This window comes from Sphaeramia orbicularis, chromosome 6, assembly GCF_902148855.1.
Source record: "Sphaeramia orbicularis chromosome 6, fSphaOr1.1, whole genome shotgun sequence".
NCBI lineage: Eukaryota > Metazoa > Chordata > Actinopteri > Kurtiformes > Apogonidae > Sphaeramia > Sphaeramia orbicularis.
In genome coordinates this window covers 27,550,157-28,126,872 of record NC_043962.1, presented here as the reverse complement: position 1 = coordinate 28,126,872, position 576,716 = coordinate 27,550,157, and the positions used below count along the sequence as shown (strand labels likewise).

At 38.9% G+C, this 576,716-nt stretch overlaps 12 protein-coding genes and 1 long non-coding RNA gene across 25 annotated transcripts; 4 read left to right on the top strand and 9 right to left on the bottom strand.

Annotated features, from left to right (window-relative positions):
* Positions 1-82,105: 82,105 nt before the first annotated feature.
* Positions 82,106-86,894, bottom strand: LOC115420531 (uncharacterized). 2 transcript variants are annotated; one of them, XR_003935550.1, is made up of 2 exons: positions 86,525-86,894; positions 82,106-84,066 (listed from the first exon to the last, which is right to left on the bottom strand). It is a non-coding gene; the product is annotated as an uncharacterized LOC115420531 (long non-coding RNA). The 2 variants fall into 2 exon arrangements; XR_003935551.1 differs by having other exon boundaries at positions 82,106-82,979; positions 86,525-86,890.
* Positions 86,895-88,366: 1,472 nt separating this feature from the next.
* nr2f2 (nuclear receptor subfamily 2, group F, member 2) lies at positions 88,367-94,472 on the top strand. 2 transcript variants are annotated; one of them, XM_030135848.1, is made up of 3 exons: positions 88,367-89,663; positions 90,676-91,221; positions 93,218-94,472. In XM_030135848.1, exons 1-3 carry the CDS (start codon positions 89,213-89,215, stop codon positions 93,490-93,492), a joined length of 1,272 nt encoding a protein of 423 aa, XP_029991708.1. In that variant the 5' UTR covers positions 88,367-89,212; the 3' UTR covers positions 93,493-94,472. The 2 variants fall into 2 exon arrangements, with proteins under 2 accessions (XP_029991708.1, XP_029991709.1); XM_030135849.1 differs by having other exon boundaries at positions 88,369-89,663; positions 90,694-91,221.
* Positions 94,473-282,798: 188,326 nt separating this feature from the next.
* On the bottom strand, positions 282,799-315,403 carry mctp2a (multiple C2 domains, transmembrane 2a). Of its 4 annotated transcripts, none has more exons than XM_030135959.1 (23): positions 315,279-315,394; positions 312,462-313,498; positions 311,879-311,944; positions 311,697-311,808; positions 309,465-309,607; positions 309,267-309,343; positions 309,071-309,185; positions 308,959-308,982; positions 306,454-306,630; positions 305,652-305,782; positions 305,359-305,545; positions 305,015-305,108; positions 304,799-304,901; positions 304,610-304,703; positions 304,403-304,504; positions 304,245-304,319; positions 303,841-303,960; positions 294,043-294,162; positions 292,709-292,750; positions 287,309-287,418; positions 287,081-287,190; positions 285,850-285,947; positions 282,799-283,709 (listed from the first exon to the last, which is right to left on the bottom strand). In XM_030135959.1, the coding sequence occupies exons 2-23, from the start codon at positions 313,479-313,481 to the stop codon at positions 283,650-283,652; spliced, it is 3,180 nt and encodes a 1,059-aa protein (XP_029991819.1). In that variant the 5' UTR covers positions 313,482-313,498; positions 315,279-315,394; the 3' UTR covers positions 282,799-283,649. The 4 variants fall into 4 exon arrangements, with proteins under 4 accessions (XP_029991819.1, XP_029991821.1, XP_029991820.1 ...); XM_030135961.1 differs by having other exon boundaries at positions 306,454-306,627; XM_030135960.1 differs by having other exon boundaries at positions 311,697-311,805.
* A 3,250-nt stretch (positions 315,404-318,653) lies between these two features.
* Positions 318,654-371,062, bottom strand: mef2aa (myocyte enhancer factor 2aa). The gene is given in 11 exon segments (XM_030135969.1): positions 318,654-321,991; positions 321,993-322,293; positions 322,490-322,613; positions 322,772-322,828; positions 322,831-322,900; positions 325,962-326,146; positions 331,631-331,853; positions 333,442-333,573; positions 347,470-347,673; positions 355,422-355,617; positions 370,884-371,062. Coding segments are annotated over 10 exon segments (1,386 nt in total). The 5' UTR covers positions 355,476-355,617; positions 370,884-371,062; the 3' UTR covers positions 318,654-321,955.
* A 657-nt stretch (positions 371,063-371,719) lies between these two features.
* On the top strand, positions 371,720-413,789 carry ttc23 (tetratricopeptide repeat domain 23). Of its 5 annotated transcripts, XM_030135966.1 has the most exons (12): positions 371,720-371,810; positions 377,832-377,911; positions 402,547-402,724; positions 403,880-404,003; positions 404,173-404,329; positions 404,401-404,526; positions 409,618-409,789; positions 409,952-410,057; positions 410,425-410,552; positions 410,785-410,934; positions 412,660-412,742; positions 412,855-413,789. In XM_030135966.1, the coding sequence occupies exons 2-12, from the start codon at positions 377,856-377,858 to the stop codon at positions 412,964-412,966; spliced, it is 1,392 nt and encodes a 463-aa protein (XP_029991826.1). In that variant the 5' UTR covers positions 371,720-371,810; positions 377,832-377,855; the 3' UTR covers positions 412,967-413,789. The 5 variants fall into 5 exon arrangements, 4 of the variants coding, with proteins under 4 accessions (XP_029991826.1, XP_029991828.1, XP_029991824.1 ...); XM_030135968.1 differs by lacking the exons at positions 371,720-371,810; positions 377,832-377,911 and adding an exon at positions 399,815-400,070; XM_030135964.1 differs by lacking the exons at positions 371,720-371,810; positions 377,832-377,911 and adding an exon at positions 399,816-400,342.
* synm (synemin, intermediate filament protein) lies at positions 413,765-421,836 on the bottom strand. Its single transcript, XM_030135963.1, has 4 exons — positions 420,903-421,836; positions 419,175-419,299; positions 417,248-417,315; positions 413,765-416,919 (listed from the first exon to the last, which is right to left on the bottom strand). Exons 1-4 carry the CDS (start codon positions 421,698-421,700, stop codon positions 414,941-414,943), a joined length of 2,970 nt encoding a protein of 989 aa, XP_029991823.1. The 5' UTR covers positions 421,701-421,836; the 3' UTR covers positions 413,765-414,940.
* A 1,316-nt stretch (positions 421,837-423,152) lies between these two features.
* Positions 423,153-428,494, top strand: pgpep1l (pyroglutamyl-peptidase I like). Its single transcript, XM_030135970.1, has 6 exons — positions 423,153-423,440; positions 423,517-423,569; positions 423,658-423,774; positions 425,623-425,849; positions 425,923-426,105; positions 427,207-428,494. The coding sequence occupies exons 1-5, from the start codon at positions 423,410-423,412 to the stop codon at positions 426,071-426,073; spliced, it is 579 nt and encodes a 192-aa protein (XP_029991830.1). The 5' UTR covers positions 423,153-423,409; the 3' UTR covers positions 426,074-426,105; positions 427,207-428,494.
* igf1ra (insulin-like growth factor 1a receptor) lies at positions 426,222-503,896 on the bottom strand. Its single transcript, XM_030135958.1, has 21 exons — positions 503,791-503,896; positions 494,410-494,973; positions 451,069-451,369; positions 449,786-449,922; positions 449,116-449,260; positions 448,364-448,572; positions 447,679-447,805; positions 447,134-447,369; positions 446,451-446,618; positions 445,758-445,965; positions 441,173-441,450; positions 440,933-441,075; positions 440,037-440,202; positions 439,809-439,911; positions 439,502-439,572; positions 439,177-439,406; positions 437,960-438,064; positions 437,590-437,749; positions 437,217-437,346; positions 435,149-435,283; positions 426,222-432,092 (listed from the first exon to the last, which is right to left on the bottom strand). Exons 1-21 carry the CDS (start codon positions 503,894-503,896, stop codon positions 431,567-431,569), a joined length of 4,248 nt encoding a protein of 1,415 aa, XP_029991818.1. The 3' UTR covers positions 426,222-431,566.
* Positions 503,897-512,075: 8,179 nt separating this feature from the next.
* On the bottom strand, positions 512,076-516,633 carry cfap161 (cilia and flagella associated protein 161). Its single transcript, XM_030137522.1, has 8 exons — positions 516,360-516,633; positions 514,334-514,423; positions 514,027-514,244; positions 513,334-513,415; positions 513,096-513,131; positions 512,763-512,876; positions 512,594-512,667; positions 512,076-512,264 (listed from the first exon to the last, which is right to left on the bottom strand). Exons 1-8 carry the CDS (start codon positions 516,429-516,431, stop codon positions 512,102-512,104), a joined length of 849 nt encoding a protein of 282 aa, XP_029993382.1. The 5' UTR covers positions 516,432-516,633; the 3' UTR covers positions 512,076-512,101.
* A 289-nt stretch (positions 516,634-516,922) lies between these two features.
* On the bottom strand, positions 516,923-521,717 carry cers3b (ceramide synthase 3b). Of its 2 annotated transcripts, none has more exons than XM_030137521.1 (12): positions 521,527-521,717; positions 520,978-521,023; positions 520,179-520,352; positions 519,886-520,003; positions 519,589-519,707; positions 519,446-519,503; positions 519,084-519,134; positions 518,899-518,991; positions 518,647-518,775; positions 517,741-517,847; positions 517,496-517,649; positions 516,923-517,283 (listed from the first exon to the last, which is right to left on the bottom strand). In XM_030137521.1, the coding sequence occupies exons 3-12, from the start codon at positions 520,349-520,351 to the stop codon at positions 517,161-517,163; spliced, it is 1,125 nt and encodes a 374-aa protein (XP_029993381.1). In that variant the 5' UTR covers position 520,352; positions 520,978-521,023; positions 521,527-521,717; the 3' UTR covers positions 516,923-517,160. The 2 variants fall into 2 exon arrangements, with proteins under 2 accessions (XP_029993381.1, XP_029993380.1); XM_030137520.1 differs by lacking the exon at positions 521,527-521,717 and adding an exon at positions 521,223-521,517.
* Positions 521,718-522,345: 628 nt separating this feature from the next.
* Positions 522,346-541,568, bottom strand: ano2a (anoctamin 2a). Of its 2 annotated transcripts, XM_030137447.1 has the most exons (29): positions 541,439-541,520; positions 541,005-541,023; positions 537,934-538,103; positions 537,520-537,810; positions 535,646-535,741; positions 535,333-535,505; positions 534,888-534,942; positions 534,742-534,793; positions 534,582-534,637; positions 534,317-534,364; positions 533,422-533,486; positions 532,741-532,875; positions 532,486-532,646; positions 532,217-532,299; positions 531,834-531,845; positions 531,165-531,239; positions 531,014-531,067; positions 530,439-530,513; positions 529,820-530,021; positions 528,485-528,596; positions 528,322-528,379; positions 527,823-527,923; positions 527,547-527,710; positions 527,283-527,435; positions 526,955-527,007; positions 525,544-525,713; positions 525,291-525,396; positions 523,690-524,248; positions 522,868-523,550 (listed from the first exon to the last, which is right to left on the bottom strand). In XM_030137447.1, exons 3-29 carry the CDS (start codon positions 538,078-538,080, stop codon positions 522,868-522,870), a joined length of 3,939 nt encoding a protein of 1,312 aa, XP_029993307.1. In that variant the 5' UTR covers positions 538,081-538,103; positions 541,005-541,023; positions 541,439-541,520. The 2 variants fall into 2 exon arrangements, with proteins under 2 accessions (XP_029993308.1, XP_029993307.1); XM_030137448.1 differs by lacking the exon at positions 541,005-541,023 and having other exon boundaries at positions 522,346-523,550; positions 541,439-541,568.
* A 593-nt stretch (positions 541,569-542,161) lies between these two features.
* On the bottom strand, positions 542,162-565,129 carry vwf (von Willebrand factor). Its single transcript, XM_030137446.1, has 53 exons — positions 564,961-565,129; positions 564,826-564,877; positions 564,553-564,696; positions 564,189-564,291; positions 563,897-564,105; positions 563,514-563,635; positions 561,622-561,841; positions 561,419-561,541; positions 561,204-561,315; positions 560,729-560,775; positions 560,491-560,627; positions 560,276-560,414; positions 560,074-560,174; positions 559,792-559,987; positions 559,495-559,710; positions 558,976-559,222; positions 558,792-558,886; positions 557,429-557,580; positions 557,242-557,345; positions 557,025-557,163; positions 556,798-556,932; positions 555,083-555,229; positions 554,830-554,970; positions 554,106-554,204; positions 553,867-554,023; positions 553,566-553,733; positions 553,335-553,470; positions 552,939-553,248; positions 551,560-552,718; positions 551,372-551,476; positions 550,430-550,573; positions 550,197-550,340; positions 549,947-550,111; positions 549,638-549,684; positions 549,369-549,546; positions 548,930-549,171; positions 548,621-548,807; positions 548,154-548,495; positions 547,834-548,072; positions 547,023-547,125; positions 546,845-546,916; positions 546,598-546,702; positions 546,263-546,468; positions 546,023-546,172; positions 545,810-545,926; positions 545,494-545,674; positions 545,161-545,201; positions 544,961-545,077; positions 544,594-544,692; positions 543,196-543,324; positions 543,021-543,060; positions 542,834-542,931; positions 542,162-542,683 (listed from the first exon to the last, which is right to left on the bottom strand). The coding sequence occupies exons 1-53, from the start codon at positions 564,964-564,966 to the stop codon at positions 542,498-542,500; spliced, it is 8,553 nt and encodes a 2,850-aa protein (XP_029993306.1). The 5' UTR covers positions 564,967-565,129; the 3' UTR covers positions 542,162-542,497.
* A 2,630-nt stretch (positions 565,130-567,759) lies between these two features.
* cd9a (CD9 molecule a) lies at positions 567,760-574,775 on the top strand. Of its 2 annotated transcripts, none has more exons than XM_030136265.1 (8): positions 567,760-567,960; positions 571,417-571,519; positions 571,690-571,787; positions 572,244-572,318; positions 572,652-572,753; positions 573,228-573,317; positions 573,679-573,762; positions 573,887-574,775. In XM_030136265.1, the coding sequence occupies exons 1-8, from the start codon at positions 567,892-567,894 to the stop codon at positions 573,950-573,952; spliced, it is 687 nt and encodes a 228-aa protein (XP_029992125.1). In that variant the 5' UTR covers positions 567,760-567,891; the 3' UTR covers positions 573,953-574,775. The 2 variants fall into 2 exon arrangements, with proteins under 2 accessions (XP_029992125.1, XP_029992124.1); XM_030136264.1 differs by lacking the exon at positions 567,760-567,960 and adding an exon at positions 569,782-570,309.
* The last annotated feature ends 1,941 nt before the right edge of the window (positions 574,776-576,716 follow it).

Genomic DNA, 576,716 nt, shown 5'->3' with positions numbered 1-576,716 from the left:
GGGTAAAGGAGTAGAGATGTTTACATCTGTCATTTGTGAAAATCGGAGCAATAGACAGTTTAATGATGAATGTTGAAAGTACCGGGAACAGCCTTATGTGTTCATATATTTGATTTTTTTTTTCTTCTTTACCAATACAGACACTAGTAACAGACAATATCTAATAGGAAAAATACATTAATGATAATAAATAATAGATAACAAATACAGCTGTTAGAATATAGAGATAGGCTAATAAACTGACAGTTTTATTAATTTGCGCCAGTAGGACATTATAGAAACTATTGATATTGGCAGAACTTGCATCATGTCCTGATACTTGAATAGAAAAGGCTGATTGTCAGTCACTCACTAAATGGCATATTAACATTAAAATTGCAGAGACTAAATAATCTCAGTAGTTTAGAAAATGCTATATAAGATTTTGACAGGATTGAGTTCAGGTCGATGCACAAAAACTTCATGATTAGTTTTAGGATAAGAGTCAGGGTGAGGTATAAAATAAGACATTTATGACAAATATTAATAAATGAACAAACTGATGAAATGTGAGCGCTGTTGTCCTGTGTTTAAAGCCCCTTTTACACAGCACTTCTGTTCCGGGAATATTTCGCCTTTATTCCGGAACGGCGTCTGTGTAAATCAAATGGTGGGATCATTTGGTCCCACCTTTATCGCAGCTCTGTAACACTTTTGAAGGTAGTAACAGAGCTGTGATAAAGGTGGAAACATGATTCTGGAACGCTATGTAAAAGGAACACCTATTGTTCCACAACCAAAGTGTGACGTTTTGATGACGTATTGCATGTGTGACCCCCGCGCCGGAGGGATTTAAAAATGTGCGTGGGCCGTGTACAGTAAACAAACATATCAACATGACCCGAAAGATGTCGAACTGGGGAGACGCCGAGATCCACGAGCTGTTGTCACTTCAGGCGGAGGATTCTATCCATGCTAAAATTTGTGGAACGGTGAAAGACGGGCTGACTGTGGAGAGGTTAGCTATGGCTAGCTAGCTTATGCTTGGGGTATTTCCGACATGTAAGCTATACGTTACACTATATGCTGCGTTGCATCACTGCCCCTTTGATTCCGGAACGCAGGTCTGCTGTGTAAAAGTCCAGCCTGTCTCACCTCTGTTACTCCTTTGGCTTGGCTGTGGAAAACAGTCAATGACGGAAAAAAGCAAAACAGTCAATGACGGAAAAAAGCTGGGATCAACATCTCACTTTTTTTCCAGGATCTCTGTGTAAAAGTGGCTATGGTCTACAGAGTTCATCCATCAGATTTACCTTCGGAAAAAATATGAATGGTGGTCAATGGTGAGAGACAAATGATAATAATTTTTAGATCCTGTATAAATGTGCCACCAGCCTTGAAAGTTGCAGTTTGAAGTAAAGATAGTAAAGAAACATCTAGCTTCGTGTTAAACATGTCAATAGACTGCGTTTGTTGTCACCGCCAACACTGAAAGGAGCGTCACCTCCAAGTACTTCACCTCATTCTTTGAGAGTCAGGTGAAGAAGTATTACAAGAGGTGAAAACCCCCTCAAGTCTGGTCATGTTGACGCTGCAGAGACATCCTCAGCGTCTCTAAACAGGTCATGGACTGAGTCAGTTACAATAGCGTCACCCCTGCGGAGTTCAGGTGTGTAGCCTTGGTATTTATGTATAACTACAGTCTGATATTTTAAGGGTTTTACTGCAAAATATGACTCTCTGGACTTGAAAATTAACATTTGCACCCACTCTCTGGATGTGTATAGCTTGTGTGTTAGTCTGATTTTTCAATGTGTGAAATAAATCTAAATTAAAAGAGAATTAAAAAGAGAATAAAAATAAATAAATAAATAAAATTAACTTTTAAACTCACAAACATCATATGTGTAGAAGGTGGAATAACTGCAACGCAATTTATTTTTCTGAAATGAAGTCTCTTGGGTCACAACCGACAGGGGCAGGATTCTCCTCTGTATTTGCCTCCTTCTAAGGCACAGGTGTCAAACATGCGGCCAGTGGGCCAAAACCAGCCCTCCAAAGGTTCCAGTCTGGCCCGTGGCATGATTGTACAAAGTGCAAAAATTACACTGAAGATATTAGCAGTCACGGGTGTTGAACTTGTTTTTATTTCAGGGGCTACATACAGACCAGGTAAAATAATAGCATAATAACCTTTAACAATAAAATGTGAACAACCTGAGAATTAAGTACAATTTTAACAATATTCTGGCTGTTACTTTATATTTTATGCTTTTAAAGATCCTGTCTGTGAGTTGTGGTAATAATAAACTGACATATAATATTGTAGAACTTATTCTTATTTTTGTTCCAAACTCCAGACTTCTAAATTTCAATAATATTATGCCTGTTACCCAATGTTTGTGTAACATTGTATCTAATATGCATGTACAAATGACAAGTTGAGCCATAATATAAATAAATGCACTTATTTTTCTTAATAAATTTCAGTTTTTTCAGGTTATTCACATCTTTTTTGTGAGAGAATGGTTTGTAAATTTAAATATTTTCATAATTTAATGTTTTTTATTGCACTGGCACAAAGATAAAAACTTGGAGTTGTCATTATTTATAGGCTATTATGCTATTATTTTAATGGTGTGCCCTGTTTGAGATCGAATTGGGATGAATGTGGCCCTTGAACTAAAATGACTTTGACACCCCTTTTTCTAAGGTTTATCCCTATTTAATGACATCTACTGACTGATGTCACTTTTACATGTACTTACTCAAACGACAGCCCTAAGAGGTACGTAAACACTAGTCATTTTAATCCCCCTTAAAAATCAATCTGCTTTGTCTGTTTCAGGTGATGACTTGGCGCCAAAGGCTAATATTAGCCTCGTTGACTTGAATTATTTACGTTGAGGGAAAATAATGGTGCAGTTTTAATTTATCTGTTTGACACTCAGCTATAGATTTATTGATTAGTTATTTTCCATTAATGCTCAGTGATCTACATTTATTTATTATTACCTGACATTACAGCCTCATTTCCTATCTGCTTTTTTCAGGTCTGAGCCATATTAATAACATCAGCCTTTAAAAACACACTATCGTTCGACCTCCATTAGCCCTATTAACAAAAGCGTAGAAACACACAGAAAATGAATCCTTCCTTTTCAAATCCCACTGAAGAGCCTCACAAGCTGTAGACGACTGGTAAAAGTTTTTATTATGAGATAAGTACAGGCTGTTATCTTGTCTTCTTTGTCAAAATAAAGCCGCAGCTGAGCGAAGGGCCTGTTCTGATGCTTATTGACCTTAGGGGTGTGACTGTAGCGACTTCCTGTTTAGCTTCTGAAGTGTTTCTAGATCCCCAGAGATGAACATGTCCTAGTCTGAGGAAAGAAAACAACACAGTAATCCTTCACTTGGAGTATTAGTCATATGAGAACTAAAGCAGTGTTTGACGTTATGCTGAAATACTGTTTTACCGGTATTTTTAAGTACATACTGTGTAATTTAGCAATGCTGAGTATATAATAAAACTCAAAATCTAATGTATGAAAGTTATTAATATTAGTGAAGAATAATGTTAGTATCACATTCTGGTTGCATGTCTGTTTCAGTCACTCATCTGTCTCCTCGCTGCCTTGTTTTCTAGACATAAAGCAAATAGGCATGGTGTGTGTGCGTGTTTGTGTTGAAAAGCCAAAGAAGCCAGTTTTGACAATTTTGTCAGCTTGTGACCCACTACTCATAGGACTGACCCAGCCCATCAACAAAATGTCACTGAAGACAAATCAAAAAACAAAAGACATGAACCCTCATTTGAATAAGGATAATATCATTATAGTGGCAGGTTGAGGAGTGTATAAGATGCTGTTAGAAACATTCCTATTGTCTGTGAACCTGATGTCAAAATGCCATGAGAGGTGTTCCCCTGCCAGGTCAGTGTGCCTCGGAGGTCGGGGCTTTTGCCCTCGGCCTGGGCTCCGGGCCACACTGAGTTTAGAGTGGGCCTGGCACTGCTGTCAGCCGCACATCATGTGAAACTGCAGAGCTGAACCGCTATAACAGGGTTAAACTGATTAGCAATGCACTTGTGTTCAGTGGGTCACAGTTTGAAGAACAAAAGTGATATTAAAGGATCTATATTTTTCCTTCTGTTCCTTAATGCCACCAGTTCTTTTACCATACAAAAGTCAGTTTGAGATCCCTGACAGATAGGTGCCATCTTTTCTTTTCTCTTTAGCCTTTTCTTTCCTTTCTCTGTGGATATCACAAATCCCCCTGCACCCAGAGCCCAGTCCTCAAATTCTTAACCCCGTCTCTCCCCCTGTCAATACATGAACCCTTCTTTTCACATTTAATTCTCGCTTTTTGGCTTGTACTCAAACTTCTGCTCTGTCTTGCAGTTTCCTTCTCACTTTCACCCACACTCATCCCTGGGAAATGTAGATCTTTTCCTGACAAGTTCCTCAAGAAGCAAAGCCTCTGGAGATCATCAGCAGAGCTCTGCCAAAAAATGCGTGGGAATAGTCTGGATGGGAAGGGGAAGGGACTTTTAATTGTTTTTCTTTTTTTTTTTTTCTACTGGAATTAGTCAGTGGAAAAAAAAATCTGTGATTGTTCCTTTATTTACCTTACAGTGAGTAAGGCCTTAAACTGTGGGTGGCAGTGACCGCATAGAAGAGACTATTCTAATATAACTATAGCGCTAATGTTTGGAAATTTACTCCATGTGATACAAATTATGCATATTAATTCTGTTTTGTATGATATAAATCAAGCTACTTTGAAGAGTGAAAATTATGTCCTCCCTGTGTTTATACACTCAGTAACCTGCCTGTATCAACAGCTGGAATAACAAGTGCTGTATTTTGACGTTCATTAAGAGCTCACTCTGATGGTTTCCCGACAGGAGGCATTTGGAAGTTGAGCTCTGAGGTCGAGGGTTGGAAAATGCTACAAAAGGAGCAGGCACATTTTTAGACCAACAGGCTTTTTTTTTATCATAATAGGATGAAATATTCTAAAATTACAGTCAAGGCATTTTCTGAAAATGCGCTGAATGGCTGAAAACAACATTAAAGGTGGACAGAACTGAATCATATTAAATTGCAAATGAGATTATGGTCAGTACTTTACAGTGTTTGTTATTTCAGTCTGATGTGGAACTGCGGGCTTTTTTGTCCAACAACTTGTGTTTTTATTAGGATTTCAGTCGGTTGGATTTTGCTTCACTTTCCAAAATACATCATATTTTAGGTATCGCTCTCAACCCATAAAGACCCAAACAATCACTGGTGACCAAAACCATCTACTGATGTAAATGTTTAATACCTATTGATCCACTAATCCTATCAATTCATGGAAATACTTGGTGTAAAATACAGTTTGTCATCTTTTCATGGCCATCAGATATGACCCATTTGGACATTCAGAGGCTCCTGAACATGGAAAACACCATCATCCTCTACAGCATTGATTCACCAGTAAAACCCATGGAGTTTGATAAATGACAGTGGATGAAGACACTTGGTTCATGCTCAGTTAATGATAGATTTGGTTAAAAAAGTCTTATTATCTTCATTTTTCTCTGTCTCTGATATTATGGCAATCAACTTTAATCTGATGTTTAATGAACATCTACATGATCAGTGAATTAAATATAGCAAAATACCTGAGTTTCGTTGAAAAAGCCCAAAATGCAGAGGATAATATTATAATGAATCATGATAAATCACTTAAGAAAGGTTAAACAGAGAGACAAAATCATTTGGGAACTGCCTCAAAAGTAGCACTGGGTCTTTATGGGTTAAAATTCAACATGTTTTGTTATACTTGTGTGTTAAAAGATGTGCAAAAGAATCAAATCTATCCTTAATTTATATTTGTATGTGTAAAAACCTTCAATTACCAACACATTTAAAGAGAAAATGGCAATTTAAGTAATTCAAGGCTAAAAAATACATATTAAATAGGTAGAATAATGTTGTTTTTCTGAATTTCAGAAGAGTAAATATGTAATTGTTGTAGAAAATATAAGCTTTATGTAATATTAGTACAGCAGTAATGACACATTGTAGTTTTTACATGGTTGACTACTTTTGTGGCGTCACTTAAATGCTTAGTTAATTGTGCCAAACTGGAGTAAATCCCCATGTTTTAAAAGGTAAACTCTACAACTGCAGTTTATATCCAGAGGGAGAGAGTCTTACGCCTGCATATAGTTTGAAATAGTTCGCTGTGTTGTTGCACAATGTCAGTTACCATCTTTGTTCAGTGATGGACATAAAAGGGCTCCCATTGTTCAGACACAATAAGCCTCCATTCTTAATGCAGATAAGCATAACAAAGTAAAAGCAGGGGGCCGTCAAACATCCAAAACCAGAAGTGTCCAAGCAACACTATTTACATATTTTTCTTTGTCATGGAAGGAATACTTGAATAAGTTGTACTGATTAAAATAGTCTTCTGACAATCACTCACATATTTGGATTTTATATAATTCCGTGATAATAATACCAATTATAATGCCTCATTAGGGCACAGTGGAATTTTTTGCATTACATTATATAGCTACAGCTTCTTTTGTGGATGAAAGTGGAGCTTAGTTATCGTAATTGACTTTACCACTTTTTGTTAGAGTTCCTTTAGGACTGTTTAGGTTTCTATAAATCCAAAGCAAATCAGGGAGAACACATTTGCCTCATTTAGTAAGTCACTTTATTGTCTTTACATTACGGGGAGACTTGATTGGTATTTCTATTACTGGATCACTACAGGGGGCTGATTACCTAACGGTGTTCTAAATGTGGTCTATGTAAACCAGGGCAGGATGTTATAATAAAACTATTTTCATGTAAGTATTCTAATTCAGGGAGCAGGTATTGGTCCACAAGTGGATGGTGGCATGTTGTAGAGGTCTAAACCAGTGCCTGGGTTATGAATTGCTACTCCACAGGAAGCAGGCTGGCCAGTTTGTTTAGCTGGATGTGATTTCGAGTGGCAGGAGGGGGTGTTGCCTGGTCATATGAAACACAATGGGGCATACTTTCTGAACACGACTATTAGGCAATAATGATGTGGCTCAAGTCCAAGTCATTTGCTGTCTGTGTCTGCAGATTAAGATTTGCCCCTCCTTGTATTAATCAAATAGTGGCCTCTGTGTGAGGGGAGTGTATGAGTACATGCTTCTGTAGTTTCTATGATTCCAGGGTTGGAAATGTGTTTTATCACTGTATGAAGGGGGAAAAAAAAAAGAAAAGGGAAAATGCTGCTTTTGAACAGTGCAGATAATCCAGTTTGAAATGCAAATTGTTGCTGTTAATGATTGTAGTTGGGTAGATTCGTTTTTCCAGAAGTGCCCTTAACCTAAGGAGCGCCATAATAATGTCCCTTGTGTACAGTCCTATAAACATTTGACTAAACGCACTATTAACATATTGAACAAACTGAAAAAACAAAGAAACCCAGGAGTATCCTATTGCAGGAAATAACTAGTCTCATTTTCTCTGTAACTGATTCCAGGAAAGGAGCTACATGAGAGAAAGAAGTCAAGCAGTGGGATTTAGTACACTGAACAAGATAGATTCTTCCAAATTCTAATTGGAGAACAGTTGATTTAATTGGTATCCATTTGGCTGACAAAAGAAAGCAAGAGTAGTGGGCAGGCAGGAATGCCTCTGGGGCCGATGTGAACATGAAGTGGCTCTGCTCAACGCTCAGGGACGGATCACTTCCAAAGACAAACCGTGGGAGCTGGCAGGACAGATTGCAGTGGGAGGGAGGAGGAGTGTGGGGATGGTGGGGGTGACCAAATTCATGGTGGAGTGAGAGGCTTTCAATAGAGAGGCATCTTTATTTGGAGAGGGAGGCCATTTTAGACGCAAAACTGAACTCCCACTCCGGGTAGTGATGTGTAATGTGACTCTGACCCTGAGATGAGAGAAGTGGATATGGGTCAGCGGGTCCTGGTGACAGACAAATCCAAATTATTGTGACCAAAACAAAGAAAGTTTCATTTACAAGCCTCGGACAGCAGATGATCATATTTGGAAAACAAATTAATTGGAGATAGATGAAAACATATGCATGATTTCTTAAAGTTTAAACTCTCCAGCCTTTTAGTCTTCAAATAAAAACCATCAGTGACATTATGTTTTAGGAATGTTTGAAGGTCAGTCAATAATAATCTCTTTACAGATGTTCTAATGGCAGTCATTATAACTTGGCCTTCACCACAACCTATCAGAGAGGGGGGGGTTTGTTTTTATGTCCAGACTTAATCACAAAGCCCGCTCTTTTTCTCTCTCGGTGTGTGCGTGAGCTTGTATTGTCTACAAATGAAAAATGTTAGGTGTGTTGTACTGTAGCTTTGCACGGAGCGGAGCAGAGGGGGAACCCAGGTGTTGGAGTGTTTTTGCTGCCTCTGTAGAGAGGAAGGGTGGGAGAGCGAGGGCAGATGACCTGGAGGGGGTTCAGAGGCTGGGGCCGTGCTTGGGAGACCTTCACAGTCTGCCTCAGGGGGATACAGCCACTGCTTATCTCTTCCTACACTTTTACTTCTTTTTTATCCTCTTCCACAGTACTGCTTTCATTTCCCTTTCCTCTCGGTTTAGGAGTACTCCGGCATTATTTCCTACCAACGCCAGCCATTGTATTATCTGCTGACACGCATTTTCTAAGAGTGGAAATGCTTCTTTCTTCTCTTCCACAGCAAATATTGGAACCGAGCTTGATTATAAATCTTAGACACTGTGGGATTAGTGTGTCTTTAATCAGTTAATGAGTCTCGACCAATTTGGAGAACAACACACACGCACATATACACAAGTCACCCCTACAAAGACATAGTATTATCGTGATGACATTAATGGCTCTACACAAGACCCCTCTTCTTGTGTTCAGTCTGAAAGCCTGGTTACAGTGGCTCTTTCCCCGTGGTGACTACAGTAGGCTTTAATCCTCCTACAGTATATGACAGGCTTGCCCTCACCTTGCCCAGCACTTAAAGAAGCAATCTTTCAAAAAGTCCCCTTAAAGCCTATGTGAATGTGCGTCCGTTCAGAGGAGAGTGTGGTATGCTGATGGAGAATGGGCCCATTCCTGATGTAAATGAAGAGATGCATATCAGTGTTAATCCATTGCTTTGTAGTCACGGCCATACCCAAAGTCTGTCTAATTTCCCTCACACTCCCTTTTGCAGCCAGAAGTGTATCGATCGGCAGTAATTGAAGTGTACTTGATAATCCGTAAGGCAACAGGGGAGAGGGAGACCCTCAACTCTCACATCGATGCACAGAGAATGGGGCTGTGGGGTTGTGTGTATTTGAGTGTGAGTGTGTGGTGCAGGGGGGGCTCTCTAATGTATGGGCGGGTAAGGCAACACCCCCCTCACGGCTTCTTCTCAGCTGATTAAACTCATTGAGAGCCAGACAAGTGGAACAAATAGATATAAAGGTTTGCCTGGCAGCTTACAGCCATTCAGATTTCTTCATTGAAACGGCAAGCTCCAAATCTACATGGCCTGCTTTATGCTAACATTAAGCAACTGGAGTGCCTGTTTCTGAATTGAACTATACATTATGCAGCACACTCAGTGCATCAAGATATCTCAGGTGGAAACTTTAGGAACAGTTACACGAATAGATACATTTTCCTTTGGGGCTCTGAATGTAAAAACAGTAGTTCTGGTGTCTCCTCTTTATGCGCTCAGTGTGTGTTTGCAGCCTTGGCTAGTGATGTGTTATTCATCAGTGTTACTTTGTTTTCATTTGAATAAAAGCAACAAAGTGTTTACTTTAGCAATCAATCATCTGAATTATTAGAATTTCAACAATCGAAGAAATTAGCATTTTCCTCCTCGTCTTATCACACAATTTGTTGTCATCATAACAGGTGGGCCTTTTTTTCATAGCCCCGTGTGTGTTTCATCCAACCTGTTTATGGCAGTAATTTTGGAACACTTATATCCTATTAACATTCTTTCTGTCTTTTAAAGGGAGTCTAGCATTATTTAAAAGGGCGAGGAGGATGCAAAAGATTGTTTCATGTGTAAATACCTGGTAAACAAGGAGGAACTAAGATGCATATGTAGATTATTAAAAGCAGAAAGAAAGTGTTTTCCTTTGCTCTGTGTCTGCTGAAGATAACTTGTCTTTTAGATATATGCAGACATGTCAGCTATTAAACTCTTAATTAGAATAAATTATCATGTGTGGTAGAAGCTGCTGAGTGAATTTTGCAACCCACATCAACTGCAGATTACAGGTTTTTTGAAGAATATATTTGGTGTGATTTAAAAGTGCAAAATTTAGCAATGAAAGAAACTAGCGTGAAATGTTATGAAAGAGTAAGTGAGTAGTTTATTAGCTGTATTTGAGGATAGAAGAAACAGTCTTGGCATGTTGAAATCTGAGGCCGAGCAGAGTGATTATAGTCTCCCTGCGGATGTGTTACTAGGTGGCTGGTGGCATAATAAAGGGCACGCAGATTAAAGATGATTAAGAAAATGTCTCAACTGTAAATGTTATGAGATGATACAGAGATATTGGAAGTCATTATATTTGTACAATGATGATTATAAGACACTGACTGGTTATATAATGATTTTACAGCTAATGATGTTGATGACTATCCACCACAATGATCCTATCTATCTATCTATCTATCTATCTATCTATCTATCTATCTATCTATCTATCTATCTATCTATCTATCTATCTATCTATCTATCTATCTATCTATCTATCTATCTATCTATCTATCTATCTATCTATCTATCTATCTATCTATCTATCTGTCTGTCTGTCTGTCTGTCTGTCTGTCTGTCTGTCTGTCTGTCTGTCTGTCTGTCTGTCTGTCTGTCTGTCTGTCTGTCTGTCTGTCTGTCTGTACATCCATCTATCTATCTATACATCCATCTATACATACATACATAATTGCTTGTGTGCTGGGGTGAAAGGTCAAACTCAGAACTTCCCTTTAGAGCTTATTTATACTCCCTCAGTCATCCCTTCATTCCCACTAAAGAGATTTTTATCATTGCAGCTCAGTTATTCAGGGATTCGGGATTTTTCATTTCATTTTTCATTCACTCTATTTGCAGTGAGGATAGCATACTTGCGCTGTAAATCCAATAAATGTTATAAAACGGATAAATAAGAACAAAAAAATCAGCATATAAGTGATAAAGCACTGGTGAGACATGACTCAAGTTTCAGGTCAAAAAGGTGTAATTCTTAAAAACTGTTTAAGTTGAAACTATTAATAGTATTATAACAGTATTAATTATTTCTGTTTAGCTTCACAGCTATTGTATGAGCATGACCATGGTGGTAAAATGGATTTTTTTTTTTTTTTTTTAAAGATCTTAACACCAAAACCTTACACGTTGTAAACTCTCTGCTTCATCTTCTCAGCACACACCCTCCCCAACCGACACACACTCTCACACACAAATACATGTGCAGTGGGAGAGAGAGATGTTTCACAGAGAGTCTCACCCTGCAGAGAAAATAAGAAATAACCATAACTCCTTCCACTGCCAGCCTGCCCTGCATGACCCCTGTTTTAAGTGGGTAGCAGGTAATTGCTGAGGCGGTGTTACCCATCAGCCTACAAGTCCATGTGTGCCTTATGTGTCATCTCTATTTATTATATTCTGCACGCTCCCTGGGCCTTGGTAATCAATTTCACAAGGATACAGGGCTGATATCAGCTGCCGCGCACATTATGAGGCGAGCCCTCCTCTTATCAAGTGCAGAATTGCCGGCTAGAGGTCATGAACAGATAAACAGGGATGTAACACAACTCCCCCACTCACCTGCCCCCCAGTGAACACAAAGGTGGGAAGGTGATGTTGTGAGGGGGGTACAAAGAACAAAACACCCAGCAAGGAAAAGGTTGTGACCCTTGTAAGGTGCCTCTTGTTACGCCCGACCTTCAGAATTTCATCATCAGTGCCTCTGTCTGCTTAATAATTCGGAAGCTCCTGTCTCATCTCTCTCTTGAGTCAGCTTGTGCGTATGTGGGTGTGCGCTTGTTTGTGTGCGGCAAGGGTGTTATGAGGCCTGCAGACACCCTCTCTCTGATTATCTCCAAGCACTCTTTGCAGACCTTTATAGACCAACCACAACTCCATCAATCATTTGCTCTGCCTTCTTACTCCTCAGGCTGCCCCATGTCCCACTACACCATCGCTGGGCTAATATTATCTAAAGCTGTGTCTGTGGTGGTATGCACCGACCAAAAAAGCAAAGTGGATTCTTCCTCCAAAGCCTCCAGGTTCAAACTATACATATTCATTATGTTTGTAGGGCACATAGTTCTTATCAAGTCTTTTTTTTTTTTATTTATTCATTTTTTTTTTTTTTTATCAGATCAATACAGCTGTTAAAATGAAGTATTAACCAGACACAGTTGTTGTTTACAAGACTTTTTACATTTTTTTTAATCTGTATTTATTTTTTTTTACATTTTAACATGTTTGCTGCTCTAAAGCAGAGATGTCAAACTAGGAAAGTGTTCCAAGACATCATTTGCGGTGAGTGGACAAGTCGTGCAGCAGTAGAAATGTCATGCAGTTGCATCAGCCTTAGTAAACATTAATTATGAGTCCATCTTTGTTTACTCATCCCTACACCCCACACTGGCAGCTGTGCATATTTGCCAAGAGGATTGGATCTCCATGTCACTATATTTTGGTGATATGCCTATACTATGGACCTTGGGTGTTTGAGGAAACACTGTTAGTAATTACTAAACAGTGGTATCCCTTTAAAAACTGAGATTCAATGGAATAAATCTGTTTTACTAGAGAAATGTGATATAATTTCTTATGTACTTTTGCATTTTCCTTTTCCAAACTTTAGCACACGGTCACCTGCCTTTTGTTGTAGACATGTGTCTGGCTCCCTCACCCTGCCCCCGCCGCACAGCTGACCTTGTGCAGCCTTTCCAGGCCAAAGACTTGATGAGTGTTTTTTTTAGCCCATCCCCCAACATCCCTCGGCATGTGCGCTGCACATCCGCTCTGTCATTAAACCCTCCACCCGTGGCTTTAGGACCCAACCATATGGTGCAGCTAGTGGAGTGTTGCAAGAAAGGCTCGGCTTTGGTCATAATCTGATGAATCTTTCTCAGAAAAGAGGTTTTCTATGATGACATCATAACCAGTCATCTGGACAACAATCTGCACTTCTGTGTATATCTTCCATATTTCCTGCGTAATGCATGTATGTGACACACATTTATAGTGATAAATTAATGCATGTGACAGAAATTCTCATGAGAGATGCATCTGACATCCTACAGGATTCAATTTGTGTTAAATATTTGTTAAGAAGTTTTTTTTTTTTTTTTTTTTTTTTTTTTAATATTAAAGGAACAACTAGCTAAAATCAACTTTTTAAAAATGTAATGTCTCTGCACAGTTTACTAATTGTCAAAACTAAGACCTAAATTACAGCGTTAGATTCTTTAAAGACCATGCTAAATGGTTTAAGACCCCTGGTACCTTGTGCAAGATGAAAGGTTGCCCTTGGAGTCGTTGGAGGCATGTACTATAGCTGCACGAACAATAGTTGCCAGTTTCACAGTTAAGACATGACCAGTTGTCTGGCAACATGTTTAGTATGCAGCAAGCAGAGCGTATCACACACAAAGATGGAAGAGATTTTCACACAATCCAAAAGAAGCTATCAATTCCCTGACATAAGAGTGAATGGATATGGCTGATGTTCAGGAGATGTTATCGGCATCCACATGCTGAATCCATGAGGGAAGTTAGACAGCGCCGTCCGTGCTTGTATGGCCTCAAAGGACAGAAAAAAGTGGGGAAAAAAAGAAACATGGTATTTGCGGAGTTATCGCAGGTCATGGATGTGTGGATGAGGTTTGTTATATAATGCTGTTGAACCAGTTTTTTTAGTTTTGTGTAGGTCACACTGTGTCATCCCTAGACTGACAGATGTGCTTGTTTAAAAAAAAAATAATAAAGAAGCATCTCAAATTTAGAGAATCTGGCATTTTATAGGCCACAGCGCTGTGTGAGCCCGGTCATGTCAGGTCATCTGGGTTATAATCAGAGCAGTGTTTTTGCAATATTACGACTCTGTTTATAGCGACCTACTGACCCAAAAAAGCAGAAAACCAAATGTGGTCACAAAACATAAGCTCATTTCCCCTTGGAAATTTGAATGAGTGTAATATCAGGCTTAAAGACAGAGAAATGTTCCATCATAATTTAAATCTGTGCAATTAATCCAGGTTTCATCATGCTACATTGCAAACTGAAACATTAAGCTGTAAAAATATCATTGGTCTTCCTTTTTCAAAACAGTACTAATGATTCTGCGAGCTGTATAACTTTTAAAGCAGCCTCTTACAAAGTTCACAGAGTCCACACACACATAAAAAACATACTAGCATTTAGTCTAATAGGCCTAGAGGCCTCTTGACTTTCTCATTTAGCTCTTTTGTGTATGTCAGAGTAAGGGGGCAAGGGGGAACACAGGGCCTTAAGCAGTAATTTCACCGGAGTGAAGTGTATTGCAGATGGGAATTATTAATTTGTATCTGCTTTGCCTCAGTTCTACCACTTACTGAAGAGGGGAAAAGTGTCATTCTATTCAATTTTTGTGTTTCTGAAGTCTCTGGTCTTGAGCACAGCCTGGTCCAGGGTCGTGAGTGTTAAATGTCAAGCCTTGTAGTGAGCTGTCAAAGAACAGAATAGGCCCGGGATGATTGATGACTGGCGAGCCTGAAACCAAAACCTCCCAATTGCAAATGCTACCTTGCGTCAGTCTTCTTACCCCCCACTTTCACACTCCTGATAGTCGTTCACTATAGGGTAAGGGCAGCTCCCACATGCACATTCGCACACAGTTACATTTCAACATACTAGCATCGCTAAATGCATTTCATCCAAACACAGCCGGGAGTTGTTTCTATGTACGTGGGCAGATCTCTTTTAGGGTCTGCAAGCTTTTAAAAGATGAAACAAAGAGCAAATGCATTGCTTTCCTTTACTAACCTCTTTCACTTCAGCAGGTTTTGCTTTTTGGACACAGGATGTGACTTTTTTTTTTTTTTTTTGTCCAAAAAACTAAATGAACAACTTGAAGTTTTGAGAGATAATGACAAGATTATTAATGACTCATGCTAAACCATACTTAGCCCCATGCATATTCAGTGGAACCATACAGATGGGCTTCTGGCTGTGAGAAGTTTTCTGCTGTCTGGTATGGGTCAATTAGTCTACTTTTCAACAATTTTGTCTTTGTCAGTTAGCCTGAAAGAATTATACTGAAAGTACATACTGATGTAGTGCAAATGTAATATATAAGATTAGACATATTCATATAATGAACAAATGTAATAGAATGTATTATGTGGTGTAGAAACTGTAATTATTTTTATGTGCAAAAGCTCCAAATCTTAAAGAGCTTAATAAAACATACATTTGATTAAGTAGAAAGACAAATCACAGGCTTTAATGTTGAAAATTGCCTGAGGCGGCTCATATGTTCTGTGTAATTATAGTATATTGATGACCCATAGAATCTAATACAGTGCAAATATTTATGCCTGCTAGTGTGTGACAGCTTTAACAAGGAGCACTTCTGATGAAGAGATCTCCCTGAACACAGAAATGATCAAAGACTGTCATAGCATTACAATAGTTCCATTTGTCCGCCTTGGCAGGGACATACATCCCGCTTACCGGATGGTTAATCAGAGACTCCCTCTATCATCTTCATCAGGATCGCCTGTGGTTTCGGAGAATGTGTAAAAATGTGCTCACATTTCTTTATCTTCCTTTCGCCCACCGCCACTCACTTGTCCCCAAGATGCTATCTCCTCTCAAAGCACTGCCTATTTAGCAGATCAACGAATTATCTTTTTCAACCCTCAACACACTAATTACAATTCATCACAGCTTTATTTATTCTTGGAGGGAGAATAGGACGCGGAATAAAGAGGTGATTCCACCGTGACAATTGTTGGTAAGTGATATGATACTCCTACACATGTCAGACTGCAGTCCCCTATTAAACTAAGCATCATTTCACTCACCTGAAGCCCAGAGCAAAGAGGCTGTGAAATCACAACGTCAGAACAGCTCAACACCTGCCAATCTGACCCGCAGTGACAGGCCACGCTCTTCTTGCCCACATTAATAACACAGATAAACATAAAGCTAAATACCAGGCCATGCTCTGTTAACTTTTATGTGGTAAAGAATGATTGGCTTTTTGCTTCACTACACCAGAGGGATCAAAGTACCCGGGAAGGATATCAGAGCGCAAGTCTCCCAATAGAAATCCCGCTCTGTTCCTTTTACCTTCCATGCATATCTAATTGTCAGCGTTGCCTCTCAGCGCTACCTGCAACCTCTACGGACATGTCACACACAATATTGTCTGATATGTAGTTAAGCGCTTTGGCAGGCGCCCTGCAAAGGGACTGTTTAACTATATATGAAGCTTGTAAATAAATGAGGATATAGCTTAATCAAGTAAGACTACAAATGAGCACTTTTTTTTATGACTTGCATTTTTTTAACTTTCTTTTTCCAAACATATCATATCATCACACATTTAACATTAAAATTAAAATAATGGTGAACTACCCCTTACATGAAGGGGTCTTCCTATCCGTATGGTGTTTTTTTATCCCACACATATCCACTTTGAGTACCCATGTCTCTAATATATACATACACCATAAATAGTCATAGTCATAGTATACACACATACATACATAGGGCATGGAATCTTTGTATTTTCAATGTGTATCCTCTTGGTCTTGTGTCCAGGTATTGACTCCATTTCAAAAGATATTTTTCTGTCTTGTCTTGCATCCTACAGTCGCGGAAAAAATTATTAGACCATCAAAAGTCATCAAAAACAATGGTTATGCAATCAAGTACTAACTCCTGTGTGTATCATGTGACTAAAACAGACAGAGAAGAAGACATGGAATGCCTAAAAGCACTGTTTTTGGCAGTACAATGCCATCACTATTGATGTAACTTAAATAATTTTAGTTATTATCAAGAAAACCATGGAAAATGGATAGATACCAGCTCTGAAATTAAACTCTTATGAGCTATTTTTGTTTTTATCATCATATTTGTCCAAACAAATGTACCTTTAGTTGTACCAAGCATTAAAAGGAACAAGAAACTGAAGAAATCAAGGGTGGTCTGATCATTTTTCCACGACTGTATATGACATTCTTTCATATGCTGCTACTTTTTCCACTTCCGTCATCCACTCTCCATATTTCTACCAGTTCCTCATGATAATTAGTCATCTACTCATTACAACAGTCTTCATCCAGTTTTTCAGTGGTTTGGGAAATGCAGATTACACTTTAGCATCTCCTCATATTTATATAACTGGGGGCACAACGTAAATTGGCTTTTTATAACATTAACAACATACCTGTGAATCTTTAATCATATAAATGAGTGTTTTAATTTACACAATTATAAAAAAAATAAAATAAAATTGCAGCTACAATTATGTCATAAAATCATGCATGTAAATATTTTGGAAGCTGGGATGTTTAGTTGTTTGGTTAATGTTGAGCGATTTGTTGAACTAATAGCCTGACCACGGAACCATATTTCACAGCTTGACATTTAAAAGGGTGGAATTGAAGGTCATTAAGAGGCAGGGGATGCGGGCAGACGTCTGCAACTGTTTGTTTACCATACCACTCATTGGTGTCAGACTTCCTGACATTCTTGTACCTTATCTTCACTGTTCTGAAGTCTGCAAACCGGTGCCAGTGAACAGGGTGGGGGGGTGCATGTGGGGTCTGCTTCCACGGCTCTGCACTGCGCTCACACCAGGACTGCGGGACTGAGTCCAAAAGAGCCGGGCTTGTGCTTTTGAGGAGTCGGGGTCAGGAGAGATTAACCCTTGTGATCTGGCAGCGCTGGGAGAAATTTGACTGAGTGTGTAGCAGAGGTGCTGCAGAGGGCAGTGCAGGCCGGAACAGGTTCAGCCCCCGCTCGCTTATCTCTGGGCCCCACTGTCGACAAAACTCCCTTGGTCAAAGAGTGCTGAGAGTGGTGTAAAAAACGTGTTTACAATTCAAGGAGGTCAAGGACTTGAGGACAGATATCTATTAACAGAATAATGCTACAGTCACTCAAAAGAGGGGATGGCATGATTTGGGTTTCAAGTTGTCTCACAGTTTACCATAATAATTACACTTTAATAATCATTAATTCTGTATGCTGACATTTAAAAGATCAACTAGTAGATAATATAACGTATCACATTTTATTATATTTGGATGTCATTAGACTATAAATGCTTTAAACAAGACAATAAATCGGAAACTTTCCAACAATTTGCTGATCTGTGTTGGAGGAAAGGACATTCCTGCACAGCAAAACAACACTTTCACTTTATTCAACATGTTTTATAGTCTGCAAGCTTTTCAACAAAAAATTATATACCACTGTATCACCTTTGTAAACACCAGTATTTTGATTATATTTTTACCCCTGAGTAACTGTAACAGGTAACTGTACATTTCTAATTATATAATACTATTACATGTAGTTACTCTCCATCACTATTGGCCAGTGGTAATGGTAAAACAAGACAATAAATCTAAAACATTCCAACAATTTGCTGATCTGTGTTGGAGGAAAGGACATTCCTGCACAGCAAAACAACACTTTCACTTAGTTCACATTCTACATATTTTAAAGTCTGCAAGCTTTTCAGCAAAAATATTATATTCAACTGTAACGTCTTTGTAAACACATATATTTTGAATTTATTTAACCTCAGTAACAGTAACAGGTAACTGTACATTTTCTAATTACATAATCCTATTACATGTAGTGACTTCCCAACACCATTGGCAGAACATTTAAACCCCAGGACACATACAGGGGACAGATTAAAAACAGCACAGACAAAAGACATGGACAGGTACTCCCAGCAGCTCACTGATCATAATTAAAACAGACTAGAAATAAATAAATAAATAAATAAATAAATAAAAAGACTAAAATTAATAAAAGTCATCAGATATCTCTAAAAATGCCAATATAACACTTGTAAAAAGCATCATGATACAATGATGTAATACGGACAATAGATAAATAAATGATAAATAAGTTTAGACCACATTAAAGTAAGCCAGAACCCAAGAATTAAAACAAAGTGCATCAAGACTTATTTAAAAGAGAAATAGCAGCAGGAACAAAGCAGCACGTGGTCCTGCTATTACATTTAGTTACTCCCTCCCCATCACTATTGACTATTGGTAATGGTTGAACAAGACAATAAACCTAAAATAGTCCAACAATTTACTGATCTGTGTTGCAGGAAAGGACATTCCTGCAGCAAAACAACACTTTCACTTTATTCAACATTCTACACATTTTAAAGTCTGCAAGCTTTTCAGCAAAAATATTATATTCAACTGTAACGCCTTTGTAAACACCTGTATTTTGATCATATTTATCCTCAGTAACTGTAACAGGTAACTGTACATTTCTAATTACATAATGCAATTACATATTGTTACTCCCCATCACTATTGGCTAGTGATAATAATTAAACAAGACAATAAATCTCAGACATTCCAACAATTTACTGATCTGTGTTGGAGGAAAGGACATTCCTGCAGCAAAACAACACTTTCACTTTATGCACCATATTTTATGCTATGCAAGCTTTTCAACAAAAGTAATATATCACTGTAACACCATTGTAAATATCAGTATTTTGATTTTATTTTTACCCCAGGTAAATGTACATTTCTAATTACATAATGCTATTACATGTAGTTCCTCCCCAACACTATTGGCTAATGGTAATCGTTAAAAAACAAGACAATAAATCTGCTGATCTGTGTTGCAGGAAAGGACATTCCTGCAGCAAAACAACACTTTCACTTTGTTCAAAATTCTACACATTTTAAAGTCTGCAAGCTTTTCAACAAAAATATCATATTCAATTGTAACGCCTTTGTAAACACCTGTATTTTGCTTATATTTATCCTCAGTAACTGTAACAGGTAACTGTACATTTCTAATTACATACTGCTATTACATATTGTTACTCCCCCTCACTATTGGCTAGTGATAATAATTAAACAAGACAATAAATCTAAAACATTCCAACAATTTACTGATCTGTGTTGGAGCAAAGGACATTCCTGCAGCAAACAACAGTTTCACTTTATTAAACGTATTTTATGCTCTGCAAGCTTTTCAACAAAAGTAATATATCACTGTAACACCTTTGTAAACATCAGTATTGTGATTATATTTTTATCCCAGGTAACTGTACATTTCTAATTACATAATGCTATTACATGTAGTTACTCCCCATCACTATTGGCTAATGGTAATGGTTAAACAAGACAATAAATGTGTTGATCTATGTTGCAGGAAAGGACATTCCTGCAGCAAAACAACACTTTCACTTTATTCAACATTCTACTTATTTTAAAGTCTGCAAGCTTCTAGACAAAAATATTATATTCAACTGTAACACCTTTGTAAACACCTGTATTTTGATCATATTTATCCTCAGTAACTGTAACAGGTAACTGTACATTTCTAATTACAGACTGCTATTACATATTGTTACTCCCCATCACTATTGGCTAGTGATAATAATTAAACAAGACAATAAATCTAAAACATTCCAACAATTTACTGATCTGTGTTGGAGCAAAGGACATTCCTGCAGCAAAACAACCCTTTCACTTAATTCAACATATTTTATACTCTGCAAGCTTTTCAACAAAAGTAATGTATCACTGTAACACCTTTGTAAACATCAGTATTTTGATTATATTTTTATCTCAGGTAACTGTACATTTCTAATTACATAATGCTATTACATGTAGTTACTCCCTAACACTATTGGCTAATGGTAATCGTTAAAAAACAAGACAATAAATTTACTGATCTATGTTGCAGGAAAGGACATTCCTGCAGCAAAACAACACTTTCACTTTGTTCAAAATTCTACACATTTTAAAGTCTGCAAGCTTTTCAACAAAAATATCATATTCAATTGTAACGCCTTTGTAAACACCTGTATTTTGCTTATATTTATCCTCAGTAACTGTAACAGGTAACTGTACATTTCTAATTACATACTGCTATTACATATTGTTACTCCCCCTCACTATTGGCTAGTGATAATAATTAAACAAGACAATAAATCTAAAACATTCCAACAATTTACTGATCTGTGTTGGAGCAAAGGACATTCCTGCAGCAAACAACAGTTTCACTTTATTAAACGTATTTTATGCTCTGCAAGCTTTTCAACAAAAGTAATATATCACTGTAACACCTTTGTAAACATCAGTATTGTGATTATATTTTTATCTCAGGTAACTGTACATTTCTAATTACATAATGCTATTACATGTAGTTACTCCCTAACACTATTGGCTAATGGTAATCGTTAAAAAACAAGACAATAAATTTACTGATCTATGTTGCAGGAAAGGACATTCCTGCAGCAAAACAACACTTTCACTTTGTTCAAAATTCTACACATTTTAAAGTCTGCAAGCTTTTCAACAAAAGTATTATATTCAACTGTAACACCTTTGTAAACACCTGTATTTTTCTTATATTTATCCTCAGTAACTGTAACAGGTAACTACATTTCTAATTACATAATGCTATTACATGTAGTTACTCCCCAACACTATTGGCCACTAGTAATGGTTAAACAAGACAATAAATCTGCTGATCTGTGTTGCAGGAAAGGACATTCCTGCAGCAAAACAACACTTTCACTTTATTCAACATTCTACATATTTTAAAGTCTACAAGCTTTTCAACCAAAATATTATATTTGAGTGTGACACCTTTGTAAACACCTGTATTTTGCTTAGATTTCTCCTCAGTAACTGTAATAGGTAACTACATTTCTAATTACATAATGCTATTACATGTAGTTCCTCCCCAACACTATTGGCCAGTGGTAATGGTTTCTTTGTCGACTCATTCCTCCTGATTTTACTGTATTTAAATATAGACGGCGAGGCACATGCGAGCCAGCTGGCATGGGCGATAATCTCCAGACCTTGAAGTAGTTTCTTTATTTTTTTTTTTAAACATACGAAGGATCGATTACACTTGCTTGAGTAAATAGGTGACAAAAACACAGCGGAGTACTTGGCCCTATGGATCGACAGGGCAGCTGCGAGGTTGTCAGTCATGACGATGAATAGTGTCACACTTCTTTGACGTCTTTGCCTCCTTTAAAGCTAGCGATCAGACTAACTTGGATCCCTCTGTATCCGTGCAGAATAACATCAGTGACAGGTGGTCTGGCGCTTTAGTGTGAATTTCATCTGTGTGACAAACTCACAGAGGAAATAAACAGGAGCCAGTGGAGGAAAATTTCATTTCTTCTTCAGATTCTTGTTACATTACCCTGCAGGATTAGAGCACAGTAAAACAGCGGTAGATGCCAGCGACGACTAATGTTATTCCTGTGTGTTTCCAGTGGCTGACAGCTACGACTGACATCTCTCCTAAAGGTTCACTGACCTCCATTCTTGCCCAAACCTGTCTAAACATACTATCTTCACATTGTTCTAGGGGTTAGCAATGTGAAGCAGCTGTTTTCCTGTATATGAGTTCAGTCTGAGCTTCACCCCTCAACATGCCACCCCCCTTCCCCTCCCCTCCACCCCCTTTTTCTCACTCTCTCTCTCTTCACACACACAGATACAAACACATACAGTCAAACTGTTATTCTTTTCACACTCATTTCTGTCAGGATGGTTTGTCTAATAACGCCCCACAAGTATGATACTGCTTGAGTTCGGATATTATTGTAGCCTGATCAGCTGAGCCATTGTGGGAAAAAATGTAGGTCATTCAAAACATTTATTTCATCTTTTAATCATCGTAATGTGTAAAAGTTTTACAAAAATCTGAGGGAAAAACAACAAAATGAATACACATGCTATTTTATTTTATTCTTAACGGTTTTACAGGAGCAAAAGGTGAGCAAACACACTGCAATTTAGTCTTAAGCTAAGGATGCTAAAACGTAATATATGTGCCATGATGTTTCTGTGTCATTCACTGTGGATTTTTCTTTTTCTTGCAATCCAGCATGAATTCATATTAAATGTGACTGCATCCATCAGCACCTCCCTGGCAGCACAGTTGTCTGGCTCTCAGTGTTTAATCTATTAAAGTGCACCCTTGCCTTTTTCCATGACATTGAGAATCTGAAACTGGCTTGGAGCAGTTTGAGGATCAGACTTCAGACTCATAACCCCTTGTCTTATTGATGCCGTGACTTTAAGGTTATTGAGCTGTTTTTCTTTTCTTGTCCTTTTTTTCCTTTAGTTTTTATTACATAATCCCATAAAATACGGAAATACTGTGAGTCATATGTATATATAACATGCAGATGAACCCTAGACTGATGACTAATGTGGACAAATAGCTGTTCATTTTAACCATTAATAAGTGGAAGAATGTTGGGACATATAATTTTCTAAAAAAAATATTATATTGATGTAATTGATCATTTTCACTATTAAATGCAGTTAATAGATTTTGATTAACTTTATGGTCAGTTTTAAAAGATATTTCATATATACAGTCACAGAAAAAATTATTAGAGCACCAAAAGTCATCAGAAAAAATGGTTATGCAATCAAGTACTAACTCCTGTGTGTATCATGTGACTAAAACAGACAGAAAACAAAACATGGAATGCCTAAAAGCACTGTTTTTGTCAGTACAGTACCATAGATATTGATGTAAGAACTGAAGTGATTTTGGTTATTATCAAGAAAACATGGAAAATGGCTAAATATCAGCTCTGAAATTAAACTCCAATGAGCTATTTTTGTTGTTATCATTATATTTGTCCAAACAAATATACATTTAGTTGTACCAGGGATTAAAATGAACAAAAAATTGAAGAAAACAAAGGGTGGTCTAATAATTTTTTCTGCGACTGTACATGTAAATTAATCTTTTGCAGATTGTTAAACTAATAAGGCTCAGTTTTCCTCTTTACCGGCTGAGACTTCACAATTCAGTAAATCAGTAACACTTAAGTCAGAAAAAAATCAAACATATTCAATGTAGTACTTAAAAATGTAAAAATGTAAATGATTAAATTAGTCGTTCACCATATCATTGTACATAAATTTAACATAGGCCCCACAAACACAGAAGAAACCACATTTGATCACATTTTGTTGTAAAAATCTAAACAAGTTGGAATCGCGTATACTTTCTTTAAAACAATGCGCAAGGTTGCACTGGGCAGAATGTGGAAATGAAACCTCTTGTGCTTTTTACAATTCCTCTTTTCATTTTTGTTTTACATTTAACCTCTTTGTAGTGGCATCTGCAAGAAAAAAAAGGAACAACTGTCGATGACGTGATTAGCCTAAGCAATGCTGTAACAAGGAGAGAAAAGAAAGCGGCAGTAGCTGGTACTTTAAAGTGTCAGAGTCTTTGTAGCAATGACTAGTTTATGATGCTGATGTCAAGCATCACACTCAATGAGGCCTTTGTCCGGGGCTGAGACCAGGGCAGTGGGAAAACTGCCCACTCTTAGTCGGCAGGCCCATCCATCTTTCCATGAGGCCTTGCCGTCCCCTTTGCACCAAAACTCTTGTGTATTAAAGATCTCTTGGGTTAATGCGCTGGAAAATTGGCTTGCATTTTTATTGGTGGAGGCCAGCTAAATGAAAGAAAAACAACTCATGGAGGGTAGAAAAGGACGAGAAAAAATTCTGGAGGAGTGATTGTGGAGGGCAGGACCACAAGACTTGTTTCCTGTGACTTCCATAAAAGCCAACCCTGTGTCTGACATGACAGAGATGATATTGTACCGAGGATGAGTGTAGCTCCATCCATTTATCATTACCGTCATAACCTACGGTTGTTACTGCTAAAGCATTGACCCGGTCATGATGTCGGTAATAGGACATTAGGGCTAAAGAAATAGAACACCAATGACGATAGAAACAGCACAGGAAATATGTGACGCACATATGAAGCAGGATAAAAATAGTACAATCACATCTTATGTTACTGTGCTGTAAAGTAAACACTGTTTTCTTTGTTTTATTTTATATACATGCATTGCCTTTTTCTTCCTGTAACCCATCTGTTTGTTCCAATGAGATGTTTACCTGTGAGGCTGTTATTGACACGTGCAGACTGCTAGTGTCACCTACTTCCTCTCATTCGTTTTGATGAAGGAGCTTAAGTCAAACCTCAGCACAGAACACATCAGTGCGATCAATGAGCGTGGAGTGACTGACCTACTGGACACATTTATGGGTGTGGGAGGCTAATTAGGAACCACTTCCCAGGCTTGGAAAGACAAGCCCACAGAACAGCTGCTGGTCAGCACTGGACTCCCATCCCTGGGTCAAATAGGTGGCAGCTCGTCATGGACAGTGACACAGCTATAGGTCTAGAGAGGCCAATTTACTTAATGGCTAGCCCTGGGGCTGGGGACTCCCAGTATTTCTTTACTTGGACACTTGTAGATGACAGTGCAAGAGCCAAAACGATCCACTTTATCACAGGCGGTCTCACAGGAGAGGCATGAACACAGCCAGGAGCTTTTGTCTTTAAAAGTGAATTTAATGAAGTGCAGGGTTTAAAGTTGCGCTAGTAACTATTTTACATCAGATTAATGCTGCTTTTAGTTTTTCCTGGTGTTAAAATGCATCGCGGTAATGTCAGGCTACGACACCGTTTCATCTGTTCTGTAAAGATTTTATCTTGTCACAGGTTTTTTCTAGAGGGTTTATGTCAAACACTGTTGTTGACATCACCAATTTAAACTGCAGTGATTTTTTTTTTTTTCACGATCATGCCCCCGAGGGTCAAAATGCTTTAGTGTCAGACGTCTCTTAACACACAGATGTTACAGTAACACAAGCAGGAAATCATTCCCAAACATCACCTTTGACCCCACGTGTCAGCTGATCCACCGTCACGTCTTTTGAAATAGACTCTCAACTTCTATAAATTACCAGATTTTCCCACCACGTCCCTCCATTCATTTTGTCTGGCTCCAGCCATTTTCCACTACAGACCCTGCGGTCAACTAATAGTGATTGCACAGTTGCTGAAAATCTGTCCCCTTGGGTTCATAGAGGTCAAAGGCCTCACACCAGGGTCAGAGCCTGTCTTTATGTCTCTTCCCACCAAAGGCTTTGTGATGAATAGAGAGCCTCAGGAAACAAAAGCTTTCAGCAAAGACAAGCAACTTTGCTCAATACATCAGCACCTCCACTCACCGCCGCCTCCCTGGTAAAAACACACTTTCTAACTGAGATAATACGAGATTGAGGGGGAACTGAATCCACAAAGACATTTAAAGGAAGAAAGATGTGGATTGAGAAAAGGAGAAATGGGGCATTTGATCTTTTGTCGACAATCCAATAGTATTATTCTAAAACAATCCAAACCGCTTCATTTCCACATTATTATACTTGTCAACTTCAAGTCGCTTTATCATTAAAACGCTGTATTTTATATTGTGAGCTTCTTAAAAAAGCCTTTTCTTTCTCAGGTTGTTTTCCCTATCATTGCATCTGACCCTTGTAAAACTGTATCAGCAAACTAATAACCAGGCTTGCCTCCAATCTGCCGCCTTTGTTCCCCTCTCCTCCTATAATGTGTTGCAGATTCCAGAGGTTGAAACTGGCAGGGAGATTTTAAGCAAATGGCATCTGGTTAAAGGTCAGATTCTGGGGGCCCAGTGGGTGAAAGGTTGAATAACTCCAAGAAAGGTAGTGACCGAGTCTTTGGGGACACGTTTTTAAGCAACTTTGTTATTTGCTTTTACTAGATTAAGCTTTGTTTCACTTATGTCAGTTCACAGTTGGCTCCTGTGATTAAATAATTCACAATGTAAATAAAAAACAGCGAGGACATAAAGGAGTTTAGCTTTGTCGTGTGCTGTTTCTGTGAAAAATTTTGTTAGAATTCACTTTTGTGGTCAGTTATTTACATCTCGTTTTCGGCTCTTTTTTTTTTGTTTTTGAGATTAATGGGACTTCAACACTTAGAAGTGCTGTTTTTCTAAGCTTTTACAAATCAGCACAGAAAAAGTTTGCCGAAGGGATCGTGGTGTTGAGTTCAAACTGCAGGTGTGTAAAAAAGGAACCTACACTTTTCTTCTAAATTAGGCATTGAGGGCTCGGAGAGAGAGAGCAGTCGGGAAATTAGTGGAATAACTGGTTGATTCTAACCAGATGATTGCTTCAGTTGGACACCAGAGAGTTTTCATTAGGTCTCTAATTTACAAGCTTCCCTCCGCATTCCAGCAGATGGACCAACTGCCCCGGGTCTTTAAGATCTGCTTTAGCCTTTGCCCCTTGCAAAAATGTACAAATTAATTTATGGCAGAATTAAACTAATTCAAGTGTATTATTCATAATGATCTGGAGAAAATCATGCATTAATACAAACAACTACAACACAGATGCGTCAGTTCGCTCCGTATGACCATTATATGAGGCCATTAACCCTCTGCAGAGGTTACGCTGTTAAATGTTTACTCAGTTATTTTACTTACCTCAGATAATGTGTTTTAAGCAACGGAACTGAAACGTGTACAGCCTTTATTTATTAGAGATTATGTGTAATACTGATATAAATATCAGCTTGAGAATAGAAGCTAAAATGTGTTTTTTGTCAATTTGAGTCATAAAATGTGCTAATTTTCCACTATGTCTGGTATATACACTGTTGCCCATAAAGTTGTAATAAAGCATTTCAGCCTCTTCTCATGAAATGACTGTGACAACGTGATTTATTCTTGATAGATAAAGTGTAACTGGGATTCATTGCACTAGGTCAGAGGTGTTTACTGATGTGTAGAGATAGGAATAAAAAGAGGAATGTGACCTGAAAACAAAAATACTCCAACTTTACAAGCAAAAGTGTATTATTGAATGTATAAGTTAAGAGAGAAACAAGTTACCACTAAGTATGTGACTGATTATTTTGATTTTAACACTGGTTTATAGTAGTTTATACTGATGGTCTTCAATGGCTTTATTCATTTATTCAGTCATTTATGTATGTATTTATTATGAATGAATGAATGAATGAATGAATGAATTTATTTATTTATTTATTTATTTTTGGTTTTACATCAGTCATTGTACTCAGTACATCAATTGTAATAAACCTAAAAAAACAAAAAAGGAATAGGCTAGAAGCAAAAGCTTATTTTTTTGCCTATCCTTTTCAACTAATACACTGCTTACATCAACTTGAATGTGTACAGCATTGAGCATTCATTATATATCTACTTAATTCATAATACATGTATATATGTAGTTATTTCCAAATTTGCATTGTATTTTGCTTAATGGTATAAATAAATGTGTAATGCTGCATATTTGCTGGTCATTTTCCACAACCCTAATATTTGTGAGGAGATAAAAAATCAAGTGTTGGCAGTATTTACTTTTATCCCATACACAGATTTCTTCAATGAAATAATCAAGCCAAATAATCTGACTTTATTAATGCTGGACACCAAGGTTATAGTGATATTTATGTGATAAAATTGTCCGGATACCTTTGATAAACCACATAGAGGAATACTAAACCCATGCCTGTCACAGTAGTACGTGTTACATATGGTATATTTATAGGCTCCTTTACCAAATATTTGTAGACCTTGCTGTCAGCTTTTTCCAAGGGCATAAAGCCTGTTCCTCCAGCCTGAGCAGCAGCACCACCCCGGGTCGCTCTAATGGCTGATGACATATAAACCTTCACACTCTGTTCAGGAGGTTTTTCTCCTTAAAAGTTCACTTTGATAAATGAATTTAAGTGCAGTGCAAAGGCTGTCTTAGAGGTACTACAGTACCGGTATGATACAGTCGCATAGGAACATACACTCACAGTCAATGAAAACTTTGAGACCATATTTTTCGACATAATTTTTATTTTGAAACCCTAAACTGGATTTTTTTCATATGAATCATTTGTTTAGGATATTGGCATACAGAAACAAAAATCTAAAGTTTCAAGAATAATTTAAAACAAAAAACTTAACAAAAGAAAATGGCATCTGCCAAACACAAAGTCACAACAGTAGCGGTCCTGTTGTCCTGGAGTTGTCACTCTCTCTCGCCCTGGACGCGGTCTATGGTCAACAGAGCCTGTGGTGTTGTGGTGTTCAACCAGGTTTGTGATTGTGGGTTGGGAACAGCCCATACATAGGCCTGGCAATATCACTGTAGCTGTGTATTTGGTCCACTTTTGCAAAGAGACCAACCCATGTGCAATGAACCGTGACAACATGACAACTCATCATTATCTCAACTACCCGAGCACTAAGTCATCAGTAAATCCACAGTGAATAATTACAACCCCCCTACAAGTAGAAATATGCGTACACTTCTACCTCAAAGTTTCTATTGACTGTCAGTATAGATAAAATGCAGGACTTCTTACTGTAGAATAAGTAAATATTTGTATATGCTGGCGAATAATGTAGATTATTAAAGCCTTGGTTGAATTTGGATTGCAACAAATAGCTATATGATTATGCTTTCCAGTTTAGAGTCAGGTAATACATCGTCTACTGTCCCCTCAGGGAATTTGGCTTGGGCTTTAGTGCTGCATATGGCTGCAAAAGCACAACAACGTAATACAAATACATTACAATATGTTGCACCAGCCAGTGCAGATCTACATGCAAGAACACAAAGAGCAATTTTAGAAAAGAAAGCATTTATAAGATATTAGACATTCCTCATGAAAATACATAAACATAAAAAGACTCGAATTGGCCGTTGGTTGAGTAATGTTACAGACGTCTAATAATAAGCGAATCCCTAAAATACAGCGCATGCAGTTTCCCTGGCATGTTGTAGATGATGGTGTTTGTAAACAGTGGGGTGGATGCAGGCAGGCCATGTGCCCACTAATGATGTTATAGAAGGGGAGGGAACACTATGGGAGGCCCCATGCTGCTGCTTAACTCTCTCTTAGCTGCCAGGTCATGTGTGATTAAGAGGTTTGTGTTACCTGGAGTCCTGCTGAGGAACTTTCCCCTGGAGGGGAGTTTGTCCCATCCACCTAATCTTAAAAGGCCACGACTGGATGCAGCACCATTTACTGGTAGTTTTATCACTGCTTTCCCCTGGGGAACACATTCAGGATTCATATTCAATTTAGTAAGCAGGCAGCTCCTCATAACTGCAGATTAAACGCTGGTTAGTATATTGACTGAGCTAGATTTGACTGTTTTATGAGGTAAATATCTGAACTCAGAAGAGCAAAAAAAAGGAAATAAGTAAAACAAATGACAAATCAGTGAGTTAAGCAATTGGAATATCACTTAAACTGCAGCGATAGAATGAAAAATGTTAATTAAAATGGAGAAAAATGCAGTAGAATAGAAGTAAAATGAAACATTATCCATATTCGGTAATTACTATCTCAGTGATCCATTTATAAACCTGTCAATAGATTTCAAATGAACATCCTGAAAATACTCATTCCCTGTTTTTTATTGACCAAGTATAATAAATAGTCTTCAAATTGTCCCTGAAATTGTGTCCAACAGTGATTACAACTGGCATCACGCTGTGTTTGTGTGCAGTGGAGCAGGGGTGGAGCTGAGTGGGGCGGAGGTGGAGGGGTGTGGGGGGGAGCTGAGACAGTAGTGGGTTAGGAGGTGGCATACAGGACAAAGAAAAAGTATCACAGAGAAGTGTAAGCATGACCATGCTCCTGTCCTTGTTTGCAAAGTGATAAATGAGGGAACTGTGCTGCTGTGGCAGGCGTTGAAAGATGTCTTTAAAGGCACCATGATTCAAGAATGGAGCCATCAAAATTATATAAAAAAAAAGATGTGCTTGGCAAAAGATAAATCAGTGTTTTCCACAAATTTGTTAATGATTTTTTAAAATAAACTGTAATTTCACATATTTTGGATGATTATTATTAGTATATCTGTGTCCAAAATGGTATTAAATAAACATCAACAAATAAAAGAAACTTGCATTCATCAGATTAGCAAAATATTCTCTACATTGATTTCCATTCATTTTCTTGGAAACAATAAGAAATATACAAAAACTCTCATTTTTGCAAAAGATAGTAAAATGGGTATATATTTTCATTATGGTAATTTAAAAAATATAAAACTTCCTATCAAATGCATCAGCTCTTTAATTCTGTTTCACAGTTTGCACATATTTTATTTAATGGAAACTGCTGATTGGACATTTAAAATTCTGCAACATCATCCAACTTTTAGAACTAAATAAAAAAAAAATCCTCATTACATGCTTTGAGATGAGCTGACACCCAAACAAACGGTTACGCTCCTATTTACATTCTTAACTTTTATTTCAGACTTGATGCTCAGCTGTAATTTACTTCAGTGTAACAGTGTCAAAGTCTTAAAAATTTAATGATTACTTCAGCTCCCTTGCCAGACCACTTAGCTTGTGCCAGAGTGGTTGTGGTTCACACACAGAGCACTGAGCAGACAACATGTTGAGCTGCTGCAGTGTTTGGAGTGGGAGAGGTAGAACCAGGGGAGCCCCAAACAGGACAGGGACGTGAGTTCCGCCAGCTGCACCCTGTCTTTGAGGAGGCGATGGAGAGCTTCTCATTGAGGTTGGCAAACGCTGGCTCATAAACTTTCCCCTGTTTCTCCCTTTGATTTTCCTTGGACATCTGCCTGGCCCTCCCATCAGGAATGTGCAGCAGCTGTTTGCTGCAAGTGTCTTCGCCGTGTGAACTCAGGCTTGTGCACGGGTCCGGGCTTAATGAATTGAGCCAATTCAAACTGGGTCGCCTGGGACACTGGGCCCTGGTGCATAACTTTGCTCCGGGGATGACAAGCAAGCTCAGAGAAAGAGGCTGGGAAATGTATATTATAGAGGTTAACCATTTGCCCTCATACTGTAATTGGCTTAGATTGTCTAGCAACCGGATTTGCAGGGGCAGAACCTGCGCCATGCTGCAGTGCAAAAGTTCAACTGCAGCTGACATGATTGTGTGATCCTGTGTGTGAGAGCGAATGTGTAAACCTAAAGTCAAGCACATACTGTAGACAGGCAGCAAACACACTAAATGTGTGAGCTGTGATTGCAGCTGCAGCGCCTTACACTGTTTGTTAAACTACGGCCTGTCGTAGACATGAGTAGACAGGTTGTACTGCTGTGCCACGCATGTGTTTACTAACATGTTCCAATAGATTTAACACAAAAAAAAAGATCTTTAAATCTATTGAACCTGTAACAAGTGATTTGCAGTGTGAGTGGGTTGTTTTGGTTAGATTTCGTAATGACATTTCATGTCGCACACAGATGCATTCATCTCCCTCTGCAAACAGATGCAATCAATGTACCAGATAAAATTCCCTCATGCAAAAAAAGGATCGCTTCATTTTTATCTTTTTTAGATTTTCTCTAAGCCAAAGAAAGGTCCAGACTTTGCTCACATTGCTCATCCAGTCTTTTGACTAAGACAGACAAGAGGATTACCGATAATGTGGACAGTCTTCATTCAAGAGGAGCTGGCAAACATGACTGAGCTGACTGACGGCGAGAAGAATCTGATGCTGCTTGTTTGTTTGAACGATGAGATTAAGGAGAGTGAGAACAGAGAATTCAGGACGGTAAATACCAGTGAAAGATAGCCATCTTTGTCAAGCTAGTGAGGCCCACTCTTCAGAGCAGTTGCACCATTTGCTTTTTGTTTGCGCAGTTATTCTTTGTGTGATTAAAAACCCTCCACTACTCGCTTTAAAATATAAAAGCGTGGCATTAGATATTAACTGAAAAAAAAACATGTAAGGATGAGCCCTGTATGTTTTAGACATTTGGTTATAGTTCTTTTTTTTTTTTAACTTGTGTATAACTGGCCAAGAAGCACAGTGAGGGGAAGTCCATGAGCCATGATGAGTTGTTTAAAATCTAATCAGAAACTAACAAGTCCCTGGTTATTTGTTTCTGCCTCAATACTTGAGAGTTCCCAGATGTTGTGGAAGGTAGGGAGTCGATTGTTTATACAGCGGCAAATCTCTCCCAAACACACACGTTCTATCAGTCTTCATGGCTATCTATCAAGGGAGGCACAAGTTACAGTTTTTCTGAAGTCAGGCAGGCACAAAAGCCCTTCAGCAGCAAATTACAACTCCCACCCCACCTGCTGAAGCCAGCGTGCTGGCGGCGCAGTGTTCAGACGGTAACCTGCCTCCGATCGATCGGTTGTTGTTGCAGCTGTGCTCTGGTTGATGGTTTATTTAAGCGGCTCCACATGCTTGTTGAGGGGAAGGCAGCTGAATACATAAAACAGGCTCTCAGAACCACTTTGTGGTCCGGCTAAGAGTAAATGGAATAATAAAAACCAAATGGTTTCATCCCATGTTGTAGGCTCATAAATCCAGGAAGTTGCTTCTTACCTTTATGAGCCGATGCATGTAGCATGTTAGGTTTTGTGGGATGAGTACCCGCTTTACTTTAAGACAGTGTTCAACTGTATGAGCACCAAATGTAAATCTATTTAACTGTCACATTGGCCAACCTGCGAAGAATGCACTGTATTTAAGAGAATCCTTATGAACAGAACACACAGCTGATGTGCTCCAGGTGATAAAATGTAAACACTGTGTGTTATAGCTGCTTTAGTAGTAGTTAAAAGCTGCACAGTTTTCCACATTTCAGCAGCCTGCATTTAAATACTATTTTGCTATGAAGAAAAGACCATTAAATGTGTTGTTGTGGACACAGGCATATCAGATAGTGACTTCCATGCGGAGCCCTGAGTGATTTAAGCCTTGTGTTTAGTCAGCCAGGCTTCAAGGTCAAGCCATGACTCTCTTCAAAGAGGTCAGTGACATCCCCTCTCCATTCACACTCTTTCCTTCCCTTCAGCCAGAGGGGAGGATGTATCTCTAACTTCCTGCTGCCATACACACAGACAGGAAATTAGTAATTTGCTGTGCTATGCCTGACATTTCAAGTGTTTAAAGTCATAAGCTGGAGAATTGTAAGGGGCCCTCTGTTCTACTGTATAATATGACTGTATTATACTACTACCACTTCTATTTGACAAAAACCAAACAGATTTAGTCAATATTAACCAGGAGCCTTTTTAGCCATAATACCATTACTACTTCACATCTGTCATAATTTACCATGAACAGACAACATCAACAAATACTAGTGTTGTTATGTTATGATGGTGCTACAAATAAAATAATTTAGTTTCTCTTGATAGAAAATGAACAGAGGAGTGAGAGTGTGCAAAGTGTGAGAGGTCACAATACCACAACTTGTTATTACACTGGAAATGAAACTTTCATATGAAATGTTACGTGGCTGCTTTTAACACTTGGATGGTAGTGAAGTTCTCCAAGAGTCATGATTTTAAAGATGGGAAGACACAGTCACGGAAAAAATTATTAGACCATCCCATGTTTTCTTCCATTTCTTGTTCATTTTAATGCCTGGTACAACTACAGGTAGATTTGTTTGGACAAATATAATGATAACGACAAAAATAGCTCATTGGAGTTTAATTTCAGAGCTGATATCTAGACATTTGCCATGTTTTCTATACAATAACTAATATCACTTAAGTTCTTACATCAATAGCTATGGCATTGTACTGACAAAAACAGTGCTTTTAGGCATTCCATGTTTTCTTTTCAGTCTGTTTTAGTCACATGAAACACACAGGAGTTAGTACTGGATTGCATAACCATTGTTTTTGATGACTTTTGATGGTCTAATCATTTTTTTCCTGACTGTATATAACTAATGTGTATGAAAAACAGATAAAACTGTTTTAGATAAAAAAAAATTATGGTCATAAGGTTACAGATATTATTGACTATAGTGTTGTTGGTGTATGGTTTAAATATGGTATCATTATTGCTGCTTAACCTATTGGGGGAAAAAAAAAAAAAAAAAAAAAAAAAACTTTTCCCATATTTCAGCCATTCACAACTGATAGCTGTTTTTTATTTATTATAATATGCCCAAGTGCTGAAGTAGACACTTAGCTCTAACCCGATTAGATCAATGGAAATTAAATTCTGCTCTTTTGTGTCTTAAATCAGCCTCAGAGTGAACACCTGTGTCCGATAAAGTAGAGCAACGGCAACTAACACTTTATCAAAGCTGTCAGTCAGCAATTTTTAGAAAACGTATTGCCATTTCACAGGATATCAATTGAACATGTGGATGTAGGAATACACAGGCAAATCTAATTTTAGTTTTAATGGAGCCTTAAATTCAATCAAATCCAGGAAAACCACAGTGTACACGTTTTCATCTCTTTCTGAAAGTTACGATCCATGATTTTTGTCAAGCAGTCCGAGTTGTTTGAACCAGATTATGTAATAAAATCCCTGGAATCACCTTCAACTTTGATGCCTGCAAAATGAGTTAAATTCATCCCGACAGGTGGATTTCCTGTCTCAGATTACAGTAATGGCGTCGTGTGAATATGAAACATGCATTAGATTTGAAGGCAGATTTAAACGGGGGGGTAAATGGGGTTCATTTTGTCACATCCGATCACTCATGCATGTTCTGTTCCGCTCTTTGAACGTCTGTCTGTACGTGTAGCATACGCACTCGTGACCTACCTATAAAATATTCCACACCGTTTTAATAGCAAGTTTAGAAGCGGTGCCAATTCCAAAAAATAGCAAATAAGGAGGATTTCATGACCTTTTGTTGTCAGATGTCGAACAGCTGCAGTTGACTTTTGTGGCCCTTAGAAACAACAAAGGTGAGCCTCAGAGAAAGCCAGCCGCTGTGATATTGTGGATATTTCTGTAAACTCCCAGGGGTCCAAGCTTGCCCTAGAAATGGCTGAGGACTGAAAAATGTTGTTGGAGCAATACTGTTTATGCAGAGCACAGGCTCATTGTTAGGGGACGGGGAATATTCAGAAAACAGTTTGGCCCTCTTTTACTCCAAGATATTTTGGCCCATGTCTCCCTGAGAATGACCTGAAAACCATAACCTAGATTCCTACATCGATGTAAAACAATTCCTGAAGATAAACCGAGAAATAATAATAGCCGTAATCCATTAAATTAAGCACCGTGTACAGAGCGTGTTTATTTACTTTACCTAATGTTAAAAGTAGAATTAAATCTGATGTATGGTTTAGTTAAGTTTAAAGGGCAATCCTCTGAGATAAATCACAAACCGGTCCCTTTTAACATGTCCACAAAGTTGAGTTATAAGGTAATTATCTGTAATGTCACATATGGAAAATACCGCAGTGAAACTTCAAAACCGTGTAACTTTCTCTTCATCTATTCACAGACGCAGAGGAAACGCTTCCACGCAGTCGCTTACGTACATTACATAAACAAAACATCGCTTCAAAGATGGAAATAGCATTATTGTCGTGTTTGCTCTGCACTGTTGGACTGACATTTCTTATTATAATCACATATGTCGTACTAAGTGATATAGATTTTCTACACCAGACTTATATATGTTATTTAATTTTCTCTTTAGTGTTTTGCTTGATAACACTTTAACATCTGGCTTTGCGTCCAATAACACAGCTGGCATTGAAAAATATTTTTAGCAGTAACTTACCAATTACAATTACACTCCTAAAGACAATGTAATCATCTTCTTTTTTTTTTTTTCTGTACGTAAGACCCTTGAGAAAACTTGGGCCATCAATTACAGAATCAGCTTCATTTTTTTTTTCTTACCTGAACCAACAGCACATTTCTATTTTGACAGCCTCTCTAATTACCTTTGCTATTTATGGTGCTCTAACCATCTGCTACTGATTCCTTCATTATCTTGAACACGACAAAACGATTAGGGCATCGTTGGAGAGAGTCGCTGCTCTGCCAAGGTGGGGTTACTGTCGTCGCATTTTTTTATTTTTATTTTTTTTATCAAAAGTCACCAAGCACACTTAAAGATAATTACAATCGCTAATCACTTTATAGTGCGACTTATTTGGTGAGCACAACCCTTTGGAACATCTACAACCTTTAACCCATAAAGACTCAAATAGCAACTGGCAACCAAAAGCATCTACTGATCTAAACAGTTTAATACCAGTTAATCCACTAATCCTATCAATACATGTAAATAATTGGTATAAAATGCAGTTTATGGTTTCATGGTCGTCAGATATGACCCATTTGGACGTTCAGAGGCTCCGTAGTGAACATGGGAACACTGTCATCTTCTATAACATTGATTCACCAGTAAAACCAATAGAGTTTTAAAAATGACAGTGGATGGAGACACTTGTTTTTATGTTCTGTTATTGATATTTTTGCTGAAAAAGTCACTTTTTCTGCAGTTTTCTGTGTTTCTAATAAAATAATCCTCAATTTTAATCGGAGCTTTAATGAACATCTACATGATCTGTAAATTAAATAGAGGAAAATACCGGATTTTCACTGAAAAAAATGCAAAATAAAGATGATAATATTACAATAAATGGTGGAAAATCACATAAGAAAGGTTAAATATTGAGAAAAAATGATTTGGGAACTGGAAATTTCATAAAACAAACTTTTTCCCCCATGTACTTTAACTAAACAGAGCTTCACATTTAACATTTTCCTTCTGTTTTCACCACTGAATAGACTTGACTCTGCAAACTAACATTCATATAATGTCTTGCATCAACCCCACCTGCACAGACCAAGAAGAAGAAAAAGTTAAAAATAAAGTGACAATGTGTAAAACGTACCATTTGCACATAATTGACAGTTTCGGGTGGCAGCATTTTTTTTTCCAGGTCACCGGTTACAAACTGTTTCTGAAGTTGCAATACTTTGACGCCGCTGAGTGTGATTCATGTATTTCAGTAAAGTTTCCTCCACTTTCACTAACATTAAATATGGTTTGACTGATATCCCAACTGTTGAGCTGCTGTTTTGACAGTTTGTTGTCAGATCAGGTCAAGACGGGCCTGGATGTATGATTCATTTTGCACAATTAATACATGCTTTTTTTTAAATTTTATTTTAATTGTCTCTCAATTGGAAATGAAACACATATCTTTTTTTATTTCCTTTTTATTTTTTGCCCCCAGTTGTCTTTCAATAAATTAATGTGCACATGATGTTTCCTGACCTTTGCTTACATGCTGTACAGTAGCAATCCTTAATCCATTTTCACAGTGGGTAACAAATAACACAGCCCTCTGACTGCATCCAAATATGATCCACTCAATTATCTTGACATGTTTAACACCAAATATAAACAGGCCACAAATATCAGCAGAGGTCACACTGACACTGCAGTAAGTACACTGTTACTCATATGGAAATGCAAAAGGACGCTTGTGAAAACACTGGAAAGCGTGACCGTCCATTAAAGTGCAAAATGAACATCCCTGACAGCTCTTATTAATGCTCGAGCCTTGACGATTTATACGCTCCTCTTTAGCATTTTTAATTTAATCTACAATGAGGAACTGTTGTTTTTAAGTCGGACTGGTCTTGTTTTTTCCCATGGAGACTATTAGCCATAATTTTAGTGTCCTCTCTTGGTGTCAGTATTCACGTTTGATTAAATCCCTGTGGCATAAGTGACCAGCTACATTGATTTGCCATCCTCCTTGTTGCATTGACTCACCGAGTCACAAGAGGCTTTTTGAAGGCTGCTGATCCCCAATATATATTTGTAACACATTTGTTTTAATTAAGTGTTCACACAGCATGGAAATTGGATACTTGACTAAATGACTGGAACCAACAGTAATACGACTAATTGCGGTTACTGTTGCAGCCATTGTGCAAGGAAGATCAATATTTAGAGTAGTGGGGTATAGAATTCTTAAAAAAAAAAAAAAAAAAAAAAAGTCAAAGCGGTGATCAAATAACTTGGGGAAATGTGATGTTTTCACACAGTATTCTACAGGGATATTGATAGTTTTATACTAACACACCTTAAAAAAAAGGAGAATTCTCTTTATTTTTTACATTTATCTTTAGATCAAACAATTAAAGCCTGTTTCTATTCTTAAAAAATTTACAGTCGCTGCAACAAACACTGGCCTTTTGGGTGTGTTGTAGTTGAGCCAAAGCGTACACACAGTCCACGGCAGCGTTTTCAGACTACAAAACTGAATGAAATAAAACACTCAAAGGATTAGAACAATTTAGAAAGCAGACCCCCTTCTTTTCCATTGTGCCTCTACCATGCTGCGGCTATTTCTCTATGCCCAGCATGGGCTCCACTTTGTGGCTTTTAATAACCTACCCCTTCAAGCTTCTACCCCCTGAGACACATTTTTCCCTACTTTATTTGTGCCGCTCTGTTTCTACCTACCAGCAGCTGCAACGAGGAGCGAGCAGTGGAGGGAGCAGCAGCAAATTTCTTCCAGTTGCTCAACACGCTAATACTCCCCTTTTCTTTGCAGCTCAAGCATTATATTGCAGTTTCATTGACTGGGAGGTGTTGTGTTGCAGTGGAATCAATAGCTGAGGGGATCCCAGCCCAACGATTAGCTTGTCAGTCAGGCCTCTGTGGTTGAAAGGAGGGGAGGCAGCGTAAATCCCAGAATACCAGGGGCCACCAGCATGGAAAAGCTGGAATGCTGGGAGCCGCCGATCGTGCTGCACCACCTGTTGTAAGAGGCAACATGTGCTGAGTGTATTAACCTTTCTGCTACTGTGGTTTAACCGCTGACTGCTACCACTGGTCCCTCTGTACAGAGCCGGCCACTTAAACCACGCCAGTAAGAAATAGTGCTCTCATCTAATCAAATTAACTTGAACTGTTTTCATACAGGCCATGCACTGCTGTTGGGGTTAAATGGAGAAGGATTTAGAATGACAACGCTCTATTTTTAGGGGTGATGAACATGAATTTTCCATAATATACTTCAATTTTAATGCAAAATGAAAAAAAAAAAAGCAGGGGGGAAAAAAAGCACACTGATGTAAGTATTTTCCACTGCTCTTTGCACACTTAGGGACATTCCACAAATCCCACTTGAACTTGATGTATCTGTATCTAAATGACGACTAAACTAATATTACTGCTTGTTTTGTTTCTACAGTCTCATATTTTTGCTTTTTTTTTTTTTTTTTTTTTGCATGGCCTTTGAGCATTTTCTGTGGTGTAAATATTGTATCCCTTTTATTTTTTCCAGTATTTCATCAGTTCCCCAGGGTAATTTCCCACTGACAGTAAGCAATGTTTCATTTCCTCAAGCACTTAAGCAGAGCAACTCTAAACTGTTTGTATATGAGTCACATTTAGAGAAAATTTAGACAAAGTAAATCTTTGACCTTTCAAAATGATTTGGCTCTAATCCCGAGGTCAGCCCTCAGTTCACCATCAATAGAAGGCGATGCGATATTAACTGAAGGCAACATACTGGTTGTGATGTTCCTTTAGCTATCAGTGCCCATATGTTTCATTGTGACCTTTTCCTGCAGCTCCGTTAGAGAATGCATACAAACCCATCTTTATTCATTGTTTAATGTGAAACCTGGCTTTAACATCACCACTATGATAAGAACAGCTGTCCTACTACGGTTTTAAAAGCAAGAAGATAACATATGTCTAATGATTTAAACAATCGCTGACCATAAGAATTGAATGTTAATGAAGTTTTATCCCGACTATTATTAAAATTATTCCCTTTCAAACACACAAGACTGGATATAAAGGTATTGCAGCTGTTGACACAAGACTTTTGGGAATGCATAAGGGCTGGTAGTCTATGATATTACTTTAGAGCATAAACAATGGATAGCATTCTCATTTTTAAGCCCTTTTTGTTTATTATATACTAGTATTTCTCATAAAATACTGGGTGTAGTTGCTAAAAGAGGATTTCTGAACAGCATTCCATCTGTACAAGAGGTTTATAAATGCTCATGCTGTTTTCATTTCTGTTATAATTGTTCTCCGCTCACAATACACTGAAAAATCCCAGTCACGTGGGTGTAGTAAAGATGACTAAGTATTGAAATAGGGCTGTGTTCATGTCCTTCACTTCAAATACATGTCAGCTTTGCCACTAGTAACATTTTTGTTTAAGGTTTATAGTTTATAGTGTTAGAAGATATTTATTTTTGTGATACTATGTTGATTCTCTAAACCTGCCTTTCCTAAATAGGGAATAATTCCCAAATGGGGCATAAAATGGGTCAGAGAACCTTTAATAATGGATTAAGTAAAATACATAAAAATGCTATAATACATGAATTCTTTTTCTTTATTTCACTGGTGCTGTGTAACTCAAGTACATTTATTCAAGCCCTGCACTGTACAAATTTAACATACTTGTGCTTAAGCTTTTCTGTATTATGCTACTTTACACTTTCTTTTCATGACATTTAAGAGGGAAGTATTCTTTTCACACACAAAAAACTGATCATTTAAGCTACTTGGGATTTTATTCCATATAAAAAATATGATATATGATATTGCCTTTATGATTTTATACAGTACTGCACTGATAATCTGTACAAATGATCTGAAACTGACCCCACCTTAGATGCCATCTGGGTGTTCTGGTAATGACAGAGTCAGTACAAAAGGAAGATTTTATGACAAATTATATTCAGTGTTTGAAAGTTTGGGTCCTGAGGTGTTATGAAATTAATACAATGGTGTATTAGGGCCACATAAGAAAATAAAAACTATGAGAATAAAATCGAGAGCAAACCCATAATTTTATGAGAATAAAGTCGAATACAAAAGAGTCATAATTTTACCAGAATAAAGTCATAATGTTATGAGAATAAAGTTGTAGTTTAAAAAAAACCCTCATAATTTAACAAAAATAATGTTGTACTTTTATGAGATTAAAGTAGTCATATTTCGAGAATAAAGCCATAATATTATAAGAATAACGTCATAATTTAAAAACAGGAGGGAAAAAATATCATAATTTACAAGAATAAAGTCGTACCTACTTGTCGCATAATGGAGAACTTGGAACACTTTGTGAGGTCATTCTTTCACTTTGGGTTTACACACAGCCAAATACTGAGCCTATTAGCCCCGCCCACTATCAACACATTAGCATTAGTCGTTCAGTCCAACAAAACTGAAAGTCGCTGCTTTGCTTGTAGCGTTTGCTGTAACTGGAAACTGTCATCAACTAGGCTTAAGTGGATAAATGATGACTTTTTATTGCACTATTGCAAATTCATTTTCAAAATATTATTTAATCTCATGAAAGTAACAGCATTATTTTTATTAAATTATGTGGGGATTTTTTAAACTATGACTTTATTCTAATCATATTATGGCTTTATTCTCAAAATATTATGACTTTAATCTCATAAAAGTACGTTATTTTTGTAAAATTATTTTTTTTTTTTTAGACTATTACTTTATTCTCAAAATATTATGACTTTAATCTCATAAAAGTATGATGTTGTTTTTGTAAAATTATTAGGTTTTTTTTAAACTACAACTTTATTCTCAAAATGTTATGACTTTATTCTCGTAAAATTATGACTCTTTGTGTTCAACTTTATTCTCATAAAATTACGGGTTTTATCCTGATATTTTACAATTTTATTGTCTTAGTGACGTGTTTTTATTTTCTTATACAGCCCTATTATACGGTCATAAATTAATGATTAGATTTGTGGACTGAAAACGTTTCGGAACCTATGCTCTGAAAAATTGTTAATTTTTAATTAATCATTTACATGTGAATATTTGTGACAGATAATTTTGTGCTAAAACACTGTTCTAATCTGTCTTCAGCCACTTTTACTGGGTTTGTTATCTTTGTTATGCAGTGGATTTCTGTACTTACACACGTATTGCAACTAATTGCAATAGAATCAAACATAATCCCTGTATAATAACTAAAACACATGGACATGTTGGCTGATCTGAAGTGAAAAAACAACACAAGTACCACAGTTTCAACTTTTACCTGCATTGCTGTCAGACTGAGTTTCTAGTTTCTACTGTACTTTCTACAGACAGAGAAGAGAAAGGCCATTTCTTCCTGTAAGCGATGTTGGATCAGTAGCAGCCCTCCCGCTGGGGGGCGTGCTCTCGTACAGACACTGGTGATCACTGGATGCCCCCGTCGTTAGGCCAGGCTTAGCAAAAAGGCAGCTTAAGTTCAGGGTTTGGAGAGAACTGTCTTCCAAGGGTCACACTAAGAGAGATCTAGGGCGTCGAGCTGCAGGACCAGAGGAGGAGTCAAGGGCAGTCATGGACTGTTTGTCTTGAAAGAGGATAGGAGGGGGTAAGGGTCACTGCAGGCGGATTGAGACCCCATTAGCAGTGTTACACTTACTTCCACTAGTTTAACTTCTGACTTAAACAGCAATTTTCTGGTTCAAAATCTGAATTTACTCTTTTTTTTTTTGGTTGGACCACACATTTAAAGAGCAGTTTTTGCATCACATGTAGTTATGTATTGGTATTACAGCACATTGTACTAGTTTTTTGTTTGCTGTTTTCAGTAAAAGTAGGGAAAAACATGTCTGATTATGAAGTCCACACTATCTCAGTCATGTAAAAAAACATGCAGTCTGCAATATTTATTTATTTCTGTATTTATTGCAGTTATGAAATAGGGTTTTACTGTTATGATTGTGAGAAAAAAAACATGGCAGAGTTTTTATTAGACAGAAGGATGGCAGCAAAAGACGGTTGTTTATCAATGTTTAAACCCATTCATCGGGCTGCACAATTAATATAATCACAATTATAATCACAATTTCAACCAGTGCAATTATACGGTATAATCAGAAATGGCTGCAAGCTAAAGGTTAAGATTTAGGAGGATTTGGGGTGAAGTACCAGCAGAAATGGAGGAAAAAAAGTAGTATTAGAAATTCAACAATACTCAGCAGAGAGAGGATATGTGTAAAAGTCATGTTCTTTGCACTTTTGTGGTTGACCAAGCAAGCAATTAGTAATTTAGTATGAAGGCATTAAGCATTATTTTACAATGGGACTATAGAAGTACTGCCATATTTCAGGGATTGCTTATTTATTTGTTTAATTTACTTCATTATATATCAGTAGTTCCCAACCTTTTTTGGCTTGTGACCCCATTTCTTTTTTTTTTGCTAAATTTAATTTGTTGTTGATGATGTAATAGTTTGCTATACTATGTTGCAAATAAACGTTATTTTTAGAGGACATTTAAGCTATATAATGTATATTAATTAATGTATATTGGTACTTCTAATATGGCATTATATGTTTCAAATATTTTGTGTTTTAAACTCATAATTCCATGTTATTTTACCTCCAGCTGCTCCTGTTTTTAAGTAGAGTTCTCCGTTTTAAATTCATCTTTGTCACTTTTACATTTCTGTATTTCCGATATGTCCATTGGATGTTTCAAATGTCTCGGCTATACTGTAAATGAGGTTGCGTCCTCAATATATCGCAGAGTTTAAATAAAGGTTATGATGATATTATTATGGACGGAGGCAGAAAAGCCAGGTGTAGATTACTGCACAAAGTGAGAATTTGATTTTAGGATATGTACAGTCAGTCCAGCTTGGATTTACAAGGCTGACAATTAATACTGAACAAAGAATAACTCAATCTATGAATTATGAAAGAGCTGCAGCATCTGAAACTGACCACAATGAACATTTGACAGATAAACAGAACCCAGAACCACAGTGCTTCAGTTTCAGCTTCACAGTTTGTCATGTCTTTTATGGATTGGGATTGTCTGTCAACTCACCATTTATTTTTTATTAGTACATTTTTTAGTTTTTTTTTTTTTTTTATTAATTACTGGAAATTTCAGGCGATCCCATTTGAATTCCAGGCGACCCCATGTGGGGTCCCGACCCCAAGGTTGAAAAACACGGTTATATATGGTGACACCAAAAGATCAAATGTAACTCGACTATCATGTCAGCGATACAAAGAGTTTCATTATGTGTTTAATGACAACAAATAAAGTCCTTATGTCACAATTTGATGTTTATACAATAATACAATTGTATCCACGCACCATATAAATATTAGAGAAGCTTTAGTCATTATTTTTTTATTCATTACACATCAAATTTTCACTAGTACCATACTGCTAAAACTTTCAGATATCACGTCCAGAACAGACAAAGTGAATCACAAATGTATCCTAAATGATCACATATGTCACCGACCGCTTTCAACCAGATTTAATTTAACATTTTACTATTGTGTGTCGGGGTGTGTTCGCGTATATGAGAGTGAGAAAAGCGAGACAGGGGAAGATAAAGAGAGGGAAAGTCTTTGTAAAGAATTTGGCAAGCTCAACAAAGTCCCTCAAGAGTCCTTATCAAAGGATCTGGGAGAATGTTCTAGGTTCCAAGGAGAAAGACCCCTCAAGAGTGAAAACACACTAGCGTTAAGTTATTAGCTCCACTTTGAGCTGTGTATGTGAAACAAGCTCTCACAAGAGCTGGTGAGAATCCCTTAACTCACATTACTCCACCCCCTGGCTTTGTCTCTTTTTCAGAATCAGAGTAGGAGGGTTATTCTCTCCATGTGGATAGGTCCTCGGGCCCAATTATCTGGCTACAATGCTCAATTAGCCATAATCCCTCTTTTGAGGTGTTAATAAAGGGCTTTTAAGTTTTACTTAAAGATATAAGATCGACCGTATGTGAAATGAAAAAGTAATACATAATTCTCACACTTTTTTTTTTTTCAATTCTTTAGTTTGACAAAAAAGTTTTCAATATATGTTCATGGCTGTATTTGCAGATTAGAAATTAACTTTGTGTGCAGATATGAGGGCTATTCACAAATGGAATATACTTTTTTTAAAAATTATTTCAGCTAAAACTGTCTGACCCATGGTTGGATGGTGTCGTTCAGGTAAGTGTCACCATGAAGAAGGTCGTACTCTGTCACCTGGTGCTCAATTAAAAGGAGCATTAACCTTGTTTACAAAATACAAGAGCAATACGGAGTGGGGCAGTAAATTTATTGTCATTAAACAGTAGGAGGCCGCTTTCTCTTGGCCGCTTGCCTACGAGCCACATGAGTTAGGCTGGTTACTCCACACACATACACACACATACATAAACACACACTCACACATTGCATTTAAGCCAGCACAAGGGCTACATCTGGGGCACCCCTCCACCTCAGCCCGCTAATGACAAATGTTTTTGCTTTACTTTGGCTCTCGTCTTAACAAACGAGTTCAAGCATTCTTGAAAAGTAGATTTAGGAGCAAGAGGTGCCAGAAGCAGGGGGAAAGTCTGCCTGGGCTTTATGATGTGGTAACTAAAGGCGCTGAATAAGGTGACTGCAAAGTAAGACTCGACATAAAAAAGAAAAACTCTGGCACCCAAAATGTCATTGTGTTACTCCTTATGAGGCTACCTCTCACCTTCACTCTGTTTATTTACTTGCCAAAAAGTACACATGATAAAACCTTGTTGCGAGCTGAAATAAAACAGTCTTCTCTCTTTAGTTTTACAGGTAATTTTAGTATGTATTTGGCAGGACACATTACCTGTGTATGGCTTTAGTTTTCAAGAATGTGCAGTTTGGATTAACCCATTAAGACCCAAACATCCACCAGCAACCAAAATCATTCACTGATATAAAATGTTTAACCCTTTCATGTATGAATTATGAGAACCTTAAGAAAGATTTATTTACCAAAGTGTTTTTATCCTCTTTAGGCTTTAAAAAAAACCAAAAATAAAACAATGCGATTGAAACTTTTCTTATGAATCCATTTTTCATGGACTTCCAAAAATGTCCACTCAGCTTGACACCATGTATTTAGTTTTTGAAGCAAAGAAACATATATTTACTGATACATCATGTGAAAACTGTGAAATAACATTTTTAATGCAACTAATCTGATGTTTTCTCACATTTTAACATACTCTAATACTAGTCATTACTCACCTCATGGAGATAATATGCAAAAAAAAAAAACCTTCATGTAAAAAAACAAAAACAAAACTGTTTAATAATAATGACAAGCAATTGATTTACACTCAAACATGTTACTGCAGGTCAGGTTTATCAAAAACAGCAAAGTTACTGTAATGGTGTGAATTACAGTGTATGGGATGGTGCATAAGTGTCCACTGTGTTGGCTGATATGGAACTAAAACAACAAACCCCATGAATATATAAGACAACAGCTGCAGAACAGCTGTCCACTGTAGTGACCACTGTGCATGAAAGGGTTAATACCTTTTGGTCCACTAATCTTATCAATATGTGTAAATAATTGGTGTAAAATGCAGTTTGTAACCTTTTCATAGTCATCAGATATGACCCATTTGGACGTTCAGAGGCTCCGTAGTTACCGTGGAAACACCGTCACCTTCTACAACATTGATTCACCAGTAAAACCCATGGAGTTAGATCAATGACAGTAGATGGAGACACTGGGTTTATGTTCAGTTAATGACATCTTTGCTGAAAAAGTCACTTTTTCTTCTGTTTTCTGTGTTTCTGATATAATAACCCTCAACTTTAATCTGAGCTTTAATGAACATCTACATGATCAGTGAATTAAGTAGAGGAAAATACTAGATTTTCACTGAAAAAATGCAAAATAAAGAGGATAATATTGCAATAAATGGTTTTAAATCACTTAAGAAAGGTTAAATATTGAGGAAAAATTTATTTGGGAACTGCCACAAATGGGAAAAAAAAACAGAAATGTAGTAAAACAAACTTTTTTCAGATGTACTTTAACTAAATGGATTTTGCAGAAAAATCTATCTTTTTCTTCAGTTTTGTCTATTTTGGGTATTATAACCCTCAACTTTAATCTGAGCTTTAATGAACATCTACATAATCGGTAAATTAATTATAGGAAAACACTGTATTTTCACTAAAAAATGCAAAATACAGAGGATAATATTAGAGTAAATGGTGATAAATCATTCATTTGGGAATTACCACAAAAGCAGCCCTGGGTCTTTATGGGTTAAACAGGCGTCAGACTGTCAGCATGCCAAGGTGTTCAGCCAAGACCCCCAACCACCTCTCATTTGACCAAATATAATAACTAATAATAAACCCTCACATTACGTCTTATAGTGACGTGATTTGGGCAAAAACACAATACAGGATAAACTCGGTATCCCGTGGTTAAATTGTCCGTCATCCTCGTCCCTGCCCTGCTGTAACAATGCTTTCTCCTCTGCCAAATTTGATACCGAGTGTTACTCCTAAGCTCTGTCACAGGTTTCTGCCAGTCTAGGTATTACAACTGTCTCTGTTATTCTTGGAGGAGTGGCTCTCTGTTAACCTCAAATCAAGGCCTGTAATTTGTGGTTGATGGCACACTTTGAGATCTGTCTGATCTCTGTGCCTCAGGCTTCGAGGCACGGGACTTGATTAGAGACAGTTGCATGTGGGAACTACTGCGCTAACCGCAACTCAGAGCAAATGTCAGCCGCATGCATGTCATGTGTCTCTGCGAAGATATATTGGGGTGAGATCTGCAGCAGACGAACCGCTGCACCTTTATAGTTAAACCTACTGAGTCAGAAAGCGCCGTCGCAGCAATCACCAGGTATTTTCACTTTGTCTTTAAAGATTTTCTTCAGAATATGTTTTCTGAGGCAAAGGTGTCAATCATCTCACACCAAAGATTAAAGGACTTTATAAACAGAGACAAATGTAGGGAATAGTTTCCATGTGTGTTGATAACACATGGAGGATTTATAGGTGATTTATTTATGGTTAGTGGGAATTCTTTTTATTGACCATGAATGTTTTATGCAATAATACAGCGAAAACACATTAGTAATGTTAACACATTATTAATCTTTCGATTTTTTTACCCATTGAAATGATTAAAGTTGTGATTTACTGGTGTTAAATCAAGGTGTTATCATTCTTATATAAGCATTGTCATAAAAAAAGACACAACTTTTGGAATTTATCCCTAAAACTCCTAATATACAGTTGTGGTAAAAATTATTAGACCATCAAAAGTCATCAAAAACAATGGTTATGCAATCAAGTACTAACTCCTGTGTGTATCATGTGACTAAAACAGACAGAAAACAAAACATGGAATGCCTAAAAGCACTGTTTTTGTCAGTACAATGCCATAGCTATTGATGTAAGAACTGAAGTGATTTTGGTTATTACCAAGAAAACATGGAAAATGTCTAGAAATCAGCTCTGAAATTAAACTCTTATGAGCTATTTTTGTTGTTGTCATTATATTTGTCCAAACAAATCTACCTTTAGTTGTACCAGGCATTAAAATGAACCAGAAATTGAACAAAACAAGGGTGGTCTAATCATTTTTTTCCGCAACTGTACATTGTTGCCCATAAAGTTGGAATAAAATATTTTTACCTTTTTTCATGAAATGATTGTGACTATGATTTATTCTTGATAGGTAAAGTGTCACTTGGATTCAGTATGTAATCATTGTACCAGGTCAAAGATGAAGAATAAACAAAGGAATGTTTCTGAAAATAAAATTATTTCAACTTTATGGGCAACAGTGTGCAACCTACTTTACTTAAAACAAGACGTACTCACCTAAAGAGTAACTTGTAAGTAAGATATAAGAACTTATTTTTAGGTATTTTGGCAAGAAATGAGAAAAATATACTTGGTAAGATTTTGATTTTTGCAGTGTAATGATAATGTGACTTTTTATAAAGACGCAAAGAGTATATGTTAGATACACAGGTCCTTTTCCATTATGCTTCAACTAACATAGAACACAAACACTGAAAAGTCTATGTCCATTGAATATAGAACTAGAGTAAACCTTTCCCATCCCTTCATTGAACTAATTACACTCAAAAATCATTTAATTATTATTTTTCATTTTTTCTCATATACATTTTATCCATTGCATTCTTCTACTATCATCATGCATCCTTGTATCACACACTGACAATGAAAATATAGACAATATACACATACTTGAAGTCTTCTCATGAAATGATCATCACAATGCGATTATTCTTGATAGTTAGTGTAACTAGGACTCAGTATGTATTCATTCATGTATTGTACCAGGTCAAAGGTAGTTACTGATGAGTATAAATAGAAATAAAAAGAGGAGTGTGTCTGAAAACAAAATTAATCCAACTTTATGTGCAACAGCGCAGTCTAGCATGCTTGTGAGATTAAACCCAAATCATCTTTCACATTCCCTCACCTCTCTACCTCTGTCTGACAAAATCACACTTTGAACAGCTTTATTTTGGGGTTATGTCCATTGCTGCTCACTCCCCCACCCCCACTCCACCCACTCCACACTACACAAGAATAGATGTTGAAAGGGCGAAAAGAAAGAGCGAGGCACAAGGAGAATAAAACACAGCCGCACCTTTCAGCGCCTGCGCTCTTGAGGAATTTGACGAGCGACAAAAGCAGAACATTTTGAAGGCCCATTTGGTCTAAGTAGCAGTGCATATAGTGAACAACTATTTACGCAGTAGCTGAGCTGTGGAGTTGCCTATGGATTCATTAGCCTCTTTGGGGCCTTCCCCCTCCTTTTCAGTCTATACCAACTTTCTCTCGACGTTTCTCTTTCTCTCCCTCGCTCTAAACTCCCTCAAACGCCTCACTCTGGTTCTTTCTTTCTTTCTCTGCTGTCTATAAGAGGTTTTTAAGCCTAGCCAGTGTTTGTAATTAGCTCCCAATGCTGGAAAGGAACATGTTGAGGTGGGTGTTAATGGGCTGGCCAGGCCCTTACTCTCACAGCAGGCTGAGAGCAGAAACAGAAACCAGTCTTTGTTCCTTGGATAGGGAGAAGACAAAAAGTGGGCATTAAAAAGTGTGTAGAAGGACCTCTGGAAAATATTAACTGGCATCTATATTTCAAAAGAACACTTGGACTCGAACACAGGGCTGTTATAATGACTGTCACCTCAGCTGGAAACTCTTTGGCAGCTTCGTGTATACATATTTTGGGACTCTAGTTTACCTCTGAAAAATTATTATACTTTTATTTTCCGTGACTCTATAAATCATTGTTTTATATAAATTTTTCCCTGTCAGAAATATCCAAGATGTTTTTGATTTTTTTTTTTAAAAAAAGGGACAAAAGTTGTAGAAAAAGTAAAAAACATTAAATAAAAATCAACGGCGGAAAAAATAAGCCAATGCTGTTAATGTCGATCGGACATCAGCAAAGTGCTGTACAGTCACTTTCAGCGGAGAACGAGCAAAAATCATAGCTTTGAATCTTCAGCATTTGAGGTCAGAGTTCAAACGCACTGGGAAAGCAGTGGGCGTTATTCTGAAACCTTTCAAGCTCTTCCCTTCTCTCTTTTTTTTCTGGCATCTTCTCATTAAGCTGTGAAGCTGCCGGAGCAATCCATTACTGTGTCAAAGTTCTTGTTCGGCTTTGGCCTGGAAGCATAGTGAAACAGCTTGTTTTCATTTCAGTAGGGGAAAGGCAGGACCGTGTTTCAAGTCCCCTGCCCCTCCAGATGTGCCTTGATCAAGGAAAGTTGACTATGCGCTTTGTGTTCTTTAGGACACTAATGTGATTATGTCACATATTTTCAGCTGATTCCCATTGCTATTAGTCTTGGTGTGGGGTCTGTGTTTCAATAGACTCTATCAGGATGGGAGTTGGAGGGATTTTTCTTTCAACAAAGTCTGATTCCTAGCCAACCGGAGAACAGTAAGGATTGTGTGTTTGTGTGTGAGAGTGTGTATGCGTGTGCGTGTGTGTGTGTGTGTGTGTGTGTGTGTGTGTGTGTAAATCTCTGTTGAGCAGTATAAGATTTAACCTCCTCCAATCCAGTCCAAATAATTCACTCGTTTTGGTGCTTTTTGTTTTCCTTTCACAAAACTCACAAGCACTAAATTACAATTTAATTGCTCTCAGTCTCTTGTCCATCTTTAAATAGTTGTTACTTTTTATTTTGTTTGCGATACATTTACTTCTGGTAGATAGTTTAACACCTTTTATTTTTGTCTTACATATGCAAAGTTAAACTGTACTCTTTTATGATATTATACAGAGAAACAAAATGACATTTATGAAATTTAGAGCCAAAGTGGAACTATTTCAGAGTAATCACAGCAATTATATCTGAACTATGGAACATTTGCTCGACAATCTACTCAAACTGTCTTCACGATGACAGGGGAGTATTGGAAAGTCCAAAATTAAGAATAAAGTTTGTGAGCTGTGTTTAATCATCCGGTTATATATAACATGTCTCTTTTCCATGAACAAACTACGCACAATTAGCTATAACTTGTTTGACTTACAAGTATGAAGTTGAACATTACATACTTTGCATAAACTGATTTTCTCACTGGTATATTCATTACATCTGACTGTACAGGCACTGGACAGAATGAACAACACTGTGACTCCTACTACTATAACAGGCTTCGTTTCAGCTCCAATAGAATGACGGGAAATAGCAGCAGAAAACTGAGAGACCTTAGCATGTTGAATAAAGATGATAAGTCATTGAAAGCCAACTGTAATGACCTGGGCTGATGTACAAAGGTGCAAAATTACAATTATGTGTTAAACATGTCACCGGAAACATTGTAGTTAACATTTAATAGCAGTGTATACTAGATCATTGATTACAGATGCATTACCCCTGTTTGTTCCTCGCTAGTTGCATTTTCATTGACCCTCAAATTGCGTGAATATAACTGGCGCATAAAAATTTGCCGAATGGAAAAAAACAAAATTTCACCAAAACTGTTGTTTTTCATTTAAAAGTTTTTGCGCTGGTAAGAGGTGGTTTTTCGGGCATAGTGCAATTAGTGTATCATGCAAAACTGCAATGGAAAGACCTTTTTCCGCAACTAGAGTCATGAATGAAAAAAAAAACGATATTGACGGATGTTACCACAAGCGAAGAAGAAGAGTTTTAAAAGACACATGGAGCGGTATGTGTGGACACACCAGGAAACAGAATAATTGTTTAATTTAGTACGGGATAGAGGGGTAATATATAATAATCATGACTATATCTGTAAATCAACATGATATTTACATTCGTCGCCATGTTTATGGAATGACTTCTCGTGTTATCTCGCTATAATAAACAAATCATTGCATTTGTGATTTAATGGAAAAAATGATATTATGCACTTGTGTTTTTTCGACATTAAGTAAATTTCAGTAAAGTTTTGTGCGTATGTCCAATGGAAAAGTAATTATTGTCAGTCTTAACCCTTCATGAGGCAAGTGACTATTTTTGGTCATTTCTGCACACATTACAAGATGGTTAAAGGAACAGTTCCAGCGAGGACAGTGAGTCAACAATCTCAGGTCCAATGTGGTCTACAGGGTCTGTAAGGTCCACCTCTGCATGAACAGTGAGTGTACCTGCTTTGTTAGGTACCATGAAGTAATGGTACTAATGTAAGGAATGATGTTCAAAGGGAGAATGTGGATGTGGACAGGGGTCTGGATCAGCACTTAAGTTGTAATATTCTAAAAGTGATGTTCTAATGTTCATATATGTTTATATATATATACTTTATAGATTTTATTTTATTGTTTTGCTACATATGGGCAAGGAACCAAATATGGCAATTTCATTGACCTTGATTTTCTACATGACAATAAAAATTTTGGAAAAATTTCTCAAAAATAATGTCTTGTTATGTCCTCCAGTAACACACTAAGGGTTAAATTTTGAATGTCAGAGTATTTCTGTGAGTGCCCTATAAAGGGTTCAATCGTACCCAGATTTAAACATTCAGCATCGCCTCCAGACTCCACACTTTCATTAGGCCAACATATGGGAAAAGCCTCCTCAGCATTTTCCATCGCCAGTCTGTGCAGCCATTAGAAATACAATGAGTAGCCAAAAACCAAAAGGTTTGGTTACACCCAGCGGATCATGAACACCCTGCCTCATGCGTCCCCGAAGAGCACACCTGATGGTGATGGGGGGAAACCATTGGACATAACATTTCATTAAGCATCATCTCTGCTCACTGTATGGCAGAAGAACTGCATAATACGACTATGCAGCATACTCTCACTTGTCAGTAGATTAGAGGCCAGCTGGGAAGACAGCTCCATCATCTGCGAATCCAAATGGTGAACCCCATTCTCCTTTAAGCTGCCAGTCTGGGTAAAAACAGGATTATGCCTCCTGCTAACCGACTGGGCCTAGATTTGGTCCCTGATGGCTGCCAAACTATGACGCGACAGGCCGCTGTCATCAGCAAACATTCTTTCCAAAACCAAGATCGGTTGGGTCTTGTTAGAGCAAACACATACTAATTTGTGAAGAATAATTTGAGCACAATGGAATCACTTCCACCACCAGAGTGAATGTACGGTGAACGTAACAAAAGGCTGAGGCTTCAGACAGTTTCATCCACACTTGGCTGCGGTTTCATAACAACAAAGCTCCTTTTGAGGACATTACCACTGAAAAAATAAGAATCATTTGTCACTAAAGCTGGACAGGAACAGCACCATTTTGACAGAAGTCTTAAGGAGGCAGTTTTCACTTTGTTGTCACCGTCACTGAAAGACGTCTTTATGCCAAGTACGAGTAGAGCTGCAATGATTCAGTGATTCACAGTTGACTATTACATCAATCTGCAGTTATTTTAACAATTCACAGTATGTTGATGGTTGGATTGAGTCATTCAGATTCCTGCCTCTTAAATCTGAATATATTCCTGTTTTGTTTTTTTTTTGCTTTTCACTCAGTAGTCGCTTTTCCATTGACTTTCAAATTGCGCGAATATAACTTGCACACAAAAATTTGCCTAATGGAAAAACGACAGTTTTGCCAAAACTCTCATATGTTTTTGCGCTAGCAAGAGGTGTTTTTTTGGGCATAGCACAATTGGTATATCACGCAAAACTGCAATGGAAAGACCTTTTTTCACAGCTAGAGTCACATGAATATAAAAAAATCGGATGTTGACGGACGTTACAACAAGCAGCGAAGAAGAGTTTTAAAAGAAATATGGCGCGGTATGTGTGGATACACCAGGAAACAGAATAATTGTTTAATTTAGTACGGGATAGGGGGATAATATATGATAATAATGAATATATCTATAAATCAACACAATATTTATGGTTTTCGTCATGTTTATGGAATGACTTCTCGTGTCGTCTCGCGATAATACATAAACAAATCATCGTATTTGTGATTTAATCGAAAAACTGACATTAGGCACCTCTATTTTTTTGTCATTCAGTAAATATCTCTAAAATTTTGTGCATATGTCCAATGGAAAAGCAACTAGTGACAATAAAACTCAACATCTTTGGACATCTGAGGACATCATCTGACATTTTGCACCATTTTCCGACCGAAAAACCTAATCATTTGATACAATAAACACTACGTTTGGCCTCAAATACTTAACATATCAAAAAGAGAGAACACTGATGGATTCCTGGAACAGAATGGGGCTTTTAACGACATTGCACACACCACATGGTATTTTAAGACTTAAAATAGCTAAAGATTATTTCATATTACACTTTATGTACAGGACTAATGCTCGTACCTTAACACTCGGTGTACTCTAATTGAGAATAGCGGTAATCCATTCATGTAAAAGATTGGTATAACCCCTTAATTGATTTATATATAATGCTTCTGTTTACTCACAGTTTCGCTTCAGTAAGTTATTTATATAATGGCTACAGCAGAGTAATCAGTATTTTAAAAAAATGTGGTGAAGTGGCATTGTTTCATTGTCAGGGAAAGCAGGACAGGTTTCTTGGGGAAAGAATAAAATAGTGTCTTAAAAATAGCTTTTTATAATGTCTTTACCCTCTTTAATTTTGTTTTAAGGTCAACAAAACTTATTAATCAAGGGACACCGTTTACTTAAAAATGTGCATTTGGAAGAAGAAAAGAAACACACAAGAACTGTAAACGATTAAAAGGCACAGAAAGGACCGATTCCACCTCTGCTATGTGTCAATAGTAGAAAAACAACGGCTACAAAGTTCAGAACAAGTTAGTTAATTTAATGAACATGGTTAATCAGTGTTAAAATAGTGTTTGTAAAAGAACAAACAGTATTTTGTGAAAAGTGGAATGATTAAAAGAGTATAATATGTTTTCAAGTGGGCTGGACTATAATAATAATAATAATAATAATAATAATAATAATAAAAAAGTTAAATCTCATTATGGTAATGTTTACATCTACAAAGTTTAATTAAAAATCTGATTAACATGAACAACCTGAAATGTCAAGAAAAATCAGTGCAACTTTAACAACATTATGCCTGAGTTTATCATTTATACATGTATATTAACACTTAAAATAACAGGCAGAATATTAATAAAATTACACTTACCTCTCTTAAGACATGATAGGTTCATATTTGTTTAGGTTATTCATATTTTTTGGGAAAGGATAGTATATAAATATAAACATTGTCATGTAATTTTACTTTTTGACATTAAAACAGAGAAAAAATTGGAGTTATTATTATGATAATATTTTACCGGTCTGACCCACTTGAGATTGAATTGGTCTGAATGTAGAACCTGAACTAAAATGATTTTCACATCCTTAATTGTTAATATATTCAGTGTAATTTTCACAAATTCATCACATGGGCCTGATTTGGCGGGCCGGTTTTAGCCCATGGACCTCATGTTTGGCACCTGTGATTTAACCCTTTCATGTATAAATCAAGAATTTTTTTTGTGTTTTTATTCCTCCTAAGGCATTAAAAAAAAACACTGTGATTGAATTTTTTTATGAACCGATTTTTTGTGGAATTGCAAAAATATCCACTCAGCTGAAGCAAAGAAACCTGTATTTTACTGATATACTGTGCGAAAACTATGAAATAAATGTTTTAAAATGCTGCTAATGTGATGTTTTGTCACATTTTAACATACTCTAATATTAGTTATAACTCACTTTATAGAGATAATATGCAAAAACAAAAAACCTTTTTGTTTAAAAAAAAAAACAAAACAAAACTGTTAATTACACTCCCATAACAATAACAAGGAATTGATTTACACTCAAACATGTTCCTGCAGATCAAGTTTATCAAGAACAGCAAAGTTACAGTAATGGTATGAATGTCAGTGTATGGGATGATGCATTTAAGTGTCCACTGTGTTGGTTGATGTGGAACTAAAACGATAAAATCCATGAATATACAAGAGAGCAGCTGTAGAATAACTGTCCACTGTAGTGACCAGTATGCCTGAAAGGGTTAAACAGACCAACACTTAATCTCAATAAACTGTATTTTCTTTTTTTTTTTTTTTTTTTTTTTTTTTTTTTACAGTAAGCTAAATCTTTCCTATAGATTCACATGTCATTATGCGACAGAGGTGAACAGATCAGTCGTACACACAAAGGAGATCTGGGCCTGTGTACTGGAATCATAACACTATAGGTATAATAGTTAGGTGTAGGTTAACACCCAGAGATATGCACTTATGGCATGATGTGTGACGTTTGCATTGCCACAAACTGGATAATCCTGCTGTCAACAGTTTGTTAAATGCAAGAGCCACTTTCTGGGTTCATCACTGTTTGGAGCAGATTAGTCGAGGGTAGTGGATCTCATATGGCCTGGTCAGAGGCCATCATTGAGGGGCTTAAAGGATTAATGTTGTCTCGTGCTCTCGCTCTGTCTCTCCAATATTCAATCAAACTCTGCTGTGAGAACACATACAGGACAGTTTGTACAAACATGTCTTATCACTGTAGTTGAACAATACACACACACATATAAATATATATTTGTCGAACTCTGTATGAGGGAATATTATGTTCTTCCGACAGATGGTTTGTTTAAGGATTTCCCCGACTCCTGTTTAGCTCGCAGACGTACCGGTAGTACAGCAAAGTGTGTTACAGAGTAGTGTAAAGCTATCTATGACAACTGAGTCATGATGTAGTAGTGTCCATGGGCTTGAGGAGGACGGGTCAAAGGCTAAATCCCTGCTTAAAGACACCGTAGTGAGCCCTTTCTATCAACAGACAGGCCATTTCAGTATGTGTTGGATAAGATGTAATTTCCCATCTGCTTTATAGCTATTTCTGATCCCTGGGCTCTTGTCAGCAAACTCCTCAGGACAGATATCATCAGTAATATAAGGAGGACTCTGGCAATACTTAGAGCCTTAAAAGGCCCTTCACTTCCCTCAGTCATGTGGATGGCTTAAGGAGTTTGAGAGCGCAGGTCACAAGTAAACGTTTCACAAACACTATCAAATAGCACAGATTTAAGTGGCTTAGGACAGCTTCCTCACACACAGTTGTTGTTGCGTGTGTGTGTGTGTGTGTGTGTGTGTGTGTAAAAGTGTGCGCATGCTTGTGCAGTAGTTTCAGTTGAATCAAACTTACTATCTGAGCTTCACTTTTCTGACGTTTTCATACAAAATGGTTTTTATTAAGTTAAATACCCCTAGTTTTGCTTTGATACACTGTGTTCGGGGACAGTGTGTGTGTGTGTGTGCATGAGTGTAAAACTTGCCAAGAAACATGTTGTGTTGAAATTCAATCAAATCAACACATCCTGTCTTTAGGGCTGTCACAATAATGCAGTGTTAGTTGACAATTAATTATCATCAGGGAGGTTTAGATGCTGCAGTTGCAGTCGGGGTCAGAGAGTTCGGTGTTATTTGGCTAAAACAGGCCCATTGGTGTTATTGTTGATGTAATTGGTGATTACCATTACAATATGTATTTAAAAAAAAACAAAAAAAAACACACAGGTTGTAGGATTTCACGTTACACTCAGTCATTAGTAAGAACACAATGAAATATATGCTCATTGATGAGATAAGTGCAATGTCTTTGTAGAATAATATCACTGATTGAACAATAGGGAACTGAACTGGCACAGATGGCAAAATGTGGGAGAAAAATCTAAGCGTAGTTGTTTTTTGGTTTTTTTTTCAATATCATTTGGCTTAGACGCTGTGACAAAAACACTTAGCTGCTGCAGAAAAGTGTTATAATGGTGGAGAAAATGCTGGTCAAGCACATAATTCTGATTAACTGTTTGATTGTTAATTTTCATTTCATTTTATGTTACTAGAATAGTATGTTAGGATTGAAACATACACCTAACAAAGAAGAATAATCAGTTATGGGCTCCAAACACTTAAACACATAGATGAAAATAAAAATTCAGTTTGTCTTTTAAGCTTTATAGATAAAACATACAAAATATGCGAATAAATGCTTGGTAATGGCAGGTACCAAAAGGAGTAAGGTTTTTTATTTATTTATTTATTTATTATTATTTATTTATGTTAGAGTTAAATGTTTTTAAAAGATGTTATCCACAGACAAGAAAGAGCCACCTATGAATATCTATGTATGTATGTGCTATATATATATATAGTATATGTACTATATATAAATGCAAAGACAGGCCAGGATGTGTGTGTGTCTGTACATATGTCCTTATGTGTGCAGTGTGCTTGTACATATGGCAAATATTTTCAACATTTACTTATTTATAATCTAGTATTTTTATATTTGTGTGTCTTATATTACTATCCTCTTATCCGTGGCATTGAGAGTGGGCGGCAAAGGATGAATTTAATTGTACAGGGAAACGTTTTTAACAGTGCAGATGACAATAAACACTTGTGACTTTTTGACTTTGATCAACTAAGGGTCACTGCATCATTATTAAAATTTTTATAGTTTTTAGGAACATAGTTTAAGTTTGGGAAAGATGCCAGGGCTTGGTTTAATAGAGAAAGTGTCTGCGGCAAAGTCATAAAATACTACTCACAATGTATTTATTAATTAATCCAAACAGTTATGTTATTCTAAACCAGGGCTATTCAATAGGTGGTCCGTGGGCCAGAACCGGCCCGCAGCCCCTCTACCCACAGATAGCAAATAAATAGTTTAACTGCTGCTAAACAGAACACATGCCTATTTGCGACACTTTACGCCATTTTGCAACACTTTGCATCAATTTGCAGCACTGTGTACGGAAGGCCAGAGAGACCAGCTTCAATATGAAAACATGCCACATTCCACAAAGAAGAGACGCAAAGTTGACTGTGAAAATATTAAATTTAACAAGATCTGTACTGTTTTGTGTTCATCCCTTCACTATAGTCATACTCATACAGAAAGCTCCCTGTGTCCTCTTTTAGTTTTTGGACTTGAATATAAAAATGGCCAATGTGCGTTTTTCAATCGGTCATAGAAGGAAACAATGTTGATGGTCATAAATGGTTATAAATGTTATGTTTACGTTTCTTACTTGCACTAAAAGCTAGCAGTTACTGTGACTGTGAAGAAATGTGTAATGCTAAAAGTTAAATGGGTCATATTTTGCTAAACCCACTTTTATTAGTCTTTGGTACATTTATATGTGTATTTGGACCCTAATAGTTCCAAAAGTTTGAATTTGAACCCTTCAGGTGCTGCAAAGTTATCTTTATATTCATTTTAGCAAAAACCGAGTGGATGTCTACAACCTGTTTTAAATCGGGCTTAATTTGTTGCATCTATAACTAGTTATGGCATGACATTTGCACAGATAAGGTCAAGAAATTTGACGAACGTTTCTCCGAGTACACCATAATTTTTTTATCAGCAGCAGCAGTTGTAGTAAAAACTGAAAATATGTCCAAACTTCTAGCTGACTACCTAAAATGTTCAGTTGTTGGTTGTATACATGAACACAAGTGGCTGAACGGAACAGAGAAGCATGGTCAACAACCTGGAGGGGGTGGGGCGTGAAGTGTCTCATGTGCATTTAAAGGGCCAGCACTCAAAATGACTTTTCTGGTGTCATTACTCAGAAATAGGGTTGAAGATGGACCTGTGGAGTTGAATTAATGAAGAATTCAGACCCAAGCATAGCATTTACAGTTTATGTAGACCACAGGGAAATGTTTTAAAATGCATAATTTGATTTAAAAAAGCAAAATATCACTCCTTTAACACAACAGGTTAACAGTTAAATAAAAATGTAAAAATGTGATGGTGATATGTGTCCATTGTACATCCAATATTATTGGAATACTACAGAGGCCCACAGTCCACAGTAGTCTGACAATTTGGTCGATGGGAAAATATAGTTAAATAGCCTGTTCTAAACTAAATATTTCAGGATAGTGAAGTTGCGATTTCTGATCTCAGATTGTATAGATCCATCATCCTTCCGAATCAATCAAATCAATTATTATTTAATTTTTCAGTGAATCAATGATCACGTTACATGGAAGGATACAGTTGCCGGTTAGCTGTAGCTGCAGTTTAGTTCCATATAATTTGTGGAAGACGGGAACAAGAAGATCAAGACCGTGATTTTTTTTTTCCTAAGCCAATTTTAAGTTGCCAAAACAAAGCCATACTGTGTAAATGCGAGAACTGTTTTAATAACTACAGGCAGGCAAAACAAACAGCACATAGTGTGTTGTCTGTCAGTGTTTTTCCGTGTTTTATTTGTAGATTCGTAAGGCTATTCTCATCGTGTTGGTAAAAAGTAATTTGGGCGGCGTTACAATTCTCACAAAATGTGTTTGCTGATGCAATTTAACAGTAAGTGTAAACATAATTTGTCTGAGACAAGGCTGAATTAGTGGTGTGTGTGTTCGAACAAATAAGTTGTGCTTTGCTGACTTGGCATGTGCTGTGCTGTATGGGGCAGGTAATAAGGTAATGGAGAGGCCATAAATAGGGACAGGTTTCTTTTGCTTTAGATCACATGGTTAGAGAGTAACTACTGCCTGGTCATAAATGATAGTGAGCAAAAATGCTCATTAGAAGGAAATTTTAGGGAAACACTAGTTCACCATTCAACTCGAGCGCTGCTGTAAAATTGAAATCCTTTTTTCTGCCTCATTATAGGCAAACAGAATCTTGGCATGTGAAATGAGTTATGAACACACTCTTGAGAGGAATAGAAAACAGCATGAGCCTCAGTCTGGCCAGGAGTGCTGTAGTTATAATATAAAACATTAACTTGGCTCCACTGCATCATCCCAACACATGTTAGTGTAGCTGCCAAATGCCAAATTTGAGTTAAAATAATTGTCAGACAAGTTGATAACATATGCTTAAATCCAAAGTAATTTTGAGCTGTTTTCTAGTAGAAAGAGGTGATTTCATTTTTCTCCAGACTAATTTATGTTCCTCATTTTGTTCCCACACTTCTGAACTCATTCCGACCTGTTATTAAAGATAACATCTTCTTCTAAATGAGCTGCCGTTGATTTGTGCGCAGGCAGACGCCGTATTTTATTTGCAAAGGAAACATCTCCATTTCTCTCATCCTTTTTTCGTACCATCAAGCCTCTGTAGATAAAGTTGCATTCCTTTTCTTTTCACTCACATCCTAATCCTTCTATCCCTCATTTACGAGTGTTGGACTACCGTTTTATCCTCCACTCCCACCACAGTACCACCAGAGATATGCCTTTGTGACCTAACCGCCAACCGCACCGCTTGAAAAATCCAGCTGTTTCCCTTCGCAACTTTAACTCCCTCTTCGCTCCATTCATGAGTTTGCGTCCTCATCGCTCTGAGAAAACTGTTTGTGGGTGGATGGCATTTAAGACAATGAATTGTTTTCTCTGAGTCACTCAATGCACAGGACTCATATCCAGCTGTGTTTCCTCAAGCATGATACACTTCACTTGTTAAACACGGTCATTAGTTAGTCAACACTTCTTGGGCTGCCTGGCAAGGAATTAGTGATGACAGTCTCTCCTTCATGCTCCCTCCCACACACCCAGAGCCTCCCACCATGAGCTTTCTCAGTTTTCTACCTCCTCTGTTCATGGGAAAGTTCCAGTGTGAGTGGAGTTATGACCAGGGTGAACGATTATAGCAACAGCAAAATTTTGTTTCAGTGTTTTATTCTCACATAACTCAAGGACGGAACCGCTTTCCAAACTAAAACGAGTAAACCTCCCAGCATTCTGTGGTATACATTTAATAAGTGTAAAAGCCTGTGATATTTTTAGTTTCGTTTTAACACTATAACATTGTTTCTAGGGAAAGATAATGGCTTTTCCACTGAAAGTTTAACCTTCTGATCAGGGGAGGGAAATAAATGTGCGTCCATGTCGGGTTTCTTTTGTACTTTCTTAGCTGTCTGTTGTGTGGACACGAACATCAGATGTGGAACGCTGTGATCCCACAAGGGGAGTGTCCTTCGTCATGACATTGAGAAAACCCAGGACCTCCATAGATCAAACACGACCTGCCTAAAATAAGCTATGTCTAGGTGACCCCTTTCACCATTTACTTTAGCATGCAGAGCTGGGGAATGCTTGTTATCAAAATTGCCTCAAATTTGCTCAAATAGATTATTTCATTACAATACCATTGGTGATAAAATGTGAAACCCTCCAGGAGATGTTGTGACAATGAAGCGGTTGATAATGCAGAAATAGTCAGCCTCCCTTTTAATCTTCTAATGGTGTTATTAGATGAAGTAATGTGTCAACATTTTACAGAATAACTGCGAAGAAACATGCCTTCTCAGTTCCCTGCACACTCAAACACACACGTCTTCTCTGTACATACGCCGTACATACTGTATACGTTTTATTTAAAGTCACTGAAGCTCAGTGCGCACCAGTGTTTCTCCTTGGAGTTTCATTTCAGGAATGCAAATGCCTTGGGCCCAGACACTCAGTGATTTATCTCCTCATTTATCTTTGCACACATCTGCCTGTGCCCTTGTGTCTGCCTGTTGCTCATTCCTCCCTTCTTTCAGCCAGTGTATCTCCCATGAGACCTGGGACTCCCCCACTTGGCCCTCTCTGCCCCTTACAGACGTGCTCATGCGCATGCATATACACAAAATACATGCACATGGAGACGGCGGGGGGAGACGACTCAGCTGCGCTCACTCTTGCGGTGCTTGATGTTACTTTCACCTTGCTACTGTCAGCTTTGCCGGGGCCCAATAATCGAGTCTGTTCACGACCATGCACAGAGGTCTCTGCACTTAGAGCATCAACAATCTGCACGCTGTCTCTGCAGGATTCGGAGCACTGTGGTGGTGCATTACTGGAAGCCATAGAAAGTGACCTGATACCCACACTTGCTTTCTGTCAACAAAGATTACACTCAGACGAGCGCAATGGGAGTTCCGGGCAGACCAACCTGCTGCTTTATGTCTCATGCGGACAAAAAGAGTATGTGCAGGACGCGTAGGAGCTTTGTTTTTCTTGTCAGAAACAGGTATGAATAACAGCAGGGCCTGCCACAACACCCCCCGAGTGAAGTTTCATATCTTCACAGCATTGCCATAAAGTAAACACCAGTAGTGCAATTGCACTATGTTTCTTGACATGTCTCGCTGCTCATTCAGACGTCCCCTGTCCTCTCGTGCTATGCCTTACACCCTTCTCCTAAAGTGCCCCACATTCTGCCTTGATTTCACATTTCCTTGTGCAGGCTTGTCTCGGGCCCTGCAGAGAAACCACCGCCTGGTGTGAGGTCAGGTGTTATTTATCACAGCCGTCTGCGCGGGGAGTTGACATTCGTACAGGCGTTCTGCTCTGCTGTTGTAATTGACTCTCCTTGTCTTTTCGAGGACACCAACAGATATAACTATGTCAGGACACCTCTCATCTATATATTACCCATCTCACTGAGGAAGACAACTGGTGAGTTATCATTCTGCATCAGCTAAACACTAGATGGGAAACATGGACGGTCACTGAGAAATGGCAGGATTTCACAAAAGCAATACAAATCTCAGCCAGGTTCTTTCTTTCTTTCTTTCTCCCTTCCTCTCTCTTGCTCTCTCTCTCTTTCTTTCTTTCTTAATTTCTTTCTTTCTTTCTCCCTTCCGTCCTTCCTTTCTCTCTCCTCCCTCCCTCCCTCCCTCTTTCTTTCTTTCTTTCTTACTTTCTTTCTCATTTTCTTCCTTCCTTTTTTTCACTTCACACACTTCATTTAAAATTGTCAGGTTACACAATAATAAGTAATCACAGCAATCCCAAGGCCTGGAAGTGAACTATGTGTGACCTGTTTTCGGAAGAAATTGAAAACAAATTGAGGGAAAAATCGAATCTATAAATCCAGGGTTTTATCATACCAGCCCGGCTGAATTATTATAGCACAAGAGTACAGCCACTTTCCAGAAAAAAGAAAAAAAAAAAAAAAAATCAGGCCAGCTCGGTCTGATAGCGCTGACATTTGTGGGGCAAAGGCGCCATGCACATTTTCAGAGGTCATCTGGAAGTAAACACTTATTAATGGTTACCTGCATGACAATCTGATAAACAGGTCATGGTAATGATTAAGCCAAGGTTGGCCAGGTTATAGGCCATGTTTGCACAAAAGCATGTTGGATGAAAGCAGGCTAGAGTTGGTGCTAAGAAGTAAATGTAATTGTTCTAGGACAGCGATCTTTGACCTCTGATGTGCGAATGCAGCGGTGCAGAGCGAAAATAGACACTTCATGGCAACCTCTGAAATCTAAATAGCTGATTGCTCTCCAAATTGTAATGCAGCTATTGTATAGAGGGTTTGCTGCTGACTGGGTAAAGTGAAAAGAGAAAAGGAGAAGAAAAAAAAACATTCAACCCAATTTAAGTTCACAAGGTCATTTCCAGCTCAGGGATTAAGTAAACTAAACAAAACTACACAAGCTGCAACTTATCAGACTGCATGCATGCCAGGACTTTTTTATCTCCCCCTCGTGTTTGTGTGTGTGACAGAGAAAGCTCACAGTCCTGAGCAGCGTCAAACATTGGAAAGACCTTGAGTATGCCAAGAATTCATATTCTAGAAAGACTCCATTCTGAAAAGACAAAGAGGATTTTAGATTTTTTTTACGACAAATTTAATAAAATGAGCCTTTATGTCAGATTATACATATGTCATACACACTTTTACACATTTTTAGCATGCTTCTGTTTTTTTCCTTACTTAATAATTGAATACCCTGCTGATCTGTCACTTTTTTACTACAGGGGATGTTCTGAAGATAAGTTAGCTGGTTATTCAGTGTCAGAATGAGTTACAGTGAACACAGTCTCTGGTCACAGCTTCGGCCAAGCAGGAAATAGAAATTTAATCCTCTGCCTCAACAGAACATAATTGAAGCTTTTGTTGGGGTCGTTTTGTTTATTTTGATGAATGCAGAGAAATGATTTTATTACAGTCTTCTGATAACTGGGCAGTGTGAGTACAGTGAACTTATTTGTGCGTGAGTAGCTTCAGCATGTGATCACTCAAAACCACCAGGGTGCTCCAAACCCGAATCCTGAATATTTGCAGCTTTTTAAAATACAGAAAGGCAGTGGTTGCTTGACCTTTGGATGTTTGACATGTTTATTTATGAAATCTTTGAGTACTTGAAATGTTTCAGTTGGCACTGTTTTGATAACATTCTAGTTTTCCGAACTTTATAATGTTTGCTGCATAAAATATGAAGAACGCTGTCTATATTATCCATCATAAATAAACAATGTATCACAGGTTTTCCTTTTGTATCCTATGGTATAATTGAAAGCCTATGTTTTCAGTCTTTTTATTCCTATTTCTACACATCAGTAATGAACTTTGACCTGGTGAAATGATTACATACTGAATTCCAGTTACATGTTTCAAGAATAAACCACATTGTCACAATCATTTCATAAGAAAAGGTAAACAAATAAAAAATGATTTCAGTTTGATGGGTAACAATGTATTTTGGGAGAAAATGATCAATCCACATGAATGATGCAGAAATGGAATAGTGTGCTTTTATTTGTGAGAACGTGTTATCCACTGTAGATTATATTTTGTCTCGCTAGTATTTATTTAATAGTTACAGTAAGACATACTACCAAGGCTAACACATGTCTGAAACCATTATCTGGGGCCAAAATAGGAAAGGTGGATTAAAACTGCCAAAAACTGTGGCATAAATTACATAAGTGGGAGAATAGTCTGAGGCGGCATCACCTTAAGAAAAACTTCAACATTAAAAATGGAGGGAAAAAAGAAAAAGGAAGGTCATCTGGTTTCCATTAAGAAGATAAAATGGTTCACTCGGAGCCTTTTACTGGCCGCTTTGTTACTGGGAGGCGTCCATGCTGCTCTCTCCATCATCATCCAGTTGACACAACATTAAAGGCTTCAAACAGCCGCGCAGGGTTCCTTAATCAAAAACTAATTGTAATAGATATTGAGGAGTGCTAACACTCTGACCGCTCAGCTGGTATCAGTGGTCCGAAGCTGGAGATACCATTAAACACAACAAAGGCATGATAGCTGAGACAGGGCAATGCAAGTGTGAAATACAACATGTGGCTGAAAAGGCACAGATACCCTGATACTATAAAGCACTGGTCCAAGGCGAGCCTGTCAAGCCTGGTTATTTAGAAACAAAACAATGGATCTGGAAAATTCCTGAAAGTGGATACAGCAGGGAGATTTAAAATCACTAAAAGCTAAGGCAAGGATACTGTGGCCTAGTGCCAAAGTTAGAAAATTAGGAACATGTCAGACCTGATAAGACTTTGTTCAGTTTTTTGTCAAAGTGTGTCAGCGCATGTTAGTGTGTCTCCTTGTGTGTGTGTGTGAGAGGTGTGGACCTGCATCACAATAACTAATTCTGCAAATTAATTCTCTTTAATTTGATTAGCTATTATCATTAACAATAACTCATGTCTAATCAAAGGGCTTTTCTCCTATATATTAACCTTTGAGACACACTCCCACTTAGCATATTAAAATCTGAGTCCAAATTCATGAACAAGGTGAGTCGGGTTTCTTTATCAGGATGATACATGGCGTAATTCTCCTCCTTAAGGATGACTGAGTAAGGAATTAAGGATACACATAGACTCGTCTTCTTCACTGTGTCACTCCCTTTGACAAGGCTCATTCTTTTCCTCTTAGTGAAGAAACTGTTTGATAAACCTGTCTTCAAATGAATCCTAACAGACTGATGGAGGTCAGCGCTCAAACAGTGGACAGACTGTTAATAGGTCCCACGTTGGGAAGACATCTAATCAACTCGTGTTTTTTTTTTTTAAGTAGGTGGTGATAATTCAGCTTAGTAACCAGAAGAATTAGGTGCATATTGGACAGCTTCGCCTCTTATGATAAATGCTCGTTGCCAGTGCAGGAAATAATGTGCTGTGCAGAAAGGTTATGGTAGCTCAAGGAATGGTTTGGATCACAAGATATCTAGTTTTCTATGAGTCCTATCACAACACAACACTTTTGCTGTCCTCTGTGTGCACATGCTTACATGTTTAGTAGACGTTTATGTTAGATGCTGTATACGCCCATGATAACAATCTATTTTCATTCATTTATTCCATGTCATTTTTCTGCAGTTTCTTTGTATCCTGTCTTCTGCTTCTCTACAGTTGCACCTATGTACAGATTTTTAACTGAGAAATGCAGCCCATAATAAAACATCAACTCCAACACAAAGTTCATGCAAGCACACAAACATGCACACATAATGCATAGAGAATCTTTAACTGTAAGCATGACTTCAGGTTTTGTATCTAGGTGTTTTAGTTGTGTGTTTCTAAATGATGAACATAACTAAAATTGTACCACAAATCCATATTCAATTAAAAAAACACAAATGTTAAAAAAATGACAGAAAAACGCTGTCATCGAACAGCGCCTGTGGTTTTGTAAATTCTCTTCTCTGTGACATAAATACCTGCACATAACCAAGGTGGTTATGTTATGTTTTCACCTGCATATCTTCATTGATTTGTTTGTCTTTCAGCTGGGTTACACAATTACTAGGGTTTCATGAAATTTAGTGGGAGGGTCGGACATGGGCTAAAGATTTTATTTAAGAGAAGATCCAGAAAAAAGGGGCAGATCCTGGAAATTTTCTGTAACACTGAAAGACAGAACTGAACAGAACCTAAAAATCATAATATAGACATTGATAATATATATCTATTGTTTGCAGGAATTAACAATGGCAGTGTTTTCTTCTGGGAAATTTCACACATGAATACACAGTAACGATGGCTGCACACGTATGCGCATTCATACTCAGGTGTGTGTGTTTAGTCCTACGCTGTTGGTATAAGAGGGAGGGACATTCAAAGTCTATATTGTATGTCACTTTGGTGTTGGCATAGTCAGTTTTCTCTGACCATAAATGTATGCCTATGCACGGTAATTGTGTGGAAAATGCATGCAGCCTCCACCTAGCATAACCACCCCTGCTGCACTCCCCTGTGGATAACAAATGGGCCTTTTCTCTGGGAATTGAGGCTAAACGATGGTTTCACTTAGAGAGCAAAGTGACTGTCCATCTTCATAACAGTGCTCTCCATCAAAGAGCAATGAATCCCATCCCGTCCCACTGGCTCTGATTAAACGCAGGCAATGGATATCCCCTTTATGAAGGCCTGCAAAGCTGGCCCTCATGTCAGCCTTGCACCTGCAACTATCAGCTTCTCCTTCCCTTGTAATAAAAAAGCCCCACACATCTGGTCAGGGAAGTAGCGTGCTGCTCTGGCAGGGGTATTCAGCCGAGTCTGTTTGAAAGTGACACACCCCCTCTTGATTCAAATTACCTGAGGCATTTCTTATTGGTCAGGTCACACGGAAAACCCACAGGTCACAAAGTTCACCGGCTGAGGGACTTTCACCAGTAGTTGTGCTTTGAACCTTTTCTCTGGTATGTTTTTCCTAATTGTTGTGTGATAACAACACGTAAAAGCAGCGTCCTTCCTCATTCTCACCGTGTTATCATACGTAATTGCATTATGAAACATATCTGTTTTTTATTTGTCTGTGTGATTTGGACAGAACTATTATTGGACTTCCATGAACTATTAAATTACTTGAATTTAATTAAGTCCTCAGGTTTGAGTCATCTTCCTCAAGTGGGAACGGTTTGACTTTTATGCTTTTCGGTTGCAATTTCAGCCCATCAGAAGTATCAGAGAAAACCTGTCGGAGGCAGAGGTTAAGGGTACAACTGGTGTTATTTCATGCCACTTGCATAGGTGAAGTCAAAATATCATGGTTAGGGAAGCTGCCATGTTGCTTCTATGTTGGGCAGTGAACATTTAGAATCTCAACAGCAATTAAAATTTAAAACAGGTTCATTAAATAAGGTCATAAAAGCTGACAGTCATATAATTTTCAACTCACATATGTGATTAGCCTTATATCTTATGTCACGGTTTCTCAGCCTTTTTTGGACCAAGCCCACTAACGGCATCATGAGCCTACTGGTGCCCCCTCCATGCCCAAAAAAATTTGTGGGGCCCTGGTACGCAATTCTACAAGGAATGTGACGAACATGGTGGCTCCTTCAGCTTATCATTGACTATTTGACTATCTGAGGCCAGGGTGGGGGGGTGGATGATGTGTCGGATGATACCCCCCCCCCGCTCACAGACCTCAGTCCGATCCAATGGGGGTGGGGGGTCCTGTGCCAAGTGATTTATAATGTTATGATGTACAACAGTAGTCGCTAACGCACCCACACGCATGCACAATGATGTTACTCGTGACCCCCTCATGTGCTTCTGCCCCCCCACCCCAGGAGAGTGTCCGTGCCCCCCCCCCCAGTTGAGAACCTCTGTCTTATGTCATGGGTTAGATTTATAATAGGAGGTGAAAAATACCTGTTGTGTTGTTGACCACCTGAGTCATTCATTCGTTCATTCATTATCTGAACCCGCTTGATCCTCATTAGGGTCACGGGGGTCGCTGGAGCCTATCCCAGCTACTTATGGGCAAAAGCGAGTACACCCTGGACATGCCGCCAGCTCATCGCAGGTCCACCTGAGTCACAATATGTAACATGGAATTTTGTGTGTAAAATAAAATATGGATTTTTTCCCACTGATTCATGCATTTCATTTATTTATTTGTTTTGAGCAGAAGAAAAAACCAAACATTTTTATGTGTACAAGGAATTAATATCAGAGCAAATACATTAATAAATAAAGGTGATCAAGACAATATAGCAATTGCCATGTGCATTAGTAATAACAAAATAAATTCAATATGTATTCCTCAAAAAGAAGTAGAAAGGTATTACATATGTTTTTGTTCGAGGCAAAAAAATGCATGTGTTGAATGTGCCTATGTTGTCATATGAGCCGCACATCTGTGACTATAATGAGTGAACTCGTCACATTATGACAAACCCTGAGGCTACTTAACCATGTTTTGTAAAGATGCCAAACTACAGGTGAAGGAGCTACCGACATCAGATTATTCTTACCAGTTGACATTTATTTACAGGGTGCAATGTTAAACCACTTGTACTTCAATGACCCACTAATAGCATATACTGTATACGTGATAAGAATCTCATGTTGTTGAAAAGCATTGTTAAGTAGTTCACACTAAAATATAGACGGCTCTGTCACTAATACATGCAGAAGACAAACACACCGTTGTTTTTAATCTGGTCTGAATAATAGCTTTTATATTATTTGATAAGGAAAGGGATACTATTAGTTAATCAGATAGAAACAAAGAAACCCCAGAACTAAAAGCATGTGTGGTTGTGTGTCTCTCCGTGAGGTATCAGAATGCACACTGAGGTTTTCTATTGTTCATACATTAGCTAATGTCATTATCTTGTCTGTGAAGACAAAAGGGCTAATCTCATGTTATAGGATTTGCAGCCACCTAGACTGATCTCATTGGGCAAACGTTTGGCACAGCGACAAAAGAACAGGATGAACACCCAAGTTCTGTAAGTAGTATCGATATACCTACAGCAACATGACCCCTGGGGGTGGCGGGAATACGACTAATGCAGATGTGGCCACTTTCACATTTCACTCCACGCTGTACAACCAGTGGAAAAAAACACATTTGACACACTTTTGTTTTACCTCATGTCTACTGAGACGAACCTGACATGGGGAAACTATTAAATAAAAATATCCTATTCTGGGTTAACCTCGGATTTGTTGAAGAATCTAAGGGACCTAAATGTATTAACTCAAAATAGGCCAAACAGAACTGCTCAGTGAGATGTGACAGGTTTTTAGAATATATCAGCTGCTGTTAAATGGACTGTACAAACCAGGACCCAGTCCAAATGCTCTCCAGCCATTTTAGGTTCAAGTTTGTGGAGTTTCATTTGGATTAGTTTTTATCTTGACCTGGTATTTTTATTATTATATATATATATATAGCAGTCACCATTGGTATTGTAGTACTGCTCAATACATTCATTTACTCTACAGGCAATGATATGATGATCGGTAAGTTACAGTGAACAAAACCTCCATGTGACATCATAGCTTAATCCACCCTGACATGAGGATATATAATAAATATAATATGCTTATGTTCTATTTTGTATATACAAAGGCTGCTACTTGATGAAAGGTCTGACTCACAAGTCTGTATGTTAAGTATGGAGCTAAAGCCACAAGGTGATTAGCCCAGTTTAGCCTCAAGACTTGTGGCCAATGGAAACAGCTAGCCTGGCTTTTTCCAGAGACTCCAGGAAGTTACTATAATGCCATTATCTTGTCACGAATGCGTAGGCTACTGAATTGCGGTGTAAAAAAATATCAGCGCACCTTAGTATTGTGATATTCTGTTTTGTGATTTCTCAGAAACACTATCAATTACAGGTAATAGTTTATATGCAAAGATTTGTGGCAGACTGTGGTTCCTTTTGTGTTATTGAAACCTGGGCAAAATGTAAAACAACAGTTGGTCAGTCCTCTTTCTCGGTTTTCAATAATGAGGCAAAACTGTGGCTCAAACAATGATAAATCTGTGAATGCTCACTCATATCCCAGCATTCTTTTAACTCCTGTTGTACAGTTGGGATTTATTTTACTTATTTTTTCTGAACTTGCACTATTGTTTGACTGTTTCCTAATCCATGTCTATATGTATTATGTAATGCTGTTTTGTCATGCTATTAGTTTTGTTTGTTTTCGTGGTATTTCCTAAAAGCCGAACCAGAGACAAGATCTGGAAATGAGCTATAATAGCTTCCAATCATATATACATTGCATTGATTGCATACTATGAAATGGAACTTCACCTATATGTGCTGACCCTGGCAAATAAAATCTGAATAAATAGATGTTAGAGATATAAATAAATGTTACAAGGACTAATAAATACAAATGTAGATCACGCTACTCTGATTTTATGCATATGAAAGTGTGTTCTTTATACTGTGATGGTTTTCCTAAAATAAATCACAATACATTGCTTTGCTTACAGTTTCACAGTATATGGAGGCATACATATTGTATCAATACACAGGTTTTCTATGAAAGTTTAACCAGATCAGTAATGCTATGTTTTGACATCTAACTTTAAAGTCTTATCAGGTCTGACATGTCAACCCTTTAACCCCTGATGTGTCTGTGGTGATACACACTGAATGTATGATTTTAAATATTCATTATAATTGAACGGTTTACTAAATAGTTAAAATTTCAAAATGTGCTGATAGAATAGACCTTGTTTTACCCATAGACGTCTGAGCATGCTCAGTTCACCCCCCGCCACCTGTGGAATGGGAGGTAAAACACAAAACAGTGAGTGAGACCGACTCACTATAAAAATAGACGGTTTGGGCTTTTTTTTTTTTTTTTTTTTTTTTTTTTTTACACCATTTTCCATGGGGTTTTTTTTGTTTTGTTTTGTTTTTACTGTTGTTTGCAGTGTTGTGGTGATTTTCCTTTATTTCTTTTGCTGTGTTTTTTCCGAGTTTTGACTGTGTAACTGCTTTTTGGATTTCAACAAGGTGTCAAATAGTAGCTGTACTGATTTAGAAAAAAAGAGCCTAAAACAAAAACTACTGGGACAAAATTAAAACCTTTGTTTTTGTTCAGTGTATTCCAGTTCACAGTTAATTTTCAACATCCTAATTCTCTTATTGATGTACATTATGAGTGCCTTATTTAGTAAAAACTTGTAAAACTTCAATTCCTCTTTTTGTCTTTTTTTTTTTTTAATTCCACCCTGAAATAATATCTCAGATGTTAAAGGATTAATTAATGTGTCTGGAAGCTTTGGAAAATACAGTATATGGCTGTGTTTTGTGTGTGAATTTTCAGTTAGGCTGTTGATGACAGTGAAGAAGGAATATTAAACTACAAAACACCAGGCCAAACCGCTTCAGCTATGCTTTTTTCGAGCACGTGTAACACTCAAATTGTAATATTTCAGATTCTTCCCCGCCTCATCTTCCAGTACTGTGGGAAAGTGAGATCACAATAGTTGAAGGCACTTCCTTAAACCAGCCTTAAGATGTGTATCTTTCTTGGCAATCCTTAGATAGGACCAGCTATTATGTCGATCTTTCCCCAGAGCTTCTTTTGAATTCATTAGTCCCATAATGCCTATTTGCCATATTTGTTAACATGCTGGGTCACCTGTCTCACAGCTGTCCATGTTGACTAAATCTGCCTTTTCATCGTTGAGAGCTACCTGCCATAATGACCCCGTAATAAAGTGTCATTATCTATCCACCCAGTCTAGTGTACCATGCACAAAGCCACTGGAGGAATCCAGGCCCTGTCTAATTCATTTCTGCTGGGTATAAATGTCAGCGTCCTTTTGTGAGGATTACAGACATTCCCACATTAGGGCCGGACTGATTGTTCTATATGGAACGGTGGGAGTGGAATAGAGCGTTTGATTTCAGATAATGTTGAACGAGACAAATGCCACCAAACCGGATGGTTTTTTTTTGTCCAAACCTGGCTGCAGACTTGAATCTGAGACTACGACTATGTCAGCGAGGGCTTGACGAGAGAAACAGTGGTGTGGATTACACAGTCCGTTATTACAATTTGTCAGGTTTTATGATGTCAGTGACTGTAGGAATTTATCTCTTCAACCTTTTATATTCCACCTCATTGTGCCATCTGAAGACATCTAAGATCCTAATTTGTCACTGTGTTCATTCTTCATCGTTGCGTGTCCTGCTAATAAAAGGCATACATATATTTAAATGGTGCAAACACAATCTAATCATGAAAAGTCTTTGTATGTGCATACACAGCTGGAGTTCTTTCTGCTGGGTTTCATTAAATGCATTATTACAGTCAGAAATCTTTTTTTTTCCTGCTGAAATCTATTGCTAAAGTATTTGTGTAGTGTAATAAAGTATCAACTTGACTTTCTCATTCACACAAAGCAGCACAAATTGTTGAAATGTACAGTATATAGCCTAGAGATCATTGCTTTGCTGAACATGTTTAATATCTTGTTCAGTAATTGGTATATTGATTGCTAATGTCATCATGATTCAGTAGAGAAGCAGTCATGTGGCAGCTTCAACAATTCAAGGGCCCCTTTGTCCATTCATCAGCACCCCTGATTGGGCCCATGTCATGGTTAGCTGCAGGCCCACCAGATAAAGATCAGTGGATGATTGGGCACACACATTCTTAACATGGCTGACCCGTGACATCTCAGGGGCAAGCAGGGAGCCTGTCATTATGTGTACAATGCAGCGCTTTCTTCCTTCTTATCTTTGCTGATGACATTGAGAGTTTTTGCATTAACTCATTAACGAAAAGACTCATCATTAAAGGCATCACAGAGGCATGGTGCAGAAGTTGTGACACTGCACTGCCACTGCAAGCAGGAATGTGTCCAAGGCTCGGTACAGCAGCAGCAGCAGCAGCATGTTGACCTCTGCTCAGTGCTCGGTGCTGGGTATGCAACCATAAAGACAAGTTTCCCTCGTTTTCTTACACTCCGTGCTGCATGAGCGTGAAAAAAGCAGCCTATTGTCCCGAGTAAAATGTTTCCATTGAGTGTTCCTGCAAAGCAATGTATAATAGCAGCGTTTCCAATCCAAAAATGCGTTTCATAGCAACATTTCAAATAAGGTCTGTATTTTCATTGTCAGCGGGACACAAGCATGCATGATAAACACATTGCAAAAGAATGCCTGAATTGCAATGGATAAAATGTATATATAAGAAAAAATGAAAAATAATGATTAAATAATATTTATGTGTACCTTGTTCAATGAAGGGATGTGAAAAGTTTATTATAGTCCTTTATTCAATGGGCATAGACTTTTCAGTGTTTGAGTTCTATGTTAGCAGCATAAAAAAGGACCTGTGTATCTAATATACACACTTTGTTTAGTTATAAGAAGTCACATCATCATTATACGCTGTTGTCCATAAAGTTAGAATAATTTTGTTTTCAGACACATTCCTCTTTGTATTCTTATTCATACCCATCAGTATTCACCTCTGACCTTGTGTAATCATGACATGCTGAGTCTCAGTTGCACTTTATCAAGAATGAATCAGACTGTCACAATAATGTCATGAGAAGAGGTAAAAATTTTGTATTCAAATTGTAGCTATTGAACATGTATTGAATGTTACTGCACATGCAACAATAGTTGATCAGAGTTATAATCTTTTAAAGGAGTGATATTTTGTTTTTGTTTTTTTTTAAATAGAATTATGCATTTTAAAACATTTCCCTGTGGTCTACATAAACTGTAAATGTTATGCTTGGGTCTGAATTCTTCATTGATTAAACTCCACAGGTCCATCTTCAACCCTATTTCTGAGTAATGACACCAGAAAGGTTGTTTTGAGCGCTGGCCCTTTAAATGAACGAGCCACTTCATGCCCCGCCCCCTCCAGGTTGTTGGCTGGGCTGCTTTGTCCTGTTCAACCAACAACTGAACATTTTAGGTAATCTGCTCGAAGTTTGGACATATTTTCAGTTTTTACTACAACCACTGCTGCTGACAAACAATTATGTTGCACTCGGAGAAATGTTCGTCGGAAGTCTTGACCTTATATGAGCAAATGTTGTGATATAACTAGTTATAGACGTCACAAATTAAGCAGGAATTAAAACGGGTTATAGAAGTCCACTTGATTTTTGCCAAAATGAATATAAAGATATCTTTGCAGCACCTGAAGGGTTCAAATTCAAACTTTTGGAACTATTAGGGTCCAAATACACAAATAAATGTACCACAGACTAATAAAAGTGGGTTTAGCAAAATATGACACCTTTAACTGCATGTTAGTCTTTTGGCATGTACATAAATATCAGATGTTTTTTTTTTTTCAGACAGTGTATTTTTGTTTTTCCCAAATTAGTACAACATTATTCCATGTATTAAAGTTTTTATTGTTGGGTTTAGTCCCTATAGCAGCACTAGATTATTATAAGGCTTAGTTTAACAGAGAAAATGTCCATGAATATGTCATTAAAAAAATGACTCACTAACCATGATCTTTTCCTAATCCCAACGAAAAGGCTTTTATTACCTAAACCTAAAAACCTTAAGGGAGTTGGGATGCGAACTACAGTCTTTGGTGGCAAAGTCCTGGATTTTGCATATCCTGTATCATTTTGTGTTTCCGGGATTTTGTGGTTGGGGTTAACCACCTCCTTCCTATTGAGGAAAAGCAAAAAAAAAAAAAAGCAGCGGCTCTGACAGTGATAAATCAAACTGAGATAATATGCATCTGCGGTTTTCCTGAAATGTACAATGGCAACACTTTTTTGTTGCGACTGGGTTAGAGGAAAGTACGGAATTTGATATTTTTTATTTCAGGGCATCCACCAAAACATTTACTGGCATTGGTGAGTTATACTTGAGAGTAATGAAACTTAATAAATCCATCATCCTAATGTTGAAGGAATAAACTACAGTATATCTACCTCGGCTTGTGTCACTCTACTATGCACAGTTTGCCCCGGCTGCTTATTGCACCTTCAGTTGTGTGTTTGTGTGCGTGTTTGTGTGTGTGGTTGTTCGCAGTCCCGTGCACGGACTGGATAGGAGTGCTTATGTGCAGCTCATGTGTTAATGCTGTCATTTCCACAGATCAGTCACAGCAGCTTTTTCTCTGTTGTTTATGGTTGTGTCACCACAATTACACGAGAGAAGGGGGGCAGAAATAAAGTGTCTGTGAAAGATTGATAGCTTTGGTCTTTAGTTCAATTGTAAATTAGAATAGCAAGTCCCTCTGGGATACAAGGGCTCTATTTATGATTAAGAAAGAGCCTCCATAATAGAGTGGTGGTAGAAAAGTTTGCTCCCTCTCACAAACAGGCAATTAGCTTGATGAAATGGGCCTTACTTTCTTTTTGCAGCCTGGTTATGTGAACCCATATTATTACAGGCAGCCTTATAGTTTATGGCATTATTTTCACCTTGAGCTGCGAACAATATGGTGTTTAAATAAACTGACTTTTTCTATTTTAAAGTAATGAGACCAGCTTTTTATTATTACATCTGGATTTGTCTGCAGCAAATTAATAAACAAGCAGTGGTGTAAAGTCTTGTAATTAGGGAAATGTCAGACAAATACAAGTTTTAGACTGGCTGAGAACTCCACAGGGCACATTAAGAACGAGCCGCATGCATTTAGAAAAACATCCATTTTACATTAAAATTGTTTTTGGAGCCGGATACAATTAATAATTTTAATGCACATATAAATGTAATCTACTTATTCAGCTTTTTGTGTACACAGAATATACATATTACAAATAATTATCTTTCATACATGATGCAAACCTGCAATTTGAGCTGGTGTACAAAATGTTTCCATCCTCCTTTAAAGTTTTCCTCTAGAGGACCTAATCCTTGCATTATACCATGACAGTTATGCAACCTAACTGTCTGGAGTCGTCCCCTATTTTTCCCGGAAAAGATCAGTCACACCCTTATTTAACAGGCTAACCTTTACTTATGTTTCATTCATAGAGGAATATGTGAATCCAAAACAAAACTGAGTTTGTATTAGTTAACACTGTACAGCGGTCTAATGATCTGAAAAGCCATAAATCATCCTCTAAAATAAGCCATGTAGACAATTATTACCTTAACCGTTATAGTTAATGGCTTTATGACTGAAAAACGATCAGACTGCAGATTATTGAAGGAATGGAATATTATTGTTTGCATTCTAGCGAGTACGTCTACCCAGTCCTGTCTACTGAACACACATGCAGAAAGTTATAAACTGCAGACCAGGGTCTCTGGGGGTCGACAGCTAAAGTTAAAGCAGTCATACATACTGCAGACCTGCTCAATAACATATTAAGTTCATATTAATCAATACTGTAATCATTGTTAGCCGGGCTCACACAGAGAGTTATTTTTGGTGCTCACATTGCTTTCAGAGATCACAACCCTCATGTTGGCCGGCTGCTGCGGTGAGCTCCAGAGTCACCCAACTCCAACACGAAATACGTTCCACTGACAGAGCAACTGATCCACCACAACCAACAGTAGAAGAATGAGACAGCTTAACACAGTCACCTCCTCCTGATTCCCTTTTTATTATACACTGTAAAGTTATAAACATAGGAAAGAATTTTAAAGCTCCAAAGTGTGATAAGAGAAACCCTCTGCTGATAAATGTATAAATATTTCCCTACAGTCCACATACCTACTGCCTATCACCTCAGTGCTTTTACAAAACTGCCTTTAGCCCTTTTTTTTTCTACTCAATTAGTAATTTAATCTGCACCAATTGAAGGATTGTCTTGTTGGCTCCGAGACGCATTTCCATTGTGTTTTTTTTTTTTTTTTTTACACAATATTTTCTATGCAAGCCAGATGAGACTCAGCTTCTTGACAACACAAGACATGTGTGGCCACACTCTTTTGACGGTTGCGCCCGAGGGCACATGCTCCTGTGCCAGCTGTCCTTGTGGAAATCACACAAGTTTATAACATTTGTTTTTAGTACAAAGACAGTGGTGATCATCCAGTAGCTCCTGCTTTGCTGGTGTTTACACTGTGCTAGTAAGTTCATTTTTGTTCAGTGTTTGCTTTAATGTCTTCCAGTTCTTCCATGCCAGATTTGATGGCGGCACAGACATCGCTCTGTAGCCACCATTGTTGTTTACAGCTCTGTTACGCTTGTCGATTGATCCACAAACACATGTAGCTGAATGTGATTCACCGAATTCATTCAGCTATAAGAGCTTTCTGTGATTTATCCACATTTTTAATCCTCTTGAATGTCAGCATCATCTTTTTTAAGCATGCTTTGTTTGCTTTATATTAGTATTTGTAATACCTGTTGAAAAATGGATTCTGATTGTATCACAGGCAGAGTACCGTATATGCCAGTGTGCAAAAACACCCATTATGCTCGTCTGCAATCATAGAGGTTAAAAGCAACTTCTTCATGTAGTTGCACCATCAACAGGAATAATACTGTGTGGAGTCGAAAAAAATACCAACGTACTGGAACCAAATGGACATTAGATGGAAAATAGAGTTCACAGTCACAGCAGCAGTGTCCTTTTATAACTAAAGTCATATAATTTCAAGGAAACCAGTAAAAACACATTACTTCCTCAATGGAACAAGGACCTAGCTAATATATGACTTCAGTTTAATGAATTATTCAACACTATAACTGTTGTGTTAGTAAGTGTAATACTTTTCACCTTGTTCCTTATATGACAGAAAGAGATTGTAGTGATTATCGTAGCAGTGGACGGAGGCAATAACACTCCTAATCAGTGAGTTTTACTTTTACCTTTTACCTTACACCTAACATGACTAAACCCTGCAGGGGTGGGATGTTACGAAACACGTTTATTCAACTAATGTGCCTAAAGATAGATATGATGCATTGAGACTTGGATATTTGCCATTTTCTGCTGTTTTATATGTCGATTCCACTGGATTTCAAAGGAAAACGTATTTTTTGACTCAGCTATATTTATTACAAATAACTTTAGCTACAAGTTACTTCACAGATTCATAGTGTTAATATAAAATAAAAAAGCGTTACCCAATAGCAGTAAAAAATGTCTCCCATCTGTTAAGATGATCACATTAAACCATCAATAATTATACTTCATTAATATTCTGAATTAGGTCCTTTTGCACTCTTTGTTTTGGTATCTTAAGTACATTTTAATAGAATTTATTTAAGTGAGGTTGTAAATGATTGGCTTTTACTGACATCAATATTTTTTTTAGTTATTGCATCATTACTTTTACTACAGTATAATAACACAATACTCCCTCTTTCACTGACAATCTTGAAGTTTAGTTTTTGAAGTTTGTGGACAGAATTAGAAACTAGAAAATGTTTGCTTTCAAATCGACAATAATGTGTTATTTTATCAGTTTACATTTGTCCTGTTGCTGTCACTAGGTGATTTCCCACTGCTCTTTCTTGCTCTCTGCACAGATAAAACTATACTTTGTTTTGTATCGAGAAAGAATAAAATTTAAAAGACTGTCACAGTTGTTTAATGATCTATATTTGACTAGTCGTTTTTATGAAGCGTAGGAAGATATTGACAAGGTTTGACGTCAAAATTACTTACATAACATACATGTGTTCAAATACATAGGAGAGTCCATAGTTCTGAAGAAACCCTACAGGGAGTATGTGTACACACTCTCTACGCAGGGTCTGCCTAATGTGAGGATAAAGTAACTAAAACCCTATGAATGACTGAACTCTGTTTTAATGCCTTTTCCCCTCGAGGTCATCTTCACACCAAGAAAATCCTCTTTTTCATCCAGAGTCGCTGTAAAGGTCTCACCAACCCCAGTCACATTCCATTTACCTTTTATTTCCTCCATCAGTTAACAAGGACCATTGATCGCATGTGAATTTGTGTGACTGAAAAAAAAAAAAAAAAACTCAAGTGGCAATATTTGCTTTTATGCAGTATTTTACATTCTCAACAGTGAATCGGTACCTGTGGAAGTAAAGATTTAGTTAACACCGTCAGCAGTCACGGGCCACTAGTTTTGTTGTAAAATGTATGTCTGCAGCAGTTTCACAGGGAAAGTCATTATTATGATAAAACACATAAGCCTGATGTATTTTCCCAGCTGGCTGTCTTCAGTGTTGGATCTGGCAAACATGCATTCTGTAATATGTTCCTGTGGTTTATTTTAGTCTTTAAACCCTAACTATGGTTTAATTTGGCTACAAAAATTTGACAGTAGATGGTTTAATTCTTATGAAATGTATGTCACTGTTATTTTCAGTGAAAGCAAAATAAAGACTAAGTATCTTTACACTTGTAGAATAAGTGTGTTTGAATAAATTCCATAAATCCAAATAAAATAGGGACTGGCAGTTTTGTATTAATCTGGATGATCTGAAATAATTATAAAGTAACAAATATACATAGCTATTCTATTTTCAAGCCTATTATAGAGATAAAGCAGATCATTATGTCAGAGTGATTAAAATGCTGCCTTTATTTTTACAGTAAATTGAGTCATAATCTATATATGTTAATGAATTGCATTAAGTGAAAGAGAATCAAAATATGACCAAAGTGTTTGAAATCAAACTTTATTAACACTGCAAATTGAAAATCACATACAACACTACTTTAACAGTACTAGCGTATGTTATTCATTGAGTTGTACTGCATGTACAATTCACATAAAAACGCTGTATTCCAAAAATACAAACAAAAAACAAAGAAAACAGTTATATTATTGTCAACTGAAGCTGCTTTACTTGGTTTATCCAGTAGAATTTTGTGATGGTTGGGCTGCTTTCATCCACACAACGTACAGTCCATATGTAAACTATAGTGGTTCACACATAATTAACACATACGACACGTGAAAATGGTTAAAAATGGAGATACAAGGATTTCACAGGACAACACAATTTCAGTGGTAAATTATACAATCACTGTACAAAGCGTGTCTGCTATTATTATTGTTATTTTTATTAAAGAAATGACTGTAATTGAATTTTCAGAAGTTAATCTGGAGATGATTTGCTACAATAGGAAGCTGAAGTGAGAATCTTTGTGTATTTTTTTTTTTTTTAACATATCCCACACTGCTACCGCATTACACCTTGAGTTACAGTAATTCAATCCACTGTCTGCTGCCTCTGGGGCCACATGTGAACCATGGGCTGGCTTACAGCTGAATACAGCCAGGGCTTTCTCTCCTGTGTCTTCTCTCCAACTTTTTCACTGTCTGAGTTTATAGAAAAAAAAAAAAAAGTGTGAGGCGAGTGGACTGCCCATTCTGCCTCTTTAAAAGAAAAGGGAGGGCAGGTCACTCTCAAAGAGACACACCAGCACAAGTGCCCAGTACAACCACGGTCTTGTACTGCTGGTCGTTGTGCAGCTCCACTGGGACAGATGGGTTTAAGCTGCATTGCCGAAGGGCACTTCAGCAGTAGTTCCTAAGGGTTAGAGAGCACTTATCACACAATTCCCCTACCCATACTTTCCCAGTGAGTCCTCAGAGTTAAACCATTGACCTTCTGGTAAATGCTCCTACAATGCTGTTTCCTGAGGTAGTCATATGCATGCTCCATCTTTAGCAGCCTAAACAACACATCATTTATCATTTACACCACTGATTTCTCTGTGTACTACAATTTTAATCACTTTAAACCTAACTGCTGCGATTCAAACAACCAGCATTTACAAATACATTAAGAGCATGCTGGCAGTCAGCCTAAAGAGTGATCATTGAGACAAATTGATCCCTATCTGTTTAAATTGGCACTATAATCTATCATTGGCAAATTGAACACAGTGAGCTATCTGGGATCTATTGCCTTTTTAGATAGCGGCCCTTGGGGCGCAGAGGCACAGGGAAAGTGATCTACACCACTGAATGAACTCTTTATCAAAGGTCTGTACCAAAACACAAATGTCTGCGTACACACTCCTGCACTGCACACTTTTAGACAAAAAAGGTGAATGTTAAAGTCCTCTTTTAGTACACAGTGTCTTATGTACATCAGCAACACGCGCATGCATCTAAACAAATCAACTACGCATGCATCACATTAAGCGCAAGTGGTTTATAGGCTACTATAGCAGTTTATCAGTATCAATGAGGAGAAAACAGGACAAAGTATTTTCTGCAGTTGAGTTAATACATTAGTTTATCAAAGCTTTATGTTTTAAATTCTACAATTACAGAAGAAAAAAAAGGCAAATCAGAATATTCTGTGTGCTGATTTAATATGCACAACAATACACTCATTCAATCATCAGTAGGTATTTTTTTTTTCTATCAACACTGATCAAATATTTTAAATCATTTACATTTAAGTGTTAAATTTGTTATCTTTTCATGGGAATAATCTCCTTCTACTTCTGTCTTTAATTACTCTGAAGTAACTTCTTGAAGCTCTGTTTTCTCAGCAAATGTTCTGTACCTAAATTAAGCAAAAATGTACAGGCAGTCATTTAACTAATTAGTGTGCATTTGTCATCTTTGCATTTAAGTATCACAGCAGTAAAATAAAGCATTGTCTGAGAGAGATATAGAGTTCAAACCTTAACTGCTGAGTTATGCAATGCACACATACAAATGTCACGACATATAGGGCAGCACCGCCATCAATCAAATGATCTTTATCAGACAGGATGAAAACAGTTCCTGTGTGATGAAGAGAATTTTGAGCATTTAAATTACGCTGAATATATTTTTTTTTCTGCAAATATTAAAACCTGTTGCATGTTGACAAATAAATCCTCTTTTTTAAAATTAGAATTAATTCCTAAAATCTTTCAAATATAATAGATAATCATGTCAGCATCCATCTCACCTTTAATAGAGTAAATTAGCAAAAAAAAAATTAAAAAATGAACGCCTCTTTATGTTGTAATTTTTTTCCTTCCTTTTTTTTAATATATATATGTGAGACGATTTAGTTTGTGCGCAGATTCCGCAGTCATCTAATTCAATCAGACTCTTGAAGTTGATTAGCCTGGTTAACCTTTGCTCCTGCGCGGGTCTGGAAGGGTTAATCAGGCCGGGAACTTGGAGACCTCCGGGTCACTATCCCTCTATCTGTATGAAGGACTTGGTGAAGGCAGAGATAAGATTAAAGTCAACTTTTATTTCACTTCTGACTTTTTTTTTTTTTTTGCACAAATGTGAAAGGGCTCTCGCCGTCAGTACGTCCATCCTATTTTAGATTATCGATCTGCAAAAGTTCTATTAAAAAAAAAAAAAAAAAAAAAAGCTTTGAACATTTTAACTGCACTACTTGAAGTCTTATGCGTCAACTTTACCTTATTGTGATCACTGCGCGCGTTTTGACGCTCCAGAATAATTACCAATCGCTGTGCACGTGTCACCTTAACCTGATACATGAGTGAAAGCCTTTTCTTTGCACGCACCTAAATCTCAACTATTATCTGCTCACTATCGATTCATTTAACTGCACTTATCCCAATCAGCACATCTTCCACTTCTGTGTTCCTGTGCGTGTGCTTTGTTTTACTAACAATAATAAAGTGATTTAGTCCTTTCTCGCAGCCGGTGCATGGGAAATCGTTACAGATCCAGCTATTTGTGTGTGATCAGTAAATATTTAGTGCAGGCGACATCCTCTGTCTCGTCTTAATCGATACTGGTCCCGTTGGGCAGCGCTATTGTTGTTGTGTGCAGGCTTGCTGAGCATATAGTGCTTTTATCCTGTGAGGGAAGAACAAGTGCTAATCACTGGGAGGAAACTTTTAAACAGCGAATAAAACACGGGACTTTTGCGGGTTTTTAGGAGCTGGATCTGATGCTCTAACGTGGACGTGGAGATCGTGGCGAATTTTTTCTTTGAATCCACTACACCAGTATATGATATAAAGCCTCAAATGAGAGATTTTAGAATTAAATTATCATCACTTGTGCATTAAACATAAATTATTTTTAATTGTTGTAATTACCAATAATAATAATCATAATATAATCATCATCATAATAATAATGTTTGTTGTTTTGCAGGTGTATTATAAATTGTGTTAAACTGGGATTCCTGCACATTTTTTAAATTAAATTGAAGGCTGTGTTAATTGCATTTCTAATCATAGCACTTCTTGCATCTTTACTTGTAATCTCCATATAATTTGTAATATGCACAATGTCATAATGCATGCTCGCCATGCTTAAAGACAGGTGTCTGTTCTGACTTCACCCCCTCCCTCTCTCCTCTGTAGCCCACACAAAGCAGCGGCGTACAAGCGCGTTTTGGCCATATTACTGTAGGAGAGAAAAGGCGCACAGGATCTCTGCTTTTGCTGTAAAGCCTATCTATACTTTTAGCATTTCCAGACGCAGTCAAATGAAATTCTGCTCGGACGACAACCTTCAACTTAATATTTCCAATTTCTCGCTCAACACATGACTTGAATCAGTTGGTTGTTCCGGCTTTCCAAAGTTTTTGCATGGTCAGACATTGCAATTTTCCAATAAACAACGTTCTTTTTCTTTTTTTGTGTTTTCTCCCATCTGTCGGAGAGGAAGCTTTGCCCGTTTCAATCTGAGCACTGTGTCGAAAAAGAGAAGACTAAATATATTCTGAATAAGAGAGAAGATGCATCCCGCTACGGACGAATCAGCAGCATATGCATTTGGTAGGTTTGTTATTATAAGAATACAACCTCCTGGTTCGCTATCACTATCAAATAACTTTATGAATGAGTGGAAAGATGATTGTGATCGTCATATAAATTTTACACTTTGATAATAAGCGAAAATAAGTGGCGGAGTCGCACCGTGTGCAATGCTCAGGTATAGATCTGTGGAATATGTGCGTTACTATAGGCTCTGTCTGCAGTGGATTTCTATTTTAATACATAGACCTGTCCGCTTTTTTACAGTAGATTTAATTTGCAGCTGAACGCATACGCTATAGATGAATAAAGCGATGGTTCGTTGCCGGTTTATCCTAATAAAATGTGCAAAAAGAAAAAATATATATATACTTACCATGTGAAGCAAAAGCTGGATCCTCGATCAGGCGATAGCATGCGGAGTATTTTATTTACAGACTCTCCATGTTCAAGCGGGATCTGTAAATAAAACCGACAAAATAGTCATGTAGATAAAATATAATCGGCTAATTTGTTTTAGAATAAGGACGTAACTGGTCTAAATACCACCGCTGGGACTGAGTGAAGTGGCAAAAAAGTAAATCCAACTTTGGCAACTCTCAAAGGTTTGCCGTCCAAGTCATGTAAAACAGAATTTAAACAAACAGTCATCAGTTTAAAATGGTGCTCGTTAGTTTGGTCGATGCGAGAGACGAGACTGAAGCAGTTTCCGTGTCGGATGGCTCCTCTAAATTGAATCTTATTTGAAGCGAGAATTTCATACGCTAGGGGGCACCCATATACTGTATTACACCCTGGGACAATGCATGCATGTGCTGCTGCTGCTGCTGCTGCTGCTGCTGCTGCTGCTGCTGCTCTGAGGCTATAGGTCCATCTGTAAACTTTTACCTGCAGTTCAAGTTTGATACCCTCCATGCAAGGTGAAAGTATAACCTACAGCTCTTTATTGCTGTTTAAATACAAGCCTAAAAATTATTAACTATACAGTCAGCAACTCTGAACAATCACTGACCCCATTTCTTTTTTTCTCCATTTATTTGTCATTATCATAAAGTGTAGATTATAATTATAGCAGGGGCAACGTGTGACAGGTACTATAGATGTAAACTTTAACAAACAGCTCTCATATCAGGAGGTGGCTTTACTTTCATCTGAAACTTAATGTGGAGGGTATGGCCTTTGACCTCAAATGACATTTTTAAATGTAGTCTCTATTTAAAGGCATGGTCGCTTCACGGTGCAGGTCATACAGACAAAGCAATGACTTCTGAACTCTGGGTTTGCCCTTTCTGACCTGCTCGGGCAGAGATATTTGTGGCCAAAGGGGGATTAGCGATTAACAGGCGCCTCAAATGAAGTCACTATCCTATCATAGCAATTTAAGAAAACATGTGGATGATGATCAGTGGTACCTGGTCTATATGAGAGGCACAAATACGCACATTAGCCTGATCAGAAATAAGAATATAGTACACATCTGGGCTGTGTAAATTGTAAAAATGCAGAGTTTTTTTTTTTTTTTTTTTTTTTATTATTGTGGCGGCGGATCATGTTCATTGTCTGGTTTTACTGTACACATTACAGATACCAAAGAGATGTTCACATCCTATAGAGTGTTCAAACACATTATTTGCATTATTACACAAATCACTGTGCATTGTTTTGTTTTTTTCTTTGATTTTTTTTTTTTTCTTGTTTTTCTTGTGTTTTTTTGCTTAAATGTCAATCTGTGGCTCTTAAAGGTTTAAAAATAAGTGCACTGTGTATAAGTGTGTTTTATTATAATGGATATAGATCATGTCGAAAATGGGCAACTGTTTGTCAGACACTAAATATCTTTGGATATTTCTCTTGGTTATTTGGATACACATTGTGACTTTCCTACAACGCGAAATGGGGTAAAGAATTGAATGAAGATTTTCCTCCTTTTCTTTTCTTTTTTTTTTTTTTTTTAATTTATATATATATGAAATTGCAATGGCTTTATCGGGCGTGCAAGTGAGTATAAGCTATAGTCTGGGCGATTTGAGTGAGTAGAATAATTCCTCTTCCCTGAAATCGTCTCTTTTTAGGACCAAGCGGCCCTCTCGACCTCCATGCTGGCTCTGGCAAGGTACCAAGTAGCACAAGTGCCGACTAGCCAATGGGGTTCAGGGGGAGGTCCCTGAGCTCTGACCAGTCAAACACACTCTCCTTCCTTATATGGCAGCTGATCTCCATGGTAACGTGCGCTAAGTTGCAGCAGTCGTGTCAAAGTTCACTATATAGAGAGCTCAGTGAGCTGATCAGAGAGAAAGCATTCTGCCAGCCCGGCTCCTACCAATCGCAAATCACTTCCTAACCTCCGCCTTTTTAACATATTTGATCACTTTGATTCTCTACTCCTTTTTCCTATTATTTTTCAGTGCACGGAGGAGGTTTGTAGGTTGTGATCTTTGTTTTTTTGTTTTTTGTTTTTAGTGCTTTCGCTTTTTTGGGAGAGTTGTCTTCATATTCCAGGCTCTCAAAAACATTGGCTTCAGCTGCGCGCTTGCTGGCGCTACCTCACAAGAAGAAAAGGAAGAAGACGCACATTTTTTTTACCCAGTTGGTGATTTTCTTCAAGACTTGTGCTGGAACTTGATAGTAGCTGCTACAGTGTGTGCTCTCACCAATTGTTTTATGCTGCTGCAGGCACGGTGTTCCCAACCTGCTCCATCCTCCACTGACTAGTCCATGCTACCTCGGTTGATGATTTGAACATTGAACCTACCTTTCCCATTGATGGGTGTACTGGATGGCTGACTGGAAGCGCCCCTGGACTTGGCCTTTAAGCGCAAGGCAGCGACTCAGCTCGCCATCGCATCAGTTTTGAAAACGTGCTTCGCAACGTCTCCAACAGCAATAAATCGACAGTTTTTCGGGAGATTCAGAGTGGATTCAACGTAGGCTAGAATTGACATTTTGTATGTTCGCCTTTTAATCTCAGTTGTTGTGTTTTTTTTTGACCGCGTTTCCTTCAGACATTATTCACCGCGACAAGCAAAACGGCAGACAAAAAGTTTCTTTCCGTTGACTGATAGATATGGCAATGGTAGTGTGGAGAGGCTCCCAGGACGATGTGGCTGACACCCAAGGCACCCTTTCCTCGCAAACCCAAGGAGGACTATCTCTTCCTACCCCTCAACCAGGCCAGTTGAATCTGACAGCCTCTCAGGTCGCCCCTCCGACCCCTCAGACTCCGGTCCAAGGACCCCCGAACAACACACAGTCCACGCCGACGAACCAGACGACGCAGCAGTCGGAGAAACAGCCCCAGCACATTGAATGCGTGGTGTGTGGGGATAAATCTAGTGGCAAACACTATGGCCAGTTTACTTGCGAGGGGTGCAAAAGCTTCTTCAAACGGAGCGTACGACGGAACCTCACTTACACATGCCGTGCCAACAGGAATTGTCCAATCGACCAACACCACCGCAATCAGTGTCAGTACTGCCGCCTCAAAAAATGCCTTAAAGTCGGCATGAGACGGGAAGGTATTGGGACTTTTGTTTTTCTTATTCATGTGTGTGTTTGTGCGTCCTAGACTTCCAAGCCTAAAAAGCATTTGTCGTCGCCCAGATAGCCTGTTTTTTCGCCCTTCCCTGTGCCGACTCTTCCCTCCCAGGCTGTGCGGCTGGAGCATGCAATGGAGCCGCTGTGCTTGTGCTCGACACGGGGCTTTGCCGGATCTGCCTCCGTAGCTTTGTATTAGACTACCAATCCAGCTCCAGCGCAATTTTCATCCTAAAAAACGCCCGATCCCCCGGCCCGGCTGGGGCTATCGAATTTATATTTAGCAGAAAACCCATGGGCGTAGAGGTACATCTGTCCTGTGAATACATGATACAATATAGCCTTCTGCGCTATTATGGCGAGTGTCGAATTAAGAGAGAGCGTGTTCAGGCTACACCTCCACATCTATCCTGCCTTGTCTTGTTCACTGTGTCTGAAACTGGACATCAGCTTGAATTATGCATACAAAGCCTCCGCATAACCCCGACAATTTATTCGAATATTAGTCGAAAAAATGGGCATGCATGTATAGTAAAACGAGATGAATTGCTAAGTAGGTTAAGGGTTAAACATGCAAGGTCTCTCTTGCCCTCTTTGTGTTCCTTCACAGCCAGCTCATGTTGCTGTTGCTGAATAACATCATTTTAAAGCTAGACATATGCATGGCTGCTTTTAAACGTGTTTAAAGCGCATCACTGGTGTTTATAGACATGATTTGTCACACGGGGCTTCAGTATTATCATTGCAACTCTGTCTTTTTTAAACTCGTGTGTAATAATAGGCTACAGCGCGTGTGTGTGTGTGTGTGTGTGTGTGTGTGTGTGGTGTGTGTTTTGATGTAGCAAACATGCTGTGTGTCATTTATTTTTAAAGATGCAAGCTCTTGATTGTGCATTGACTTTTCTACACTTGTTTTAAATGTATAATATTTGCCAGCAGCTTTCCTGTTCCGATTGCTTGTTTCTTGTAGAATTCAGGCTTCAATATCTGTAGTTTCTCTTTTTACTGCAGCCGTGCAAAGGGGACGGGTGCCACCCACACAGCCACACCATGGTCAGTTCGCCTTGACAAATGGAGACCCACTCCACTGCCATTCCTACTTATCCGGATATATCTCTCTTCTGTTGAGAGCGGAGCCCTACCCGACGTCCCGGTATGGCAGTCAATGCATGCAACCCAACAACATAATGGGCATCGAGAACATTTGTGAACTGGCAGCCAGGATGCTCTTCAGTGCAGTGGAGTGGGCCAGGAATATTCCCTTCTTTCCAGACCTTCAGATCACAGACCAGGTGGCTCTGCTGAGGTTGACGTGGAGTGAGTTATTTGTGCTCAACGCCGCACAGTGCTCCATGCCCCTGCATGTGGCTCCTCTCCTGGCGGCGGCTGGCCTTCACGCCTCCCCCATGTCTGCGGACAGAGTGGTGGCCTTTATGGACCACATTAGGATCTTCCAAGAACAAGTGGAAAAGCTCAAAGCTTTGCACGTTGACTCTGCTGAATATAGCTGCTTAAAGGCAATTGTGCTCTTCACCACAGGTAAGACAATAGACTGGCACACTCTAAGTTCAGTCTGTGTAAATGTCATACACACTGACATCAGCTAAATCAACGCTGACCTAAATATATCTGCGGTGGCTAGTTGTTGTTTGTCTTAGATGAACATCCTGGGCAAACGTTCACCTACATACTGCCTGGAGCGGTCAAGGGCTTTTGGGTAGGCCTTAGGCTACTAAATTATAAAAACACTTGATTAATCAACTGATTTATCAGACACACACACGGGGCTAAACTGCAAATTGTGGCGTGATCACACAAGCGATATTTTAATTAAATTGACTCCAAATCAGGGAAACGTGCAGCCTGACTGAAACATTACAAAATAAGCTGGAGTTAAAGAAGACTGCCGTTAATAACCTTGGACGCGTTTTAAAATGTAGCTTGTATACACTTGTAGGGAATCCAATAGCTTTGCAGATGAATTGCTACACTTTTTTGTCGTCATTTATCAGTGTGTGTATACCCCACGTCTTGTTTGTAGGGAATGACAGATATAAATGATGTCAGGCTCCGAGGGGGAGGGGAATAGAAAAAAGAAAGACAAGCCTAATGTCCCATTTGCACATAGTAAAAGCAAAGCGCAGGTTTCACCGCTCTCATGTCATTTAGGGGACAGGCATGTCCGAGGAAAAGGCATGTAGAAGCCATGCACAGGCTCCAGTGGTAAATCCACCGGTGTGTGACACGAGTGTGTGAGTGAGCAGTGACAGGAGGCTCGGCTTTAATTTTGATTTGCACAAATATTCTCTCCGCCTTGGAAGACTCAAGGCTCTTCTGGACTGGGTGCAGCAGAACTAGGTCATGACCCAAACTTCCCAACTATTTTGCTACATTAGTTGGACTGTTAAAAAATGAAAATAATAATAATAAAAAATAATAATAAAGTGAAGGCATATCATACCTGTAAACCATCAGACTCTGGATTTCATTTTGGTCCAACAGCCAACTATTGTTCTCACAGTGTCTTGTTAGCCTTTAAATAATAATAATAATTATTATTATAAATACCTTTCAGGTTATTAACTATTATTATTAAGCCTTTATGAGGCCATGATGCTTTAATATTTCTTCCCATATACCTGAGTCCCAGAGGCTTGAACATGAGCTGTGTGTTGGATCTTCAATGACACGCCTTTGCTACTTTGGTGGTTTGGTCGTTGTCATGCATAAACTTTACAAACTTAACCAATGCGCGTACAAGCGTTTTTGGCCCATAATCAGCTGCCGCCCACATGCACCAGCACAGACAGTGATTCTGCGTCTCTGATGGTATAGTATGACGGCAGCTCCGTAGGCTATGGGCTCTTTTTCCGAGCTAAATCTCTGCTCACTAAAGGTCAGTAGGTCTCCCTGTCTTTCCCTCGCTCCCTCCCCCTCCTCTTTCCCTGCTTTCCCTCTGACTGTGAAAGATAGGCCCATATAAAACACACCTTTTAGCTATGAATATGCTTAATAATTTAGTTCACTTTTAAGTGGTTTTATCGAGAGAAATAACCCGGGTTATAAGAGCGATAAAACGCGAAGCACGCCATTTAAATAAGCAAAAAAAAAAAGAAAACATCGACTTTCATCTGTTTTTTGACTGTGTCGTCTTCATTAGTGTATATGTTGTTGTTTTTTTAAAATACATATATTATTTTATACATTTAATAAGAATAGACATTTTAATTGCTAAAACTGCCATCACTGTTTTGTTTTGTTTTTTGTGTGGGAATTATTGCGCAGTAGTTTTATTATTATAGCTGTTATTATTTTTACAAACATGTGCTAACTTAATAACGACTTTAATCCTCCAGACAGGTCGTTTTTAGGTCTGATGAGGAAGAAGTAATTTTAAAAAATATATATTTAATTGCTTTTTTCCCTCAAACTATGACAGGCCATCAATTTCGCCTGCATATCACCATAGAGGGAAAGGGATCCTGCTGAGAGAAACGCTTTATTAATGTTTATTTGCTTTCCCCCCCCCTCTCAGATGCTTGTGGCCTCTCAGATGTGGCCCATGTGGAAAGTTTGCAGGAGAAGTCCCAGTGCGCCCTGGAGGAATATGTCCGGAGCCAGTATCCCAACCAGCCAACACGGTTTGGGAAGTTGTTACTCCGCTTGCCTTCCCTGCGCACAGTCTCTTCCTCGGTCATAGAACAATTATTTTTCGTCCGATTGGTAGGTAAAACCCCAATTGAAACTCTCATCAGGGATATGTTGCTTTCGGGGAGCAGTTTTAACTGGCCTTACATGTCAATTCAGTAAACCAAGAAGGAGACGAACAAACAAAAGGTGGGGTTGGGGGGCTGCGAGACTACAATGATTATAGCTGCTTTTGTGGAAGGAATAAAAAACCAACCGGCTGTTACACGGGGCTGGCTTTCATGAAGAAAGACACTGACGTAAATGACTGTGAATTCCCCCCCTACTCCAAAAAAAAAAAAAGAAAAAAAAAAAAAATTGAGACATCCACTGAACTTTCAAAATGGCAGATACAAGCTCCCAGTGTTCACGCAGAACAACCTGCTTCGATCCATTTTTTTTAATGAAAGAAGAAAACGAGAAAAAGGGAAAGGGATTTTTGTTGATCCTCATGAGGAAAATTTAAGTATTAAGTGCATTTAAAAATGATAATTTGAGTAAAAAGAAAAAACAAACTGGAGAAAGGGAAAATACGAAACGTGAATTTTCTTTTCTCAGATGACTTGTCCTGTGTCCATGTATAGCTGTGTTTTGTACTTTCTTTGTTCCTCCTTTCTGGTTCCAAACCGGCCTATGTGATTTCTGTAGTACAGGTGGTGTTATTTTCTAAGACAATGATTTATTTTGAAAAGGTGAAATAATGTACAAAAAAAAATGTTCTAAAAAGAAGTAAAAACCACAGCAATAGGAGTATAGGCTTATAATCTAGGCTTAATGCTGCAAGCGCACTTACATTCATATAGGATGACCAATACCATCTGGAAAAAAAGGGGTTTTTGGAGTTCATGTTCAACTTTATGACCCAGCGGAAACATTTGCTCTTTATTAATATGAAGTTACAGGGTCCACTTGTTTTCCACTACTGTTTTCTGAGTAAAGCCACATAAGCGCTCCTAAAATATGGATTTGTTAGTTTGACGCGTACACGATCCAAATGATTTGGTGCATAGTCTTCCCCACCCATTTTTACCCATTTAAAAAAAAAAAAAAATTGGCATCAGTTCCCCAATTTCTAAAGTAACTGACAGTGAAAATGTAAAAATAAAAAAAATGGAAAAAATCCTACAAGTTGTCTAGACCTGCTGTTGTATAAGTATTCGAGACAGGTTTGCTCCAAATGCGTAATTTGTGCATTTAAGAGCGTTTGCAGTGGCTCAAACTGCACTGACTTGTTAAAAAAATATATATTGGAGAGGTCAAGGGTCACAAAAGTTTGAAGCCTAGCCAGAGTAGTGTTTAATAGCAGTATTATTAAAGCGTCCCTGAAATGTCACCCTTTATTCACTTCAAGCATTAAGTGCCTGACAAGCATGATGTGATTTCTTATCTAAACGTTGTTAAAGTAGGCCTGTAACATTTTGGGGAACACAATTAGATTTGAAACTTCAGTCGTGTATTTCACTTGAAAAACACTGATTAGAGGCAGTATTCTTGTAAATATAGGTCAATTCATTTCAACGAGTTTTTCATTTATACAAAGTATATGTGATTAAGAAAAATCTGTGGTTGCCATTTTTTTCTCGGTAATACAACGTCTTCAAATTGAGTGGCAGACTTAGCTAGTAGCACTGAAAGTTATGTTTTTAATGTATATACATATTACTACAAATGTTTTCTTTTTCATGTATATTTAGACTGTGAATGCATGGCCACAGGTCGCTAACCTATTTTACCTTTGATATATAAATGTAAATGTTTTCTCTCTCTTTTTATTTTCTTTTTTCTTTTCTTTTTTGACTGTATAGATATAATCTGTGCATTCAGTACACTAGCCCTTGTATTTAAAGAAACAAAAAAAAAAGAAAAAAGAAAAAGAAACGATGTTCATTATTAGGCTACAGACTTAAACAGGGTGAGCAGGTTTGGAAAAGGAGTTGATATTTTAACTTTAGTGTCATTGCTCCTCTGGTCTTTGACAGGTGCCGTGGGGTGCATGAGCGTGTGTGCGCGCGCGCGTGGGTGTATGTGTGCGTGCGTGCGTGTGTGTATTTGGAAGCTAGCAATTTTGTCCTTGTTTTGAGGCTTTTCTTCAACACACACAAAACACCATGTTGTGGTTGAATTAAAAGGGATCACTGATTGAACACTGATCTTTGGCTGTTCGTAGCCAATTATGGACCAGAGAATGATACATGATTGTAATTATGAACAGTTTAAACTGACCCACGTTTTTATATAAATATATAAAAATATATGACTGCAGGGTATTGATAACGTATAGATACTTTTTTTATGATTATTATTATTATTATTAATTGCAAGTGATATATGTGAGTGTGTGTGAAAGTTTATAGTTGAACACAATTCTTGTTTGTTTGTGTTAGCTTATTGTAAACAAGCATTCTGCTGTAAATTTGTTCTTGGTATTAAATTATAATTTATGAATTTGAAAACACAAGCTTTTCATGTTTTTTTGCTTCCCATAAACGGCGTGTGAACTTGACTTGTCCATGTGTGTGCGTGTGTTTCCGTGGGTGTGGTGTGTGTGGTCGTTTGGAGGGAGGGTGGGGTGGGGGGGAACTGGAGTCAATTTGCTGTGGCAGGATGTTGCCCTTTTGCCCTATGAAAGTGATTAATGAATTACAAAATAATTAATCAATCAGCCAACAGGCTCGTTCAACGCCTTCACTTTTTCTCCACACCAAGGTTATGATTTTTTTTTTTTCCTATTTATTAAAAAAGAAAAAAAAAAAAAAAAAACTAAAATCGATCAGTAATTTCTGTCTACACTGTTGAAAATGAAAATGGTGGATTGGACTATAAACTTGATACAACAACGTAATAACGCATCCTGCCCAAACAACATAACATCTCACAACAGTGCACCCCCTTCCCCTCCTCCCCCACGTACCCTCACCCCCACCCATCCCTCACCCCCACCCCTCACCCCACCCTCCTCACACGGGACAGGGGACACTGGGTGGAGGAAATACCGAACTCAGCTTCCCCACCGTTTTATTTGCGAGATACAGTTTCACCTTTGGACGCTCACATAAATATTAATAAGCTGAATTCATATAGCACACATCATAAACAGCATCCAAATAATAACACTGAAAGAGGGAGAAAAAAAAAGTTTGAATTATTTCCCTGTATTGCTTTCTATTTATATTACTGTGCGTCATTATCATTATTATTATTATTTATTTATTTTATTTTATTTTTTTCTTATTTATTATTACCAATCGTACTAGAATGATTAGACCAGTAATATATTTCTGGAGGCTGCTAAACATTTCGTGGTGCATTTTTACTTTTTAATGTATATCCATGAAGGGAGTGTGATGGGTGTAAATGCCAGTTATTTCGACCCGTGCTATTGTGACGCCATAAACCTTTGGCCTTTTGGTAATTATTAGTAGTATTGGCTTATGGAGTAGAGAGTAAGGCCTGAAATAGAATTAGCCTTGTTGAAAAGAGGCTTAATCAGGATGTGCATACAAGCCAACTTTACCATGTTTTTTTTTTTTTTTTTTTCTTTTTTGCTGCTGTTGCTGCTGTTGTGTGTTAGTTTTGCGCGTGTGCAACATGTGTGTGGGTTTGTTGCTGCTGATAATGATGAAAATGATGATTATGATGTGATGCTGATGGTCTTTTATCCTCGGCATCTCGCTGAAAGCCCTATTTATCTGTACAGTGATGCTTTCACTGCTTGTCCAGCCAAACTGTCTCTGAGGTATATCACACACTGAGGCCATGTGAGTCCATAGTGATAATTAAAGGTGAACATCACACTGCACAACCGCAGCCAGTGAGCTAATACGCAACACCATCACCGGGCCAAGGATTTACACCCATCACACACCCTTTTTTTTTTTTTTTTTTTTTTTTTTTTCTTTTTTGTGCGTGAATTCCATCCACTATCTCCTCAAAGCTGAAAAGTCTAAGATGATGTAGAGTCATAAGGTTTTTTTTTTTTTTGGATGGGTCGGATCACTGCATTGACTGGGTTGATTTTAGTTGACAGAGCGTGATGTATATGCTGGACTCAATAATTTGTACTTCTGCTCATTTATTAGCATTGTACAAAGAACTAATGAGGTGTAACTCGCCGAAACGTCACTTTTATTTACGCCTGCGTGACGTGACAACTTTTTGACACCCGAGGTAGTAGATCTTTTACCTTTAAAAAAAAAAAAAAAAAAAAAAAAAGATGCATGCTGCAGGAGGATGTTGCGGGTGGTTGATGCAAAACGCACCAGTCTGCGTTTGTTGGGGTTCACACTGAAGCTGAGGACTTATTTAGGGCTCACGGATTATTAGTGCGGCTGTTTGTTTAATAAGGTAAAAGATATGGTTTACAGCCTATGACTCTATCCCTCTGTGTTTCTTTCACACACATACACACACATGTTCACACACACACAGGCACACGCACGCCCGCACAGTTAAGCGACAAATATGCACATTATTTGCACCTTGGCACTATCACTATGACAAATTAGCCCATACAGCAGGCGCTTTATTGCATATATAGGCTCAGGCAGCACAGCTCATTTACAACGGATCCTATAAGTCAAACGTTTAGCAGAGTGGGACACCTGTTCCTGATGTTACAATGGCTCCATATTATTATTATTATTATTATTATTATTATTATTATTATTATTGCACTTTCTTTTATAGCTTCTTGACCATATAATTGAAATAAAGCGTAAATTAACTCTCCATGTGTTTCCTTTCATTGATTTATTTCATCATTTTTTGTGTCACTCCTTCTTTTATGTTGGTTTTATTTGTTTAAAAAAAAAAAAAAAATTCTGTCACCTTGTTTTGTCATTAAAATAAATTGCTTTCCAGTTCTTCTTAGTCCACAAAGCTTCCTGCATCCTGCCCATAAAATGTAAGAAAATTGTGCCATCTACCCGCTACCCACGGAACTGTAGCTTCCCCCAAGACCTCGGAGACCTCAGCTCACTTTAACACAAAGGGAAAAAGCGACCAGCCGCTGCACACGCATTCGCCTCCTCGCACGTCCACGACAGCAGCTGCCGACTGCTATTAGGCTGTAACTTTACATGTAATGTGTGTTTTAAGCACCTGTCGTCCACTCTGTATCCCCACTGCGTGTGTCTGTGCAAGTATACGGCCAGTGGGCACCTCTGCCTTGAAGAGTACAAATGTTGATCTGGTAGTTCCGAGGAAGGATGAATGGAAAAGTAATGCATCTGAAAAGCTTGTTTCAAAAAAAAAAAAAAAAAAAAAAAAAAAAAAATCTAACAACAAAAGATAAATGAGGATTTTTCTTTTTCTTCTCTAAATTGTTTGTCTCAGTCTGTGCAACACGCGTGACCCCATGGCTGGAGTTTATTACGCAGACTGGAAAATATTATGTTGTTGACAACTTCACTTGACAACATCACTGATCTGCACGTCCCCAGATATGAAACGATATTAATGTTTACAAGTTAGTGTTAAGAGGAAAAATATTTGAAGGGTTCGCCTGGATTCAACCTCCAGAGTTCACGCAGAGTCATAAAGATTAGTCTGCGCCCATATATGAACACCAGGCCTTTATTATTATTATTATTATTACTATTATTTTTATTTTTTATTATTACTGTACTGGTTTTGTCCCATTTAACCACACATTTTTTTTCCTTTAAGAGGTTTGCGTTTGTGGCAAGAAATTGAGAGCAAAATTTGCAGAAAGGAGGGTCAATCAACATCAACATGGCAAAGTTCATCTGAAAAGAGGAAGAAAAAAAAAAGAAGAAAGAAAAACAGTGCCAGACTTTCAAAGGGGGCGCAGCGCTTTGTGGCGATATAAATAGGGAAAGATAAAGACAACTGCAGCTGATGTAGACCAAGAGTGTGAATATACCCCATGTTGAATTTACCCCTCCTCATTTTGAGAGGGCTATTTCAGTTTTCTTTTAACCAAACGCGCTAACAGCAAGGCTATCTCAATGTGCCAGTGGAGCAGCCAACATTTCCTATCATACTTTTTGGATATTGCATGCCAAATAAATAGAATCGCAACTTCCTATTTGGCCCGAGTGAGTAAACATGACTGGTGCTTTTACAGTGTATTTTATTTTTATTTATTTTTTGATGAAAATGTATTTATAGCCACGAGAGGACTTAACTTTAGAGAAACGGGCCAGTGCGCACAAACCAAATCATGTTGTGCCCAGTGTTTTCAGAGACACCTTTTGGAGAGCGCGCGGTTTGATTTGTGTTAATATACACGATCACACACTGTGGGGAGAACCAGGACGAACAGAAAGAGAGAGAGAGAGAAAGAGAGAGAGAGAGAGAGCCAAAGGGATGGTTTTGAAGAGACCGCAAACACTCTTCCCCCAAAACCCTAACGCATTATTTCATCGGGACTACTTCATAGGTATTAATCCATATGGGCCTACGTCTCCTATCGATTTGTTACTAGGGGTACATGGGTACTTTATTAAGATCCACCATTAGGTGCACCGCAGTGGTTGTCAGTCTTCCAGGGGTCGCCGTATTAATGTTACACACGTCACTCTGAAGTGGATCAGGACACCTCAGCTTTTACGCACGCATTAACTTAGAGTTCACGTGCGTGTTTTGGAGGCCCTTACGCGCGCATGTGTGTGTATGTGTATATATATGTGTGTATGTGTGTGTGTGTGTGTTAACCACCACTGTCTGATTAAGTGAATGTAATTGACAGTGTCAGTTGTTGCAGGATTGTTTATTTAAATCTTTCCCACGCACTGCTCATATATCCACGTCTCATATGTACTGTACGTGATGATGATAATAAGGCTGATGATGGTGATGATGGTTGTTGAATCAGTGGTGATGGGGAATATTGAAGACACTGTATATCATGCCATTCCGACGTAAAATGCGCCATAAATTGCTCAAATAAGAGCTAAATGTTTAATCAGTTTTGCATAAATTAAACGGGCAGGCCTGCTACCATCTCGCCCGTGTCGTTCCACGCACAGCTCAGGCTTCAGCCGCCAGTGATGGAGATGTTTTCTATTTTCTTCCCTGGAAATGCTCTTTCTACTGTACTATACCGCACGCGTGTTGCCCATCTATCCGCGTGTGTGTGTGTGTGTGTGTGTGTGTGTGTGTGTGTGTGTGTGTGTGTATGTGTGTGTGTGTATGTGTATGTGTGTGTGTGTGCCGAAACTTCAAACACCCACTTGGCAAAGCTTCCTCAAACTGTGAAATTAATTTGGCGTAATTCTGGTCGATGCTGGTGGTAGACTGAATGTGCTTTAACAATAAAACTCACACCCTGAGCGTTATTCTCTCGTTTAATCTTCATCATTATCACAATCACCGTCATCATCACCCTTATCATCATCATTTCCACCAACAACACAAACACCAACATAAATAGGCGATTCTACAGGTGAAAAAAAGATGAAATTAATGGCAATATTTCTCCAAAATGTACAAAAAAAAAAAAAAAAAAAAGTTTCACTCGGAATGTAGGCAGCTCTTATGGCATTTTTCAGTTTATTAAAAAAATAAAAAAGTTAAGGTGGCATCATTAGAGTTGTTTCCAACAAGAAAGACTATAGTGAACTTTTTACTTCTTTTTTTTTTTCTCCTCTTTTGTATGTTGTTCCGATTCTGATATAGACAAAGACACAAACAGCGTCCGTTTAAATGGCACTGAGGATGCGCCTGACATTTCTGCAGAACAGGGAACTCCGAGCGAACAGCCGACATGTCTGAAAACAGACAAATAAAAACACCTCCTCACGGTTATAGGAAACCTTCATTTTTTATGGCTTTGGCTTCATTTTATTCAACCTGCAGGCCTAAAATATCTGTGAAACCTCAGAGAACGGAAAGACACACACTTCTTACAATAAGAGTTCCAGTGATATTTAAAGTTTTTTTTATTATTATTTTTTATTTTGATGACACAACAATTCGGAGTAAAAAAAAAAAAAAAAAATAGAAATACAAAGTGTGGGAACTTGCTTTTAATGTCTAGACTTCTTCCTCTCCCAGATCTTTTTCATGTCAAGAACATCCCACGCAGATATACGCGTTACAGCTCCTGGATCCCCACTTGATAAGATTCTGTCACAGGTACCCATATTTGACATTTCATGTGTCTTGATGGGATTTTGTACACGCTGTCCACGCTGCAGAAACACCCACCCGAGAAGCTGAAAGCAGGATCAGCATCACCAATTTTATGCGTCCTGCAAAATGTGCAACTGCAAACCAACGATGACCCGCGAGAGAGAAATTAAATTATTTCTCTGATTTCTTGCCCCCCCCTCCATTTATCTCTCTGGGTGACCCACGAGCCCCCGGGACCTGAGTTTGGGAACCAGTTTATATGTTTGATAATTTTGGTGAATTACATTAAAGTGAAATGACAGTACTTCTCAAGTTGGTGAAGACACCCCCCCCCCCTCCCCCATCACCACCACCACCTCCATCCTCTTGTCCTCCTCCCCCCTCCCTTCCTTTCCCTCCGCACTGACCCCCGCAGGGCCCGGGACCCGCTTCGGGACCCCCTGCACTAATGAACAGCGATAACACGTATAGCTGGTGTCCGCCAAAAGACAGCAGTATGCAGGCTGTTGTCATAGCTGGCGATGCACACAGAAATCGGTCAACCCTATGAGAGGACAAATCTTCACGGAGGGTCTCTTCAGGAAAAAAAAAAAAAAAAGTGTGGATGAATATCAGGCTGCAACAGGGAGATGGCGCTATTCTGCACATTTAACCTCAGCTGTGCTCCGGTGCTCCGACTCTATTTCATATTATATCTTAAATATATATATGGGTTTCTTCTTTTTTTCTGCACATTGGCTTCATTTAATTTCTAAAAATCTATATGACATAAATACAGTGGTGGTGAATTCTAAGCGGAAGTTGATTTCTAATTAAAATGTCACCAGTTTAATTCACCACCTTTACTATATAAACGCTTCACATCCTCTTAAATAGACCCTAAAAGTATTTATCTATGTAAAAATAAATAATTTATAAGCGCAAAACAAATAAAAATATGATCGAAATTTTCCCCAAAGCTCAGTGTTGTTAAAGTTTATCCGTCGTAGCCTTCAGTAAAGTTCAACACCCACACATGCAGCTCCAGAGCCGACAACATCGGTGCTATTTCGATTCCATTCATTTGCAGTTTTATGTCAAACATTTCCAAACACATCCGATCTGTCACATCAGACTGTTGCTTATCTATCGAAATATTTTTTTTACACACTTCATATATAACATTTGGAAAGAATATTTAATGGTAGGATCGAAAAATCTGATTTGTTTTCCACAAGGGGTTACATGTTTTTACATTTTTTTTTCACTGAACGCGACTCAAAACATAGAATTAACTTCACATTTATGTATTTATGTATTTATTTATTTTTATCTGCGTTGCTCTTCCTGGTTTATTTATTTAATTATTAAGTTTCTGTGACCTTCTGATGAAAATACAACCGGTCTCTTAGCAACGAATATTCACTGATATGACCTACTGTCATATCGGTTTAATATTATTTATTCCTAATTCTGGTGAGAATATTTTTTTCTATAATTACAAAAAAGTTTTCATGATGTAAAATAAGTTTTAATTCGCTTCTTACTGCAGGATTACCTCCTCTGTTAACCCTAAAACTTGCAAAAGAGTAAATATGTTTGTATCTTTTGATTTTGTTTCTACTATTTTTAAAATAATTTTATTACTGAAAATAATGTTTTGTTTTTTTTTTTAAATAATGATTGAAAAAGAAATTAGCTTAATTAAGTGCTGTGATAACGAACTGTAGTCTATGTGAACATCTGACCTGGATGATGTTGAAGCGAACCTCTCCTTCAGGCTCCATATATTCAGTAAAAAACGGATTTAATAATAATTAACTGTACTATGTGTAATTAGACACACACACACACACACACACACACACACACACACACACACACACACACACACACACACACACACACACACACACACACACTCTCTCTCTCTCTCTCTCTCTCTCTCTCTCTCTCTCTCTCTCTCTCTCTCACTCTCACACACACACATGCTGTTGCAATTAAACCACAGCTACTGCGCATTTTCCCATATATGACTACTTTTAAAATGAGTTAATCACCTTCATTTCCTATTTTCTATCCTTTCTGTTTTGGGAAATAACTTGTACACAGAAGGTGAGTAATATGAAGGATTAAACTGGAGACATTTCATGATGCTCACATGTTGTGGACTGATCAAACTCCCTAAAGCCTTGGCCAATCCTCTGAACTTTACAACTATATGTAAACAAGTTGTCAGTTTGGGAATAATCTTCTTTACTTTTTATTGGAATGAAAATTCAATCTCCCAAGCTTAGATTAGGCAGACGAGTTTTTTTTTTCTCTCTTCTTCTTCTTTTTTTCGTTCCTTGTCATTGGCGGGGCTGGACTTTGGTGGACAATAATGCGGCAATTGTTGATGCTTTGTGACCCATAAAATTTGAGGGTGGCTATTCTGGCTTTGGTATGTAATTATGCAAAACACTTTGCATAAAGACTTGCCATCCGATCTAATGATAGAGCCTGCAGTCTCATTTCCAGAGAGGGAGGCACCAGCAAACCCTGCACTCCGACTGACGGAGGAAAAGCTGCCATAATAAAACCAAGACAAACTGCACATAAGAATACATGCTATTGTTCAGGTAATTTTGTTGTGGTGTGGATATTTATAATCTAACAAAATGGAAGAGTGTATTTAAATGTAACTACTCGCAGTATGTATGTCTTTTGGAAGATGTTTGAACCATGTTATCATGTAATGATGCAAATTTAGGCGTTAGAAACAACATCAATTTTTCAGGGAGATGTAATTTTAAGAGAAAAAAAATATTGTGGTTTTAACTGTGAAATGAATTCAGACATTAAAAAGAGAGAGAGAGAAAATAATATATGAGGGAAGTCAAAGCTTTTTTTTATGTGTCTTTGCTGAGGACAAGATAAGCCAGAGGACACAGTTCAGGTTCATGTTTGGTATTAAGGAAACATATTTCATGGATCACACTGGGTTTCTTGACTTCATGGCTTTGTAAAGAATATAAATACAAAGCAGGCTACTGTGGTAATATTTAGCTTAGCACAAATGAGAGGGTGGGAAAATTTGTGCCATAAATATGAGGGGGAAAAAAGGAACATATCCTGTATGTGTTCCATATGTTTTTATTTTTTTTTGTCAGAATTTCCTGGATATTTATTAAAAGACTGCAGGCTGCATGCCTTTGAGGTGTGCACTATATGGGATATTCTGTGTGTATGCACATAATAAACACTTGTGCTGCCTGACAGAGGTGTGAATCTGAGAGCTTTTCTACCAAATGAAGTGCCAGCAGAGAGAGAAATAAAGAGATCTGCAGCTGTCAGGGGTCAGTCAGGCAGAGATTGCTTCTAGAGATCTTTTGAAAAAATCACACGTTTGAAGGCTTAGTGCTTTGCTGTCTTCGCATTTCAAGCTCAGATCAGTGGAATCAGGGGGGGAAAAAAAAGAGAACATGGGTTGAAGAATTCTGATGTTGGGATGGCCACAGGACGAACGCTTTTTTGGAAGCCTTTTACCTGATCCTTTAGAGGAAGGAGGAGAGCCCAAGTTTTTGTTCTTACATTAAACACGTATCATACAATTAAAGCAACAGTGCCTCTAATGTCTGTGTGTGTAGAGGAAATTTAATGTACCAAACCTGCTCTCCACTTCCCTCTAATTTGCTCTGTGTGTGTGTTATTTGTAGAAAGACGAAGTGAAGCAAAAACAAATCTGAAGTGTTTCATGACTCTCTCTCATGGATATCCTCAGTTTATTTCAGTTGAGGAACCTTTCTAGTTAAAACGTGGAACCCCCCCTTTCCAGTGTAAAACACTTCTGAATAACTTTGGCACTGTTTGGGCAACAGAAAACAGAAATATGGAATTCAATTACAACTGTTTTACATTTTTATCAGGGTTTAACTCACAAATTTTAACATCACGCTGTTGTTGTAAAAGCAACTTTTGATCATTTTCTGATGCTTGAGCCAAACACAATGAGTTACTGCTGCTTTTTTTTATATTTAGTGGTGATCACTTGCTGGTTTTATGTCTCTGTGGAACGATCAGACATTTTATTTCGCTGTGTTTTCAGATGATCTCAAGAATTGTGAGGATGCATTAACATCACAACATGCAGATTAAAGGAAAAGTGGTTAGACATATTTAAATTGTGTGTATTTTATGGCTTTCTTTGCTTATAGACTAATGTTTGGAAGCTACATGTATTATATTAGAATAAAGTACATGAAAAGGTGGTTCATTTTAACACTAAAGCTGCAGTAGGAGCATATATTTCCACAAAGCCGCCGTGCACACAGCCTCCTCTTACACAAACGGTGTCAGAGCAGAGTCTGCTGCAAAGCTAAACCCCAGCAGGCACTTGGAGTAAATTTTGCCAAGGTGTCCGGACGAAGTGTTTCAACCAATCACAGCTCAGGACACACACCCAACAGCATGTGTCTCCTTTGCATTTACATTTTTTTTTTTTTTAATACTTTTTTAAGGCTGCAGGGAAGTAGAGAATCTGACAGTAGCTGGTGATTTTGCTTCTGAAAACTATTTTGTACACGACTCCAATCAGTTATTTTTTTCCCAACTAGTTTCACATCAATAAAGTGACAAACATACATGACAACTTTGTGTCTTCAAACACATACCAATCCATTCCTGATCTTACAACTGACACTGCAGATAACAACCTTATTTGACACGTTCTTAAATGGTGGAATAAAGAAAATGTGTTAAAGAGGTGAACTAAAGAGAAACTATAATAGTAAAACAGAGACGTAACACAGGTCAAATGAGTACTTTATGACTGTTTATGTGATTAATAATCTTCCATGCCTTTCAGAAACAAGAATGGAAATAAAAGCTGTTCTTCAAAACGCTTTTAACTCCAACACTTCAGGTTTTCAATCACCAGTGAGATCTGGAGAAACATATCCTTCTTAATGTGAACCCTAACTTCTGAGTGTGTTTTGTGTGCCATGTGATTTCTTTTGCCTGCTTCCTGCTAGGGAGGCAAAATATGCAAATCCCATCAGATTTATAACACTCTGTGCCTTTCAGTGTTCGTGTGCTTCTGCTGTGGTGTATTATTATTTTCAAGGGTTCTCAGCAGGACATAAAAGGATCATAAGTTATTCTTCCACCTGACAAAAATATTTTATTCTTGCTCTGTTTCAAAGATGGACCCAAGTAAAAGTGATAATGACGTGATTTATTACCATCTGAATAGATGACGGCAGGCTGATTGCTTTCGACAGAGTTTCATGCAATGCTGCATATGAAACAAAATATAAATTGACAGGGAATGCTTTGGATGAAGTAAAAATTCTTTGATGTGACAGAATCATGTGCTCATTAAATCATCCGCAAAACAGGTAATACAAACATTTTCATTCAGACGACCACAAAGGAAACCACTGGTCTTCATTCATCTGAAACTTGAAATGAGAGCTGAAAAGCCCTTTGGCGAACTCTCAAACTTTTGTTTTTGCTGTTAACAATATTCCTCAAGCTTTTTTTTTTGACTGAAAGTTTGTCCCTTTAATTAATTACTTTGTTCAGAATTCAAACATTGAGTTATTTCATGAAATCATGGATTTATGAGTTAGTTTTCTACTACCTGAGCTGACGTAGAATGGTAAAAAAAAAAAGTTCTTATCTTTGTCAGGGTTTTATTTTAGGCTGCAGTGAGATCCAGTGTCTTCAACTGAAAGACCTCTGATAGGCCTGGTGTTAAAGAGCTCTGATCTGGGCCATGACAGCTTAGTCCAATCAGCCTGTTCAACATGCTGGTTTGACTGTCACTTTCAATTTTCACATGACCCCTTGGTCCTAGAATGGGGAATAAGTGGCAGAAAGTAGGACTGAAAGCTCATATTATTGGTCTGACAGCTTCACTCATCTGAAAGTAATGCAAAATGCAGTTCGTATTTATACCCTGACCTTATGCTCGAACAGGGAATCTACTGTATCTACATAGTAGATGCTGAGGCAAAGGCCAAACTGGATTCCTCCACTATAATTTGTCAAAAAAGGAATATAATTTCCAGACTAATTATTTCAGCAGATGCAACTAAAAGAACAAGAGAGTCAGAGCACAGGAGGACAAACCCACTTCAGTTGCTTTACAACAAAGAATTGTGCAGACAAAACAACACATGGAGTATTTTAAGATGCCAAATTATTTAATTTCATTCAAGTGACCAGCAGGTACATATGCAACATATGGCATTTTACATCTAACATTTTGGAAACAAAAACATGAAAAACATACAACTTCTGTTATTACATGTGCGCAGGTAATGATATTCTCAGTATCCTTCCTGAAATGTTTTATTGGAGCCGTATTTATGCTCATGTAGGTCATAAAAGAAGAGCGCTATCAGTGGAACTGGATGTGGTCATTATCAGACATGGTGCTAGACAGGAGGGAGGGGTTCATTGTTCGCTGTGTGCTGCCTGCCCAATGACTGAATAAGGTGTGTTCATTGTTCATTCTCTCTGTGTGAAAGCCACAGGCTCCAATTTTTTCCCCCCGGTGTTGTTACTGTGTTCAACTACGGCGTCGCCTATAATGTGCTGAATATGAAATGCTGTCATGTTAAAAAAAAAAAAGGAAGAAAATAAAAGACAAATTTGAGATTACTTCATCATTTCTGAGTGAAACCTTCAAAATATTTTGTCATTTTCCAAAAGGCTGTAAATGAATGAGGGCGTCTGGTTTAAACAAGATGTTTTCTCATCAAAATAAGGGCAGAAGGTGTTTAAATATATTACAGGATGACATTAAAGTTGCACTAATACATAAAATACACTATTAATACATTTACTCAGTCCTGTGTTAGTATTTGCCAGTACTGTCTGACTGAGTAGCAGCCACTTCTCATGTGTTTGTCATAACTCCTGTAAACATGAAGAGTTGGAGTTCTGTTTTTTTTTTTTTTTTTTTTTTTAATAATCCACACTTCTTGTCCCCTGCCTGCCCTCCTAATCCCTTGGCATGTGTTGGTGACATCACATGGCTGCTGGCTCCAAGTTCTCGTCCCCCTGCAACTGTCATTAACTCTGTGAACAAATGAATAATGACTGGGAGACTCGCTGGCTCCCACCACTGACCTTGGGTATTATTAGAGTGACCTCTCTTTGGCTTGACCAAAAACCTTTTTGATATCATTGCTGGAAGTACACTAGGAATGATGGCCTGTCTGCTGGCGGGGGGAAAGCCAAGCATTACACATGGGAGGAATGATGCCGTCGGAACCACCAGTGTCGTGTAAACCTATACTTTACTCCTACCGCTGCTTCATGAATACTTAATTAGAGAGCAGAGCCTGAAATACCCCACTCACAAGTTGCCTGACCTCTCTTTACCAACAATGCACAATATTTGGGTTTAGCTCGGTGACATGGTCAGATGACATGTTCCAGTGTAAACGGGAGCTGTTTGTGAGTGTTGATATCATCTGTGCATGGACAACAGGGGATCAGGCAGGTGTGGCTGTGGGAGGAAACATCTCCATATGTCAGAGGGATGATCTCCATAAGAACATGCAGGAAAGCACATGCTGATAGCGCTCAGAACCTGCACATGCATGACGGTGATTTACTGTGGGGGGAAAGTAACAGATTACATGTGCTCAGGGACTGTACTTGAGTTTGTTTGCAAGTAGCTGCTTCATACTTCTGCTCCACTTTCTCCCCCTGCCTCCTCTACATGAAACCTTCCATTTATATGAACTCCAACACCCTCAGTGGAGTTATTTCACCTAAGGGGGCTTTACTTTTGGTTAGATACATTTGCAGAAAAAATGATTAGGACCACCCCTTGTTTTCTTCAATTTCTTGTTCATTTTAATGCCTGGTACAATTAAAGGTACATCTGTTTGGACAAATATAATGATAACGACAAAAATAGCTCATATTAGTTTAATTTCAGAGCTAATATCTAGTCATTTTCCATGTTTTCTTGATAATAACCAAATTCACTTCAGTTCTTACATCAATAGCTATGGCATTGTACTGACAAAAACAGTGCTTTTAGGCATTCCATGTTTTCTTTTCTGTCTGTTTTAGTCACATGACACACACAGGAGTTAGTACTTGATTGCGTACTATTGTTTTTGATGACTTTTGATGGTCTAATAATTTTTTTTTTTTCGCAACTGTATAATACTTATGCACTGACTTTGAATGCATGACTTTTACTTGTAACGAATATTATTATATTTTACACAAATAAGACATCTGAGTATGCTTTCCACTGCTGGTAAAAAAAAAAAAAAAGTTTTTCAGTGGAAAAGAAAGGTAAAGAAAGATCCCAGTTTTAATTTCCATAATGTATTTTACCAACCTGTAGGTAGGCTGATTTATTTAAAGTTTGCATAAAAACAGTTGAATTTAGTAGATGGATGACAATGAGCCTCTTGGCCTTCAAGAAAAATCATCTACTTGATGTGTATTTACAGTTTTTTTTCTCTTTCTCTTTGGCACATTCTTCAAATTAAAACATTTCCACAGCACCATGTAACCTTCAAACCACGGAGTGGTTTAAATTTTTCTTTTTTTTTTGGAACAAAGTGCAAATATTTTACCACTCTAAGTGTAGGAAAAAAGGGGGGACTCAAACTGTCTTCAGTGTTCCAGTTAATTATCAGTTAAATATCATCATGTTGCTTCACAGGTGAGTAGTCGTTCCATCAAAAACATGAATGAATTCTTTCACTGCAGAGTCTGTTGGATCATCAGAATTCATTCGATTTATATGGATATCAATACGGTACTCTGGATTTTGCCTGTGAGGTGAAACCTGAACTTCTTTAACGAATAGGAATTCATCACATCTTACATCAAGTATGGATTTTACCAAACATATTTATAGAGTCCAACCACAACAGTGACTTTTCTGTATCGATGTATTTTTGTATGATATTGTGCTGTTTGAGTTTTCTGTTTTTTATTGTGGTGCTTCACATAAATAAAAAATACAGTGACAATACCCATGTAAATGTGAATGAAACCTTGAACCGTTGAACTGTTGGAATGCATTCAGTTTGGTGCAAAATGGGATCCAGTTGGCAATGAAAAAATAAGACTGAAATGATATACAATAAAAAAAAAGACAAATAAATAAAATAAAAAAAAAAAAAACACAGCTAAACATTTTGACAACAAGGAACTTTTCATTTTGAGGCATGGGTTTAATGTTCTGGGTTAGTCATAGGTCAACTTTGTTCTATGAGATGTTGTATTGCACATCTTAGCCTATGAGATGTTTTGACAAATGCTTAGAAAAGTGTTCTCAAATAAAGTGAACAAAACTGTAAATACAAACAGCAGAAGGAGCCAATAGGAAATAAGACATGTATCTTTAAGTCATAATAAAAATGGAAGTATGAATGGGCTGAGTTTCTGATCTCTAATTGACCACGGAGGTCAGTATATGAATGAATAAATGGATGAAACCTAACTGTCAGTGGGAGCCTCAGTAATGGGAGAGTCCATCCCTGCATGAACAATGACAGATGTATAGAAGCTGCAGCTATTTAGGGCGCACACACCGAATAAATACCTGAGATGAAAGGTAGACACAGACCCGCTGATGTAATCAGTGCTGCCACATCGAGGGCTCTCCATCATTACAATCTGTAGATTGCAATAAAAGTTCCCGAATTGCACCGAACAACCCAATCTAAACCAATAGACAATCACAGCCTGTGATCTCAGTCCCAATCCAGGCACATCCAGCTGAATGTCTCACAAATTAGACCCACTCGGTGTGTTCGTGATCCCCACAGACACACTGAGCAGGTGCTTTCCCTCACACACACACGCGCACGGATCGATAAGGTTCACGTAAAGGTTTGTAACTCACAGCAGTTTAAATTGGTGCAATTTTAATGTATTTTGCATAAAGGTGATAAATTAAATCGTTATTAAAGAGTAATTATTGGACCTGGTTATGTCACATGGGCTCGACAGAAGCGCAGGGGAAGGTGGGAAACGTCCGACTGTACAGTGATGTTAAAATGATAAGAGCCCGGTGTCAGTGACAGAACTCTGAGACTGTCCAACACCCGTGTGTGCGACCAAATACAACGAGAAATATAAATAAATAAATAGATAAATAAATAAAATACGCTGGAAAAAAAAGTCTCAGGTGACACAAACTTACTCCGACACAATAACCTACATTTTAAAATTGCAAATATTATTTTTTGTGATGTAGTAATGCAAAATTTACACGAAATTCCCTATTTATTCTCCCATTTAATTCTAAGTAGTAAAGTGTAAAATCCGGAGGGGATTGGAAATGTAACTTTGTTCACGTGGTTCCCGCTTAAATAATTTTTTTACAGATGTATTAGCTTTGTATAGAAACATTTTATTTTTCATCATTATTATTATTATTATTGTATTATTATTTTTTATTTTAAATCGTTTTAATCACATTTAGAATGCTGCAGCAAATACTAAATATGGCGCAAATAATGTACAATTTCATCGGAGCGGCAATTTAACATAGGCCTAATAATAATAATAATAATAATAATAATAATAATAATAATAATAATAATAATAATAATAATTTTGAGGAGCGCAGTGACATGAGCCTTTTTTAGGAGTGTATTTTGTATCTGGTGCAACAGCAGGGAAAGCTGAAATAATTCCCAGAGAGCAGAGACATTTCCTCAGGCGGACTCCTCTGAGCCAGATTCTTTTCTCATTTCTTTTCTCCGCCTGGAAATGAGTCGTGAAACACGGCGGACTTGGAAGCAGAAAAGAGCAGGTTTAATGTCCGCCCAGCACCTGTCATGACTTGGATGTTGTTGACGAGCGCAACGTCGACGACGACGTGCGCAAAGAAAGGAAGGTAGGACACACACACACCAAAAAAAAAAAAAAAAAAAAAAAAAAAAAAAAGCACTGTAAGGATGTGAAGGAGTGGGCATAAATCTGTATGGATGTGACCTTTCATAGAAAGTTTAAATACGCTGGGCAAAGACCATCTGACCAAGGTGGCCAAGATGATAGAAATCATCATCAGAGTGGTAATTACAGTATAGTTTATGGCTGGCTGCCTTTGCCAAAAACAGTAATTGGACCACATCTCCTCTTTTAACCAGAGAAAACGTTCGGCTTGGAGGATGGAAGCAGTTGTGAAAGCAATGATGGATACTATTGTCCAAAATTTGACCCTCTATTAACATCTCTTGGCAGCATCTGGATCCTGTCACCATGGAAGAGGACAAAAGTCATTTTCTCAACATACCAAATCCCCTCTTTTTAAATGCCACCCACCCCCCAATAGATGGGTGGAGGCCAGCCCAGAAGCCCCATCTTTTCCTTTATCACTCACCACATTACCACCTCTCCATCCTCCCCTTTGTTTTGCAGGTGTCTCCAATTACCTGCTAATTTGACTCTAATCTTGGCACAATACTTAATAAACATGTTTATCCTCCCTAAAAGCAAAGTCCCTAAAAAAATCAGAGCAGGAGCGAACGCATTCTCCGCTAAACAACGTGCAGATTTATTAATTTTGGTGCAAAAGTACTGCAACCCAAGAGAGATTCAAGGAGTGTCTCTTGGTGATAGATGCAGGTTGTTGGGTGGCATTTCATTATGAATTTCTTGGTGAAAGATGAGTGCCAAGGACCAGTCAGTTCAACCCAGACACCAGGAGCGAAAGAGTGTTGCTAAGAGACAGAGATGCTGCACAACTTCCATCAGGAGCTTGACTCTGACCTTATGCAAATTAGCTTCTACCAAATCTTTTGTGTGAAAGCAACTACGGTGTCACTAATACCTGGCCCAAAAAAAAAAAAAAAAGCTTTAATATCTAGATTCTTCACAGAATGCAAAATGCTCTTTGGAAAAAAAAAAAAAAAAAAAAAAGTGAAAACAGTGCAACAAACCCAGACCCCAACACAAATGCCAGGGTTTTAATTGAAATAAAGGAATGATTGAATATCTAAATGAAGTGTACCAATTAAGACTGGGGGTTACTGCTTGAAAACTTTAATTAAATTTTTAGTCGATTAAATTATAGTTTTTGTGTGCTACAAACAATAGAGAGAGAATTTAAGTGATATTAAGGAGGTGACATATTTCCTAAATCACCCTACACATCTCAAATGTAATTCAGTGTTTCTTTGCACACATTAAATATACTGTCACATGATAAAATACACTTGATAAACCATAAGTGTGACATTTTAGAGGAGACGTCTTCCAGCAACATGGATTATTCACATGTGAGGCATCAACACAGAGCAGGCTTTTTTGACCTGTGTGTCATTTAACACAAGAATGATAATGATGGTTGGAGGGGCAGGGGGGGTTAGATGGCTGGAGAGGGCACAGGGGTTGCGACCTGTGCAGAGGGCTGTATCAGGTTGTAGCAGGTTATCTGAAGTGGACACTGATAATGGCCTTTTAGACTTGCCAGGTTTGATCCTTTCACCACAGAAGAAGGAGAGTTAATCAATAGTCTGAGTGGATCAGTGATATGAGGTTACTGTATGAGCAACTAGTAAAGCAGCCCAACGGCATCAACACACCGCTTAATTGGCCGGACATTTGACGGGGTCAACACGAGACACACAAAAGATCCAGTTATCAATAGGAAAATGTTATGAGCACTGTGTCATGAGGCGCTAAAAATCAAATCAGCTGCATATTGATTGTACATTATGTTATTGGCTTTTTATGCAAAAGAAAGAGGAAGAAAAAAAAAAACATCTGGATGTTTAGAAATTATGATCACAGCGAGCCCTTCACAGATTAACTGGGTGGTGCAATAAACAGAACTTCAAGGCAGAAGCATAAAATAGCCATTTTAATCAAAGCTAAGCGAAATATAGATCATTTTCCTCCTGTGGTTCTTCACACTATGCAAAGAGAAAAAGGAGGAAGAGGAAAAAAGAGAACAAACAGAGAGAGAGAGAGAGAGGGAGGGAGGAAGAGAGAGCGAGAGCAACACACTCCGGTGTTCAAAGCCAACCTTGTCAATAGTACTCACAGTAGGCTAGGGGAGTGTAATAGCACTTCCCTGATTCTACATTGATATCATATAATCCAGTGTGCCCTGTTTCAGTATCATATTTATCTAACCTGCTGGGGGACAGGCTAAGGGGGACAGTGTCCCTGCTGCTAGGAGCAGACACATTACACACTGCCTCGTGTATTCTTATTGATTACTCCCACCCCACAGCCCAGGGACCATAATTTAACTCAGCAGGCTCTACAGTTAATACTGGAATTCAAACATTCCATCTACACTTCAAGAGACAAAAACAATTGACACTTTAAAAATGTGCAGGGCCTCTCTAAATGGGATCTGAAGGGAATGGATCTCCATTTTCTGCTCTGAGCTTTTTTTCCTCTTCACCTACTTCAGTCTCCTGCCTGCAGTTACCGCATTGTTTCTGAAAACAACTGTGGACAAAGTACTTTAAAGAATTACAATTATATAACAAGTGCAAGGACATGACAGGGGTTGTACATTTTGTTGTTTCAGCACATTCCCTTGGTAAAATATATAAGGGGAAGTCTGACAGTGAAAGAAAGTTTAGGTATTTCACAAACAATTTAATTTAAAAGAAAGAAAAGGCAGAGGAAGAGGATGAAAAAGGCAGCTGAGGTGGTTTGCTCAAGAGCACACGGGCAGCAGAATGGACCCATGTGCAATAAAGTTTGAAATGATCATCATAAGTGAATGTGACAAATACAATATTTCCCGCTGGAACATTTTTGTGGAAACGTTGCTTTCATCTGGTTTGTTTACTGTAAATGTTGTCAGAGGGGAAGCGGATTAACTCATTATTAAAACTTAAACAATCCTGGTGATCTGTCAGCTCAAGATGATGGAGTCAGTTAGAGTGGCATCATAAAGCCCAGTTAAGAGAGTGAACAGCAGGGAACGTTCAAACAAGAAATTAAGTCGGTCAGTCTGAGTGGAAGGAGGAAGGGAGGGGAAATCTGGACTTAACTTTGATAGAAATGATCACCAAAGCATTTTCCTGATCACGTACTATGATCATTTGTGAAATACATATATTTTTGTATGTATTTGTGTAAGTTAATGCATTTCTAATTTAAGCACTGACTCAACTGTCACTGTGAGATTTTTATTTTTTTTTTTTTCTTTGGAAGAAACAATAAACCAGACTTATTATCCACCAGTAATGGAAGCCCACATACAAACAGGTAAACACAATAAAATCTAATCTGTTTTGCAAATTTTTGGTCATTACATCTCCTCGTTTCTAATTAAAATTTTAAAGCCGAAGACAAAATGCAAAATTTCAGCTGACAGATTGAAGTTTTTCTCTGTCGCTGCTGCATATTCAGGAATGGAACACCTTAATTGTTTTTGTAATGGATGAATCTGACGTCCAAACTGCTATGCCTTTTTTTTTTTTTTTTTTAAAGCTAAAATGAGCATCAGTGGGGATTAATATGCATTAATTAAATTGACTCTGTTTCCTTTAATGAGAGGGAAAGGATTTGATGTTAATGCTGTTGATCTCATGGAGGCTTCAATCCACCTAATTAACCAGTATTTCTGCAACACACTAAAATAATCAATAAAAAGGATATTTCATCACTCCTATGGATTGTAAGCTTAGATATTCAGATAATTAAAACACATCACATACTAGCTCACCTAACCAGTGATAAAAATAGGCTTCCCGTTTGGAAACATGTTTCTTTTTTTTTTTTTTTCTTTTTTTTTTGCAGAATAATTAAAAATGCCTGTTTTATCTCAGCTTTTAGTCCGAGTGTGGCAGCGCTCACTGTTGCATCTGTGTGCAGTGCAGAGATAGAGCGTCTGTGGAGGGCCAGGGAGCAGACTCCAGAGATCCATCCATCTCAATCTGAGGCTACAGCTGACACCTTACAAAGAGGTACAATTAATAAGGGCATTATCCAGCAGTAGGCAACAATAGAGTCCTAACGCAGAGACACCAACCTCGGGAGGGGAAAGGAGAAAAAAAAAAAAGGAGCGTGTGTGTTTATGGATGGGGGAAGGGTGAGCCAAAGTGCTTCAAAATGGGATGCATTACAACCAGTGTCTTCAGAACATGAATTACAATCTATTATAACTGAGCCATATGATAGATGGTACCAGGTTCTTTGTCTGCTAAATGGGTCATTTCCAGCAGCTCACCCTGGCTCTGTTTCTAATGTCTTAAATTTATATATAAAAGGTGAATGTGTGTTTTAGCATGAAGTTGGTAACTCCAAATGCAAGGTTTTAACCCATAAAGAACCACTGCTACTTTTGTGGCAGCTCCCAAATATTTTTTTTTCTCTATTTTTAACTTTTCTCAAGTGATTTACCAACATTTATTCTAATATTATGATAAGTATTTTGCATTATTAAGCAAAAATCTGGTATTTTTCCCCACATTTAATTTACTGATCATGATTGATGTCCATAAAAGCTCAAATTAAAGTTGAAAAAATAGAGAAAATGGAGGAAAAAATGACTTTTTCAGTAACTGAACATAAAAGAAGTGTCTCCATCCACTGTCATTGATCAAACTCTATGGGTTTTACTGGTGTAGAAGATGATGATGGTGTTTCTGCGTTCACTAGCTGTCGACCATGAAAAGATGACAAACAGCGTTTTACATCAATTATTTACATGTATTGATAGGATTAGTAGATGAACAGTTATTAACCTTTTTAAATCAGTGAATGATTTTGGTTGCCGGTGCATGTTTGAGTAAAAACATAAAAGAAAATATCTCTTGGATATATTGCTGTGATGATGACATTGGTTTTGTTTATGAGGAGGAAATGTGTGATATCAAATCCAGCACAAGTGATAAGTGAGCTCTCATGAAAGTGTCCTATTAGTGCAGGTTGAGTGCAGCCCTATGGTTCACAGGGGAGAGGGTGGAGACACCGCTGCACTGACATTTACAGCAATCCAGGAGTTGTTTGTGGTCACTGGACTGGAGACAAACGCTGAACCCAAAGGTCAGAGGTCGGGGCTAAATTTCATCCACAGTGGAGGTCCCTCTGTTGGAAAAGACAAACACAGAAAGCAGCTGAGGTGTGAAGTGCTCCTGCTGTCGGGAAAATCAATCAATCATCATGTATAAACACAACCCAGACCAAAGGAATACAGAGGAGATGAAATGTTAAAATTGTGAAAAAGGATGACAAACACACACACTTACACACACTTACACACACAGGTCGATCGATACTGAACGACCTGAGCGGTGTAACAGTTGTCTGGGAATGTATTCTTAAATAATGAACTATAATCACTCCGGTGTCTGTTCTAGTTTTTATATGGAGTTAAGAGTCCTCCACTGTGATCGTTTTATATTTTCCTGCTCATTCCATGGGGAAAGGATGAGCTTGGTTATGGATTAACGCTGTGATCAATAACAAGATAGGAGACCAGCTCTCTAAGCTGAGGAAAATTAATTCGAAATGCAGTCAAACTCTTATCGACCCAGAGCCAGGGGTCGCTTTCATTGCAGGTAGTTGATAATCCACCAATATTATGATGAGCGGCTAATCTCTCACTTTAAATATGACCTCCACTGTTCATAATAAAAGTTAAGGCTGGTTGTTCATTTGTTGTCCATCTAGCAGGTCATCCACTAGGTTCTTTGTCAGCGGGGAGGGATTCAGCTTTAAGACGTAATCTTCATTTCAGACTTTGAGTCAATTAAACAACTTAATCATCTTGATCAAGGTTTGCTCTAAGGAATTATTTGCTCATATATGTATTGTAGCTCTTAAGGAAAATCCTATTTTTCAACATACACCATGTTGGTTTTTTTTCTTTGTTGACTGAAATAAATCTTGTGGAAGCTTTTAAAAACAGTTTAATGTGCTTTAAGTAAAAACATGCTGAATTGGAACTTCAAAGGAAAATAGTGGAATGACTAAGTTTTGCAATTTTCTGTTGCAGAAGCAGTATTTGTAAGTAATTTAATACATGAAAATAACGTTTGTTTTTTTTTTTTTTTGCACAAATTATGCATCTACTCATTCCAACTTCTATATACTTCATAACAGTGCAATTAATGCAATAATTTTCAAAGTTTCCATCTTAGAATAGAACAGAATATAATAGAATAGCGCGTAATAGAATAGAATATTTAATAAAACAGAATAGAATAGAACAGAATAGAATTTAATAGAACAGAATAGAATAGAGTGTAATAGAATAGAATTTAATAGAATAGAGTAGAATAGAACAGAATATAATAGAATAGAGTGTAATAGAATAGAATTTAATAGAATAAAATAGAACAGAATTAAATAGAATAGAGTAGAATAGAATAGAATGGAATATAACAGAATAGAATATAACAGAATAGAAGATACTTTATTCATTCACACAGTTTACTGAAACAACTTAAAAATACCTTCTGATCTCTCTTCTATATATAATCTTGCAGGATCTTTACATTATGGCCATGAAGATGCAAACTTTCAGATTTCCTTAATGAAACGATGTTATTTTTTTTTCAGGATTAAAAGGATTTCCTTTCACTGGGTCACTGGGCCTGTCATCCTTTCCAATCAACCAGTCAACAGTTCTTCCCCTGCAGCAGGAGGCAGCTCTTCTGATGTGACTGTGGTCACCTCCAGCCAGACGCTATGCACAAACCTTAATCACTGACGAACGGCGGAAAAGTGGTGTTATGCAAGTTAAAATCAGAAGGAAAACAAAGCAGGTTAATTGATGATCAACACAGTGTGACTTTAATGAGGCCTCGTTGCCCACGGCCAGACCCAGTTCAGAGTACGAGACTTTCTCCTCACTGCTCTGCTTTCTTTGATCTTGTTTGCTTTTCCACTGCTGGGACTGTCATTGTTGGTTTTAATTACTTCACCACCAAATGGTACAGATGAAAGATAGGTGTCTGTAATTAATAAAATTTCCATAAATTTGAATCACTAACCAGTCTCATTAGCCAGTGCCTTTTGTCTTGACTGAAGTTCGCATGTCATCTTTTTCCAACTCTAACCATACAGAATGATATTACTTAGGGCAGGATATCACTTGATATGCACCATATTTTTTGATAATCAAATTTCACTGTAGGTAATTAAATGCAGCACATACTGTAGTCACACTCCAATGATTGAGGTCAACCTCAAGAAAATGCCAATTGTTGTATTAAGCCATTATAAAACACTAAGTCTTTTCAATTAGTCGTTTCAGAGGAGCACTCTGCAGCATGTCGATTTTATTCAAGCTCAAATACATAATCAAATTGTTGAAGAACTCATCTTTGATCATGTGTAATCAGGATCAGGGCTGTGCAGTACATCTCTGGGCCACAAACTAAACGAGTTGCAATGCTGCTGGCACTTATTGGTTTGGATGGTAGACAGCTTGGCAGTAAGAGAGCTGTGGTGTATTCACATGACAAAAAAAGGACAGTTGCACAGAGGGGCATTTCGAGGAGAAAACACCTGTTGTTTTGGTGCCTTTAAATATGTTTGCATTGGAAAGCATGCACTTAAAGATATGCTTTTAATGCAGTACTGACGTGTAAAATTGTATTTTTAACTTTAATGCAAATGAAACAAAGGTTTTAAAATACATATAATTTGAAGTAATTTTTAAGCAAAACAATCACGGAAACAAAACACTTATTTATGCAGTTTTTCCACTCATATTAATAATTCATCACATTACAGCATAAAAAACACATTTTTTAAAATATAATAAAGACATCCTTCCATCAACATTGTAATTTTTTCTGTTTACCTACAGAGTAAAAACGAAGCTATTCTCAATTATTATAAACCAGGTCGACACAGGGAAGCAAGTCTTTGTTGCTTTGTGACGGAGCTCTATAATCTTGTGGAGAACAGCCTATCATTACCAGGCGCTGTGGTAATAGACTGACATGGATGCTATGGGAGCAATTGATTCCACACATCAATCAGTAGGGAAACTCATCTTAACGATTGCAGAGAAGTGGCTTGTTTGTCCTCAACATCACAATAAACGCTAACATGGAAGCAGCATAATACCTGCAGGTGAATGAAGAGGTAGTTACCCATCATAAGAAATTAATTCAACCTCTTTTTTTTTTTGCCTTCAAACACGTTTAATACCTGCAAATGTACACCGATGTCCTTCAGCTCAGATGAAATGCACGTAAAATGTAATTGCCTTTCAACAAACTCTGATGAGAATTCCACCCATTAATACATACTCAGCTGTATTTTTCTGTTTTCCTTTTTAATTAGTAACATCATGAAAATTCAACATACCGAGATTTTCTTATTAATTAAAATATAAAAAAAAACACACTCTTTTTGAATTAATTCCCTCATACTAAACATTTTTTTTCCCTTAATAAACTTGTGATGATGTAAATTTTAACAAATAGAAAGCGCACAGCAGCGTGGCTTTCCCCCATCAAAATGTCTTTGCTGGTGATGTCTTTATCCACAGACATCTGTGCCAGTTCATATAAAAGACGCAGCTGGATGCAGAGAATCTACTATCTCCCACTCTAAAAGGGAAGGGTCCCACCTGATTAAGAAGGGCAGGGGAAAGACTTTGGCAGGCCAATGGGAGAGGTCAAGGATAGACCAGCCAGTTTCACTCCCCCACCGCATCATTTTTGTATGACAGCACCACCCTAAGGTTGAAGTTCACCGAGACTTTTCATGAACAGAGCGCTTAACGTCAAACACAAGATTAAAGCGGGGGTGTCGCATCTTGGCAGGACCAAATGAAAATATCAACTGCTAAGCCCCCCTCTGAAAAGCCAGGGGACAGGTATCTAATATTAGAGAGTAAGCCTAGTTAGCAAAGGCGGCCTGCTGCTTTCCACGTTCTCAGTGCTGGTCAAAAGGCCAGGCTGGCTTTGGAATTGCTTTATTGGTGAAATATATTACAGTAGAGGCCTGCAGAACTACCTTATTAAGACGGCAGAGAAGAGATGCCCCCGTGACATATAGCTGCAGCTGAAGACATTTCCATATTACTGAATAAAACACAGTCTTAGATTCTATTTTATTTGCCACACACAGAAAGTCAAGCCAATAAAAAATTTGAGTGAACAAACATTTACTCTACATTTCATTATTTGGGATTAATAAAAGAAAAAGTATCGAAAGATTATTCAATTTTATTGAACGACAAGTAAAAAGAGTAGAGATAGAATTAAGCTTATACTAAATGGGTCTGGTGCAGATTTAAGCTGCATTTAAAATATAGTTAAATGCAATATTTTTTTTTTTAACTTTAATGAACCTAAATATACCTTAGAACATGAACTGTCAAAGCATAAACCCAGAGCCTGTAGTACTTCAGAATTTTAGGAGACAAAAAGCCATTCTGTGGAATACAAATTACTAGATTTTTTCTGTTGTAGTGTAGCAACAGAAGCTGGTGCTTCAGCACTTGAAGTGGCTTGGAAACATAAAAGAGGCTTATGTGGCCCTGTTGTTTCTTTAGCCACATAATCAGAGGACAGAAACTATCTATCTATCTATCTATCTATCTATCTATCTATCTATCTATCTATCTATCTATCTATCTATCTATCTATCTATCTATCTATCTGTCTATCTGTCTATCTGTCTATCTATCTATCTATCTATCTATCTATCTAGAATCAGTTTTGAGTTGAACTGAATTTGTCTCTAGTAACAGAATTTCCTCCTCACATTTTAAATAATAAGTGTTAAAGTTCATGACCTCAGCTCACCACACTTGGAGAGGAGACATAAATTAATACAGAACAGCCTGACCACACATTAACTTTGCAAGTACAACAGCAGTAATATGTGAAACTTATTCCGTCTTGTTATTTTTTCGTTAACACATGGTGTCTGTTTTTCAATAATTCACACTGCATGTTTCTAATAAAAATAAGAATTAGAAAAAACAACAATTTCACTACTTTGTAAATGTATTTAAATGAATAAAAATCCATTTTTAATATTAAAATTTAGAAAAAAAAATTGTGAGCACATTGGATGTAATTTTTTGCAGAGGAAATTTATTGAAAAAGTACTTTTTTCTTTTTAGTTTGACATTGTGAGTAAATAAATGGCTTAAAGCTATTTTTCCATATGATCCTTTGCAATGCCTATTTTTTCTGTAACATAGCACTATTTATAATCAGAAACTCTAGTAAGACATGAAGCTGATCTCGAAGGCTTTTCTATAATCCCTCCCCTGGAAGTGGTCTTTACTGGAAGGCTAGTTTGTGATGGGCTCACCCAGTCGCACAATGTTGCGTTGGGATACAGCATTCAGCTTAAGCCAACTTATCAACTACATTCAAAGCACATCCATTGAGCTATGTGGGGAGACTTTTTGCAGATCTATTAAAAATACTCTTATCTGTATTTAGCATATGCTGTGTATGTCAGTGCTGGCAGCTTTAGACGGATTTACACTCAAAACACCTCAAGCTATTCTTGAGCTGAAACTACAGATAACATTCTGAAACTTCTGCAGACAAGCAGGTTTTACAAACAGATAAATTCATTCAACACACTGTTATATCATTTTATTTACTCATTGTCATTTCTTGGTGCACAGAGGGTTTTTTTTAAATACCTCTTTTTGGCCTTTTTTCCCCCTCTGTTGTTATTTTTTTTCTTTTAGAAATTATTTTTCTTCTCACCTACTCATATTATTAAAAAAAAAAAAAAAAAAGCTGATCTAAATATTTAGCAGCAGTTTGTTTATAGCTTGATTGTAGAGAATAAAAAGTGACAGTAAAAGAATCACACAAACCAAAAAAATAAATTCCCAAATGATGCCTTAACATGACAGATATTTATTTTATTTTATTTTTTACTGAGAAATGATCATTTATGTCACATTGTTGTAATTTACCTTCTATTTTAATTTTCTAGAAATAAAACAAACGTTAAAAAAAAAAGAGTTTTAGTTGATATAAAAGATTTGTTGTTGCTAGTGAACAAGAACTTTTGGAATCCAGCAGCAAATAACGTGGAAATAATCTACGCGTGAGGCTTTCAGTGCGTTTCAGTGGGAAGTCCTTCAGAGAAAACGCTGTGGCTGCAGAAAACCTTTCACACTCTGCCTTTCAGTTTGCAGAAAAGCCTTATTTGTACTCAGGAATAATTACTATTAGACTTAGCCCAGCTTATATTTACTTTAAATGCAATTAAAGGAACATTTTTAAAGCACATATATTAATTATGGGATTTCTGATCTAAAAAAAAAAACTAAGAAAAAAAAAAAGAAACCCTTCCATGCTGTAAAAACTTATCCATGCATAAACAAATTACACCTCTTGCTGTTTTGAGCAATTTTCTATTTATCATCCAAGCTGTTCTGAAATGTATTGTAGAGAAAAATGTCATTTATATGTCTTCTAAATTCCAAAGAAACCTTTATTTAACTCTGCTCCCTGGTTGTAGAGCTTTGGCCTTTGAAGCGATTGAGAAAGAGCACCGTTATTCATGCTGCATTCAATGCTGAGAACTGAGCCTCCGAAAACAGCAGTATCCTCTCATACCTGTTGAGAACACTTTCATCCTTAATGGGCTCATTAGCCACATTGTTAATTGAGTGCTATTCAGGCCAACATCAAAGCTAATAATAATTGTTTACTTACTTACTTACTTCACCAAAATAGACCCAACAGTGACATAATGCTCTTCTCTTTCAATGTATATGTTTAGAAAAGGGCTGAAAATTCACACTTTACTCAATCTCACTTGGTGGTTTTTTTTGTTTTTTTTTTAATCTTTGCAAAGTTTACTCAAAAAAAAAAAAAGTGGTCTCTTATAAATTAAAAAAGCAGGATTCACATTTTTCAACACACTCATATATTCAATGGATTCACTATTTCTTAGACACACAATATAAAATAAATGTACATGAATTTTGTGGATTACTATTAAATAAAAAGAAAAAGAATACCTTAAATGTAATTATAGCATGCTAATAATGATAATAATAAAATAAAAATAATAATAATAATAATGACATTTCGATTTGTATATATAACATGTTATATTTTATTTTTCTGTGTTCTTGTCCTGTAAGTTTTCTCCTCCCACACGCTGCCATATTAGTGGATAATGGGATCCGAAAATGGAAGCTAACTCATTGGAATTAAATTTATCAGCATGTGCTCAGAGGTAATAAGCTGTCAGTTATAAAATGAAGATTTGTATTTAGATATATGATAGGAAGAAAAATGAATAGGCAAAATAAATGAAGCTGCTTTACAACTAAATTACTTATTTGGAGCCAACAGACCACGAAGAGAATCATGATGATGACAATGATTATTGCAGATAATATTTTCCCTATGGAGGTGAAGATAGCAAATATGAAATAATTATGTAATGCAGGCCCACAAAGAGTTAACGGGAGGGAATATTTGCAGAAATGTTTTGATAGAAAGGACCTCCAGGCATTATCAAACATTATAATGTAGGAAATCTAATTAGGACCAAGCCCCCCCCCCACACTCCCTCCATCCCCATCTCTTCTCAGTTTTTGCTCCAAGATGCACTGATCAAACCCAGACTTTGTAAACTGACACATACAGAAAACATAGATGCACGTATATGGCATCCACGTTCATAATATTATCATTTTTGTCATCACAAACAAGTCCTCATGGCGGTAATTACATCATTTTGCATAAATAAACCTATGCGAAAAAAAAAAAAAAACCCTACACAAGTTTTGTTTACAGTCGCGTGTCGAAACCGCTCTCACTTTAAATACAGTTGGAGTGGAGCGGCGTGGAATTTAAATATCCATTTCAAACTGAAAATTTCATCGTAGCAGGATTTCTATTTTTAAAAGGCTGAGCTGATGAAAGCTGGTCTAAGTTACACCCAAGCTTGGGGCTAAGGCAGCTGAATTTCAATTGATTAGGTACCCATGCATGATGAAAGTTTTTATAAATGACATCACAGTGAAAACATTTCAAAGGAAACAATCCCTGCTGTATGCCAGGATACTGCAAATGTGCCAGAAACCACATGAGAGAATTAGATGAGAGGGAAGTGAATACAACTGGGTAAAACAGAAGAAAATTCAAATACATTAACTCTAACACTATATGACAGTATCTGTCTTATTATTCTTTGTCTCTTGTGGTCCTTCAATGACTAATTTGTAATTTGTGTAAGATACAATGTTTTTTACATGTGACGTGACAGGTGGGAGCTGCTTTAATTTATTTATTTACCTGTTTTCTGTATTTATGAAACTATTTCTGCCTAAACAAAGACTTTCAGAACACGATGACTGTTAATGGCTAATAACGATGAAACACGCCTTATCTTGTTTTATTTCCTATATAAGAGCAAATGCTGTAGAAATTAAAAAAAATATTCCCAATTTTTGACGAGTGCAAACCTTTTTATTCCTGGGTAGCAATAGTGCACAATTGGTATGAGCAGAAAGCAGCTGTAGGTTTTAATATATATCACTTACGGGGAGACAGATGATAGATATGTGCTTTCATCTGAGCAGCTTGGTGTAAACAAGCAAAGAAAAGTGTATTAACAATGCTGTGTCTATAGGGCTCATGTTTGACGCCTGTCAAATCATTAAAAAGGAGAGGTACTGTTATCAAATGCTTGGGATCAGCAATAGTGGTGGCACATCACTGAGATGAGGTATGTCTTCCATGGGGGCAACTTGAGGGCCTTTTGTGAATTTATAGAGTACGATAAAATCTGCTTCATATTTCTCCACGAAATCGGCTGATGAAAGCAGCCTGAGAGAGAATTACATGGCAAGAGTTTTGTCACCAGACCCATAGGCTTTATGGGCTGGGAATTGAAAAGGTAATGAGAAAAGCCATGCTGCAGGTTGGCTGTGTTTAATAAGTCATCATGCCTCTATCTATTGTTAGTCGCACACACCCCACCAAGATTGTGTTTTCACCATACTTAATACTCTGCAGCTAGCAGGCATTTCAATGGATATAATATATCCAGCACAGTGGAGCCGGCTAGCAGCTTATAGCACAGACACCATTACACAGAGTCGTGTGATAACAGTGAACAAAGAACTAAAAAATGAGACTGTTCTCCAGTTGCCTCTCTTCTTGAAGAATATGTGATTGCAATTAAGATAGACGGCTTTACCAAAAAATAAAAAAAAGCCAATTCTAGGACATGGTAATTATGTGCAGAACTTAAAAACTAGCCCTCCCTGCTCAGTCCACACAACAAGTATGTGTCTGTGTGCAAACACACAGCATTCAGGCAGCGGTCGACAGCCAGATAAAGAGTGACGTAAACACAGCGGTCCTTAGGATACTGAGGATGATACTTGGCAGATGTATTTTTTACCCCGTTTTTTAAATTGGTTCATCTTATAACTCATCAAACAAAATTCCCGCCATCCTAGTGATCACTTTATTCTTCTCATAGATTTTCTGTCTCTAAGTAAACTCGTCATACAAGAAAAAAAAAAAGAAAAGAAAAGAAAAAAGCAGCCTGAAGGAAAATGAATTTAAATGTGAGCTGATGATGAATAGCTGAACTGATTTTCTGGCAAGAATTAAAGCTTTGTAACGACACTTGACACACATTTGATGAAAGAGAGAATAAAACTAAAAAAAAAAAAAAAAAAAAAAAAGAGAACAGAATTACTTTTTACTGTATGACACATATAATGGGCCATATTTTCCATTTTGACAGCACAGTCTGGAGCCATCTTTTGTCTTCATGTCATTGCCTCTGGGTATGCATGAAAACAACACTATTACTACACTCAAACCTGGCCAGACTGTTTGTTGTACACTTGTACGCTTCCATCTACTTACATGAGCAGACCTGTTTTAAAGGACAGGCTTGTCACACACTCTGATCATCTCAAGTCAGTCAGAGGGATTTCTGAAGCGTGTGGAGTTTTTAACATGGAAATTGGCTTTGAACCCCATCTGCACAGGTCGGCACATCTTTGGGCAAAGCTCTGCTACTGCTGACAGGAAAAATGAACCATCAATTCCTTATAATGTGGCCTGATTATTATCCTACTTACCCCCCGCAAATTCAAACTTAGTGAATTTCTGCACCCTCGCAAACACTGAAGGCAGAATGTGCTTTTTTTTTCTCCCTTCAACGTGACAGTCTAATAGGAGCACCATCAACATTTCAGCAATTTCAAAATAAAACAAACCCTCGGTATAAACCAGGTGTAGAGCACAGCAGTTCAACACATCATGCAATGTTCAATATATCATAAATTTGACATGAATAAATGCATTATTATTTATAAAATCACAATAAATGATTCATGTTTTAAATAAATAAAGCTCTAAATAATTAAATGCTTGATAAAACCTCCATATTATTAATGTAACTAACAATAAACAAGTAAAAAAAATAAATAAATAAATGACTGACTATAATTTGTGCTTGAGGATTTAGGACAGTAAATATGTAATACCATAAATTTGTCACCATAAATAATAATTTAAAAATACATATCCTACCTGTGCAGAAATGTTGATTTCACAAAAATATCAGAACCCCAAAAAACAAAAGAAAATAAAGTAAAAAAAAAAAAAAAAAAACCTGAAAATTAGACTATTTACAAGTGAAATGGGACACTCACTGGGACACATGATACAAACCAGAGCAAAGTATGAATGTGTGAAGTGTGTTCAGCAACTTCGGGAAGGGATCTGTCAACGTCTAATCTGGGATGTCTTTATTTGACATGTTTGGTTTTGTTAGGTTTCTTGAGCCAGTCCAGCCCGCTGGTGTCCCTTTCACCCCTAAAAGCAGCTGGGCCCTGACCCCGGAGCTCTGGCCCTCAAAGCTGAGCTCTTTTCAGCCAAGAGGACGGGGAGCCTCCCTGTTCCCTCCCACCAGCAACATCCCATTCAGCTGCAGAGATAACTTTATTCATCTTGTGCATCATTGTATCCAGTTGAATGCAGAAACTATGCAGACACTCGAGTGAATTGAACTAGCATGCGTGCATGTGTTAAAGACAGGAAAAAGGAGGGGAGGTGTTATGTCTTAATTTTATCATTTGGGCAGAAAAACACACGCATGGATTCATTTTGAAAAACCACCTTCCACCTTTTCATTTCAGTGTGAGTGCTTAGAGTTTACCTCAAGTATCATATTTGAGGTGCAGTGGTGTTATGATTACACGGTCTGTCTTAAAATCTGTAATTTTGCCAGTTAAATTCAATACTCTGGTAATTACACTCATACGTGCACATCGCTTCCGTGTGTAATTTCTGTCAGTATTCATCGTGGTGGTAAACAGCTATTTTCCTCTGGTTTTTGTAAACTCAGCTCTCTTATTTCTCGTTATGCGATGTGCAGCTGGCAGGGACAGTTGAGCTTATTTTCACCTGCCTAACACCAAAACAGCGCTAGGACCACCCTGCTCTTCTCTCATCATTCATATTCAAGCCAGGGCCTCTTGACAAGTCTGCTGATCTCACTCAATGTTTTGTGATTTGGACAATACGTCTTCACTGTGTGGGCAAAAATGCTGAGGCCATCACACTTCTTGAGGCCAGTCTTGTGAGACTCAACTGAGGCAGAAGCTCTGAATTATTCGTCCTCTGTGAGCGTAAGGTTTGTCACTGGATCGTCCTGGATCCACTTAGTGAAATCTAATGATGCAATAGGACACAGAGGCTTGAATTAACGAGTTTCTGCTAATTTCTACAATATCAGTCATAGGTTATTTCATGTAAATCTAACAATGAAGCAGGACAAGTTGTGTGGGTTGTATGAACTTTTCCCAAAAGAAGATTGCTTCTTTGAATGAAAAATAATATAAAGTTTAACAGTTTTCTATATTATATTGACATTTGCTTTCAATGAATTTGCAATAATGTATAAAGATCACTGCATGAGTCTGTTCTTCAACTGTTTAATTAATGTTCAAATCAATGTTATCTGTTTTGGACATTGGGTTAAAAAAAAAAAAAGAAAAATCAAGAAAAATCAATTTATATATATAAAAAAAAAAAAAAAAAAAAAAAAAGGGAGAATTCAGCACCATTTGGGTTAAAAACCACCCAAATGTTTCACACTTCAGCTTATCCACACTACATTTAAACCAACATGTGGTTTTCTGCTACATGAAGTGCAATGATAGTCTAAAATATGATTCTTCATAAACAGCACGAATATTTGTGATGTAGCCACTGGTTAAAAAAACCCTTTTGGGGATTTTGATATCTAAAAGAGAGAGGTTTATACATTAGCGCTGTAGTTGCAAAACACTGTTGATATTCAAATGATTATTGTGCAAAATCTGGGATAAGCTTCTGTGTGAGAGCTCTTCTAAGTGCCTACAACTATTGCTAATTCCCCTCACCATTGTGGGCTGAACAAAGGCCTTAATCCCATTTCACTTTTGCAGAAGGCTGGGGCTATTTTCCCTCTCATAAACCAACAACACTCCCCCTAGCCAGAGCTGAGAGGTTCTGAGAAAGGGGCCAGTGTGTGTATACTTCAAGGCTTTTTTGTCCAACTTGGCTAGCGCCCTGCATAAACTTTTAAGTGGTCCCAGTAGGCCTCAAACACCTTTTGGCAGAAAAAATAAGCTACCACAAACTGTAAAAAGGAAACCAAACACTCTCTTAACCTGGACAATACAAAAGAAAATATATGAAGTCTTTTATAACTCAGTTTGTGTCTGGGCTGCGAAGAGTTAACATGCTTTTTTTTTCCATACACTAGTAAAGGAACGTTATTCTTCTGAAAGCAGCGCTCTTTTTCTGCATTGTAAATCCTTTAATACATTATTTATAACATGGTGGTCCACTATCAAAGCAAGTGAAGTAGGACAGAATTCAGTTCTTGTACTTTGTAGTTCAGCTTCAGCTTTGACATAATATTTCCCTTTGTTACTCAACCCACTTCATTCATACCTTTCAATTTTATAGCTTAATTAAAACAGTTTCTGTTTCAGGAATATTTTCGTCACGCAGTTAAAATTATATCACAGAACTGTTAGAGCATATTATCAAGAAGTAGACATGCTTTTTTAATAAATCAAAAACCTCAGGCATGCCATCTTACTTTTGATGCACAACCCAAAGAATATTTCATCTGTGCTTGTGATTTAATTTCCCTCTCAATAAAAGAAAAACCTTGCAGCCTATTTAAAAAAGAAACATTAAACATATAAAGGAAACCTCTAAAATATTCATTTTCCAATCACTCTGAATTTTGTAAACTAAAGTGCCCCTTAAGTTTTCAAACGCACATGCTCCCTGGAAAAGACAGCAGTGAAGAAGCCCAGTTGTTCCGGATAGTGATGGCCTTATTCAGTTGTTGTGTCATGTGGTGCATGTGAACCAGCATGAGGACCAGCATGTGGCCTGTGTTGGCTCATGTTAGGTGTGTAGTTAGAGGGTCTACTTGCACGTAAAAGGAGGGGCACAGCAAATACAAATCAGCCAGGAATTTTTTCCACTGCCAGACAAACCGTCCTCCTTTAATCCTAATCAATTAGACACCCATGAAGTGCAAACAAATCACAAACCTGTCAGCGTACACAATACAGTGTAAAGAATCTGCAAATTACATGCAGTGTAGACAAGCTGCACCCCTTCCTACAAAGCTGCTGGGTTGAATCCTTTAAAAAGCTTCCCATCACTCAGATCATATTTTAACCATTGACTTAGGGTGTAATAAAGAGGATCTCTTTGCTAAGATGCCCACTGGCATCCAGAACTGTTAGCTTAATATCCACTGGGATCAGCTGAGGTGAGGATAGCCTTTCACATACAATACTCAGCCCTGGAAAGTGATATCTTTGCTTGATGTTATTAGTTTGTAACATCCCATGATAGGAAAATACATCTCTGGCAAACTTGGCCTAATGATATTTTCTTTGCTGAAGTTGACAGAGAGAATATCCAGCTAAAGTATTATTGAATTTTTACACATGCATACAGAAAGACATACTGTAATTTGTACCATGTGTTATCTGTACAGAAGACCACCTGAGGCTTTTCTTGGTGGTGGTAGAAGGGTGTGAAATCACATGTCATATGCTTTAAAATAAACATATAGAAATATAGAAATATGCCAAAGACGGGGGGAAAAAAATAGAGGCTGACCGTGAGATTTTTAAGGCCAATATAATAGCGACAGTTTCTAACAGGAAGAAGATGACAGCTCAATAATTGGACCACTGCCAAAAGTATAAGTGTGTCGGAAATACATCATTTTTGACTTAATTGAAAAGTAGATAACTGTCGAACATCTGAATCAAAATAACAAACAAACAGAACGGTTGAATTACTCAATAGGTGCGATTTTTTTTTTTCATTTTTTAGCTATTATCTTTCGATGGTTCCAGTTGATAAAACTGATATTAGCCACTGGTCACCATTGAAACCTAGTTCTACCAATATTAGGAATATATATCTCTCTTATAATAATCATCTTTATTCTCCATGCTGCAGCTGCTTAATCTAATGTTACAAATATACCTTTAATTAAGTATATTTTAAGTTGCACCTCTGATCAGACCCTGTAATAGCGATTCCAATGAGGTTTTAGTATATTAACACCAGAGAGATCAATAATCATATCACAGATTCAAGATGCAAAGTTAAGTGTAAGTTTGTCTTGTACATCCAAATGTAACCCACCTGATCACATGTGTATCATAATGTCGCTGACTCCCAGAACCACATATGCAAATGTTTCCAAATCCTATAAAGTAAATCCTCAAGCAACATGGGACTTTATTTTGGAAAAACATATTCCAGTCAATGACAACAGACAAGTAGTTTTTGAGAATTCTGCCTCCATTTACACATGTGAAGTTTGTCAGTTTAAAGGATAATTTTATACGTCGAGAAAGTTGCATTTTGTTGTAAAACTGTTGGAATGGTCGCAAAGGTGACATCATCATATTAGTCGTTCTCTAAGATTTGAGGATGTCTCTGCGGCTTCAACACAACCAGACAACAGTGATTTTCATCTGCATCTCAAAAAACAAGGTAAGTTTTAGTGTCAGTGTCCACTGAGGTACACACAAATCCGTGTATCATTCGTTCATTAATTTTTCAATTTAAAACCAAAAATCAAAAAACAAAAAAAACCACTTGTTTTTTTTTGTTATTCATTTTCAAAACCACAATGAAAAATGGATAACGGTTCGTTTTTCCATTTCCCAATTTTGTGCTCACATGAAAAATGGAAAAAACGGATCACGCCTGTTTCATCCGATTTTGCTATTTTCAATATAGTTAAGTTGTCTGACCCGGCAGTAGTCATTACTAGGGAAAAAATAAACAAACAAAATTTTCGGAATTAATGAGATACTGTTTTCTGAAAAAAATGTATTTTAATTTTTAAATTTTTTGTGTGAATGCAATATGCTTCTGTACGAATTAAACAGCTGATTAAATTTTAGCAAAATATTCCTCCAGCCCGGCCATGATTGTGTTTGTTTATTTTTTCCCTTGTAACGACTACTTCCGGGTCACACAACTGAACTTTATTGAAAATAGCAAAATCGGATGAAACGGGCGTTATCTGTTTTTTCCATTTTTCATTTGAGCACAAAATCGGGAAATGGAAAAACAAATCGTTATCAGTTTTTCATTCTGGTTTTGAAAATGAAAAACAAAAAAAAAAACGAGTTGTTTTTTTTGTTTTGTGATTTTTGGTTTTAAATTGAAAAACGAATAAAATGAATGATACACGGATTCTCACAATACTAGATGTTACTTTATTGTCTTTACCATAAACTAAAAAAAAAAAAAAAAAAAAAAAAAAATATATATATATATATATATATATATATATATATATATATTTTTTTTTTTATTTTTTTTTTTATTTTATTTTATTTTATTTTATTTTTTTTTATTTATTTATTTTTTTATTTTTTTATTTTTTTTTTACAGACAATAGGACAAAACTCACAAAATCATGGATGTAACCAACACAAAAAAAATATGCAAAGTACCACAGGTTAAGTTAAAATGTAAGCTTTCTTAGGTTTATGCACAAAAAAACTAGGTTAGGAAAAGATGGTGGTTGGGGCTACAATAAGAAAATGTCATCCTGATCAGAAAAGACAAAAAACATTTTCAGAGGACTTCCAGTTTCAGATGCTTCTTCTAAAAACCACCTACTTGCTTCATCTTGTCTCAACTATCATCATCCATCTTTTTACGCCAAAAAAGATGCAGAAATCTAAAGAATCAATCAATATTTTTATTTTTCTGTTGAGGTCAGTGTATTGTAAGTTGATAAAATTTGTGAAAAATGCATAAAACAAATTAAAACTCTTTGTTAAACCTTGACACAGTAATATCGAACCTTTGTTGTGTCTTTCGAGTCAATCACAGTCTGAGTTGTACGACACGCAACGGTTTTGTCTGCATTTCATTGTAGCGCTAATAAGCTATCCGTCGGCCTATTCCTCAGTTGTTTGTATGACAGTAACATGTACATGTTTTTGATGTGATTTATGTTAAAGACAGAAAAATGTGTGATATAAACCCTTTATTGGGCAAGTGACTATTTTTGGTCATTTCCATACACATTACAAGACAGTGACAGCACCAGTATCGGTGAGGACAGTGAGGCAACAATCTCAGGTCCAATGTGGTCTACAGGGTCTGTAAGGTCCACCTCTGCATGAACAGTGAGTGGACCTGCTTTGTTAGGTACCATGAAGTAATGGTACTAATGTAAGGAATGATGTTCAAAGGGATAATGTGGATGTGGACAGGGGTCTGGATCAGCACTTATGTTGGTCTAATGTTCTAAAAGTGATGTTCTAATGTTCTAAAATACATGTTCCTTTCACATTACAGGTGTTTTTTTTTCTATGCTTATATATACTTCTTGAATGTATTTATTTATTTTTTGCCACATACAGGCAAGGAGCCAAATACGGTAACTTAACTGACCTTTATTTTCTAAATGACAGAAAAATTAAAAAAACAAACAAACACAAAAGTAATAAAGTCTTGTTATGTCCTCCAATGACACAATATGTTTGCATTTCTATGAGTACCCTATAAAGTGTTAATATTTACTTTATTTTCTGTGATTTAATAATAGGACGACTGTAATAATTTACTCATTTAAGCAGAATTTGTGACTCTTTTTGAGGTACAGCAATCATAAGTTATTTGCATATTATATGTATGAAATAAAAACCTATTTAAAATCAAATTATTATCAGTTTTAATCTTTGTCCATATATTCATGATTTCTGAAGCGATACATTTCTATCAATACTGAAATAATGTCTTTCACTGTTATTTAAAGAGAAAGAAGTCAAAGTAAGAGCTATAACACTTGGTACAACTTATTCTGTGACTTGATCTTAGTCAATATTATACATTTACATTATTTATACTTATTTACTGTTACCTCGTCTGTTTGTAAGCAGGGTTACTCAAAAACACAAGACATGGTCTAAGGAAGAAATCATAACCCTCCGGAACAGATGCAGAAAAAAAAAGACTTTTCAGTTTCTAGAATAATAACATTATCATTTAAAAGAAGTTAAATGTGTATATGTAAAGTCACCGCTAGGATAAATTAACATAGATTTGTCATTTACGCTTTTCGTTTTACAGTCGGTACATTTAAAATATGGTTGACTCTCTCAGATCTCATCTAGTGCATGGACATATTGATCTGTACAGCAGGACAAGCTTGGACAAAGCCACTTTAGGTTTGGATGCATATATTTAAGTGAAACTCCATAACAGACCACACAATAACCTGAATACTGGGTTGAAATGTGCTAGGTGGCCAGAAAATAATGACACCAATAGGATGCTTCATGTAAGTAAAACATTGGTGATATTGATTACCAAAGCGGTGAATATGAAGCAGATCTGATTTCGACTTTTTTTCTTCTCTACCCGAAACTTCAACTTTCATCAAACCAAACCAAAACAAAACCAGTTGGACTTTGTAATATGATCTACAATCGCAGAAAAAATGATTAGACCATCAAAAGTCATCAAAAACAATGGTTATGCAATCAAGTACTAACTCCTGTGTGTATCATGTGACTAAAACAGACAGAAAAGAAAACATGGAATACCTAAAAGCACTGTTTTTGTCAGTACAATGCCATAGATATTGATGTAAGAACTGAAGTGATTTGGGTTATTATCAAAAAAATATGAAAAATAGCTAGATATCAGCTCTGAAATTAAACTATTATGAGCTGTTTTTGTTGTTATCATTACATTCATCCAAATAAATGTACCTTTAGTTGTACCAGGCATTAAAATGAACAAGAAATTGAAGAAAACAAAGGGTGGTCAAATAATTTTTTCGACGACTATATATGTAATTCAACAACAGAATATGTGTGTTGTTTGATATTATTGTTTATATCACAAATCACACCCTTTACTACAAAATGCAAAAAAAAAAAAAAAAAAAAAAGTAATGTGGAAACACAAACAAAACGGAGATGATCATGACATACAACATGGGAAATCTGAACTGGAAGATAGAAATCGTACAAAAAAAAAAAAAAAATCCCTGAATATGATAAAATAGTGTAGGATTATTTACATCCATTAGTGTAACTGCAATTACTGTATCGTGATATTTATTTATCTATTCATTTAGCCTTTATTTAACCAGGTAAGTTAGTTGAGAACTGATTATCATTTACAATAACGACCTGGATATAAAATAGCATTAGCGACTCCTATCAGATAGTTATTGATTATGTGAATTCTGCTCATTTGGTCTTCTGCCATGTACAGCATGACCAAAAACCCAGTGTAATAATGTTTATGCTTTTAGAAGAAATATATAGTAACCTTTATAAGAATGTACAGAGGCAATAATATCCCACCTTTGTTGTCTGAGAAAAGCAAAATAATTCTGCATAATACTGTAGAGTTGAATTTTAGATACTTTAAGTGCTTGCAAATGTAATTATCAGGATATGTCATGCAAAAAAACAAAGTAGAATAAATATTATGGCCAAACTTGTTAATGAACGAGCCATAATGTCAACTCATATAGTAACGCTAAAGAAAATATTACACCTTAAAAATTATGTTGCATAATAAATTAATACATACTTTTACCTACCTGGCTAGCATTAATGAAGAAAGACAAAAGGTGGCACAACAGCCCAGCCCTTCACTGATCATTCCCTCCCCTTCTGCTTTTTCTATTTGTGATTCATTTGCAAAGAAACATTATGATGTCTAGTTTATTAAACGTGTAAATAACAGGTTGTGCTGCGTCCGTGATGCCTTCAGGAAATAAAAAAAAAAAACTCACTTAGCTACATTTTCAAAGCCAATGTCGATTAGATGAGCTTGACCTTAGTCTGCGATGTACATTTTCATCTCAGATTCAACATAAATAAGTATGGAAAATCATCCAAAACACATACTATATGTTCATTTATCTATACCACTGTAATTACATTCCACTACACTTCTATATATTTTGTAATATCTAAATGAAGTCTATTCATAAAGTCTGCTATAGTTGATTAATATATATAAACTCTAACCTTTGAAACATCCATGACGTAACCTTGTGTGTATGTGTGCTCTAGTAAACTCTTAAATTCACAATAAGAAAAAAAAAAAAAAACGTATGATAAAAGAACAATAACAGTACATGGATGATACTTGTCCTTATTTTACCTGTTTGAAATCCTGCTGTTTGCCATGTACGCTTAAGATCACTGAGAGAAAAAAAAAAAAAAATGAAACTTGACATGGACATAAATCATGTGTTTTATGTTCCATTAAGAGATTAGGGAAAGGTGCCAAAAAAAATAAAAAAATAAAAAATCATATTTGCTTTTATGGTATTGTTTAAAATGCAGATGTCTTGTATTGTAAATTGTACAATACAAAAGAACCACTTAGCCCCAGCAGATTACTGGTCTTATTAAGGTCTTAACTGGTGTGATAAGTTGTAACATCTAGGTGGTCATTAAATAAAATCTCTTATCAGGTGTTCACTTGTGGAAGAATTAAGCAGTAGTTTGGTAAAGAACATTTTCACCTCATTTTAATTAATATTAAAGCAGTGGCAAAACAATAGCCCCATTGCATTTGAATCCTTAACCCCAGGTAACCTCATTTGGAGTGCCTAGCATATCTCCATGCTGCACCAGTCTAATCTATGGCATGTCAGCGTGACCAGGTGAAAAGTGGCGTTAATTCTATATTGGAGCTGGGCATGTGTTGAGAGCAGCAGAGACAGGTAGAGCATGCCATGGGAGTCAGCATGTGACCTGACAGGGATTGGCAGGCAGGGTGTTAATTGGATAGGTGCGCCAGCCCATTTGTGTTGGCCATCCCATTGCAGAAGACATTGTACCTAGTTCTTGACTCCCAAGACAAGCTGCTACGCTCTTCTTAGACATGCTCTGAATATAGCCAATGAAATTATTTGTTTCCCCAACAGCCACGTGACTTTCCCCAGACACAAAGACAGGGGGATGGGAAAGGCAACGCATCAGAAGGTAAACTCGCTCTAGGCTGAAATGGAGGTTATTTGGACGGATAACAATGCACTGTTTGTGTGGAAAGTAGTTTTTTTTTTTTGTTTGTTTTTTACACCAAATTAAGAGGAAAAAAATATGAGATACTTCTTTGACTTTAATCATAAATATATATATATCTACAAATACACAAATATAATTAAAAGTCAGAGATGTTTGTGAGGTACTAATTGATTTAATAAACGTAAATGGGCTCAGTAATTATACTATATTGAATGTAAAGTTGGTTATTCATTTGTTAACAGCACAATATGTGTCGATTAAGATTGGCAAGGTGCTAATCATTGTGCAATATTTGATATTAAAATACAAGAAAAACAACGCGTCTGTGTTCCTGTTAGTTTAGAACAAAGCTTAATTTAAATTGTATTAAGTATGAACCTAAATATCACAAAGACTGACTTGTTCACGAAGTTAGTTCTTTCTAAATATATGTAGTTTTTTTATATTACAATACAATATATGTTATATTAATTCACTTACTTGAGCATTTTAATATATTCCTGTAAATTAGATTTAGCACCGGTTTACATTACATTACTGAACAAGTAATTCAAGTTTAAAAGATTTTCCAGTGTGACTTTCAATTAACTGTCATTCAACTCAAATCATGGACTTTTGCTATATTTTAGTCTGTGTACGTTTCCATTTTGCTTTGCTTCATTAAACTTTAACATTTATTAAATACAGGAAAGCTTCAAAGTTTAATTTGTGCATGTTTTCATTTCACCTACAGGCCAGGTAAGTAGAATATCACCAGCAATATGACAACATACATCATGTGACAATGAAAAATATCTCTTGGTTCATATTATGCTCAATTTTTTTCACTATTACAGCAACATTTATGGCTCTGTGTGTTTTTCTATATTGCAGTCTATGCATGTTTGACTTTTTTTCTTTTGATGCTATTCTGCTGAAGTATTTGGCAGACGCTTCAAAACACTGCTCTGAATTAACAGGATCGTACAGTATGCAGAGTGAAGCGTTTCAGGCTGAAAAGTCATTTTTATTCGCTCTGCGAGGTCACATTTTGTAATAACAAGTCTTCATCTTCACTAGATGTGGATAAATTAGAAATGGAAGACATTTATATTACTGTTTTTGGCCTCATATAGTGCAAGGAAAACAAAGAATAAGCTGAGTTGAACTATAACACCAGTGGCAGTGTTGTAAAATGTTAGTTCAGTGTGGTTTAAGTCAACTCTGAACTGGTGTTTGACTCTGGCATTTAACTCAATTAAATCATAGTGACTCCCTGGTTCTGTTGTGTCCACTGAACTGACTCAGTATTCAGTGCGACTATCTCTACACACCTTTATTTACTCTCTGTTTTGACATTGTTTGCCAACTACATACATCCATTCAGTCAATCACAGCTACAGCAGTGACCTGTATGGTGTTGACATCTGTAACACCTGATCTGGAGACAGTTTTTAAATTCCCACTGGCATTGTGACAACCAGTTAAAATGACACCAAAAAAAAAAAAAAAAAAAAAAGAAAAAAATCTTTGTATAATCTTTTATCTCCTCTGATGCATTGTGTCAACCATTTTTGCAAGCTCTTAAGTACCTTTGTAAGTTTGCAATCTTTATCTTTCTGACTAAGAAAACTAATAAAACATGAGAGCAAGAGAAATGTTTGATCCTCAATTTTGCTTAGCACACGGACTACAAACATTTTTTTTTTCCTCCGTACTGTCTGATGAGTAAATATGGTTGAAATTCAAAACAAATCTGAGTTGTCACTGTCAATAAAATAAATTGCATTTCTTAAGCATGGATAATATTGACTCGTAGCGTTCCTTTTTGTTAAATATTAGGTATTTATTATGGCGATTTATGTACTGACTTTGGTTAGACAAATATTTTATCACAATTTAAGAAACTGTGTGCATTTGAGCAGTTTAGCATATATCCCAGCCTGTTTTGGAACAAATATATGATGCGTTAAATATTATTGAAAGCATCAACAACCAAATATAACTGATCACTTTGGAGTATAATGTGAATTCCATGACAACCATTTGAGAAATTATGTCCTGAACAGGTATTTAATTTTTTTTTTTTTTAACTTATTTTCAATGTTCCAACCTTACCCATCCAACTTTGAATATTCTTCATTCAAAGAAAAAATGGAAACTGTCTTTGGAAAAGATCAGTGCCATGTTCAACCTTGACTCCATGTTTTTGTTAATGGGACTCACACTATTTTCCTTCACTCAAATGTCAGCTTGACTATTGTGCTAAGTGAAAGGCTGTTAGGATGTCAGATTCAGGATTCCTTCAGAGCCCATGTGTGCTACTGTGGTGTAGATAACTAAAAAAAAAAATGCAATACTGCAATACATTATTTTATATTTACACACTCTATGCTGTAGTATTGATTTGGAGGCAATACTTAGATAAGAAAAAACTCCTGCTTGTCCTAGAACTCTGTAAATACAATGACTGCAAAATGAAAAATGGATAAAGATTGTTAAATGTAAGTAAACTGCAACTCTACATTGTATTTTTGCTTCTCACATACAATGCACAATTGCACATGGCTATGCAATATGAACCAGTGATGTCTGCTTTTATTTGAATATGAATGCTTCTAATACAGCAAAGGGTATACACAACCTTCAATTTAACCTTAGCCATTGTACTGGATGCAGACTAGCCTTTCTATTGTTGAGGAGGCTGCATCTTATTTTTTTAATAAGCAAAAGGATTAAATTAAACCCCATGCAATCCAAATGAAATGGGGATTTTTGGACGCATTCATACAAAATGTGTCTGGAAAAGATAATTCCACTTAATGGAGGCATTTAAAGAAGTTGGCTGATGCTTTCTCTGCAACTTGGATTATATCTTTTTTTCCTTTATGCTCTCATAATTTATCCTTAAAAAGGGGGGAAACTCAGTGTTAACTTGTTTACCACAATTATTTCTGCGATAATGATTTAATTGATTTAATAATTTAGTAAATGAGATTTTCCATATTCTCAGAACTACAATTATCAGCTCTGAAATCCAGAAAAAAGGGCAAATACTAGATTTTTTTTTCACTTTTTTTCACATTATACATAAGTATATACCCTTCTTGTTGTTATTATTTTTGTCATTTATTTCATATTTAGCTCTGTATGTCTTTATTTTCCTCCAACGTATAGATTTCCCTCAGCATTGCGATGGGGCTGGTGTGAGCTGTCAGATTTGCCGTTGATATCTCAATTAAGCAAAATAGGAAAATCTATTGTTTATGGGGGTGTGAGAGGGTATTTCCACGCAGCAGCCTTTAAAATGGGAACAAGAATGTGTTCGGTCAGCTTGAACAGCGCAGGAGGATTTTGGGGAGGACTCCTCCTTTGTGACACATGAAGCATAGACATAATGAATTATATTATAATTACAAAGCACAGTCTGTAGAAGTGGACAATATAGATATTTGGCCAGGGGGTGGAGTGTGCTGCTCCATAGAGACTGGGCCACTCCAGACTGCATTTCTATTCAGATCACTTTAACTTAGACAAATCTCAATATGAATGAATGGGGCTTTGTTCGGAAAATAAAAACATTTGAACAAGGACGCCTCATCTTCTCATACGCTGGGGGCACGTAAGCAATTTTACACATGTCTGGAAAGGACACTGAGCTGCTTTTCCGACTTTGTCAATGAGAACTCTTGATATCTTTATTTGGGAATATTCCAAAATAAAAGAAGGGCATGCAAAATCAAGATTTGATCAATAAATGCTCGTAGGCAGGAATATGTTGCACCAGAGCACAATGGTTTATCTGGATGGAACGTGCTGTGTGTGGTTAGACGGTGGAAGTACTATATAGTGTGGAGAGATTGGGCAAAGCAGAGAGAGGAGAGAGGCAGAGGGGAGGGAAGCTGGCAGTGACTGAGAAGATGAGGATTTGACGGCAAGGTGACAAAGAGTTCAAACAAAATGAGGCTTGTAGATTAGCAGCACTCCCCTCAGTGACAGGTGTCATCTCTTGGGGCAGTCTGTCATTCTGCCTGCTGCCACTCTTTATATAATATGAGGAGAGAGCGAGGGACGGAGAGGAGGAGCGGCAGCACCACTTGCACCTCACAAGCCATGGCCTAGCCTACCTGCCAGTAACCAAGATTAAAGCCTAAGTGGCAGAGGCAAAGCGCAACGAACAAAAGTTGAGCAAATGTTTATTAACCTCCACGGTAATTTCGTTTTAATGATTTCATCATTACTAGAAACTTCTCAATCAATGCCAGTGTAAAATCACTTAGTCAGGGACATTAGCTTATAATAGAGAAACACTAATGACTTTTATTACTCTTTGATTTTGTGCTTTGAGGGTATGATTCTCAGTCATTTTCGCGGCTTTATTGCTTTATAATCTGTGTCATATCATTCAATCTCTTCCACTATAATTGTGTTAGTGTTATAAAATGGTATAGTGGGAAATAATATGCACTTTCTGACTGTACTGTCAGAGGTTTTCCATACTTTTTTCAAACTAAAGTAACGTAGCTTTCCTGTTGTTTTCTTTTCTTTTTTTTTAATTCCATTGTGAGTAATATTATAATTTACTGGGGAGATTATTTCATGTCATTATTTAATATTTATATAATAAATCATTTTTAAAAATAATTTTTAACTTATTAAAGTGATAAAAAAAATACATATACCATAATAAAAATTGTATTAATATGGCCAACTCTATAGATGTGTCTAAATGCATGTCATCACATTACAATGAAATAAAATGTGAATATTGTGAGAGCAAAAAACAGTTACTACCACATAGAAGGATAAGGCAAAACAGAGTAAGAACGAGAGGCAATATTGTTCTTATGTAAAGAGTCGGTGAGTTTTGCCCAGACCCTTAACAAGTCTGTGATACAGGAAGGTATTAACTAAAGCTCGGAGGGAGCCAGCTCACATCATCTTGGTGACATGCAGACTGAGACCTGCTGCTCTCTGCCCAGGACTCCAGCCATCTGCTCCACAGATTGCACTGAAACACACACAGCAAGCGCTGCTGCCACCCTTCTGGGTGAGAGAGTCACCAGAGGGTCAGCTACTACTTCAGGACTTTCTCCCTTATACGTTCTGACTGCTCTTATTTATGTTGATTAGAGTCGCCAGGCAACCCAAGTATTAATCTCATAATCTACACTCAGTGAGAAACTGACAGTCTGCAGTGTGAGTGAGAGGCACTAAGAGAGACTGCATAAAAAGAAGGAAGGAAAAAAAGAAGCTGGAAGCATGATAAGTATTCTGTTGTCTGTTTTTGACAGATGAGGGATGCCCCCTATTGACTTTGTCAGGGAAGCTAGAACATGGTTAGAGAGAGCAAAACCAGAGCGGTTCGGAATGATGATTGCAAATTGTGAAGTAAAATACCCCAAGTGCCTGCATTCTCAGTTACCAGCACAATATAGCAGAAAACTGGTCCTTAAGATAATATGGACAAAGGAAGGACTGAAAGGCTGAACATTAAAATGGCCAATATACAGTAAGAGTGTAAAATATTCATTGCACAGGTTGTGGAGGATATAAGGTTAGGAGTGTATTTGGCACCCTCCTGAATGGAAAATTCTCCTGAATAACAATGAGGTTGTACAGAATCAGTGCAATAATAAAAACCACAATGAGTGGTGGCTGATTATAGGTACAAAAAAAGGGAATTATCTGCATATAAACTAGAAAAAAGTTAAACACAACACATTTTCAACTTCAAATTTTCAGGAAAATCTGATTTTATTAAGCTGTTGATTCTCGTTAATTCTATTTTTCTAATATCATTTCTTTAAATATTTTACTAAAATGGTCTGCTAAAATAATTTTACATTCTCGCAGCCTGACGGCACTTGTGCCCCATGCATTGAAAAACAAGTCGTATGCCTCATGGTGCGTCTCTGGTCTGTGAACCAGTGTCCGTTGGGGAAATCGACCACCCTGGGCACAGTTGTGCTGGAGTGAGTAATGAGGCAGGCTTTTCCACGATGGCTGATAGAGGCTCCCATTAACAGCCATGCTTCAGGGTATTCTCTGTCTCTGTGTTGTGGAATGGAAATGAGATCTGATAGAACCATGTATAATTTGTTGTCACATCAAAGTGACACTTATTAGCTTTATTTCCTTATCACTGTTACATCTACAGTACCTCTGGGTAAATATTTCAGTAAAGCAGACTGCTGTTAGCATGCTTTTGTATAACAGTAGTCAGCTTAACTTCCATTGATTGAGGAACTGTAACAATTGGTTATAGAAACGTGCATTTTCTATTGACGTGCTTTCAAAGTGGATTCAATGAACACCACAAATAGATTTTTTACAGCTCGTTTCATACACTTCTGTTGGCTCTTAAAGAACAGTTTGGGCATCCTCTGTCATTTCTGTCATTTACCTTTTTTTTCTCTTCTGTTTTCCTCTTTTCATCACCCAGGTTGATAATCTTATTAGTAATATCATCCTACAGGATGTTAACGTTTTTAGTCGACTGGTGGTTTTTGATATATTTTATTCATCAGCTGTCAGTTGCACACAGACACATAAGCAAACACACACATACACACATTTTTCCATTAATCTCATAGCCATTCTGAAGTGGATTATTTTGAATTTATCCAGCAGCCCTCTTCATATCTTTGTGACTTTGAATTGGGATATTGCAGGATGGACCACTATCAGAGGAGAATTATTTTCCCAACTCCAACAGAGAACTGAGCATTGAGGGGCTATATTTTACCATTGCATCTATAGATGTGCGGCATTATAACTCATGAGTGGCACCTCATTTCACACAGCCTAATGGCTTGACACTGAGAGCACACTGGGGATCCAGGCAGGGGAGCTTCCCTTCCCTTCATTTTTTTTTTTTTGGTCTAAGTTTTATGAGATACAAGGATTAGGGTTGATTGAAAGTCACAGTGAGCTTCTGCACAGCACTGCAGCATGTATAAGATTTCACATTAAACTTTCCACACTGATGGCTTAATTCTATTAATGATACACAGACAACCCATGTAATATTGCTTTGATTTATGTTTTTACAAATTCTGCAGGCTCAATTTGCTGTGCTGAATTAAAGCCTGACAAGTCAAAGATAAGTTCAGATGTGGGTCTTTATACTTTCCCCCCCAAAAAATCACCCCATACTGCACCAGCCGTGTGATATTTAACTGATTTAGATAGAGAGAAAAGCAGGCACTGAGGCACAGTCTACTCTTCAGTGAACTTATCTTGCCCGCCTGGATGTGACAGACAGTGTAGCCCTCCAGCTTAGTTGTCATACACCGGCGACCAGTCAGAGCTCGTCAGGTTGCATGATTGTATAATTGTGTTGTGACACCTTGAACCCGCCGGTGGTATATAACCATGTTAATTTTCTGATAGCACACCGTGGGCCGTTAGAATCAGAGTTATGATGGGTGTAATTTGTGCCTCCAACGGCAGAGTGAAAGGAGCGGGTCATCAGCAGGATAAATACAAATTAAAATTGATGCAGGTCTCATTTCTGCTTGACCAGTTTGTGTTGGGAGGCTGCAGAGAGCTAGGAATGATGCACTTGCCATTTGTGCCATTTGGTCTTCCATTTCAATTCAGAGCCTGAAGGCAAAAACTCCAAATAAAATGTACCAGCCTAAAGATGTGCGGCACTATCACAAGCTTCATAAAAAAAAAAAAAAAAAAAAAAAAAAAAAGAGCTTGAAGGCTTGAAATATGGCTACTTTTATACGGTAGTTCACAAACTTGATTAGGATGTTTCTCTTAAAAGTTTCTAACCTATAATTTTACATTAGTGCTGCTCTGAGAATAAAAAAAAAACTGCATATTTTCAATTTAACAGAAAGGTTGATTAGACACTTAAAGTGAAAAGCAACTGATTTGTGGCCAAACACATGAGTTAGAGCTTTATGATTTCTATATTTGCTGCCTTCTCGGATGCATGTTGACAGTTGTGTGTATGTGTACCTATGTGTGTGTATTTGTGTGTGTGTGTGTGTGTGTGTGTGTCGTACGTCCAGCAGAGCCAAAGAGGCATCCTCGTGAACTCCTGTCACAGCTTCCCTGACTGCGAGTTCAAGAGCTCTTCATTACAGCCTCTGCGCATCTGAGGGAAAGAGAAACAATGCTTAGAGCCCAGTGCACATAACCTTTCCATTCAATCAGCAGTTCAAACTGTCTCCCACTACTGCAAATCATTCTGTTTCTAGCCAGTCAAGTGCAGCACTAAGTCAAAAAGCCTCCTATCAAAAATGGATAAAAATATCTTTCACTTCAGTGATCGACAGACAGAAACATAAATGAGGATATTTGGGAATAAAACGACACTTTCATGTGATCATAAAGCAACACGGAGACTCTAAAATGTTAATTATAACATTTTAACTGATGTCTATGCGTTATCCGTCACTGTCTCTGAAATATGTATATTTATGAAAATAAGTAAAACTGGGCTGACAGTACAATGCCGACGTCAAACAAAGACTCGTCAGTTATGTTTTATACAAATCCACTGATATAATAATTATACTATCCCCAGTCTTTAGTGGAGGTTGATTGTTCTTGCTGTGAGCTAACACACTTAATTGTAGTATGCAAATGAGAGCAATTACAAAGCTTTTAGGTGAAGAGATGACAGCTGAGGTTGGTTTTATTGGAGGCCTCACCCAAACAGTTGTCATGGAAACAACATAGAATAACACAACTGTCAAATGGATATAATCTCATGATATGTCCAGAAATTGCCTCCTCTTTACTTTGTCTTCATAGACCAATCCATATGAAAGGGAGATCTTTGATTACTGAACTAATTGTCAATTTGGTTTGTGCAAAGGAAACAAGGGTGTAGCTGGAAAAAAAAAAAAAAAAAGAAAAAAAAAAGACATGTTGGATTGGATTGAATTTCCAAACCAAAGCTTCATAAGAATGTAAAATATGCTCACACACACAGTCCAAAATGCTTTGAGCCTTTTGTAGTGTCAACAACTAATCACATGTATCAAAAAAGAATATCTGTTTATACTGTTTACTTTCAAGTTTCAACAAAAAAACTCCCTGATTTATTGGATATGTAATAGATTATTTTAACTCAACTTTAATCTACTGTACATTAACTTTTTTTTTTTCCCAGAAATTGGCCAGAGTAACCTTTTCAGACTTTAAATCTGAAAAATGGCATTAATGACTGGGATTGTCAACAAAGTGGCACAAGAAAACTATCACTGCTACTTTTCCATTTGTATAATTTTGTGGCTGAATGATTTTTTTTTTTGTTTGTTTTTTTGGATCTGTACTAAATTATTTACAGTGTTGTCTTTGTTCGACCTAAATTACAGGAAATGACACACTCACCACCACTGGCATGAAAAGCTAAAGTCGCCGTCTAAATTTGGTCTAAATTTTCTGTCTATATTACAATTACTCTTGTGGAGGCTTTCATGAATTAAATATGAGTTTGTGTCTGAGAATGAGATGTTATAGAGGTAAATGACAAGAGGCAGTCTGTAATTGAGGCTGTGGCGACATGGGCCTACTGAACTAATCCCTGACTCGGTCATGTGATGGGCTGTTCTCCAATCGCTGGAGTTCTTTTCACCACAAAGCCAGGGCAGCTGGGAAAATTGATTTCTCATCTGAGCTGTATTTGATAGCTTTTGAAATCAAAAATTGAAATTAACTAACCTACGCCCCATCATTACAAAAGAGCAAATTAAACTGTGCAACAGCGGTCCCAAGCTCTGGAAACCCGAGAGACGAAATCGAAGATGCTGGCTCCTCTCGGCCCCCGATGCTCTGTCTGACACCGCCTACCCTGTGTAATGTTGAAAACAATAAATAAAATGTTACATGGATTTGATATAATTTATACGCTAGAAAATATACTATTTATAGCATAAAATATACAGTTGACATGATTTTTTTCCTCATTGAATAGATTTCTTTTTTTTAGCGTGCTATTTAATTTGCTGTAATGAAATAATATTATGTTAGAATGTAACAGAAAATGTACTTATTAAATAAATATAAAATACCAACACATCAAACAAGTGCAATAATAAAGCTGATTCATTAGATGTAACAGTTTTAAATCAGTAAATCATAGAACACTTTAGAATAAAATGTAAAATTATTTACAGTAAAAAATAAATTGTCCTTTTTATAGTAATACACCCTGGAATGACTCATTTACGAGTCATTATGAGAGGACTGCAGACACCGGTTTAACAAGCATTTGGGAGTGAAATCTCTTTGTGAGAGTGAGTGAAAGTGGACAAGACATGAAGTGAAACAAGGTAGCTGGTTGCGCTGACAAACGACATGCCGAAACAGATGTTCCTGCAGGTGGACATGAAGATCAATAGGCGTTGGAGAGCAGCTAGATAGTTACCTGAGCTGCTGGAACTTGTAGCAGATGTTAAACAGACTGATGCCCTGGAAGGCTGATCAATGGACAGGAGGCAGATGGAGGAGAACATGGAGGAGTGCTGGGAGGAGCTGTTAGCGCAGGGAAACATAAAATAATGGGAGTCACATTTGATATGCAGATGGGCTCCTGTCCACAACATTAACCCATCAACACAAAAATAACAGGCTTCAACTTTTGGGGAAAACTTCAACTTTAGCCAAAAAAAACTCAACTCACTTCACTGACTTCAGCCTTTGTGCTAATTACTGGTGAATTTACCTCGTCAAAGTCAAGATCCTGTAACGCTGATTATTTGTCCGGTATCATAATTCTAAACAGGTAGGGCACAGTGATGACCATTATCAGGTGTGAGAAACAAGAGATTCAGCAGTTTGCTGGGCTAAAAACTTGCCTAATTAGCAGTGGTAAGAGGTAGTGTCAGGCAGTGATCTAACAGACTATCACCTTTACCTCCCATTAGTGAATTAAATACACAGTGAAAATCCCACAGCGTCTCTCTTGGCCATCACAACTGGGTATAGCTACAGCATTATCAATCTGATTTCACATGTACATACAGAGGAAAAAAAAAGATAGTTTGTTATATTAAACTAAAAATAAATATACAGTATATTAGGTAGTTCTTAAATCCTATTCACACACCAGTAAGTAAGAAATATAATCTATTATTATTGTGCATTATACATCGGACAGGTTGAACTAATATGAATCAGATATGACACAATGTTCGTCATGCACTAAAAATCATCTCCCCCTGAATTTTAATTAGGCTAAATCAAAGTCAAACATTTGTTATTAGTAGCAAGTGCAGAATCCTTCCAAGGTCTTTTCCTAAATACTGTACTGTGGCATGAATACACTAGTGCAGACACACAGATGCACAGAATCCCACACTTATTCTACACACACACACGCATGCACCCACGCACACGGATCTGACATCCTACGTCCCAGTGGCCTTGCTGTCCGAGAAGCAACTTGAACTAGGCGATAACCTGATAGACTTTATCTTGTCTTCCCTGGGTCTCAGTGAAGCCTGAAGAAGACACTTCAACTGCGCAGCATCCCCCCAGAGTCCTAACCTTCCCCTCATCTCTCCTCGCCACCATCGGTGCCTGAGAGCTGTCAGCGGCCTGTTGCTTATTGATGTTTCTGCATGTTTTATGTCTTTCTGAGATATGACGGCCCTGACACAGTGCTGATTTCAATCAGCTTGCCACATACCACAGAGAGTGACAGCTGGGGAAAGTAAGAAGGACAAAAAAAAAAAAAAAAAGAAGAAAAAAAAAAAAAAGAATTGGTGGGGATGTCTTTGGCTCAGATCAGCTCCGGCCTTGTCTCTGACCGGGGATTCTCCTCCCTTCTAATGAAAATGTTTCATTCACATCTCACATCTCTTGCCTCCCTTGCTGATGAATTCAATAGAAGAAAAAAGAGAAACGAATAGTGAGGGAAAGAAATTCAGCTTTTGTCAGATTGGGGAGGCAAGAAGAGAGGATGACCCCAGAGCCAAAGGTTTTGACACTGCATCAATCCCTTTAGGGGTGAGGCCTGCTGGACCAGCTCTGGCTGAAGATTACTTCAGCACATCTGAGGGATGGCTGCTCTATCTATTTCACACATTCTATGCAGAGGAGAGCCTTGTATGCTTTGGATCCTGAGCTGCCCAGTAAATTAGGTCTGAGATCATTGCATGGAATGAGGGGAGCTATCCAAGGCAATTCAACTCCAAACCATTGACAGAGAGAGCTTACTGAATCCCTGAAAAAAAGGGAGACGCATCTACTCCCTCTTTCTCTTTATGATACTAACTAGAATGTACCGTGGGTAATCCCAATAAGGCTCTTTACTTGCAAATTCAAGTATATGCCCGCATGTACCGATAAGACGCTCCCACGCAGCTTTGTCACATACGTGTTATTGACAAGCATATCACATCTATTCAGCTCTGGTCACTTTTGTCCTGATCTAAAATAATAATCTTTGACTTATTGTGGGTTGCAGTAAGCTAATAAAATATAGCAAGCCATACTTGAAAAAAATATAAATTATCATTAAGATTTCAGGCTGTTTTCATGAAAATGTTAAAGTAAAAATATCATATATATCATAATCAGCAAAATAAAACAAATAAATGTGGTTTTATATTGCAATATTGCTGAGAAAAATATAACTACTTTAATAAAATGTTTTTTTTGTTGGAATTTTAAAATGTATTTTGCCTCTCTGCAAGCAGCACTCTTTTCTGTGTGTTTATTTTCCAAGCTTTACTTTTTTTTTTTTTTTAATATAGTTTTGTTTTTCTTGTCTGTATCGTCTAGAGTGTTATCTCTACCTTTAGCTTTATCTAAACTGACTTTAAAATGGGGGAAAAAAATAAATCTACGAGATCTCATTGTCTTTTCAAACTTGTGTTTGTCTGTATCTGATAAAGCACAATTTATTCACTTCTGTTTTCATTGAGAGATATCAAATTAATAGCTCTAGTCAGGGTACTTTACTTTGAGTGCGCAGTCATATTTCACTTTCAGGCTTTTTTTTTTCTTTCTTTTTTTTTTTTATAGAACACAATTATGCTGCCATAATGAGATTCAAAACAAAGACTAAATTAGCTGTCATTAAATTATTTCAATTTCCTTAACCTAATAGAAGATTGTGACAGGTGTCATAGTTGCTGTTATGTTTAACTTTGCAACATGTTATAATGGATAATTGATCCATCAGAAAACATCAAGCCAAGGCAATAACTGGCTTGAGACTACCGTACTGAACATGCAGAAAATCGAATTTAACCCCATGTTGACTAAGACACTCCCTTGCTCTGTCGATCAAGCATGTCTCTTTTTGACAGCTCTGTTCGCATGTTGTTAAATAATCTAAAGGGAAAAAAGAAACATGAAAGAAAAAGCAGTCTCAGAGGAACTGTCACAGAGAAAGGAAAATGCCATGGGGGGCGAGGAATGCCTTCAGTCGCACAGCTTTTCACATTTTAATTTCAGTCTCCAGGACTGACTCATGGTAGCGCCTGAGTGAGTGGGTCCTGGGAGTCAGGGCTCGCGCTGACCCCAGAGCATAGACAAGCCCAGAGAGATGTCAGCTGAGAGCTCCTGAGGATCACCAGGCTGCCAAGCGCTTTGAAAGCTGCTGCCAATTCAGCCTAAGTTTCAGCTGAATGGTCGCCACAGAGAAGGGGAGCGACAGCAATAAAAACAGGTTGCAAAAGGAAGAGAATTTGCTTTCAAAATGTATTTGGCCTTTGACCTTGCATCCAACCCTGTGGCCTCTGTCTTTGAAGCTGAGCATATTTTTTGAGAGACATTGAAAGAGGGGAGGGTTTTAGGGGTGGACTTGGGGCCTGTCAGTATAAATATATTAATAATCTGACAGCTTCATCTGCTTTTGAGGGCTAGACTTGACAGCTTCACAATGGCCTGCGCTGTAGTCCTTCTCGTACATGTCTAGCTTTCCTGTCTGAACAACACAGAGAGTTTATTAAGACATCACACTCCTGTGAAGTATTGATTTTACACCAGTCTCTGTCACTTACTGTATTAGCCCAAGCAGGAGCTCCAAAATAAACTATGACAGCTGCATGTAACCTGCTGAATATGTCTGAGAGAACGGCTCAGTTCAGGTAAATTTGCTTTTTATTCTGTTGTATATCTTTAATCTAATATCTCCTGGCCAGATTCCATGATCAAACATAAATACACAAAAGAGAAATGCTTTGATTTTTTTTAAGAGTAAATACCAATTTTTTGACAGTGACAAATAAAGGAGACATGCATTAGAGAAAGAGAGAGGGAAGAAAAAAAGATTATTGCAATTAAGTTTTTCCTGCTTAGAAAAAGGAGCGATTGCTATCTTGAACAAAGGAGGGGGATGTGCATCTGCCTGTGGAAATGCGCCCCGCCTCTCAGACAGTGGGTCTGTCCGTGGAGAGACAGAGGGAGAGAGGGGTCAGAGGGAGCACAGGTAATTGAGGTGTCCCCTCCCCTCCCTTTTTTCCAGGGCTTCTCACCCCATCCTTTCACCCCCCACCCTATCCACACAGCGGGCACAATTACGCTCCCCATCACCCCACCAGCTGGCCCCCGTGATCCCACACTTCTTACTAAACGCGACTCCATCGGCCCTTTCCCTCTTAACCTCTCAGCACCCGCACTGGGGGAATGGTAAAGCTGCACACAAAACTGGGGGAGAAGAATAACTCACGCAGTTCTACTACTTTTAACAGTTTGCAAAAAAAGAAAAAAAAAAAAAAAAAGTAGCTGAGTTACACTGATGCATGCACTGAAAATTAACTGTATTGTGGCAGTCCATCTAGAAGCTTTTAAAAAATATATTTATTTAACTGCATGAATTAAAACTGGTAAAATGCAACAGTGCATTAGTTATTGTAAAATATTGTCATACTGGGTAACATGACACTGCCAATGTTGTGATAATTAATTTTACACTTTAAATTAGGAGAAATCTGACACATTTAGACACATTTGTAGAAAATTACGTCTTTTTTTTTTTTTTTTATTCCACTCCAGAAAGTCCTGTCCAACATTTTGCATCCGAACAAATTTAATTCAAGCTGTAATACCTATCAACATGTATGTTAATTGAGTGGCTTGAAATAGATTTCAACACCCGAGTGTCAGTCTGATCATATTTCTCGAACACGCTTCGAGTGTCTCTTGATAGACAGTGTTTTCACTCCATCCCTTCACATTAATGAGTGGGAAGGCTCTCCTGTGCGTTATTACCTGAAATAATACCATATGGTAAAATGTAAACAACATCTGCATATTCATGTCATAACTTCATCTGTTTAATTAGTTCCAGCAAAGCAGTTTACCCTCTGAGGCCCTCCCTGTCAGAGCAGTGATGGTAGAGCCGTGCCCTGCTGTCGGTCCTGACAGTCCTCCATTGTTCAGTTGACGCTCCTGCCCTGTCTGTTTAATGCCAGGTGCATCTTTACAGGCCACGGATCAGGTGAAGTGAGTTAGGAAGCTTCTTTCACACTGACGCCAGACCTGACATATCCCTCTTTAGCGAGGAGACCTATAGCAATTATTTGAGGATATTCTATTGTATGTAAACACGCCTTGGTTAAAAGCCAAACTTTCACCAAAATGACACCATCTCTGACATGCATTAGCCACTGCAAGCATACAGACATCAATATGTGTAGTGAAATGCATCTGTTTTCATTCTAGGCTATCACATCATCTGAGAGAACGTGATACACGCAGCTCAGGTCAATCTCACGTGTAAAATAATACCAGATATTGTTTATTTCTCTATTTAAATCCCAGCCAAGATTACCAAACACTTCAACAGCCTCTTGCCATAAAACAGTACTGTGAAAGACATGTGTTTTCTGATATGGAGACACTACTTCACAATATTTTTTATGCATCTTTTATTTGGCAACCGCAATTTCTCTATATTATGAAAACAATGCTCACAGTGCCAGAAAATACACAATAACAATTTTAAATGCAATTTTTGGACTCTTGTGATGGGAAAAAAGGAAATAAAGAAAAACAGGGCAATGTGTTATGAGAAGCTTGAGTGGGCATTCTCTAATTAAATTCTCCTTCATCAGGCGCTCGTTTGTGCACAAGCATTATACTTTTGACCCCATGTAGCTTGAACACTAACATGCCTGAGGAAGGAAAAAAGAGGAGGGAAATGAAAGAGAAAAACATGAAGGAGTATCTTATTAGGGGAGTCAGGCATGTTTTTGGCCCTCGTTTCTTGATGGCTGCTCTTGGTGTCGCGACCTACTGGCGTCTAGCTAATACGACAGTGTACGCCGTGCCATTGTTCTCAATCAATAACTAATTATCAAAGTACTGGCTCCGGCTCGTATTGTCCTCTTTGCTTGGAGCCCCTTGTTGCGGACTGAAAGACAGAAAGGGGGAAGAAAGGGGAAAGGAGGGTGGCTTTTGGCTGCACAGTGATGCTGCCGCCACAACATCCTCGCAAGCCTTTCAAGATACACTGTGCCGTCAGTTTGAATTACCATCGCCTACTAATTGATATGAATTAGAACAGAAGAATTATTGTTGCAGCTGAATGTCATAACGATATCCTCAAAGTAATCATGGGAGACAAAAAGAGAACAGCACAAAACACACAAGCAGACCAAATAAGAAAAGACAAATTAAGCCGACTCCTGCTAGGGACTTTGCAAACGAGGCTTTAAACAATGGGCAAAGAAAATTAGACTGCTACCAATCTGTATGTTTCATTATTTCAATCTTGTTTGCTAGTATGAACTATGATTTTAACTAAACAAAAAGGATTTCTCCTCAGAAAAGCAGCATGAACTTGTATTTCATTTGTCAAGCGCATCTTAACCATCAACAGGTTCAAATGCACTGCTCAAATCACTGATACAATGTCCTTTTATCACCTTGTCATTGTTAGTTGGTTTTTACAAATGAGTTGACAGAAATAGAGGAACCCAGTAATTCGTAGCTGGCACCACAAGCTGGATTGTGTGCTGGTGCCTGCCTGTCTCTGTGCTTCCTAATGGAGCGGGGAGTCCTGTCATCCCACGTGGCAGCACAGTTCACTTCTCCGCAGTCCTGCTGGTGCCACTGGCACCAGGACTGGGGGCCAAAGCCCCCAGGAGCGCAGGGGGTGGCTGGTGCCCCAGTGGCAGGCAGGGGTCAGCCTAGTAAAAGTGCTGCCCTCAGGACAGTGAGTCTAATCCCACAGCAAGAGCATGGCAGCTGGAGCAGCCCATCCGTTCAGCCTGTGTAATGATATCACTTGCACTGGATCTGATGTCTGACCTCATTACCGGAGTTTAATTGCGTTGCTAACAGAGTTTCAGTTCTTCTTTTCTCTGGCCTCTTTCCATTTTTGACAGCTCTCCAAAAGAATTCCTCCTTTGCTCAATAAACTAAATTAATTAATTCCGCATTTTGTCCTGTTTACCATTTGGTTACTATAATTGAAATATACAGTTTTTTGTCTTGTCTTAACAGGTAAATTCCAATTTTTTTCATGTTTTATCCAACTGCAAGTAAATAATGTAAAATAAATGTTAATTGATGTAAGTACTAGTGTGTAAAAAAAAATAAATACAAAAATTATAAATAAATAAATAAATAAATAAATAAATAAATTAATACAAACTTGAATACACACTGTTTTTTTTTTTTTTTAACTTCACTGAAAACTCAAAAGTAGATTCAACTCAGAAGTTTTTATTTTTTTTTTAATGACAGGTGGTTATTGATAAAGAAGTCATCTGAAACAGAGCACAGAGTATTAAATCAGCAGTTCATTAACACCTTTTAAATATACCTGGTCCTTATCACATTGCATTAATTACAAAAAGTGTGAAAAAGCTTCACTACATATGTAAATGATGATGCTGTTGTTCACACTTTTAATTAGGTAAAGATTTTTTTTTTTTAAATTTATTTTTTTGTTCCATTATAAGCTATGATTCCAAAGTGTCAATTTTACCTTGTGATTTTTATTTTGAGGTTTTTACACATCAGATTTATGTAGAGCCACATGTTGTGGATAACCAGTACCGGGCACAATGTCTCCAGGGAAATATTTATTTTAATATTTTTCAGGTTGTTTTGATGCTTTTGAATTCAGAAAAGCCGCCCCCGGCCCCAACTTGTTATGAGTCGTGAGACCTAAGAGGCAGCTGTACCCTGCCCTTCACCACGAAGGAAATCAGTCTCTTTCATACCGCGATACCATGTAAAATATGAATAATGAAATCAGTCAGAGTTGTTGTGTGAAAAGGAGGCATGACTGGGTCTCGGAGCTGAAGATAGCTGCTCTGTTGCATTGCTATCACCAGCCTTCTCCCTCCCACACAGCTCAAGAGGTAGTGTCATCTTTGTTTCCTACTTGGCGCCCAAGATTCAGCCCTCTGCAACCTGCACACCCTTATAAAGCTCCAGTGGGTCATGGGGAACAGGCCATCACTGTTAATGGGGTTGCTCTTTGAAAACATCACAACACAAGTAAACAGGGCACTCCATTGTGTATTAAGTGCAGTGAAACTTTGAGTAACAGTATCATGGTGGGTAAAGGTTACAGGCACAAGGTAGCTGCGAGTGTGCAAGTGTGTGTGCAAACTGTGGCTTGTGTACAGGTGAAGTGAAAAAGATGTTGCACTGTATTGAAAATGCCTCATTACTATCCTTCCCGTTTTCTTGGGCTCATGTAGTGTAGTTACGTGCCCTTGAAAACAGACCCCAATTAATGCTTTGCATTGTGCATGCGGATAGATTTTCCAATATTCTCATCATGAAAGAGCAATTATAATTCCATGATTCATATGCACACTCCATTTGAAGCAGCTATCCTAGCCTATTGTCAGTTGTCAGAGTAGAGGATAAACCATGAAAAGGCCTAATCCTGCTATGGGCAGCAGGCTTTAATGAGCAGCCTGTCTCAGGCAGAGCCATGTGATACCCAGGCTGGGGCTAGACCAGTGCAACATGCAGGTCAGCTCCTAATGGAGGGCTCCATGGCTTCCCCTCTGGAGAAGGGCGGAGCCCACTTACGCTGACCTGTTAAGTCAAGTTGCTCTCCTCTGACCCTCCAAAAGATGCCTGGATGTGGGAGATTGTCAGGAAAGCTACAGCACAAACAGCCGTGCTGCCTGCAGGCAATGAGGCTCCAAAGAAATAAAAGAAGAAAAAAAAAAAGAAAACGCCAGCTCAGGACAAGAGACTGGAGCCTGTGAAAGATGTAAATTCAAAGCAAAAGCAGTAGAACTTTAACCTGTGGGCTATTATGCAGCAAGTGAAACAGAGCTGCCGCTTGGAATTAGAGGACAATAGGGAGTTCAGGCCAGGGGCATTTAACCAATGGACATCTAGTGTATCAGATCCCAATCTTAATGACATCAGTGACCGAAGCTTTGGAGAAACTCTGATCTCTGGTGGCATAAAGAAAGGGTCACAGCCCAAAGGCATTAGTAAAATATATAGAAAAAAATGAAAAAAAAAAATATGAAAAAAGAACAGATAATGAAAAGAGGTTATGAGAAACCAAGGGGAATATTATTGCTGGACTTCACTGAGATGCAGAGGGGAGGTAAAAGCTGTGCAAATAGTCATGGGATTGCAAAGTCAATAATACGTGCAATCTTCACAGACAGAAAGCTATAATCAACAAAAATCCATATTGAGGGTGAATGCCAGAGTTTTTCAAAATGTCAGTGGAGTGTGTTTGCAGAAGGGCAGGAATGACAGATGAAGTGCAGGGAGGTGAGTGGCAGGGACACGAGGACAGGAGGACTCTGTGCTGATGAGGTCCTGGACACAGAGACCAAGCAAAGTGCAGAGCCAGGCCAGGAGACCACTCTGCACAGCCTGCCCCCTACAGAAAAGCCAAGAGGAGTCAGTAGCACTGCTGCTATCTGTAATCGGAAGCATCCACTTAAAATTCATAGGTTAACAAGACTGTAGGCCCGGACTACAAAAGGCACCAGCAGTGATTTGTGAAGACACTTTAAAACAAGCAATGATAAAATTACTTTCTGTTTCCTGCCACAGTGCCATGAAATACAATGCCTTTGCTATTGGACAAAATAGAACAACTGAAAACTGGGTAATAGTAGAGGAAATACAGTTTTTGTGAATATAAGCACTTAAGTTGAACCATTCCAGGATATAGATATTTTCTATTTTCTGTTCCGACAAAAATGCAGTGAAATAGAGGGTCCATTTTTTTTCCTTTTCGATTTCTGTCTCGTAAATCCTTTTCAAACGCAATTCCTATTCTTCTTTTGAGGTCTTTTAAGTCATTATAAATGTTTTCTCTCTCTCTCCCTCTCTCTCTCTAGCTTTAGTCTTCCTGAATAAAATAAGTGCAGATTTGCTGGAAATCAGTGGCTTTTGTGTGTGGCTGCAGGAGCATGGTGAAATGTTTGGACACTAATACCCATTCATTTCGGTAGCGCCATAAATAAAAGCTGCCAGCTATGCGGCTGCCGTGAAGTGGTATTCTTTGGTGCCCAGCAGGATGTCCTGTTCACATTAGCGCAGCAGGGAAAACTGGCCGGAACAGCCAGACAACTAAATCAAGACATTGTCAACTTCTGACAAAATTGCTAAAGGGGGGAGAACTGGTTTTAAGAGGGGTTGTGCATGTCTGGTTGTGTGCATGTTGCAATGTGTGTGTGTGTTTTTGTAAGACACAGAGAGAAACACAGAGGGATGAAGAAAACAAGAGAGACATGAGGGAAATATACAGTATCTTTTCAAAATGCAGCATATTCTGGAAAATAATTTCTTACACAGTAACACCATGGGGCTGATATGAATGAGGAAACGCTACTAGAATAGAGACGACAGCGCTTAGCCTGAGAAATAAAACCACCGCCTTCACAAACACTCGTGTCCTGTTGTGTTTTTATCCTCCATTCATGTCAAAATGCTTCCAAGTATCATTTTTCCAATATGTGCCAATATTGTGTAAGCTCATACAAAATTGCAGCACAAATAAAAACATACCTGGCATTGTACTTTTGTTCACATGCTGGGGAGTTTAAATCACAGTGATGGATATTTTTTGAAGCGATAGGTCTCAGGCCACCGGTCACTGTGAGCCACCTAATTATCGAATGAACATAAGTCAAGTGTCTGTACGTATAAACTTTATAAACCCCCTGTAGCCAAAAAACGATCAAAGATAAATATTTGAGCATCTGTGCTAAATGTACACTAGGTCAGGGCAAACGGCACCCATGTGACACAGTGTCATAAAGCATACTCTTTTAAACACAGTCCCAGCCCTGGGCCAGATTTGCAGGTGGTCGATTGCCTGGTCTTCACAGAGGTTAACTCTTAGGGAGTGCTAAAAGCTGCAGGTCTGAAAGGGAGTCCCATCATCAGAGGAGGCCTTAGTGCCAACAAGACCCAGATAATGACAGCTCTGACCTCAGTTAAGTACATAACACAGCAAGAGCTCTTGGATGTGCTGCCCAGAACAATGTACAGGGAGAAGGGAAATGCTGCGCCAGGGCCACAGCTGGGACATAACATGCCAGTGGGCCGGCCTTTCTGATTAGGGGTAAGTAAGCCTTTTAACTTTGTTAGATTGAAAAGAAAAAGGCAGGGAGGAGTTTCTATTTATATCTTTTCCCCCTATAAACCCTACTTGACAACACAGTGGTTCAACATTTCCCAACAATGGGGAAATGGACCATTAGGGTGCATGTCAGAAGCCTAATGTACTGCACATTATTAGAGGAAACGACTAAAGTGAGGTTTGTCAGTGCCACCATGAGGTTGCAGCTGGATTTTATGTATCTTGAGGCAACCTGGAACCTGTCCAGGCCGCCCCTCTTTTGGAGTTCTGTGAACTGGAGATGAGAGGAGGGCTCCCTCTTTCTGCAGGCTCTAAGTTGGTGTCTTTGCTGCCGGGTTCAGTGGACCTTGAGAAAACACCAGTGAGTCCGTCACCACCATGCCTCCTGGGACAAAGCTGGCTGGCCACTTCTGAAGCGCCAGTGACCCAAGGATTGAACCCTGCTGCTCCCCATTCCCTGTCCTACGCAGCCACTGGGAATCTATGACCTCAAGTTCATTGGGAATCACACACTTGCATGGCAGCTTCAAAAGCAGTGGCTGGCTCTGACATGTTTCTAAACTGTGTTGTGCCCTCCACTGCCTCTGCACAAATTAACAAAAGAAAATATTGATAAGCTGCTTGGATATGTGGAAGGCGTGCGGGTTTTCTTGCAATCAGAGGCATATCTTGGAAACGCAGCTTCGTTCTATCTTTTTAAACATTAAGTCTCCGTGTCAAAAACATATCGTGGTTTTATATACACAGTTATGATTTTGTAATAACTTTCTTCCTGCATCCAAGCCCAGATGGCTCTTAATTGGTTGGCAAAGGGAGCAAGAGGTCTTTTTTTGAGGCGTGAGTGTGTGATTGTTGCTGCTGAATTGCTGCTGTGAAAGGCTGGCTGCGTGATGTGGAGATGGAACAGTGTGAGAACAGGTCACACAAAGGAACCACCAGCCTTGCAAGCGGGGGGATGTTGGGTATGTGTCTTCAGAGGGAGTGAGGGGGGGTGGGGGGTAGGGGTATGGGGTCAAACGAAAGACAGCCTGAGATAGGGAAGTGGAGACGTACGTACATAGGGTGTGAGTTATATTTACTATGATGATATATACTGATAAAGTCACTAAGACTATTATTTTTTTTCCAGTGGTAAAAGTAGTAAGTAATAATTGCTCTAAACAAAACCTTTTTTTTTTTTTTTTAAATAACACTCTTTACCCTCTGAAAATATTCTTTAATTTAATGAAATGTTACTCCAATGAATTAATAATTATAATGTGATACAGGTTTGAATTGAAAATAACAAACAGTACATTTTCATTTGTTTATTGTGAGCTAAATCATGCTAGATAATTTTACAAAGCATCACTGACATGATGGCTGTAATTAGAAAATAGAGTTTAAGGACAAAATGCCAAATAATAAATTTAAACAAGAGAAGAAAAAAAATAGTGGTTTTCTTACATACAGCACTGCGTGGTTTTATATAAAGTAGAATGAATGAACTTACCAGTAGTTCAACGCATGGCTGAGTCCTATACACCCACATTATTAAATATACCTTGTGGGTGAAATAAATGAAGTGATCTGCCTTTTCTTAATAAACCAGCACTAGATGTACTAACTCTGAGAGGGGAGAGATAACCAGGGAACATGAAGCCCTAACACTTGTGCGACACCTTCTAACAGGATCTCTTCATGAGTAAGGGGCAAAATTAAGCTGTGTCAAAATGGCAGGCCATGGGAGAGGTTGCGGTAGACATCAAATCAACAGCAGTCCAATACAAGATCCCATTATCAATGACACTATATGTGTGCCCCCGGCCAAAAGTCTCCTGCACGGCAGAAGTTAAGGTGTTGCTTGATTCATTAGTGCCTGTGTCTGAGCCGAGGTGATGGCTCTCTCATTGTCCTGAGAGGGGTGAAAACTGGAATGTCTTTTCTTCCTGTCAACACTATGTCACTTTAATTTCTTTTTCTGACGCCCAGTCTTGACACCTGGAAAGGTTTGACCGAGTATGGTAGCAAGGGATCATAGGAGAGTCCTATTTAAAGGGAGTGGTTGACACTGTTGACATTTCATTCTGCTTCTTCCTTACAGTCTCACCTTCTCTTGTACGAAAAGAAAAAAAATGCATTGCATTAATGTAGATAAGTTGTTCATTGTTTGAAAGACCAGATAATGATCAGTCATAACTCAATGTTCTTTAAAAATTTGGCCAGTCTCTGACACTATCATCTACATGTTTGAAACTGATCACAGATGGCCAAGGGAGGGTTTCTAGATATTAACATATCTGCAGTAATTTAAATTAAAGATGCAATCTCACTCACATTATTAGTAACTCAATTCAGAAGCAGAATTATTCAGGGGATTTTACTGATTATAATAGTTGTCTCACAATTTACAATTGTTAAAAGAGTGACTGTAATGTGGTTTATTGTCTAGTATTTGTGTTGAAGTATTTACTGTATGAAGTCACCCATAACACACTGTTAGAATATAATAGCTGTCAATGGATGCACAGTGCTAATAATGTAATGTGCCCCTCCCTCGGGGAGCTGATCTCCTCATCTGGGTCATGGTGAGTATTAAAAGGGTTAAGGGTGCACAGTAAATTTATTGTGGGTCTTCCAGCACCAATGGGCCAGAGCACTAATGGATGACCTTGGGGTTTGGCTGTTCCAGACTTGAGGAGATCATGTCTCACCACCTCCCTACCACCAGGATGACCCCAGCCCTCTCTGCCCCTGGCCTCAACCTTTAACTCACTGATCTTTGACCAAATTATTAAGCAGACACCTGCTTTCCGGTGTATGGTCAGAGTGGGGGGAGGAATCACTCTGAGTGCTCTAATTTGATGTAGATGTGTGTTGCCACACTATCCATCTCGCTAAAGATAAACCCATCTGTTACACTTCCCAGCCGTATAACTTTCACTGACACACATAAGCTATACATATGAGGAATATTTGGACTCATGTCCTTTAACTTTATAATTTAATTAGCCAAAATAATGTATTGTTATGTAGCTTTTTTTTTTAACTATTGAAATTCAATTGATTTATGGCCACATTATCACTACACAATCCTGCATATAATTTATAAGGACAGGTACCAGAGTGAGGGGACAAGTATTTGTAGGAGATAAACGTATGCCCTACAGCAGTCAGCTCCTGTAAAATTACTTCCTGTTTCCTCTGATATACTGTAAGCACAATGTACAATAACTTTCAGGTACAGTTCTCGAGGGCAGAAATAACCAGTGGAACCTACACCTGCTACCAGCCCATAATAACAAATTAACAGCTTGTTCCTGCAGCCCTAAAATTAATTAATACAAAAGGCATCAATAAATTCTATATATTTTAAAATGGCTAAAAAAAATGAACATAAAAAACATTATTTTTGCTTAAATCTTCAATATGACTGTTGATTTTTAGTAGTATCCTTCCCCCTTCAGTTAACATATTCTCATAATCTCATATTCATGCCACACACAAGCACACACCAACCTTTCAAATAGAGGTGGGACAGGAAAGTTTGTGATTATATCAGCTATAAAATATAGTCCTCCGTCAAGGGCACTAAGGCACAGGGACCAGCCCCAAAGACTGCTATGGACCTCAGGGACTAGTAGGTGTCAAACTTGAGGAAAAAAAGGAGAGAAAAAAATGCTGCCATTAAGGTATAGCTTGGAAATGACACTGACCTAGGTCTGCCATCTTGCATTGTCCCGCCATCTGCACAAATGTGAACTTTGCCTTTAAATCCTGGCTTCTCAATTAACATGTCCAGCTGGGTGGAGAATTCCGTCAGCTCCCTAATATCATTATTGCCACACCAGACTGTGATATAAATATTAAAAAAGTGCCCAGAGCTCTTTGCTTGCTATGTAGGAGCTTCTGCTTCTTGGGTTATAATGAAGTGCACCCATATAGCAGGGTAACAGGACGACGTCTGGGCCTATTAAGACTTCTGCAGACTGTAAGAGAAAGATAAATGTGAACATTTCTTTTTGAGCTCTCAGTCCTCTCTTCTCAAGCAAAATCTTGTAAATGAGGCAGCACCTACATGGCAAAACAACACATCCTCCAGTGCTCTATGACGGCCCAAGCCTCTATGAGATATTCTAGTCGTTGCAGACAAAGAGGGTTTAGAAAGCATCAAGTCTTCTTCCAAAATGCAAGCTGTGTGGTCTTTGTGATAGCCCCATTACAGCATGAAGGACTCTTACTTTAGGCTGTGTGTCTGTCTGTGTTTGCTTGTATGGATAACTGTACTTTCCAGGAAAAGAGATCTTAAGAGGAAGTCTTTGAATGTAGGACATTGGCGCTGTAGCGGTTAATCTCCCCCCACGGCTTTACAGACGGCTGTGGATTTAGGAGTTGGCATCATAACTGACCAGTGCTGTTTGATTAGATAACAGGGGATCTACTGCAGGCATCAATGGTCCACCGTGCTGAAATGAAACAGTTTGCTCTCTGCCGGTTCTGCTTAGAACACGATGGGGGTGATTCTTCAACAGTCTGATGCCACAAGCTGCCAAGCCGCGTCCACCACAGCGATACCATGATCATGGTGATACTACGGACAGCACCAGCTTGAACCAGATGTTGGAAATTAGTCGGCCTTTTGGCTGTCATAGTGTGTGCCCTGCAGCTTTCTGCAGTGTGAGGGATTTCAGGTGGCAGATACTTGCCAAAAAATGGCAGTGGAAAGACATTTAGGTTGAAACAAATGGTAATTATAATTCTACAGCTAAGACTGTAACATTTCTGCACTGACCATGTTTTTGGCTTTTAAGGCGTAGGCACTTTGTGGCCAAAAATACAGACTGGCTCATTATTCTTGGTGAAGACTCTGACCAGATGAATAGCCTTTTGTCTACATGTGATACTAAAGTCTAGCTCCACATGGATGTGGATTCTGAGGGGACAGACTGAGGAGCAGGAGGCATCACAATTTCTGTGAATGGTGAAAACCCAACATATATGTGCAATGCATTCTTGCCCACTTCGTATGACAATCCTGCAGAATGCTGTAAAAATAATATTTCTGTCTGTATATATTTGTTTAAAACAGCAGCAAGTTTTGTTTGTGTGAACATTTGTTGTTGTTAAATAAGACAAAGCATCCTTCTTAGGATAGGATTTAATTTCAGTTGTTCAATAAAACCGGATCATATTATCCTGATGTACTGTGTGCATTTCATGTTGCAAAATATAACTATTTACATACCGGAAAAAAAGTGCACCAAATGCTGTTAGGTTAACCAATGTTTTGCTAAAATGAGGCTTGCATGGTAGAGGCAGGGCTGACTGGTTAAGCTCAGCCCTTCCTGTGCTGTGGTGGACGGCCTTTGTCCCCTAAAACGAAATATACTCTGGAGTGCATGGGGTGGATGTCACTTCAGATACAGATGCATTTGTGGTCTGCATGGGGGGAAATAATGTGCAACAATGATATCTTTGATCATTGCTAGAACTCCCCAACACAGGAACTGTGTCGAGTGTGGTTATCATCAACCCATTTCTATTCCCCCAGCACAAATCATTCCATGGCTCCTTCATCCCATGTGCCAGAACTGGGTTTCAAAAGCAATTTCAGCTGAAAAATAAGGTGCTTTTCTTCAATTTTCAAGCCATTTGTATCAGGGTTAGTGTTGTTTACCTAGCTAGTACACTGGTATTTACATACCCCTTTAAAGAAAAAAATGGCTTGGTATGATTTATGGACTGCAGCAAGAGCGCAATTTTCTATGTCGTACACCTAATCTGAGAGGGTATGGAGAAAGGTCACATTGACCATACAAATACCATGGCCCTTCCACAGAGAGTGGGTGGATATTCATTCTCTTTAAAAAAATGTCAGTTAGGTCTGATTTATGATATGCAGAGCTCCACAACACCTTTGGATGCAGCCCTACATTTTGGCCGATATAAAAGAGAGGATAAGAAAAGGGAATCATTTCTACTAAACTACTGTCCTTGATATATTCATATGTATGTTAGTGCTTTATTAGTTAATACCGTATACATCATATCATGATCACGGTAAAAAAAATTAATACCAAAAGCAGTAAATGTTGCTATAATTGCAAAATGGCAAAGAACAAAGAGAGAGAGAGAGGAAGCAAGTGAAAGAGAAAGAAAGCAAGATGCTGTCAGGTGTTAGGATCAATGCCATGTTTCAGAGTTGTAACCTTTAGCCTCCCCCTTGACTCCAGTGTGATATGATACCATGGGATTGGGAGACACAGAAAATACATTTTCAGAAATTTAGTGAACACAATACTGCACAATGCCTCTCGTTTCTACTCCTCTATGATGTCTATTGGCTGCAGATTTTACTATCAATGAGAATCCTTTAATTTATTATCCATTAAAACCTGACACTGTCACCATATCTTCATTAATATTAATATCAGCTCTGCTTTCTCCACAGTACAGCCGTGTGGCAACGACGGTTGTTTCTGCAGGAGAGAATAAAGGGAATTCTCCCAAAAAGGTCAGCCAATTCATAGAACTGCTGAAACACTAAACAAAATAATAAAGGGCATCACAATCAAGATATCATCCTGGGACAAACCAGTGAGTTGAAATGACAGCACAGCAAACAATTGTGCAGCTGACAAACTCGACACTTTATTTCAGGAGAAAAGAATCGTTTGCAGTGAGTTACAATATGAGCCGCTACCACTGCATGATGAAAAGTGACAACAAGAACAACTGTTGTGCATACACTACGTGTATCTTTTGTGACAGATTTAACTTTTCATATTAAAAAAGGTTAGGTGAGTTCAGATGTGGGTGTCTTTGTTTTCAAATCTATTGTTAAACCAAGAAACTCGATCTGTCCTGAAGTTACATTTAGGTTCCATATGTGACTGCTATTTTGTAGTTTTACTTTGATACCATGACACATTTGGCTAGGAACAATGGATCTATAAAAAGGAAATGTATAGAGTGTCAGCGCTGAGATTCAGTTTCATGTTCAGCATTATACGCTCATTATTTACAGTGTGCTCACTCATTGCATGGATGGACCAATTTATGGGGAAGCAGAGGATCAAGTTCAGTCCTAATGACAACCCCTCGCTGACCTCTCTAGAGAAAACAAATGGAGCCCCAAGGTGATGTTTCAATATCACTAACTACTTGGGTGTCCTAGGGAAAGGAACAGATGTAGCCCTAAGGATGAGGAAGGGGTGAGGTGCAGGTCAAGGTCACCATACGCCAAGGTTAGGGTCAGATAAGCACGGCTGGCTCGAGGTCTTCACATGCCCACAGGCCATAAAAGGGAGGCGTGGACAGAGACTCAAGAGCTATGGATCAAGTGTTATTCCACCGAGGGCCTGAGGGGCCTGTGAGGGCAGGGGCACTGGGGTTCAGCACTGTCATATGCCTGGGTTATACAGTTGTACACAGTCTTAGCCTACTACTTCTACTTCTCACTGCTGTTGGGAGAATATGAACTAAAGGAAGTTATAGGTGTATATAAAGTATATCAATTATACAATAATGTAATGATGTAAAAGACCTGCTTTTGCTTGAGATTTTGACACACTTTATTAAAATAATTGAAATGCAGAAGTACTTTTATTGGAAAAATTAGTGTTATGCTAAGTGCTATGTACAGAAATGCAATTCTATATATGTGCACTTACATGCATATATATATATATATATATATATTTATTAATATATATGTATATAGACGATGTGACAGCCACAAGAAACAATCTAAATGATCTCTAATTGGAAAAATCTAAATGAATTACTTCAGGTTATTTGTTAAGACTATGAAATGTCAGACTATGCCATTAGTTGCAGTGGGAGATCCCATGGTATTTGGAGAGAATAAATTAGCTCTAGCACATTTATTTTGACTTAATTAATAAGATAACCTAAGTGATTTATTTGATTCCCCAGACTGTATGGCACAATAATAACCTACAGTATGAGGTAAATTTGCTAAATGTGTTCAACTAGAGAAGAACAACAGGAACAGAGTGAGACTGCAATTACTGTCATATTCATGGGGAGGAGGATGCTAATAGGGAGATTTTCTGCTCCAGATCAAATCAAATGTAAATGTATCCTGGTGGGTTGTGCTTCCTTTAATTAGAAGGTGCAAGTAGTTTGATAAACTCTTAAAGATTGTGGTTCCTATGGTTGTCAGCTCATTACATGTCTGCTCATTCTGCAGTGCAGTGCGTAAATCTTTTGCATATTTTATACTGCACTGTATTAACGATAGCGAACTACATACGTGTAAAATATCCTTTCAGACAGAGGATATGCAGACATTCAATGGCTTTATGACTCAGATTTATAAGTAATCAAGAGTGCTGATCCTCTAGTCATTTATTATTCATTTTCAGGTGAAAACAAAAAGGGACCTTTCATATAATGAGGACATTAAAGGGAGAATTAAACACAACATCAGGTAAATTTTTCATGATTAGAATGAAATACTGTTTTGACACAATGCAAGAAAAAACTGATTAAACATTTGTAACTCATTCATCTACAAAACTCTATCATTCTTGATACATAAACTACAACGAAACGAACATGTCTGACTGGGAAAACTCAGCATAACTACTGCACCAAAACCACTTTCACTCACTGAAGAATAATAGTGACAAAACACATAAGAATGGAAAAGTTCTCTCATTATAGCGAGAAAGTATATGTCATGAAGACAAGAGAAGTTGGAGGCTTTAACAAGAATGCTTTGTCGATATAATGTGTGAAACGTATTTAAAATAACAGGATTTCAGGCAGTACATTGATGCTGGAGGTTCAGATGACAGAACAAGCTGCCCAATGAGAAATAACACCCTGAATATCACAGAAAAATGTGCTGTTAACAAGGAATTAGCTCTCAAACTAAGCTGCAAAATTTACGTAACATATTGTGCATGTAAAAATTTACTACTCAACAGGAACAAAATTTCACAGATTCAGTTCACTGAAATGCACACACTCATTAAGTTGTGTAAGTGTGCTGTGTGAGGCAAAGCTACTAACTTTTTTGGCATAAATTTAAATCTCTAGCATTATTATTAGAGAACAATAAAATGGTGGTGGTTGTGATTTTATTTATTTATTTATTTTTAAACTGGGGCGTTCGAAAAAAAGCAGATGTCTTGCAGCTTACTGATATTTTCAAGTTTTTAAGACTATCTCTATATACAACTCTAATTGCTGTTGTTAAGGAAGTATAATATGACATGCAAATTACCTTTAATGCAAATACAACAGATGACAGAAACAATTATATTCTGAGCACAAAATAATGTAAAGACTCTGCATTTGAAAAATAATTTGTATTTTTAACACAGTCTATTATGCTATCACTTAAAATGATTACCTTCATTCATAAATAGCCTGAAGACAGCAACTGACTTGTGCACGGATCCATTATACTACTAAAATATGTCTTTTATATATACCTATCAAATACAAGTCAAACTGATATGAAGTTCATTACTTGTCAGTGACAAAGTGTTAAAACATGTCTGCATCAGGGACACTTTTATTATGCTGTTGTTTTAATGAGATCTTTAAAAAGCTGTTGACAGTGAGTATATTAATGTTGCTAAAAGCAAACATTTATTTCTGACTGACTGTTATCCTGAAACGAAATAAACTGGGAAACATCACCATATAGCTAGCATAACAGTGACAGAAACTTTAAGGTATAAATACCTTAAAAATATGAGTGTGAAAGAGAGGGAGAGGGAAAAATGACTCCACAAAGGTCACTCCTTTTTTGTAGTCAATAATTGACATTTAAATACACGTTTCAAACGTCACTGATAAAATTACGCAAGATAATGGAGAGCGAGCTGCTTACACTGGCATGCAATTATAACTATAATGAGATGCAAAAATGCAAATGTCTTTGTGCATGCTCCAACCTCCTTTTGTGGGGTGCCGCGGCGTCTGTGGTGGATGATAGATGCCACGCTGGTGGTGGTAGACAGAATGGTGACATGTGGGAGTGGGAGCAAGCAGAGAACAGAACTGGGGCAAATATGCCACACACCCTCACAAAAGTAAATCCCATAACTGCCTCAGCTAATGCTTCCTTGAATACTCTCCAAATCTATACAGTTAATTAATTGTTACAGATGGGGTAATAAATGGTATATTCACACCTCATATACACACATATATATATATATATATATATATATATATATATATATATATATATATATATATATATATATATATATAATCTTTTTTCTGATAATGTTAAATGTGATCAGTTAATAAAGTTTAAGGCTAATTCATAAGTTAAATGTAATCAAAATAATTAAATATATTGTAGTCAACATGTAGACACCCACTGGCCTTTTCATAAATAGTATTTGGAATATTTTATGGATGTTAACATACACATTTATCACTGTTCAATAAATGATCAAAATAAACTGCTAAATCCACTGCTTTCATTTCTTTCTTGGTCTTAGTTTTAATCATTGCTATAATTTGCACATCTACATACACAAATACACTTCGACCCCCTTTACTCATGTATATCTTGTACATTGCATCCACGTGAGTCCAAATGCCTCTACCCACTTTTGTAGTTTCACCCTTTGCAGACCTGTCGCCCACCCCTAATACCTCAGGAGGGTGATAAGAATGGGACACAAAACATGCTAGCAGTCATGCTGTTTGTTAGAAGCAATTAATTTCTCTGAGGCCTTCATTCCATTCAGGGTAAGCTTTTGTGCTCTAAATCCCACTATTCTGAGCTTCTCTTGTGCCACGTAGGAGGGTATGAGAGAGAGGAGGATCGGAAAAGAGAGGGAGAGCCCGAGACAGAAGCTTTGGATGACAGATTATCTTGGGCCAGTTAAGCATGTAATTGCTCAAATGAGTTAAAATCCCTTCAAATATCTGTCTCTGCACCTCATCACACCACTTCATACACTCAAATATTTGACAATTGAAGAAGATAAACCTAAAAAGGAGTCTTCAACAGCCAGCTGCCAAGACTTTTCTCCAGTTAAAGGAATATTAGTCTCTAGATTTCTATATGTGTTGTAAAACGTACAGAAAAAAGGCCTTCACATATTGACCACCTTTCCCTGAACTTTAGGCTCAAGAGCTTCTGGGTTGCCTTTAAAGAACATTCATCACCTCATATAAAACAAGAAGACTGAAAAAAAACAAAAAAAACCAGAGGGGATTGTTACACAGAGCAACACACACAGCAGTCATCAGATTCAGATCTGGAGAATGCAAGTCTTCCTCTTGCCAAGTTTTTTTCACGTAGCCACTGTTGCTCCAGACCAGGGCTGATGGATCCATGCCTTAGAGGGAGAGGCTGCAGCATGCCAGACATCTGAATGTCACTGAATGGACACTTATCTAGTGATTTTATTCTGTATCTTTTTATTTAGTAATTAGTTTAATTGCAGACATTTCCTCTGTATCAAATTAAAACTGTGATATAAAATGTTAATTAAGATGCTGCTACCTATTGTAGTAAATAAATAAAATGTGCACTCTCAATTTCAAATGATCTACTTCTATAGAGCATATTTTGGTCTAAAACAAAGACTGTTTTTGTGTGCATGATGGAAAACTAAATGTGATAAACATGATGGGCTGCAGAAAGATTTTTTGCCAGGTGTATTTGGCCCTTGCCAAATGCCACCCTCAGAGCAGAGAGGGTGTCCTGCATTGCTTCTCTGAATGAATGCTAATGAGGGCGTGTGTGTATGTCTGAATGTTATTCACACCACATCAAACTGGGCCTGCAAAGAGGTGCAAAACTGGGGCTGGCAGCCTCCCAAACCAAAACAACCTGGAAGAATGTCAGACATTACATGTGCCTAGGACACAGTACATGCATGGATTATTGTAGAGAAAAAAATACTGAGCCTATATTAACAGTGGCTCAGCTGTCAAGAATAGGTGGAGCGCTTCACTGGAAAACTATTCCTGTTAATGTTTGTGGAAAATGCTTAGCTGTGTTTTCAGGAAAAATCATTATAGACAGGAATGTGGTAAAATATTCAGATGTGGCTTTTTTATTTGGATACCCATCAAAGAAAGTAGGTCTGACTTTTTTTGATGAGAGCAGCTTTTTCTTATTAATATAATTTGACACAATTTTAGAGAAATTACACTCTGAAACATGCTGTGATATGTTTCCAGCACTGTAAGTACTTCTTTGATTTCTGCAAAATTTAATTCCACAGTCTTAGGTAAAATTTAATAAACCACACAAGAAATATATATGTATATATATTACACATAAAGACACAGAACAAAACTTTAACTTCTTTACTATGCACAACGAGGTATAAAACAAAATTGATTTGCAAACCAATTGCAATCATTTTGAGTGGACTACTTTGCTAAGGTGAGACGTTTTCTGGATTGGCTTCACATTTGCTGACAGCTGATGGGCAGACAAGGTCACTGGATGTACAAGCTCTCATTTAAAACATAGACATGAGAGCAGAACTGGGGTTAGTCGGGTCTATCAGAGCTGTCAATCAATTAATGACAATTATTGAGCAAGGACGCCCGTGGGAGGTGAGCAAGGGAATGAGAATGACCATGGGGGAACAACATGGGGAACGTTACGAATTATGGAGATTGGAAAATAATGACTCAAACTGAATGATATTACCAGCCCACACATGCAGATCACTTACTTCCCAGCATGTGTAAAGTGTGTCAAGTGAGTACCGTAACAGGGATTTGGACCTTGATTGACTGATCAAACTCCCCCCAAAAAATACGACATTCAGTAACTTATGAGAATTCCAATAAAATATCAAAGATTTTTATGAGCCAAATAAATTATATGGCTTGTCAAATGAGCCGTAAATTATTTCATTAGGAAAGATTTGAGCGGTGAGTGTGGATGGTGCAGTTTTCACCTTATGTTTAGAAACTTAACATTCCTGTAAATAAAAGAAAACTCCCCCACGTTGTCCCACACTGAGGAGATGCTGGTGCTACCGCTTTACTCAGACAAATGAATACAGGACAGAGTCATGCTCAGCTTAAACTAGGAGAGTATAGGGAGAGAGAAAAAGGAGGGAGGGAAAGTGTTTTGAAATTCTCCAGCTGGCAGGCTTTAATTTTCCACCATTCTAATTAAAATGCAAATTAAATTTATAATTAGCAACCACAGTATCCGAGAAACCACCTTGTGTGCAGCCCAAACATATGGGGCAACCAGCGGTGGGCAGCACTGTCTCTAGGAGACAACAGAGGTGGGTGGCAGGACTGGGGAGTGTTTATGGAGAATGGAGCTGCTGATCACGGGCCGGGCTGCTGACATGGGAGCAGCGCTGTGCTCTGACCCGCTTTTCTCAGCTGGGAGTCCTCTGTGCTCCCCAGACCCGGTGACGAAGGAGACCAGTTTACTCTGCTGTCACTGCCCATGTCACAGGTCATTGCACGTGTCACCTCAGCCAGGCACAAGTGCAGCGACCGGCACCGCTGGGGTCAGCTCCTTCAGATCGAAAGGTTTCTGACCAAAATTAACCTTTGCTGACTCTCAGATAATTAATTTTTCATTGATGGCAATTCTTTGTAAACACAACTCCCCAACATCTCTTCATCGTGTACCTTCTCTCTGCTGTACCTTCACATGGGACAGCTATTTTTGTAACGTTGTAACTATAAACTAAAGACAGTCTTACCAAAATAGTCAGCCAATTAATGGAAATCAGAAGTAAAATGAAACAAAAACCTTCATGTTTAACTGCACTGGAAATAACTGCTTCAGTTACCTTGAAGCAAAAAGATTTTCTGGAGAATTATCAAGAGATGATATGATGTAGAGGTGCAACAGTTCATTAATTAATCACTTAGTTATCAACAAAAATTGATCAGGTTGTGTAATTTTTAAGAAAAAGGGACTATATTTTCTGATTTCAGCTTCGAAACTTTTATTTTCTGGTTTATTTTCTCCGCTTTGACTGTAAGTTGAACATATTTTGGTTGTGGACCAAACAATGAGGTACATCACCTTGGGCTTTGAGGAAGTGCAAAGTGATGAATTTCACCATTTTTTACACCTAACGACTGATCAAGAAATCAATCATCAGATTAAGCAACAAAACAATCATCGGTTTTTGCCTAGAATGATGACAGACACTGTATTTGACTACCTTTTGTTGTCCGATCAAGTTAAAACCAGGTCACAGTGGGTCATTGAAACGCATTCTCCGAAGTGCTGGGCTTTTCCACTGACACTGCTGAAACTGCACCATCAATCATCCATCAGTTGTCAAAGCCTGAAGCTAAGGTCAGAACAAATCCATGTCAAAAGAAAAGGCCACATCTTACCATGCACTTTCACTCAGCTGGACAGTCTGCCGGTGACACTGTGTCAAGAGACTGCGATCCTACTTTATAGTCCTTCTCTGTGTCTGACTTAGTCGATGAGAAGGTCTCGTATGACCTCTTCAACACCCCCAGCCCTTGTCACCTGAGGTGGACCACCAACTTCCATTACGCAGTTAAGTGTCTTGACTACAAGACAGACTTATCTAGGAAGCTGTCAGGTGAGTTAACTCGCAAAGCTTTAGGTAGACAATTGGACGTGGCCTTGTGTCACAACTGACACTGTTTCCTCTTACATGCTGCTCTCTGAATGACACTCTTTGCTGTGCAGAGTCGAGCATTAACACACTGTCATCAGTAATCACATGCAGGAGGAATGCATCCATACAAAAGGAGATTTCTTCATATCAAAGGCCGAGAAGCCACTACATTTAATTACTAGTGGAATTTTAGCTTCTCAATCACTGCATTGTGGAAGGCTAAGAACTCACCAATTTGGGCCATTCCATTTAACGAACCCAAATATTGGAATGTTGCATCTTCCTGTGTGTGACTAATCTGGCAAGTTAGACACAAAGGAGACCTTCCCGTGTGCATTTGAAGATATCCAAACTGCAGTGGTGGACAAAAAAGTCAAAATGATATATGGCTTAACCAAATTGACAGCCACTGTTAGACAAAACATGGTTTCTAAATATAATCCTTCATTGTTCCCTCCTCTCTAAGAAATGTTCTTGCTAGCTGTTTAGTTGTGCCACCTGTTGCCTTGTTAATCATGCTGAGAAGATACTCATAAATCATAACATTCTTCAATTAATCAAGCTGTCAGCTTCTAGGTGAGAGGTCGTGCATGGAAGAGACAGAGGTCATCGCTGTGGTGTGAAAGTGCCGTGGTTGTGTGGCATCTCTTATTCTTGGGAAGTGTCAGTCGAGGAGCCAATGGAACAAAGGAGAAATCAAAGTCCAAGGGACACGAGAAAGGGAGGTGGGGGAGACGGCGGGGGCAGCCACACCAGAGCCAGAGAAAAGAACCAGGGTGCAAAGCATAAAGCCAGTCAAATTGACCTGTCATTACATCAAGAGAGCCATGCCAAGCCGCTACATTATCACACTCACCATACCCTTTTAGATGACAGAGTTCCTGCAACTTACCAGGTTCCTGCAGCACTCTATTTGCATAATTAACAAGTCATTCATGTGTCATTCATTTGATTTCTATTCATTTGTAGCGGACTTTAGATTAAATAGCATGCTTTGCATCTGGTAATTTCAAATGAATGTCACAAGATTATTACTGAAAAAACACAAATTAAAGTCTATTACCATTGCAACCTGCCAGAAAAAGGATAAAGAAATACCTCCAGTCATAAGCACAACACATTGCATTGCATTGTGGTTATTGGTGTGCCAGACTTTTGCATCTTTAGAAATGGTTCAGGTTGACACAGTTGTAGGAAAGCAGGTTGAACAATGGGGACTTTAAGTGGAGCTGGAAGTAGATTTACAAATACCCAAAGGAAGAACTGCACCTTAATTTGTTTCAGTGAAAATTGGCTTGATATAATATGGTACAAAGACACAATTTGATTTACTTTATTTTAAAGCACTCAGATCATATGACGTAAGAAAAATTGCAAAAACCACAATTTAAAAATACAATGCGAGTGTGAATGATGATAGTATAGTGCAAAATACATAATTTACATATTACCACTAATGCATTAATATGCTAAAATTATTTTATTGTTATATCTGAATTTGTTTTTCAGCTGTTTAATTTAGTTACATGAGTTTTATACTTTTTAATAAATAGCATATAGTAATAGTACATCTATTTTTTTTTTTTTTTTTAAGTGGATTATTAGTTTATTGTACAGTATCTGTATTACTGTAAGAGGATTTACTAACTGCTGATGTTATATTTCCAGTAAAAATCCAGTAAAAATTTAGTACAGGAGGATTACATTGGGATGTATCATTTCCCCTCTCAAACATCGCAGTTGATTTCAGTTGATCTTTTATCTATTTTTTCAGCTTTAAGGTAAAATATCAGCTTAATGTAGTCCATCTGAGCACTAAGAAATAGAAGTCACATCGAAAATACACTTTTTTCATATTTTCCTTTCTCTAAGCAACAACAATAAAACATAATAAAATAATGACTTCAATTTAGAAGCATTTTACATAAAAAAAGACATCAGGAAATGAAATGGCCTGTTCTTTAATCTTAATAATTATTTTTTCATTATTAAATCTTGTGAAATATCATAGTCTATTTTGCTAAATGTATAAAATGAAAATCAAGAAATCTGACCTAGTTTAACACCCATACACAACTGGCTGTTGTACACCTGAGCATTGGTTTTTATTTGGCTTAGGGAGTTTTGGGGATAATCCTAATAAACCTTTTTCACAGCAGACACTATCTAAGTTGAATTGTGTAGCATTTGACCAACTCCAGATGTAACCCAAGCAAACCTGTTCCTTGGTTTTATAAAATAAAACAAAATTAACCTCAGAATTAACCTATTTTGCACGCCTTTGGGAGAAACCAGAGCACCTGGTAGAGTCCACACAGAACGGAATCGAACCCAGGACCAGCGTTAACCACTGCATTGAGCCACCATCCCACCCACAAAAGCAGACAAAGCAGAGGTGTTACTGATCAAATTAATGATGGCTCTGTTCCATTTAATTGCCTCAGGAGGCCATTCCTCAGAACCATCATGCACATTTCTAAGGTCTAGTACTGATATTCCCAAATGGGATGCAGCCATTTTTAATGATACCAATTACACCTGTGTGTTTCTGCCTTAACACGTCAGAATTTCTGCAGTGAAAAAAATATCTATTACACCAGATAAAACACCTAATAACACCCTGCTTTCATCGCATACAATCATATCTATATTATGGACTCTCAATGTAAAAAAAACAAAAAAACAAAACAAAACAGAAATAATGCTAAAAACTTGAATGCAAAAGTGATAATATCCAAAGAACTCAAAATATATGTATGAGAATATGAGTTTGTGTAAATAGAAACAGCAGAGGCAGCAGATGAAACTGTATTTGCATCATTTCTAACACATTTTTAGCTCCTCAAGCCTCACGATACACTGTTGCTATAGACTTTTGCAGTTCTATAATTTTACTCCACTGATATATTATTACTGAGAAAGCTAAGACAAGCTTTAAAGATGAGTTTGGATCACAGTAGGTCAAAGGGCCGTAAATAATCAATGTGCCTAGTTTATTTGCATTCTCTCATTTTCACTGTGTAATGCTCCTTTGGTCTGGAAAAATGCATTTGTGTGAATTTTTATAGCAAATGGGTGGCGATCGCTGCAAACTACTGTATGACAATATCTTGCAGAATAAACCGTCCTCATTTCCAACTCTAGGTGAAAGAACATGATAAATTTCCTCTGACTGGAAATTATTCTCAGCCCAATTTACCCCATTCATTTAAATAAAAGCGTGCCATTTGAAGATACATGTCAATCTTTTTCCTGTGCTACACATCTTAAAAGCAAAGTACAAGTACTTTTAACCTAAAACCCTTTAGCGCATGGGGTCGCTCTTTGCTGATAATTACAACATCTGTAATTTCATATCTTAATGTGCTATACATCAAGACTGAACTTTACCAAGCTCGGCGTGTCAATCTGTTCTATGTATTTCCCTTTGCATTAGTGAATTTGAATGACATTTAAGTCTCACAAGTGTTGCTTGTCACTGCCCACTCATCTACCACCTTAGAATTTGCAAGTGATTTTAGTCATTGATTACTAAGTGTTTTGAAGTCTAATGCAAGTGTATCCACGCATTTTTAAAACACCTTTAATGAGTCCATATTACCACTGGAGTCAATCACTCCTCTTTTGTTTAAGTAAAAAAAAAAAAAAAAAAAAGAACACTATGATTTGGAAGAGCAATGTCTGCATGTAGGGACATGATTGTCATTACTTGTGGAAAACCATGAGAGCGCTGCATGTTTACTTAAAATGACACTTGATTTTACATGTGTCAGATTAGCAGAGGTTTATAATTTAAGAGAGACAAAAAAAACAAAGGTTATATAGTGTTTTACACATTTAAACTGTGCAGGACATTTATGCACCATTGCCAATAGTGTTTTTTTTAACAGTTTGATTAAATGCTTTAATCAATCACAATCCCAGCCTGTTTATTAATCACTTTATCAAGCAGTTGATGCATTGCTGCTTTTAATGGACTCCATTTATTTTGATTTCTCCTCTCTTCATCTTATCGAAAGGGCTCTCCCAATCTGGACAGATAAAAAGGGGGATGCGAGAGTGGCTGGCCGCAGTGGAAAGAGCTCAGACAACGCAGTCCCTTAACTTCATTACAATCACTCTGCTCGGACTTAACCAATTTATTAGTGGCAATATGTGCCCTGAGCGATGGCTAGGTAAACCACATAGCTTAGCTCAGATAAACAGGCGCCCATTCATTTGTCTCCCCACCTGACACCGTGGTGATGTATGATCCTAATAAGATTAATATCCCTTGAATTTATTCCCTCTTAGTCCCCGCGGGCATCTTTTAATGTTACTCCTCAATGATCTCAGACTGTTTCTAACTTCTACCCGTGAAGAAATGGAAGTAGAAATATATCAATTTGGGTAAATACCTCAATCTAGACGGGATATGACACGTCAGATCTAAATGATGGCGCTAACAACCATTTATTGCACAGAGCCAAGGCGGCATATTCTTGCACTTGAACTATGAATGAGCATTCTTCCCTCTTGTGAAGGGGCTGAAAACAAATTTCGAAAACAGAAGCTTCTCTCACAATTGGATTTCAAGTTTCTGTTGTATTCAATAACGCATTAAAAGTAGTCGTTGAACTTGTCATGTTCTGGTCAGAAATGACCACAATTAGCAAACAATCCATCTCCTTTTAAGCCCCCTCCCAACCAACCCCACCATCACCCAACTAGCACAGAAACTGGTTTGGATTCACGAAGAGACTTTCTGTCTCATCCATATTTCCCCCTGTCTGCCCTTCAGCTTCTCCTCTTCTCTCCATTGTGCGCTAAAAAGCTATTGTCTGCATCATCTGAAACTCTGTTCACTATTACGAGGCAGCAGTGAAAAACATGAGAGTGCACAGGTTTGGAACACTGAATAGAAAATTGTACTTAAGTGGTCTTCTCTTGCCCATCACCTCTAGCCTCTACCCTCCTCCACATGAGAAGGGCTGCTGGGGTGGGCTGGAAGGGGAAGCCAGCAGGGCAATAGCAAACTTGAAAGCAGCCAACATTTGCAGCACTCTTGAAAAACAAGCATTTCACACCTGAAGCCTTTCATGCAGGGCCTCGAAGCATCCCCTTCAAGGCATTTAATTGGCTATTGCTTCAGAGCTCGTTCAACGCACCCATTATGGTGAGGCGACAAGCAGCCAAGTATGTCGAATGAAAAGGGTCCTTCTCCCAGATGGGCCTAGTGGTATTAAAAACTGCCCGATCACTTCTTGCTGTTGACTGGCAGAAGTAATTCAGATGTATGCATGTCTACAAACACTTACAATCAAAAGAGTGTGCTGGATAAGATAGAGAATAAAGACTTGATTTCTTAAAAATGCATTCCTCTGTCCCACGTCGTGATACTAATGTACACATGGTATAAAGTCTGGTGCGTATACGGCTACTGTAATAACTGACACTCAACTGCAGCAATCCTGTTTATCACTGATGACATTTGAACAAGCTGTGAAACATTTCCTTGGTTATTGTCAACTGATAAAAACATAAAAATACCCTGCAGCATGCCTCCACACATCAGACACTTTGATCATTTACAGTTTTTGAAATGGAGACATTTGTGGCTTCTCTCAACATATATTTCATGCTTTAATCTCAGCCCTGGGATGTAAGGCTCTAGGATATGATGTTCCACTTTTGTTTGGCAGTTCTACCTTAAAGATATGGTCTTTTTCCTTCTCCGTGCCATCTGCCATCTGAAGTTTCACCCATATCAGCCCGAGGCGTTGGAGCCCTCATTGGCAATGTTTTTGAGGGCACCCTGACTCCCCGTGGATGGACTGCCTTGGGGGAACCAGATAAAGTAGGTGTTTAGTCTCTGGGCTGCTGATGAGGAAGGAATTGGCTTTGAGCTGGGTTGGGACTCATGGGAAATCTGGCGTGCAAACTAATTACGTTGTGCTGCCAAACTGCCTGTGATTACAAAATGGAGAGGCGGCGAAGGTGGAGCTTAGACATTATCAATTGCCCTACTATTTCTTTTTAAAAGAAAACAGCTAAAGCTAATGAGATTATTTAACAGGATGGTCTTTTTGTTGAATCACAAATTGTCTTATTTTAATGCATAGCAACTCTCAAAAAAATGTGGACGAGTAAAAAATAAAGACGGTAGTAAATAATAAATAGGCAATAATAGGAAAAACTAAAAGATCAAAAATCTGAATTGACTAAATTAAAAGTTGTTTCCTTATGAAAAATCTGAATTCTCAGGATGGTTCAGTAACAGCAAATATCTAATTACTTCTTTCATGTTTCCCCACCTGCCTGTCACACTTTGGGAGAAAGCCACTTAAAAACAGGTTAGTTCACAAATTATCTGCTATATTTGTATTAACGCCTCAGCTGGTGGCACAGACAGCCCCTGAAGATACGCACCACACAAATCATTAAAGGTACAATGGGCTACTACAGTTCACTTCCCTCATCAAGAACCAAATGAAAATTTAAGGAACATTATCTGAATATTTGTATACTAAACCCCCTGATTAATACATTTTACTCAGCCTTAATTGTTTAAAGCTTGTGTTGACAGAAAAAAAATGCCTTTTTTTATATGCACTATAAATAATTACATGTAAATATAGTCACAGATTGGATCCTAATTTTAAAAGTAAAATTGTGTAATGCTAATAAAAACTGTAAAATATTGCTGCTTAGTTGCGGAGAAACACCACATTTATATATATATATATATATATATATATATATAGAGAGAGAGAGAGAGAGAGAGACGGTGCTTACACAAACTGACAAACATCAGTCATCAAATCACCACACGAAAAGTCAAGAAATAATTAAGAGTGTTAGTAAAGAATACCAAATGTGCAGCCACTTAATGGGTTGGATAAGAATTTTCCATCTCAGGACAGCTCTCCATTCTAAAATAAAAACTCCAAGTGTTGTCAGGACACAGGTGGAAGGCTGCAATAAAACAGAGCAAGGATTATTTTAATGGGAGATAAATCTTCTTTGTTGCCTCCATTATTTTTATTACATTATGTTTCATTACATATGAATGTGCTTAGCAGGTGTCTCAAAGCATTGTGACTTACATAACTTATATTCTAGCTCATAACCCATTTATACAGTGGAGCATGTCACCAAGTCCGATGAGGACCATTTGTCAAGGGTGGAATGACAGCGTACAATGAAGCAATATCTCCCCCCTAAAATAACTTCACTCATTCTTTTTCTTTCACTCATTCACTCTCCCGCTGCTTTCTGCGTGATAGAGGATTTGGTATTGTGAGGGTTAAAAGAAAGGAACTGATTTTATAAGGGAACTGTAGGCGCAGTCATGGATCTAATCATCACAGGGGATGCAGGTAACATCAGTCAGTGACATGGAGCAACATGATATCAGACACCGAATAGATCACTGTCTGTGTGGTATACATAGCACCACTCTTCCTGAGACCTCATTCTTCAAAGGGGCAAACTGGTTGTGGTTAGGGAACTGAACTTGGGACAAGAGGGCTGCAGGTTCAATATCTCCAGTCAGACACTGAGCAAGATACTTAACCTGAGCTGCCTCAATGAACATCCCAACTAATAAATAGATGGCATATAAAATGTCAGCACAGCGCCGGCAGAGAGAAGCACTACAATAATAATACACAGCGCACGCCAGGGCTCTTCATATCTCAATATACACAATACGGGTCCAGTTATAGCGCAATATATTTCCTTTAATATGTGCAGAACGTATAATACACTACAACTGGTCCTGGAATTAGAACTGTCAGAATAAAATGGCTGATTTTATTTTATTTTTATGCCTCTTAGTTACTGTTAAAAAAAAAAAACAAAAAAAAAAACCCTGCTTTATGGATTATCATTAATCATAGTTTTTATTCCTCTATTGCTACTAACATTTTCTAAACTACTTTCTTTAGTTATGTTATTTAACATATTTTGGGTCTTTTTTTCTTTTCTTTTCTTCTGTGAATGACTTTAAAACCACATTTGGTGCTCTATAAATACTTTTATTGCTGTCTCCCTTTGTTATTATCATGTAAAGTACCTGTCTGATATAAACCCTTGAGTAAGGTATAGTCTCTGTTCAGGCTCTTAAGTTTCTGTCCCATGTTCAGAGAGCAAGGGAAGAAAATCAATAAACCAACAGGACAGCTAGTCTCAGAGGATTTCACTTTGGATTAAGAATAGAGAAAAAAAGAACAGAATGCAATACTGAGATTGCATTATGACATTATTATCAAAATCCTCATTGATTACTGATGTGTAAAAGTAAAAGGTAATCCTACAAGCAGTAATTGAAACAAAATCCACCAGCTCACTATTCGACTGGGAATGATAGCCAATGACATGACATTAAGCAACGTGAGACAAGGGGCAGTGGTTTAAGTGATCTGGCAGGCGGTACGATGCCCTCCTGTCAGGATCGATCAGTCCTGCTGAAATTTAGAGCAACACTCTAAATTGGTCTTAATGGTGTGTTTCATCCTCCAGTCTCCTCAACACATTGACTGGGAGCCAGTGTCCTTCATCACACCGGGTTCCTGCCCTCCCTTTCAATCTGGGCATACCACTGATCTCTGCTCTCTGAGGAGAGAGAGCAAATCGGGCCAGGGGCACCCACAGCATCGAGTGGCTTACATCCCACCTCTGATAGTCAGGGTGGTTCCCCTTTTAAAGCTCTAAAATAGCCCCTGAAACAAGCTCCAAGCCCACACTGTGCGCCAAGCAATTTTCTGATCAAAAAAGTATGTGAATGATCAAACTGTGAAGAAAAATATACGTAAAGTCACTAGTATCAACTAAATGTGAAAACAGTGGTGGGATCCATCTCATTCTTTTATGGGGCAAATCTATAGGATACAAAAAGGGGAAAAACACCCTTGTCTTCCACTCTGTTGGAAAGTAATCTGCTTACATCATTAGGCTAAGCTTACTGAAACAAATTACCAGATGTTGTGCTCCTTTTTCACTCGTCTTTTTGTCAGCGTTTTAAAATACTCTACGCCATTTTCCTCACTAGCGCCCCCTCCTCTACGACACCTCTACACAATAAAGCCATTTGCAAATAACAACAATTGAAAAAGACAGACCCTCCCGCTATTCACAACCCCTATCTGGTTCTGTTCACGTCCTTCCATTTTGATGCGATCCAGTCATGTAGCGGCTAATAACCTGAACAGAGAAGAAGAAAATACATAGGAAAAAGAAGCCTGAACTGAAGCAATTGAGGTCCCCCACCTGCGGTTGCACTTGGTAGGGATTTTTGAGGGTCTAGTTTAGCTTATCACATTATAACCCATTTAGAGATAAAGACATGTCCCAGTGCTTATTATAACTTTGTAGCATGCTGAGCATGCAAACACAAATTTCAATCTGCCTCCCTTTTAGATATTTCTAAGAGCAGATGTAACATTAACACCAAAGTCAATAGAGACGAATTAGGCAATATGTGCAATGTCCTTGAAACACTTTTAAAAATTCACTTTTGATATTTACAATTCTGAATTATTTTACACAGCAATCAAATTCAAATCAATATTTTCTTTGTACATTACTAATAAAATTAGAATTGTACAATGAAAATAAAATTAATCATCACCTCTATTTTTATTCAAAAGCATATAAATCTAAAATAATAGTAATTATTATTAGAGTTTTGCGAATCAGGTTTGTTTTCTAAATCAGATTTAAATTAGGTTTGCTAATCATCTCATTAGATTTTCTTTTTTTTTTTGTTTTCTTTTAATTTTCATTAATATTTTGATTTTCTGCTGCTGTGGATTATTTCACATCAGCCTTGTAGGTATGAACAAATTACACAACAACCTCTTTTTTTATTTTATTATTATTTTTTCCATTTTAATTCATAAATTGAAAGTAAATCTACCATTCAGTCTAAATGCTCCTTCCTTTTCAGATCACGACAGTGGTGTTAAATTGAACAATTCAGTCATGATAATAAAATTTGGCCATAGATTGTACTAGACTTTTAAAGAAAACACTGTGCAACAAAGAAAAATACTGTCGCCCTTGCCCTGACCTTATTTTCTAGACACATAAAAGAATACATAAACAGATATATAGTTTAAAACCAAACCTTGTGTATTTACCTCTTATCAACAGCCTGGCAGCAATTGTGATTCATAGCAGTTATTTAAGTGATAATTCACTCATTCACTACACTAAAAAACACATACCTCCTGGTTATCTGTGCGTCAGTGTCGTTGCAATGCTAGTCGCCAAACAGGAGGCAGAAAACTCAAGATGGTGTTGATTGATAAATTGACAGGTTAATTTTCAGATGGATAATGAGAGTAAGACCCTGAAAGATGGTAGAGAGAAGTATCTGGCCCTTTGCTCTACCTTGGATGCAGTGCCATCTATCTATTACTAGTAGAACCGCAGGTACACTCAGGGCCTGACAAATGTGGATACCATTTCTGCTAAATGAGGTATTTAGCATTTTATTTTGTTTTTTCATGTTATATTCAGAAAGAATAAATACACTTTCATGCAACAAATTATATCAAGTGCATTGTATTTAGCAATGGCTTATTCTATTTATTCTAAAACATCTAAAGAACAACCTTTTTTTTTTTTCAATATTCCCTTTATGTGATGTATGAGAGCAAAATAAAAATATGATCCATATTGCGCAATTCATGAATTTACCAATTTTGAAAAAATAAAAAATAACTACGTTTTGCACGTTTTCAGTCTGAAAAAGTGCAGAGAGCAAACTTTGACAAATTGTGCAACTCTTCCACATACTTATAGATGATATTTTTCTGACTTCTTTTTTGACATATAATATAATTATTTAGAGATTATAATTTTGTTGAATACTGTCATTTACTGTAGTAGTAATCAGCAAAATCGTATGTGAATGAAAAAAAAAAAAAAAATAGACAATCCATCTCCGGAGCTTAATTAGAGGGCAAACTGTTAGAACGGAAGAGAAGGTTTAACTAGAGGTTAGAAAGGTTTCTATATCTTACACACATTTCTACTGCTTGTCACTGCAATGTGCCAAGTCTGCAAGCTCTCTAATTAAGTCCCCAGCACTGTTATCCTATAGCTCTTCTCCATGAATCAGCATACAATGTAATGCTAATCAAATGCCACTATTTTAGTTTCAGACCTAATGCCCATTATTTCTGGCTTGTCTACTGTACTGCGTTAGTGAATATTTGTGTGTCTTTATTTAATAAGACAGAGTGGAAGGGGTCTGACACGGGGCGTTCAGGATGATTGTTCACTAACATGTTAGGATGACATGGCAAGGCAAGCAAAATGACACTTTATGAATAAGACCAAACCTGAATGAAACTTTTAAATAAAAACTATGCAGAGAAATACAAATCCCTGAAAAAAAATTACAAAACTATTTTACTCAACCTTTGTTATTTCTGAGGTGACTACATGTGATTACCTGTCTTCATTGTTGCACAAGATAGATAGATAGATGACCCAGTTTAATTTTTTTTTTTCCCACTTGTTCTTGTTTGCACTGAGACCTCCATCTCTTTTTTAGAGATTCCTCGATTGAATTTTTTAACTCATTCCATGCAAATATCTTCTATCTTCTTTTGTTGTAAATATCTTTATATAGTGAAGAAGCTGAACCAGGAAAAAAAAAAAAAAACATTTAAAGTGTATTATTTATTCAACAAAAATAAACCTGAGAATTTTTACACATTGAATGTAATAAATGGCATATCACGAACATTTATTATTCCCTCTTAAGGTTGATTGTATTATACCAGTTAGGCTCTTTTTTTCTTTTTTTTTCTATATTTTTCTTTCTATTTTACATAGGTAAGTACATAATACGGCCTTGAAGAGAAACAGGAGGAACAATTTACATGGAGCGCAATAACAAAGTCCGGCTCTCTGTGTAAATGCTTCAGTGGGGCTAGAGCGGCTCTGTTCACTACAATGTTTGATGATATGACCACAACCATGAAAGAGGACAACACACTGTTGCCATGGATGCAATAAGGAAAAAAAAAAAAAAAAAACTTTGTTTTTTGTAAGCTAAAGTATATTTTTCATGGATAATAATAAAAAAAATAAATAAATGCTTCTATTTAGGCAATAAACTATATTTTATTGTCATTTTACCAAAATCTGGTGTTTTATTTGCTATTAATTGCAGGCATTTCCACTGTAAAAAAAACAAAAAAAACATACAACCTCTCGATAATCACACTTTGCATTGCTCTTATTTATCATGCAAATTCTCATTGCAAAAATAATCAAAATTAATTAAATTAGCACTAACAAAAGTATGAAAAGATCAAAATAAGCGGGAGGAGTATTTTTCATTCTGGTATGCACACCTACGATACTGCTCCACAACCATTTTTTTTTCTAACTGTATTTTGTCCCATATTGTTGGAATAAAGAGCAATTGTGGTGAGATGAATTATGGCTTAGAGTGTCATTGTATTGCTGTAAATGCTGTTGATTACCAATAACCACATGGTCACACCTAGGGGTGCCTCACTCCTCCCATTCAGTTGAACAGTGTTCTCAGCTCTGACAGACACCACAAGAACGAAAGGAAGGGTGCAGAGGACAAATCTGGGGGGATTCACCCCATCCAAGGCTCCAAAGCACCCAACAGCTTGATCCTGTGTCACTCTGAGGGCATGCCTTGGCTCTGCCTTGATTTGTCTTTGAAATCTAAACGTTTAATTGTGGTCAATGAAAAGAGTTCAAGCAAATGAATGGTTGAAGAATATGAGCGGAGGGAGGGGCTATTTCAGAGTGTCAGGCTATAAAATGAGTATACATAAAAAGCAGGAGGAGGAAAAAAAAAAAATCAAGAGGGAATAATGAAATTAGGGATGGGGCGAGAGAGAAAGAGAAAGCAAGGGCTAGAGAACTTGAAGCACTGACCCCTATCGTCCACGGTGAAAAGCAAGAGATTAGAAAGTGTTTCATGCTAATTTCCATGGAGATTTCTGTAATTTCTCAAAAATTACTTCTTCCCGCTTTGATTTGTCTATACTGCCCGGCCCCCCGCTAGTGTTGTCAGGGTGGTCTGCTCTATCATGCCTCTGCTCTCGTGGGCCCCTCGATGGCCCCTTGCTGCGGCCAGCCGTCGTGAGATTACTGAAGCGGCGCTGACGTCTCTATCAGCTCGCGCCACCGTCATGCCCTCTCCCAACCCCCCACCATCACCCAATCCCTTTCCCTTGGCCTGGCTTCCTTTCTGCCCACCCACCTCCAACCCACCCTCAGTGCGAACTCTCTCAGATCTGTCAGATGATGGCTTCATCGGTTCGCGCTGCTCCCTGCAAACTCATACCAGTCTTTTTACACTCCCTCATCCATCCTCTCATCCCTTCTAGAAACCTGCACAACAAGAAAATCTCTACCCCCCCTCCCATTGTAGAATGTTTCACCTTTTGCTATCCCTCAGCCTTCTCTCTCGCTGCCTCATCCTGGTTTGTGCTTCTGCCTGCCACATCAAAGGAGAACCAGGGGTCACGGAGCCACAGGCATAGAATATAAATGCAGCCAACTGCGTGGCAGTATGGGAAATCAATCCTCTAAAGATAGCTCCATATACTTCACGAACCCATCATCAGTCTCTGATACATATAGCAACATATAGGAATTTTGTGGCCTTTTGTGCATTGTATAGCTCATAGTATATTTGGTCTCAAAACAACAATGTTCCAAGAGCTCTTATTTTCAACTCAAGTTTGCCTAACTTATCTGTTTTGCAGAATTTATAACACAAAAGTTAACATAAATCATGCATATGGGGTAGTTACCAAGAAACACTACATATATTTGTCAATACCTGACTTTAAAAACTCCAAAAAGAGTGTAAAAAAAATTACATATTATCAACATAATCTTCAACCTGCCTTCATAGGAGTCAGTTAAATATAAAAAAGTCTACTGAAAAAAAATGTAAAAATGTAAACTTCTTTTTGTCTGAGGCCCAAACCTAAAAACTTCAGCTTTTACAGCAGACGGTGGATGGTGTTGGGGAATATATTTGCTTGTAAAAACAAAATAGAAATGACACAGAGCAAGGGAAACATCATTGTTATGAATTCTGTAAGTCTTGAGGGATGAATGAGAAAACTAGTGTGATTGCCAGACACCGAGGTCTGAGGCGGGCTTCGGTGGCTCTGTGTGGGGGCGACTGGCTCTGGTTGCTTAGCATTAGTATTAGATAAACACTCTGTCGGAAGATGTCAACGTCTCCATTAATGCCAGAGCTGCCACACAGGCTGTGTTTGAGTGACACAGTGTTTTGTGGAGTGTGACAGGGGTTGTAAATGCTAACTCTCTCCGGCTGCATCTCCGAGCCTGGTGGAGCCAAACCCCGGCGACACCTGGAAGCAAAGAGACACTACACTCTGACACGATGTGGAGATAATACATGTTGTCTTCTCGGCCTTGTCTCAGGGGAATTTTCTGCACTAATCAAACTGATGGGTAATAATAAAGTGATTCACACGCTGTAAATTACCTTATACTTTCTATATTTACTCACTTTTTTTTTTTTTTTTTTTTTTTTTAGTTTACAACAGGAGCATAGGGGTAAAAAAGGCTTAAACCTATTTGCTCACTTATCAGTCTATGCCAACCATGAGCAGATTAGTCTCCTCTAGAAGTGTGGCTACCCAAAAGGCTTTTCCACAGTCTTCATAAACCGCATTATGGAGGCTATGTGTACAGCACGAGGCTAATGCACATTAAGCCTGCCACAAGTACACATACCCAGCCACACATTGAGCAGGATATGGGTTTTTCCATGCTTTCACTGAGGAGTTTTCCAGTCAGTAATTATGCAGACAGAGGTATTCCAGTCAAAAATATTATTTGATTAATGTCTGAAAAGCTTCAATATTTGAGTGGAGTGCCTTCATATATTTAAAAAAAAAAAGAAGCAAAACACACACACACAAATTAAAGTAAAATGCAATATTTATCTATGTAAAACAGGATATTAAAAAGCAGACTGGTCATAAATAGGAATATAAAAACAATGCCAAGCTAAATTTAAGAAATATTACTGACTATTTTACTGAATCAGGAAATGTAACCGAGCAGCTGAGTTTACTGCCTTTTTGTTCACTAAAAAAAACAGGGTTTAGTCAGGATCATAACAACAGAAGTTGTACGTGCAAAGACAAGAAACTGATTGCAGAACAATGTAAACCAAAGTCCAGTTTTATATAAAGTTCACAGGATATTTCATCTTTTTCTCCTATACATTTTGCACCCGGAAAGGTTGAAATTTTTCAGTCTGAGAAAATAGCGTAGAGAATTAAACTGCCTTGAGCTCAATAATACTGGGCATCTAGGAGCTGCTGAGTTGTATTGTAGGCTGGAGGGCTGGACAGTGTAGTGTACTCTTCCCCCTAATGCCCTGTCCATTGATCTTTCCCGTAACTACAGCTCCCCACAGAAACCCACACAATCTGTGCAGAGGAGTGCTCCTAGGCACCCCCCACTTCAAAGGTGCATATTTACTCTTAGAAATTTAGAGAAAGTGCAGCTGTGGATGCATCCTCCAACCTCAATCAATGATAGGGCTGGTCCTCCTGACCCCCCCCTGCTGGCTAATAAAGTGCTTCTTAGGCTTGGTGGTTTCCCTGCAAGCCTTATGGGGTTGGTTCAAACTAGCACTTAGGTTTGTTTCCATTGTCTCTTCTTGAAAATTGATTTTTTAGAGAAATACTTATCTTGTTGCTCAACAAAGTTCCAGAGTGAACTATAGACGGTTTTATTTTGTCCTTGTTTTTTTTTTAAAGTAAACAAATAAGAAGTAAACCACAGACCTCTGCCCGTGTGAAGACAGCAGCCTGGCCACAAAATGCTTAGGATACAAAGCTCTTTTTGTTTTTTTCAACACAACTGGAAATGAATCTCATTTACAGAATATATTTACCTGGATTCTGATTAAATAACTTTAATCTGAAACTAACTGTGTATAATGATTAAAAAAAAACAAACTGACTAATAATTGTTTTAACATACGACAATAAAAAAATATATTTATTACGTTCTCATTGTGTCGTACAATAAAGCTGCAATGCCTTGAAAATAATCTTTGAATAGAAAAGATTTGATAGATTTTACAGAGTCTTTAATTAGAATGTCTCAAAGACTCTACATATGCACCATGTCTACTTAACATGTCCCGTTTTCTTGTCAAAAATATTTCATGCTGGGACGCATATTACCATAATTGTCATTCCCAATCTTCAAAAACAAACGTGTATTAAGACAGTAGCTAAAATAGGCCTTCTGCTGAAAATCAGACAATCAAAATCTTTTGTAATTAAGCACAGCGATATTCTAATTACAGATGATTCAAGCTACTCCATGCTGCTTGCTGCCCCCCTTCCCCCACAACAATTAGAAAATATATGTCAGCTGTGATTTTTTTTCTCTTTATTGCACTTAAATGTGAGTCCCCAAAGAGGCACAGTGGGGGATTTATTCAAAAACAATGACATTTATAACTTCTCTGTGGAACAACTGCATTCATTCTCCACTCAGCGGGAATGCCTAAGTTTTAAGTGATTGGAGGAAAGGTCCACAATGATTTGCATATCTGCACAACACCATAAAACTTTAAAGAAGTATCTCTTGGCCCTGTAGAAATCATTGGACACTCATCTAAATGTAAAAGTAAAAAAGTATAACTTTCCATTGTTGCACATTTATATATTGTGAGCTACTGAATGCAGAAAACTAGTGACCTTGTGTCTAACATTCATCATTTGATCATCTCTGTAGGTAAGTGTCTGCCAAAGCAGGATTTTTCTTACAGCATTGATTGCATTCTTCATGTCTGAAACAATAGTGTTAGCTCTTTAAACAGAAAAAAACTTGTTTCAATGTCATTAATCCTAACTTGTTTGGACTCCTCACATTGACTCTCCCACACATCTCCTTTTCTCCCTTTTTTGTCTCTCAGCACATGCTATAGCTCTCACTCTCTCTGCCTCGCTAACATGTTGACAGCAGTTTGTTAGTAGGTATCAGTTTTCAGTGAGCAGGCTGAGAGGGAGCGAGGGATGTGGTAATCATCTCTATCTCCGGCTGCTTGGCAGCGTTCCCCTCGGCATGCTGGCAGACACTTGCCATTGAGCGGCTGTCAGGCAGAAAGGGTGTGGGATGTGGGCTCAAGCTACACAGGTCACGGTCATTTCTTTCCAAAAGCCACTGAAGCTAAAACCTTAAGTGGCATTTGAGCTACCTGCACTGTCAGTTCTGACACTCACAACACTAACAAGGAGACCACCGGTAGAGAGTCAAACTCGATTATGCCTCCCTGGTGGATTTCCTTAATATAGCTTAGAGACATGCCATGCTTGTTTTTCCAACAGTTAGGAAGGACGGGATTGTAACATTATCACAGATATTGTGCAGATGTGTGAACAAAAATTCAATGTGAAAGCAAAACATTTCATCGTGTATTAATAAAAACAGGTGCATAAAATAAAAACAATCTGTAAAATGAAACTGTAAGATAAAGGCTTTTACTACATTTCACAGAATGTCATCATAATATCACCTATAGTGTTGCTGTGAATGGAAATCCAATTACAGAATCGTGTGTGAACTTCTATTTTAAAACATGTTAGGATACAACAGATCTCAAACTGACCAACGCTGAATGTCTTACAACGTTATCTTGTGAAAAACAGGTTAGAGGTGTAGACAAGTTCTATAGTTAAAACACTATTAGTTATTTAGTATAACATTAAGAGGAATGTGTTGCTCATAAAGTATAGTGACTGAAATCCCCCACAAAATAAAAAAAAAAACAATAAAAAAAAAAAACAATAAAAAAAAAAATAAACAAAGTTTGCAGGAATAATTGTGGCTTTTTTGTATTTCTAGACAGTGCCGTGCCGTGAAGCTTGCATACAGAATCTACAGAGTTTTTCTTATTCTTTCTATCATTGCATTATTGGAAAAAAAATGCAGGACATATTTAGAGTAAAATGTGGTGCACTGATTTTTTTTTGCCAGATTACCAGGTGAAAATGGAGAATGAAATAGAAATGATTTTCAATTACACTTGAAAAATCTGCGCTGAACACATCCTTTGTGTGCCACAGTTTTTCTTGCCGCCAGAGTAATAGTCATGCTCTTCATAATAATGATTATTTGGCATTAATTCAAGGCAGCTTTTAGTTCACAAACTACAGCCCCTTATTTTATGCTGATTGGAAACACAACTAATAAGCAAAAAAAAATATGTCAAATTCCACAAAAAAGGTTAAAACTTTAAACAAAACTGCATGGAAAAGTAGTCTGACTTCCACGGTATAAACTGAATTGTGCTTGATAAGTTGCAGGCTCTCACAACCTGGACCTGTGATCTTTACAGTGATACCCTCAAGTTCATAGCAACAAATACACTCAATCACTCAGGGAGATCCTAAGTCTCTCTGTTGGCCAATTACTGCTTTTTAAAAGCCTAGGGCACCCAGGAAACTTTGACTCCTGGAAATAAAGACCAATCTGAGAGAGAAACATAGCAGCTATTAAAATCTTTATAATTCTGTAAATCACAAGTGATTTGTTTTGCCCCATGGCTTGTTCCGATACATCCTTGCTGCTATTGCAAAGGGCACGGGGTGACTGCAATTGAGTAGAGCAAGCTTATTTTTACAACTAAGCTTGGAAAAAGGGATGCCTTTTTTCTCCTTCTTTTGGAGTGCAGAAGGCAAAGATCTCCTCTGTGTCATAATTGCCTGAAGTTAGAGAGTAAAGGCTCTGGACTCCTGATGTTAGTGTGAGCCTTTCATCAGGGGGGTTGGAGTCAGAGCTGCTTTAAAAGATCAGGCACTCTGGAGTATCAGACTCTGTTTTTATTTATGTAATAAAGGCAATTTAAAAGGGAGGAAAATGATCATCGCATTCCTACTGTTGTGTTAGATGTATCCCAGGCTGCTGATGTCATTGTTGGGTGTGCTGTTTTTTTTGTTTTTTTTTGTTTTTTCTTTTTTTGTTGATTAAGAACCCCATTATTCAAAGCAGATTTACATTTTCTCAATTATTTCATTTTTGAACTTCAATATTAAGTATGCTATACTGATTAATTTTGAGGATGGATTCTGAAATTAGCCTGCTTATTCAAACAAAGTGGAAGCCAAAAGTGGTAGAGAGGATCATGCAATTATGAGTAAAATCACTCCAATTAAACACTGCCATGTTAACTTTTAGAGAGCACACACTCCACGTAATATAATTACAAATTGGAATGAAAAATGGAAAAGAAAACACCAACATTATGGGATGAGGCATTTACAGTTGATGGATTCTCAAAAAGCTCTTCTATCCTCCAGTGCTCCGGGTTAAGAATGGCACTCTTCTGCTGCTGCAACACTCCCTCCCGACTGCTACACACTCCCCATTCAGCAGCAACAGCAGCAACAGCAGCAAGGCCCTCTGGTACTAGACTAGGGCCCTGACTGAGGACGCTTTGATACTTCAGCCTCTAATCACCAGAGTATCCTTATAGTGCCGAGCTGATGGACGAACGGGTCACAGGAAGGATGTCCCGACCATAAATCAGACTACAGGGGTGACAGCACACAAAATAGGTGAATTGTCCTTGGGTTCGCGATGCTGGCGGCATCCCTTGTGTCCCCAAGTCACACCACCCTTTTTATTATTTGGGAGCGAGTCAAACGGATGCCCTACCAGTCATTCTGCCCTCCCCCTTGTGTTTTTCCGCTTCTCTTCGAGCCTGGACCCTGCTATGAACTGTTTCCAGAGTCAGTTACTGGTGTAATTGAAAGTGCTTTGTCATCGCTTTCAGCCAAACACTGATGGATGTGAAGTTGAATGAGGTTTGGGTTTTAGTTATACGAGGGAGGCTGTGTGAGATTTATCACCAGAGGCTTAAGAGGCTACAAGGGACCATTAAAGCACCACCGCCGTCTACATCAGAGTGAACTGTTCATTATTATTCATTAAAAAAGAACGCCTTTAACGTCCAGGTTCCCATGTGACAAAAATCTTGTACATACATGTTTTTGATGACTGTTAAAAATAGAAAAATATTGCTTTTTTTTTTTTTAAATAAAGTGTTTGGCATTAGAAGAAAAGCACCATATAGCTTGGCTTTATATCTTTTTGTAAACTGCAAAGCTTTTTATGTCTTATGTGTATTAATCTTTGAGGCAAAAATCTTTAAAGATTTGCCCTTTAGATTCTCTATACTGACCTGAATAATGTATATTCTTTTATTTTCATGCCTATAATGTATATATTAACATATCGCCTTAACATATACAGCCTACAAACCCACCAGTACTTTACATGTCTTTTCCTAATTAGCGCGGTCTACGAAAAACCTATGAAACCATTTAATTTCATTTCTGAATCGACTTCCACATGCAAAGCGTGGGAGGTGTGCAAGTTCTCATTGTCTCCCACTTATTATAGGCTGCCCCCAGCTGCCTGGGCTGTGAGGGCCTGGATCCTGGCTCACATCCAGCTCGGCTCTGATCTGGGCCTCTTTGTGATTTGAGGAGTATAGAGCTTTGCTGGGCTGCTGTCCTAGAGCCATGTTGGAATGCAAGAGCAGTGGTGGAGGTGCAGAGGGATGCGACCTCACTGTGTGATGCGAGCAAGAGTACGGGGCAAGAGTTACACACCGAGGTTGGGTGGATTATAAATAAAGTAGCGTGCGGTTTCTGTGCTGCAGCCGGGAAATAGGAAAGGTGAATACTAGTGCTCACAGCACAGTTGTAAATGATGCCCTATCCTAACACTGGCTCAAGGCTGCCAAGATATCACGGCCAAATAAAATAGATTTAACAGAAGAGCTGAGCCTAATTTCAACATGCTCATGCTTTTACATAGCGTATTCATGAGTTTTCAAAACATTCTGTTGTCAGATTAATAATTGCTGTTATTAATGTCCTGCTTATTCTCTAGTAGTCAGCAGTGGATGGAGTTGGAGGCTAAGTTTTCTGAGTTATGTTTTTTTTTTTTTATGCTGTAAAAATTTCAAGTTAAACTACATAAGGTGTTTTTCTTAATAAAGTACAGTTTTCTTATGATCAAACTTAAATGCATTGAGGCCGATCACGCATGTCTGACTGTATCGATGGGCGAGTCCTCATGTTGACTGACCTGTCTGCATCCTGTGTTCACGCAAGTGTGTCTCCCACCGCAGACGAAGAGCAGCTGGTAACAAAAGACCAAGACCCTGCCACAGGCACAAATACCTGGAGGGAGACACAAAGGAAACTTCACTTTAACAGGAAACAGTGTCTAGGATAAACAGTGCTTACAAAGATGCACGACTTGTGTGTGAAACTTAATCTGTTATTCCTACCCCTATCCCACTGAAAGAATAAAACATGAAGGGTTGTCTCTTTTTGCTCAAGTGTAGTGTTCTTTTTAACAATAGTATATACATTAATCACCATCACATGAAGTTAGTTTTCAATCATAATTTTATTCCTCAAAGAATGTTTAAAAAAAAAAAAAGCCCAATATTTTCAGTGTAGCCTCCTAAAAAGTACTAAGCTGTATATTATGCTTTTTTATAATACTGAGTTTAGATACATTTCTCAACTAGAAATCAATAGATATGCTGTTACCTATGGGAAAATAAGCATGTTAAATGAACATTAATTCACAGATGGGGCATAGCAGTAGCTCCTAACAAACAATTGATTAACTTGTAAATTCCCATTGCCCAGCTGTTATTCAGGCTGTTTACCATAAATAAAAGAGGGGGTGTAGAGAAAGGATCCAGATGCTTTGAGTGCAGCAGAAAGGCAATCTGTCATTGTTCTCAACTAACACTGATGGATGCTGCTTTGAATGGGGATTGGTTTTAGTTAAACATGACAAAGTGAGGGATGACACGCCATTGGTCACAAAGGTCTGGAGGTCCAGAAACGCCTTAGCAGTTGCTGTTTTCAGCCAAGACAACCACTTGGTCATGTATCAGCTGCCAATAAAGGGAAAAAGTTGTTTGGGGCAGGCTTTCAGGTTTGTTTGTTTTGTGGTGTCTCTGTGCTGGAGTTAGGAAATGATTAAGTGGACTAAACTTCCACATGGTCTACAGCCAAGATGATAAGAACATAATGTACTGTCTTTTCCAATTTTAACAAGATATATACTAAGATTTATAATACTGTACTGACTTTGACTTCAGTAAGTTTGTTTTTTTTTTTAGACTGGTGAGGTCAGTCATGTTACACTCCAATAAAAATACACAGTATTTGACCTTTATGGATGTTAAAGGAAGTCACTTAAGCTATATGATCTCATCGGTCATATAACAGATAGACAACAATTCTAAATATATGTGACATGATAATATGGCAAGACACATTTCTTTCATTTTTTTCAAAGTATATGGTCTTTTGCGTGAGACTTTTCTAACCCAAACCACATCTGAGCAGCAGACTCTTCCATGTACAACTCGCTCGTTGTTGTGTCATGGCTGGTTGGAGTCTGTCTCCTCTTCAGAATCACCCAGCTCTGTCCCACATTCACTCTCCCCATGTTTGTTTTTGTTGCATTCATGCAAATTTCCTGCCTGCATCTGCCATTGTGTGAAATGATGCAAAGCGACGTGCAAACTATAGAAAATATTGCTGAAAAGAATGTGTTTTGCATCAGAGCAAAACAAATCATAACGAATAGGAAGAGAGAGACATTTTCTATCATCAGCAAAATATATATTGTCATTTTGCACAGCCTGACTTTGTAAATTAAGTAGGAAATTAATATAAAAATGTGCAAAAATAGATCCTCATTGTTACAGCGGTACTCTTTATGTTCATGTAATGGAACATAAAACATTGGTATTAAATCAAACCATAAGTTTGGATACCACATAGAACTATTAAACAGCACATGAATTTAGTCATACAGCAAAAAAATATCAAATTTTAAAAACATGTGTTAAGAGTATTGCTGTCAATGGACAGAAGCATGGGATGAAAATTCCATCTCAGCCAGACTTCAGAGTGATGTCAGATTGTTAATGGTCCAGTAAACCATGTATGCGCCGCTCTTCCATCGGCAGAAGATCACATACATGTTCTCAGTGAAGGATGACATCAGATCTGGAAGAAACAAGACGAGCCTTTCTTTGGACTGGAGACTTCAAGCCTCAGAAGTGATCGAGTTTCCCATATGGGGGGGTGGGTGGGTGGGGTAGCAGGCCATAGAGCACTACTGAGGGAGAGTTTAAGGAAAGACCCCTGCAAAACTCATCATTCACTGTCAAACGTGGCTGAGGTAAAAATCTACCCTGAAACATGCATTCGTTTCATGTGCTATCAATGACCATTTACTTTCCACAGATAAAACGGTTAGGTGATCTATAAACAAAAAAAGGGAGAAGATTTTAAGGTTTAAAGGTTCTCATTTTCTAACCAGGAGTCATATTCCAGACCCACACACACATAATACACACAGACTCTCTGGAGGGAGGCCTTATATCCATTAGGTTAAACTAAATGTTTGAAGACACTGTCAAGGAGAACAAGCCTTTAACTAAGCAAACAGAGTCTTCCTAGTACAACAAAAAAAAGAAAAGAGTTAAAAAAAAAAACCCTTAAGGTCTTACCACACAGAGGGCATATTTTTCATGCAATTAATTCACGTCATTTTTTCAAATCACTGTCTGTATTTTCAGACAGAATGAGAGTATTTCACAGTGAAAATGTGTCATTGTGTTTTTCCAAAAGCACAAATAACAGCATAAACCAATCATTTGTGTTTATACAGATATTATGTGGCAACAACCATGGACCTGAAATTGTAGCTATATTGTTTTGCACGAAAAACAAAAATAATGGACAATGTGTTAAGTGTAAATAACATCTAAAACAACCAGACTCTCAGGATAGTGAAGAGTTTATATAACAGTGTCAAATGAATCAAATACATTTTGCAACGTGATTTTTTTTTTTTTTTTAAATCAGACTGATGAATCCATTGCTACCTCTGTTGGATGAATTGATTTTTTTTTTTTAACTAAACAAGAATTCCAATTGTTGTAAATTCGCATTGATACTGGTGTGAATAGTTTTGATGCAAAATACTCAAAGTATTTCACACTTTCATGTCATTTATTTAACAGGTCCTGAGTATGTAGAGGCCTTTAAAAATGGCATCAATTGATATACATTTACAAGCATAATTGAAGACTTGAACCTATCCTCTAGGTTAGACTTACCTGTACATATGAGTACAGACCAAAAGAAAAACACAACAGATGGTAAAACTAGTACGCAGCATGTATAAAAATGATGTGAAGATACATTTGATTCTGATATTGGATACCGATGGCAAGAAGAAAGAGATGTGAGTGACTTTGACATAGGGTTCATTGCTGGAGCACATGGATAGAAAGAGTTTCAATCACAAAGACTGTTCAACAGGCTTTTGTTTCAATACAAACTCTGACTAAAGTGACATCTGCATTTACATGGGAAACACATCAGTAAATGTGGTCAGTGATTGTTGTTGAAACTGCATATTTGATGATTTGATATGTGACATTTAAGGGAAAACAGATGATCAAACTTTCAACAGTCAATGGGTAAATACATGGAGGTGGATATAAACCCTTTAGTGCAAACACCACTGGCACTGTTTTACAAAGATGTGGTAAAAAAAAAAAAAGATACGGTCAGATCAGTCATCCTCCATCATGTTCTCAACATGTTGGTATTTGCATGTGTGTTGTACATAGAGACTAGCACAGGCTTGAAAGTTGAGGATCTGGTAGTTCTGTTATGCCGTGGGGTGCATTTTGCTTGGATGATTTGGGTCCACTTGACCACTTAAGGCTCCTACAAACTATGAGACTATCCTAACTACACTGCGTGACATGGATCTAACAAACTTTGGTTTGACATGTATGCCGATTGTGTGATGATAAAACAAAAGGCTGACACTCAGGTATATCTACAAAAACAAAACATCATTGGTAGGGTTGCACCAATACTGATACCAGTATTGGGTATCGGTCCAAAAATGTACTAATACTCGTACTTGTAAAAAGTACGCCAATACAACCACACTGATGCTAGCGTGACGTTCACAGTCAGCAGGTATGAGGCAGAGGAGTAATGTCAGCAGTGTGGAGATTTATCACAATAAATGATGGTGACTGCAAGTTACGTTAAAGACACAGACTCATACAGACGGAGCGTTCTGTCCGTTCTCTGTGTACGTTCTGGGCCGAATCTACTAAAGGTTTGCGTGTATTAAAACGTGTGCAAACTCATTGCACGCGCAAAAAAAATTACAAACTGATTTACTAACAGTGCACACTAAGGGTTGCGTTTTTCAGAAGTGCAAAATAGCACATCTAAATCCAGTTAGTACATTTGCCATAATGAATATGCAATAGGGGGCATTTACACGCAACTGTGCGTGTGCTGGGAGGAGAAAATGTAAATATATTAATTTAGCACACATGAAGTGGTTTATCAAACCTAAAAGCAATTTTGCTAATGTAAACTGCGTCTATATTTACCACTTTCAAAAGGAGGTGCAATGATCGAAATGATGAAACCAGATGCAGAGAACGCATCTTTCACCCTCCTGTGAACAGTTTTGGAGTGATGGAAGAAAAAATAATTAAGACGTATGCCCCCCCCCCCCCCCCCCACACACACACACACACTTCACTTGACTCTTTTTCTACTCCTGATGAGTGTGATAAAAATATACACCAACATTAGACTGGATCATTCTTTGCACTGTTAGCATTAGTGCTAGCTTACCCTAGTGCGGTTTAGCACACGCAAAATCCTCATTTAAACAGGGCAGTCTGCAAGACTTTGCACCTGTTGACATTTGCACAAGCAATCTAAGTAAATCATCCGCAAACCGCGTTCAATCCCACACGCAAAATTCTACATTGTGAACACAAATTAGTACACGCAAATTGGGATCTTAGTAGATCCAGCCCTCTGTACATAATTCTGTCCGTTTTCCGGGGGCTAGTGGATGTGCACAATGAGCCATATAAAGATCCTTACATTATCTTATATATAAGGTTTGTGCGAACCAGACGGAGAAGCAGTACCACCGTAGAGGTAGTGGATCTTTTCAAAGAGCGACTGTGAGTTAGTGAAAAACTACTGACATATTTACGACAACTACCATGATCAATATCAACATTAGTATCCGCATGTCCGCATGAGTATTGCCTCCTCTGTTGTTGCCGTGTTTGTTATTGACTTTCCTCTTCTTCTCAAAAAACTTTACTCTTCTTTGTGGTATTTGACAAGTATGGTAAATTAAGAATGGCGCCCTCTGGTGGATTGATTGATAAATGCTCATTCCAACGTATTAAATGTCAGTAGCAGTACTTTTTTACAGTCAGATTAATGACAATGATAATTAAGCACATTTACAAAAGTAACTAAGAACCTGTAATGGTATTATTAAGTACTCATACCGGTACTCAGTATCAGCAAGTAATCAAATGTAAGTACTTGTACTCGGTCTGGAAAAAAGTGGTATCGGTGCATCCCTAATCATCAGCACGTTACCTACAAGTGCTACTATGATTGTGAACAATGAACATAAGGAAGGAATGGATACTGTTCTAAAGTGGTTTTTACATGTATAGAAAAGCCTCCACAGTCAGAGGGGGGACAAACATGTAGACCCAGTCAGGAGTTAAGCTCCATAAACTTATTCACCGAACAGTGTATCATTTCATACTAAATTGGTACTGGTTATTATATAAATGTTGGTCATAGCAGCAGTCATTCTACCAGTTTGTTATGCTGTACTTCAGACGCTGTTAACATTATGTTCCAGACTGTCTTTGGTTGCAAGACCAGGATCATGGCCCATTATGAACTTCTGCCACTGTGCAACATTAAAACCCCTATTTTAACCTAAGAAATTGGTATGTTTTGGTATTATTAGTCTGGGAAAGCCCAAATTCACAGTAGCTTTAGTGGTAGGGGTCAGTGTAAATCAATAAAAACTTGTTCTGAATGCTGATTATCATTTGATGAAACATTTCTAATATTTCTCTAAAGATGCTTGAAGAGAACCGACTTCAACTTTCATTTAGATCTTGTTACAATATATGGTGTAAGTGGTAGCTACATCTGAACAAGGACCTGTGCACAAGATGGCTCTGACATAATACCTGAAAAACGTATGAAGAAATGATGTGGTGGGGGGGGACATTATTTTGTTTGCATTTTTTCCATTAGAATATGTTTAAAGGTTCAGTTTGTGATAGTCAGTGACATCAACATCTAAACATCATAAATTCCTTAGAGGCTTCTACAGTTGTGGCCAAACGTTTTGGGGATTACACAAATGAGTTCTTTGTTTAAATGGGATTTTTTTTTCATCAGTGAAAGTCTTTGAAACCTGTAATATTTCTAATTGTTCTTCAATGTATGTCAAAACATGTGGAATCAAATTAAAACAAAACTTGTACCCACAATGACCAAATCCTTCTACATCATATGTATTGGACCTTTAATGTGAATAACTCTATAAGGCACAATTAGTGATGAATGGAAAAGAAACTCAATACATAATCTCCATCATAAAACATTTTCATTGTACATTTCAGCCAACCAAAGTTATACTACATATTTTGCCAATGAAGGATCCACTATTTTTCAATTTTTTTCAATCTTTCCTCAGTACATGGTTGGGGTGTATGACAGATACACAAAAACCCAAGAGCCAGAGAGCAAGGTTCACATCCTGACTCCTTGTGGTTTGGTTTTCGAAATCTGTAAGTATATTCTGAATTATTTTTTTTCCCTCTTAGTGGGCCTAGTATGTATTAAACTCAGCCCTGTTATGCTCCTCTAACCTTAACAAAATGCTGCCAGTGCTTAAATGTATTATTTGTATTCCCTCAATAGACCAAGAGAACCACAAACAACATGTACATAAATAAATGTTTTTATGAAATGCAATTTTGGTTTTAGTGCAGGAAACTTTGACATTGAGATATCAAACACATGCAGATATGTACAATTGTATAACTTTTCGTATTTCTTCCTTTACTCTTGAATTAACATCAAGAGATTGTTGTTAATGTAAAATGTTGATATTCAGTCAATAACAATTACAAAAAGTGACTTTCTTGGGAGAGTATCATATTCCCTGACATTAAAAGCATCCTCTAGATTCAGCTATTACAAGTTAACCTTCCTTTTTGGAGATAATGTGTGTATCAATATCCATACCTAAATTTTGTGTATATTTTGTGATGGGTAAACATTATTTGATGGTGTTTTGCAGGTTATTTTTTAGTGTTGCTTGATGTATTAGGTGTAGTTCTAAATTATTATTTTTTAAATATACTAAAAAAAAAATAATTAATGTGATGTATTGACAGATCATTTCCTTTCACAGACTGTGTTTCGACTGTGGAGAACCAGTCTGATTCCAGTCATCAGTGAAACAGAATGTCAGATCAGCATGTTTTTTGTGATGTTGCTTTTAGTTCTCTAATGTGAGTCCATGCGGCCAGACTGCTCACAGACTTGGCCGCTGGGTGAAGCCAATTGTCTGAGTTAGGCAGGAGAACACAAGGCTCCCCACTTGGAAAAAAGATGGGGGAAAAAACAGTGGAGGAGTTTTAGCAGTCAGCCCTCAGACAGGAAGACTCTAGAGGAAACACCAGAAAGCCATTAACTAACCACAGTATTATGGTGATCTATTTGCTGGAATGGGATACAGACAGCTAATGAACAAACCTTAACCCCCCCCCTCAACCTACTACCCATCTCACACACACTCACACAGCCAGACACACATTGCATATACCCACACTGCTGAAAGAGCTCTTGCTTGTACAAAACAGCGTGACAGATCAATGCCTGATTCCTAAATCAAGGGAAAAGGTTATTCTCTGTCTCAATGGGATTCCACTCACTATCCCCCTATATCTAAGACACTCCCTTACCCATTTAAACCAAACAAGTCCACCCCCCAAAACAACACACACACACACACACACACACATACACACATCTCCTAATTAAGAGTGAGGCAGTGGGGCTTTTCTGTGTCTGTGGTTATGCTTGCAATGTTAGTGTCTGGAGTGTGAAAACAGATCTGATGGACTGGTGCCCTCAGCTCTCCCTGATCACGCTCCAGCAGGTATCCCCCATGATTGACAGCTCACAGGTCAGCCGCCCATCTCTCAGTCTGTTAGAGGGTGGGCGGTAAAGAGATTTGGAATGCCTGGGACCCTGATTGCTTTATTGCTCGCCTGTCAGAACCATTGTACAGCTCTGTATTATTAGGGCTCACCATCTCTCACCGTCTGGAAGGTGTCGCGTCTCAGCTCTGCATAAAGAATCACCACTCCATTCAAAATCCTTTTTCTTTTTTGGCTGAAAGGAAGAAAGCACAGATTTTTCCACACAATCTCCTGTATTGGTTTGTCAGATAATGCAACACAAGCGTCTCCAGGGAATGGTTTGGATGGCGCAGCTTTACACTCGAATGCAGGAGATTTGAGATCCCATTTGGCAATAATTTATCACAGTGATACCAGCCATAGTCTATAACATTATACATGAATTACTCTGATGTTACTGATTATGTAGCTTATCATGCTCAATTTTTATAGTAGGACAAAGGAAGCATATTTATTTTGTTTTTCTTAGAATTATTCCACATTGCGTGCCAAAAAATAAAAAGTCAGCTATTAAAGCCACACGCATTAAACCTTTAAGATCTGATCAAATTTGATACACAAAAAACAAGATTGTTTTTATTTGCCTAAGATTGATGCAGTTTGATGAGCTGGAAACAGTAAATTCTATGGCAAGCTTTTTTTAATAACAGGGAGCTATATTGAATTGTATAATCACAACAGGTGCAGTGGTTTTAAATTCCACAAAATTGTCGTACAATAAAACTGTTGCACGCTAAAGCTGTGACTCGGGGCATGTCCAAACAGTGATTTCATTGTATTGCCATTTACTGAGAAATGAATCATTCTGAAGTGCAAGAACCAGTATGATAATATCACAATCGAATTATGTTAATTTACTTTTACCCTTTAACTCCTTAGCCAGATGTTTCAATTTGACTAACCAATCAGAAAATACAAAAGTAGAAAAATACAGTATAGTCCAAAATCCCTGCATTGTTTTGATGTGAAAAGGTAATACAGACAAGGGGAATTTTAGAATACTAAGTGAGGTAATGTTCTGTAAAGTATGTCCTTCTCTGTAGTTCATTCCCACTGGAACAAAGAGCCTCCTCCAAAGATACAATGACCCAGTAAACAATGTCTCTACACAAATCCCTGGCTGATTTTTTTTGTTGTTACTCCCCGGGTTGAGATGACAGACTGGCAGGTTGTTGAAGGTCATCAGAGCCGTGCTTCCTGGTCCCCCGGAGCCCAGGTGATGGCCAGGCCGTATCCCCTAGTGCACTTGCTGCTCCAGGCCACAGCAGAGACAAGCCCACTGGGGTGCCACGTCGCTGTCTCCATGGAGATGAGGCGACAGGCTGGCCGCGGCTCAGACTCACACCTTTATGGTCAGCGACTCAGCGTCTCTGAGGACAGACTTCCCAGGCCTAACAGCAGTTGCACACAAGTTATGATTGCCTCGACTTCCATCCCCAAACCATTCACTTGTTTTTTTTTGTTTTGTTTTGTTTGTCTTCTATTAATGCCAGTTTAAGCACAGAGGACATCCCATCCTTCCCCTCTAGACAGTCCAACCCGGCTCGCCCTGGCACTGATACCCCTGTGAGGCCTGTTGGGAACAGTGGTGAGATGTTAGCTTAGACCTGCAAGTCTGGGCAAGGCCTGAGAGGGGATACAACGCAAAGGGACTGCCCACTCTATCTATGGCTCATGTTCCATTATGGTTTTATCTGAGGGTGTGAAAGTATCATTCCCAAATGTTATCTCCTTTAAGATCCTGTTACAATTGACTGCTGAAGAAAACTGGCACACACTTTAGTATCCCCGACAAGCCGCTTTCATGTTTTAATCGTATTGATTTTTAAAGCACAATTATTCCTCATTGTGTATATGTGTCCTAATCTGAAAAATGAATGATAACCTCTTCATCACTCTACCCCCTGAGTGTTCTTACGGGAAGCCATATTGATTTTGTTAGTCTGAGAGTCCTTGCATTGCCTGGCCTTTACCTCAGGGACAAATCTAATTGTTTATCTCTGGACAGACTTCTGCCTTTACTCCCTTCTGTCTCATTATGTGCCAAGATTTGTCAAGTCAAGTCTCTCCACACTCTCAAATCTCGCTTTACAACATGTCGTTCGGCAGAACACTACAGATGGCTTACTTATCAACAGACCCTCCCACATGGAATGCTACAAACATGACAGCACAACACACTTGCAAAAATATACACAAACTGACATACAATGTAATCACACTCTGGAGACACGATTACACATACTGACACACAAAGCATGAGTCACATTTTTTAAGAAGCACTCATTTTTGATATCTTTGTGCAAGCTTTCTTGAAAAATCATAACTAATTATTGATTGTTTGAAAACTTTGCCACGCTGCACAATAACAGAGTTGCAAAGTTCATTTTTTATACTTTGTGAGGAACAATGCTGCGTAATTAGTTTTTCTGAATTTCTATTCAACTCTTGCAAAAATGGATAACGAAAGGCTAAAACATGAATATTAAATTTTATCCTAAGCCAAATTCAACTGGTGTTTTATCAGTTCAACACATAGGACCCACTCCATATTGTAAATTCAAAAGTCCAGAATCTCTGAACATATAAAATATTGTTTCTTAAGTGTGTGACCACTGACTCAGTTTTAGGTGAACATGCAGCATTTGAATGTGAAAAGTGTGAAATAAAATAACATATGACATTATGTTATTTTAATACTAACATAAATACAATATCATTGAACCAGTGTCTGAGTACACTTTCTTAATACATCACTGAAAACACAATTTAGCAAAATATGCATATTATTCTACTGTCTGATATAAGATGACTGTGAAAAGTTAAGTTAAATGTGCTTTGTAAACCAAAAATCCCTTTGGTAAGTCTATTTCAGAATCATCATTAAAGCATATCCTGGTAGCATGAAGCTGAAGGGTATGATGATGACAACTATATTTATTAATACTTGTTGATCAAACATTCAGAAGGAAATAAGAAAAGCATATCTATTTCAATAAAGCTGTGATTTCTTGCAAACCACATGAGGTTTAATATTTTAAGCCATACAGTGATGTCTCGTTTTCTCTTTTTTTGCTAAGTTTACTATAATAAAAATATAATTCAATGGTTACACAAAACATATTTTTACATCAAATATGGAATAAATTCAACACTTTTTTGCATCATGACAAAACATTTTTTTCCCCTCTATCGTGTATCTTTCCCACCAGCCCTGCAAACTTTTTTCAGGCCACTAGAAAGCCCTTGGTCAGGTTTTATCAGCAAGTTAACTCCAACGAAGTAGGCCAGATCGATAAGCACATTCTCAGAAAGGAGCCAGAGAGGAGAGTTAGAGGCGCGGGGGAGAGAGGCGCGAGAGGCAGGGAGCAATCAGAGAGCTATGGATGTGTGTGCCTTCAGGAGTGGATCGATGCACTGACAGGAGCCCTGCTTTGTTCTCTCACAGTGCTCAGATGTTAGGCGTGCTTAACATGATTGCTTAAAGGTTTTTGTTTGCCTACTTGTTTTTGTTTGTCATTTCACTCTACTTATAGTATATCCTGCTGTCCCATTCATTGGTAAGTTATGGAGCCGAGGTTGTAAGGTCAGCTATGTTATCGTCTCATTGTTTTATTGTTTGTTACCCAATGAATCATTTTTAATCAGGAGGGATTCGACTGATATTTCAGTTTGTTGAATTCCGACAAGTCTCCGGGTATGGATGTAGGCCAAAATCGACCACTATAGGGTAAAAAAACAAAACAAAACCTGCTGTTCTGAAAATATCACTTCTAAAAAATATGATTAACAATAATCTAGAACATGCTTCAGATTCAGAACTGGGAAAAAAAAAAGTGTTGGTTTTCATCCTTTAATATGAGGATCATTCACTGTGGAGAAGTTGATATTTGACTTCCTGTGTTTTTCTTTTGTTCAACACATTTTCATTTCAATATAAAAACAGCACTCTTTCTCTTCATGCCACCCAAGCCAAGTTAAGAACTTCGCTTCACTAAATACGCTGCTTAGAATTACTTCTAACAAGGAGCTGGGCATGTCTGCACCCTTCACTGAAAGGTGTTGACCATAAAGGACAAGTAGGTGTCAATAGATCTGCTCTCAGCGCCTATGGGACGTTGAGACGCATGAGCTCTTTTCCAAGGCTTAATAAGATAGCACAGATGCGCCCTTGTCTGAGAACAGCCCTGTGTCTCATTGTACTTTGGCCTCCCAACCCTGCCAGTGCAAGAGTTCTATTGCAATGGCTGCATGAGAGGGTCTCATTAGGACAGACAAACGAAAACCGGGGTCAAGGTATATAAAAGTAGCCACAGCTAAGGAGCATGCCTCTAAGATGAGTTGGGAGCTCCACCATGTCCTAAGGCCACCCCTGCAGACCTCTGGCCCTCCCCATCATGACCTCCAATATCCACCATTATTTGATGAAGCAGAGCTTGATAATTATTTTGCGTGGATGAAGAAGGGGGCACAGTGTGAAAGGAGTGTCTCACTCTAAGGGAAAGGATAGTAGGGGATGACAGAAAAAAAAAACTAACAAAAAAGATCAAAAGCAGGCCTTTCGCTTTTCATGCCTCAGAGGCTCCAAAGAGGATAAGGAACAATTGGGCCCTGGGTATCCTGTCCTCTCTGGCAATTAGACTCAGCTGATGAAGTGAAAAGGATGAATGGCAGGGTTCAAGGCCTTCTCCAGAATTCACACAACAGGGTGTGTTTTTACCTTCTTCTCCTTTATCTTCATCTCCCTTTAGAGTGGCAGAAATGCAGCTGAAATATTTCCAGATGAAGACAATGTGATTCAAGGTGACAAATCTTAATCATGAGGGCTGATGAGATTGAAGAGGTGTGAGGGGAATCTGGGGACACAAACAGACGTGCATGCAGTCACATGTTTGAAATGCTGCATAAAGATTTGTACCGGAAAAAACAAAAACAAAACAACATTCTGATATCAAATATGTTTTATAGTGTTTTCATCAAATTCATCTATGGTACGTTGCACTGCCAAAAGGAGATAATGTTCACTAGACTCACTAGGATCAGACCCTCGTGTTCACGATCATACCTAATTGGATAGATTTTCCAATTTAAGCTAACACCCTCACTAAACTTAGGGATAAACCCATTAATCAGTCAATCAGTTAGGACATTTTACAAACTACTGGTATCAAATAAACTTGGCATCAGTTATGACCAATGACTAATATCTGGCATCTTAACTAGATTTACTGACTTTCGTGGAAATAATAGCTCAAAAAATAAAAAAAATTGCTCTAACCTAGATCTGTCTATTCCAGAAATAATTGAATAATTATTCAGAATTTGATGTTTAGTGATCCAGATTTGTAACTTTATTTCAGGTGCTATTAATTTGACTGTGATGTCCAGTTCTTTTTTTTTTTAACTTATATTTTATTGTTTCATTTTTGAGATTTTACAACACAAACATTTAGAACACAGTGTCAGTTGTCGTCCTGTATACTATCCACTTTTTCCATCGATCTTCACATGTTGCTTGCTGTAGTCTTAAGTAAGCCTTTCCACGTTGCAAATTTCTTCCACAATGTCTCGCCAATTATTTAGGGTAGGGGTGGTCTTCCTTACACCATTTTTGTGTGATGGCTTTTTTAGACCCTACTAAAAGGATTTTAATCAAATATTTGTCCTTGGTAAATCTTTTCTTGTGAAATGACCCAAATATAGCACAGAACATGTCCTTGGTAGTTTGTAACCCAATATTTTTCCAAATTCTTTGCTGATATTATTCCAACATTGGGGTAACTTTGTGCACTGCCAATAAACATGTGCACGATCCACATCCTGCTCAAAACACAACCTCCAACAGGGCTGAGGTAATGATAGTGAAGCCTTTTTGATCATTGGTGTTATAAAAAATCTTATTATGTTTTTTCCAACAAAATATTGTCCAATTTCTGGAATTAGATGTAGTCATTTGAGTTTCACATATTTCATACTATGTATCATCACTTAATTTTATCAACAGTTCTTTACTCCATGTGTGATGTCCAGTTCAACAGCTGATCTCATAGTCAGACATATATAATGAGTTTTTAGTTAAGAAAATTGTTCATAGCGGCAGGGATGATATCAATTTCAGATGTCCATAATTGGTCAACCTGTAATTATAATAATCAAAGTCACCAGTTTGGATAAAGTGGATGATCATCACTAGAACATTTGCTAAAATACATCTGCATATGTTGTATTATTTTTGATTTGATCTGTTAGGAATCGTACCAACTAAAAAGATCTGTATATTCTTTAAAAGTTTGTGTAAAACTACTGTTAAGCATTGTCTTAAAAGTTGTCCTCAAATATTATTGCTTTAGAAAGTATACCTGAAACACAAAAAATGCTTGAATAATAGATGTTTTGAAGAAAAGTATCTTTGCTGGATCAAAAAAACGTGTCAATGAATCGTGTAGTTTGACAAAGAGAAAAGATATACTATACTCTGAAGGTTTTTGGCTAATCTTTTATCAGACATTAATAAGCGAACTTTAAGAAAATAAGAAAGATCGTAAAAAGAGTCAGGCCACCAGACGCAAACAGATTAAAAGCTGCATCATTTGACTTAAGAGCCACATTCTCTACAAATCTGCACCATTGTATGACTCTAAAAACTACGCTATAAAACTTAACTATTTGATGAATTATTTGGTTTTTCAGTGAAGTATTGCAGAGGTGTAGCTATAAACTACTCTAATCTCAAATATATAAACTTACAAACCACTCGCTGCCATTAATTTATCGTAAATTTCACAGAAAATTTCTTACAGTGCCCATGCCAGTGGAGCCCCGAGGCTTTAACGATACTGCCACACTGCACTAAAACCTTAAGATGATTAGTGATATTCTTAAAACCTAGCCCACTGATAATGTGTTTAAAGAAGCGATACGGCTTTTCCGAGCTCTGAGTTCAAAGTCTAAGAAGCACGGGGTCAGAATGCCAATGGGCTAAACAAAGAGTAGCCAAAATGGGCTTTGGGGGATTTGAAACTCAGGCCCCTGAACCCCTTTGATCAAAACAGAGCAACAGCGATAGAAGTATCAAGTGCCTGGGACTGAGCTGTTGCCAAAGAGTCATGAGTACGGTACATGGAATGAGATGGTATATGTTAAATTACAGAGAAAACTGAACTTAAGTAAGATGCGTAAGTCTAATAAGTGGTAGAAGTACATTTTATTCAATTTATTACATTGATCAGATGTTAAGTGAGATTTAAAAGAAGTCAACTCTTACACAATGTTAACACTTACAGTGAATATACAGCAAAATCTCAGTAAAAATACATCTTTCGAGTCTGTATGCAAGCACAGAGAATCATGGATTCACAAATTATAAACCAAAAATAAAGGTCGCCAACTCTAATTCTACTGAATAAAAAAACTTAAATACACAGCTGCTCAAAAAAAGTTGAAATAATTTAGATTTTTAGACATATTCCTCTTTTTATTCCTATTTATATACATCAATAATCACCTTTGAAGAGGTTCAATAATTAGTATCTCCCAGTTATACCTAATCCATCAAGAATAAATCACATTTTCTCAATCATTTCATGGAATAAAGTAAAAATATTTTATTCCAACTTTACGGGGAACAGTGAATATTTAGATGTTTTCATAGCATTTAGATTAAGCCTGTAGAATACAGATGCTAACTGTTTGTTTCAGTTCTGACAACTTTATTGATCTGAAATGATCCATTTATTTGTAGCTTTCTCACATCAATAATTAAAGAAACATTAAGAGACATATACAGTATGTCGCCCACGAAATCATCGATCAATAAAAATCAATAATACAATTCATTAAATAAAAACCTACAACTAAAATCCAATAAATAAATAGTCAATTTCATCTCAAATGGGAGGGGTCTGTGTGTACAAGCATAATAGCACAATGAATAAAAGACTTTGTTATTCCAGCTAGTAACCACTTAGTAAAGGGTTTCCATAATGCCTTTTAAACTTATGACATACAACACTTCAATCAGATGGTAAAAATGTTTTATTTCACCATCTGTGCTAAGGAAGTTATCTGATAACTCTGAAAAATCCAACTGGCTAATTAGTTCTACTCCGACTCTGAATGTCACCTCCAGTCGATGACTTTGATGAAAATAATCAAGAACAAATTTGAGTCAAACTTAAGGAGATTTTCTTTGAGCCACCATAAGCAACTGAATGGCTTTTTTTTTTTTCCATTTTGTTCTAATAATAAACGCTTTGAATGTTACAGGACCAAACTACATTACCACCAAATTGAGTAACAATTTAACCTGACCACACATACAGTGAGATAAATAAATGTTATTCCTTTATGTTAAGATACCTGAAATTGTTAAATGAAAATGAGCAAATAATCTAAAATCATAATCTATCAAAAACTCAATTATGCGTGTTTATTATCATCCTGTCAGTTACAGTGTAACACCTTTAGGCAGCTACATCAACATCTGATTAGTGCTGGAGAACATATGATAGAGAAGATGATTAAGTTGGAGAATTTCAATTAGCCTATGTGAGGTCTAAATGTTTCCTTATGGCACCTATGGTTAGCTCATATTGAAATTGTTATTATCGTGTTTTCAGTCCACATTATGAGTGCTCAAAAGGTGTGTGGTGAATAATTCAGTATGTCTAGCGTATCAGAACAACACACACTGCAGTAAGGTTGGAATGTCTGAAATTAAAACTAAATCATATAAAGATGCAGCAGCTAGTGTTACATGTACTATTAGGATGTAGCTATAAAATCACAAAAGTTTTCTTCTGTTTAACAAAACAGTGTCATCGTTTGAATCTTCTTTTACTTCAGAAACATTTCTTACTCAAGAGTACCTGTGCTGAAGAAGGTTTTACATAAGCTTCCAATAGATGTTTGTGTGTTTCTGGCTACATTTTTATCATCCTTAAAGCTTTTTTTAGCTGCAGAAAAAAAATAATGTGAAAAAACCTGCAATTAGACTGATCAAATTACACTAAATACTGCTGCTTTTTCATTAAAAAAAAAAAACACTCAACATTTTTATATGCATGCTCAAAGTCATGTCAATGAATAATACAATGGTGTTACCTATATGAGATCAACCAGCATGGAACACTTAAAGTATTATCTCATCTATAAACATTTACTTTCTACTGCATTCTACTGTCAAATAAGGAAAAATCTAAAAATCATGACATTATATTGACATTTATTCCACGTTGTATGTCCTACTATCCATTCTAGTGTTTCCAGTTATTTAAAAGATCATTTATTACATAGAAGACGTGTAGCTAAATACAGATAATGATCAGTCTTTCTTTTCTTTTAACATTGACAGATTTCCTCCTGATGACACACAGACATGGGATGTGCACATTATAATGGGCATTTTGTTTTAATTGCTCAAATTTTCACTCTTTTTTGTAGGTGACAGGGCTATTACTCCAAAGTCACCACTTATCAGCAGCATCACTGAGGATTAATGGTTTCACTTGTGCTAGTAAGAAATGTTTAAGTTGTCCCGATTATCAGTGCAAGAAAAAGAATAATGGTTATTTGTCATTGTGTTAAGCAGTGAGAGAGACTAATCTAACAAAACACTCAGTTAAGAATGTGATTAACCCTTTCTGGAAATTGAATGAGACTGAATGGGATGTGTGCTGGACTATGTAGAGGAGTTAAATCTCTAAAATAAAGCCTTGGTTTTAGAGGAGTTGGATCAAACCTGCTTGCAAAACTGATTCATAGTTGGAAAATTGATCAGCAGATTTCCTATTGTAAGTAGCTGTGCTCAGAAGGATGAATTAAAGACTACACTGTGGAAAAAAAAGACAAAAATCAAACCCCAATTAATATTCTTTATGATTTCCACTGGTTCAGTACAGAATTCTGAATGAGACTGAATGAAATGACAGAGACCTACAGGTTAAGAGATGTAGAGGGTGTCCTCTTTTTCACACTACACAGAGAACAAATGGTTTAGAGCTCGAGAAATCAAGAGTAGAAAAAAAATATCAAGGACCTTAATGTAAATCAATAAGAAGCATGAGTCCAAAAAAGAACCTCAAAGACTAAGGATCAGATGTTGTACTGTATTGTTAGAGCTACAAAAAAAAAATATAAATAGGCTTGTAAACTGTTATACTCTACCAAAATAAAATTAATTCTAAAATGATGTGGCAAAGACTTAAAAGCAAAACCAGTTAAAACTGGAGATAATCATGTAAAGGTTTAGAATCTGAATTTATATTGGTTTATGGTTTGTTTGCAACAGCAATTACCACCACCAATAGCTGCCATACTGCCCATTTAACACATTTGTCTCGTGAAGGATTATTTTCTTGCAGCCGTACAGTCCCTGAAGCTTTTGTACTGGTTGTGCAGGCTTGTTCCTGCTCTAGTAATCTCCTACATTATTTTCCTTGTCTGTCACCTTTATAGTATCTATTAGCCACTCTCTACTATCTGTTTGTGGGGCATTTTCTCTTCCTTTTCCCCATGAATGTTTTATATATTGGAGGGAGAATGATTGTTCTTTGCAATGAGGCCAGCGCGTGGCCTCAGTAAGACAAATTGCTCCAGAACGTCTAAATGGCAGTCAATGATAACTCATTGTAAGGAGAGTAAGTGACTTCCAATGGAGTGGATAGGGGACAGAGAATAATGGCAGAGCACAGGTGAAAAATAGATGTTTGGCTCGGTGTAATTACTCCATTAGGGGGCTCTCTGTTAATCTACCAAACCACAGCAAGTGTTTTTACAGCAATGAGGAGGTGACGGGCAAAAATGACTGCAACTGGACAGAGAGGAGCCTCACTACTGCCCCAATCACAACACACACTATCAAGTGTTTACTAATGGACAAATGTACTCTCAGCCTGCACACTCCGCAACATCCCACATGAGCTACTCCAGTTACAAGCAAGTGTGGTGATAGATGTATTGACAAAGTTCATCACTGAGTTGACATATTAATTACCTGCAATATGGTCCCAAGCGTTCAGAGTATTTTAACCTCATCTGTCTCAACCGCATTCTGGGAGGTGGATCAGCTGTGAGCCTGTTAAACATGAAAATCTAGGTTAGAACAAAAAGGGACAAAGAAAAAAACCCACCCGCTGAAAATCAACACCCCCATTCTGCTGATTTCCAGACAAACATAATGATAACAATTTTTTGACCATTTGGTGTCTGCTGCTTCCGCCTGTGGCAATCTAGACAAAAGAAGCCTGGAAAAAAATGGTCCAATATGGTCTTAAGAGTTTATTCTGACCACACAATCTGTTTTCTTAAGTCAACTTTTAAAACACTGCTATGAGCAGTGCCCACAGCTTTATCACTGAAGCTCAGATTGACCTTGTATTCACCTTTATACTATTTCCCATCTGTTTAGGTTCCACCCCAGAATCCATCCCAGTTGGCTGTAGGCCCACTTTGCATTGGGCTTTCTCAGTGGAACCCTGAACAAAAAACCCGTAGGAGCAAAAGACTTTCTGTTAGGCCTATTTCACAGAAATTTCAGCTTGCATCTCACTGTTTCTTTTACCAAATGACAGGCTGACTTGCAGTGTTGGGGCTGTTTCTTATGTGCAAACGATAGAGAGACCCCAGCAAGTGTAAGAGATTTACCCCTTTTTTTTTTTTTTTTCCTGCAGCTTTTAAATCAGAATAGTCCTCCAGCATATGGCACCGCTAACAAGGAGGGCAAAATGTTGTGGTCAAATTTGCAGCTTATTTTTTTGGGAAAAATAAAAGTAAACTGTGTCTGCTACAGCCTGAAGATAAGGGAAAGAAAAAAAAAAAAAAACATCCACCGGTGTAAACAAGAAATGTGATCACAGTTTGAGGAAATTCTTGTCTGTTTAAATAGCTGTATGTAATTTCATTTAATTTAGAGATGAATGCATGTGTAGGTTCTGTTAATGGAAATGCACAGCAGTTCATTCCAGGGGTAAAATGACCTTCAGATGGGATTGAAACAAGGATGAAGGCTATCAACAAGCAGGTGTGCATGGCTGAAAAACATATACAAAGGCACCAACAGGGAGAAATACAAGGCGTCCAGCTGAACAATTTTCACTGCACCCAAAAGCTGTAAAGGGGACTTCAAATGCTAAGGACAGTGAGAGGTGCTATTATCACTCACTGCTGAAAACGAGCACGGTGACCCGATTAAAGCGAGAATTTCTGGGTCACGGTCTTGTTTTTCAATGCTTAATTTGTCTATCGATAGTGACACGGACCGTGGCTTGCACCTACCTGTAATATTATCTTTCTAAAAGTCGTGGTTCAGACAGGGGCCCTTGTCACTGTAACCCAACACGGAGAGGGAGTGAGCGGGTTGGCCTTCCAGCGGGGAGCGGGGAGGAACCGTCAGCTGCGTGTGGAAGTTGCGGGCTGCGGCGCCGCTCAGTGGACGCTCCGGTCTCTGGAGCTGCGCATCCGCACGAGGGAGGGATCACAGTCAACGGCAGCATCCCGGACACGCAGGATCACGCACCGAGAAGTACTCCTCAAGTTTATAAACCGGACACGAATATACGGTGAATCCACGCGTCCATTTGTGTTAATAATGGGAAAAAGGTTGAAAATTAAAATTTAGTTTGGACACTTTTTACTGTTACTTCACTATCACTATTACTTCAGTTTCTTATGTATCTGCTGTAATTATTATTATACACTACTGACTTATCTGCGATAATTCAATTTAATCATAATTAAACTTAAAATTAATATAATTTTAATAAATTTACTTACATCTAATAATAAAGCTTAAATTTAACAGATAGATAGATAGATAGATAGATAGATAGATAGATAGATAGATAGATAGATAGATAGATAGATAGATAGATAGATAGATAGATAGATAGAAAACTAAAGGAAAAAATAAAAAGTAAAAAAAATGAAAAAGTACTTTGAGCAACTAATGGCAACTCAGTAAGTGCATCACACTTCTGTGAAAATTAGTTACTCCAGCAGAGTTGTACAAATTAAGAAACTGTATAAAAGTATAGATAGATAGTTATTGTCTTAAAAAAAAAAAAAAGATCAGAGTACTGATGCATAATTTTTTAACACCGATCAGTTTTTATTGTTTGATTGATATGTTGATTGGTTATTTTATTTATTTGTTTGTTTGTTTGTTTGTTTGTTTGTTTGAGGGAGACAAGTTTGAAATTTAACTGAGATTGGAGAGGAAATATAGATAGATAGATAGATAGATAGATAGATAGATAGATAGATAGATAGATAGATAGATAGATAGATAGATAGATAGATAGATAGATTACTATTGTAATTACTTAGATTTTTCTTACTTATCAGCTCTAATGACTGCACACTATTGACTTGCATGTCATAATTAAACTTAACCTGTGCTGAAGCCGGTCATCCCATTGGCCTCGGGTGTAAAGCAACAAACAAGTTCACAGTGTCTGTGTCCAGCCTTCTCAGGGCTTCCTTTGCATCAGACACTCCACCCTTCATCTCATGCTAATGTAGTACAAAAACGATATCTAACTTTAAAGGCATGGCAGTCAGTTTAAAAAAGGCTGTGCTTAGTGTTTGAAGCCGTAAATGTGACAGAAGACTTCAAGAGGAGGGCCCAAGACTGGCAGTCTAAAGATGAGTGAGAGGCGGACAGGCAACATGTTTTTTTCCCATCCAGAGGGATATTCTGTGGCCAAGCTTGATTATTAGAGATGAAGGACAGGCTGAGGGATTGTTAAATCCTTGAATCCTTTTACCAAAGCCCCCCCTATAACATTCTTCTGCACTCCGTCTCTGTGCATTTATGGTGCACCCTTGATTTTCACTCTCTTTTCCTTTTTAATGCTGAGTAAAATTCAGATTCCCTGATGATGCACTGAAAGCAGTATAGAAATATGGGTATAGGATTTGGCTCTGTACAGCTTTGGTATTTAGAAATAATATTGTAGTATCAATTTGTGATGTTTATATTCCAAAACCAAACAGACCTTGACTGCATTTGAAGTGTTGGCGTGAACTCATAAGCTCATCTCCCTTATAACCGCACTATATATCTAGACAGACACTCAACCGTCTATGGTGTTATGTGAAACCCTGGCTGTGGATTCAAAACCTCTGCTCCCCTTGCTATGAGAGGCTGTGCTTCATTTGATGCTCTGTCCATTATTGCCAGCATATTTGAAAAGTGCTAAGCCTTGAAACGAGTCCCATATTATTTCGGGCCGGACTGAATATTTCACGGCAGGAGGCAGAAAATGAGACCTTCCCTCAAGAGACTGCCTGCAGTGCATTCTAGTTGGTGCAGCAATCGGAAGGTCTCATACTGTGCAAAACACACTTGAACAAACAATTATATATTTATCCTCACACTTCTGCAGATTTTTCTTTATTTTCATGTATGCCGTTCTACTGGAAATAGGAGAAAAGCTGCAAAACTGAATAGAACTCTAAATATGGTGGGTCCTCTAGTTTTTTTGCCTGCTAAGACTGGTATCACCACACACATCAGGGTAAAGCACGTAATCGGCGACCCATAAAACAAAGTGTTCTGTCACCACCTTAGGAGCAGGAATACATTCTTGGGAAACTGGAGATCTGTCCAGTTACACCCATAGTATAGCAGCACCAGGCTAAAAACAGGAAGCTAACCAGATTGATTCTTGAACCGCCCGTGCCTGCTTGAAATCGGATCCCGGTCTTGTGAGATTAGCCAACAACATTGTCTGTGTTCTGTGCATGATTCTATAAATGTGTAACAGAGTAGACGGCAGACTCAGTTGTCTAGTAACAATGCGGTCTTTTGACTGATTCAGGAGGGTGCTGTTAAAGTAGCTTCAGTGGCAAATGTAGCTGTCTGAAATGCTTCCAGGCGTAGCATGCATGGGTTCACAAGTGGTCGGACAGGCACGTTTTCTGAGAAAGCTATCACTCTAACACGAAAAAAATGAATCCAAGTTACATATGTAGGTGTGTTACAGTCACCCACTCAAAAGCCTCTTGCATATCTACACATTATTACTGTTTGAATTATTGTTGAAGTATTATTCTACTTGGCAGGCAACAGTAATAATATTTATTTGGATATGGTTGGAAAGGGCAATCCGGGAGCACATGATGGGTTTCTTTTATGTTACAGAATGTTCCCTTATTGACATTTGATTTTGATTATCCACCTTTAAATTATACAACTGTTATCAAACCAACATGATTGCCCATTACAATTTAGAGTTGACATATAAAACCCGATTCAATTTTATTTCAGAATATCAACACACTGCTCAATTTGCACCTAAAAGTACATTTTGCTACGGGAAAAAAGTCAAACAACAAAGCGTTGCTTAATCATTGAAACTTCAGCTGGGAGTGACCTTTGGGAAGGATCCATATCTCTGTTCCTGGAAGAAATGATGTGGATGGCAAGCAGTTGTGTCCTTTGTGTTTTGTGAAGATATTGAGTGTTTGAAGTGTTAACACTGACACTAAGCCTTTGGGGCGAGCAGGCGAAGGAAACATGTCACACAATAGGATGGGACTTGGATCTTTGCTTCCCCTTTTCTGACCTCTGACCATTATTGGTTTTCAGGGTTACTGCAGCCCAGGCTCCTTAGGGGCAGTGTCTGCCTTGATCATATCATCACATTGTGCAGAAATAGGACTTATTCCTAGCTAATAATTGCTCTCTTGAATTGCATATTGTGACTGTATTTACACAATAAGTACATTTTTTGCACGTTCTTTAATTTCTTTTGTTTAGAAGATTTTGCCAGGAGGTAATTAAGTTGCATAAAATAAAAGGATATTAATATCGTAGTCTTGTGTTAATGAAACTCTGTCAACAAAATACATGCTGTATAATTTACAAGCTTTTGTGATGTTGTGAAATTACTTTTTTTTAATTTTTTTTTTTTCCTCTCTTTTCAAGGCTTCCTCTCAGTCAGCCTGCCTTTATCCTCCTGGTGACTTCAAGTGTCTTGGCCATCTATTAGGCATTTGCTGTCATGGAAATGACCTTTGTTAATGAATCTTTGGATTTTGGTTGACAATGTTTTTGTGTGATCTTTCCATATTATATGCCTCCAGTAGCTTGGCTGACATAATCCATTGAGGCCACACATAAAACAGTGTGCCATCTGCACCTGGAGCATGGCTATCAGCTCTTTTTTCCCCCTCACGCTGCCTTTGCTTGAGCTTTCTCCTGCCTGTGTGTAGCCTGACCCTGGTCTTCCCGTTCCAGGCTACAGAAGCCAAACCAAAGGCAGCTTTCAAGGGGGACTGTCTGCTCAAATCAAGTCAGAGGCCTTTTTAGAATCGGTTCAGAGATCATAGCAAGTAGAAGTCAGGGAAGAGGATGACCCTCTCCTCCAGGCTTGATCGGATCTTGGCCCAGTCAAACCCAGCAGGGCTCAGTCTCTGGACAGCTTCGTCTCTGCAGGCTTTGACTCTGTGATAGTGCGAATGAAAGAGGGCACCAAGAGAGCAGCAGTTCTGATGTGTCAGGCTCAATGTCCTGGCAGTCTCACAGAGCAAAGTGGGCAAAGCAAAGGACAAAGCCAGCAGGCAGGGGGCCAGAACAAGACCCCTATATTGTGTGACATGTCATCTAATGGCTGTCCTTTTGTTTTAAATTTATGCATCTGAGATAAGTTGAGCCAATGACACAGGTCACAATGTATGAGACAAATACGCAAATCTATGCAGGCAAAATCAAATGCACCAAAGAAAATAGCATAGAATTCAAAGTTCAATATTGCCTTGGTGCCAGCTATAAACATAAACACCTTTGTTTAGAATTAGTACTAGCATCTGTTGATTTACTAGAAATGTATTCAGTGATTCAGTATTACAACCGGGTCTTATTTCTTCTCTCTATGTATTCAAAGATGGCTTCTAAAATTAAAACAAAAGTAAAATCTGAAAATCTTCTGGAGTCTTCTACTTATTTTGTAATAGAACAACAATGTCAGATGTCAGAAAACTTTTGAATTCCGCTCACTGTAAACACGGCTACATCCTGGGATAGAGAGAGCTAGTTGTGTCTTGTTGACACACAGGATTATTCACCCTGTGTTTCTGAACCTTCTCTACTTGACTTGGGCTCCCCTCACTCCCACCTCCGCAGATCTCTGCATTCATTAAGATTACGTATTTACTTTAAGCCCGCCGCCTCTTTGCATAATGGCAAGCAGGTTCCCCGGCTGGCACAGTGTGTTTCAAGTGCTCGATGAGGATAGGACTGAATTTTAAACACGATGTGTCTTGCCTCGAAGTTGACCTCGCACAAAAAGCCCAGTGATCTCATTCTTCGCTTCAGTAGAAAGCTGCTGATTCTCTCTGTTGCAGTGTTGCTCCTGTAAGAAAGGAGCCCTGTATGGCCTGCATATCACTGCAGGCTACTTCTACAGACTCGCTCCATTCCACTTTTTTCAACTGAACGGGAAATGGTTCAATTCATAAGGCTCTGATATGGAAATCTAGGTTAATTTCTCTCTCCAAAGGGAGTAATTTACCAACACAGAATATAATCCAGCTAAATGCAGAAAAGGAGCGCAGGCGTTGTAAACGTCAGCACAGCAAGTCTTATCTGCAGTTATTATTTTACAGAGATGCAAACACGATAAAGCTATCATTTGCATTAGGACTCTGCTGATCATGTTAATACTATATAGTGTTAGAAGTCACAGCTCCTTGTGTCAACCACAGTAATTGCCCACAAGGCAATGGCAGTAAATGGGTATCACCCAGCTCCCTATGGATGTAACTTTATCTTGGATTTACTTAAGGGCATGGAACTTAGTTGAGCAGAGGTCACAGAAGTACCCCCTATACACTGAGGCCATAGTGTTCTGTCCACTTAAATTACTGTTATTTCATTTGTGAACAGAAAAGAACAAATCTCCTGGTTGAGTGGACTGAACTGAGTCACTTCCTGAAACATTCATTCATTTCTCAGGTTTTTTTCTGTTTTTTTTTTTTTTTCTGTTTTTTTTTTTTTACTCTCAGTCATTTGTGAATTAATGTGAAAGGATACACTCATCAGTATGCCTTCTGCAAAATGAAAAAACAGGTGGCTGAAAACTCACATCCTTTCACTTTAAGAATACGGAGGAACTCCACATTGAACCTGAGTGACAGTCAGTGTTTAAAAGTGACCAAATCAGGCCTCGGAGGTTTAAGAGTGAAACTGAACTATAGATCAGTTAAAAAAGCCTAAAAACAACATAGAACTCTGGCATTTATCATTATCTCTGAGTGTTTGCCAAAGCAGAAGCACCTTTGGTTCTGAAAACTGCATGTTATGAGGAATATACTGAATGAATCATTGAATGAGTCTTTAGAATGATTCCTTTAATGAACTGACTCTAATGACTCAGAACACTGAAAAGAACTGCATCGCACATCACTAACTTGCATGTGTCATGTAGGTCACATAGCCTTGAGCTTCTCCATGGCCCTTGCCATCCTTACTTAGTAGAACTATCTGTTATGAGTTAAAGTATACGCAGCATATGAGACAAAAGTTGGGGGTTGTTATAAAATATCTTCATAAAAATATACTTCTATTTTATGTTTGCGTTGTTCACACACATAGTTGCCAAGCCTCAGCGTAAAGCAGGCCCTTAGTGTAGGATAAGACTTTTATGAAGAGCTCTCTGCGTGCCTATCCTCATGGTGGTGCCACTTCATCCATGGTTTTATGTGACTGAAAGCATTTATTACAGTGACACCCAACAGTTACTTCGATACTGTGCCTGTCAGTCTTAGGCATTGTCAGACTGTCCTATGCGACTTGGGGTTATGAAGGTTAATATTGCCTATTCTCAAAATTCAAATGATGACAGTATGAGTTCATTGATGAATGACTGATAGTTGACCCCATATTTCACTTGTCACTGTGTCCACTAAAGCTTTTTCAGACAGGGTTTGTCAGAAGAGGTTTGCAGCTTAACCCTCAGTTGTCTCTGTCTTTCCTCGGTGTCTGCATCACAGCCGATGACTCAGTTCCTTAGCACAACTCATCGTCAAACCTGATTAAAACAGGATTTGGTAGACAACTGATATATTCCAACTAGGAGCCTTAATTCATAACGTATGTAAGCATTTGTGTGTGCACTGCTGTGAATGTATATGAATATGCATGTGCAGGGTGATACACTGTTGCCCATAAAGCTGGAATAGTATTGTTTAAAGGCACATTCCTTTTTTTCTTCCTATTTTTTCACATCCGTTATCTCTATATATGTGATCATGTGCAATGTTTACATACTGAGTCCCACTTACACCACATCTCATTTCATGAGAAGAGGTACAAATATTTTATTCCAACTTTCTGGGCCACGGTTTATGTTAAAAATGTGATATATGTTAAATGATCTCTATTTATTCAATTAGTATCCAGCTCAACTAGATATTATTGTTTTAATACCATCAAAAGAACATAATAATGATTTAATTTAATCCATGCAAATAACCATGACTCTTTATTCGTACCAAAAATATACAGTTTTAATTATTTTGACATTAGGTTATGTATTAAGTTAAAACCTGCTACAAGATGCAAATTACATATAACACATCATAAAAAAAATTGCATACAAAATGTGAGTAGACAAAAGTAAGGTAAAATGTGTTACATGGTGGCAACAATGTAAAAGACACACAAAATTATGTTAAAAAATAACAAGACAAAAACAACATGAATCATCATAAACATGGGATGGAAACTTTACTTATGTAAACCTTCAGACAGTATATTGTGACATTAATATCAATAATTAACAAAAACTATACTGTGTAAACATCATGTAGGAATATTTCTCCATTCTAACAAGCATAATAGCATTTTATGTTAATAACTGTTAAGCTTTTTTTACATTACAAAATGTGTCAGAGCCACTCTGTTTCGAAACAAAGTGCTTTGTTTCTGTTGTCACTTGAGGCTGACAGTAATTGTTTTGCAAATACTATAAAAAATAACAGTCCTTTTGTGTTTGCAATGCACTGAAACAGCTCAAGTATTGTCTCAAGTGAGGCCATGTTGGCCTGCTGTACTGGTGTAATGTCTTGTCACTTAATCATGACCTTTACAGAGAGACACTTTGAGGCTATAATACATGTATTACTTCTGTGCTGTCACATGCTATAACTGCAGACGGCCTACAGTCAGTAACCTCATTTGGCCGTGGCTTGCCCCTTGATATGGCATCGCATTGTTGAGGTCTTGATACCCACATCTTGCCCTTGGGTCTTGCTCTTTCAGATTTTCAGCTGGAGGACACATTGGTAAAACCTTGCGGTGATGAGGGCAATATGTCAGTCAGAAGCACTTTGAATCATTGCTGAACTGGACGCAAGTAACGAGACACACCAACTGAGGTTCAGCAGTTTAGAAGTCAAAGGACAAAGGATGGAACATATGGTCAACGCTGAAAAGGTCAGCTCTCTCAAACTTAATCTAAGTGTACGCAGATGTTTGGATCACTGTTAGTTATCAATAATGTTGATTTCCTCCTCAAGTGAAATAATAAATAACAAATAGCAAAATGTGGAATCTATGTTTGGATGAATTTCATATAAGCGATACAAGCCATGACCTACTTCCATCATTTCCTATCAATGACAGGCACTTAGCTTAGAATGAGCCTTCTGTAGATACATAGAGAGTGGGTCCTCCTCTCTCTTCTACGGTTATCTTGAACAGACAACCAAGCACTGGTTCTAGAGAAACTATTTAACATATTTACATATATTTGAATCATGGCTGCTGTAAGTTTTCTAACATGCTAAGAAAGAAAGAATTAATAATGGGTTGCAGTCTGTAACGTCGACATTAGTTTTGACTACATCCTGCAAACTCGTCCATTAAAATGATTGCTTGTTTGACTAGAAAATAACCAGTTACGACAGATAATAAACACAGCATTGTTTTATTTCTGAGCTAGCTAATCAAGCATTTCTTGGAGGTTTTAGAGAAGGTGCAGGTGCTTTAAAAACATAACCAACCAGAACTTAAGGTTAATATCCTTGCTTTGTTCTTGTGCTTTCTGTTCACTTTCCAGGTCACTGTATCCCTGTTCTTTCAAATTTGTGTTGCATCCGAAACACAAGTATACAGGTGCACTCACTGCTCCAAAATAAAACAAATTGCAGATAAGTAGTGGACAGACACAGATATAGTATATATGCAGGTGACAGTGATGTATGTCAAAGCACCTCTGTGTGATGGTGACATGACGTAGACCTACTGATGGTTGTAACTCTAATAGTGTTTTTCAACCATGGGGTCGGGACCCCACTTGGGGTAACTTGGAATTTAAATGGGGTCGCCTGAAATTTCTAGTGATTGATAAAAATAAAAACTAAAAATAATATGGTGAGCTGAAAGAGACAATCATAATACATAAAAGACATGACAAACTCTGAAGCTGAAACTGAAGCACTGTGGTACTGTTTGTCTTTCAAATGTTCATTGTGGTCGGTTTCAGATGCTGCAGCTCTTTCATAATTCATAGTTTGAGTTATTGTTTTTTCAGTATTAATTTGCAGCCTTTTAAATCCAAGCTGGCCTGACTGTACATATCCTGACCAAGGAAAATAAAATTCTCACTTTGTGCAGTAATCTACACCTGGCTTTTCTGCCTCCGTCCATAATAATATACATTATATAGACTAAATGTGGTCTAAAATTAGTGTTTATTTGCAACATAGTATAGAAAACTATTACATGATCAAAAACCAAATAACCATAGCAAAAAAAAAGTCTTTGTTTTGAATGTCTGTGGTTGCCAGAAATGTGCGATGTTAAAATGGGGTCATGAGCCAAAAAAGGCTGGGAATCACTGCTCTAATAGACCAGTAATTCAGTAACTGACTGAATGTAAATGAGGATGAGTTGAACTGTCTATATGGAGTGACAAAATATGCATCTTTAGGAACTCTTTCCTTGTTCTTTTTCATATTTATTGGACTGTTCTGAAATGCATTATTAATTTGCACTCGTACATCACTCATATACAGTATATTGACATTAATTATTTCATGTGTGTATAGAAACAGTGAGAGTTATCAGTGTTTTTGAAATTCCAATGGAACTTTAAATTAGAGGTTTTGTTATTATTTCAGAAGTGTGTCATATATATGTATATATATATATATATACACACACACACACACACACACACACACATACATATATATATATATACATATATATATATATATATATATATATATATATACACACACACACACACACACACACACACATATATACATATATATATATATATATGACAGTTTTGATGACATTTATAGTTTTATTAGATAATTGTTTAGAAGAAAGAATGTATACTTCCATTATTCCCCCTTTGCACTGATTCTACATTAGATCTTTAAGTTTACAGTTAAATATACAGCTTTATGGAGAAAAGTGTTAATTGCATCTATTAATAGCAATAGTGCAATTATTTAATTGACTGAGTCTTAATTTATGAAAAAGTGAAACTAAAATGTTGTCATAAAGGTGTCATAATTATTGTTTTAAATGACACACTCAAATGTTAAACTTCTTCTTCCATATATATCAACAATGTACAAACTATAATACTTTAAATAATATTTCATTTTTTGACAGTTCAGCTTGGCTATACTACATGGTGAGCATTACCGTAACCATTGTTACAAGTGGCTGTGTTTCTTTTTTTTTAGTTTTTTTTTTTTTATTGGGGATAATGCATAAAGAAACATGAAAAGATGGGGAATGACTTGAAGCAAAGGACTCAGGCTTGGAATTGAACCCGGATCACTGTGGTAAGGCCTTGGGCTCTTCCGAGTGAACCATCTGGGTGCCCTGTTTTCTTTTTTTTATCAACAACATAAATGAGCCCATCACACTTGAACTTCTTGGCCATTGAAATTTCATTACTACCTCAGCTATCACCCCTTTCTTTGATGGGACAGGGCTGGCTTAGCCGATGGAAGGCCTTTGTCAGACTCCCTTCTGCCGAGCCACAGCACCGCTGCACCTTACAGCCATTAACCACCACCACCGGGCAGGGCCATTTCATGGTCAAAGAGCATTTTAGTGTTAACCCTCCCCTGGGCTAAGAAATCAGCCAACTGAGTTTCAATCCTGCTCTACTACATATGCTATGTTTTACATGCTCGCTTTTATGCTGATGTTTTTTTTTTCCCTTAACATCTTCGCGCTGTGCACTTTGACTCTGCAAGTGTGACTCTGCTCAACTCAACTATAGATGATCGATGGCATATATATGTACAGTGAACTGTGAACTTTACAAACAATAGAAAAACAGTGCCACACATGCATTTTCAGCAATGCACACTTGATACTATTTATTCTAAAAATGCATCACACAATTTAAAAAAAAATGTACATGTGATTCTTGAACTATGAATTTATGAATTTCATCATGAATTTCCTGTCATTCACTTCATTTATTGAGGTCAAATAACATGTTATTATAGAATAAATGGTGCATTGTACTTGAGCAAACATATCTTTTGTATTCATAACATTACCCTGGTATATTTACTCTGCCTTACAGCAGCACATGGCTCTAAATGCTGTCAGTTCATCCACCAGACGTCCCGACAATCCCCCTGAGTGAATACTCAAACATCTGGAATTTCTCAGAAATGAAGTAATCAAAGTTGACGCCAAGCTGGTCTATAAAGTTTGTTCCCGAGAGTGCACAATCTGGTTTAACATCAGTAAAGGGTGTAAAGAAACATTTTTATTAACAAATAGCAGTGGCTTGTGGTATATTGTCGTGTAGTGCAGTGGAACATAACACACAGCTGTTGGTAGCAGACCCCACTTATGTGTGTTGACCAAGGACTGGTGCTACCATCTGGCTATTCCCCATAAAGGTGAGGTGATCTAAACACAAATATTAAGGTTCAATCTCATGTCTGGACCAGTTATTGATCAAACATTCAAACAACTAATGCACTACACATTAAGATATAGTCTGTATTTTCAGTTGGGGTTAATCTGGAGTCATATTTTAGTTTACTGTTTAAGACATAATTTAGATCCTTTTATTCCCTTGTGTCTGAAAAACAAGCTGGTGATTGACGTTGGCAGGAGATGGCGACGCCACTGGGTGATTCCTGGGATGAGAGCGAGAGACACCACCCACTGTCAAGTTGTACACCAGCTCAATAGTCCACCGAACACTGACAGTCACCACAGCTGTACATTTTACGCTACCTGAAGCCCAATAATTAGCATCTTTTTTTAGAGCAATTGGGAAAAAACATCAAGCAGAACATACACCCTTAGAATTGCATAAGAAAGTGTGAACAGACCCATATTCACACACAGTTTACTGCTCTCAGAACATTCATACAATTCCCTGTTAATTTATTTGTTTTTTTTTTTTTTCCTAAGCTCCAGCTCAAGCTGAAATTAATTGTGCAGGTTTCGTATTAATTTGTGTCAGTGTTACACTTGTCAGCTTGAAGTTGACAAGAGGAGCCATATTCTTGTTGTATAGCAGGAATCCAAACATGCTGGTTCTGCCTCATGCTGCTAGCGGATGACACTCAGGGAGAGATCATTCTTGCTCAGTAGGCAGTTTCCTCTCAGTTGAACTAGCCAGCTGTTTGTTTCTCAAAACTTGACTGTTTGACATATGTTGTATCCATGTTGTCGAAAATCACTCCAATAACAAATTAGTTTTCACCAAACTGTATCTGCCCTTGGAATGTACTTTGTTTTGTTTGGAAATTAATTAACTATTTTCTAGTACTAGAGGATTATTGTAATTCTGACTTGATTCTCTTTTTGCAGTTCAAATTGCAAAGTAATTACACTAGAAAACAATATTTGCTATAATTTACATCTTCAAATTCTGACTAATTCAGAAAACAATACAAAACAGGGGTATTGCTGGCAGAAAATACTGCTTGTGTTGTAAATTTTGTCCTAGAGGCAGACGTAGCAGGACAAATCAGCAGGCCTCAGGACAAACCTCCCTGTCACCAGAGATGGAGAGCCTGGCCAACTGTGTTGACTGATTGTTAGCATTAGTGGCTGTGAGTGTGATTAATATGCCTGCCCCTCACATAGCACTCTGGAAAAAGAGAGGTGTAGCTTAAAACTGAACAGGGGTGGCCACATTTCACGCTTTTAAAGAAGATAATGCATAACCTGAGCGTGGCCGGCTGTATATGGCACGATGGATGTCTCTCAGCGACCAGGTGCTGTTGCATTAATTCTTCCACCCTAAATCAGAGGGAGGATGTGCTGGCCTAATGAGCTTGTTGTGTGGGATGCTGTGAGTGCTGCTGAGACGCTGTGAGAACACACTGTGCTCCAGCTTAGTGAATTTGAGACTGCCATAATTGCTGCATTGTGATGGTGATTTTCTTCTTCCGCATCTAAAGCAGCCCCTTAGCATCTGCTTGTTTGCCTGGGCCTCCTGTCTGCGACGGTCATAGCACTCCCTCTGCTTCCACACACTGGGCCTGTAGCACTCACCAAACATTTGGGCTTTAATTTGAGAAGATTAGGTCCCCATGCTGATAAGTCAAACATTGCATCACAGCCTTTCTGCTGTGATATGAAAGGTTGTCACTATGCTCTGGCACTGCTAACAAAAGGATGTGCCATTAGTACCAGCATCCTGCTTATTTTAAGAGAGCTGTTGCCTCAGCAGAAAAGATAATGTTTTAATAATATATATATTTATATACATATACATATTCTGTGGCTTGTTAACTGAGTCTGAAATTAACAGCGCAAACATGTTGGACTGATGCCTAAGAACTGGATTTAAAAAGCCTATATATTGATATATTCCTATTAAATGTATTCATTACAGTAAATCTAACAGAGCTTAAAAATACCAATGCAAACATATCTCTTTCCCAGATGATCTTTCCTTCAGAAGTAGACATGGCATGATAAAATGCCACTCTCAGTTTTCCATTTTTGTACGTGTGCGAAGGCCGTAAGATGGCTAAGCGATTAACCGCACTGCTCACTCAACATCTGTAAGAGGTTCATCTGTGCAGCAGAGATCCATGGCTCGGGCACTCCCTCTGTGCCCCTATGGAAAAAGAGGCCTGCCAGAATGAGAAATGATGGCGAAGGCCCTGATTATTAGGATTAATTGTCTTTTAGTCATGCAGTGGAGCAGGACTGCCAGGGTAAAGCAAGGTGGAAATAATGAGGGCCAGCCAGCAGTCGTCATGTTTTCTTTACTAGAACCACTCACAAAACAGTTGCCATAAGGTGCTTCACTCTATCAACACTTTCCAGAAAGGTGAAAAGAAAGAAGTCATATTAATGTGTTGGGTGCTTTTAAATAGAGGTTTGTTTACGAACTCTTTTTAAACCTCAGTGGGAGTAATTCCGGTGCACTGTGTGGCCTACAAAACCACACCTGTCAGGTAAGTGAAACCTGTGAGATCATACACTCTGGAGACTTGTGTCTTGTACAAACTTTACTACATTTTATTTTTAATTGCTGTATGTTTTTACACTAAAAAACATTCCGTGTTTGTGACAGGGTAAGACTATTGGATAAATGAGTCTGTTGCAAGTGCTTAAAACTGGAAATTTACATAAAGATGCTTTTTTAAAACAACAAAACAGAACAAACCCACAGTCCCATTGTCCTATTTTACACTAAAATAAATGTCAAATGGACAGACAGAGCATCAATATTTTCTTGGCTATGATTTATAATGATTTAATTGTTCTGAGTTGTCACAAGCAAAGTTTCTGTATGTCCTCAAAGTGAGAAACAACTGATTTAGAGGAAAGTTACAAATAGATGCCATTCCACAGACATCTAAACAGCTGTCACTTCCCGGCATATTCATTCATCATTATTAGATAATAAGTGGGGAATAGCCCCTGAAAACCTCTATTACCTTTATGTACTCTACAGAAGTGTGCCACAGATAACAGATGAGGCTGGACTTGATGTGAAATTAAATTACTTTTTTTTTTCCTATTGGGCACAATTAATGGGTTTTAGAGGCAGTGAAGCTCAGTGCATTTTGGGATGTGTTTGGGATGGATCAACTCGTGCAGGGGATTAACCTATCTACTTTCCATTGCCCTCTGACAGCACACAAGCAACGCTAATCTGTGCAAAACCAGACAAGCCCCCTTCAATAACTTTCACAAACTTCTGCATTGATGATGGAATATCTGTCAGCTGGATGTCATTAATTTTGTACATGATTAAGCATGCATTTATGACGCTTATCAAATGAAAGTTTGGTGCTGTCGCTGGTTTGAGCCCAGGCAGCATTTGTGTACAACCTTGAAGAGCTTTTATTTACTGCTTCATATAGGAAAAATGTCACTTTGTGGTCAGAGAAATAATTAAGTCAAAACTAATAATCTGCTCAACCCAAGATATTTACAATTATTATCTTTTTTTCCTGTAAGTCTTTCTTTTATCTGTGTATTCTCTGTGTAGTATATTGGTGTATTTTTAATCTCGAAATGTTTGGATTGTGCACATCTCACTGCAAAAGTCCAATTTTTGTTTTTGTGTAGTCAGCTTTTCCCGATTCTTCTTTTCCTGTTTTGTATTCGAACGCACCCCTGGGTCACCACCAGCATCACCCCTGTGGCCTTGACTGTGACAACACAGCAGCTGAATAAAAGTCATAGGAAAAATGCCTTTGATTGTGGAATACCCTTCCAAATATTACATAGCCTTGGGTAAAAACATGGAACAACAACGCAGAGGTACAGTACAGCACAATGGAGGCGCTCAACATGAACTAATCAGTGTTTTGGGAATATATAAGTCTCTTTGACTTTCAACACAGTTAAGGGAGAGAAAGAGTTTCCAAGCTGTTTGTCATCTAAACAAATCTTCCCTGCAGCATTTTCTTCATACTTCCAATAATAGTGACTGGTTCAAATGCCAAATTATGCTTTGCTCTGACATATTGCCCACACCATGTGGTGTATGTGTGTGTTTGTATATGTCTGTGTGTATGTCAGTGTGTGTCACAATGACTGCGTGTGTGATACCGTGTATGTGTGTGTGAGTGTGTGTGTGTGCCGCTGTTTGTATGCATTACTGTACGTGTTAGTGGAGGTGGCTGGTGGCGGTGTACCAACTAGTCACGGACCTGGAGGATTAGATTTACCATTTCAAAGATGCCTGTGTTTCTAAAGTTTACACACATACATGCGCACACACACACTCATACAATCACCCACCCACACACTGCTTCCCCAGCTTGTCAACGTGCAACGTGGGCTGTGGAGGCTTGTGCGAACAGATGGGAGGAACCAGCATAAAATAAAGTTAAACTAGAACAGAATGACTATGCAAGTGGCGTGGCCGCCCTTTGTTTGCTAGGAAGGTGATCCTCAGCAGCTGGGGATGATGGAACGCATGATTAAAATTACCAGAGGGAATGATTAATATCTCCTTAAAGCACACACTTCCAGCATATCAATCATCTCATTACACTGGAAAAGTTAATTGTGTGAGGGGAGGGTTGGGGCCCCTGAACCATGAAAAAGTAGCCCTCCCCTCGACATGTTTACTTACACAACAGAACAGACCCAATAACTCCATGTGTTTTGAGAGTTTCAACTGTTTCCCCTAAAACAGGTCCCACTCATCAGGGGACAGTACACTCACAACTAAACACAGCTCTTTGTGACTGACAAAACTTTGTCTCTTCAGTAACAATCATAAATTGTGGGCTGATGCTTGAGTGGCTACAAAGGTGTGACAAAGCTGTCATATGTTGTTTAAGAATGTAACCTGAAGTGTTTTGGGTTCATAGGAACATACAGTAGTGTGTATGATAACTACTTGCCGCTGATGTACCCCACTCATCAAAATGATCAAATGCCATATAATAGTTGGATACTTTGTTATATTGAGGATTTCATAAATGGCAAGGTTATGAACTGTTGGGCTGTTTAATTGAATTGGGATGAGTTTCCTGGTCGCCTTGATTTCCTGCAAGATTTGTCTGATTAAAGGACGAAGCTTCAACTTTCATGGGGCACTGCAGAAATTGCAGTGTCATTAAACTCTACCATGCATGTACGTGTCTGTGTATACAAATAGCATGTACAGTAAGTAAAAAGATGAAGATTATTTAAGTGTTACACCATGACAAAAAAAGAAATAAAGAAATAAAGTTGCATACACAGGGAGATAAGGGGAGGTAGGGGTCCCTGTGCCTATGGTGGCCCGGATTGCCCTTGCCTTGCCTTCTTTCCCCTAGCTGCCAGTGTGTCCTACTCTTTGCCCTCTCTGCTCCGCTGCGCTCGCTCCCGTCCCCCCTCCCACCTCTCCCTGCGTGCCTACGCTGCCTGAGCCAGCTGCTCCCACTTCATCTTCAGCAGCGTCACCAGGCGGGGTATTAATCATGTTTTTCGAGGGGGACACTCTGCTATTTATCTCTCTGACACTTCCAGCATTCAGAGGCCCGTTGCTGGGCACAGCCCATTGAGTAGTAAGATTACACATTACTTCGCTCCATTGCTTCTCCCTGCCCTCTCCATTGACTAGCTGTTCAACGGTGGCATCAAGCTTGCACGATCGGACATAATTTATGCCCTACATGTTATAAAAAATACTATCCTGTTTCTCTGTTTTCATCCTCTATTCTTAAACACGGTTAATTTGTAGCAGGTATACATGTGAGAGCAATCACAGTTGGTGTCTGCATAGTAGGGCAATGTCATGACATAATAACACTACCTCAGAATAATTTATTGGGAAATACATACCATACATGACTAACTCTGTCTCATGGAAATTACATTCATTGGCAACTAAATTGCAAATTCAGTGATGTTCTATTATAAACATAAACCACCCACATTACATTCATAAACGCATAATATGTGCTTTGTTTTTCTTGCAAAGAAATATAATCTCTTACTCTAGGATCCTCAGCTTCTTTTGCCTCACTGGTTGGATGGGAGGTGGGACTTACAGTGGATACAGAATCTGAGACTTTTCAACCAGAGTATGTAGTTTGAAACTCAATTTCCTTTGGTGATTAGGTTTAGGCAATGCAAGCATAATGGTTAGGGTTAGGAAAAGAACATGGTTTGGTTGAGAGATTGAAAAATACTTTTTTTTTTTCTTCATTGTGGCTTTGCAGATATTTTCTGTGTTAAACCAGCCTGATATATTTTCCAGTGTCAGAGTTTAAACCAAACCTTAAACAATACTGCATTAATGTTTATTGATGCTGATAAATCAAATTGGTGGAACAAAATATGTGGTCTGTGACTAATTCAAATTTAGATATAGGGGCGACAATTTTACCATAGTGCAATTGTGTTGATTATCAACATTTAATTGTCACATTGAGACAAAACAAGTATTGTAATAAAATACAGTTACAGTTTAGTTGCATATGAATATATTTTGATATAAAACAGGACTGTACCGACATAAGTTTAATTGTTAACTTTCGAAATGCCATCTGTGCATTTTATTTCCTGTGTAAAATGTAACCACGCAAGTTTTATAAAATTTGGAATATTTCACTCCCATGAACTCACTCAAGAGCTTTTAATGTTTCAACATCTTACAGAAGATTACTTCTTTCAGTTAGTAATACACTCCCACAGTACTCATTTTTCAAAGAGAGTCAGTAGAAATGGTTGCATCTGTGAAATCCAATTACACATTCTGACCCTTTACTTTTTCACTTACCCTGCATATTGAGGCACTTTCACAACAACTAAAGTGTATATCACCGCATAGATTCAAATCTCAATCCAATCCTCATGCTTTTGAGTAGGCGATGAATTGCAGGAATGAATGCACCACCATTCTCTTGATATTCGGTTCATTTTCAGTTTGCTAAATGTATGAGAATCCTCAGGCTAAAGTAATCTACCACCTCTTTCTTTTGGAAGTTTTTCAAACAACTGAATTATACTGAGGATGAAAAAGGTGTCTTAGAGAAACAGGAAGCAGTTATGTTGGCTGATGGCCAGTCTAATGGGCTGATGGGAACGCTGAATGAATGAGTGATTCTCCAGGGATCCCCTCAGCTTTTGGTAGAGTTCTGAATTGAGAGTGTCAACTAACTCCTCCTCTGCTGAAAATGGAGGGTAAAAGTGCATTGAAATCCTGCCAAATAGTAAATCAAATATGTGTTCAAAAAGGAAGTGAACATTTTTAGAACAATAGAGTTAAGTACACCCTCAACCCCGGCCCTGTCCTCTCTCTCTCTCTTTGCCTTTACCACTCCATTTTTCTGTCTCTGCTGTTTTCTTTCACACATAACATGGTTGTGTGAGAATGTGTTGATATCCACGATGCTAAATACCTACTGTATTATTTAATAGCTGTTACTGCAGAGCCTCATATGATGTTAAATTATCATGAGCAGTTCTTATTCTTGAAGCCTCTTTCCCATTCATGTTTGATCAGTCTATTAGGCTCTTTTCAGACTGCAGACAAATGTGGCCCAAATCCAATTTTTTTCCCCATATATGACCTGTGTCCGATCTGTCAACCCTTTATAGGGCACTCATTGAAATACTCTGAAATTCCAAATTTCAACCTTGTGTGTTAGACATCATCATCAACCTCTTCTTACCAGAAAACATTTGAGCATCACTTGATAAAAAGTAATCACATGCAATAAAACAACTGTTATAAGGTCATGGACTGACAAAAATCACTCATATTCACTATTTACAGCTTCAAAAAGTCCATAAAATCTCTCTGAATCACTGTTTAGTGATTCTACAAACCAACATGCTCCTGGACCTCTCTGAGGCACAGGATTGGCCCCATATTTAATGTTTGAGGAAATTACCAACAATAGTCACTTGCCCAATAAAGGGTTAAAGACAGCTTGAACAGCACAAATCCGATTATTTCAAATCTGACCCAGGCCACTTTCATATGTGGTCCTAAATCTGATACGTATCTGATATTTTACAATGCAACGTCATTCTAAATGGCCAGGTGGCATTTATCTGACCTTTATGTCATTGAAATGCAACAAACGTCACAATTCTGCATCCCAGGAGGAGGAGCGGCGGGAAAAATATATTTACTTCGGTAAACACAGTGTGTGCCGGTCACTTATTATGTCAGGACTTCTTTTGCGCACTTCAGGGTCGCATTCTGTTCATACTCAAATCTGATAGAAGTTGCATTTAATGTGTAATATGAACAAGCACACAAAAAATTCGATATCACAAAAAAATCCGAATTGTGCATTAAGACCTGCTGTCTGAACATTGTCTTAGGGGTCTTTGCTTTTTCTGATTTCACCATGACTTCTTCTAATGTGAAGACAGCACAGTTTTAATTGGTCTACACAGCTGAAAAGTTTGCAACTATAAGAGGGAAGAACATAACTTACCAAAGTTGACCAAGAGGTGGTGCAGCCATTTTGTGAGCTTCTGCAACATGGCTTTTGTTATTATTAGTCATAAATACATGATGAATTGATAGTTTTACATCATGATTCAGATTCAGACAATGTTTATGATCCCAATTCATTTGTAGCTGTATGTCATGGGTCACAAAAAAAAACAAAAACAGACAACCAGAGGCCAGTAAAGAGCAGCAAGATAAATTAAATAAAAGATAAAAATAATAGCAATAAAACAGATAATAATAATAGATGAATAAAGTTACATGTACATTCATAAAAAGTAAAAGTTGCACAGTCACTTGTCACTTAAAATGACTGCTGTCTGAGTTAAATAACCTGATAGCATAAGGAATATAGTATTATTTAATATCAGTTAGTTCCAGTTGTGTAATCCAGGGTATATGGCATACCTACTTATTTTTCAGTCAGCATTGTGTGTACCCACATCTAAATCCCCCCGATGTGCACTATTCAGTAGTATCTGTGCCAAATTGCTCATTTTTTCTCCTAGGATGGTGAGGCCATGACCCGCCCCCTCTGCTTCTAATTGGCTAGTACTTCACTGATTAGATTGGTTAACTTTAGGCATGAGGACTGATGAGCCAATCAGAGGCAGAGTAGGGTGGGTCATGCCAAGGAAAATATTGCTAACTAGCGCTGGCCACCTCTGGAACCTAATGGACTCAGCGCACAGCCCCATTACTTCCTGAACTTCAGGTGGGTCCTTTATTTCCTGTCTTTCATTATTGGACACACTGATTAATCCAGGTGTGCCCGCTACTTCTTGTTGTGACTACTGATTAATTAGGCACACCTGGATTAATCAGTGTGTCCAATCAGGGGTGTGGAATTGCATAGGGGTGCTCGGGACACGTCCGTACCAATATCCAGCCACTACTGTTTTGTCCCTGTCAACACAACTGCTGTCTGTAGTGTTTAGTCAATGATTATGGCACACAAAGGGTTAATAGTCGGTCTCTGCTAGAAGTCCTGCCTCTAACCTAATTATCACTCTCCGATTGGCTCTGCGGTTTTGCTATTGTACATGTGATTGGCCGTCCCCACTGTTACTCCATCTACTTCTAAATGCTACAGTTACCCGCTAGTTGGACAGGAAAAAAAAAAGTTGGACCGGACAGGAAAAAAAAAAAAAAGTTTACCGGACAGGAGGCAGTTCGTATCTCGAACCGCCTCGAGTAAGTTGTCAACATTTATGCATTTGTTCTGCCTGGGTCACCTCAGCTAGACGGAAACAACAACCCCCGGGAAATTTCTCAGGTGAGCTCTCCCAGACTGGTGCTCACTATGTGTGTGACAAAGACAGAGCAGAGCTGAAGGACAGTCAGACAGGTGTTGAACTAGCATTCAGGTAAAGATTGGAGAGTTTATCACCATGAAAAGGCCTTCCAAGGCCTTAACTGCACAGTTTAGAAGAGGAGAGAAGAGGAGGCAGAAAAATACTCCAATTACAGAGGTATGTAACCTTTTATAATGTAAAAAAAAAAAAAAAAAAGTTTTTATGTTGCTAGCAATAGCTAACTGAACTGAAATGAAGCAAAGTTGGCTAATAATGGAACTGTAGATGATTAAGATATGACTTTTCTGCTAAGGTGTGTGATTTACTGCTGCTGAACTGGTTTACATATGTTTCTATGTGGTTTATATATGTTTCTATCTGGTTTACTGCTGGTTGGCTGGTTTACATATGTTTCTATGTGGTTTATATATGTTTCTATCTGGTTTACTGCTGGTTGGCTGGTTTACATATGTTTCTATATGGTGTCTATATGTTTCTATTTGATTTACTGCTGGTTGGCTGGTTTATAAATGTTTCTGTCTGATTTATTTATGTTTCTATATGGTTTACTGCTAGTTGGCTGTTTGATATATGTTTCTATGTGGTTTATAAATGTTTCTATCTGATTTATTTATGTTTCTATGTGGTTTTCCGCTAGTTGGCTGTTTCTACGTGGTTTACTGCTGGCTGCTTTGTGCATCTCCTCTCTCCTCTCGTGCTTCATTTATCTCCTTTTTGTGCCCCCCCCATATGTATGTGTGTATGTGTTTGTGTGCATGTGTGTGTTAAATGGCTAGAACCGACTGACTATGATTGTTTGCTTGTTTGATCAGCTCTACATGACGTGAAATTATGATCGCAAATGCAAAAAAACATCAACTTTCAGGAGTGCTACCTTGGAACACTTTTGTGTCCCCACCAATGTCAGAATCAAACCTACTCCCTTGTGTCCAGTAATGAAAGACAGGAAATAAAGGACCCACCTGAAGTTCAGGAAGTAGTGGGGCTGTGCATAGAGCCCATTGGACACTTCAGGTGCCAGTGCCACTCCAGTTGATTGACAGGTCACTGCATGTTTCCTTGATAGATGCGTGATTATTGGAAATGCGAATGAGAAAGGCAGAATAATTGTCTTTGAAGTGAGTGACACATATTGAGAGACCCTACTTTCATGGAATACATAATTCTGAGGTACATTTTAAGCTGGTTTCCAAATGAGTCACTGTTTTAAACTACTGGCCCTATGACTGCACATTTAGAGAAGGGATTTTGTCACCAATAATTAAACGGCTAAGGTTATCCTATGTTTGCGTCACGTTGAATACATTTACATTCATGCAGCTGCTTGTGTGACCAGTACTACCTATTAACTGCTCCTGATCAAGTCATGATAATTTTATAATAGTGAGCAAATACTACTGACAGATTTTTGGGTAAACTAAATAGAAAAATTGAGAGTATACCCACATCTCCAGGGACCACTACACCACTGGTTAGTTCCACTCACTGGTATGAAACAGAAGTGATACAGTATAAAATCTTCAGATAAGACATGATCAAGATGACAAATAATATTCTTAGCTATCTGAGCCTGAACTCTAAGGATTGTGGAGGAACCCTGATACAATTTATAAAAGTCAGTGGATTTGCAGAGAATTTTTATTGAGTAAATATTAATCAACCTTTCAGGGACCGGTGAGCTAAAAATTAAACATGCTATTCTATTACATCTATCACAATCACCTTGTACATAGGCTCCTGGTCTACAAAACAATACACTGTGAATCAAATGTAAAACCAAATCACAATCACAATTAATAGTTTGATTTATGAGAACATATTGGTTTTGTTTTTGTGTTTGTTTGTTTGTTTGTTCTTCCATAGTATTCATAGTAAGAAAGACAACAGAATACAAAGGTGAAGAGCCAAACTGGAGATCATGCATAGTTAACATTTAACATTGTGAAATGACTTTTTCTGCTTTTAACCTTTTTAACCATTACATTTCCTATGTATTAGGTATTACATGCAATATGAATATCAGGGTGATTTGCATATTCTTTGTATCTCATTTTTACCTCTATCAACTGAAGCTATTCCACCCTTGTAAAATAGTTTTTTTCTCCCTCTCTTTTATAAAGTACAAAGAGTCAGACATGTCTGAACGAGAAGACCACTCCCACACACCAGATGTTTTATACATGTGCAAACTTCACTAAGTCTCTGCTGCTCAAAGTCCAAACTTATGCTAAAATGAGACAGAAAAGGCAGCAGTAACAACACTTAATGGCTAATATCTACCTACTCTTTCTGTAAGTGGTTCTCTACTACAAGGAGTGGGTGTTCTTGAGGGGAGGAGAGGGGGCTGCTGTTGGTTGCGGTGTGCTGTAGGGGGCAGAAAGGCTTAATAAAGTGATATGACATCTAAAAGCTTAAAATAGCTATTGATCGAAGATTGAGGTTGTCACATTTGCATTGGTCTGTGTCTGAGAGGTAGTGCAGATGGAGGGAGTGGATATCCTTATGTCTTTGTATCTGAGTGCCTCTGTGTGGTTTCCACTCACCTGGTATTTTGATTGTACCTGTCATGTATTAATATAAGGCAAAGGGTTTGAAATGTTAACCATCAGTCACTATGTCAGTGGTTCTAAGACTGTTGGCTTCTGTATAGACGGTGGCTCTCAGATGAAAGCCCTGGACTCTCCTCAAAAACCTTGGAAATGGAGCACAGTATATAGCTAGCAGTGATAACAAGAATTTGGCTTCAAACAGGGAGAACATCAAATACCTGTGTCCATGTGTGTGGTGTGTGTCAGAAACCAATGGGTGTGTGTTTCTCTCTGAGTGCGAACACAAATATCTCTATACAGGTTGTACATTTCTGTGTTTTTATGTCATTATGTTATGTTTGAGAGTCACATGTGTATGTGTGGTTTTGTGTGTATTTGTGTGCTTTCTGAGCGAAACCCTTCCATTTCAGGTCTAATGACACAGTATGTTGGTGCTGGGGCCACAGGATTTGGACATATGTTCACCTTTCTTTTGATGAACAGAAATTGAGACCAGAAGAAAGGGGACAACATTTGGACCAGGGATTCACCAAAGGGAATAAGATGAAAAGGGAAAGACTAGATGGCTAGTGAAACCCTGTCATGACCAGCAGAGTGGCCCATTCATCTGCTCTAATTCAGGGCATTAGTGCCTCACAGGATCAACATTGTCAGAGCTACAAACAAGAATTGTTATAGACTTCACTGTTGTAGATTCTTTCATGTGTCTCACAGCATTCTTTTATGCAGCAAATTTCATAACAGTGTGCAACCGTAGGGTCATTGTGGTGGTATCAAAGTGGAGAGCGACAAAAGATAAATAAAAAAAAAATACTTTAATACATACCACACTATATTTCAATATTTGCTTTTCAGAGCTTTGAGAAATGCTCTCGTGCACATATGATATAAACATAAGAGTAATAATGAAGTGTTAGCATGATTAATCACCCTATGTGCAGCTGATTCCTGGAGGACGGCTGATATTGTCTCTCCAGATTTTCTATTGATTCTGATCAGACTCTGTAAAGTTGTGGCATGACCTTTCTTTACAATTCCCTCGCTCTGGTCTCTCATAGCATCTGTGTCTCTCAGCCATTAATGGTTTTGCAGGTGCCTTTATTGCTATGTCTCATCTTTGGACCTATGATTGATTGTTGGCATCGAGTGAAATTGGAAATGCTCTTTGCTGTGATTGTTTTGTTAAACACCTGCACTGTATTTATTACAAAGGTCACATCTCCATGGTTCCCTCATCTAAGAATATATGATCCCAATTTACCTTAGAAACAACTGCATTTAGATATACCTCTCCTCCTATCTCGCTACTGCATGCAGTGGTCAGCTTCAGAAATGGTAATCTATCTATCTATCTATCTATCTATCTATCTATCTATCTATCTATCTATCTATCTATCTATCTATCTATCTATCTATCTATCTATCTATCTATCTATCTATCTATCTATCTATCTATCTATCTATCTACTCAATGAGTTGCCCATTAGTTACTCAATGCCTCTGAATTTAAGTGCCATTAAAATTACTTTAAAAATAACATTCTTTGTTTTTTATGTGCATATTATCTTATTTATGATACACTGATCAAATCAAACTGTAGACGATCAGAGGCAGCATAAGAAAGTGGTCTTTCACTCAAAAGTATGTTATTTTATGCATATTCATAGGTTTTTTTCAGTCTTCAAAGTGTGACCGTGTTCCTTGAAGAAAGAAAAATCACAAAGCCATTCTTAGTATACATTAAAGGTAATTTATTTGAACTTCACAGTTGAAATAGGATTTCCAAGCTGGCTGCGTGTATGCAAAAAGAGGTAAATCATTGATCCTTTAATGCTGTCCCACAGGGTCTACTGTTGTGGCAAACTAAAGAAGCCCTTAAACTCTGCAATTGCCAATAATGAGCTATCATTACTCAAATTACAGAAAGCACTGATTGGGTTTAAAGTAATGAAGAAAACAACATGATCAATCATCATCAAGGCCCTGTGTCGTCATGTCAGAGACCAGGCCTTTGGTGCAGTGACTGGTGAGGCAGAGCTGCATCTACAGGGGCCAGGAGTGGGCCATGTCCTTGGGGCAACCATCCATCCTCCAACATCAACATCTCGGAAGCAGCTCCTGAAGTGCTCACTTTGATTTTAAAATACTGCTTGGACTGGCACCTAACAAAATTACACCTACATCAACCAGATGATGTGACAGATATTTCTATGAAAACATAATTATTGGTACTATAGCCCATATGATTACTACGCTGTATATTCAGAGCAGCCTTATTATCCACATGCACTGCCGTCTAGATGCTGACTTTTGTCTGTCTTTTGGCAGTCATTTCCACCAGAGATGAAATTTGTAAAGAGCTGAATATAATAGTTACTTTTCATAATCTCCACCAATGGATGGCTTGTCAAGCACCCACACGCTCTATTATCATTTTAATACCCTGCTTGGACTTATTTCAACAGGGTGCTGACAGAATGGTTTCTGCGACTAAGTCATCTTAGTAAAAGGAAAATTATTTTCCTCTGGTTCATCACAGATAGCTCAATTAAGATAAGAGAGAACACATTTAAGTCACATTATGAGGAATATGTAAATGAAAAGAAAGCTCCTGCCAGCATAGATGGGCATTATTTGCCTAATTACATGCTGCTTTTATTGTTTTGCATATTATTGACAAAGTTGAAATAGTAAGAATTGTCAAACCTTGAAAGTATCATAGTCTTGTTGTATGTCTACAGTATAGTATGCAATTTAGTCTCCTTCTCCTGATGTGCACTTTGTCAACTCATCTTCTCCCACTTATTTTTCATTCAACAGTTCAACCAACCAGCCTGCCCTCAATCTCTAGCAGGAGATGCAGGAGGCACGAAGTAAAGTTTTATTGCTGATCCAATCCCTGTTTAGATTCAGGGTGCATGAAAGCTCCTAAAGTTGCCTACCATCAATAATGAGGTCTCATTTACACAAATTACTCTGAACGCTGATTAGGTATTATCTAACAGCAAGGGCCACCTCGATCAATCATCATCAGCCTGTGGAGCGTCAATGGACATCGAAAGGTTAACCCAGATCTTGGAGGCCCTGCCAGTGTCAGCAGAATCAGAGTAGGAGGCCTCTGTGCTGTCGATAGAGCAGCCAGACAATTAGGTAATGATTAAAATAGCGGCACCTGGGACTCAATAAGAAAATGAGCCATCCTGGCATAATTTGAGAATGATTTGTTTACCAATCCATATAGCTGTAGACGAAAGTCACTGAAGTGCAATGTATTAAATGTACAAAGTCCTTTCTCTGCCTCTGCAAACACTTTTAACTTATTGTAGGAGTGAAGCTAGAGCCTGGATTTTTAGACAGATGCATTGTTATGTGTTCTGTTGCATTTTTATTATGACTTTGAGTTATGTAGATCTTTGTGGTATTAACAAATAATATAATTAATCAGCTTTGGTGAAAACTCATGGATTCATATAGTCTGTATATGTACATAGTTTGTGTAGTTTTTATATTACTATTATTATTTTTTTATTTTGTATTGTTTTGTTTTTTAACTATCATGTTTTTTGAACTATCTTTATGCACATATACTTTTTTTCTTGCACTTTATTCAGTTGCTGCCATGATTTTTGAATTTCCCTGTTGTGGGACCAATAAAGTTTAATTTAATCTAATCTAATCTAATCTAATCTAATCTAATCTAATCTAATCTAATCTAATCTAATCTAATCTAATTTAATCTATCCTAAAGAGGTTATGACATCAACCTCAGTCATAAATATATGTATCTAATGGCAAAACATTGCACATATTTTATAATTTAAAAGTAAATGATAAACCTTTAGCACATCTAGATAATAGCTAAAGCATTAAAATGATATGAATTAATATTAATATGTTTTAAAGATTTCTAAACTTACTGCAGGAACCCACACTGTCAATAGATGCTTACCTTGAATAGAATAGAATAGAATAGAATAGAATAGAATAGAATAGAATAGAAACCTGTCTTTAGTATGATTGTTTGGTTTGAAAACCACTATATCCTTATACTTCTATCATGACTATTGACACGTGTCAAGAATCAAATTATCTTTTTTCTTTCCCCCATTGCAGAGTCTTCAAATGAATATATGTCTTGATACTGGTTATTACAAATTCTGCCTTAACAGTATGCATGGTGTAGGAACATATATATGTATGTGTATATATATATAAACCTAAGAGAAAAGCTTTTTTCCTACACGCTGTGAATGCCAGAGCGGAGCATTGAAAACATAACATGGAGATGAATGTGTGTCTTGACAGTAAGGATGGATCAACTGCTTATGATCTACGAATGTGCATTAAAAAATGTCAGTTATCCTTTCAGCACAGAAAATTAGCATTCTGGCATTATTCAGACACATAATGGCCCATATACTACAGACCGCAGTCATATTCAGTCATAGAGATTCAAAGCATTGCAGGATCCTCTCAGGCCATTTAGACCTCTCTGATGTACTTTAGCTGAATAGGCGGTACAGCAAAACAGTTGTTATCAGCTCCATGTTGAGTTACCTGCCTCTCTACAGAATAAAAAAAAATGTGTATATATGATTGTATTACATGGGGCTGACATGACAGGATCATTTTTTTGTAATGCAATTTGTGATTTTCATAATGTCATGAACTAATGTATATCTGTCTTTTCTCATTGTTTAACCGGTTATCAGTCTGGGACAGCATCATTTGAATAATTTGACCATGTATTTGTACTGCATTTTCATAACACATACTCCAAATGAAGCGTAATTTTTATGGCAGCATGACATGATTAGACTCTTAGTAATAAATGACATATATTTGACTAGATACATATTTTATTTTTGGCCTCAGATATTCTTGATTCACAGGATTTTCCTCTAGTATCTTGACACAAAACCAAAATTCAGCACCATACTGCTCATACATACTTCTTATTCAGCACCACTTGGAAGCTACCTCAATCCAAATATTTGCTCTTTGGAAAACCTTGTTACCCAAATCAGCTGGTGGCCCTCAGTATACATCTATCCCATAAGGAGTGAGTGCCAGAGCATGCTGTGTGCATCCACTAATACAAATGAACTTCTTCAGATAGGTCTGACACTTACAAAAGTGAACAAACAGCGCAGGCTCTTTATGTAATGGGTAGCAGTGGGGCACAGCAAAGAAATGATGAGACATGAAGGGCCATTGCCTCTGGATAGAGGCGAGTGCTATCGGGCTGCAAGGATTAACACATGTCCCCCACAGCCTAGTCACATGCATTTTCTGCTCTCTGCCAAACAAGTAGGGTTACAAGTGTTATTACTCTCACCTTTCAGAGGGGCTTTTGGATAGGGAGATCATTAAATTAACCGCAGGGCACTGCATTTGTGACCAGAAGTACATAAGCCACTCGAGGGTGGTGGCCTACACTTGTGTTTCTAAAGATGCATGTATGGGCTGTCCTCAGAGAGTCAGTGCAGCAGTAAGGTGAGTCTGGGTCTGTAATGGTGTTAGCCTTTTGATCATTATGTGCTTAACAGTAAATCTTCATTATTGAGGCTATTTTTATAGAATTCACTTAGTTGAACATTATCTTTCTGTGACCCAGTTCAATATCTAGCACTTCAGGTTGACTTGAAGCTCTTAGAGGATGGTGACGGTGAAAGGTAATGAATGAGTGCCTCAAAGAATTTTCTGCCGACCGTCTATAGCCTTTTAAAGAGGAGGTGATTGACAACATCCTATCAGTGTAAGTGTGCAGTGTATTATCATAGTTGTCCGTCCTGTCTAACAGGAGAGGATGTCCCTGTCTTCAGACGATGTTTTTCATGAAGTGGTTCTGCCCGATCATTGTCAATAAATAAATCTGATAATTGTCAGTGCAGACAGCTGTTTGTGACAGCTTTGTTGTCTTGACTCACTGCATCCTGTCATTCTCACAGAGGGAAAAGTGAGTTTTATATACTCTGACTACCATCCGGGGAGCGGAGACATTTGCACATGAATCAATTGTCAGCATCACTGTACTCTGACAACTCAGTGACAGCTCAAATACACCAAGAATGTTGTTGTGCACATTTCTCAGAGGCATCCAAAGTTTCTGCAGATATTTTCCCAATCATGTGATTCCAGGAATCTGGAATATCAAGGTTATATCTATCATTATGAAAACAGAAGTGCAGAAATCTTCAGAATTATGGACTCGAGCAGAACAGGAAAGTAGATGAAACATCTTTTTTTTTTTTAAATATCTCCTCTTTCAACAGCTACTTGAAAGTGAGCCTCTCCGATTATGATTGTGGCTCTTGTTGCTCAAGATAACTGCTTGACATTTGCTAAATCAGTCAGTGTCAGTCTTGCATACTCAATTTCCCTCCACTTGAAAGCTCTCTCCAACTTTGGCATTTTGCAGTGTTCTGTCACTCAAATAGAATTTGCTATGGGTATCGATAAACAAAAACTCTGACAGCATAGCAAACAAAAAACTCTGTTTTTTTATTACAGAAATAACTCACTGGCTTCTATCATATCACTCAGACTTAAAATGACTAGTACAAGCAGTGTACTACTGTAATTAATCAACATAAAATATTTTTGGATTCACCTTGCTGATGTTCTGACTGTGATGATAAAATATATTGTTGGATATTATATTTTTTCTGCAGCATCCCTATCCAGACCCTATGTTCAGCATCCTATTAAAGGATACATTATAGAAGTGTAATGTTGTACAGGATACAGCAAGTTCAGCAGATGAGGCAAAAGCACTATTATTACTCTGGTTAGACACATGTATATCAATGCTGTTATCCATGGGTTAATCAGTTTAGAAAAATTAAGATGACCCGCTGTCAAGAGTAAGCCACTTACCCTGGTAGGCAGTGGCACATTGATCTGTAATGGTAAGAGAAATCCTCTCCAGTTGCACTTCATTCTGGATATCTCTTAAATGTTTTGCCAGTGTCAGTGCACTTTGAGCGCTCCCAGCAAAAAGATAATCACTGTGATCAGTGTTCTTTAAGGCCCGTCCAGCCACAATAATCTGTTCACATCAACGATTGTTCACTCACTTGTGCCTAATGGCTTTTAAGTTCCCCTGCCCTGCAGCTCGCCCGCACCCTCTGACTCGCAGCTTGCAAGCTCGTAGCCTGATCAATTAAAACGACTTGAACATTTAACAGGCCATCAATAAACAGTCCCCTATGACTTAACACTACCTGTTGAGATGTGTGGATTCGGTCCATGTGCAGAGTCATTTGCTTCCAGTCAGTTCACCTCAATGTCATAAATTTGCCTAATTTACAGTCCAACCAAGCATTTCTACCCTAGTCAGGGATCAGCGAATGTACAGAGTTTGCTGTGTATCTGTGTCCCTATGAAAAAACATGATTAACCAAAAAAATATATTTAAAAAAATTATACATTTATGTTGTGAAAATAGCTTGAAACACATAGTCATTATTTTTGACCAGCTACGGAAGCAGGTCCCCATAAGTGTTGATTTGTCAAGTTTATGTGTATAGAGGACAGCATGTTTGTTTACATGGAATCTCCACAGGACTACTTTAAGGCTGTCATCCAACATACTTTCTTTATGCGACAGTATTTAATTGCCACCATATTTTATAAGACATAGCTTGTTTCTGTAAAAGACTTGTCCTCTTTAAAAAGACAGAGGAGCCAAAACTAAGACATTGCTCTGCTCTTGGGAAACAGCTATACATGCAGTATGTACGGTACAATGTCTAGAAATAGCAATTCCATTAGAGAAGGGAGAAAAAAAAAAAAAAAAAGATTTGCATGCTGTAGTCACCTCTCTGTTGTTACAGATGAGATTGAAGTTGATGCTATAAATGGGCCGGGCAACTCCCTCAAGGGAGCGTCAACTGACATGTGTTACTAAATCTTATGGAGATGCCATCTGCCACTGTGTTAACTGTTGGGAATGCTGACCTCTGAAGTCATACAAAACTGATCAGATCTGGAGAGGCAGACACTCTGACTAATGGCTTAAAATAGTGTGATAGTCCCACGCTTTTTTGGGTGAAATCCTGCACATTCTAATGCCCATAATGAGAAACTGAATTTATATGCAACAGACGTGGAAAGGCTTATCAACTAACTTTCTTTATGCTGCATTTACATTTTATATATTTATTTTGTTCAGTGGGCCACAGTAGAAGTGTTGGGTTGAACATGGTGATCAAGTCCAGATTGTGTAACCGACACTATGGAGTTAGTTGTGGGTGGATACACTTGCCTGGAGCGTGGGGTCACGACTCTGACGTACCAAGCTCTCTGTCCTTAGCAGTGAGTGACAGGAGGAGGTAGTTCGCTGATGCCTTTCACGTGGGAATCACAGCTTGCAGCGATATTGAAACAAAATCAGCTGCCAGACTTTGTGGGAAAATTCAATTGTGAGTTTTTCGGTCCCTTAATGTTTCTCTTAAAGTAAACTGCCGTCCAAAGTTTATTAGTTCAGATAACATTTTTGTCCAAAGAAATGAGCAGCTGTGTTTTTGGTCCTGCCCACAAGGTCACTCAATAGACACCAACTAAAAATAACTCCCTCTAAAATTTCTTGTTGCAACAATTGTTGTATTTTCAGATGCAGGGACGATGGTGCTTTTTCACGTATAGTTATTTGTTATCAAAGATTTCAGTCTTTGTTTTCACCAGGGACAGTATTTAACAGATGAGGCTAATTTAATGAGTACACTCTTAATCTATACTGACAATAGGATAGGACAGGAACAGCATATTAGTGGTGACATTCAGCTAAGAGGAACGCTTCAAAGTATGTTCTTCATAGAGATGTTTGACAGTGAAGGCATCAGTTGAGTCAAAGTATGTGCTTTGCTGTCTTGAACCGTTGTGCAGCGCTAATCAGTTTGTGAGTATCTGGAAGTTCTTGTGACTACTGAGCCATACAATCTGCACACCTCAAAGACACCTTTCCTATGGAACAGTGGGGGGCTGCTCGCTTTACAGTTTGTAAGTTCTTCACTGAGTCTTGTGTAGAAGTTTGCAGGCTTATTACTCAAGGGGGGGTCTTCACTGTTTTCCTTGCATGTCCCATGGGTGTCTTTTTCAGCTGTAATGAGGCCTCCTGGACCAGAAAGCTCTCTTTAAAACAGGGAGTAATGAGTCCTTGTTGGCAGAGAGAATGGGGATTTGCACTACTCAGTGGAAAGGGAAGGTCACTGAGAGGAGTTTTATTTTGGGAAACTGTCTTGCTTCTGAACCAAACAAAGCTTAAAGGGAAACACTACAAAGTCCTAGTCCAGGAATTGACTACTGTGGTCTAAAGGCATTTCAACACCTTCGAAGTTCCAACATAGACTTGACAGTTTACGTCCTATATCCTCACCCTGATAGCGACAAATTATTATAGCTGGCAATAGCATTTTGCATTAGATTCTACTAAAGATAATACATTATGAAAATGCATGCGTTGCACTAGGTGTACTCACATATTGTCAGGTGACCGCCTAATCAAAGTCAAGGGCAAGTCTGACATATTGTTTTAACTTCAATAAAACTTGAGAAAATACAGATCATTTCAGTGAGGTCAAATCTGGGCTGAGATTTTCAAGGTCATGCTTTGAAAAGGTTTTCACTCTACATTTGTGTAGTTTTATATGATGCTTCATTGAAATTCCTATACATTTTATAACCAATTGGGTTGATTATTTGTATCTTTTTTCATTAATCATGTTTTCATTTCGGTTTGGAGGTGAAAGTTAAAGTGTCTAATATGAAAAATTAAAGAATGAACTAACAGCTTCATGGATGTCTATTGTAGGTGAGATCCTGTGTGTGATAATGATGAGCAGGAAATATAGGGCCATTATGTTTTTCTATAAATTTTTCTTAAGGTTTTTCTAAGAGCGCAGCTAATCATATGAAAAAAAAAAACCCTATCCATTCATGTTTATGTTAACCTTAAGATGTGTTCTATTCTATATCAACCTAGGTGGCAAGGCCAGCCACTGTGTAACTGCCTCACGTCATCTTTCTCCACCAGTAATAGCAGTCGCACAGCCTGCCACCATGACACATCCAAGCATAATTGGCCCTGACAAGAGGGCAAATCATCAACACAAGCCTGATAAGCATTACAGCCAGATGACAGCGTACAGAAGTGTATTAGCAACAGTGTGACATATCACATTACCACTGTGAATACAATAAAGGAGATACTAAACACTATGGCAGCTTCAATGACCATCCATTTCTTCTTTCTTCTGGCGGGCCATTATACCCCATTTGCTATACTTAATTTGTTGGACAGAACTGTCACCTTAGACACAAGAGATAGGTACTATACACACAGTGATACTGTAGAATCATAATTAACTTATGGGATTTAAGCCATTTGTATTGTCACAAACACCCTGTTATTTAAGAGTAGGTTAAATGTTGCATTGAACATGATACTTTTCTTCCCTCACAGTTATAAGGTTGAAGTTATAAGGAATATTCTGTGATTGTTGCATGTTTAGCTTATATAGGTTACAAACTTGAAACCATTTTTCTTATCACAGTTTACAAGAAAAGTTGACTTTACTACCAGTGATTGAAACATAAGACAATCATATAATATCAAAAACTCTCAAGTGTGTTATGACTTGGGACTGAAGAGTATCTCTGTATACTTACTTTGATTGGAGTTTTTATGACATACTTGGAAGGTTCATTTCTTGACATGCAGACAGTGGAAAATCCATTTCCCTTAATTGTTTTACCACTTGTATTAAAGGCAGTGCCATGTGTAACAGGAGCCTTTAGATACTGGGACAGGTCTTGAACCTGATAACTTGTACATGTTTTATAGCTGTTACATTATAAATTATTTCCACAGACTGAGGCCTTGAGGGATCATATTCTCTCAGATTCAGTTACTGGTAACATCTTTTAATGATATTAACAAATTTGCAGCTCTAATGTTTCAGCTTTATCTGGGAAATCTTAAACGGCTCCATGGTAAATACTTGGTTATGATATTATCAGGCACAGCCCATTGTGAGCTGGGTGGATCATATGGCTATTAAAAGTGGGCCAGCAGTGGTAATAACTAAGCTCATAAAGGCCTGTGTTGCTGCCTAACAGCCTGTCTGCATTTCCTGTTGTAACAGTGAGATATTGGCTGGAAAAGCAGGAAAGAACAACCATTTTAATGGTTGCAATAGCAGCTTTTTATGGTTTATTTTTCATGGCTCTATGGTGGTTTGTTAAACCTCTCATTAACCCCGTTTTTAACTTCCTCTGCCATATTTGATACAGTATTGTGTTTCTGCTGAGGTTCAGTAGAGCCATTGCTAATGATGCTGTCAGAAAAGTGTGGGCCCAAATTAGCCCGTTTAAGGGTTTATGCTCTTTTCTTTTTGTAATGTTCAATTAGCCTCACACTGTTTGTACCATATGTATGGATTCTTTTGGCAAATTCAGTCCATTTGTTATTGGCTGTACATATACCTTGCCATGTCTTCTCATTAGCTCCATGTGGGCTATTACACCTCCAGAAGAATTGCCAATAAAATGAGGTGTTACTATCAGAGTATAAACACTCCTATATAGAATGGCATTTGGCATATGTTTACAAAACATGTTATTAAACTTGAAACCTATGTATTTTCGTGTAGTCATAAAACCCCAGAATGGGCCTTATCAAAACATTGTTATTGGTAATTTAATAAGAAGCAGAACCTCCTGGCGCTATAAAGAAATAGAAAATTAGATGAATGATTTTTCAGCATTTAATAAAGTTGTTTGTATTGTATTATATTTTCCATGACAATGAAATGTAGAAAAATATAATTTCTTATCTTTTTATATCAGATATTGATAAAAATATGCATGAAATAATGAGCTGCCAGATATCATCCTAAAGAGCCGTGAAGACTTATTCTACCTCTGTGGCCACACAAGACATGACAACTTTTAATCTCAGCATGGAACTATGCCAAAGCCCATTTTATCCCAAAGACAGGGAGGAGGATTTGCTTCCACTAATGGAGTTCAAAGATTGCAGCGTGTCAGATAAGGAGTCATGGGAAGTGAGTGACAGCACTGGGTATGAAGTAGGGAAGGGTATGTGCATAGCTTTGTTAGTGCTTGTGTGTTGTTTAAAAGGGTTTTGCTCCATCAGTCATCAGCCTCTGTCACATTTTTTTCTTCTTCTTCTTTTTTTTGCAACAATTCTTACTTTTAATAGACTAACCGGTGAGGATGAGGAAATGTTCCACCAAAGCTGCTCAGAATCAGAGTTAGAGGGGTGCACGCGGCATCAGAGCAGACAGCTATTTATGGGAGATGACAGTTTGCAAATATCTCAATCTGGGGAAAGGCACTTGGGGTGACAATGAGGAGTGCCATGAAATTGGAGGAGTCAGCAGCCAGCATTTATTTCATCAGGCTTTTTCCAATGAGGTGCAATTGCCTGACAGCATGAGGGGGATATGTCATAACTCCCACAAAGCCATTCTGCAGAGATGTGTTTCTAATGAAAATGTATTCTAAAAAAGACAATAGACAGGCAGAAACATAACAACAAACTTTCAGATAAAATGGGAATTTAGTTGTGTGTGTGTTGGTTGTTTTATTTGCAACCTTGATGCACCACTGCCCTCAAGATGGGATGTAATAATTTTATTTATTTGTTTTTTAAATCTGCACTATGCTATCATGAGATTTAACAACAGAAAGCCTACTTGTGATGTAATCCATGCTCACATACAATAGCACAGTTACATTAGGTATCTACTGTGTTTAACCCATAAAGACCCAGTGCTACTTTTTTGGCAGTTCCCAAATTAATTCTTCTCTCTATTCATTTCTCAGGTGATGTCTCACCATTTATTATAATATTATCCACTGTGTTTTGCATTTTTTCAATGAAAATCTGGTATTTTCCTATATTTAATTTACTATCACATACTTTAATCATCATGCTGAGATTACATTTGAGGGTTAATTTATCAAAACAGAGGAAACTGAAGAAAAAGTGACTTTTTCAGTAAAATATATCATTAACTGAAGAAAGCGAAGTGCAAGCAAGTGTCTCCATTCTCTGTCATTGATCCAACTCCATGGCTTTTACTGGTGAATCAACGGTGTAGAAGAAGATGGTGTTTCCACGGTAACTACGGAGCCTCTGAACGTCCAAATTGGTCATATCTGATCAATCAATCAAACTTTATTTCTATAGCACTTTTCATACATGGTACATGTAGCACAAAGTACTTCACAACAAAACCCCCCACTGTCCCACGGTTGCAAATAAAAATGCAAACAACAAAGTAAAGTTTACAGTAAGGGTTTAATTAAAAGTTAGACTAAAAAGAGAAGTTTTAAGTTTACTTTTAAAAATATGAACACTCGCAGTGGACCTCAGGTCCTCAGGTAGGCTGTTCCATAGTCTGGGGCCATAAAAGCTGAATGAGGCCTCACCATGAGTCTTAGTGTGGACTCTAGGAACAGTTAAGAGATTACTAACTGAGGACCTGAGGGTCTGAGAGGGCTCATATGTTAAAAGCAAATCAGATAAATAAATAGGGCTAAGACCATTAAGAGTTTTAAAAACCAATAAAAGCACTTTAAAATTGATCTGATGACCACGAAAAGATGATAAACTGCATATCACACCGATTATTTACTTGTATTGAAAAGATTAATGGGTCTAAAGTTACTAAAATTTTGGATCAGTAGATGATTTTTGTCATTGGTGGATATTTGAGTCTTTATGAGTTGATTCAGCCACACATGCAATTGAAGTATAACATCTATGGCTTTATTCTTAGTCTTATAATAATAACTTATTTTTATTTATTTATTTTATCTAGACAGGGACAATATACAATATATATTAACCTTAAAAAGGAGAGATGCAGTGTACCAGGTTGTAGCACTAGTGCTAATTTCCGCCTGTAGTCTCTGGGAAGGCTGATGTTATTATTAAAAAAACAAACATTAATAAAAACTAAAACATACTAAAAACAGTAAAAAAAAAAAAAATGCATTTCTATAACTCCATCTATATAACAAATTCATTCACATCCAACCATTCACTCATATTGGTCCCACTGCAGTCTGTCACTTATGACGAGTTCTAATAATACTCACTTTAATTGCTTTATGCATTTATTACATTTTGTTCATAGTTCACAGGGTTGATTTTATTAAATAACTGAGGTCTTAATTTTCAATTTACATTATTTATATATGTAAAAATTAAATACTTCATTCACAGCCTCTTCGTCTGAGAGTAACTAAGAGCGTAACATTGTTGGTGTTAAATTAAAAGGATTATTGCAAAACTAAACTGTAGCTTTCAAATGACCCATAGCTAAAAGAGATCAGAAAATACTACCAACAAAAGAATCAGGGTTACAAAACTGTAATTTTTATGCATACAAATACTTCTTCCATATAAAATATCTTGTAGTTAGACCTCATATTCATAAAAGCGTTTGATGTGAACATGTGTTTTATCATCAAGCCCCAATACAGTTCATTTAATTTTGCCTTCAGAACCATTTTATTAACCATTGCCTACTGTTTATACTGAGCACACATGCACTTACAAAACACTAACCCCACTCTATTCTCTGAATTGTGCATGAATCAGTGCTACTTTTTGGATCAAAGCTGTGTCACAGCCAATGACTTCCATGAGGCAGTGGATTAGAGGAGATGGGGAAGTTTGCCAGCAGGTATGCTCAGCTCAGTGTTACAGCTGTATAAACAATATTAAACAAACAGGGAAAATATTTTCAAAAGGAAGCTAGCAATTCACCCAGAAATTAAGGGCAACGTGGGGATGAAGAAACAAAGACTGAAGAGTTTGCAACTCAATATCCACCCTGTGACCCACATCATTTCCAACATGCTCTCATGGTTTTGAACACAGACATTTGGTGCTTTGGACTGTACTCAAGTGACACTCTCAAAAGTAAATATGAACTAAAAGCCGTCTGCAAAATGTAATTATGTTAAGTGTAGACATATGTTGAATCACATAGCTTTGCCTTTCAATTGTCATTTTGGTCAACTCTGACCTTTAAACACATCCTGGAACCAACTGATTTCATCAACAACAGCTGCATTTTTTCATGACGTCTAAAATGCTTACTTTCCAAAGAAGCTCGTGTTACTGGCCACTTGCACAAGTCAAGACCTTTCTCACTCCTTTTAGTTTCAACTGGTATTATGTTGACCTGGATTTTATTGAGCGTGGCAGTGTGTCCGAGACATCCAGCGTGTAGGTGTCTGATGTCATGTTGGGGTAGAGCGTTCAGGTTAGAAGACATTCAGCTGTGATTACCCAGCATATGGATATCTACACAGAAGGCAACTTTAAGATCTGCACCTATTCAGTGTCTGTGAATGTAACCTATTAAATGTGTCTGACACACATTCATAGATTGTCTTCTCACGGGTTTGTGTGTCCAAGTCCTTTGATCCTTTCCTCAATATAATCTCACTGAACCTAGAGAAACTGTATGCCTCCGACAGAATAGTCTCTGATGTGCACATTCAGCACAAGTTGAGCTTTAGTTCTGGAAATTAATAGAGGAAGAAATACACACAGATAATAAAAGCTCCTAAATTGCGAATGTATTCATAACAGATACATGTATATTTAATCACACCTCTGTTATCATAAGCCTATGTTGAGCCAAAATAATGTCCAACAAAATCCATTCAATTTTATGAACAAGAACATGTAGGTGAACATTTTGAATGATTCTATCTTTACCACTTAAACATGAAAACACAAGAAAGAAAACAACCTCATAATAACTAAAAAAGTGATAATAGCCTAAACATATGGTTTGCTTCAGCATAAAATTGTATCCTAAGGAATATCTGACTGACCTGAAGAAATCCATATTTACCAAGATATTTGAATCATTGTCAACTTCCATAATATTTCAATCCAGCCCCGAGTGCTTCAACAAGTGGCAGTGTTTTCTGTATCTAAAACTTGTCTTTCATCTATTATGTGTTTAACAATAGATCCCTAACTGGTTCCATTGGTCTATTTAAGTGGTTCTATTACAACAGGTTAACACTGACTAGTTTAATGAAGATGGAGTGAAGTACCTTGCATGTAAAGCAAGGAAAAAATAGGTTTTATGCTCTCATATGCATGGTCTGAGTTTATTTTGTTTTAACAGGTTTATTTACAATTGTGACATCATGGGCAACAAATAAACAATATATGCCAATCATTTTCTATATGAAATCCAACATGCAGCTGTATTGTAATCTATTCATGTCAGATATGCAGTTTAAAGTGAGGTCAAACATGTAGTGCTGCACATGCTTTCTAGACAGAAAGAGAAAAGCTGATGTAAAACATAACATTTGTGGGGTGGGAGGGGTAGGGGGATGTTGTTTGTGAGGTGATACTTTTTAATTGCTTCAGACAAATTTGTTTTGAGACAAGCGTCAAATTCAGAACATTAAAGTGGATTTCAACGGATGAACACGTAAAAGGCGTGTCCTTGGGGAGCACTGTGATGTGTTGGTAATGAGTGGAGGTAATGAAAGACTTTGCATAGACAGATGTATCCATTTAAAATAGTAATAACTACAGTTAGGATGGCAAAGAGCAGATTACACACAACTTTTACAAAAGCACATGTTTATACAGGCTCTGCAGGGACCTGTCATTCCCCTGTGAAGTTAAGGGAGCTCCTGACGACTCTCATTGCCCCTCAAACAAGGTCAAAACAGCGATAGTGCCAGCATGACAAGTGCTACTGTAAACTGTACCTCTGAGACCAGGCTGAGCTTACTGCGTTATGCACCATCCATCCTCTCTTTATGGCACATCAGTTTAAATACACATGCTTTCTCTTGTATGAATTTGTTACAAGTGGAATGTCATCTTAGTATGGTGAATATGTGTGTATATCATATCCATACATGATTTAACATCATTTTAACCATGACCCATGATTATATTTAACCATCATTAACCACCATATGCATAATGTCTCCATTCAATCCATTTAACTCTAACACAGGCCATATAAAGTATGAAGATGACACTAAGATGATAGACAGAACAAATCCATCATAGAAAGTGAACTTCCGAAATGGTCATTTGCTATTCTGTTTGCACTCAGGGTATGTGTGACCCACAGAGGATGCATGTCCATCCATATAGATGGTGTATCTGCCGACCGACAAGGTAAATGACACTTTATGGAGCTGCCACTCAGAAGGCTGTGTGTGTGCTGGTGTGTGGGTTAGACCTAAACCCTTCACCTCTTGTCTGTTGCTTCAGGTATATCCTGCCAGTGAATCACCAGAGGTCAATAGACTCAAATGACAAAGCTGAACAGTTCTTCATTCTGCTCTAATGGAGAGTGGACAGCAAGTTAAAGACAAGACCGTTGTTCGACAGCAACCTTCTCCTTACCTGATCAGTCATTTGTGCCATGTAATTCCCTTGGCACTGTGTCACAGAGATGCTTCCCAGACAGCTGTGTAGTTTTAGGGCCTTTGTTGTGGAGTCGTATGAAGTGATGGATGGTGCACTATTGAATGAAGATGAACCTCTTCCTGTGCATGAGAAGGTGTCGACACTATGTGTGTTTGTGCACTCAGCAGTGCTGCCTCCTCCTTGTCTTCTCCTGGAGAGTCCAGCCATTTATCCTGATTTAGTCTGGAGTGGTAGCATCAGTGCTTCCCTTTTGTGCTGGACAGAGACAGATATTCAGCTCTTGAAAGCCTTAGTGGCTTTTTCTACAAATCTGTGGTGTAAAACTCTTAAGAATGGTGTTTGTATAAAACTTTGAAGAATGGAGTACTGTGTGTATTTGTGTTCTGTGAGAGAGAGGCAGAAAGAAAGAGAGAAACTGTGTGCATGAGTGTCTTTGTTTGTGAAAACTGTTGCCTCTCACAGTCAGCATGCACAGAGCTCGCCTGTGCCAAAGCACTGCTTCCCACGCAGCTAATGGTGGGGATGTGGAAATGAGTGGCTGGCCGGGGTGGTGGAGGCAGGGGATGTGTTAATTGAAAGTTAGGATCACTTTGTGGCCATTACAAGGAAACCTGAGATGTGTTAACGCAACAGAGTTAGGCAGCACCTGCTGTCGCTAGCTAATTGCGTTGGGTTTGGTCATGTCTGTCAGGTTCCCATCACGCTCCTGCCTCCAGTTACAGCTGTATTACTGCCAGAGTTGACATTACAGCAGCAGCCACAGGGGAGCTGGAGCCAACCCGCGACCTGGCTCTGCCATGGCTCAGCCTCATAGATCCTCCAAAGCCAATATAAATCTTACTCATGTCGTTATTTTGCCATTTGAAGGTTGCTCCTAATTGTAATGGCTTTTTATTAGTCTTTATTAGATGGTGGTTATATCTGCTACTAGCTACACAAGAAATTCACCCTTTTAAAGACATAATCATTTAACATAGTTGTTTTCCTTTGGAGTTATTGTATTGACTGTCTGAAAGAGCCCCTAGTTAAGAAAAAAAAAAAAAAAAAAACGAGCTGTGTGCTTTCTATTCATCCTCACTTACATATGCATCAGTCACAAACCAGGATGCTGCGCAGATGACTCACTGAGGAGGCATACTGTGCTTTTGAGGACCTGCTAGGGGCAGCAATGTATAATCTGATTTAGACTAGAGCAACCTCCTATTTATTTTTAATTGTCCCACTTTAGCATTTAAGAGCTATTGATCCCCGGAAAAGCATTAAGTGACAGAATCACTATTACTGTTAGTGCTCCCTGCTTGGGGAAGGCACATCAAAGGACATTTTAATGTCACTGACTTTCTGAGGGAATTTGAAGCCTGGTTTTGAACAGGCCAGCCTATGAACGGAAAGGACACACAATAGACAAATGCAGAAACAAATGTGAGGGCAATTTGCAGCTAATCAAAGAATAGCTGGGAATTGATTTTCTGAGCAAATGTTTGTAGCACAAGGATTTCATAAAACAACAACATTTAAAAGTCATATTGGGGTTTTGAATCCCCAAAAGTTGGGTGGCTGCATGATGTATTATAGATAGATAGATAGATAGATAGATAGATAGATAGATAGATAGATAGATAGATAGATAGATAGATGCAAAGACAGAGAAAAGAGAAAAGAGAGAGTGAGAGAGAGAGAGAGAGAGAGAGAGAGAGAGAGAGAGAGAGAGAGAGAGAGAGAGAGAGAGAGAGAGACTTTAATTCTTTGTCCCATATTTTCAGATAAATGTAACACCTGTAATCTGCCCAGGGTCTTTGTTGAACACAGTCGCCTTGCATTGACTCTACTCACAAAATGCATCCCTTTTAAGTGAGACCTCCCCCCCTTTTTCTGCCACCATCCCCAGATGTTTTGATTAGCAGCAACTCGTATGCTGGTCAGATCCCGGGATTAATGATGGATAATTTGCCTAAGGTTGGCACAGCACACCGCCACGCTGCCAGCCTTTGGATGCCATATGGGCAGAAGCAGCTGTTTTCATTACTCTCCCTTGCCCAGATGTGTCAAACAGGATGCCGACTTCAATCCGTAGTCTTGCTGGCACTTGGTGGGGGGTGCTTTCTACTAGCTTGGCAGCTAATTACTTTAATGTAGCCGAGTATGGAGGCCCTGCATGTTTTTTAAAGGCCTTTTACAAACAGCTGAATGCCAGCTGTCACCTCTGTGCACAATGAGGGAAGATGGATAGGTAGTAGCTGAGTGTCTGATGAGGTTGGCCGCGGGCACAGACCCAGCCCAGACCAGGGGCAGAGCAGCCTCTGCTCACGAACAATGGGAAGGTCATCCCAAATACATGCTGGCTAGCCACGCAGCCGCAGCGCCACGGTGACACCTCTCACTTTACTAAAATCGGCACTTTTAGATCTGACCTTGCCCATGTTGTCCATGTTGCCCATGTTTGCTCTCTCCCCAACCAAAAAAAGCATCATTCAGTGAAACTAACGTGAATGTGGTAATCTGAGCTGCTGAGGTACAGTGCCAAGTCGCAGCAAAGACCACACACAGGATAAGCTGGCACAGGAGCAGAGAACTGCAAGTGAAAACAGAAAGGAAGATGCTGCCAGAATGTCAGCTGGGTCTTTACATGAGATTGCACACACCATGGAACATGTGTTCAATGTGTCCAATTTCCTGCTGAGCAGCTCTGTTTTATTGTTCAGTGATAAATCCTGAGATTTGTCACAACTGCCACATTTTTCATTGTTCAGGCTTGTATACCACTGCTGTCTTCAGTCGGTATATAATGTGCTTTGAAGTGATTGACACCAGTCAAATAAAACCATCTCTTTTTTCAGGGACATTGACACATGTCAAACAGCCTGAATAATACAAATAATAGCTCAGTGCATTCAGTCAATTTCATCATTACAGCCGCGCAGGGCATCAATAAGTTTTCATTATGCTGAGATGCCATGTCTATATTATCACTTAAACAGTGCCCAGCAGCAAGACTTGGATGCTGACATCATGAAAGGGTCAACAGCTCCTGTCTGAGGCTTTGATATTTCCATCAATAAGACTTCATGTTTCCACACCTGTATGTCCTCACTCCTGTAATGATCAACAAGGGGTTGCAGCAGTCAATACAGTATGATAGTTTCTTCCCAGGGCAGAAGATGATGAAAGCATATCTTCATCCTGTGCCTGCAGTCATCAAGGTGCTGCAACGTGTCCGATGACCTGAATTTTTTTTAAGTATTTCTTTTTTTTCTCACAGTTCACCAGAGAGAGGTTGAATTCAAACATTTAGAATGTGAAGCATTGCTCGTCTTATTGACGGGCCTTAGAACATGAGTGATGTGGGGATAGTAACAGCAGTAGCACTCCCTTGCAGCTCGATCCAACAAAGTCACAAGGGTGTTGTTTTGTTGCTGTTGTTTTTGTTAAGTATTGATCTTAATGTTGTGCTTCATGCTCTGCTTCCATTGGGGAAAAGATGAGTAAAGAGAGCATTTAGCAAATCAAAGGATCTTGTTTTAAGCAGGGGTACTGCATGCTTTCTTCTCTTTGCGCCTCTGTTTGTGTTTTGAGTGACATTTTGTACAAATTACTGACAGTGCCTTAGGGAAGGTGATGCTAAACCTTTAAACTGTTATTATCGTATATACAAGTGCGGCATTATTTCCTTGACGCAGTTCAAAATTCAAAGTAGTATTTGTTCATTGCAGCTCTTTCTACACTTTTCCATGTAGTGTTCTTCCCTTTCACAGCACTTTTATAGTCATGCTCACTTTTGGGCCTTAGCCTCTTCTCCCTTAGGAGCCTATTATCCTTCTTAACATATGCAAAAGCTTGCTGGATTGTGCATCATACTCACTTAGGGACTTGACACACTCGTATTATGAGACTCGTACTTCTGTGCGGGCTGCTCAGCATTATTGTAGGGGTGCTTCTCATTTAGAAAGCTCTCGTCACTCTGAGGGCTTTCACAAAGCAAGTCATTATAAATTTTGAGCATACATGAAGGGTCACACATCAGAGAGTAGACATTGTGTCTTACTGTGACTTTGAGTATCTTGAAATTTTACAATTTAATGTCATGACTGGACACAGAACATGCCTTTAATTTTATTATCATATTTATAGTCAATGATGATCTAGTTTTGTTTCAAAGATATAAGGTATAACCTTGCATTCCCTCCCGTCTAGTAATGAAAAGACCGTGTTTTTTTTGTCTTTATATTCATTTAATACATTCCTTTTACCGCAGCAAAATGTTATAAATATTTTTAATTAGATTTGAGGACACAGAAAAATTTGTCATTTTTCTCATCATCACGTCTGTTCTGAAAGCATACACTCAATAGAGATGGGGGCACCTCAGCAACGCTTTGATTTCAGCTATGAAATTTTAATTTGAAAAAAGAAAGGAGGGAACATATTGCACTCATTCAAATCTAACTTTGTTCCCTCAAACTGGAAGATTGGATTTTCTTAATTAAATTATCCCCCTTGTTCACATACTCAAGGGGGCCATTGGCTCAAGGCAGTGAGAAAAATGTGTCTGGGTTTTTGGATGCACGGCTGGCATAATGCTGGTTTGTGAAGAGAATGAAATGTTTTGTTCTGGTTGGACTCCTTTTTTCCATTCCATTTGGACTCCTTTTTTCTAACTGGCCGTCCCTGCTTTCTTCTGTGCTCCTCTGTGTTGTGCCAGCATCAGCCCTGAGCCTCTCACCGAGAGAACGCTTTGATGTGTCCCCACTGTGCCGCCGCCCCCCTGTGCCCTGATTGGTGGATAGCAGGCGGGGCTGGCGGGGCAATGTGGGAGTGGATGGGGGATGAAAGCGAGCAGGGCAGCGAGGGGGCACCTGCACACAGAGCCTTGCCTGTGTGTCTGCTTCATCTTCAACTGCTTCCCTTGACCGCAGGCTGAACTCCTGTGTCAGCGACCATCACACGGTCGCTATGACCTCCCTCTCTCTCCCTCTCTCTCAATTTATTTCCTTTCTCTCTCCCTCCATATCCTCCTCTTTTCTTTCACTCCCCTTTTGTCTGTTTCTGTCCCTCACTCTCTATAAATGTGTTACGAGAGAGAAGCAGATGACAGGTGAATCTTCCTGTGTGTGGAGTATTAAGCAGAACATACTACTCTTTATTCAGACTGATTAACCAACGCACAGAAATAAATGGTACACACTCTAAATTTAAGACCTTATCACTGTAACACATCACTCTCTTGCTGATGATGTTTTCATAAATTTAACAAAAATACAAATGTTAATCACATCAGCGTTCGCCCAGTGTGAGTCAAACAGACACTATACAACCACATCTGTCAACTGTAAAGCTCTTCTTCTCATTCTCTGGTCTGTGGGAATTTGATTAACCATAAAACGGTGCATTATGTCATTCCTATTTATGCCATTTAGAGCTGCCAGAGGGTCACAGCGAAAGGACCCCTTTCTTACTTTTATTGAGATGTCTCAGCAATAAGGGTACTGTTTCAGCACAGCTGTATGCCAGGACAGACCACTCAGCAACAATGAATGTCTCTGTGCCATCACGTTTCAGACTTTACTGCGAAGAAAAGGGGTTTTGGATCACGGCTAAAATTATGGTTAGCTCATGTTACTAGTGTAGGAGGCACGGAGAAAATAGATTATTAGATTATTAGATCTTATTCTGTCTGTCGTCTTTTTTACTGTTTCACAAAATGTGTTCACCCTGTGTGGTCCAACATAACAGTTTGAGAAGCAGGACTTCCAGAGACTTGGACTTTGATGAAAACATTTTTCAATGAAGACAAGTTTTAACCTGTCCCAAATAAACTACATCCTGTGAGGAAACTTGAAAGTAACTATAGTCTTGTGAGCAGAAATATACAGCACTGAGACACACAAACATCAGTTCTATTCATATTGATGCTTTTCACTTAATAGTCACTTCAAAGCTCGAGAGGCTAATCGACCTTTACCCTAAGTGTGTTCCACTGTGTATGAAATTGTGCATTTCTTTCAATAACTTGCGTTTCTTTTCTTTTTTAACCCCAGACTAAACTGTGACCCTATTCTCACATGTTGCTAATGTACACTTATGCCTACACTCTTCAGAAACACTATATGACAAGGGTCTATCTGCTTTTCAGAGGTGTTTGATGTACAGAGATCTTAGTCGACCTGGTGTAAATGCAGTTGTTGCAGAGGTGACCTGCTTGTAAATGAGGGTCATGGTTCAGGTGCTAAAGGTCACAGGAGCTGGCCCTTTCTGTGCATGAGGGCACCTTAGAGGCAGCCACTGCTTCGACCCCCAAATGCTGAACGTGCATTTGATTGTGTTAGGGCCAATAACGTATGGAGCTCCAAGGCAACAGAGAGGTCACCTCTGGGCCCATTGAGATGTGAAAGGTGACAGGCAGCAGGATCTAAGCCAATAGAACTCAAAGAGCATCTGTCAGACGTCTTCGACAGGAGTGTTTGCTCAGCAATCAGAAGGAATTCTTTTAAAGAGACACAAGTATTTTGTCGGTTGGAAGATTTTCTTACAATATATGTTGTTAAATGTAGTGTAGCAGTCACTAAAAAACTGTATATTGTGAGTTTTTTAAAAAGTTGCTAAAATTTATATATCCTCCAATCGCTCTTCTATTGGCCTCAGCTTTGTCTACACTCACCCAGATGTGTGACAGAGACTCACAGGAATTGTTAAAGAAGTGTAAAAGACTTTCAAGGCTGCCTGTGCTTGAGAATTTCAGAGCAAAGCATCACAACGCACAGCACTTAGGCCAAATCCCAAAGGCCGTGACTGGCGCAGCGTGTCCCACATTAGCTCAACCACAGCTCACTGAAATGGACTCGCCTGAGTGGAATGAAACCCATAAGGCACCATGCACACCACGCCAGCGGCTTTATCAGACAAAGATCAATGGGCGGCAGCATTCACTCTGAGCACCCAAGCTGCAAGGACAAATACAGTATCTTGGGGGGCTGTGGGAGTCATTGATAGGCTTAGGCTGTGTATGTGTACGTCTCGCCTTTAATCAGGTTTCCCAACAGCAAACACTGGGCGTCAAGTGATGCGTTTCAGGCAGTGAGGCCTTTCAAGCAGGACAAAAGGTGGGAGAAGCTGTGGGACTCAGGGCCCAGCCCTCTCATTCGGTGAATGTCTCTCAGTTTTCCAGTGGAGCTCAAAAGGCCTTTGCCCTTCCAGCTGTAAAATTGGCAGACAGGGAGCCTCTAAAATCCCCTACTACTGTGAGTCTACACAAACTGCAGCATTTACTCTGGAGGAGCTAAACAGCCTTTATTACAGTGCATATCACAGAGCGAAGGAGACTGAAAACAACATTAAAGCAACATTGTTTTTTTCAGTGGGACACCAGCAAAGCATGCATTATGTGTATATTTATATGTATAAATTTTTGTATATTTTTTGTTTTGTTTCTAAAAGTATATCTGATCTATCACATTATTTTTGTCTTGAACAAAAGGAACAAAACACTCTGAACAGTAACAGGCACGATGGTTTCCTACAATAAGAGAACCCTTCATGTTAGCTTTAACAAATACGTATAAATATTTGTTCACGTCTTTTAGCACACCTATAGCTATTATAAGAGAAAACACATGTCAATGCAACCTTTAACTGTCACAATGAAGAGAAAATACAGCAAAATTCCTACTAATTAAAATAGAGGCTGGTCTTTTATAACCTTGTGTAAATTCATGAAATTGGCTAACGACAAGGTTACGACATAGGTACCAAGACACTTTGAAGGAAGACAGTGGAGGAGATGTGCAGTTGACATAGAGCATATCAGTCAGGGCCTGGCCATGTTGTTTACATGATTCGTAAGACTTGCTGCTCATCACGGCCTGTGGCACTCAGTCAGGAAAAGAGAGAAAGGATTGTAACTTTGGCCCTATTGTTTAACAGCTCCCAAAGATGGAGGACACAGAAATTATTCTGAAGAGCAGGAGGCACACGGTGGAAAATGACCTTTAACTGCACTTCCTTAGCTGAATCTCATCCAATTAGAGCACTGTATATTTTCCCTAATAGCAGCTGATGAGGCAGGGCGTATGAGCGAGCACGCCCGACCGGCGTTGCTATGCAGCGAGATGGCTGCTTAGCACCAGAGGAGCGCTAGGGAATAAGTGAGCAGAGAGCTTTAATTTGATAGGGTTAGAATCCTGCAGGCTCCAGGGTCGTGGGTCACCAGGAGCTCGTCTCACACTGAATATGAAGAAATCAGAAGTAAATTGCTTACATCTGCTGCCAGTGGCTGTGAAGGCTGTGATTGGCTCCCAGAGGTGTGCACTATCTAACGCAGGCAGTGGAAGGGGGCCTTGGTGTAAAGAAGGCTTGTAATTGGAGTAATTCTGCATTAATAGATGTTAAAAATCCTCCAAGCAGCTGGTTTCAAAAGCAGTGGTTTCATGAAACACTGCAGGATCAGGGAGGGGTGAGGATGGCTTTTTTTTTTTTTTTTTTTTCATTTTCTTAAACATTTCTGCACAACATTGCAATCACAACAGCCGGCTGCAAATACTCTGTCTCCCTGATGAAGGCAATGATGGTTATGTCAGAGAGGACAGCTGATAAATAAGGCAAACAAAAGTGCCATGTGAAAATTACTATCTATCAACATTGTCTAGAGTCTGGAATGAAAGGAAATAGCTGGTGATATTACTGCCAATGAATAATGTTATATCAGGTCAGAGTTTGAGGTGCTACATATTACACCCTCCATGTTTCCATCTATAGATTCCACACAAGCATTCTGGTTTGTTTGTCCTCTATTCATTGTGATTACTGCTGAGCTATTTTGCCATGCTACAAATACTGTACATTTTCTCTTGTCTAGTTGTTCATGTTTCTCATCACAGCCCCTACTTTGGGACTGTGTCCAACAGAAAATGGGACAGGCTGTGAATTATCACAAATGCTCTGGCAAATGACACTTCATTGGAAGGTCTTTGTCACCAATTATGTGTCTATTAAGAAACAGTCAATCAGTCAATGTGCAAATAGCTAACCCTCCAAGGGCTCAGCTATTGACAGGATGCTGTCAATAGTCCATCTGATATGATTTAGCTGTGGAAGAACTATGTGCTCACTGCAGAAGCTTGACAATTCGGGCGAGTGTGTGCAGGCTAACTTCTACTCTTGCTAATTTATTGACCAACAATTATTTTAATGAGCCTTTTTAATGGAAATGTATTATTCACGTCAGATTTGCTGAGCAACTAGCTGTGTGTGAACCTTTTAATTACAAGGTCATCCATACATCTAGCACATGTCATTTCTTTGAGGAAAATGAAAGTTTCCTTTTCAAATCAAGAACAACACATTTTTTGTGTGTGTGATGTAACACAAATGAACCACTTTTCTCTCATCTTGTGGCCTCCAGCATATTATGCAGCTACATTTGACTACACCAAAACACAAATTGGATGTCTGGCAGACTAATTTGATTTCCCCAAAACCCTGAAACTGAAACCCTGTTAGTTACCTCAAATGATGGACACTAATATTGTGTTTTCAGCATGTAACTGCTGCTTGGCAGACTATCCCATCCCAATCAAAACAGTTGCATCCCAAATGTTATTACATTATGTTGCCATTTTCAGATAAATGACTGTAAAATGGCTCTGCAACACCAATGATGTCCATGCATAAACACATTACATTTACTGGCTTACTCTGGTTTCATACACTCTTTCTGTTTCATTTTAGTAACTTAAACACTTGAGATAATGCGCTACAAAACCATCTATTTAGGCTACAATATAGGTTTAGCTAAATATAGCAATGGCGTCGGTGCAGATTTTTTTTTACGTCTGGATATAAAATCTGTCAATCTTTTTCAAACTACAGGGGAAAAAAGTTGATTTTCAGTGTTTGTTGTTTAAGAAGTGTTATAGAGCAACTGTCACCAGATGCAAAAATGAGAACTAAACAGACATACCTGCCTCATACCGGCAGTAGGAGATGTTGGCTTCAGTTTTCACTCTGTCTGTCATAGTCTGTCAGTAGGCAAATTAAAAAATGAATGACAATTCTGTAACACTGCATTTGCCTTAACCACTCAGCTGGTTGCAGTAGCATTCACTCACACTGTGACACATCCTGACAGATAATCAAACGTAGCAGCTGAATATGGCCACAGGGCACCCACTGATGCTATGTCTCAAATACAGTTATTCTCGCAATAAAATGCATGTGATTTGCCTTAGCTATTGCCATTAGATAGATAAGTGCATCTTTTCAATTTCCCCAAGCTCACAGGAGACTCTTTATGCTCAGGATAGATCAGAGTAGCAGTGAGTGAGCTAAGGACCTGATAGTCCTCAACTATCCACCATAATTACCATGACAGACTCACTTAAGCTTCTCCCCCATCTAGCAGCATTACTGACATGCATAGATCTCAGGATTCTTGTTGTGCATAATGGTCATACACTGCCAGAAAAAGCAGCGAGGTTACAGTGTATACAGTTCAGACCTTGTTCTTATAATGAAAGGTGGAGGAACGTAGGTGGACTAAATTTATTCCACAGGGATGCTGTCTAAAACCTGACAGGGATTAGATCAATCAGACAGACAGGCATGCTGACATCCCCCCTTTTACTGGCTGCTCGCCCATAACTATGTTTTAAAAGACACAAATTAAAAATAGAAACTAAACCAAATAAGAAATAGACTTCAAAATAAACTTTTTAATACTTATCTTCTCTGAGAACATTTTAAAATATTCCATTTTTTTCCACATTTTGTTTTTTATGTGTATATTTTCCCTCAACAAGCAGACAGAGGACTCACTGTGATTTCTTTGATTTTCCTCCTTTTTTCCTCACGCATTTGAATAATGCTTCCTGTTTCCTTGTTTCTGATATGATTTGTAGAGGAAAAAATAAACAGATAATCATTAAAGGCAGCATAGTCTCCAGCTCATAAATCAGTGGTGGGTGTTCCAGCTGAGGTAGCTCAATAAGCTTTCCCTTAAACATTGGCCCATGGTAATGGGAATATCTGAGGGTCAATCGGGGTTAGACAGTCTTCCTCAACAGGAAATGAGCTTTTGGTGGGCTGTGTTCCCAAGGTAATGAGCAATGTGTGTGTGTTTAATCTTAGCTAATATTGTTATAATAACTGGATAAATTATTAAAAACAAGCAAACGATAACATTCCAAAGACCACCAATGCAACTTGACGCTGTTGCATTCCCCTACAACACATAACGATATACAGCAGGTTTACTGTGATGTGTAAATATGTTTATTGGTATTTCAGCATGATTTCGTTCTGTTCCTGCCCAACTGTTGCCCTCAATTTGAATCATAGACTGCAACGACTGGGATAAAAAGTCTCCAAACGCCTTAGATCCTCTGTTTTATGCAGGTAAAGGTCATTGCTTCAGTACTTCTGGTCATTTGTGAGCTCCCTCGTCATATTACTTTATGCCTATTTTTCTTATGTGTTAACGCATTAACTTTATTCCCACGAGCAAGCCATCAAATCTTTGTTCTTTCCGTCTGCTCTAAGGTCATTATTGCCTCGAATCTGCCATAAAGCAGCAGTGGTGAGATGTATGAAATTCATGTCCTAATATGCAAATGAATTCTTGAATGCTCCATATTGTATAACCACATGGTATCTGGCATGATTGGGCAGTGTGGGACAAATTGTCCTCAGCCAAGGCATTTTGCTACTCAGCAAAAGCTAATGCTGAAGAGTGGAACCGTGTTCACAATTACCATGATAAAGGTGAACAGGGAAAGAATAAGCTCTAAAATTAGGAACTTCTATGCAAATGGGAAAAAAAGGACGAAAGAAATCTACTTGTGTGTATATGCCGACAAATACAATACAGACTCAGTCCTAGAATCACAGAACAAATGCATCAAATAAATACTTTATTCATGTGGAGCTAATTTCACCCCGCCATTTTGATCACGTCATTCCCTCTGGAAAATTGCAATTAAGTTTGGAGAGATAAAACATGCCAACTACTCTGCATTTCAAGGCTTGATTGGCCTATCAGCTAGTCAGTGTGCCGCCATGGTTTTCATCACTGTTAATTGATCCTTTCTTTAATTAATCTGGAAAGGAAAGCCCATATCTCTATCCTGTCTGATCGTCCCCTCTGTCTGTCATAACACAATAAAGGCCCTATCCTACTGCTAGTAACTCTGCCTTAGCTTCTCCCTCTGGCTCTCGGCCAAATGGACTATTTATGGTGCACCTATCTAACGACAAGGCTGCTGTATGGAGTTCAATGGCTGGGTTCATTAACAGTGCTTTACCCGGCTACTTCTAATTTGCATGCACTGACACCTTGCTTTTAATATGGATGTGAAGGTTAGCCATAGGCCAAGCCACTTTCACAACCACCATTGGTCTAAATATTGTTCCTCTAGCTCCTTGTCCCCTACTGTCACTAACACTGTCACATTTTCTCTTTGATTCAATTATCTCCCTTTTTTCATGCTTTGTTCCACTGCTACCATTTGTCATGCATGTTAGCCTTATACCAGGACAAAATGACTTTTTTAGCAACTCACCGTTGTACAGATTAAAACCCAGGTTAAGATGAGCAGACAATTTTTAAGCAGTGAATGAAGTCAGCTAAATGCACACAATATTAGTTATTAAATAGAAATAAATGTAACTTTATTTTCTTCTAATTACTCCACATTTCAGATTTGTTTATGTCTTGTATGTAAATGAGTTGCATGGGTGTGGTCTTCAGGCTAGAGGATACCTCAAGACTTTTTAAAAATACTTTCTTTGTCCGTGGAAAAAGTCTTTGCCCTCTCTTTTGTGTATTTTAACAGTTGGCCTGTGATTCTGACAGCTCTACCTGCTGTAATGGTTGCCTCTAGGAGGTGTGAAACAAGGTCTTAACACTTGGCTTTTCACTATGAATGTGTGGTTCTTTCTGTGCTCACAGTTAAAGTTACAATTGGACCATAAAGCGTTTTTCCCCAACAGACTGTAAAGAAATGGATGGGAGGCAGCTGAGAAATGAACATGTGAGTATCTGTTTCTGTCTAATTAAATCCACAGAACAGCCTCAAGCTTTCCTCTGCCAAGACAGGATTCAGACAACTTGCAGATAATGCAGCTGCCTTGTGTGGTAGCACACTGCCACCTATTGTTCAAAGTCCACATCCCTTCCTCTGAAACCTTTTGTCTGCTTTCTCTCTTGATTGCTGAAAAGACAAGTTAGCTGGTAACAGATAACTGATGATAGTGACATGAGTCATCTGCTGGGATAAAACACTCTTTTAAGATCACATATCTCTTTTGAAGGCTTCTTTATTACTATTTGTACAACACATAGGCTACCTCTAATGGCACAAATCATCTGAGCAGGAGAGTAATGCAACCCCAGCTCTTATGTGTTATCATTGTGAAATGTGTTTTCTTAGTGTGGGATTCTGCAAAGGCCCATTTGTTGTTGTTGCTCTTGAGAACAAAGCAAAAGAAGAAGTGGCAGCTGGAGGAGCAATTTTTGTCCATCAAGGGCTATTGAGAGTTCAATTATTTATCTTGTGAAGTGTTCCAAGGATGTGGTCAGCTCATCAGGGTTATAATGCATGGAGTGAGAGGACATGTGCATGGAGCATGGGGAGGAGGATGTTGTTGTAGTCTGAAAAAAGTCAGCTAAAGCTTGTTTCCAGATACCAGCACTCCCACGCTCTCTGCAGCTGATGAGGAAGTCTTAAGAAACGGACAGTGTTCATATCTCTCCTAGTGAGGAGGACAAAACGAACAAACTGAAAACACTTGAGCAACTTAATTGACAATAACAACCAGACACAAGAGAATGAGTTCATTTCACTTTTAATAATATTTATTTATTGCAAGCGCATAAAGTGAAACTGAAGGTCAAGCCTGTTGGCCACTTGCACGCTGCACTAGACAGTTTGTCCTTCGGAACAAATCTGTGGGAGTCTAAATGACATTATATGTTTTACAGTATAATAAGTGCAACAGAGTCACACTGTTGCTTATTCAGTTCAGTTAAGTTTGCATTTACTTTTACATTTACTTGTATGTAAGAAAAAAAAATTCTTGAATTATCTCAATTCCATTTTACACTACGGAAAACAAAATGTACTGTTGGGAGCTAACATTTTCTTTCTAAATTAACTTCAACTAAATCTACAGAAGCCTCTTTTATGTAATGATGCTGGGTCTGAAATTACAGTTTCACATATGCAGTTACTTTAAAACCTTTTGGAGCACATTAGAATAATTCCACAAGCAGACATAAACAAAAGTTGAAAAAGAGGAAATGTCATGACAACAAATTTAGTGCATTATATGTCATTATAAGTCTATATTTACAAAAAAAAAAAATCATGTAGAGAAATTAGGAGGAGATAGCTGAATTGTATTACATGTTTTATAATTGCATGGCAATCTGTAAGAATATTTTGTATAATGTCGACAGCTGATACAATGCTGAGGTTAAAGATTTCTAATAAAGTATAATAATATTCTTCAAACTATTGGCTCCTATAGGCCACAATTTCACTCAAATATTAATCCAAGTGTTACAAAACAATGAACATTACCATTAAAAAAGATTAATCTAGATAAGAGGGCCAAAGTATATTTCTATGCATTGGTTTGACTACTGTATGAACAATGTTTATTCAAATATTAGCAGAAAGGCAGACGGAATGCTACCCTGATCACAGGAGAATTTATCATCTACACTTTAAGCCAAGGAACCTCCGGCCATAATTTTTCTGGTAAAGATGCATAACAACAGTAAATGGAGAAAGGTTGGCAGGAGGAAGCAGAAAATGCATTATGTCCATAAAGAATGTCAAAGTCCTGGGTGACATCATTGTCTCTTTTTGGCCTGTGTTGCTGTGTGCTGTGCAGCAAAGCATAAAAATAATATCTTTTATAATCATTTTATATTACACTAGAGTGGCTGCAGTCAGTTGAGAATCATGATTTATATTTTTTATGTAGTGCGACCATTTTTTTGCATCTTGTAACCATTTATGGTGAAGTGCCGATAAGCTATGCCAGGGGGTCCTACATGCTCTGAGTTCTGATTAAATAAATGGACTGTGACAGAGCTTGCATTTTTTACCAACATTTCAAATAAAAAACAAAGTTGTGATACTCACTGGCTACAGACTCACTACTGCCCAAGACCTTCTGGCCCTTCACATCAAGAGCAGACAAAAGCAGCCCCGAGCCCAACAACCCAGCCCCCTCGCTTGTATCCAAGACACTTTCTGCTCAAGATTTTTACTGAAATATCAGAACTTTCATGGTAACCTGAAAAAATATTACGAGTTCTGATTTCACCCAAATGCATTTGAAGAAAGATAAAGTACAGGGGGAGACCCAGTGAATTTCAAGGGACTATTAAAACAGTGCTTGAGGCAAAATCCATCACTGGTTTATAAAAAAAAATGGATCACTTTCAGAATTCCTGCTAATGTCCATCCATTTCTTTCAGTCAAATGGACTCTGGAGAAGTGACTGATTTTACACTGAACTCAATAATCCAGAGTCTGTGCAGCTTAAGTCATGGAGCTCCACTGTGTGTATGTTAACACCATTAAATCACCTCAAATGTCTACATGATTCAATCTTTTTCACAGTGGACGACAACTGAATTGAATTTCTCCAAAGTGGCTGTCCATTTCCTGCCTGTGTGTGACGAGTGGCTGGCTATGCTGGAGAACTCAGACCCATTCTCCCATTCACTTAACTCCCATATCACATTTAGTCTCGTGTCTGTCCTGTTGGAAATAAATAAATAAATAAAAAAGCATAAATGAGAATCAAACAAATGATGTTTTATTGTGCTGTTGAACTTGGAATACAGCATTTGTTCTAATGCTTTTCCTCGAGAAACATTTATTTTTCTTCAATAGTTGTAGATGTTGTGGGTGAATATGGACATTTTTTTTTATTTGTGCAAGGATATCTTTTCTGTGAATCAACAGAAGATTATATTCAGTCCCGAAATTTTGGCATTGCTGCCAGATGAGGCCCTGGCCTTGCACAAACCTGTCAGTGGCACTCTATAGCACAGCAGCTCTTAGTGGCCGTGACTCCATGACCCGCTTTTCCGCTCCATCGTGAATAGCTGCTGGCACCTCTCTCCAGCCTGTCTAATAGATGAGGACCAAGTTTAAAGAGATATAACATTTTTTCCAGTACTATTATGTTTTTCCTTGATTATATTATTATTCTATATGCTTTGTCTACATGGGTGTGAGCAATTTGACAATGCCCTCCAGGTCAGGTATAAGAATAACAAAAAGAAGTCTGCAAAGATGCTTTGTGTTGTTATACTCTCTAAATACAAATGCTCATAAAGAACTAAGACATGTAGATAAAAAATGCAAAAACAATACTTTGCATTGGATGTCAAATTATATCACCAAGGAGCTGAGCTGGTGTACAACTTTTATGGAAAAAAGAAAAGACAATGCATCGCTATTCCCAGTGGTTTTTATTCAAGCACAAATACTTCCCCGCACTGTTTTTATTTTGTTGTAAGCAAATCACTTCCAAATTATAAGCTCTCTAATCAATTGTAAGATAAAACCTTTTACCAGGGGTGCAGCTGTAGATGGGCTGAGACAGACGATGCACACGTAAGCTGGGGAATGCTGATTCCCTCTGACAGACTGGGCCTGTTTGCTACCTGCCTAATCCCCAGCATTTTAAAACTGTGTTTGGAATAAACGGACTAGAGGGAATAGAGCACCTAAAAGCTCAAGCAATGGAGAGCTCTACAGGCTTGATTGGCAGGCCTTGTCAGTAAGTCTCTTCCTGTAAGAGGCACCTGCCTCAGCCCTAGTGGGAACCCACGCTCCAAAGTGAAGCGCAAAGGCATTGTCTTAATTATCCCCCTCCCTAACCCCCCACTACCACCACATCTCAACAAGAAGGAAAAAAAAAACACAATTAACGGTAAGCGTTTAGGGGAGAGAGATTATTTACCGGGGCCCATCCAGAGGAGACAGACGCTCAGTGGTCCTGAGAGACAAGCATGTCCATCAGCTTGGGGAAGCCAAGCAATCCAATTAAAGTAGAGATCTTTGAGGCGGTCAGCACTAACCAGTGGTGTTCATCATCCTACAATGACGTTTCTGTGAGAATTCCAAGGTAGAAAACATTGTTGTTTATGATAAAAGGCACAAAATATGCAAATTCATCTGTGGTTTATGTCAAGATCAGAGGCACACTAACCCTAAACTGAACCATAACTATCGATTATATTTGCTTGCTCATGAGATAAGGAGTTGTTAGGTAAGAGCTGTAACAGTGTTTGGTACCTGCATGGGGTCCAGAGTGTTTAACTGTGCAGGTATCATCAGTTGTTAGCAACATGGAAGGCTGACCATTTCTGCAACGAACAAAGGAGTTCTTATTAAGACAACAAAAGGCAAAGGAAGATGTGACAGCAGGAAGATTCCAAGGCTGCTCTAGAGTACACAGACTTCACTGCAGACCCTCCAGACTGTGGTTTAAAAAAATATATATATAAAAAAAATGAGAACGATCGCTGCAATTCAAAGAACAGGACTTTACTTTGAGTGAGGCAAACCAAATGAGAGTCTGGGCCTTGGGACCTGAGGTCAGCTAGCAGGTGGGAATGAGATGAAGCAGAGCAGGGAGAAAAAAACAGGATGGCAGAGTGGGGACGTCACATCTGGGCCGAATTAGGAAGGTAATACAGCGGGCCGAGAAAAGTGTTTGAGGATCTGGGAGGCAGATCTCCATTCCTTAGGAACAGCAGGTTAGTATGTCAGCAGGGAGTCCAGATGAGAATGATTAGAGCTGGCCTTTGAGGAGCAGGTGCCTCCTCTCTCTCTGCTGCTTAGCATTGAATGGACTGTCATTAATCTTACATTGTCATAAGGCATTTAAGCAGATGATACTTTGTGAGCATGTCAAAGTCCTCCTTGTATGTGGTTTGTTTCAAATGTAGAATTTTCTGCATATGTACCATTATGGAACAGTCCTTCATTATAGTCACCCGGCCTTGAAGTTGAAGCTGGGCCTCTTAATCATTGTAAGTGGATTACCTCATCTAACATTACATCATGGTTGAATTTGTGAACACATTATTTGACAATATCACAATATAAAATCATGTGGCCGGCAGACTTAACACTGCCTGACCAGTTGCTGCCAACTATTAAAATTAAGATACATCTACTGACAAAATCCTGTAAGAAGCCAAGAGTAACAACAGTGCCTCCTTAATAGTCTCATAATTTCCCCTATGGCTCTATCATACTCACTGTCTCACTTGGCTCCCCTACCTCCCCCTCCATATAGCCGGGACAGACACGTTTGAGAATTGATTCAGCGCTACATTAAGTAATCTAGTGATCATTTACACCAACTGTTTTTGGAGAAACAGCGGTATATTAAACAGGCATTAGTGTCACTATGAGGAGACTGCGACAGTTTGGGTGCGATGTGAGTGCTATCCGACTCAGACGTTGGGGTTTTACTTTTGGTTTCTTCCTGGAGCTGTACAATGAAGTGGAAGATCTCTTTTTCACGCCACCATTTCCACCCCATTTCTTCCCATTTCACCACTATTGTTATCTGTTTCTCCAAAACAATTCGGTCAGTCATGATGCTCTATCCAAAACAGCAAAAACATGCATCTGCTTGCAGGCGAAGAGGGAGGGGGGAAGGGGGGGGCAACTGTGGACCCAGACCGGCACATGAGGACCACATTGTAGGTGTTTGTCAACATAAAAAACTAAAGACAGACAGACCTACTCTATCATAATTTTATACATCCACAATGGAGCACTTCTTTGCTATTCATTCCACCTCATGATTGCGTGCATTTCCAGTATATTCATTTCCACTTCAGCATTGTGATTCTGATACAAGTAGTGATGTAGGAGGCTTGATTATGGGGCTTTCACAGCTTGACAAGTGTGGCATAAAATATTTTTGCTTGTATTTCAAAAAGGATTTTAAAACATCTTTCTATGTTGTGCTTGAAACCTGAAGTGCTTTAATAAGAATTGCAGTCTATAGCTGTGAGCTATCTTAAACTGTAAACCTTGCACAAAGACGGGGAGATGGAAAAGATATCGAAGCCAAAGGCGTTGGGGTCTGAACAGCTTTATAGACTAGCCTCAAGTGCATTGTACAGATCCTGGGGTGTAAAAGAAATAAAATAATTATCCTACCTGGTGGGGGATGTATAGTTTTTTTTAGAAATGTTTTAGTCCTGTTTGTTGTATTTTTTTAATATGTCTAAGTGCCAAGTGTATTCTAATATTTTTCTTCTTACTTTGGCTAATGTGTTATTCATTGTAATTTTGTATTGCAAAACTTGTATTGTACTGGTCTGTGTCTGGGTATTTTAAATTTTGTTTTAAAAGTTGTGTGTTTATAACCTTGTGCTACCTTTTAGGGTGACAATTCAACATCTGTCCAGGGACTGCATTTGAAAAATAGCCATTAGGCTAACTCTGGGGCATTTACAGCAATGTGAATTCACATACAATGTCCCTGTTAAATAAACCAACAAAAATAAAAATAAATAAATACAATGATTTTTTTTTTTTTCTTAAATATAGCTTAAAATATAACAAATGTGAGTCTTTTTTATAAGTGTTACATTTGGTGTCAGATAACCTTAATAGTAGTGTTGGTCATATTTGCTTGAAAAACCTTTATTTTTATTATTCTCAAATTATTCAGCTGAGAAAACTTTTGCACAGATGAACTACACCCTCATTCTCTGGCCTAAGTTTAGGATGGAGGTGTGGGTGGCTACGGATCAGTAATGATTTACAAATAATAAGTGGAAGAATGAGCAAATCAATAAATCAGTAGATCTCTGGATATTTGTGAGGCAACCTTATTTCTTTATTTATCTGGATGTTTTATTTGTTTTCATCTCTCCGAGGCAGGAGCAGGAATCCCAAATTATCCAGGGGGTTAGGGGGCGCAGTGCCCCTGAGCCCTGAGCCCCACAGCGGAGGTAACGTATTCAATGGCCTGGGGCGAGTGGAGGAGAGGAGTGGCCCTGCTGCATACTGATGGCAGGGAGAGAAGCCAGTAATTGGAGCTGTAGAGGAGAGGGGAGAGGAGGGCAAGCACTGGGAGATGATGGCTTTGTTTTCTCTCTTCCTGTCTGTGCTGCTCAAACTCCTCCCCCCCAGACCTCTCTCTCCCTCACACTCACTAAGTAGAGATATGGAGAAATTGAATAGAGATACTTGCTAATTGGTCTCTTGCTGCTTGCTTAAAGGACCATAGACATTCTTTTTCATTTGCCTATTGAAACTAATAAACTATGTCTGCGTGTGTGTGTGTGTGTGTTTCTGTGCCTGTGTGTGTGTGTGTGTAAAAATTCAAGGATTACATGAAGCACTGTGTAGTTCTAACAGAGAAAAGAGGAAGGTGTGAAGGACTGCTATTACAGGAGTTTTAAGAACCTGTATTATTGTTATTAGGACTGAAAGCAGAGGCTCCTTGCTAATATGAACACGTCCTTTAAAAATCTAAGACTATTTAAGATACCATATCAAAGCTTGAATAGATCATTTTGCTGCTGTATTTGTCTCGCTTGTCATAAAACATATGCGTTATGTGCATGAAAGTCAATTTAAATCCAGCGCTGCATGATATGATGTAAATTGGTAAATACTATTTTAATCAGAGCATATCGCAGCTAATTAAGAGAATTACACTGACAAACGGTTTCAAGGTGGTGTAGGAGCTCACGCCAACATTGCAATCAGACTCATTCCCTATAGTGGTGCTCTGTCATGTGGGTATAGATTGCTGAGAACTCTGTTACCTACATTACAGAACATCGCTGTTTAATCAACGAAGAGGAGACGGAGGTATAGAAATGAATCTGTAGCATAAATACTTTCAGAACAGGTCATTATCCTCATGGTTTTCTCTTTTGACATGGTTAAATGATGAAATATACTAGCAAATGGCCTTGAAAAACCGGGGGAAGAAGGTTGCGTTGGCATGTTGGAGCCGTCGCTATTGGCCGAGCTGCCCTTAACAGGTTGAAGCCCGCAGGTCACTAGAAGGACATAAGCAAGTGGAGCTTTCATTTCCTGTCAAAGAGGAGCAGAGAGATGCTTTCCAAGGCATCAGTCGCAGGCTAATTGGGCCCCGGTGGGTGACACTGCAGCATCATAAATAAAACAAACACAGTTGTGGTGTTTCTGCCACTGGACTCTTTAAACCTTCATCACAGAGCAAGCGGTTTCGATGAAACACCCAGCCTAATTACTCTGGTACGGGGCTGTTATCTTTTCTGCCTCGCTGTAATTGATCCTTTTTTCTGCATGCATTTATGTTTTTAATCAGAAATGAGAGCATGCATTGCCTGAGAGCTGGAAGACCTTGTAGGAGCTGATAATTAGCCGCTCTGGTTAATGGGCCTAACTGTGCCCATGTGCTACATGACTCTCCGGTGTCACAATGTTTCAGAGCTTCGAGGAGACAGAGCTCAGGGGCGATACACATGTGATTTTTCTCCTCACTTCTGCTCCTACACACCACAGCCCTCTTCACACCTTAGCTTCAAAGTCAGTGCCACAAACCCCCGGTGAAGAAAATTACATAGCTACTGAAAACCACACACACTTATCAAATCTCCCCCGTGTGAACCTCTGACTCATCCATGACCGATGTCACAGTTTAATCATTTCTCTAAATTCTTTCAAACGAGTACAAAAATTACTGCACTGTTCATGCGCTTCCTAAATATGAGGACTTAAACTTCAAGTGTACAAGATTAAAGTAAAGCCTTTTGAATATGTGTGCTGCATTTGTGGGTTTGTATAGCTGCATGTATGCTAATTTGGATAAATATACAACTTGCCCTGGGCCGTGAATTATAAATCAGGCTAACAATAATACACTTAGAGTGTCTTACTTCTTTTAAATTCACAGTGGATCAAAATACATCATCGCCCGATTGTCATGTTGTGCATTCTTCATTCTGCTGGGTTTGCTGGAGATTTCACTTTGTTATTCAGCCAGTGGCTCCTTCCTTGGGACCATATATCCATATTCATTCAGAACCTATAGAATGTGTCAAATAGAGGTGTCCTAATTGTGTCCTTGATGAAAGGCTATTAATATTGAACACTTTCACATTCACCCATGTGCCAGCACTGAGGAAATGTGTTTTCCCTTCTTTCACTGAGACAAAAAGCAGATCTGTTCATATCTCTAATGATACCTGATTCCCTGGGGGTTAGTGGCGAGACTAGCTGTGGCTTTAGCAGATTCATCAAACAAAATATGGTGCTCTTTCCTCAGGAGGCTGAGAGTCACATTGCGTTATATCACTGTTAATTAGAATGAAATATGCAGTTCAATTATTCTTTGTATTGTTTCCTGACGCATGTGCTCGCGCTAACTATAGAGCACTGATGTAACACTAAATGTTAGAAAGCTTAACACTTTATTTTAACTCTTTTTTTCAAGGCCACAGCACTTTTTTTCTCTTCCTAGTTTATCTATTTTTCAACATAACAAATTAATCCCCAACTACTTCATACAATGAACAATGCATTTACGAGTTTGAAGGGTTTCGGTTCTCATAAGCAGTACTGTCATGATTCTGGCAGTATCTGGATGATTGGCTGGGTGGCCGGGTGTCTGTTCCCATGTGACATTGTTTTTGAGTCAGGCAGTAGCTGTCCTGTAGCTAGTGTCAGTACCCAACAACCTCTGATCCTGGAACAGCAACTGTCAGGCCTGCACCTGTAACACTGAGACCTTGAGTCCCCCCCGTCCACAACGCAGGGTTGCACTCAGACATGCTTTGCATCTCACCAGCACTCATTGGCCCGAGCAATACTCCAGAGACTGGGCATGATCCCAGCTGTTGTCTTCATTTTAATGCACTCTGAATAATATTAAAGCAGAATCAGTTGAATTTATTAATGCAGCTTGCCCCTCAGAGAGATGCTTTTAAAGGCCAATGATTTAATTTCAGCTCTTAAAGGCCATCTTCTGTTCTTGATGCTATAAAGAATTATGGCTTTTGCCATGTCTTAACACCAGTGTGTACTGTGGGCCATGAAATGAATTATTAGTAAACTGGAGCTACTGAAAACAGCGCCTATTAGCAACCATTCATTTCTTTGTTGTTATTTTACTGATAGTCCCACCACCCCTATTCCCAGAGATAACATCAATCCTGCTTACTATGATTTACATCTTCTGTCATCCAGAGAGACTATAGCAATGTGCCAACTGGTAATGTCATAATCTAGAACAAAGACCAAAGTCAGTCTACATTTCCCCATGCAGACACCTCAGGTACATGTGCAAATATAGGCAAAAATAATAAGTAAGTGTAGCAAACAGAGACTGGTCTCCTTTGGATTGTGTTTCCACTGAGTTGATGCCTGGCAAATCCTGCTCTTTATTGATGTCAGAGTTCTGTCTGGAGGCAGACCATAACCCCTGCACCTTTAATTTAGGCCAGTTGGGACTTGGAGCCCAGCCACTGATCTCTATGACCTGCTTCTCAGGTGGCACAAGCAGACCAAATAACACGTGCATAAGAGCTTTAACACATGTAAGTCAGCTATAAGTCGTGCTTTTGTTACTTTGTCCTACTGTGCACATTATGCCTCTCAGAGAGGAGGTCAGACAACCTTAACGGCATTGCACATGTAACAATTACTAAGGAGGTGCTGAGAATAGTGGCTTATTCAAATGAGGGTTTTTTTTATGCTATGCATCTCCTTGTAAAGCAGCACAGAAGTGCGACAAAGAGAAAGGGTGCAGTGTTCTCTCTCTATGCACTTGGTAGTTTGACGCCCGCTCCGGGGCTGAACATCAGAGGAGCGGCTGCTGAAAAAACAGGTTGTATGGGTCCTTGCACACAGCCTGCCTGTGGTGCTGCCTGAAGGACTGCCATGGAAACAAGGAGTGTGACAGGCTCCGGGGGGATCCGCCACAGCTGCAGGCACTTCCTTTTTGACAGGCTGATGAAGACATCACTGCCACACCATGCACAACAACAACAACTACTGGAGAAAAAAAAATGTGATCAGACAATGTTAACTGCTGTGTAGCTCAAATGTTCATTAGCAAGCTTGTAAAACATCCCGGGATTTTCCCAACTGCATTCAGGGACCATATTGCACAGTGACTTCCTCTGCAGAGATTCATGGTTATCCCAAGAGAAAATACATTGATAAATAATTCCTTAAATATGATTACAGCTCTTTGAAACAAGGCTCATGTGTGTTTGTGTGTGAGCAGGTAAGCGTGAGTGTGCACTGGTGCACGGAGAGTGGAATCAACAATTGTTGTAACCTTGTCAGACCCTCCTGTATGATCCATTGACTATAAATGATACAGGATACATCCAAGACCACCACCTTAGTGCCACAATCCCAAGGCTTGACAGCTAAGAGGCAGACAGCCGTATTCCCTTATGACCTTTTGTAATGTTATTGGCAGCATTTGTCTCAGTACTGTGACTGCCCAAGACACAAGACTATTTCAGATTAAAAATAGTTACTTATTTTAAAAAATTTTAGTAAGATTGGACTTTACGTGAACATTAAATATCAGATACTTATTTTTGCATTTAATCAGAGAAATGTCCTAAAGAGGCAATTTGGTTGTTTGATAAAATGTTGCTTCAAAGTACCCTGGGAGTATAGCTTAATTGGTTTCACCGTTTGGGGACACTTCATCAGGTCTTGCCAGTGATCTGCTTGTACCCTCCACCACCCCTCCTCAGCTATGCCCTCCTCCCAGCACAGCCAAAACCAGCCCCCCAGCCACCCAGCCCCGATGGAGCCAAGAATGTAGGAGGGTTTCAGCCAGTGTGTGGGATTTAGCTCGTCAGAAGCTCAGGGTCACCTCCACACCCTCTCACTTTGAAATGGACCCCTGGTGGCAGCTCCTGGGAGAGCCCAGTGATGTCTCTATCAGCCTGTCAAAAGAGATAGCCCGGGGCTCCACCAGGTCCCCCTGAGCCAATCAAACTCTTCACAAAGCACAGATGGATGCTCTTTCACCAGCGTGCTACTGCTGAGGAGGGGGGGGGGGGCACCAGGCCACGATGCTCAGTCCCCCAATCACTTAGAACAAACTCCCATAGCTGGGCTCCATGCCTCAGTTCAGCTAAACTTCAGCTCTAACTATGTATATTTTACAAGGGAGTGCTTGCCATTTGTCTGCTATAACAAAGAAGAAAGCAGGTAAAGCCACAAACTGTAGTTCATGTTGAAAGCTCTTCTGGCACATCTTAAGTACTAAATTAATTAACACCAGTGTGCTCAAAATAAGGATTATTTTGTATTCCTTGCTTTATGGTGCATTTATGAGAAAAAAAAATCTGAAATTACTTCGTTTTATAAGAATAAAAGTGGCAAAAGGTCTCATCAGCTGATAACTTTTTGATATGTTAATATGCACAACAAAATTGTTGGAGGACATATTACAAGCCTCTACTTAGAAAAACTATTGTGGAGAAACATGGAAAAACCAGACTATGAGTGTGTAACCATTAGAGAGGCCAGGTGATTTTAGTGGAAATGTAAAGCACTAAGTGCTGAGGATGAAGAGAGTACTCTCAGTGAGATGAGCTTTTTCTCTCTCATCTCGACCCTGTTATTGTGAGAAGGCAACAAAGCAATGCATTAGGAAGCACACTGGAGCCTCACAGCTTTGATGTGAGCTCAGTAACCAAGGCGCAGCGGTGGCCGGTGTGTGAGCTCTGTTCCAATTGCTGTGTTGTGTAATCAGATGTGTTTACTGTGTATTCAAGTTAAGAAGTGGCATAATCCATCCTCACTAGAGTGCAGTTTTTGAAAAAACACAGGCAAAAACAAGAGCTCTAACTGATCAAGAGTCTTTATTCAGGATTCTTGCAAATTCTTCATTTGATGATGCTGACACAATACTGAGTAAAAATAGAGCTCTGAAAAATAATTAGTAAAATACAGTGACACAGTAAAGACACTTTACTTAAAAATAAGTTCAGCTGGAAATAATATATATACAGTCCATTAAATCCATACCATATTAAATAGAAAAGAAGGTGACATTCAGTTCTCTGTCCTGACAGGTATAACTTTTATTAATTATCCCCAATAATAAATATAAAATTCCACACATATATATATATATATATATATATATATATATATATATATATATATATATATATATATATATATATATATATATATATATATATATATATATATAATGACCTTTAATTTTTATTAACATGAGAATGACAAAAACAGTGCGATGGTTTGATTTCCTTAAAGCATATATTAATTTTCCTTTAAAGCAGATTTCTCAGTTTCATCAACATAAATACAAAACAGTGAAGGTTTAGAGTAAGGCAAACCAACAGATTTTCATTTCTTTTCTAAATTTTATCCAAAGATGAAGCCTGAGCCTTGCAGCACTCTCTTTTCTTTACCTCCAGGCTTGTGATTGACAGCACCATGTGCTGCCCTCCTAGCTGGTGCAGTTCACAGCCCCTGTCAGGGGGGTGGCAAACACACAAGCCAGAGAGCGGCTGGCTGCCCCTCAGCAGCAGGGGGTAGAGATAGGGTGGTATGGTGGAGTGCACAGGGTCACTGGCTCTACTGGCACTGGAGCATTATTGTCAGGTGGACTGCGTTGTACCATATTCAAAAGGACCAGCTTTTCATTCACCGTGTCCGTAGAGCTTACTTTTTCCTCCGTGGCTGGCTCTGGCTGGTGGGCGCTCTGTGCGCGCTGTACTGCACCTGTAAAAACAAACAGGAGTTTGGTCAGAGGCAGGTAATCCGAGCTCAGTGGAGCGCACGGTAATGGCTCCCCTGAGGAGAGCTGGTGCAGAGGAAAGCGAGGCGGGCTTGCCTGTAATGAATCATTTTTTAAACACAGGAGCAGAGGGGATTAATCACAGAGAGGAAGGATTTGAAGAGTCAAGGGTTCCGTACCAGTGTACGCCCCCCTCATTCTGCACCACAATCACAATATTAGAAACAGACATCAACTGTTGAGATGACCTGCCAGGCCAGTGAGAGAGCTGCAAACTGCATAATCACTCACTGTAAGTTATGTCCCCTACAGAAAACTTTGTTAAAGCCTCGGACTTGTATAAAGCATGTTTTGTTTGGAGTTTCCAGTATCGGGAACTTTCTTCAGTTTAATCAATCCTTGGTTTGACTTTAATTTTTTCAGTCAAACACCTAAGATATGAAATCTGAACTTACAGTCTTATGTATTTCTGCTGGTCAAATTTGTCAGATTAGGCTTAAAATTAATTTAGTGTTGTTCAAATAGTCTTAGATTTTATAAATTTCTTCATGTTTCAATCGATTTACAGAAGAAATTTACATCACGTAACTATGTTATCTTTGACATTCAAGAAAGTAGATTCAATTGTCCATTTTTTTTCTGAAATTGCCACTATAATCCAAAGAAGACTGATCATAGGGTAAACCGAGAAGGAGAAGGGCTAGAATTGAAAAACTTGCTTTTGAAGCATGCTTGCTGAGCTCAAACAATACGGTGAATCTGTTGAATAAAGGTAAGAACTCTATGCTAATTAGCTGGTCTCCATTATTAGAATGGAAGATGGAATGTGGGAACAAAGTGACTGCCTCCTGCATCAGAACATGAAACTGTCCTCAGAACTGACAGATGCTTCTTATTTCAGGACAGACACAGTGTTGTCAGAAGTCCCCGTTTGAGGCAGACTTTGTAGATGTGCAAAGGCACTAATTGCCAAGTCACATTTGCAAGAAAGACAGGAGTCAATTTTCAGCCTTTGTGGTGTTTTTGTGTCCGCACCTATCTGAGGACTGAAGTTCTAAGTCAACAAAAACAAAATATGTGGTCTGTTGTTGTGGGTCTCCTGTGTATATGAAGTTAAGGTGATTTTTTTCACAGTACATAATGAAACACACTTAGGATGAATCTTAAGGATGTTTTGTTTTTTTATGATAGGAGCTATTTTCAAGATGTAGTTTCTCTTTTAAACCAGGCTAAAAACTATTGTTTCCCTGGAATTTAAAAGTGAGTCATTTTCAAAGCTCAAACACCGTATTCCAATGGGAAGAAGAAATACAAAGGAGTCTGAATCAAAATGTATTCACCACCTTGTTTTGCCAACTCAGTCAGCCAAATCTCAAACAACACAGGCTCCCTCCAACATCACAGAGAAGTCAGCAATGGCTTGCTGCAGAAGGACATCAAGGGTGCAACAGAGAAAACAGTCTGGGGTGAGAGTGTCTTTCCAGATCCAGACTGTCAGGATTTTTCGCTGAATTCTGTCTGGCGAGTTACCTGGGAGATGAAGGCACTGTGTGGCACTTCATTTCCTGGCTGAGCAAAATTCTCAGTTAGAGAACCCAGCACCCCTTGCAACACCCTGACAGCTCTCCTCAGCTCTGTGATGTAAATGCAAATGACATATCAGCCATGGCTAATATGTAATCACATATGGCACCCAGCAAGACGACTGGGGCTCACTACTACATTAATTGACTCCACCACCCTGAAGTGACTGAGGCCACATCAGAGTTTCCGTGCTGACACAACAGCCAGAGACGTCACGTGCCCTCCGCCGGCCCTCGGCCAATCACCAACTTTAATGTCACAGTGCTTCAATCAGGCTGATAAAATTGCTAATAACAGACAAGGCTGCAGCAATATGGCTGAGGACAGATCTGAGAATCTCCTTACTAAGGCACACAGCGACTACATGGAGCTGCACAGAGGAATAATTGGGCCAGGGCTGCTTTAAAGGCGAGAGTCCATTAATAATCAAACAAAGCCAGAGGATATATTTCCGCAACACTTGGGAATTCTGGTACAGCAAATAATGCAGACATCTTCAGGGAATTCCCTCCCTATCTGTATGTAAAATTGGACCCTTACCTTTTGAACATCAGAAGGCACCCTCTTGAGGAAATCCAGTATTTCATTATTGTCAATAGTATATGGGTTGCGCAGCTTCTTGGTAAATTTGTTAACGCCTGTGAAACAAGAACACATTAATAAATAAAGGTGTCATACCAACCAGCATATTTTTACACAAAAATAATAATATGTGTTGTGTAACCCTATCCATCTACAGTATAGAGTTCCCACCAGTATCAGAAATTGCAGATATGATACAACTTCCACTGATTACTTTTAGCCAAAATGAAATCACACCAAACCAGTACACAAAGACAAGAATGCAAAACACAGTATTCACTTTTTATACTTACTTGTGCATTATTTTATTTTGAGCATCAGCTACTCATTCGTGACAACTTTTTCTTACTTTTGTTTGTTCCAACCTGATCAATCCTTACACTTCTATATTTACTCAGCACATGGCAGCTACCATACAGGAAAAAAATCATCTCAAGGGTCTTGTAATGGGACCATTATATTCACAGTTTGGTACTGCGTGTACCCTGAACATGCAGACAAAGAACCTAAGGACTTAAATATGTGCAAGCAACTTGAAAGGCTTGCCTTGCAACCACAGAGATGGGGGTTAACTGGGGAGGCAGAGGAGTGTCTCAGACAGTGTGTTTTTGTTTGATATGATGGTTTTTTGGTATTGATTGTGTTGAAGGCAGTGTGGAAGTACACTGGTTGTGGGCTTACAGCTGGAGGAGGAGAGCCTGTTAAGGGCAGTCTATTTCCCTGACCACTGAGATGACTCTCTATTCTGTATGACTACAGCAGATAATGAGAGGCTAGACCAGGAGCCTACAGACTGCCCAAGGACATCATGTATTATATACAGCTTGCTACCCTACCTCTGCTTTGTTTTCACACAAACCTTAGGCCTTGCCTCTGCTGGGCTCTGCTACATCAGCCCACACTAAGCAGAGCAAACCTCTGCAGCTGTCTGATCTCTGTGCATTTGCAGAGGTGTAGGAATGACAGAGTTCTTAAATCACTTTTCTTCATTAAATAGTGGATTTGTAGTTTGTAGTGGAATATTAGATAAGAGTTTGCAAGAATGGTATGCGCAGTTATTTTTGTGCTATTTGTTGTTATTTGATTATTTAAAGAAATTTAAAGAAAAGGACATTGAATGTGAGTGCTGATTTTCTGACTTGTAAATGGATTAGCTAATCCAATCTGAAATGTGATGCATATATCTTACCCCATATCAGCACAATGTATCGCAGTGGAATAAAATATAGTAGCGCTGTTGCCACGAACAGAACCAAGCAGGCCAGGCAGGATAAGAACGGGACAGACCAGTTGAATATACTGCAAAAAAAAAAAAAAAAAAAAAGAAAATTTGAAAATCAACAAACAGTCTTCTCCTCAAATAATTCCAGATCAGAGATGTAAATACTGCAGGACAAATCTAAAATAGTCAAGTTACTTCTTTATTCGCTCCCCAATGTTGGCGAGTTCATCCAAAACGTTCTGTACAGCCAACACCACTTCTTGCACCATATGTATCTTATCCATCAAACCTTTTTTTCCAGCATCCTAAAAAAAGAAACAAAAAATGCAGAGACACTGATTAGGTACACTGTATGTCAATTGTTGGGCAGGGTAGACAAAGACCAGTTTATCTCTCCTGTGCTATTATGTGTGATTTATCTATTGAATGGCCCATAATGAGCAAACACTGTATATCTTCAGACTATGCTTTTGAAGATGAGACGGACTCAGTGCTCAGAAGCTGTTATGTGGATGGCTGCGAGATTTCAGCTTTTGTCCACCACACACAATAGAGCTGTTGCACAAGTACAGCACAATCAAGACTCTCTGGTAGATGAAAAGTACACAAAATGGCCATTCGCAATCAGACAGACTAGACGACCTAGACAAGAAGTGCAGGGGCCGTACAGCTTAGGAGATCTTCCATTCCAGCAGCATGCACAGGATGGGTTCAAACATGTTTTTGCAAATCTCTCAGCCCGGGCTTTCTAACCTACCCTAACACTTTCTCTGCAGGAGAGAAACACTTCACTCTGCTTTAGAACGCCGTGTGGATTTGTACTTGCTTATTTTTAAAACAGCATCATTCTTGTCACAATGATAACGGCACATGAAGTATTACTTACTCTTAATACACTGACATAATAACAACTGAGTCTGGCAAAGCAGTAAGTCAACATGTGAAGGGTTGGGAGGGTTCGGTCTGTCTCAAAATGAAATAAATGTGATCCTATCAAGGCTGGAAATAAGCACGAGTGTGAAGCCTTCCAGAAGCAGAGGAGTCACTGTAGATAACACAAGTAACACAAGCTAAAGAGGGCTGAGAAGCCTCACATCAAAAGGAGGAAATAATGACAGGAATGATGACAGAGAGGAGGGTAGGAGAGGAAGAGTGAGAGGGAGAAAGGGAATGAGATTGTTGGGGGAGGGCGCTCTGATGGACCCTAACAGGAGGCTTGAGGATGTCTATATGTTTATGTTACAAGTCAGCCGAAGCCGAAGCCTGTGTGCATTGACAGGGTCCAGACAGAATGCCTTTATCAGAGCTTCATGAGGCAACCCCTGGGAACACACTGTCTGCCAGCACACAGAGACTCCCCACTGTCAGGCCCGCTCGCCTCCACGAAAGGCGCAGGAAGAGAGCAATTCCCACACTAGCAGAGCCTCCCCCACTGGGCGAAGATCTGGACAGACACTGGAGGCACTGCACTGTCCAAAAAAGGAAAAAGTATCACAAATATGCTTTCTTTGAGATTAACATCTCCTGGTCTCATCAGGGGGAGAGAGGACTATCTGTGTTATGCATCATCTCGCTGTACTCTACAATACTAGATGGGTGGGAGAGTGAGCAAACCTTCCAGCGTGTCCGAGACTCTACACCAGGTGTTAATTGAACTCTTTATTGTAAGTTTATTTTGAAAGTAGGGATACAGTTATAGTCTGCTAAAAGCCATTACAATTTGCGTCGCTGAGCTGCTGATGGACCCGTAGAGCCAAGCATTGAGAAATGGTAGCTCACTCAGTGTGGAGCCTCATCAGTTAGACTCACGTTTCTTTTCATATTTCCATTTTAACTTGTTTAAGTGACCCAATTACATGATTTAGAATTCAAATCTAATAACATATGAAGTATTATTTAACTGCAATGGGTACACATGCGGGATAAATTTAGCCAGAAAGGCTCTCACAAGAAAAGGAGAAATCATATTGGCTTTCATATCATAAAAAAAGAAAACAGACAAATAGATGTACTCTGAAGTACGCATCAAGAGGCAGAGCTCTCATGATTATCATGTTCCATCTCCTTTAAGATTTTTTGAAATCCCCCATCTCCTTAACGAACAAAAATGAAGTCCCTCCTATGTTAATCATTTGATGCTTTTCTTTTTTTTTTTTCATCTTTGTTCATTTCTCTTTTCGCCATGTACCACTATGCACAGAAAACAAAAATAAATAAAAGATTTCCTTCTGAAATGGAAAAAGATTGGCAAACTGGGGATGGACTAAATGAATCCTAAATGTCTGCTGATTGGAAAACCTGTGTGAAATCATATTCTCATTTCACATAAAATTGTAAAAGCTTCCTTTTAGGTGCGGTAATGGAGAACCAATATGATCTCCGCACAAAGGTAAACATGCTCTCAGAGACATGTGGAGTGTTATCAAAGGCTGGAAAAAGCTCATTTAGCATGATTTTAATTAGAATAAACGCTGCCAAACCTGAATTTCCAACTGAATATTTTTATAGTGACTTTACCAACAAAGATAAAAAGTCAGACTAAATGAAGAAAAAACACCTGTGTACTTGGCAAATTATCTCACACGGAGGATAAAACACAGAGCTCTGAGGGGCTTTAATGTGGTGGTGGGTGCCTGTGCTATAGATCTCATAATGCACACCAGAGATCATGACATGGCTAGTCTGTCTGACTGCTGCGTTCAAGGAGACCCAGCGGTGACTGTGGACTATCGGGTGAGAGATGGAATAACCCCCAAGCCCAGTCTAGCACCCGCATACCACCTCCTCACCCCCCCCCCCCAACAACTCCCCTGGGTCAGGCTCTGGGAGCAAGTCAACCCCAGACCAGCGCTGCCAGCCGCGAGGCAACAAATGGGCTGTTTCATCTTCCCTGTTCATTTCTATTGGAGATCTACTGACTTGTTTTGCCTCTCTGCTTCTTTATGTTATGATTAAATATTGTCTATCTGCACAATTGATACCTAAGGCCAAAGGGAAGTCACTTTGCCCACGTATAATTTGTAAGCCGTCTCTTTCCCTGAGGACAGATTTGTTCACAGGCTGAGAATCTGTTCTGTATTATACTGCTGTAACACTGCCTTGCCTTTCGTCTCTCTTTAGCGTCATGCCTTCACATTCTCTGTGCTCTGTCTGAGGTTTACATATTTCCCTCCTCATGGGGAAAAAAGGGGGGATAAAAACATATTTGAGTGGTAATCATAACCTTCTCGGAGGGAAAAGCCTTTATTCACATGTTAGGGGGGAAGACTGGGGGGAAAAAAAACTACAGGCTTTGAAGCTATCAAATTTAACACTGATCACTCTTTAACCCCAAATATTTTTAAAGAAGACTTTGATAGGAGGTGTAAAGCTACACTGCTTGATCTAACTGCATGATATCACATTCAAGTGACAGCGAGACCATAACAAGACTTTCAAATAAGCCACTTTAAATTAAAGCTGACAGCTTAAAACAAACACGGGTGACTGCTTAATTAGTAAATGAAAGGAGATATTTCATTTCCTCGGAGTGTGAAAGGGCTTAGGAGGTTCATAGAAAACCTTTCAAAAAGCTTTAAGAGGTAAAGCTTTAGTTCTGAAACACATACGGTGCACTGAGAAGAAGCTGCTATTTCCATATTCTGTTATATATGGCAATTTTACTGTATAAACAAAGATGATCACTTTAAAGCTCTCCTATTACATTTAGTGCATAAAGGTAATTCTATTTGATTCAGTAGTCATAAGAACCGTATATTTTATCATCACTGCTGTTTGTTTAAGGGCTATTTTGTCTATTACTTACAAAAATAGCCCGTGCAGCTTCTCTCTCTCTATGTGTGCAGACAAATCATGCAAGTTTCATCTGTGAATTAGCCCATCCGTTCAGACAGGATTTGGTGGATGTGCCTGTGTTTTTAAAAGAAACTGGCTTTTTTGAAGCCCCAGGTCATCACAACAGAATATATTGAGCGCATTATGGATATGAATCCTGGGCCTAGACACGCAGCACAAGGGTCATTGCTTGGAGGCTTTGCGTTAGTTCCACACTTCATTGCCATAAAGCAATAATACACATCCCTGTTAACTCTTCCTTAAATACAGAAAACAGTCGGATGAGTATAATTGAATATTATGTGCTGAGGGGAAGTATAATTTTCAAGCTACTTAAAGATTTCCTGTTGCTTTGCTTTCCACAACACACTAGAGAGATATATTAATATTAATAAACATCAGCGTTTATGGTTTCTTACAAACGAACCAGTGAAAAGGGTGGATAACCTTTGGGGCAGAGTATAAGTTTACTGCTGTGTTATCACATTCTGTTCATTTGTTCTGGCATGAAAACATCATTCCCAACCAGACAGTTTTATTTAGACACTGATGATACAAAATTATTCCAAAAGTTGGGCTGTTTAAATTTGATTCATAGATTTTCAAATGGCTGCGGGTCTCAGTAGTTGTAGGAATAGCACAAAGAGATACATGCTACAACTGTTGCGCGGATGCTGACCTCATTTGGGCTGCATCCAGGTAGTGACTGTATTATTCCAAACTAGAAACAAGCCTGTCTACTGCATAGTACCAGACAATCCCCATTTACTGAAGTGAACTTTTTGTAGATGCAAATGTATTCACTGTAAATTGTTATTTCATATGGCTTGTGCTGCAGCTTCACATAATGCACAGATGCAAAAAAGAGGAGTTTACGTCTGTACACCTGTCAGGGAAAATGCAAAAACACGACAACTGGTAAACATCTACAATCTCAATTCACTGATTACTGCTGAACAAACTATACCAACTATTATATGTCTATTAATACATATGTCATTGTTATTCTAGTGTTTGGTTTTTTGGCACATATATAGTTTTATTTTTATTTTGAGTAACTGACTAGTTTTATTTTTATATAAATATGGTGTTATGGTGTTTTCATTTTCACATATTATGACTGTATGAACTTTTGATTTCTAGATTTACAGAAGCTGAAAAAGGTAGGAGGTAGAAATGCATGACCACAAATATGATTTAAAAAACTATAATTGACTAACTTTATTAATATACTTTTTATTTATGCACACTATGAGTAACATTAGGGGGAGATGAAAATAAAGCTGATCTTTCATTTCTGTTGCTTAGCTTACTCTGTATACTTCAATGTAGATTATTTAGATAGGTGCTTTTGAGAACATTGATTTTTATTTTAATTTCAGATAAAGTCATTTTTACACTGTTAGTTTTTGTTCTAGCTGAAGTTTACTACAATAACCTTGATGTATAATGTGAGAAGTACTCAATGTGTGAATGAGGAAGATATTTCAAACCTTCACCTATTGTTAGGTGCTTAACCTTGGGGTTTTCAGCAAAGGAATATCAGAGAAATAAAAAGAAATACTGTTCATGTTTTTGATATGTGGAAAAAAAACTTTTCTGCACAAAACACAGAGTGAATTCACTATGAATGTTAAAACATTAACATTATTGATGGAAGGCTATAAAAATATATTCATATTTGTTTTGAAAAGTGAGGCTGATGTATTTCACAGACACATATTATCCCTTTAAATGTTACAAAGAGACAAGATAAAATACCTTTTCCTCTTCTTCTTCGTCGTCACCCATGCTCATGTTCACCTAAGAGAAAATAAAGGGTAGAGGGTGATTTCAAACGAACGGGACATGTGGGCACTGGAGCATTTTTAACAAACACCTAGTAATGAAATTTTCTTTGAGTACATTCACCCCTATTGGGAGAGGCTTGTTTCCATAGAGACTGCATCACAGGGGTGACCTCACACAAAAGGAGAGGTGAAAGAGGGCCTTCCTCACAAGAGCACTGTCACACCAAAGCAATCTCATTTCTCCACAACATAAGCACACAGAAAAACAGAAAGAGAAAAGAAAAAAACACATTTAATTTGGATGCTGTTGCCTAGATCACTTTGTATCAAGTCATCCCTGACCCCACTGTGGTGCACGCTGTGACATTGCCTGGGAACAGAGCTGTGTCATTGCCGGCCAGAGGGTCACAAAGGGGTGACAGAGTCTCCACACTGGATATGAGGGTAAGCCCGGGCTTTAACATTGCCCAGGGACTGCATCTTTGCCAGCAACCACAAACACAATCACCGGGCCTGGGATGTTGCTTTAGGGAGGCGTGTGAGCAGGCAAGGCCCCTGGCTGGCCGGTGAGAAGGCTTACAACACAGTGAAATTAGGGGGCAGTCAGAAGTGTGAACAGCATTAACCTTCACAGACATGTGTAGGGCACAACATCATTTCCATAACAGTAGACCGAGAGAAGATAGTAATATGTTGCGGAGAAAGCTGGAGCTGTAGTCCTGCCTACAGATGTACAGATGTGGTAAAACTACATCAACTGACTGTATGCTACACAAACATTTATAGGAATTTACTTTCAGTGGTTTCTTGCTGCTTGATGTTTTAATGGGCCTCTGGAGACAATGAAGGAAGTAGTCTAACCAGCTCTGCAACATGCAGAGTGCTGCCACAATCAATTGTACTGTATTGGTGTTTTATGTAAGAGCTCTTGTATTTTCTGCTCATTTCATTACATTACATAGTCAGTATATCTGCACTTTTTAACACTGGACAACTGATGTTAAAATGATGCTGTGTATGTACCAAGATTTCATTCATTCAGTATTTCACTGCAGAAAGATGTGTTTTTGTCGTGTTTATAATATCCTGAGGTGACTGTTGTAGACCAGTTTTTGAGAGTATTTTCTCGGTGAAATGGAGTTCAGTTGATAAAGTGCTCATGTGAAATACAATAGAAAACTGAAGGTGTGAATCCAGATCAATTTCACCACCTTCTGGTGTACAGTAGTACAGAGGATAAATGGTTTAACATACAGTTACAGTGTTTGCTATGAAACATACTGTTTCTACTGTTCTGTCACTCACCAGGTCCTGGTGTGAATTGGCCTTCCCTGTGGAGAGCTGGAAGTAGTTCCAGCCGATGAGGAGGAGCAGGAAGAGGGGCAGCATGAAGAGCTCCCAGTGCCACACTGTCACAACGAAGATCTGAGGAAACAGGAGAGGACGGGGCGTAATGCAAACCACATCTCATCATATCCCACCTCACCCAGCTTTCAAATCTCAGCAAGGCTGTTCCCAAAACAAAACGGATTTAACCACATCCTAAATCTCATGAAAAGCACTACAGACTGTAAAGCCTTTGAGATTTACAGCCGATGGCAACAGATTTTACTCTTAGTGGTTTGAAAGTAACAGACATACAGGGACAACTTTTAATATCTTGAAATCCTATTTATATACACCAATAACACTGAGCTGGCAGAGTGCCTTACTGCTAAACAGAAAGTATGACATGGATAGGCATGGTATGCTGTCTTTTAACTAGCACATCAAATCCTCTTAGATTCGGAGGCAGTGAGACTCTCTGACGAGGCACATATGGCAACTGGAGAAGCATTTGCAACATTTACCCCCTCTGTGGCGATGATACTGAGAAAAGCCAAGACCCCTCGTAGAAATAAGATGGATCACACTGAATGAGTAATCCCTCATAATTCTGTAAAGGAGTGATGCTAAGCACGTTGCACAACACCCACTGCATTTCACAGCGGAGCACTAATTGGACGGCTGCATTTAAACCCATTTAGTGACAGCCTAATGAGTCTGTCTCCAACTGAAATTATCAGGAATGTGTGAGGAGGATCACACCAGCAGGTTGACAGGGATGAAATAAAAATGTCCCCCACAGCAAGTTGAATCTTAAAATCTATTATAATGTGATTATGTGCCAATACACCCGACATATGGTCCACTCTTACTTACACAGACATGTTTCGCAATGTAAATTTTTTCTCACACTTTTATATGACATTTTCTATAATTAATGCATCCTTCACGACAGTTACATCCACTCTACTTTTTCTACTTTTTCTGAAGTTTCTTTCCTTAAATGTAACTGCTATACTCGACCCATGCAATAACAGAACTGTGCAGTCGAGGTTCAAAGAGCTGGAGGCTGCTTAGACTATGAACAATATGTTCGAGTTAAGTACGAGACAGGATGTGAAGTGCTGAGGCCTTCAGGCCCCGGTGGCAGGCCTGTAAACAGCAGACTGCTTCTGTCATAGCAGCCATGCAGAGTTGGTGCATGTTGCTCTAGGGGCCAGTCTACCTACTGACACACCAGGCCTAGGTTCAAAAGGCCACCAGGGAAACGTGAACCATGAGTAATGCAGACAACACTGTGACCCAACTGCCCTGGGCTTCACCACTGTACAGCTTATTATCCTTCAATACAACCTGGGAGATGGTGGGTGAGCTGAAGCATCATGCAGAAACTCAGCAGGACAACCAAGACGTTAAGGAATAAACAATATGAACAATATGATACTGTTATTTTATATATAAATATATATATGAGCTCATTTGAATTATACAGCAACAAACTAGAACTGGTGGGGGGATAAAAAAGATAAACAATGAATATGCATGATGTGCAGAGGTAGCTGCAGTACATCTCCTCTCTGTTATGAATAACCTACGTCATGTGTTGTCACCTCAGTTCCCATGAGGCGATTCTAAAGCGACGCTCCCCTCACCCCAGAGGAATTCAGCTCGCTGGTGGACAGGTAGCTTGTCATATTCCCAGTATTCTCATAAAAAAAGGAAAAGAAAAGGTGGGAAATGTGCCTGAAAACTGACATGAGCCCAGCAGGAATGTTGAACCTCCTTGCCCTCCCTGCAAAAGCTGCTACATTAACCACTAAAGTCTAATTGCTTGGTCTCTGTCTTCCTGTGCAAGTCAACAGAGGGAGCCAATTCATTTCCGCCCAGGGAGCCGGCAGAGAGAATCTGTCACAGGTATTCATAATCGCCCACTAATGCAAATTTCTGCTCACCGCGTTCTGGCTCAGTGGACAAGATAAAAGCCTACAGAAATACAATGCCTTGTGTCTAAACTGAGTGCTTAAATGAGGGTATAAACCAAAACTGTCAGAAATATCCTCTCAATTCCTCCCTCATGGTATGTCAGCCCATGTGTTCAGGATTTACATGCTTTTTTAACACTAATAAAAAACGATGGAGAGAAACATCTGGGAAAACCTCTCAGATTCCTCCACTCAGGTGCACAGACTTTGCCATCAGATATCCCACAGTAATGAGCAGAGGCAGCACTATAACTTCCCCTTGTCTCCTCACATTCCTGTGAAATGGAGACAGAACTAATTCACCACTAAGTGGTTTATGTTTTATTAGCAAGTGGCTGAGTGATTAAAGGACATGTTGGACAAAAGTGCAACCTTTCATGCATAAGTGTAAATTTGTATAAAAAATCATCAACATTTTAATTGCCTTCAAAGATAAGTTCCATATCAGTCGTACGGCCCTGTCTGCACATTTTCTAATCTGTCAACAAATTGCCCATGACATGAAAAACCTTGAACTACATAAGCACTATAGTGTTAAAATGTTACACGAGCAAGAAAACAGTCATTTATTTAACGAAAAAGGACATAAAGACACAAACAAAAGCAAGATCGGTAATTATTAATGATCTACCTGGGCTTTTAGGTTTACACACAGCAGAACTGGATAACAAACGACTTGCAATTGAAAAAGTGTTAGTTTGTATGTCTGGGAGGAGTGTCTCTAATGTAAGAAACCTCCCTTGACAAACACCATTTAGCTGAAAAATGTCTGTATGATTATGCGCAGGGTGCCTGGGGAGAAAAAAGAATGAATTAATAAAACTATTAGCACATGGTGGAGTAGATGATGGAGATGCACTCTTCTTAGCCACCTGTAAGCGCTTGAGGAAGGGGGCAACCCTGGGCAGAGCAATTCTGCCAGCAGGGTTAAGAACAGCCTGACAGATTTGTTTTATAGTGCCATTAATATGATTCCACTAAATGCATTCTGCGCCTTCTCATGCAGATCCCCTGGCCAGCAGAATCCAGCACCTAATAATAAAGCACTCAGCGATTAAAAGTGTGAATAAAATAACTTAAAGCTGAGCAAGCATGGCAGCTCCCACCACCCACACTCTCCCAGGAGAGGGAGAAGGGATCGCAGCAGGAACAAAGGGACAAAGACATGCACTATAAGAGTTTCTACTATCCTGTAAATTGATTAACAGAAGAGGGGGTGGCCCAGTCTACCAACCCAAACTACTGACTGGCAGACATACGACCAGACTGTAAAGCAGCCAAATGCTTATATTCTACAGCAGACATGCTATAAATACAGGCGTCACATCAGTATAACACACATAATGCTGTTAATGAGCCAAAGTAGCGCGATGTCATAGAATATGAGGCCATACAATATGATATTTTCTGTTAAAACATGCTTTTAATGGTACATTTCAAAAATACCCTTATTTTTAGGGACTATCTAGAGTCAGAAAACACTGAAGATTTAATCTTGGCTGTATTTTCACTACTTCTCTTTAGTTGCACTCCACTTGGAAAGCTAAACAAAGCGAGAAGGACGCCAGCCAGCATTATGAGGGTCAGTCATGGGGGCTGTGGACGGGTGCCAGATTACGTGAACATATACTGAGAGAGTTTAACAAGACTGACTACAAGCTGCAGGGTTTGTGTATCTCTGTGTGTGGTTATGTGTGTGTGTTTGAGTGTGTGAGAGGCACAAAAGGGGACAAAAGAATGAGCATAGAAGCATGCGGTAAATAAATAAAAACGATCAGAATTATTAACATTTACCAAAAAAAAAAATGCGCAAAATCTCACACGGACTTACTGTAAAGATATTTTTATGGGTGAAATTACAGCCATTGAAATAATTCAGCTTTAATTCCTAAATTAAAATACAAAATTAGAGATTAATAATGAATCAAAGGCAGATGTAACAGCTCAGCTCATCCAGTTTTTTTTTTTTTTTTTTTTTTTTTTTTTTTGAAACTGAGTCTGGCTGAGGGCTTATGCTGGGTACAGCAGCGGCAGGCTTTAAAGTAGCTGTAAACGCAGAGCAATGAGACATGTAATTTGTGTTGAGCTCGGGCCAGTGTTGGGGACAGGCTTTCAGGGGGTGTCAGAGGCAGAGGAAGCGCAGATAAGATTTCTCTTCGGGGCAGGTAGAGTGTGTGGGCAGCCATGGTGCTCTGAGCTAACGCTGAATAAATATTTCACATACGCTCTGCTCAAGTCTTATCGACTGAGAGTGAGAGTGAGAAAGAGCCAGAAGAGAGGAAGAGAGGGAGAAAGAAAGAGGCAACATTCGAGTGGGAGCAAAAAAGCAGCAAACCTCATGTCCCTCCTTCAGTGGGGAGAAAATAGTTTCAGCATTTCAGGAGTATGTAACAATTAAATAATGTTGTAGGAATCAGATATACTGACATTTGCATCAAATTAGGTAGTTCATTTTGTACAATGTGTAATAATTTTAACCTTTAATTTGTCTAATAGCTTAATCTAAAAACTTTTTAAAAAAGAGTATAAATTTAATACTTGATCTGTGACTAAATGGAAGCATGAATAATAGGATGTAATTAAAGGTTTTTTGTTTAATTAAAAATTGCAGTGTTGTTTTTGCTATGATTTCACTGAATAAAGTGAATAATCATTTCGATTTGTAAACAGAAGCTAAGTCATTGCAAATTGTTAAGAAAATGCCACAGCTTGTAAGGACGCCTACAGAGTACAGTGCAATAGTGAGAGCAGCCGTGTGAGGCAAAGCATTAGCATTTGCTCACAGGGCCAGCTCTGGCTGTTGTCTCCTCGCCTGTCTGACACATGCCAGGGCCAGAGTAGCGCCAATACGAGGCTGGTGCGGGGCAGTCGGAAGGGACCCGTGGTGCCTGTCAGTGGTGGCTACACTGACCCTGTACTCCGGCACTGGCCAGTAGTGTTTAATACGTGTCGGGAGCGTTAACACTGAGCGACCTCCTGGGTGACAGATCTGCCATGCGAGCCTTTTCCCCTGGGGAGGTGGGGAGGGAGTGGCATGGACTCTCTCTCCCTGTCAGTTCAGCTCACACGCACATTAACGCGCCGGGGCCAAGACCGGCCCAAGAACAGCCTCACACAGGGGCGGACAGGTCGCCGCCTCGGCTGCCTGGGGAGAGGTGTCCTCTGTGACTAGGAAGGTGGTGAGTATGTTAAAGGCAGTCATTATGATACGACACAGATACTGGGGTTAAACATGGAGCATACTTCATCTGGGATAAAAACACGCATAATACAGAACAGCAGAGAACAACAGATGCACAGGAAAAAAAAAAAAACTCTCTTTCAGGTGCCAGCGCATATTATGCTTTGCAGTCAGCTAATATTAATCCAAAGTCAATTAACTTGTTTATAATAAAAGATACTTTTAGCTACTCAGTAGCGCTAAATAATAGTGAATTAAACTGAAAATCATGTCAATAAATGCATAAAATTGGAAAGAATTTCTTGAGGTGTCAGGTGATTATGAAGAGGCAAAGCGTTTCAACTGTAAAAAGGACTCAAGGTTACACACTGTATTGAGCTAACCTCAAGAGCTGACAACTGACACATTTCAGGGCTATTCAGGGCAGCTAAATAATAATACGGTGTTAAATCAGGAGGCACTTATGAGCAGTTTGCAAGCAGTCAAAGCCTATTATTTAATAATTAATAGATCTCAGGCTTAAACCCATGAATACACACTTGGCCATCACTACCATCATTTTTTTTCCTAGTAGACACATTCCCACTGCACAGTCTGTGAGAACTCCCACAGCCATGAAGATGGAGAGTGTAACCCCCAAGAGACTGAAGAAATCCACTCCTTTATGGCCTCCAACTTTTTCAAACAGAGAGAAAACAGATGCAAAGCAGAAACAAGGAGACAATTCACAGGCGTGCACAGTCCACTCGCTGTTCTCATAAGAGCTCGGCCACACTGCAATGCAGTAAACCACAAATAAGCAGATCCAAGACTCACAAAGCATCTCATTTTCAGGGATAGTGTTAACAAGAACAATTATGACAACTCTGATTATGGCTTTGATCTGGGCCAGGCTGGTGTTCTGGTTAATGGCCCCGACTGCTGTGGCTCTACCCAGGTGGTCTCCTGAGACCTCTGGAGCAAGATCTGACCCTGTCCTGCCCTCATCTAGGGACACGATGATTCTATCAGCCCAAAAAGACGCCCGCAGCAGCTGCCAAGTGTGTTTACAGCTGCACTGCATCAAACATTCATCAAATGCCATCTTTACAGTGTGTGATGTGAGGCAATCAGCATTTCACAGGCTGTCAAATGATGTCTAAAGCGGTTGCTACCTGGCAGTGTCAAAAAGAAAATGGTTCAAATACTCACATAAGGTATACAGGTTTCTTTCTAGTCTAATTCCTGACAGATGAGGTACCTCATATGTTAAAATATTAATTCTACTTAAATACTTAAAGCGCTCTAATGACAGCAAAGCTCAAAATCAGCTTTCATGTGTAAATGATCCTTCGTCTTTTTAAACTTTCATCCATTTCATCTAAATCAAAATTGTTCTCAACTTTAAACTTCTGAAACAGATTAATTTGGCTGGCTAATACATGCTCATTTAGCTCTTTTTTTCTTTTTTCCCTTTTTTTTGTGGAAGAAACTTGTGTCTCTTGGTCTAATGCACAGAATGGAGGATTTTACTCCAAGTTGTTCCCACGAATGGCTCCTAGTGGGAAAAGTAACTGATCTTCTTAGCGCCTCCTTGCATGTTTCCAGCAGTGCTGTAGCTCCATCTACAGGTCCTCTTCTTGTGTGCAGGAAAGAACTCTGGGTGACCCCTCTGCAGTCATTGCTGATGTATAGCACATTCATCTCGCTCAGTCTTAGTGAAAAGCACATCTAAAGGCCGTTATTTTATGAAGATTTTAGCTGTCACATTTTCTCTCTCTTAGAGAAAGGAACATGCTGTTGTCAAACTCTTGAAAAGCGCAGATCCTAGGCTCATTACTGTAGCATAAACAAGCAGAGGAAAAAAAATCCAAATTTCTTGTTTGTATTTCCGTTCACTGATGAAAATGTTTACGAGGATTTGCCAGAACTTTGTTTAAATGCGTGAGAAAGATTTTTTTTCTCATTTTTTGTTACATTACCTAATTAGAGAGACTCTATTTCAAAACTGCAACCCATTGGTGGGAAATCGAAGGCAACTTCAAACAGTGTGGACACTGCTGATGAGATTGCACAATATAAACAAGTAACCTCCTGCACTCACATACAGTGACAATACTGCAAGCTTTCCCTTCCTTACAGAGTCTTAACTCGCAGAATAGCACTCAGCAGACGCATAAAACCAAATAAGGCATCAGTCTCCCTGAGTGCCACTTATGATAGAAAACTTATCTAAGTACAAACAAAGACTTCTCCAAAAAAAACAAACAAACAAACAAAAAAACACATTGCCATTCACTTGGTTAACGTGAACCAGAGCAGCGATCCCTCAGCAAAATTGAATACCTCACACACCACACACCAACAACCACTTCATAATGCATACATGAATCTACATAAACAGGATAAAAATGTAGACTGCATGCTGTGTGGAGGTCAGAAAATTGGCCTGTGGGACTGAGTGATATAATGGCTAAGTATTCCTGGTAAAGCACTACGCGAGCATCCCGCAGTCCCAGTAGAAACCACAGCAGCGGTAATGCATTACAGGATGTATATGGTGTAAAAGGGTAGGGCTGGTCTGCCTGCGTGATAAATAATGTATTGTAATGTATATTAAAGCTAGACCCACCACTGCAGCGTTTCCTACCGGCATACCCTGAGAAGCCCTGTGCTGCCTGCCACTGTGGAAAAGAGCAGACACTAGTGGTATAATTATGCACATCTGAGAGGCAAGCAGAGGCCATCTGTCAATGTCTGAATCAGTTACCTTATTACCACTGCCTAAAGATATAAAGATAGGAGTGGGAGCTGCTTTCATTAAGGCACATGGTGGCATGCTGCTTTAGACAGCTCCAAACACTAACTTAATTGCAAATGATGACTTGGAGGAGGTGGATGTACAGTGGATGGCCTGAGCGAGCAGGGGCACCCGAGTGGATAGTGGCATGGCACTGGGCTTGTAATGACAGTCGGTTAGGACCTTGTCATTGCCCTCGTTGTCAGATGCATTGTAAGTTCAGTTTTATCCCCTCATATTATCAATTCCATGTATTATTTGAAAGCAATATCCATGTTTTGCTTTGCTTGTTGCTTCTTGACAGTAAAATGAATCACTGTAGGGAAAAAAGCTTTCTTGTTGAACTCTCAGTCTGCTGATGAGTCACTGTCTGGGTGATTCTCATCATGCACCTTTGATACTTAGACTATTCGGAGCACACCTCGTTGCACACAAAGGTATACACCAACAACTCTGTTACTTTATGCTTTTAAAAATATCAGCCAATGCGCTGGTGAGAGTGTGTGATAACAGAGTAGCTGTTTCAAATGAAAGAGTAAGAAGATGACAGAGCTGCTGAAGTCTATGTAATAAAAATGACTATTTGCTACGACAGTAAGCAGAGGACACACATAAGTGACAAACATAAGACTGGGAAGAACTAAGTGATGAAAACAGCGCACATGTAAGTCCTTCCCTTCATTCTAAGATCTCTATTTGTGTGCTGTACTTCTAAACAGCAGGTGAGTAGAAGTGGAAATGAAAGATTAGAGTGTGCCACCACACACTCCCATCGCCTGCAGAGGATCTAATTATAGGTGGAAGAAGATGGCCCCATCCCGCTGACCTGTCACCTGTCAGCCTGCCTATCCTCCTGCTCTCCTACCCATATCCCTGCCTGCCTGCATGCCTCCAACTTACTCGCTATCTGCTTTCATAGGCCGCACTCTTACCAAACTGTCTTCCTCTTTCTGTGCTCCAACTTTTTTTCCCAGATAGTAGCCTGCCTCCCACTCTATCCTTATACAATCGCCCGCATTGTTCTCTGTCTTCCTGTCTGTGTGTCCGCTTGCCTGTCTGTGTGCCTTGCTGTTCTAAAGGCTGTGATACACTGAGCCTGGCCATTGCCTGCGGGGATTTGCACCTCAGGATCACTGAGAAGGGCTTATAGAATACACCAGGTATGAATTGCATGTCATCCTGAGACAGCGCAGACAGAAGAAAGGCGGTGAAAGGAGAGTTCTTCACACACCCTGTCTGTGACCGCTTCCTCACCCTGACACGGCGCTGGCAGGGCTTTCATGGCAAGTGTACACTCTTAATAATGACATTACATGTGCTCTGCTGAGGGGGATTCACAGGGTGATTTAAGATTATTTAAGCTTAGGACCTTAGATCACATACCCTCATTAAAAACAGCTAAACAGAGACATTTAAACAAGGGTGAAATCTTGGAGGCAGACTGTCACTCCTCCACCCAAAGAAGCTGAAACTGTGATCCTCCTTACACCGTCCCCTGGGTTAGGAGGCTTTGCTATGAAGTCAGATGTACAAACGCCCAAACCCCACCCCTTCAAATGCACTCTAATGTCATCAGAACTGAAGGAAAGCCAAGTGGGGTTTGATTTAAAGGATAAACCACATCCATCACATACGCATGGGATAAAAACAGAAGACAGCCATTGTTTTTCATGGGAAAAAAACTAGCAGAGAGAGAAAATGGCTAAACCAAAGATACCCCTCAACATTTAATTCACATAAAATGAAAGAGTTAAAACAGGACTGCAATGAAATGGGACAAAACTTGTTCGCCCCAAGGCTTAAAGAGAGTTCATTAACGTGAGGCAATGACTTACCAGAAAGGCTATTAGACTCCGTTGCACGCTCTCCCATTGAAAACAGCTTTTAATGTACTGTAACGTGTACAGAACTGCTGTGCTGATTTTTCGAACCCGGTATATATTCTGGGCAAGAACCTAATGGGAAATAATTGGAGGAAAACACTGGTTAGTATCATTTGATACTGGACATAATGTTTATGACTCTGCAATGAGGTTGAATCAGCTCTACAGTCCCATATCTGCTATGTGTAAAGTTAGATGTTAAAATGCAATTAAACTAATTAGTTTGAGTATGACCGATTTAAACTATGGCTGTGTCTCGTTCAACTGTGGCTACTTTGCTGCATTGTGAGGTGACCCTTCACTAAAGATCTGCTAGATTCTATGAAAGGAGAAAAAAAAAAAAAAATTGACTGAACCTTTTTGGAGAACTTTGTGTTTTCCTCCATTAATTTACTCTCCTTTGGTTTGAAGGTTCGGATTCCAGCTCTGACCTAAAATTAAAGACAAAACTGCAGTTAAGCTACATTTTCTTCTTTTTTGATTCAGCTCAACATTCATCATCTTTGATACGTACTTTGTTATAGATAACCTCGAGCTCTAGTGTGATGGTTCCTTTGTTTGGTCTTCCCAAATCTTCTTTCTTCAACAATAGACATATCTGCTGCCCATTCTTAACCTTTTTAATTAAAATACAGTATTTTCATTAGAATCATTGTATTCAGTTATCTGGTATGTCAATCTGTATATGTAAATCAAATAATGTGGTAGCTCAGAAGCTTACAGTAAGTAATGGAATGGCTACTTTCCCCAAGAAGTTGTCTCCATTTTCATCCAGGACGGTAAGCTCTACCACATCATGAATGTCTTTAATGGGGCTGCAATGTCAGAGAAACACAAATGTTATCCACATTAAAATAGAGAAGATAAGAAAAGCAGATGTCCTGATTATTTTCGCACATGTTTTACTTACAATGTAACGGCTTTGTTCCACTCTGGATTCAGGGTCTTATAGAGTGTATGAGTTTGAAGTTTGCTGTTGCCAAGCTCAATAACACAGAAGGGGTTGCTCTTACCTACGTATGATAAAATCATAGCAATATAAAAATATATCAAAAACCTATCATGAAAATCCATGACCAAGAGAACTGTATCCCGAATGGTTAACTGTGGTTATAATGGATATTACCATTTAAGTCAGTCGAAGGAAGATCGTTTGCCCTTATAACCTTGACCTGAAGGAAGCCAACATCTGCCATAGACTGGTGTGAATTCTGTAGGCTCTGAAAACATATGATTTCAAATATAGTTATATTATAACACATTGTGGAGGTAGCACAAATTAAATTGTATTACCAAGATACAAAATATTCCTAAATAAATGAAATGTCACTGAAACATTCCCATGAAAATCTGCAAAGTATTTACCTTCCATAGTTTAGCAGCTGATATTACAATAGAATTTATATTTATGGACATGCAGGAGGACCAAAATGATAAAAAAAAAAAAATACAAAAATAAATAAAACTTACAAACTTAGTCTCTATTTTCTCTCTGTCTTCATTCTTTTCTAATGTAGCTTTTTCCATGTCAGAGATGGAGACTCCCCAGCAGGGTGTCAAGGTGACCAGAAACACCAGCCTGCCCTTTCCTGGGTCCAGCACATGAGTGTAAAGCTGCCTCTCATTAAGTGGAAGTCTTGATAGGTCAATCTCAAACCTAATACACACAAGAAAAATAGTTACAGTGGAACCCATAAGGTCAACTATTTCTGTGAAAGAGCCAATGTGAGAAAAATTAACACTAGCCAGTAGGAAATACTCACATTCCCCATGATTCCTCACCCTTCCTCCCTCTCTTTGAGAACACTTCTACCTGCAGAGGTTCCTGGTTATCGTCAAACTGATTGAAGTCAAACTGTTCTCTCCACTGGGGATTGGCCTGAATGCAAAGGTTCTGAGGGCAGTAAAGACACAGATTCAGCACTTGGAGTAGCATGGAAACACAGACACATACACTCTTTGACGCAACGTCAGGTTTAATGCATTATCAGACTGAGCAGCTCCTGCATGACAGGTGGATTAAGTCTTCATTCAGTCCAACCAGAACGAGGCGGAGAGGAGAAAGAGAGGTGTGTTTTGTGTATGTGTCTCTATTTGTGTGTGCTTGTATGTGTACACCTCAGTAGCCACTCTGGGATTGTAAACACTGACAGCTTCCAATTAGAATCAGCTTTGTTCAACAAACAAACAAGCAGAGAGGAAAGCAGAGAGGTTTACAAAGAAATGACACGACAACACAAGACAAGTGCACCATAGAATCATCAGGGGGGAGGCCAACAAGTACAGGTAGATGAACAGGGCATGCTGGGTATGCAAATTAAGGCAATGAAGCCCAGCACCCGAAGCACAGGGAGAAGTGAGTGGCAGCTTTGCCCAGTCTAATGAGCTGCCTCTGCCATGGCCCAGTGAGCCAAGGTGGAGGTGAGTCACTGACAGACACCTGCTGAGACAGAAAAGTAGGGAAGTCAGAGATAGAGTCTGGGAAGAAAAACTCAAAGAATGAAGAGGAGGCATTAAGAGCACAAGAAAAAGGAGTGCAGGAGAAGGATGGAAAAGAAGACCAACCTTGCTCTTGTACTTCTGATCACCAAGTCGAAAGCGGACGTAGATGTCCCCGTGGCCATACTGCGGCAGGTCCTGCCCCTCCACCAAGGTGATACCAAGCACCCCTGTCCACATCTGGTTCTTGATCTGGTTCTTCGGCATTTCAGCTGTACGTTGCAATGGTGTGGCCTGGTTCTGCTGTGGGGCAAACATACACAGAAAGAAATCTTTTTTTTTTTTAAAGGATAACTAGGTGTGTTGAAGCTCAGTGTGCCCTCCTCTGTTTACCTGCTCCTGCCTGAGCCTGGCACCTCATCATGTTCACAGTGCATGAAAGTAGGACAAAGGTTTACACTATACAGCACATCTCTGTTGGAGCACATTAGCACATCTCTACTGACAGGCAAGCCACACCACAGAGGCTCCTGGAGTGAGAGGAAGAGAGGGACGTCAGCGAGCAGCCAGATGTCCCTGGCTGTGACAGTCCCACTCATCACTGGCTCCCAGACTGAGTGTGGGGAGGCAGGACACTTGGCATACTGCACCAGAGACAGCAGGCAGCAGTGAGTAATGATGCAAACCACACAGCTCTCTCATCAGCAAATTATGCATACATGCAGTATGTATGGCCAATATTGGAGTTTACTGCACGCTGGCAATTTCATCCAGTTTTAATCTAACCAGCAAAGGAACGCATTTATATACTAAAGTGAAGCAATTAAACTAGCAATGATGTACGCTGGACAATTCTTAAGAAATCAAGGACAATCTCAGCAAATAATACACTTCTCCTGCCGTGTGTCACAGGGGGAGTGAGAGAGAGAGAGAGAGAGAGAGGCCTTGATATGTTTCCATGTTAGAGTTCCCGTGAGGCCATGCGGTGATAGGCCAGGGCTCTAAAAACAAACAGCAGAGAGGTTGTGTAGGGCTGACTGTAATTAAAGAGCAGGACCGTAATCTGCTCTAGCCTCTTTGATTGCCCAGCTCCTTCGGCTGCCCCGGCGACGCCGCTTCAAACAGCCCAACTACAACTCCCCTGCCACTCCGGCCCCTCCTCTTCACTAAGGGGTCACAACCCACATTGCCACCCAATCCGGAGGGGATCAAAGCACATCTCAGGGACCTGAATTAACATGGAATACCACAGGCACAGCCCTATAAATATCAGCCCCTTCAAAAGAAGAGGAACAGAGGGAGTAGAGGAGCGATATAAAACAGGCCTCAGCCAAGTCATCCCAAGTGTTTATCTTGGACACATTTCTATCTCAGCGGCCAATAAAACAATTCCACTTAACTGTAAGTGGCCCCTAAAGAGAATCTATTCCTGGTCCTAAAAGGACTGTGCGATTGCTTCCATATGGTGGGACAGCATGGGGACAAGCACGATGAGCTCAGACCCAGGTCCATTTGGCTGGTACCTCAGCACTGTCCATCCACAGCTGTGATATTACATCCTAACATCTGGGTTATTGCCCGCTATGCCGGGAATTATCAGCCTTGCCGATCTTAGGCATCCCACACTGGCAACATGCCTCGAACAGCAGAGCCCCCCTCACGCTTCTCCCATACGCCCCCCTCTGTTTGAAACACTATCACACAGCAGAGTTTTACTTAGGCACTTGCCATTCCCTGTCTCTGTGGTGGTAACACAGAGGGAGAAAACGATGTTCTGAAAAAGGGGGAGTGGAGCTGTAAGAGTTGGGTATTCAGCACTTCCAGGATAGGTGTTAAATGCAATAAGATACTGTGTGTTTGTCAAAAATGAAATGGGAAAAATGGCAGTGTTACATTGTTAAATTAGCACTGTGGCTAATTTCAAAATGTAACAGCAGAACATTGTGTAGAGTCCCATCACACATTTCAGTCTCCCTTTGAGTATCTTTAACCATCTGTAGTGGATAACCTACAATGTGTATGAAAATGGCTTCATTCCTTTGTCATCTAATTTCAAATTGAGATTGTCTACTGGACCATCAAGAGACTGAACAGTGACAGATGTAGTGACTACATAGGTGTGAATATAAACCCACTCACTGCAGTGCGAGTCCCAAACAGCTACCCTCCTATTTCGCTCTGAATCTAATTACAGCTGCAATATACTGAAAACCACTTGAGGAGAGATGGAACTTTGTTTACTACAAAACCAAACAGGGCTTTATCATACTCATCAAAGGAGCTCTCTCATGACAACAAATTCAACATTATTATTTTGGTTTTGATCAGAATGTATTATTGTCCTGTACTTTTTCACAGCAAATGATACAGCGCAAAGTAATATGCATTGCAAAAAAGGTTCACTATAAAACCATAAAAGAAATAGGCTGTGCTGATACCAAGGTTACACACAAAAGCCTGAGTATACACCTCATTCTTTGTTGCATGATTGTACAGTGAGCTACTGCCCCCTAGTGTTTTATACCAGGGTAACCATAACCGCTAAAGTGTAAATAGGAAAGTTGCAAACTGGAACACTAATGACTGAGATGTGCAAGTTTAAGAAAACGGTAAGAATATACAACTCCTTACCTTATTCTTCCTTTGAGGCCATCTCTATAAAAGGAAATAATGATATGAATCAGTGAAAAAGATAAAGGAAATAACAACAATAACACACACTTCTGATATTAGAAAAACTTACAGGGCTTCTTTTGATGGTGGCATCTCTAAACATTAAACAGACTTCAACAATAATAACCCCCATGTCTTCTTCTTTGCTTTTTGGATCATCAAGCTTCAACTCCATTTCATAATTTCTGTGCAGATACAGAGACGGTATAAAAACTGACTGACAGAGACTTATACTTGTATTTATTAGAATACAATGTGTTACTCACTTGTACAATTCGAGTTCTTTGAGTGAGAGGCTGCCGGAGCCCATGAACTCGTCAGAAGTTCGATTTTTGTCATAAACCTGGACAAATATTTATTAAAAGTTATGGGATTGTGTAAAATTCTGTAAAAAATGCAACTTTTTTATTTCATTACAATGCACTTTTATTCAGAAATTAAAAGGCAACTCGATAAATTCTTACCCGAACCTCCACAATATGTTCTCTGTCTCGCAGAGGATGGGAGAAGGACTCGTTCCACCGTGGATTCAAGCTTTTATAGACCACTTTGCTTTTATAAAACTGTTTTCCCTCAAGTTTAAACTTCACGTAAGGATCACTGGTACCTACAATTAAAAAAAAACAAAAAACAAAACAATTCATTTAGCGTAGTTGAGTGACACAAGTGATAATTACATGTTAATACAGTGTTAAATCTTTGTGGTGAAAATTACGTATCAAATGCAAAATATGTTTATGATTTTTTTATTATTAAGTGAGGAAAACATATTGTCACTATAAATGTACATGATAACACACATATACACACCCTTCCCCCATGGTGGTTGTGTGAGAGACTGAAAATGTGAGGAGGAGGTGCACCCCACACATGGCAAAAACAGAGGGATGTAGCTGTTTAATTGTGAAAGAGTAGAAACACTCGCCAGCATGAGGCAACCAGAAACCAAAATCTAGAAGCAACCAGTGTTAATCTCCCAAGCCTGTTAAGAAAGTCTGTCTGCTAGTGGGGTGGGGGTATGGGACTTCTTTGTTTCAGCAATTGCATGCAGATTGGCCAAAAAATGAAAGCCAGTCCCATGCCTTCATTTGTATAGGGGAATAAAGGGGTGCTTGAGAGAGCCTGCAGGGAGGCTTGAATCACATGACAAAGGCCCTGTGGGGATGGGCTGTCAGGCCTGTCAGCTCCCCACTCCAAATGAACATCTCGCAAAGGCAGGCAGGACCCACAGCAGCTCCACCTGCCAGCCTGTGACAGGGAAACCTCCAGGCAACTTGACAGGAGGAGAATGTGGCAGCTAGCAAGGAGAAAAGCTCTGGCATGACTGAGAAAACGGTGACGATGGAAATTAATGGGAAAAAAGGGGGAGAACAAAAACTAAGGAGTGGGGGCTGGTGGCGTGGGTCCTTTCAGAATATGTAATGACAGTGTATGCCATTGGTGAGTCTTGGCCGATGTTGATTGTTGGGCAAACAGTGGAGAGACAGGGGGCGTATGGAGATTGCATCATCATGGTGCCACCTTGTCACAGAAAGTAAGGTCTCAACTAGCGGGGAGCAGGGCACTGGTCTTGGAGGGTCTCCTGCCACCATTCAGGGAAAAACATCTCATAAGAGACAAACACTTTCGTTATTACTCTTTAAGGTTTGCAAAATGAATGTAACCACAGAATTATACTAGGTAATGCATCACATAGCCAAGGTGTAACATGTAAAAAACATTAAAAAAATAAAAAATAAAAAAATTCTCTAATCAAAAGTTTCTGGTATGAAAATGCATTATGGAATCTAACATTATCAGTGTTTTTTTTTTTTTGTTTTTTTTCACTGCCTAAGGAGTCATATAAGTTGACTTCAAACAGTCAGTAAATGATCATTATTGATGAGACCACACATGAATTTTGTTATTCGCTGTACTTCCTTCTATGAACACTGGATGTCATGCTTTCCAAAATGTACTGTAGATTCCAAAGGGGCATCAGGGCCTCAGGCTGTGGTTATGACAAGAATCAGGAAAACACAAAGGAATGTCTATTTCCCAGATGAATGTAGTAAAGTATGTCTATTTGTCTGTCCCTCACAGATCAGTGTAAACGTCATCAAGGAGTTTATAACTGATTATTAGAGTTAATAATAACATATTTTTTCAATTTTTTGTATACATATCAACACAGCTCTCCTCTAGAATATTATGATTAATGTTTTGTGAAGAATAAAAATGATAGCATTACATTCAGAGGATTACTTCACACCTTGGATTATGTTCCAATAGCTAAGAAGTGAAAAAATTAGGATTAGTCATGTGTAATTTCCATTAAACAAATTCAGTATATTTCTCCTTACAGTCCATTTCAAAGTAAAGTAAATTACACTGTCACAGGTGTTTTGTGCTGATCATGGCTCCCTTTAATTAGTAATGTTTCCCTTTATCCCAGTCTGTCTTTTGTCGTACTGGTCTGACTGCATACTTCTGGAGTGTTTTTTTTTTCTTTGCACTTGTCCCACTTAACACGAGTCCTCTTTCTCACATGTAAACACACAAGAGAAGCATTTACTGAACACATCCTGTCTTGACTTCACACTCAAGAGCACATTACTTATTTACCATTTTAATTCAATCATTGGAACGCAAACAAAATAAATATTACATGATGTATACAGATATGTAGTGCGATTACCCGCAGGTTCTTCACGTACCGGATCGTTTGTCTCGGATGACCAAGTTCCTGCCCTGCTTTAGGTTTATGTTTAAGAGGTATCTCTGGAAAGGGGCAGGTGTTTGGACTTCAGGGCCTGCAGTCACACCCTGCTGTGGAGAACCAGTCACATTAATACGCTTATGCACATGAATGTATCTTTGCTTGGCCTACTTTACTTACAGAATTATCAAGTGGATCCTGTGCAGTCTCCTCGCATGGTTCAAGGTCACACGGCTCACTTGACATCTACATAAGGAAAATAGGTGTAGCAACATTTGATAAAACCACGAATGCGTGTCTTGTGAGCAACACCCGTTTTCATTGCCAGAGTCATGTCTTTTCAGATCACAAAAAGCAATTTGTCTGCTGTATTTTAACCTTGCTTACAGCAGTTACAAGTGTCAAGTGTAAGGCAAAGCTTGATATTATCGGATTTTTTTTGTACTTTGTGTGTTCCTTTCCATGCTGCATTGTGCCTCTGACTAGTAACACAAGTTTTGGACTGGTTTTCATATCTGAGAGGCATCTAGCAAAAGAGGACACAATAGACGCAGTTTCAAGTATACCCAAGGGTCATATAAAAAGTCAAATCCCAGGAGGTCACTTTACATCTACACATGCTTTTGATATGTAGCACCAGCAGACTGAATAGTCTCTGTGGATAAATAAACAATGCATACTATCTCTATATGTACTATAAGGTTCAACAGGATGTAATAAAACCACCACGTCTGTGAAATATAATCAGGTTTAAGAGACTAACCTCTGCCCAGCTGAACCTTTTCTCTTCGTTGTACTCATTTTGTACTCCTTGTAGGATGGCCTCTTCCATATCAAACTCCCTCCTCACCAATGGAGAGAAAGGTTCTCGTTCCAGTTCCTCTGAATCTGTCGTCCATGGTAGGTTGAGTTGCTCCTCACTGGGAGTTCCACAAACAGAGTCCAGAGAGGTACCATCTGTATTCTCTAAAGTGGCCCCCTGAGGATCTAATACCAGTGGATGTGGAACATTTTCTCTGACTGTTGACAGAGCCCCCTTTTCAGATGATGGCTTTCTTTGCTCAAATGATACAGACTTCTTCTCTGTGTTTTGACACACTTGGTCTCCGAATGACTGCGCTCTGGCTAATGCTGCGGTGACAGAACCTGAATGCTGCCTCTGTGATACGGTTTCTTCAGGGATGGAGCGAATTCTTTCAAAAGACATATCTCTCTCCGGTATGGGTGGTCTTGGTGAAAGCACCTGTGAATTGGTAAAAACAGATCTTGGTGCAGGAACAGGGTCAAAAGAAAATTTCTGCTCACTCCCCTTGGCTTTTTTATCAACTTGTGCATATATTGTTTCTCTAGTCATCAGATTTAACTTGCTGTCTGAGGCTGAACTCATCATATCACTAATTTCCTCATAATGAGACATTGTCTCTGATGGTGCACTCATTCTATTCAAAGCCCAAGTAGCATTATCCTGGGGAACTCTGAGTTTTTGTTCTTGGACTGGATCCGTCAGTTTGTCTGCGAAAAGTGGTCCATCGGTGACTGAGTTACTTGCAATAGAATCAGTATCGCTTGTACCAGGGGAGACGCCAAAAAAGATGGCGTCAGAGGTTACGGTCTCCAAGGCGGTTTCAGGGAAAGATACTCCCGGTACAAGTCGTAGATCTGGTACAGAAATGCTGCGTCGGTGGGCCAGCCTCCTTCCCTGCTGCAGAGGTGTCTTCTTACCTGTCTTCTTACCAAACTTAGTTTTCAGGTTCTCCAAGAAGTTCTTTTTCTTGGAATCCATTTTTGAGATTGGTTTAACCTTTAAGATAAAAACAAACAGTGAAACCAAGGACCCAGTGTGTCACAGGCACAATGAAACACTGTAAATAATGATTCATTCATTCATTCATTTTCTGAACCCGCTTTATCCTCACTAGGGTCACGGGGGTTGCTTGGAGCGTATCCCAGTTACATAGGGGTGAAGGCGGGGTACACCGTGGACAAGTTGCCAGTTCATCGCAGGGCTGACATAGAGAGACAAACAATCACTCTCACATTCACACCTATGGGCAATTTAGATTAACCAATTAACCTATTAGTGCATGTCTTTGGATGGTGGGAGGAAGCCGGAGTACCCGGAGAGAACCCACGCAGACACGGGAGAACATGCAAACTCCACACAGAAAGGTCCCACCCCCCGTAAATAATCATTGGTAAATGTAAATAATGGTTTTATCACTCTCAAGGAGTCTGGGTCTGCTTGAGGTTTCTGCCTGTTAAAGGGAAGTTTTTCCTTGCCACTGTCACCAGTCACAAGTATTTGCTCCTGGAGGATTCTGTTGGGTTTCTGTAAATTGGCTCAGAGTCTGGTTTTGACCAACTCTATATGTAAAGTGTCATGAAATAACTTTTGTTATGATTTGGCGCTATATAAATAAAATGTGATTGATTGATTGATTGATTGATTGATTGGTTTTCCCCTGTAAGTCGCTTTGGAAAAAAGCGTCTGCCAAATGCATAAATGTAAATGTCAAATGTGAATACTGGCTTTAAATGTAGGTGGGGAACATGAAAAACTCGTTGGTCTTTCTATGTGACTCATTCACATAATATTTTCAACTCAATTTCATTTCAGATGTATATAAGTAAATAAGTTGAATCTAATGACAAACTATTATATGATATCTTTGAAAATAAAAATGAACCTTGCATTCAGATGTAATAGTGGCAGATTATGTACTTTAAGTATTTGTCATTTAACACACATTTATCGAAGACATCGCCGTGCTAAAGATAGGTGTTATGCTACCAAGGCCAACCAGTAGTAAAAGTGAAAAGGCCTAATGTCTCATTTTATAGCCCTGAATAAATGATTTCAAATGTATTAGTTTATAGAACACTATCTCTTGATTTTTTTCAAGCTAATATACACAAAGAAAACACACCATTAAACCTCTTAGTATGTGATCATGTAAGTCATGTTTTAAGCAAAATGCTGATAAATATTAACGTGAGCATTTGCTGTTTTCTCAGCCTTCATATATTCTGGACTGAATAACTACAAAGCAGTTTGAGCTACAGTAGTCATTTGAAAACATCATTTTTAGTCTCTGTTAGATGCATAAAAACATTTTCACCTCCTAATTTCTGTTCATTGTTTATAAATCCAGCTCAACCTAGTATTGGCAGATCAGTGGATAATAACAGGTTCATACTGAGCTGCATTTAAATCTTGACAGACATTTCTATTAAATTCTATGTAAGAGTTTATATGTGAGTTTTTTCAGGAGAATTTCATCTAAAGGCGCTCTGTTTTATGTTTCTAAAGCTTGAACTATACGTTACATTCAGGTGTCACTGTGCAGAAAACAAACAACAAAAAAAAAAGAATTGATTTTGTTTTATTTTAATGCACTGAACACAGGTCATACCAGTTATCTACCTTTTCATTAAAATCTGCCAATAACTACATCAGCACTGTACAAAACAAAAAAGCCCACAGTCCTTATTAGTGCTAACTTATTTCATATGCTGTAGGTCAAATAATACAGTATCTTGATTATTCCAAGCGAATTTATACAAATAAACACTACTGTACCCTTTCCGCTCAAGCCCTGCTGAACAGCTTAACCACGTCACCCTCTGATACAGTAGAGAGGCACCTCAACCATTCCAACTATGATGAAAAAGAGGAAGTGTCTCAAACAACACATGCACTTTGCTGTTGAAGACAACTTTGAAGGCAAGTGATTGGTGGAGAGGCCAGACTGGGTGAAACTAGCCATACCTGTCTCACTAGCCATACCACTCACCTCACCAGGCGAGTTTCAACAGCTGTAGGAATACCACAGTCAAAGCCCAAAGGATGAGTGTTACTGCTCTACTCTCTGCTTAAATGATAAATGAGTTGCATGGAAAAATAAAAAATGGGCCAGATATTGATTATATTATGAGAGCCACGGAAAGAGTCTTAATACACATGCACACAGGCTATGCAAAGCAGTTGCTTACGCACAGTAGGCTGAAAGCCTCTTTTTCTGACGATCTGTTTATTGTTTATTTGAATATTTGACTATCATTTGCATATGTGAGGCTATTTGTCTGTTTTAAGACTCACATGCATTACACTTCCTCTAGCTAATAATGGGTTCTTATAGGTCCAAGTATTTGAAAAAACCATAATGGCCATAATCTATCCTAATTCTACAATACAACTCTCCTTCTTATCTGTCCAAAACAACCCTGAAATACTGCTGATGGATTCTGCAACATGATTGAGGCATATGAAATGTTGGCTATCTGTCGTCTCATCTCATCCCTGATCTTCAGCATGGGGGATCTGGCGCCCAGGGTCTGTCTTGTCATACCAAACTCCACTTCTATTCCACACAGCCCCATATTGTTTTACAGTGGAACATGGTTTAGCCTAAACGTCGTCAAAAGTGAGCATTTGTGTTTTGCAAAGCATAAACTATAGCTTTCTGTCCACACATAGAAGCTAATGCAACAGACCCACTGGCATTCACTGTCTCTCCTCCTCTGCGCTGAACACTACAGACTATACAGTATGACAACAGATGTGTTTGAGTCTGGCCTGAGTCTTGTTCAATATTTGCTAATGTCTTAAGAAGATCAGGCCCACATGAAAGAACCCTAATTTGGCATCCAGTTGAAAGGCAGGGCTGGGGATCCGAACAGGGCAAGCCCCTATGGCAGGTGGCCTGTGGCGGTCCTTCTCACACAACTCAAACAACCCAAACCCCTGCTTGGTTACTCTACACATGAACACTGGTCCTGCTCCAGCCTGCAACACAGCTGGTCTGAAGGATGAGAAGCCAAAACATGTACTTAGTGACAGATACTCACTGATGCACATGCAAAGCCCTAAGAGTTTACACAAACATAAATGACTGAGGTTGTTGACTAAGGCTGCAGAAGTGACCTACAACCCCTCATTGTCTAGTTCTCCAAAGACATTCCACTGACTGACACAATATATTGCACCTGTACCTTCTGCACAGAGGCTGCACTTGAACTTGGGATCTTACTTGAGTATTGATTTGCTTTTTTGCAATAAGCTTTTTTTATTATTATTATTATTATTACAATTATGAACTGCAATCAAGAGACTTTACAGACATAGAAACAAATTTATAATACAATAAATACCCATCGAATTAACCATAAAATGTGTTTTGCTATACAGTAACACTGATGTTCGTTTGATAGGTGATTCCTGTACTGTAATTTAACCAGCTGTGACATTACAGGTGCCCCTAAAGAGAGCTAAAACATACAGGTTTTTTTCCGTAATGAAACGCATTCTATATATTAAAACTCTGTTCATTACTTACGGAGCTCACTTACCTGTTCAGATGCATGAGGAGCGATTTGCACCATTAAACCCTGTTTATTTTTTGTATTACAGTGCCTCCTACCGGGCGATAATGGAAAACTGCAACCTCAATCTACCTACTGTAACAGAGAAATATCACTAGGTGTCACTTGTGAAACACGTTTGTTTCACACCATATGCTGCTTGCACTTCCTTTGTGTAGTTACTGTAGTCCTGGGCTGGGTAACCTGCATCTTCAAAGCCACCTTTGTCGTAATTCCCTCTCTAGTAGCTCCATGTGGTTTGTAAAAAAACCAACAAAAAAACAACAAAAAAAGCGCTTTTCTTTCATTTGGTGTTGTTTGCTGCAAACCTAAAGACATTCTTATAGTATGCAAAAATAAAAATAAATAATTAATTAAATTAAATTAAATTAAATTAATTAAATTATTATTATTATTATTATTATTATTATTATTATTAATAATAATAATAATAATAATAATAATAATAATAATAATAATAACATAATTTTAACCTTTCATCAATTAGTGTCAGCTAAGATAGTAATGTTTTTGTTTATTTTCATAGCAGACAACTGTTTATTTTATGACACTGGGTGTATTCATTTATTTATTACCACAACACAATAAATCATGTGTTTTTTGGTTGGGAACAGCATTCTGCTTCAGTAAATATGAACAAATTGTCACTGTTTTATTTATTGAAGTTATGTCATTTCATAAATGCACCATTATTATTCACAAGATATTCCATATCAAGTAATGTTAAATACTTTAGCACAGAATAGCCACCTTGAGGCCAAATATATGAAGAGAATATATTTGTGATTCCTTTTTAAATTTCTAGCCAAAAATGACTCTTTAAATAGTAAAAGTTGCCAACCCATGCTGTAGTCCAACATAGTCTTAAAAAGTGATTCAACATCCCCAGTAAACCACGTGAGAACTAAAATAATGAAATTTGAGCTTTAGACAAGGACATGTACCACAAGTAACCACAGAATGATACTTTATATTAACTCTTTAAAACCTGACGTGTCATTGCTGACACCCTGCGTATATACAGTTCGGATGGCTGTAACTCTGTCACTGTTGGTGCGACTGGAAAACTTCCAACGGTTTCTGAAACCTCAGACGTCGCACTTTATAGGTTTTCTTGGGTCATTACAATAATTTCACTCATGCCTGCATTAGAGGCTGGAGAAGAAGCCATTTTATAAGTATAGTAACATACAGTAAAGTGTAAATGATTGATAGATTTTGAAAGATCTAAAAAAAAAAAAAAAAAAAGTGCTCTAGAAAAATGGCCAAACAGACTCACTCACAGCATATTTTCTAGCCTTTCAGTTAGTCAAAATAAGAAAAAAAAAGTCCAGGTGGATCATTTTAGTGTTAGGGTTTAAAGGTTAAGGCATCAGTAATAATAAATAGTACAGCCAAACAATATGATAATGCAGGATATGCTCCATTGAGCAGTTTTCTATTTCTGTATGTAGGCCTATATGTTCTGTGTTTTACAAAGTTGCTTGTATTTCTGTTCTTGGCTGCAGTGAATAAACTGACACACACGGTTTGAAAGAATGTATGTAGAAAAGTCAAAGATGAGTAGACATTGTGCATACACTGAGGTGTTAATAAAGTTGACAGTTTCTACTGTTTGGGACTTCACAGGAGAACAAATTCTAGGTAAGAGTTGTTTACTTCATTTTATACAGAATAAGAGAGATAACCTAAATTACACATTAAAAGCCAATATTTGTACTTTTGTGAAGAATACAAATTTTGTACAACAATATCTAGCATAGTATCTTAATTGTTTAATAAAAAGTTCACTTGAATATTTATTGTATGATGAAAACAAAATAACACATTCAAAGGAAATAAAATGTAGATTAACTTAAAATCTCTTTCAATTTTGAAACAAATAATTTCATTATTGGCAACAAAGTCCAGCTTGTGCCGCCAAACGGTCTGAGCATTCAGACCGCAAAAAACAGCTTCTTTAGTTAAGTGAACTATCAACTACAAACACTTACCAAACACGTAGTTCTGTTTATAAAAGCCATGAAGCAAAGCAGTGTACTCTTGCACGGCAAAGTGAAGAAAGTCCTCTACAAAGGTTCACTGATTACCCTTTCCTTTCACATTCATCAGTTGTGCACAATTTGAACATAGACCAAAAGAGCAAAGTGTATCACAGAGCATCCACTGTGCATTTCTTGTGAGTTGTCTGAGAAGAGGCAGGTCTGGTTACGTTTGAGTAATCTGCATTGTTTAGTCTTTTTTTTTTTTAAACTGAAAATAAAAATAGTGGTGAAATTTTTCTTTGGGATAAGGCATTTCCTAACTGTGCATATCATAGAGAAACTACAAAATTCCCTGATGTTATTAAGTGCTAAGTATGTGCTCAACTATGAGGTGATGCTGCCAAGGAAGGCAGGTTTTGTTGTTGTAATTTATATTGCTATTTTACACCTGCTGTGTTTTACAATATGGATTACTATGCATTGCGTAAAGAATGTCTGCCAACATATATGAACATTGGGAATTCATGTGGGCTATCCAAATCAATCATTTCTTTAAATGTGTTATATGTAACTTATAGTCCAGCAACTTCCAGCCGTGGCACTTAAGGGTTAGTGAAACAGTCTACATACTCCTATGTCCAAGCCGTGCATCCCTTCCTGAAGCTTCGTGGACTTCATATAACCTGTAATGACATCATTTTCTGTGTATGTCATGTTAAAACACTGCATAGTTCATCACAGGCATCGTTACTGACAACTACCATGGAGCTGATGATGGAGAGGAGAAAAACCTCAGAAACACACACAAGATAAGTCACAGCGAATGCAGAGTGATACCTCTCTCATACAGCAAACTTCTCATACAAATGTGTGCAATCCAGCAGTGAGATTGAAGTCATGACACTGTGTTTTAATGAATTAGCTGCTGAAATATTTGCTTCTGTGATGATGGAGAAGAAAACAAGTCACAGCCCTCTTTCCCTTCTTGTCTCCGCATGGTGTGATAACACGAATCAGCCTCGTGTCCCCAACACCTTCCGCGTACATGACTTCAGCGCCTTCAGATTTCCACTTTTCTGGCTCCTAAAGTTACTAGGCCTACAGGACTCTTTACCAGTAATAGGGCAATGATAGAAGATACAGGTTCTGGAGCCAATTAAGAAAAAAAAAAAAAACATGAGTATTTTGTACATAATTATGACTGTAGACTGCAATATTTACAACAAATGGGCATAGACATGGTCAGGTTTGTGAAAAAGGCCAGCAGCCACTTCTACTATGTTTTTTTTTTTTCTTCTTTTGCTTAAATTCAATGAAGCAATAACAGGATAGTAGAAATGGTTCTAGAGATAGCATGTCTTTCAGTTGAGCTACATGCAACAACAATAGATTATTGTTCAATATGGGCATGGGACCTTGGATTTAAATGTTGGCAGTGTATTCAGCAGCTGCTGGTATACAACTTACACAAGCTAACACAAAAGGAGGGAAGAAACCCTATTTCCCTTAGCCTTGTGATCATCCTTCACAAATATGAAATAGTGGAACTTCAACCTCACAGCATTGTTATTACAATGTTTTCAGGACAGACAGTCATCACTAATAGAGAGAAAAACATCTACTAACATGTGGGAGGTTATGTTCATAATTCAATTTAAAGAGATTATGGTAAAATTAACAGAATATCAAATATTGACCAGTGAATAATCTACTTTTTAAGGGTCTACTCTTGTAAACTTGGCTGTAATCCACAAAAATATACTTTTCTTGAAAATGGTGATTGTACAATACATTCAGTATGTACTCACACACCTGATGATATATATTAAAGTTGCTATTTACATACAAAGAAAAGGTTTGGCTCGAATTTTCAATTATACAAACAGAACAGCAAATGTTCATGGCTTAGATATCGATTCAAGATCAGTTTACATGACTTTACACTGTAATAAAACACAAAAACAAATTAAACTATGACAAAAAGAAAAACTGGTGCATCTGAGTGAACTGTTAGGAAACCATAGCAACTGTACAAAACAAACACAAAAGAACAGCTTTGGCTTATATTACTGATGAACTGTTACACAAATGTTAACTGTTATGCAGATTTTCTCACCAGTTCAACTGGACAGGTTCATTATTTTAATTGCACATTAAATACCCTACTTGTTTAAATTATAAAATAAAGTCATTCATTATTGCAATAAATTCTTTTGTTTCTTGTTGTTTTTTTTAACCACCAACAGTACTGTTTTATGTAGTCACTAAAGTAGTCTTGACTGCAAATGACACAAATGACTGTGCTGACCTGTGAATATTAATTAACATCATGTTCTTAGGATATCCTGATCGACTGAATCAATAAATTAGAAGAGGCCACTTGAGATAAAGGTCTTGTATGGTTACAACATGATTTTTTAAAAGATAGTTCTTGCAGTGAACATTGTATATAAGGGTCCTCTGCCTGAAAGCAACGCAACTTTCTCTGATTGTTTGCAACTTGCAAGCACAACAGCAAAACAGCAACTACATGTAAGTGTCTGACTAGACCAGTGACTATAATAATCTACCACTTAATGTTCTTTCATCTCTCTTCTTCAGACTTTATTTGAATTGCACCAAGTACCTGATACCACCTGCTTGTGCATATAATTCAGTCCAGCTAACTGAGATTTCTTTTTTACGTTTATTGTATCAGTTTGAAAATGTATTTTAGATATGTCCTGACATGTCTTATAACATTTGCCGCTCAGTCTTACAAATTGAAAAGGAGTTGAATAATAGTTTTGTGATGATAGCTCTACGGACCCTCATTTTTTTTCTTTTATCTCCAGGTCTAACCCCTCCCAATCTTGGACTGGCTGGTGACTGGAGGACTAATCCATGCTCTTTATGTCACCCATGTGTCCATGCGCAACCGCTTGACGTGAGGGGCTCTCCCTGTCCTCAGAGCCAGCGGGGGGCCTGCCCAGCCCCAGCGGGGAGTGGAAGTCTGCCCGGTGGTCTTCGCGATCACTGCCGTCATAAGAGCTACAGGAGGAGCTGAGGCTGTCGGCAGGTGAACGTCCCAGAACTTCCTGCCGGCTGGACCCTTGCTGTAGCTGCTGAGGGGGGAAGCCAGAAGGTGTGACACGCTCCCGTGGTGGTGAAATGGGCTCAGACTTGATGTTTATGCTCTGGCTGGTGTTGATAGAGAGGTTGGAGCCCTGAGGTAGGTGACCTCCACCACTGCACAGAGAAGATATGCAGAACAATACATTTATGCATTTAGTTCAAAAGACCCAACAAATGTGTGGAGCAAAAATGTGAAAAGCCAGGAATATGTAGATGTGTGATTCAGCATGATATCACAGAGCACAGTGGGTGTTGCTTTTATGTGAGGGCGTCTGGAGAGTGTGCCTTTGTTTGGAAGTGTGTTACTCACACCAAAGAATTAAGAGCTGCCTGGCCCAGTTGATGTTGTTGCCATGCCGACATGGAGCCCAGCGAGAGCCCAGGAGAGCTGAAGCCCTGTAGGGATGAGATCTCTGCACTGCTCAGGGAGTACTCTGTAAAAACAAAAGCAGCCACACACAGTGAGAACCCGCTCGCATTTCAGCTACAACATTATGTGCCACGGAGAAAAGAGCAAGAACCACAGGTGTACAGCAAATCCACAGCTGGAGATGGCTGTTTCAGTGTGAGGGGGGACTGAGGCCAGACTCACCAGCAGGATTGTAGGAGGTTTGCATGCCTGAGTAGACCAGACCCTTGTGGGGTAAGCTGGGGTGGTAACAGACACTACTGGAGTGGCCAGTGGCCTGGGTGGATTGGAGCTGCTTATCCTCTGGGTGTTCTGCAAAACACACACAAAAGTACAAAAAAATGCATTAACACATATGATAGTACTCTAACAACATCGGTAGATGATGCATTCATGTTTATATCAAAGCTTATAATTTCAGTTTTAATTAAAAATGTAAACGACACTTACCATAGATAACCAGCTTATAAAGAAAAGTGTATGTTATAATTATGCCAGCCACAAGGTGGCAGTGGTGGTGTAGATTCAAGGATGTCAACAGCTGAACGTTCTAATCAGATTGTTTACTGTGGAAAATTGTTTTAATTTGAAAATATTACCAAAAATAAAGGACTGACACGTTCAGACAATAAAGTAGCTTCTTATGTAGATTTTTTTTTGCGTTTCTTCTATTAATTAGGGATATAGCATTATCAATATGTGTATAAATTGCAAAAAAGGAATTCACTGAAAATCTAGTCAGTATCTTAAGAGAAAACTGTGCAGATTGTAGATATTACAAAACATATTTAATTTTCCACCCAACTGATACACCCAAATAGATATAGTGTGATGTTGGATATGTCATTAACGTAAATGTGTTCACTAGCCAAGGTTCATTACAATAAGGATTAAGTTAAGGTTTTTACCTAAGAGTTATAAAAAAATACCGCTTTCACACAAATATCACAATACAGGTGAGATAGACCTATAATGTGAACGCCCTCTTAAACAGCTTCTACTGTATTAAAACTCAGAGAGAGACAGAAAAGCAAGCCTCGTGAATGAGCTTAAACTCAAGCCCAAACTGAAAGGGTTCAAAGGATAATAGAAAATACACATTTCAGTTCTCAGAGTGACGCACAGTAATGCCTCTGTGGTTTTTAGTGCAAAGACTGGCATGCAGTCCACACAAACACACCTACACAGCATGGTGTTGTCATGCAGCAAACTACATCGTGAGCTACAAATGCACACAGTCCAACTGCACTAATCAAATGCAGACATAGTTTAGAACAATACCATAACAAACCCATAGTGTATAATGTAACAAACATATGTGCAGCTGCCAGTGGTTACATTTGAAGCAGCACTGTATTATGATCTAGTTGATGGCTTCCTTTCATTGTTCCAACACTCTCCAGCCAGATGACTTCACCAAACCCAAGTATCTCACAGAATGACATCATTCAAGATGATTTAATTTGCTCTTCTCTTCCATGGAAAAAACATAAATGATTTGGAGCTCAGCACTTTTTTTCTTTCAATCTCAAAACTATGTTAAATTATGACTGTATGATGTAAAGGCTCTAAAAATTAAGCATTGATTTTTACTTTATTACTTTCGCACTCTCACTCTCTCTCTCTCACTTGGTCTTTCTCTCTTCCTCACACACACTCCTGGTGGTATATGACTAACATTGACGTGTTGGGAATGAAGGAGCCAATTTAACAGGCTGAGGCAATTTTCACAGGCCAAGCCCAAAACATGCAGTGACAAAACGTTTTTTTTTTATTATTATTATTTATTATTGCTGGCAGTTCTGAGAGCCAATCTCCGGTTTGAGCGCTGCCTTCAGTCTAGCATGTGTGATTACCAATTGCATGTTCACATTTTAGCCATTTGCTCAGGCAGTTGTCAAAACTCACCAAATCCATTTCCTCCTCCTCCGACTGCCCTCAACAGAAGAAAAGAGAGAGGCAGAGTTACAGAAAAGAAGAGCGGCTGTAAATCGCTCTGAAAAATGCTGCCAGCTATCAGGATTTAATAAGACGACGAAATATAGAGGTGTGAATGACTTCCACAGCCATTGAAAAATCACACTTATTTTGTGTCTATGGCCTGTTGTAAATCTCATGAATCATTCTGTTCAAAGCAGAAGCGTACAATGTATACTGTATGTACACAGTATGCATGTACAGGGCCACAGAATGTGGGATTTTGGAAGAAGCTAAAATGAAGGACAAGATGTCCAAAACAAATTCAGTGAAGCTCAATATTTGGGGAATCATTGGAATAAATAAATTCTCCAGTTAACTTCTTTACTTGTACCAAAAGTGATTGGAAAGCAGCACTGTACATTCCAAATGCTCCCTGTGCTTGCAGTTTAATGCCAGAAGCCCATCTTCCATCTTTCCTTTGCTGTGGGACATACTGCGACCAGGCCAGGGCTGTCTTAATACCCACACTCAATCAATAGCGGCAGGAAGACACGACAAGGGCGACAAGATATTATCTGGCTCACACCCTGGGCCCCTGATTAAGTCTTCATCTACACTCTGTCACACTGAGATGTGATTAATTTAATACCATTATGGCCTAATGACAGGCTGTCTGCAGACCTGCCACAGCCAGCGCCCTCCACATCCTCTACCAGTCTTAAACGCTCTGTTGGCTCAGACAGAACTGAACCTACTATACCTCCGACCACTGCCTAACCTGTTTCAGACCTCTTACAACACAATCTTTCCTGCTCGACTGATTCCACATGTTGAACGGTAACATTGCTCCAGGCTAGTTTGGGCTAACCAAAGGAGGAGTACCAACAGTAACTCAAGTTTATTTACCAAACACAATCATTTTCGTGGGTGGCTCCTGTTGCTGTCAGCTGGAGAAATTGCTGGATGAAAATTCCCACTGAAAGTGTGTTGTTTTTTTTTCGGAATGTTGATTTATGACAGGAGAGTCTAGTGTAGCCCCAGGTGTTCACTGTGGTCAGAGCGCCCTGCACCTTCATTATTATAATTAGAGAAAGCCTCTCATTTCAATGTGAATAATTGAGTAAGAGTTATAACACATGGGCTGCAGAGCCTTGGCGCAGTTCTCATGTAATGGAGGTGATCTTTAAAGAAAACAGCACAAGGGGAATGCTGTAGCCTGCCTTCTCTAGGCAAGTCCCATTTGGCAGAAAAACAATCCTTAGTGAGGTGACAACCTCACTAGCACAGCATGCTACAGGACGTGAGTGTCATAGAATCAAACTGTGTGCAGGAGCAATCTTACAAAATTTTCTGACAATCTAGATAAAAGCAACAGAAATGTCTATGATTTGCCCTGATGCAGGGATATTTTAAGGTCCTTGAGCTGGAGTGCAGTAGTGTGCTCCATACTCACCAGTGGGGGCATCATTCCTTTGCTAGATGGAGGGATAACAACCCTTAGGTCTGGCTTGCGGCTTCCCATTCCCATGTTCCCTCCAGGGGGTGGTGGAGACTTGGTGGGCATGACTTTACCAAGGCCATTGCCACTGGGCGTGCTGAGGAGGCCTGGAGAGCCCCTGGGGTTAACAAAACCATTCCCTGCAGAGGTACACAGCAACAGAAACACATCATCAAACCACAGACTGTGACTGACAACAATCCCAGTCATCAAGCAAACCTCTCACACTATGTTGTTTTCCAGCTTGCTGTAGCACGCAGCATTAAGTGTTTCTAACCCTCTGGGAAGTTTTAATAGACTTGGATAATTATCCTGCACATTTACAAAAGTAAAATGTCCATTTCAAAATTGATGAGCCTTTTATTTTTATTGTGAATGATTGCATCAAAGTCAGCTCTTTGCATCTTGGGATGAGGAGCAGTTCACTGACAAATGTACTGTGACTGCTTAAAAGAAATAGCTGAAGCCATTACAGTAGGATAAAAATAATAAAAGAACTTGTTTTTCTCTGTGCTTACAAAGAAAAAAAATAAAAGAAAGGAAAAGCTAAGTGTTAGACTCTTCCTTCACTCTTCACACCTTTATGTCCCACAGACTTCAGTCATTTCCGTTCACAGTTGAGTATTAACCACTTTGTTCTTGGAACTTTCATCCTCTTCACCCCCGCTCTGTAACTGGACAAGTGATCTATGCAAAAGGTAAATTTACCAGAACTCAATGGTAGAAATTTATTTTATTGTACTGCACAACATTTACATTAGGTATCATTATGATGACTTTTTTTCGGACCTCTATTGCACAATTTTCAGTTACAGTCTATAAGCACTGCTTTTTTTGTTTTTGTTTTAAACATAAATTATTTTAGCCAAATGATTCTTCATGTAATGAGTGTATTTGTGACTAAACTCACAATTTTAAAAAATTAAGATTTGTACATGAAAGTTTTTGAAATGTGGAATTCTGGTACAAAAAATATAGAATCAAAATGAACTTGAATTGAATTTGACTTTTTAGAGCACAAATAAAATGCAATTTGCTTGATATTTTTATAATGCATTACCTGCAAGATTTTTAATTATCAGTGTCGGAGAAAGTTAAACGTTCCTGCACCACAAATGTATGACTCATCTGTATAACTTTGTAGTGGACCCAGTATAATAAAATAAACTCATGGATTGTTTTTGAAAGAAAACAATTGCAACAAATACATTTTTAATAAAAATTTTAAGATACAACATTTTTTCAATAAAACCTTAAAATGAAAAACTCAAAATATCTTGAAATCCTGGAGCAAGGGGAAGAAGGAATGAATGGTATCTTGTACTGCATCAAGAGATCAGTAACACTTCAACAAGTTGCTGACTTCTCCATTGTGTTCAGTGTATCCAACGAAACACAAAGTGTATGCACAACGAGTAGGTTCTTGCATTGGAACATAATGGAACAATAGCCCCTCTAACCACAGATAAGGACATCAACAATTCATGGTCAAATAAACAGTTATGAAGCCTACAATAGTATCTCACAGCTGAATCAACAAGCAGCTCTCGCCATCAGCTCTAGCTTTGATCATACAAGACTTGGCTGCTGCAAGAAAACAGTGTTTACAGAATTAGCAGAATAAATGTCCGATTCTCTAAAAATAGCAAAGCTGATTAAATGTAGTGAAGATGTCATTGAGTGGAACAAAATGTTAGAACAAATACAATTTCATGTATGGGAATGGGTTGCAGTGTAGCCGTCTGGCACGTAAACACATTTCTGATGAAAATCAGTGAGCTGTGATTTAATAGAGACATAAGACATTCAGCTAATGTTGAGAAAAAGAAGATAAGGTTATTTTTCATGAGCAATGTTTTGATTTGCCTTATTAGGAAAAGCACAGGTGTGAATTTATAAATTCTAGCTAAAATTGGAACAAGTCAGTATGCTTATTATTAGGGCCATGGAAGCGGTCTTATTTAATGTAAATCCACTCTTTTTAAGATAGGACATGTTTAAAAATTATCTGCAAAACAGCCTCAATCTCATTTCATGTCCATATTAGCTGTTCAATTAGTTACATCTGTGTCTATTGTTTTTCTCTGCACACATTAAGAAAGAGCCAAGACCAACCCAGAGTTTTCAACTTATAATAATAATATCAGGTGATCTGTAAATCCCACATTTCAATTAAATAATTGCCAAGTGTGGGAAGTTGAGTGTGCACAAATACTTGGACCATAAAGTTTTAAGCTAACATAACAGGCACAAGTTTCAGCGAGACACTTCAGTGGGCATTCCTGAAGTCTGCCCTCATTCCATATTCAGACTTCTCTAATAGATTGGTTTTGCCAATAAATCCTCCCTAACTGAAACCTGTGCATGTTGAAAGCTGTTTGGTTTCTGTTCATTGTCCTACATGATTAACATAGTCTGGGACAGTGCATTACATAAGGGTTTGTGTTGACAACTGAAACACTGTTTTCCATTGGAGTTATGGGGGGAAAAACAAAGTGACTTATTGTGCCCAACATCTCATGTGTTTCACATTTAGGCAAAAGTGAAAATGTCTTGATGAATGAGAAGAAATAAGAGATGAGAATCACAGGGCTTCAGAAAAGAGAACAATTTTCTAATGATAGGTCCATCACAGGCCTATTGTTCATGTGTCAGGATGCTAAGACCAGGCAGGATGTGCAGAGGGTGATTTGTTAACATGAAAGACAAATGGCAATGGCCCTAAAAAACAAAAAACAAAACTGTAGTATGCAGACACTTTAAATTATTTCTGTGACATAATCAGTCTTCAGTTATAAAAAAGGTAATTCATTTGTACAAAGTATAATATGCATTTAATGAGAACACTGGCACTATCAATCCCTAACAAGGTTTTCATCGTGTTTCACTTACAAACATGCTTTGTAATGGTGTACCGCAGCCATGGAATGCTTCAGTATTAATAAATATGTTAAATAAGAATAAGCAGTTTTTAAATCTCCTCCTTAAATCTCTCATCAATGCTGTCTCTTCACTCAAGGACCAGAGGCAATAATTAGATGTTAAGGAGTATGTATGAGTTGTTGAAATGCTGTATTAATGGAGTAATAATATAAAATGAGGTTTTTTTTTTTTTTTTTCTGAATGTGTAGTAGCTTAAAAGAAATTATCTGAACCAAGGACATATCCAAATACAGATGGCAGATATAAACTGCACATTTGCTTGAAAAACCTGATATATAAATGAAGCAAGTCATGCACTTTTTAAAATCAACCAATAACTAAGTATTCACTTCTTAAAGTCACACAAAAGTAGCAGATTACTTTCAACAGAATACCCAGACTTCTTTGGTTTAGCTTACAGTACACCATAAGAGACTGTTCTATATTTCATTGCTGTATACACATGTAATCTTCTCAGTGACACCTTCAAATCGAGAGATAAGATCACATGGTGCATCTTCCATCTGGCCACTTTGAAAGGCCTCTGCCGTGGTCATAGCTGCTGCTTGTGAAAAATCAGAGCTATGTCAGGAATGGTCATCTGACAGCAAGGCTGGAGAGGTTTCTCCTCCCTGAGGTCTCTGCTGTGTTACACACTTGGTACAAACAACAGCTGCAGCATGCATGCACTGTGCCAAACGCTGACACCCACTGGCAGATGATCCTAACTCTACCCTGACCCGGTACCACACCCCACACTTAAAACTTGACCGGCTCTTCACTCAAAGCGCTGACTGCAAACTGATCCAATGCGGTCATCATACCTTCTAATCCATATATAATTGAACATGCCATTGTATGCTCATATTATTACAGTCATTAAATATCACACGTTTTTCTTACCAACTACTCAGAAACACTATATGAATGGCAGGCTATGTGTCAAGGAAAGAGTTAAACAGCACCTGCCTCCGCCTCTCACACAGCACATTGCAACCATGACAGGCTGTCCGGTCATTGTGTACTAAGGACTTAGTGGGATGTCATGGCCCGAATACCTACAGGGTTATGCTGGTCTAGGCATCTTACAGACCCTCTCTAGCCTTATAAGGGCTGCCAGGGTAGGGGAAGAAAACAGATGCACCTGTCAATAGAGAGAAGGAAACAGGAGGAGGGCGAGCTACATAGAGGTTACAAGTTTAAAGGAAATATAGCGTTTATTTTCCTGCCAGAGTCAGTTGGACAGCTAATTGCCTCGCTTGGTTACCCTTTTCAAGCACAAACACCACACAGTGTGAATACTGCAGAGCCATTTCCCATTTCTCACACATGCATTTACTCAAACATAACATAATATTTCCTCTGTTCCTCTGGAGCAACACATGTAGTCCCTCAGCATGCAATGTAAATACACTCAGGTAAAGTCACTCTCAGTCAATAATAGTGACAACTGTCTTGAACCAATCACAGATGGATACGCAACTATCCAGCCCGCATGCTAAGCAGGAGACCTATTGGGCAGAGCTACACAGAGCTAATGAATCTCTCCGGGAGGACTTACCCGCTGGGCTGGAGCCCGCACCACTTGGCACTGAAAGGTCTGTGGTATCCAGCATGCCACCTAATGAGATGCACAGAGTGATATGATTAACCATCTGGATCCTTCTGCAAACTAGCAGAGTATGTGATGGAGATGCCAGACCAGACATGAAAATGTCATGTAGATCTATCTTCACAGCACCAAGGAGGAAGGCATGGTCACCTGCCAGAATCCTCATGGTGGGAAATATACAATATATAAGTAAAGAGAGCAATATCATGCTGTATACTGCAGGATATTTATCATGTTTGCTAAGTTTGATATGGGTATTCCGCTGTAAGGATGCATCTGCAGCAAGCGATCATTCATTCTCTTGGAGATCGTGATTCTGATAGAACTTCTTAACCAACGTATGAATATGCTTCCAAGCAGTCACTTTCAACAGGCAGATTCAGATCAAAGTAATCAGTACTAGCCTTGAGCCTGACAAGATCATCCCATATTTAAATCTTGAGAAAAACAACAAAATAACACAAACCTTGCTGCTATGAATCAAGCTTTTGTCAAATACAACTTAAGTAAACCCTTTACAAAAGGGGTATGCCCACAGAGGTCGGTGTCACCCAATTCTGATATGTGGTTAAATTTCAAGAAAGTATTGCACGCCTTGCACTACTGCATGTACTTCTGTCAGGTGTGGTTTAGTTTAATCTTTCAAAAGCCATCTGGACTGACTAAGAGAGGCCAGTCATACTACTAGTAGACTGACATCATTTTTTCCAAAATGTTGATACAGTAAAAGGTGTGATGATGAGCATTTCAGAGAGTGTGAAAAAAAAACACATCACACAAACACCAGTTAAAGGGTGTTAGTATGACATGACTGCTTGACGTTAGGCCCCTTGAAATCTTGAAAAAAAAAAAAAAAAATCCTCTTATATGCACTGAGGATTCAAACAAATTTTCTACCCCAAGTTTTAACTCACTACCGTTGAAATATCAACAGCTTTTCTACAAATATATATTGTCAGAATATAGTAAAAAGGCACTAAAATTGCAAGAAATTGTAGACATAAGTATCTGCTAAATGAGACTGAGTAGTCGAGACAGTGTACATGTGTAGTAAACTACTTTGACCAATTGACTGTTATTGTTCACTAACCTGAGCTGCCTGCACTAGTGGGCCTCTGGGGGCCTCCACTAGAGCCCACATTCCTGTGCAGAGAGGCCTGCGGAGGGGACAGCATCCCACTGTCACTCAGAGAGGCTGTAGCCGCTGCCAGGGCCTGGCTGCCCAGAGTCCCTCCTGGCTGGTACATGGCATTAGGATTGGATACAGGCACTGCCACATGCATGGAGAAGTTCTGCTGAGGCAATGCTGTGGGCTGCAGTGGGGAGACAAACACAGGCGGTTATTTACACACAAATACACTCACGATCCAATGATGAATCTGTTGGGTCAGTGGTTGTCATGGTATCATTAACGGAGACCCTTGAGGGTTAGATAAAAAAAAAAACCAAAAACATAAAATATATAAATAACAGAGCATTTACAACAAAAACTAGTTCAAGAAACATTTCAGCCCTACATTGTAGGGCAATTTAGTGACACCATACAACCATCAAAAGTGTTTATTCTTATTATTACATACATATACACACATATCTTCAGTGCGACCGCAGTGCACACAAACACACAAAAAATCCAAAAAAAAAAAAAAACCATGCATTCAGTGGATCACTTTTGCTTTGCAACAGCCAGCACTGAAAAAAACACACACTTTTTTCTTTCTGCAGCACCATTGTATCCTGTGTTTCTCATCACACCAAAAAGGGGTAGCAGGCGTTCACAACTAAAAGAATCGTGACTCTCTTGCATTTATCTACAAGGTGCTGACTGTGCAAAGCGTAAGTGAGAATGACAGGTGACAGTGAGAACGTTTCATCATAGCATTATCCAGTGAGCCGTAGGGTGTTATCATTAGTTTGTTAATGGCAAAGTGTTGCTCTCCATGTAAAGAACATAGAAAAAAACAGTGCTTAGTAAGCACTACGTTCTTGCACAAGTCTAATATTGTCACGCATGATAAGATCACAAAGATTTGTGGTGTTTTAGAGGCTGAGTCAGTATGGTATTTGATGAAGGAGAGGGAAGATGCTAAATGATAGTGGAGCATGATTATGCTCTGGGAACACTGTACTGCTGGAAATGCTTAGGGCTTTCAAGAGATATTCTTTCCTATATACACTAGAGAAAGTGGTAATATAAAAAGTTGAAAGAGAAGTAAGATAAACAGCACATTGTTGAGGGATAGTGAAATATTCCTCTTGTTTTGCTCTGAGGTGAAAAGTGGGTTAGGAAAAAATAAACATATCTTTAAATTTCAGAACCTGTAGATGACAAACACTATATATTAGTAAGCAGTTAGAGTAAAGTCTTGATGTATTTAAATAGCAACTGCAGTTTGATTAATCATACCATGACCATGATACTAGAGTGGAAATCTTTCCAGCAGAAGCATGCAACATTTCATCTGTTAATGAAATGTGATCTTATCAGGGTGTGCCAAAATATCAGTTGCAGAACAAATCAACAAGAAACAAATGCACACCCAGAGAAGGAGGCATTAATCTTAAACTAGAGTAGTTCTGAAAGAAGTTATCGGAGGTTCCGGGGGAGTAAAAAAAAGAGGAAAAGTTAAATGGAAAAAAAGAGTGAAAATCCTGTGTGCCACAAAGCCAAGCAAAAACGTTGCATTTACAGTACTTACGATTTTATGATTTCTCATCATATTATCAAACTCCTCATTAATTTTTTTATACTTTTCTTCTGTGTGAGGAGTGAGGACATATGAGGCATCAGGGTCCGGGCTATCACAACCTCTGTGTTCTTTCTTGTTTAGCGCCTGTAGTGAACATCAACATAAAGACAGAAATCAACACAAAATAGCAGGGGACAAAGGAAGTACTTACACCACAGCGCTTGTACATTAAATCACTCTCTTCGTTTAGTTTGCCGAAATGGTCGTCCATGAGGGGGCTGTGCCCAAAACAGTCATCGGGATCAGGACTAGCACAGTCATTATGGCCTTTGTTTCTCAATTTCTGAAATGAAATTGCACAGTTGAAATGAAACAGTATACAAGATGTGGCTCTGTTTTTGCTGTTACTTAATATATATGTACATATCTAACAAAAAGAATAATCATACATGCTATCATTTATCTATGTGTCTTTAATTTTTGCACTACAGTGTTAAATCATTATAAGATGCCACACCAATGCTAGGCTAAACTGTAGCTCAGTAGAAAGCTTAGGACCAAGGGGAAACTGAAATGTCACTCCATATCCTTTCACCCTTCAGAAGTGTTCAGAGAAACAAAATATTGCCCTCCCTTTTCCTCTCTTTCTCTTTCTCTCTCCCTCTCAATCTCCTCCTCTGCTGCTGTCCCTCTCTGTCTCTGTTCTTCCTTCTCGTTCGCTGGGAGTGTTTGCATTTTTCATTATATTTCAGTTATCATAAGCCATCCAGCTGGAAAAAAAAGCCCCTGCATAAGAAGATCCTACTGCCGAACGTATTCGACAGTCCCAGTGTGCAATTCAGTATGGTTGTCATTTGTGGGATCTTATCAATGTTAATGCATGTGGGGAATAAAATGGATTATCAAATGTGGTCAAAGATGCGTATTTGGGCATGAAATTGAGCAATTATTGTAAAAGCAAAGAGCCCATAAGTACATGGGGTAGTGCGTTGTGGTGTTATAAAGAGCCTATTCTAACTCTTAGCAAAAAAACCTGTGAAACTAAACAAACACACAACGCTGTGCTCTTTTGCTCACTTTCATACAAACTGGTCTCTGCTCCTCATTACAGCTCTGAATAGCCGTGTTAACAAGACGTGCTGACAGCATGTGACAGCTTGTGATATCAAGGCAGTGTACATCAAAACATGATTTATGTGTAGCTCTCAAGGTTCCTCTATCAGGCTGCTGCAGGTCCACAGCAGTGCCCTGCTCTGTCTGTGGGCCGCCTTGGAGGCCTGGTGTCTACAGGAAGGTCACTGACTCCTGTGGATGTAGGGTCAGAGTGTGAACCCAGCCACACACTAATGAGACCTTACTCTGTGTTTCTCGTCTTCTTCACCCAACGAAGTGGAAAATGCGTGTGTTAGTCTGTGTGAAGAAGAGAGAAAACGGAAACTATAGGAGTGGGAGTGTGTGTGGTATTCATGTCGATGTCTATTTGATACTTTTGGTGTGAGAGTGTGTTACTTTTGTGTATGCGTGTGTGGTGAAGGGGGGGGGGGGGTGTATCTACAGCTGCTACATCCTCTGACAGCGATTTGACAGTGTGCGTTTAGGTCTGTGCAGACAATGCGGCTAACCCAGCGCTGCTCACCACAACCTCAATGTAAGTCACATTTCCTAAAACCTGTGCAATGGCTTTATGGTACTCCTACATATCCTGAATCCCCCGCTGCTGGCTCTCTACGGCATTAAAATGCATACACATTCTGAGGGATCCACATTATTGGGCAGAAGAGCAATGTTTTTCTAAATTTTTAGACAGAAGTGTGACACTGAGAGCAGACGAGACAAAAATAAGGAAGTTCTGAAATGCGCCCACATCTCTTTAAACATATGTGTCTGCAATGCTCATAGGAGAGTGGAGAGAGAGAGAAAGAAGTCCTGTGGATAATGAATGGCCAGCACTGTACCACAGATGTATTACTGTTTGGTGTGGTACAGAGCAGTGGCATTCTTCTCATTCTAAGAAAACGCCTTGCTGGTTCATTTCCTGTTTACTGAACGAACCTTCTTTAGTTAGGATCTTAAAAGACCTGTGTTTACTGGGGTTAAACTATGCACTTTCTCCACTAGTGAGCCAAAGATCTGATCTGAACCTGCAAATTTTAGTTCAAACCTGCTCATTATGGGAATATGTTGGTTGTACTGGTCAGGCCCAGCTGTGCAAGATGGGAAGGGCTGCTCTACTTTCACAACAAGCCTGGCCAGCCTTCAGTATGCCGCACCCACTGGCCCAAGCCATTTAGGGAGGGGTTGCAGCAGCACAGTGGGTGAGCAGGAACCAGATAGCAGCCGACAAGGACAGGCAGTGCTCAGATCTGCTACATGATACACAACATGAATCAGTGCAGCACATATATAATATCCAAAAAAGATACATTAAAACTATTGTGCAAGGTGCTCTGCAAGAGACGTTTAATGTGGATAAGTTAACATGTTAAAGAGTTAATTATCTCCGCAAGTGTTTTAATGCATCTAAGACATGAAACGCCTGAGAAAACATGGCTGTAATTTGCTGTTAAATGACTTGGCATGTTTTGGGTGTCCCACAGATGCTGCCCACAGCTCCCAGTAAATGGATCACTGAATCAGCACATGGCCAAACAGGTGTCCCTCTTCCAAACACCTGTCAAGACCTGGCTCCCCATGCTGGCCAATCAGAGTCAGCCGTGCAGAGACATGGCCATAGAAGGGACTGCATGAAACCCTGAAGGCCATACGACCCCGGATCAACTTTGCTCTTAAATAATATATATATATCATATGTTACAGACCGTTAAAGATACCACAGGGCTCTGAACTAGAAGAGGGATACCCTACCAGATCATCAACATGCAAAGTAAAACTTCTTTTCACAAAATGAAAAATTTGAGAAACTGCCTCTCAAATGTTGTTTCAAGCTGTGAGGTTAGTACACTGGAAAGTAAAGTTGGCTTGGTGTGAATACAGCTGACATTGGGATTTTCAGTAGCCTTTCTGATGAAAGCTATGGACTTGGTTTGTTGCTGGAAGGGGGGCTGCAGACAGTATAGACAAGGGAACTTGTGTAATCTATTCACAAGGCCCTCAGAGGCTCAAAAGGATGAGTGGGAACAAGGCCAGCTGCTATTTTCTCACAGCAGCCCAAACCTGTATTGATAGAAATTTGGCTCTTCAAATAAAAATGAGACTGTGAGTGCATTACGTCAAACCAACTGAACCCTACTGCCCGTGTGTGTGGTTATGTGTGTGTCTTTGTGTTTGTAAGTTTGCTTGTGTGTCACTTCAACTTGTGTTTATAAGAAACATTTACTAAAGCGGGAGGCCTTGAAGATTCCTTGTCCTGATGAAAACATCTATCCACCATCTCCACCTGAGCCCAGACTATTAGCCTCTTTGTAACCATGGGGAACATCAGGCAGAATAATTGCTTCTCCAGGTTTGCAACATATATTCAATACAGAAGGCCATACTACTGTTGAAGTAACCTTGCATACCTCTCTGATTAAGTATCAGAGCCTATTCACTTTAATATAATTCTGCCCACAACTTAGAAGCTTTTAAATATTGTGACAATTGCACATCATGTCTAAAATCTGTCATATAAGGTCCATCCAAGAACGTTATATGACTGCAATACACAGTTTTTTCTTGCAAAATTCAAGCAAACAGTATTCCAAGGATTAAAAATAAATCTCAACCCATTGCATAAGCCACCTACATCACCTGTTCCTTGAGAAGTCTTTTTTAGAGAAATGGGCTCGAGCAATTTACTCTGTTGTGTGTCTTGGAAAACCATTTCACTCTGATGTTCTCCCTCTCTTGTGTCAAGAGAGCTTTCTGCATTTAACTTATTCATGTACTGTACACTACTGTATGTGAATAGAAGGCAGGGTGAAAGGAGAAAGATAGTGGTTAGGTATAAAAGCTGAACTTCAAAATTGTGGGGGAGATGGCTAAAAGGAAGGCATGAAGAGGCTGTTTCCATAGTATCTTCCATTGTGCCTGAATCACAGGAAAGGGCTATACTTACTGAAGCTTTCACAATTGGCAGAGCACCACCTGACCCTGGTGCACCACAGCTCTGATTACAAGCTCCTCACCAGCAAGACAGTTTGTAGCGTAATGGCAATAGAGCAGGAAATTACACGAAATGTTCCAAAAGTGGAGTACATCATGAAAGTTTAATGAATGTTGTGTTTATTCCAGCCTTTCCTAAAGTACATAGAAGCTATATTTTAACTGCTTGTTGTGCAGAGCAGCCTGCCCTCACCTCATTTCAGCTGGGTGTCCCAGCCTCTCACCCTGCAGTACTGTGAATTAGCCCTTGTGCCCGCTGCTACATTAAGCAAGGTAGCGTGCTAATCCTCATGACATCACCATTGTGTCCAGGCCGTTCCATCTAATGTGCTTATCAAAGGGCTTCTTTGAGTGTGAACGCACTAGGAAATCAGCATGGGAAGGCGGCTGATAGGAAGGCTTTTATCTGCAAGGAATATTTCTCCTCTTATATAACATCTTAAGAGACTTTCACTACCACCATGTTCCTTTTCCCCTCTGGTGCTGTAGTCTTCACTTGAGGGGAATAAAAGCCTCCTTTGGTTGGTCTTTAGGCACTGTATGCAATAGACCAGCACTCAGTTACTGTAATGTGGGAAGCCTTCATGTGCCTCTGTAGGAAGCTTCAGTAATTCCCAGACATATCTTGTTTAATCTCATGACCATTACACATTACCGAGAGGACTGATATCAGGATATGAGGCTGGATTCATGTCCTTCCTTTGGCTCACTCTATTGTCTAGTTACTCACTGGACAGGAAGAGCAGCAGGAGGGGGCATGGGTTCTGAACTCAACTGTCTGCATTTGATTTGGAAATTATTGTCTTGCAGCTGTTAGGAAAACAGTATACAACATAGTAGGATTCAATCCACCTGTCAGAACAATAACAATGTGACAGACCACAATGAACACAAAGTAGTGTCCCATTAATCCAAAATAAGTTATGCCCACTGTTATGAAATCTAAACAGCAATGGACACATGTGACAGAAAAATCTTGTTTTGTCTTGCACATTATAAATAATTACCTGCATTTAACTGAGTACATTGACTCTTAAAAATGGCCCATCCATTTCACCGAATAAGAAGCAATTGCAGTACAGTGAGCAGTCCCATCAGAGCTTTCTGCTCTGAGACTATGGTGAATGACTGATGTGACAAAGCTATTAGCTTCCACAGTCAGAGAGAACCGTCTCAATCAGCGGACTGCATATTTTCAGTACAGCCAAGAGGGAATTAAACTACAAATTGAGGATAAAGGCAAACCAATGTCATCATTATCTACAGATTAAAAAGAATGAGAACACAGACTACAAAGAAAGAAAAGGTAGCAAACATTAAAAACTAATAAAAATAAATTACCATAATGGCAAAAAATGAACATACAGTTCATTGAAAGTCTTTCTGTTTTACTCTGTCTCTCAGTCTCCCTCTCACTCTCTCTGGTCATTGAGTGGATCATTAGCTGTCAGGGCCCTTGAAACCAAACCCCCAACCCTGAACTCCCATTCCTGCTCGCCTCTAAAATATTCATAAGGACAATTAGGAGTTCCGATAAGGCGAGTACGGAGGACTGGGGGGGCGTGCGGCAGAGAGGGCAGGATGTGCCAGCAGGACGTCTGTTCTGCAACACTCTATACCCAGACCACAGACCTGTCCTCATCAATCTGAGACACAGCAGCCTCCCTCTTTGCCCCCAGTCAGGCCATGCAGCAAGGGGAAGGTGGCATGGTGCCAGGTAACCCCCAGCCCCCCATCCCAGCAGGCTTTGCTCTGTCCTCGCCCCTGGGCAGGAGGGGATGGCCACACAGCACGCACAGTGGGAGGAGGGGGGCACAAGGGCAAGTTGGTTGTTGCATGAGCTAACTCACAGAAGCTACTGTGCACGAAAGGAAGGTCTCATTTCAGCCATTCAGCCCACAAGGTCATTGAAGAACACGCGCGGTGGATTCATCGCTTGTGGTTTTAATGATCTTTAACATAACTGGTGTTACTGTTGCTCTGTAACTAGATCAAACCAAAATTAGGTCAGCTCCCTGTTTGGCCTATTTCACGTGATACATACCATAGTGAATGACAGGTGTATGCAAGTTCAGTCTGAAGAGCATCAGATCAGGTAAAAATGACAACTGCGACAACTGCGTTGATGTGCAATGCATAAAGTTTAGAATTTCCTTGAGAAAGACAATGATTTACAACAGTCCTTACATTACTTTTGTGTTACATGCCTCAGTTTGTTAAGGTGGGTAAAGTTTAATGAGAATTGGCAGAGTAGTTTTTACATCATCCTGGTGACGGGTAGACAGACTGATGGACAAAGTGGTCACACAACCTCCATTGTAGAAGTAAGTGGTCTATATCTATGATATAGCACGGCATAAAATTAAGTTAATAGTACTTGTTTTAATAAATTCAAAGGATTTCTTTAAATGTGCATGATGTAGTACAAATTAAATTTGTGAGTAAAATTGTAAAAACTTGACATGCACAATATTTTTTACTTTAATTATACATTTGAACATGCCTCAGCAAAAATCACCACAAAGCAAAAGCTGATACTGTGGTGTGTAATAAGTATTAACTGTCAAAGCAGAGAAAATATCAAAGCATTTTAATTGAAGAACAAAAAGAATGGTCACATTTAATCTTTTCGAGAGTCAGCACGAAATGATGCCAACATCAGTTATTTGGCAAACCACACACAAAACACAGCAGACACTTCTGAGCTTCAGTCTGAAGCTTTTTTCAGTTGGTACAAGATACGAGAGACAAAAGATATGTCAGACATCCTTGTTTCTCTGTGATGAGCGGAGCTGCATAGAAGAAAGGTCCAATTTTTCTCTACTCTAAAATATCTGCACTTAGAAAGTCCACAGCTCTACTTCACAGTAACACGGTGTGTCACAGTTGCTGATGTTAACCCTATTAAACACGCAAAAACATGACAACGCATTAATCAGATTCTGTAAAACACTACCACAGGATTTATTGCTGGTGTGTTCAACCAAGCCAGTCTGCAGTCACGTAAGGTTGAACAGTTTCTTATATCTTTTCTTATTTACAAGGTTAAAAATACATTTCTTTCATACTAGGTTTCAAGTAAAAGCTACCTCCACATACTTCAAATGCAGCTTCTGTGTTAGTAGTTTTTTATATGAACTTAACAAACCCCATCTAAGAAGCAACTCTCTGTAGTGTGACATTTTGCAAACAACTTTTAAGACAAAAAAAAAGATACATATAATTCCTCAGTGAACATATAAAAATATCTCATGAATCTTTTTTCTTTAATGAATAAAATGTTGTGTTTTTAAATTTTGCAATAATAAATTTTAGACCTTTGAACATTACCTCATTAGTGGCACTGGAAACTAATGTTTAGAAGATGGAAGGGTCTTTTGTTGTTGTGACTCCCTTTATTATATGCTCTCAAAGAGACCCTCAACTTGAAATGAGACATATGCAATGTAGTTGAGAGGCTGAGAAAAAGCTCTGACGTCAGTGAAGCACGACATGTGCCAAAAGCAAAAATCTCTTAGCAGTAACCTGGTAACAAGCATCACACACTGTACACAATAAAATAATAAGATCTAGTAGACCATGGACTTAAAATTCACTGGAAACCAGTCTTAAATGGAGTTGAACCATCCTATAGTTTTAAGGAAACCACTGTATTTCTATGTCGTGTAGGTTAAATGCCATATACAAAGCAGGAATACTGCTGGCTTTCATTTAATACTAAATAATCAAATCACAGCTTGAAAATCACAAGCTCTCTTTAAACAAAGTTACATTTATTATGCACCTTTACCAAAACACGAGGACGTATATGACAAAACAGTTTGTGAAATACTCTCATGAACGTTAACGCAATTATTTCATTACACTCAGAAAACTACAAAAGAGGATTGGTGACCCTTTTTCACTAAAAGCCCAGAGGAAAAGGAGTCCTTGTCCTATAAAAAGGGGCACTTTGAAACCCAGCATGTTGCTCGCGACAGAACCATTAATACAACTTCATTCACAGTGGCAAGAGAAGACTTCGCAAAAAACTGCCACCAGCCTCATCCACGTGAGACATTAATGATAAAGATGTATTTATCCCATTTATAATGCCAAAATAAAGACTATTAACTCTGATAAGTTGTTAGTGCATGTTTGTGAAAAATCAAATTATATCAGGAATCATTACTAATGAAACACATATTATCATAATGCTTTAGGAGGCACCTTCATCCATCTATTGTTCATTAAGTAAGACACCAGTGGCTCGTAAACACTTCCACTTTACCATTTACATATGCGTTCTGTCTTGTGTTACTGCTGGTGTGAAAAAAGATGCAGCTTTATTAACATCCGGTGTGTTTGTTTTGACTATAACGACACATAATGACTCTGACCTGGCCTGGAAAACAGCCCCATAGGTTAAATGAGTGCTCTCAGGTGTACAAAACAACATGTACACACAGGAAATAGGAAGTAGCTCATCTTCTCAACACAGTGTGTTTATTTGAGCACCAAATGAGGAGGCGGTAATAGGATTTCAGAAACTCAAATTATTGCCTGCTACTGTATGTTGTTACCTTACCACCTTTCAGGAGAGAACATGTGGCAACATACAACACATGCTTAAGTAAAACTATCTACGGCATCATAAAACAGTATCTAAAAATGTATATATATAAATTAAAGATGTAAACTTACAAAACTCTATCACCATGATACATACTGTAATTCACAGAACTATATCTACAAAGAAAATAGAAATATAGAAAATAATTTTAATATCACTCCAATAAATCACAGGAGCCCAAAAGTGCACATACTTTTTTCTGTAATATTAAAAATGAGCTGCCAGAAATTTCACATATTGGAAAGCCCTGGAAAATCAACATCAACTCAATAAGTCTATGTCAATAGCAATGACATTTGATTTAGCTTAAAAGGGATTTCTCATCATTGCTATCTTGAGCTAGCTATGGTGAAATATCAAAAGGGAGAACAGTAATATGATGATGGCATACTCAGGGAAAAGAAGTGAAGTATATGATATTTGTTAGGAGCCAGACATGAAAAGTTTAATTTAGTCTGAGATATAATTTATTGAACCTATAAATTTACTGAATTTTTCCACAACTGCCATAACTACCATAACTCTTACATCAATATGTGAGATTTGTTATTATGTTTTCTCCATAACTTACTTATTTTATTTGTTTCTTAATGCCTCAGTTTGGGATGTTTGTGTAATTACATTGCTATTCTTTTTTTTTAACTATTGTATTTGCATAATCAGCCCTATATGATAAATATGTAGCCAAGTGTCAGAATTGTGCCTTTCGAAGTGACAATGAGAGAAAATTAAAATACTAAGAACAATACTTTTATTGCTTAATTTGTCCAGACTAAATTAGCTCATTAATTTGGCAAAATGTGTACATAAAAATAAGAAACAAATAAATAAAATGACACATACAACTAGGGCTGGTGCTTATTGTTATATAGTAAATTGTTTTGAGTCATGTTTGTTTCTAGTAGCCAGTTACAGTAGCACAATGAACGACAAATTAATCTGGTGGATTTGCAACCTCAGGTCAAATGTGGAAAAAAAAGGAAAAATCCTTAACTTTCACATTTCACACTGTTATCCCCTTAATATATTGACAAATAGACTGTGTGGTGTCATTGTTCATGTGTTGCCCTTGGACATCAACACAAAGCAAGGTGGCCTCTTTCCAGAGAAAAACACTCTGTTTGACAGGAAGTGATGTCATACCAACAGCAACGTCCGCTTCTTTAGAATAAACAATGACCTCAAAAAATAGCATTAGAAGCATGCCATGCTGCAAAGAAGTTAAACATTGTTCCATTTGTGTTTTTGTTTTCAATGTTTTTGTGGCATAAAATATGTCTACTAGTCCACCAGGTTATCCAAGTACATGAGTATAAAGGCATAATATGTGTGTATATGCAATCACAGCATTTTTAATTTATATCTGAATCAGAGTTACATTATATTGATGTTCTTCAAGAATGCAACTTCTTTTAATGTTTGTTGCGAATTTTTAAAATAAATACACAATATCAACTTGTCAGTTGTATATGTTAATGTCAAAAGTCTATGTTCTACTCTGAACAGTGAAAGTCTGAACTTTTTGGACATTTTTAACGTATGTTTAAGAGCCTTATCTGTTTAGTGTAATCAAATAAAACATCAAATCCAGACAGGAAGGTTTTTGTACAGTTTCTTGTTCATTTTTTCTTATGCTCTTTCATCTCTGTGCCTCCTCTCCACACTGTTCCCCAGCCTCCATTTCCAGTGAGCCACCAGCAGGAGGATAATTGATCAATCATGCTAATTGAAGAGTCTGGACAGCTAGCCCACCATAGCAGATGTGCCAATTTGCATTCATTAAGATAGAAATGAGTCTTAATCACCGCTCAGCCTTTGACTGACAACATAAACATCCCATGTCTGAAACTCCTAGTGCCCATTCAGCTGAAAGCTCTTTATGGAATTCATTCCATAAACTGGTAATAAAATGTATTTTTCTCAGTGCAGGAAGTCATTGACAATACATGTTTGAAACACACAGGGTGCATTAATCATGCAATAAATAGTGTGACTGCTGCTAAAAAACTAAATGTAACATAAGGAGACCGTTTACATCCTTAGCTGCAATGATTTAATGATTTTGTAAACAGCTTTTGTTACTGAAAAATCTGCAAAGGGTACTGATGAAATTCACTTAAAAGAATAATCAATAAGGGGAAAAATGTGGTTCAGAAGAAGGATTGTACACAGGGCTTGGCATTTTGTGATGGTCAACATTTACATATCTTATTGAATGAATAATACAGCTCCATTCATAACAAGGAATGATAGTGATCACAGAATGAAATCTAATGGAAATGGTTTGATAATTTTATGCTCATTTCTGTTTACTGTGGGGCTCTTGTGAGTGACAGAATGTTCCTTCATAAACAGAAAGGGAATTGTCTGTTTTTCCCAAGTCACATCAACAATGGCCATCCCTCTTTATTATGAGGAAGATAAGCACATTTCCCTATGAATAATCTCTGAAGGTTTACTCTCACCAATCAGGAGGGTAAAAAAAACATGCAAAACAGCTGACAAAAGTAAATTCTTTGTATATAGTGCAATCCAGTTATTTATAATTATAAGGCATTGGCATTTGACTAAAATTGCATTCTCAAATTGGGTTAAAGCCTATTCACAACCCTGATTTTATAAGATTACAATTAAGTGTTGACTTAATGTCCCTTCTGTGCTTGCAAACCCAATTCATCCTGGCCATACAACAATATACCTTAATTTTATTGAATTGCTCAAAGTCAGGACAGATAAATGGCTTCTAATGTCTGTGAAGTTGCTATCTGATTTTAAGAGTTCTCCTGGAGATAGGGACCTTTCTGTGTCCGAGAGAACGGTGTGAGGTTATAGTGGAGCATGAACAAAATCTCATTAGCTCCACTAGCGGAGAAGGGAGGAAGAGTAAATATTATTAGATTAATCTAATGACTAACGGCAGCGTTTTCATTTGTGGAATAAACAGAATTCAATAAGTAACACAATAGAAGCAACACTATACAGCCTTCAGTCATGAATTCTCTGCCTTGAATCAAAATAACACAAATGCATCAAATGCCATTCATTTTGTTGCCTATTTCCTCTTTGCAGGTATAAATATGGATAGGTATGAAGAAATAAGATATAAGAAAATTATAAATAACCTATACATTTCTATTATCTACAACATATTATATTATTCACACAATATGGAACCTGTCACTAATGTTGGTAATGAATACACACACATAGTAACCCAGAGAAACAATCTGAGCCTACTGCTTTGCTTTGGACTGTGAGCCAGGTTTGAAACAAAGTCCATAGCCCTCCACTGGGTTATCAAACTGTGGCCCAGGCATGCATCCATCTGTGGAAAACATGGAGACTGTTCTCCCACACTGCACAGCTCAGCCTTTATCTACAGATGGTACTACTGAGCAGGAATGTGACCTTTGATTTAGTTTCTCACACGGAATGAGATTTCCAATGAAAAGTGGGAGCGGGTTTGCTGGCTTCTTAAACAGGACAGATGAGCACATGATTGTTTGCATGGCATGGTTTAACACAATTTAAAAATTTAGATAAGTGTCCAGTGTAAGTGTCCTCATGTGAGGCCCATTTCTCTAGATAAATGGGGGAGGGGTGGATTCTTCCCATCATTACAAATGCATCAACCTCTCCATGTACTGTACAGCAAGAGCAAAAAAGCACCTTTTTCAGCCCCAGTTATCAGCAAGACGTTTAAGATCACGCTTTCTCTGAAAAACATAATAAAATGATAGCTTCCTGAGATTATCAACCACCTCTAACACTGTATTTCTGGCCTAATGAATGGAGGGGTTGTGTGTAATGCTGTGAACTTGACTGTGTTGGTTACTTCTGCTCTGCTTCATCACTTCTGAACCTTTACCATGTAGCCAGGAGGCATAGGGGGGCTCGTGCATATCTGCAAAGATGATGGCCGAGTGAGCGGGGACAACAGTGGCTTGTACTCGCCTTTTGTGGACTGGGCAGCTTCACTGAGAGTAGCCAGAAGGTCTAAGAGAGAAATCAGCAAGGGACCACTGGTGCTACATTATGCACAATGTACATTCCAATTACACCCTGCTGACAGCACAGGCATACACAGGAACACCACCGCAGATTTATGTGATGTAAGAGCCTGGGGTAAATGACAACACTGATCCAAACTGACCCATAATGGTTATGAGTATGGGGTCTTGTTGTGTTTGAAGGAAAGTCTTGTTTCAAATAAGACGGCTTCCAGAGTCACAGCAAAAACAAATTTGTGGTCAGTGTTACGTAAGTAAGGAATGCGTCCATGTATTTTTTATGCAGGTGAGCCCCTGCTCTGCTCTGAGGGCCCTTGATGGTGGAGTGACTACATGAGTCTACTGGATGCCAGAGCACTCTTCTGCAGCTCTGCCAAGCAGGTAATTCACAAGCAGCAGCAGCATGAATAAAAGATAATGGGCCACAGCTGACTGCTTTATGCTGCATGTAATTTCACTAAATACTCCAAGTGAAAGTCTTTTCCAAAGCTTGCATTCTAGAAAATTTTCGATCTCACCCCTCTTAAACTTTTAATGTCTCTTAATTGGGTAGCGGTAATAAAAATACTCTATGTTTCGGTGGACAGGTGTCTGTAAAATGTCTTGCTATGCAGCCGTCTGTATTGTCTGATTAAAAACATAGTAAAAAGCTGAAACAGCAGTAAAAATAAATGGCCAGCTGTATACTGGTAGTTTCACGATTTTATCAATAGACATTAACATATATTGTATATGCTTTCAGTTTGTCTCTAATGACTCAATAGTTAGATCTTGAATGAGCTGCGAAACCACACATGTGCAACTGAATGATTTTTGGAACAGCATGAATCCCTAATCATTCTCATTTACTTTGGTTTTACACTTTTGGCTGACGATTTTGTATGCTGGCATAACAAGTGGCTTACTCTTCCGCTAGTCGCTGGGCATGCAGTGGAAGCCAGAGGAGCCAAGCTCTTGTTGGGTTGTATAGAGAAGTATAGAAATTTCTAGACAGCGTATTTTCAAGATGAGATACAACACCAATAACCGGGTTGAGTAAGTGTCATGACAAAGAGCCAGAAAACTAAAACTACAGGTAATATCTATGGGAAACAGTGTCATGGTAGTGGTCAGCAGCTACTGTGTGTATGCTTGTGCAGAGATAGGTTTTGCATGTCAGTTGAGCACAAGAGAAGTTGAACTTATCAGGGACTGCAGACCTCCTGTGCCCTATCTAAATGGTGACTCAAAGGAAACTGTTAGTAATTCTTTACTGTTGCATGTTTGAGACGTTTGCCGTGCAACAAAGCTTTTGTTTCTGAGGATATTTTTAGGATATGATTCTAGCCTTTAAATAACAAAAACTAGTGGCTTATTACCAAAAACAAATCACCAATTAACTTTGCCTAAAATTGGAATATAACTCTCCTCTAACAACTTATTATTAAGAGGGGAAAAAAATGTAATAACAGCGAGGGAAAAGACATGATGTGAAAGTTTTCTCTAACGAAGTAACAAAGAGACGCTCACTCACCTCTACAATGTCAGAGTTGGTTCTGCTCTCATGGGGCTCGTTGTACTCTGTATATTTCAGCAACACTTTGTCCATGTCTGTGCTGGCGTACTGGAACAGTTTGTTAGAGCTGTTGAAAATGATGAGGGCTATCTCGCAGTCACATAGTACGCTCAGCTCATAAGCCTTTTTCATTAGACCAAACTTCCTCTTTGTGAAGGTAACCTGAAAAATACACAGAAACAATAATTTATTAGAGGGGGAAGTGAGAAACAAAAGTATCCAAAGGGAAGCAATCGCTGTGTAGGGGGAAAAAAAATACCAATATCTTCTGCTGTTTGCAGAGCATTTGATAATAATTAGCATTTAGGCATTAAATCTAATCAGTTGTAGGTATTAAGTTAATATACCTACCAAGTTTCATATAGATTGATACATCTATTTCTGAGTGGTGCTAATAACACACACACAGATGAGCAACAATAATACCCTGATTAGTAATAAACATTAGTACTGCTATGAGCAAAATACAACAATAGTCATAGTCATTTAGGATTCTCCTTAACAGTAAAAAACAGTACTTTTATCTGTAAGGGTTAATGGAAAAACCTGTAATTGTGATTGTATTGTTAATTGTTATTTTAACATAGTCTAAAATCTTTGTACAGCACAAGGTGCAATGTACAATCAATGTCCAGTTCAAGCTACACCAAGAAAATACAGTATTAACAGTTTCATTATGTTACAACAATGTGACTGTTACCAAGGTGACAGAAAACAAGATCATTTCTCCTTTAGAAATGAGTACAGTAACACAGTGCATGTCTGAATGTCTAGTTATTAAGCCAGAGGTCAGGGTTAGAGGCACGAGTCAGCGCGCTGAGTCAGAGCTTTGGCAACAACAGGGGTCCATACATTACTGTAGCCCCTGACTCCATATACGGAAAGCTATCTCTGTAATGCAGCATAAGCCTTGTAACATGAGCCCTCAGATGGGACTTCAGGTCATACATCACTCCAATGGTAACGCAACCCTCTCTGCAAAGTGACTTTATGTCTTGTATCTCTGCAGCTCTGTCTCTGTGGTCGCCTCAGACCCACACACACATGTTATTATGTTACACCACCTCTTTACAGTATGCTACAATCATTTCTCAAACTAAAAACATCTTTCACATGTAGGGATTGAAAGGACGGTGCCATTTTCTACTTTGGCTTTGTAATGGCTGTTTGCAAAAAATAGATTTTGGAAATGTGAAATTGTTTGTAACTATGGTCTAAGACTTATAAATATATAACTGTACATATAGGTATATTTTAAGTGCCTGTGTCTTTTTAAATTTGCAGTTTATAACGTTGCTCATGAATGCACTGGTGAAACCTGTGCTTAGAAGCACAGAGGAGAGCATGTGTCTGTATTCTCCATCAGTTTCACTGACCTACTAAGAGAGCAGCAGATGAGCTGGCTTTGTTCACAGCTTGCGGATATACCCTCATTTTAACTGGTATAATGCAGTATAATCCTATGTGTTGCATAGTGTCTCTGTAACCACTTAGGCAGTGGGGTCACTCCAACTGTGATAAATTCAATTCAAATCTTCCACACTTCAGGTAATTACATGGGACCATTATTCCTGCTCTGGATATGGAGGAGCTTGTCCTCATGTCATTTCCCATTCTGTGCAACAATGTTAGTCGTGTTCATATGGCAATCCAAATCCTAAAATGACTAGGTTTAAATGTGGGATAAGCTGAATAGAATAACATGTTTTCTAGCAAATCACGGTTACGTAAAGCCTTGAGTGAGTTTGGTTCAAAATAAAACCACTGTGCGATGTCGTGTATATCATTCTGTTGTTTTCATAGTGTATCGCAGCACTAAACATTGTTACCACTTTTATCACCATTAGATCAGCTCCAGTTCCAATCAAGTGACATTAGTGAAACTTTTGACTAAACACTAAGGCTGCCCACTCACTCAATTGTCTGCTTTCCTATTTGTTTGTTTGCTTAACCATCTGGAAGGCAGACACTGTCACGGGGGAAAATGATTAACAAATTGTATGCTCTTTAGCAGATGAATGTGGCTGTTAAGCCATGGAGATGTCACCTTTCAGCAGGAAGCCCAGGATGAGATGCTGAGCGAGGACTTTGTTCCACCTGGATGCATAGCAGAGTGCTGAGTGCAGGGCTGCTGACCCAGGCACCGCTTCATTTCAACCTCAGCAGTAGCACTGAGCCTTGGTCCTTGCCCCAGAACCAGACACAATATCTGTACAAAAGCCAGCTGCTGCTCACAATACTATGAAAGGTGGCAGCCAAATTACTCTTTTACAAGAAAGGTAAATGTCCTATTTTTCTTATTAAAATTATATCTAGGAAATGGAGTCTAATTTGATAAATAACACAAAATAGCTTAGAGCATGCCCACTGAAATATACAAATATAACCTCGGTTCACCCCATTTTCTCTGAGGTGACTGTTGAGACAGTGGAAAACCACAGACATCCTTGAGGTCAAGTGGGAGGTTCACTGGCACAGCTTTCCTATGGTTTACCAAGTCAAAGACACCCACAGAGACACTCAATGTGGTTTTAAAAATTTTTGTCGTTCCTATAGTAAGATGTGGTGCGCATCTAGTGCAGCGCCTTGAGTAATTCCTGTAATTCACAATAACAGAATTGGCCTCAGTTGTACAGTTTTATAGAGCTGTGCTGTACTACATACTGTAACAGTGCATCTTACAGCTGTTGACAACAAAAGGAGGACACTTTCAACTTCATATAAACTGGAGGAGTTCCAACTTCTCCTGCCTTTGATAAGGTCATCATTATACCCACAAAATATCAGACATCACTGATTTTTCTAGCATTTCATTTACAAACTATGCCAGGCTGAAATAGTGTCTGACCTTTTAAGACACCCTCATGATGTCAAGCTAAAGTGTTTTTTCTGCTCTGAATTCACACTTTTTCAGCTTCTTCTCTAGTGCCCAAAACTTTTATGTATATCGGAAATTCAGCTTTCAGATATGTTCCTCTAATTCTATGGGTAGGTTCTTCCTGTGTTTAAAAGCTTTAAAATTGTTTTAAAGATGAAGACAATCAGTCTAAATCACAAGAGAAGTTAATGATCTCCAATAAGTGTGTGTTCACAGGATGCAAAAGGCAGAGGGGTGTTACTGATGGGCATCTGTAGTCACAGGAGCTAACAAGAAAAGTGCTCGGAGAGCGCAGACCTCCGTCAAGACAAATCTGCCCCCCCCCCCCCCTCGATCACCACCAAAATTTAATCAGTTGTTCCTTGTGCCAGTATCAACATTTCTTGACAATTTCATGAAAACCCGTCCATAACTTTTTGAGATATCTTGCTAACAAACAAACACGCAAACAAACAAACACGCAAACACACAAAGCAAAATGGTCACAATACCTCCTGGTGGAGGTAATAAGCTCAAACTAAAAAGGAAATGAGAGAAAAAAAAAAAAAAGATAAAGAGTAATGCCCAAAATCTCAGCGTGAGCTCCTATGTTATAGATGCTTCTGAGATAAAATAAACTACACAGGTAAATATGCTATGTGAAGTGTATGCATTATAACTATTCATTATAAAGGTGTGCAGACACTGAAGAATCTACACTGTTTAAATGCATCTATATAAATCTATAAAAAATTTATGTATATGGACATCTAAGATTGTACTGCTTCCGTCATTCATCATTGTTTTACCCCCCCTTGAGACACACTATGTCACAGAAAGTTGTGTAGTATATAAGAACATATGCTGCAACAAACCTTGACACACACATCCACACAGACTTGATGTGTCAATCAAATGGTCTATCAATGTCTGTCCTCAGGCAGAGGTGCCAAGATGACAAACAAGACATCTGGGACTGAGAGTGCAGCTGTGACTGGAGCATGGCAGGATGTGCCTGAGTCACTAACACCTTCAGAGGGGTGAAGAGCTAGCAGCCTTATTAGAACCTCATGTCACCTCTGACGGCCCCCATGGCAGACATAAGAGCGGGCTTGAGAAACAGAGAGTCTGGCACCAGCTGGCAGAGTGACCCGGGCCCTGTGGCTGCTGCCCTGGCTATGCAATGCCAGCGTGTGCAAGCCTGGGAGACAGGCCAGGACCACGGCGACTGTCTGCCTGGATCAGCTCTCAGTGGGAGAGAGGACAGCCCCAGGATCCCCGTGTGGACAACTGAGGCCACAAAGGCCTCGTCCACTGGGTGGCATTGACCTTGAAACCTACAGTAGCTGTGACTGATCTTGTTTAGTTGAGAGGATGACATGCTACTTATCAAAACACAATTACGTTTCTTAGAAATATCATTATTCAGTAAAAGGTATAAACATGTTCCATGACAGTGCTGGAATCAATTGTCAAGGTAAAGTGTGACTGAAAGCGTATCATCTAAAGTTGTAAGCATTTTGAGAAAAAATCATGAGTAGACCACACAGTAAAATATCCATGTATACTAAGGCTGAATTTAAAAAATAGAATAGAAATCACTCTTCAACAGAATGATCTGATATCTCAAGAATGATTTCATGTGTTTTCCTATAATTAGTAAAGATAAGCATGAGCCACATTCATTATTTGTGCACTAAAGAAAGTACTTGGTGGTAATATTTACCGGCAGTTTCAAATAAAAAGTACATTACTGTAACTGCTGTCAGGTCAGTTCTTTACTTTAATGCACCAGGTTAAATGGTTCTTTGTACAATTTAAATTCTTATTATTTCACCAAGAAAATTGACATTGTAACCAAATCAATACTCAAAAATCAAATTAATCATCTTCTGAATTGGAACTGAATCAACTGGGTCATCAGTGGTGATACGCAGACCTAATGTTCACAGCATAAATACAATAACCATCACCCAAAGTCATGGTTTGCTGCTTCAGCACTGTTTTATGGAAACTCCATCATCTTTAACAATGATAATATATGCACTGACTGTCACATTTAACACTGTTCCTCTGTTCTGTCCATTCTCAATCAACAAGCTTTTTACCTGTCAAAAAAATAATGATGACCGCTCAAAAATTCTGGAATGGGTGAAGGCTGAAAAATGGGAGGTATGAGCTGCATTGCTCCCTGGAGAGCAGGAGACAGACAGAACTGCTCTATGCCTACAGGCATCTGACGTGCCAGAGCAAAATCCAAAATGAGCCACAGCAAGGGCAGGCAACCCTCCACCCAGCAGCAAAATCATCAAACTTTTAATGACTTGGGCAATTACCCCGAGTGAGCTTGCTTAATGGCATCCAGAGGACGTCACTAGACACTGCTCACCAGGCTACACCAGCCGCTTCTCTAACTTTACTTAGAAGACTAATGTGTACCCTCTCTTACCCACTGTCATTTCCCTGTGAATCCACACACAGCACGACAGCTGATGAACTCTAACAGGTGAAAGACGTTGAATTTGATCACAAAGTGTTACTAACTTGGCTGTTTGTGCATCGTATGAAGTCCAAACTGTCGACTCAAAACACAGCAGATACAAAATGTACTGTGTGCATATATTATGGGAAGCAAAAGAGATTATGATTAGGAGGAGGCCTTCAGGTGCATGGTAAATGTGTGTGTCTATGTGTCAAAGGGTAATAATTGCTGTGAATACTGAAATCAGGAGAATCAACCAAGGCGGTGCTGTTGTCTGGTTATTATCTTGCATTCATTTGCAATCAGCATGTTAGTCTTTCTGATGATTCTGCTGCTGTGTTCTAGGACCATCACTTACGCAGGGCATGGATCAGTAACTGGCTCTTTACCATCCTACAATATACATGATATGACTTGATGTTTTGTGACTTGGTGTATCTTTGCAAGACCCAGTAGCATTTGTCAATTTGTTAGCTTCTTTTAGTCATAATTTTGAATGGTAATTTGACTTGAAAATAAATATATATATATATATATATATATATATATACCCTAAGTTCACTGCCTGTCTCAATTCTGCACTCACAAGATTTGATATATTGTGCAATTACAGACCTCAGCCTGTGCCACACTATATGTTATAAATCCTGAAAGGTTAGCTCTCCTAAAACACTTGCAGTGATAAAGCAAGGAGCCCTCATTGTCCCTACACAATGTTGTGCACAGTACTGTGTATTGTGTATGTGTATAGTATTTAATTATTCCACTTAAGGACTTCTTTCATTTTAATGCAATGAGTATGGATAGCTAACATCAGAGCGGCGTAGATAAAGATTCAAATTGTCTCTCAATAACAGGGACCATATGTTAATGGTTATTCCCCCTCGGTTAAGAGCCCGCTCCAGGGAGATGGCACTCTGTGCTTCATAGCCCAAAGAAAGAAAGAGAAAGATACACATGCATACATCACTTCATAGCAAAGCTTTATTTTACAACAGCAGCCTTTTGTCATAGCAGACTCTCTGCTGAGCCAGCTAAAACAACTAAATGCAAGCTGAAATGCCTGTGTTCTGCTGATAAACTTTCTCACAAATTATACAGTGAGGCATTTAAAATCTGATGCAAACACCAGACTTTGGAAGACACATCAATAATAAGCAATGTCTCCACTTTTCCTGTGAAACAATAGAGCAAAATGCTCTCCTTCACTCTCCTCATGTGCATTGTTAAAGATCCTTTCACAGGTTAACTTGCTCACCTAGTTATCCCCCTGACAACCTGTTTTCATGTAATTCCCTATGTCCTTTCTTTCCTTGATGTCACAGGGTCATTGCATACAGTGTTGATACAGAGAGTGAGGTAGGAATGACATGTCCCCTACCCTCCTGCTTGGATCCCACCCAGTGTCAGCTGTTATGCAGGTAATTGGCCCATAGTGTAGATTTTTGTTTTGCACTTGGCTGAACTGCTAGCTTTACAATAACAGAGACATAGTCAGACTACCAACTGGATACTATTGTGAGCTATTGTGTATCACACTCAGAAGAGAAAGCAACCTCTTGTGAATTTCTGTGTGCACAGCAAAAAAAAATGTGAAGAAACACCTGTGAAGGAATGCAAATTATATTTTAAGGGGATGCTAACAAGATGCTTTCTATTTGGCAATGCAAAACCTAATTGGTATAATTTGTCAAAATCTGCACTTGCAGTTTAACTTAGGCCTTAAATCACAAAAAAAGTGCAGCTAAAAAAGAAATAGACTCTCTGCTATAGATATCATAGCCCGTTATTCTTGTTTTAAACAGACCCTGGCTGTTTTGTACAGTGTTTTGCTGTTTAGGAGTTTATATATAACATGAGCAGACAGAGTGAATTCCAGCTTTCTCCCTCCCTGTGGCTAGCCAGGACCAGTGTAGCTCAGGCAGAGAAGGGTGCTGTGTCTCCTGCTGACCCACCCTGCAAATGAGAGGGTGCTGTGGTGCAGTGGCTGCTTCTAATTACTACCAAACAGCTGCAAACACATAGGACTACAGCAAAGGGGCCTAGCCATATACTGCCAGGCCAGGGGACAAGCCCTACAGTGTGGGGAGGCCACAGGCAGCCCGCTGTGCTCCACGCTAGCCTCAGTTCACTCCCACGCCATGAGGCCCCCGCTGCAGCCCAGTGCTCCTGCTGCCTCATCAACTTCTCTGGCTGAAATTGCAGGGTGGCAGGGGAATCATGTCTGTAAATACAACTGCACTGACAAAGAAATGTCATGGTCCCTGTTCAGCTGGCAGGGACTTTAGGGAGGGAGGTATGTCTGTTTAGATCCATGCACACCATGACAGCTGCTGAACTCTGGTCCACGGCAAGGAGTGGAATGGAAAAAGACTGCACCTTCAGACAGGTAGAAAACAGCTTTCTTTGTCACCAGACAAAAACTATGCTCAAGAAAGAAAGATTGACAATAGATAGGACAAAGACAGAGAGACAGACAGAGAGACAGATAGACAGACAGATAGACCGATAGACAGACAGACCGACCGACAGATAGACAGATTTGTTTACATAGATACTGCTGGCACTCACCTGTCTGTTCCTCTCATCCATGATCCTGGTGATCTGTATCTTCTTCCGCCCCATAGCTGCGTCCTTTCCAGTCTCTCTGACACCTCAGCAATATCAGAAAAACAACACACTTTCTTTCTCCACTCTCCTAGCACATCGTGCAACAGTCTCTCTTCTCGTATACACTCTTTCACTCTTTGGCAGACCGCACCACAATCTGCAAAAGGACAAAAAAGAGAGACACAGAAAGAGAGAGGAGGGGGGAGAAAAACAGAAAGTTAACTAGACACCCAACGATATCTCCTTAGGCACTTGAAGGCACCGGAGGGCTCTGTGTTCTGTTCTGAGACACATTGAGAAAGTATGAGACCCACATGGTGAGCCCTTATCTCTTCTGCTGCTGCACTTGAACCACAGTTAACAGTCAGCGAAAGACAGTTTCATATTTACACAACAACAAATATACTTACAAACAACATTGAATTGTGACTTATTACTTAATAGTAAGTATTATTTTACCTGGTGAGTTGGAAAATTATTACTTTGATCATTTTTAGTCTATACCAGAGCTTTGGATCTCTTTGTACATGCTTGTTAGACAAATTTCAGTAAATCAGAGAAAGGCGACCTTCTCCTTGCTGCAGAAACAGAACAACAGCATTTCTTTGCTCTTCCTGAGCTGACCCACCCTGATGCCAGCTTTGCTCTTAAGATGATTAAGAGAGCACCCAGGCTTGGGTTGACAGTAGCTGAAATCTCATGGGCTAGAGATGAAGCCAGAGGGAATGAGAAGGGTGGGGGTATATTCCCATATGAGCTTGTAACCTGGCCAGTGGTTCAGACCAAACTTTTCTCCAGGGAACATCTAACTGTCCTGTCTCTGCAAGAGGAGATGCAGCCACATCCCTAGAGGCACATCCATCACTTACACACAGCAAACAGAAAATGTCTAAACAACTACATTTCCCCTATGAGTACAAATGTAGAAAGGTTAACAACTCGCACCATTAGATGCAGTCAGCAGTTGTGAGCAGAGGAAGCCAGGGGCCGAATTGGCAGTGAAAATGAAAATGACCAGTTCCAGTGACACACAGTCATTATGGGTTACAGATGGACTGGCATTATGGTGTCTGGCTGTCTCAATCGGGGCTCCACTGTAGGCAACCTTGACTGAGATCACCTCGCTAACTACCCACGCACGGCTGTCTGAGCCAGGAAAGTAATCGTCTGAACCCCCACAAAGAATTTCCCCAGACCACATCACAACAGGCCAGGGAGAATGACGATGTTCTTGTTCATTCACCATTTCACACACAAACTGACAGAGCAGTGTTCAAATTAGATGGGAAGCTGAGGTAGGCTTAGCTTCCACAAAAGAAACCTGAGCCATCCTGAGAGCAGTATTTGTTCATGTGTCAAAATAAACAAGAGTATAATGATCATTCTGTGAATTCACTGTTATTACAAGTGACAGAAATCTGACAGACAGGCTGTGTGCTTTACCTGCACATGGGTAAGGAGATAATTTTGTCGCATTCCGTGTTTGTATATAGACTGAGAGGGTTTATATTGTTTACTGTTAATCAGTGGTCATAATATACAGCTCTGTGCTAATTTACTGTGTTTTATGTGTGCACCTATGTGTGAAATTTTGTGTTGGTTTAGAACTGATCTGGGGGACATTAATCTGTACTGACTTCATCTGTTGCAACTGCTGTGAACTGGCCGCGAGAGAGTTGATGGGAATGTGTGTATGTGCGATGTGCCCTGTCTACAGTGAATGTGCTCCTTCGAACTCCTGCAGACTTACTCAATTTATCAAAGTCCAGTATATCATGTATGGAAGATACCTTTATACATACATGCTCATTTCCTGTCTTTATGCAGAGGAGGTCTCATAGAATAGTTCACGTCTAAATGTAGAATCGACTGTGTCAGGACACATTTCCTTACAGCAATGTGAAATGACAAGCTGAGACTGCAGGTGTATCACACACTACGCTTAGTCCCGACATTCATATTAAGCAAAGACCAAAACATCTTACAGTAAAAAACCTTATTTTTGACACATGGATGATTCTATAACAAAACATCTCACTGTAGATTGAATAACACAACTAAGTAGGAAATTTGTATCTGGCACCACTATCCAGACAGACATGTTAGAAGATGGTCAGATTACAAAGCAGAACAATATCTGCACTGTGGCAGCGTACATTTTTGTGCGTGACACCCTTACTTCTCTTAAGCGTTAAAACAGGACAGAGTATCTGTTTATGGCTTAAATCATGTGCTTTGTCCATGTGTGTGTGTGTGTGTGTGTGTGTATGTGTGTATGTGTGTGTCTGTGTGTGTGTCTGTGTCAAAGATGGAAGGAAGACAGAGGGTGATAGACACAGAGGCAGATAAACATAAAATGATGAAAGGAAAGGGGACAAAATGAGCCTCAAAGCAGAATCAGTAAATAAGAGACCAGAAGTAGTGTTGGGGATGAACAAGTTACGTATTATGGCATTAGATCCTTAAATAGAAAAATAAATGTAATGGAAATCGGACAGTCACTGAAAAAAAATATATAATCAAATTACAGCTTCCAGTCAAAAATGTTTGTGATGTTGGCAATTACAATGGAATTACATATAATTTTCAGTAATAAGTTTGTACATTGAATAAAAGCTAACCACACCAAGGTCATATCACTGCATAAGAACTCCTTTCATTGCTGGAAATTTATTAACTTCTTAAGCTTGAAAAGGGCTCTCACATTACTGTATTGTTTATATGTATGTATGTATTTATGTTTTTATGTATGTCTATTTTTTGATTTACTGCCCAGTTTAAAACATTTTTGTAGAAATTAACATTAAAAATAGCATTGGTGGGACTAAATTAACTGTTGGTTGACAGTGATGCACTCTGAGTAAATATGTTATGTATATCTGTCTCTGAATTACGACTGGAAAAATAAGTCAAATCACTGAACTTTGTTTCTACAAAGGTGCATATTATAAAATAGTACTCCATCATACACTCTACAGAAAAGACCTTGATATGATACACCTGGTCTACTCTGATATAAAGCAGTACAGCTGTTCTGAAAGATGCTTACTGAATGGGTAGCACATAAATCAATGTGCAGAGAAGATGTCACCATAGGAACGGTCACTTCATCTTGACAGAAAGCCAATATGAGATGTTAAACTCAATGACCATGTGCGTCTAAGCTTAACTGTAGTTTTGTTAAACGCATGCAATTTTGGCATATGAATCTATACAAGGAATCTAACATTACAATCGTTGTTGACCAGAGCTACTTTTATCTACCGTGATGTGTTGTGGGATGGGTCTCGTGACAGGTGGGCCAGTCTGCCTCCACCTCCTCCCTTAAGACGGGCCATCGAGACACTGGGAGGCTTGGTGACAGTCCTGGCCCTTTCACAATCAATAAAACATGCTCAATTCCCAGTGTAATTACTGAATCCAGTACATCCACCTCCCCCTCTGCTTGTAAGCATGTTCACTCCACACAAAAGTTGAGGGATTACTCCCTTAACTGTTGTCCTATATAAAATGTAACATAAAATAACATAGTAGATTTATGTTGCTGTGTTTTCCTAATGAACATAGAATGAGGCCAGTGTTACTCTGTAAGTTTGTATATAAACTAAATAAATGAACAAAATCTACAGCAATTTAACTAAATTGAAATTCCATGAAAAGTACATTTGTTTATTCCCGGCTGATTTGTTAGGGTCAGATAACGTGTATATGGATACACTAAAAACAGCTATTAGTGTTGCAAGTACACAATTATTAGGGTTCATAGTGAATGCTAATTTGCAATATATAAAACAAAAGCTCAAATAAAGATGTATTAAAAAACTGCACACAAGTAAAGGTTTGTTGCAGAATTAGCACAATCTCATAGCTTCTGTTAAAATTGGAGCAAATTGAAGTGAAAACCGTGTCTGAACTAAAGATATTAACAGAATGGCCCTGCGCAACTGCCGCATAGAGCTGCTGCTGCATATATCCGAATTATCCTTGTATTAAGAGGCTCCCACTAAGTGCAGTTAACACGCCTCCACTTCTTAAAGGTGATGGACAGACGCCAAAGTGCCGAGCAGAGCAGTGACAGTGCTCTTCCTGTGTGAGGCACTTTAGCCTCTGATCCTACCACAGGCCGTGGACAGACCAGACTCAACTTCCTGCCCTCCACTCCTGTTATTCAGGATCCTCCACATGCCTTTGCGGGGGAGTCGGAAGAAGTCGGAGAAACAGAGAGGAGGAGGAAGAAAGGGAGGACTACCTTGGGGAAACCCTTCCCTTCTGATCCTTCCCTATTACAGTCCCGACTGCGTGTCCGAGACTAAACAACAACAGAGGCTCATCTCTTGTGGCTTCGTTCTGTGCGTTTATAATGTTTACTGGATGGCTCATTACACAGGCTGGACAATGTGCTCATGCTGCTCTCAGCCACTCACTTTACAATTAGTAGGCAAGGACCTTTCCTTGTTATTCAAACACTCCACGAGGGTTACATAAGAATGAATCACAGCTCTTGCAGCAGAAGTTAATATACATTGAAACAACATGATTATGATAGAACAACATAGGACAGAACAGCCTAATCTGATTCGCATTGATATGGGGATTCTGTGAAATAAGCCATGACAACGTTCTTAAGTGTATAAAACTGAAAGTGTCAACATTGTGGCTTGGTTATGATTAGCTTCTGGCAGACTGGAGACATAAAGCGGAGGAGCATAAATCCACCGTTATACAGATTTGGACACCAGCGCGGTAGGAAATGAACATCCACCTCTTTGTTCTTGCTTTCATCATGAGGTGCTGTACCTGTAAATGGGGCTGTTGGCCTGAGGGGAATGGAGGCAAGCCAGCCCTCTCACGCTCTCTCCCTCTTCCCTTTTGTGAGAGTGCGCTTATCTCCCTCTCCAGCAGTGAAAGGCAGGATTGTGGCCCCAGTAGCATCACTAGTGTTAATGTCTCCTGATGCTAATCTGACACACGGCTGATCCCTCAACAACCACTTTCTCCATCCTTCTTTTACAACCCTCCCCCTCTTTCTTTCTTTCGTTCTGTCTTGCTTTCTTTCTTTCTTTTCTCTTTCTTTGAACTCATGTTATACATTCCCTCACCTCAGTTTCCAAGGCAACTAATGAGATATAATTAATAAGGGCTATCGCAAGGGCATGCGAACAAAAAAGTGAAAAAGGAGGCTTTGAGAAATGTAGAGTGAGGCGGGGCAGTCTGCAAAACATGGACTTTCTGCAGCACTTCCCCTTCCTTTGTAAAGCATTGCTTCGGGTGACATTTCTTGTGCCCGAGAATGATTTAAATAACATTTAAAGAAGAGGGTAAGTGATTATGATATGAAAAACCTCGAAGGTGTTTAAGGAAAATCAAATATATATAGTTTGAACAAAAAATACCCAGCAGGCCCAAATTCTTAGAAGTCCAACTGCAATATTAAGAATGGGAAGTCTTTCATGTGCTGCTTAGAGATTTCAAGCTAAAACAGATGGTTGTCAAGTATTCTCCATATTCTAAATCAGCCAGAACATAAGTCAATCAAGACACAAAAATGCACTGTTCAGAAGGAGACTGACCTGCACAGTAGGGACAGTCACAAAGCTAGCAGTGAGCCTGCACTGAAATGGCAGCCAAGCAGGCAGCGAGTGGTTAATCTGCCCTGATGACTGGTAGCTCAGTCCAACTCTCCAATGACCCAGCTGTAATCCCACATTGGATCAATGCAAGTTCAAACAATCCTCCATGCTGCTAGCACCTTGCTTGGGCTGGGGGATGGTGCTGTAGACAGGGACCAGGAGACAGAAAGCTACTTATCACCTCCAAAATGACATCAAAAGGAAAGAAACCCCCACAGGATGAACCTGAAAAAATGTTTCACTGTGTGCCACGTTATATACAGCCGACAGATGAGAAATTATGTCACTCTTCAGATAAATACCAGACATGTATCCAATCAACAAAATCTGAATGATGATGAGTGGATACAGCAACCAATAACCAAAGGACATTATATGCTGACAGCATTACCAGACAGACATCCTCCATCTCATTCTCATAGTACTGTCAAGGGATGAGAGGACTATGCAAGGTGACTTTGACTAAGTGCCTAGGGGTTTCATGAGAAAATGCCATTGACATTACATTAATTTCATGTCTCTTTTTTAACTGACTTAGTGCCATATACTGTAGCCCTGGATGGCAAAGAAAAATGAAACATTTTGCTTTAGCTTCAAGGCACAAGAAGTGAGGATGTAGAGGCCAAGAAGACAACAGAGACAAATAGGTGACATGATAAGCTATCAACTTTTCCTTTACTTTAAGAGTCATTCAACACAGGGACGAGACATTCGCTCAACGGCACAGGATAAATGTTAGTCAGAAACTTTCCACTGCACCTTACGTGTGTTTGGTTTTGATAGCATATGTGTGTGACAGCAAAGCAGAGAAGAAAACAAGAGTGAGAGAGAGGAAGGGAGGGAGATTCAGACACAGAGTGGGAGAGAAAAGACACTATGACTGTGTTAACTATGTGGAAAGATGTAAGGGAAACAAGACTAAAAGAAGCACCCCGCGCCCATCCCACCTCTGTGGTAGTGTGCGGCAGTGGCGTTGTAACATAATTACTGCTGGGACACTTCTATTCCCAATGATCCATTTGCGTCAGTCAGGTTTCGAGCCCAGCCAATGAATGGATTCTCAGTTTCTCAAGGATAAAGAGATGACCCTCTCCTAACAGTTATATCCATTTCATGAAGAAAAGCTACTCTCCTCCTCAAGGTAAATCCCTTGATGCATATTTCAGTGAAACTCTTATGAACAAAAAAATGCTAACTTCCTTGATGCAAGGGTAGGGTGATGAATTATGTCTCATTAAAAATGAATGCACTTGACGACTGAGAAATCATAGATGCAGCATACACTTCATATAGTGTCCTGCTAAAGTTTCAAACTGTTAAGGCTACAGTTTTTTTTGTGTCCCAAAGCGGCACAAGAGTGAAGTATCATTGTGACCTGTGCATCTTAATAAGGTTAACCTTTTGACTGCTGTACACGATGTCATGCTATGTGCGTATAATACAATTGACAGACTAACAGCTAACTACTCACTTCATATTAACGCCACTGGTTCAACAAACTATGTCTCTAACCTGAAGCCCTATATCAAGACCATTCCTTATGACAGTATGTCCATTTAACAAGTGCGTATGTTGACATAGTTAAAAAGTGTTGACAAAGCTAAAAGGAAACAATTTAACACCAACAATTCCTGTGCCACAGTGGGTTTTTTTCCCTTATAAAAAGTTACATGTGACACATCAGGGATCTTCTCTGCCTGCACACTGATGCACAAATACAAACAAGGGGGAAAAAATGCATCGCATGTTCCTTGAGGTTCATAAATTTACATAGCATTTTAGTGTGGAGCTGTGGTGTGATACAGTATGATGGCATGTGTCCACTAGTGTGATTGTCTATTATCAGATGAACTTCTCACTAGGGAACAATAATAATGCCAACACCATGGGGAGCAACAGTCCCCACACTCCAAGGAACCCCTGCGAGCTGTGTTAAGTGCCATAGCTGCCTTTTGATGTTGCGCAGACCGCAACTCAGAAATGATAAACAGGCAAGATGAACTAAGATCTTCCTCCAGGGGGAATCCACAGTGTAAGGATATTAGGGACGTCATGCATAATGTGTCTCAGCAGCAGCACATTTGCCTGATCTCTGCACATCTTTGGAAACACTCAGGATCCAGATTAGACGCTGAGATTCCAGATATTCAATTCTCCTTCAGTGTTTGATGATCAGCAGGGAGATTTCACTAAATAAATAGTGAGCGCTATGAAAAGACTATGTACCAAACAGTTTTGGTACAAAGAGTCCATATTGTTTAGGATTATAGTTACTGTGTTCTTTCAGAGAATGTCTGCTTTTAATGGAAAAAAAATTATAAAGCTCAGAATAAATATTTGATTTTGTCTTCCCATTTTTATCTTCCACTCGATGCCTCTTTCCCACAGTGTTCCATTACATAAAAGGTTTATGCAATCTGAGCAGTGAAGATGGCCATGAGTCATAACAACAGTGAAAGGGCTAAGTAGAATTGATTTTTTTTCTTACAATTTTATGTTATAGAAATAGTCTATTAATGTTCTCAAACAAGCTTCTGATTCACATTTTTCATTTCATCTATCAAATATTTCAGGTCAAAAAAATCTTCCTCAACCTTTCCGAAAAGTGCAGAAAGGCATAAAGAGGCTGAAAGAGGCTGTAAAATCTATAAAAATCAGTATAATCAAAGCTTTGTGACAGTTTTTATGTCATTACATTCCCCACACAAACACAAATTCATCATTTGTAATAATCAGTCCATGTTCTGACTGAGTAAGTGATGTGTTTTAACAGTAAACAGCAGTTTAAACAACAGGCTATCCATGAAAGCCCTGTCGTTTCACAGTAACAGCAGATGGGAGAAAAAATGTGCAAGGCTCCCTGCAACTCCTTTATGAGAATCGTTGAAATATTATCTACCGCTTTTTTTTCTCTGTTAGTCTATTGCAATTCAAAAAATTATTGATACTGTATCAATGGGTGGCATTCATTGAGCAAATAATCTAAGGGGGGATTTCTGCAACTAGCCCACAATTTCTTCCAAATCAGATGATGTGTGCTAGCTGTCACATGAATACTGTGTGCAAACACTGTGATAGAGAGAGAGGGAGACAGACAGAGAGAGGGAAAGAGAAAGAGACCCCCACAGGCTCTGCTGCTCGCCTCTCCAGGAATCTTTTAAGTCAAACTATTTGCTGATAGCCTCTGGTATTGAGTCCCAGGGCCAACGGCTGATGATGGATGCCCCCTATATATGCTCTGAACACCCATGGCAGTTGGAACAGTGACAGAGGTTGAGGGTGCGAGGGAAACAAAATCAAGAACAACACAGGCTGACATGAATACAGGCTGGCAACAGCTCACTGGTGGAAACACGACACCATTTTCACCTGGACTTGCAGCCCATAGCACACAGATGGAAAGTGGACTGGGAGAAAGGGAGGGCACAGGCGGGCAGACGCAAAAACAGCGGGCAGACTCGACGCCTCACTCACAAGCACAGTCACACTATACAGAGCTGGGATGTAGGGTGTGGAGATGCAATGACAAGCCCTTATAAATGTCCTTGATTTAAAAATACTACTTTCGATTGAATTCAATCCCATGGCATGGAAATATAACTGACAACACGCAAAGATTGAAAACTTTGTGCATTATTTTTGTGTCTTCAAGAGTAGATGAAAGTTAATTCTTTAGTGTGCTGAATAAACTCTAAAAGCCTAGAGATTATATCAGCGCTTGTAAAAATGATACTTGAGATGACTTGCACCTCCCCTAAACTCGGCAAGGTCAAGCAGAAATTGCTATCTTCCAAATCTGCCCACTCAACATAAACATAACATAATGTATCTTGTTCTAATGCATGTTAGTCGCCCTACACTGATTTTCTGAGATGATTACATGTGCTCATGCGCCAGCCGATGTATTAGGCATTGCAATAAACACACTGCTAAATCACAACCCTTGCAGCTGAGGGGAACACAACTCTGAACTGCAAGTCAGAGCCCTGGGGTGGACTGGAGCAGCTTCCAGAGCAGAGGAGGCTGGGTCACTTCCCGTCCCTGTTCGTACGGCTGATGTGTGCTGCAGAATAATGGGAGGAATCACATCCCCCCCAGCTGTCCTGGTTCACAAGGCTTCTCAGACAGACAAAAAACAAGCATATCACAGGCCAGGCCCCCTTCCTGCAGCTCAGGGGGCCACGGGGCCAGTCCAGCTGCAGGAGATCCAACTGTTCCAACCAGCAGCTACTGAACTTTGTCAAAGAGCTCGCTGTAGGAACTGAGACAGCCAGGTCTCACAGCTGCATTTACTACATGAGCCATTGACAAACACTTTTTCACGGACAGTGCTTCTTGCTCGCTTCGGTAATATGGCACAAGTCTAGATTAAATGGTTGCAAAGGCTATTTTAGCAGTCAATCAACCTAAGTAAATAGATTCATCACGCCGAGCTTACCCGCCTTTGAAGAGTTTACTTTGCATACAATTCAACTGACTGCCTTTTCCTGATACTTCTACTTAATCTACTCTATACAGAACCGGAGAAGTTAAATCTCCAGTGAGAGATGCTTTTTAAGATCTACATTAGAGCATCACCAATTCAATACGGTGGGGTATATTAGCAATCATGGGAGATCTTTTGATCTAGTAAATTAGATTATAATATATTCCTTTGATTTATGTTTTTTCAGAGTCTCATTAAAATTCAGTTAAAATGCAACTCAGCAAAGAAATGTCTTTCTTAACTTTCCTTTTAAGCTATCAGTTTGGCTTTGTACATGATTCAACTTAATACTATAACCACTGTATTGTGTTGTGTAGTTGTCGGCTGTCATTGTTGCTCCGTACAAATGTCTGGTAAATTTAAACAATAAAAAAATCCCCCAGGTAAAAACTAAATAAATAAAAAAATAAAAAACACAATGACTTGCCAAACCACAATGGTACACAATTTGGGGTTGTGTTTTTTCAAAGTGTGGCCCACTCACTTTTGAGATGTTTCACAGTGTGATTCTGTGGTTTTCTTGCACTCCAGAGAGCCAAAGACGGAGGAGGAGGCATCTTAGAAAGGTGCTAAATGACTTGACTTCTCAAAGTCATCACCTTTGCTCCACTGCATGCTTCCACAGTCTGCCCTCCCAAACCACACATTGTGTATGTTATTCTTTCTGCACATTTGAGAAAGAGGTCTGTCAAAACTTAACACAGTCACCACTAAACTACAGGGACCAAGATGTGATGTTTAGTTAAAGGCAAGAAACTCTAGCACTACATAGAAACTATGATCCTGTTGAGTTGTAGAAAAAAAAATAACATGGCATGCTTGTCAGTTACAGCCTGTGACTAGTATGGATGTACAGTGTGAGAGACAGACCAGGATCATAGTGGCGAAAGCAGATTAACAGCAGATTTAGACTGCAGCCCGGCTTGAGGATCTTCCTGCTGATTCTCCTGTGAAGTCCAGGTTGAAGAGGTGAGGAGACCTCCAGTCAGGCCTCGTTTGAAAGAGCACGGGAGACAGGAAAAGACGGCGCGGCCTTAAGCTGCTCTGCCCTGCTCAGCAGCTCGTGTGCTGAGTGAGCCAAACAGGGTGGCTTACCACCAGAGGTCTCAGTCAAGGGCAGGACAGTTGAAAGGTCACTGCTAGCTGTCTTGCTATACAAACAGTGCCTCAGCGAGTAATACATTCACCCTCTGAGCTTACAGGCCAATAGAGGACCTAACCAATACTGGTGATTCTAACAAGCAGTGAGATTCAATGCAACAAAGGAGACGGTTCTTTTATTGCACTAAATCAAAAGTTGCAGAAGTGGCAGAGACTCAACAAGATCTGAAAACTACATTTAGGCATGCACCTTCTATTTTATTTTTTAAGACAAGGCACAGGCATTTAGCAAGTTGATGTTTTCTGACACCCAGCTCCAGTTCATGCCCAGATCGGCCAGTCATAATCACAGCTCATTATCATCCAGAGTACTGCTATTCATGTAAATATCACATACAGGTCCAAACGGAACCAACAACATCCCTTCCATGAGGTATCAGTGCTAACCAAAAGCTCACTGTGACATCCACACTCTGGATATAATAGATGTAAGAGTGACCTATTTAACATTAGCTAAACAGAAACAAGAAGTGCTGAAAAATAAAGTAAAAACTGTGCCTTCAAATCACAGTGTCTACTTTAAAATTAATTAAATTAGGTTCACTGTATGTTTGCTCTGTGAATTATCAAATCTCAATATTTAAAGTCTAAAAGTGTATTATTTAAAGCTGAAAGGTTTGCTAAATTAATGGATTTATAAAATGTAAAAATATTATCTTCAATGTCTTTTCTTATATTAAATCAAATATATTAGTGGTCAAACAAAAGTGCACCAATGAAGACACTGTCTAAGGTTTTAGGGCATTATCATTTTTAAACCAAACTATCAGTTTTAACTAAGAAAATAAAGAATGACAGGTCGGTAATAAAAATAGGGGTTAGTTTCCTTACAGCTATGTAATTATAAAAATGGCAGCACAAATGTTTTTAGTCTACAGGGGACAGTCTACAGTTAACTGTGGTCTAAGAGATTATCTGCCAGGCTCAAGATTCTGCATCCAACCTCCAGGTCTCACAGGAGAATGCTGGAATCTCCATATTGTTGATGAAGCTCCAATAAACAATGAGCCATGGTAACAAGATGCTTTTGTTACACAAAGAGAAAAGTTAAATGACTAATGAATCTGAATATTTATCCCAGCAGAAATCAGTTTTGTATGAATGTGTGTTATCTTCACTGACACAAATTCACACTCGCCATCGACAGAGTAAAGTGCAAGTAATAACTATTGAGAGAATAAGAGAATAGCATGCAATAACCTCATCTTTCTGTGCCTTAAAGCCAGTTTACCCAACCAAACAGGTGAAAAACCTTCATCTCTCTATTTTTAGTAACATTTTTGCTAGAAAATACAATTGCACATGAAGTTCACATGTCAAGCACACTGATAAGAACCACTTCATTAAACCAATACAGAAAAAAATAAAGCTAAAATCATTAAAATAAATTCCTTACTAGGTCAAAGATTGCAAAATATTTACAACTGCTGTTATGACAATGGTATTATCCATAATTATTGTAAATTCTTTACTAATTTTTCAGTATAAAAGGACATCTTGGCTTACCAAACCATCAAAGAAACACTATCCTCTTTACTGGACCAAGAATATTCAGCTTCTATTTCTTATTGCTCATCAGTACATCCTTTGCTTTCAGCTTTCTGGTGTTTTGTCCTCTTTGGAAAAATGTCCTGGGAGGAGGAGAGTGGAGGAGAAAGACTTTCACTCAGTGATTCAGAGGCATCGTGTAAACGCCAGCATTCTCTTTCTGACAACCAGCGTTAATTGCAGATCCGACTCGCCCACACACTCCACATTTCTCCTGGAAGGAGAAGCTGAGACACAGAGATTGAAGTGGGATGAGGAGTGCAGTAAAAGATGCTACAGCTGCTCGTTCCTCACACCGTCACCACCTCTCATTTCTCCCTTTCCAATGAGAACTTGCTGCTAAACTGAGAGAGAACTGCTAAAACACGAACACGCACTTACATTTACAGAGATCTGCAGGTCACACAAACATCACATGTAACAAGGCTACAACATTTACTAAACAGTTGTAGTCATCATGGAATGCCATCCATCTACCTTGCATTACTACATCCTCTAATCCTTAATTAAATGAACCACTGTGGAATCTAATAATCATATTACCAAACATCTTTCTGTGTTTGTGTAATGGCAAAGGTAGAACATTTTGGGTCTCTGAGGTTAGAGCAACAGTTCACTGCATGCATTAGAGAGACCTTTGTAATGGCTATATCTCTGCCTTCACAGACATCACACTCATTCCTTTGACTAATACATGACATAAATTGTTAAAATGATATTCATTTCAGCAGCGTTGAAAGAATCCCTCATCCACACATTAGACATAAGAGCTCATGTGATGTGGATCATGAGCAACAAGACCCATTACTGGCGAAGCCTGGGGCAGCACAGAAGCTAATGACGGTAGATTGGAGGGTGCTTTACTGCTTTGCTTTAGAAATCACTTGCAACCAGCTGGCATGGTAATGTACATGCCATCAGAGCAGCAGCAGAGAGTACAAATACTAATATGCTTTAATTCTACTGTGACAACTCTAAAAAAATATATTCAGGATAAAAGCTGTCACTGCTTCAATGTTAACTGTTTTACTGAAAAAAGTAAAATATTTACAACTGGGATTAAACCAAAGCTATAATAAGTAAAATATGTTATTGAAGAATCCTGGATGTACTATTATCATGGGTGGGAGCAAAATATGAACAAAATATAATTATTGTGTCAATTTGTAAGTTGTAAATTGCCAGATAATTAAAATTACAAAGAATAAAATTCACAGCAACGGTGAAAATCATAAAGGTGGCATGGGCATTTTAGCTTTGTGAGTAGTATTTTAGTTGAAACTTAAAGTATTGTTTAAGTGCAGCAGTTAAACATACAGTATAATGTAGGCCAACAGTAAAAACAGTGGGGGAGGTCAAGTTACTGGTGGACGTTGCCCACTCTGGCCAGGGGTTAAGGTCACAAGTGTCCCAGAGATTCAACAAACTGTACGGCAAAAATAAAATTTCTCCCAGACTGAGTTACCTACAGGCTCACATATCTTTTCATGTGCACCGTCGCTCATTCCTGTTTGCACTGGGATCCTTTATTCCAACAAAGATTACCTTCAAAAAATATTACCTTAATTCCAATGATTCACTTAGCTTTAACTGGTCATTTACTCTAACTGATCCCAATCTTTGAAATAAAGTGTACACTGTCATAACCGCACAAATTACTTTCAATTAAAATAATGTAATTTTAAAGTTTTCAAACGGACGGTATATCATGTTAAAGATCAGAAAATGAGTGCTGGATTGTATTTGGTATGCATCTCACCCTTAAATGCAGCTGGCAAACAGTCTCCAGTTGTAAAATTAATTAAGTTGCAGGCATGCAAACAGCACTGGTGCTGTCATGTAGGGCAATAAGCAACTGTAGTGATGTAGTGTGAGTGCACCAGCTGACCAACACCATCTGCATTTGAGCACCACAAAAGTGAGGCAACTATTAAAACGAGCAACGTTGTAAAAAAAAAAAAAAAATCTGAAAACGTACTCGACAATCATAGTTATGTTCATGCAACACCTAGACTTTCCAGCAAACACAATATCAGACCTTAACCTCTAGGATAGACAACATTAGCCAGTTGTTTTGATGGCTTCACAGTGTTATTACATACACACTGATTACTATTTTGCCCATACTGCGCGCCTGTTTTACAAAATACAGTTTAACAATCCGCACTTTCCATCTCACAATAAACTCACAAGGACTTTTAAGGCAATACTTTAACTCTGCTACAATCTCTGAAGGGCAGATACGCTTTTATGGGCGCATTAGTGTTGACGATAATTCCTGTAAAAGTTTCTCGCAATTAAGTGATATCAACAGCGCGCGCCTCACTTGGCCCTTTAACCAAGCACTTGGACATTTTACGCAGTAAAAATGACTTCTGGAAAACGACTGCTGCTAAATAGCGCGGCACGGCTTTTATAGGCTGTTATCTCGTATTCGGTATGTACCCCGGAGAAGATAGATAGATAACACAGATATCCTGTTAATATCTCCGTCTTCCAAATCCACTCTACGTCTCCCTCTTGCGCCTTTCTGCCCTCACTCTCCCTGGAGCTAACGCCGCTACACTCCGTAACATTGTTTCTATTTCCGTTACTCACCTTTACTCCGAAGTCAGTCGCTGTATATAGACACACTATATCGGTGGCTCCAGTGGATAAACGTAATTTCAGTTCACATTTACACGCTGACTGCTATTTTAGGGGGAGCTGACAAACTCAGAAAAAGCCAGTCTCCCTCTTGTCAGTGAGAGACTCCTCCCCTTATCTGACGAACTGCCTCTCTCTGCCCCCTCACTCCCTCTCTCTCCCTCTCTCTCTCTCGTGTCAAATACACACACACACACACACACACATATATAATGTCATCAAAACAATTACAAGAAGTAGCAAAACTTGAAATTTATACACGCAACCGAACGGAAAAGTCAAAATCCATTTCCGTTTTTACGCACGGTTACGCATGTTACTAAAGCTGTTGTTGCGTTGCGCGTGAAGCTGATACATTATAATAACAACCAAACCAGCTCCGAGCACGAGCCAGCTACAGTCTAACTCAACTTATGGAAACTTTGACAGAAGCAGAACAGGGGGGGAGAAAAATAGCAAAAAAAAAAAAAAAAGAAGCGTACTGTTAGTTAGTATCTGCCCCCATGACAGTGATTTTTATGTAACCTCCTTTTATTCACATCAAGCCTGACTTCAGATTTGGACAACTTTTCCTAAAATTACTCGGCTCACCCTTATCATATTATACATTTGACGTCATATCTCTAAGACAACGGGAAAGGAATTCGGTGTGTCTGACATTTGCCCGGGCCAACCGGAATGCGAAGCGTCTATCAAGCAGCCAATAAGAGGTGAGAAGGGGAGGGGTTTGTGGGACTCGCATAGAAAAGTAGTGTCACGTGTATTTGCAATATCGGGGGAGGTGTGGTTCCTGGCCCAATGGACTGTTATTACTGGCACTTGGAAGCAGGTGCTACAGAAATTCAGCACAATGATGGACTACTGTCGCAATTATCTTGGGTATGTAATACACATGGGATGATATGAGAAGGTTACTCTGGAAAACTGGAGTGACTGCATGTAGGCTACACTGACAGAGGGGAAAAAGAGTCTAATAGTTTAAACCAATTACAGTCAGGTAATAGGGTTACTGGTGCATTTGTTTAGCCTACTTAAGTAGTACTTGATTACTCTTAATTTTAAGGTACTTTTACCTGCTTACATTAATTTGTGCTGAAACACCACTTAATTCCATAAGTAACAGCGTAAAAGAATATCACAGCATATAATAATTTAAGATGATATTTTTTTAATTTATACTCTGCAGCTGTTATAGATTAGCTTCATTTTGACCAACTACAAAGTTCAAGTACTTTTTACATATTAAATTGATAATACAGGGCATTTGTTTTTACTTTAACCCTATAAAACCTAGAATTATTTTTGTTGTGACTTCTAAAAGATTTTTCCTCACATTTAACCTTTCCTAAATTTATTATCCTAAAAAAAAATGTCTTATGATTAAAATTAAAAAACCTCTTCTGCTAGAGCGTCCTTGCCAAGACAGCAGCAACAGAAGTTACAGAAAGTACAAGTTTCAGCCACACACTAACACTAAAAATGTACATAAAACATAGTAAAACTCAGCACTAAAACCATACATAAAACACCATAATAAAAACATACATATACAACACCACCAATTATTTAAAAGGTACTGAAAGTATGCAACAACGTTCCTTAAAAGCATCACAAAGCAGAACCTGACCCAGAAAAACATCTACATCCAGATTTGGAATTTTTCAGTGAAAATGTAGTATATTTCTGAATAAAAACTGACTTTTTCAGCAAAATATATCATTAACTGAACATAAAAACAAGGTTCTACAACCACTGTCATTTGTCAAACTCCATGGGTTTTAGTGGTAAATCAGTGTTGCAGAAGATGACAGTGTTTCCACATTCACTACGGAGCCTCTGACCATCCAAACGGGCCGCTTAAAAACTGTGAAACTGCATTTTACATAATATATTCAAATGTATTGATATGATTAATAGATCAAAAGTTATTCAACATTTTAGATCAGTAGATGCTTTAGGCCTTTGATGATTAAGATACATGTATTGCAGTTCTAGTCTGCATTTAATACAGCAATAACATATCTGTAGGACTTTTTATAATATATTTTTACGTCGCACTACCGCTCCTTTTAGCCAACGCAAAAAGATATGAATTTTTATGTATTACTGAGTGAGGATAGTATAATTAGAGGAGTTACTGAAGGAGCAGCAAAGTTTCACACTTTTGGCTACTCACAGTTTTACAGGTGAAAGCATGTACTGGATCTCTGTCTTTAACTGTAGTATAAATACACTGGTTGCAAAATTTCATGATGAATTTACTCGATATTTAGGTATTTAAACATTTTATGGATTCCAGATCTCTCTATATTTTTCAAATAAAAGTAGAACAACCCAATAACTCTGCAAACAGAAACAGTTCTTAAATGAAACTGCTGCACTAGAAATCTTCTTCTAATGAAATCCATTTTCATTATACTGAATGCTTACTTATGCAGGAAACAGGTTTCCAGAAAGTTCGCCTGCCGCTGTATGTAGCTCATTTGTATTAGTCTACTATAGTCTGCTCCCAAGTGTATTGTGCTACCTTTTTCTGTGGTTATTCCCTAAGGAGAAGGCTATGTCTAGTCCTTTCTCATTCCTCCCAATTCCTCTGGGCCCTAGGCTAAGGAGCCACAACTCGCCTTAATGGCTTTTAATGCCGATACAAAAGTGCTACAAAACAGTTCTTCCTACCAACCACTTCTCAATTTAAGTTACATTCACAATAGTGTACTGTGTGCATAATAAGCCTGTATTTATGACTTTAAATGGTAAAAATAGTGAAAATTGCACAAAATATGCTAAATTTAGTCGACCATGTCCGCAGTGTCCCCTTTTCTGGCTCTTGGCCAGACATCGCTCCAGGTTAAATGAGGCTGTGCTTTATGGCTACATAGGGCAATATGCGCTGGCTCCAGGGTCTTGTATTACTTTACTGTTCCAAAAAACAACATTATTCCACAAAGAGAGTCAACCTGTTAGATTTATGGTGGACAGTTGGAAAACATTCCGTTTGTATCTCATAATGTACGCCAGCCGAGACTACAGCTACTGTATATATACAGTATAAACAAATGTGTGCAACATGCATACATGCCCCAAACACAAGGAGAAAACATCAACTAAATAGTAAAACCAATAGCAGCAGTACATCTGTCATGACAACTGCGATGTGTTTAATCTATAGTACAGTAATTCCCTCATACTCACGACACAAACAGCAGCCACAGTGTAAAGTTACAAATCTTTTGCTGTTATTTTTCAAGTTTTTCCGGAAAGTTTTTAAAAAAATGTTTAAGTTTTTAGCCTTACTGGAACACTTATATTAAAACTTTGCCCATATGTATTGAAATTTGGCAGTAGTATAATTGATATCATAGAGGCACATATTAAAAAGAGTAATTCTTGTGATTTTTACCAGTATCCCAGATTCATTTCTGTATTGTGTGGGTGGGTCAAATATAACATGTTGTGGCACTAAAAAAAACAGAACCCAGGTTTCTTTTCATGTTTGTTTTTTTTTTGTTTGTTTTTTTCAAATGCATTAACTTTATAGTTTAGCATTTCTAAACATGATGCTTTCATTGCTTTACAAGCATCTGCAGATATGTGTAAGGTTAGCATTCTGAATACGTTAACTTAATGAAGATATAACAATGATCAGTCCAAAAACAATATCCTGAATATATACAAAAAATAAAATAAAATAAAATAAAATAACAGTCTATCTTGGGAACCATGTAAATGTTTGCAGTTTGAAAATCTGAAAGTGCTTGCATAGTTTGAAAGTAAATATATTAAAAGGGCATTTGGTACAACATTTCTGCTCTCAGAGAAAGCCTGATTGAAATTGTTCTAGTTTTTCATCTTTTCAGTACTTTTTATACTGTATATATGCAGCATCAGCTTCAGTAAATGTGAATTTTCTCCATCTGTGAACAGAGGAATTTATGTGCTTGAGCACTGACTGTTCTACATTCATAGATTTCACATCAGTATTAAATGATCATTGGAACAGCACATATAAGTCAGAATTATCATTTTATACATGTACTATAACTATGCAAGTAGGATGCTATTCTCCTCTTTTCTGTGCATTGAACACTGTATGCCAAAGGATGTGAAAAAAACACAGACAAACAAATCCCAGCTGTATTCTTGGAGTGTTTTGATTCAGATTACTATCAGCATCTCCCTAACAGCATTTTGTGTTGACACACAGACATGCACTCCTCCCATCTTTACAAAGTGATGCTAGCAACAACAAACAGTGATGGCAGCAAAAATAAAGCCAACACCGATATAATGATTTACATCTACCTATTAATGTGTGATGTGATGAGCTGTAAAATGCAAAATGTGGGTACACATACAGTCGATAATAGCTTACATTAGAATGGCACAAAACTATAAATGAACCTTGGCACAGCATAATTGCTAATTGGCATCTCATTTTAATCATGTACAAAGAGTCAAGTCCTCTCTAGACACCTATGACTCACCTGTTTGCTGCACAAACACTTTCACAGAGCCTGCTGTTCTTCACTTTTACCACTGAATCTATGGACTTCCTTTATCTCTTGCTTTCTTGCGTTCTTCCTCTTCTTCCTGGTGCCTTTGTTTTCACTCTACCCATTCATTTAAGTCAAAGCCAGACCAGCTGGCTTTGGATGCTACCCTCTGAGCCCCAAGAGGCCCAACTTTACGCCCTGTTCCTCCTCTTGTCCGTTGGTTTCTCTGCCGGCACAGAGCAAGGGGGGCAGTGGCTTGAAGGGTAGGACACCAGTTTGACACTTTGGGCATGCGTTATGTGATGGCGCTTGGCTCAGGACTTCTGAGCCAGCCACAGCTGTCACTCATAGCGCCAGAAGGTGTTGAGGATTTTCTCCCTTTTGCATAGGTGTGTAAAGAATGCAAAAAATATAATATTTCTTTATTATTTTTTGTTTTACAAATGTATGTTTATGAATGTTTTTAACATGATAGAATGCTAAGGTATATAATAGTGTTTCAAGGGGATTTAGATATGTGATGTGGTTAATTTTTATAATTTTATGTTGATCACAATTATATCTTTTATAATTTTTACTCTGATGTCCTTGTGTATAGTTTGCCATTATAAATTATGCATGGAAACTTATTATATGTGACATAATAAGTGATTTATTTCAACAACTTACATGCCAAATAACATTTCATTCCAGCAGCACTTTGATGCTCGACAGCTGGCATTTCCAACATTGCACCAGACCACAAATAGACCCAGACACTCTTTCTCTCCAATTAAAAAAGCGCCTAAAACACGCGCCTCGTGCAGTCAGCTTTGTTAGGCTATATAAGTCAAGTCTGATCGACAATATGATAGTTACAAAAGAAAATAGATGTTTGTTTTGTAAATGGGAAAAGCACAAACAGATCACTGAGTCACACAATTTTCTGAGACAGTAATCAGACCACAGAGCTCTGAAATAACATTTCATAATCTGAGGCTCATTAAAACGACCTTTGTGAAAACCCCTCAATGCCCCTAACATCCCCAGTCCTCCAGTTGGTGCACATTCAGTCATGGAAAAAATTGCCCATATATTCCATACTCCCTTTAGACTTTTAAGAAAAACTATGAAATCTAAAGTTACCCTTTAAATAAACTACAGTGTGAGGTCCGTATATCAAATGGGTTTATTAATCAAATGCTGTTTGTACTTCTGTAATAAATAAATGTGATCTAAAGTCCACAATATCCCCATGTAAATGCGTAAAAGTGATGTATTCACAAAAGTCCTGATTACATCAAATGATTATAAAGTGGTGAAACTCGATTCATATAGTCATTTAAATTTTTTATTGATGATACAAATGTCTTCTAACAAAGTCGTATCTAAGGAGACTACAGCAATGTGTTAGATAATCAAATTCAAGATCTAAAAATACTCCATGTCTCACAGTCTGGATCTCTTCTCTCATTACTCGCTGTAATTAAAAGTAACCAAGGCCTGCCGGCTCGAAGTAGCATAGAATAGCACACAACTGTTAATGTGAAGGAATGACATTTGAAATGATATCAGCTCCATGTGGAAGGTGGAGCAGATAACATGGAGACTTAAGGAATCCCGGAAATATGGGTCAATACAAAAGGGTCCAGTTAGGTTGAATGATCAGCTGTAGTCAAAACAAGGCTGTTTCTGTGTATTTGTTATTCAGAGTCACTTCTCAGGTGTTAAGTTTTTTTTTCTTCATGTTTATATCTCACTTCTGTACAACTTTGACACTCTGCAGTAGGTTTTGCCAAGCGTCTGTGCTCTTCCTGAGGCAGAGAACGACAGCATACAAAGGTCCTTATCATGAGTTGATGATCTCTCTTGAGATTACTTAATGTATTCCTCACTGTTTATCACACCGCCGAATGCTTATCATCTGCAAGATGGGGTAGCCCAAACATCCATACTGTCTTCTTTGCTTGATGTGTCCCTTTTTCCTGTAAATGTACAGAAATCCAGATAATAACACAAACTCTTTAATTATCTGCAATATTCACACAAGCCTATAGCTCCATTTATAAAATGTAGTCTCTAACGTACTGAGCTCATTAAAAATTGAACAAGGTCAGGAATGAAACTGCTCTTACCATTATTCATTTTGTCCCTAATTTCAAGTACTATTTAATTAATCACTTGGAATGACTCATATAATTCACAGTGTCATAAGTTGCTAGGTGACATTAGCGAATTTTAGGCTTACAAATATACGACCAAGGAAAACATTTTCTCTGATCTCTTTCCATTTCTCAAAACAAGAAACAGCTGCGAATATAAGAGGTTACATTTATTAAAGAAGAAAAATATTCCCGAAAACTTTGAAGTTCTCTGAGGTGCAACAATTATTTACACTAAAACATTTCACTGTCATCTAATTTCACAGATTTTCTGACTTGATGATTGCATCATGTGCATAAATGTTGCTGTACGTGTGTTCCTGACATCGCCAAAGCCAGTCAGCAGGTGCCATCACTTCACATTCTCACCATTTTCCGTGTAAAGACATGTTGAGGACGAGCAGGATCAACAGAGGCTGCCAAAGGGAATGTGTGGGAGAGACCACTCTCATTTCTGCCTCTTAGCCAGCTCTCTTTGGCATTTAAACTACAATTCCACATCAACTTAATGCTACTGTAATTCATTTTGTCAGACTGTATAGCAAGAAAGCTAAAGATATCTGACTCTGTTGTCAGTGTTTACTTGGAGGCAGCATTTAGAAAACACATGGTGCTCCCCTCGCCAAATGCTGCATTTTAGCTGTAGATCATGTACAGTAGATGCATATTTATGAAAACCTAGGTTAGAATATTCCCCTCAACTTTTGTTTTCAGTATTATTATTTCTCAATTGCTGCTACACTGCTTGCTTTGAACATTACATGCATATTCCCTCACAATGCTCTGTTACTGCAGGCCTGATGTTGAAAAACCTACTCTATCATACAATTGTAGGTAGTAGGTGCCCAGTTCTTGTTGAGTATTATGACTCACACCATGCATAGAGCAGCAATCTAACTCTAATCCGCAAGAGATAATTTGGTATTCATGTTTTACAAATGTGCTTGAGAAAAATCCCTAAATCTTTTTGGCAAGTGCAGTCGAGAAAGTCGTGCAAGCATGTCATCCACCATGAAAAGGCAGCGGGATGGTTGAGCAAAGCTGGGCTTTGTCTTCTGAATTCAGGCTGAAAGACACTGCCATCATCAGCTTTTTTGTTGCAGACTTTGTCTTTCCAGTATTTTACTGGTTTCTCAAAGGTAAATAGAGGCTTGACTCAATGGGGCACATGCAGTTTCCCTACAACAGGTAATAAATTTGCGTGTCAGGCCTGCGCGTCACAGATTAAACATGCTTTGTTTAGGATGATTTATGAGTGTGATGTCGTGCTGGGTGCACTTGGCTGTGAGGAGCTGAGGGTTTGATGGTAGTGAGGGGGTAGCAGGTGGGGCGGTGGGTTGGTGAGTGTCAGATTTGTCTTACAGGAAGACTGATCTGTAGCTGCTCCGAGGGTGCCCACTGCAACACACACCTCTGTCATTAATCACACACAGCCTCAGAGTACAGTGTGCTTTGTCTTCTCCTCTACTCACACCACTGCTGCAAGCTGTCACCATCCTGAGAAAAGCTTAGTTCAGAACAACTATCAAGAAGTAAAAGAAACTGCCTTCTCAACTATAGGGCTTATATATTTTCCTGCAGAGAGAGATATAAAGTTGCAACACTAAAACAAAACCCCTTACTCATTTTTCTCTTCTTTGTATCTGAGCTTTTGTCGCTCAATAAAACCTTGAGATCCTAACACCCTGAACAGCAGAAGAAGTTAAACTCTTATTTTCTGGTCTTTGTCAAGACATGGTGCTGACTATATTGTCTACACTATTTTTCCAGTGTTCCTCCTTCAAAGAAGGTTACCTGGATACACAGGATTAAGATCATTCACTATCCTTACGAGGAAACAGCTGATTCAGCAGGCAGCACAGCTAAAAGCATGTTGACTTATAATCCAAATGCAGTACAGCTGACCGCAGATGCCCCACTTACACTGATCTCACACACATACCTTCCTTTCGAAGCTTGAATGTGAGGTAATTAATCATAGTAAGATTTGGGATTATTTTGGACTATAAGGTGCACATTGACATTTCACAAGTTCGGCATCTTTAATTTACAGAGACTTAAATCAAATGTATTCAGCCTTTAGGAACAGGGGTTTGTCTGTGATATTATTTTCACCACACATAGTTTTATGAGAACACCTTTCATCAAAATCTAACAAACCACTGTGTGGTACAAAATTTCCTTTGTGAATATTTTCATGGGCAACATAAAATAATACTATGTGGTTCTGTGGCAGAAAGAAAAGAGTTCATAAGACCCAGAAAGATTAAATAATTTGAGACACAGGGCAGACACTTTATATAATAACATTCTGTTAAGGCTAATTGTAGAGGCACAGAAAAAAGCAAGCTGCAAATGAAAAAGGCAATTCGCTTTTCAGTCTGACATTTCTCTGTGCATTTTAATGGCATCGCTGGTCCCTGAAACTGTGAAATTTCACATCAAATCCATATTTTCTTCACACTAAAATGTGGGCTAAGATTTGCGATGTACCCTAGGCATCTCATAAACAGTTAATTCCTGAATATAACCCTCGGTGGTCAGGAAAGGGAATAACGATCTGTCAAAATAGAACTTAGGTCCACAAAGCATGCTTTCAGTGTGGAGGGCCAGATATGTGAAGTATATAATTGCATGCACTGTTTAACATTTATTACATTCAGTACACCATTGCGGTTTGTTTATCATAACATACCAGGCAAACAGAGTTAATGTGTGCCTAAGCAAATATTTGCAGCTCTATATCAAATCAGCTACCAAATTAAGGATATCAGAGAGGCCAAATAGGGTCGCTTGTGAAATAACAGAGTTGTTAGGCCATCCGCTGTTTGGCCTATCATACGAGTAGTTGAAGTGTTTGCACACAGAGCTTTGCCGCCTGCGGGCTTATATATCACACTGTGCCTTATTAAGAGCTTTAACAAAATCTGGCTTTCACCAGCCCCCCCTTAGTCACCACTCTGAGGGCAGCAGTCTTCAGGACCTTCATTCTTTATAGAGAGCCAAGTAAAAAGAAAACCCTAGTCCTCCTGAACAGATTGGGGCAGTGTAAATGTGTGCAATAGATAAAAGGTAAGAATAGAGATATTATGTGCTTTATAGTCAGAGCAGAACTGGACTAAGTGATATCCTTCTTCAAGCTTTGGCTCCCACTGTGTGGTGTGAGAGATCAGACAAACTTTGCCATATTGGATGTCATGGATTGATGCGATTAAATTTTTATTTTTCAGCATGCCAAGATGTTCACAACAAATGGTACACATCACTCCAGTAAAAGCCAAAAAAATGGACGATAGTGAACATATATTTTCCCACTCAAAACATCATTTATGATTAAACTATACATTAACAAGCTATGAACATGTTATAGTCTTATGGTCCCATGTTCAGCTTTCAGCCAGATAAGTTATTTACTTATGCAAAAGTAATGAGCAGTGGTCCAAGAAAGTAAACCACTGGCCCGTGAATTGATCGTCTCCAGCTGCATGCTGACTAAATTACTTCACTGTAATCATTCAAAGTTATGATGTATTCTGGGAGTCGCCTTACTATGTCCTATCCCTGTTCTCACCAAAATAGAGGACTCCATTTTATTATAGCATGTTGGGAATTCCCCGCCATTTCCTCATGCTCTTGACCTCCTGCCCTCCATTGTATGTGCGAGGAAAGGGTCTGGGGCCAGAGTAACCCATGCAGCTCTGCCAGGCTAACAGATCGGCTCGTTGTGCCCTCTGCTGCTCCGTCTGCACTGCGGCTCCATTGTTCTGCCCTCTCAAGCCGAGCCGCAAGGCAACTCCTCACCATTGTGTCTGACAGACCTGTAACCTGATACTATGGCAACAGACGCCTGCCTGTTCCCTGTGGAACACTGATGCAGCATGTTTATGTGCATGCATGTTTGTATGCATTAACTTTTAATTTAATTTGCAAAGACAAGCATGGTTTCACATTTGTGGACATAAAATCTAAAAATATATCTTTGTAACATGTTGTATTTGCTTTATGTTTTATTATTGTTTTCACAAGGTGTAAATTAACTGTTATAAATGTGTGACTGATAACTAGAGGCTCTTAGCAGTCACACCTGTGCAACTACATCATTCACATGCTCATCACACAGGAAAAATAAATGTGATCCTGGCACCACAGGCACAGTGACAAACCTGAGACTAAACCATAGTACGATGTGTGTCTACAAAGGCCTGATGCTCCTATTTAAAAGCAAACTACACTCTCACAGTTGCATCTTTACTGCTACAAGAGGAAGACTGACATCTTATCTCACCTCCACAGAGAAATGGAAAAACTGAGCCCGAAGACGCCTATAGTGCAGACACAACACAACAGCCTATACACATCAAAGCACGCCCCAACCAAGCTGAGCATGCCGTTGTGTGTCACTGAGGAATAGTCCTCTTTTTATGTAACACACAGATGATTAAAGAGTTCAACACAGCAAGCAGACTAATGACTCCACTGGGTTGCAGGGGAACTCAGGAGAGAAGAAGGCAGGGCCTCTGGAGAATACTTGCTGAAACGGGGATAGGTTCTAAAATATACAAATTTATTCATCAGAAAGCAGTCTTTTTATGTCATCAATGTGTGCATTTGTGAGTGCGTGCAGGTGGCAGTGAGTGAATGTGAGTGAGGCAGGCGGAGAAGGAGAGAGATGAGAGAGAAGAAGCGGTAGCAAGTCTGATAGTATCAACCTTCTGTGAGCTGAAACATCAAGCAACCGGTAACAGCCACAATGAAAAAACTGCATCTCTGCTATAATGTTATCTTCACTTTCTGCATCCTCCTTTTTTTTTTCTAATAGTGTAATGGATATTTTAACAATCATTAATAAGTCATCTGGCAGGTATGAGTTAACACTGTTTCTTTCCATGTACTGTATGTTGTCATTGAGGCTGTGGCGTCTACATACAGGACAGTGTGTGATTTTTTCTCACTGGATAAATGGACACCACTGGGTCCCTTGTGAGAGATGACAGGGTGATGAATGGTTGCAGTGTCTGTGGGACAAAGTGCAGGAATTATTGTCAGTAACTATAGGGGGAAGAATTAATGACGACAACCTAGTGGCAAAGGGTAATCATAAAAGATTAAGAAAAAGTCATCTTGAGCATTAAAGGTGCAACATTAAAGATGGGACAATTTAAATATATTCCAGCAGCCACTTACACAACTTGTGCCAGTAAAAGTAAATAAAAAGTTTCACAACAACATATTTTACGTCTGTTTTGTGTTTTTACTTGCATTTAACAAAAATCCAGATGAATGCACTCATGGATATTATGATTATACAGTATTGATATAAAAGTATTTTATCGTCTGTTTATTTTATAATATATAAGTATATTTAAGCAAAGTTAGTCACATTCAGTGTCTTAGCCACATGAAGTGATCATACTCACTTGATAAGAGGTTTTCAGAATTTATATGTTGTCGGTGTCAATAAGCCACTGCCAGTGACATTAAAAAAATGTTGATGCTCTTTGGAAAACCAGCCTTTAAATCAGGGGTGTCAAACAAGCGGCCCGTGGGCCACCAAAAGGTCCAATCCAGTCCAGATGAATTTACAAATGTCAAGGGTGTCAAACTCATTTCAGATACAGCTCAGCTGGGTTGGACCAGTAAAATACACTGTTACCCATAAAGTTGGAATAATTTTGTTTTTAGACACGTTCCTCTTTCTATCTCTATTCAGACACATTAGTAATCACCTTTGGCCAGGTGTAATGATTACATACTGAGTTACAAGCCCCTTTTACATAGCACTCATGATTCCAGAACGCTATGTGAAAGGAACACCTCCTTCCGCAACTAAGGTGTGACGTTTTGATGACCTATTGTGTGTGTGACCCCCGCTCTGGGGGGATTTAAAAATGAGCGTGGGCCGTGTACAGTAAACAAACACATCAGCGTGACCTGAAAGATGTCAAACTGGGGAGACGCCGAGATCTGCAAGCTGTTGTCACTTTGGCCAGATGACTCTATCCATGCTAACATTTGTGGAACGGTGAAAGACGGGCTGAGTCTGAAGAGGTTAGCAACACCACTATGCTCAGGGTATTTCCGACATGCAAGTTATACATCAGACTAGACGCTGCACTGCGTCAACACCCCTTTGATTCCAGAATGCAGGTCCACTGTGTAAAAGTCTGTCTCACCTCTGTTACTCCTTTTGGCTGCAGAAATCAGTAGTGGTGGAAAAAAGGTGGGATCACCATCTTACCTTTTTGCTGGGATCTCTGCGTAAAAGTGGCTATGGTCACACTTTATCTATCAAGAATAAATTACATTGTCACAGTCATGACATGACAAGAGGTAAAAATATTTTATTCCAACTTCATGGGCAATACTGTAACAGCATAATAGCGTATAAATAATGACAGTGCTAAAATTTGTTCTTGGTTTAATATGGAAAAAAGAAAACTGTATCATGAAAACATTTACATTTACAAACAATCTATTCACAACAAAATGTGAATAACCTGAACAAATATGAACAACATGAAATGTCTTAAGAAACATAAATGCAATTAATGCCTGTTACTAAATATTTTGTACCTTTGTAGATTCACTGAGATCTGTAAGTTGTAATGCACATTGATTGATTGATGATTGTTAAAATTGTACTTATTTTTCAGTTTGTTCATGATTGTTCAAGTTATTCACATTTCTTTGTGAAAGAATAGTTCATTAATGTAAACATTTTTATGGCTACATTCTACTTTTTTACACTAAAACAAAGGGAAAATTGGAGTTGACATTATGTACATCTTATTTTGTTATTATTTTACTGCCTACTTGAGATCAAATTGGGTTGTATGTGGCCCCTGGACTAAAATGAATTTGACACCCCTACTTTAAAACCTTCAGATGTTATATTCATGAATTTGAAGTTAAAAAAAAAAAAAAAAATGTATGAAAGTAATCTGGACTCCACTAGTTATTGATGTGTGGACATCACTGACACATTTTGAGCAGCTTTTCCCCCAAGAAAGTCTTCTTTCAGTGTAGTCATCCCAACTGAGGTCACGACCTGAAAACACAACAGTGTTGTTAGTTGAATTCTTGATCTGGATGCTCTCTGTTTATTCATTTGGGTTAATATGGTTTCCTCCCACTCTCCAGAGATTTGTTAGTCAGGGTCACATTTAGTGTTGCCAAATCATAGAAAGCCATTGTTCAGCGCAGCAGAGGTAACATGTTGATTATTCAATCACAGAGCATTGGTGTAACTGCAGCAGCTGAGCACAAATCTGTGTTTTACTGGTTCTGCGGTGTGGTCAAGTGCATTGATATTTATGTGTACCACTGTTGTCACTTTATATTTTTTCAACCCCTTTTGACATTCTTTATCTTTAAAGTAACTGCACATCCTGGTCATAATAATAAACCCATAAAGACCCAAATATACACCAGTGACCAAAAGCATCTAGTGATCTAAAATGTTTAATATCTTTAGAGCCACTAATCCTATAAATACATGAAAATAATTGGTGTAAAATACAGTTTATTATCTTTTCATGGTCATCAGATGTGAGCCATTTGGATGTTCATATGCCCCGTAGTGAATGCTGAAACACCTTCATGTCCTACAACATTCATTCACCAGTAAAACCCATGGAGTTTAATCAATGATAGTGGATGAGGACACTTAATTTATGTTCAGTTAATGATATATTTTAATGAAAAAGTCACTTTTTCCTCAAGTTTTCTCTCTTTTTGGTATCATAACCTTCAAATGTGAGCTTGGCATGATGATTAAAGTACATGATCAGTAAAATAAATATAGGAAGATACCTGATTTTCACTGAAAAAAAATGCAAAATGGAGAGGATGATTTGATGATAAACAGTGATAAATCACTTAAGAGAGGTTAAATAGAGAGAAAAATTGATTTGGGAACAAACATAAAAGTAGCACTGGGTCTTTATGGGTTAATAATAAATTAGCATGATGTTATCTTGTGTTATATTCCTTCTACATCATCACTTAAACAATGATCTATGTAGCAGTCATGGACAAAATGTGCTACACTGACCACTTCTTTTTGACATAATTTCTTCATCTTCATTTTTTCTTACGTTTTTACAGATTTCTTTACCCATCCATAAAATAAAGTTCTTTTTGAGTACTCTTTTAATGAGAACATATCTCTAGATTCTTCTATTTTAAGTAGCTTTAAGCGTTTTTGTTTTTTTTTCATCCTTTTGGTTGGAGTAAGTGAGTAGTGTGTCATGAAGTTTGGGGGGATTCCATTCCCTCTCTTGTTGACATAACTCAGAGGCTGTTGTAAGCCATTGTGCTTGGAGGGGAAACATATTCTGTCCTTAGATTAAGGTGCTATTTATACATTGAAAGGAAAAAAAAAACCTCAATAAGCCTTCACTACAGCAACATTTTAGAAAAATAAATCAAACTGAAAGATGTTGAATAAAGAGTCTATATGTACATACACAAAGTACTATTTATATCCACCGAAATAAGGTAAGTTATATTTTTCAGCTGCTTCATTTCTATTGCATAACTAATAGTACATATTAAACTCACAATATACATGCATATCCATTTGGCATAACCAGAGGTAATACATAAAGGCATAATCTGAAAAATGTAAAAGCTTTATTTTATACTTTTAATCCAGTGTATTTCAGATGTCATCAAACAATCCATTTCATTCCACTTCAATATTTTCCAGTCCGGTATAAGTATTTTTCAATTTCTGTTTTATATCCACTAGAGCCTCACTATCCTATTCTCTTTAGTTCAAGACTTGTTTAGAAATAGAATACAATACCCAGGACATAATTTTATCCCTGGATATGGCATTGAATAGTAAATACAAATCCACTAAAATGGTTACTCCTCCTGAGTACGATCCAGAAGGGATGACAACATAAACAATGGCACAGATAGTTGTTCAAACCAGCTGCACAGTGCTATTGTTAGGATTAGCATGGTAATCTCTGGCTGGAAAAGCTTGCTGTAGCAACACCTGATCAGCCGGGGTGGATAAGTATTTGTTATTCTTTTATTTCATTTAATTATTACAAACAGCATTTCTCCATTTCTGACATGGACATTTAGGTATAGCATTAAGCTGAAAAAGGAAAAAAATATATAGTGTGAAGAGAGGTTTGAGCAAAAAAATAATAATGATGAGAAAACAATACATGGATAAATGGGACTTGGGAATTAAAAGGAAGAAAGGAAACATAAAGGAAGAGAAAACAGAGCAAAATGGGAGCTTGTGATTGTCTGGACGGGCAGAAGGCCTGCAGAGCTTGGCAGGAGTCCTGCATCTGACAGCAGCTGCGGCCTCAGTTTTATATCTTAAGGTGGTGCCTGGACTCTGCACCAGCCCTTCTATCTCCTGCTATCATGTTTTCAATCAGAGACGACCATAAATTATTGTCAGCTGTAATCACAGCTGTCCACTGTGGGCCTGCTGAGGGGTCCCAGCCTGTCCTGGTGCATTAAGTCACATCGGATCCTGGCACCTCTGATATGGGCAGTGGGAAGGACCTGCAAGCAGAATGAGACTCAACACAAAAGTTTTAAAGCAGTAGTGGTTATCTGACAGCCTCGATGTACTGAAAATGATCTGCCAGAATGAGGAGACTGAACCCTGACTTAAAGGAACAGTAAACCTGAAAAGGCTCCTTGATAAATGAAAATATTCTGTAGACATTAATCAAACCAGCTTCTGCTTTTAGAATTCAGTGCCGACAAAAAAGAAAAAGCTCAGTTAGCTTTTAGTATAAATAATTACTCTATGCAATCAGACATTGGAATTCATTTGTCATCCATGAAAAAGGTGATATTAAACTTGTCATTTGGATATAGTGCTCACGGAAATCACTGAACATGAAATTGGTGAACAATTCCTTTTATTTTGTGATATTGGAAAGCAGTGCTACATGGCAAACTGTACATCTGTGATCAAACATGATAATTTGTTGTTGCTATCTTTCCAAAAAAGCTGTGGTTTCCTCTAATTTAACCCTGAATGAGATAGGAGAACGGCTGTTAGAATTTCACTAAACGCTGGCACAGCTCTCCTCCCTAAAGTCATAAAACAGACAAACTAGGTTTTCCCTCTTTTTCTGTCCGTAAAATTCATCTGGCTCCTTTGGCAAGCTGCCGGGTAATCGTGGCATGGCCTGTGTTTTTCACGACAGCACTGTTATTTTGCTGTGAAAACTCTCAGCATGGGGTGGCACACCCACCTCTGGCAAGACACTGCTGTCAGAGCTGATCAGCAGAGAGCAGCCTTCCCTTTCAATTAGCCTTGTCTGTCTAAGAACAGGGCCAGGAGCACCAGCACACAGCCACACAGGCACCCAGTGAAGGAACAGCAAGAAGAGCAGGTGGGAGGAGAGGGGAGAGCTGGAGAAGTAAGCCCCAAAACTCCAGACGGGGACTGAAATACCCTCCACTGCTGTGCGCTAAGTCCCTCTGTACCAGAAAGGGCCCTGCCATGGCACGTCACAGTAAACACAGGCAGGCTCCATGGAAACACAGCCATTTGGCACAAAAGCATGGGATGAGATATGGCACCAATGAGGCAGATAATTCCCTGAATAACTATATCTTCCCCCTCATGTGCTATCACAGTGATGAAGAGTGAGTGTGAGAAAGAGAGAGAAAAAGGAAGCCATGCAGGGCAGACGCATGAAATGTAACAGCTATGTCGAGCCTGTCCTCCTCATTGGCTTTGTCATACCTTACCCATGGAGTTACTGACGAAACAACGCACTGCAATTTATATGGAACTAATCAAGAGACAAATTGAGTCTGTGAACGTTGTTTAAGGGGTCTGTGGAACAGTGCTGGGAGAGAAAGGAGAAAGGGTGGCAGCCGTGCCCCTAGGTTGTTTATTACAAATGCCACATTCAGGTGGGATTTGCAGAGTTGCACCCTAGCCAGCGTCTTTCTCTCAGTGGAAATAGCCTGAGGTGGAGGATGGTAAACATGGGCAGCTGTAACACAAGCACAAATGTCTCTGTTGGGTTCAACTGAGAGTTTGAAAAGAGAAACCGCTGGGAGGGGCTGTATCAATAACCTTATCAAGTCTGAAGACAAAAGTAAATTTCATGAGCCATACTGCTAACACAGGTTGATCAAAGTAGATAAAATGTACTGTATAGGCAAAAGCATACGCTCCAACGTCCTGTGTCGGGGTATAAACGAGTACAGCCTCAACAGCTTGTGTCCATTTTACTGTTTATTTCACTAAAGCAAGTGTGGTGAACAAAAACAGAAATAAGAAGTCACAAAGAGAAGAAGGGCTGTGTGGTATGCCACTCCAATTTTCCGAGCTTGAAGAGATGCTCTACTGTAATGAATATCATGTGTTAAAAACTGTTGTAGAGAGCTTTTGTACCTATAAAACCAGCAATTGGGTTTCAGGCAGCCTAGAACCTGGAAAACCCATCACTGGTTAAGACTTGTAAAAAATTTTATATAAGTACCGCAGTGTAGTGGGGAGCAGACACGATTGTAATAAATTTGTTCTTTATTTGACTTTTCTCACACTTTGTAACCCTAGTTAGTTAGTACATACCTTATTTCACTTATCAAGTATTCTGGGAGAATGTTGTGAGTGAGTGAGGGTCCACCATTATTATTACTTATTAGTCAGTTGCAGTGTAAACATAGTATATCAGATGTGTATACTGAGGCAAACATTCCTGTATTTCGTGCCAGGACAAGCAGGGTTGTGTGTTGCGTTGTGCTTTAATGAGGGTGTGAGAAACTCAAATGAATGTAACGCTATTAGCAGTGTAAATGTAATTCTATTAGTAGTGCAATGTAATACCACAGAGCAAATCTAATAACACAGTTATCATCAATGTCACAGCACAAACACAATGTTATGATTGTTAATTGGCATGGACAGCTCTGTATGATGTTTTAGTTATTGGCTTGACTCACACACAGGCACACTTTCAAGCAATGCCAAACTCCAAAATCCAGCTGCTTTTTCATATCTCTTGTTTCATGTGCATCCTTTTTCAATCCATATGCACTGTAACTGAGCACATGATTCTGCCTCTTTGTTCTATTGCCATTCATAAAATATCAATATGGCATTGGGTTAAAAGTTATTTTGTCCTCACTTGAACTTAATGTGGTCATACGACTTCTCAGTGATTGTGTTAAATGTTCGTGAGGTACAGTTTAGAGCAACTGCCTCATTAATTAATTTGTGTAAGAATAAAAAAGTTTAAAAATAACTTCAGTTTATGTCTGAACATTCACAACAGTTCATCATATGTACAGCAAATCAAATGATGTTTAAATAATAAAAATGAAGAGATGATCTAACTTAGTAAAGGAGAAAGAGTAGGACTCTTAGTACCCAGGGAAGGACAATATCTTTTCTCGCCTTTCCAGCTGATGTGTGGGATGGGGGCCCCTTTGGTGAGGGTTGTTGTCAGCCGAGACAAACTGCAGCTCCTGGGAGTGCCCCAGATCTGACAGAAACCTCCCCCTCCATCAGTCACGTCATCTGAGTCAGTGAAGGAGTCTGCGCCCTGCTCGCGGTCACACTAACCAGGAGACACAAGCTGTTCCTCTCCAGGTGCTCATTAATGCACTTGTCCTTGATACCTCCACCATACAACAACACAAAGACAAACACATGCCTGCCGTGTTCTAATTACACTAGCGCACACACACACTCACAAGGATGTGCATCATGCATTTCACTAAGAGACTTGTAAATGTCAAACAACGGCAGACGCCCCATTACTTTCCACTCCTGCTGTTGCTGCTGTTGCTGTTCTTGTGTTATGTTTTGTTCTTTTTTTTTTTTTTTTTTTTTTTTTTTTTTGGAGGGCACAAGGGGGCATCTTGATAGGGACTGTGGTTGTGTAGCGGAAAGAGACAGAGCAAAGTAGTGAAGATGGTGCAAGTCTTTGAAGTGGGGGGTGCTGGGAACAGCTGATGGGACTAGCGGCAGTGGAGTGGAGAACTGGGCTGGAGGAACTCATCAAGCTTCCTCAGCAATTAGCATATGAGGCTAATTATCATATGAAACCAATCCTCCATAACCAGCCTCTGCCTCCAGTATGACTTCCTATCCTTCTACATTATCACCCATCCCACTGAAAAATGGCGAGCATGGATGACCCCAGTATTGTCTTATACTTCTCCTCTCTAAGGCCTGCTTGAATAACTACCGTACCTCCAATGTTCCTTTTTTCCATTATGCAGTTAAGCCAGACAGTTAATTATCCAGGAGCAGGGAGGCCGGGTCTCTTTGCTGGCTGCGATAACGATATGCTTTGCTGGGCAGAGAATGAAGAGGGCTAGCCCATAGGGAGTTGTGTGATGTCAGGCAATCTTTCAAAAAAGACCCAGGCAATTAGATGCACCAGTGCTACCAGGGATGACTTCTGTTATTGAGGATACTGGCTAGCTTCTCTAATGGGGGTATTTAGGGCAATTATGATAAAGATGTCAGGGCGACCTCCCCGCGACTGCTGCTTTTACAAGAGGTGCCTCTAAGTGCAAGATCACAGAGCAGAAATAAGGAGTGACTAAAGATGTGGCCAGTCCCGTGTGGAAGTCCTGCCACCAGCAGAACTGCACTTAAGACGAGTCTCATGTGGTAAATACTGTCTGGAGGTGCTAAATGGGCTAATCTGCCCTCAAAGTTGACTTTTTATTGGAATTCTGCGGTGTATTATGACAGACTAAAGAAAATAAACACTCTGGTGCTCAATTAAAGAGTAATACCTGGCTGATTTGTTTCCATTTAGCATCGTATTCAGCACATCTGGCCCAAGGAGAGATTCAAGCACTGTTATTATTTAATGGACGAGGGAAGCTGACCATCTGTAAGGTAGCAGAGATCCACAAAGGGGCCTTTCATGTGGCTACTGTTGTACTCTGCTTGTGTGTGAATTGTTTCCATACACACATTTACCTCAGTCATCACCTTTCCACCGCCTCACATCAAAGTTACTGCACAGGGACATAACCAAAAGCTACTGGTCACACCACATACCAACCAGCCCAACTGCAATGCAAGCATATGCCATCCACATGGCTGGCATGACACTAAACACATATTGACTAATGTTTGAAGTAGGTTCAAAGAGGCAAAAGCAGAGGAAAAGTGCAACGTGGAAGCGGCATGTATCCTCTTTCCTCCTTTAAAACAGCCAAACAGCTGGTCATGTTCTTACAATATGCTCAGTACATTTCCATGATTGTTTTTGTATTACGTCTGTGAATAATGCACCATGATATCCCTCTCTCTGTAATAACCTCTCTGGATAGATATTAGACAGTCAGGAAACAGCAATCCCACTATCCAGATGAAGAAAAGCTCTTCAGTGGAGCGCATTCCAAAAGTAAGTGTTTTGCTCTGTTGTAGTTCATGGAGCAGAGCCATACACTAGTCAGGAAAGACTGGGATGATTAGATATGACGGTACTAAAAACCCTCACAGTACAATGGCTCTCTTATTATAAGATGAATCTGAATAAAATTACAAGTGTTGAGAGAAAAATTTTCAGATTACAAAAACTCTATATGCATATAGGGAATTTAATTTGTTTGGATAATCCCTTGAGATCTACCATGTCATTTTCAAGGGGGTACTAAAATGCACCGCATACACACAAACACTAACAGCAATTGAGTGACAATAAACAAAAGACAAAACAAAAAAAGAAAAAAAAAAACAAGCAAACAAAGAGTATCTATATCTACATTAATAGCACTGGAAAAAAAACACAACAGCAACAACAACAATGATGGTCAAACTGGCCATCCACAAAAAGCATATAGAGTTTGAATTAATCACAACAATACGCCAGTTTAAGCATAAGGAATGTACATAGTAATAGGTTCATATATATATATATATACATAGATCATTATATGCATAAATAAATATTAGATTTTACCCATAGTATGTCTGCTATTTTTAAAAACAATACAGTAAGACAGAGTATTGTATATAAAATAAGACAAATACAAGTGTACGACAGTTTCCTCCCATGGCTTGATTCTTTCATTCTCCTCATTCACCATCAAAGATTTTTCAGCTCACATTGGCTGCTTTTCATTATTTGTCTTTACTCTGCCTACCAAATGCTACGAAAGCATTCCAGCATCATAAGCAAATGGGCACGGGGCCTCTCTGAAATACAAGCCAATCAATCAGGCCAGTTTTGCCCTTCTGGTGCAATAAGCCCCATCCTACCCAGCCATCACTCATGGCCCACCTCTGGTTGTCCTCTTGCCTATTTTCACACCATCTCTTTCACTCTACAGCTAACACGATGACTTATTATGTTTTCCAACTTGATTCCCCTTGATGTTTGCTCTCTAACTCTCTCCTGCCTGTGAGTTACAATCCCGTCTGCCGATTTTCCATAACGATAGCTGGGGAATTAGCTCCAAATGTTTGGCAGGGTTTCAGAAACAAGATGGAAAAACCTGGAGAGAAATAAGACTACTTTGAATTTTGATCTTAATTTGTTAGTTGTTTACCTTTGTCAATTATATCCGTCATGAAACAAGATCTGTTCTGTGTATTCCTACAGACAGGTCTGTAATGAGGGCACAGTTTTTCCACAGGAACTGCATTATCTTCACTTGGGCAGTTTAAAGTTTCCAACACTTTTCTGCAGAAGGTCAGCTGAAAAAAGGGAGGATGTTAAAAAGCTTTCCATGACAAATTGCCCCTTGTGCAAATAAAATATATAATGTCAGTGCACGGGTGGAGGCGTATTGTCTTCTTGGGGGTAAGGCTTCACCTGAGTGCAATAAAAATGAAACAAAAGCTAACACTCTTTTCCCAAAAGGATGCAACATATGCCTGTGCTGTATAAGGTCACCTTTAAGGCTGCTATGCTATACACTAAACCGCTAAAAAGACCATTTAAAACATCAGCCAAGCATTAACTATCTGTTTTGATGTTGTTGTAGATTCCTGCTGTGTATTTTATAAAAGGCGCAAAAGCATAAAATTGATAAATTTGTCATAGCATAATAAATCTAAATTGTGAGGAAATCATCCTGAAATTTGCTGAAAATATTCTTGTATCTAACCCTTGCATTGGAAGCAAAGACTAATCTTAAAAATACAGCACCTGAGTCATTTAATTCCATTAGGCAGAAGCGTTTCGTGTAATGCAAATGGATAATCAAGAGCACTGTATCAGGTCTGGACAGAGGACCTGCATCTCCTGCTGTGTGTACATAAACCTCAGCTGTAGTGATGGATGGCCGGCTTGACAGAGTGTTGTTCTGTGATGTAGTGGGAGACGGTCCCACTGTGACTCCTATAAACCAACACACACAAAAGACTCAAAACACCATGCTGCACTGTCTGCAAATGTTGGGTTGATGATGTGTGACAAAGGATTTGTTAGAAAGTGTAGGTGTAATATGAGGGTAAAAATGTGTGTATGCATATGCATGTGTGTGTGTGTGTGTGTGTGTGTGTGTGTGTGTAGTTGCATAATCAGGAAGTCATTACAGCTTTTTTGTCTGGTTACATCAGGAACACAACAGGAGTGAAACACAGACACATTTGCGGTACAAGGTCTGCTCCTCTTCAGCTGTTTTCTACTTCATTGATGGTCAACAGGATAACAATGGAAAATAGCAGGGAAAAAAAGAGTGAGAACAAGATCTTCTCTGGAGCACCCTGAAGGGTTTCAGTCTCTGAAAAATAAGGCTAATTTGAAGGTCATTTAAAGAGCGCCAGGCGGTGCAGCTCAGGAGGGGGGCCATGGAACAAGTGCAGGGGGAGCGGCTTGGGTTGCACCACTGTGAGGTAGGCGCTCCGACACTCTCCCTGGTGCTCTTCATCAATCTCACCCATCCACTGAGAGCCTCCTCTGACCCACATAGAAGCCAGAGGGAGGGGGTTGCCTTTCTTCCATTATTGATACCTCTGCATCATGTAACCTGCACTTACCTGAACCAAGTGAGCAGAGGAGCCACAAAGGTCAGGGAACCACAGCCAGACATTTAGCCTCTCATTCACAGTCAGTGTAAGTGACAAAAGCCACCCTATTGATACGATATGAGAACCATTCATAGTGGGTTCATATACTTGAGTCTGGGAGTTAAATGCAGACAAATCAGGACATGTCAAGTGTGAGTGACTCATTTCAACCTCAAGCAGAAAAGATCCATTTCTTCTGTAGTCAGCACACTGCTTTAAACACACAAAGTCTATATAAAAGTAGTCATGTGTCTTTTCTTCTAACTTCGATGCCCATCTCCAATATCATCTTAGGGAGAATGAGAATACCTGATGTTTATCTAACTGCAAAAACATTCTTTTAGGCAACGAAGCCTCATTGTCTCTGCTTCTATTTTGTCTGAACAGACGCCAAAAATTTTGCACATTCAGTTAAACAGGTAAAAAGTGTGTTTATGCTTTATGTAACATAAGCACAAAAAACCATGAATTGCAGTCCTTTGTGGAGAGAATAAACACCTTGCAGATTTCCCTGTACTTCACAAAAAAGAGTCTAAGATTGGAGCGCAGAATACCACAGACAAGGTGCTGCACCGTCCTCTCATCTTTGTAAAGGGATGCCCTTGGCGGTCCTGTCTTTGTGTACATTTGTGCGTGTTTTGGTCTTGAGAGTGCAGTGATACGAACTCCTCTATATCATTTTGGTAATGTCTGGTGAACAGTCGCTGATCCTTGTTTTAGCTGCTAAGGCTTTATTGCAGGGCCATTGGAAGGAGATAAAACTCCCCCATACACATATCTCCCTGTGACAATGCTGCTAAAACTGCAATTATGAAGGAATGTACATGCTGTCAGCACACAAAACACAGTTATTGGTTTAGTGCGGCATTGTCTAAACAAAGAATGGCAATATCACCTCCAAAGCTCTCTGTAATCTTTGATTTTGACATTGAATAGAAAGGAGAGAAGCTTTAGTGGTGAAACAATAGTAGATTTGTTTTCTGCGTATGCTTCAAATTAGGCCAAGGTTTGGGTAAGGATAAGCACAAGTTTAAGCCATTCCAAGTCTTTGCCATAGCAAAGAACAATTCACATTTCAATGCAAAACTATTGTTCAGCAGAGCTCTGGGATGGAACAACAGCGCTGGGTAGAAAGAGAGCTTATCTTATCGTTCTGTAACTATCACGTCTGCCATGGACAGCCTCTGTCAGTTCAAAGGAAGGGGTTCCCAGCTTAAGTGTCTAGCTTTGTCTCTATTTCTTTACAGTGGTATTTGCACAAATACTTTGATTACCGTATTGAAAAGTCCTCTTATTCTATGTGCAAATAACATGGTTTATCTGAAGTCTAGCAGCTGTGAAGACATTAGCATATTTGCTGGGAGTCAGAATATGGCACTTTTGTTCAAGTAGTAAAGCACAAAGATTGTGTCATGTTTTCCAAAATTTTAAATTTCATTGAAAATACAATATCTATTTTACATCACATGGTCTAGGAGAGTAAAGGTATGCTTTACAGTCACTAGAGGGAAATCAGGCATTAGAAAAAAGGTGAACGACACGCACATCCAAAATTAGAGGTGTGCCGGATCCCAAAAAAGTAGAACGTGAGAAAAAATAAAGGAAGGTGTGCGGACCTTCCTTTATTTTTTCTCACAAATCAGGCATTAGAAGCAAGTAATTGTAACTTTTTTATCTACACTCTTAATACCTTCTCTACTGGGGGCTTACGTTCATTGCTGTCGGATAGGTGTCTGTGGGTAAACTAACACAGGAAGTGGGGACAGCTGTATAAAAGTTAGGTGCTACTTTGTGGTTTTAAAAAATAACTGTGACATATCTGACAAGCATGAGAACATTAAGATTCATGACTCTTGCTGAGAATTTGATCCATAAATTATGTTCTTTATATGCAAGTCTAGCACATTCCAGTGTTAACATGGAAAACAATTTGTAAATGCGCAAGTTAGGAAATGATAGCTGCTCATGAGCGCAGTAAAATGTGAACAATAAAGCAATAAGGAATCTCTCTAATATAAGAGTGATGATAATTGCATTAAAATTATTTGGCAGATGCATATTATTGAGAGAAAAAACTCAGACACAACAAAAAAAAAACAGAGTATTGAATGTAAATGATGGAAACTCAAGGTTCAACTGATGCATAACAATTACACCAAATATTAAAAGTGTTGATTGTTTTGCACGTCTCTTTTCATCTTGATTGCTCTGCGCTGAGAGATGTGAATCTTGTCAACAGCTACATGAATCATGATGCACATTGGTAACACACAAGCTGAGGATAGTGAGCTTTGTCTGTCTGAGACTGCACATTTGTGTAGCAAAGGTTCAAACCACAGCTTGACAGCATTTACCTCTACGCCATGTGTAAGTACATGTAAGACACAGCTCTCATGACAAACTGTGTGATTTGTTCTTAAATCTTGTTTGGCTCCCATCAAATTATTCCTGTAAATGCAGTGTTTCTGCTGCTGCCACTTTCCAGCTGACAGCCAGGTTTTCTGTTCTCATCTAAGGCTTTGGGTTTACAAGTGAAGTTGACAAGGTTGCCATGAGCCTCTTGAACTGTGAACAGGAAGGGCAGGTGCTAAAGCGCTTAAGGGCAGATTTCTATGGTTGAGTGTCTTGACAGATGAAAATCGAGTAATTGCAAGTACAGGACTCAGCTCAGGCAGTGGTCATTGTAAGTTATGTAAGAGCTGTTACTAATATACGCAGACTTTTTGGTTGGCTAATATCTTTCGATAGGAAGTCTTGATATTTTATACCTAAAATATAAATAAGTCATTGTATGATAATCCGAACATTTATTGGCACAACTCCCAAAAAAACTGGCCAACTCAATAATATTATTCAATGTTAATGTTTGTTGGAATGAGTCCATGGAAATGGACAACTGTAAAAGTCTGAGGTGTATAAGGTAAACATACATTAAAGCCATGTTTTTCTTCCGTTGCCTGTAGTTAAATTTAGCAAAGTGTGTGTAGATTTGTGTCAGGATCTTATAAGTTAAATCTTGCTGTACATGAAAGAGGGTTTCCCTACAGATCCAACAGAGCAAATAAAATTTGCAGTGAGTAGCGTTTCACCCTATAATCATATGAATAGAATGTACAATGTTCACTGAGTTTAACGGCGTCAGTTACAACACTTTAGTCTGGATTGTAAGAGGTAATGCATGAGCCACAGATATAAATGAAAATGATGGATGAAAAGACAAAGCACTTTGGGCAGAAGGAGGATGTTCACCAGACCAAAAATATACTAAAGATGATTTAAAAGTGTTTTGATAGTTAAATACTGGTGCTGTTATAGCACAGTATGTATGTGATCATCTTAACTAAAGTTAAAATATCCTCTTTAAAATATACCATTTTCAACATTTTGAGTCTAATAAGAAAGAAGTTGTGAAAGTTACAGCTGTGGCTACATTTCTGCAGAGGATCTGAAGGCAGATGCCAAAGAACTATTAAGGACAATCTAACAGAAAAGTAACACCATTTTTTACACTAAGGTTGCAATAAAGCACATTATAAGTGTCTGAATGAAGTTTGGTGAGGGTGAGAAATTTTAAGTGCTCCCTATACACCCCCACGCACACTGCTGAATGTCTACACATACACACAAACACAGATATGTCAGAGAGGTCTGAGTGACTCTACTCCTGTCACTGGGTGCATGCTGTGAAAACAGCACCCCCCCTTCTCCTCACCCCCTCCTCTCGCTCCCACTTCTCTGGACGCCAGCCTGACATACCAGACCTTGTTCGTTAGCGCATATTTTTACCCACCGTTACTAAATTAGGAAGCCAGAGGGAGCAAATGGAGTGTGGCTGCCAAGGCAGAAGAAGAAGGGTCTGATCAGGCCTGGGTTTGCTGAGGGCCCATGCCAACCCTACCAGCTTCATTAAGAGCCACTTGGGTTTCAGAAATAGAAGCCCAACAGGGACCTGGGCCAAACAGAGCCCTGAATGGCCAGCCAAAAACTCACGGGACAAACAAACAAATAAACGGGTTGTCTCATGGCCTGCCAGAATCAACCGGCAGCAGCCATCCCAAGGAGCCATAAGAAGTTATCTTAGGCAGTCTTGCACACAAAATCTGCCCTGCCCCAAGTTTAAAAGTGGTGACAGTACACATACTGCCAGCCGATACAGAATAAATTAACCTAGAAAGCTGTCTCCGGAGGCCAATTTCTCAAAGCAGCCACAGAGACGTTATTTCTTGTTTATTTGGCATGGATTTTGGGCACTGATGTAAGAAAGGATATTTTCACAAGGAAATGTACATTTCCTCTTCATGCTATTGGCATAGGTCTATTGCACTTTTTATAGCATTGGTCTCTGGATGTATATGGAATGGTGTGAAACATTGATATTCCTTATCTGCATACAAAAAATATGCTTAATTTTAATCCGGAAAGAGCAAAACTGAAAAAAATATGGAGTATTCCTTCCTATATAAACAGCTGAGTACAGTGAAAAGCATGTTGCTGTGTTTTGTTTCCAAGTGAATTTGTCAGAAGACAAAGTCTGTGAACAAATAACATTTTTTGACTGTCTGGGACTGTAATTTAAGACAAACACAAATAGAGGGAAGATTAGTTGTTTGGTATTTGAAAATTGCACCTGAAAAACCATAGAGAGAGTCATTTAGGTTCATTATTTATTGTTGTTTTGTCTGAGTGGAACATCTTACCATGTGCACTACACTGACTTCAGTCCATTTAACACCCACACACAAAATTAATGAGCTATAAGTACGACTTCTTGTCGCTTTAAAGTATAACTGTTGTAAGTCATACATCTAAATCAACAGACAAGTGACTACAGAAAATACTTGGCTCAAGAGCTTGTAGGAAATTTCTGTGACAGTGAAAGCACTGCCTGTTCTTTTATGGAAATAATGATGATGATCACAGCCTGGTGGTAATTGTAATCTTAATATAACATAGTAATGTTATCAAGCCTTACTATTCTTTATTCATTGGGAGCCAATGACAGACATAGCTATTAGACTTGGGAATAGCAGAGACACACAGTTACAGTTTGGATAATACAGTTTGACGCTTTGAAGTGTGTATGCCTGCAGGACTGGCCAAAATCTCAGCCAAGAATTCTTAAAACAGTAGAACAGTGCTGTAAAAGTCCCCTGAGTAAGACGCGTGAAACCACAACCCTGTGTTACTATACTGCCATCTAGTGGAACCACAAGAATAGTACAACTGTGTGACCAAAACACGTTTAGTTCTCGCGTAAGCCTGTGGTGTCCCTTGTTAACCTGAATAGATGAGGGGAAAAAAACTTACATAGTCTTAGACTCAGCTCAATGAATACCTCCAAAGAAACATCACCCATTACGAGGCAACAGTAAATAGGATGTAAATAAATGACGTTTCAGAACAGTGTTGTTGTTGTTGAACGCAGCTCGTTTCCTGTTATGAACCGTTTGGAAGCTAATGTCAACACTCCACACGGTCCTCTTAAAGATGACTTTCCAACCTGAAAGCTCGTAAGATAAAGCGGTGTATTCATTAATTTCAGTTTCTCGTGTTTCTCTAAATAAAACTCGTTCGTGGATGAGTACTAGCTCGTGCCAGCTGACGTTGCGCGCGGCGTAACCACAACAAAAACTTTACGTCAAATTGAGCACGAGCCAGGCTGCTATGGACGCAATACAAGACTAAAAATATGACTGAACGCACGGAGTACTCTGGATGTTTGCAAAAAATGGATGTTCGTGGCATACAGAAAGAAGTCCTAACAAAATCACCGGATTCTCCCGAGTCGTAAGTATAATAGAAGCGTAAATGAACGTCAAAGCTGCATATCCCAATGGACAGGAAATTAACAAATGCATTTAAGTAGATAAATTGTTCACTGACATACAGTGAGAAACACATGCCTCAGTATTCATTCATTCATTCATTCATTCATTCATTTTCATGTGAGGGATTTCTTCAGGACATCATGGTTGTCTAATCATAGACCTTCTAATGATTGTAAAGTGGAAATCTACAACTTGTGTTTAGTTAATATGATTTTGTTTGTTTTTCAAATAAATGTTGTAATGGTAGTAATCAAATATTTTAAAATGCACAGGTTTTAGTCAAATAACATTAAATACCATTATATATATTTCAGCTGAGCCTGTAATTCTAGATAGCTCCAATTATTAGTATGATAATGCTAAAATTACATGTAAATATCAGTGTTTATGTGTATATTCTTTGTTTAACTAGGTGAAATTGTCATTTAGATGAATTCGTATAGATTTATTTTTGTGGTGACTTCCAGATGAATGTTTCCCTACATTCAACCTTTCCAAAGTAATTTCTCACCATCTATCATAATTTTATTCTTTGCTTTTTTTTTTTTTTTTTTTTTTTCCTAAATGTTGTATTCTATTATATTTAGGTTACTGATCATGCAGATGTTCATTAAAGCTCACAGTTAATTCAGAGGTGTTTATGTCAAAACAGTGACAACTTAGGAAAAGGTGGCTTTTCAGAAAAATATAGGCCTATCATTAACTCTCATTTGTAAAACTACATGAGTTTTACTGGTGAATCAATGTGGCAGAAGATGACAGTGTTTCAGTGCTGGAGCCTCTGAGCATTCAGATGGATCATATATCAGATCATATGATCATGAAGAGCTTAGAAACTGCATTTTACATGAATTATTTACATTTATTGATAGGATTAGTGGTTCAAGAGTTATTAAATGTTTTAGATCTGTTTGTTTTTGGGGGCTAAAAATCTTTTTTATTGGGTGAACTGACCAAGAGAGCAGCTTATAGTTTTAACTAATCAAAACACAACAAACAACTTTCATACTCAACAAGTAAGTAAAATAAAACATACACTGTTGCCCATGAAGTTGGAATAAAGTATTCTTATCTCTTCTCATGAATGGTTGTGATTTATATTGTATTCTTGATAAAGTGTAACTGGGACTCTGGGTGTATGATCATTGTACCTAGTCACCGGTGATTACTGATGTGTTTAAACCGGAATAAAAAGAGGAATGTATCTTAAAACAAAATTATTCCAACTTTATGTGCAACAGCGTGCAAGAAAAATTAGTTAAAGAATTATTCCAGTGCCAATTTGGAAGAAATCACATTGACCAAAATTATTATTTTCACCGACTGCTTAAAGATAAATTCCCCCAAAGTAATATGTTTTGAGAGTTTCAGGTCCTTCTGTAAATCATCCATGAAGAAGTTCTTGTGCATTGAATAATGTCTGACTTAACAAACCACAATTTGTAGGATGTTCGGGGAGCACAGACCATACTGTTTTGGGGGTTTACACATGTACAGTACCATGCAGAAGTCTCAAGCCACCCTCTAGCTATGTGTTTTTATGCAGTTATAATGAGCACAATATCTACAGTATGTGTCTGTCTTTTAAAATATAATAAAAAAATAAAGAGGAATATAGTGAAAACACTAAAAACTCACAGAAAATATAAACTTCACATACAGGAAAGAGTCATAAGTTAGTGTGATCTGTGTTCCCATGACAAAGAGTAGCCGAACAATAAGAAACATTGGACATGCTGAATGAAAACTTGGTGTAAAACACTACAAAATTAGTTCAGCAAATCTCATAATGTTGGTACAGAAGAGTTCAAGACAGGTTAAGTTCAAAGGAAGATCACACTAAATACTGGATACTTCAGTCTGCTTTTTTTTCTGAAATTTTTGTTTTTAATACTATTCTGTATTTCCGTTGTTTCCTGTTACTTGAGACTGAGAATTTTTGCTTATGTACAATAGGCTATAGGCTATGATGATACTCTTGATATAAAATAGAGGCAGCCAAGCAGAGATTTAATGTTTACTATCATGAAATACTGTTATTCTTCCCAGGGTCTTCACAAACATGACATTCAGACATAAAAATAAAGCATTCTTTGTCATTTAAGTGATTTCCTCAAATGTAGGTTATCGCACCTTTGTGAAATGTTTATCCTGCATTCACAGATCCCCTCAAAGCATGGAGAGCATCAGCAGAGACATGGATGTATCTTCTGACTGTGGTCCAAATGGAGAGAGTCCCTCACTTACAGGATACACCAAGAAAAAATTTATCATGATGCCTCCAGAGGAAAAGCTCAAACACTTTGACAGCCGAGCTCAAGTCCATGCAGACAACAAAGAGGTGAGCGTTGGTTGATGAATTCATGTGACTTAACCTGCTGTTTAGTCTTTGAAATTTTCTGTTAATGATGCAGAGTTGTTTTCAGCCCTTGGTAAAGCTGCTGATCATGCATAAATTTATCAAAGTTATGCATGATGCTAAATGAATGGTAAATAGACCTCATTTATATAAATCGATATTTATGTACATTCACCCATTCTTTATATGATGATGTAACACATTATATGGAAAAGTGGAAAATTACTATATCGAACCCTGCACTCATTGTTTCATTCATTAGTTCTGCCTTTTTCCCTTTTGCACTTCATTAATCATTCCTTTTATTTATTCTACTTTATCTTTAAAGCTGCGGGAGACTTTCGTCACCAATTTTTCATCAAATCTGTAAAACCCCAGTCATAGCCTAAGTATCACAAATCTGAAAGTCTTTCTGTGATTACTCGCCTGAATCTCTTGCATCACGGTGAACAATTTCGAAGTGTACTCCACCATAAACAACAGACAGAGCTGATAGGTATCTCGGGCATCTTCGGAATTTTGTCACAACATGCATTGTGGGAAGCAGAGATTTGCACAGCTGCCTAGCAGTGGCAGCAGCAGCGCAACCATATGATATCATATGGCTGCAACAAACACAACACAGAAATGGTTGAAATGCAGAAACGGCTGGAGGGAAGCGGAGCTCCAGCCATTTCTGCGTCATGTCTGTTGCAGCTGCTGCTGCCAGGCGGCTGCACGGACCTCCACTTCCCACAATGCACATTGCGACAAAATTCCGAAGATGCCCGAGTTACCTACCAGCTCTGTTTGTGAACAAATGTTTTGTTTATGGTGGAGTACACTTCGAAATTGTTCACTGTGATGGAAGAGATTCAGGCCAGTAATCACAGAAAGACTTACAGATTCGAGATACTTAGGCTATGACTGAGGTTTTGCAGATTTGATGAAAACTTGGTGACAAAAGTCTCCCGCACCTTTTAAATATGTTTTAATTCTTGCCAATTATATATTTTTTTCTGAATGCCACATTTGAAAAGTATGTAAATAGTTTCACTAACTTTGGATCTTACACAGAAATATACAGTGCCTTATTGTTTATGAAGTATTTTACCGAGGGCTAAGAGAAGTGAAACCGACAGTCTTTCTTCTCTTTAGTTTGATGTTTGCATTCAAGATTTAGTGCACTGTGTGGCTCTGACAAGGCTGGTATATGGGGAAGGACACCTGAAACTAGCCCAGGCCCATGCAAGACTGGCTAAAGCATACTTCCAGTTTAAAGGTACAGTATATATGATGATTTTTACCTGATTCATCTCATATTAAGTCGTGTTATGTCCTTTGCCTTGATAAGCGACATCTAATGAATAAATTGATTTTTAGATCATGTTATATCAATATTCAGATAGAGATTTAGCTTGTGGCTGAATTTAACCTCATTTTTCTGCCAGGCTGGGGCCTGCAGGCACTCCAACATTCATCCTTAGCCCGAGAGATGCTGCCATTCAGCTCTTCAATTTCCTCTGGACGAGGTGACAAACTTGAGGTTCTCCAATGTCTCTTGGACATTTGCCTCATACAGGGAGGAGCTGGACTGCTTACAGCCACATATCCTTTTATTGTACAGTGTTTGACAATAAACAGGCTAAATTATTTTGAGCTTCCTTGACTTCTGAAACTCTAGAAGAAGCTGAATCTGCGTATCTGGAGGCAGAACAGATTATAGAGGAGCTTCATCAAAATGATGGCATCAGTCAGGAGGAGAAAATAAGCAATGAGCTGGAAATCTCCAGTGGTCTCTCCAGGTTAGTTTAACTGATAATCTTCATTGTTTTCTAGTGGCAGTTGTTATTATATGAGATATATCATCTTTTTTTTTTTTTTTTTTTTTTTTAAAGGGGTCCCATGTGAAATGCATGTAGTCTAATCCCCAAGGGTAAATATAAATAGATGACGGACATTAAAGCACCCTTGTGGCTTATCATATTTAACTACTGCTATTTGGTTTTAAGTTGTGCTGCTTGGTAATCATGTGACTTACTCTATTTATTTCCTGTGACCACCGTAGTATCACATTCAAGTGGTGCTAAATAACTCGGTAGGATATAAAATTAAAAGGGAGATGAACAAGTCTGACCAGTGGGATTCAGAATATTGTTTATTCTTTAGAGTATTGTAGATTTACAGCAACTAATATTATTTGAATAATGAAATATGTATTATTCATTGCAGTTACTGAACCTAAATAAAGTAAGATACAGTACTTATGAGTTGAAATTCATGTCACCACAAGATGGCGATATATCCCTGTGCATTCACAACATTTTATCATTTCTGAGTTTTTGTTAATGCTGAGTGAATGAAACTATTTTATGTCATGTTAGACAAAACTCAGTATCTGTTTTTCACCAGTGTTACTGTACAATACACAAGTATGGGCCTATTGTAACAAACACTTCCTGATTTGCTGGGCGGGGTTTCATCACATCCACTCATAGAATCACAGATGAAGCAGCAGCGTGGAGGGGAAACAAGCGTTTTTCCCTTTTCACAGTTTTTCTCTCTTCTCCAATTTTTTTTTTTTTTTTTTAGTTTAGCTTTGACTTCCTACTTAAGTGTTTACCTCATCTCATATCACTACTTAGAAGTAATTTGTAATCACAATGCAGTTTCTTAAGACACGGTGAAGCTGTTTTGTCTGCTTTATGTGAAAGTGATACTATTAGGTTTGTTTAGACTATTGGCAGTACCATTTCCTTCTTATTGATTTGTTTACACGAATCTGCATTACATCACAATATACATTTGGACCTTAATGGCGGTATTGACAACACAGATCCCAGGGGTTTTATTACAAGCTCAGAAAAAGATTAAACAATTACAAGATCATGGTGGAGACCAAGGACAGATAGGACAGACTGATAACCTTTGTGAACACAGTATGGACTGGCAATGGAAAAAAATAGGTGCTAATAGGTTCTTAGATCACTATGTGTGTGAAATTAGAATCACAATCAGGACCCGCTAATGTTTATTTTAATCCTGCAAATCTTTGGTATGTGAACGAATCAGCTGTGTCTATTTTAATGCTTTTTATTGTATCCATGTTCTTCTTCAGCCATCATTTCCAACAACAGCCTACAAAACATTGGACAACCTGTATTTGTAAAGCCTTTTAAGCAACTGGAACAGTTCTTTAAAATATTCATAAGGGAAAAAAATATTTTCAGTGGCCAAGTAGAGAAGCCTGGTGGCCTTTTGATAATGTTTCAACATATCAGCTTGAACACTGTAGTATTAAAATGATGAGGTAACGAGAGGCTACACTCCTGCAGCATTTTAACAAGCCTTATCAGCAGTCTGAGGTGAGCTACTCTCACAGGAATTCACAATGATGCCATCTTGGTCTGTTTGTTGACATGTAATGTGAAATTGAAAAAATGTGCAGACTCTGGCTGGTGTGTAAGCTTGCTAAATCTCTTTTGTTAGGTGATGACTAAGAATTTGGCATGCCTCTAAAGCTCTGTCTCTCAACACTGTTGTGATGGAGGGGAATGTTCCCACCAAATCCTGGAACAATAAAGTAAGCCCTGCTCTCTTATAGACCCTGATCCAAACAATCTGCCCAGTTTCAGATTCATACTCAAGGTGTGCAACTCTGATCAGCCAAAAGGTTTATTTCTATCAAGAAGTTTTATTGTCACGCTTAAATTTGTTGTTTGTGAGTGCTTTTATATCCAGACTTGGCCTTGACTGCTTAAATGATGTATTTCCCTGGCTGTTTTACAAATGCTGTCATGAATCTGCATTTTATTTTACAGTATGTATTTAATTAGGAAGGTTGAGTGTCTTAAATTAAGCCGTGCATATTTGTGGAAAATTTCCCATCACCCTGTACTTTTGATATTCTAAGTGGCCCCAGTTGCCTTTATTTATTCACAAGTAATGACTGGATACCCAGCGTGGCTATGACAAATGCCAGCTGTCTTGTAATGGTTAGGATGCAGACTCCCCTAGTTTTACTTCTTTATAGGTAATTAATTTTAATCAACTTTTCCCAGATGTAGAATTGTGTTTGATTTGATGGCTGAATAAAACCAACAGTGTTTTGTTGTAAATGGCTCTTTAAACACGGCCATAAGTGGTTTACTATAATATCCCAGGCTTTTCATAATTTTACCTGAATCCCTTGAGCAACAATAAAAAGCTTCTGCCAACAGAAAGCTTTTTAGTCAGTTTTCAGTCCCGTACAGATTGAATGGAGCAGGCTGCAGTGTTTTTGTCCTTCAGTTTTTACTCTCTCTTGGCCTTTACTGTATTTTCCCAGTAAGAGCAAACTTGCGTCAAACACGGGCTGGAAACATTTACTAAGGAGGACAGTACGGCCTGCTGGCAGCACATCTACACATCCTTAATTATGTTAATTCACTGCCCCGACTCCTTGTAGATTTCTCTGACAGCGGGACATGGCATTTTACCATTCTACCAGGGAGTACGTAAGGAACCAGAGTGTATGAGAGGATAGAAGGGTATTGTCTCTGTTTGTCCATGCAAGCCAAATTGCAAGATTCAAGGCTAGCTGGAATGCAGCCTCTGCTCTAACCATCACCACTCCCCTAAAAGGACCTGAAGTGCCTGCCCTATGAACACTGATGGGCGGGGCACTCCCACTATCCATCAAGGCATGTTGGGATAATCTTGGATTCATGGGAAAAGCTAAAAAATGAGTCTTTGCACTGTTGTTGTAACCTGTGCTTCTGGCATTCAACCACTGCGCTATGAATACCCAAATTCATGCGGTGCAGGCATTTAAACATAACATTACACTGTTAGACTTGTGATTTCCATGTAGACTGCCCATGCTGTAACAGAGTTAAAGACTGGAAGACCATTAGAATAACAGTGTTATGTGAAACGTACATTACTGTATTACAGTACAGTGTGCATTCCATAGCTAAATTAACACATCATCTTCCATATGCTATAACCACATGTAGTTTGTACTGTATATATGTAAAGACTGATTTGTAAAAGGGGGGTTTCCTCTATTGCTGTGTTACAGTATCGTGGTCAGAGATTGTGAAATCTTGAGTGCTGAACCCTGTAGGAAAGGCCAGCCCCCCTGACTGCAGAGCTAAATTAGATTCAGAGTCCATTATTTGAAGCTGTTAGCAGAGCACACTGATGGACCCACTGTCCTTGCGGTGGATCATGCAACCACCATCTCTTTCCTTTCCCCTTCTTACTATCTCATATTCTGCAGCCCAAGCAGCTCCATGCAAAGTAAAAAGGAAATTGTAGTGTTTAAAATGAGCATGGACACTGTTGGGATTTAGTCTTTTGTCATCGGTTGTCACCTGTGCTTAGATAGATGTTCTATTTTGCTTTGGTGGTTTGTAGTGAAGCCACAGTGGAACCCCCTAATTCAGACACCAAAGAATGTCACTTTTAGCTGTGTGTTTCTGCTTTGTGCATGCATTAGTTATTTGTCACAGTCTAGGAGGCAGCAGTTAAAATGACAGGGTTAGGAGCAGTGTAACCTTCTGTCCCACGGGAGACAGTTAAAGGCTTGAGAGAGGATGCAAGTGAAAACAGTTTAAAGGGCAATGTGAAAGCTTTCCCTATTATAGCCTGCAGTGCACCAGGCTTCAACAGTAGCCAGCAGCCAAATCCTTCACCACATTGCAGTGCTTTGGTTTGGCAGCAGACCAAGAAGTTACTTTAGTTGTGTAATCTAACGGTAATAGGCTCTCTATACTGTATACACTGTATAACACTAATACTATAAATGCACATGTATTATGTCATTTATTAGAGTCAATAGTGGAGAGGTATCATGAAATGTATTGATATAATTAAGTAGATTTTTAATTCTGTAATTTTTTTGTAATCTGCCACATTTTTTTTAACGCTTTCTTTTTATTGTTTCTTTTTTAAAGAACATATAGCAGATATGGACATACAGAAGCAAGACAAAAAAAATTAAAGAAAATAAAGAAATACAAACCTCAAAAGAAAAACAACATAGTGGATTGCCATGCCTCTACAGTGTGCTCCAGCGTTGCTATCAATAAGATCATCCTTATCCTGTCGTTGTATAAACGGACGTTTTCTCCCACTTTTCTCGACATTGTTCTTCTTCAGTCTTTATCTTATGGGTCAACAATTCTATTACATAGATCTCACTCACAATTTTTAATCTGTCACATTTTTGACAACGTTCTTCACCCAACATCTATGGTAGTAGAGCATTGGAAATTGAATTGATATTCAGAGATTAAGAGGGATAGAGGAAGGAACCCCCCCTTCCCAAGAGAAAATGGAAATACAGTACAGCTACAGAACATATGCTGTGTTTGTAGTTGTGTTATGTTAGAGATGGACAATAAGGTTAATAATGTTAAATGTTAATGTTAATGTTAAAATGTTCCTTTCGGTCAATATCAGTAATTATCATGATAAGAGTCAAATCATTATTTCTTTTGATTTCAAAGGCTGTGTCTTGGTCTTGCGTGAACTTTGGAAGTTGTGGTTTAGAATATTTCTTTATAGTCAGAAAATGGTAAAACGTTTTAGAAATCTACAGTGTAACATTCAAAACTAATAAAATAATTAGAAAATATGTGCAAAATAAGAGAAGAATGTCTTGGGGAAAAAAAAGAAAAAAATGTATACTATGTATAGCGATGATATTTCTCATGTATTGCAATAATTGTCATTATTGTTTTCCTGCTCAGGTCTATTTTAGTGTATTACTCAAAAACGGCTTAGCAGAGCAAATATGATGTCTTGTCTCCAGACTGATGCCTTGAAGAAACTCAAACATTCCTGGTCTCTGTCTTGTTTGTCATGTTGGCTCTAATTACCTTCCCCTTTGTATATTCCACTATCTTTAGGGTCTATAGGAGACAGAGTAGACCAGATGAAGCCTTAAACCAGTGTGAGAAGTCTCTGCGACTGCTAAAAGATTGCAGCAAACCAGAGAGGAGCTGCTCTGTTTATAGGGACATGGCTGCCATCGAACAGGACCAAGGTCAGATGGACAGAGCCATAGAGCATCTCTCAAAGGTAAGGAACATCTCACTTACACATCATACTTAATACTTATTGAAAAGATACACAAATACACGAGGGTTGTTTGAGACGGTGTCAAGCTGTGTTGTTAGTATTCCCACACCTCTTATTTAGTGATATGTGATCTGCCTTGTTTCATGTGGGTGTTGCTGTTAGGCTCATGCCATTTCAATGAGTCACGGCCCAGAGGAACTTGAAGGGGCTCAGATCTCCCACAGCCTGGCCCTCATCCTTTCTGCTGTAGCAGAGCCTCAACACAATGGTGAGTCTATTCAGAGACACGAGCCTGAGCAAGAGACGCAAGGGGTTAATTATGGTTTGAATCTCCCATTGTCTCCATATATGTCAGATTCTTTAGAATGGAAACAGCCTAATAATGGTGTCATTGAACACACGAGTTCAGGCAAAATTTACTTTCAGCAGTGTAGGCTCTATGGCAACTATACGATCTGCAACTGAGCCCGTAATGCTATAAAAGTCAGTTCAATTACAGAATTCCAGATGATTTATCTAGTTGAAAGACAAATGTTTATGCTAGGAATCTATTGCAATCTATCTGTCAAATGCCAGTCAGTTTCTGCTGTTACTCAAGTATCTGCATCATCTGTTTCTCTCCACACTGGTGTAAGAACGTGCAGGTGAATACTTTGAGCAGAGTTTAAGTGGATACAGAAGCTCTGTTGGTGCACACGATCCAGTTTTCCTTTCTGCCCAGGATGATTTCTGTCGCTTTCTCCTCCTCAATGGACAGCAACAGGTGATATATACACTCAGAAACATACAAATCTATGAGTACAGTTAGGAAATACCATTAAAATAATGAGATATTTTGCTTGAGAAATCTTAAAACTTATAGATGTGAATTTACCACACTTTACTTGTTGTGAGAGTCTCAAGGTTTACTCTGTAGTCGATTGATTGCACCTGTTATTGTAGCTCTCTCCACTTTTTGCAAGAAACACTTAACCTATTTTACAGTATTTTTGCAGAGATGTGTGGAGATCCAGAGGGTTTCTCTTTCCTCAAAGAGATCTGTGTTCGGTGACCTGAGTGCAGAGGTTGCAGACACCCTTCAGCTTATAGGAAGTGTGGAGATGACTGAAGGAAGGATGAAGGAGGCCCATAGGAACATGGCAAAGGTACTGATAAATTACAGGAGACAAACACTTGATGATATTGTTTATCATTGTAACTATTTCGGTGCAAGCTGGAATAGGGTCACTGTTACTGTCATCAAGCATGAAATTGTCCTGCCAGAGTATTTTGAGAGGGTTTATATTAAAAGGCCACGAGTCAGAGGCTGTGACCACCTACATTGGTGAGAGGTTGATAGGTTCCTCAAAATAAACACACAAAGAGTCCCTGTCATATTGAGTTGGGCTATTTTCACCAACCTCTCTAAGGCTCAGTGCTATCAGAGTTGCATGCTAATCTTGGAAGGGTGTAGTGTGCAGAGCCACCCTCCCTGGTGTAAAATATCACACAGAGTGACTTTGTGCTTCCTGAGTCTGGATGAAGCCTGACAGATGGACAACACAACTTTGGAAAGAGAAAGGCAGTCTGCTAACTGCTGTCAATTAAAAGGACACTGACCCCAATTAGTGTGGTATGTCATTATGTCCTTTAAAAATAAGTTACGTCCTTATGTCTTTCACTGCACATGCATTGAATAACCATGCGATCATTTTGCCATGTGCCTTCTCCGTGGCTTGCACCGTTAAATTATATCCTTATGTAACGTGCATCTTTCTCTTTTTTCATCAGTGACTGTATATGTTTGCAGTATGAGCTAATTCCTGCCCAACATACTAAAACTCACCACCAAAAGGGGATTTCTTCATACTAGTAATGACATGCCTCTGAGGAGCTCGGTTGCTATGTTGCTCTGTTATTGCCTCTAGGTGTAAAGGGGTCCAAGTATGACAGGGTACATCTCTACCACACATCCGCCTGCTAACCTTTCAGAAGTACCCTGACATAAACCAGATATGGCCGAGCTGTTTTTTCCCTGCTGTCATCACAACACCATTTGAGCTCTGATTGAGTAACAGATTGTGTTTTTCCAGAGGAAACCTGGCTCATAGAATAGATACAATAGATAACAAAGAAAAAGGCAAAAGAAAACAGAGAGAACAATGCTATACACACTGAGACACAGTTGACAGTCCCCCTTTTTCCTCTGTAGTACTGCTGAAAAAAAAGGCCTTCCATTACATCAACCTTAGCAACAGCGAAAACATCCATGAGGCCAGATGGATCTTTTCCAGATTAACAAATGCTTTGCTTTCTCTGGTGAAGAGGGAAACTTTTAGCCCTCCCTTTTCCTGCTTTAGCACACTTCTCTTGACATTTTGTCATTTATGGTAATTTTAGAGATGGCAAGCAGGCTTTTATCATGTCTGTTGCATCACTGTGTGTAATGGTGGGTGTGTGTGTTTTGTAATTGCATACACGTGTTTGGAGTTGAAGAGTGTAGATCAAGCCTGGATCTTGTTAAGTTAGGCAATATCTTCTGATGTCATAGGGTCTGTGTTGTCGTAGCTCATTCCTCACATTTGATTGGACCAAACTGAAGGAATAGTTAATAAAACCAAGCTGCTTCTTTAAGTTGACTACCTCAGGGTGAATTCTTTAGAGTCCTCAAAATAAATCTTGCCTATCAGCCTTGTTGACTCGACTCCACGAGTGGTCAGCACAGGTGTTATATAAACCTTGGACTGGTCCAGTAGTTATTTTGGGATGTTTAGTGCCTTCACATGTTGCTAGGAAATGTTTATTCCCGTGAGTATGACTTGCACCTCTCATCTTCCACTGCACTGACCACTCACTGTGCTGTTGTTTATTTATATATTTTTTTATTTTAGTGCCTGGAGATCCAGAGTTTGTTGTATGGCTCTCAGCACAAGAAAACAAAAGCCACACAAAAAGCTGTGGACATGCTGGCACGGTAAACATGAATACATTTTTTTCTACTGAAACACTTACTGATGTATAATTTGACTCTTACCAATGTCACTGTGTTTATTATGATGACGCAGCTATATACTTATGTATTGCAGGGCACCAGAGGTGGCTGAGAGACTACAGAGGCAAGACAAAGGGAAAACAAAACCTCACACATTTTCATCTGTACAGAGTGACAAAGATGGAAACTCAATCTCTGATTTATGACACCCCTTGTTTATCTGAGTGAAAGATTTTTTTCTACATTTTGGCAGCACTTCTTTTTGTTTTATAGTTTTATGTCTGTAATCACTGCTGGATTTGAACTTGAATTCCTTGTAGTATTTGACTTGACATTAAAGAAATACTCACACTCAAAACTACACTCAAAGAAGTTTTAATCATCCTTTAAATCGGTTTCCAAAGAAGGATTGTATATAATTCAGACAGAGCAGTTATGATATTTTTCCAGCCTAAAAAACTCAGTATAAACAGTGATGGTTGCTTTTTATACATTCAACATCCTGTTTGTTTGCAGATTCACTTTGTTTGAGATGGCACATTGTATTCAGTTTGCACTGTGTACATACATAACAAGTAATCAAACAAGGAACACACTTATGCAGCTACAATGTACTGTAATGGCATATGTCAAACTTGGAATAAGATGAAAAAGATATTTCATTTCAATTACTGTACTTTTAGATGAACTTCCACTTTTTTAGAATCCAAAATGATCTAGTGCATATTATGTGGTTGCTTGGATCAAATGTGCAAACATGTAACCAGACTGTTGTCAGTTAAGACCATATCTAGCTCTTTGACTAGTACACAACACAACAAACCTCTGTGAACACTCAGTGCCACTAAGCTGATGATCCAAAAATAGCCACAGTCATGAACACACTGTTATGTCGGAGTAAAGGTGAATCCTTCAAACCACCATTGTGATAAAGAAATGCATACAAGGAATAAGTGTTCAGACAAGACATACATCAAAAACAGACATGATAATAATTAGCAATAATCAGACTCTATTGTTTGTAGTTCACTGATTTATTTTAACTTTTTCATTTTCTCAAAACTTGCTTTTCAACTTGGCATCACTTTCTTTCAAATGTCTCAATCCACCATTTTAAATGTCTAAGTGTGTTTCGAGTGTATGCACATGTGTAAATATAAATGTCTGTGACTCTAAATGTCATGATACATAGGGTGATGAAAATGCAGTTTTTACAGGAATGGTTCTTATCAATTACTTTGATCACGTAACACATATTTGATTATATATTGTAAGTTATTTTTCTAATTCAAATTTTGTAATATGTTGTTAGTAAAGGCAATTTACCAGACAAACATCTATTCTTTCATGATACTTTAAGTGCTACACTGACTTCCACTATACCTTTCAACCTTTGCAAAACAACCTTCCCACAGACAGCTATAAGCTTAACTATCATCTGACTCTGTTTATCATAACCTACAGTGTTCCTGTCTGTATCCTAACATTTCACTTTGTAGTAATAATCCCCTTCCCACCCACCTTAAAAAAAAAAAAAAAACCTCCAGTCTGCAAGCGGTGCACAGCACATCACACTTCCACCTGTTAAATGTTGGTCTGCATTAAGTGTAGCCCAAGCAGACTCCGAACCAGCCATAACAGCCTTAATGTAAGGGCGGGGGTGATGGGATACTGTAAACTGCAGAAGCTGTTTAAGCTGTACAGCAACAGGTCAATAGAAAAATAGAGAAATCTAGAGAGGAGATTAAAGAAACCTATTAGTAGATAAACTGCAACCTATAAAAAGTTAACACAGCAGCACAACACTCCTATCAGTATAGACTACAATAACAAATGCTAATCCTGATTTAAGGTGGCCCGTGTTAGCATTTAGCATTTTAAGATACCGTGTTCCATTAAAAATTGGTATTATTCTAGTATTTTAAATGGTTAACTTGGAGAGTTTTGCTTCAGTTATGAGTTGCAGTAAAGCAACATCTTAGGGGGCACATTGTACAGTAGGTACATTAATTCTTACATTTTATTTTCAGTTAATTTGAAGGAAAAAAAAAAAGGGTTTTGCTGCAAATATTAGCATATTATTAGTGTCTACACAGCACTCTCTCTCAATATATATGCATTTCAACAATTGATACATCACCAACTATTTCACAATATGCTGACTGATTTTTTTTTTCCCTTTAATCATCTGAAGGACTCTCCAGATAAACTGTTGTGACTCTCTTCTCTTGAGAAATCTTCACCGGGGAGTGTAGTCCTTGTTCCTCGTGGCCACTCTGCGCATCCATCTGGAAGGTGAAAGACTTTTCCGACGGCCCCAGTTTGATGTGTTTCTCAGCGATTTCAGACATAGATTCAGCGACACCTTCAAAACCTTCACCGTGCTCCACTTCCTCTTCTGTTGAGACTCTCACGCTGTACCCTCCTCCTGCTCCACCCTGGAAAGCCTTCTCAAATCCAAGGTTTGAAGATCTCAGAGCTGCCATGATCTGCTCCTCAGATAGATCGTCTCCCTCCAGTAGACCAGACTCCTCCAGGGACTGAGACACATTCAACTCTGCCACTATGGTCATGGTTCCATTGTCACTGGACTGTTGAACTTTTTTGATATCAACAGCTACATTTTGTGGGTTTTCACTACTAACTTTTGTGAGGAAAGCCAACTCCTCTCTCAGTGGACCTGATACTGATTCTTGTAGTTTCTCTAGGGCTCCCTTCAGCTGCTCTTTAGGCTCCAAAGAGTCTTCTCTCAGGAACCCAAGCACTGATTCCTGTACTATAGGGGAGACACGGATCTCTTCTTCAATGATGCACTCTGGGAAACTCTCTTTGGCAAACGGGTGCTCACCTGATGTGATCTTGTATTCACTTTCCTCAACAATCACTCTTTTTGTTGGAAGACTTTCATCTTGGTAATATCTCTCGTCTGACAGATCATCAACAATACCATAATGGCCGTATGAGGTTATGCCACCGCCCTCCTCTGGTTCAGAATAGTTGTCATCTGGTGTGGAGACAAAATACTCGTGAGGCTCTTGTTGATGAGACAAATATGAAGATTCGCTCTCTGTAATATGGACAGATCCTCCTTTCCAGTGATCTGTCTCTGTCATAGCTTTTGTTGCGTCATCATCACTCTTCTGAACTCTTGTTTCATCATGGGGGACATTCTCTAACTCCTCAATTTGGAAATACTTTGAGGAGGGCTCATTAAAACTGCATCTTAACTCCTCCTCCACTTCGCGCTCCTCATCGCTCTCAGACTCCACCGGTTCTTCGATGATTTCCACATTGATGGACTTATTTTGCAGGTTCTCTCCACCCTGCAGCCCACTGATCAGATTCTGGATCATGCTTCCTGTTGCTGTGTCTTTGATGTCGTCCAGCGCCACCTTCTTCACCCCGTGGCTCAGAAGGTCATCCAGAGCATTGTCCTCAGAAATATCCAGCTCTTCCTCCACCTTGGACTCCAGAACAATCTTTGTCTTAGTTGTGCCATCATCTTGCTCAGTTTTCTCCACATGATATCTTACCTTTGAATCTCCTGATTGGCAGACCTTCGCCTCTAAACCTGCTGGCTTTATCACTTTCTCTATGATTTCCTCTACAGACACTGAGTCTAATATCTTTTTTTCTTCTGGGCCTATTGTAGACTCTGCTTTCTCTCGATCTTTGGGCATTCGATCAAATTCATTTACTTTCTCTTTTTCTTCTGGCACGTTCCTTTTGCTTCCTGTTTCAGTATTCTTGCTGAGGCTCATCATTGTTGGTGACAGCACTCTCACTGATGCACTCTCGGTGGTGGGGGATTTCAGGGGACTTCTTTGGTTTTCTACCTGAGAAACCTGCTTGATTTTAATGGTTTTCTCCTCCGATACCGTTTTCTGTGCATAAGAACTGGTTTTGTTTACTTGTTCAGCAGGAGGAGGGGCAGATGCAGCAGCTCGTGCTTTGGTGAATGAAATCATGTCCCTTCTGGATGCAGGGCTCTGATGGCGAGCCACTGAAATAGGAATGACCCTGGAGGGACTTTTGGACCCAGACTGAGGTACAGGAGATCTTCTGACGTGTGAAGTTGAAGTCGGTGTGTATCTGATGTCCATGTGTTGTCTGATAGATGTGGTTCTAGGAGTGTATGGTTGGGCAGGCATCTTGATATCTGAACATACAGGTGTGGTAAAGAAAACTTTTACTTAATATTGGAGCAGTTCTCATTTACGATCATACACTGTTGCCCATAAAGTTGGAATAATTTGGTTTTCAGACATATTCCTGTTTTTTATTCCTATTTATACACATCAGTTATCACTTCTGAACATGTGCAGATTATATACTGAGTCCCACTTACACTTTATTAAAAATAAACAACAATAAGGTCACAAGAAGAGGTAAAAAAAAAATATTCCAACTTTGTGGACAACATTGTACTTAGAATAAGCCAACATCACATGGTAACAACTTTAAATGAGTTATTGTCAGTACGTTACCTATTATTCTTTCTCTCTGTTGTTGATTCACTCTCCTTTGAACATCTTGCTCACCTTCCAGGAGAGCCCTGAACAAACAAACAAAAAAAGATAAAATACTTTTAAGGAGAAAGGCATGTTAACTTTTGATTTCACAGTAATCATTCTTCCAACTGCATATGAAAACTCAAGCACAAATACCTCACAAGGCGGTGTACATCCTCCAGCTCTGCCATCTCATCCCTCTCAAACTAGGTGCTTACAAGGCTTACAAGTCAGTAACAACCCAGCATCTGGCCATATAGGGTAGTAATCATCTAAAGAATAACAAACCACTCTCCTCTAATAAAGACCATGTAATAATTAGCTTGAACAAGCTCACCCTTCTTCGGTAATAATTAAGAAACAACTGCAAACAAAAGTCCCGTGAAAAAGAGCAACCTCTCCGGAGAGTTCCTTCTGAAAGACTGAACTAAAAATATCGCCCACAATGTCAGGCTGTCCACACTTCCCAGTACATTCCAAAACAAAAGTGGGCTCGTGACACATATACAACACAGGCTACTGCCTCATCTCTGAGGAAGCATTCTGCATATTCCAAACATCCAAAACAACACGTGGCAGTAGGAAATCTGTCATAGAAAGTCAGAAATCTTTCACTACCATCAACCTGTGGCTTCATACTACTACATGTTTGGTATGCATGGCAGCTGTGTTTAAGACTGTATAGATTACTTGGGATATGAGTAGCAAGAACATGTGGAAAGAAACTCAATATAAAGTAATAATAAATTTGCTAATATGTGTATTGCTTTATAAATAACTTTAACCCTTTCATGCACAGTGGTCACTGCAGTGGACAGCTATTTTACAGCTGTTCTGTTCATGGATTTTGTTATTTTAGTTCCATATCTGCCAACACAGCAGGCACTCATGCATCATCCCATACATTGCAGTTCATTTAATTATTGTAACTTTGCTGTTCTTCATAAACTTGATCTGCACTAACATGTTTGAGTGTAAATCAGTTGCTTCTTGTTTTTATTAGACTGTAATTAACAGGTTTTTTTAAAACAAAATGATGACAAAAAGTAGCACTAGGTTTTTATGGGTTAAACAAAAAGCTTTCTTTTTTTGCATATTATCTCCATGGAGTGAGTAATGACCAGTATTAGAGTATGTTAAAATGTGAGAAAACATCAGATTAGCTACATTAAAAATGTTTTTATTTTTTGGTTTTCACACAGTATATCAGTAAAGACGTTTCTTCGCTTAAAAAATTAAATGCATGGTGTCCAGCTGAATGGACATTTTTGCATCTCCATGAAAAATAGGTTAAAAAAAATGTCAATCGCATTGTTATTTTAATGCCTAGAGGAATAAAAACACTAAGAAAAAAAAAATCTTAATTAAGACTGTCATAATTCATGCATGAAAGGGTTAAAAATAGCGTGTTAGTATGTGACTGTGTGATCTGACACTGTTAGATTCATAAGGGATATGCAGGCCATGCTACTGCAAGATATAAAGCACCTCTTTATAATCGAATGCCTCTTAGATACATAAACCAAAGAGACAGTATAAATTTTATTACCGATGTATGTAACAGAGTAAACCAAACGACCATACTGAAGTTTATCTAAATTGAAGATAATACTTCATAGAGCAGCAGGAAGCTGAAGCTGGTTTAATCACATTTAATAGCATCTGTGGGCTGTGGGGCGCCTACTTTGGACAGTAATTTCTGTATAGCAAAATGGAAACAAACTGTGAAATATATGGACATTTATGGACTACAAGTGCTTTCATCATGAATGGTAGTTTGGTTGGTTAAAGCAACACGGAAGCAACTTAAGGACCAGTTTTTGGGTGTGTTATTAGTTGATATTTTTCATCATACTGATGAATTTATTGTCTTGGTAGGACATTTGCTGAAATAAATGATCACCTGTAGGCAGCCACCTCCAAGCCCAGATCCATCTTGACCTGAAGAAGCTCCTGATGTTGTCGCATCTTTTCTTCAATAGCGCCGCACATCATGTTCCTTTCATGCTCCAGCTGTTCAATAATCATCTAGAAGAAAACAAATAAAGAGAGAAATGAAGAGTTTAATATAAAAAGACAACATTTACACCTTTTAACTTGTTATGATCACATTTCATTATATTGTAGCCTACAGTGTCATAGAAAACACAGCGAAGTGTCTGAGCATTTCTAGTCAAAATAAGGTCTGATCCCACTAACAGACGGCATTAATCATTAAGACCACTTAATCTGGTAAGTGCTTGTACAATTTTTGCATGAGCCCTCGCTCCAAAAAATAGAACATGACAGCCTACAACAGGTGTCATGTGCAAATCTAACATTTAACATCTATGAAACACGTCTTTGTTACAGTACTGCATCAGCTGTGTAGGTAGATACTGTATGTGTAAGTGACTGACCTGCTTGCAGCTCCATCTTTGGGAGGCTAATGAGGATTTGTCAGTCTGACAGCTAATTGGTTTAAGTGGCTGCTGTAATGTAAGAGCCAGAGAGTACTGGGCAGCTGAAACACCCTTTAGCAGCTCAAGCTGTTCAATCCTTTTGCACTGAGGTCAAATGTTGCAAGCAGTATCTATGTTTATGGCAGCTGTGGGAACACAGACCTGCAGGGTACCACGTAGTTCACAGGTGTCAAACATGCGGCCCGGGGGCAAAATCCGGCCCGCCAAAGGGTCCAATCCGGCCCGCGGGATGAATTTGTGAAATGCAAACATTACACTGAAGATATTAACAATCAGTGGTGTCAAAATCATTTTAATTCAGGTTCCACATACAGACAAATACAGTGCAATTAGATTTCAAATGGGTCAGACCAGTAAAATGTTATCATAATAACCTATAAATAATGACAACCCCAAATTTTCTTTGTTTTTTTGGTGTAAAAAAGTAAAATTTCATGAAAATGTTTACATTACCAAACTATACTTTTACAAAAAATGTGAATAACCTGAACAAATGGAAATGTCTTTAGAAAAGTAAATGCAATTTTACCAATATTCTGCCTGTTACTAAATGTTTTATGTAAGGCACATGTGCAAATGATAAACTGATAAAGCGAGGCATAATATTGTTAAAATTGCACTGGTTTTTCTTAAGACAATTCAACTTGTTCGTGTTATTCAGATTTTTAAGGAAACGTTTTAGATGTAAACGTAATCATAATATAATTTTACTTTTTTCACTGTTACTATTTTACTGGTTCGGCCCACTTGAGATCAAATTGGGCTGAATGTGGCCCCTGCACTAAACTGAGTTTGACACCCCTGACTTAGGTTGATAGAGTCATAATGGGAGCTAGAGGTTTATATTAATATTAAAGCATATGTGTGTCTAAATAGTATTCAGTGAAGTGACATTTGTTATTATTTGGATAATACACAAGGCCTCAGGAACCATTTTTCTGGTCAGCAGACAATAGCCCCTGCAGCTGCATCAGTGCCTTTAAAGACAGTGGGTGTGGCACAGTGGGGGAGTAGCCTCTCCCATCTCCAGTACAGCTCACCAAGACCAAGGACATAACATGTGTATTATATAATCATGTGTGTATTCCACTTTCTTAAAATAGTAACACATTTTCTAACACTTTAATTATTCATCTGAATTTCTCCCCTAATGGACCACCTCTTCTTACCTGATATTCACTCAAGTCCATATTAAATTTTTCCTGCATATGCATCAGTTGCTCTTCCAGACGCACTTGAACCTGCCCTTGTTTTTCCGCATCTTTGCGCATTTTGTCCAACTCTGACGCGTACATCATCTTCTCCCTCTGCAGGTCACTCAGTTTGGCCTGATCCGCTTTAATGGACTGCTCCATGTCTTCGATCTTCTGCTGGTACATCTCAAAGGTATCGATCCATCCTTGGGACAGACCGTGGGCATATTCTTGCACTTCTTCCACGGTGGCCGCCGGAGGCCCGCGGTAAGTTTGACTGACAATGGGGACCATCCGAGAGTCCACCTGACGCCGGAGATGCCCGATTTCGTGCCTGTGCGCATCCTCCAAGCGCTTATACTCGTTTTGGAGTTGAATCACGCGTTGCTGGAGTTCACTGTTGGTTTTGTGTGCGTGGTCCAGCTCCTTTTCGCAGCCGTGGAGCTCCCCACTGATGTCCCTGCACACGTCGGTCTGCTGGTTGCACAGGGACTGAACCATCTGCAACTCTCGCCATATCTTCTCCCTCTCCATCTCCGCCTGGGACTTCTCAAACGACAGCTGCTCCACCATTCTCCTCAGATCCCGCATCTCTGCTTTGTACCTGGGCTCCCACTCCGCCGTTTGCGCCTGTCTGAGTTTATTGATCTCACACATCAGATGCGTGTTTTCCTGCTCCAGCTGCTTGGTCCTGGACAGATACTGGGCCAGCCTGCAGTTCAGCTCCTGCAGCTGCTGCTTCTCGCTCTCAAAAGTTCTCTTAAAAGGCAACATTTTGGCACTTGGTTATAATACTAATTTAAAAAGTGACTTTAAAACGGTTCCCGTGGGTCAGAGTAGTTCAGGACACAGGGTGACTCCGAGTCATCTGCGTGTGCGCGTCCGTGGGCAGATCTGTGATGTAATTTGCGATCAGCAGCGCCCTTTGACAAGTGCAGGAGGAGGAGGAGGAGGAGGAGGAGGAGGAGGAGGAGGAGGGCGGGTCCTGCCTCCGTGGATCGTCCCAAACGTGTCCGTGTCCATGACAGATGTTGTGCTGCCTTTAAGTGACCTCTGAAATTTATAGTGAAAGAAACCAGACAATGATTAATATGCGCAAAACGGATTGATGTGGACAGTACACAGCTATTTATTACATTATATTCACTGTCATTTAAATCCTGCCACTAATTTTGCTGTGCAGGCATATGGAATCATGTGTACAATAATAATAAAGGGTATTTTATTAAAAAAAAAAAAAAAAAAAAAAAAAAAAAGGCTTTTCTATTAAACCTCAGAAAACAGATTTTCTGAGGATTTTCACGGATTCATGTGGACAGTGGACTGCTATTTATTACATTATATTCACTATCATTTAAATCCTGCCACTAATTTTGCTGTGCAGGCATATAGAATCATGTGTACAATAATAATAAAGGGTATTCTATTAAAAAAAAAAAAAAAAAAAGGCTATTCTATTAAACCTCAGAAAACAGATTTTCTGAGGATTTTCACGGATTGATGTGGACAGTGGGCTGCTATTTATTACATTATATTCACTATCATTTAAATCCTGCCACTAATTTTGCTGTGCAGGCATATAGAATCATGTGTACAATAATAATAAAGGGTATTCTATTTAAAAAAAAAAAAAAATGCTATTCTATTAAACCTCAGAAAACAGATTTTCGTAGGATTTTCACGGATTGATGTGGACAGTGGGCTGCTATTTATTACATTATATTCACTATCATTTAAATCCTGCCTCTAATTTTGCTGTGCAGGCATATGGAATTATGTGTACAATAATAATAAAGGCTGCTATATTAAACCTCAAAGACCAATTTAACAGCAAATGCTTATTTAAAATGTTTCATCCAATAATCCTATCAATACATGTAAATAATTCAGGTAAAATGCAGTTTTTCAGCTTTTCATCAATCAAATATAACCCATTTGGATGTTCATAGACTCCTCAGTGAACGTGGAAACACCATAACTAATCAAACTAATGTAGTTTGACGAATTACAGTGGTTGTTTTTATTGTTATATAATGATATATTGTGATATTTTTATATATTAAGTCCTGGAATTACATGATCTGCCTTTTAAATATAAACCCTTAGATTACATGTCATTTACTAGGCGAAAAAGGTGAAAATATAAACAGATGAAGGGAAAATAAATAAGCAATTAGAATAAAATCTGGCCTGATGCTCATAAAAAAAATTAAGAAAAGTTATTTTAATTCAATGTGTTTTGGTGTGTGACAGTATACCATAGGGAAAAGGGTTAAAAAGCGTAAAAACACATCTGAAAAAAATGGATACTGGAATTTACCGAGTCTCATAAAAGCACCATTTCCACATACGCTTCATCATTTTCCGGGTAATAGCTCCCCCTAGCGGTTAAACGCTAAATATTTATTTTCACAACATAATATGAAATACAACACGTAGGAGAGTCTGTGTTGTCTGTTTGAGCAAATAAACCTGCATTATTTATGGATAGAAGCGAAATTTTAGTCGTTACAGGTAAGTTATTTACCTATAAACACAAAGGTGGATGAAAGAAGGGTTTATTTGTGGTGCGTTTTATTTCACTTGTTAGGATTTGGACCTTTTAAGGAGTTCTTGGTGAATCCGAGCTGGAAAGCAGCACAGGTAATGTTTGAGAGCAATACTGGTCTGTGTTATTGGTTATTTATGAGGCAAATTGACTTAAAATGTGTGATATTTTGTGTTATTTCAGGGGTTGCAGTCATTGGGATTCGGGGAGAGGATTCATGTTTACATTAAGGAGATCCCAGTAAATTACATGAAGACCCAGAAGATTATAGAGGAACTGTGGCAAACCCTTAACCCAAAGGTAATGGTAACATATTCTATTTTTGATCCTCCGACCAAACTAAAAAAAAAAAATAAAAAATAGCCTGAAATGTTTGTTCACATAACAAAAATAAAGGACAAATTTAATTATCTGGATTAAATTACATAATTAGTTTTACTTTTTACTGGCCCAAAAGTAGTGAAATTTGTTAAGGGTATCTATTTACTAAGTGAATGAATGAATAAATAAATAAATAAATAAATAAATAGGTGATAAGTGTACAAGTGTAAATTGTTAAGTCTGTAGTCACTTAAACACCAGAATCCACTTCCAAAACTGTTGATATTCCTTAAATACACAATGTGGGCACAAATATTGGAACACATCACCCCTACAGCTTCTAGGACTTCCCATCATGATAAACATTTCCATGTCACTTGTCAATTATCACAATAAATGTGAAATAAATATCTGCCCTTAAAGATCCAGACAATAACTGCTGAACAAATGTTAAAAATAAAAAATTATATCTGTGATTTTGCAAAAAAAAAAAAAAACAAACTAAACACCTTTAGCCTGAAATAGTTGTACATAACAAAATTAAAGGCAAATTTATTCATCTGGATTAAATTATATAATAACGTCATAGCTAAATTCTTACCATACCTAACCATTATTATTATTATTATTATTATTATTATTAACTCACTTTTTATTGTTTTTTTTTTTCTTTTTTTCACCCATTAAACATTTCACAGTGATACAACAGGATAGAATTATACGAAAATATATCAATAAAAATATGAAAATTAAATCTTAAAAAAACAACGAAAACACGCACACGCAAAATACAAAAATAATAGAGTACTGTCTATTTTGTTATACAGGATATGTTGTTACATTCTAACTCTTTCCAGGTGAGATAAGGCCTAGGCCAGGACAATAAAACATTTACCATAATACATTGTGGCATCAGAATACCAATTCCTTAAGTTATTATAGAAATACCCAAGACTGCAGTCAGATCCGCTCAGTCATCTATTCCGCACTTCATCCAAAAAGGGGCTCCATATTTTTTTATTATTAACTTAAAATTAAGTTTTACCCCCATCTTCCTGTCAACATTTTTTGTATATGGCCTATAAGTAGATTACTTCTTGCCTTGTACCTTATTTGTGGAGTCTTGAATTTGACCTTCTGTCCATATAGTGCATCCCATGTCCCAAAGGGGAGGCAAGGGGTATTGTTTTCGGGTTGGTTTGTTTATTTGTTTGTTAACACTCTAGCAGCAAAACTGTTGGTTGAATTCATATCAAATTGGGTTTATAGATTGCCAGTGACCCAGAATAGATCTGATTACATTTTGGGAAAATTAGGTCAAAGTTCAAATTTCTTAAGAATTTTTAAAATCTTTCTTTTTTTTTCCCCATTTACTTATTATGGGTGAAATTTCAAATGTTTGTAGCAGCAAAACTATTGGTTGAATTTAAACCAAATTTGGTTTATAGATTGCCAGTGACCCAGAATAGATGTGATTGCATTTTGGGAAAAGTAGGTCCAAGTTCAAATTTTTACTGAATTTTTAAAATCTTTTTTCCCCCATTCACTTAGAATGGGCAAAATTTCAAATGTCTACATAAAACATCAAATTTGTTTCAATTTACTTCAAACTTGGCACATGTATAGAGGCAAATGATATGCTGACATCACCACAGGCATAGACATGATGACATCAGCTGGATCTATGCCAAAATAAGCTACAATACGTGCGAGGGGTGGGCTTTGTTGTGCCTGGAATCACTTGTTTAATATCGAAGCCTGTAAATACACTTTGTTTGTATAGTAAGGTTTCTTGTCTGACATGAACCTCTCTGCTTTGGTGGGAAGTTTTCAGTCCATCTGGGCATTGCCAGAGGTTCCAGAGGCATCACTTTGGAGCAAACGGCGAAAAACAGTGGCTACAAAGACAAAGATGTGTGCAGCTTCTGCCCTGAAAGTCAGTGTTGTATGGAAGGAGGACCGGAGAAACTGGACTCGGTCATCAACATGAAAGCTGTGTCCAAATGTTTCAGACAAGCAGGGATGGATGTCATTTATTCAAGAGACGCAGGAAGGTGGATATTGGTTGTTGTGCAGTTTGTGAAAAGCACCTTGCATCAGAGAGATAATACGTCTCGTTCTTTTCAGGTACCTGTGTGATTTTGCGTATTACTGCTCGCTGTATCACGGTCAGGGGAAAGCAGCCCTCATCCATGTGCCCTCCTCTGATAAACTGGTTCCTCTGCTGCAGATGATCATCCAAACCATGCTCGACCAATTAGAGGATCATTCAGACTGAGCATGGTGAGTTGATGATGGCAGATCTTCTCAAATGAGTCTTAGATAAGTGGATCTCCTAATAAACATCCACCTAAAAAGACCCCACAGTCGTGAATACTGTGGAAAAAGAGCCGCGGTCTTTAAGAATAAAATACAACAGACATAGATCTCATTCATTTATTTATTCAAAATTTCAGAAAAAAAGAAAATACAAGAAATTCTCAGATACACATTTAGAGACGGTGAGTCAAAAATACACCATCTCAGCTATAGGTGTGAAAAACTCGAGGCCTCAGATACAGAGCTTGAAAGAAGACAGATTCTAGTGAAGGTTTGGATTATTTCTTCAATCACCGAATGAACACAGAGATTTTGCTAAAAGTTAATAAAATAATAATAATAGACCAAGGCCCCCGCTGAAGTTATAGGAATGCAAATCATAACAACGGCATGAAAATGATAAACCTCAAACTTATTATTGCAGTTTGAATGCACTGACGCATCCTCCATAAACCTGAGGTTTGCACGAAGAACATTTTGGAGAATTAAAATGCTAAAGATGAATAAGATGAATTGTCTTTTTTCTTAAATTAGTTACTGCTGGAAATCTGGTAAATGCAAAAAAAGCAACTAGTGTGAAGCTGTAAACGTAGGCCTATCATCATTCTCTAGCCTGGCTGTTTACTGTTTAATAAATGCTACCCGTAATCTACTCGACGTCCCTGTCCTATACAGTATATGTCCATGTGTTTATTTAAATGCTGTCGATTTGTAATCTAATGCAACTAGAAATTCAACAGTAATGCGCCTCACAACAGGTCAATGTAGTGTCTACTCCAGAAAGAGCTGAAATATATAGTGTTTTTATATTTATCATAACATACATTAAACTGAAAAAAGAAATGCACAGATATGTGAAATGACTACTAGTCAGTGGTGATTTGTGTAGCGATGTGATATTCAGCAGCGATCAAGATGTTTACTTTTTGATTTGCTTAAGTCAAATTAACAAGAGCACCTGAAACAAACCATCCACATTTCAGATTACAAGTTACAACATGGCCTGTTTGCATTTGTTATTGCTTTTGGGGTATTAATTTCAACATTTCAAATTATTTACCAATTTTTTTCTTTCCAATTTTACGCCTCCAGCTCAGAAGCCCTTACACTGACATAGTGTTCACCATGTTGCCACCGCCAGTAAAAAGCAGAAAAGAGATTTTATGGGAAGCTTTGAAATCAACATTGTTGCTGATAATATTCAAGATCCACTGAGATGACTTTTTTTTTTTTCCAAACCAGCAGCAATATTGTTAATAGCAGTACAATAGGCTGGAAAAGGTGTGTAACGTTTACTTTCAGTTGATCAAAATACCAGAGAATGGTCACAGATTTACCCTGATGGTAGTGAAATGAGCTAAAATGTCATAGCATTCAGTCAGTGGAGGCAGATGGGAGAAATGATTGTGTTCACTCAACAACAACCATTTTTAGGGGGTAAAACAGATGAATTTAAGTCATTTTGGTAACTGGAAAGGAAAGTTTTTTTGGCTGCTTTGAGTCCAACATAAGCTAAACAAATACATGAAGAAACATATAGGAGGTGGATTTGTCATCACTTTGATATTTAGTTTAGAACATACAAAAATCACATTCACAGAACTGATCCATACATAACCAAATTCTGTTTGGAATAAATAACGTTGCTGAAATATGTACCTTGCTGTATTATACCTGGCAGGTAAACAGCAAGTGATTTGTGTGAGTTGCAACAAACAAACCTAAAGTAGTTATTGGAGGTCAATAAATTCATTTTTCCCTTTTTATATTTCCCATGATAAGTGTTTAGTTTCTATATAAATGTGTTTTAAGATTAGAAAATGAATGTCTGTGTCTGAGGAGTTGAGTTGTGACAATATATTTGGAGTCAGTGGAGATGGAATGTCTGTCGATGTTGTGCCCAAAGTTTTTGGGTTTTTTTTTTTTTTTTCAGATATTTTTCTATACTGTACCTGCAAAAAAACATTGCAACTAGTGAAAATAAATGCATGATGATAAAATTATCTTCATGTTTTCCCGTATAATCAACCAACGAAGATTGCAACTAATTCTGCAGAACAAAAGCACACAGTACTGAATGCCGCTATTATCATTTCACAGCATACCCATGCGCTCTATACACGTTCTCCTTTGTATTCAGAGGCTTATAAATGTACTTTTTTTTTTTTGCCAGGAATTGGTGGGCTGAACTTACACGTAAACCTCCACACAGAGATTCCATCTCCGGCCCTAGTCCACTTTGTGAGGTTTATCTACATCCCTGTGGTTTTATCCAGATGAGGTTTCGGTAAAAACTGATGAGAAGGAGTGAGATGTATTTGTTTTCCATACGCATACATAAACTTTAAAAAGAGTGAGGTAGATATATATGTGAAAGAAGAAAAAAAAAGTTGTAAGTCCCCCAGTCATGACACCAAAGAAAATACATACAAAAAAATCCAACTTTATACTGAATCATGGGGTATTTGTACAGTGATTTAAACTGATATCACAAAAGGAAAATAAAAAAATAAATAAATAACACTCCTACAGAAAAAAAAACTTCAAAGAAAGGAAATAATAATAATATTAATAATAATAATCACCAAGCAACATTTCCAAAAAAATGAGGAGAAATCCTTCAAAACACTTTTCAGCCTCTATTTAAGACCTTTTCCATACATGACATTGAAATGTGTTCCCTTCCCTGGACTTTAACCCATCCTTTATTTGGTTTTCAGAAGCAGTGATTATGAAGACAAATAATAAGACCAGTTTCACTTAGAAGAAGGAACATGTCAGCATTAGCAGAAGTGGTGTAGTATCACGCTTAAGTGTTGATTTAAAAAAAAAAAAAAAAAGAGAGAGAGAAAAAAAACATACAGCTTTCAAATGCTTGAGATGGTTGGCATAATTAAGGCAAACAAGACAACCCAAATAGCCCTATTGATCTTATAGGAGGCAGGAAATGGATGGGTTAAAATACCAGATCTGGTATGAAGTAAATATCTTGTGTACTGGAACTAATCCTGACTTCAAAAGGAGGCACTAGGGGAAACCGGTACAATATGTCGTAGAGGTCAGTGAGGGGCCAGAGGGAAGGAGAGAGGACACTATTGGACTCAACAAAGCATGATGAAGAGGGGGAGGAGGAAGAGGATGATGAGGAAGAGGGGATAGGGGTACTAGGTGAGACAAGTAGAGGACGATCATGAGAATGTGTGGAGAAAGCAAAGCCTTTACTTTGACCTGAGATCGAGTCGCACCTAGAGGGCAACGCTAGGCGCAGTGCTAGACAAGTACAAAAAGGGTGCAGAAAGTACACACTCACACGTCGAGCTAAGGTGTCCATTCCAAATAATAATAATATTAATAATAATATTAATAATAATAATAATAATATAGACATCCACAAAACAAATACAGAAGGAAACATTTCATAATAAAAATAAAAGGCAATGAACAAAATGTAGTGTTACAGAAAACCTTTTGGGGTAACAGAAAACAAATGCTTTTATATCTAAATCATCTTATTTTTTGTTGGTTTTTTTATTATTATTTTTTTTAAAACAGAGTTTGAAGATATAAGAAATGGACTGTAGTGGAGACTATAAAATACCAAACCTGAAGAATTTCTTTATATATAACATCCAAAAGAGGAAAAGAATAAAATAGCAGCTTTGTTCTGTACAGACATAGAGGCAAACATTTTGAACCGTAAAAAGGTTAAAAAAGTGACAAACCGATGATGTGTATAAAAACGATCCTGCAGTCTCAAATACAACTGTAAGACCTTTATATGCGTTTGAAATGTAGAGAAACGAATGACTATTTGAGAGATCGGCTGTGGTGAAAAAGTTATCTCTAGGCTACTAAAATCTTTACTGATCCACCACCTCTTTTTTTTTTTTCAGTCTTTTTTTTTGTCTCAGGTCTTAGTCTCTGTTTGTTGTGGTGTATTTGGTGTCTGTGTATTTTTGAAAAGCAGTTAATGATGTTCACCTCCCACATGAAATGCACACATAAAAAAATGACAGATAAGGTTTAAATCAAATGGAAGTGGAGGCAGAGATGTATCCCTCAATTGTGAAGTTGAGTGATTTGCAGTGGGAGAGATCTATGGCGCGTTTGTGTTTTAAGATTTTTCTAAACCAAAGACAGACTGAGGCTGTGATTTAGAGTTGACTGACTTAAGTCGCATGTATACTTCCCCGCAGGCGAAGGAAATTCACTTATGCTCCAATTTTAATAAATGTGGGTGGTATAAAAGCAGGTTTTGATAAGCCTGTCTGTCACCAGCAACAGAATACTGGCTTTTTAAAAGTCATGTCATGTACCACTTTTGTACACTTGGATTAATAATTACAGCAACTTTCATCAGGAACTTAAAGCAACTATGAAGTTATTTCAATCTGTCTTTATATGGACTTCCTGTTAGAGCTCAATTGACTAAAACACAAGTACTTTAACTTACATTTTTTTCCAGGCTACTTTAAAATATGTGCAATTCGCTTAAATAGAAATGTAGTGTTTCTCATCTAAGTATCACATGGTTAGATTTATTCCACCCTCATTGCAGATGCTGCATATTCTGAGAAAACCTTGACTGCAGGTGTGAATGCAGGACATCTCAGTTAATACTGTATACACACAGCTGCTAAAGGAGCAGTTGGTACTAAAAAAAAAAAAAGCAAAAGTACAAATATTAGACTCATGCCAACTCTGAATCACAGCCTTAAAAAAAAAAGAAGAAGGGAGACCTGTACAAAATTTAGGAAAAAGCTTGATTTGGCAATAGTTTTGGCAGATACACAATAGGCCCTCCTCTTCCATTTTGACCCACTCCTGATGGGATCTACATCCACAGAAATACCAACAGGAAATAAACATTGAAACTTTCAAACCGAGGCATCCTTACATGACATGAGCCCGTCCGCTCATAGAAAGAAAAGTCCTTTTGATGGAAAGTCATTTGAGAAATGGAGTTATACCATATTATAGAGAGAATCATGTGTTTGTATAAATACACACTCAGATATCCACAACATCCTCTCTGAAATCATCAGGAAAAAGTGCTCTTCTGTTGGATTTGCTGGCAGATATGCTAAAAAAATTATTTTCTCAAGTTCATGCCTTCCGTAATCTGTTTATTGGGGTAAATGCCTGTAGAGTTTTCCTTCTTGAAGGACTTATGTAACAAAGACTACAATACAGGCTGCACAGGAAGGAGTTCCCCAGTGTTGAGTCTGAACCACCAAACTCCACATGCTTTAGCAGGTTTCTGTGCTATTTTTCAGTTTATACAGTTTATATTTGACCTTGAAGAAGTGGAGAGACCGTCTACTGGCACACAGTAGAAGAATGTCATTTCTTACCTCGTCCATCCCTCCTTAAGAGATAGAGGAGAGGTTCATGTTACCCTGTGTAAAAGGAGGAGGAAGAGGGGCTGGTCTGGCCACAGGGGGGGCTGATATCAGCAGGCCGACGACTGGGGCAGTGGTAACGCCCGTTCGTTCTTTCTGCCCCCGTTCATGTGTGCATAGGGTTGCATCTCGTCAAAATTGGGCCGCAGCACCACCACAGGCCCGTTGGCCGAAACGTGTCCTGAGTGCTTGTCCAATTCTTGGCTCGGCGACGCCAAGGCTGAGGCAACCGGGCCCGGGGAGGAGGGAGACACAGATCCCAGTAAGGGAGTACTAGGCCCTTGCATGGGCGATAACTGCTGTGCAGACGAAGGCGGTGTCCCTCCCGTACATCCTGACGAGGGTCCGGTGGCAGTAGAGGGCTGCCTGGTGGATGCAGGGTCCAGTGGAATGTTCTCCATGTTTTCTACCTCCATATCCAGCTCCTCGGTGTCCGGCGGCTTGTTCTCCTCGCTGTAGAAGAAGCTCATTTCTCTGAAGGGAGGATCCAGTTCTTCTTTGATGCTGCTGATGATCTCCAGGAAAGACGGACGCATCTTGGGGTTATACTGCCAGCACATCCTCATCAGCTCGAACCTGCAGGTGATAAAAGTTTATTTATACACAGTAGATCACACTGTTGGTAGTGAACAGACATGAAACAATGTGTTTTCAGAGCAGGAAGATTTTGTTTTGGATAAAAGTTGTCATTTGCTTTTTCTGTTCTAACCAGCAGGTGGCAGAAGACACTAATGTTCAAACTTGTTTCATTCCTGTCACTGCAACATTTAGTACATTATACTGATCTGTGGCACTTTACCTTTATACAGAACAGTTAAGTATATTAATACCATATAATTCACTAAAATACCCACAGTAGATGTATGATATACTACTTACCCTTTTTATAGTACACATTTCAGGAGTAAAACTGTTTAAATTAAACAGTTCACTTTCTTCCTTAAACCTATACAAGGTGACATAAGTGCAGAGTGGTACCATTTGCCTTTATCATCATCATCATCATCATCATCATCATAGCCTGTTCCATTACCAGCTTCCATCAACTTTGATTTGCTGTTTAAATTTGAGAAGCTGTGCTCTCTAAAAGTCAGCTGTAATGAACACGTATCTCCTTAACAGCAAACAAAAACAGAAATCCAGCCCAAACTGGAAATTTTCATTTGCAGTCAGCTGTGAGACTTTATTTATCTATATCGGGCCAATTCAGAAACACCAGTTCAACTAAGATATCTGGAGTCCAGATGGGTCGCATTTTTTGTTACATTACTTACACGTACAGTAAGCTCAGAAACATAGGACGTACACAGCAGTCCAGTAAATCATATGTGAGGTTACTGTGCCAGGCCAGCAGCCGAGTTTTGAGAATGTCAAAACATCATAAAAGGGAGAAATATTACAGTATTTTGCGGCTCTGTACCACATACCACAACGTCAATTATACACAAACAAGCTAAGAATACTCTGTAAGGCCCACTGACATAAACACCTCAGTCATCTCTGCTCTGCTCTCTTGCTGTTCCCTCTTTCTTGTTTTCTTTCTCTCCCTCTCTCGCAGTGGTGTTTCTGCAGCCTACTACAGTCCATGCAGCTGGGTGCCAGCTCCTCGGCGCACAGAGGAATTATGGGTAGAGCTCTCCTAAACATGCGCCTCACTTCATAATCTGACGCAGCGGGGGGGAAATGGGGGGGGGGGGGGGGGCAGCTCCGACTTGTTTTTCAGCAGTGCAGCAAGTGTCTTAAATTTGACGTTCAGATGTCCAAACCCAGGCCACAGGACCTCCCATGAAAAGACGTGTAATGCTTGGAGCCGAGCCGACGCTCCAGAGTAACCTGCCCGCGTAGTTCTGCATGCTGAAAACTCTTTGCCTCTTCCCCACCATCTGTTGCTGCGCGTGAGGCTTGTTGATGCAAATTTAGAAAACAAACACTGCAGTAAATCCTGGCTTCTTGTCAGCATCCTGCCAATCACACACACACACACACACGCTATTGCCATTAGGCTAGACTAATAGACTTATTTCTGACATGTCATCAGGAACTTTAGCAAAATTTGTCAACATGTGTGTAAGAGGTCACCATGTTGTCTGGTTTACGCACCAGATCGAGAGGACTTAACCAGTTCCAGCAGCAGCAGAAATGAAGGTCAAACATTTATGTGTGTTCTAATAAGAAAGTGAAGGTTGAGTGTGACAATGAAATATCTAGAGCTAGTGTTACAACAATTTGGATGCGGCCAAGCTTTTATAAAAACCTGCAATTGTCTAGACACAGCCAAAATTTCAACAGAACAAGGAACAAATTAAAGAGAAGGACCTTGAAACGCTGATAAAATCAGAAACAGACTCATTTTCCGAGAGGTCTCCAAACATCTAAGGATGTTTAATAAACCTAAACAGAAATCTCTAGCAACAAAACGGTTTTCACTGAAAGGACCATCCGCCATATGCAGCATCCCCAGTGTGGTGAAACCTTGATGTATAATAGCACTGTAAGCGATACTGCACATTCCACGATAAATCATGATTTTTTTATGATTGCATTGCTCTGTCTTTCATTTTCGCCAACCCTTAAAGAGAGAATGCACTTTTGTCTTTTGGTAACTCTAGACAGAGACATGGGAAATCCAATCAGTGACCCACAACTACCTGACCATGGGAAAGAGACACAGAAGAGGGAACTTTCCAAATATGACTAACCCCTCTTATCCACTTCCTCTTCTTGTATCTCTCAGTCCTACTTTTATATGGGCTTCTTGGTTCGCTACACTTCAGCAGTCTTCTGAAAACCTCCATAAAGTCACTACAGGAGATACAACTGGAGGCCTAACTCACTTCCCTGTGTGCTATGACCAGACCAGGAGGCTAAGCCCACACACCCACCACCTCCACTACCACCACCACCTCTGTAACACAATCCACACACTCCTGTAATCAGGACAAAACAGTCAGGCTGCCATAGAAACCAGAGGTTTGTGTCTGCACAACACTCAGCCCTCTTTTTTTCTACTCGCACTTTCTTTCTAAGGTGAGGTCAGCCGTGGAGAGTGGGAGGGGAGAGAGCAGAATGCCTTCTTATTGAGGTCAGAGAGGGAGACGGGTAATGCATATATGCAGTGCTGCATGCTGACAAGCAGCCTGTGCTGTGTTAACTCTTCTTCTAGCATGATAGTTCATTAAGGAATTAAAAATGAATTAATACGTTCTCCCTGTATTTCACACTTCCAGACACCTTCGCTCTCCTCATGCCCCTTCTCGGCAGAGGAATGAGGGGCATCTTTCACACACTAGTCGTGGCATCCCTTCTATGGGCCGAGGCCGATGGGTGAGAAGGCCTCTCTCTGCCAGCTGACCACCAGCGCCATGTCGTCAACGCACCGGATTTAACCCGTGACGTTAATGTCAGGCCTCGTCTTGGCTTTACCTTAGCACACACACCACATGATATCCTACACACTTAGAACCACAACTCAAAATAGACGCGAAGCAAAATATTAATGGGACCGAAGGCGTGCCAGGCAGTGACAGTAGTGGATAAAACAATACATCCTTCAGGGGCAGTGCAACTTAAACCCAGGGGGCTTTAAAAAAAATGGGTAAAAATACACAGTTATCGATCACAGATAGACTTACAGCATGTCAGGGCAGTTGTCAGGTTTGTCCAAGAGTCCTCCTTCCATGACAAATCGAAGCACTTGTTCATTGGACATGCCTTGGTACGGCTGCTCTGCTAAGGTGGCGATCTCCCACAGCACAACACCAAATGACCTGCAGCGACAGAGCACACAGTGAATTATTTAAAACAGTAGTGTACACATTTTTTATTCTAATCTAAAACATTTTCAAGACTGAAAAAAAAAACCTGTAAAACCTCTGAAAGTCAACTGACTGACTGGTATACAGTATTTAATTCAAGGGCTGCTGTGGTGTGTTTTTTTCCTACCCATTCCCCCATTATAATTAAATTTCACAATAATGCAACTTCAATCACAAAGTTAGTCTGAGTTGACACATGATCTACAGTCAATGCCTAAAAAGTAATACACACAAACATATACAGTATATAATGAAAAAAGAGATATCTTACATCGTTTTAAATGGCTTCACAAGTTATATATTAAAGACTAAAGAATATTTACTGGCTAATATAATATAAGAGGTGAAGTTTATTTAGACAAACCCACACAGACTCATTCCCAGACTCTATAGTTTCCAACAGCTCATGTGTTAAATTAAAATAATTATTAAAATGCATGTGTAATGTTCAGTATGTCACACTCGGGGGGAAAAAACATTATCGCTGCTTTAACCGTCTACATTTGGCTGTGAGAACCCAAAATAACATGTAACTGTCCAAGCAAAGAAAACCTGATTGCACCTCAGTAATATATTGACTAAAAAGACATTGGAGGGATATAATATACGAAAACAGGCACTCCTGTTCTATTGTGTTTCAGCGTCTACACTCACACTGCATGATCCCACAGTGATTCAGAGCAATTTTATTACTATAAGACAAGTTTCAGCACAAACTATTTAAAGAAATGTCACCTTAGTTTAACCTCAAGCTAACTTACAGTGAGATTAATATGAAACTATGCATGAGGAAAGCTTCACTTGACTGACAAAGGCATCGATATTTGTTCAGTCATATTTTCACCACAGGCAAACGATCTGAGCATATGTTCAACAAATATTCAAAAGAGGCTTATTACAACACCTTGCTTGACTAACTGAAAAATTCTTAGTGACAGATATCGACAGCTTTATTTTTTTCCTCCGATCAACAAAATAAAACTGGGAGCACAGAACAGGTTCGTTTTACACTAATTTTCATTTGTACGACATCAGAGAGGAAGCTATAGCATGCAGTGTGGAGGCGGGTTTGTGCTGGCACTGCAGCCTCTCATTGGAGCACATCTGGGGAAGTTTAAGCCCACTCTTAGGAACTGACCCATGGGACACTTGGAGTTGGGAAACAACAATCTGTGAGGAAGCTAGTAAACACTTCCATTTATAAAGAACAATATTGATGCTGATAGAAAAGTGTGGTAAGTTGGCATAAAACGTGACAGGAAAAAAACATTGATCTTGATTCATAATGTTTTGAAGAATTTCAAGCTGCAAACCAAAATACTTTGATAAAATTGGAGGTACTATCTATATTATAAAAGCTAAATGGCCTCTGTGTGTATGCATGATGTATGTGTGTCTGGGGATTCACACAAAATCCAGAAAAAGCTGACTGCTGCAGTTTGGCATACTTGTATATTTTTGGTCAAGGAACAGACTAGCAAAAACGACAAGTTGATAAGACCAATATTTTGGAAGATATTAGTAATTTTGGAATACAATAGCCTTACAATCATGTTGCTATACCCAGAAAGCTTTGGCGGTGACTGCTGGACAAATGCAGTACAACATGCACGAATTAACAACAGCATAAAAACTGCCACATCTAGAACCCGTGGATCCCCATGGGTCAACACGCTAGTCTATTTAACTGTAAAGAACATGAGCCATGAAGTGCATGTGTTTTTATATCGTTTTAACACAGCATGAATTGTTTTTGGTGTGTCCACATTCACATAATATGCAGTCATTTCTGAAATACTTTGCAATCCCCCCTGGATTAGTGCAGGTTTATACTTGTATAAAGCAGTATTGTGAGTGTGTGTAAGGGAAAAATATGTTCTCATACCAGACATCAGACATTGTAGTGAACACGCCATCTTTCAGCGACTCAGGAGACATCCAGCGGACAGGCAGCAAGCCCTTCCCTCCTTTTCTGTAGTAATCCGTCTCATAAATATCTCTGGTCATGCCAAAATCTGAAGAAAAAAATGAGAACAGAGGTTGGGGAAGCCACTAAATATCACTCATTCTGTGTGGGAGAGGATGCTCCTGAGAGCTCATCCATCCCCTCACCTCCTCCCTCCCTGTGTCCATCTACATTAGGACTCCGCTGCCTCAGGCACTCACTGAAATCCAAACACTTATTTTCAAGGCCAGCAGAGCGGCTTCAGTGTTGAGTAACCAGGGGAAGCTGAAGGCATCGAATTAAGTTGACTTACCTCCAATCTTCACAGTGAAGTCCTCAGCTACCATGCAGTTCCTGGCAGCCAGATCTCTGTGGACAAATTTGTTGGCATTTAGGTACGCCATGCCGTCGGCGATCTCCCCGGCCATTTGAATCATCTTTTTGAGCGGTGGCAGGACCTGGCTGGTGGAGTTCTGGAGAAGGATAGAGTATAAAGGGTGTGAATATACTGATCAGAGTGTCCTCATGTCATCTTTTCTGCTATAATTAGTTCAGCACTACAAAAGGAAAGGATAGCGTGTGTGTGGAAGTGAACATATACAGGATCAGTGCATATTCACACATGTATTTTACACCACGGCTCTGGTGTCCGACAATGATCTGAGGTGTGGGTGGTTGCTTACTTCTTTACGAAGAGAGCGCAGGTGGCTCTTGAGATCTCCACGGGTCATCAGCTCCATAATCACCAAGGTTGGCTGCCCCTGAGAGACCACGCCCAGCAGCCGCACCTGCACCAATCACAATAAAGCACATGTCAGCTGGAGTGTGTCAAAACCGCCATACTACACACTGAGTCAAAGCAAGTTCTGGAGCATGTAGTGTGTACATAATGGAAAAGGACATGGGTGACACGTTAAATACAGTCTGTTTAACGGTCAGTTGAACATGTGTTGTATCATTTCTTGCTGGTATGTTGTTTGTTTGTTGATTTCTTACATGCTAAAAGGAAAAGCAGCAACTGGAACAATATGCCTAATCACGTCTTCCCTGATTTTAGATATTCTTTGATTTTTCTAATGTTGGTGAGGTCAGACTGATGCAAGTAGCGAATAAGCTAAATAGTATATACTCTTTGTGCAGAACGTTAGTCTATATGTGCACTATGATTCATTGCATTGTTTCTGATAAGTGACATAAATAAGGGTCTTATATCTCATTTGTTTTTTTTTTACACTACACAGTTATCTTTTTTCAGTTTTCTCAGTTTTTTCTTTTTTTCTTTAAGACTGTATTTTTCATTTTGCTGCCTTTGTCAAGCACTTTTTGGAAAGCGTTCTATAAATAAGGATGATTATATATATTATGTTATAAATACTAGAACAGCAGTAAACAGTTGGTATATATTACAGAACAGAGGCCTAGCTGAACCCCAGATGCACTAATTGGTTATATTTCACATTGCCTTGTATTATTTTATGTATTACAAAAAAAGTTTCTATTTAAGCTGCTTTGAAGATACTAAAAAATCCCTTCCACTTAATAATTAAATTCAATTTGAATAATTTAAGTGTTTTTAGCAGCTTTCCAAAGGGAAAATCTTTAACACATCCGTTTAACGTGGTTAATGAGGCTGTGATCACGCAGATGAGAGAATGTACACAGTCTCCAGGAAGCTAAATCATGCCTCAGGCTGTATCTACCCGAGACGCCAAAAAAGCAGTGCTCTATACTTGTGACTTTCTGACCTCTTTCTCTCTACAACTACGCTAATTAATTAGGAAACAACGGTAACGCTGTCTTACAATGGAGTTCCGTATAACAATGTGTTGATTCGTTTATCTGTGTTTCTTTCAGGCTTTTCTCAGCTGATGGATATGACTTTCGTATGTGTCCCTCTTACCACATGGTGACAGTTGAACTCCTTCATGACAGAAGCTTCATTCAAAAACTCGATTCGCTCCCTCATGCTCGCAGACTCATTCACCGTCTTGATGGCCACTCGTGTCTCAGGTTCATCCTTGACCACTCCCTTGGCGATGCCTTCGTACACCATGCCAAAGGAGCCCTGGCCCAGCTCCCTGTGCATAGTGATCTTCTCCCTGGCTACCTCCCACTCATCCGGGACGTACACTGTCACGACAAAATAGGACAGCGGGTCAACACAGCGCACACAAAAGGCATTATCCATAAAAATATTTGCTCTGTGGTATTGAACTAGTTCTTACTCTCTGCAGCACTGAAGTATTCTGGGTTGACAGAAGCATAAAGGACTCCATTTCCAAGTCTGTCACTATTTCTGTGGAAACAAACACAGTTCAGTTCGCCTGCAGGCAGCTCTGATGAAGAGTGGGGTATGTTATTCTCTATAGGAAGTTTACTCTTCTCCGCAGGGGAATGTTAATGAAAACGACACCTATTAACTCTAATTAACATTACACTGGTCATTAAGTTTCATGAGCATACCAAAGCGTAACAACATAATCAAGGAGGTTTGTTATTCAATGCAGCAACCATGTTCAGAAAAATACTTGCCTCTTTTTGTTAACAAAGAAGAGAATCGTGATGAGACTGGCAATGAGGAATGTCACTATGATGGGAATTATGATGACCAAGTACAGCTTATCTATATTGTTTCCTGTCAGAGAGAAGAGAGAAGTCACTGGCATTGATTGAGGATGTAATTTCACATCCAAATCCACATGAAAGTATTCATGGAACAAGAGAATATGCATTATTAAAATATGAGAAATGTTGCTTTACGTTGAGGCGGAGGCACATAGAAGTATATGCTTTCCGTCCAGGAGCCATTTCCCGCTAGAGAGGTGGCGCGTACACGAGCAGAGTAATTCCCCGAGCCCAGGTTGGTTAACCGAGCTCCTCTGTGCTCACGGAAATGTTGCTGAGACACACACTCATGTTTCTCAGGCTGAAAGAACAGATATATGGTGGTTATTGTTTGGGGCCCATGAAACAGTCAAGGTCGGGTGTTCAGTCTTACTCACTGAAAAAATGCCCATGCCAGTACAAAGGTTGTAATAACTTACTGATCACCTGTAAACTAATGGTTAAAGATGCAGTTATTATTAAGAAAACAAATACTTTGCTTCATATAATAATTTTTTCCATGTATTCTTTGTCAAAAAAAATGTTAAATAAGATAGAGTGTCAAAAATGTTGAAAATGTTTGTTTTTGTATTTTAAATATTTTGCCATTTTCACTTATTTGATAGATATGATTAGAGAAGACGGGAAGGTGGGGAGAATAAGGGGGGATGACAGCAGCAAAAGGCCTGTGCTGGATTGGAGCTTAGGCCTCTGCAGCATATTGAGCCCCCCTTCAAACAGTAAATTTATCACTTAGACACATGGCAGTTTGCACTGAAATTTAAGTCATGACTTAAAGTTTTCACATAGCATTTGGAAAAGTCACATATTCAATCTCTTTTGGCGCCAAATATGTCTGTCACAAATCCATACTGCTTTACATCAGATTTTAAGTGAGTGCTGAGAAATTTACCAATTCACCAGTTAAACATGAAAACATTCAGACAGTTTCAGACTTATTCTGCACTGGGAAATTCAAACACTAAAGAGAAAGAATGAAATGATTTGTTTGGAATGGAGTGGGATGTGAAGATTATTTGTGACTGACTCACCTCGGGGCCCAGACGGAACTTGATCTCATACATCAGGATGAGTCCATTGGGCATGACAGGCTCAGGCCAGCGCAGCATCACACACCCCACAGCCTTATCAACAATCTCATAGACCACCTTTCCAGGGATGTCATCTGCTTTGTCTGGGAAACACACACATACAAGCAATATTATACTAATACGTTTGCAGAAAAGTCCCTTATCCATCACAGTTAATATCAGGATCAATAGGTATCTCACCTGCAGGTTTGGTCCTGGAGAACACAAAGTCTGCAGCGCTGCAATGCCTCACCTCCTCGTTGCAGGCATGGATATCAATACGGTAGACAGTAAAAGGCCGTAGATTAGAGATCTCTGAATACTCTGTTGTGCTCTTGTCCTCCAAGAAGGGGTACTCCCTGATAGGGGGGATGCCTTCTGTACTGTTATCCCCATGGGCAAAAGTGGTGTTTCCTCTACCATCGTTCAGAGTGTTGTTAGCCACACCAAAAATATCTCTGCGTCGGCGGTCTGGTGGTCTGAAACACACAGGGACAAATCAGTGCAATGGAAAGTTGATTTATGCACAGTGAACACTGCCACTAAGATAAAAAAAAAAAAAAAAAAAAAACACAAAACGTATACAGAGAGTCCTGGTCTACTAAATCAAAACTAAAGCTTCCAAAGTCGTTTTACACAAACATTGAGCATCTCAAAGGATCGGGTGGAGTGAGTGTGTGTTTTGTATGTGTATGTGTACGTGTATGTGTATGTGTGTGTGCGCCATGTGTCCAGATGCTGCATACTACTCCCTATGGTGCGGTGTAAAAGGATGAGGTCAGACAGATCATGGCGAGGTGGACAGACAGAGGAAGGCAGACAGAGATTTTTCCACAGTAAAAAAAAAAAACAAAAAACTTACAGCTGCCGTCCAACAAAACCTCAAAACACTGTGAAAAAGTCTATAAGAGCAAAAAGCAAAAATGTAAGCCAGACAGAAAATTATAAAATTGTAATGACCAACTTTCATCAGCCAAACAGAGGGCAATGTGGTCAATGGACAAAAGGTCTCAGAGTGTAGCCGATTAGCTGTGGAGTCGCCTGCTGCTGGACATTGTCATTACTGAGGGCAAGCAGCCGCCGACATGTGCGACTGTAGCAGAAACACAGGCATAACAGACACCACAGGGCACCTTGCCCTTAGTTACGTCTAACAGGCACCTGTGAAAAATGTAAACCTGCAGCTGTGACAGAAGAAAAAAGACAGTGACTGACTGCCATGGAAAAACAGAGCTGCACTAATCCAACCAACAGGAGGAAAAAAACTAGTATGTGGAGATGTAACAGAGCTCTTCTAATTAGTGCTGAGTGGTTGTTTGGAGCAGAAATAAGTAAGTATGAATGCGTGGATGTCTATTTAAAACAACATCAACTGAGTGGTTAAGGTGTGTAAGTGTAAAACATACATGCATGTGTAATATACTGTATATACTTGCTACACATCTGTTGGCTTTGCACACATTTCAGATTTTTCCCCACTTTCGACAAAAAGCATAAAACACCCCAAAAATATCTAAAACAAATTAAATGCATAATATATAGGAATTCAACAATACAAGGGGGCTTCAAAAAGTTTGTGGAAAACGAACATAGCTTTGACAGGGTTTAAACCGCATGGCCCTCAGTTTTACACAGATGGACTTAAAGGCTGGCATCAACATTTGCAAAAGTGTATTGACCTAGATCAGTGTTTTTCAACCTTGGGGTCGGGACCCTACGTGGGGTCACCTGAAATTTCCAGTAATTGATAAAAATTAAAAAAAAAAAAAAAAAAGAAAAAGTACTAATAAAAAATATATGGTGAGTTGAGAGAGACATGACAAACTCTGAAGCTGAAACTGAAGCACTGTGGTACTGTTTATCTTTCAAATGTTCATTGTGGTCGATTTCAGATGCTGCAGCTCTTTCATAATTCATAGTTTGAGTTATTGTTTGTTCAGTATTAATTGTCAGCCTTGTAAATCCAAGCTGGACTGACTGTACATATCCTGACCAAGGAAAATCAAATTCTCACTTTGTGCAGTAATCTACACCTGGCTTTTCTGCCTCCGTCCATAATAATATACATTATATAGACTATATGTCCTCTAAAATTAACGTTTATTTGCAACGTAGTATAGGTAACTATTACATGATCAAAACAAATTCATTTTAGCAAAAAAATGTCTCAGTTTTTAATGTCTGGATTCACCAGAAATTTGTGATGTTAAAATGGGGTCACGAGCCAAAAAAGGTTGGGAACCACTGACCTAGATGGAGCATATGTTGAAATATAAACATCATAACTTAAACCCTTTTTTCCACAAACAGTTTAAAGTCTCCTTGTATAATAAGAATTCTGAAACTAATTATATATTCATTAGTAGTCACTGAAAATTTTGGTGTATAAAATGTTTCCTTTTCATTTTTATGATGCCCATTCACAGTAGTCCTAAAGCTCACAGTGACCACCTTTAAGAAGAACTGGACCTATAAGAAGAAAATGAACTTCTACAAAAATACAAATATTCAGTTTGTCTTATAAGACAATGAAAATACACAAGTCCTCACAATAAATGTCTTGGCTGGGGACAGTACTTGACTTATCAGAATAGCTACACACTACATTTCTGTTCATTACTTGATAATTTAGTGCTACTAGGAGGATAAATGCAAAAACCGGTAAAGATAATTAAGCAAAGGTACAGTAAAGCATTTTCCATGCAGACGTGTAACAACCAGCGAAGAGAGACACAACCCGTGGGAAAGACCAGTCACACTAACATGCTAACATTCCTCTTTGACAGTTATAAGTGGTGCATTGCGATCCCAAGCCCAGCACTCAAAAGCAAAATTTGCTACTGCCAATCGAGAAATTTGTGTAAAATGTCAGAAAAAGAGACAACAAAATCTGTATGTGTCAGATTCACACTCTGCAGGAAAACTTGAGCTGCTGAGCTTTGATCGTGAAGAAAAGCTACAAACGGTCAAATTTCAATATGTCCAGTAAGAAGTTACATTAACCAGGACAGGCTGAACACTGTGAGAAGCTGACTCAAGCTTGACCTTATAACTACTGACAGTCCTGACCCTTCTCACTAGAAAAAAATTGGCTTTTACGTGATGGAATCCAGTGAAAAAGCCGTAACTATACATTTAATCTGTGGCAAATTATTTATACGCGGCCTTCACTGAAACAAAAACAGACAAATGACAGAAAAAAATCTTCAAATCTGGCATTAACATCAGATAAAATGGGTGAATTTCTAACACGATTTTCTGCTAGGGATTAATAAAGTTCAAGTGAATGTGAATTAGATAAAATCTTTCTAAGAGTGATAACTTTCAAGGGATCTTAAATAAATGGCCCAGTCTGCTGACGAAAGGTCTACTGAACAGATGAAGGCAGTCATCCTCCTCTCAGAGTCAACTCCTCTCCTCCAGTTTGCCTTCTTTACTCTCTGTTTGTCTTCTAGCATTTGCTAACCAGCGTGATGGGGCTCTTCCCTCATTCATTTAAATTCCAGATGGATTCACTGTACATTTCCTGGCAGCTGTCTCGCCTCAGAAAAAAAAAAAAAAAAAAACGCACCCTGGACAAAGAGAGCGTGCAAGGGGAGGAGGAGAGTGGAGTGCCGAGTGGAGGGGGACAAAATGGAAAACATTTCCTCTTCTTTCTGTTTCTGTTTTCAGCCGCCCTCTTTCCCTTCACCCCGGGTCTAAACCCTGAACTTTAGAAAAAACCATCCTGGTTTTCGAGGCCTTTCCCTGGAGTGGTTTGTAATAATGCTGGCTCTGTTACAGTGGAGAGTCTATGTATGCTGAACCCTTCGCTGCAGGCCCGGGACCTGCCACCCGCCTGTTTCCTAGACAGCTATACTACAACAAATCAACACAGCCAGAGAGGAGAGAGGGAGGAGGAGGGGTGGTGGGAGCAGATATGAGTTCAATTACAATAGAAAGCTATGTTTTATTATTCTTCCACCGAAGGCATATCGATCCAATTCCACAAGAGCATTGCGAAGGAAAGGAAAAGGGTGCTGTAACACTGTTTGAATGAATGAAGTCCAGAGGCTTAGGTGTCATTTAAAGGTATGGATTCATAAGATACCTGCTGCGAAATGTTAGAGAGAATCAAAGGTCTCCATATTTTACTGTGATGGATGACACCATGTAGCAGAGCGCTACAGCACCACTTTACAAATACATACAAACACATGCATATACTGTGAGTGCTAGTGTATAAGAGAATGAAAGGAGTGTGGGAGAAGAAAGGAGCGTCTTTGAAACAGTAAAACATCCATAGCCACGAGCAAGTTAAATGATAACACAACACAGATGTCAGTCCCTATTGTGGGGAACAAAAGCCTAAGCAGCTAAGAGTGTGCAGCCAAACTAGGTCCTTCAGACTCCTTAATCACATCTCTCTCCTGGGTTTGTTTGTGTTGCCTAAATTGCTGCCTGCTAGGTCCTAACATCCCCTGTGCCACTGTTGCCACAGCAACAGAAAGCCACAAGAGCACTAAGAAGGCTTTGGATCCTACTCAGCATGTCTCCTCATCTGCACCTCCTGACAAAAGGGCCAAGCCCAGCGGGCCGACTCAGCCCCCGTCCAGTCCATATACGCCCCCGTGCTTGAATCCTGTCAGCTGCACAGAAGAGGCATTACACCCGGACCGATCACCTCATTCCTCATTTTGACCCATCAAGGCAAACAAGCGCAGGTCTACACAATGACACGAGGCACCGAGCCGATCTGTAAACATTTTAAGAACATATTACATCTCTATTTAGGGCTCACTAATACCTCGGCAGGAAGATGGCATTGTGAAGGAAGTTCTCAAAAACTTTTAAATAGAAGCGTTCATCACTCTCGCGGTCCTTCTCCTCCTGTGTCTTTGGGCAACCACAGCACGGGCCGTTCTCTGTTCCCGCCAGATCTGACTTGGTGGGCCTGGTGTTCTCATCCATGTCGGTGAACTCTGTCGCTGGGATCCGAATGGGGATCTTGAGCTCTGTCGAAGAAGAAACTGAAATTTATGAGTCATGACCCACATTATGTATTTCTCAAGCTAAGTGCTAAACATGATAAAACATGTCAAACAGCAAGTTTTACTGGTGCTTTGTTGCCTGAGGATGAAAACAGGCTGGCTGCTGTCAGTAACTGCATATATACCAGACCAATCTTTAAAAAAAGGACAACACAGTAAAAACATAAATGTAACATTGTTCTTCTTTAGTGCTGCTGGTCTTGAATAATATTCTATAATTTTCTGCCTATTGAAGCACTGCATCTGTTGTTTGAGGTATGCTAAAACTTGGCAATACATGGAAAATTGGTACAGTAGATGAAATAAAAACCAATAGACTGTTTCATCACTCTGCACTACCAAAGAGATGTTTCTCATTCAACCAATAAGCACATCTGCCAAATTAATTACTTTAAATGACAAAAAACAAATGACACAAAAAGTCGTTTTGTTGTAGATGTTATGCAGACCTTTGGAGCAGTAGTTATGTTGGTAGAGCTCCCTGTCCTCCGGCTGCTGCTGCCAGCGGATCAGGTAGTAGGTCAGGTTTCCGTTGGGAAAGGCTGGAGGTGACCACTTTACCACTAGTTTGGTTGAGGAGTTGGCGTAGGCACGGGTGTCTTTAGGCATAGATGGCACTGAAAAATCATCAAACAATGGCATATTACTGTTGTGTGTTGTAGGAATTTAAGAGCGGAAGTCACCACTCTGAGACAAGGTGCTCGAAAAAGAAATGCTTTGTTTGTTTCAAGGCCTTATTTGAGCACAGATGAGAGCTAACACGGTGACCAAGGACAGTCGGGTGTGAGGATTGTCCAAAAGGAAGGCACTTTTACACCCAAAAGTTGGTATGTCAGGCACTTACTGCATATATGATACCAATAACAGGCGCACAGGATGAGATCTTAAGACATACAAAAGACATACAAAGACCATAACAGATTAGGATACTTTCGTAAGAATAGTGATCAGTAATAAGAACACAACTGGGACAGAGTAATTTTTCTATCATGTAAATTAATGTCACTTCATTTGAATTTATATTTTATTAATTTATGTAATATTTACTCATCATAGTCCAGAGTGCTTATAGTATTAATTCACCAAATCAGTCAGAGGTGACCATTAACTGCAGACCGAGGACTAAACTTACAGGAAGGTCGTGTGCGGATGTAAACAATATCACTCTTCGCCCCGGTAACGTGTTTGTCCTCCACCTGCAGGGTGATGGCCTTCACAAAAATCGCATACTGTGTCCAGGGTTTGAGATGATGAAGAGTGATTTTTGGGTCAGTATTTGGATCCTGAGGAAGATCGACATCCACCATGTGCCAGCTGTTTGAGCCACAACCATCCTGGCCGTCAAATTCAGTGATGTTCTGGAAAGGACTGATAAAGAAATACAGAATTATGCCAAAATATCTGCACACTACAATGTTTTTTTGTATGTCATTACAGTTGCGCATCCAGCCTTTTTATTGATTACCTAGCTTCAAGCAAGTCATTTATTTTGTTAGGTATTAGCTCATTAAAAAAAACTGATATTGGAATAAACCCAGATATCAAACAATAAGTCGAGCGGATGTTATTATGATGTAAACGTTGTATTTAATTTACTTTAGATGGATTGGGTTGCTCTGCTGGTTATCTGAAATCAGTGTGCCTCGTAGGAATGGCTGTTCTGTTCTGTGTACTCACGCCTCTTTATAGTAGACTATGAAGCTGACAAGGTCTGCATAGTCTTGTGGCTGGTAGCGCTCCCATGACAGTCTAATCCAGCTGCTTGAGGTGTAGTTGGATTTAAACTTCAAGATGTGGCTCTCACCTATTGATAGAGCATATAAACAAAAAAAGAATGACATAAAATCGTAGAATTATTAGCCACAATAAAATTATATTTCAACACTGGAAAAAATCAAAATCTTACCAAGTATATTTTTCTCATTTCTAGTCAAAATATCTCATCACACTTAAAATAAGACATAATCACCTACAGAGTAACTTTCCAGTGAGATATAAGATCTCATTTTTAGACAATAGATTTTGAAAATCTTATTTCAAGAAATCTTACCAAGATAGTTTTCACTTGTTCCATTGGCAGATTTTTTTTGCTTAATTCAAGATTTTTTTTTTTTTTTTGCTTAATTCAAGTAAAAAAATCTGCCAATGGAACAAGTGAAAATCATCTTGGTAAGATTTCTTGAAATAAGATTTTCAAGATCTATTGTCTAAAAATAAGTTCTTATATCTCACTGTTACTCTTTAGGTGATTATGTCTTATTGTAAGTGTGATGAGATATTTTGACTAGAAATGAGAAAAAATACACTTGGTAAGATTTCGATTTTTTTCCAGTGAACCGTCAGTTTCCCTGAATGTACTCACAGCTGGCTCTTTCACCGTTGTTACGGAAATCACCCCGTTCTGGCTTCACAGTTATTCCCGTTTTTTCCCACATCTTGTGGATCTCAGACATGCAGAGTTTTGGGTTCATACGGAAGAAGAGACGCCCGGTCCGAATAGTCAAGTTGTGTTGACTCCAGTCCCACAGGTACTGCAGGTGCTGGTTGTCAAAGGCAGAAAAAGCGTACAGCCTGACAACAGAAAGACATTATGAGCAGGTTACTAAAATCAACAAAGCTATTTTTAATGTCAATATGCTAACTGGAGCTCATGACGGAAATTTGGTAATAAGCAAGTCACAGTGCTCCAGCAGTCCAAGTAACACAGTAGAACACCTCCAGAATGAAGGGAATGCCTGCCATCCTCAACGGCATTCCATTAAGTGAAACTTTACCCTGAGAGAGACGACAACAAGAAGGGTGACAGGCTTTCCCATGACCCCTTTGGCCATTATAAAAAAAACTGTCCCTCATATCTGAGACTGCGGCTGATATTCTCGTATAGAGGGGACTGATAGACCTGAGACTTTCCATTTAGCCGTGCAGACACATTAACTTATCTGACCTGTCTGCAGAACTTTGTGAAACGTTTTTAAAATGTTACTGCAATATCTGGAAATAGTGTCACAAGATGCCATCTAAATCCCCTCAGTCACCACACACATACATGCGCACATTCACAGGAAGAGAAAAAAAAAAAAAGAACTGCAGACTAATAGTGCAGACAAGCCGTACTTGTCCAAGAGCTCCTGCCCATTGATGTAACGCAGACTCTTGAGGAAGGACAGAGAGCCAAGTGTGTGGGAGTGTCGAATCCTCACATAGCCCGTCACTGTCTGAATCAATCCCATGAAGCTCTCCAGCTCAGACGCTATGTTATCTGAGGACAAGAGATAAACACGTACAAAGACACACAACACGAACAACAGAAATGTAAATCAGCAAAACAGGTGCTTTAAAACATCCACAGCAAGATACTATAGTACACCCAGATTAATGCTTAATGCAAATATCCCATTGAGCGTCAAACATGTAAGCATGGAGATTAGCTTGTGATCCACATTGTCAACAGAGTAGCATTAAAGAATAATGTCTTAATTAGGTTACAGGCCAGCAAGTAGATGGAATGTTGATTTTGTGGCCCTTAACTTGCATCCCTGCAACTTAGATAACGCAGTTCTTCTATTTTAAGTCTAAATAGGAATCCGGCACAATATAATGCAGTAATATTTAGCAGTACTCACTAAAGGATTCCAGCAGCATATTGTATCCAAGACAAATATCCTCCTGTAGAGAATTTCTAATAGTGGTATAATGTGCTTAGTTGCTGTTGATGTAGTTTAGGCCATGAAATTTACAGTTTGGGTGGTGTTAAATCACTGTGCCACTGCATAGATGCACTCACTTCCGCGCCGAATGTTGATATCCAGATTGCCATCAATGACGGTGCAGTCCTTCAGAGACTGAGCAGCATCCACAGAGTCGATCACAGCAGACGGGCAGATCTTATCGCACAGACCATTGCAGGCGGTACATAACATACTGTATACAGGAGAGGGGAAGGAAAATAGGGTCAAATAACAAGCAAAATCTTATGTGAACCTTTCTACCTCACCCTGAAATCATTTGTCCACTCCCTAGCTCCCAGGCATTCCAAAGGATTCAGGCAAATAAATTCACTGCATGATACAAGGTCACCTTTCACATGGAGAGTTTAATCTTTTATGGGCCCTCATCTGAACTCTGTTTCGTGAGAGAGTGACTCACTGTATCGACCTCAGAGACAAAACAGCAAGACAAGGCCAAAAAATATACAACATCAGAGATTTGACATGGAAAGTTTGGGAATTGACTGAAGCAAAACAGGGAGGAAAGTTGAATACAAAGACATTTTCTTATTCTAGGTTAATGTCAAATAAAGGAAAACTGAAGTGAGGGAAATGCTGAAGGCTCAGGCACTTCAGCAAAGGCCTCTATTAAAGCCTTTGAGTATTTATCTATAAAAAAGAAAAATAGAAAATAAAAATAGCAACATGGGTAAAGCAATTGCTACCTAAACACTCTAGGACTTCTACATCCTATTTATCCAACCTGCTTTTAGTCTTTAGACCCCTTCTTTACAAAACAAACCTGTGATGTGCCCAGTCAGATCAAGTTTAGCTCAAGGATATTTTATGCAAATCAAATCATTATGCAGAAGTACACAGTCAACACAAGCTGCTTCAGCGTTGACGAAGAAAACACATACTTCTATTCACTGAAAAATAAGCCAAGGAATCATACTTGGACTCTTCCTGTGAGAGACATGAGGGTATGATCCTTTATGTTTAACCTAAAGACCCTACTATATAGTCCAAGACAGAACTCAAAAAAACACCACCAGTGAGTGACTGTGGAGTGAATGAATAATTCATTCAGTGTAAGCGCTTTGAGTTCCTTGAAAAGAAAATTGTGAACGTAAATCTATGTGAATTCAATCCATTATTATTATTATTATTATTATTATTATTATTATTATTATTAATAATAATAATAATAAAACACATGTAAAATCTTTGTGCAATGTAAATACGAAAATATTTAAGAAGGCTTTATTCTAATAATTTGTCCAGTTAGTGTATAATACAACATAACATGGCATTTCAACATCATCAAGACCTCAAAAGGAAACGAGGCGTGCATATTTACCGATTAGACTCATTGCGTGTGAAGCCTGAGGGGCAGTCAAGCATACATTCTCCCCCGTGGATGACAAAGTGAGTGTCTCCGGGCAGGTGTACTTGAGCGCACAGGTCCATGGTGATGCAGCGCCAGCCCTCAAATATGTACGTATCTGGGGGACATTTCTGCACGCAGCGTCCCTCGTGGTGGTAGTGGAGGCAGACAGCGCAGGCCATGTCATTGTCAGGTTCGGTACAGCTGCCCAGGCACTGACTGTGGCAACACTCCCCCTTGTCTGTGCAGGCATACTTGCAGTGTTTTGGGCATACTGGAGGAGACAGAGAAAGATAGGGAAGAGGTCAGTTTTTGGTTGATGTAAACAGACTGAGCACTATTACAACAAAGTCAAGAGTGGTAAAGGTCAAAAACACAGAAATGATTGGTGATAAGAAGCACATTGTTGCTTAAATGCCACAAAAAGAGCTTGTCTTGTTGACATAGTGTATCATGAATTAACATTTTACTGCTAATACGTTGCTCAAAATGAAGACATGCATGGAAATATGCATGTTATTTTTTTAAACACATTTAAGAACATGTTTAGAGACGTTCAGTTCAGTGAGAAAACCAAGAATGTTTGTTGGTGTGTGTCTGTCAAGTCCACTTAATATTATAACTTTAAATGACAACAATTAGGAAAACAGCTTCCTGCCAATGTACTTATGCTTTACTAATTCCAAGAACTTTGCCTTTAAAAGCTTAACATCTTTGTAATTTATTATTTCTGGTGAACTGGTTACACCAACAGAGAATTCCAAATATTCGTTGTTGTTTTGCAAAAATCAACCAAAAAGAAAGGCCAGTAATCTAAACTCTTACGCCCTCTGACTACAACTTATCAGAAAGAGTGTACTTTCTTCCAGACTGTGAGAAATATCGACATAAAAATGATTGTGTGGGGTGTTTCAAATTAAGCTTGAGCAACATGAATAATAGAAGCCTCTCACTGTTTACTAAGCATCACTGAGAAACCAAAACCCATGGCAATATGTTATCAATAACTCATAGCACATTCGTGTTCCTTGGATAACTTTGACCTAATGTGCATCCTGACAGTTTGTTAGATTGATCTCGCAAATGTTGCAAACATTAAGACAAAGATTACCAATAAGAATGATTTCAAATATAAAAATGGAGGAAAAGTAGATATGTTGTGTTTGTTTGCACTTCTTAAGCAGTTACTGTATGTTGATGACATTTACAGTCACACAGACGACAATGGCAAAAGACAGGCATCTGTTTTTAATGTCCAAAAACATTTTTGGTGTTGCCTATGTATAGAGGGGAATCCAGGAAAAGCAGCTGTAAAAGGAAGAAAACAGATGGCTTCCACTGCAAAATAATCTTGAGACACTGCAGACAGAGGTGTCCTAGTTTTACATGAGTCCACACCATAAACAAAAAGTACCTGAAGTGTGGGAACTTGCGTGAATAGCTGTGACGACAAAGTGATTTCTGCTAACGATTGCTCCCTCTTTAAGAAGTGTTTGTTTAGAAAAAGGTGCACTGCCAGACAGGAGTTTTTTTTTACTTCTTGAGGCAAAAGACAGAAAAATATCATTATTCGTGCAAAAATTTGCTGTTTATTCAAATTAGGAATGTTTCATTTGTGCCGCTTTGCCCAGACGCCTTTGTTTGGCATCTGTATTGGGGCCTTAAGTGTTTACTATTTATTGTTATGCTCTTTGTTATCGCTGCAAGACAAATTTCCCCACAGGGGCAATAAAGATGAACTGAACTACACTGAACTGAACTGAAATAAGAGGCACAGCACTCTTGGTTCCTTAGCAACCGCCTCCTGGTGCAAAGCCAGAGCTGAAAGGAAATGTGCACACACACACAATCATGTACACTCAGACAAACGTACACTAACACACATTTCACCACTGTCATTTGAATTTATATAATTTATATAATCAACACTGTGACACTATTACGATTACGCATTACTTGTCACCAGTTTTATTCTTTCAGCCACTGTCACACCATATTTATCGGGGCATATGAACATGATAGTGCATCTGTCACTGGTATGCATGTTCTGTACATGTTGGCATGTAAATATTATGTACCAAACAGAGACAGAAAGAGCAGCATTTGTTTATTTACTTATAGATTAAACACAAGCATCAGAGCATCAGCGGTTCACTGTGTGAATCAGTCAAGAAAATGAAGCTGGCTGCTGAACTAATCTCTTTATGAATATTTCATGTTGCTTTACAAAACATCTGTGTATGTTAGGAACGTGATGGTGCACTACAGCAATGCTGCAGAGAAAACATACACTTCCACAATGCCAACTCCAGTTTTGTGTTGCAAGGGAAGGAGAATGGTCACTCCCGCTCCTGACAGCTTCTCAAATACTTGCCATTCTTTCTCACATTCAACTGAATCAAATGGTGCAGAAGAGGTGAAATGGACTGTTCGGAAAATTCCTTCAGAATTCAATACAAAAGAGTAAACAATACATTGGTACTAAAAAATCTAATCTACTTCAGCAGACTTATCACAATATAAGTTTTGTTCAATATGCTGCATGACCTCAAGAATTCTAGCAATCATCTGCTGATAAAACAGAAGTCAAAACTACACAGCAGTGACTGTGTGTGAGGGTTTCACACCCTCACACAGTTCTGCCACACCAGGAGCTGACAGGCTCTGCTATACTTTATAATTAGTGTATCTAACTTTTCTGGAGCTTGTCCAAAACAAATAGCAAAAAACTACAGCATCAAATGCCAACATGCACATTTTCTCATAACAGCTGTGATTTGATTGGAAATATGATGCTGACATAAGTATGTTAAAAGCATTTTCTTGGAATCCTACCAAAAGGGGGCAGCCAAAGCAAACTCTAATGAGCCTCATTGGAGGAGGTCCCTTTCTTCCGCATCATTTTAACAGATTCCTCAATGAAGAGAAATTCCAAACATGCATACCTTCTGCCAGAAGAAAGGACAGGGAGGGGGAGTCTCTGCCTTAAATCCATATAAGTCGACCCGGTTTCACTGTGTGACCAAACAACTCGTGGTATCAAGGATACAATCCTCTATTTATAGATGCTCCTAATGCAGCCCTATTTCCATGCTGCTACTCTCTTCGCATAGCTATGCAGGGCATTGTGGGTTTCCACTACTTCAAAGGAAGGGGACTACCTAACAAGGGGTTCCTCTTAAGATAAGTCATCATCATCTTCATTCTCTTCTGATATTAAATGTGAGCAGATAAGAAGCATCACAGGCTGGGACATGGACCCTTTTCCAGACCATTTCACATTAAGCTACTATTAAGTCAAATGCAGAAAAAAAGGACAGTGGAAACTTAAACTTTCACAATAATCTGAACCTGCAGAGTCAGAAAAGTCAAGCTGTTAGGACTGGCAGTAGGGAGGTTTATGATGTTCCTCTCATACACAGTTACACAACCCCCCTCCCTCCTGCTCTTTCCCTGAGCAAACACAGTCAGGTCAGACACCATAGCCAACCACTAGCCTGCCCTGCTGTTCACCAGAGCACTGCGACACGAGGAGTGGCCGGGTCCATTTCATCTATAGTAAATGAGACAACAGTCAGCACTGAGGAGTCTCCTTATGAGCAGCTGGTGTATCCCTACAACTGCCATTAAATACAGCAGAAGGAGGTGGCATCACTAATGGGCCACGAAACAGACAAGTGCTGTGCACTGTTTGTTTTTTGTTCTAAAGGTATCCTCTAGTCACTGGACTATGTGAAGAATCTGTAGAATGTTCCAGGCCACAGAGGATTCAAAGGAGGGAATGTTAATCCCTTGTTCCGCTGCAACAACATAATAACAACTTCAGGAACTGCTACGGAAACCTGAGAAGAGGCAGCTATTTTAGCAGTAAACATGATCATGGAGGGGGAAAAAAAGGAACATGCAGCTGTAAAAGAAAACACATGCAAGGATCTACACAACAGTTTTGAAAAAAAAAGTTTGCTGCAAAGAGATAGCAGGAATGAAATTTACTCCACTGCCATAAACCAGGGCATTTGGACAGGGCGGGGGGGGGCATAGTCATGTGACCTACAGCCCCTCAACCATACCTTGTCCTTCCTTCCTTACTAGTCTGTATCGACAGAAACGCAGCCTCAATCTGATAACAAGATGGCTAGATTTCAACACTGTCTGCTCGAAGTGGGTGTGTACATCTCTGTGTGTGTGTGTGTGTGTGTGTGTGTGTGTGTGTGTGTGTGTGTGTGTGTGTGTGATGTAGGAGGATGGATGAGAGGGTTCAAAGTTGCAGTCTCAAAGAAAGGCATTACTGTGCTTTATTGAATAAAAACATTGGTGGTACTTTAGATGAAGAAAATTGCAGTGCAGCAACATACTCTCATCTGAATGCAACTCATGTCCTCTTCTCTTTGCTGGAGCGCACACTGTATAAGTAGAATACTATACTGTTTACATTGGGAGGCTGGTGGCACATTTTCTGTCAATATGGCACTGGTATGTCTGAGGATGAGGCACAGTCTGAAAATTTAAAAGAAGTATCAAGAAACAGTATAATCTCTCCAAGCTAGACACAGATGTCGGCCTCAGTGAAACACACAAGTAGTAGGAAAAAAAGACACAAGACAGATTTCATTCTTTACAATATATCAAAGTATGTTTTCCCTGTGTCATTCCAGATAAGTAGGAAGCGTGACAGACAGTTGGGAAATCATTCATTATTCACAGTGGGGCTTGGGGTTGGGGGGGGGGGGGGGGGGGGGGGGCGGCAGGGAGGAGGGCATCAGGGAAAAGGAGGGTGGGGGTTAAACTGGAAGCCCTCTGCAGAACCAATAGCAGGAGTGCAGGGGAGGTGCTAATCCTGATGATTGACATGTTATTGAGTCTGGAGCAGAGATGGTAAACAAGTCCTCTCTTGAGCAGGCATTGGGAGGGGGAGTTGTAACCATAGTGATTAAGCATGGCTTTTCCACAGATTCGGAGAAACCATAAGTTAAGGGAAAACCTGAACAGACGTCACTTACTCAACAACAATTCCTGTAAATAGTGCTGAGTCTCAACCGGAAGAGCAAGTAAATAACATCATGGAACTTTACACATGTCAGTCAGACAAATTAACAAAAAATAAAATTTCAAAATTGTTGCATTTGTATAATTTTTATGCAGGGAGTGAAACATGACTGCGAAATCAACACAGCAACATTAAACTGTGTTGCAGTTTATGGAGGAAAAAATAAGAACAGGGCTACTGAACAAACTCTTCAACTGAAACTAAAAAAAAATTGTTAATGAATACAAATACGGCTATCAGTTATCAAATTAAAACCCAAAAGCTAAATAAAACCTACTAGAACTAATGCAACATGATCTAAAGGACATCTGGGGGTAAAATGTGCTTCAATTTCATTTTCTTTTCTTTTGTGTTAATGGTTCATAGTGAACAAGAATAAATGAGCCTTTAATAACCAGTAATTTTGTAAGTCATCCACACCATTTTCAGCTTCTATAAATCAAGGTTTTACTAAAGGGAGAAAACTGAGACTAGCCAATTCCTCAAAATAAAAATCAAACTATTACTTATACACTCATAAAACTAAATAAAACTGAAATGACATCAAAAACCAAACTGAAAGACCAAGTAAAATGAGAACTAATGACATTTCGGAAACTACTGTATAATAACTCTCAATAACACCACAACCTTAACACAAACTAACCAAGCCATGCTTTCCTGTAACTGTATGATTTTAAGAGGTACTATAATCGCTGCACATTAGGTGCCAATCACATTGCCTGCCCATGCTTCACAACATAAATGGGGCCATAGCTCCATTTGGACATGATTAAATTTATCTCTACATCACATCCATTTACCGAAGTATTCACTCTGCTACACACTACGGTAATCCACTGCACTGTGGGGATGTGAAGCCTCCCACTCTATGCCGAGTCAGAGCTGTTGAGCTCAGGTTACCAAAGCTGAGAGCAGTAGCAGATAGTAAGGTAGCAGAACACAGTACAGTAGCATACGGCAGGCCTATCAGGGGCTGCTGCAGCCCGGATCGCAGGCTGACCCACCAGCTCCCTAAGCTCCATCAGGCCACATCCTCATCCGGCAACTCGATCCTCCCTGGGAGCCCCCAGTGGATCACTCCAGACACTTGTTTAAACCACATCAGCCCAGACGGCCAGAGAGAGGATGCTTCCTCCACTCACAGCCAAAGGCAAACCACATCAGAGATTCCAGTGCTGTCTTACTGCAATAGCAATACAGTCTCAAGTGCTGGGATGGACTGATCTAATCTAAAGTGGTGTTTTTCACCTTTTAAGACACTGTCTGGCTGTGCGTGTTCGGCAAGATCAACCATTCTGCTGATCAGAGGGGTTTTTAGGAAGGGGAACACAGCACAGTGTCACGATGTGATTTTCTCATGCAGACAGCTGGCTCAGGAGAGCTTGGCTAAATCTCTGTTCAGTCCCGTGCACAAAGGTGTGTGTGAGCCCATTCCTCCCTATCCCAGTGTTTCTGGGTCTCTTCCACTCCCATGCCCACTAAAGACCAGCAATGTGTTTTTCACACAACTATGTGCTGGTCTGTGTGTTCAGGCATGCGTGGCATTTCCCCTCACTCGCGTTCAGTCACAACAACGCGCACACACACACACACACACAGACACACACACCCCTTCCTTCTACCCTCAGGCCTCGGCCCACTCTGCAGCGGCTGTTGTTGTTGATTGCACCAACAGGACATGCAGCACCGTCACATGTGTAAACACTTTGTGTTTTATCACTGAAGAGGTAAATGTCTGAAAGCTATTAAAGACAATGTATTTGTGGAAAACTTAAGATGAGCTTTTTAAACGGTACAACCAACTGATACACCCATAATCAGAAATGTATGTATGAATAAACATGTTGTATGTTGTAAATTATTCCTTGTAATAAAAAAAAAAAAAAAAAAAAAAAAAAAAAAAATCATGGATAGTAAGGTCATTTACCAATAATTAGAATTTGAATCTTGATCAAAACACAGAAAACCAGCTTCAGTCATAGTTTGGGCCAAAGCAGAAGTTTCCAGCCCCTAATAGTCTGACCTCTGGTGGACCAGAAGCCCCAGAATCCCAGTTCATCCTGACTGAAGCACCCCTGGAGTCATTTCGCAGCATAGAGACAGACCTCTGTGGCAAACTTCCTCACTGAAGCAGGCAAATCTCCAACACTCTTTACAAAGATATTACTTGCAGCACAAAACACAAGAATTCACCGTTTCCTCCCTCTACTTTCTTGTTTTGCATTTCATTCCAGTAAAAAGTCCCCACAGACAAATTCATAGAATAGCATCATTTTTATTCCAGATCAATTATTACTGCATAGATAGTTTTTCTGTGATCATTACAATGTAATGAGAGGAAAGTGCACACCCTGCTGACTTATTCACTTAAAGTAAAAAGGGACATGATAGTTAAAATTATTGGGAGCAAAATATAGTGCCAGTTTTTGCCGTTTTCACCCCTGACATTTCCAAAGATGATCATGTCAGTCTCAGGCTCAGTAAATGACAGACTACATTGCTCAGTCAGATGTGATGCATTAGTATGCAAAAACTAACTTCAGGGAAAACTCTGGCAACATTTTTTTTTTTTTTCTTCACAGATTCTGAGGTGTTTCCTTTCACTCAAGGCAGCTTCTAAAAATACCTGACTTCCCAGATCTGCTTCATTAAATACATTGTATTTCCTGGCAGTGCTGGCAAGTGAGCTGTTAGCTCACTGTTGTGCTAGCTGTGTGACCGAATGGAGATAGTAGGAACATGTAAAGCCCATACATCCCCTCAGCCTACATATCAAAGTCTAATCATTGCTATGAAAGCAGAGGAGGCACCTCGAAGACAACCAGACTAATACAAGGTTACATACATAAACTGCATACATTATCTATTAAACACAAGATTTACCATGTAAGAATAAAGGAAAAAGAGCTTTCTGGACACATAAAATAAACAACTTACTCCATTTGGCTCAGGTGTTGGATGTTTGCAGGCACCGTCTAGCACCTGGCTGTGTATCCACCTGTCTCCACACAGGTAGCTATCTAGAGAGCCTCCAGCCATATGGAGCAAAGCGGATTCTCAACACATTCAAGCTCTACAACACAGAGATAAACACACCGACTGCAAGCATCCATGTGCAGTAATTTGAGTAGCATTTTTACTCTCTACCCAAACTTGGTTCAGCCTATCATCATACATGCATCAGAATAGTAGTGGTAGAGTTGCCAAAGCCTATTTCTGTAGATGACCATCTGCAGCTTTGCGGCACACAGTGCCCAGACTTCGTCCTGGCACGCCGTCCCACATACATTCTTCCTGCTGGCACGACGTCTGGATCCAAAATGACACATCTTCATTTCACATTGACTTTAAGGAGGGCCTAATCCTGATTAAGCAAAGCAACATTTGCCTTGAGCTATAAAGCTGATGAGGATAAGATTGTGTTCATTGCAAGCATTCCTACCAGGTTAAAGTAGAGTGCTTTGCAAACACTGAGAAGGCCATTAGCCTCTTACTAAGCTGATACACACTGGACTGTAAATCCTGAAATTATACTTGAGTTTGATTATATGCAATATGTGCAAAAAAGGGCTGGTGTTTGTCCCTTAGTAAGTACATACCACAAGTAATAAAAGTTATATTTTTAACCATGTTTTCCAGTTGCATTTCAATACATTTGACAGGTCATCATGTTGTGTTACATTGAGGTCTCTGTCTGTCCGACTACAGCTTCCTGGATGACAGTCACTGGTCGTAGAGAGCAGTGAAACGCCGCTGCTCAGCCTGTTTCCTCAGTACATTGCCGTCTCCTGTTGTGAGAGTGAGACATACGCCTCAGTGTCTGCCACCTCAAGGGAGCCTGAAGTTCTGTACACTCCTATTAGCCACTTCAAATATGACATCTGGATTTAGGGTTTCCTTTTTCCTCCACTTAATTTCATTTTCACTGTGAGTTTCTTGAGGGTACACACAGTAACCTTTTTGTGAGGCTGCACTCGTTCTTTAAAAAGGACAAGCTGCGGGTTTAGCAGGGACGGTTGTGCCCAGAGTTAACATCTGTTAGGATGAGACACTGAGACTATTCTCTCAAAATGGAGAGGCTGTACTGACACTTTGGGCAAGTCCTTTCAAGTGTAATGGTCTGATAAGATACAACAGTCCCAGATGGTATCGCAGTAGAGCAGTATTGTATTGATCCAGTATCTGTAGTAAATACAAAGCTTCATTTCACATGAAAGAGGCCTGTTAATGCTTTACCTTTTTCTTCTAACCTCATGCTTGTTTTACTTATTTCCTATCTATTACAGGAGATAAAAGCTCGCAGCTTGCATGTACTTCATGGACAACAACGAAGAATAAAGGCACCTACAGCTGAATTTGTGTAGTGTTTGAACACTGATAAGGGCACAGAGGACCAGTGATGGGAAATGTTTGGCAGCATTCAACAATGACCCTTCAAAGTGTGTGTACAAGTAACAAAGTAGGGGCTGCATTACCTTAAACATGTCCTTTATTTCAAATGCTTGAAGGTGACAATCCAACAGCTGGTGTAGGTTACCTTGTACATGTAAAGGCACCAATTACTCTCAGTAGCCACACCACAGTACTGTAAACAGTCGACTTATAATAGCTTGTCCTCATTAGTAACTGGGTAACAACAGCACCAAATAAGGCAGTCACACAAAGCCTGTTCAGTGGAGTGTAAAAAACGTCACTGTTTACAAGTCTCTGAACAAGTTGGGGGTTACGTCACCTACAGTAAGTTTCACTCACAGGCTCAGTACAGACACAGTCTGTGAGTTTTGGTGATTTTGCCATGACGCAAGTGTCCCATTTACCTCGAGTCTCAAGTAGTGCAGTCATGATACAGAGAGCGTAAAAACACGCTGGAGTAACAGACTGTAGTTGCCTATCTAATCTCCAACATATTTAGTTTAATGGAATGAGTCTCAGAGGCAAATCAGCTCTAGCATCAACAAGAGCAAGTGAAAGCCTGACATGATACAGATGGAGTGTGAGTGTGGGAGAGTTTTTGGTTCAGGAAAGGACCATAGTTCAAAGGTCAGAGGCCAGAGATGGGGCAGAGAAAGAATAAAGCCTGTGCTGGCCTTACTGTACCAACAGCAGAAGAAGGCAGCTGATGTAGCCGATGGAGCAGGACAGCTGACAGGCCTTAAACAGTCCCCGGCCCACACTTCCTATTGGCTAATGGTGACATCATGGCTCTATCCCCATTTTTCACCTCCTCTTTTCAGAGGGGGCGGAAAGTTCAGTTCTTCCTCCTGCTCTCTTTCTCTTCACTCAACCGGGTTATTTCTCTCTATCTCTTTCTCTCATACACACACACACACACACACACACACAGCTTTATTTGCCCCCTTTTCAGGACCTCGGTAGTTCACATGGCCACCCTTGTTGAGGTGGAATGAAAGAAAAGGGAAGTAAGGAGCAAGAAAATGAAAAAAAAAACTGAACACATGTAACACACTGAGGCTTAGCTAAGGCTACTACAGTATCTCTCTATTTATCCATCTGTCTCTTAATGCAGACGTGTGAATTTTCTTCTACTACTGTCATGGAAATTACACTCAGTGTTCGTGACACCCACAGGACACGGCATACAGCATGCCCTTCATAACCTCCTGCCACAACACACTCAGTTACCATTTAGTGTCCACCGTGTGGTCTCTAATGAGTGTATGGTCCATTAGCATGAAGGAGGCACACACAGACAGCCGTGCACTCACAGACATAAATGCATGTGGCACATATGTCCTTTTTTTCCAGTCTCAGAGGCTCAAGGAAGCCATTTATAATTAACACAACTAAGTGAGGAATCGGTGCATCATGTTTCATGATATCTTATTGTGAAAGTCTTGGTTTCACATTTTTTCTTGCAGACAACTCACTAAATTACCAGCTGGGCTTCACAAACACACTGTGGTATGTCTCAAAAAGATGCTCAAAGGGAGAAAAAGACAAATAGAGAGAAAGCAGCATATTGAGAAATAATTGCTTAAAATAAAAAAAGATGTGTTGGAAGAAAAAGAGAAATCATTCCATCTATTTACACACTATATTAAAGCAGACATGTTGCTGAGGGATGTGGGCATTCAGGGGGTCTTAATCATCGTGATCGATTCCTGTGTCAGACAGGTGTTCCATGTCTGATGAGTGTGGAGGCAAAGGATGGAGAGAAGGTGATGGAAAAAGTCAGCTGATCTTCTTCTGCTCTGGACAATCAGATGTCGTGTTTAGCTCAGGATCCACACACCACCCCATGAGAGATTAGCTTTTAGTCGGATTAAGGAGAAGTCAGTGCACGCAGGAAAGGTGAAACATCATCATAGCGCTACAGGAGGAATCAAAGGAGTGGCAGGGAGGGCAACGGAGACAGAGGAGGCTTCTAAAACTGCTATAGAAGGAAAGGGCTCTGGTCTAAAAGGACTCTACAAAGTCCAGACTTTTAAAGCCCATACCCTCAGAGCACATAACCCACCACCATTCCCCATGAAGTTTGTCCTGCTATAAACATTCAAACATCACAGTCAGACCCCTACAAGTGGAAAACTCCACAGGTGTGAGAACATCTGAAGTCGGAGAGCATTGAAAGGATGACACAGAGGGCAGCGAGGACAGATGCCAGAGGAGAGGCAGAGAAATGGGCACTGAGAACAAGCCTGCCTCCAACCACAGGAAGTGCTAAGCCCCCACCGTGTCAAACATAAGACTTCCAGAAATGATTGAAACAAAATACCCACGCTTTCTCCCCCAAACAAACAATGGCCTCCATTGTGAAATGCTGTGGCACACTCACAGTCAGGGGAGACATAAAGACACAGTTTGAAAACAGTGGGCGATATTCCCCCTCCTCTCTTTCGCTCCTCTCTGGGCCACAGACAACTTTCTCCTTCAGTTGGGACATAGACGGGGGGCATGCAACACTGCAGCCTACTTTGGTGCTCCCCGCTCAGAAAAATATGCCTTTGTTTTCCTGTCGTCACAGACCTCACGCAACTCAGCAGACCGAGCTGCACCGGTATTACATCGCCAACAGGGGGCCTCAGCCATGGGACTGGAGGAGAGAGGTGCTCTGCACTGCAGACACACTACATGCATCAACTAACTGTGTAAACACAAACCTGAAGATCCTTGGTTTTGAGACGGGGGCCAACATCTGTCAGATTCAATCAGCAATATCAGTCTCAACACTAATAAATGTAGGAATAACAAGTAAATATTAATAGAGTAGGAAAAAAATGCTGAATATAAAAACTTTATATACCATAAACAACCTCCATGATTTCTCTCAGACCTATTACCATTAAAACAGAGTTCCAATGCCCCTGAGGAGGTCACCCAAACAGATCATATTATACCATGTTTATGCAACTCTCAAATTATCATTTTCTTCCTGTCATGCATGTAGGAACCTGTAGAAAGAGGACACTGCATCAAATGCACATATAGCACGCACATGAGGAGTCAGTTCTGTTTACCTCAGAACTACCATATCTCTGCTGCTGTTGTCAGACGCAATAATTTGTTGGAGTTTTTTCATAAATGTCTTGTTGACTATTACTCATCTGAAAGCTGCCAAATTGCACATCATAAAGTGTAACAAATGCAAGGCCTCAGGCTATATTTACTGCTTCACGGTATGACTGCTGTAGCTCTGGAAAAAAAAAAAACACTACACTGAGTACAAATAACAGAGGTAACTTGTGTATCTTGTATTAACTGCACCAAAAGTCATGCCAATGATAATACAAAGACCATTTTGTCTCCCTGATATTTGCAGCACAGTGTTATCTCAACTAAGTGACATGAACTGGTGTTAAATATTGCCCGAGGCTGAACGGCCCTTAAAGTTGCACATTACCTAGTACTTTATTTGAACAAGGATATCACAACAAGGAGCTAGGGTAAGAAGAGGATTCGCACCTGCTAAATCCGTGATTTCCTCAACAACGCACGTAAGCAAAAATGAGTGTAGATGTGCATGCGCATACTTTCTAACAGCTGGTGTTGGGCTGGCTGGCCAGGGGACAGATCGCTGGCTGGGAGAGGGAATGGGAGCACGCTGCTCAATCAATGAGCCATCAATCACACACACACAGCGAGACGGAGCAAACACAGGAAACAGGAGACCATCTCCTTTAACTACCACTCAAAAGAAAGCCATCAAAGTGCTGGCTCTGACTCCAGGCCTTTTTCCATTGCCAAATATCCAAGCACTGCTTTGTCTTGTGGTGGTTTGATTAGAGCTACTATTACTCTACACTGACCCCTCTCAGAGGAGTTGTGTGTGTGTGTGTGTGTTCTATACAGTCTGTTGCACCACAACACATATCCGCTATCCTAACTAGCCCACTGCTCCGGGGCCTTACTGTACTCTGCTGAGCTCTCAGACAGCAAGGGGTTGTGGAAAGGTTGACAAGGAGTCGGCAGCGATCATAAGACTAATACAAATTCTGTCTGCATTTGGTGCTTGAAGGAAAGACATGGAGAGTGATCATAAGATGGCAATAATTCACATTTGGAGCGCAAAAATTAATAATGATGTATGTCAAATTATTTCCAAGATGTTTTGTATAGAGGACTTTCATTCTGGTGCTCATTACAGAGAAGGTAAGTCATTGTCCACTTGTTACATCTCCACTTAATTGATTCCAGTCCATTACTAGTGTAACCTATAGAGCAGGGGTGTCATTTTTATTTTAGTTCTTGGGCCACATGCAGCCTAATTTAATCTCAAGCAGGCCAGATCAGTAAAATAATAATAAGCCTAAAAATAATATGAACTCCAATGTTTTTCTTTGTTTTAGTGCAAAAGAGTAAAATTAAATTATGAAAATCTTTACATTTACTATTTTTTTAAGTGAATAACCTGAAAAACCTAAAATTTCTTAAGAAAAATAATTGCAATTTTAACAATACTATTCCTCAGCATTTATTCATGTGCATTACTCATTGCAGTGGATCTACAAATGTACAAAACATTAAATAACACACAGAACATTGTTAAAATTTTGAAGTTTGGAATTAAAATTAATCTGACACCCTTTACTGTTAGTATCTTCAGTGTAATTTTTGCACTTCACAAATTCATCCCATGGGCCAGATTGGAACCTTTGGCAGGCTGGTTTTAGGCCGCAGGCTATATGTTTGACACCACTGCTAGAGTATTCAGCCCAAGCGAAAGGTTTATTTTATTTATTTTTTATAAACTCTTAAAAATCTAGAACTATTTTTGTGGGGACTTACAAATGAATTTTTCTCCTGAATCATCATCATACTTATTCTTATTTTTCTCATTTTTCAGTGAAAATCAGGTTTTTTCCTATATTTTATTCACTGATCATGTCGATGCTAATAACAGTTCAGCATAAATTCAAAGGTTATTATATCAAAACAGAGAAAACTAGAGAAAAAATTACTTTTCTGGCAAAATATATCATTAACTTAACATAAAAACAGGCCTCGACAACCACAACATAGGTTTAAATGGTGAATCAATGTTGCAGAACATGACGTTTCTACATTCACTATGGAGCCTCTGAACATCCAAATGGGTCGTATCTGTGCTCCAGAAAAACCAAGAAACTCCAGTTTGCTTGAATTATTTTGATGTATTGATAGGATTTGATAGGATTAGTGTTCCAGGAGTTTTTAGTCACCAGCAGCTATTTAGGTCTTTGAGGGTTAAACGAGTAAGCCTTTCAAGGAGACTCCTATTCCCTAAAGAAACAAAAAACTGTTTTCTAAGAAATTAATGTAAAAATAAACAGACAAATTTCATTATTTCTTTTTAAAGGTTTCTAAAGTGGTCAGATTGAGGTTTTGAGAGTAGTAGCAGTTGTAGACAGAAGTCACCTGCAAATACTCAACAGCGTGAAATCTAAGCGTTCAAGGAAAAAAACAATGATTTAATTTGATTTAATTCATTCAATAAGTCGAATAATGTTTTGATCATTACATCAGCTAGTGGCAGTACACACAGTCCTTCACATCAAAGAAACATTCCACTATTTCTTCTCAGTCTTCTTCTGCCTGCAGGAGCGCATTCCTCCTACATATAGACAACGCCAGGCACACCTGAACCATGTTATTACTGCATCGCCGGTCCTCGAGGGGGAAAAACACGAGTTCACCGAGTTGTCCTGAGAGCAAGTGAGCTCACCCAAATCTAGCACTGTGCTTCCAATGTGTCTTGCACGCAGAGCACGTCCAACATGTAAACAGAGTCTTGAGTCGTCTCCAGGCCGAGCCGCCTCTTTTCTGTATCCTCGGAGGATGGGAGAGAAGAAGGAATCGTTGCAGGAGCGATCAGCCGAGTTATTGTACCCGGTGAGGAGTAAACAACACCAGAGGACGTCCTGGTGTCCCTGAGCCACAGTGACAGCATGTCCTCCTGTCTGCTCTGTCACTCTGTGTCAGCTCTCATTACCTACAGCGCTACATGACCAGCACTGACTGACTGACTGACTGGCTAAGGGCACCTGCTATCTACTGCTGTATAGATGACAGTCAGGGCCAAGGATCGCCATGACAACATGGAGGCTGCACTCTTCCTGACCCCGCTCGTGTAGGCTGACTTACTCTTATAAATAATGACTGATATTGATTGATTATTAATTCATAATACATTTCTGATGTGTTTTCATACATTATTGATTGCTTTTAAGTTTACAATACCATTTAAAAAGCAGCAAACAACCTGGATAACTCCAAATTTCATCTCATCAGAGTCAGACTATCATATTTGTCTGCTTTACTGCCTTCACAAAAGGTTCCATCAGTTTATAACAGCCATATGTTATTCGGATAGGTCTACACTGCTAGAAAACTGAAAAAAAAAAAAAAAAAGAAATAAAAAAAGGATCAGGACTGAAAGTTAAATCCCTCTCCCTTAACACATGAACCCCTGGTCAGCACCATCAGGCATCAAATTCTCTGAATTCCCTGTAGAGTCATCTGGGCAAACATGCTGGAATTGTGTCAGTGGTTTAAGGGATCGATACATCTTGGCAGTTCACCACCTCATGTCATGAACACCTATGTAATATACCGTCTCAGCCAAGGAGAACACAGGATACACTCTGTGACCTCTATGACAAAAGAAACAAGAATGTTAAAGTGCTGTCTGAACATGCTCAGAGAGTTCCTTTTTGGGTGTTATTTTGTTTGTTTTTTTGTTTTTGTTTTATCTTTGGGAAAGAATACTTTTTAAAAGCAGAAAAGTGAAAACTAAAAACAAGTTTGATGTAATTTTCCTGTTTTTTCTTTTAAGACCAAGTATTAAGACCATTATGAATGCTGCTGGAGATCTATTTCACTCCTGTCACACTTTGATCATGCTCCTGATGCAAATAAAGAAGAATATTGAATGATGGAATGGAAGGAATTTGCTTGTGGCTTTTTAACAGTTTCATGTTGTTTGTGACTTGCCATGTGACTCTAATGTCTTTATACACAAAGTTCCATACTTGCTACAGATCAAATAACTGATTTTTTTTTTTTTTATACTTTTAAAGGATGTGACAAAGCCCTAAAAAGATTCATATCCAAGAGCACAGATTCATTACACAAACATATTGGTGAATTAATTAAAAGTGAGTGACTTTAACTAATATATAAGAGAGTAAGGGTGTATTTGCAAATGGACCCCTTCAAGGGTAAGGTAAAATGTGTTTTAAATTGTACCTTTGGGTCTAAATGAAATAAGAGTGCAAATAAACTATCATGATCTTGCCTGATAAACCCCTGAGACTCCGCTTGAAAAAACAGAACGTAGCTTTAATTGTGCAACTAGGACTACAGGAATATGTTAAGATGATGTTCAAAGCAATACAGTCTTCCACAGATGAAACTCAAAAGCCTCTCAAGTGAAGCTGCTGAAGACTTTATGAAGCTGTTGAGGTGTGCCTGCTACTCCTCATACTGAGGACTGATCTACTGTGGCTGTTAAGCGAGCAGCCTCGGGCGGAAGCACAGCCCAAATTGGGCCTTTGTTCCACACTGCACAGTGCCTCAGCAGAGGCATGAACAAAACACAAACACACAAAGCCTGTGAAGAGGCAAGAGTGTATGTGTGTGGGCCTACCCCAGGCTCCTCCTCAGCCTGAACAGTCAATCTCTCTCACACACACACACACACACACACACACACACACACATAACCAACTCCACCACAAGCGCCTCTCAGCCGCGTCTCACCCTCCCACACACATACACAACACACACAACACACAACCTGACCCGTCTCCCCTCTTGCTCTTTCTCTCTCCTTCCCTACTTCTCTCCCTCTCTCCTTCGCTCCCTCATTCATAAAATGGCCGCTTCACAACTCCAGCTGCTGGCACGGAATTTATGGATGAGGGGTCAGGGGCAGCAACGGGCCAGGAGGGACTTGTTTGTTCTTTTTTTCCCCTCCTTTCCATCTCTCCATTTGTCCGTCTTTGCCTGTCTAACCATTTTCATCCCGCACCAATGTTAGAATTCCACCTTATTCTCCTCCTTATACATGCCAGCCTTCCTCATCCTTGTCCCCTTCCTCCTCCTCCCCCTCCCCTCCCCTCCAAAACAAACCTGATACCCTCATGGCCTGGGAGGGAGAGAAACTGAAGCTATGCGTCTGGCAGGGGAAGGCAGGCGCACAGCAGAGCGGGGGCAGGAGCGAGCGCTGGTGGCTCCTCCTCAGAGGCCAGCGAGAGGGGAACGGGGACATTCTCAAGTTCCATCCCTGGAACACAACCTCCATGTTTCTGCAGTTTTACCACATCACACGCACACACATGCGGACTCTTGGGGCAAGCTTTCAAAGCGAGCCTGAGATTCAGTTCTTTAACGTTTGCTTTTTTTCCCTACTACCCTTTGTAGTTCACAAATAGAAAGAGATTTTTTGTCTTTATACAAAAACATTTTGCAAGGTGGTATTTGTGCAGGACAGACGATCTATGTTAAAGGAGCCACATAATAAGCCTGAGCAAATATATTTTGTCCCTGAGCAGCTCATTCCATCATACCAGTGCCAGAGTTTTATATACTGATCAATCAGACACTGACTGTACACTATGCTTTGGTTCAGGGGAGAAAACAAAGACTACAGTGCCAGAAGCATTCAGAGGACACCACAGGGTGCAATAATATGTGCCACTGTGTGTGTATTTGGACGCGAGGAGGAGGTGTGTGTATCTAGTCTGAGGTGAATGAGTGCATGAGCGCTAATGCATCTGTTCCCCCCACTACGCTACTCTGCAGCATCTTCTGCTGTAAGCGGACAAATTAAAACTCACTCAAGCAAGAGCCTTGGCTGCCCCCCTTCCATCCATCCCTCTCCTCCTCCCCTCTCCTCTCCTCCCCTCCACTGCTGCTGCAGGCCCAAGCAGATGAGGGTACAAGGAAGAAAGGAAGGAAGGATCGAGGGGCTGCAGTCAAGCCGAACAGACCCACCTCTTGCTGGAATGAGTTTAATTTGGGAGGGCGGGGCTGGACCTGGGCCTTAGTGGTAGGAAATGCACATGTGCCACACAAAAGGGGCATGTGTTTAGTCAGTGGTATGCACACAGACACACACACACACATAGCGGACACAGTGACAAGTGTAATTCCATGCAGCTCCTCACAGATGGCATGTCTCCTCACACTCATCATACATCTAGATGAGGACACCAGACTTACCTATATATATATATATATATATATATATATATATGTTAAAGAACGGTACTGGTATGATCTGGTTATATAATCTCTGTACTAGTAAAGAAACTGTTACTGTGTTTCACATCTCATAAAAACAGCACATTTAGTTGTTCAGCTATTACCAGGATATTGCATTTCCCCTCCTCAGCCCACAGGCTTCAGCCCACGCAGGCCACCTTCAGCCCACCCACCACCCACCCTCTGCCTGCCTACATTACAATCCTGGACCCACTCCACTCAAACTTTCCACAGATGGGCACAGAGCTGTGTGCACGCATGATGAACATTCAGTATACGTGTGTCAGTCATACCACAGCCTGGGAACCAGAGGATCAGAGGTACATTTGTGGGACACGGGTGTGGGGTACATGTAGGGGTCTGGCAACATAAGCGGCCATATCTGAGCTGGCAGTGCAAAAGAGGGCCGGCTAAGGGAACGAATAAACGAACATCCAGGCTGTGCTGCATAGTGTGGTTACGGCTGCCTGGCTATTTATATGTGTCCCTCCTTCAGAGAAGGAAGCCGCTCCTATTGGATCCAGATGTGAGAGGAAGGACAGACAGACAGCCTGACTGAAAGGTGGCAGCCTGGACCCAGAGGAGGTTCTGCTACTCCAGAGCTACTGTGCTGTCATCAGAGACAGCTATCTAAGACCACTATGACAAGGACAAGGATAAGATTACATTCCCCTTTGAAGCAGAACAACAGGAGAGTCATGTACAGACTCAACAGTTCAGATCTAAGGAACTATACTTTCATTAGAAAAAATAAGTATATAAAAACAAATTCGTCCCAAGAATTACAAATATAGGCCAAAAACACTCTGCTGTCTTTGAACAAGTACACCATTGACTGTAGAATGGGTGAGTCATGGGATGAATTGTTGAAGGTAAAAAGTTTCTTTTAACGTAAGGTCACGACTCTTATCTGGAGCTTCAGAGATGAAATCATGACCCTTTCAGTGAGCCAGCAAATATAACTTAACACTGCACTCCTCCCCTACTTAATCATGGCACTTGAATGACAATGAGTGCTTGTGAGACAGGGCTAAATGTGTTGCGACCCCTGATGATGGATTGCCAGTAGCTGGCCCCCAGTGGGCTACAAGCCCATTGATCCACTAGAGGATCCAATGACACATCATCAATCCCCATGCTGAGCTCCCTGCAATGGAGAGTTGGAGACTCGTCAAGGAAACACTGGGACAAACAACTTCAATATCTCCCTCCAGAATTAGTTCAAATGACGGAGGGAGTGTCAGTCCATTGCTTCATAGTCTCTCTCTTTCTCTATTTACTTGTCCCTGTGTCTAAGTTAGGCTCTTACGGTCACTGGTCATGACGCAGCAGACAATAGAGGCTGTGGACAGCAGCTAATCTTGTCACATCTGGCTCTATAATCCCACACTTATGCCTCTTCCACAGTTAATGGATACAGAGAGGGAAGAGCATTCTCAAAAATGACACAATGATCCCTTGATCCGCTGTTGCATCAGATATGTCTGGCATGAGATAGATGATGCAGTTCCTGGCACGTGCGCGCACAGATTTACGCATACACACGGGTGCTGTATGCAGTTGTGGTACGCGAGGTCTGAGCAGGACTCAGTGTGAACTGCTCTACCAGGCCGCCACACTGACTAGGGCACATTCGGCCTCTGATATGGCTCAAGTTTGAGCAGAGACGTCATCCCACAAGCAGCCACGTGACGTCAGCGCATATGCACTTTCAACAGGTGCCTGAATGGACTGGTTAAACACACAGGGAGGAGGACAGAATGTGAAGGTAGGAGGGCATGATTTAGATGTAATGGTTGTTTGTAGCCCCTCAAAACAGAAAATGAGATCAGTTGTGATTACAGTCAGCAAAATGAAGCACCAGTATTTCACAGCAAGCATCACTGTCAGCGTAATAGTATAATTATGTGTCTGCTCTCAAATAACTCTGAGGCATTCCTGGTGCCCACAGTAGGGCCAGTGTTCAAATAAAATAGCACTGTCTGGTTGACCAGTGGCTGCTGGCGTGTATGTAAAGAGAAGTGATACGGATGGCAGAGGAGAAAGTAATAAAAGTAAATCATTTCACCAGACATGGGCACATTGGTGTCATGTCATATTGGATAAACAGGTTCTTGGAATACAATCAGACTTTTTTTTGTAAGCCAATATTCTCCTCATCTCCTTGTGCTTCTGCGAAGTAATGTGCTGTTTTCTTTGTCCAGTTCAAAGACTGGCTAGTGTTGTATTACATTAGCTAATAAATGACATATTGATGCTGAAGTAACTGAGTTGTCTGTTTGGCCGGACATAAAGCACTAGAAGAAATGTATCAGAGGTTAAAAAAAAAATAGGTTTTGCTCCTGAAATTTAATCGTCCATTTTCTGTCTCACAAATACAGACACACAAATAACACCAGAACACATTCCATTGATTTCTCCATCGCCCCTGCACCCTCCTGGTACCCGTTCTGCTGGCTCCACCCGCCCAGGCCACCCGCCATGAGGGAAGCGGGAGAACGGTCCGGCATTCCACAGGCCTACGTGCTACAGGACACAACCGCACACACAGAGGGGCAGGGCGAGGGGGCCCCTACCCTCACAGCTCACCCCGTCACACTCAATCACAACAACGCACACACTTGAGGACACTTTGGCAAAGGGTAGATCGCAAATATGAACATATTATTTGATTTCTTTGGAATATCTGTTGCCTTCAGATGTCACAGTAAGATGTCAGAGAGTTCAGCAGGTTCGGTCAAAAGAGCACAGACCTCCACCTGGCACTGAGGCTCCAGTACTATCAAAACAGTTTTGAACTTAGGGCTGTTGACCAATGAGCAGTAAAGAGGCCTAATGGGCTTAAGTCAGCGCCCAGACTGCCCACTGCTCTCCTAAGCCTGTTTGACCAGCTGTCTGTCTGCCTGAAGACAGACTGGAGAGCGCCTCGTGCATACACGCACACCCCCACTTATGTTAGGGAGCTCCAGACACACCTCCAGTCACCCCTCCCATCTGCTGCACTAACCGCCAAAATCAAATCACAACAGCACAGCAAAGGACCTGCGCTTGGCTTTCATCAGTAACCCTAAACAGATAAAGACACACATTAATCATACAAAACCATAGTGCAACTTTACATGAACTAGAAAAGCGTATCAGGTCATCCGTTACAAATATATGTGCATTTTTAAAAATTTTAACTAGTTAAATCTTCCTTGATATTCAACATCAGAAGTGACAAAAGTACACACGTTCTTCTTTACTTATTGTTTCAGTCATTTACATTGAAATTGGTCCAGATGTTGGAAAGTTGAGCAATAACGCTAAACAAAATAAGCAATAATTTCCCTTACGTGAATTAAAATGAAAGCAGAATGCCTGGCTTGAAAGTATAAGGAGCAGCAAGTAAAGGTATTCATGCAAAAATTTAAAGAGTTAAGGAAAACCTGTCAGAAAAATAATGCTCAATATACTTAAAAACAGTCTTTTAACCCACAGATCTAATGCACTACAACTGACTGACTGTAAACTGATATTGACTTTACGGCGCATGTTACTACAGTGTTGCTCTGAGGTGTGACAGACAGGAGCTATCAGTGAAGAGTGGGTGTGAGTGCATCCTGCAGAGTGTGTATGTCTGCCTCAGCACTGCCTCGTTTTCCTCCACAGTCTTGTCATTAGAGGTTGGCAAAGAGCAAGTTCACTCAGCAGGATAGACTTCTCTCATCAGTGTACTATCTGCTCTCCATCCTCCTCCGGCCTACATTTCCTCTAGTGTTAACCACATAGTGCTGCGAGATGAACGACTACATTAATTGTCTTTGATAGCTGAGGGATCTGCCATGTGCGCAGGAGGGAGCGGTGTGTATACGTGTGCTGGACAGGGTAATTTTGTTCAGCTAGGAAGGTGTCTGTGCCTGCGTAAATGTGCCGTTTAGGGAAGCAACTACAGCATCTTTGTCCCTGTGCTCCGACTGTCTCCTGCTTAAAATGAAGCTCATAATGGAACATGGCAGCAGGCTCTTAACCCCACTTTGTCAGATGGACTTGATGGTCTCATGCACTCCCCTCTATTTAGAGGTGAGCCCCCGTTAGGCAACCACAACTCTGCCACAGGCTCTAAGACTGCTGCAGCTGTCAGGGAAGACCCAAAGGACATCGGCCTGTTTCCTCAGCTCACTGAAGAGGCGCTTCCCTCTGGCTTTCTCACTCTCTCTGTCACACACACACACACATTTTCCTCTATCTTTTCCTCTCCATGGGGGGTAGGCTGTGAAGTGGTCATGCTATGAGATACATACACACAGCAGGAGAGTGCTGCAATGAACACCTGTGTCAAAGCAGCCACAGGTGTCCAGCCATGATACATGGCCTTGCCTGCACATCTGGGAGATCTCAGCATTCTCTGTCATCCACAACATCAGCATGCAGACTGTGTGGGAAAGCTGTGGAGGGAGGGTTTGCCTGCATGTGTTGTTGAGCAGCAGTAGTGTATCATTATGGCACCTTTCACCAGAGGGTACCTCTAATCCAGTTACAGATTTAAACAAGGGAAATGGTTCCAAGGCATCCATCCCACTTATCCTTGGATCACAATGGAGCACAGAAAACCTTCTTCAACGCTGCAGGGGCTTCAAAGCCTTTGAAAGTCTAAATATTTGTAGAAATGTGTGGAATTCAACATACTTAATTACACCTGACCTGCAAGTAGACCTTAATTCCAGCATATTAATCAAATCTTCTGACACAACATTTAGATGTGGAGCATGAGGCATCTGAGAGGGAGAGAAATCGAGTATAACAGTGAAAATGTAAATAGTTAAAACATGTTTTCACTTGAGGATTGGCTATGAGGAGTTATAAAAGAAACACAAGAAACACAGACACATATCCTGGCACTGACTGTAAGAGACAGTGAGTAGGCTTGTAATAAACTCTGTAATAGTATGACATACAGAGAACATGATAGTGTATCTCCTGGGTCAACGAAGAATGTAGGTGACCCAGCCAACAGCAAAAACAGCAATGCAGCTGGGCCATTCCCACAGCACAACTTCATATAGAAACCATCATAAGTCTGAGCCAAGCCCACGTACATTACACATACAGTAGGTACTGGATTAAAACTAGTCCAAACACAATGTACAGTGATGTCAGAGGAGAGTATGGGAAGAAAAGAAAACATTTCATTACAGTGAAAAGCGATACTTTTAACCGCATACTGTATGCACTGGGCAAAACCAAACCTATCTTATCATGGCCTTTTACAGTACAGTTGAGTAATACTACTTACTGTAAGTAAAAAGAGAATGTTGCAAAGTCACTGGCTAATCACTTGAGCTTGCAGAGACATAATATGGGGTGGAATTTTCTAAAAATACCCCGATTTGTTGGGATCTTAGAGGTTATACACCACATTCTAGAGAAGTTGATCTGAGTGTAAATGACGTTTCTGCAGATCACTTACCGTCATGCATTCTTTATTTGAGTGTTGTCCCTGATTACCTTAGGCAACCTTGAAAATGTGCGCTGAGAAATATGAGGTTAAAGTGGAAACAGGTCTCCAAATGGGGATTACTGAGTGGTGCTAGACCTGAACGAAAGCTGTGGTCCCATAGACTTTGTTACTGGTTGGTATGTGGTGCTAAATGCCAAACATCCAGTTTTACAAAGCCTCACAAAGCTTTGGTGTCTATAAAGAAAACCCAACATGATTTGTCTTCAAGAACTCATCCATTTTTTTTCCACTTGATGGTATACTGAAACAAGATGACACAAGGAAAGTTATGAGTCACCCGGTATGCATGCTGGATTACATTGTTTAACCGTGCTGATCCGTCTGAAAAGAGGTTAGGAAAGCTAGGAGCTAAGCCATCACAGGCCTGAACAAGCTACACAGTAGTGAAAAGAGAAATGAAGTTTTTAGACGACGGGGGTTATGTCCTCTGTCTGTCTGTGTCATTACATAAAGGCATCGGTGTTATCCTTTTGTAACAGTGGAAATGAACTGTACTGACAACAAAGACAGAACTCTTTTATATAATTCCTGTCCAGACCAAAGCATTTTTTTTATCCTGGGTAAGCAGGTCAACAGTGCCCACAGGCCGAGAGGAGGTCCTTTAACTCAGCAGCTGTTCTGATGAAGATCAGCAGGCAAAGCAGGAGGAGGAGGAGGAGGAGGAGGAGGAGGAGGACAGATGAGGAAGAATGTGTTGTGGATGGGAGTTGGGTGAGAACACATGGAGGAGAGATGGTGATGGAGTGTCGACAGCTTTCAGCTACAGAGCTGGTCTAGAGTTTATCAGACAAAGCAAATGATGAGGAAACAATAGGTATTCTTCCAGTTCTCCCTGTGAGGGTCAGACAGTGAAAAGAACAACACCCCCCAACATGCTGTGCCCTACAAAAGCATTTACAGCAAAGCACTGTGTGTGTGTTGCACAAGCCTTAACTAAGGCGTGTACCCAGCATTATGAACAACAGACAATTTAATGAGGCAGACATGACATCACCAAGTGAATAATACCAACACTGTGACAATATTTAAGACGCGCTAAGCCTGAGTCAATACCAGTTGGCTTGTTTAGCAGAATCTGTCCATTGTCCGCCCTGTTTGGCGTTCCCTCATTCCTTATTACTGTTGTATCTTGTCTCCTTATCTCTCTCATAAACAGAGGAATCTTCAGTATGCAACAAGAATGCCGACAAGGGAGACCAGCCACGAGACTGAACTAAAATAACCCCAGCTGAAGGGGTAAAATGTTACGTGTCAGTCAAAGTTTTATGTGCAGCTCAGGAATCACTCTAAAAATAAATAAATAAGTAAACATTTGCTTTAAGTGGTTTTTGACTATGAGTGAAAAAATCATTCACATAAATTCAGAAAGGTGGTGCTCAAAGTAAAACATCTCAGAGAAAGAAATTAAGTAATATTTCAATTTCAAATCCAAGTATTACTGCTTATATTACACTGCATTACGGTGTGTCACCTCACATTTTCATCTCATTTTTCCACTTTCTGTCTGTATCTACTGCCTCTTTGATTCTCTTTGTGTATGTACATCAACATCAGTATCAGTCAATCAATTCTGCCTCCATCTGCCAGAGTGTATTTGTACACAATACAGTAACTGTCATAGTGTGCTTTCATGAGCTTGCACCTGTACTGGTGGATGCCAAATGCTCCTCTATAATACACTGGTGCCGATGTGTATGCTTTTGACAGATTTTTGAGCTCTGTACTGATTTTCAGCAAACTGAAGGGCATCCGTGGCCACAAATGACTATTTACCATACTGAATCCCAAAAACAACCATCCCATAAAGGCCAACTGAAATAAAGGGAGCCTTTTTATTGCAATAACATCCACATGCTTTTGTTTATTCCTGGTTGCGACTTTCGCTTTCATGGATTTAATGGAGCGGCACACTTTACAAAACTCAATTAGCAGATATATGGTTTTTGAGCTTGTGGTCACAAGCACACAAGGAACAGGGAAAAGAAGTTATAGGAACTGTGAGTAAAGGCTGCCCAAATGAGCAATGAAAAGTACTGGATCAGTAACAGAAGGTCCATGCACCTATTACCTCTGAAGGATTAATTCAGTAGGTGATTACCATAATGATATCTACCAGATTAAAAAAGACACAGTACTGCGCCAATATGCTCATTCAGTTGCTCTCTCTGTGTAAGTCCAATTTCCGCTGTCAGTTTAGACAATAAGGAGGCATCTTTGCTTTAATGTTAATCCCATTGTCCAATATTAACAGAAAGTGAAATGATTCTAAAATTGCTGCTTTGCTTAATAGAGTGTGTGATTTAACTGACTTGGATATGGAGTCCAAACTAAATGGACAGCCATTTGTGCAAAGCCACTGGTACAAAACATTTTTGCTGCGTAGCACAGCTCAGAAAGAACAATGACACCGGGTCTGCTGAGGTCACCGATGAATTAACTCATGATCTTCACAGTTCATAAAAATCAAGGGAGTAGTGTAATGGGGAGATAAAAGAGAAGAAAGTCTAACTGTGTGGAAGCTTGAAACAATAAAGTACATATGTGTCTGTTGCTTGAGATCAGAGGTGCTCTGCAAATCCTTCTCCATGTGGAAAGATGACAACAGCAGCCTCAGCTCTGTGATCCTAATCAGAAAGCCTTTACTCTCTGAAGATGCCCACGACAGACCTAAGATGGGGAAGGATGCCAAGCAATTAACTGTAAAACCTACTGGTTCAACAGTCACGGTCTGGAAGCGTTTTAATAAGCTGGAAACTATTTCCAAAATGGTTGACGGTTCAGATGCCGACCAGGGACAAAGGCCTGCATTGTAAAGGCAAAGCGTGTATTTTTCTTCACTGATCAAGTTTACTGCCAAGAGGCAGAAAACAGGCGACAGACCCAAAAGCAGTCACTGTTGTTTCTTACCCCATCTCCCCCACCTCCTAACACACACATACAAACACAAACACACACACAGCCAGTCTCCTTCACCACAAAGGCAGACATGTGAGACCTCTTCCACTGAGCTATGTCAGAAAAATGCCAAGCTGCAGACCATCCCCACACTGGTCTGTCGCCAATATCCTGAATCAGTATGATAACCCTAATTTGGTCCATTTGGAGGGTAAGCACTTACATGAGAAAGTAAAGTCTGTAAAACCACCAGAGATTCCAGGAATGGGTGTGTCAGTTAGTTGACAAAAAAATGAAAGGAGAGCAAATGAAATAATGTCACAGACAAACACACTTCCCAGCATAATGGCTCTGTTGCAATTACAGACACGACAGAGACAGAGATGCTTTTCACTGGCGTCTTTATGTGTCACCCTCATATAAAGGGCCTTTTTCCATGGTTCAATTATTCAAACAAACACAAAACATTCTCACTCACAAAAAGCACATGCAACAAACTGAAGGACAGATTTTCTGTTTTCTAGCTTATAAGATCTTGCATTGTTATGTTTCAGGGTTCTTCCTCTGTGTTCTGTGGCTGGGGCTGGTGGCGATTAGTTGAGGGGAAGCTTTACCACCACTTTGTCGTATATCAGGGCTGTAGGGCTATTTCTGTGACCATGGGGGTACCACACTTGTTTGATCTTGACTTTGTCTTATACAGATCTCAGCGTGCCTGTGACCTCATGGCTGGGTGGGGATATGTTGACCTCCGCCTTTTTTTTCCCCTTTCGGTCTGCCTTCGTTTTCACTCCTGAGTTTTTCCCTCCAGTAGCCAGCCTCTCTGGCAGGACATGACCCACCCAGCTCACACTCACTTCATAAATCAGGAGCTGCGTCTGCACTTAAAAAGAGGCCGCGGCACTGTCTTTCTTTGCTGTGCCCCAAGAGGCCACTTCCTCCCACTGCATCAGAGCCAAGAGTTTAAACACATGCCTGTGTGCAGCATTTTCTGACACCCGCAGGCACTATGTGACACGCCGAATGCAGAGGTGTCTGTCTCCATGGCAGCACCAACGAGCATGTTGGGCAGATACATGCAAGGAAATAGCAACTCCCTTTGATATTTACATACACTCAAATGCAAAATTACAAAAGGCTAGTGTGTGCTGTTATGTGGCTTGAACAGAAGCAAATACTATTGTAGGAAATCACTTTGGTGTTTTCAATACGGTGTTGTTGAGATTTGGCAAGAGCAGAGATTTGAGTGGTGCTAAGTGTTGCAACACAAAGGTCGGTCTCCAAACAGGCAAACAAAAAAGCAGAGAGCTTCCAAAAAATGGTTAAACCCAAATTCCATGAGATTAAAAACTGTTATTAATCCTTAAACTCAAGCAGCAGTGGAGGTAGTGACTAGAAAAGGTCACAGCCTCAAAAACATCCCTGGTGGTCTGAAATATTTCCTTTACTTAGGCTAACATGCTTGTGTAATTACACCAGACACGTTAGGCTTTCATTTAATTAAAACACTGGCCAATGTACCACAAGGTGTAAAAACTTCATGCACATTCCCGGTCTGTGATTCTATATGTTACCTCAGCCCAGGCCAATGGAAGCAGCTGAGTTGTTTTTATGACCAGAAGGGCTCCAGAGGCACAGAATGCTAATAATACCACGGCTGCAGAGAGTAGGCCTCAGTCCAGCATAATCTTAGTGCTCCTCTGTGTGCCAGTCATGCCAGCGGTGCCAACCTAGTGGCTCACAGTCCGACTCATCCTCGGAGTACTTAAGCACATGTACAGCAGTCCTGCTTCCAACATCATGCGAATCTGCCAGCCTGAGTTCACATTTTCACAACTATAATCCATAATGATCCAAGGAAGTGCTCCCATTGAACCCACTGCTCTCATCGCCGTACTTCAAGATGAGTTATGGATTCTCCAGCGCTAATGCCACAATTCACAGACCTTTCCACACCTCAGTAATAAAATGAAGTCTCATGCTCTATTCACTCCCACACTCTGTCTCTCTATTGCTCTCTGTGTGTCCGAGAAGCAGATTCCAGCCAGCTGAGGGTCAGCAGTAAGCTCAAAATAAGAGCAAATGTTGTCAAAGACCAAATGGTGCAATTAGGGCCAAAAGAAGCATTTGGCTTCAGCAAGATACACAGGAAAAATAATCGCCGTCAAGATCTTTACATACCTACTGCAGAGTGTCAGCAGGTCAATAACATCATGTGTAAAAATAAAGAGTAAAGTTGAGATGAGTTAAGTTAGAGTGCCATACCAAGAAGCTTTGCTCTTCATCTCAACTTTTTTGAGCCTCAAACAGAGTCCGATGTGGTGAGATGCCAGGACAGTCCCTGTCCACCACCGCAAAAGGAAATATCATGCTTGTAGATGTCATCCTCTCTGTTTAGCCTCAAGCTTAGTCTTCTGTTTGCTCGCTGTCATTGGATCACTGTCCATTTACTTTCACTATGAAGTCACATTTAAAACTCCTTCAGACAGCTAAGAAGATGGCTCAGTTTTATGCATATGTCACGATAGTCGTGTTATACATGTTTACTGTACCTGAAAAATAGCCAAAACCTTGCGGCCATATGAAAGGAGCACTGCACTTCACAGAATATACACAGATATAAAAATGCATAAAAGTTTTGGACTTTGATGCTTACTGTAATGGTAGATCATTTTTAACATTTGTATATATGTGTGACAATGCTTATGGTTATATACTGCTTGGACCACTGGTTTGATGGAAAGCTAATCACACTTCCTAATGACTCCGATGTAAATGAAATTAGCCACTCATCAAAAAAAAGCAATGAAGCAAATACAGGGAGAAAAAAATTCTCAACATGCATAAATTTAAGCCTGAGGATACCATTTTCTGCAGTGCGGCTGACTGGCTTTTAGACGCAGGGCAAAAACATTAACTTTGCAATATATTTCCTTAAACAAAAGCCACTTTGAATTAAATCATATGATAAACATGCAGACACATACATGCTGTGCATCATACATATAAATGCCAAGAGGCAGCGACGCAAAACCTAATACGACTTCCTTCCTCTGATTCAATTTCAGGATGGCACACATCTGCCTGTGACATTTACAATGCACACTTAGCAACTGTCAGTCCTTAAAACATATTGTTAGCTAAGAGTTGTGCAGTTATGGTTAAAGAAAAAGGCTTTTGTGTTTGCACTCTGGGTTCAAATTCAATATTCACAATGCTTTATAAACAGAAAGATGTTAAAAGCATGTCTGGAATGTAAATATTCCAAAACAACCATTCAGATTCACATTCAGCCTATTGTGTTATTTCCGAACAGGGCGTTATTTGGTTGCTGCAAAATGGAGACACAGACGATAGGAATAAAACTCTGCCATGTAAGGTAAATAAAACATAAAGCAGAAAACACAAGAGTAGCAAAGCACTGCCTTAGTAGAAAGAGGAACAAAAGAGAAGGAACAAAAGACTTCCTAGCTTTAGTAACAGCACCAGAAGGATAAAAAAAAAAGGATGTCCGTTAATGAGGTGGTTGGATAAATGACAAATATGGAGCTTTTTTAAAGAACTATTCACTAATGCATTTAACTCTTAATATCCCCCAGACCACCAGTGACCTGTTTCAGAGTTGGTGTTACAGTTGAAGCACGTTTAAAATGAGGTTATTTAGGTTGAATTTCAGCCATAAGATGTTCCCTTTACAATTAAGTTTAACACATAGCTGCTGTGTTACAATATCAACCATAATCCTATCTGAGGATTAAAGTTCCATGAAAAGACTGGATGCTAAAAGGTTAAATTAGACCATCCACAGTGGGGTTTTTTGACACTTCCTGCCTCCATTCCAGACTGCTCCAGATTTTTTTTTTTTTTGCCACAGAAAAATTGCATTTTTGATGTGAATCCATACACACATAAACAGAAAATGCTGCGGTCTCTGTATTACCATTTGAGAAAACAACAGAGAAAGCAGATGCGGACAAAAATTCCAGGGGCTTTCCTAAACAGGAGCATCGGTGTCATTACCCCACACACAGGCAGAGGAAGGGTTGGAAGATAATACCATATATTATGCAGGGAGGTAGGTGGAATGCAAAACAAGCTTTTTACAAGCAAGCACATGTCTGGTCTGGTAAACTGCTAACAAGAGTACATATAGGACAAAATAGTGTTCCTGGGAAAGGATGAGACACAGGCTATATCCAGTAAATACACAAGTGCTGACCCTTCATTATACACTGTATAGCACTGGAATGATGGATTTGGATTTTTTCCATCAACAGCAACTGCCATAGCATTTGCAAACCACATTATAGTTAATGGAATAGGTGTAACTGAACCAGAGCTAGTGCAAACTTTGGGCCATGGCGTGGGCTGAACAAGGAGAGACTGAGTAAATGAGCGTGAGTAATAAAAAATGAATGAGAATGGGCAGCATTGACATGCAGGCTGCAGGCTAGTGTCTGTCATGTTTATCAGACATACACAGAGAGAGGCAAATCCTGACGCAGACTCAAGTGCAAACAAGCCCCGCAAGCCCTGCTCTGTAATTGATGCACTAATGGGAGTGGGTGGTGGGGGGTGGCTTTGGACTGAAGGGGGACGAGCCCAGACTGTGACTTCAAAGACCTGCTGGACGCTTATCAACAAATGCGCTCTCATCAGACACAAGAGGATGGAACAGATGAAAGGAGTACTAATGCACCTCCACCTCCACCCCCATCAACCCATCCATTCTGCTCCATCAACAGTAGACCTGAGGAGCCAGACTGGCCTCAATAGGCGCATAGTGCAGTAGTAAAAAACAGACACTAGTACACTAACAGTAGATGTCAATGATGTCTTACAGAATGTATACTGAATGGTAGACCCTTCAATTTGGGGGCTACACCTACAACTTTAAATTAGGCCTGGGTGATAATTCATGAATAAAACAATCGTGTTTTCCACCATCTTAATGAAAGCTTCGAAGAAAACTATATTCAAAGGTCTATTCATCCAAAATTACAAAAATAATTTAACAAAATAATACCAATTCAAGGTTGTTTTACTAGCTTTTTCCAGAGATATTCATCTCAAGGCTAGGTGAATGAGCTGAGTAAATCCTCTAAATAGCAGTAAGTCCAAGAGTGTTTTTACACCTAAAGTTTGTTTTGGTTCAGTTTTGGTTCTAGTCCCCAACACTGAATGATGAGGACTAGAATCTTGATAGATTTCCCCCTTGGTTCAGTTTCTTCTAACACAGTAAAAAAAAAATCCAAGGAGAGCAACATGTTCACTCCACTTATTGGTCAAATGTGTCAGAGACAGGAGCATAAAAGTAAATACAGGAAGCAGGCTCTGTATTAGGGATTAGTGCACATTTCTATGTGACAGGCATCTTCCTGCTGGCTGTAACTTCTACATAACTAGCCCAGTTTGCCACCATCCCACCCTCTATATGAAATGCATGTTGAATTAGGAACTGTTTATTTCAAACTTACAGAGATCACCTGATTTGATCGGACCAAGGTTCGATCACATTCCAGCTACAAATAGACTGAGTTCATTTAGAACCAAGCGGTTTCACTGTGGTTGGATCAGACTCAAGTGTGATTACTGTGGCTACATCTCACACAACAAACTGGACCAAGAGGGAAAACATTTGAAATGGACCAAAGTCTGCTGATGTGAAAACATATGATGTGAAATGTGTTAAGTTTTACATCTTACAAAATTTAATTTAATCTGCATTATTTGCCTAGTGTGTGTGTGTGTGTGTGTGTGTGTGTATATATATATATATATATATATATATATATATATATATATATATACACACATTATTTATTTATCTATTTTATTATTAAATTTTTTCTTTTACTAAATCTCAAAGATCTTCTCCGAGATTTGCTGCAACAGAATGTAAGTTAGAAAATAAAGTTTTGTCTTTTTGTAACTTGGATTTTGACAGTTAAACTAGGGATAAATGAGAAATCCCTTGATGATCCCATCACAGGTCAGGGCTGTGCAGTTTGGTAGGCCTACTGGAAAACAGTGACAAAATTGTCCTGTCACCTTACCTTACCCTATCTCCCACCATGGTGTCACAATAATCTTTAATGTCCTGTGAGTCTAGAGCCAATTTAGTGAGGATGAATGAGGATAGTGGCAGCTCCCAAGCGGCGCGGCCTTTCCCTCCCTCCATGCAGCAGGCGGAGGTAGAGCCGCAGTGGGGAGCCCCAGAGACCTCTATATTTATCTGACACAGTAACAAGCTGCTGTCTGACTGCTGCATGGTGTAGTACAGCTGCACAGTTTCTCTTCATTTCAACCCCCTCAGCCCCCTCCCCTCTGCCCCACCGTGACCATTGATGAGGGAACCAGGGATGACCTAGCAACATGTCATCACTTTATGAGTCACTGAGTGAAAATGCATTCGCATCCAAGTACCGGGAAGTAGTGGGGGGTGGAGTAGTCACATCCTAAAGTACTGCAAAGATACTGAAGCACACACAAGCACATAACTGTTAACAGCAAAATGAACTTAAATGAACTAACAACTCAACTAAAAATGTCAGACCTATGAGAAAAAAAGACGTTATGGATCAGAAGAAGTAAAGTTGCATAAAGATAAAATACTCAATTACAAGTACCTGGATTTAAATATAGTAATTCAAAAGAAATACTTGGTTATATTCCAGTACTGTCAACAAGGAAGGAAAGACACTAAATGCTGTCACTCTAGCTTATCAGTGACACTTCACACGCTGCTGGATTTCTCTACAGGAGGAGCTATATTTCAAAGTTGAGAGCCATATTTCATCCGGGGCCACCCCGATGCTAACAAAGCACCAACTGGTGATTGCTGTGTTTGAGTGGCCCATTGAGGCGGACAGCCAAGGAGCTGCCAGTCTGCCAAGAGAGCCATGCCAAGAGGGCTGGAGAAGGCAGAGGAGCCCCAGCCACCTGTGCCCATTAGGCTACGTGCTGACAACTGCACTGGGCCCTGGGGATCCCACCCAAACAAGCTGAGCAAAGAGAGGAAGACAGGCACCAGGCAGGGTCAAGGTCATTTTTTAGTCACTGACAAAAAGCAGACTAATGATGTTAGACAGGTCGGCGTACTTTATGGATTGACAACACAGGAAGTTAAATAGGAGAGGTCATTCCTAGGGCTGGGCAGTAGCTGAAAAATTTACATGATAAAGCATTTCATTTCAGATGATACTGATAATTACTGACAACTTTTAATGTCCTGGGAAAAAGCTTGAACACAGGCAGCTTATTTGTGCTTCTAGCACTTTAGTGATTATTCATCAAGACAAGCAGGTAAATAAAGCTGTAATAATAAAAGACTAATCAATAATGTGTAATTGTACCACTTAAAGTCATATTTACTTAGGGTTACATTTCCTGTCTCATGCAGAACTGTGAAGGCTGTATGTGTAGGCTTGGCATATGCATTTAATCATTTAGTTATAATGGCATTTAGCCTAATCAAACATTCGATCAAACATTTTTCTTACTGCTATAGATGAAGTGTCGACTGCTTGGGTCTAGTTACGCTGACTTAATCAGAACTTGAAAAAGAAAGGGTTTGAGGGGAAGTGTGTGGTTGTCATAGGCATTTCATTTAGCTGCGTAATTCATGAGATTTCCTTTGTAATTTTATGACGCCCTTTCATCTCCTCATTGTGCACATGCTTAGAAAAAGAACAGACAGCAAAACACCACTGGCACGCCAAGGCCTGCTAGATATCTCTTTTATAGATAATGCACACACACACAACACGCCCATGACTCATTCTGGGCTAAGCCACTGCAGGATACAATAACTGTTCTTCTGTTATTGAACAATAAATTTTCTGTAGTTGATATAAGACGTATACCTGTTCAAACTTTGTGCATGCCTGCCAGCTCATTCAGTACTAAAATCACTTGGTCACAAAACTCTCCCTACATCAAAACAAAACACATTCACCAGCTACAGTACACACACACTGATATGCCCTTGGGAAGTGGATCTGTTTTCAAAGAAACCTTCTCACACACATTTCAGCCATGTGTGGAGGGAAAGGTAGTGGGAGTAGATCAGTTCCCCCTCTTGCCTCCTTTACCACACACACACACACACACACACACACACACACACACACACACACACACACACACACACACAAACGGGAAGAAAATAGAGGAGCAGTGTTTCTGTGACCTCAGTGAACCTTACTAACTATTCTGGCAAAGCAGGATACTCACTCTCCTCTCTCTTCACTATGCCAGCGTACATCCTCACCTCTGCAGGAGAGATTTGTCAGCAGGAGATTTCTTTTTTTCCGCTATGGAATTAACCCATGCTCTCAGAGCTTACTTGCAGGCATGGCACATTATCTCCCATGAAGCACTGCCAAGCAAGCCCAGCAGTTAGTAAATGGCTGGCTCTGGCCTGAACTATATGGAGGGATAGAGCTGGGGCAGACAGAGGCACAACTCAGGCGCCAAAGGCAGGCAGAGGCAGCAGGCGTGGGTACTCATCTCTCTCACCTCACTAAAAGGCGTCACTAAGAGGCGGAGATAGCCCTCATCCTTCCTGCCATTTACAGTGGGACTGAGGGGAACCTACCACAGAGCCAGGGGGCCCCGCAGCTCTGTGAGAGGAAGTTATAGTATTCACGCAGATTTATGAATGAGTGGTGAGAGCAAAGGATGAGTCACAGCTTCTGAGTCGCACAGCCAGAAGGCAGCCTATCACCAGAGGCACTGGGTGGCTCAAATAGGCATCAAGCAGGCTTCAAAACACCACGAACTGGGCTGACACTTAAACAAGCACACACACAGCACATTCACAAAAACACACACACACAGCCGAAAAACAGCTGGCACAGTCACAGTGGGCATGCACAACCTGGGCACAAGTTGAGGAAAATTTGTCAATGAAGAGGGATGGCACGTGACAGAGGCAACGGAGTGTGTGTGTGTGCATTAGTGCCTGTATGTTTGGATGTCAGTGTAAGTGTGTCAGTCTCTTCGGAGGCTCGGAACATGACACACAGGTCCTATTTTGGTCAATCAAGCCTATGAGAGGAAACCTAGGAAAAGAGGCCAATCTGTCAGCGCTTTGAGAGGAGTCCTTTGTAGGCCACAGAGGACAGAGGAGTCGGATAAACTCACAGCACTGACCATCAATGGACAATAAGCCCTGCTGTTCATACATGGACAATAACACACTGTATAACCATGTCATCATGAATGAACTTTACTAACTTGTAATCAAACTGAAATTATACTGAGAAAGACACTGTTTTTGACATTAAATGTTAGCAATAGCAGTAGACACGTGTCTGTGGCTTTTCATGAGTTTTACCACACTGTGCTAAAGCAGTGAGGCAAATATAATATAATGTTACAATTTTGCATTTGGGAGGAACTCAAAACAAATTAAAGCATGAGGCTAAAAGAATTCCATTCTGACCAATCACACTCGCCACTCATGCTCCAGACCTCTCGAAGTCCAAAGGCAACCAATAAAACCAATTGAGCAGAAAAACTATTTGTAGCCAAACACAGTTTTTCCCTTTACTTTAAGTGGGCTCAGGTTCTGGGTGCTCAGTAAAGAAGGTCTCTGTTTTCTGTGAATGTGCTAATATCAAGTGCTAACAGTTCCCAAGAATGACATTTATGAATGTGACCTAGATGGGAGAAAATGTGGCAAAGGCCAGAAGAGAGAGAGAAGGAGGGAGGGCTGGGATGTAAAAGGAATGCACTGAGACAGACACATCCATATACACACAACCCTATTTACAAGCCTGTTGTTGCTTGTCTTGCCCTTAGACCACTGTTTAAAAAGACATTTAAGCATCTGAGAACACAAAAAAGAATGAATAGCTGTCATGAAGGGAGCTTTGTCATCTTTCTCCAATGTATTTATTTCAAAGACACCACAGAGTTGTAACGCTGTGAATCAATAGTCTCCAGCACTCCTGGGAAATAACAGAGATAAGGACGAATGAACACGACTGAACAGGACAACTGTTTCTGTTTCAAGTGTTGAATGTATCCTCCTGAAGGTAGTTACAAGACAGACAGGAGCAGTAATGTGTACAGGAGGTGGGTGCCAACAGTGCACAGGCCCACTTTCCTCTTTCCCAGGGTGCTGTGGTGACCCAATGAACGGGCAAAAAAAACTCAGCATGGAACCAGAGAAGACGATGGATCTGATTATTCCATCTTTGGCTTGCTGGTGGTGGGAAGGCTGGAATGAATGAGTCTGATCAACACGAGTGCCATCTCTTTGGCATCAACACTGGCACGCTGCCTAAGCTTTGTGCAAAATGGAGCAGAGCGCAGGCGAGTAGTTCATGCCGTGTGGAAACAACGGATGTATGGGCAGTGAGTCACCGTGCTTACTGTGCCCCCAGGAAAGCACCGGACTCTCAAGAGTGGAACTGGAGCTCTTTTTTTGTTTCCTGTCCCTATAACCACAGGACTCTGATAATCTTGAGAAAGTCCATTAAGTATTCAAGAGCTTCCTTGTAACAGTTGAACAAGGGCTTGGATGTTTATTAAGCTACAACAACTAACAGATGATCACATGAACCAAGCCCACCTAAACACAACACAACACACTGAACACACTCACAAAAAATATCACCAGCATTAATTTGACTCCTTCTTTTGGCAACAAATAGTCTCTGTATGTTCAAACACACGTCATCTGCACATAAGGACTGGGCTGTGTATTTCCCCCTCTTTATCCCCTCAGAACTGCAATGACTAAGCCTGCAGGAATTTCTACCTTATATACTTAAAGGGGCAGACTCATTCCGTCCAACTTAAAAAAAAAGCATGCCTTATACCTAAAGTATCAATAAATCCACTTCTTAGCCAGCACAAAAGAAGCATAATTTCTACACAGTTCGATTTTTCTACAACTAATCTTGACAACAAGAAGTATGAGCTATTTGTCGAAGCCCTAGAAATCAATTTACTAAAGCCTCTGAGGGAAAAGACGATTTGCATTCTGTTTTTTCTCTGATTAATTTATATTTTCTTGTCAATAACTTTGACTAAATAAATTAGCAAAGTGAGCAGGGCAAGCCAGCAACAATGAAAACAACACAAAATAAAGACATTTCTTAAATATTGCAATGTATTTTTAACTGGTAAATAAAGTTTAGGTAAAGGACTTTTGTCTGCCGGTATGAACCTGCTAACCCTAGAGTTGCATCCTCTACAAAAAACAGTTTTCCCCTGCTGTGAAGTGGGCTTAGGTCAGAGCTCTCAGACCAGAGATATCAAGTGGGTCTCTTTGGCAAGGAGGGAGTAAACACATTATCAAATGCGCAAGTTTCCTAAGCTGGCGGAGAGCTCACCCAACTGCCAGAGATGTAAAATGCTGCAGAGTTTTTTCTGAGTTCAGTACAAGGACACATCAAGCACAGAGCGTCTGTGGCACAACAGAACAGCAAGCCTCCTTAAAACATTTCACCTTATAACACAACAGCTCACACACTAAAATGCCGTCTGACACCAGAATATTTTTGGAATTCTACCTGACTTTTGTTTGTTTTGTGAATGCTGAATGTCTGAATATTAACAAACAAATCTGAGGACACAATGTCCCGTAAAATAACACAACAAAGGAGGTGAGGGTTGAGAAACTAGTCCAGTGTGCCTGTGAGGCTGAGCATACCACAGGTTAATATTCTATCACATAAAGGAGACATGTGAGCTATGTGAGGACTGGAGAGTGTGTGAGTGTGTGCCTCCCTGTGGAGCTATGAAGACTAACCTGCCCTGAGACTGGGCCTGGACACTACAGCATGTTTTCCTGCTCGTCTACCTAATTGTAAAAGCCTCTTTTCTGTCTTGCTTTGGCGCAGTTCCAGGGTTAGGAGGCAAGACAGCCTGAAGCAAACACAGAGATCTTAGGAGGCTTTCAGAAGCAAGCCAGGCACTTTTTATTCCCAGGATCCCCAAAACTCACAGCAAAGAGTGTGAGATGTCAAGGACTGAGGGCCCAGCCAAACAAGCTGGTTAGCCACCGCTGCAGTGATGAGAGAATGCCCCCGACAAGTAAACAGTGGAGAGATATCTGACAGCGAGAGCTGTTAACAGCCCCTGATAAGCTCTGCAGAAAAGAGCGAGGTGAGAATAGAGGAGGAAACACCAGCAGAACAACTGACAAAGACAATCAGAGACTAAATCCAGGCTGGGGCTGAGTGAGGGGGGAAAAAAGATGTGTATGAAGAGGGGTAAGCAGCAGGGAAGGCAGGGAGGATTTACAAGGAAGCATGGGGGGTGAAGAAGGAGGAGGAGCGAAAAACAAGAGGAGGGATGGGGAGGAGAGCGTTTTTTCAACCCTTTAAGCGCTGTGCTTTAGCAAGAGCTTGCTGTTGAGTTTGTATACTTGACATTTGTCTGACATTTCCCCTCAGTACCCCTCCTCCTCCTCCTCCTCCGCAAGGCTCAGGGCCTCTCCACGCATCGCTGCAGGCCACTAAAAAGCACCCAGAACCTCTACTGTTCCGATCTACGCTTCCCTACACAATCACTCCCCCTCACTTCCATCCAGCTACAGTACAGCATTTACCTGGCTTATAGCGTCCAGCATCCACTTATATTTATTTACATTTATCCACGAAACCCCGGTGGGAAAAAGCATCAGGTCAAGGGACAAACATATGGAAAGAGGAGTTTTTGTTGTTGCTGTGCGAAGTCTAGAAGCCCCAGAGGCTAAAGTAGTAAGCTAGGCAGACAGCACTCCCTCCTCATGTAGTGTAATTAAAGAGGAGACCGGGCCGTATTGACTAGAAAACCACTGCATGCCCTTGAAGGAACATCTGTACTGGAGAAAAACAAGGCAATTATGCAGAGGGGTGGAGGGAGGAGAGAGGAATCTTAAGCAGGAAGGAGAGAGGTAGACACATCAAGCCTTCAAAAAAAACAGAGTAAGAAACGTTATCTGTGCATAAAGCCTGGAATATTAACAGACACCAAAGATCTGCTCTGTTGCTGCAAACACCAGGGTTCATTCTGTCCTATTATTGCTTCAGTAACTCCTCAGTTTTTTTCCACTGTGTAACTCCCTGAAGCCCTTTATCTGCAGCCTTGAGACCTCAAGGCCCTCTAGATGAATGCATTTACCCTGACCTCGGCCTGAGCCTCAGAGAGAAGTGAACTGGTTCAAACAATACTCCTGCTCTGCCTCTCAAGTCTGAGAACAACAGAGGGTTTCACCGCAAAACACTACATAGTATCTCCTGTGGGAAGAACAGACGTGGCTTGAAGGTCATAGCTTACTTTTAAAATCCCACAGATGATTGAACTCTTAAAGTGCGGCATTTGGTAAATTAGCAAATTCAGGAAACTACTTTACACATATCTTGTAAATACTTGTATTTTTTCTTATATAGAAAAGACAGATCTTTATCATTTCTATTTGCATAGACATTAATGAACACGCATAGAGCTTTACCAGGTCAGTCGGCTGTAGTGCATCTAAGAATAAACAGAGGCAGTAAATATGGTCCTACATATACAGCTTTTGGTCACTAGGGAAAGGACGCAAGCTTGATTTCCACTATTTGTTCTGAGGGTCCCCAGGGTGAAGGAGGTTGGTGTTTGACACTCCCAGATGACCATGGGAGCTGCACACAGGTCTTCAATAGAAAACGGCCACAGGAACATTTTCCCACCATTATTTCACAGAGATGGGGGAGGAAAAAAAGGCCAAAAATTATTAAGATTGTGAAACATGTTTCGGTTGTCAAATCCTTAAATTCAAGGTTATCATAATATTCCTCAACAGACAAAACCTGTATCTGCAAACCCTTGATTCCCTTCTGTACTATATGATAGTCTGAATAGTTGCATCTTCGTCATTCAGAGAGCAATAGAAATGGAAAGCAACCAATCTCTTTCAAGTGTGGTAGTGTGTTAATGGACTATGCAAAATATACAAATAAAAGGGAAATCCAGAAAACACAGCCACTGGCATCAACCGCAGATATACACCTGCATTAAGAACCAAAGCAGGTATTTTACAAGAACCAATTATATAGCTTCTGTATGTTTTTATATTTAATACATACAGATTAAATAAAATATAAACATAGACTGAAAGAAAAATGTTTTCTGTAGCCTATTTTAACAGCAGTTCTTTCAGTGTTTATAGTAAACCAATGTGTAAAGTATTGAGTCCAATGTGCTTAGGGTCATGGTTATAGGGGTGGAATATCGCACTAAATGTCTGTTATGTGTGCACTGAAAATAACTGGTTTTATACACAGCCCTGTCTATGTGAATGGGAAAAGAAGAGCATCGAATGGATCAAAACAGCACTATTCCAACCATACAGCAGGGGGCGTTTTTTAAAGCAGCACTGCCTTGGCAATACGTGTTAATAAATAGTCTATTTTAGGAAAGATTATTCCACTCCAAGTGCAATCTGATAAATTTAACCCATAGATGGTATAAAAAGATGGACGTAATGGCAGCTACCCAAAAGCAAAGCCAAAACAGCTCAATCTCCCCCTAGTGGCTGACTGCAGTATAGTTAACAATGGGTCAAATCGTACACATCCAATACATTTTGCCTGCAGAACATTTCTGTCTATTTAAGTAGATTTCACATTCAAATTAGATTTGTGTTGAAGTAGTCATTTTTATTCAGTGACACAACAACACGGATTCATCAGCTTCAAAGTCCAATAACTGTCAAAAATCCATCACATCCTTCTGTGATGCCTCTCAGAGCCTGATTCAGCAGACGTGGGAATGTGATGCCCCTGCCGACCAGTCACCTGATTCGCTTCCTAATGCACTTCTGATGGAGCCTTGACAGCAACTTGTCAATACAGCTGTCGATCATCCATTTTTATATCAACAAATAACTTACTCCAAACAAACTGGTCAGATATATGAGCAGCTGAGCTCACAGGAACCTAATGAGAGCTACTGAAGTTGAAGTTTTCGACTTAAATTGCATTCCAAACCAAGGGTTGATCTACATATTTTCGTGCTACCTTCAGAGGCCACAACTACCACTGTCCATCTTTATTCACTATCTCTAGTACTGGCAGTTCAGCACAAACATCCATGGGTCAATGGATTCACCCAGACATTTACATAATTTTACCCTTTGCACCTCAAGAGAAGTATGAAAAAATTAATTCCGGATGAAGCTGTTAGACTGCTCACATTTTCAACTGCGTGGAAAGGATTTGCAACATGATACAGAACCACAAGTGCAGTAATTAGGTTTTATGAAAGAAAGTAACAAAGCACTTCCACCAAAAGTCTCATCAGCAACTCACTGCTGTGTTTTCAGATGTCTGTTAGAACAAATTCCAAAGGTTTGAACTGCCTTCTGCAGCAGTTTTGAAGAGACAACTGATCTGGCTGTTCCCATTTCAAAATATAAAAATAAAAAAAACAAATCAAAAAGCTCAAGTAATTTCTCCCTCTTACACAATAACGCAAGAGGAAAAAGAAAGACAACATATGTAATGTTACTCCACGCTGCTATACTTGTCTGGAGTGCTCTACAAATGACTGAGACAAACTTAACATAGCTGACGTCACTGAATTAATCTGAGTCTATATTTATTTTAATTTAGATAAATGATATGACCCTCTTCTGAACTGTTTAAAAAAACTCATGACCCCACCACTGGGCCAAAGTTAAACAAGGATGACCCTCCCCCAGATTCTTCAATATAACCCTTTTCATAAATGGCAAAAAGTCCCTAAGGCAAATATTTAACTGACATGGTCCAGACAGGTAGACTAGCTCATTTCTTGGCAGAGCAACTTTAACCTCAACTGAGTATGCCTTTCTAATACCCAGTGCTCTATATTGCAGCCATCCCTCACTCCACAAATAGCCTGATCTAAAGACAAGGTCTCTATAATGAACAGAGAGGAAATGTTTGCACTGGCCCGTGGACAATTCTGCAGCCTGACGGAAATTAAGGAAAAACACTGCATAGATTCATGGGATTTGTTCACTAGTGAAAAAATGCACAATTTCAGAATGTTTGTAAAACTGGAAACCACCTACTAGGATCAAAGACACAACTGCGTTTACCGGACAACAATTTCACTTGATTTACTGAAAACATGTCTTGATATCCATCATGTTGTTGCTGTGTAGTGTGAAATTAAACCCCTTCGGAATTCCGTTTACCTTTCTGACACTGGTTGGATGTCCAGCAGCGGTAGTCGTAGTTGTTTTTAAAGTCCGTTCTTCGACACAGAGGGTTATCCTCCATGATACCAGGGCAGACGTTGTCACACTCTTTAGCCTCCTTATTCCCATTGATAACGTTGTTAGCCTGAACGTCCATGATAAGAGACCAGTCCACCGAGTCCACGTAGCAGAGCTCAGGGTTCTTCTCTATCCGAACGGCTCCCCGGGTGATGTTCCTCAGGTTGTAAAGCCCAATGTCCTTCAGGCTGGTCATCTCATAGATCACCAGGGCATAGTCGTAGAAGAGATTGCGGCCACGGATGACACTAAGGTTGGGGAAGAGTGTGCTCAGGCTGGTAAGGCCAGAGACGCGAAACAGCAGCAGGTAGTCGGTGATGACCGTCAGCTTGGGGAAGCTGAGAGAGTGGAAGACCTCTTGGTGGATGTTGTTGGTCTTGTCGTTGATGAGGAGGATCTGCAGGTAGCCCTCCACCACCGTGCAGTTCTCCAACCTCCTTAACTCGCTGATCTCATTTCGGATGTCGATACTCGGACCACAGACTGCAACACAAAGAAGGACATGAGCTATAATCACGTATATTCGAGCTATATTCAGCAGCATTTGTAACATAAACAAATGGAAGGCAATACAGCAAAGTTACAATATAGATTAGCATGTAGATTACTTCTGCCAAAAGATTTTAATTATATTAATCTACTTGAAGTATATAATCCTGTTAGTCAAGATGTTAAGGCTGGTATTTGGCAAACAACATGTTATCCTTATAAATAACACTGAGCTCTGAAAGAGACATTGTTTGCAGTGTTAGGCCACATTTTCTTTTCGTTTTAACACCGTGCAAAAGAATTTCATGTTTGTTCCAAGTGATTTGTCCATCAAGGAGTGACAGCCGGTTGAAACGCAGGGATTTTTATTGTCATCAAAGGTCACATGAGGTAATCACGTTTTTATTCTAGCTGTGAATGGGGAAAATTATTGTTTTGTGTGAAGTGGCTAACATGTTGATACACCTTCGGAATCCAGTGAAATGTTTTGTCTGTCACCTCAGATAACCCCGGTGTTTGAGCAAGCGCTTGAAACCACAGCGCCTAGAGCGTCCTCCGATACCGCACACTCAGGCAGACACACACACAGGAACGACAAAGACACCATTTATTATTGATGACGATCAACTCTGCCTTTAATTGTGCCTATCAATTACTGAACACAGGAATTAATGGCTGAGGATATGCTCATAATGCCAGCATGCTTTAAATATGGAAAAGGTATTAGGCAAAAAGCTGTTAAATCCCTATAGTGTATTAGGTTTGTGTAAAATTAATGCAACACGGAACGATTTATATCATTACAGAATGGGGTGATCCTGTAGCTAACAGGTTACATTTTCATTTTAACCCTCTAAAAGGTTGAACAATGAGCACAGGACAAGCTTTGACATATGAGCTCCTTGGTTAAACCTGTTATGTTCTTACAGAGGCTTAAGATGCGGTCGCAGCAAGCAACACTGTTAAAGGGTCAGCGCAGTAAGATAAACAGACATGTCTGTAATAAGAGTCTTTGATTCTTGTCAACGCCTTACGACTTAGCACAGAGGGGATAAAACAAAGAGCTAAACTGTTTTTAGTCCAATATAAATGAAGTGTCACCAGACTGTGTGTCTCACAAAAGGGAAACTGGGAGAGAATTTACAAAAATACAGCAAATGTGACTTGTTTTGGGGACATATTCTCCCATAGGATGCGTATGTGATCTCAAAATGTCCTTGTGAGTAAATTAACTCCACTTCAGTAGCAACACAAAAAAGGGAATGTTTGATGTTCTTTGTTTCAGCTATTCTGCCAAAAATAGAAGCCGCATTGTTTATCGGGATGAATGGGCTATATTTGCTCCTGTCAGGGTGTTACACTTCTCCAAATTTAGAACGGAAATGATTACTCCAGTAGAAAATAGTATTTGCTTTCTCCAATCAACACCAATGCCCCTGGGCTCCACTTGTGAGCCATCAAGCTGCATGTCTTCTTTGTTTCATTGAGAATTTTCTTCCAGCTTCTCCAGCAGCCGGAGAGAGAGAGGGAGGAGGGGTGGAGCCACTCAAACACAAAGAGTAATTTGTTTGTTAGTAAAGAGAAACTCTAGGCCTCACTTCCTGATGAGGGCATTAATAAAATCAGGGGGCGTCCGGCCAGAGAAATGGTGGGGGCAAAGAGATACTGTGGCAAGAGATAAGGTTTCTGCCAAACATAGCTATCGGAGGCCATCCTCTTAGTGTTAAACCACGACAAATAGAAACTGCTAAATGCGTTATATGTATTTCTGGGAGTAATAAAACCCCTATGCATCTTGAGAAGTATTTTCACATCATGTCTTTGCTGAAATTGATGTATACTCCAAGAGGGGCAGAAAACAGACAAAGGGTAAAAAAGGACACAGGAAAGAAAGGAGAAAAATCTGTCTTTTGTGATTCCGTTGTTCTACTCATTAGGCACGTTAAGCACCAGGAATTCCAGTCATTTCCTTAGAAAAGGATTGAGTAGGATGTTGCCTCAAACTAAGCCTCCAAGTTTCTCTAATTCTTGCCAGTCAATCCATTTGTTGCAGAGATAACAATGCTTATACGGTTTACATTCCAAATCTGTTATTCAGCATTACATAAACATCTACAAGACAGGAGAGAAATGGGAGCACAGACAGTGATGATCTAAGAGTGATGTGAGAATTTCAGCACCAGCGTTCACAGAGAAGGATAAGCCTGCATATATGTGTCTGTCTCTGCCTCCTCTCTCTTTGCTCTTCGCAGTGCTGAGTAAACACACATATCTCCACAGTGTAATAGGATCCATCGGCTCATGTTTATGATTGATAAACCTTGCCCTGGCCCTCCACGGAAATGTCATCACACAAACACATACATGCACAACTGCACACACAGTCAAACAAGCCCTTTGTACATTTACGTAGATTAAACCAAGGATAACTGCCACTGTTTACCTTAACTTCATATAAAATCTGATTAAGATTCACTAAACATACACTATACGTAAATAAACCTAATCTCACTTTGGGTCGACTAAAACACAAGATTGAAATCTGGACTCTCAGACCACATGCCGTGTTGTTTATCAGAGGCCACAGACAGAGCATTTTGGGAAAACACATAATTGTATCCTTTTTCCACACATCCAGCTGCAAACTCCAGGAAGGTTATTAGGAAGATTACTGCCTCCCAACTTCACTTAAAAGTATCTCGGAGATTTTTTCCATTCCTGACTTAAGACAAAAACCTGTACAGTTTTGTGCCGCAAGAATGCACATGACAATAACAAAGATGCATCAGAAATGTTACTTCATTTTACTACATCTATTTTTTCAAATGATTTGCATTTTCCAGTCATACCTCAGATTTAGCTCCAGCCTCCTGTATCAAACCATCAAATTTGCATATAAGAGGTGGGTCCTTCTATGAAACTGGGTTCATTTTGGTACCTGGCACTTTGCCAGCTTTTTAGACCCAATAATAAAAGACAAATCTAGACATATTTTCCCCCAGGATGTACCTAATGATGACCTCAGATAAATGCAAAAAAAAAATTACACTCTTGCTCTGAGCCATCCCAAAGTTAATGAATTTTTAATCAAATATAGGGGCCAAAAATAGGACCAAAATTGGGACAGGAAAAGCTACCTAGGTGTCAGTGCATTTGACCTGGAAAAGATGGTTTGAAATAGTCTTATATACTGCTATAAATAAAGACACTGTGTTAAATTCGATGATCCTAGTGGTTTTTCTAATCCAGACATGGGTTTTTAATGAATCGGCAGTCTCATTCAAGGTTTTGTATGTAACCCATCGAGTCCACTCACGTTACATGCAGAACCTGCTCATTTAAACACATATAAATTGCAAATGATTTTGCAACAGCGGTCGTTTTTGTGAAACACTCCCAAAATGTACCTGTGTGAGAATAAAAAAATATTTTTAAAAATAGTACCGTGTAATTTTCATGTCCTTTTGACCATGTTACACGCAGATTTTTGGATTAAAAATAATGTAAAATAATATAAAAATGTGCTTTTTTTTCTGAAAAATAGTTTCTCTTTTATCTCAGTAAGTATTTATTTTTAAAATAGACCCAAAGTGCTTCCAAACCTGCTTCATAACATTAATCTACATCTTGTTTGAATTTTTAGCCCCTCAGTCCTGTTTTTAGGGACCAGTTTCATAGAAGCACCCAGGTACAATATTACACTACATAACCTATGTGCAATTAAACATCGCAGGTAAATATAATCTAGTGCAATTCTTTAAACTGCAACGACCAGTATTAGTGTCGCACCTTCCGCTAAAACCCAGCTCTGGTTGCAGCAGTGATGGAGCTGGTCACTGTGTAGTCATATCCCGTCACACCTGCCACATCATCTGGTCCTAATCCCCAACATACTGGAAGTCATCTGACCAGTGGTCTGGTGGGCCACTTCCCCTCAGCGAACCTTACATCAAACATTGTGACTCACATATCACACACCCCAGAGGCAGAACGTAACCAAGCGCATTTATGCAAGTACTGCAAATATTTGAAGTGCATTACTCGTAATTTGTTTAGTCATTCTAATTATCTGCTTATATTCCAATACATAGAGAGCTTACTAAATCTTCTGCAAGATACTGGTTACTTTGCATTATTCATATTATTAATATACAACAAAATTAGCCAATCAATTACTAAATAAAAGATGAGCATATTAATGCAGCAATTTAATAGAACCTGGTACAATATGTTATTCTGCAAATGACTGTACTGCACTTTTACTTGTCCCATTTTAAATAGATTGTCATATTAATACTTTTGCATCCTCTGTAAAATTCTAAATGCAGGACATGTAACTTGTATTTTTACTATGGTATTAATACTTTTTCTCACCCAGTGGACACTTCAAAAGACACACACTTGCCTTCAAATAATAAATTTTTTGCTCCTTTAATAGTTGTAACTTAAAATATACCACCACTGCAGTTACAAATATGACATATTATGGACAAAAACAGAGATTTGGTCATTTTGATACTAAAACTTGCTTTCCTGTGTGCACATCCCACCAAAACAATGTATTTCCTGACAATACTGTCTATTAAATTGTATGTAAGTATAGAGGTGAATGAATAGGCTAATGCCCCTGTGATCATCCTATGTCTATTTGTTTTTTGCTTATTTGTTTGTTTGTTTGTTTCAATGATGTCTATGCCATCATTATGTGTATTTTTTTTTTATTTTAGATTTTTAGCAAATGAGTGATGTATCAATATTGGCTGTTTTATGTCTTTTTCTGTCACCTGCCAAGGGACTGCAGATGAAAAATAGTTATTTTTACTAATTCTGGCATATTAACGTGGGTGTATTTTTTATACAACAATGTTCATAAATATGCATGGTCCCTATTAAATAAACCAATAAAACAAATAAATATTTTACAGATGTACAGTCGCTGTATCCTCTATGCAGATAAGAGAGATTCATCTAAATAAAGAAATTTAAAAAAAAAAAAAAAAGAGAGAGAGAGAGAAATGTTATTCTGTAAAATGTGGAGATGGTTCTATAATAGCTTAAAATTACATCAGGAAAGTACCTTCTTCCATCAACCAACAGCCAAAACCCTATGAAGATTCACTGATTGCTGTGTAAGACTAAGGGGGGAAATCATTTCATTTAAGAAGCAAACGTTTGTAAATGTTAATGGATTTATGACAAACAAGTCGCTCTATATCCCATATGAAATCATTACATCTATGCGCTTTCAGCAACTTCTATGGCTCATCATAAAAACCATAAATAACGGAGGGATTATGGGGTAACATGGAAGGGGTTTCTCGCTAAGAATCTGGAAACACCTCAGAGAATAATCTTTGGCTGATGGATTCCTCATTCAGGACAGACATTCAGTTCTTGATGAACAGCTTTCAACTGATGTAGTGAGTGCCATCCATTAGAAGAGCTAACATTTGCAATCATCTCACAAATTGTACAATACTCCATGGGCCATTAAACCGGCAGCCTATGATGATGTATGTGCGGTTGGCCAGAGACTGCATTTGAGCAAATCTAATGACGGGCCACTTGAAATAAAGTGTTTAATTAAGCATTGTAAACCTCAGCTGGCAGCCTGGAGGAGCTGTAGGATAGCATTTGACTACAGTCTCACAAACTAGCCCAGTGACACACTTTCACATCCTTACACAGGGGCACGCCACTGACTCAGGCTGTCACGCTGAGTCCTGCTGCAGCACACCCAGAGCTGCACAATAAACGCACACAAACACGCTCGTACACACACCATAGGGCTATGAACACTGACTGTGCTTTATCGCCAGGGGTGAGACAAGGCATTCCTGCACCGAGCCAAACCGGGAGCGGGGGGAAGGGAAAGCGTGGAGGAGGGGGGTGGGGAGTGTATGTAACCATGTAGCCCCGGTCACAAGACAGAGTGGGGCACCTTGGAGTAGAGTGACAGCAGTCATATCTGAGCCACTTGCCCCGTCACGACAAGGGAAACTTAACTGCAATATGCCATACCCCAAAGGGAAAGGTAGGAGGAGGGCCTGTCACACACAATGCTCGCTGACGTTTGATTATTTATGCCGCCATTCAAGTTTTCCGCAGCAACATGTCCTTTCATAAATAACTGAACAGGAACACTGGTGTACCCTCATGGAATGGGACAGAGGGTGCCTGTACTCACACAACCCCTGCGCCAATGTTGTCGGTGACATATCTATTTATAACTCTAATAGTAGTGGTGCCAAGTGATGAAGTCAAGTGAGAGAGTGCATCGGTCTACACAGGAGACCGCTCCGTGTGAACAGCAAAAGCCAATAAAACGGTTCACAAACTCTCTACTCTCCCAATCAACAAAACCAAGTCTGTTTCCCTGGCAAGTGTATTTTTGCACATTCTATTTCCAAACACCAAGTCTCGATCTCCCTTTCAGAGACTTGTTTGCTGCATACTTGGAGGCCGTGCCGTAGAGAGTTTACTGTGGTGAGAATTAAAAGAGAGCTACATTACATTTTATTGGTGTGAACAGATTAGTAAATGAAAAAAGCAAAAAAAAAAAAGTTCAATCCTTAATTGGGCACTTGGGTTATCTGTGCTGAGTTTTCCATGAAGTGATAATAGAAGCTGGAAATTGTGACGTTACACAGCCACAGTGAAGTAAACATCAGTCCCAAGTGATAAACTGGTGAAATGCATCGCTGTCTTCATATTCAGTGAAGCCTTTGAACTCTTTGTTCTGGAGGGGCTGATGTATTATACACCACTGATCATCAGGATCTAAAAGCAACCACTTGTCTCCCAGCCCCCAACTGCATCCATGGGTGTCTCTCTATCTCAGAAGGGTGCAAAGCAACGCACCCCCGCATAGCTGTGGTCTGACAACTGGTCAATAGGACTGAATTAAGTTTTTTCTCCTATTTTTATGCAAATAAAGGTCAGTCTCGTGTCTCCTTCTCATGTCCTCAGTCGTCTCGACCATCCAACATGTCATCTCAGTAAAAACAAGTCAGTAGAAAAGTGATGTACACAGAAAATATGCAAATAAATAAAGCTACAAAAGTTAAACTAACACACTCTCACTGACTTTGGGTTCAAGGAGGAAAGTCTTGAAAGTTGACTGACCAGCAGGAAATGATCAATATCTAGTGTTTGCCGTCAAACATTTAAACCACATCTGATTTTTGACAAAAAAAATGCAAACAGAGAAACAAAGAACAATGTTCTGAACTAAAACTCTATTCTCCCAGTTGCACAAGCCACATTCTTTCCCTGTCTAAACTATAGCAAACATAATAAAAACATTTCACATGGTTTTCTGTCTTGTTCTGTATAATACTAAGTTCACAGACAAAAAGTTCAACCAGCTGAAAAAACATCCATATAACTGCATAATACTGTCTTGTAGTAAGTTCTTGCGGACAAATTCAATCATTTCTTTTAATTTTTAACAAAATGCAGCTACAAAATAGTTGTAGTGCCTGGACGCCCAGGCTGAGTGATATCACTAATGAAAAAGGGAAGCAAAGCTCAATGACCCTCATTGATTCCCATTTGTTCTATTTTAGCAATGACAAAAAGCAGCCCTGATTTCCGTTGCTCTTTTATAGCCAGTAGATTAGATAATATAAAAGTACATTGGATTAGATGAGGAAATTTAAACTCTCTTTGCTGAGGTGTTTATGGTCACATTTAGAATTGTAAGCCATAAAACACAACATTTAAGATTTTACAGCAAAGGTAATAAATATATACATATATATATATATCCATACACATTAAAGCTTTTGGCATTTTTATGTTAAGTTTTAACTTGAAATTCAATGATTTATGTTTAGTGTAGAGAGATGTAAGAACATCTTTCTGCAACATAATAGAGATAACATTATAATACACACAAATAAGAACTAAACAAGAAAAAAGCTTTAGAAAAACATTTTAGAAGAGAAATGAATAATAAAATCTTAAAATTCTAAAATACATGCTTTTTATTCAAATGTTTTTTGTTGTTTTTTTTATTATTATTACTAAGTGTCTTACATGGCTAAGCTGATAACTGTATGTTTGTTATTCCACATACATTTTTGTTGTGTGTTTCCTCAGTGTGATGGTGTCAGGAATAAACTGGAAAAACTCGCTTGATACGTTTATTATCATTGCATGGTTTAATACAGCTCACTTATGTGTTTTTATTTTTAACTATGAGTATTTATGATAGTCGGTCAGTTACCCGTATTTCCACTTCAGGCTTTATTATGACTGTGTTTGGGGATGGAAAGCTTTGACTGATGATGGTTGTTTCTGCGCATGCAGCGACGCCACACTACCAAATGCAAAATGGCCACATGGTCGTAGTAACCTTCACCACTGATCCCTGGATTCATCCTCTGATTTCTGGATGTCTAACGGGAAGATTAAGGCGATGAGAGCTCGATCGGGTCTTCTTGTTTTGAACGAACAGCGATGCTCCGTTAAATATGGTGATAGTGGGCTGGAAAGGGTCAGACTTTGGCTGGATGTGTCCACCTTATGACGGTGAACCACATGGTCTTCTAATAGATGACAGCCACACGTCGGTCCGCTTAAACCATACTAATACTGGGCAGCCAAGCCTTACTGAAACATCTATTTTACCTCATTTTATTTGATTTGATTGTAAACATTTTGACACATACTAACCCCAGGAGACCAGCTGTACAAGAGGTTAAAACAGGCTCCAATGCCCCGTGTATTAAGGCCTTGAACTATTTACACGATCAACTTCAAAGCAAAACATTACAAAATAAATAAATAAATAAAAAAAATACTTACTCTCTCCATATGTGGACCATATGCACAAACTGGAGACAGACAGCATCAAACCCCAAAACAAGGTCGGGCTACACATCGGTGTGTCAGATCTCATGTTCTTGAACATTATTCACCTCTCCCCAAAAAAAGGCAGGATGATGAAGTTGTGCCAGCTACTAAAAGATCCTCAGTATGAAAAAATGTATTTTAAAAAACCAAACAAAACAAAAAAATACAATAAAATAAATAAACGAGTCTGTAGCCCAAACAGGCTACTCTCTGGTACACTGCAAATGCGTCCACCAGGATTTTCTCTAAAAATATAAATATTTATCCACAAAGTGTTAGAATAAGGGTTGTAAAGGGAAGGGGTGGGGGTGGGGGGGACAAAACTAAAACAGTTCGTTATTTTTCCCAATCACAGGATACTTTGACGTCGGCTGGTATGGCACACAAGCCAATGATTTTTCTGGATAAATGATGGTAATCCCCATCTTCAGTCTCCATCTCTTGAAAACAGCAGTGTGCGTACAGTGCGTCCAGGCCCGGGAGTAAGAAGGAAAATAATAATAATAATAAAAATAAAAAAGCTTATTATTAGTAGCTGGTTTCAGCCAAATAAATTAACGCCAGTGTTGCTCTCAAGAATCCCCCGTGTGAATGACTCCGTATGAGGGGAGGAGGGGGCAAGAAAACACGTCCAGATCCACAGGGGTGGTGGCTGGGAGGCTGGAAAATGAATGAAAAACCTTTTCTTTTTTTGCCTATGCCATTCAGCCCGCACAGGATCCCGATCCCCCAACAAGCAGCCCTGGCCCGGAGTGAGGAGTCGTCTTTTAAACCAATTTTCCAGCTCCTCGGGTCGGACTTATCTGCGCCGTCAGTCGGGATTTGCAGCTGAAAGAAAACACCAGACTTGTGCCACGCAGGAGAATGGGTCTCCAGCTCTCCACAGCTAGACGACCTCGGCTAGGGTGGGAGGGAGAATATGTCCAAGGAGCTGCCCTTTAAGAGTGGCCTTTGTGTTTTTGCCTCGATCCTCTTTGGAAGAAAAAATAAAAGCGAAAGCCCGGTGTAATATCCAGAGGCTGAAATCCGTCGGTTCGCCCTGGGTGGACGCAGGCTGTGGGTCTCCGTTCCTACGTGGAATCTGTGCTGTAAACAAGAGTCGGCTTCTCTCACACTCAAACACATAGTGTTACGGATAAGGTGGCCGGGAGGGAGGCCCAAAACCCGGACTGGATCAGGACGTGGGGATCAGCCAAACCTCACGACACGCCAAATAACACGCACATTAGAGCGCGCGGTCTGCACTGGTGTGTCCTCTGTTTGGATCTGCTCCGGAAGTGTCCGTGGATTCCTCCATAAAGCAGGGGTGTCAAACTCATTTTAGTTCAGGGGCCACATTCGGCCCAATTTGATCTCCAGTAAGCCGATCCAGTAAAATAATAACAGTGAAAAAAATAAAATTATTTTATGATCAGGTTTTCATCTACAAAGTTTCCTTAAAAATCTGAATAACATGAACAATTTGAATTCTCTTAAGAAAAAAAGTGCAATTTTAACAAGATTATGCCTCGTTTTATCAGTTTATCGTTTACACATGTGCATTACAATCACACAAAACAGTAACAGATAGAATATTGGTAAAATTGCTTTTACTTTTCTTAAGACATTTCCGTTTATTCATATTTGTTCAGGTTATTCACATTTTTGGCAAAAGTATAGTTTGGTAATGTAAACATTTTCATGTAATTTAACTTTTTTACACCAAAAAACAAAGAGAAAATTTGGGGTTGTCATTATTTATAGGTTGTTATGGTAATATTTTACTGGTCTGAGCCAATTGAAATCTAACTGGACTGTATGTGTCTGTATGTGGAACCTGAACTAAAATGATTTTGACACCACTGATTGTTAATTTCTTCAGTGTAATTTTTATATTTCACAAATTCATCCCACGGGCCGGATTGGACCCTTTGGCAGGCCAGATTTGGCCCCCAGGCCGCATGTTTGACACCTGTGCCATAGAGACATCTCCTCTAGTTATAACATTTTCATCCGTGGACCCCCTGGAATGGCCCTCTTTTTTTATCCCTTTTTCCACAAGTAGAACAAAACAGTTGCAATATTAGACCACATGTATCTCCCTCTTATTCAGAAACACACTGGCTGCTCTTAAAGACTGCTTTTGTGGCAGTTCCCAAATACATGTGTTTGTTGAAATAGGCCAGTACTTTGTTTTGTTCATATCTATTGTGCCTATTTGTCTGGTATTTGGTTTTTGGTTTGTATTTTTGGTGTCTTATAAACCCATGTAAGGGCTGGGCATGTTCGTTATGCAAGACACAATAATAAAAACATTCACTCATTCATTCATCTCTCTATTTTTAACTTTTCTTAACTGATTTATCATCATTTATTCTAATATTATGCTCTGTATTTTGCATTTTTAACCCATAAAGACCCAAACAGCCACTGGCATCCAAAAGCATCTCCTGATCTAAAATGTTTAATGACTTCTGCACCACTAAATCTATCAATATATTGAAATAATTGGTGTAAAATGCAGTTTGTCATCTTTTCATGGTCATCAGATATGACCCATTTGGACGTTCAGAGGCTCCATAGTTACTGTGGAAACACTGTCATCTTCTACAACATTGATTCACCAGTAAAACCCATGGAACTGGATTAATAACACTGGATGGACATACTCATTTTTACATTCAGTTAGCAATATCTTTACCAAAAAAGTCACTTTTTTTTCATTTTCTGTGTTTTGATATGATCAGTTTTGAATTTACTCTGCATTTTCATGAACATCTACATGATATGTGAATTAAATACAGGAAAATACATGATTTACACCAAAAAATGCAAAATGCAGAGGACAATATTCTTAAAAAAAAAAAAAAAGAAAGAAAGAAAGAAAGAAATACGTAATGAATCAGTTAAGAAAGGTAGAAATAGCTAAAAAATTAATTTAGGAACTGACGCAAAAGTAGCACTGGGTCTTCATGGGTTAAGTATAAATCAGTTATTTTCCTATATTTAATGTAATGATCATGTAGACGTTCATAAAAGCTCAGATTAAAATTGAGGGTTATTATATAAAAAACAGACAAAGCTGAAGAAAATTAGACTTTTTTTTTTACTGAAATCTATCATTAACTGAACATAAAGTGTCTCCATTCACTGTCATTGATCCAACTGCATGTGTTTTACTGGTGAATCAATCTTGTAGAAGATGACAGTGTTTCCATGTTCACTATGGAGCCTCTGAACGTCCAAATGGGTCATATCTGATGACCATGAAAAGATGACAGACTGCATTTTACACCAATTACTGACATGAAATGATAGAATTATTGGATGCACAGGTATTAAACATTTTTGATCAGTAGATGATTTTGGTCACCAGTGGATGTGTGGGTCTTCATGGATTAAGTTAGTTCATTATGGTTACATAATTTAAAACAGGGATGTCAAACTCATTTTAGTTCAGGGGCCAGTAAAATAAGAGCGTAATAACCTGTAAATAATGACAACTCCAAATGTGTCTGTTTATTTTAGTGCAAAAAAGTAATGTTACATTATGAAAATACATTTACAAACTATTCTTTAACAAAAAAAAAATGAAACACCTGAAAAACCATGAACAACCTGGAAACTCTAAAGAGAAATAAGTGCAATTTTAACTATATTTATTATTTACACATGTGCATTACAACTTACAGGTCACAGTGGATCTACAAAGGCACAACATATTTAGAAACGGGCATTTGAATTGAAAAATCAAATCTAAAAACCTTGTCAAGAAGACTCAGTGACACCATTGACTGTCAGTGTCTTTTTTTTGCACTTTGCAAATTCATTCCAGGGACCGCACTGGACCCTTTGCCAGGTTGGTTTTGGCCCACAGGCCATATGTTTGACACCCCTGTCCTAAAATATGTGTGTTTTATGGTTTCTTATCAACTGGGAAATGTCAGCCACTATTGTTGGAACCTAAGACTGTCAGAGACCCTAGATGACCCGGATTAACTGTCCTTTAAGCTGTCAAAGCCTTTATTATGTCCCATGGATTTACCTAATTATAGAGGAGGGAGGGGGGGAGTTATATCCATAGCACTGGGCTGCAAGCAAAAATGTTTCCAGAGTAAAACTTGTGAAACTTTACCAAACTTAGGTCATCAGTGCTAGTTAGGTATTGTTGTGAAGACACAGAAATGGGACAAAATGTGAAATTCTATGAATGTTTCTATGAATGAATGATTTACTCCAGTGGAATGTTTGTGTCTGAGCTTTTCCGGTTCTACATCCAAACACCATCTGCACGTTACTTATCAGATTCCCTCTAGAGTAAAATTTGTAAATCTAGTTTATAAATGTACATAAAACCTATTTGTAATAATTTATCATATATCTTAACCAACTAGCACTTTTGTCATTTCTTTTCCAATCTGTTTTATCAAAGTAAGGTCTAGCATGTTTTCCCTAAAGCTGTTGTCCTCCAAAAACCTGCAGACCAAGGTAGTGCTGACGTTGTGCATATTAAAGAGCCAACAAATGACTTCTGGATTAAGTGTCTCTACTATAAAATGTAGGAAATTGTGTCTGTTTTCCACAGTCCAAAATGATATCCTCAAATGTCATGTTTCATGTTCCATCAAATGTCATAATGAAAGAAAAGAACAGAAAAGAAAAGAACAGAAAAGAGAGTATCAGTGGTGGTAAATCACTTAAGAAAAGTTAAATATACAGAAAAATTCATTTGGGAACTGCCACAAAAGTATCACTGGGTCTTTATTGGGTTAAAGTTGAAAGAAAGAAAGAAAGAAAGAAAGAAAGAAAGAAAGAAAGAGAGAAAGAAAGAAAGAAAGAAAGAAAGAAAGAAAGAAAGAAAGAAAGAAAGAAAGAAAGAAAGAAAGAAAGAAAGAAAGAAAGAAAGAAAATTTATAGTACATATTCTTAAACACATCTGTGTGGAATAAATGTTAGATTGTTGTAAGATGTATTCATCTTCTTAGAAGTAAGAGTATTAATACCACACTGTGAAAATAGTCCACTAAATGTAGAGATTTGCATTTAAAACCTCACTTCAGTAATAGTATATTAGTATTCTAATAAAAATTTACTTTAGGTATAAATAAAGTCATTTCTGTCTGTTTTACCATGATATATTTGGATTTTGAGTCATGTTAATGCTGCATTTTTCCACTGTAAATATTTATGGTTGAGCTTGTTTAAAGTACTAAGGTACAACAAGGCAGGATATTTTAAAAGGTCATCATGTTTTTATAGCATCACTGTACTGTGACAAACACACTTCTTTGAAAAGTCAACTGTTCATGAGGACAATACATTTTCACACTAATCTAAGAGGAATTATTTACTCAAAAATAATACGTGAATTTACCTTTAAAAACTTTTTTTTTTTACAGAAAAACTCATGTAAAAGTACATCATATTTGGACGGAGGTGTTTTTGTTTCTGGATACTTATCTTATCTTGTCTTATCTTATCTTATCTTATCTTGTCTTATCTTATCTTGTCTTATCTTATCTTATCTTATCTTATCTTATCTTATCTTATCTTATCTAGTCATTATTTCTTTAGTTTTCAAAATTATACCTTTAGAAATAATACATTCAGGTCCATTGACTTCTCTGTCTTTTAATAAGTGGTTTTAACAGGTAGGCAGAAGAAAAAAGTTATTTAACTATTGCTGCATTCTGAGGTTTCTCAAATACACAACCATTGCATTAACCATCAGTATCTTGAATTCATTAAAGGAATTAAATCAACCTGAAAATTATTTCAGAAGGATTTCAACAGGAAATAAGCATGATCACATAGAATAGAATAGAATAGAATAGAATAGAATAGAATAGAATAGAATAGAATTCTACATGTCCAGCAGTCACATGAAATTCTAAATTACATCAAAACAATTCAAAAAGTATGTACAGGTATATATAATTCTACAATTTACATAGTAATATAAAAAGTATTATAGTAGTAAGAATACAATCAAATAAGAAGATCTTAAAATTAAGATAAAAATAAGATAATCATTGCACACAATCCAGTCCTGATGGTGGTGGGGGTGATATCAGAGGTTTTTAAAGCAATATTCACTTGAGTTTTAGAGAAATACTTCACATCCTTCTGTTAATTTGATACTGAATTAGTAACAGATTGAAATTTATTTAATTTTTATTATAAGAATAAAATAATTTATGTTACTGCAGTATGTGAGAGGAAGGGGTCAAATTAAAGAACACAGGCAAATGAATCAAACAATATACAATTACATGTGGAATCTGCATGAAAAGTTGTTACTATTAGTGTAAATAATTGTTCTGTAAAAACGGTAAAAGTCTTGTCTGTGAAATGAGTTGAACATGGAACTTTGAGTACCATTAAGTCTATTTTGTGCACTGGAGCTATACCATAGGTTACACTGCACATCATCGTCACAGGCCGGAAGTAAAACCTGATCTGGATCTTCATTGTGTGTGGAACTGGCAGCTCTGCCTGTGCCGTTCATTCATCCCATACGTGCAGCAGCGGCGGCGGCGCAGTGTGAGATGGGCGTCGCTCATTCGGTTCCGGTCGCAGTTTTATTAATTATCACCTATGATTTAGACCCGACTGCAGATTTATTTCATCTGTACGAGAAAGTAACCAATCCGACATTATTATATTCTTTTTTTTTTCTTTTTCTTTTTTTTTTTTTTTACTTGAAGGCTGTATTTCTTCACAAATGTACCTCCATCGTGCTGTAAAATGTGATGCTGCATTAAACTTTCAACTTGTGGATATCAACCCTTTCCATGTTCAAAATGTCATTTCATTTCTTTCATGTGTCTTATTTATTTAAATACATTTGTCATGTTGTGTTATTTTGATCTGTATTGTTCGTTTGTTTTATTGATACCATTAATATCACGCAATTTATTATGCTGATACAATTTATGCACTTTTATTTTTATTATTACCAAATAAAATAACAAACAAAGAGAGGTGATACTTTAGATCACAGCCTACTTTAATAGCTACTTATTTGTGAATTTATTCTTTAAATTAACCTGATAAATGCTTTGTTATCCTCAACGTGTTAAGAAAACTGAAAATAAAATAAATTGTGCTTGGTTTACGTTTCAGTAATTTGTTAATAATAATTATTATTATTATCATTATTATACCATTAAAACACAGTGTGAGTCTACACTTACAGTTTCCTAAACCATGAAGTACATTTTTGGAGTACATTTACTGTGGAGTTCTCATTGCCACAAAGAAAGGAAAAAAGTTCCTAATTCAATGAGAGTATAGATAAGTGTCTGACCAATCCTGTTTGTTTTCGTCTAGTTTCGTCGTGCATCGCATTCAGGTTCATACTGTTTGCGTTTTTCTTGTGTTAAAGTGTCGCCCTCTTCTGTTGTAAAAGTGGTATTGGAGTTACAATGTACGCCTAAATGGAGATATTAGTCAAAGCATATGAGCAGAAATAAGAAACATTCTTTAATGTGTTAGGTTAATTTTTAAGACCTAGAACTATTTTTGTGGTGAATTTTCCTCTACATTTATGTTTTTCTAACGGATTGATCACCAATTACAATAATATTATCCTCTGCACTTTCTATTTTTCATTGAAAATCAGGAATCTTCAAATATTCAATTTACTGATCAAAATCTCAGAGTAAACTCAAATGTTATTCAATAAAAATGCAGAAGCCTGAAGAAAAAGCTGACTTTTCAACAAAATATATCATTAAATGAACATAAAAACAAGTGTCTACAGCCACTGTCATTTGTCAGACTACATTTATTTTATTCATTTATCAATGTAGCAGAACATGATGACGTTTCAACGCTCACTATGGAGACTCAGAACGTCCAAATGGGTCATATCTGATGCAGTTAAAAGTTGAGAAACTGCATTTTTCTGATTTTTCCCACTGGATTTTTTTGAGTTTTTCTTTGCTGAGAAAGAAAGTGTAAGGACAGGGGACATTGATCCATTTGCTTCACTGACTGTTTACTAACTGATTACTTGGCTACTTATTTTCATTGTGACTTTTTTTTTGTATCAATTCAACTGTAAAGCCCTGTGAGGCGATTTTGTTGTGATATTGAGCTCTATAATGGTTCAAAATAATTAAACATTTTAGATCAGTAGTTGTTTCTGGTTGCTGGCAGCTGTTTAGGTCGTTGAGGGTTAAAGAGGCTTTTTGCATAGATCTTAAGGCATAGATCGATGTTCCAAACACACACAAATGATGTATGTGTGTCCTTAGATGTACATGTTGAGTTTATTTGGTTAGCTGGTGTGTGCTGGCCCTGATGGTGGGTGGTTGAAAAATAGGAGCCCCTCCCCAGCAGGGTCAGAGGTGCACAGTATCCAGTGGTTGCTGTCCTGTTCAGCTTTGTGGGAGTCCAAAAAGGTGCGAGCTGTCACCTCATACTCTTTGCCAAATGTGGTCCTGCAAACATATAACAGAATGTCAGTATGCAGATGAAATATTAGGTCTGACTGCTGCACTTGACGTCTTTGACAGCAGTGGAACAACTTAACTGTGTCAAGACAAGTAAATGTGCATGTATATGTATAATTGGGTTTACATATACAGTGGATGTATAAATTACTTAAGCATTTTGTTGCTATAAATTACCTTTTGCCTAAATAGATATGTGCCTAAATAGATATGCTCACTGACATCTCAACAGAGATGTCAGTGGGCAGTCATGCAACACAAATCAAAAGAAGAGTTATTTTCCTCTTTTAATACTTAAAATCACAAGTAATTAATACCAAATGACTTGATCACCAAGAACAGCAAGAGCTTGGTTTGTCTTGCAGTGCACAACCAGCACCTTCACATTTGCCTGTAAGACAAAAACATACATACATACTTCGCTTGCATATTCAAGACCAACTGCTGATCTTGCAACAACTAGAATAAGTCAGAGTATAGACTTACGGCAACAGGTTGACCCTCATGTTCAAGCCTCTCTTGGGGGTCAAAGTGCACTATTTTCCACCATGACAAAAAGGAATCTTCTTCTTCCAACATTACCTCCTGGAAGCGAGATGTCTGTGCACATGTTAGGTGAAGTCACAATATGAGACTGGTAATGGTGGAATAATCTACTAAGATACCATATAAAAATACCAAATATTATATATTACCATGCATATTCACATGCATGTAGGATTTCATATTACTAATGCAGTATACTAACAGTTTCCAGTGTATGATATTTGTATTTCTTCTTGACGCTGTGAAGTGATTTGTATTTTAAGTTTACATTACCCTCTGAAAGCTGTGCAAGTCACTTGATAAGTAAAGCTGAAGAGAAAAAACAGAAATATAACACAGTTAGGGTTCAAACTAACAACACAATGTGCAGTATATATGTTCTCAAGTGTTCAGCCATTAATGCACAAAAATCACTATGTTGCATAATCTTGATCATTTTAAGCAAAAGAAAACACTTAAACTACAGGACCCACTAGGTTCTACGTATGTCTGTATATATTAGTTTACTTACTCCTCTGGCAAAACCACTTGTTGTTTTCAGGGTGAAACTTTGCTCATAATGCAGAATTGATCCTTCAGGGCTGCCATCTACGCTGCAGTCACAGAGGCAGAGTTACAAGTTCACATTTGCATGTATTGCCATATATGTTTTAGCAATGGCTACTGCCACAGTACTGTGGCACGAAATATTGGTTTGTCTATTGCCACAGAGCCAATCAAATGTTAGCATTTGTACTAGAGCCAATCATGGATACTATTACATGAACTTGTTAGCCTCTTGTTGCCACAGTACTGTGGTGATGCATGCTTCAGTGCATTCTTTTGTGCATTTTGCTACCCCAGTACTGTGGCAACTGATGGAAGAAGTGACAAATTAGTGATAATATATAGTATAGAATAGGAATTATTGTTCTAAATGCTCTAGGCCTATATGTTGTTTTATGGTGTTCTTTGCTCTGTGCAGTCAGTGAGGCTGGAGAAGGTGGGCGGAGCTACATGTTAGATGCGGCAGTGTGCCGTGTGACTTCTCAATTCTGTGTCAGTTCAGTATATTGAGTGCTGTGGTCTGAATTCTGCACTCTGAACATTGTTCCAGTGCTGCTGATTGGCTCTGGGGTAACAGACTAACCGATACTTCATGCCACAGTACTGTGTCAGTAGCCACTTCCATATGTTTTTGGTAGTTCTGAGCCTTTCTGTGTACCTGGTTATGATGAAGGCAGTGCGTGTGCAGGGTTGAATACCACTTCCTGCACTGACCCTACAAGGGGCTTTAATGCCAGGTGAAGGGACTTTTATCAGACCACTAATGTCTGTGTTAATGCTGACAGCACTACACTCTCTGTTCTGCCCTCCCATGTTCACCAACACCACAGCATCCCCAAAGTGTAGTCCACCATCCTTTGTCACAGACAGCTTCATCTGCAGGCACAAACACCACCATTATTACCATCCAAATCACTTTCATTATATTATTGTCTTATTTTTAGCTTGATTTTATTATTTGTTACCGGTCTCAAAAGATTCTCTTTGAGGAGGTCCACTTTCTGAGCTGTAAGTTCACCTCTCTCCCTTTTTTCCAAATATTCTTTCATTTCCTCCTGTGGAAAGAGACAACACTTTTTTTTTTTTTTTTTTAAAGTCACATGTTATGGTTGTAAACTTGTGATCAGATATATCATCAGAATGGACCATAGTCAAGTCGACTGTGACCAGCAGGTTCTTTAAATGACCTGTCCAGTAATGGACTGACAGCAAGTACATGTATTCAATATTTGAGGTTCTAATCCTTGGATATTTCAGTTTTACATAACACATGACTACATCAAAAAAGTACAAACAATTCTTTGTACTCCACTGTCAGTTTTAATTACTTTTCAGAATATACTGGTCTACGAGTACAACGCCTCAAGTGAAACTTCTACCAAGTTTGAGTCACTAATAAAGAAAAATTAAGTCAAAAATGCTGTTTGGCTGTAGTTTAAGATACAGTCTTGGGTCAAAATGTGAAATTCTGTGAATTGATGAGAGAATGGGTTATACTCAAAAGGAATGTTTTTCTCAAAGCAACAAGGTCTACTTCAAAACACTGTCTGCACATTACCATACATTCACTTTATAGGTTGTTTCTAGTGGAAGTTTAATAAATCTATTGTATAAATGTATAAAACCCAATATATGAGTCTGTAAAAACACTTGATCATTTTTAATGAAATCACCACCTAACCAGCACTTTTGTTATTTCCTTTCAATTCATCTTATTAAAGTATGTACGATTTAGCATGTTTAATCTTTGAAGCAGATAATTAAAAATAATAATAATAATAATTGGACACCAGTGTTACAATTCCATACCCTTCTGGTTACTGAAAACATGTCTCTAGATAGGTTGATGTTGAAACTTGTCATCAAATGAAGGATGAAGTTTTCCTTTATGGGTCTTTAAAACCCTTCTGGATTAGCTGTAGATACATGGTTCTCAAAAGACAGCAATGCTACAAACATGCAATGATGATGATGAATGTGTTTCTTAACCCATAAAGACCCAAACAACACTGATGTAGATGTTTAATATCTGTTGATCCACTAATTCTATCAATACATGCAAATAATTGGTGTAAAATGCACTTTGTCATCTTTTCATGGTCATCAGATATGACCCATTTGGAGGCTCCATAGTTACTGTGGAAACACCATCATCTTCTACAACATTGATTCACCAGCAAAACCCATGGAGTTGGATCAATCACAGTGGATGAAGACATTGGCTTTATGGTCAGTTATTGATAGATTTGCTCAAAAAGTCACTTTTTCTTCACTTTTCTCTGTTTCTGTTGTAATAACCCTCAACTATAATCTGAGCTTTCATCAAATTCTACATGATCACTGAATTAAATATAGGAAAATACCCGTTTTTACTGAAAAAACACAAAATATAGAGACTATTACAATAAATAATGATAAATTATGTAAGAGATTAAATAGAGAGAAAAAAATCATTTGGGAACTGACACAAAAGTAGTATTGGGTCTTTGTGGGTTAAATGAGCCCCTCATTTATCTGCAGTAGCTGAGTAAAATATACACATTAATGAGCAGTAATATGAATCCAAAAGCACCAAATGTCATAATAAGATGCTGACAAGCATCATTCTGGTGCACAATGACTTCCTTTACTTTTCACACTTCCAGCACATTTTGCAGATAGTAGCCTGCTTACTACAGACACTTAATGCATACTTATACTTAGGTCTATGCAGAACTTTTACTTGCAATGGAGTATTTTTGGTATTTCACCCATAACTTCTAACTTTATGCTTTAGTAAAAAGACCTAACACCACTGGCCCTAAGTAGCCCAAAACACATAAGTATTAGTTATAGTGATATTATTTGTCACCGGCTGTGTGCAAAGAAATTGAAACATGAAAAGACAAAATAGAGGAAGATGGCAGACGTGGAATTTGTCACTATTCGTTACAGTCCGATGGAATTTACTCTACGTTAAGGTAAGCGTTTATGTGTATTCAGAGAACAAACCTCCTGTAAACGAAGGTCCTCAATCCAGTTTCCGATTTTTACGTTTGTACGATACTTTCTCTCATGTGCCATGCTTGTTGTAGACCAAAACAACCTTGAATTTGTATAATTAGGCTCGTGTGTTGCTGTTTCTCTGGAAACTGACGAAGCGGCGCTTCAACTTCCGGTAGTACCCGGTAATTATCGCGAGACGGCGTGATGTGTCAGAATTCCCACTGCTACTACTACCACTACAAATGATGATGATGATAATAATAATAATAATAATAATAATAATAATAATAATAATAATAATAATAATAATAATGATCGGACTAGTAATAATAATCAAAGAAATAATTCACATTCCCCGGCTACCCTGCTCAGAGGCCAAACAGGAAGGTCAAGGATTGATAAGCTACAAACACACCTTCAGATAAATACAGTCACAATGTCACATCATAAAAACATAAAAAGATAAAGTTCTCCATATTGCTTTAGTTTTATATTAACACATGAAACATGCCCTACAACAACATACAAAAAAGTAAAATGTCATTGCCATCATCAAAATACACAAATAATGAGAGCATTCTGTTTTTATTATCAGATAACAATAAAATAACATATTATTAAATGTTGCCTACTATATTTAGTGAGTTTAAAAAACTGTTGCTTCATATAATACAGGTTCTTCCTTCACAGTTCATTTAATAATAATCTCAGTCTTTCTGTATACTTAATTAGATTTTAACCACTGTTATTCAGACTGAAAATGTCCATGTGCATGCTGTTCTGTTCTTCTTTGCCTGTCTCTGTGTGTCAGTGGCCATTGGCTCGGCCTCTGGCTCCAGATCCATTCATATGGTTCAGTTTGTGGTTTGTTTCTTTTTGTGGATCACTGTCATCTTCCTCCTCTTCGTCACTCCTGTCATCACCATCCAACTGCAGGAGGATAAGCCACAGAGGAGAGATTGACAGTGAAGGTGAAAAAAAGAGCAGCAGTAAGACAAACAGCAGAAGTATCAAACTGTTCACGAGTTCCTTCCTTCACATACATATACACACACACACACACACACACACATACACATACACATACACATACATATACACACACACACACATACAAAGATAGGCTACACCTGCAAACGCACCTTGCTGAAGATTAATTTTAAAAGCATTCGTGTTATGAGAAAAGCCCAGTAGAGGTGGAGTATCTGGAGCACCAACAACATGATGTTGAAGAAATAGTACCCAAAGAAGGGTGCAAATTCCTCCACTGGATACACCCATGTACAGTGGATCAACCTGTGAATGATATGCAGTTGTAATATTTCTACAAAGTAAACCAGAATCACTAACAGACATTATATTGCAGCTTTCCACTTTGCACACTTACCAAAAAGGAAAAATGACAAGTCTTGTGACCATGAACAGAAATGTAAACACCACAAACATGGTATTAGAAGTCATGTGCCACTTGGCATAGTTGAATACCTTTGCACCCTGAGAGTGAAAGAAGAGGAAGTTACAATAATTTTCTTGTTGGATTAGTTTGCCATCAACAATGAAACTATCAGCAGCAAAGTTAACTGTACATGTTCACAGATAAAGTGTCTTCATTATCATATGACAGCAGCTTAACACAGACAACTGATGACAATATGCAGTATAAATTGGTAGATAAATAATAAGAAATATTTAAGGTCATTGAGCTACACTGTTTCTGGTAAATATTTGTTCAGGTTGTGCCTTTGTTTATGAAATTCCATTATGTAGTGATGTCATTTTTAATTATATCTACATCTGTGCTTAATTATATCAATACACATAAATAAATATAGATGTAGATTAAAAAAACACAACACTACTGCTTTGCTAAGTGATCTCTATTACTGTATGTAAATTTGAAAAGTCCTTTGTAGTGTGTGTATGAGCTGTATGTGTAAGCTACTACCAACAAAAATAGGCCTATAAATAAATAAATTAGTGTGTGTGTGTGTTGCATATCACAGTGTATTGTAAGTATGTTTTCATATAAACCAGAGTAAACTGATAACTTGTGTAAAACACTATATCTGGCCAATGAAGGATGAGCCAGTTTCCTACAGTTTTGTTTTCAAAACGGGAAAGAAAGTTAATATGCTTTACGATGGATATGTGAAAACAGATCTTTGTTACATTCAAATACCATTGTTTCTCCTGAACAGTGTGTCATCTCACACCACCCCAGCTGACAGTATGAAAATACATCACATATGGATTTGCATGTACGTATATGCAGTGAAATAAGAGCAGCACTGACCTCCAGGAGGATGTCAGCAGAGTCATGAACTGCCATCACTAGAGTGCCAATACGGATGTAGTTTGAAATCCAGGAGAAACTCAGTAAAGTCAGTGTTGCTATATGGTGAACAATCTGCTCTTTGAAGTCCTAAAAATACACAGATAAATAGTCCATATGCATTATAACACAAACATATCTGAGATGATGGCATATTTATCACATCAAAAGCAAAAGCAGTATTTGCAACATGATGCTTCACTATATACTTACCTTCCTTTTCACATCAAATGTGAGGCTTAAGATCAGGGAGAGGTAGAAACCCATTTCCAAGAGGTAGTACCAATACTGAGATTGCAGCATGGACTGCATGGACACATAATATACACACATGTTTTGGCAAATGCTGTCATATTGTACACTACCAGCCATAATAGTCATAGTAAAACAATTCTTACCTGTTTTGGAAAACCTGCCCAAACCTCTTTCAGATTATAAAGCCAGGGTTTCTAAATCAAGCAGAAACAGAAGAGAAGTGTAAGGGAGTGATGCAAAATATTGAGCAACAAGCTCCTGCATGTTCATCTGTCAGGTCAACCTGACAAAGTGTGAGAAAAACCCTGAAGCATACGTAGGCATGACATAAGAGGAGAAACGAGTTAAAAGCACCACAGTAAAACATAAAATCAAATCCAAAAACACAGAGAGGTAGAGAAAGTAAAGCAGAAGTAAAAGAGTGGAGGGAAAATCTGTACCAGCTCCAAAGCATTCAACTGTAATTGAAACTGTTCCCATAATAAAAAATGTATAAACTACTTACATCATAGAGAGCTACAACTCCACCAAAAAATGCAAAAAAATAAAACGCACATCTCCAACTGTTGACAGACAAGAAGATAATAATATGAATGTGTGTTTATGTGCACACAGTATAAAACAGTATACAAACACACACATGTGTACCTCGCCTCACAGAACCTCTTGCGAAGACCAGGACGCTCCTGGTTCCTCCTCCTCCTGAACCACAGTTGAACTCTCCTGTCTGTCCAGCTGGTCTTCTTACACAGAGACAACACATCTGCCTGACACAAGATAAAGGGAAAGAGCCTACTCATTACACCCCATAACATTTACAGACTTTCACACCAGCATTTTGTTCAATACATTTTAATATCACAGACTACAACAGTAAAAACCTTTTTGATGCAACAGTGCTTTACCAAAAAAAGAAAAGAAAAAGCCCTGTCCTCTGGGACATACCGGTGATGGAACCCGTGTTTGGGTGCAGAAGTAGTTTTCTAGGACAGGATTAGGTTCTGCTGTAAGACGCACCCTGTCCCTGATTCCAAAAGTATTAGCCAGTGGTGTGGCCACACATCTGCAACAGAGAAACACAGAGGATTTACCTTGACAGTTACAACGACATTGTTCCAAACAGCTTGTGCAACATAATTCCAGTATGCTGAAATGATGTTTGCAATTCTGAAATAAGATCAGTGCAATATTATACAGGCACACCCATGCACCTTTACTCAGAGACTGTGTGTTCTTACGTCTCGAACAGGTATCTGACAACAAGCAGGCAGAGGGCGCATGGCAGAACAGCATAAAGTTGAGAGGCTTTAGCGTAGACACGACCTTCATTGTCCTCCAGATCAGACCAGGAGACATTTGCTGGCAGCCACAGACGTTCCCACCACAGCCAGTCATTGACCATCTGTAACATTCTACCAGCATACAAAACATTTTATAACCCAGAGTACTGTGCAACATTGCAGTTCATATTTGTTTTGTCAGTTATTTATTAAAGAATTCACACTAAATGCATGAAAAACTCACTCTAAATGCAAATAAGTGATGATGCCATACTACATTGGTAGATCTTTTACTAGCTTTGCTGAAAAACCTAATGATAGACTCATAGATTAAAGTGGATAGATTTGTTAAAATGTATTTTTTTTTAACCAGAAAAGGTCAAAGTTAGTTTGTAAGTCTGTAGCAGTTAAATCAGTTTAACAAAAATAAACTGGACACAGACTGTTATGCAGCAACAGACCACAGGAAGATATCAAAGTACAAGAAAGATAAAAAAGGGTGAGGAGCAATTCATACAGATAAAGAATAAAGGCATTTTTTGTCCTCCCGTTTGTGGACTATGCCCATTACAGTGTATAGATAAAAATGTATGGCTTGAACAAAATGTGCAGTACACTGAATTCTTTAGCTCTCTAAATAAACAAATGTTCAAAACTGTTCAGCTATAATTCATTCACTGAGATAAAGCACAACTCACATTAGTGTGTCCCTGAACTCAGTGTTAGTTAATAAGTCAGTATGGGAAAACAAACATACCTGGAGGCAGTGCTGTCTTGACAAGTTCCAACAGAAGGAGGGGATGCTGAAGTGCAAGATAGAAAAAGTACATATAATAAAATACAGTAAAACTCACTATATTATTGTGAGAAAGCCAAACAGCCTCAGTCCTTCTCCTGATCTCTTAAAATGTCTGTAGATGTGATTGCATCTTTTGTTGCATGCCTGTTAGAAGTTAATGTGTGTACATACTCACACATACTCAGACACATTTATACACTCACCTTCGGTATTCCCAGTGTGTGTAGTGCAGTGTTTTCCAAAGATCTGTCTGTGTAAAACCACTCTGTTACTTCTATAATAATCTATATTGTATAGTGCTTATCCAAGCCAGATAACAGCCCTGTTAGATCCTATATGCTTCATCTAGTGTGTAGCCATTCTTCAAAGCATGAATAGGAGAAAAGGAAGGCAAATATTGACTCCTGAGCTAATGCTTCTCCTAATATGCACGATGTACCTCATTGTGTTTAAGGCAACAGGCTCCAGTGAGCATGTTGACTTTTGAGCATGCGTGTGGTCGCTCACCTGGTTAGAAAGAATGAGATCCTTCCCTCCCACTCTGTCTGCTCTTATGATCACACCCTTGTAGTTAATGTACGTCCTTTAAAACAACAGTTGCCTACTGCCTGAATCCACGGAACTGCCCAGGGAGCATTTTGCATTTTCAACTCCTGTTTGTGGTAAGCAGATGTAGTCGCCTCAGCATAGGATTATTTGTGTATCTTCACCTGCAAGAATTCCCTTGGAATGCTGGGAAGCCCCCACAAAGGGCCCATTCAGTGGCTGGGCAAGAGGAGGAGCTAATGCAGGTTCTGGACAGGAGTGAAAAAAGAAACTTTTGGCAAAAGAGAGAGAGTGAAATATCACACTGCTTAGATGATTGTAGAGGTTGATAAAATATCCATTTCAACCATATTCCAGTGATCTGTTACATTACAGTTACTCTGCTTCAGCTGTAAAAAGTGGAATTTGCAGGTAGGTGGTAATTAAAGTTGGTGTGTAATGTTATAAAATTTTGTTTTCTGAGGGATAACTAAGTATCTCAAGGAGAGCAGAATGATTTGTTAGTCTTTCACCCTACACCAGAGGGCAACAGAGACAACACAAAAGATGTATCATGTGATCACTATCTACCTGTGAGGATTTCTACTGGGATATAATGAATGCTGCATTGTTGTTGGTATCATATTATATTGTGTTGCTTTCCATTTCAAAAGCCATGAGTAACACTTTATGTAATATTATCTGCCACCCCATATATTGAATTATCAATTTCATTTAATCTCAAATTCAGATAAAAGAACATGAAAGTCTTCCCCCAAGACACTGAGACTTCAGAAGAGAAAAAATTCAAAAATATGTCCTTTTATTGTAATTTTACATTTTTATATATCAAAACTCAGCACTCAAGAGGAACTGTAGGTCTAAAAGCATAACTGCTGATACTAGATGTGCTTTATATATTTTTCATCTTCCTCTGGTCTAAAAGGCAGTACTGCTGACAATAACAGAGTAATGTTGGCTACTGAGCTGTGGCTGTGGGCAAAAACACAAAAAAAAACAAACAACAATAGAAATAATTAAAGTCCCAGTGGAATTCTTTCAGGCGTGGCAAAGAGAGTTTCAGAGTATTGCAGTCTTTTTCTGAACTGTCCAGAACTCTCTTTGTCAGGATCAGCCATAAATCCCAGATTCGTGTATAAATGTCAGTAACAAATAACAGGTTAAAACAAGGGTCTCCTGAGGTCAAGGTAGTCTCTTTAAACCCCTGGTATTATGTAGGCAGGTAAGGAGGGAAGACGGAGGGGGAGGCTCCAGACAGGCGAGTCTAATCTGGATAGTCCTCCCCCTCCTTTCTGCCTCTCCTCATACTGCTGTGTTGCGCTTCAGTTCACTGGGGGAAGGGGGTATGCGGTCTCCCAGCTTTGTAAAGCTGGTGGAATGGCTAGGCTTGGTGGAGTGCTCCTCAGGACCGGGGGCTCTTTGTCGTGGAGGCAGAGTGGAGCACCGAACTTTGCCCCTAGAGCGTGGCTGTTGAGGCGGGGGGCCTTTCAGTGCGAACAGTTCACTGGGGGTTTTGGGCTGAGGGGGTTCGGGGTTGGCTAATGGGGGATCCGTGGGATGTGGAGATAATGGTGACACCGGCGTATGTGTGGGAGAAAAAGGGCTGGATGAGGCAGATAATGAAGAGCCCAGGGGAACCAGGGGAGTAAGTGCAGTATTCTGCTGGAACCTTGTGAGGCTTGTGGAGTGGCTGGGCCGTGGCAGGCTGTAACACGCCTCAGCCCCTTTGTGGCGGGAAGGCAGGGTGGAGCAGCGGGCCTTTGCCCTTGAGCCTTGCTCTCTGGGAGGAGGAGGGGCAATTAGTGCATACAGTCTGCTGTCAATGTCTGAAGAAATTTCTGTTCTGGAGCCCTTCAGACTCTGAGCTGAGCCTCTTTTAGATGGTGGATCAGGATGGGATGGAGGCTCTTGGTCTTTCTTGTGGTCCTGTTTGGAGCTTGAATGAGGAAGTGTGTTTCCAGTTGTGCTTGATGTGGGGTCTTCATCTACAGAATAAAAACAAATATATCAAAATATTATTTACAAGAATAAAAATGAAAGACAAAATGCACCAAACAACAGATACAGAACTACAGATTGTTATTCTTATTATTTGCAGTAGTATTTATATTTTTCTCCACTCACCTAAGATGCCCATCTCATTCATGAAAGCATCCAAATCAACAGTGAAGTTTTCCTCATCTTTTCTTTTCTCTCCTTCCACTTTTTCTTCTTCTCCTTTTTCCTCATTGTCTTCTTTTTCATTCAGTTCATTTAGCTCCTTATCTGTTTCCTTTTGCCCCCCTTCATTCTCTTCATGTACATCCTCTCCTTGAATTCCTTGTAGTTCATCTTTGTTTTCTGCAGCTTCTAAGAATGACTTCCCAATTTCTGGATCACTGTCAGGAGTATCTCTGTGTTCATCCAGATTGATGTTAGCCTCCCCATCTCCATCGTCCTCCTCATTCTTCTGTGCTTGCTGCCCTTCTGGATGTTCAAGTGGTTCCTCCACAACGATGTCTATGCTGGTGGGGAAGCAGGGTACAGAACATCGTGGGGAGCGAGTTTTGGCACGAGTTTCTTGATCTTGATTGAGCAGAAACTCCATCAGCATCATGTTCTCTCTTTTTAGCTGCTCCCGTAGAGACCGTGGAACATCTGGGATCATCCAGGCAACCAGCATACTGAGGAACATGGCAAGGTTCTAAACGGAAGGAGACAAGGACTTGTTTTAGTTTTGCAATATATTAATTACACTCCTTGAGTATTATTTGAGTTTATTAATGTTAATTACTTGACCTACTGAAAAGAAGGTACATATATTCATCTGGAAGGTTGCACCAATCCATCAGATCAGAATTAGGACTTACATTGACCTTTTTTAAGCAGATTGGGGGCTGGCAAATAATTGATGCACATTACATATACAGGGGTTGGACAAAATAATGGAAACACCTTAAAAAATCAACAAAATATAATTTAATATGGTGTAGGTCCGCCTTTTGCGGCAATTACAGCCTCAATTCTCAGAGGTATTGATTCATACAACTTGTGAATTGTTTCCAAAGGAATTTTAAGTCATTCTTCAGTTAGAATACCCTCCAACTCTTTTAGAGACGATGGCGGTGGAAATCGACGTCTTACTTGAATCCCTAAAACTGACCATAAATGCTCAATAATGTTGAGGTCTGGGGACTGTGCCGGCCATACGAGATGCTCAACTTCATTAGAATGTTCCTCATGCCATTCTTTAACAATTCTAGCTATATGGATTGGGGCATTATCATCTTGAGGTGAAGGTGTTTCCATTATTTTGTCCAACCCCTGTACATAGCTGATCAATGTCATGATATTTATGTTTTCAGGGACACTAGGTTCAGGGCCCACTCTAATACTCCATGCTTATGTTACATCATAAGTGATTCTAAAGCATGAGGGATGAGAACAGGAAACAGAACACAGCTAAAACAAATGGAACCATTAGCTACAAATACATAGAAGAAAAATAAAAGCTGTATCCTTGCTAATCTCTTCACATCAGTGAGACAAAGGTGAAGAGGAAATTAAAGTCACAGATTTTTTTCTTGACAGAGACAGGACCTAAAACCATCTGTGTGCACCTGCTATATAATAAGCCACATAGAAAATGTATGCAATTGTATTCATTGGTTTGAAAAAGAAGGTCTTAAAGATCAAATTTCACACTTTAGAGATTAAAATAAACGTGCTTGTTAGTTTTAAAATACCTGGAAGAAAATGACAAAGGCCAGTTTTGCAGCCAAAATAGACCAGTACTGTTTAGAGAAGGTGTAGGCATCTGGTCCCCATGGTGGGTCTCTGTAGTCCTTGTACCTGTACAACACAAATAATATGGGTATTAACAAGTTAATTACAGTTAGTTACAAAGTCCTTATTAATCACAGCATAATTTCACATTTTCTGATTGTTAATTTATTCAGTTATTTTAAGAAGGTACTGTGGTTAAACACTAAAAGTCACCTGCACATGGAGACTGTGGCGTTTGCAGGTGCGGTCCCCGGTGGGAAGTTGCTGACGTTAAAGTAGGACAGTGAATGGTCTGTGTAGCCAGTCATGGTTCCATTTGTACTGTACATGTACTGGTAAACCATTCGTGGAACAAACTCCGATGTGAAGGAGATGACAAATGCCTGACAAGATAACAAGCGAACACCTCTGTATTATCACAGATACAGCATATCACATATTTATGTAGTACTCATTTGGTATGAATTACATACAGCTCAACAGGCTCAAGCTTCACCCAAAAATATTACAACACGGAACATATACAGTATCTGCCCACAGGAAATGTATTAAAATGACCTCTTCTATCTCTTCAACATATGCATCTGTACTTAGTGACTTTAAGGACTGCATTATGTTAGATATCTTCTTGGGAATGAGTTAAATTTTAGAATATGGAGTGTCTATTTGCATCCAGGTCAGAGCAGCCACATAACAGCACTTCACTTCACACACACAAGCATGAACCTAAAAACGCACTATTCAAAAAGTAATGGAAGTCCCCATGTGGACAAAGGCAGGTGTACTGATCAGACACAGGACTTTCACTTAAGAGAATGGGATTTGATTCCAGTGTGACTACGGCAACAAAAGCACTTGAATAGCTTTAGGTAAGGATCATAATTTGGAGCCCAATAAACCCCTTTTCCCAATGCTAGCAATGTGTTCGAAAGTCTTTTTACCAGAAGGTTTTGCTCTCAGGTGCAAATAACATCTAATAGTATAAAATACTTGGATGTAAATAATATGATTGTCTATGAGCACCTGGGTGCAAATAGCACCTGCTTTTATATGTAGGTGGATGTATTAGGTGTATGTATTTATTCAAATCTCAGAACAACACGTATCGGGTTAAAAAGTGATTCAACATAGAACAAGTTCAGTGCTTTGACCATGGAAAAATATTTTGTTACATCGATAGCTATCTATAGTTTTTGAAATAGCTGTAATGTAGCTGTCCTACAGTATAATGTGACTTCCACATGCTGATTGATCTTACTCATTTACTTGCTTAGTTTTACCTTTTGTTAATCAAGTGATTACCCTCAACAATTAAAAAATAATGATTCACAAATCTTGGCACATTGTCTGCCTATTGTGAAATGGGCATGATAGACATAAGCACAAGCACACACAGAAAAACAGTCACAAACTTAACCACACAATAACTACTCCATGTCTAAAGCTATCCATTACTTTAACCATAATATAACCATAACCTAAAATCAATTCCTTGCTCTAAAATGTATGGGTTTACTTTATGGTAACCTGTATTTTGTGCCAAAAAGCGAAATGGAGTTCCCATATATGACTTTGTCCCCACAAGACAAGGAATTTTTGTCCACATCCACACCCACAGACTTACATTGGTAATGACAGAGAACTTGCTGATTCCACAGAGAATGTTGTACCAAATCCCTGATGACAGCATGTGCATGAAAAGAGACAGAGTGGATAGGAATTGTATCCATCCAAGAGTGTGCAAGTGTGTATATATGATGGTTTATGGTGCAAGTATTTGTGTAAAGAGAAGTGAAAGACAGACAGACAGGCAGACAGACAGACAGACAGACAGACAAACAGATAGACAAGGGCAGAGGAAGTAAAGAAAAGACCATCATTAAAAGTTCTGGGACAGACTGATTTACATTTACACTGAAACTGACAGACACACTCCTGTTTGTGACCCGTACCTATGCCTTTACACCTCACAGCATCAGGCCTCCGGATCTCTGTGACAAATTTTCCAGCATCAAGTCGAATTTCAATGACATTGTTGAGTAAAGCAAACGCTGGTGCCAGTGGAAAGGAGGCCACGAACAGAGACACGAACCCATACTGGATTACTGCAAAGATTAACACACAAATACAACCAGGATCACACATTAACAACTTTAGAAACTGACATTGTTTTATTACAGAGGCTGATTATGAGGAGGAAGGCTTAATAAACTCACTCATTTCCATGTACTCTGGAGTCACTCCTTCAAAAGGCTCCAGTACAAAATCTTTGTGAAATTGTTGCTTAGGTCTTTTCTCTTCATTTTCATTCAAATCATCATCTGCTGCTCTTTTCTCTCCTTTTTGTTCCTGCATTGTTCTGTACATCTTTTTTAGTTTTCTGAGAGGAACAAACAAACAAACAAACAAATTATAGAGATAACACAACCGGGGTGATTATTACACATAGAGAGGAAAATTCTCTGCAGTTTTGAAGTAAAACCAATACATACGGTATGAGAACCTCAAACACGTTGTTTTGGATGAGCTGCTTTCCAAGCATGATCATACTGAGCTGGATGCACAGTTCAATGAGACATCCTGGGGGTGCACACTGTGAAAGTCAAAACACACTGCTAAGACACACATCATATTCAAGAAGTAGAGGCATGGAATATCTCTACAGTCCATACAAAATCAAAAAGTGGTACATATTAGTGGTGGTAACATCACTTCATAGAATTTGACCATTGACAGGAGTTGAGTAGTTTTTAAGTAGTTAACTGGAGAAATGTTAAATGCTCTGTAAACTCAAAACATATTCACATTTAGTGTATTGCCCTGTTTTGGTTCGCAGATTGCTAAAAAGCAAAAGGAATAACTCTAACATATGAGAATATATTTAGGCAGTTTGGGGTTTTCCAGTTAGACCTGGAATCCAACAGATGGACAGACAGAAATGCTGATTACTATATCCCCCTACGTTATAATAAATTGTAAAACTTAACTCACCTCCTCCATGCGATAATCCCCAAAAACGTAAACATAATCACCAGGCCGTCCAGCAAATCTGTTAAAACAAGTCAAATGAAAAGAAATAAAGACATTGCGCAGTATTCAGAAAAGTGAAAAATGAGTTTGCAAATAAAAACATAACACAGTGCACTATACTAACCTGCCCTTGAAGAAGGCCACATAGAAAATAGGTGCGAAGGCGTTCATGGATTTGAGAAAGAAAGACTTAAAGATCAACCGCTCTTCAAACTCCTCTTTTGTCTTTGGGAGTTCTGGAGAAAAAGACACAGACAATTATCAATAAACTTTGAAAAAAAAGTAGACCTTTACAATACGGAAAAATGGGTAATTGCTTCCTGTATCCAGAAAAAAAACCCATCTCTGACAGTAAATAAGTGCCCAATATTCTGCTAAAGTGACAAAGTAGGAGATCGTATAAAATTGTGTTAAGAAAAGAGGGATTTGTAGCAGTTGGAGTTTTAACAAACACAACATTTAACATAACTCTTACTATACAGAACAAAAATACAATAGATTTAAAGGCTTAGTGACATCATGAAGAAACACTTTTCCTATTTGACATAAGGAAATAGTGGACTGTGAGATTGAATAAGACCACGTCCTGTCATTCAGAAGACCCATCTCATAAGTTCATGCATACAAATAATTAATGTACATTTTTGCAACTGCCACTATATGAGCATGAACACTCCCTCCTGCTGCATAGTTTAGCTGAGCAGACACACAAAGCCTGGCTTTTTGAGGTATTTTGACTTTGGTTGCTATTATCTTATCTTGCTCTTTTTTGTTATCGTAATTTGTGGCAAAACTACATTCTGAACTGGCATGTTGAAAAAACAAAACAGTACAAGGTGTCCTGAAAAAAACTTTTTTTTTCTAAGAAAACTACAGGGTAAGATATAGTAACTTGCATTTCAAAGAAAGTATGTGCCTCAGGTATATCCTGTACATCTGAGGACATCAAAATAAGAACCCCCTGCCATTTTGTAACATTGCACAGCTAGTGGTGCCGCAATTACTATCTCCAGTTTCTCTTAACTTTATTTTTGATAAGAGTATTTGTAATTTCCTGATAAAGAACAACAGACACTGATTATCAGGCATATAAAAGAAGGCCGTATAATTGGAACATTCCCATTTTATTGAGGAGCTCTAACCTGATTCAGTGCTCTATTTCAACCCTGTGTGTTTTGGTCAGCCTGCCTGGCACAGTTTGCTTTATTGGTCCTTTTCCAGCAACCTGTTCAGCAGAGCCAAGGGAACCTCCCTGCACTGATTCACCAAAACCAGTGCTGACTAATGCCTCTGTGCACTGTGAACTTGCACATTTTAGTTAGAGTCAAATGAAGTCTGATGAAGTTTTCTCGATACTTGGGAAAAACTGGAGAGTTCCATTGTTTTTGGAATTCCCTGTACATTGGATGTAGACATAGACTGACACATGCAGCACACAGTTTATAGAAGTGTACAATACCGAGCTCAGTCAGCCACACAGCAATTGCTCCATAGACTTCTTCCAAGACCAGGACAACCAGCATGTTGAGGACGATGCCAGTGGTGGTGACAGTCATCCTCACACTGGCCTTGGCTTCAGGATCAGGGTTCATGGACCAAACACTAAGCATGCAGATACGATAAACTGCCACTCCAAATACTGCAGAGAACGTCACAAATACCTGAAAACATTCACATAAAAACATTAAAAGGTTTGCCATTGTTTTGTATTATACTTTATGTCTTTTTAATTGTTTGGTTTATGATGTATTTTGACACGTTCTATCTTGACATTCTCTTAATTTACCTTTGTCACATATTTTAGCTTCTGGAAAAGTATAGTTACTACATTTAGACACAATTTCAAAATTGGTTGTGTTACTTAAAACCATGTGGATTAAAATGGAATGACAAAACAATGTAGCTGTGAGGATAATCATGAAAGGAAGGAAGTGTTTATGTTAATTTGTCTGAATGCTTGATACCCTGACAATAAGCATGTAGTAAAGGTATTATAAGATTAACAGGACAATCTACAAGGAGACAGACAAGAGGGATTGAAGTGAGAATATGAATTCAACAAATAATCAATATCGTACCAGAAATAGTAAAGTGGACACATTGATGAGGTAACCTGACAGGTGATCCTCAATGTCCAGGGACTCTGGCTCTTGCTGTAAAACATATTAATTACACACACCTTCAGACAAACACATTGTTGTATGAATGAACTATATTTAATGCACATGTCACGCAAAGCACACACTGATTATATTACATTTTCTCTCTGGCAGATGCATGTTTACCAACTGAAAGGACAGAAATCCCCTCCCCTTCTTCTTCTATCTCCTCCCATTTCTCGCTCCATCTGTAATCTGGGCTAATCTCAGGCAGGTAAGCAGCTTTGGACTCAACCACCCATTGCAGGTGAGGGGGGTTTCTTGTTTCTGCACTGATGTACAATCTCATACAGGCATAATAACTCTATAAAGGTTTTATAGCCTGCAGTAACTGTTTGCATGACAATACTGCATTTATCATTACAACTGTTAATCATTACTATGGTCTTAGCATTCCAAGTGAAGCTAGGTTAAAGCACCTCAAAGTAGCAGCCCTGCCCTCTCCCCTCAGAAATGTCCATGTATTGCCCTCTGATAGAACAGTGCAGTGATACCTGGGAGGTCAGCATCTGGTCTGTTTCTCCATCTACACCATCCTCATTTTTAGTCTGCAACACAATAAAATCCAGAAGTGAATAAAACTTTATTATTTTACAATTTGCACTAAAAATCACTGAACTCTGAAGACACATTAGGATACATTACCTTCTTTTTGGACTGAGCTTTTATTTTATCCTTCTTCTCCTGCAGAGCAGCTTCATATTCGGGCCTCAGATCTTCCTGTGAAGTACAGTCAGATGTTAAAAACCCACAGGTCTGCATAAATTCATCACAACAAACAAATACAACACAATGACTGTCTCAGCTGTTCATCACTACAATATTCTCATTAAAGTCACTAAAGTCACAGTGAAATGCATTGTTCTTCCAAATTTTATTCTAGCATATTAATGTTATCTTGTGTTACAGAGGGCAATATTGGCTTAAGACTTGGTTAAACAGTGATCTAATGTAATAATGTGCATCTCAAAAATAATGAGGAGGCCTGGTATCAAATAACATGTTGCTTGAGTTGTATATAAAGACTACAAAGAATTCCTTTATTCTGTTTTTGTATAATTGAATTATTATAAAAATACAATTGGTTAAGATTATTCTAATCAGTTTCAATAGTAGTAAATTACTATATTAGACCCCACTAAGGGGATGGGGGAGAAAGTGTCATTAACCACGGGCACCTTTATATACATAATATGTTATATGGTGTTTTCCAGTAAAAGAATGAATAGAAAAAATGCAAATATATTAAAGGTTCTTGATATGAGTTTCTGAGTTTGTAGATTAGTACATTAAAACAATCTTAAGTTTTCCCACCTGGACTCGCTCCTTCAGGCAGAAGAGATGAAAATATAAAATAATAGACAAACACAGAGAAAGAAAAAGAGTTTGTTAGGCTGGGAGTGCTTATGTTGCAGCCCTGCTACATCATGTTGCCCAACTAGTCCACCGCTTTAAGAACAGGCAGATCCTATTACAGAATCGTGTTAGTATATGTATACACTCGCGGCCACGTGTATTTGTGTATGTCTATGTTAAGGGGTGGGCACTATTCTGAGAGAAACGATAATCTGCTATGCAAACCACAACTACTCTCTGTCGTCATGCCTGACCTAAGGCTAAAAGGTTAACAATATAACCCTGGATGACTTAGCGCTTTCACAAGCTCATGAAGGGTAAAAGTCAGAGACAAACACTACCTCCTCGTCCTCCAAGCTCGTCAGATCCCAAGCATGTTTCAGACACATCTGTCGCCTTTTCCAGTGCTCAAGAAAACAGGCAGCTACCAAAAGATATGGGAACAAGTACTTTAGCAACAATTTTTACAGTACAATAATAATAAAACACACTCCTTGTTAATTTGCCCACTATGTACCCTTTGACAAACCAGTATACCACAAGTTCATCTCATCAGTTACAATATTTCAGTTTAAGTTGATCAGGAAACTGAATTAAAATGTCTAGTTACCCCATAGAGACATGAAAATAGCAAATAGAACAGTGGCTCCGTTGTCAAATAGATATGATGCGCGGGCCAATGAGCAGACTGTGCTCAGCTGCCAGTAATCACATACTCCATCACAAAGTGGACACATGGTGATGTTCAGGCTCTCATTACACGTTTCCTGACTGAAAAACAAAACACAAAAAGAATATATCATGAAAATCTGTGCATTTTTTTTTTAAATCTTAATAGAAGCATTTAAAGCATGTATCTGCATACCTTGGTACATTGGCATCGACAGTAAATATTCCATATAGGAAGACGATGATGCCCAGTACAGAGGGAGGGATGAGGAGCTGAGTGTAAACACCCAGCCAAGCAAAATACAATCCAATCTGTTCTCCAAAGTATTTCCTGTCAAAACAGAGAGTGGAGCGATTAGCTAAGTGAGAGCGCAGATTTAGACATTTGTAAATATAACTTTAGTTAAGAATAGGGATTATCGTGACCTTCCCACCTACAGGTTCTGATGCCAAAACTTTTACTCAGCCAAAACCTGCTCCTGGTGTCTTCTTGTCAATGACATTTATAAATCTAAATCTAAATTCAGCACTCCAAAAAGAATAATGTTTTAATATCTCTTTTTCTATGACACCCATTATTAAATTGCCTATTTTTCTAACAATTAGAAATACAGAAATCTGATTGATAAGAATGTGAGCACACAGAAAGACATCACTGAAATTTGCGAAGCACATATATGATTTTTACATTAACACGCTGCAACACTCTTCTAGCCTTTTCGCTAGTATTATGATCAGGACAAACCTTTCATATTAAAACCCAGTGGTACATTTCTCAGAACAATAGAATAATATCATCTGCAACATTTTTGCTTTACTTGTTATAAAGACCAATGCAGCCTTGAGCTGGAATTTTTTTGCATTAAATGCTCATTACCTGATCAGGTCCACAGGTTGGTATTTATGCATGACTCCATAGTTAGCCCATTCTTCATGGAGGATCTGAAGGACACCCAATCACATAACATAAGTTAGTGCAAGTTAATGATTAAATGCAAGGATGCAAAGGTATGTGTGTCCACATACAGTCTATGAAAACATTTGTCTTCTACGAACAAACTCTAGGATTTACACTCTATTCTCAATGCACTTTGAGTCTTAATGACTTCTTACTGGACTTTACGACTTATTATTATTTAAGTCTGAAGGACTGTGGAGTCACATTTTTAAAAAGATTTCATTCTTTTATGTAATGACTTTATGTACACTATACTCTCTTCTAATTATATTTTTCATATTTCAAATGGTTTTTTAATAGGGAACTTTGTTTTTTTACTTTTTTACTGTTCCTTTTATTCATGTTAAGCACAGTGAATTGCTGTTGAATATGAAATGCAACATATAAATAAACCTACCTTGCCTTTCAGACCAAACAAGCTCTAAATTATAATATTACAACCATTATGTTAAATTAATTGGACACTTTTGGCCAATGCAACTTAAATGTATGTAAGATTAAATGTATCTTGAGCCACGCAGGAACATGTTACCATATTACTAGTATTAATTTACTTCTCAGTTAAAAGCTATTTTTGGCAGATCTGACTGATCTACAGCCTGATTGTGATAGGAATTTGTGATAGACATAATCTTTAAAGATTTAAAGATGCACTTTTTTGTGTGTGATGGTCAAATCAAGTTAATTTAAAGTTTTTCTACATGTAATGTTTGCTCTAATGATTGATATATGTTTGACCTTGACTCGAAGAGTATCAAGGGTAGTATAGTCCACATTGTCTCCACTGAAAACTTAATGAGTCAATTTAACTCACCTGTCTGTCATTTCGCTGATCTTTCCTTCCTCTCCTTGTGAACGACCCCTGAAGAAAACAATTGCAAATTTGTTAACTGTGTCAAACTGATTTCATGTTTTGTTGTTACACTCATTTCGTTGTTCCTCTCCAGTATGACAAAATTCAGTTCTTTGTATAAAATAAATCTAGTTAATTAAATTTCTAATTTAAAAAAAATTAAACATGGAAGAATAACATATGTATAGACAACACTACAGTGACGTTACATCTCTGTTATACGTACATCATGTAGAGGGAAGGCAGAGATATATACACCTCGAGCCAGTAACGAATTGATTCCTTAATACACAAAGACAGAGACACACATTTTAACCATAAAACCTGATTAACAGTACACATATGGACAATATAAATGAAAGAATAAGACAACGTTTTGGCCTCACCAGTGGTTTGGCAAGTTTGCCTGCAGGTAATACGTGAAATGATCTCAGCAACCTATAAGCAAAAACAAATGTTAAGTGTGTAAAATATATGCATAGCATTCCTGAGGTATATCTGACAAAATTAAGAATATTGTTTGTGAACTCACTATTCTGCTGCGTGTAGCATTGTCAAATACAGTTTCTGTTGACTTGATGTCATACCTGCAGGAAATAAGAGAGTAACCACAAATTCACTGTGAGTTTACAACCCTAGCAGGGCATGTAATTACTAAAATTATAAATAAAAGTGTAGTGTGAAAGCTCATTTCATTTCTGTTGTTGTTAAATCAAATATATTTTGTGTAAGTATCTTTAAAGAAGTTACTGTTGTTGCTTATCATACTATCTGATATGTAGTAGCACGAACATTATAAATGACTGAAGTTTGATTCATGTCAGCCAATGTACAATAAGATATAAGTATACAGCCCGTAGATGGTTACACATTATGGTGTTATTTAAATCATTAACAAAACAACTGTGATTCTCCATGTGTGTTAATATCATTCCACTGTGTATGTTTTATATGTGAGTGACAGCACAAATACTCACATATGGAGTTTGTCTCTGATAAAAGCGTGTTTGAGGGTTTTGAAATGGACATGTGTCTGTGAGTCTTTGTGAACATCCAAATCAGGAACATCTGGCTGAAACGGTGTGTTGACTTTGGTAACAATGGAGTCCCATATTCCAGCAATGCCAGTCCGCTTTCGCAAGTCACACTTCTGCTCAATGAAAACACATAAGATACACCTTTTCATCAACTCTTTAAATGTATCACATCACACAGATATAATAAGATCATCCATATTGTGTGTAACTACAGTATAAGTGTTACCAGGTTGTAAAGCAGTTACACACTGACCTTTTTTACAGGGACCTTGATCTTCTGCAGCTCTGCTTCTCGACTGAGTATCGACCATGGGATGTGCAGCCGAATAAAGCCCAATCCATTTGATCTCTGCGCAGAAACATATAAGCTGATGATGATCAAATGTGAACACAAAAGCAAACTTTCTCACAGTTAAATGACATTTAGATAACAACTGTATCATTTTAAACCTACATGTATAGATCTACGGAAGCCGAGAATGGCCATTGATTTACATATAATTTTATGATTGTTATCTCTTGATAATGAATTTATTGATTTTGTTATCTTGTAATAGACAACCATATACAGAACTCAGATGCGAGCAGGTACCACATCCTCTACATCGCAGCCTTCAAGAGCTGCTGCTGACATGTGCTGTACAGAGCAGAACAGACATTCAACAACAGCTTACCGGAAAGTTACAGTAACTACGAGAAAACGATATTTATTGTCTCGAGATAACAAATTAATTTATTTGTTATCTCGAGAAAACAAATGAATTAATTCATTATCTCAAGAAAATGGACTTTGCTGTCTCAAGATAACAAATTATATAATTGAAATATGAAAATAATATGTAAATCCACAGCCGTTTTCAGCTTCCATATGGATCAGCTGTATGTGTTTCTTCTTTACTTGCTTTGCAGTTACATTTAATTGTTTCTGCTGTTTGTCCTGAGGCAGTCAGATCAACCTTACCTAAACCTAAGTATGTTGCTTCGTGTTATTAGAGGCTATTTGGGTCCACAAGGTAGCATGAAGGAAATCCTATTATTTCAAGCACAGAACTGACCATCACTGGACAGTGCAGATAAGTTAGTGTGGTTAGTCAGTGTGGCTACCAAAAAGCTGTCACAATGCAGCCACTTATCTCTTTTGTTAATGTGAAGAATGACAAGCTACTATTGAGTGTCTGGACCACTGGACTGCAACCTGGATTTTGCAATTATTTAAATAGCTTTTGTGCTTGGTAGATGCAAATACACAAACTTGAACACCCCATGCTCCACTCCTAATATTATGATTTAACTGCAGTTACTTAGAGGTGACGTTAGATGTGCATGACTCTCCTCTGCCTTGAAGCTTCTGTACCCATGAAAATTAAGTTATAAGAACATTTAATTAAAATGATGATTGTAGGAACCAAGGTACAAGAAGAATTGTTAGTGAGCAGTGCTCTATGGCTGCAACAAATTACAATTAGTTTACTGAAAAACATGACAGAATGAAGATGATTTGAGGTCCATGTGCCTTTATGAAAGACTATTTGTTAGATAAAAGTGGATGCATAAACTGATAAAATACAGCCACAATAATGTCCTTGACCTATGTAATAAAAAGATATGCATTTGTCATACTTTACACACATTCGTGTGCTATCACACACACTTCTGAATAGTGGATTGCGCTCTAATAAGGCCCTATAATCTGGCCTTTAGCTTCACACTTACGCTCAGCGGTCTTAATCCTCAGCCAAAACAGCAGCTGATAACATACAAGCATGCAAGCGTCTCACACCAAAATACACACAGGCCTGCATACCAAAATGTGCATTTGCCCTACAAAGCCTTCATATGAAATATTAATAGAGACAAAAAAGAGGACTTGTATGCAACATATGAATCACATTTATTATTACTGTCATTGTTATGGCTCCAAGCTACTGATTTACTGATAATACTTAACAAGTTTTCTCTTTGATTACATGTAGGTCATGTCCTTCAGCTTTCAGGAACAGGTTAACTCTTATCCTCACCTATGTGGCAGCTCTCCAATCACAGGATTATTTGCTACATCACTTAAGGATGTGACTGACCTATAAATATATCTCAATCAAATAAAGCACTGTAAAAGCAGGAACACACCTCCTTTTCTCGCTCCAATTGCAGTCCAGCTTCCACCAGTCCAGCTTCAAACTCATCTCTCATTAACGCCTTTTCCTCCTCAGTCAGCTTCGACTCCTCTGGTTCTCCTGCCCCAGCATCTGGGTCATTGTCCCATCTGCCTGGTAACGGTGCTGGTATACTCCCGTTGGATGCAATGGACAGACGGGACTTGGATGCTCGTCTTTTCTTGTATTTGTAGCAAAGGATGTAGTCCACCTTTCTCTTGCCATCAGAGAAATAAAGCCCAGGGCCGAGATCTATGCCAGACTCCTGCAGAAAAACAGAAAAGCACACAAATAATTAACATACGAAGTGAAGATGTGGGGTGAAAAACAGCTGGATCATGACTATTGGTAAAGTTCAGTTTATCAGGTCAGAATGAGGAGGTCGTACCGGTGGAGGAGGCTCGTCATTCTCCAGGGGGTTGACGAGACCTCCGTTGGCAGCATCAAGCCCAATCCCAGACAGGGATCGGGCCAGTGAAACAAGTGTTGCAGAGTGAATGGACGTCGACTCACTCATTGCTGTGGTGACAGGCATACGTTCTTTTCCGTTTCATCCCTCTATACATGCAAAAAAGGAAACAATCATTCTGTAGCCAAAAAATTTGAGGATTACCAACCGACCAGCTGTGGATGTCACAGTACAAATACAATTCATTCAAAGGAAGCTTGAGATGATGTATTCCAATGACAGCGAGCGAGTATTTATTTAGATTGTACAATATCAAGTCTGAGGCAAAGTTAAGCTGTCTTGTCTGTTTTTCTACCCAATTGAAGCTGTAGGCTCAGATTAAGCTTTCACTGCAATCCAAGCGACAGCGCTTACAATCTGTTGGGGTAATTTGGTCTCTGGTCTCTTACAGCATGATGCTGTAAGAGACCACTGCATGAAGGTCTCACACAACGAGAAGCATACAAAGTGTATTGTCACAGATTTACAATGTGCAACACTTTAAAAGTGCACTAAATGACACAGATAGACTTTAATGTTTGTATTTCTGTTACTCAGTTATTCATAAATATCACAATACTGGTTCAAGTATGGACAGATTATAGAAGACGTTAAATACAGCAGCCCTGATAGGTCTGTGTTGACTAACTGGACTTATGTGTTACTGGACTTATGTGTTATTCCAAACTAATTTACAGATATACAATAATTAAGTTGTAGTGAGTGCTATCGAGATTTCTGCATCATTTTGTGCTCGTACTGTGTTTCAGCTGCATAAGAGAGCAGGGGACACCTGGAGACATAAGAATACACCAGCATAATGCAGTAAGACAAAATATATCATGTGAAAAACATATATTGTTTATATATTTGTGTTGCAAATCATATTTTTATGGCATTTTGGTGCCTTCCTTCCTCCATACATCTCTCCTACAGAGAGTAGGTTTACATGAAGGCAACACAAACTAAAATGGAGGAGAATGAACATGACACAAAACAGGGAAACTGCAAACAGGAATTGCATGCTGTTCCACATAAAATGAGAAAATAGTAATATCTAATCCATTATGCTATGCTAATTATCATCATTTTGTCAATATGTTTACAGAACAATAACTACATTGGGATATAAACAATTTCCTGCAAAGGATAAATAAAGTATCTACCTATCTATATAAACTGTTACTGGGATATAGAAGATGTTAGCTGTATTTCCCATCCCTATTAGTTAGATCTACAGTACAAACACACACAGAAGACTTGAACAGTCAATCCAGTTTACACATATGTCAAACAGCCCCTTTTAATCCTATTTTAACAACACCAAGACTAAAATGGAAACTTAGAATGTTGTGTAGAGTTCAAGAGGTCAAGCAGACTTGTTGTTGAGCTCATAAGGTCACAAAGACATTCAGAGGAATGGTTAAGTGTGTCCCTGAGAAACGGATGTCAAGGCATCAAGTTATACAAGTACAGTAGATACAAGATAGTGTTAACCTGGTTGATTACTCGATTCAATATTTTACAGTTGTTGGTATCATTATTTTCTCTTATTCATTAAAATAAACTTTAAAATGAGCTGCTTTGGTTCTGACATTGGTGTTTCTCTGTCTATAGTCACCAGTCAGTGGATTTGAACAATGTCAAAAACACAGAACTATTTGATTGGTTACACCTGAATGATAAAATAACATTTATATACTAACTTTTCATAATCCTTACAGTTCATTGTGACAACTGTAAGTGAACAGTCCTGAAATATTACAGAAATCCGCTTCATTAGTTTGATTTGATAGCCAGCTTGACATAACATCAACATGATGTTCAATTGTGAATTTATCACCAACATTAAAGAACTGATAAAAAAATTCATTTAATTTAAATGTTGCTAGCAACCTGTGTGGTGCTGTGTGGAGTCACTTAGTTATTAATATCCATATGCATTTTCCAGGTATCATACACAGGCACAAGTTAACAAAAATCATTGGTAGATTAGTCTTTCCATGAATACAGAATTTTCTCTTATCCTTAACTCATAATCCTTATGACTAGTGCAATCAAACACAATGAAACGTGTGACAGAAACTCACAAGAGAGATCATTTGTTTATCATTAAAAAAAGAGTGCTGTGGAGTTTTCTTTCTTCTGTCTATATGTATTCCATCCAAAGAGAACCTCACAAAAACATGATCCAATATTCTAAACAACTTCACTTCTTTAAATCTCAAAAAACAAACAAGGGATACAATGTTACTGATTGCTTTTAATAGTTCTTTGTTAGAAAAAATAAATAAATAGATTTGAAAGGATTTAACCAATTTAGCATGAAATTATTTGCATTTTATGAAGTTAAGAGGATGGATTTAGCATGCCAGTTCTCTAAAATGCTTCCTTGCACAAAGCATGTTCTCAGTAGGACAGTCAATAAAGACAGAATATTTCAGCTAACTCTGACCTTTTCATTTTCTACTGCCAATATTATCACTTTTTTTTTTTTTTTTTTTACTAGATCTTAGTACTGATTACCAACCTTGACCACATTAGTTCAGTTATGTTGATATCAGATATATTTGGGTGCATATATCTTTACATGCCTGTTCATGTGAGGTGCGTAAGTGCGTCTAAGAGTGCGTCTCCGCGTGGGGCTTAAGGGTGGTAAGCCCTGTGACAGCTCAACCGCATAAGCAGAAGGGTGAACTGCCCCCTTCCCCTTATTTACATTATTAGGACGGTGTGTGTCAGGGGGCATCTAATAATACAAGCACTCCTAGAAGACAGCAGATTACACATTTCTAGTTGTAACAGATGCAAATACTTCTCTTTAATACTCTGGGAGGAAAACAAATACTAGTTTACATTCGTCAAAAGACCCCCTAGAATAGCCCACATAGATTAGCCTTAACACAGCCTACTTTAACTGATGCCTGCTTCTGTCTGATACTCGAAAAAACATGCATAGCCTCTAAATGCACACACTGGTTTACATTTGCAAACTCTTTTTTTTTTTTTACCTGTCTGTGCACGTTATCACTGTAAAATAAAGCCTGACGTAAACATCAACTGCACTGATTAGCCTACAGCAAGATAATTCATTTCCATTTTAACTAATTAATCCCTCGGCAGTTGTCAAGAGCTGCTTATTCATCCAATGCTATATGAGTTTAATTAAACACTTGTGGGCGCAACAGTTGTGCGTATGCGCAGACGGTCGGATGGAAATAAAGTGTATGAGCAGCCACTGTAGCTAGCAGAGGTGTCATTAAAGAAGAAAAAGTTATGTTTACCGGCTTTACTTCACAAACAGCATATAAAAACAAACACACCAACATATAAAAAACAGAAAAGTGCAAAACTGAAATAAATGCTCGAGTCATTTTAATACTAGGATAACGGTGAAAAGTGACAGTTTTTCGTTACTGAAATAAAAGTTAAAACATAGACTTACCAGTGCTCGTGGAGGATCGCCGGGTATTCTCTATGGAGATGGACGATAAGACGCGCGAGGTGCACAGTGCGAGAGGCTGAGATGGTGGACAATCCGCGCGCGCTCCCGGAACCCCTGGATTAACGCGCGCGGACAGAGCGGCTAATTCCCTGACCCTTCCATTGGAGAGGGACGGAAGGTGCGAGGCATGTTACCGCTGCAACATGACACTGTGCGTGCCAGCAGCTAGTACTGTTACAGGGACGCCAAAATGGCACATAACGCAAGCATAACGCAAATAATTACAAATGGAGTTCAAGTTATGCTTTAATTAGTGTTGGGTTGCATTTATTTAGAAGGTTATCTTCATGAAGCCTATGTTGTGATACTGCCAACTGTTCAGAGGAAACTGTTGGTCTAATGGACTGAAATACCCCATAGGATAAACGACAATAAACATTTGGAACTTATGTGCGTGTGTTGTGAGTCCATGTGTTCAAAGTTTAATTGGCTTTTTCAGGGTAGGTTTAAGGGTTTAAGCCTAGGGGCATCGGGCATGATGCCACCAGGATGTCCGCAAGAAGACAGAGAAGCTGTGGGCAGATCAGTGCGTGCGTGCGCGTGTGCGAGGAAGAGGAAGAAGGAAAGGGCTTACACAAGTGACGAGGCTTGAAACTGAGCCTTGTCTACCATCTGCAGGCCTGTCCCTCAGATGATGCAAAAATAGATCAGTGCACAAACAGAATGGCTCACAATGTCATTTTTTAATCAGACATATTTTGAGACAAAGACAAGTTATAACAATGGCTGTTTGTGTTGTTGCAAAGTTTTTATAGTTTCATGGATAATGGTTACAACCTGTTTGGGAAAAATGAAGGAAAAAATATCTCAACTCTAAAAACCAAAGAATTAAAATATATAGAAACATAAAAATAACATAACAGACACAAAATAGTGCTTACAGAAAAGTCAGGTTTATCTTCTTGTAGTTTGTATATTTGTAAATGCGTACATTTTACTTGGATGACAGAAACCATGTGCAATGTCAAACTTCCCCCCTATCTCTGTCATCCTCTGGTTTTAGGTGCAGTGTTTAGACAGACAATCACATGCAGTGACTGACAGGACAGTGTGGTGGCTTCGTGTGCCATTGGCACACAGTATGGGTACACTGAGAGACTCTGTCTCCACTGCAGCACAGCACACACACTCCTGTTCCACAGCAGCCCTCTCCAGGGAGTACATGGACTTACTGCGACATTTGCCCTAATAGACAGACAGATGGACAGACAGTACCACAGGGAGAGTCAGAAAGGGTGGGATCATGAGGGACAGTGAAAACTTTGTAAGCTAATCCTAAGGGTAAAGGGTATTAATCATCCTTAAATGTGTGTGTGTTTGCTGGTAGTCTCTTACCTCACAGTAGTGCAATTCTACCTGGTGCTCTGATTGGCAATCATCCACTTTTACATAGTTAAGCATGCCCATCGTCCTTCGACACTGTGGTTCCGTGCCTTTACACCCACAAGCAAACTCTCTTATTAAAATGAAATAGTCCCTATTTTCACAAGCAACACATTAAGCACACTTGAATTCTACTCACATGTTTCACAGCAGGTTGTACCAATCTGGCTGACCTTCCCCTGGATAAGAAAAACAAGCAAAAAAAACCACAAAAAAAAACCAAAAAAAAAAAAAAACAGGGATTTGATCAAAACTGCAGATTTAAAGTTATCTATGAATACTGTCTGATGGAGTTTAAGAGTTAAGAGTCATACCCCCTGGTCCAAACACGCTTGCCGGTTAAATGGAGGACAGGTGGTCACTCTAGTCTGCAGGACAAGATCTCCTTTACTGTTAACACCACAGGTGTAAAGGTTGCAGCCATCTTCACGAGTGGTGTTCACCTGGAGGAAGAGACGCACACACACACACACACACACACACACACACACACACACACACACACACACACACACACACACAGATATTTACTAATGTATATGGAAAGTTAATTGAAAAAGTGAATTATGTCACAACTATAGAAAAAGCTCATTAGTAAATCAACAAAGTATAGGCCAGTATATAGAGTACATATGGATTATAGAGTATTTTGAATGAATTAATTGTTTTATTTCTGACAATTAAAAACACATACACCCGCCAATGCCCAAAGCAAATTCTCAAGTGAAAACAACAAAAACAAAAAATAAATATATACTATTACACATAATTAGGCACCAGTGAAGAATTGTATAGGTGAGAATAATGTTGAATAATGCAATGCATAGAGAAATATATTAAAAAGTAGACTGAAGAATATGGCCAGCAAATTATTAGTTACCTATTAATATTTTTTAGCGTTTGATTAGATTTTTTTATTATTTGGACATTTTTGGTTTGATCAATAGTATATTTATTTCTACTTAAAGACTAACTATCCTGTTTGTTTGTTTTTTTAGTGTCATGTTATCTGCATTGTGTTGAACTATATTGAGCAGTGGTATGTGTTTTATTAGGTTGATTAATTTATTATAGCTTTAGTTTATTTAGCACTAAATCTCTTTTTTGGACCCAGAACTTTGCTACTTGATTTTTCATAAATTGATTTTTCACTTTTTGAGTAAAGTGAAGCTCTTATGTTCAAAAATACACCTGTGACTCCTTAACCTTTCATCTCAGACTCTCATATTTGCTGGCTGTGGGCATATTTTTCTGCCTTTTCATTTCCCTCTGTTTTCAAGCCATGCGGTGTAGAGGTTCAAATTAAAAATGATGATGAAAAGATGATGAAATGGGCTTATTATGTGGTAGCTAGAGGAGAATATCATAGACCCCATAATGAAAGGTGTAGTTGGTATTCTTTTGGGGCTAAAATCATCAAACTTACCAATAAAAAAGTTCTTCTCAGTAACAAAATCTTAAGAAAAAGTCTCAGAATAATGGGTGGGTGGTAAGAAATAATAATAAGTATAGAAGTATAATAGTGTTGTCTAACTTACAGAACTATTGTGTTCAGTTGTAGTCCATTACAATATAGCATGGTGCTAAATCAGATAAAAAGTGTCCTGTAATCTTATAGATATGTTGTATGTAAGTGTCAAAATGTGCAAATGAGGCCTTTCCCTATGTGACAGAGTTAATGAAAAAGCCATTATCTTTGCTTTATCACCTACCTCCAGACTGACCAGCTGTCCATCTGGCCTTTGTGCAAAACAGGTGGTGGCAACACATCGACCACAGCAAGCATCTTCCTCTTTCTGCAAAGTGTATCCCTGAAAATATTATAGTTCATGTTGTAGTTTAGCTCACTTCGGAGGAAATCAAGATGTGTTACAATCCAAATTTTCAAAAGGCATTCTGTACAAAATAATTCATCATTTACCTTTACAAATACTGAAAATAGTGTGGCTGTGATTTTATGATGAGAAGGAGAATGAAAGTTGCAAAAACAGAGTGAAAATGATGGACATTTCATTCCTTTGGTGTAAGGATGATGATGATAGTAGTGGTAAGAATTATAGTTTTGAAGGTGAAGGTTACCATGGGGCAACTGGGACAGCTTATTCTCCTGCAGGATAGTCTGTATTTCTTCACAACACCTTCCTCTACTATGCACTCACAGTGGGTACACACATCCACCATCAGCCTCTCTCCTGCCTGCACATACACATAGCAATCAAAGACTCAAAGGACAACTCAAATTATGCTCATGGGAAGTAGTTTGTTTCTGCATTACTTACTCCTATCACAGTGTTGTTCAGGACACAGGCATCCATTGGAGCTGCACAGAGGAAAATGAAAATAGTTTTGCTGCTGTTTATTACATGGTACATTGCACCCAAGGCTGTGTAAGGGCAGACCTGGGTCAACACCTACATAACAGCACCCTCTACTGGATTTGACCTGAAACTGCATTTTAGTAAATAATGTGTTTTTGCAATAATGAGAAAGTAACAGAGCTGAAGGTTTGCTGATTCAGATGCTTTAATCCTATCCCCCTACACATTATTACACTTATCTGTGATATATTTGTGAGCACTTTTGTGTAAATGCATATGTACGGGTATGTTTACCACAGTGGCAGCTCGGGCAGCAGTCATGAGTGTTGCATTGTAACTCTGTTCCCAATGGACAGGATGGTGCATCCATAACAGAGCAGCTGACATTTGTAGCAGAGATAAACACTTCATCTTTCACCTTCATACACTGATGTAACACACATTTATCATCTGGAGACTGCCACACATCTCCCACCTATGTACAAAGACAGAAAGATTTTATATATAAATAAAACACATTCATATACCATGTTATAATTTGGGTACATTTAAAGGGAAAAAAATGATCCAGACATTGCTCAGATATTTAATGTGTCCCCCCACCACATACATGTCTGATTTGTCCTCTGATTAGTGTGTCTCCTCGCATCTCTCCTGGAGTTTCCACACAGCTTGTTGGTGTGCACTTCCCACAGCAGTCTCCGTCTGATGCAGAGTATGTAAAGCCCTTAAAGTGTAATAAATACAGCAACATTATATAAGGTTTGAGGGTTATTCAAGAACATAATTGTCAAGTATGTTCCAGTTTATCTGTGTAGCTCACCAGAGGGCAGGTCTTATCACAGACAGGCGGGGTACACTGCGTAATATGCAGTAATGTCTCTTTGTCTTGCAACTGGCTGCAGCTGCACTTTTTGCACCCTTCCTCCCATTCACTCCCCACAGGGCGAACAACACCCCCGAAAACACACACCTGCACAGACACAAAGTCCAACAATATTTGAAAAGTACTACAACAACGACACAAAGATGGATTTAGAGTTTCTCACAAGCACACACTCGCCTTGTCTGGCTGACAGCTGGTCTCTGTGCAGCCACAGTCATCAGTGGAGGAGGATGTGATGAACCCAGCAGGGCAGGAGTGGGTGGAGTTCTGGCAGCTGCACACACACTCGAACACATCACAGCACTTTGTCTTTTTGACTGACAGTGTGCGATGCGCGGGACAATCAGGGGGAGGCTGAAGAGAGCACTCTTCCTTCTTGCAGACTTGGTGAGAAACGAGATGAAAAGAGACATATCAAGAAGATCACATGGATGCGTGCTCTGCTTCATGTCTGTGTGTATGTCAGAGGAAAGCAGAACTCGAACATCACACAGAATATGAAAATGGCTTACCGCATTCATGTACAGGCTGACATTCACCGGGGTTTTTTAGAATCAGAACCTGACCGTCCTCACAGCGTGGAACTTCAGGCAGGTCGCAGTTTACCAGATCACACACTGAAAAGTCACAGAGGGAAAAAGATGGAAGGTGGGCAACATATCCACTCATGGTTTCCAGTATGTGAGAAAAGAGAGAGAGGGCTGCTCTTTCCTCATTAAGCTAATCAAAGAACTGGAATAATACATATTTTTTTCATACCACATTCATACTCTGGGCAGCACTTAGACTCTCTCTTCTCCTTCAGGATCTCACAGGGTCCACAAACAGGAGCTACAAATTCAAATAATTCATTATTGCTCTGGTGCATTTAAGCTGACTGACAAAATGGTTAGTAAAATAATATTTATACTTTATCCAAAACAGTGGGAGTTCTTGCCTTTTACATCATTGCAGGGCCGGGCAGTGCAGTTGATGTGTTGTTGGTCCAAACACATGCAAATCATACATGGATTGTCATCAGGTACCCAAGACTGCATGTACTGCACAAAAAGAACCACGTTTGTCTTTACTGTAGCTTAAATGAACACTAGAGGGTAGTCAAAGCTTACTTTTGTAGTAAACACGTTCCTCTCCATCCACTTAAAAACTAGTTTTTTTCAATGTTTTTTACAGCAATCTTTAAATGTCACTGTGCAGAGAGATGTCACATGTCACATGTTTGGCACTTTGAGGGATTTCACATTCATCTGCTGAAGGCTGAAAGTTTTGGTTAAACTTTGCAGGGTTACAGAGACCTAGAGGCAAGATTTCTGACATCACAAAATCTTCAGAGTACGCAACTTCTACAAGAATGATGTGGAATTCTGTAGCCATCAATACATAATGACTGAAACTAGATTTGGGGATTAGGAAGCTGAGTGTCTAACAGAAAGGTTGCATATTTAGAGACACACATATTTTTCAATGGGAGGATGTTAATTTAAAACTTTTTCACTGATTTTTTTTTTTTTTTTTTTTGGGGGGGGGGTCTGTATTAATTAACTGTATTACACTCAATTCTTCTTCAATGCAGATTATTTTTTATTATATTTTATAACTGGACTGAAGCAGGTTTTCAATGGTTGGTCCTCCTAAATGTATTATACTTTGCAAAAGTAAATGTATTAGCTTGTGTTTCTGTAATTATGAAGTTAATTTAGATTTTGTTTAACGATTCCACATGCATTAGTTATTGTTTTGTATCTTACCGGATACGTGTGTCCATGATTGTCAACACACTGATTGCATGCTTCTGGTGATACACACACCCCGTGATGCAAAACTGTCCCTCCAGTACAGAAACAGCCTTCAGTAGGTGTGTCCATACAAATCGACTCGTTCCCCCTGGCAACTGCCCAGTCGCCTGGCAACGCCTGTATGCTACCACAGTCCTCTACACACCCTGTCCGACACGCATCATACTCCATGGAGCCGGGGCACTGGAATGCTGTAACACACGATGGGCTTAAGTTTAGGTTTAGGCTCCAACTGACATCTGCATTCATCTGCGCATCAGATATTAACTCACGGCAAAGGTGAGGGCTCCTCCAATCCACACATACACCTCTCTGTTTACAGAGGAATGCATAGGCAGAAATGAGCTCGCATATATCTGACTCCTCACATGCCTGCTCCTCACACTTGGCAAGAAACACTTGGACCGGTATGTGCTCATGGCAGGGCTGAAACACTTCAGAACGTAGGGCCTGACATCCCATTGCTGCTCCTGTCATACAAACTGCTTTTCGTGCTGGCAAACACACACCATCATCTCTAGCTACCATCCAGTCAGAGATGAAGTCCTGCTGGTTGATGGTTGAGTTGCCATTACGTAAAGCAAGCACATTAACCTTCTCCTCTCCACAGCCACCTGAGAGAAAGACACATAGAATGAACAATGGCCACAAGAAAGAGACATTGTTATAGTATTGACATACTACAGGGAAATAGCTCATTTTATATCTATTTTTGAGCAGCATATTCAGTGTTTCTTACCACAGAGTCCAGCTGTGGTGCCTGCTGTTGAGCCAAGCAAAGTGATTGTGAATTCATTGCTCTGAGGCGTGAAAGTCAGGACGTAGCCGTGGTTAGATTTCAACTGCAGCATCACTCCCCCATAACGAACTAGCTCTAGGCCAGCATATCGCCATGGCAGTGCAAGTTCCTCTCGATCAATATAAGCCTGCTCACAAAACCCCCCAAAAAACACACAAACAAGATGATTAGAGATTTATGTGCAATGAGAAGTCTCCCACGTAGCTATCTGAAACAGTAACACACAAACAGTAGTCATACAAAGCTTACCATCATATCATCCTTCAGCATCAGTTTATGTGGCCCGTGGATTATCTCTATGGCTTTCATGCAGACCTGATTGTAATTTTCTGAATCCTGGCAAGGTCCACTGTGTAGTTTGACCTCTGATCCTTCAGTAATGCTTTTACTGACAGTGAGAAGTGTGTAGGAGCACAAGCCCTCCCCATCCAGCCTAAGAGCCAAGCCATCAAACCTCACTACATGATTAGTGGAGCTGCCCATACACATGCCTGTCAACACACACCAGAAGAGAGGAAGAGAACGTCTGTACATGAGATCTATTAATAGCCAGTATAAATAGACTGGCATGCTAGCATCCAACATTCATTGTTAAATGCCCAAGTGGGTGATGATGTGTACTTTATATAGATGGGTTTAATCTAATGTAAGAGACGTCAGAAGCTCTTCAATCCTTTCATGTACATACAGGGGCATTCCCAGTGGCAGCTACAGGTCTCCTGGACTCTCACAGGTGGCATATTGTTTCTGCAGGCTGGGGGCTCCAGTCTGTCACAGCTGACTTTGTGGTTTTGTACTGTTACTGCCCCACTGGGGTGGCATAGTAGTGAGTGGCAGCCATCCTCCAATAGCCATGACTCCCCAGGCTAGAATACGTGGACAGAGAGACTGAAAGGTTATTAAAAGAGGAACTTTGGTTTTAATGGTTCATGTTAAATTTCAGCTGACACTACTGACCTTTCTTTCAATCCCATTATCATCCACACACAATCCTGGTGGACCAGCTAAGAACAAAAGCAAATACCTATTAGGTCATAATTATTTCAAATATACTACTTTTTTCATTCATTCATTCATTCATTCATTCATTCATTCATTTTCTGAACCTACTTTATCCTCACTAGGGTCACGGGGGTCGCTGGAGCCTATCCCAGATATTTATGGGTGAAGGCGGGGTACACCCTGGACTATACTACTTTTTTGTTTCTTGAAATAAATGGAAAATCTAAACATTATGAGTGTGTGTGTGTGTCTGTGTATAAGCACCTCTGCAGATTCTCTCTGTGTATCCACGGTCTAGAGTCAGCAACATCAGGAGCTGATCGATGCTATTCAAGTAAAGGGTGTTGTCTTGGTTACCATGGTGACCAAGCACATTAAGCTCACTCCTGTCATACCCAGGTCCCACTCCAATAGGGAACACTGACACACCTGAAGGGAAGGGAAGAGATTGATCCAGCTGACTGTTGTACTGCTAGAGGAATCCAATGTTATTGGCATGCAGTGACATAATTACCTGCTGCCAGTGCTTCATTAGCTGCTTCTTTGACATCATCTGTTGATTTCTCTGTAATCAGCATCACCACAATCTTGGGCACACCCACTCTTCCACCACTGACCAATGAAATAGCTGTCTGCACAGCAAATCGCAGTGCAGCGCCTCGAGACAAATGAAACAGTTAACATACAGTATGTACATTAAGTATATGTGTGTTAGTGTATGTGCTTTTCAGTTTGTATATTCATTACCAAGTGCAGGGGCAGCAGAGGGCCTGCTTGGTATGCTGTCCACCTGGCTCAGAAGGCGTGACTTGCTCTGTTCATGCTTCCAGGGTAGCTCTAGTGTATTGCTTTCTCCATATTGTACCACACTTACTTGAGTCCCATTCACCCCTGTGAGCACAAATATATGAGTGACATCAGAGTTGCAATGTTCTTGTTAAATGCTACAACCTCTGTCATGAAGAATTTAACACCTTGCAGAGCTGTCATTTCAAAGTGCTTGAAAAACAAGAGCAAATAAGAGAAGACAGGGAACAGTCAAATATACAGTTCTATTTAATAACAGCTAAAAGAAGTGATAACATGCAAAACATATAGATGCAATATATTTCCTGATGTGATTGCATAGGTTTGTTAAATTCATAAAAACATACCCTCCTCTCAAACCACATTTATGTCACAGTGATATTGTTAACAGGAATCTGTGTATGGTTTTTTTAGTATAAATTAACTATAAAAACAATTCTGGAGCACACAGTATGTTGTCAATATAATGTTAAAGCCAAACTTGGCACATTAAGCATTAAAGACCATAACCATAGACACTGTTGCCCATGAATTTGGAATAAAATATTTTTTTACCCGTTGAAATGATAGTGACAAAGTGATTTATTCTTGATAAAGTGTGGGTCTTGTCAAAGTGATCGCTGATGTGTATAAATAGGAATAAAAAGAGGAATGTGTCTGAAAATAAAATTATTCCGATTTAAAGGGCAACAGTGTAAAATAACAATGTGAAAACATAGCATAACCTAAGAGTTGATCTTTTTATCCTTTCTGAAATGATTGATTAAAGGTAGCTAAGTTTTAACCTATATCCGAGAGATTATTACACGCTGCACACAGGTTGAATGCTGTGCATATGAAATGAATGATGCATTACAGTATTTAAGAGCTGTGTGCACCTACCAATATCAGCATCGTTAATGAAAGCCTTCACAAATGTCTTCATGTCCTCAAACATCTCACCGGACTTCAGCAAGAACAAAACGTCTAAGGCCTTCTGACATGGCACTAAACAAAGATATGACCTCAAGTTAAAATTAGAAAAGTAGCTTTGTGCGAACTGAATGTTTAAAGTAAGTATTTTTCTATACCTGAAGGGGGCAGGGTGGAGAGTGTTGGGACTACCAGGGGTGGAAGTGTAGGAGAGCGTGGACTGACTGTAGAATGAGTAATATTGACCACACGATGGACCAAGGTCGTGAGGCGGTTGTAGTCATCCACCATAAGTGGGCGCTGGGGTGAGCTGAATGGTAGCAGATCAAATTCACGCACTTTGGGTCCAACCCCAATGGGATAGACATGCGTGTGAGTGTTTATAGATGGTCGTGTTACTGTATCAGTAGGTGGGTTTTCTGTTACAAGAAAGACCAGCTGAGGGGGAGTGGGGCCCTGTGAAGGTGGGACTGTAGCCATTTCCTGCAAGGTTGTAGTAATAGCTGTACCGGTGTTTGTCTGGCTTCCACCCCTCCAATGAATCTCCCTCAGTCGTTGCAGGAGCAGGGTCCTCTGCCATCTCAGCTCCCACCGACTGATTTCCACTGTCACTGTTACCGAGTACTGGATTACAGTGATGCGTATAGACTTCTCTTCCTCTGCCAGCTGTGTGATAACTTCCTCCAAGAACAGGAGCGATTTGTTAAAGTTGGCCTCTCCGACTGAATCAGAGCCTTCCAGGATGAATGTCACTTCTTTGGATGGAGGGCCGAAAGATGGGGATGTGGTAATGGGAGATAACACAGAGGGTTGGGTGGAAGCAGGAGTGCTGGGGCGGGCTTGTGAGGGAAGTGACTCCAGACGAGGCGCTGGGGTGGTGGTGGTTGTGACTTGAGGTTTACCTGGCGTAGACTTCGGTGTTGGAGGTTTTGGCACCTCAGGTTCAAGACCTAATGTGCAGAGGTAATCCGTCAGCTCTAACAGGTTATCAGAGAGCTCACCTGTGCTGCTAAGCACATAGGCTCTGTTTTCTGGGTTGGCTTTTGTGATCTCATTAATCTGACTCATGTCTACCCCTGGACCTAGGGCCACAGTTAGTGTGGTGATGGATTTCTTCCGGAGCATCTTGATGATACCACGCATGGAACGAGGGTTTGGACTCGCTGTCAAAATAATGGCAACTCGGCCGGCGTGCTCACGTTTGTTCTTGTCATAAATGTTGATGGCCAAATACTTTACAGCCTCATCCAAAAAGGCTGCATCTCCTCCTGTGTAATGAAGCTCCCGCACAGTTTTCTTAAACAGCCACTTCTGAACCTGCAAGAAATTGGAAAAAAGAAAAATACTGACATCAAGCAAGAAGATGTAGTCTTTTCTATGAAATTTACTGTATAGAGTCAGCAAAGAAACTTATTTCTGAGTGTTATTTCAGGAAATTGAAGTATTAGCTACCAGAATACTTGCACTAGAATGCAGCGCTGTACATTTTCACTTGAAAGATTATTTGATGTGTCACATAGTCCATAAATGTGTCTACCTGGAGGTCATATGTTTTGACTCCAGAGTGGTAAAGCAGCACTGTGGCTCGAGTGTGTGCTGAGCCCATGCGGAATCGTTCGACCACTCCGAGTATAAACTCTTTGGTTGCTTGAAATTCATCCTCGCTCAGGGCTTCAGAACCATCCAACAGAAAAGCTAGATCCATGGCACGATCACAGTTCCCCTCAGGCATCAAGGTTGTAAAAGGCTGGGTTGTGTATGTGGCCCATGAAGGAGTTGGTGTGGGAGTAGTAAACAAAATGACGGAGGAACAAGCTTCACAACTCAGGGTGTTGTTTTCACAGTGACTGGAAGAAAATCAAAGCACAGAAGAATTATATTCATGAATATCACCTCACAACTTGTCACTGAAAGGTGTGTGATGCACTATTACCATATCTTGCACTGGTCAGGCACATCATGGTTGAGAATAACTTTGTTGCCATGGGAGATTCTCTGACCTTCATGAATACACACTTGACACTTAGATGGATCAACACAACGCATGGCTACCTCATCCAGAAGCTGGCCTAAAAAAACAAGATTTACTTAAGGTTATATTAAATTATTCTTCAATTATGAGCTGAACTTGACTTAGCTCTCTGTCAGCGAGTATTTTTGGCACCTGGGGGACAATAGGCATGGCATCCTTCCACACATTTGAGCGGACAGTGGAGGGGATCTGGGTGTTGGCAGGTGATCGGACAGGCAGGGCCACAGGTATTATACCTCCACTGGCATAATACCTCTCCTGAACTTGGGCTCTTAGGATTCAGCTCCTCACAGCTCATGGCTGAAAACACAAACATGTCTTCAGCACTGAATTATCCCTAGAACAATATCACTTTCTTGCCAAATGTATAACAATTTTCAGAAACCCTGTCAAAATTTCTTAATTTTCTGAAAGGAGAATTTTTTATACTCACGGCAAAGCTCATTAGATCTCCAGTGGATGGATACACCCTGCTCTGAACAAGCCTGAGCATAGGCCGCGATAACATCACAGAAACATGCGCAGTCACCAACTGATGGACAAGAACAGGCTGCTTCCACACACATCTCTACATACGGTTCTGCATCCACCTAAAGATACAGATAGAAAGACCAAATGAAATTATGCTTTGGCTATGATATATTACAGTAGATTACCTGCAAATACACTCACCTGGCTGTTGCATTCTTTAAAGAGGGAGCTGGTAAGCACACGACATGACTGCTCCACCGTTACCAACTTAACAATGTTGTCACTGCAAGGAGCACGAATCTAACAAACAAGCGGAAACACACACAAATAAAGTCTGCCCGCATTTGTTTGCTTTTAAATAGAATAGAAAATGTTGGTTGTGATGAAATATATGTAGATAATTCAATGCTTTTTGATATTTTTACTATTTTTACTGTAATCATTATGATCCAGATTTTCAGATTCATTTAAAGCAAAAATTGAACATGAATATTGGCTTCAGCACATATTGCATTTTAGCAAACATCTGCAAAATTCTCATTATTCCCAATGTATCATTTTTCAGTCAATATTATAGCAAAGGTCTATAATTGCCCCAGATCTGGGTGTGAGATAAGGCCATCTCAGTCTGTTGTACTTTACAGAATCAGAGAACATTCAACACTCAATTTTTCAGTCAAACAATGAAGTGCTTTTCAAGGTAATTGTTTCATTTTCCAAACACAAAAGAATGATTTTGTTAAAAAATACAACTTTTCTTCAGTGCTAAACAAAGATAATTACAGATAAAAATCAAATTGTATGTTGGCAGTAGATCAATAACAACTAAATGTAAATGTGTTTATTTAACAAGGTGATTCCTCATTCATTTCTTATGTAGTCAGTGGGATACAGTGTGGTCTGTACTTTCAAGAGAATACTTTACCTGTGTTACATCAGCACAGCTGGGTACCACCTTCCAGGAGTTGCCAAAATGTGAGGAGTCCACCTCCAGTTGGTTATTACTGCTCATCAAGTCATTGTTGACATTTCCATCAAAGTTACCACATAGGCCACACACCCGACCCTAAACAAAATAAAATGTATGCAACAAAAATCTATATGTTTAGTGCAAAGCAATGTGGATGTGACAAACTAAAGTCCTTCAGCACAAAAGTAGAGGTAGAGTTCATCAGTACCCTGTATGAGGCTGAGATGTGGACCACAAGGTGAGTTCCTTTGTCCCAGCTGAGGGTGATGTGTTTCCCCAGGAGCAGTGTGTAGAATTGACCGGATCGAATGATCTCCACTTGTTTCTCCTGTAGCACTGGCCTCTTCATCTTCACCTAATAGACACAGGGGGAACAGTAGGAGGTTTTCTAACTGATTGAAAAGTAAGAAAGCATTACTTACCACCCTGATTCAAGAGAAAAACAGAGAGTAATGCGCACGTCGTAAAAGAACAAGAAAAACTTCTCGTTGTAATCGGATGAAGTTAAGTGATTTGCAAATTATCAATCACCAATCAAATTTTATTTATATAGCGCCAAATCATAACAAAAGTTATCGCATGACACTTTACATATAGAGCTGGTTGAAACCAGACTCTCAAGCCAATGTACAGACACCCAACAGCATCCTCCAGGAGCAAATACTTGGTGGCAGTGGTGAGCAAAAACTTCCTTTTAACAGGCAGAAACCTGGAGCAGACCCCGACTCCTGGAGGATGGTTGTCTGTCTTGACCAGTTGGAGTTAAAGAGAGAGGGTAAAGGAAAAGAAAAAGAGAGAGAGATAGAGAGAGAGAGGGAGATTGGGGGAGAAGGGGGGGAGTAGGGGGAGACACATAGCTGCACAGCAAACTGAACTAGAACTGTTAAAAAGTAGAACAGCTGGTGCTAGTACAATTACCAATAACCAGAACAAATGTCCATAACTGTTAATACCTCTACTACAAATACAAGTATTAACAGTGGATATACTACTACTGCAATAATAGAAACCTCTACCCTCTATTAGGGGTGTCCAAATCCAGTCCTCGAGGGCTGGTATCCTGCATGTTTTAGATATTTCCCTTTTTCAGCACACCTGGAAGCCATTACATCGTTATCAGGCTTCTGCAGAGGTTGATGATGGGCTGATTATTAATTGAACCAGGTGTGCTGGAAGAGGGAAAGATCTAAAACATGCAGGATACTGGCCCTCAAGGACTGGATTTGGACACCCCTAATATACACTATCTGGTCTCAGGCCAGACAGTCCACACTAAAATCCATAGTGTCTGTATTAATATGAATGAATGAATACATATGAAGATATCCTTATTGCTACATTTAAAACCAACATAAAATGGTAAGTTTTGTGAATTTTATTCATTTTAACTACATAAACCTAGTATTTCAATATTTGAGTGAACTTGCTCAACAGCCTCTTTGTAAATACATAAATAAACTATAGCGCTGAAGCAGATCTACCTTCATGTGGCAACTGCAAAGTTTCATTCTGTTAAACTTTCGCTCAGAACATCACTCTTTGCCAAATAAGCAAAACTCTGAAACTTACTGCTTGATCATCTAAAATCTGCTAAGAACTTCAGGACCTTGAAGAAAATGATGTTTTGTTCAGCAAAAAACCTGTACTTTTAATCTGATTTGTTTTGGCATTTATCTTTGCATCCTGTTGTAATCAATGGTTGTAATTAATGAGAAATATTTTGTTGTACTCCTTTCAAACTGTACTCAGGTCTTACCTCTTTTGCTATTTACACTGATTGCAGTTCTCAGTGTATCTATGTACATGTATCTGTCCCTATCAAATAAGCCATAAATAAATATATGTGCCTGCATGAGACTAATCTAAATATATCATAAATAAATAAATATGAATTAAAAACAAAAAACATCAGGTTAGTATTACCTCCCCATGCTGCATTACAATTAATCCTCCTTGGTAAAAGACGGTGATAGCTTTTGCGCAGCGATGCCCCACAATTCCACAGGCCTCATTTTCTACCAGCACTCTAAATGAACCCTCTTCTCCATTACACATATCCTGTTCATAACAAAAGAAAAGACAAAGATAAACAAAAAAAGTCAGGAAGGGAAAGACATGCAAACTAGACGGGATAAAGATCTGACTTTTACCTGGACCAGGACATACTGGCAGAGACCAGGGAAAGAGTATTTGAGGCCATCAAATGTGATGTAATGCCCCTCTCCGACAGTGCGGCACACGCCATCACACACCTTATTTGTGCATTTCCACTTCCTGTTCTCACACACACTGTAAAAGCAAAAATAAATGCCTGTTATGAAAGCAGGTATTTCCTTTCATCACTATGAAGGCAACTGATCATTTTACCAGGTGTTGCAGTCCACAGATATCGTCTGTCCTGCTGCGTAAGGCCTGTTGTTATGGTAACAGGGACATTGCTCTGGTGCGATGCAGCTTCTGCGGTGGCGTACCTGACATTAATTAACTAATCAATCAGCAAGTCCCAGTTTAGAGTTTTGGAGCTTTGTCTACAATACACACACACTCGACCTACTGTGCCAGGAGGACAGAGGCAGCCGGGGATGCAGGCAAGACTGACACAGGGCAAGTCCAGGTTCTGGCAGGTCCTGGCACACTCCAGGCCTCTTTCTCCAGCACCACATTCTGTACGTACCAGTGGAGGAGGGCACTGAGGTGACCGCCGCTCTGCAAAGCAAAACAGTTTCTTTTGATATAATGTATCTCTAATGTGTGCCACACAGAATATCAAATTACTTTATTACTACAAGATACAAATGAAAAAAAGTTACATCTCAAAATATTAATATTGACATTCAGTGTACACTTTTTTTGTATATTTTGGGATAAAGTGTCAACTAAATAACAGTGGCACATGGTCAAGCTTACAATATATTGTATGTATCCTGCATTTTGAAGAGGATGTATTTAAACAAACCTTAATGTGTTATTTCTCGCTGGAAATTATTTTTCACTTAGGGGTTAATTAGACTGGCCCACATTATATATTCTACTGACTGGTTTGATGCTCTGGCTTTTCTATTTGTTTGATTGGGTTGAGTGTTATCTGACAAACTGCAAGGTCATTAAATCTTGTAACCCAGCTCTTGCAGCAAGCAACATTTCACGTTTAACCCATAAAGACCCAAACATCCATCATCGACCAAAACCATTTACTGATCTAAGATGTTAAATACTGGTTGATCCATTAATCCTATAAATTCATGTAAATAATTGATGTAAAATGCAGTTTGCCATCTTTTCATGGTCATCAGATATTACCCATTTGGACATTCAAAGGCTCCGTAGCAAACAGAGAAACACCATCATCTTCTTCAACATTAATTCACCAGTAAAATCCATGGAGTTTGCTCAGTGACAGTGGATGTAAATGCTTGGTTTATGCTCAGTTAATGATATATTTTACTGAAAAAGTAATTTTTTTGGCAGTTTCCTCTGTTTCTGATATAATAATCCTCAACTTTAATCTGAGCTTTTATGAACATCTACATGATCAGTGAATTAAATTTAGGAAAATACCAGATTTATACTGATAAAATGAAAAATACAGAGGACAATATTATGATGAATGGTGATAAATTACTTAAGAATGGTTAGATATACAGAACATTTCATTTGGGAACTGACAGAAAAGTAACACTTGGCCTTTATGGGTTAATATTAATTAATTCATTCATTCATTCATTATCTGAACCCGTTTCATCCTCATTAGGGTCACTGCAGCCTATCCCAGCTACTTATGGGTGAAGGCGGGGTACACCGTGGACATGTCACCAGTTCATCACGGGGCTGAACATTTAATATTATAAGAAATAATTGCAAATGGTTACATAGACAGTGAAAGAAATAGTAAAGGAAAAAAATATGTGCAGGCTTACCTCTGGATGGTGCCAGGTCATCATCATAAAAAAGATCTGACAGCATTGTACTCATTTCAGCAGAGCTGCAGCGCATGGCACCGTTCTCACAGTAACTACACACACCAGCAAAAACACACACATCATATGAGCGGTATGCACTATGTTTTAACATTGCTTGTGTACAGAATGCACCAGCACTGACCAGATGCTGTTGTGATCAGCGTAGACATCGTTAGGTTGGTAGAGTTGTCCATCATGTAAGCAGGTGCACAGGTCAGCAGTCACACATTCTCCGGAGTCACTCAGGTACTTTCCAGCAGGACAGAAACAGCCTTCCTCACACCCTCTCTCACCCTCACAGCCTGCCTCAGCTCCAGACAAAGAGCGGCATGTCCGGTCACACACACTCCCACATGCCTCATAAACCTGGCCACCGGAGCACTCCATATCTGACAAAGTGAAACCACAACACACTATCAGCAAATATCTATTCACGCTGAGATAAATTCATTTTGCAGGTTAGTCATTGATATTATGCTGATATTAGTAATATAAACAAAGTTGTGCCTGTGCAGTTATGGCTGATTAATATGCAATAAATATTTACAATGGTTTGTTTGAACAAATTTCACCATTATCACCTTTGTTGTTTCAGTTAATTGTTCATCTCCTCTCCTAATAAAAAGCACAGATATACTGTATATTGTTTGGTTTGAGTTACCACAAAGTGAGGGAGATCTCCAGTTGAGCAGCACCCCTCTGGCTGAGCAGGCAGATGCATAGGCAGCCAGAGCAGAGCAGAGGCACTCTTCACCATCCCCACATGCACATACATCATAACGACAGAACCGCTGGAACGGACCCGGGTTCACCATAAAGTGACATGGGCTGAACACCTCAGACATGATAACTGAGCATGCCTCTTCTGCAAAACGCACTGAAGAGAATAAGAAAGTTAGAGATAAGTGTTTGGTCATTTCTGTTGTGCATTTCTGTCAGTGTCTGTGTGTACATATACCTCTTTTGGGATTAATAGCACATGGATCACTCTCAGGTTTGTGGGTAGATTCACAGTCTCCGTTTATCCTCCAGGACTGACCAAATGCCTGAGGGCTCGCCTCAACCAGTCCAGAACCAGACAGGAAGTCATCACCTTGGTTACCGTTGTAGTTACCACAGAGACCACAGGTGCGTCCTACCCATTTTGGTCCCAGCTGAGAAAATGTGAAGGGATCAATGTAGAACTTCTCTCAGTTTTTCCACAAACATATTATATCTTTGTTCACTGAACTTGTTGCACCTTTAAGAGCAAGCGGCCACGCCCATCCCAGTCCAGTCGAAGGTTGTCTCCAAACTTTACTCGCACAGATGTCTGGACAGATCTTTGGATATGCAGACGGCCTACAGAATTGAACACAAAGATAAAATTGTTTAATTCAATGTACAGTACATTCAATGTACAGTACATACCTCAAGGCATAACTACTTTTTATTTGTCATACCATGATTCATTGGGGTCTGGATGTCCATGCCGTTGACAGAGACAATCCCCCCATGTTTCAGCTTCACTGACATGTTTTCCAGAGAGGGCAGGCTGAGAGTCACTGAACGTGTGCACACTGCATTCTGATCATCAGCACACTAAAACAAAACAGCCCAATACTTCAGATGACAAGTGCCTTGAGAACCATTGATCTTTGCAGTTATAAAAAACTACCTGCACATTCTCAATGATGACAGAAAACTCTTGATCCGTGCAGTCCCTTGCAAGCAAATATTGACAGTGGCCAGTGAAGGTAAAGAACTTGTTGTCAAAGGTCTTGAAGTGAGATTGACCGAGCACTAAACACTCTCCTACAGAGGAGACAAGGGCAAAAGGGCAATATTTGACAGACACAGGACTCACACCAGCAAAATTTACACGTCACTGAACTGACTCTTTTACATATTCTCACCGGGACAGCCTTCATTGGTGCACTCCCAGGAACCATGACGACACACACTGCAAGAAAAAGATATTGTAGATCATACACGGCATTATTTATGTATGTGTATGTATATGTATATGTATACAGAACAGAATAGAATCATTATTTTGTCAGTAGTAGTTTTTCACACATGTAAACATGCACCACACACCGAAATTTGTCTTCTGCCTTTAACCCATCACTAAATCATGCATCACACACACTGCATGAGCTGTGGGCTTGCCATGTCAGGCGCCTGAGGAGAAAATGGGGTTAAGTGCCTTGCTCAAGGGCACATCAGCCAACCAGTCCAGGGAATTGAACCAGCAACCCAGCAACCGGCAACCCTTCAGTCATAAACTGACTCTCCAGCCATCTAGGCAATCTAGGGCCCCCCATGTATATGTATATGTATATGTATATGTATATGTATATGTATATGTATATGTATATGCCCACTCACCAGGTGTTGCAGTCCTGAGAAATAGTGGATCCAGGAGGGAAATGCCGTCCCATGTGCACACAGGAACACTGAGACACCTCCACACAGCGATTGCCATCTAAAACCTTACCAACTGAAACACAAATACTCATGGTGCTCTTTCTGAAATACATCAGGAGAGAAATTAAAAAAAAAAAAAAAAAAAAATGAGGGCGCTATGGAGGATTAGGTCTTACCTGGGCATGTGCAACCATCTATGCACTCATCTTTACAGACTTCCTGGATGTTTAGACTATGGCACGTGGTGGAACAAGACTTGGTGCATTCACTGTACTTCATCCCAATTGGACACTTGGGGACTATACACAAACAGACATATAAACATTATTAAGGCAACTTCATAGTACTTTGCAGATCCAAAACTGAACCGTAGGCTTACAGCATTTGCTTTCTTCAAGCCAGCCGTGCAGAACAATCCCATGTGCTTGGCATGTGCGCGCATACTCCAGCAAGACCGGACAGAAGCAGTCCACGCCATTCTCCTGGTCACAGTGACACGCTTCCTCCTGACACAGCATCAGGAAGGCCTCAGGAGAGACCAGGTGGGCACAATGCAGAAATACAGTAGACTTCTGCAGAACACTGCAGCTGGACAAAATCTATATAAACACGAATAAAAACATGTTAAATACAGGAGGTAAAATGAGAAAATATACAAAGTGTTGTTTATGCTTAAAAATGAGCCTATACACTGGTATTCAAACTTTGTAATTTCTTGGCAGTTCATTAAAATATAAGGATGAAATGGTGGTTTGTGCTAGTAAGAAAAATAAAAATGTTATGAGAGGAATGGGACTGTTTGGGGAAAACCTATAAATAGCTGAGAAACAGAAACAAAGAGATAAATGTAAGACTAGTAGAAAATAGGCAAGGAAATACTGGCAGTATATGTCTTTGATTTCCTCTGAGAGTCTTAAATTAAAATTTTGACTCAGTCATAGTCGAATGCTGGAAGAGCATTAGTTACATTGGAAAGGTGACAGAAATGCAGGGAATATAACAGTCATACAGTGACTGAGAAAATGCTAATGACACCGTGGTTACAGAGTAGCATGTAATTTTCACCATCTTCTCACATGTGGGTGTTTCTATGATACAAAATGTTCTCTCTAAACCTGGCTGATGTTTTCTTGTCCATCTCACCCACTACAGCTATAAAGATTGTACAGTTTCATCCACCCCTGCCATATCAGTCTGCTTATTAGCTGTTTAGTTTTAAAGAGATCCATTAAAACCCATTAAAATAAGACATATGCTAAGGGTTTTAGTAAAAGAAAGATGAATGTAGGAAAAATACAATCCAAACATCCAATAGATAATAAAAATGAGTTGACACTTCAAAAGATTGTTCTGCTGAGATACCCTGTTCTGCTTGAAATCACATTTATATATAATATTGTAAAAAAAAAAAAAAAAAAAAAAAAAAAAAAAAAAAAAGAACCTGGAGGTCAAAATGATGATGTACTTGATAAAAAAGCAATGCAAGGAGAAAGAAATAATGAACAAATGCACAGTGAAGATAATATTCTCTCAAAAGCCTTTTCACAGAGTCATATTAACATTTCACAAAAGGATAAGCACAGGTGTTAAAAAAAACTATGGATTCCATTTAGTTAGTTCATTTTCAGTGTCATGATACTGTGCCTACTCTTCCACTATCACTGTGACACTTGAATAGAAGTGTGTTTCGTCTGGTTTTATTATTAACACTTGATCTTTTCCTACAGCAATAAGTTTGCTGCTTTGGCATCAGGAGTTCAGACCATATTAAGCCTTAATATGTGCTAACCTTCTTTCTACTGCTTTTCTGAATGACAGATTTTATACAGACAAAGAAATGTAGTAACACATTTTTTTTAATTTGCACATACAGTATAAAATAAGACAAATACATGTACATATCTCTCTTGATAGAGAGAAGGGTATGAAAATGTGCAGGTGAGGTCGGAAACCCAAAGGGCTTATAGAATGTAGAATGACCTCACCTTGACTTAGTTGTACTTTAAACAAAATAAAAGAATGTCATTTGCATACCCTCCATGAAGTAGAGAGATAAATAAAAATGACATAGAAGTAAAAGAAATGATAGTTAAATATCTATTAACATCATTTCTTTCAATAACATAAAGAGTAAAAAGAGAAGAATAATAATGATAATGCAATAATAATCGCTGTAATAGAAACACTAAATACATCGATAAATAAATATATAGATACATTCACATTCGGTTGTCTGACTGGGAGATATATGTACAAGAATTGCCCTCTCACCTCTGAAGTCTGTTTTGTGCTGTTGCAGGACTGGCTGGGAGTTGTGACACGCTGACATGACTGACCAGCCCCCTTCACTGCCCATGAGTTGGCAAAATCATAACTGTCCTCTGTGAGGAATCCTGAAAACACAAACACAAATGAGTTGATGGATTTCTCCTTAATCTCATCCTACCATGACTGTTTCTTTTGCTTCTTCAATGTTGTTATCTTTTCCTGTTCTGAGCTGCTACTCTTCCTGTTTCTCAGTACTGGTGACTCAGATCATTTCCTAGATTCCAGTAATCATGAACTCTCCCTAGTTTCACCTTAAAACCTCCGCATAAACACATACGCACAAAGTTAAAACTGTTGACTCTACTCATTTCTCTGCATGCGCTTACCTTCTTGGGCGGTGTATTCATCAGCTGATAGGGTGTTGAAGTTGCCACAGAGGCCACAGGTGCGGTTAGCATGATGTTTGGCCAGTGTCAAGGCAATGTTGGCTGCGTTATCAATGGTAACAGTGAAGCCAAACTCTTCACTCCAAAGTTTGTAAAAGCCCACCTCTGAGCCCGCAAACACAGCATGAGAAGCGTAGGGCAAAGAGAGGCTAAAAAAAAAAAAGCAGATACACAAACTTGAAAATGTGACAAACATAACTGAATATTGACATTTGACTTCACATCTGCTTACATTTTTTCTCCTTGGGTTAGTAGTCCATCGACAGACAGATGCAGCTCAAAAGCATCCCCAACAAACAGAGTAACTCCAGTTCTTTTACCATTGACAAGGTCACCTGTAGATCAACATAGACACTTTCCTGACATTGCTATAATAAACAGGGCTAGGCTACGTCAAGACTGGGTTGAATCTGTGGAAAATAAAATGAAACTTATTTTGATGGTCCAATATAAAAACACTATTTTTAACATACATATTCAAAACAATGTCAGTGGCAGGACTGATACAATAATGCACTACCTACACAAACAAGTGTAGACAGTGTCACAATCCTGATGTCTTTGTTTCTTTACTGAATTGTCTGAGTATGACTCACCAAGCAGTGTGAAGGAGTGATGGTTGCAGTCTCCAGCCAGGAGGTAGCTGCAGTCTCCAGGAAACTCATACAAAACCCCATCGAACGTATGAACATAGTGACGCCCGAACAGACTGCACCTTCCCTTCATAGCTGCCACACAAGCTGAAAACACCCAAAATACATAAATATACAATCCATATTAGACATAGGGAAAAAAAGAGGATGTCTGTGAATTACTGTGTTTTTTTGTCATAGCACAAAAACAATATGGACATCTGGCGTGAAACTCACCTGTCAAGTGCAAGAGAATCCACAATTGTACCATGCATCTTCTCCTACACACCTACAACATAAACATAAATACACTTTTCAATACTGTTGTCACCTGTACCAACTATATTGTCAAACTCCAGTGACTCCTACTACCTCCATGGCTCCAGAATCAGCTAATTCACAGATATGCAAAGAAAATGCAGTCCAAAATGAAAAAACCCAAATGCTACACTTTAAATAGTCACGGCATGGTTGATACAAAGTCTGCGTCAAACAAAACTTCAACTGACAAGAGGGTCAAAGACTTTGCAGAACACACAGACACGACCCCACACTGGACATTCTATTTTATAGACAAGAAAATCCCCCGGGCCACCTCTTATTGGCTTTCCCCAAAGACCCCTCCCCTTATCAGGTTATGTCAAGAGAGGCAGTCTATTATTCTGTCCACAAATCGGTGGCTGTGGACTGACACCATCAAACACACTCAGACACACAATACCAGGATATGCCCACTGATCGCCTGGCTGAGTGATTAGTCGACACATACGCAACTGTAACAGTGCCAACCCAAACAATGCTTGTGAAAACACTGTTACTGAAGATATCTCACGCAATAATACTGCTTTGGTTTTGCCACATACACACACATGTGATTAAGCTGCATAAAAATGACACACACTGGGAATGTGTTCCCTAATAGATGAGACCTTTGACTTAATGTGCTTGGATGCAACGCCCACTTCAGCAGAGGCCTAATCAGGCAGACTTACCAAAAACATGTAAATGGGTTTGTGTAGCTAGTAATATGTCTTCTGTGATTTAATGGAAGTACACCCACTTCTACAGAGTTAAAAGAGATCTATTCCCATATTTCTATCCATTTTAGGCTATTCTCCTGCTGTGTAAAACAACTCCCAATGGACAGAAGCCATACATTCCTTTTGTTGTCAGGTTAAGCTATTTACATTATATTCCACATGCATTCCCCTCACAGTACACGCCATATCTGTTACGGCTCTAGTGACAGTCAGTTTACATAGTCAGCCACCGTTGTAATGGATGAAGGCAGGTGTTGTCTCAAGATAAAACTGCACAGTCTCAGAAATGTCCTTGATATAAGTCATAAACAAAACAAAGTATAGACCTTTTTGTCCGTCAATAAAGTGATTTTGTAACAATTTATGAAGTAGTTGTGAATGTGAATTAAGAGGAAGCCAATGCATATAGATATGGAGCAAATGTCATGCAGTTTTCTGCAAAAGAAGTGGATGTTTTATCAAGGTAAGGCAAAGCAAGGCAGGTTTATTTATCTAGCACATTTCATGTACAAGACAATTCAAAGTGCTTTACATAAAACATTAAAAGCATTACAGCAAAAGCAATAAAAAGTATGTAAATAGATAAAACAGATAAGTAGATAAAACAGATAAAAACTTTAAGCTTAAAAGAATAAAAACTCTATTCAAATGCAGCTGAGAACAGGTGGGTCTTTAACCTGGATTTAAATAAACTATCAGATGAAAGAAACACATCAACATAAGGTGCTGGACAGAGATTAAAAAAAAATTGTTTGTAGACATTAGCTTCTAAATGAAGTACAAAACAGTAATGATTAAAAAAAATCAGTAGGGATTAATACAATGCTTTATAGCTCTTAGTTAAAAGTATTGGCAAAACCAATGAGTTGGATGTAACATTAGCAGAAGGTTAGAATCCTGTTTTCTTCTATACAGGGTGGGGAAGCAAAATTTACAATATTTTGAGGCAGGGATTGAAAGACAGTGTTTGACCAATTAGTTTATTGAAAGTCATGAGAATTTATTTGCCACAAGAAAATTTACATAATAGAAAATGTTTTTATTCTATGTATCCTCCTTCTTTCTCCATAACTGCTTTCACACGCTTCCTGAAACTTGCGCAAGTGTTCCTCAAATATTCGGGTGACAACTTCTCCCATTCTTCTTTAATAGTATCTTCCAGACTTTCTCGTAATAGTTTTGCTCATAGTCATTCTCTTCTTTACATTATAAACAGTCTTTATGGACACTCCAACTATTTTTGAAATCTCCTTTGGTGTGACGAGTGCATTCAGCAAATCACACACTCTTTGACGTTTGCTTTCCTGATTACTCATATGGGCAAAAGTTTCTGAAAAGGTATGGATAATAGTGTTAGGTATGATTATGACATCAATATATGCTTGGTTTCAAAACAATTGACGTAGTGCCTGCTGAGAAAAAACAACTACATGTTCATTGTAAATTTTGCTTCCCCACCCTGTACAACCAAGACTAACTTTAATCATCAAAACAAAATGCCTAATTTTGTAAGTAGTGGATCTAAAAGGATGCACACTGCAGCAGAAATCCATTGAAGAAAGCTTGATGCACTGCACAAAACTTATGCCAAAGTAATGCTTAAAATGCACTCTGGTGCTTTTAATAGAAATAACATTCTGTGTGCACTGTGTCGTTCCTTCCTGTGTGGTAGAGAGATGCAGCTCGTCCATCGTGTTCATTCATGTACAGTATATTGAAGCCGTGAACGCGCTTTTCTTATTCTGGGAGAATTACGTCACCGCACTGCCTGTGGTGCTGCAGAAACTTGCTCATAGCAGACAGAGCTGAGCTTCAGTGCATTGTTGTTTTAAGAAATAAAGTAAAGTGCTGTGTTATGGCGTCTCAAATCTAATGAGAACAAAAATAAAATAGAGTTGAGACTAATACAATGATTGTGTAGTGATTAAAAAATAAAGACATGAATCACTGAAAAGTCAAACAAAAAAAAGTTGTACAACCATTTAAAGAAATGAAAGTTTAGTAAAGCCCCAAAAAGAGCTGAATATCCTCAAATAGTAGATGAAAGGAAAGGGAAGGAAGACGCTCCACATCATCTACTCCTGTGCAGTCCGTTATGTGGGGGCGGACCACTTGAGGCGCGCACCGCACGACGCGCGTATCAGTGCCGGCGCGTCGGCAAATAACCTCATTCTGCATACTGACTGTTATTTAGAAGGTCTGTTCTGCTGTCGGTTCGAGTAGGTATTACCAGTGTAGTGTGACTCACAGCCCGAGGACCACCATGGCTGCGCTTTCGGGAGGAGAGATGTGCATTAAATACCTAATGTTTGCCTTCAACCTCATATTCTGGGTGAGTCTGAACCGACAAACTACTCTGGTCTCCCGTTAGAGATCATCCATCCTGTGGTGTGTGTCTGAACGTGTGTGAGCTTTAGGTGCATGCGCATTCGTGTGTGAGCATCTTACTATATAGTGAATGAAATTATACAGGACGGTGTCCCAAATGCAGAGTCGTGTTGAGCGCCTGGGACACAACCCCAGTGATCCTCCTCAAAGCAACACATTCTGAAATGCTCCACGGATGATTTCTGGCTGATTTTTGGCCACCACTAAATAAATTTTAAAAAAAGACTGTCCCAGTGCGTGTGGTGACCGAGTGGGTCGGGAGAATAATCCCCAGTGGCCAAGTGACCCAATTCTATCGCACAGACAGCACTCTGGAGTTTGCGCGCACGGCATTTTAATAATTAGAATGTGGGGGGAGGGATGTGTTTTATTGTGGTGGAGAATGTGTCTGATATAATAATAATTAGGACTTCTGCTGCGTCACGTGATGCCAAGAGTTGCGCATGTCAGGGAGCCATCCTGTGTATATGTGTGAATGAATCCTGGATATCCCACATAGGCTATTTATGTCCTACTAAGCCTGCAGGGTGTGTCTTACTGTGTTTGTTTGTGGTCTGTGATCTCCCTCGCTCCCACTCAAATGAAATGTTTTGCCCATATAAGAACGTCTCTCATTTGTAGAGTTATAGAGAGACTCACTGACTGTGTGTGTGTGTGTGTGTGTGTGTGTGTGTATGTGTTCAAGTGGCTAAATAAACCAATGTGGGGAAAGTATTACATGCATCATTTATTGAGATTTTCAAGAAGAAACTAACAAATTCCTAATGAGTTTATCAGTTAACTTTAGTTTTAGACAGATGTGTGTCTACTCTGTGCAGAAACTGGACATGCAGTATAATTCACTCTGATCACAACACATTTAAGGAACTACACATAACAGACACGCTTGATTTTGACTTCATAAGTCAATGATTTATGAGTGGTTTTGTATTCAGGATATTAATCGAATTAGACACTTAAGAAATTACTGAAAAGGAGGAAGACATGAGAGCAGGTTAACAGTGACCTATTTGCAAAACAGTGAACCCACTTTTAGCTTTTACTGTTAAGCACAGCATGTATACCTGTCAGATGAATTTGCCATTTATTAATAAATGACTAGAACATGACCACCAGCAGCAGGTTTCAACACTTAAAGAGGTTAATGTTTACTATCTGTTATTTATATTATTAGGACTCTAAACAGATGTAATCTTATCATTGAGGAAGCAAAAGTAATGTTATGTTGCATAAATGAGAAGTGGGGGTGGGATTTAATAATTACTTTTCTTCTTCCCACTCCTTTTTGAGCAATACATATTGAATTTATTTTGTTATTACTAGTATGCATGGCAATTGCTATATTGTCTTGATCACCTTTATTTATAAATATATTTGCTCTGCTATTAGTTCCTCGTACACACAAAAGTTTTGTTTTTTTCTTTTGTGCGAAACAAATAAATAGGAAGAAAGAAAAAAGAAAGGTTCATTGGGAATATCAGATGAGCAAATTCATATGTTAAGACTTTGGAAATGTGTTTTTACCTGAACATTTTATCAATTTTGTTGCTATGTTTCACACTTCACAATAAGGCTGCTTTTTGCTTGATGTTTTAACATGTTGACCAATGCAAGTGTAACAATCTGGGAGTTAATATAATACATAGTTAAAAAAAAAAAAAAGCTAGAGTAGTCTCTCATAACTGCTAATTAATGAATTATAAAGTATCAATAGCATATAAACCTAATTAATAACTATAAATACTTTATATAAGTAGTCATATTGTAAATCGTTAATGGATCAACCTTGTACAACAGTCTTTCAACATTAGAGTGTCTGAAGGGGGAAATAAAAAGGATTTAAGAGCAGCTTATTAACTGCAGTCACACACATTTCAGATACCAGCACAGTATGCTGTTTGGCAGGTATGAAAATGTTTTTATGTTAACATGCCTCAACATAACCCTGCTCCCGCTCAGATCCCAAAACCTTGTAAAACAAAAGAGGGGAAGGAAGTCTGGCAGGGATTCTCATCGTGTACACAGTGGAGGTTAGTCGGTCAAGTTACACCACTTTAACTTGCCACTCCCTGAGTGTATGATCAGGTGATTTGATGAAGGTGTGTCCTCTTAATGCTTTCTTTTTTACCCACGCTTTTCAACGGACACCATTTTACTCTCACCTCCTCTTTGAGAGACAAGATAAAACAAACACTTAGAAAAGACCAGTGTTGTAAGGTGAATGAGCATGGCTGTTTCAGGGGGACTCAAGTGTGTGAAATACCTTATGTTTATCTTCAACTTCTTGTTCTGGGTAGGTACCTTTGTTATTTCTTATTACGTTGTGTGAGAGGAAGAGGGAGAAGGAGAGGGAGACAGGAAGAAGTGAAAGTACTCTCCAACTGCATATTTATACATGAGGTGCGCACTCTAAGGTATCATTTTAGTCATACAAAGGAACATAAAAGAGGAAATATAGAGAAAGAAATACAATGATCAGCACATATTGCACTATATGAAGAGACAACACACAGATTAAATGAAACAGATGTCTTTTATTTAAATTCTCAAAGTTAAAAATTTACAAACCTGTTAATGTACAGCCAAGGCTTGAAAAAGGAAGTGTTTGTGTTTGCACATTCCACACCACACACAGTCATTTATAGGATACAGATTCTGTTTTTGTTTCATGCTATGTAAAATTAGCACCTTGAGCAAAACAGTGTGAAAGATGAGTGTTACATAATGACACACAGCAGCTGTACTATTATGGAACTGGCATGCTTCTGTGTCTCAATATTAAGTACCTTATATAATAATGAACAAATGATTTGTGCCCATCAAACAAATGTAATCTCTTTCTTCTCGGATTCTAAGGTATAACATGATTACAGCTACACAGTCAACAGCACAGTTAGATGCACATAAACTGATTCACCTCTCATTAGTGTGTGCTTCACCCACTGTTACACTATCTTAGCTCCTGCAGTTATATTTTTTGCAACATGTGAAACCATCTGGTAAGTATGTGGTTAAAGGAGCTTGAAAAGACATAAATGTAATGACAGGCTTACTTGTGAACTCTGAAATGTAGAGATTTGATTGTAGATATGTAAATAGCTGCAGAATCTTACATGGTTAATTTACTGATCTCTGTAACCTCATGAAGCCATACTATGAATTCACATGAGAGGACTTGATGATTGCAGACCTCTGTCTAAGAGGACAGACGTCAGAAAAGCTAAATGGATGAGACCTAAAGAAGGATTCCAGATGGGCAGCATCAGAGCAGAAATTGACGGACAACTGTCTTCTATTGTAAACGCACAGTGCCCACTTGTATATAGTGCTCTAATACTTGTTTGCAGTACTGTATGTGATACATGTCTGGTAATATATATACTATATGTTTGTGACTTAGATTGCAGGAACTGCTGTCTTTGCTATAGGCCTATGGCTAAGATTAGACCCAAAGACCAAAGGTCTGTTTGAAGGACCAGATGCGCCATATGTGTTCTACACAGGTAAGATGTCTGTACTCCTTAAACATGAACTCTACTCATTAGTCCAAACACTTCTGAGCAGCATTTGTTTTATCCCAATGTTTAACGCATATTCATAAATTAACATTATATGTTTGAATTATTATGACCTCTAGAAAACATTAAGTCTGATTGTATTTATTTATGTGTAGGTGTGTATATCCTGATTGGAGCTGGAGCACTGATGATGGTGGTGGGTTTTCTGGGATGTTGTGGGGCCATCCAGGAGTCACCCTGTATGCTTGGACTGGTTCGTACTACCTTTTTATTCTACAATGACCTTCTTTGTTAGTTGATTAACTTCCTGTTATTTACCCTACATGAACATAACCAACTCTTTGAAGAATGTAGGTCTTCCTAATGTCACTCAGCGTTTGGACTAGTTTTGCCACTGTGTGTACTGTGGACCAGAGTATGAACACAGTAATATGAGACTGTGCATAGTGTAAACTGAATGTCAAGGCCAGTGAAGAGTCTAGATTCCTTTGTGCTTGTTGACTCCCTCCCTAGCTCCTGCTTCGTCTGGCCATAATCTTCTTGTACTAAATCCCCCAGGAGGTGGAGCCTGTGGCAATTGGGTTGAGTTACACTCAAGTGACCTTAGAGTAGTTGTTAATGTATGCACACAAAACTCAAGCACACAAACACACATGGATGCGCACATAAAGCATTCAGTTGCATTCATTTGTATCTGTCTTTTGTGCAGTTCTTCTTCTTCCTGCTTATCATCTTTGCCGTTGAAGTTGCAGCAGGAATCTGGGGATTTTCCAATCAAAGCAAGGTAACTTACTGGGAAAAAGTAGGTTACAAAGATAAGTATGTTTGTATAAGATTCTTTAAACAAGGTTATAAGTGCTTCATACAAATAGGGGCACAAATAGCATTAAGAAGAAAGACATGGAAAATAAGGAGGGCTACATTGTGTAACAGAGTAGGAAGAAATGAGAGACGGCAGTGGAAAACACAATTACACAATGAAAAGGCAGAATAATTAAGAATAAAATATACATTATTTAAACTACAGTAGGTAAAAATGTAAAAATACAAAGGGAAAATGTGTGTGTAACTACTATTAGGATTAATTTATTAATACTTGTTTGCTTTTGTGCTGCAGGTGGTGGATGATATCACAGCATTCTACCATCAAACTTACAAGAATTACCAGTCAACAGGAGATGAGCGTCTTAAAGAGACTCTGCGGGTCATTCAGACTGGGGTAAGACTTTTGTACGACTTCTGTTTGGTTGATTAGATATGACTTGCATCTCATCTAATGAATTTGGCACAAAAGGGATTTTCAAGTGAATTCAGTGCATTCCAACTAAAAGTGGATGGTTGGGAGTGTGGTATTGTCCAAAAGGTCACAATGTCTAGAATTCTAAATTCAACATAAGGGAATGCTGTATTTCTGCATTTTGAGATGTACGCTTTACTGTAGGAGTTACTTATACCAATGTCATGTCTATGTGATTTGTAAAGAACTAACAATATTAAGTGACTAGCGAGGTGGACAACTGACCTTCTTTTCTCCTTAAAGTACATGGTGTTGCTTTCTTTAACCTTTCAAGCTTTTAGCAGTAACATCCCAGAAAGCAAAGTATTGAAGTATTCCGTTGAAATGCTTTTCATTAGAGGTTCGCGTTTTTCCTTCTACAGCTCATCCTGTCCTCTAATTTTTGTCTGTCTACAGTTGAACTGCTGTGGTCCAACTGGTAGTGTTGTAGAGACTGCCAAAGACACCTGTCCCCGGGGAGAATTACTTGAGGAGCTCATTACTAAGGTACAGCCACCCTTAATGTGTGCATCAATTGGATGCCAACAAAGGTACATAAGAAGTGAAGGAATGTAACATTAAAACATGTCAATTAATCAAAAAATATTAGACACACTTATGTTTGTAAGAGTTAGGGTTATTACTTATTGTACTGCATGTGAAAATCATAACGATGGAAACGTATCACAAGTTTATCAGTCTTCCCTTTTGCGGTCTAATTCCCTCAGCATCCTTGCAGTGTTACTATGGCAACAATGGTTTACTGGAGCCTGCATACTCAGGCTGTGTGTTGTACACACCATAGCTCAGGTTGTATTCAGCATAGGTTCAGAGGAAGCTTAAAGGAATCACGACTTGTGTGTTACAGAGCTGTCCTGATGCCATAGATGAGGTGTTTGACTCAAAACTGCACATCATTGGAGGGGTGGGCGTCACCATTGGAATTGTTATGGTGAGTGTGTGATTCACTATGGCTCTAAATTATGTTACAATGCCTGGTGCTTATGAGGATGACGACAAAGCACGGCATGAGCTAATGAAGACAGAAATACGGCATGTTTTCCTCTCTTTTTCAGGTGTTCGGGATGATATTTAGTATGCTCTTGTGCTGCGCCATCAGGAAGTCTCGGGAGGTGGTGTGACACCCACCATCACTACAAGCCCTTATTAATGTTGCATGATGTCATTCCCAGAGTCACACGACTCTCCACTGCCAATAGAAACACTGCTTGTTCAAGGGGGATAACTTAAGCTAGGCTGATACAGAAATTTCTGAATATTACATCAGTTCTAACTGTACTGCTGACACTTAGCACCACCTTCGTGAACTAGATAGATGCAATGTGGTTATTAGGCCCAATCATAGAATGGGATTCATCTGTGCTTCAATTGAAAATGTAATACGGAATGTGTAATTTTGTGATCATTTGATTGAAATTAATGTGTGTGAACTGCTAAATATCTAAACAAAAGGTTGTATTCTTGTATTTTGATCACATGCTGGCAAGAAGAGTCATGGTTCAGGGCCAAAAAAGGCAACCACCACCACTTCAGCACAATACTGCAGTAGCCAATACAATCTACTCTACTCTTTTTTTATTACAACACTGAAATAAAACCACAGTGACTATTTGTAGCTAATTGGATACCAAGCTGTGAACTTTCCCACAGCTTGGTATTAGAGTAGCATTTCAGTTCTTCAACAGTTACAGACATTTGTTAATTTTCGTCTCCCATTATGCCCTTTTTGAAGAGCGCCTTTAATTTTTCTGTCAGTTTTTAAAATTGTCTTTTTTTATTTGTATAAGATTTCTGAATTTATTGGGTTGTGTGGTACATGCAGTTTGATGATGTATTTTATAAGGTCCTTTTCATTTTACAGAGATTAAGTTGATTTATACCATGTGCACTATGTTTCACAGAGGAAAACATATGGAGCCAAATAAACCAAAATGTACTAACGGAGCTGACTGAAAGTGTTTGAGTATTTAACAACTATTGTACATGCAGGGTTTTCAAGATGGTGGCGGGATGGAAGGGGGAGCAGTGCCCTGGTTCAATAACTTTTACATTTTATTCTACAAGGTGCTGTCACATTATGGTCATGTGTGATTCATATCTAGAAACTGCACTCAGCATCAATATTTATTTAAGTTGTCGGAGGGAGATTTTAGAATCCAAACTAAAGCAGGCTGAAAAAGACTATTTGAAAAATGTATCTACAGGGAAACTTAAAGAAATCTCAGCTCTCTGCTCTGCATTAGATTGTGTATTAACAAGACATGCAGAGGGTATAATTAGATTTTCTTTATAAAAATTATATGAGAAAAATGATGAACCAGGGAAATATTTGGCATACCCAACAAGAAGAAATCAGACCCTTAGACAATTAAATTGTAAACAATCTTCTGATGCCATCACTATTAATGACCATTTAAGAAATTCTATGAAAATCCTTAGAAATCAGAAATGCCCTCCAATGAGTGGATGGATGCATTCTTCTCCTTCCTGAATCTCCCTAGTTTCAAAGAAGACCAGAAATCTAATTTGGGTTAGGGTTAGTGTATGGTAAAGTTCCTAAGCCAGGATGGACTCGGTGAGTTTTTAAGTCACAACATATATTAGTTGACCCACTGTTAGACATGTATAATGATTCCTTCTTGTCTATGTCTTTGAGAGAGGCAAACAAATCATTAATTCTGAAAAAGAGCACGCAGGATGTAGACTGCGCCTGCTACAGGCTGATTTCTTTACTGAATGTAGACTTGAAACTACTCTCTAAAACACTTGCAAAATGTTTCGAAAGCTTACACCCTCATCTTATTTTATTATGGGCAGTAATTTATATAACAACATGGATAGGTTACTAATTACAGTCCAGTTTTTTTAACAGAAGTCAATCCCTGGTCTGGTGGTTTCCCTAGACGCTGAGAGGGCATTTGATCATGTCGAAGGGTCCTATTTATTTTATACGCTCCATAAATTTGGCTTAAGTGAGCTTAAGCTTCTGTATAATAACCCTCTCTGCAGTCGTTACAAATGAGTTGCAATCTCCATGTCTCCATATCTGGAGCGGTAAAGACGAGGCTGTCCGCTCTCTCATCTATTTGCCTTGGCTATAGAACCTCTTGCAGAGACAGTGTGAGTTCATAAGGACATACAGTCCATGGTCTAACCATCAGAGAAAAACAGAATAAGATTATCCTTTATGCTGACGATGTTCTGGTTGTCCTGACCCAGCCTGAAATATCTATTCCCACCCTTATTGAGACCATTAGTAGGTTCAGTGCCATTTCAGGTTACAAAATAAACTACAGCAAATCAGAAGTTATTCCTTGAGGCAGTTCATGACAAATACCCAGGTCCCATTTCTATTCCTCTTCAAATGGTCTGCAGAGTGCTTTGTTTACCTGAGAATACATACACCCATGTTTGATCAAATGTACAAAGTAAATTAATTCCTTTGTCTGAACATATCAAACTGGATTGGAGATGGAGGACCATACCCATATCTTGGCTGGGACGAACATCCTGTCTACATTGTTGTATCCAATTCAGATGGTCCTGGGTCTTTTCCCACACAAGGCTAACAAACCCTGAATGGCTGGTTTCGTTCATTCACATGTGCTGGGAGGAAGCCACGCCTTAAATTATCTACATTATGTCTCCAGTCCTCAAACAGGGGTCTTGACTACCCAGATCTATGAAAATATCATATCAGGGCTCATTTGTGTATCATAGCTGACTGGGTGCATAATCCTGCATCTCTTTGGCTTGATATAGAGGATTCTATGTCTGAGTTCCCCTTACATAAAACTATTACTTTTGAAAAATCTGAAATCCTAGAAACTGGTATGTAGTAACCCATGCAGAATTTCTGCTTAAAAGGCTTAGGTAGGTCCAGGA

Excerpts from the sequence above, each read along its gene's own strand:
- nr2f2 (XM_030135848.1), top strand. The coding sequence starts at position 89,213 with ATGGCAATGGTAGTGTGGAGAGGCTCCCAGGACGATGTGGCTGACACC. Across the intron at positions 89,664-90,675 it reads AGTCGGCATGAGACGGGAAG|TTTCTCTTTTTACTGCAGCC; the intron begins GTATTGGGACTT and ends CAATATCTGTAG. Across the intron at positions 91,222-93,217 it reads AATTGTGCTCTTCACCACAG|ATGCTTGTGGCCTCTCAGAT; the intron begins GTAAGACAATAG and ends CCCCCCTCTCAG.
- mctp2a (XM_030135959.1), bottom strand. The coding sequence starts at position 313,481 with ATGGATTCCAAGAAAAAGAACTTCTTGGAGAACCTGAAAACTAAGTTT. Across the intron at positions 304,505-304,609 it reads TAGCCATTCCATTACTTACT|GTTAAGAATGGGCAGCAGAT; the intron begins GTAAGCTTCTGA and ends TTAATTAAAAAG. Across the intron at positions 294,163-303,840 it reads GGAGTCTAATAGCCTTTCTG|ATCTTCGTTGTGACAGTGTG; the intron begins GTAAGTCATTGC and ends CTGTTTCCTCAG.
- ttc23 (XM_030135964.1), top strand. The coding sequence starts at position 400,245 with ATGACTGAACGCACGGAGTACTCTGGATGTTTGCAAAAAATGGATGTT. Across the intron at positions 400,343-402,546 it reads TCACCGGATTCTCCCGAGTC|ATCCCCTCAAAGCATGGAGA; the intron begins GTAAGTATAATA and ends CTGCATTCACAG. Across the intron at positions 412,743-412,854 it reads GCTGTGGACATGCTGGCACG|GGCACCAGAGGTGGCTGAGA; the intron begins GTAAACATGAAT and ends TATGTATTGCAG.
- synm (XM_030135963.1), bottom strand. The coding sequence starts at position 421,700 with ATGTTGCCTTTTAAGAGAACTTTTGAGAGCGAGAAGCAGCAGCTGCAG. Across the intron at positions 419,300-420,902 it reads TGGACTTGAGTGAATATCAG|ATGATTATTGAACAGCTGGA; the intron begins GTAAGAAGAGGT and ends GTTTTCTTCTAG. Across the intron at positions 417,316-419,174 it reads TTGGAGGTGGCTGCCTACAG|GGCTCTCCTGGAAGGTGAGC; the intron begins GTGATCATTTAT and ends TTGTTTGTTCAG.
- pgpep1l (XM_030135970.1), top strand. The coding sequence starts at position 423,410 with ATGGATAGAAGCGAAATTTTAGTCGTTACAG. Across the intron at positions 423,441-423,516 it reads CGAAATTTTAGTCGTTACAG|GATTTGGACCTTTTAAGGAG; the intron begins GTAAGTTATTTA and ends TTCACTTGTTAG. Across the intron at positions 423,570-423,657 it reads CGAGCTGGAAAGCAGCACAG|GGGTTGCAGTCATTGGGATT; the intron begins GTAATGTTTGAG and ends GTGTTATTTCAG.
- igf1ra (XM_030135958.1), bottom strand. The coding sequence starts at position 503,896 with ATGTTCAAGAACATGAGATCTGACACACCGATGTGTAGCCCGACCTTG. Across the intron at positions 441,451-445,757 it reads AATGCCATCTTCCTGCCGAG|ACCACCAGACCGCCGACGCA; the intron begins GTATTAGTGAGC and ends TGTGTGTTTCAG. Across the intron at positions 439,912-440,036 it reads CTATGTGCCTCCGCCTCAAC|GAAACAATATAGATAAGCTG; the intron begins GTAAAGCAACAT and ends TCTCTCTGACAG.
- cfap161 (XM_030137522.1), bottom strand. The coding sequence starts at position 516,431 with ATGGCACATGAGAGAAAGTATCGTACAAACGTAAAAATCGGAAACTGG. Across the intron at positions 514,424-516,359 it reads AGGACCTTCGTTTACAGGAG|GAGGAAATGAAAGAATATTT; the intron begins GTTTGTTCTCTG and ends CTCTTTCCACAG. Across the intron at positions 514,245-514,333 it reads AAGAGAATCTTTTGAGACCG|ATGAAGCTGTCTGTGACAAA; the intron begins GTAACAAATAAT and ends TTGTGCCTGCAG.
- cers3b (XM_030137521.1), bottom strand. The coding sequence starts at position 520,351 with ATGTTACAGATGGTCAATGACTGGCTGTGGTGGGAACGTCTGTGGCTG. Across the intron at positions 519,135-519,445 it reads GAGTTGTAGCTCTCTATGAT|AAACCCTGGCTTTATAATCT; the intron begins GTAAGTAGTTTA and ends TGCTTGATTTAG. Across the intron at positions 518,992-519,083 it reads GGGCAGGTTTTCCAAAACAG|TCCATGCTGCAATCTCAGTA; the intron begins GTAAGAATTGTT and ends GTGTCCATGCAG.
- ano2a (XM_030137448.1), bottom strand. The coding sequence starts at position 538,080 with ATGCCTGTCACCACAGCAATGAGTGAGTCGACGTCCATTCACTCTGCA. Across the intron at positions 533,487-534,316 it reads ATCAGCGAAATGACAGACAG|ATCCTCCATGAAGAATGGGC; the intron begins GTGAGTTAAATT and ends GGTGTCCTTCAG. Across the intron at positions 525,714-526,954 it reads AGTTCTCTGTCATTACCAAT|GCATTTGTCATCTCCTTCAC; the intron begins GTAAGTCTGTGG and ends TTATCTTGTCAG.
- vwf (XM_030137446.1), bottom strand. Across the intron at positions 560,175-560,275 it reads CCAGACCCCAATGAATCATG|GCCGTCTGCATATCCAAAGA; the intron begins GTATGACAAATA and ends TCAATTCTGTAG. Across the intron at positions 556,933-557,024 it reads GCCAGTATGTCCTGGTCCAG|GATATGTGTAATGGAGAAGA; the intron begins GTAAAAGTCAGA and ends TGTTATGAACAG.
- cd9a (XM_030136264.1), top strand. The coding sequence starts at position 570,238 with ATGAGCATGGCTGTTTCAGGGGGACTCAAGTGTGTGAAATACCTTATG. Across the intron at positions 571,788-572,243 it reads CACCCTGTATGCTTGGACTG|TTCTTCTTCTTCCTGCTTAT; the intron begins GTTCGTACTACC and ends TCTTTTGTGCAG. Across the intron at positions 572,319-572,651 it reads GATTTTCCAATCAAAGCAAG|GTGGTGGATGATATCACAGC; the intron begins GTAACTTACTGG and ends TTTGTGCTGCAG.